We start from the raw sequence: 576716 nt of genomic DNA on the forward strand, positions 1-576716 counted from the left end.
CGTCCTATATAGTGAAAAATACAGTATTTCAAATGCCCTGAATGTGAACTTAATTGGCCATAATCCCCACTTAACTGAATAGTAACTTCTGAGCAGACATGCATAAGCTTGCCCTGCTTATTTTCGTATTTTCTTCAAAAAATGCATTCTATAACATCACCTTTGGTACTATTCATTCATTGCACCTTACAATAAAAACGTTTTTAAAACACGCATTAATTTGGCATTGAAAAGAAAAACGTAAAAAGGCCAGACTGCATTGGAAAAGGCTGCATATGCTCCATCCAGTATCAAAAAGGCCTCGCTTCTCTTTCTTCATGTCTGCCTAGGTAAGCTGTTATTATTGTTCTTACCTTGGTGCTGATCAGCTGGTTTAGCTTCTTACTTGCACTGAGAGCTTTTAGCCCTCATCCTGCACGTTTAATATAGTTTGCTTTGCAGAGGCTCCACCTCTTTGGTGTTTCACCATTCACAATGTGATAGTCAATGAATTACGTTGCAAAGGCAATAAAGAGTTCACTTTTAAATACCTACCTAAACAGCAAGGTTCGAGCTCAGGCCCCACTAGCAGAGCATATGCTCTGCATACAATTGGTGGTCTCAAACTAAGTCATACTCAGAACAGTTCCACTGAAATCAATGGACTTAAGTTAGTCGTGCCCATTGATTTCAGTGGGTCTGCCTGAATATGACCTAGCTGGATGTAATCCAGAAAATTCAGTTCCTCCATCCTTAATTAAAAGGATCAGGTTGTTGGCATTTGTCTATCTTAAGAGACAATGGAGTGTGCCTCCCCGGGGGTGAAGTCAAACCGCAGCATTGGCGTCACCAAAGTGACCTGTCCGGGGCACTAGCCTGGGCAGTGTGTATGGAGGTCTTGAACTGCCCAGGTGAAAAGACACTCCCTCCTTCTTGGCCTTGCAGATGTGCAAGGCAGCAGAGGTTTAGGAATCAGAGTTTTCCTTCTCCTATATAATAATAATAATAATAATAATAATAATAATAATAATAATAATAATTTATTTATACCCCACCCATCTGAATGGGTTTCCCCAGCCACTCTGGGCGACTTCCAAAAAAATATTAAAATACTGTCAAACATTAAAAGCTTCCCTAAACAGGGCTGCCTTCAGATGTCTTCTAAAAGTCTGGTAGTTGTTTTTCTCTTTGACATCTGGTGGGAGGGCGTTCCACAGGGCAGGCGCCACTACCGAGAAGGCCCTCTGCCTGGTTCCCTGTAACTTCACTTCTCGCAGTGAGGGAACCGCCAGAAGGCCCTTGGCACTGGACCTCAGTGTCCGGGCAGAACGATGGGAGTGGAGACGCTCCTTCTGGTATACTGGACCGAGGCCATTTCGGGCCTTAAAGGTCAGCACAGCACCTTGAATTGTGCCCGGAAACGTACTGGGACGCAATGTAGGTCTTTCAAGACTGGTGTTATGTGGTTTCGGCGGCCGCTCCCAGTCATTAGTCTAGCTGCCACATTCTGGATTAGTTGTAGTTTCCGGGTCACCTTCAAAGGTAGCCCCACATAGAGCTCATTGCAGTAGTCCAAGCGAGAGATAACCAGAGCGTGCACCACTTTGGTGAGACAGTATTCCTAGGTTGCTGAGCCCCATCTGCCCCTGAAAGGATCAGGTAGAATGTAATGAGAGAGGTCTCCATTTGAGACCCTAAAGCAGGGATGGGGAGCCTGTAGCCTTCCAGATTTTGTTAGACTCCTACACCCTTCAATCTTTGCCAGCGTGGCTAAAGGTCAAGGCTAGCAGTTCGAGCTCTCTTGACCTAGAGAGCTGCTACAATCAAAATAGACAACTCTGGGTGTGATAGACAACAACACCCTTTTTAGATCACCCTGTATCTGGTGGGAGCCCAGGGAGCCCATATTTACACAATATGGCAATAAAATACATCCATTTAACACAAATAATAAAACGCTAAAAATAATAATGCTAATAATGATAGAATAAATGATTTGTAGAGTTGGAAGGAACCCAAGGGATCATCTAATCTAACCTGCAATGCATTACAATGTCATTTTTAGATCATTGTGTATCTGGTAGGTTCCTGGAATGGTTTACACAATACTTTGATAAAAACACAACATTCAATAACATAAATAATAAAATGATCAAAGCGCTTTAAAAAATGAAGGCTAATCCATTAGAGGGAATGGGGCATTGCCCCACCATTCTCAGTCTGCCCTCAGCCTGTCTGCCTCTTTATAGAAGCATAGAATTGTAGAGTTGGAAGGGAAAGCAAGGGTCATCTAGCCCAACCTCCTGCAATGCAGGAATTTCAGCTTAAAGCATCAATGACAGATAGCCAACCAACTACTGCTTAAAAACCTCCAGTGAAGGAGAGTTCACAACCTCCAGAGGGAGACTGTGCCACTGTTGAACAGCTCTTAGAACAGCTCTTACCACCAGAAAGTTCTTCCTGATGATTAGTTGGAATCTCCTTTCTTGTAACTTGAAGACATTGGTTCTAGTCCTACCCTCCAGATCAGGAGAAAACAAGCATGCTCCCTCTTCCCTTAAGATATTTGAAGATGGCTATCATATCTCCTCTCAGTTTCCTCTTTTCTAGGCTAAACATACCCAGCTTCCTCAAGTGCTCCTCAAAAGCCTTGGTTTCCAGGCCCTTGGTCATCTTGGTCATCTTCCAGGCCCTTGGTCATCTTGGTTGCCCTCCTCTGCACAAATTCCAGCTTGTCAACATACTTCTTAAATTGTGGAGCTCAGAACTGGACATACTATTCTAAGTGTGGTCTGACTAAGGCAGAATACAGTGATACTATTACTTCCCTTGATCTGGACACTATACTTCTGTTGATATAGCCTAGAATACCATTAGCTTTTTTGCTGATGCACCACACTATTGGCTCGTGTTAAGCTTGTGGTCTACTAAGACCCCTAGATCCTTTCCACATGTACTATTGGTAAGCCTTACATTTGTCCCCATTTGAATTAATTTTGTTAGTTTGGGCCAGGTTCACCACTCTATTACAGTCATCTTGAATCCCGATTCTGCCTTCTTTATTTACAGCCAGTTCAAGCAGTGACACTGATTGTAAGCTTCTTTTTCCTTGGCGTTACCAGTTCAGTAGTACTGGAACACATTGCAATTAGCTGGCTCCACTATTCTTGGCTTTAGCTCCATCTAGTTTCAAACTGTCTTATCGCTGCCCAACCCAAACCATTGGGCAACAGCCACTACTGACTATAAGCGAACATTTCCTACAATAATTAATGATGCAGCAGCATATAAAATACGTCTCTTGAGCCCTAAGGCAGCTTCTTAACATAACACAACACAGCTCTTTTGGGATGGGATTCAATCACATACAAGCAAATTCAGGTTGCACAATATAATAATAATAATAATAATAATAATAATAATAATAATAATAAAAAATTTTATTTATATCCCGCCCTCCCCAGCCAAAGCCGGGCTCAGGGCGGCTAACAACAATCAATAATCCCACATTCTAAAAACATTTCATTATAAAAATTAATTAAAATCAAATTGATGGCAACCGTTAAGCAAAATTCTGTGCAGATTGCCAGAGGAGGGAGTCAGGCTGCACCCTGACCAAAGGCCTGGTGGAACAGCTCTGTCTTGCAGGCCCTGCGGAAAGATGTCAGGTCCCTCAGGGCCCTAGTGTCTTGTGACAGAGCGTTCCACCAGATTGGAGCCGCAGCCGAGAAAGCCCTGGCTCTAGTTGAGGCCAGCCTAACCTCTCTGTGGCCTGGGACCTTCAAAATGTTTTTATTTGCAGACCGTAGGTTCCTCTGTGGGACATACCAGGAGAGGCGGTCCCATAGGTACGAGGGTCCTAGGCCGTATAGGGCTTTAAAGGTTAAAACCAGCACCTTAAACCTGATCCTGTACTCCACCGGGAGCCAGAGCAGCTGGTATAGTACCGGATGAATGTGATCTCGCAGCGAAGACCCCATAAGGAGTCTCGCCGCGGCATTCTGCACCCGCTGGAGTTTCTGGGTCAGTCTCAAGGGCAGCCCCACGTAGAGCGAGTTACAATAATCCAGTCAGGAGGTGACCGTCACGTGGATCACAGTGGCTAGATCAGGGCGAGAGAGATAAGGAGCCAACTGCTTAGCTTGGCGGAGATGAAAAAATGCCGCCTTTGTTATAGCTGTAATCTGTGCCTCCTTAGAGGGAGGTATCGAAGATTACACCCAAACTCTTAATGGAGGGTACTGGCACTAATTGCACCCCCACAAGAGATGGGAGTTGCCCCCTCAATCCCATATCGTCCTGTCCCAGCCAGAGAACCTCTGTCTTTGAAGGATTTAACTTCAACCGGCTCCCACGTAACCATCCAGCCACAGCTTCCAGACATCTGGTCAGTGTGTCTGGGGCCGAGTCAGGATGGCCATCCATCAACAGATAGAGTTGGGTGTCATCGGCATACTGATGGCAACCCAGCCCAAAACTCCGGACAAGCTGGGCAAGGGGGCGCATAAAGATGTTAAAAAGCATCGGGGAGAGTATCGCACCCTGAGGCACTCCACACACCAAGGAGTGGCGCAATGACAACCCCCCCCCCAATTTGTGGTGCTCTTGCACAACAAACTAATTTCCCTCCAAACACTGAATTCTTGCTATAAGGAAAACGATTGGGGAACTTGCATTGGAAAGTGCGGAATTAACATTTGCTTGATGCAACGTCATATATAAGCTTCCCACAAACTAATAATAATGGCTGCCTGACAAATAGCCGTCATCCTCCAACCTCCTCACAGACTTGGTACAAATAAACCAGAATGAATGCTCAGTAAACAGGTAATTCGAAAGAGACTTGGCTTATGACAACGCGGCAATGGTCAGTCTTCTAGTGTTCCACCTTTCTTTGTGGGAGGGAGTTTGGTTTTTGGTTTTCTCATCAGTGGGTAAAGACCAATCCATTTCGCTGCTCCCTGGTAACATTACCCATTGTGAAATCTTGCTATTTCTAATTGTAATTTAACCGAGTGACAGCTGATTTCTCTTTTTGCAAAATTTGCAGCATGAAGCTAAAACTACCTGCAATTTCAGAATGCTGCCCCCATTTGCACCCCTGTGACATTTCCGCACAACTGCATTCTGCTTAAAATAGTGAGAAGCCTTCGATGTTTTCTGTAATTCTCAAGCTCATGATGCAACAAACAACACAATGGAGTGCAACAACTTGGCCAAACATCACTTAAGATGCACAGCTTAAAAGTTGTATAGTGGTACCTCGGGTTAAGTACTTAATTTGTTACGGAGGTCCGTTCTTAACCTGAAACTGTTCTTAACCTGAAGTACAGTGGTACCTCGCAAGACGAATGCCTCGTAAGACGAAAAACTCGCAAGACGAAAGAGTTTTTCGTTTTTTGAGTTGCTTCGCAAGACGAATTTCCCTATGGGCTTGCTTCGCAAGACAAAAACGTCTTGCAAGTTTGTTTCCTTTTTCGTAAAACCGTTAATACCCAGGGTGCATTGCTTGAAGAGGTGCAGTTGTGACTTGACTTCGAGGAGCAACTCATAGCACGCGGTGTGGTAGCCTTTTTTGAGGTTTTTGAAGACTATGGTGATTTTTGAAGCTTTTCCAAAACTTCTTTTGCAGCCATTTGGTAAGTTAAACTTTTGAAACTTTTTTGGGGGGTTTTGGATTTTGGGTTGGGGTGTTTGGAATTCAAGGACCTGGTGTTGGGGAGGGGTTTGCAAGAATCTAGAAGCTTGTGTGGTTTTTTTCTGCATTTTTATGATTTTCTGTGACCATTGGGCCACTCTGCTGTTGTTTAAAAAAAAATTCTGGGTTTGAATTTCTGTGTGGTGGGTTGGTGGGGGGATAGTTGCGGAGGGGTTTGCAAGAATCTGGAAGCTTGTGTGTGTTTTTTCTGCATTTTTATGATTTTCTGTGACCATTGGGCCACTCTGCTGTTGTTTAAAAAAAAAATTCTGGGTTTGAATTTCTGTGTGGTGGGTGGCTGGGTGCTTTTGAATTTTTTGGATGTGAAGCACTGATTTGGGGGGGGGGTTTGCGAAGGTAGGAGCTGTGCTGCCATGGGACCCAAGAAGACTGCTGCTGCAGAGGCCGGCGAGAGGAAGAAGGAGAAGGTTACGCTGGAAATGAAGAAGGAGATCATCCGGAAGCACGACGGTGGAATGCGTGTGACAGACCTCGCCAGGGAGTACGGGAGGAATCCATCGACCATCGGGACCACCCTGAAGATGAGGGAGAAGATCCTTGCGACTGATGCAGCCAAGGGAGTCACCAGGATCGTGAAGAACTGCCCAGCTGTTCTGGAGGAGGTGGAGAAGTTGCTGCTCATTTGGTTAGAAGAGAATCAGCGTGCAGGGGACACAGTGACTGAGGCCGTCATTTGTGAGAAGGCCAAGGCCTTGCACGCAGACCTCGTCCGGGAACAGCCAGGAACCTCAGGCGAGCCAGAAGTCTTCAAGGCAAGCAGAGGCTGGTTTGACCGGTTCAAGACAAGATCTGGAATCCACAGCGTGGTCAGGCATGGAGAGGCTGCCAGTTCTGATGTTCCTGCGGCTGAATGCAGCGGAGTTCCTGGAGGTTGTGAAGACGGAGGGCTACGTTCCACAGCAGGTCTTCAACTGCGACGAGACCGGGCTGTTTTGGAAGAGGATGCCCAAAAGGACTTTCATCACTCAGGAGGAGGCCAAGTTGCCTGGCCACAAGCCCATGAAGGACCGTCTGACCCTGCTCTTCTGTGCCAACGCAAGCGGCGACCTGAAGATCAAGCCCCTGCTGGTGTACCACTCGGAGAACCCACGGGCCTTCAAGAAACACAAGGTAGACAAGGAGCAGCTGAGTGTCATGTGGCGATCCAACAGTAAGGCTTGGGTCACAGGTGTGCTGTTTGTGGACTGGGTCAATCTTGCTTTTGGCCCTGCTGTCAAACAGTACCTGCTGGACAACGACCTGCCGCTGAAGGCTTTGCTTCTGATGGACAATGCTCCTGCTCATCCTAAAGGCCTTGAGGAGGACTTGTTGGAGGAGTTCAGCTTCATCAGCATCATGTTCCTGCCGCCTAACACCACGCCACTGCTCCAGCCGATGGATCAGCAGCTCATCGCCAATTTCAAAAAACTCTACACCAAGGAGCTTTTCAGGCGATGCTTCGAGGTGACTGATTGCACCAACATCACCCTGCGGGAATTCTGGAAGGACCACTTCGACATCGTCACCTGCTTGAAGATGATCACCACGGCCTGGAATGGGATCAGCCAGAGAAATTTGAATTGCGCTTGGCGTAGCCTGTGGCCGGACTGTGTAGCACTAAGTGACTCTGATGCACCAGAGTCAACAGTGGTGCAGGACATTGTTTCCTTGGGGAGGACCATGGGCCTGGAGGTCACAGAGGAGGACGTCAGCGAGCTGGTGGAGGAGCACGACCACGAGCTGACCACCCAGGAGCTGGTCGAACTGCAGGCAGAGGCTGCGCAGGAGCAGGCCTCACTGGAAGAGGAGGAAGCAACTGAGGAATGGCTGTCCTCCAAAGAACTGAGGGACATTTGCCTGAAGTGGAAAGATGTGCAGGCTTTTGCACAGCGGCACCACCCTGACAAGGACCTGGCACATGACTTTGCGAACACTTTTGATACGAGGGTCATGTCGCCTTTCAGGGAGGTGCTGAAAAGGCGGATGAAGCAGCAGACCATGGACAGGTTCTTCAGCAAGAAGCAAAGAGTGGAAGAGGAACCTTCTTCGAGTTGTCCCCCAGAGTCTTAGAAAATGTACTGTACACTTTGTTGATTTTTAAATGTTTTTCTGTCATGTTTAGAAACTTAATTTATTGTTCCTTCAATTTTTGAAATGCTCTTTACAGTATGTGTGACTTTAAAGAGCACTTAATAAACTCTTTTTGTACCAAATTTGGCTTTGTTTGGACTTTTTTTGACCATAGGAACGCATTAATTGATTTTCAATGCATTCCTATGGGATTTCGTGCTTCGCAAGACGAAAAATTCGCTAGATGAAAAAACTCGCAGAACGAATTAATTTTGTCTTGCGAGGCACCACTGTACCACCTTAGCTAATGGGGCCTCTGCCGCACCGCCAAAGCCCGATTTCTGTTCTTATCCTGAAGCAAAGTTCTTAACCTAAAGCACTATTTCTGGGTTAGTGGAGTGTGTAACCTGAAGCGTATGTAACCCGAGGTACCTCTGTAATTCCTTTTTGGCCAGCGTTGACTGCTGTCCATCAATTAAATGGGTAGCTTCATTTTGAAACTTAAGATGTCGTTTAAAAAGAACAGCTAGTTATTTTCCTTTAGGCACTGGAGGCAATAAGAAGACACTGCAAGTATCTGGCCCATGTGAGTGTTCCCATGAGAAGAGCTAAGGTGTTTTGTTACCATTGCTTCCCACTCAGCCTACAGTTTTTATAGCTGTGGCTCACCTGCATTAAAGTTCTGCCAAGCAGAATGCAGCTATCAAAATGAGGACTGAATCTGCTAGCAGGTATTGTGTACAGGGGCGTACCTAGGGTTGACAAAGTTGGCTCCTGCCAAGGGTGCAGGCCCAGGGGGTTACAAAAACCATGCCTCTCCACTCTGACTCAGCTCCTCTGGCAAGGGGGCAAGGGACAGGAGAGAGCTCCTAGCCAACAGGAGCATAGGTACGCCTCTGGCTGTGTAACACTGTTCCTGAAAGAACTAAATAGCTTGCTGATTGGCTTCCTGGAAGAATTTTAGTTGCTGCTGTTTACCTAAGTTACTTGGGGACCAGATATATGAAAGAACACATCTCCTGTATCTGAACACTTGTATCAGTGGGCCCAAGTTTTTTAGTGTGTCAGACACAGGCGACAAGTTCCACCCAAATTTGGGAGGCCCAGCGTACACGTGTGACATCACATGGCAGGAGGAAGCTCAGTGGGGCCCGCCGTAGCCATGGGAAGGCCTGATGGGGCCCACTGTGGCTGCGGGTAGGCCCAGTGGGCCCCGTTGAAACCATGGGAAGACCTGCCAGAGCCCATCATAGCTGCAGGAGGACCTGTGGACTGCAGATACACCCAGTGGGGCCCATCATGGCTGCGGTGAAGCCCTGCAAGGTCCACCATGGCCACAGGTAGGCCTGATGGGACATCCTTATATACCTTAACCGTCATGGCTTCCCCACCGCCACCAAAGCATCCTGGGAATTGTAGTTAACTTGAGGATGCTGGGAACTGTCGCTCTGTGAAGGGTCTCCTCAGCAATACTCAGCACCCACAACGAGCTGCAATTACCAAGATTCTCTGGGGGAAACCATGACTATTTAAAATGGTATTAGGGTGATTTAAATAGATGTGTCCACTGAAGTGTAAGAAAGGTGTGGGACCTCTTCACTCATTCAGGATGTTGTTTAGGGATTAGGGGAGCTTCACCCATTTTGGTGACTTTGATGTTCTGCATTAAGTGAATTTGTGTAAGGGAGGCTCTCTCTTTCTTTTCCCCACTTCTTTAATCTGGAAAGGTGCTTCAAGGCATCTACTGCTGGCAAGTTGGGAACAAGACAGCAAAATTACTGAAAAATATTAGAATGCATAGATTAATAATTTAAATGTTGCAGCCTAAGCAGCAACGACCTACTCATTTGTTTCTACTTAGCAGGCACGCTTGGTGGTTTATAATTATCCCGTGAAGTAACATCCAATAAACAGAAATAAAACAGAATCAGCAGAGTGACAGACATTTTGTTAATACAGTGGTGCCTCGGTTTTTGAACAGCTTAGTTCATGAACAACTTGGAATGCGAATGCTGCAAAACCGGAAGTAAGTGTTCCAGTTTTCAAACTTTTTTCCAGAAGCCGAACGTGCTCCGTTTTTAGTCCTCCTGTGATTCCTATTGTGCTGCTAATTTGTGTCCCCCTGTGTTTCCTGTTGCGCTGCTAATTTGCATCCCCCATTGTAATTCAAGCCTTCTGTTTCTGATTGCAGTGTTCTGAGGTGACATTAGGAGCTTACATTTGGTGCTTTTGTTTTTGCTATTTATTTTGCGTTTTTTGTTTTGAGGCTTTTTCCTGTTAATTTGTTTTTGTGACTGTGTGGATCCCAGTTCAGCTACTGATTGATTGATTGATTGATTGATTGTGTGACTGCGGAAATGGATAAAAGCCCCCCATCCAAATAATGACTATCATCAATGCAGGTAAGAAAAAAATAATAATTTTAATTTTTATCATCTACAATACTGTTTTATTTATTTTATAGTACTGTACATTGATTATTAAGGGACACGGATGGCGCTGTGGGTTAAACCACAGAGCCTAGGACTTGCTGATCAGAAGGTTGGCGGTTCAAATCCCCGCGACGGGGTGAGCTCCCATTGCTTGGTCCCTGCTCCTGCCAACCTAGCAGTTCGAAAGCACATCAAAGTGCAAGTAGATAAATAGGTACCGCTCCAGCGGGAAGGTAAACGGCGTTTCCGTGTGCTGCTCTGGTTCGCCAGAAGCGGCTTAGTCATGCTGGCCACATGACCCGGAAGCTGTACGCTGGCTCCCTTGGCCAATAAAGCGAGATGAGCGCTGCAACCCCAGAGTCAGCCACGACTGGACCTAATGGTCAGGGGTCCCTTTACCTTTACCTTACATTGATTATTGCTTTCAATTTATGGATCAATGGTCTCGTTAGATAGTAAAATTCATGTTAAATTGCTGTTTTAGGGGTTGTTTTTAAAAGTATGGAATGGATTAATCCATTCTGCATTACTTTCTATGGGAAAGTGTGCCTTGGTTTTGGAATGCTTTGGTTTTGGAACAGAATTCCGGAACAGATTAAGTCTGAAAACCAAGGTACCACTGTATCCAGGCTCATGTCAGGCTCATTGGATTAGATCAGATGAGACAGCGTCCAGGAGAGCCGGACTCTCTTGGGGGCTTTCCATCCGGTGCCCCCAGCCCCTCCTTCCTTACGAAATTGGGGCTGGTTTGTTGGGCATCCACGGATGAGACTGTGTCTTCCCGTACCCTGGGAAGATTGTGGGAGGCTGATTACTCCCATCTCAGCCTCTAATTACCCCGTGGGAGCCAGAGCAATGGAATTTTCAGCCAACTTCCGTGGCGCCTCAAGCGGAAGTCCTACATGTCATCATTCTCAAGACTTTCTTACAGGCAAGGGTTCAGATCCCCTCAACCAGCTCACAAACCCCGTTTCATGAGCCCAACACACAGCTCTATGGATGCCCTCAAGTGACTCAATTAAACTGGAACTAATTAGCCAGGCACTCCAGGCATCAGATTATTTATTTACAGCATGATATCTCTGTATCATAAGGAAATCCTCATGAAATCTGATATATTTATTCAGGGCTCAACACTGCGTTTCATCTTGAAACAGGAGCAATAAGCAACCCAATGAAATGTCATTATGTTGGGAGGAACAGAAGACACAAGAAAAGATAATCACAACATGGTGATTATCCACTTCCCTCTTTGATATGTGCACCTGCTCACCTCACCCCGCCCCCCCCCCATTTGCAAAGGAAGAAAAATGCAAACTACATTGTAATAGGTGCCTGTGAGATTGAAATATCAAAATGCGAATGGTTGTGCACATTCAAGATACATTTGTAAGCTGTAGCTTCAAAAACAGCTGACATGGATTTCCAAAGAGCCAAGAGTCATGGAAGCCTCTTAAACACTGTGCTTTTCTAGGTGCTGCGGGATTCGGACCACAAGATAATTGTTTGAAACCTTTGCAAGTGGCAACACTTCTTTCTGATATGCTTGCCCATCAGTGCCATTGGTGCTCAGACCATTGTACAAAGTGCAAAATATAGGCGCACTAGTTGACACACAACAAGCACATGTGTGATTGGGTAACATGACTTGTGAAAATATACTGGGAGATTGCAAAAGTTGCAAGAAGATTCCAGCAAGTTACTAAATTTACGTTTGAAACCAGCTTGTCTAGCAGTTGTTTTGCCTTATTGGCAGTCTGTAATTACATGTGTTGGAACATTTTTGCATGACTTTGTTCTTATGGCCAGAGCAGCATAAAAAGCAAGCAATTGCTACCCTCGCCCCCATTCTTTGTTACACACATACTTTAATGTGGACCAGAGCAAAGTTCATTGCAAGTGCAGGTGAGCTGGTGGGTGACTTGTAGTAGCAGAAATTATGACAAGCCAACAATATGGAATTAAAAACGGCCACACCTTTATTGATTACAGATTACAGATGTAAGTAGGCTTTGGCCTAGGCACTGGGTATGTATCTTGAATCAACCAACCCGTAAGCTGATTTATTTCTCCTTCAGGGTCGATCCTGGGTTCAGGGATCTCCCCATGATGCAGATCAAATGAAGTGATCCCACCAGAACATTACTAACCATTGGGGTTTTTTTCTAACAGCCTGACAATCTTATTTTATTTTTTAATATCTGTTCTTATATAATTGTTATATTATCTTATTGTTGTGTTCCGTATTATTTTATCTGGACTTGGCTGTGGTCGCTTCAATGTTAGATTGTTGTTAGCCACACTGGATATTTTTCACCCGAAAGACTGTGTCAATTGAACAATCATCAATATAATAATAATAATAATAATAATAATAATAATAATAATAATAATAATTTATTTATACCCCACCCATCTGGCTGAGTTTCCCCAGCCACTCTGTGCGGCTCCCAATCAAGTGTTAAAAACAGTACAGCATTAAATATTAAAAACTTCCCTGAACAGGGCTGCCTTAAGATGTCTTCTGAATGTCAGGTAGTTGTTTATCTCTTTGACATCTGAAGGGAGGGTGTTCCACAGGGCAGGCGCCACTACCGAGAAGGCCCTCTGTCTGGTTCCCTGTAGCCTCACTTCTCGCAATGAGGGAACCGCCAGAAGGCCCTCGGCGCTGGATCTCAGTGTCCGGGCTGAACGATGGGGGTGGAGACGCTCCTTCAGCTATAAAAATATTTATCAGAATACACATACTTAAATAGTCCTGTGGGGATGTGTGAAGTGGTTGTTGTTAGGATGGAACAGCCAGTCTGACAGGAATTGTTCTACGTTAAAAACCCTTGCTAGTGAAAATTCTCATTACTTGGTGAATAAGCAGCTTCATTTATTCAGAGTTTGAACCAGCATCAGCTGTTATGAAATTCCCATAATTGGTATCTAATGGTAGCAGAAACCCTGATTATCCCCATGCACAAAACCCAATCTTATGGTACATGCTCTGTTTGAAGTGCATTCATTGCTATTCAATGAACGTTGATTTCTTTCCGCCCCCTAATGCCTTGTGCTGGCTGTTGTTGCCCTTCCATTCCTTTTTAATTTGTAAATCTGTAAATAAACACAATCCCATAAAAACATTTTTTTGAAACTGCAAAGCGTTCTCCTCTGGAGTAAACTGACTAGGGTGGGGGGCTGCTAACAATCCTGAATGGAAGGGTACTACTCTGCGCATTCCATTTCCATTTGGCTTTGAGTATCAGCATGTTTTTCTGATTCAGTTCAAGTATTAGGGGGCAAGAACCACTGGGGTGAGCAGCCTGGGATGCAGTGGATCTCCAGCTCAGCATTAATTCCCCATCTCTGGCTCAGCCAAAATTACACTGGTGTAACCTTGCACTAGGGACGCGGGTGGTGCTGTGGGTTAAAGCACAGAGCCTAGGACTTGCTGATCAGAAGGTTGGCGGTTCAAATCCCCGCGACGTGGTGAGCTCCCATTGCTCGGTCCCTGCTCCTGCCAACGTAGCAGTTCAAAAGCACCTCAAAGTGCAAGTAGATAAATAGGTGCCGCTGCGGCGGGAAGGTAAACGGCGTTTCCTTGCGCTGCTCTGGTTCACCAGAAGTGGCTTAGTCACGCTGGCCACATGACCCGGAAGCTGTACGCCGCCACCCTCGGCCAATAAAGCGAGATGAGCGCCGCAACCCCAGAGTCGGTCACGACTGGACCTAATGGTCAGGGGTCCCTTTGCTTTTACCTTTAACCTTGCATTGCCCAATTCAGCCAGGGCTCAGCCAGATGAGCCAAAGCTAGCTAGCCGAGAGGCTAGTTTAAGTCCCCCAAAAGGGGTGTTTCTTCTGAGGACATGGTGGGAGCAGGAACAAAGAGGGGGGACTAGGCTGGATCCTACTTGGCTGGTATTAATTGGCAGCTCCCACCCCCCATTTCTACAATAGCCCAACCCTCATATCCAGCTGCATCTTTTACACTCTCCTAGTTTCTCTGAGGCTTTAGAATGGAAATACCAGCACTGTTATATATATAGAGAGAGAGATATATAGATACAGATCACATTTTAATTTGAAAACAGAATGAACCAAACTTTTAAAACTTGACAAGTAAAAGCCTCAGACAACTGATTATTAATTAAAGTTTGCAGTCAAGATGCAAAAGTGGCAAAGCTTCAAACCCAAGCTGCTTTCTGTGTTTTTAGGCTATTGTTTGAACTTACATCTGAACTTACATCTGATAATAATTTTACCTTCAGGCCTCTTTGCCAAGGGAAGATGTGGCAAGGTGGGGAGGTTAAATAGTAAGAGAAGCATTTTAAATGACAGGTGCGTTTCATATTTTCATTTATTGCATAACTTTGATGAAGGCTGAGGACCAAACTATATGTCATGTTCCAACATGCATATTTCGTTTTTAGCCCGGTGTTGCAAAAGAGCATGCTAACTTTCAAGCTCCCTTCCATCAGGCATTGATTGCAAACACACACAAACACACACACACCACGTTTTGAATACGTTAGGTGTAATGCTGTGGATCTCTTCCTAGATGTTTCTTTAAAAAGCAAAGTTTTAAAATGCTAGACATTCAAAGGTGACTCCATGGCTGAAAGTAGAAAGTCAAAGGTCCCAGGTTCAAGCCCCAACAACCAGTTTGAAATCTGTTTTCCGGCTGGGAACCAGAAACACAATGTGAGGTCAGTTGCTGCTTCACCTCCATAGGAAGAGTATGGAGGGGCCCTAGTTCCTCAGGTGATGTTGCTTTATCAGTACAAGAACTGCAGCACAGCAGTGCAACAATAGCCAGGATGCTGCATGTTCTATTTCTGCCCAAAAGGGCAGATGAACTTATGTGTGTCTTTGTAGTAACATAGTCTTGCGATGTTGTTGTTGTTTTTTGGATGTAGGCTGAGTCCCTTCTAATTCCTGGATCCAGCAAGGGTTAAAATCAATGGAGGATGCCTGAGTCCCTTCTATATTCCCTAGCTCAGCGCATGGGAATGTAGAATAGCCTCAAACCTCCCTCCCAGTTTCTCAAAGCAGACAAAGCAGAGAAGGATAAGCAGTAGTTTAATCCTCAGTGGAGTCATTGTACAAGCAAGGAAGAAGTGGAGCAGTTTATTGCAGACATTAATGTGGGCAGAAACAGCTCTCCTTTAAAGAGAGAGGTGTGAACACAACCCCATTCACCTTCAGAAAGCGTCGCACGAAGGAAGACTTCCTAGAGCAACATTTTACTTGATTAACAACGTGTAGCTCTGTAAGGAGATTCCGCTCATCTTTGAAAGAAGGTCTAGTATGTCAATCACATTGGAAGGCATGTCAGGGACAAATGTTTGATCTAAAAATTTATGAAACATGAAATGAGCTGTAATGCTGAGCCTGCTGCACACCTGAATCAATCGGTCTCTTTGGAGTGTCTGCGTCCAGAACACTTTTATGATTATTTGGTAGGCTGACAAATGATGGAGCAATGAATGGAGGAAAAGAATTTCAAAGTTAATTGAACAGTGGCTCGTAAATTCATGAGGCTTGAGGTTGCGCTGCGAGTATTCGCTGAGAAATGCTTCCGCTTCACCAAATTGTAAAGGTTAACTCTAAATAAAATCCAAGCAGCTCTTCCCATGAAACAGTATTAAATCCACAGTGGAGTGCCATTTTAGAGGAGCATATCTTTTCCTTGCCCCCAGTCTCTATTTCTGTGCCTTTTTTATTTTTTACAGAGGGGGAAGGGTTCTACTCCAGAGTTTGGGTGAAGTGGACATTTTGATATTTCACCTGGTGCCCTCCAGGTTTTGTCGACTGAAACTCTCATCCTCTCTGACCATTGGCCATCCTGGGTGTTGAAATCCACAACAACAAGAAGGAACCACCTCTGGCCTAAAGCCTGGCAAGCTTTGCTAGACATGAGTAGAGGGGAAAAAATATGGCGTGTGTGGCTGGAATATACCTACTGTCCTGGCTCCCTCCCAGACCACGAAGGCAGAGGGCTCATCCAGATTTCTGCTTGCCCCCACTGCTTTCCCCTGGGTAAACCTGATCTTTACCACTGGATCGGAGCAAATATCAATTGGGTTCTTCATGCATTGATGTTTGTTCTGATTCAGTGCTAAGGAGTGAGTTTTCCCAGGGAAAGTGGTAGGGCAAATGGAAAACTGCTCCGCTCTGTGCTTTTTAGGCACAGGACAAGCAGAAGTGTGGATGAGCTCAGAGACTCTTAACCTGGAGCAGTAAGAAAGAGAACTTTATTGAAGCAAAGAGGACTTACAGGTTGAGTAATGAGTCACATCAGCTGCTACACTCAGGCGACATAGGAAAGGAAAGGCCAGCTGGCCCAAGTTTAAGGAGTGCAAGATCAGGACATGGAGTTAGGAATTCCATAGAATTCCCTAACTAACAGGACCAGTGGTGAGGGATGATGGGAACTGTAGTCCCAAAACATCTGGAGGACCGAGTTTGCCTATGCCTGTCATAGAAGCAGCTGAGTTGTTTCAAAGAACTGGGACAGCCCCCTTCCAAGGTTTTAAAGTCAGGACAAGGTGAGCTTAGAAAACTCTTGGGCCTGACGATTCAAGGCTAAAAGAGCAGGTTTTCCCGGGGGATGAGCCCTCAGTTTCTCTCCCTGTCTGCTGTCCTAACCCTCTTACTTAAGAGTGCTTTAGATGTATGGTGCGGGTGTGAAATGTGAATGAACATGACCCAATTTGTTTGCAGGGAGATTATACAATAGCAGTTCAAGCAATTGTTCATGCACACTTTCTCGACACATTGCAGGGGATTGGACTAGATGACTCTCAGGGTGTCTACAGTTCTATGATTCTGGTGCTTTCCCCCATCATTTTCCTTTCCTGCATAAAGTCCAGGTGGCTTTTGGAGGTGGGTGGGTTGCCAAGTCTACTTTGAATGTGCAACCTGAATTTGCTGGTGTGCAATTGAACCACACCTGCAAAAAACAATGGTATGAAAGCACCCCAGACTGTTTCATCGAGATTAGAAGGCCCAAGCACCTTTTATGAATGGCTGCTTCTCGCCAGCTAGCTATCTAGCTAGCAATTTGAGCACTGCTCTCTGTGCCAGCTGATCCTTCCAAATGATTTCTAAACACCGATAGTTGCCTCGTATCATCCAGATTGCCAGGACAACGCACAGCATTGTCTAAAACCCGGAACGTGCTTATTACTGTACAGGTGGCTCAAGCATTGGGGTCGTTCCACATAATAAATCTTGGCTGTCACATTCAGATCCACCTGGAATACTGCAAGGAAACAGAAATATCCTCTTGTTTCAATATCATGCAAAGCAGATTAGAGGCCGAAGAACGAGAGCAGCTTGAACCAGAATGTAGGAGGTGGGACTATGCATGTCTAATCACCCCACCAGAGCAGGAAGGGGCATAGCTCACTGATCAAGCACCTGCTCCATGCACAGAAGCTGCCAGGTTATCTACGTAGGGCTCGGGAAGTCCAGAACCCCAGAAAGCCGCTGCCAGTCAGTGCAGGCAATATTGAGTTAGGTGGACCTGGACCGGTGGTTTTGATGCTCTACAAGTCAGCTGCTAGGGAGATGAATTCAATGTTGTTCTTTTCCAAACGTTCCGCCAGTGCAGTTATTTCATCCTGTCCAATATAATCACCCTCTCTCCCCACCACCTGCCATGCGCTGATATGGAGTTTCTCCTAACACGCACGCAAGCCTGGAAAAGAGGAGACTGAGAGGACATATGAAAGCAAGCCATCTTCAGATATCTCAAGGGCTGTCACATGGAATATGGAGCAAGCTTGTTTTCTCCTGCTCTGGAAGGTAGAACTCAAACCAATGGTTTCAAGTTACAAGAAAGGAGATTCAGACTGAACACCAGAAAGAAATTTCTGATAGCAAGAGCTATTCAACTGTGGAACAGACTCCCACTAGAGGTGGTGGACTCTCCTTCCTTGGAGAGTTTTAAAGTGGAGGTTGGATGGCCATCTGTCATGGATGTTTTAGTTGAGATTCCAGCATTGCAGGGGGTTGGACTTGATGATCCTTGGGGGTACCTTCCAACTCTATGATTCTAAGCCAATTTGGGGGTACAGGGAATGCATGGGGGGGAAGGAGCCCCATTACGTCCTTGCACAGGCTTCTGCTAGTGGCATCATTTAGTTGAATTGGCCCAATGTTTCTATTTATTTGTGTGCGAACAGAGTCATAGCCTCCATCCAGCAAAGAGACTCATTTCCTGTGTCATTTAGAGTTTTTCTAAGGCGATAAATAAATATGACCACATTAACAGGATTTGTGTCTCTGTCGAGCAGTTCTGCTCAGTGCTGGGAAAGAGGAAAAAGTTGCAGGGCAAGTGGAAGTTTCAAGACTATCCAGTTTGGAAAGACATAGTGTGGATTGGTGGAAGGAGATAATATCAGATTTGACAGCAGCCTGTGAAGTATTGGCTCTCTCTGGTACATAGGTGACCTCTGTGTATCGGTGTGGTTTTTCTTGCTTGCTTTTTGTCGTGTTTCATTAGTTTTCACAGTGGGAAGAGCTGTGCGTTGACAGAACACACATATGGTTCAAAGGACAGGACACAAGCCCCTCTGGATGAATGAGAGTGTCTTCTTCCAGATGATTGATCATACTGGGTTTTCAGCAATAAATGCAGTTGCCACTCCTTTTTTGTGACAGAATGAAAAATGAATGCCAATGAATCCAATGAAAGAAATTCTAATGTATTCCGAGTTAAACACAGCAAGAGAAGCACTTTCAGAGCACTCAAACTGCAAGAGCTGACAGTGGGGAAATTGCAGCGCTATAAAAGAGGATTGGGCAAAGTCAGGGAAGAGAAAAGCTGTCAGCGACTACTAGCCATGATGACTGTGCTCTGCCTCCAAAGTTTTGCATGCTGCCACATTGTAAGCTGTGCCTCTTCTGTTGCTATGAGCAGGTTGGCCTCTGGTTATATCCTTAAACTGACTCCATTTATGTTCTGCATTGACTTAAACTTTCCAGGCTTTACTTTAAAAGCTTTCCGTTTCTCCTCCCGGTTATATCATGCCCTCCCTTTGAGCTTTTCTGCTCCATCGTTAGGAAAGGAATGGAAAACAAAGCTGCCAATATCATATAGTGGTACCTTGAGTTAAGAACTTAATTCGTTCTGGAGGGCCATTCTTAACCTGAAACTTTTCTTAACCTGAGGTACCACTTTAGCTAATGGGGCCTCCTGCTGCCGCTGCACGATTTCTGTTCTCATCCTGAGGTAAAGTTCTTAACCCAAGGTACTGTTTCTGGGTTAGTGGAGGCTGTAACCTGAAGCATCTGTAACCTGAAGCGTCTGTAACCTGAAGCGTCTGAGGTACCACTTTAATGACTTTCTACAAATCTGCAGTGTGACCCATGCTTGGAATACTGAGCAAGGAACCAAATTTATTCCCTCTCTCTTCTTGGCAGTGGTACATGGGGTGGCTACTTTAAGGCTACATTTACACTATACATTTAAAGCACATTCCCATCCCCTCAAAAGAACCATCAACACCACTACCTAGGGAGCAACCGTATATGCCTGTCAGAGGGGGAAACGAGCCTTTAAAACAGTGTTGGACTTGCACCACACTTTTTGCCAGCTTATTTTATGCCGGGTTGGTCAGTCACATGACCAGGTTGGACAGGTTTAGGATCCAGCCTAAGCGCCCCCCCCCACTCTGGTCACACTGCTGCTGCACCCCCAAAATGACCCTTTTCCAGAGCTTATGGCAGCTAAGGATCCACTGGTCAGCTGGGTCCTGGCTAAGGGCTTATCCACACTTTCCTTTTGCACCTCTCTCCCCAGGTCCATACTTTCAACACTCTGTGTCAGAGCAATATCCTTCCTTCCCCTGAACTTCTCTGCACAAAAGCCCACTTTCTAATGCTGAATTGGAACAAACGTCAAAGCAGGTTTTCAGCAGATTGATGTTTGCGCCAATTAAGCTTTAAAGAATGGGGTTTCAATGGGAAAGCTCTGGAGCAAAAACAGGGGTGGATGGACTGCTTGGCCATGGAACTTTAACTTGCACTGCCTGGAAAGACTGAAGGAAAAGTAAGTGTGGCTAACAGGCATATGTGGCTCCGGGGTGCAAATATCCGCCCAGCACCACCACCACCCCGGTTGCCTTGAGTTGTTGATCTTTTTTAGGGGGGGACCCTCAACATCAACATCGCGGCAGCAGAACCCAGTGCAGCAACAGTCAAGCCCAAGGCGGTGGCAGCAACTGAGCGGCCTGCCCATCCCAGCCCTCCGATGGACTTCGCTCCACTTGCCAGTGGATGTCGGCTCTTCCCAATCTCCAGACTCCAAATCTCGGCCCTGGACTCTCGGCCTGGCAACCCTGAGAGCCCGGCTCCTGGGTGCCTCGCACCCCTAGTGCCTATGGGTAAGACGGCCCTGGTGGCTAAGCCTTAAGTCAGGATACAGGTGATAAGCTGGTGCACCTCCAGCTGAGGAATTAAGATCACCTAGAGATCGCCTGGCTGCTAACTCACTCAGATATTGATAGGACTGCTCCTGTATTGTCGGTTTCAAGCTTCTCATCCTTCTCCCCTTGGCCTGTACAATATTTGTGGAGCATAAGCCCTCTGAAGTACAAACTTGGGCAAGAGTTCTTTAATGTGTGCAGACTTAATTGGCCCAGTGGAACTTTGGAATCCCTGCCCCCCTTTGAACAACTGACCCATGCACCATTTTTATTTTATCTATTTTTTATACTGCTTTGCAAGACCCATTTACCATGCACTAGCCACCCAAATGGAGGAGATCCAGGCATAGATTTCTTGCTGCACATAGAGTTCCTCGTGCACTTGCATCCTGTGTTAGATGGATCAAGATTATTGATCTGACCCAGTAACATTGTTCTTGTATTGCTACCTAATCTAAAAGGTACTTCGCTATGGATGTGGCAATCACGTTCACAAGCATTGCTTGACGACCACACCTGCATTTCTGATATATGAGCGTGCCTTCTTTAGTGTGTCAATTCAACAGCAACTCGGTGTACTTCATGTAATCCATAAAAGAAGATAAAGGATCAAAGTTGCCCACCTGGTATGGTGCTAATTTAAAAGTCTCACAACCCAATGCGCACACATGTGCACACACAAAAAATGTTGTGCCGTATAAAACTTAATGAACAAGAAAATTAAGATTCCCTGTTTTCAGATAACTTTTGTGCTTAATGAGAGTTGTCTGTTTCGTGGCCAAGCCAAAGTGCTTGTAAATCAATTTCCTTTCTTTCTTTTGCATTACGCTTTGATTACTTTCCTCCTGTTATTGGGCCATATTTCATATGTTAATCCACCCCATGCTGTTTTTATCCCTTCCCAAATATTTGTACCCAGTGTCCTGGGGCATAAGTATTTAATGAGGTAGTGCACTGAAATAATAAATTGTCGGAGCAGAGTGTACCAGACTAGAATATATTTAATTCAATAATGAACTAAAACAGCTACCTGAAGTGGCTTCCTCTGTCTGTTGAATGCAGGGGTGGGGAACCTGTGGTTTTTCTGATGTTGTTTAACTCTAGCTCCCAACATTCCTGGCCATTGGCCATGCTGTTTGGGGCTACTGGGGGTTGGAAGTCCAACCCCATCTGAGGACAACAGGATCCCCACCACCTAATGATAGGGCAGGCTTCTTTCTTGGTGGTAGGGGAGGACAGCTACCTTTTGCAAACATGAGTGGCAAGTAGGACTTCTTCCACTGGCTATTGGGTACTTGAGGACCCTGCACAAGGGATTTTGACAGGGAGGTGGGACAGCCTATGGCCCCTGGATCCAAGCAGGTTCACCACCTTGATACATATGGACCAGATTCTCAGCATGCCTGTAGCCTCCTTTAGATGTGCACGAAGTGACTTCATATAATAATAATATAATAATTTATTAGTTATACCCCGCCCATCTGGCTGAGTTTCCCCAGCCACTCTGGGCGGCTGCCAATCAAGTGTTAAAAACAGTACAACGTTAAATATTAAAAACTTCCCTGAACAGGGCTGCCTTCAGATGTCTTTTAAAGATAGGATAGCTGCTTATTTCCTTCACATCTGAAGGGAGGCTGTTCCACAGGGTGGGCGCCACTACCGAGAAGGCCCTCTGTCTAGTTCCCTGTAACCTCACTTCTCGCAATGAGGGAACCGCCAGAAGGCCCTCGGCGCTGGATCTCAGTTTCCGAGCTGAACGATGGGGGTGGAGACGCTCCTTCAGGTATACAGGATAATATGATGAACATCCTCAATTAACACATGAAGGGGGCTTGTGTCTCACCTGCAAACAGGCTGTCCAACCAGCTTCAGGAGCTGAAGGTGGGAGCCTTTAGTTCTACATGTAGCAAATCCGCACCTTCGGTTGATCTTCAGCTCCAGTCCCATTCCTCTGCTGGTTGGGAGAACCTTGAAACTTGGGTCAGCCCGATATAATCATTTAACATCAACTGCCTGAACTACGAATCTGCCCAGAATCTCCTTGTATTTAAGTATACCAGAACCCATTAACACAATTCCATTACTGACCCAGTAGTTTTTCTTGATGATAGTTCACTCTTGGTTGTACTCCCAGTGAATAAGTAGCTAGAAATAAATTTCAGGTAGTCTTGCAGCACTGAAATATTAATGACTGTGTGGAGAGCTTGATCTTGCAAGCCAATGGAAAATCAATAGCATCATGTAGGTGGAGGGAGTGTACTCTGGGATGGTAGGGAAACAGATTGCACTGCATAAGCGCTATGCTTCTCTTGTTGGCAGAATCACTGGATGCCATTTCAAAACTTGTCTAATTGAAGTGTTCCAAGCTCTCATTAAAAGGTCCATTTGTACACTATAGGCATCAAAGTATTGCCACATTGAGAAAAGGCGGCTAGATCTGTCCTTTCTGCAGATTTCCCCATGGGAAAGGACATCCTCATAAAGCCATTCTCAAACGATTGCACACATGTAATTTGAAATAACTATATGAGCATTGAAAACAAAAAGCCCGCCCCCATTATATGTGTTTTTCTCAAAATCGAATTATTGTCGAATCAGGGGCAACACATACACAGTTAAGCTAAGGTTACCAGATTTTTTTTCCAAAGAATCTGGGAACTTTTTTTTTTTTGAAAAGAGAAAAAAATAGTTAATTTTTTTTAAATTTAAAAAAAAAAAAATTAAGAAGAAGAAGAAGTAATATCTTCTCTTCTGTGGTCTCCTTTCTCGCACTGCCTTCCTCTGGGTCCCAGCCTGCTCTCTTGGAGTGCTAGCCACCATGGAGTATGCTCGGGCCAGGCCTGGGCTTGGCCATGTGTCCTTGCCCTCCTGGTGCTCTCCTACCTCTTCTCCTCAGCGGTGGCAGCAGCAGCAGCGTGACAAGGTCGGGGCTCCCCTCTTTTTTCTCTTTCCTCTTTCTCACTCTTCCTTCTCCTTCTCCTCTCCCCTTTCTCCCTGTGTCGGCTCCAGGGTTTTCCTGGCCCTGGAGCGCCATTGGGTAGTTGTCTGGGTGGCTGGGCGCTCTCACTCCTGGCTCGATTTGGGTCATGGGGGGGGTGTCAGCGGTTCCCCCAGTTGACGCACCAGGCATCCCCGGTTCCCCCTCGGCAGTGGCAGCGGCTGTCTCAGCAGCCCCGAGCCAGGCTGGTAGCACAGTTGGCTCTGGCTGGCCTTAGGAGCTGCTCGCTGCTGTGGCGCCCGCCATTTTGCCTCGCCGGAAGTCCCCATATGATGTGTCTTGTGCCGTTGAACCAATCACGCAACATTCATTCCCTACTAATGAATCTACAACACTTAAAATATAAATCCGGGGACATTAAATGAAATCCAGGGACGGATGTTGTCCGGGGACAGATTTATGAATCCGGGGACTGTCCCCGGGAAACGGGGATGTCTGGTAACCATAAGTTCTGGGGGCTGATGGGAGTCCAACAGGTCCACTGGTTCCCTGCTCCTGCTGTAGAGTAGCCTTCCCCAACCCGGTTCTCGCCAGATCTGTTACAACTTTTAGATGCCAGAGCAAACAAGGCCAAGGGATGGTGTGGGTTGTAGTATGAAACATCTGGAGGGCATCAAGTTGGAAAAGGCTGCTGGGAAGGCCCAGGTCAGCCTTTGTATAGAAGGCCCACTTCAGACATGAGATGGAGCATGGCAAGCCAATAGGATTACCGCTGCTTCTTCATGCTGTTTTATAGTAAGAGCTGCTGTTATACAACCTTTGTGTGGCCTCCTCTTCTTAATACTTTTCAGGGGAAGCATGGTTGTACTTGACCCATCTTGTGGTCTTCCCCGGAGCATCTGCTTGGCCGCTGTGGGAACAGGATGATGAGTTAGATGGAGGAGTTTGGAGGAGTTTGGATTTGATATCCCGCTTTATCACTACCCTAAGGAGTCTCAAAGCGGCTCACATTCTCCTTTCCCTTCCTCCCCCACAACAAACACTCTGTGAGGTGAGTGGGGCTGAGAGACTTCAGAGAAGTGTGACTAACCCAAGGTCACCCAGCAGCTGCATGTGAAGGAGCGGGGAAGCGAACCTGGTTCACCAGATTACAAGACTACCGCTCTTAACCACTACACCACACTGGCTCTCTGGGCCACTGGCCTGTTCCAGCTGGCTTTTCTTTTGATAATACCTCATGATGTTCTTTTGTTGAAGAAAGATGGATGCCTAGAGTAAATGTGGTTACCTGCCGTCAGCCCATAAATTCTGCTTCCATCTCCTCACGCCATGATGTTTTCAGGATTTATTCCCAGCTGCATATTATCTATATTTCACACAATATTGGGCTTGGCTTTATTTATTTATTTTGGCAGCGGGGGAACTGAGCCTGACAGGGGCAACACGCTAATTTCTTTTGGAAAAGAGATGCCCCTAACAATCAATTAATAATATTGAATACAATCCCACTTTCCAGCACAACTCAATTCCTTGGTGCTTTTGATATATGCCTGTAGGCCTCAAAAGAATGGTAAACACAACAAAGGATCAATAATGCAGACGTTATTTTCTGCCATGATCACAGAATGATTCTCCATGAGAGATCTTTGCTTCTTATTACAGGTTGGACTCGGTTGTGATATTAAAAAATGACAAACCATATAAGCTATAAAATGACATTTTTAAACAGTGCGTCTATAAACAGCTCAATGGTCTGCGCTGTATTTTATACATACAGCCTGAATATTTTTTTTTAAAGCCATGCTATTTTATCTTTTTACATGCTCTGGAGCTAATTCTCTCTACTAGGACAGAAATACCATATTTTTCCGTGTAGAATAGGCCCCCATGTATAGGACGACCCCTATTTTTTAAAACCCAAAATTAATAAATCAATATTTCTTGAGTTGTTTGCTATCCATGTACTGTATAAGATGACCCCCAATTTTGGCCTAATTTTTTTATAGCAAAAAACCATAATCTTATACACGGTAAGGACAGTGTTTCGAGGTTAAGATCCTCAGGACTTGCTTTAAACTACTACAGCATTAAACTAATTCCTTCCCTGATAGCAGAACCCTAGCGCCAGGGACGACTGGTCTATTAGGGCAAATTGAGTGCTGCCCCACTTGCTGCCTTCCTTACATTCACTTGTGGGGTGCCTCAGGGCTCTGTCCTCTTCCCCCATGCTTTTCAACATCTATATGAAGCCTCTGGGAGAGATCATCAGAGTGTTTGGGCTGAGTGTTCACCAGTACGCAGACGATACCCAGCTCTACCTCTCCTTTAAATCAGATAAGGCAGTGAATGTCCTGTGTGAGTGTCTGGTATAAAAGTATTCTTATGTGGAAAGTGTTCTGTTTGGTTGTTTACTTTCTGATGTTTTGTTTATCGTTTATGACTACTTTTGCTATCTTTGTAGTTATATGCTGTAAGCTGCCTTAAGTATGGAAAGGTGCCATACAAATAAAATGATTGATAAAAGAATAGAAATGATTGATTTGGGGAATATAGGTTGGATGGTAATTAAAGAGGATATGTCAATAAGAGTGGCAAAGTGATATAAGAAAATAATATAGGAATATATAAATAAAGGTACTGAAATTACTGAAAGGGGAAAGGAAAGATTGTGAGCCCCCTAGGGGAGAGAGAAAAAAGTAAAGCCAGCCACTGAGAATTAACCCATAAAATGTTGGGGGAAAATGGGAAAAAAGTAGGAGGGACACCAGGAGAGAGAAAGGTATCCCGACAAGAGGAAATTAGAGATTTAGACATTTTATGGCTAAAGATTAAAGAGGAATTCAAGCAAAATGAATTGCATATGGAAAACAAATTAGGAGAAATACAGGAACAGATAGATAAGAAAATAGAAAGTGCTGTAGGAGAACTCTCTAGAAAGGTACAAGACTTGACAGCCAAGTCAAAAATAATTGAAGAAACCAATAAAAAAACTCAAAAAGATCTGAGAGACCAAAAAAAAGAAACAGAAAAATTAAAGGAAGAAGTAAAAGATTTAAATAAAATGCAAAATCAATTATGGGACAATTTAGCCATGACAGAAATGCGTCAGAAACAACTTAATTTAAAATTCCGAGGAGTTGCAGAAGAAGTAAATGAAGATATAAGAGAAAAAGTGGTTAAAGAACTTGCAAAATGGTTGGAAATAAAAGAAGAACAAGTAGCATACACGATAGAAAGTGCGTTTAGAATAAGAGGAAAATCACAACAAATCAAATCAAAAAAAATCCCTGGTGACTGTTTAGTAATATTTAATTCAATGGAAATGAAGAATACTATATTAAGAACAAGCTATAAAAGAAAGTTAATCATTGGAGGTTGTCCAATCATTATCTATAAAGAAATTCCAATCAGGATTCTGCGCAAGAGGGAAGGATACAGGCATTTAACAAATGTCCTGAAGAGAAATACAATACAGTACAAATGGGAATTCCCAGAAGGGATTTCCTTTTTTTATAAGAATAAAAAGTTCAAACTGATAGACACACAAGAAGCCGGAAAGTTTTTGAGAAGATACGAAAAGGACCTGGGTAGGGAAGAAGAAAGATTTGGAAGAGGAGAGGGGAGAGTGGGGGAAAGAGGAGGGAGAGAAGGGAAAGAGGCCGAGGGACTGGAGGGGAGGGGAGACAGAGGAGGAGGCGGAAGGTGCAGGATCGGGGGAGGAAAAGGAGGGGGAAGAGATAGAGACTATTGGAAACAGAAGCACCAGAATTTAAATCAGAAATTAGGATAGAGGGTTGTTAGCTGAAATGACCCTTAAGTTTCTGTCGTGGAATGTGAATGGCTTTAATGAAAAGTCCAAGAGAAATAAATTTGAGAAAATTATAAAGAAAAAAAAAATGTTGATGTGATCTGTTGCCAAGAAACACATGTTGCCAAAAAACACAAACATATTTTAATAAATAAAAAGTTGGGAATAGAATTCATTAACTCAGATTCCAAGAAAAAAAGAGGGGTAGCAATTTATGTGAAAGAGAAATTAGAACCTAAATTGATATGTAAGGACGAGGAAGGAAGAATCTTAGGAGTGCAAATCAATTTTCAGGGAGAAAAACTCAACGTGGTGACAGTCTATGCACCAAATACAAATAAGTTGGAGTTTTTCAAAAAATTGGAACAAGTCTTATTAAATCTAGAGAATAATAAACTGGTCCTACTTGGAGATCTAAATGGAGTGCCGAAACCAGAACTAGATAGAAGCTCAAAGAGGAAGAATCTAAATCAAGGGAAACTACCGAGATCGTTTAATGACCTCGAGGAAAATTTAGACTTAATAGATATATGGAGATATAAAAACCCCATGACAAAACAATTCACTCACTTCTCAGAGCCGCATCAGAGTTGGAGCAGGTTGGATCAGATATGGGTATCAAGAGAATTAACAATAAGAGTGTCGAAATGTGAGATACTTCCTAGAACACTATCTGATCACAACCCAATAATATTACATTTAAATTGGAAAACTCAGGGTATGTACAGATGGAGAATGAATGACTATTTATTTGAAAAAGAAGAAGTGATTGAAAAGGCTAAAACCACCTTAAAAGACTACTTTGATTTAAATATCAGTAAGGAGACAAACATAGACATAGTTTGGGATGCCAGTAAAGCAGTGCTAAGAGGTTTTCTGATACAAAAAAATAGTCAAAGAAGAAAGGTGAGAGAACAAAAAAAAGAAGAGTTAATTACACAATTGAGAGAATGTGAAAAGAATCTGATAGAAAAACCGAGTGATGAAGGGAACAAGCAACTGTACAAGATATTACAAGCACAATACTCAACATTAATAAATCAAGAGGTAGAATGGGGAATTAAGTTAATGAGACAAAAAATTTTCGAATCGGCAAATAAAACTGGAAAGTTTCTGGCGTGGCAACTGAGAAAAAGGAAAAAACAAAACGTTATTAATAAAATAAAAGTAGAAGAACAAATCTTGGAGGACCCTAATGAAATAAAAAAGAGCTTCCTCAAATTCTATGAAAACCTATATAAAAGAGAAGAAGAAGATGCCATAGAAATAGAAAAATATCTAGAAGAAAACAGAATTAACAACATATCGGAAGAGGAAAGAAGTCTGTTAAATAAACCCATAAAAGCAGAGGAAATTCAAGAGGCGATAAAGAGGATGAAACTGGGGAAAGCCCCAGGCCCAGATGGTCTATCGGCCAAGTATTATAAAGTCCTAGAAGAACTTATAACACCGGTGCTATGTGAAGTAATGAATGAGATTTTAGGAGGAGGAAGAACACCAGCATCCTGGAAAGAAGCATACATTACGTTGATACCGAAACCTGATTCGGACAGACAGATCATTAAGAACTACAGACCGATTTCATTACTGAACAATGACTACAAGATCTTCGCAGACGTAATGGCGACCCGACTTAAAAAGTGTCTAGTTAACCTCATCCATACCGATCAGGCTGGTTTTTTACCTAATAGGCAAATAACAGACAACATAAGACATACAATAAACATCATTGAATACTTAGAATGCAAAAATGAAATCCCCGCAGCTTTAATGTTCATTGACGCCGAAAAGGCTTTTGACAATGTATCCTGGCGTTTTCTTATAAAATGTTTGGAAAAGACAGGGATAGAGGGCACATTCCTTGAAGGAATAAAAGCAATTTACTCACAACAAAGTGCCAAATTAATTATCAATAATAACTTAACAGAACCCTTTGAAATTTCGAAGGGTACAAGGCAGGGGTGCCCTCTGTCACCTCTTCTGTTTATTATGATGTTAGAGATAATTACAAATAAGATAAGGAAAACTTCAGAGATGCGCGGAATAAATATTGGAGTGAAAGAATACAAATTGAAAGCATATTCTGACGATCTTATGTTGTCTTTAGAGGATCCAAAAGAGAGTGTTAGTAAGGTGTTAGATCTGTTAAAAGAATTTGGAAAATTATCTGGTTTTAAATTAAATAGAACAAAAACTAAAATGATGACTAAAAATGTGAAAGAGGAGGTAAAAAACCATCTTGAATCTCAAACTGGTATTAAAGTAACAAAAAAAGTAAAATACCTTGGAATCTGGTTAACGATGAAAAATATAAATTTGATGGAAGATAATTACATAACCACATGGAAAGAAATAAGGAAGGACTTAGACACCTGGAACAGAATAAAACTTTCTTGGTCGGGTAGAATGGCGGCGATTAAAATGAGTTTATTACCGAAATTGTTGTTCCTATTTCAAAATATACTGATAATCAGGGGAACCTCAGTATTCAAAGATTGGCAGAAAATACTCTCTAAATTTATCTGGCAAGGGAAAAGGCCCAGAATCAGATTTAAACTACTCACAGATCCAAGAGATAGGGGAGGATTCGCAGTTCCAAATTTAAAGTTGTATTATGAAGCCTCATGTCTTTGTTGGGTCAAAGATTGGATTGTTATTAAAAATAAAGACTTGTTAGATCTAGAAGGATTTAATATAAGATTTGGTTGGCACTCTTACCTATGGCGTAACAAGGGAAAGGTTCATAAAGGATTTTCTAACCACATTTTTAGAGGACCACTGCTGGAAGTGTGGGAAAGAAACAAAAAATTATTGGAACAGAAGACCCCTTGGTGGCTATCGCCAATTGATATCCTGACAATAAAAAAAACAAACATCGAAGGAGAAAGATGGACATATGAAGACCTACTAGTAAAAACAGAGACTGGTTGGAGGATTAGGCCTTATGAAGAAATAAAGAACAAATTGACAGGATGGATCCAATTTCACCAAATTAACTCTATATGGTCTGAGGATAAAAAGAATGGGATAAGTGAGAAAAAATCTAGATTTCAGATTGAAATACTAGAAAGTAAAACAAAACTCCTATCGAAAATGTATAGCCTGTTACTTGAATGGGACACCAAAGATGAAGAAGTAGAGGAGGTAATGATCAGATGGGCAATGGACTTCGGACATAACATAGAGTTTGATAAATGGAAGGCATTATGGAATAAAGGCATGAGATTCTCGGCATGCACAACACTCAGGGAAAATATGTATAAAATGATGTACAGGTGGTATGTAACGCCCGTAAAATTGGAAAAAATATATAAAACTGGTGATAAATTATGTTGGAAGTGCAAGATCAAGGAGGGCGATTTCTACCATATGTGGTGGTTGTGTGAGCCTATCAAAAAATTCTGGGAATCTATTTACAATGAATTAAAAAAAATCCTCAAATATACCTTTATAAAAAAACCCAAAGCCTTTCTGCTGGGGATAATTGGGGAGGAAATCAAAAAGGAAGACCACACACTCTTTCAGTATGCGACAGTGGCTGCCAGAACTCTAATAGCACAGAATTGGAAGACATCAAAAATCCCAACTATAAACGAATGGCAAACCAAACTATTTGATTATTTAGAACTGGCAAAAATGACACAGAAAATAAGAAATCAAAAAGACATAAAGTTTAATAAAGAATGGAATAAATTTATGACATATATGGAAACACAGGTAAAAAATCTAAAAATCACAGTAGGTGTGACGTAACACTTGTGACGTAAAGAGTCTTTTGAGGAAAAGAAACTGCAGATAAAAAATCATATAATATATTCTGAAACCGAGATGAAGGGAAGTCAATTAATGTTGTGCGTTATTTAGTTATTTAGTTATTTAGTTAATGTAAGTTAATTAGTTGGTGTTTTATGTTAGGAGATGTTTTTTCTTTTTTTCTTTTTTTCTTATTTCTTTTATTTATGTACTCCTTTTTTGTATGTATGTGTTATGTATGTTTATTTTTTCACTTGTTTTAATGTTGGATGTAACAAAATGAATTAAAACCAATAAAAAAAAAAGAATGGAAATGGTTTATTGAATATTTACGGATAAATTGTAAACAGATAAGGACATTGGCAGGATTATTGTAATAACTTGCAGTTTCATAAGAGTATGTATTTTAAGTAGATGAATAAATGAGCAAATTAAGTTAATTTGGATATGCAGAAAATATTAAAAAATAAATTTAAGGAACCGCAGAAAGAGGGGGAAGGAAGTCAAGTTTTGAAATGTTAAAATGATTGTAAAATTAGTGAAATGTATAATCCTGAAAAGCATAAATATTTTTATTTTTTTAAAAAAATGATTGATTGAAAAGGAGTGGACAAACAGAAGAGAAGAAAGAAAAGGGATGAAAGTTCAGTTTATGAATGCAAAAGCAACTTTCCTGTGGCCAAGCCTTACCCTGTCAGAGTTTCAGCCCTGTCCAGGCCTTGATACCCATACAAGCAGTGACCCTGGAGTTTTGTAGGATCCAGACATCGCTGGCTGGAGGTTCCCTACTGGAGGTCCCCACACCAGCCCCCTGGGTTCCTGGTCATTTCTTGGACTGCCACAACCACCCATCTCCCACAGAAGAAGAAGAAGAGTTTGGATTTGATACCCCGCTTTGTCACTACCTGAAGGAGTCTCAAAGTGGCTAACATTCTCCTTTCCCTTCCTCCCCCACAACAAACACTCTGTGAGGTGAGTGGGGCTGAGAGACTTCAGAGAAGTGTGACTAGCCCAAGGTCACCCAGCAGCTGCATATGGAGGAGCGGGGAAGCGAACCCGGTTCACCAGATTACGAGTCCACCGTTCTTAACCACTACACCACACTGGAGCAAAGGAAACAGCATGCCATGCAGGAACCTCAGAACTGCTTCTTGAGCACATGGAAATAACTCTGTGGATCAGAACCTGACTGAGAGCCAGATAGATGTGGCCTCCAGATCCAACATAAGTTTCCAGTCTGAACTGCTTCCTTGCTGAAGCAAGAGTTTTCATCATACTCTCCGACATGAGGAAATGGGCACGCTTGCTATTTCTTCCTGGCCAGGAACAAGTAGGCTAGAATAATATGTCAAGGCTGCATATATTTAACTAAATTTAAGGTAGCAGTACATCACATTTTGAACATCACTTCTGGTTCATTTGCCAAACATGTTGGCCACTATAATGTTTCAGAGTTTTTGCTCGAACAAATTAATCAATTTGAGTTGTGTGACTCAAATTGGGTCTACTAGATCCTTTAAAAGAAAAAGAAAAAAAGCAATGTTGGCAAAAGTCGCTTCTGGGGCCCCTCTGGGATTAGCGGCCCTGAAGCTTAAGCTAGTAAAAAACAACCATGCAACACCAGATGGCGATGGAGAGCAAAAAGAATATTTGCGATTTCCCCCCACCCCAGGTTTTTTCTTTTGTTTTTCCCCTGTGTGTAGATCTACCCTAAGAGACAGTTAAGGGAGGGGCTTCAATCTATTTGGCCTCTGACACAAAGCTGCTTTCTTTGTTACCATAACCGCCCATACATAGCAGGCCATAACAAAGCAACTTGCCTGGCTATTCCAGGAATGGAATCATTGTTGGATCCAAAAATTAGCAGGGACTCAGGCATACAGGAGGGATTAAACCACTGTGGGTTAAACCACAGAGCCTAGGGCTTGCCAATCAGAAGGTCAGCAGTTTGAATTACCGTGATGGGGTGAGCTCCCGTTTCTCGGTCCCTCCTCCCGCCAACCTTGCAGTTCAAAAGCACATCAAAGTGCAAGTAGATAAATAGGTACCCCTAAGGCGGGAAGGTAAACGGTGTTTCCGTGCACTGCTCTCATTCGCCAGAAGCAGCTTAGTCATACTGGCCACATGCTGGCCAGCTGTACGCCGGCTCCCTCGGCCAATAAAGCGAGATGAGCGCCGCAACCCCAGAGTCGGTCACGACTGGACCTAATGGTCAGGGGTCCCTTTACCTTTACAGGCATACAGCCTATTCAACTCTCCAAACTCACAACAGTATATACTGAGCAGTGTTATTCCAGTTCCCCCCCTCTTCTCCCCAATGGAATGTAGGTATGAAGTGGGTATATCATACTGACCTCTTTAGCCAGAAGGCTAACTTTTCATTTTGAAGCTGTGAAAGGATTTAATTTTGTATGAAAGACCCTTTGGCATGAGCTACCTGGGGTTGGCTATAAGATTAAAAACTGATATCTATGGAAGAGGAAAATTATAAAAGCTTCAATGATTTTTAATCAGAGGCCATAAGAGAAGATAGACTATACTGATAATCACCCCCAGGGCTTGGGTTCCCTGTTGGTAAAGACAATTTTATATTTTGGTGTGTTTCAGTTCCCCCCAAAATCCATTTCATCATGGCCAGAGAACGGCCTGAGTGCTCTCAGATGTTTTCTAATATTACATTCCTGTGATAAGACCCTTTTATTTTTTATCTGTGTGAGAGAAAACAAATTGCTACCGTGTGGGAGCAAAGCCAGCTTCTAGTAATTAACTTGTTACAACAACATTTGAGACCAGATTTAATCTTTCAGTGCTTCGACAGCTAGAACCACCTCTCAGACTGAAAGAGCAATGTAAGGGCAGCATTAGTTCGGGCTGAGATGAGAATCAGAAGAACGTTAAGGAAGGGCTTGTCCACACTTCGTTTGTCCCAGTGCTAGAAAGCATGGGTCTGAGTGGTTTTCTGCTTGCCTCTTGCTTTCTGGGTGTGGGTCCAAGAAGTTTTCTCCCCTGCTTTCCCAGGGAAAACACACTCTTTACTGTTGAATCGCAGCAAACACCAATCCACAGAAAACCTGATTGATGTTTGCTCCGATTCAGCGGTAAAGAGTGTGTTTTCCCAGGGGAAAGTGGCAGGACAAGCAGAAATGCAGGTGAGCTTTTAGGCAACCTGGTTATTGAGTGCTCTTCCTGATTTGTTTCTGGAGAGTTTGAAAGTATGCCAGTGCAAGTAGATGAATAGGTACCACTGCGGCAGGAAGGTAAACGATGTTTCTGTGCGCTCTGGTTTCCGTCGCGGTGTTCCGTTGTGCCATAAGCGGTTTTGTCATGCTAGCCACATGACCCGGAAAGCTGTCTGTGGATGAACGCCAGCTCTCTCTGCCAAAAAACGACAGTAGCTCTGTCTGAAGAAGCAATCAGAAAGAGACGCCCCAAGCTGGATGGAGATAGGGAAAGGAGATAAGATTATGGTAGGAGTAGTAGACAGATGAGTGAGATCTGAAATGAAAGAACTGAGTAAGAGCAGGAGAGAAGCAATGAGGATCTGGTCTTAAGACAAGTGATAACCTTTGCATGTGTTATTTGGTCTTTTGTCTGCTATTTTGCAGAATCATGGAATCGTAGAGTTGGAAGGTACCCCAATGGTCATCTAGTCTCAACTCCCTGAAATGCAGGAATCTCAGCTAAAACATCTATGATAGAAATGCAGGAATCTCAGCTAAAACATCCAACCTCTGCTTAAAAACCTGCAAGGAAGGGATAAATCCTTAAAGCATTCGAACTTGTCTGATCCGTCATTGCTTGGTTGAGAAGCAGGGTGGGAGGATCCCTATTGGAGAGTGTTGGGGTCACATTATGAAATAAACATAAAATAAAAGTCCTACACAAGTATATGTATGTAATGCTGTTAATGTGTAGATGAGAACATCTGGCAACAGTAGAGTGGTTTCCCCTTCCATCGCAACCAATGGCAGCCTCGCTATCCTTTGCTTTTATCTTGTTGGCCAAAATAAATCTTTCCTGAGTTAAATCAGAATTCCCATTTCAACCCTGTCCATCTGCATCAGGGGCTTGTCTTTGTAATTAACTGCGCTGGCATAACTGCAATTTATGTTTCAGCAATGGCCTCGTATGTATGGGGGGAGAGTTTGACCCCAGGAAAACAATCAGATTCAAGCAAATAGAGTAAAGTAGGGCAAGGTCTAAGTTCAGGCTAGGCTTGGCTTTCCAGGGCACCCTGGCCAGCTCTTAATTACTATTAATAATTACTATTAATTATTAATTACCCACCTTTCATCCTAAGGTCCCAGGGTGGGTTACAACAAATTAAAATACTGTTTAAAACAGTACAAAAAGGAGAACCCATTGCAATTCCAAAAAATGGGTGGGGGCTCAGCACCAATCAACCTCAGACAGAGACTTAAATGAGAGCTGTAGCTTTTTGTTTGAGGAGCAAGTTCCGCCATTAGTGGGAGAAGCCTCTCATTTAAAAGGATCCAGCGTGCTCATCCACACTTCCGCTTGTTCTGTGCTTGGAAAGCATGGGGCCAGATGGTTTTCTGCTGGACCCGTGTTTGCTAGGCAGTTTCCCTCTTGTCCCGCTCCCTTCCCAGGGAAAACCTGCTCTTTAGCTCTAAACCGGAACAAAGAGCAGTCTGTGGAAAACCTAATTGCTATCTGCTCCAATTGAGCTCTAAAGAGTTGTTTCCCCTGGTGGAAAGCAGAGGCACAAGGGGAAGGGTGAATAAGCCAGAGTTAGAGAAGGGCAACATAACCTTTTTGGGCTGGAGAGGTACTGGCACACCTGGGATACCAGTGTTTTGAATTAGTTGGTCCATCTGGGGTTGGCTCCAAGGACAATTCCCTATCTCACTATTAATCCCTGGTTTCACCCTTTGAAGAGAGGGTGTCATGACAATTGCATATAAGCCAAAATTTCCCTCGGGCTCTTTCTAAATTATTTTCATCATTCTTGAATGCTGTACTGTAATTTACAAAGATTATAGATTCCACTTTTACAAGCTTTCCCCGGGGTGAAGTAATGATATCCTCAACGAATACCCAGAGTAAATGAAATGAAATTGCATTTTTATTATGTTGATTATTTAAATTAGCTTCACATGCATTTTAATTTGTATTCAGGAAACTGAAATCCATGTCTCAGCAGAACATATAGGAAAGGAGAACATGGCTGGTTGTGTGTTTAATAATAATGTAATCCCCCCCCCAAAAAAATAGTTTTTTAGGGCAGTCATTAGATTCCAATGATCATCAAAGTCAACAGTGAATGATAATTATCTGGAATCAAAATGTGTTAAAAATAAAAGGTGAAATCTTCCAAAGAGGTTTTATCTCAATTCCCCCCCCCCCATTGTGAAATAAATATTGTACTTGTTGATTTCGTCCTAATGAGTCACTGAATACCTGAATGTCTAATTTATAATGATGCCCAGTTTGCTGTTAAAAATTAATACCTACAATTAATTGAAACCACAACTTCAATGCTTTCTGTGCATATAATCAGTAGGAGGGGCTGTTGCGTGAGAAATATTTGCCTAATGTTTCACAACATTAAAGAACAGACATCGCTGACCTGTGGAGGGGGGGAAATTGCAGAGCAATTAGCTAATTTTAGATGATAATCACCTGCTATTCCTTTGACACTCTCTTCTCTCTAGTCTATCTTCACTGGGTTGAAGAAACAGTATTGCAATAAAGTACCAGCCTGAAAGGCAAGTCTTGCTGATCTTTTGGTTGAAATCAAGCAGAGGCATAGCATTCTTCCTCATAATATGCATCCTAACTTTTTTTCTAACCCATTTTTCTTTCTTTTTATCAGAACAGGAAATTGAATGAGAATTTATCTCTGGCTTGCAATCATTTTGCTATGAACATTTCAGAATTTCATCCCACTTAAACTTACAGCGGTGAGCACTATGCATTGCATCACACTCTAAAGTTGCACTTTAGTGCAGAGGTGGGGAAACCTTTTTCATCCAAGGGCCGACATTCTCTTCTGGGCAACCCTCTGAGGGCCACATGCCAGTGGTGGGAGGGGCCAGAGGCAAAAGTGGGCAGAACAAGGGCAGTGTATAAGTTGAATAAATAATAATAATAATAATTTGTACAGTGGACTGTTTTGTGCATACATCTCTCTGTATCCTTCATCCAGGCAAACGAGTCATGGTCAGAGTTCAAGAACACCAGGCAAAAATACTCAGAGGATCAATGATAGGAGTGGCCTGGTAAGAGTTCTGAGGGTCAGGTAAAAAGGTCTGGAGCGCCGCATTTCACCCCTAGGCCTTCTCTAGTGGCATGGGACTAAATAGAAGGAGTGAAGCAATGTAAATACCAATATGGCATCTGTATATTTTGTCCTGTGGATCAAATGGCAGTGGGGAAAGCTTGGTTTTCATTGAGACTGGAGGAAAGGTTTGTTTTTTGTTTTTAACTCCACAATTGATGATATGGCCCCAATCCAAATAAGTTCTCCTATTAATATTTTAAAATAGGTAGAAGAATCCTGTTTCTGAATCTCCCACATCACCTTTAGGGCACTTCCAGACTTTCGCTATTTTTGGTTGGGATCCAAATTGTTGTTGTTGTTTAGTCATTTAGTCGTGTTCGACTCTTCGTGACCCCATGGACAAGAGCACGCCGGGCACTCCTGTCTTCCACTGCTTCCCGCAACTTGGTCAAACTCATATTTGTAGCTTCGAGAACACTATCCAACCATCTCATCCTCTGTCGTCCCCTTCTCCTAGTGTGCTCCATCTTTCCCAACATCAGGGTCTTTCCCAGGGAGTCTTCTCTTCTCATGAGGTGGCCAAAGTATTGGAGCCTCAGCTTCAGGATCTGTCCTTCCAGTGAGCACTCAGGGCTGATTTCCTTAAGAATGGATATGTTTGATCTTCTTGCAGTCCATGGGACTCTGAAGAGACTCCTCCAGCACCATAATTCAAAAGCATCCATTCTTCGGCGATCAGCCTTCTTTATGGTCCAGCTCTCACTTCCATACATCACTACTGGGAAAACCATAGCTTTAACTATACAGACCTTTGTTGGAAAGGTGGTGTCTCTGCTTTTTAAGATGCTGTCTAGATTTGTCATTGCTTTTCTCCGAAGAAGCAGGCGTCTTTCACCATCTGCAGTGATCATGGAGCCCAAAAAAGTAAAATCTCTCACTGCCTCCATTTCTTCCCCTTCAATTTGCCAGGAGGTGATGGTATCCAAATACTTGCTGGCAAATTCAGGGGGCACAACTGAAGTCGAGTGGAGAGCTCTTATACCGCAAACCTGCCGCAAAATCAGACCTTGCAATATGGAAAGTGCCGTGAAAACATGGGCGTAGCTAAGATTTATTTTAGGGGGGCAGACTTTATGTTGGGGTGGGGCAGAACTGAGATATGTGCAATGCAATTTGTCAGTTAAGTATTTCTATTTATTTACACCCATGCGCAAAAATGCACTGGGAAGTATGGAAGGACACATGCAATGTCATGTATTTCCCCCCACATACAAATTTGAATGAATGCTCAAACAAACTGCTGTGGTCTAGTCTCCCTGCAAGCAAAACAAGATGAATGCATGGTAATCTGGAAGTGACTTTACTTTGGCTCTCATGGGCGTAGCTGGTGGTGCAGAGGGGGGCAGCCCCCAAAAAAATTCTGGCTACGCCCATGCGGCACACTTCCCATGTTTTGGGCAGAGAGGTTTGAAGTGAGGATGCTGCTGTCTCTGTGTTTTGCAGGCTGATGTGCCGCATGAATTAGAATCGAGAAAAATATGAACAAAACTTTCCTACAAGAGGGAGACATCCTCAGGGTACCATATGCATTTATATTTCATTGCAAGGCAGATAATGCGAGCACTGAATTCCTTGGCCATCGTGAACATTACGCTCCACATTTTGGAAGGTATTTTATTAAAGCTTTCATTAAACATAGAATTTAACTCAATTATATATTGCCAGGAGAAGCCGCAAATGCAGCAGTTATTTAAAAAGCCCCAAACACAATCATTTTGGAGCAAATCTTGCCAGAGCAGATGCAGGCATCTTTGCGTGAGTCTTAACTCATAATGAGTAAATAGGGCAATAATGCAATAAACAATTAAAATAAGATTTACTCTACAGAATATCCGCCACAAAGCAAAGGAGAGACAATGAGCTGTTTTGTTCCCAGAATTGAACTTTTCTCCTTTCTTTTAACACAATACAATCCCAGTTTTTAATCAGATGTTCCCTGGAAAGATGATTATTCCTTATTGTTCATATTGATCTATTCCATGTTCATCCTTTAATTTACATTTTATTGTGGTTCATTTATATATTTATTACATGTTTCTCCAAGGAACTTGGTATACATGGTTATACCATTTAATTCTCACAACAACCCTGTCAGGCAGAGGAGGAGTAAGGTCACCCAATGAGCTTAACATCTCGGGTGGATATGAATTTGAATCTTGCTGGTGCTAGTCCAACACTCTACACGAAGGGTGAGGAAGATCCAGCCTACCTCTTAGTTTTTAACAGGATACTGTAATTATTTGAGGGAAATTATGTGTTTTGTTTTTAAAAAAAAAACTTTTATTCAAAATTAAAACAAAACATATTATCCAGAAACATATCATCCTTATTTTTGCCCCATTTTTCCTCCCTCCCCCTCCCCCCACAAAACCCACCCACCCCACCCCCAACTTCCCTCAGTTTCTCTAAAAATGCTGTTTTCTGCATGTTACATGTTACACAGTTGTATACATCCTCAAACTATTTAGCCGATTATTGTCAATAAAAAGTTTGTGAATGTTTATTCAAAACCAGCCAAGGAGTCCAATTTGCTTTGTTGTGTCTTCAAATACTTTGTAAAGGGTTCCCATTCATCTTTAAAGTCACAGTTATCCTTGTCCCATAGCTTGTATGTCACTTTTGCCAGTTCTGCATAGTCCATCAATCTTTCTTGCCATGATTCTTTAGTTGGGGTTTCTTCAGTCTTCCATCCTTGTGCTACCAGAATTCTCGCGGCCGTTGTCGCATACATGAAGTTGTTTTTCAGCTTTTTTTGGCAGATCTTTCCCTACAATCCCTAATAAAAAAAAAATGTTTCAGGTTTTTAAACAAATGTTAAATGGAACATTTTCTTCAATTTGTTGTATATCATTTCCCAAAATTTTTTAATTACTTTACAGTCCCACCACAAATGATAAAATGTCCCCTCCTTTTCCTTACACTTCCAACATATATTTGAACTAGTTTTGTACATTTTCCCTAACTGCACTGGTGTTGTGTACCATCTGTACATCATCTTTATGTAATTATCCTTCAATAGGGAACAATCTGTAAATTTTAAGTCAGTTTTCCATAGTTTTTCCCAATCTTCCATCATAATGTTGTGACTTACATCTTGTGCCCATTTAATCATAACTGATTTTACCTCTTCATCTTTCGTCTCCCATTCTAATAGTATGCTGTATGCAGCATGTGTTTTAAAGGTATAATGTGTAAGCAGCCAAAGTAGAATGGTAAGACTGGCCCTGCTCATATATAAATGATTTTTTAAAAAAAGGATATTAGAAAAAGTACCATGGCATAATTATTTCTTTGACACGATCAAAGAGCACGCTCTGTTTTAAAAATAAAACAGTAAATTCCCTTTCTGAGGCTGACCTGCTCATAAACAAAACGTCTGTGCAGTTAACAGAGTCGGTTTCTCTACTTAATGGTGTTGCTCCGACTGACCTGCTCAAATAAAAGAGATACATTATGATGGGAGAAGTACTGAGCAGAAGATAATTATCTGAACCAGTGAACTTCCAAGTATCCTTAAAATAGTGTTGTTATCTTTATATATCTGTTGTTTGCTCGAATCTGTCATCATCCGTGACATTTCCCTCTAAAGAGTTGGATGTGTTTGTTTGTTTTCTAAAAGCAGTGTTCTGGAAACCGTGAGAAGTTACCACACTCTCCTGTCGGGTAAACATGAATTTGAAGTTCCTTCATATTACTTGCCGTATACACAGGGCATGATCCGGTCAAAGTTAAATAGGATCAAGACCATTAAATTGGCTGAACAGGCGAGACTGAGTGAAGCCTATATTTAGACCATGTGGATTGCCAGTGAGAGAGGGTGGGCAGCAGCCTGGCTGATTGCCTCGGATGCACCTGCAAACTCCATTATTATTATTTTTGCATTTATATATACTGTGCCTTCTTCCCTTATGGGACACATGGCAGCTTATAGATAAAAACAAGAATTGCTAAAAACAAAGAAAAAAACCCTCATTTAAAAACAATTAAACATTACCAGAATTAAAACTATATACACATATAACGGGACAAGGGGGGTGCTGTGGTCTAAACCACCGAGCCTCTTGAGCTTGTTGATCGTATGATCGACAGTTTGAATCCGCATGTCTGGGTGAGCTCCCGTTGCTTTGTCCAAGCTCCTGCCAACCCAGCAGTTCGAAAGCATACCAGCATGAGTAGATAAATAGGTACTGTTGTGGCAGGAAGGAAAACGGCATTTCTATGCGCTCTGGCTTCCGTCCCGGTGTCCCGTTATGTTTTGGTTAGAAACGTTTTAGTCATGCTGGCCGCATGACCCAGAAAAGCTGTCTGCGGACAAACGGCGGCTCCCTTAGCCTGAAAGTGAGATGAGTGCTGCACCCCATAGTCCAAATTCGACTGGACTTAACCATCCAGGGGTCCTTTACCTAATATTTACATATATAACATCTGGTTAAAACATATCCATAATTACAATTAAAAACAATATGACACCAGTCCTTTCATTAAAAGCAGTCAATTCCCCAAAGCCTGTTGAAACAAGAAAGTCTTCATCTGCCGGCAGAAAGACAACAAGGAGGGAGAAAGTCTAACTTCTCCAGGGAGGGAGTTCCAAAGTCCAGCGCTCTGACCACAACAGTGGCTCTCTTCTTTATAGTATTGTTACAAAAATCGGGTGCCTGCCCCTCTCCTTGCCTGGTTCCTTTGGAGAACGGAAGACTGTTGTGGCTTTAAGAAATATGGTTTATTTGCCTACTTACACCTTCAGTCTGCGTGGGGGGAGCCCAGTTCTTACTGCACGCCCCACAGCAGTGCAGGCAACCTTCCACCTCCCTGCCCAAGACGGATCTCCCCCCTTCCTCCTGCTTCTTCTTCCCAGAAACCCTTTTCCCGTGCCCTCAAACATACACCCCACCACCTTGGTAACGTCTCACTCCCCCATGGCCCATCAACACCTGTGGTCATGTTCATGGGTTTGCTCTTCCCCCAGCCAGCCAGGCTGGTTTGCCTTAGTCAACCCAGGAATTCCCTATTTGGCACAGTTCTGAACTTTAATCCACATCCCAATTGATCAAAATCCTCGCATTAATTTCTTGGGTTCGGGGAATCCCCCCCCCCCCTTAAATCTATAACCGTATAAAGCAGTGAGTAGCCAACATGGTGCTGCTAGCCTTTCTCAACCTGTGGGTCCCCAATTGATGTTGGACTACAACTCCCATCACCCCTAGCTAGGAAGGCTGGAGCTCAGGGGTGATGGGAGTTGTAGTCCAACAACATCTGGAGAACCACAGGTTGAGAACCACAGGACTGTGGTGGGACTACAGTTCTCATCAGTCCTAGCTAGGAAGACTAATATAGGTCTTAAAGTAGGTTTGTATTTCCCCCCGCCCCTCCGTTTTATTATTTTATCTTCCTGTAAACCACTACTGGTAGTAGTACTAGTTGTTGTTGTTGTTGTTGCTGCTGCTGCTGCTTTTTTTTGTAGGCAAGCGGTGTATAAATAAATAATAATGATGACTTCATTGGTAGAGGGCGCAAGAGAGCCCGCTCTCGAGGACTACAACCCCCAGAATCCCGCGGCGCGGCCTCCCGCCAATCGTACGAGAGCGCTCCTGCGCGAAGGCTCCTGGGATTCGTAGGCAGCTGCGGCCACTAGCCCAGCCCAGTGGGAGGGACCGGCGGCGGAGGCGGCGAGGCTGAGCCAGGTGTCTCGCGGGCGGCCCTGCAGGTGACGGCGGCCGGGGAAGGGGCGGCGGGGCAGCGAGGCGAGGGGCGAGTGGGATCCGGGAGCGCAGCGGAGGCCCGAGGGAGGCGAGGGGCGACCCGGCCGCTTGGTTGGCTGGCCGGCCGGCCCGGGGATTGCAGCCGGCGCCTCGCTCCCCTCTTCTTGCAGCAAAGCGGGCGGAGAGGCGAGAGGCGGGCTGCTGCTGCTGCCGCCTTTCTCCCTCGGCGAGGTCGGCCGCCTGAGCATGCAAATCTCTGCAGCAGCTCCGGGATGGTACAGTCGGTGGGTGTAAGGGCTGGGGGAAAGGAAGCGCGTCCCTCCCTCCCTCCCGCTCCTACTTGGGAGTCCGCGCTTCCCCAGGCATGCACCCCTTCGCCCTCGTGGCCTGCAAACTGGAGCCCGTGCCAGAAGCAGAAATAACCCCTCCACAAAAACAGACACCACCCCCAGAAGTTCACCATCATCAGACGGGTTGCAAAGAGAGCGCATGATGCGGGTGGTCGATGCCTCTTGGGTTTTGCAAAGGAAAAGGCTGCATGGCAGCTGGGTGAGGGAGCCTTGGTGCAAGCGCCCGTGCCGGGGATTTCCTGGGGAGCTGCATTATCTTACCGGGGTGACCAAGCGGGCCTTGTTTTAAAGCCCTGCTCCTTGTTTTTAGGACCCTGCAGTTCTTGGGGCTCACCATAAGGGCTCTCCTGATTGTGACATTCTGCCTTGTTTTGTTTATTTTACAAGAAACACAACAAAACACCACCCCTGCTTCCTTTTAATAGGACCCCGCTCTCCTGATGAAGGTGATAATAATAATAATATAACAATTCATTCCCTTTTGATTTCTACTACTGCTCCTCTATTCTGCTGCCCTCCTGTAATCCTGTCTTGCTTTCCAATGCAGTCCTCCCCTCCTAAAGCCCATGTGGCCCTTTGTTATTTGTTTCTTTTCATTGTTCCTGGTTTTTCCGTGCGCATTCTCCTTGTGGCGTTTTTTTGTTGTTGTTTTTCCTTCGGTACCTTCCAATCTCTCTTTCTCTCTCTCTGCTCCCCCGGAGCCTCTGCTAGCAACTGTTCCGGGCTGCCGCTGGATAAAAGTGTGCTCTGCCTGGAGTTTGCAGACGGCAAAAGCATGAATTGATTTACTGTCCTACTTCGGAGGCATCTCTGGGCAGCTGGGAGCGAGCGCCCGGGAAACAGCAGCAAGAGGAGGAGCAGGCGGGAGAAGGCAGAAGGGGTCCTTTTGTGTCCTCCCCCGAACATAGGCTGTTTCCTCCTCGCCTCCATCCTGGCTGGAAGAGTTCTTTGCAATAGCACACAGAGGCTGACAGCTCTCTCTCTCTCCTGCTGCTTTTTTTTTTTTTTAAGTGCTCGTTTCTCCATCCCCTTCCCCCTTTTTGCTCATGTGCGGATGCTTGTTTTATTGCAGTTCACCTTCTCCAGAGCACCGTGCTGGTTGGAAACAGCAGGAGCCAGAAGAGGAGGCAGATCAGCCTGCCCTTGGTTGCACAGAAGTGGTGTGCTGATTTCGTACTACTTGACACCAGAGCTACTCCCAGCCATCTGTGACTTGAGCTGCTTGAAGCAGTGGTACAGGGAGAGGAGGAGGCGGCAGCTTTAGTAGCCGATGATAACCCTGCCCTCAGTGGGTTTGTATTACCGGAGCATGCACTGATTTGCTGCCTTGTCTTTAGACCCATCCCAATCACCGGGGTTTGTGCGGGTGTGCGGTGCATGGTCAGGAGGGAGGGGGGGGAATCCACTGTCTCCGTAATAAATGATAGAGGATACAATGACTTTGCTCTCTCTGCTGGGTCGGATCATGCGTTACTTCTTGCTGAGACCAGAGACCCTCTTCCTGCTATGCATCAGCCTGGCACTGTGGAGCTACTTCTTCCATACGGATGAAGTGAAAACCATCGTCAAGTCCAGCAGGGACGCCGTAAAGATGGTGAAGGGCAAAGTGGCGGAGATCATGCAGAATGACCGGCTCGGCGGATTGGATGTGCTGGATGCCGAGTTCTCCAAGACCTGGGAGTTTAAGAACCACAACGTGGCCGTTTACTCCATCCAAGGCCGGAGAGACCACATGGAGGACAGGTTTGAAGTAATCACTGACCTGGTGAACAAGACCCATCCTTCCATATTTGGGATATTTGATGGGCACGGAGGCGAGGCAAGTCTTGGGCTGTTCATTTTGAGGGTTTGGGATTTGCTGCCATTTCCTATTTATTGCAACTCTTTGACTTAAACTAGTAGCAAAGTTGTTGTTTTACGGTCATTCACACCTCCGGTTTGGGTAGAAGCCATTTAAAGGGTACAGTAGGACAAAAGCCTAGTCTTCCATTCTTTCCTTTTAAAAAATACCTTGCACTTTGAGCATCCTAGCAGCGATGACTGTGATCACAAACTTGCTCTGTTAAAGCTCTTCTAAACAAGCTATGAGGCTTCACATGCTGCTGCCAGCTGAGTAAAGTCAGCAGATGCTGTAAGGGTTGGTTTAAAGGGAAAGTTTATTGAAAGGGGGGGTGTTTTTTATTGTAGGAAAGAAAGGAGCTAGCAGGAGATCCCTAATGTCCTCAGTTGGGGAACAGAACTAAAAAACTTTCTTTCTTCTAGCCGACCCAAGGAATTAACCTCGTGCCACTGCCTTCATTATTATTATTATTTCTGGCCATAGAAGTTTGTTCTTTGTTTATGCCGCGTTCTGTAGCCTTTCTACTTGCCGAGACAGGCTGTTTGTCTTGGACAGCAGTGCAGATACCATGTGTCGCTCCCTTCCTCTTTGCAAGGGATGCCTGGAAAGGTTGCTGTAGCTTTTTTGCATTGCAGGGTGCGCGGGTGGGCTTGGGGAGTTGCAGAATCGGCTAGTGATACCCTAGCTGCAGACCTATTATCTGTGTCGGGTTAATCAGCGATGAAATACAGGGAGGTTTCTCCTCCCTTTTCTTTTACTTGTATGCTAAGAGTGGCTGGGGGAAGTGACAGGGTGCTGGGGGAGGAATCTTGCTGGTGTGTTAAATGAAATACTTGGTGCACCACCCGAAGTGCTTTGCTTGTGTTTGTTTTTATTCTGCCTCTGTTGTGCTATGATCTGAGGGTCTTCGGGTTTCCTACAGCTGTTCTGGCAAGTCAGACTTGCCGGGAAAGCTGTGACAGCGATCTGGCACAAATCGAGGTCCCCAAGGGTAGCAGCTGTTCTTATAACTCCTGATAGGCTGCACCTTTTGCGCTCCTTCTGTGCACTCACCACATGGGGGGGGGGCCTCTAACAGCCCCAGCCTAAGCATATGTTCTTCCTCGGAAGTAAGGCTCATTTGCACCCAGTAAGTGGGCATAGATCTGCAGCCCAAATCTCCAGGGATAGCAGGGTGTAGACTATCCCTATGACTGGGACTCTGTTTTAGGAACAACCACTGTGGGTTTAGGAATCAACTAAATTCCAGATTAGTTATTTGTTGAAGTCTTTTATTACCAATACCTTGTAACGGATGTTGATGTTTGGTTAAGATAAACATTTTAATTTTGCTTTTCAAAGAAGGGAAGCAAATGCTTGTGTGTTTGTGTGATTGTATGCTGCCTGGAGTCCCAAATTCTTCCCTACAGGCCACCTTACAAAAATCAGGAGCTGTGCAAGAACATAGTAGCATTTTTCTGTGGCTTCCCACTCATTTTGATGGGTTCTTTTCTCAGGAGAAATACCTGGTGGATTGTGCCACTCTTTAAAAAGTAGAAGCATTTCAAGCTAAGTATAAACTTTTATAGCCCAGAGCCCTTTGAAAACCATCTCTTCTCTATCCCAACTCATCCCCCCAAAAACCCCTTGCGTTGAAATTTGGTAGCTTTATGTACGTTAGTTAAATCCAGATTTGTGGCATAAATATAGCTTGGCAAAACCTTTCTTCCTAACCATTTTAGAATATTATTTCTTTCCACCACCACCCCGGCAAAAAAAATTCTAGCTAAGCCATGTCTGGTGCACTGAGTTCTTTTTACAGTAGGCTTTCCATCATGCTTTTAGAACAGAATGCTAGCATTGAACTTTTTGCTCAGGGTGTAATAATGAGTCTTCTTTAGTTGTATCAGATGGTATTTCACTTATAGGAGTAAATTGAATTAGTATATTTGACCTCAGATGCCATTATTTTAACATTTAGGTATTTGTGATTGCATGAAGAGCAGTGATGTTAAAATATATGGGTCATGCATAATCCTTGTTTGTTATTGTAGGAAGCTGATTATACGGAACAAAACCCTTTTTTGCCCTTATAGGTCACACAATGTGGAGGACCAGTGACTGCTAGCTATGATGGCTGTACCACCTCCAGGAGCAGCTTGAGGCAGCTTGTCTCTGAAAACCAGTTGCTGGAGAACCACAGCAGGAGAGGGCTATCTCTTGCATTGGGTGGGGGGGTTACCTCAAGGTATCTGTTTAGCCATTGTGGGACACAGGGTACTGCATTAGATAGACTTTTTGTTGTGATCCAGCCAGACTCTCCTTAATGTTCTTTTGCTTCTTCTTAACTCCTCCATTCTACTCGGAATCAAGTTGATTGAAGAGCAAAAAAGCATATGGAAGTTTCCATCCTTTTAACACATACTTTTGGACAAAAGCATATTGTCTCCTAATCTGGAGTGCTTGAGCTTAGGTGTTAGTCAAAGGATGCAATCACTGAACTGGAATTTCTTGAAATGGGTTACCTGTAAGCTCCTTGTGGGTGGAGGGTGGAGCCTCAAGACTGGGAAGATGTTGGGGAGTATTTCAGCTGTCTGTCTGTGATGTAGTGGGGAGGTAACAGAGCTGGAAAACAGGCAGTCTGAATTTATTCTGGCTAAATTGAGAGATTGGCTCATGCAATCAGGTATTGGGTTCCTGTCTTCTAGATGTCAGTGCACATTACACAAATCTGCCCCTCTAAAGATGAAATGGCCAAAAATGTTGGTACCTATGAACAATCCCCCCCGGATATAAGGCAAAATGTTTTGCAAATGAAATATCCAGAATTGGAGGAGCACTGGGTCTTTAGGTAATACAGTAGAAATAAAAGTTAATCTGCAGAGAAACTATTTGGTGGAATTCTGTGATGGCATCATAGCTGTGGAACTCCCTAAGGAAGTTCCATTTTGCTTCCTCCATGGCTTTTCAGCAGGAAACCAAAGCAGTCCGCTTCAGGGGGTCTTTGGGGGGGGTTGCCTTGATTAGCTCCTTTTCTTGATTCTGCTGCTCTGTTCCATACTTCTGCATTTCCAGTATGTTTTCGTATTAATTTATATTGTGTCTAATATGCCTTGTTAGCTGCATTGGAAACTTGGTTGAAAGATAGGTTACAGTTGCCTTTTAATCAGCGAAGTGTTAGGAGTGGATGATGTTACTGTGTAGCAGCTGGTTATCTGCTCAGAATGCATTTAAGCTCTCTGCGATCTTTTAGCACCCCCAGTCCTTTGTTTGTCCTCGCCTTCATCCTCTGTATAGTATTGCACACTTGTTGTTAACAGGCCTCATTGAAAATGACAGTGTTAAATGTGTGTTTTTATGGGTGGACCCGGGGAAATAAATAGCTGATAGGATGGCTGAGCTAGGGGGCAGCTGTGAGGTTTTGTTTTTTTTAAAAAGTGTGGTAACCATTTGCTCTTGATTTCATCACAGACAAGTGGCCAGGTGGTGATATTCCACTTCCTAACTCGCTGTTTACAGCCAGTGTGCGTGTCACTACCGTGCAAAATTTTGGCCGCCTCACTGTGAGGATCATAACATTCAAAGCAGTCATTAATAAAAGCAGCTCCCAGTACATTTCTCAGCACAATTCAAAGTGTTGGTGCTGACCTTTAAAGCCCGGTCCTGTATACCTGAAGGAGCGTCTCCACCCCCATCGTTCAGCCCGGACACTGAGGTCCAGCGCCGAGGGCCTTCTGGCAGTTCCCTCGCTGAAAGCAGCCAAGTTACAGGGAATGAGGCAGAGGGCCTTCTCGGTAGTGGCGCCTGCCCTGTGGAACGCCCTCCCACCAGATGTCAAAGAGAACAACAACTACTAGACTTTTAGACGACATCTGAAGGTAGCCCTGTTTAGGGAAGCTTTTAATGTTTGATTGCACGGGAAGCAGTCACAGCAGTTTCTATTCCTGGTTGCTTCTTCACGTGTGACTTCATTGAACAGTGCAGTGCTGCAGTTCCGGCCTTCCCGCTTGGAGAGATGTTGGAAGCTTCAGTTACCTCGTCAATTTCCACCTTGAGAAACCGTGGGATGGCCAGTGAACTTGCGTCGCAGCACAAAGTGCACTCTAGGAAACCTTGGCTTAACTATACGATTTGCACGAGTTTGGTTTTTTTGTAGAAGTTTGTTGTTGCCATCCTTCAGTACAGATGAATGTTTGCCAATGTTTTTCCACAACCGTGCCTAATTCCAGATGTTGCAACAGGTAATGTGTTTTGCAGGTGTTTCGATTTAGGGAGCACTCAGTGAAAGCAACCTCTGTTCTTTTACTTATTGCATAGGGTCTGTAATCAGGTGTGATGCCTTGAACATAATTCTGAAATGTAGCTTAGCACAGTGAGAATGAACCGATGCATACCTGAAGCATGCACACTCGCATGACCATGAGGAGGAGCTGGCAGCTTTTAATTTTTAATTAATTGTATTGTCTAAACTCGGACAAACTGCAGGTCCTCTTAACTGTGGTTTGTGTTTTATGAATAATAGAATCATAGAATTGTAGAGTTGGAAGGGTCCCTGGGGTCGTCGATTCCAGCCCTCCCACAATTCAGGAATCCTGCCCACAGCTGTCCCTGGTTGGGCTCAAACCACCAGCCCTCTGGTTAACAGCCAGGCCCCATTGCGCCACAGCAGCTTGTCTTCACTAACCATAGTTAAGGTGAACCACAGTTTAGAGTCTGGGCATGATGCTAAACTGTGGTCAATCTAAAATGAAAGTAGAAGCTTCTGATCTCAGGCATGTGAATCTACATCTCGCACCAGGCCTGCCTCTCCACTTGAATCTACATCTCAGTACTATCAAAACCATGGCAGTTAAACATGGAAATGGTGCTCCTCACCAGATCTTGCTGGGCTTTGACTTTCATAATCCATGATCGCTGACCATGCTCACTGATGGGAGTTGGAGACCAAAAACAAGAGGAGTGAGGTGGCGGCACAGGTTCCCATCCCTAGTTTAGTGTCATTGCAAATTGGGCCAATAAGGTGTTATAAGAAAAAACTGCTCCCTTTCACTTATGGGGTATCCAACAGCCCGTATAGAGTCCTTAAGTAGGTTCTCTGTCGGAAGGAGAAAATAACAGAGGCCAGCCAGAGAATATTGAGAAGCAAGGCAGCTAGTAAGCCTGATCTTTATTAACTGTTGCAACAGGATGCTCACTGCCACATGCGGGAGGCAGGAGGGGCCCAGAACAATGGTTTGCAAGCCCTTATGTAGACTTTTGAAACTGCCCACCCTGTAGCTCAAGACCGCCCCCCCAACATCATGCATACATCACAGAAGGAGGGGGCTACAGCAGAAATACATCACAGAAATCCTGTCTGGTCACTTGATAGCTTTACCTGGGCAGCCTGGCCATTCCTTTTGAGATGCTAAATACTTAGTTCCTGAATCCAGGTCACAGGCTCATCCTATTCATGCACAAATACACCCTTAAGACAGGATTTGCAGGCAAAGAGACAATGGGGAAGCTTTTCCCATTTCCTTCCTCACTGCAGAGAATGTTTGAGGTCACTGGAAGAGTCAAAATGACTACAGGATTGCTCTCCTGTACTATTTCAGACATGTGGTTTATATACTTACGTATGTATTTGCCTTGTAGATTTATAAACGTATGATTTATATATTTGTGACACCTAAGAATTCCTATAACAAGGGGATGAAATATATATATATATATATATATATATATATATATATATATATATACACACCATATATATATATATATATATATATATATATATATATATATATGGTAAAGGTAAAGGTACCCCTGCCCGTTCGGGCCAGTCTTGCCAGACTCTAGGGTTGTGCGCTCATCTCACTCTATAGGCCGGGAGCCAGCGCTGTCCGCAGACACTTCCAGGTCACGTGGCCAGCGTGACAAGCTGCATCTGGTGAGCCAGCGCAGCACACGGAACGCCATTTACCTTCCCACTGGTAAGCGGTCCCTATTTATCTACTTGCACCCGGAGGTGCTTTCGAACTGCTAGGTTGGCAGGCGCTGGGACCGAACGACGGGAGCGCACCCCGCCGCGGGGATTCGAACCGCTGACCATGCGATCGGCAAGTCCTAGGCGCTGAGGTTTTACCCACAGCGCCACCCGCGTCCCATATATATATATATATATATATATATATATATACACAACAACAGGAGGATACAATATATATATAGAGAGAGAGAGAGAGAGTATCCTCCTTCTGTTTTTTTTTTAATCTGCTACGTTCTAAAACCATTTTATTACAGAGTAAAGTAGGATTTTGATAATAAAAGTTTTTATTTTTGGAGCTGTTTGTGAAACCCCTCTTGGTCTCTTTTAAAGTAATTTTGCTAAATACGTAACCAGAGTCTCTCTTTTCAAATAATAAAAAAAAGTTAAATAGCTCATCATTCTTATACGAACAAAGTGTCTGCTCTTCTTTGTAAGTGAGGTAGACATAAGTGGTTTTCCTGTCTCAGGTTCCCACCCACAAAGGAAACAAATTTTGCATAAAAGCAAATAAATGGTGTTATTGGAGCAGGATGTACCTGGTACATGCGACTGACATTTTTAATCGTTCAATTTGTGTGAGAGTTACTTCTATCAACACAGGCTTTCTTTATTCTAATGGTTTGGGAAAGAAACAGCATAATGGATTCTTTTGCAAAAGAGGGAATATTTTTAGTTGTCTTTTCCCTCATTTTTTTTTCAATGGCATTTTTGTGTACCTTCTGAATGCCTGAATAGAAAAATGCATGAAATGGGACTTAATAACTATTCAAGTAGCATAGCTTAATATACACTCAGAACTGTATTTTCTTAGGTCCTTGTAAGTGGCTACTCTTGCTAGTTTTTCCTTGACTTCAAAGGACAAGTAATGACAGTGTGGGTCTCTGATTTACTTGTGTAAAGATTTGTTTGGAAAGACAAATTTGCTCTTGGGGGGGGGTGCTTTGAAGCGGGAAGTGCCTTGATCACGTCTGCCTTGCTGATTAGCCCAGCTTGTTCAGTTTTAGGCCGCCAGGACAGAAAGTTACCAACCAATTAAGAGTACTTGCTGGTACTCAATGTTAAATATAGTATCGGTGGGGAGATGGAACATAGGAACTGGTCTTACACATAGTTAGAACTTTGGTCCATCTAGATCACCAATTTCTGCATTGAGTTGTCGGTCCTGAATGGGGTAACTGTGCCCCTAAAGGTCTAGGAGCTCGGCCTGGGGCCAGGTTAATTCTGTGTCCAGGGCAGCTGTCTACCAGCTCCATTCGATATTCCGGCTGAGATCTTACCTGTCTGTGCAGAGCCCCAATGCGCTCTACATGGGGCTACCTTTTAAGGTGACCCGGAAACTACAACTAATCCAGAATGTGGCTGGTAGAATGGTGACTGGGAGCGGCTGCCGGAACCATATAACACCAGTCCTAAAAGATTAACATTGGCTCCCAGTATGTTTCCAAGCACAGTTCAGAGTGTTTCAAAGCCCTAAACGACCTCAGCCCTGTACACATGAAGGAACGTCTCCACTCCTGTCACTCAGCCTGGACTCTGAGATACAGCTCCAATAATAATATTATAATAATAATTTAGGGATGCAGGTGGTGCTGTGGTCTAAACCACTGAGCCTTGGGCTTGCCAGTCAGAAGGTTGGCGGTTTGAATCCCCGCAACAGGGTGAGCTCCCGTTGCTTGGTCCCAGCTCCTGCCAACCTAGCAGTCCGAAAGCACACCAAAAGTGCAAGTAGATAAATAAGTACCACTCTGGTGGGAAGGTAAATGGCATTTCCATGCGCTGCTGTGGTTTTGGTGCTCCGTTGCACCAGAAGTGGCTTAGTCATACTGGCCACATGACCTGGAAAAAACTGTCTGCAGACAAACGCCGGCTCACCTTGACCTGTAAAGCAAGATGAGCGCCACAACCCCAGGGTTGTATGCAACTGGACTTAACTGTCAGGGGTCCTTTACCTTTACCTTTTTAATAATAATTTATTCCCCGCCCATAGGGCTGGGTTTCCCCAGCCGCTCTGGGCGGCTTCCAACAAAATATTAAAATACAGTAGTCCTTCAGATATTAAAAGCTTCCCTAAACAGGGCTGCTTCAGATGTCTTCTAAAAGTCTGGTAGTTGTTTTTTCCTTTGACATCTGGTGGGAGGGCGTTCCACAGGGCAGGTGCCACTACCGAGAAAGCCCTCTGCCTGGTTCCCTGTAACTTCTCTTCTCGCAGCGAGGGAACCGCCAGAAGGCCCTTGACGCAGAATGAAGCTCCAAGGGCCTCCTGGCAGTTCCCTCATTGTGAGAAGTAAAGTTACAGGGAACCAGGTGGAGGGCCTTCCCAGCAGTTGTTTCTCATCCCCCCCCCCGGTGGAATGTCCTTCCATCAGATGACAATCAGATAAACAACTACACAACTTTCCAAAGACATCTGAAGGCATCCCTGTATTGAGAAGGTTTTTAATGTTTGATGTTTGCTGTGTTTTTGTTACATTGGAAGCCTCCATGAGTGCCTGGGGCAACCCAGTCAGATGGGTGGCATGTAAATAGTAAAATTATTGTTATCTTTTCCATTGCTTTGGTGTTAACATGTTCCAATGACTGCTGCACCCATCAACCCCCCCATTCTACCTTTCTCATCCCTTCTACATACCTGTTGAAAAGGTATCTGCGAAATATATTCTACTGTTTGTGATTACCATAAATCAGGGATGAGTAAGTGTGGCCCTTGGTCTAACCTCTTATGAGCGTGCTTCAAGTGTGCTTTGAAGGTATATTGTGTACACAGCCTAGGTTGAATTGGGAATTTCCCTTGCCCTTGCCTGGCAGTCAGAGCAGACAATACTGAGCTCGACAGACTGACAGTAGATTTCAGGCAGAATAAGTTGTGGCTGGGGGAAGGAGTTTGCTATGTACTGCACTGAAATAGTGAAAGGCTTTGTTTTTGCCTGATAACCTTTTCAATAAACAGCCAAACCTCAGATTCAAACAAGATTTCATGGACATTAGTGATGTTTCCCATTTATAGAACTTTCCTCCAGCCTTGATGGGAAATGCTTGCATCTGCATTAGGACTGGAGTAAATATTTATGCTGTTAACATCATGCTTATATTAAAAAAAAAATCTCTCTCAGTTGCTGACATCTACGCTAGGGGCTGAAAAGCAAACATGGGTCATTTTAATTGATGAACCAAATGTTTAAAGGTTGAATTACAAATCAGAATTTGAGTGTACATTCTCTGTCCCCTGCACAGTGTAAATCAGACCAGGTGTAATTTAGGGACTTTAAAAAAGAAGACTAGTCCTGCACATAGATAGGAACATAAGAAGAGCCTATTGGCTCAGTCCTGTGGCTTATCTAGTCCAACATCCTGTTCTCACAGTGGCCAACCAGATGCCTATGGGAAGCTTGAGTACAGCAGTGATCTCTCTCCTCTTGTGGTTTCCAGCAGCTGGTCTTCAGAAATAATGCTGCCTCCAACCGTAAAGGCAGAGTATAGCTTGCTAGTAAGGCAGAGCTGCAGCTTCCTATATGAGACTCAGTCCAATAGTTAACTCCTGCTAAAGCAACAACTAAGCTCTGTTCTCATGCAGTACAGCAGGGGTCAGCAACCTGCGGCCCATGGGGGTCATTTAAACGGCCCCCGAACCGAGCCGCCTGCTCAGCAACGCCGCGTGCGCTGTGCTAAACTGGCACAGCGCAGATCAGGGATTCGCTTCCATGGTGCTGGAAATCGTGTCTGTGCATGTGCAGACGCCAGAAGTCACATCTGCGCAGACACCGGAAATAGCATCTGCGCAGACGCGATCCGGCCCACGGAGCCTTGCCGACCCCTGCAGTATAGTATGCAACCTGATCCCTGATTGGAGCTGTCCAAGGTACCTTCATCTTGCATCACATCTGCTGAGATTAGCGCTTCCATCAAAATAGTCTTGTAAAATTAGATCCTGGGACCATCTAATGAAGCTGATTGTCAGGAGATGCAGGACAAGCAACAGGAAGCACCATACACACACACACACACACACACACACCCCACGTAATTGATAGAATCTGCTGTCATAAGATGTAGTTGTGCACTACATTAGGGGAAATTGCTTTGCAAAACTGCAAATTAGGTAAATTACTGGAGGAAAATATCAGCGATGATTAGCCATTATGGTTATATGCAATCTCCGGTTTCAGATTACTGATTTTTCATGCCCTATTTGTGGGCTTCCTAGTGGTTTCTAGTTGGCTGGCGTGGGAAATGGGATGCCGGACGAGATCGATGCTTGGTCTGATCATTCAGGGGATCTTCTGAATGGACTGACCTAGACTTGGTATAAAGCAGTTCTGTGGGAGGACTAAAGTAATTCTTGCATATTTTAGAACAAGATGCTTCTCAGGATTCTAATAAGCATCTTGGTCACCTGGCAAAAAATGCATAGTCACCAGATGACTCCCTTCTCTTTTCATGCACAGGCCAGCCCAGCAGATTTTAGTAATGGGCGCTTAGGGCCTGGGCTGTTATACAAGCCATAAAATACTCTAATTGAAAATGCATTGTTTCGATGAAAATTCATTCCAAGAAAGACAGCTCAAGGATATGGAGAGTGGCGAGGTGGGACAAAGCTGTCAACTTTTGAGTAGTGGGACTCAAGGCTGATTGGATGATGAGATAAGATGGGGCGGGGAAGAGAGGAGCAGGGTGCATCACTCTTCTTGGTGGGAACTTTTAATGAACTTTGGGAAGAGAAGTGGGTGGCAGCATAGAGCACCCATCAGGCCGCTGATGCTACAAATTGATTATGATGCTGAAACATTGCTGGCTCTCATCATCTCCGACCTTGTCTGATTCACAGCTGTGTGAGCAGCTGACGATCTTCAACCAGACAATCAAACTACGTGTTTTAACTGCTAAGCCACAGCACAATTATCCTCTGCACATCATACAGGAAACCTCAAGGCTCCCTGGGAGAAATGGACATTTATTTTCATTTATTCCAGCCTTGCAGGGTTCTTCCCCCCCCCCCCGCCCCTCATCCTTTGCACATTTTCGAGTCATCATAAATATTGGCAAATCCTTTCTTCCCTACCCTGCTCTCCCCTCCCTTTTTCGGCAATCGCCTTTGGGGGTAAACATTAATTATATTATACTTCCATTTTTAATAGCGGGGACTGGCGTGGAGACTGGGTTCTTTCAGCCAATAAAATATCCTCTAGTAAATCTTTACTTTTCCCATTCCCTGGTAGTTATAAAAGTGCTCCAGGGCACCCAGCATTTCTTCTGATAAGGGGAAGTGCAAGCCCTACAACGTATTTCTCAGCACCGCTGCAGCTCTTGCATTAAGGGGGAGAAGATAAACCTTTAAAATGAGTGTTTTGCCATGTGCAGGTTGTCCAGCTAGATAATTTGAATCTGAAATATGTTTCCTGTCCCCACCCCCACCAATACTTCTCAGAGGTAGTGGCTTGGTCTTAAAACATTAACAAAGGCTGCTGTGTATTGGTGGCAAAAACCTGTTCCTAAAAGAAGTGTCTTCAGCCACAGATAAACTGAGCATGGATGAGTCTCTTTCACATGCCACAACCCTAAACATCTTAAGGTTGGATGCAGTAGACTTGTGTTTCCAAATGTGTTTCATAAAGCTGCACTTGTTGGGGATTTGCAGTTGGGCGAAGTTCCCTGCTGAATGTACACAATGTGGCAGAGCCAAATTTACCTGTGTGTGACGAGTGAAAGGATGTTCTGTGTCAGGCCCCAAATATGGGAATTGGCTCCTGTATTTGCTTATTTAAGGTATTTTTACCTCACCCCTCAAGTCATGTTCCCAAAATGGCTGAAAAAGGCACTACACCAGAGGCAGTTAGTTAGTGTAAGGGCCGCATTGCCTTCTGGGGAAACCTGTGAGGGCCACATCCCAGATGTGGGCACGGCCACAAGCAAAAGTGAGCAGAGCAACGAATTAAAACTTCACCTTTGCACAGTTGGCAAATTGCTACACACACTCATCCCTCTCTGTCATCCATCCCCCATCGAAACAAGCAAGAGGCATTGTCAGAGTTCAAGGACACCCTCCAGCCAGGCAAAAACACTTGGGTTGTGAGCCATACCGATGAGGGCTGTGGCCTAGGGAGAGTTCTGAGGCCCAGACAGATAGGCCTGGTAGGCCACATTCCCTGCCCCCACCCCTACCTTTGGTTCCCCACCCCTGCTGTACAGAGAGACACCTCTGAATGGGCCAAAGTTCTTGAAAGTAGCTAGCCAAACTCATGGATTGGCTTGTCCGTCTAATCTTGATGGCTACAGGCACTTCTGTGGAGATTTTCTGGGTAGGTAGAGCAATGTACACAATCCTTGTTTTGCCATAACAAACTGAACTTCGTCCTGGAACTCCCTTACCCCAAAAGTTGCATTCCTGAATGTGAAGTAAGTTTCACAGGGCACCAAGGGGCAAGCCCTGCCCTGAGACAAGCTACTACTTTCTAGAAAAATGACCTCTGACTGGACTCTTACCATTTTCTTCTTTGTTTCTAGGCTTACGTTGAATTTGCGCTTAAAAGCGGTTATTTGAGGGCTAAGGAACCTTTAGGTTCCTTAAAACTGTCGGGAATACATCTCAGCTTACACTGCCCTTTTTATTTTTTATTTTTACTGTAAAATACGTTCCGCAGAACTTACTAGCGCCATGCTCCTCCTTGTTAAAAAGCCTTACGTTGCTTATAAGAGAGGGGCAAGTCTTTTCCCATACCAGGCCTGCCTCTCCCCTTGCAGCTGTGCTGGGCCTGTATTTCCGCTGCCAATCTCTCCGCGCAGCTTCTGCCTTTAAGGGACTTTTGAAGTACCTTCTCCAGCTTCCCCCCAAGAGCTGCCTAATTTGAAGGATTTCACAGTTGCTCCCTGCAGCTGACGGATGGGGCTGCTGGCATGGGCCTGTGCGCATCTTGACTTGGAGTTTGGCTCGATCGCTTCGTGTTTGTTGGTTGTCCATCTGCCTCTTCCGCGGGGCCAGTGCTCTGGGCAAGCAATCGCTTTGTCTTCTGTAAGCTAACGCAGGCCTGCTTTTAAGCTTATGAGGATTTGCCGGGGGCCAGGCCGTTAGTCTACCCTAGCTCAGGGTTTTCTCCTCTTGGCTGGCACTGTGTTGAGGTTGAGGTACAGACAGCTGTCAGAGGTGAGCCAGGGAATCAGAGCCAAGAGACCAAGCCAGGAACCGGAGGCGAGGAACACTCAGAAACGCACATGAGAGCCAGGAAGATCTTGTTGCTCAGGCAAAGCTACAGCCTGCCCAAACAGAGGAGGCCTCTTACAGCCTGTCCCGTCCAGGAGGACCCTGTGGCAATCCTGGCAGGTGAAAGATTTTCCATGCCACAGCTACATACAGAATCAAATGTTTCTGCCTCTAGGCCCTCCAGCTCCTGATAAGGTGCATTGCCATGGGGGAGAGAGATATTTTTCCACCCTGGTTACCTAAGATCCTTTAATTAGAGAGGCCCATGGATTAAATATGGGGTGTAAGAACAGAAGCCCTGCAAGTAGGAAAGGCACTTGCGGAATTTTCTGCCTCATGTGCCAAAATGAGTTGGCCAGCCTTGGATAAGAACATAAGAATAGCCCTGCAGAGTCAGACTGAAGGCTCCGTCCAGTTTGGCATCATGTTTTCAAAGGGCCAGCCAGATGCCTGTGGGAAGCCACCAAGCAGGGCCATCTATATATGCTGTGTTGCTAAGATATGATCCGTCTTGTAGTGTTTGGGGACTCTGCCTCCTCCTCCCTCCTCCCTGCTTTGCTGTCTTCTGGTTCCATAGTTCCTGCAAAGAGCCTCCCTACCTGGAGACACCAGGAGTTGAACCCAGAGCTTTCTGCATTCAAAGCAGGGGCTCCCCCGTTGATCTGCAGTACTTTCCCTGGACACCTTCGGCGTTTCCCATTCGCTTTGTTTTAGGATCTTGGCAAACTAAAAAAACAGCCCTCAGCCTTACTTAAAACCAAGAGAGGCTTTGAGAGCCCTTACCAGTAGTAGCAGAGGACTGTGGTCACCAGAATTCTGTTCCAGACGCTTGTCGTTTTTTTAAATGAGATGTGTAACAATTGGCAAGAAAGAAAGCAACAAAGATATTCACAATATCTTTTGAATTCCCAAGTCATGTTATAACTTTTTGGCACCCCTCGTTTTTGGAATATGAAAGTTGAAAAATTCAGCATGACCTACAGCCACTTGCTACTATAATATAATAGTATTATATTATAATATATAATATATATACTATATAATAATATAATATACTATATAATAATATCATATACTATATAATAATATTACAATATACTATAGTATAATAGTATAATATAATAGTATTCTATCACTTGGAAAAGAAGTGTGTGTGTGTGTGTGTGTGTGAGAGAGAGAGAGAGAGAGAGAGAGAGAGAGAGAGAGAGAAACAGGACACTTTTACTTCCTTTGTGATTAAAGCATTGGGAGGTTGATTCTAATTCTCTTTTATAAACTGAATGATAGGTCTAGCAGAAATATGGTTTCTCTCTCTGATGAGCCTAAATCTGAAATGTCACCAAAGGCTGTAATCTGAGCTGTGTGCTCTTCCCCTTGCTAAGTGAGTGGCCAAGAGGAGCTAATGATCCTTAGACAATCTAATTGGTATAGTTGTCCTCGGTTTCGGTGGCTCAGGTTGCAGGCTTATGTGACATCCCTGTTCAGGGACGTGGGAGAGCTTGCTGTGATCATCCCAGCAGAGGACAGGGAAATTTTCCCAAAGAAAGGGGAAACACAGAAGTACCGTATTGGCCCAAATATAAGACGCACCTGCAAATAAGCCACACCTTTAAAATTCAAGGCTTATTTGTGTGTGTGGCCCGCCTCCTGGCACTACCGCCCTGAAAAGGGGGGTGGGGGTGGGGACGGCCAGTGCTCGGTTCTGAGTGCACTGCCCACCCACCTCCTGACAATACCGCCTCTTGGCACCCCTAGCACTGCCTCCCCAAGCTGGCGCCAGGGGAGGCTTGGGAGTGGCGGGCAGGCTGCGCCCCATTGCCCCACACTCCGGGCTGCTTCCTGGAGGGGAGGAGCCACACCACTTTGCCGGTGGCATAAGGTCATGAATACAAACCACACTTGTAACTTTTCACTGTCAGAATTTGGGGCTTATATTCGAGCCAATACGGTAAGTTTCGCAAAACAAAACCAAGCTGAGATCTCCGGTGTCAAAACAGAAGTGAAGGCTCCAGTGTAATGCCCTAAATCAGCCTTTCCCCAACCTGGGGCCAAAGAAATGATGTTGGATCTATGACTCCCATTAGCCCCATGCAGCATGACCAATGATCAGGGAGGATGAAAATTGTACTCCAAAACACCTGGAGGGCACCAAGTTGGGGAAGGCAACTTGTGTGCAAAGAAATACTAGTAGTTAGATGGTTGCTTGAGCATCTGTTTCGGGGAGTTGAACTAGCTTGGACCACTTGCACGCAAGGTCTTAAAAGCTCTTTTCAAACTGGGTTTTCCCAGTGTGGAGAGATCTTTTTCGCTTTCAGACTTGCTCACTGGCCTGTGGGATGCTCTCACAGGAACTCCACGAGATCTTATGAGAATCTCCTAGAGCTCAGTAAGCAGGTCTGGGAGCTTAAAAGCGCTCCGCCTTGCTTGGAAGCTAAGGATGGTCACGCAAGGTTGGTCAGGTATAAGTGTTTTTGCATATCCACAATTTATCAGTAGAAGTAGTCATTGCTAAAAATGTCTGGAATGTGGTGCCTTAGATCAACGAATGCATAGGGTTCACAAGGTTTTCAGATTTCTTCGGTCAATTGCCTATGAACCGCTGCTGAATGTCAAGCTAGTTATGTAATTGTCAGTATTTTGCAGCCTGTTAGTGAGAAGTCAGTAAGATCACAGGCTAACTCTCTTGCCACCAGCATGTGTTTTGGGCTCTTGCAAATGTCTCATGGTGCATTCTCCGTTATGTAAGCAGACACAGTTTTAGAACCATCAGGTAAGTAGCAAAAATCAAGACTACAGCCGGACAGTGTTAATTAGTGTTGTCATGAAGTGTATCCCAGTTTCAATAATATAAAAGTTTTATCGGCACCGAATCAGTTGCATGCTAATTGCAATTCACCTTGACATTGATAGTGCATTTAATGTTGGTAGAGAGCCCAACCGCTTTCTACTGTATGAATACTTAATCATGAGATGACTGTTTTGTATAGAACCTTGAAGCTTAAATGGCTATTGGCTACCATTTACTTAAGTAGGTCTTACAAGAGCAAATCTTTGCACAATAGGGTCAGGTTTCGAAGGCTTGGGAAGTTAGCTGCTTTTTTCCATTACGTCCTTGTAATGGCATAAGAGTTAAGTTATAAAGATCTACATAGCCAATGTTCCACAGCTAGCTGAGGATTTGTGCATGCATTACGTAGTATTACCCTTTGGTAGCGAAGCAAACGTGTAAGTCAGGGGTAGTCAACATGGTGCCCTCCAGATGTTGGACTCCATCTCCCATCAGCCTCAGCTGTCATGGCCAATGGTCAGAGACGATGGGAGCTGTAGTTCATCAACATGTGGAGGGCATGGTTTTGCTCACTTCTGCTCTAAGGTAAAAATGAATGTGCCAAGGAGTAGCTTTGACCTACTCCTAGTATAGGAGAGAGAGAGAGATCATCCAAGAGGAAATCCCATAAGAATATGGTGTGTACATGTCATCATTTGGAAGGGTAGCTTTTCCCCATTATCATACCCAAGCACAAAAATCAGTGTTCAGTAAACCACTGATGAGATGTTAAAAGGTAAAGGTAAAGGGACCCCTGACCATTAGGTCCAGTCGTGACCGACTCTGGGGTTGCGACGCTCATCTCGCTTTATTGGCCGAGGGAGCCGGCGTTTGTCTGCAGACAGCTTCCAGGTCATGTGGCCAGCATGACAAAGCCACTTCTGGTGAACCAGAGCAGCACACGGAAACGCCGTTTACCTTCCCGCTGGAGCGGTACCTATTTATATACTTGCACTTTGTGCTTTCGAACTGCTAAGTTGGCAGGAGCTGGGACCTAACAACGGGAGCTCACGTTAGCATTAGCATATTAAGTGTGTGTAATATGCGGAACAGAAATCTGATAATGTGGGATCTTGGACCTAGTAGCTTTCAGCTCTTACCTGTAATCCTATAGAGGTGTCAAAACAACCCAGGAAACACAGTTGCGGATGGGACCAGGGGTCTGTGTGCTGGCCGTACCCCTACCTACTTATAACTTTTATGTGCTGAGGTGGTCTTACCTGCCTCACCTCTCACCTTGCCGAATTGAGCTGGTTGGACTGAAGGGATATTCCAATCTTCCCTGCTACAGGGAATCCCATGGGATCAGGAATTCTAAGGGCCCTCGGCTTAATGCATATAGAATCCTCAGTTCAGACAGGGTAGTGCACATGGGATCAGATAGGCTGGGGTTGGTATACACTGCCCCTAGGCAGTTTGCAACCTTGTGTATTCTTTTGAATGCCAGAATAGGGTTTAGCAGCACGCCAGTTCTTCTGTCGACACGTTTTTCATAGTCGCTAGCAACAGCATACAACCTTTCAATTTAACGATGATAGCTCGCCACCCACAAACTAGCAGATACCTTTGCACTAGTGGAAATGAAAGATACGTTGGGATCAAGCGTCTGCTGTGATCATCTGAAGCCCCATCACTGTTGAGAGAAGGATAAGCAAAGTCTGCGATTGGTATGTCTGCAGGAGATGGCTGCCAGTGATTCCAAATGGATTTGTAATGTCACTATCATACAACAATGAGACAAATCAAAGGAGGCATGTGCTTTGAAAAGCAAAGAAATGTTCAGGTTTTGATGTAATGCTACCTCTTGCGGCTTGCTAACCGTTTTGTTTGTGGTCCTGATTACATTTCCATAGGTTTGCTGTTATAAATTCACACATTGTGGATCTGTTGCTCTCTTGCTTCCTCTGATGCATGCAAGGGGGTTCTTTTAAAAAACCAGCAATATATACTCCCCCCAAACCTGTATCACTGGACCCCTGAGCAATTTCTGCCCTCCCTGACTTTCACTTTTCCGAACCTTTTTGTTTTAATTTATACCTGCCACAAGTGTGCCTCTTCAGAGAGAATGGTAATCAAGTAATGCACCTATTACTTTTATTTATTGAAAAAAAGCTTGCAACCTTTTGCCTGAGCCTCTGGGCACATTTACATAATGAAATGGTTATCGTGGGGCGACCGGGATGCTTGCTGAATGCATAAGCATGTTCCACTTAAGAAAATGACAAAAGACGTCCTCAAAACAGTCGCGGGAGGTTGCTTTAGGATACGGCTTGAAACAAAAGACAGAAGGTGTCTGTGAGCTTTATAGCATGGGTTCAGAAGCGAAGTGAAGCCCTCTGCTTGCACTGGACCAAGCAGTGCAACATGGGTAGAGAACCTCATGCCTAGGGGTCAAATGCAGCCCTCCTATTCGGCCCTTGTGATTTGCCCCAGGCCACAGCCCTTGCTGACCCTACAACACACCGTTAATGAACACATTTGCCTGATAATGACTCTTGCTTGTCTGGGTGGAGGATAGGAAATCCTCTGTGTCTCTCTACTGAACAAAGACAAAAATTTAACCCACCCACTTTTGCTTCTGGCTCCTCCCACCACTGGCATGTGGTATTCAGGAGGTTACCCAGAAAGGAAAGTGGTCCCCTGTCTGAAAAAGATTCCCTTCCTTTACAATTCTCAGTGTGGGATGCAGATGACATCTAGTTGCACCTGATTATGTTCTCCCTGGCCAGTAATGGCCAATAATGTTCAGTCCTTTCCTGGAAAAAACCAGTAGTGAAGACTGCAAATGTTAGTTACATTTTCATTTATTTATGCATTCAGTGTTTATACTGCCCTTTTATCAGAAGGTCCGAGGGCAGAGTACAACATTAAAAACACATCGCAGAGCATCAGTGAGTTAAAAAAAAAAAGATGGCAGAATGGCCTTCATAGTAAAATGATCATCGTAATAACGACCTACTCTCCTGCACTTTCATAGCGACAGGCCTAGGTAAAGAGGAATGCTTTTGCCTGGTGTCTAAAGACATGTAGTGACAGTGCCAGGCGAGTCTCTCTGGGGAGACCATTCCACAATCTGGGAGCCACCACAGAAAAGGCCTGTTCTTGTGTTGCCACCCTCCAAACCTCTCCTGGATGGGGGACATAGAGAAGGCTCTCAGATGACTAGTGCAGGGTCTGGGTTGATTGATTCATACGGGGAGAGGCGATCCTTGAGGTCCTAAGTGATATTAGGTTAGAGTCTTCCTCAACCGGGTGCCTTGTATCTCCTGTCAGCCCCAGCCAGCATGGCTGGTGGTCAGTCGTGATGGGGGTTGTATTGCAAAATATCTGGAGGTATCTGGTTGAGGAAGCCTGCTCTACATCCACACGTTGTCAGGGCTGGCGCTTTGGAGGCGAGCAAGTGTGTGGCTTGGTAGAGGTTCAGTCTGGCTGTCGTCAGTTCCTAGCCATCTGGCTTAGGTGGAGAAGCCAGGCCAACACCAGAAGCTCAATAAGGGCATTGGATCCTGCTTGGCTGAATGCTACAGGATGCCCCTTGGCCATCTGCACTCAGGAAGTCTACAGCTCGTTCTCCCATGGTCATTCATTTGCTCCAGCTTCAAAGACATGGAAGAAATATACCATCCTCTGAAGAACTTGCCTATTGTGCATGAGTCACTTTTCTGGGCTTCAGTCTTTTCAGTCAAGCGGCCTGCATCCAGATTAGCAACATGCAGAAAGGAAGTGTGGACTCATCCTGAGGCTAGCTGGTTCTTATTCTCGCGTGCTGTAAAAGTTCAACCTTGTGAGTGAAGAAGGGTCACGGCTCTCCAGCGATTGATGGAACGGATGTCACTCGGTGGTAGGGCGCATGCTTTGCATGCAAGAGATTCCAGGATTCAATCCCTGAGTTTTCCTGGGAAACGCTCTCATGTCTGATTCTCGGCAGCTCTCCAAGGTTTCAGTGTAGAGCTAAACGGACTTACAGTCTGACTTTGATTGAGGAAGATTTCTCCATCACTGAAGCTTCAGCTGTCCGAGGCTCAGTGATGAGGAATGTGTATGTCACACTGCCCTCACAAGCTCGGTACAGGGTGCTCTAGACTCCAGGGAGACATGATTGTGCCTTGGCTTGCTAGATAATATGGCCTCCTGTGACCCTGTTTAACAGCGGTGGCCGGCCAAATACAACCTGAGCTTTAACAAGTCATTCTATTTATTTCTTGATCAGATGAAATCTTGGCTGGTTGCCTGTGCAACAAGCTGGATCTGGGCTGTCTGCAGCTCTGTTAACCTTGCTTAATCTCTCATCTTGCTTCTGTTGCCTAGCCTCGTGTGGATGATGGCTTGGATATTGCATCTTCTCGCTCCCAAGCCTGGCCCTTATTCCAGATCCTGTGCAGACTCATCATCCCTTACTCTCGTTTCTTGCAAATGAACTGACAGGGCAGGCATGCTTTTGGCTACAGGTGTTAAAGACTATAGGGTGCCATTTTTGCCAGGCATTTTGGGATGTACTTGGAATGGGAGGGGAAAGTTCCCTTTGAACAGTGTTCACAACTTTTCTATGGAATCTAGAAGAGTGTCTTGTTCTCTGAAGAGATGCCTTGACAACAGCAACTTTTAAAAGGGCCTTTTCTGTAGTGGCTCCCCATTTGTGGAATGCTCTCCCCAGAGAGGCTTGCCAGATGCCATCATTACATATCTTTAGGCACAAGGCGAAAACATTCCTCTTTATCCAGGCAACTGGCCATTAAACAATCTTTGACCTTTTAAATGGGGGAGGGACTGTTATTGTTTTTCTGTGATGGTTTCATTGTCTTTTATTCTAATGCTATGTAAAATACGTTTTTAATGTCGTACATCTCCCTGGGGTCTTTGAATAAAGGGCAGTATATAAATTGAATAAGTAATAAAAAAGAAAAGAATTCTGTATCTAGAGCAGGAGTGGGGAATCTCAGGCCTGGGTGTCAAATGTGGCCCTCAAGTCCTTTTGGAGTGGCCCTCAAGACTCTCCCCATGCTGTACCTTTCACTGATCCTGCTTTGCAAGCCCTGAACATTCACTGACTTGAATGTGTCTTTGAACTCTTAACAATGCCTCTTGTTTGCATGGATGGAGGATACAGAGAGGGGTGCATGTAGCAACTAGCCCACTATACAAAGATATACTTTGAAGCCATGGCCCCACCACTTTTTCCTCTGGCTCCGCCCCACCACTGCCATATGGCCCTTGTAAGGATGCCCAAAAGAGAATATGGCCCTTGGGCTGGAAATTCATTCATTTCATTCATGTCATTTATATACCACCGTTTTCTTCCAAGGAGCTCAAGGTCCTCCTCCTCCTCCCCCATTTCACCCTCACAACGACCCTGTGAAGTAGGTTAGACTAAGAGATTATGACTGGCCCAAGATCACCCAGTGAGCTTCATGGTTGAGAGGGGATTCGAACCCTGGTCTCCCAGGTCATAGTCCAACACTCTAACCATTGTGCCATGCGGGCTGTGCCCTGATCTAGAGAGTAGCAAAAACTGCTAGCACTCCCCGCCCCCCTCTCTCTATTCCAATTAACTTTTTAGGAGATCGCATTCTTCTTATTTGTGGAAGTCTGCATTGTTGAAAAGCTGAGTGGAGTTTTTCAGGGCTTATTGCTAACCTTTACTCATCTATTTATCTTTCTCCCTGTAGTGCTCTCAAATTAACCCCCCCCCTTGTTTATTTGTTTGTTGGACAGTTTGTTACTTCAGTTTGCCCAGGATCTTGATTTTAATGCATTTCCCAACCTCCCCATAGACCGCTCACTTATTTTGCCCCCAGAGACCTTCAAACCCAATGTTTGTTTTGGCCTTTCTTGGTCCAATGAAAGCTTGGTGCTGCAATCAAATTGGTCCCCAAGGTGCCACGGCATCATTCTGTGTGTTCTGCTGATTAATACAACTGCAACCCTGGAATCTTCCCTGCCTCTTCAATAGGTCATTTCTAGGAACAGTTTGTGCTTTAGCCTGAAATGATTTTATCTGGAATCAGCCCCACTTATCTCAACATTTGGTGATCTAGTTCTGGAGCACCTAGAACTGGAGTGCAGAAAGCTTTGTCCTCTGTACCACACGAGAAACCATCACCTACCTATTTATCTACTTGCACTGGTGTGCTTTCAAACTGCTAGGCTGGCAGGAGCTGGGATAGAGCAACGGGAGGTCACCCCGTCATGGGGATTCGAACTGCCGACCTTCTGATCGGCAAACCCAAGCTCAGTGGTTTAGACCACAGCACCACCTGTGTTCCTGTTGTTCTGCTAGTAGTTTACCCTTTGCTTTAATGAGGTATTAGGGACAGAGTAGAGGGAGAGCCACTGGTGTCCCCTCACATCAGCAACCGTCAAACTTGGTTGCGGAGTGTCACTGGCTGTGATGCGGGCCAGACCTTTTCTGGGGAAATTTCCCACAAATGGAAGATTTTTCTGCATTTTATTTTTCCAGGGATAAGTGTCATGTTTTGTAGGTGCATTGAGTAACAATAAATGGATGCCAGTTGCAAATAAAATATTAGGCAAGTTCGGCAGGGTCAGTGTTTTGACCTTTGTTTGCCAAATACAAGTAAGATAAGCCTGCTAGTGAGATTAGATTGCTCTCTGGGACAGGATGCCCTCCAGATGCTGTGAATCTCAACCTCCCCATCACCCTTGACTGTTATTCCTGACCATGGTTCATGGCTGGGGCTGATCTGAAGGGCCATCTCTGCTCTAGGCCATCAGAAAATGTTTCCAACGCAAAACATAGACTTTCTATGCTTCTAGTGCAAAATAACCTGATTTTTGCATAGGAGGATTTTCTGGAAGCCCCACACCACAGGGGGTTTTTTTGCAAGAAGGCTGGTCTTTGGCCCAAGATTTTGTAACGAGGCGTGTGCTGGAAGGTGGTCGTAAACCCATAAGAAACGACAAACTCTAAACGCATCTTTGTTTTAAACATACTAGGTTTTATTAATTCAAATTAAATTAGGGTTTAAGTGCCAGGTACTGCAAGCGCTCATCTAAGGCCCTTGATCCCAGACGGCCTGCTATGTTCCATTCTAAACAGAGAAGTTCTGTTTGTCCAGTGTGGCATTATCTGATGAAACAATGTTTGCATTTCCAAGCATAAAACCGCAAGGGAACGGAGAGCCCTCTCTAAACCACTTGGAGTAATGGCAACAGTGCAGCAGTAGATGTGCGTCATTCTAAATTCCTCCTTGAAAGTAGCGCCAGAGGAGTGCTCTGGCTTCAAGATGGGTATGGCATGTTTATACCTCCGCAAGAGCTCTGCAAGACTGGTGTTTTATTGTGTGTGCATACTGCTGCATGTTCCTGACGTTACTGGTGGATTTATTCTGCTTTGGTTTGTTCCGCGATGCTTCCCTAATGCTACCACTTTGTTGCTGTCTAGAGGGGCTGTGGTGCCTTTTAACCTCCTCTCTTCTCCAGCCTGTACATCTGCCTCTGATTCTGCCCCAGCCTCTTCCTACTTACTAAACCCTGTTACCGTTTCAGCTTCCGACACATCTCTCTCCCAGTCTGCTCCCTCTGAGCACTCATTGTTGTCCCACCAACAATAATTGAAATTGAAATACTTTATTGTCACTTGTACAACTTGTATACAGTGAGATTACACGAGCACCCTCCACTCAGCTCTCTTAGTCTTAATTCCCCTCATTTACTGACACACACCCACCAAACTCAAAAGTAAGTTGCCCTGCTGTTATCTTTTCATTCAGCAGCCTAACAGCCCATGAATAGAAGCTGTTCTTTACCCTGTTGGTGCGACTAATCATGCTTCTATATCTTCTACCCAAGGGCAGGAGATCAAGAAAGTGCTGGCCAGGGTGTGAATCATCTCTGAGAATTTTCCTCACTCTCCTGAGGCAACGTTCTTCCGCGATGTCATCCAGCGGATTCACGGGACAGCCCATAATATCTTGTGCTGTATTTGCCACCCTCTGTAGGCACTTCCTATCAGTTGATGGCAAACCAGCGTACCACACCGTGATGCAGTATCCCCTGGCTCTGAGCCTTCTTCCCCTGGGGGTTCCCTTGGAGGTTTCCCAGCTCTTGCCTCCCACCACTCCTTGGCATCCAGCCAGTCCATGGCGTCGGCCGTATATGGTACATTTTGTTTAAGTGATATTTCTTTCACTTCAAATTTCAGCATTCTATGCCTGTAACACTGAGCTGGCCTCGTGGATCATTGACTCCCCCCATCTCTTGCTGATAGTATGGTCATCATATTATTTCAGAATGGATGTTAAGGTGCTCGGATATTGCTTGATGTGGACTAGAAACAGCTGCATTGCCCAGGAGCCAAGGTCCCATTCTTGAACCAATTGGGTATCAGAATTAATGCCCAAAGAGAATGAAAGGACATGTGAGCCAATATCACTTAGGTTTAGGGATGGGAAGAAATTCATTTCGTTTTGCAGTTAAAGATGAGCTGGTCTCATTTGCACTTGTGAGAAAAAAGTACGGGAACTGAACCACAACCATCCTTTGAAATTTGCACTTCTCTGAATTTTGAAATTGAGTTCTCCAGATGAGTAACGTGTACAAAAACGATGCTGCAATAAAAATGCATATAGTAGTGACAGTAGCATGCAAAAATGTTTTACATTAGGGTAAATTGTGTTGCAAAAATAGGTGTGTTAGGCAAATTGTATGTACACACGTATATTAGAAAAGATGCACACTAAAACGCTGAATTTCCATGAGGCCTTTATTTTAAATGCAAACTGAATTTATCGTTGGAAAAATGAGAACTGAAAGAAACAGAAGTGGACAGATTTGTCCTTTGGTCCTTTTGAACTTGCACCTGCTTTGTATTAAATTAGGGGTAAATGGTGCTCTGAGATACATACATATAAATGATGTGAATCCAAGATGTAGAAATAATGGATGGTTTTGCCGCAAGACAAACTCATAACCTATAAGTATGTTTTATATCTAGAAGTATATTTACTAAATATTTCATTGAAGATTAACCTAGATGTCTGTGTGTGGCATCAGCTTTGCTATTGCTTACAGTCTGGTATTAAATCAATGGAAGTGCAGCATCATTCATTTCTGTATAGTCAATGCACTATACTTAGACTTTTAGAAGTAATCTAAAATTCATTTTCCCTCATCTGTATAGATTTTCCTTGACAAAGAGAGAAATACTGACGCAGCATTGGAATAATCTCTTGATCCCATGCTAGGAAAGGTGCTTAGAGCTGCCTTCTGAAGTGCAACTTATACATATTTTAAACCTCCTCTGCTCTGAAAAACAAATCCACATATTTATATCACTGTTTGAATAATATGTGTAATCCCCCCCATTTAAAGCCTGCTATAGTTTTACAGTTATGACTTTAGACTTATCTGAGTGATATTTCCCGCAAGGTAATTTCATGCACAGACATTACTTCTCTGTATATGGCCATCGTTGTACACATTTCTGTTTGCCCAGTGGGAAGCTGTAACTGGCGATGAGTCCACTCCCAAGATACACATAGCAAAAATAGACATGCATGCTTTTGGCCTGGTGCAGATATGACCCTGGAAATCCCCAGGAAGATTTTTTCTAAAGAAGTATTGTTTGTTCATTTATGTATACCACCGTTTCAGAGGAAAGACCTCCCAAGGACACTTGTAAGCATAACTAAAATACTATTAAAAACCAATTTTAAATGCATGCAGAATGAACTCAAAATAGCAGCAGTTCAAAAACCCAGCACAACCCTTTTTGCTTTGGTTTTACTAAAAGGTTTCTAAGTTTGGGGCTGTATGTTCTCAGTGCTGGTGGTCGGAGCTGGTGGTATGGAAGTAGCCTTGGGAGTGCACACAATTGTACCCTTCTTCCACTTTATTCTGGCATGAATTCCCACTCCCTTAAGTAGCCTGAGTGTGCCTGAATTCATGTCTTGCTGTGGGCTTCTCATAGGCATCTGATTGCCACTGTGTGTACTGAATGCTGTCCTAGATGGGCCTCTGTTCTGATTCAGCAGGGCTCCTATTACATTTTCCTTAACCATGGTTTAGGATTACATTTGTGCCAGTGCTCACTGTGGTTAACACTAAACTAATCCAGGTTTGCCAAAGCTCTTTGGGTGGTTTGGATGATACTCAAATGGTCTGATCAGGTCCATCGCATATCTGGAGCCAGCAAAGAAGTCCTGTCTCATCCATCTGGAAAACGGCCTTTCTAAATGCAGTCCATGAACTTACACCAATCTCCCATGATTAACTGCTAGATAAGAACAGGGGAATTCACTATGTAATTTTAGTACCTGCACATAGGATTTTACCTGTGGAGGCTGCATTTAGGCCATCGCCGTATAGTTGGCAAAGGTGCTGCTGACTGAAGATGAGATCGGATCAGTTTCATCTGAGCTGGCCCAAAATTGTGGTCAAGATGGGAATCCCGGCAAACGCTAACCATGATATGTGTTTGGTGCTGATGTACTACTAATCTCTGGTAAAGGATGGGGGACTTCACGCATGAGCCCAGTATGGACTGACTCCAACTTTCAAACCAGGGTCTGCTGGGAATTAGAATTCCAATTGCAGTGTATTGCAAGGCAGAGGTTATTCCCCCCCCCCCTCTTAATGGAAATGATTCCTACTATTTGGGGAAATTGTCACCTGTGTCTGAATTGTAAGGCTTGCAGTAGAGCAGAGCTGTGAAACCTGAGTTCTAATCTGATTTGGAACGTAATGCAGATTGCAGTTTACTTATAGCTTGTATGACCTGTGGCTTGTCTTCTGTGTCTTTGCTTGAGCATCCTACATGAGCAACCTTGGATCAATGGTTCAGGAACTTGTTAATACCCTGAGAGGCTTCTGGGATGGTAGAGAGAGCCTTGGGAAATAGTTGTAGACCTTTTTATTTTATTTTTTTATGTGTTCTGAATGCAGGCTCCTGTCCCGTCCCCCCTTCTGTCAAAAGCTGTCTGCCATTCTAATCATTCAGAATCTGTTAACCTATCAAGCATGTGGCTGGTGGCCATACCCAGTTTGCCAGCCATGTGTTGCATCCTGCCAACTACCCTCCTGATTACCCTCCTGTTTTTATGGCTCCAAGCAATCCTCGGAAAACCCAGGGGTTTATCAAGTTCGCGGCAGGCAGCAGTGCATGGCTGGAATGTGAACAGAAGCCGACATTTGGCTTCAAGTCCCTTGTGAATACACACACACCTTCTGTTCTTAGCTGCACAGAATATGTCTGGAAATGCCCACTGTTGGAACAGGATTATATCTGGACAGTGGATAGTCCCCTCTACCTTGTTGGAATAGATGGTCCAAAAATGTTTGTAGCTGAGTGGTGAGGCACACGGTGAAGAGAACAGTTAAAGCCAGTAGCTTTAAAGGACCAGATGGAACCTGGTGGATCTTCTTGAGCCACCTGATGCCTGCTGAGTTGCCAGCTCCACTGCCACCTTTCGCTGACGGCAGTGGTGGCACTCCAGCACATTGGAAAAGAATCCATCAGATCCCTCTTTTGACCTGTTGGTACACAGAGTAAGGTGTGTGGATCCCACTTGCAGAAACCATGGGCTGAGACCCTGACACTTTGTGTGTAGGGGCTTCTTCTTCTTTATGATAACATTTTTTTTTATTTTCCAAAAAGAAAATAAGATCATAAACCAGTTTTTGAACCATCATTTTTTGGTTGATTTCTCTCCACTCCATGTGTAGGGGCTTCTCATGCTTGCTGAAAATGTGGGTGCTGGGCAGTGCATCAGGTGGAGGAGCTAGCCCATAGAACCCCTGTAAACATCCCCCCCCCCACAGAGGCAGATTCCTCCTACTTAGTCCTCCAGTGAAACCTCATAGTGCCCACATTATTTCTGTGTTCACAGCATGTCACATATGTTATCTTGGTAATCCTACAGCAATTCTGTAGGCGTTGCTGTCTTCATGCTACAAGAGAGATAAGAGACACACTTGCTTAAAGTCACCCTGTGTGTTTAGAGACATGGAAGCCTCTGGCTCATCCTTTTAGCCATGAAGCTTACCACTTTAAATGTAATGCAGATGAGAAACGGCTTTTGCTCTACGTCAAACCGCATAACAAGTAAATAAAGCTGGTGATCATATGGATATTGTTGGTGAGTGAATCTCTCAAGGAGACAACTTCGATTCCCCCACTTATGACAGCTGAGATTATTTTCCACTCCGTTACAATTATTTCCTCCAAATTGTTCATATATTCAGTTACCCAAGTAGGTTGTGAGTAAGTGCTCTATCTGTATAAGCATGGGTGTGTGTGTGTGTGTGTGTGTGTGTTGTCAACGTACACTGAGCTGCTGCAGTGCAACAAATCAATCTTTCTTATTTCTTAAATGCATTCGGTGACCAGTTGGCACTTCCAAGGCAGCTTATGAATGTGTCAGGGCATATCCAGATTTCGTCTCGTTTCTGCACGTTTTCGAGAGGCAGTTGTCATCTGGACATGTGCGGAAGCATTGGCAAGATCCTGGCAACACACTGAAAATTTGCGGGGAGTTAATCATTCAACAGGTGGAAGTGACAGTGAGAAACCCTCCTTATTTTGGGTTTCGTGTCAGTGCACGACCTCAATCAAGATTAAATATACATCATAAAAATCATTAATTGGGGAGCCTCTCCCCCAGTCTTGGCATCCTAAAAACGAAAGCCCATCAACAAATATTCAGTGCGTAGAAATAAATTGCACCTGGCCATTTTCTCCTTTAGCTTGTTTGGGATATGTTTTAACTGTGTACTTTACAGGAAGAACCGTTATGAACCTCAGGCAAGCATGCAGAAGCATTTTAGCTGAGCAATTCATCTTGGGGGAAGAGATGAAAAATACTTTGTTTTTGGGGTGGGAGGAATCACAGCCCAGCACTGTCTTTAACATATGCACCACCAGGGTGCAAAGATCTGCCCAGCGCCCCTGTTGTGAATGACAAGCGTCTCTTTGTTAAATGAGCACACAAAGTCGAAAGTCCTTTAGTGTAACAGTAGGTATACATTTTGGTAACACCTAGGTATATATGTATTTTGTTTTTCTAGCTTGATCAAAATTATTTATTATTTCATAACAGGTAGATAGTTAAGAGCTTAGGCGGCTTCAGCCACGGGCGCCTGGTGCCCCCCAGAAATCGGTGCCTGGGTTCCCTGCACCCCTTGCACCCCCAGGTAAAAACGGACTTGTCACAGCCCCCCCCCTTCACCTGGATCCTTGCAGCTCCCCTTGGAGCCATATATTCCTTGCGCTGCCTTTTGAATGAAATAGCTGGCATTGAGAAGCAGAGGCGCCGTCACAGGCAGCCCTTTTGCCGCAACACCTTCCCTGCAATCCACTTCCACTTTGGATTTTATTAGAGAATGGCTGCTGCTGACCTCAAGGGACAAGGGAGGAAAGCCGAGATTCTTCGCAAACCTTGGCAAGAGAAAAATTGGATTAAATATGGTGTTACGGTTGTGAAGCATTTGGGTTACTGATAACCTTGGCTCTAGGGAAGGAGTTTGGCCAAAAGGCTGGCAGGATGGGGGGAGCTGCCTGCAGTTTGCAGAGTAGCGCAAAGCGAACTGAGGGATTTGTACTTTTCCAGCTTTCTCTTTGCCAGATATAATAGGTGGATTCTAACAGGGGCTTTTGTGCTAACCGAGACCACTTCTGTTTCTGCACTTGATGTTTTGCAAATTTCCCCCTCCCCTCCCACTGCAGCTCCTGCCCCCCCCCCCAAAAAAAAAACCTGGGGGGTTGCAGTAGGTAAGGGAGGTTTGGCCAAAATTGGGTACCTCACCTTGTGTGAGCAGAAGTGCTTTCTGCTATCACAAAGCTCCACAATAGTTTTAATTTCATTTATATTACCAGGGAGCCCAGTCTTCCTTCTTTCTTGTTTCCCTGTGAATCAGGTTGTTTAGGTGCAAGGCCTCTCTTTAGAATCCACCCAGAGACCCTGACTAGAGCCCAACTCACTTTTATTTGATGTTAACCAAGAGCTGACTCTAGGATTAGGCGGGGGGGTGTGTGTGCAAATTTGGGAGTGCCATGAAAGAAGAACATTACACACACACACAGAGCTATATATATACATAGAAAGAGAGTGCTATTTACTACTACAGTCATACCTCGGGTTGAAGTAGCTTCAGGATGAGTATTTTCGGGTTGTGTTCCGCGGCGACCCGGAAGTAACGGAGCGCGTTACTTCCGGGTTTCGCCGCTCAAAATGACGTCACGCGCATGCGCTGAAGTGGCGAATCATGACCCAGGCACGTGCAGATGCGGGGTACGTTCGCTTCAGGATGCGAACAGGGCTCCGGAACGGATCCCGTTCGCATCCAGAGGTACCACTGTATTTATTCTTTCTTTCCTTCCTTCTTTCTTTTTCACCACCATAGGGGCATCATTAGATTTTTTCCCCAGAGGCCTATTTTCATGCTTCTGATAGTCAAGGAACCCTCTAGAATGGAGGAGCGATTGGGTAGAAATAAGGAACAGCACCTTTAGAATGACTGGTTGTTCCTTCCGCTGGCACATTGTGCTGTTTGGATCCTAGCCACCCGCAGCAGAAAGTATTTTACCCTACAGTGCTTCAAAAGATAAATACAATTTATGAGGTTATACCCACTGACTCGCTGTTAATGTTTTTTCACAGATCCCACCCCCCTCTCCCCCGACAGTCCATTCCTGTTTATGTTTAGGGATGAACTTCCTTTGCTCAGACTATTATCTTGAGGCAACTTTACGGTGAGACGTTATAGGAAAGGAGCCTCTTCAGAGATGTTATTGTGATCTTATTGTTTATACTGCTGAGGTTAAAAGTGTCCCTCAGTGCAATTGCTTTTCAATCAAGAAAAGGGAAGTTGCCTGTTTTCAGTTCTATAATTGCATTGGTTTTAAAATCATGAAAAATATTTTTGTCTCCTTTGACACATGTTTGTGTGCCCTCAAAATGGTATAATCTATGGGGAGAAAAATCTAATTTTAAGACTTTCCGTCTGCCTGGATAAAAGGGCTTGTTTTTCCCCCCTCTCTCACCTTTGAAAATGTCCAATTCTTTCACCACTAATGGGCACAAATATTTCCATCCCAGCTTGTTTTGCTGTAAATTAAATGTGCCAGAAGCAATGGTATTTTCATTCCTAAAATTGGACCTGTAAGTTAGAACTATAGACCGAGGAAAGAGATTCTAACCAGATGCACTGATTAAATGTCCACTAATTTTAACAGAAATCCGTTTGTCAGGTTCCTTCAGTCAACTTTTGTGAGTTCTTAATCTTTCGCCACTTTTGGGGACCTGGTACAGTCCAGACCCCGCTTTTTTTCACTATGAAAATACCAAACCTTAGCACAGGTTTCCAGTGTGTTTTATTATTTGCAATGTGAAGTCTAGCACACCGGTGCTACGAATGTGTTTGATGATACTGTAAACATGCCATAACTTCAGACGGGGCTATCTCAACACCAATAATTATATAAAAAAAGACCTGTAATAACACATTTCTTCACTATAAAAATGTAAGACCTGCAGCTCTCTGAGGTGATAGGAAGGGTTGGAGGATAGGACTGGAAATCAGGGTGACTTTGATGGATTGGAAAAGTGGTCTGAGAGTAATAAGGAGGAATTTAATAGAGAGAGGAATAGAGGTTGCTGGGAGGTGTTGCACAAGAGGGAATGAAAAATCTTTTGGATGAAGATGAAGGGGCAAGCCGAGCCTCCCCAAGCTGAAAAAACCTTTGCATCCTCCTCTGAGTGTAACAACGCAATGTCCATTCTAGTTTTCAAGCAAATGGTGCGTTATATGAATGTGCAATATCAGAAGGGGCTTTTTAATTATTATTTTAAAAATATCTCCTGCCTTTGAGGGCAATCCTCAAGCCAGTGCACAATAAAATACAGTTACAGCGTATAAATACTTTTTTAAAAAAGTGCTTAGAGTATCAGACTAATACCTGGGAAGCCAAGGCTCCAATCCTCAATCAGCCATCACTGCCTATACCTAACCTACATCACAGGGTTGTCATGGCGATTAAATGAGGAGGGGCAGAACCATGTATGCCATCTTGAGCTCCTTGGAGAAAAAGGTGGGATAGAAATGCAATAAACAAATAAAATATGGTGGAACAGTCACATAAATCAAATCATTGAATACTTTAAATATCATAACCAGCATTTGGAAATCAAGATAGCCAGTGCAGCTGGTACAGTAATGGCATCAAGTCCAGCTCTCAACACAACTTGGGTGGCCTCGTTCTAGATCAGTGGAACCTTCTGAACCATCTTTGATGGCAGCCCTATAAAGAGTGCTTTGCAGTGGTCCTGTCTGGGCATGGAAAACTAAGGCAAGAGAGACCTGCCTGGCTGCCACTGCCTGAGCTCCCCCAGTTGAGGTGCCAAGTCCCTCAACTTTGTATTTGGTCTTTCTGTAGGATAGTGTCCTATCCTTGCTTGGCTTAAAGCTCCCAGGGCAGGCTGGGTTAAATCAGTGGCACATATTGGAAGGGAATAATCACAACCAGAAGAACAGAGTCTGATCCAATAGAGAGGGGTCTGTCAGGACCATGGACAGGTCACTATGGCAGGAGCTGGATGGTACTCATCATCCATTGAGAGATGGTTGTCACAGCAGCTTTCTAGGTTAAGGCTGGCCGGCCTGCACCTGTCTGTTTCTTAAAGGTCCATTGTCTGATTCTGCAGCTGCTGACTTTTGCAGCATGAGGGTGGGGACAAAATCTTTGTAGAATAGGTCAGTTTCTACACCATCTCTCCTCCATCCAGACAGGCAAGAGGCATTATCAGAATTCAAGGACATGTTCCACCTAGGCAAAAAGACTCTGGGGAGAGTTCTGAAGGCCAGGTAGAAAGGTCTGAAGGGCCCCTGGGCCAGAGGTTGCCAACCTTGCCACAAGCGCGTTGCTAATGGGCACAACAGAAATGCTCCAGCATCACCTTTTACAACCATTCTTTCGAAAAGACTGGACCTGCTTGAAAAGCACTCTTCCCATGACCGATCTAGATAAGCAAACTAGAAGGATACTATGTCTAGCAGTAAAGTTTGGGATATAAATGACTTTGGAGGAATGGGCTGGGAGCCAAGCGGCTGCAGATTTTTGTGATGCTGGATCAGCTGAAGCATCTCCAGATTCTGTTTTAGACGTGAGAGAGCAAAATACAGGAGGACAGAAAGTCTGCAGAACACTTGTGCTTGCTGGTACTTCTCAGGACAGTGTGTGGCAAATTCTCTCTCTCTCCATGAATGTTTATTTTTCAAAATGATCACCTGGAAGAGGCTGTTGAGGAGCAAGTGGGTACATAAGAAGAACCCTGCTGGATCACACCAAAGCCTTATGTAGTGTAGTATTCTGTTTCCCTAGCAGCCAGCTAGATTATCATGGAAACACAGGAAGCTGCCTTTTATTGGTAGCCCATCTATCTCAGTGCTCCCCTCTCCTTCTGCTGTTTCCCAGCACACCAGGAAACACACTAGACAAGTGTGCAAGACTCGTATTACCTCAGGCTTGTGGCTGAAGCTCCTCAAATAAGTGGTGGCTACCAGGTTGAAAACAAACACACCCACCCACCCAAATAAACCTAGCAAGACCTGTATGAATTGTGTATTCCTTTTGGAGGGTGCCAAATATATTGTCTTGTGTGGTTCTAATGCATGTACACTATTTGTTGTTAAAATGTGGACTCGAGAGGGCTATAGCCATGATGAGTAGTGAGATGGAGAGAGACAGAGCTTATCAAGAATATTCTAGCCTTCCTTTCTAAAATTTCTTCCTTCGTTTTAAAAGTTGCACGACACTTTATGCGCCTCCTTCCGGCAGCTCCTGCAGCCAAGCTGGTGCAAAACGTATTGCTCTTCTTTCCTTTGGGCCACATCAGCAAGGCCAAGAGGGGGGGTCTTGTCATCTGGGCAGCCCAGGACCCCCATACACACTGCCCAGGCTTGCACCCCGAGGAGGTAATTTTGGTGCAGCTAGTGCCTGTATCTTCCTAACCATGGAAATGGCAATAAGGCATTTTACTAGATGGAGGGGGAATCCCACCCCCCCTCACAAACCTTTGTCTGTTTGGAAAACAAAACACTGCCTATTTCATTCTGAGCAAAGGATTAGGTTGATTTTCATATTTATTGGAACCCTAATGCACAAACCCTAATTTTTGACTGTTAGGAAATTCAGGTGCCCTTCTATTCTTTTCTGAGTGTGACTATAGTACATTGGGTTGGAGGTTTCACTTGTGTGTATTTCTGAGCAGTCATTTAAAATACCTCTATCGTTTATTTTTGTTCTCTTTTTTAATGTAGTAAAGGATGAATGAATGTGGACAGTGCCAGTTGGTACAATTCCCTTTCTTAAGTGGGACAATAGCGCTTTGGCTCAGGCCTCGGGTTTTTCCAGATGATTAGACAACCTTCATCCGTCTAGTCTCTTGCCACATAATTCTTTGGCTCTTTATATTCCCTGACACTTTTATAGCTATTGCATAGTGCTGGTAGCAAGTTAATTATCTAATCACCTGTTAACCTGGAGGAGAAACCCAACTTTCTTTCAAAGGAAGTTGTTCATGTTGTCGTTAGAGATTTCATCACAGCACATGCTTAAAGGCAAATGACTCTGGTTTTGCAGCTTTGACGCGAGCACAGCACCTGTGCCAATTTGATTTATTCAGCTTGATCAGGAAGCCTGCTCATTCAGGAGTGCACATGAACTTCACTCACATGTGACCCTGGAATGGGCTGCCTTCTTGAAATGAACTAAATAATGAACCATGTGCGGAAGTTGATGGAGTGGTGCCTGTTGTTGGTCGAATCCGGCTAAGTTAGAGTAGACCCACTGCAATTAATGAACTTAAGTTAACCATGTCCATTATTTCCAGTGGGTCTACTCTGCCTAGGGTTTGCACTGGTTACAACCCTATGCTTTTAAAGTAGATGGTCAGTGGAACCAATCCAATTTCGTAAAAAATCACATTGTTGGCTGGGAATCTTAAAATACCAATTGGTATATCTGTCCTTTCTCTTAAGGAGTTTGGCATTGTACACGGCAGAGCTTTCCAAACTGTTTGTTGCGGCACATTAGTGTGTCTGCTGCAGTGTGTCTGTGTGTCATGCGAATGCTTCCCGCGCTCTTCTTGGGGCTATAAAGGGGTTAGTTGAACCTCTGGCTTGCTAGTAAAACCGAATTACTGTGTCACGAAATGATGCTTGTCCATAAAGTGTGTCACCAACATGAAAAGTTTGGAAAGCTCTGGTGTGCAGCTTGGTTCCCCTCTCTAAACCCTGTGAGATAGGCTAGACTGAGCTCATGCAATGGAATGAGATTTGCCAGTAATCTTAGTCATTCAGTGGGGAGTAGGACCATCACGGATATAAGGTTTTGTTTTGTTTTGAAACCGCTAGGAGCAAAAAGCAGCTGCAGGGAGGGGATAACTTAGAGCAGGAAACTAGCAAGGGAAGAAAGAGTTAACACCACTTTGCGCACTGTGCAGTTCTGATCCAGATTGCCCTATTTCACCCTTCTGGCTAATTTTTAATAAAGAAAAAGGTTGATCCTTGGGCACCATTAGTGCTGTTTGAGACCAGACCTGGGTGGGGATAATGCTGTGAGAATTGCAGGTTTAAGTTGTGTATCGTTGAAGCAATTTCATGTATGTCACTTGAAGCTCTTTTTAGCCTCTTCCCTGTGGCTTGTATACATATGGTGGAACATGGAAAGGCATCTCCAGATTCCTCCTACATATTAGCTTTTAAAATCAATTAATTGTCAACTGATGACCAGGCAGGAAAAGTAGATTCACAGTGGACAGATCTCAATCCTCTTGCCATTTCTGTGACAGGTTTTCTACCTGAAGCTCCATATTTCCCCCTACATTTTCTTTCTTCTTGTAGGGGTTGTCTGTGTCTGCCAGCGTCCCTTTAAAAATAAGTTTTAACCTCTCCACTCTGCATGGTCAGTGGCTGTTGGGTCACTATTAATGGGTGCAATTTGTTAGAAGTCAGAAGATTATTGCTGTCGCAGGTATTTTCTCCAGAACACTGAGTTCCACTGTAATGTTTCTGATTTGCTGAGCAGGACTGGATGGGATGAGGAGAGAAACTTTTGCAAACTTAGCCTATTAAAAAGGCTGAACTGTAGCCATACCAACACTCCTGTTACTCAAGTCTTTGGCTATCTTGAGAGTGTCTTTTATACTTGGGATGTAAAGTCTGTGGCCTCCCAGATTTTGCTGGACTGCAGCTGTAGTGCAGCCACACCTGAAGAGCCACAGGTTCCCCACCTCTGCAATACATACGCCCTCCAGCCCTCCCAAAAGTGCATGCAGTGACGACAAATCATCCACTTGTTTTCTTCAGTGCCCATGAAAACGTGTATGGAAACTTCCTAATTTTCTGGCTGAGTCTTCCTCCTATGTTCCCAATCTCCAGATGTGTACATGTTGGCTGTGCTTTGTTTAAAAGGTCCTTGTGTCTTCACGAGCACTGATGTACCCAGTACAGTGGTACCTCGGGTTACATACGCTTCAGGTTACAGACGCTTCAGGTTACAGATTCCACTAACCCAGAAGTAGCACCTCAGGTTAGGAAGAAGAAGAAGAAGAGTTTGGATTTGATATCCCGCTGTATCACTACCCTAAGGAGTCTCAAAGCAGCTAACATTCTCCTTTCCCTTCCTCCCCCACAACAAACACTCTGTGAGGTGAGTGGGGCTGAGAGACTTCAGAGAAGTGTGACTAACCCAAGGTCATCCAGCAGCTGCATGTGGAGGAGCGGGGAAGCGAACCCGGTTCCCCAGATTGTGAGTCTACCGCTCTTAACCACTACACCACACTGGCTTAAGAACTTTGCTTCAGGATGAGAACAGAAATCGTGCTCCAGTGGTGTGGCAGCAGCAGGAGGCTCCATTAGTTAAAGTGGTGCTTCAGGTTAAGAACAGTGTCAGGTTAAGAACGGACCTCCAGAACGAATTAAGTTCTTAACCCGAGGTACCACTGTAAATCGAAACCGACAAAACGCCATGGAGGTGAAATCATGGGATTGGGTTCAGATGCTGATGCAGAGCACCATGGCTCAGCATCTCAGAGGCCCCTCTCCTGCGTTATGTGTGACGATACCTAAATAGGAGATAAAGCAGGACTTGTGAACAGTGGCAGTGCACATTTGCTACAGCACTTATTCCAAGTCATGATTAAATCCCTTCTTGGAGGCTTCTTTGAGATACCTGCTTGGCTACTGGGGGGAAGGGAACAGAATATTGTACTGGGAAATCTCAGGCCAGGGACCTCTGCCAACATGGCCCTTTGGACTTTGCAGTTCACACCCTCTTTCCCAGGCCGTACCCTTCAATGACCCTGCACCATCCCCAGGCATTTTTTGCCTGGCTGGAATGTGTCCTTGAACTGCAATAAGGCCTCTTGCTTAGCCTGGATGGACAATCGTAGAACTGTAGATTTGGATGGGACCCTGAGGATCACCTGGTCCAACCCCTTGAAATGCAGGAATTTGCAGTTGTCCCATATGGGGATCAAACCTGCAACCTTGGGATTGTCAGCACCTTGCTCTAACCATCTGAGCTATCCAGAATCAAGAGATGTGTGGCAAGAGGATTGTGGCTGTGTGTCGACTGACTTTCGCTGTACAAGGGCAAGAGGCAAGCATAGTATCCCATCCATGTCAGCCTCTGGCCTCTCCCTCAGGCTGAAAAAAGTTCCCTACTAGATGTACCTGGGGTATTTTTTTTGGTCCAGTCAAGCAGGGCTCATTTTATATTAAATGCATGGATGAGTCCAGCCTACCCTCACAGAAATCTAGGCAGGGAGATAAGCAAAGTCATGTCATCGAACTGACAATTTAATTTTAAAAACTTATGGATTGGAAACAAATTCGTTTCAGCTTTAAAATGGTGCTGCACTTTTAAGAGAGAGAGAGGGAGTTAAGGCTTGAAGGCCGTTTAAACAGCTCTGAGATGTAATCTTGACAAGTTAAGAATCTTCTAAGTGAATGAACAGATGGCATAATTAATATGCTGCTTTCAGCTTCCTCCTTGGAACACACAGCCTGGGAGGACCACGTAACATTTTGTTGCCTAGTGGTGTCTTTAAAAACCTTTTTAAAATAAAATAAAAATGTTACCATGCAGTTTGTATACTGAATCGGCAAGCTGCTATGGTCAGGCAGCAGACTTCCAGATTCAATAAGGTTGCAGCCACTCCTAGCAAATAAATGATTAATTTAAGCAAGAGAAAATAAATATTTGTCCTTCACTGGGCATGAACAGTTGCCAGTGAGTCTTGGGTCAATGGACTGCAACATTTTGGGTGGAGAAAAGAATGTCTTTCCATTGAGTTTAAAGATGCATAAATTGGGCCAGGGATGTTGTTAAGGGTGTCTGAACCCCTGATATCCTCTCTCAATATCAGATCTGCTCCTTTTCCCCCATTTGCAAAACTTCAGTCATGCTGCATAAAAACTTAGAAAAACTCTGCTGGATTGGCCAAAGCCCAGCTTTCTGTTCTCACAGTGGCCAATCAGATGCTCATGGGAAGCCTGCAGACTGCAGACTACACTTCCCACTTGTGAATCCCTGCTACTGCTATTGAGAGGCAATACAGTGTCGGTGAGGCTGCAGCTACTTGCCTTTTATTTTGTCCAGAGACCCAAATTTTACATCTATACAGTGGTACCTAGGGTTTCATATGCTTCAGGTTACAGACTCCGCTAACCCAGAAATACTACCTCGGGTTAAGAACTTTGCTTCAGGATGAGAACAGAAATCGTGCGGCGGTGGCGCAGCGGCAGCAGGAGGCCCCATTAGCTAAAGTGGTGCTTCAGGTTAAGAACAGGCCTCCAGAATGAATTAAGTTCTTAACCCGAGGTACCACTGTAATGTCTATGTTCCTCTCAGCCAGTCTGCAACATTGCTTGGGCAATGATGAGGGATGATGAGAGCTGCAAGCCAACAACATTTGGAGAGATCACACTGGCTACCCCTCACATAACAAATTGAGAAGTTCCTAGATGAGCTTCGCTTGTTAGTTTGGGAACACAGATAGGTGTCTTTCATGAACAGAAAACTGTTTTGAAATGTTAGGTAAAGGGTAAAGGGACCCCTGACCATTATGTCCAGTCGAGACTGACTCTGGGGTTGCGGCGCTCATCTCGCTTTATTGGCCGAGGGAGCCGGCGTACAGCTTCCAGGTCATGTGGCCAGCATAACTAAGCCGCTTCTGGTGAACCAGAGCAGCTCAATGAAACACCGTTTACCTTCCCGCGGAAGCGGTACCAATTTATCTATTTGCACTTTGACGGGCTTTCAAACTGCTAGGTTGGCAGCTCACCCCATTGCGGGGATTCGAACCATCAACCTTCAGATCCACAAGTCCTAGGCTCTGTGGTTTAACCCACAGCACCACCCGCGTTTTGAAATGTTAAAACACTCTTAAAAAGATAGCTTTTTCAGATAAATATGCTGTTAGTTATAGTTTTATCTGGGTCAGCTCTTTTCTCAGTATACATATAAAATTATATAGATGGTATAACCGGTGAGATAATGACATGCTAATTTCATAAATGCTTCCCTTCCCCGTGGGGCCTGTTTTTTCTTTTTTAAAAAATCTATTAGCTGATAAAATATTTCCATCTTTTAAGTCATGAAACAGTTTTGATGTTAAGACTGGGCTTTCCTTTTTCATAGCCGATGACTGTTTCCTGTGTTAACTGTGATTGCTGGAAAACTAATCTGCCCTTTTACATCATCTATTTTTAATGGATGCTTAAATAGAGTCTATGTTGCAGCAAGCCTTGTCTGCCTTTATAAGAAGTTCCAAACTATTTGAACAGTTTAACTGAAAAGCACCATCAGTAAAAATGCAATATGATGCACTGTTGTGCCGGTAAAAATGGTTGCTTTAGGCTACATTCCAATTCCAGAAGAGGAAAGTACCTCTATCTTACACTTGTTTTATATTAAGTTTGCCAGAAAATAAAATATTTTTTAATGCCGTACTTCATGTGTTGGCCCTGATCCAGCCCTACTTGAGCCGGGCTGGGCTTCTGAATGCTTGCTGTATTGAAAGCAATATGGCAGAAGTCAACATGGTGCCTCCAGATGTTATTCGGGGTCCCAACTCCCATCGGCTCTGGTCAGTTTGGCTAATGGTCAGGTCAGGGGTGATGGGAGTTCAAGCCCAATGACATCAGGAGGGCACTGTGTTGCTCATCTCTGTGACACCTGCATTTGGGTACATATCCCCAGGATCTGTTAATGGCTTCCAACTCTTTGAAAAGAGGGACTTTTCCACGTGATCTCCAGTGGAACGCAGAGATCTTCTGCTGGCATCTAAACCTGCCACTGCTAGTTTAACACCTTCGTATGAGGTTTCGTGGGGACGTGGGTGGCGCTGTGGGTTAAACCACAGAGCCTAGGACTTGCCGATCAGAAGGTCGGCAGTTCGAATCCCCGCGATGGGGTGAGCTCCCGTTGTTTGGTCCGAGCTCCTGCCAACCTAGCAGTTCGAAAGCACGTCAAAGTGCAAGTAGATAAAGTAGGTACCGCTCTGGCGGGAAGGTAAATGGCGTTTCCATGCGCTGCTCTGGTTCGCCAGAAGCGGCTTAGTCATGCTGGACACATGACCCGGAAGCTGTCTGCAGACAAATGCCGGCTCCCTTGGCCAATAAAGCAAGATGAGCGCCGCAACCCCAGAGTCGGTCACGACTGGACCTAATGGTCAGGGTCCCTTTACCTTTACCTATGAGGTTTCGTGTCAAATTTAGAAAAGTCACTTGATAAGAGAGTCATTCTGGAGGAAATTGTTTGTAGGGACCTAGTCCAAACCTCTTGCAGCTCAGTTACGTGACCTGGCAACCCCATCATAGAACGTCAGCAAAAAAGGGTGCAGTAACTCAAACTCTACTTTAAAGGCTTGTTTGCTCTTCCAGCCCAGCTCCTTGAACTGAGTGTGGAATAGGAATGTGCTTAGGAATGCTCTGTTAATTGCCTAAACCAGCCCTAGGCAAATCATTTCTCATCTTTCATTACATGAATCTTGGCTTATACTTGAAGATGCATTTCTCTCCTTGCAGTAGCTGTTCTAGGAAATGGGCGGCCGGGCTGGAGTGAAGTAAATAGTTTCAGGGGCAGGAGTAAGTACTTTGTTTAGTAATTCATTTATTTTTTTTGCACTGAAAACAGGAAAGTTATTAAACGACATTGCGTATTTTTCTAAGCACATGTTCATGAGAACTCTTTAATATGGCTATCGTGCAGCTGCCTTTGAAAGGAAGTGTGCATTATTCAAACCTACAGAACTGTGGGGGAGGTTATGGTGCCACAGAGAGACAGAATTTGGCCATTATAAGCCGCTCAGTTCACCAATTGCAAAAGCACGATAGATGAAGTCAGTTCCTGGCAGGTGGTTTTAAAAAACAAAACCCCTCCCAACTTACATCAAAAAATATTTCCAAGCGCCCTGAATTCTCTGCCTACATTTGCATAAAATCAACACACAACTATAGCAACGCCCTTTACATGACACTGCTTATCAACTCCTGATTTATTTCTTTTCCGCTGGAGTAATTACTCAGTGCCTAATTAGATTTACAGTATTGCTTCATCACTTAAGCAATGCAAATGCGCAACACAGCCCTTGGAAGGGGAAGTGTAGTTAAATTTGTCAGCTGCAATGCTGAATGGCTTGCCTTTCTTAAAAATTCCTTGTTTACAGCCTGTTAAACTGAACACTTCTGCTTTGTGCATGCACCCCTTGTACCAGGCGCATAGCTGCTTAATGCGCAGCAAATCCTCAGAGGGAAGAAAGTAGAAAGACACTGACAGTGCTTTATCACTCTGTGGGTTTCTCATTAGATCACCCCTACAGTATAATCAGCTATAAATAGAGATCTGCTAATTTGATGAAGAGGTTGTAGGTATGTAGATAATTGAACAAATGCATCACTGTTCCCAAAAGCAGGACTAGCCTCCTTCTGCTTTACTAAACTCTGGAGACAAGAGTTGTGGGTAGTGGGAGAGAAGAGAACTCTAAAGCAACAATGATGGATTTTGTGTACAGTCCAGCAACAGAAAAATTTAAATCAACCCACTTAGCAAGGCTTCCATTGCAGAAGGCAATTGTTCCGTTCAGGAATTTTTCCCTCTCATCGACATTCTTTTGTAGAATGGTGATGCCCATTTTGTAAGCTTCTGTATAAAGGGCACACTATTATTCTTGTTTTCACAGATGCTTTTTTTGTTAGAGGAACACTCTCTCAACCTTGGTTTTTAATGCTAAAGAGCATGTGACTTATTCTGCCTCTCTTACTCATCCATGCACATACACACACAGGAGCTTCAGCAGGAGCTTGGCCCTAGGCACTGCTACGCATGTTTGCCCCATCATCTAGGGATTTTGGGAACTGCGGAAAATAGCTAATTTATAGCCTGCTCCATCCCAAGGGTTCTAGCCTGGTAAACTAACAAAATCTCAATTACATAGTCATCCAACTTCATCTCTTCTTATTTGTGGCTACCCAAAACCAACATGGGTAAAAACAATTCAAATTTTTGGGATTTTGCATGTTGCCGAGAGGCAGGAAGGGGTGTCTGCCACGCAGAATGCCTCTTTACACTCCTGTAGTCTTGATGATCCATAGGTGGCAAACGACAGGGGGCATTCCTTGGCTTCCAAGTGACCATGGCAGAAGGTGGTCTTTTAGGTATGTTGGAGACAGCTTGGTCACCTCATGAGAAGAGAAGACTCCCTGGAAAAGACCCTGATGTTGGGAAAGATTGAGGGCACAAGGAGAAGGGGACGACAGAGGACGAGATGGCTGGACAGTGTTCTCGAAGCTACTAAAATGAGTTTGACCAAACTTTGGGAGGCAGTGGAAGACAGGAGTGCCTGGCATGCTCTGGTCCATGGGGTCATGAAGAGTCGGACATGACTAAACAACTAAACAACAACAACAACATTGTATGTTGTTTGGGAGTTTGGGAGTGTAGTTTGGGAGCACACAACATGTGAAGAGCTTTCTTTTGTCTGTCCTGAATGTTCCAACATTCAGCTTCATTTTGATCCCAAGTTCTCATGTTACGAGAAAGGGAGGGAAACTTTATTCACCTTGCATAATTTTACACACTTCTCTCATGTTGCCTCTTCCTCACCTTTTCTCTAAAGTGAAAAGTCTTAAACACTGCAACCTATCTTCATAGGAGGGTTGCTCCACCCTATTAATCGTTTTGGTTGCTCTTTTCTGAAACTTTTCTAACTCAACAGTATCCTCTTTTGAGATGAGGTGACCAGAAATCCACACAGAACTATAGTACAGACAACTTCCTGTTTCCTTGGGGGTTGTGTGCCAGGTCAAAGCATGCCATGGCAGAGTTCCGCCCCCAATTCTGCCCCCATTCCTCCCTCTCCCACATCCAAAATGACCTGTGCATTGGTGGTTGTGCATCAATTGGATGTACCTAAAATGGTTGCCCTAGGGACACGGGTGGCACTGTGGGTTAAACCACAGAGCCTAGGACTTGCCGATCAGAAGGTCAGCGGTTCGAATCCCCGCGACGGGGTGAGCTCCCGTTGCTCGGTCCCTGCTCCTGCCAACCTAGCAGTTTGAAAGCACAAAGTGCAAGTAGATAAATAGGTACCGCTCCAGAGGGAAGGTAAACGGCGTTTCCGTGCGCTGCTCTGGTTTGCCAGAAGCGGCTTAGTCATGCTGGCCCCAAGACCCGGAAGCTGTACGCCGACTCCCTCGGCCAATAACGTGAGATGAGCGCCGCAACCCCAGAGTCGGTCACGACTGGACCTAATGGTCAGGGGTCCCTTTACCTTTAAAATGGTTGCCACCTGAATTTCCCTAGTACCCCTTCCTGCTCCTGTTGTCTCACCACCGAATGTTGAGGGAGCTCATCTTCAGCAGCACTTACAGCCCCTTTGATCTGTGCTCTTGCATGTTTGGTATTCAAGCTTGAGTGCAAGACGTTCGGATAGTTTTTGTGAGCCAGAAGAAAAAACAATTGTACCGAAAGGTTGCCAGGCACTGATGACTCCCAGGTCCTTGGCCTTTAGCACTCCTTCAGAATGCATCCTGTCCACAGCGGTATCAGTGACCACCCTCATTTTCATTAGAGAGCACTCTCTGAGGATGCAACACTTCCAGTTTAATTTCCAGTCAGCTACAATTTGGAATATTTGCAGCCACAATCGAAGTTTGCATCCTGAAAGGCATGACTGCAGAACACTGTCGGGAGAATAAGAGGGCTGAAGTTAATGAAGGAGATTAAACGGAACAAGAGAAAGAGCTGCCAGAAAGCCCTTATTCATTGCATGTAATTTATGTGTCTTGTTATAGAGTGACGCATGCCGTAAATGTTGACATGCAATATTTGCTAGCCAGACTTACAGAGATTGTACATAAAGGTACGCTTAGAGCATTTGATGAGTGGCATTAATCTTTATACCCTGGCATATAATTTCAAATTTAATTTAGGATCACATGTGTGTAGGGGCTCATGTGTTTTGCCTATCCTTAGTGATTGGAGTGAGGAGTTCCCTAAACAGGGATGTCCCTGCATCTGTGTCTTTGCTTTTGGCCACCTAGATTGGTTTGTAATACACTTCATATCACTACGTGCTTGGTTTCCTACTGTTTTTTCTGAGTTTTACCTAGAGTATGACAAACCCATTAGATTTCAAAATTAAAAGTTAGTGATTTGGAACTTGCCTTCCCAAAATGTTGGAAAGCATGAGCCAGTTGTAAAATTTCTAAATTTATCTAGCCACACAACGCAATCTAATTTCTTCGTTTCTACCGTGCACCAGATCTACCTAGCCTGACTCATGGTGCTATATTTGAACCCTGCCCTGATTCCAGACTTCCAAAAGTTTAGAGGAGAGTGAGAAAGGAGAAATTTGAAACAGGAGTAAGCAGGATGTTCACAGGGTCTGGAGGCAAACACAGATTGACTTAAATAAGGCTGTGCATTGATCTGTTGATTGAGCACCTAATCTCCTCCTGGAGCTGTGACCTTCCATATCTTTTTTTTTTTAAAAAAAGAAACCAGATGGGCAGGCTGTGAACATGCAGAATACGAGATGTGCAATGTTAGAGAGGTGCTAGGAAAGTTTCAAAAAAATGATTTAAGCACCCCTAGAGAAAGTGAGGGGACGCGGGTGGTGCTGTCCACTGAGCCTCTTGGGCTTGCCAATCAGAAGATCGGTGGTTCAAATCCCGCGATGGTGTGAGCTCCCGTTGCTTGGTCCCAGCTCCTGCCAACCTAGCAGTTCGAAAGCACGCCAAAAAAGTGCAAGTAGATAAATAGATACTGCTCCGGCGGGAAGGTAAATGGTGTTTCCGTGCGCTGCTCTGGTTTCAATGTTCTGTTGCGCCAGAAGCGGCTTGGTCATGCTGGCCACATGACCCGGAAAAACTGTGGACAAACGCCGGCTCCCTCGGCATGTAAAGCAAGATGAGCGCCGCAACCCCAGAGTCGTCTGCGACTGGACTTAACTGTCAGGGGTCCTTTACCTTTACCTTTTTAGGGAAAGTGACCTTTGGCTCTGACCTGATTCCTCTGCATTCAGCCAGCCCCTTAGCAGACTTTACTCTGCGATAAGTAACAGGGATTGGGCAGCAGCCAACTATGCAAATATTTATGGTGCTCGGAACAGATGTGTGGTGTCAGTAATGGGATGGGGGGGGGGAGTAATAAATCGAAGCTGAAACAGTTAAGACGGAGGTACTGTTGTCCTGACTGTGGAGGCAGTATTTAACCAGTGGTAGAGTTGGGTTACACTCCCTCTTAAATAACAAGTTTGCAGCTTGGAGGTACCCTTGGATCCAGCATTGGATGCTTAAGTGCCACCTATAGCTTGAATCACCTTTTGCTCACCTCTTCACTGTACAGTGGTACCTCAGGTTACATACGCTTCAGGTTACAGACTCCACTAACCCAGGAATAGTACCTTGGGTTAAGAACTTTGCTTCAGGATGGGAACAGAATTTGTGCTCTGGCGGTGCGGCAGCAGCGGGAGGCCCCATTAGCTAAAGTGGTGCTTCAGGTTAAGTATGGACCTCTGGAATGAATTAAGTACTTAACCTGAGGTACCACTGTACATTTAAAGTAGTTTCATACCACTTTAAACAGTCATGGCTTCCCCCCAAAGAATCCTGGGAGCTGCAGTATGATAAGGGTGCTGAGAGCTATTAGGAGACCCTCAAAGAGCTACAATTCCCAGAGTTCCCTTGGAAGAGGGATTGATTACTAAACCACTCTGGGAGTCATAGCTTCAAAGGGAATAGGGAACAATACCCTGAACAAAGATTTTCATGAGAAGCCATGGCTGTTTACAGGAGCATCAAAGTGCTTTAGGTGCATGGTGGAGATCGTGGGATCTGAATCTTCTCCTCTGCCATTCTTTCTCATGCTTTGGTAACACCTAGACTTGATTACCCATTCTATATACGGCAGCTGGGTTGTTGGCCGATGCCTGCTTAGAATTAGAAATTTGTATTTAGATAATGAAGAGTTCTTGGTTGACTCCCAGTTCGTTTCCAGGCACCATTCAAAGTGCTGCCTTTGACCTTTTGAAGGCCTAACTGTATTTCCGATGCAAAAATTCAAAAAAATAATTCTGAAATTAGTTACGAGTGAGAGTAGAGTGTTGGAAGGCACAAGCTGGAACTCAAAACATCTGCATTTGGGTGCAAACAATCCCCTTTCTCTGTTTATGCATCAAGCTTTTTCACAAAAATGTCAAGAGAACAAGTTGCCATGAGCTAGCTTAAATGTCGTAAACAACTTTTAAAAGAATAAGGCTTCACCCTGAGCTACTGCAAAAAATTACTGAAGGAAATCTGGTGTGCATGTGTTTAAAGAGAGAGGAGAATGAGATTTCTTTGCCCCCGTTGGTTCAGTAGCCCTTTGGATATACAAGTCATGTTACATTTGCTGTAAAAAGAGCAGAAATCCACTTTCAGTGCCTACTGCTTTTCCTTCAGTGAGCATGAAAATATCTTGGGAGACCTGAATGCTTGCCAGCTTGATAACAGCTTGTTACTTCCCCTGCCTTGTTTTGTTCCCCCCTCCTGCTTGCTTTTCTGTCATGCATTTTAGAAAAATCAATGTATTTAGAATATAATGAAAATTAATGGGAACACAAATTTGAAGGCACAAGTCCTTTGTTGCCGAAAAAAGGCTGATGTGCACTCTTGATTTGCACCTTTGCAAACTTGGCTTCAATTGCGGCACGCAAGGTTCGAGTGAAATTAATTTGTTCTGACTTCCTAGTGGCTTGGAGGACGCTCCTTCCCTGGAACAATCAGACAATTCAGCAGAAAACAGTACTGGGCCCTTAAGGGAGGTGTGTGGGCCGCGAATGAAAGAGTGGGAGTTAGAAAGAAGTTAAACTTAACATTCTCGTATTAAAAAATGGCAGGATGATTGTCTGTTATGTGCTTAGCCCTTTGTAGCAATTTGTCTTCACAAGATGCCTGCATTTTACCTTACTTCGCTGTGATTGTATTTAAATCACCCTATAACTTAAAACAAAAAACCAAAACCTAAATGTACTGGATAGAAAACATCTCCTGGTGTTGTGGAAGAGTGAGGGGGTCAAGCTTTGGGGAAGAGCTATAGCTCAAACTTTGCATGCAGAAGGTCCCAGATTCAGTCTTCCACATCTCCCAGTATGGCTGGGAAGGACTCTGACTCAAAACCTTGGAGAACTGCTGCCGATCACTGTAGACCAGGCATGTCCAAAGTCTAATCCGGCCAGTTTTATCCAGCCCCTGTGGCAGTTTAGGTTTCGAGTTATTCAATCCTAAAAAAAAAAAAACTCAACAACTTTGGGGTAAATTTTTTTAAAAAGCTCAGTAACTGCAACCCCTAAAAAAGGCTAAACGTCTTTGGTCGCCCCTCATGCATTTTCACTTTGTCAAATCTGGCCCTCTTTGAAAAAACTTTGGGCACCCCTGGTGTAGACACTACTGAGCTGGATGGACCAATGGTCCAACTTGGAATGAGCCAGTTTCCTACGTTTGTGGTCAATGCAGCATCACTACGAGAGAGTGCCTTTCAAGTGCTCACTTCCTTATGCATGCTTGGCCTTCCCTATTTAGCACAGGAAAGTTCTTCATGCAACTTTTAATCGCATTCACTTGATTAAGGTCCACAATCATGCAGGAAGATCCACTTTGTGTTCAACTACAGTGGTACCTCAGGTTAAGTACTTAATTCGTTCCGGAGGTCCGCACTTAACCTGAAACTGTTCTTAACCTGAAGGACCACTTTAGCTAATGGGGCCTCCTGCTGCTGCCACGCCGTCGGAGCACGATTTCTGTTCTCATCCTGAAGCAAAGTTCTTAACCTGAAGCACTATTTCTGGGTTGGCGGAGTCTTTAACCTGAAGCGTATGTAACCTGAAGCATATGTAACCTGAGGTACCACTGTAAATGCAAATAACTACCTCACTTGCAGATCTTCCCCACTTAACACTGCAAAGGTCAGAGGCTCAGTGTGCAGGGCAATGTGCATGGAAATATTGGGAGTGGGTCTTGTGCACCTCCGTATCCATGGATGCAGAGTTCTAGTATGGGTTAGCAGTCCTTTTGAAGTCCATGCTTCCTTAATGGGCGTTTTCCTGATGGAAAGAAAACATTGCCAAGCTTATTTCTTGTAAAATACTTCAGCCTCTGAGAATGAGGGATCACAAAGAGGTGGGGTGGGGGAATCTTTCTGAGTAATAATGTATGTTCTCTCTCTCTTCGCCCCCTATTACAACTATTGTAAGTGTTGCTTTCATTTTCTCCTCAAGCAATTTTCAGAAGTTAATACTTCTCAGAATATTGCAGCACTTCCTGTGTCCCCCGAATCCCTCTGAATTCATTTCCAAAGGTTTCACTCTTATCTTCTTCGCCACAGTTGATTCATATTTAATATAGATCGGTCCCTGCATCTGAAATGTTTCGGTTGCTTTATGCACCTCTATGAATACATAAACTGAAAGAATTGATAAATGCACTGTGCATGCTTCCATAATGCATTTGAGATGTTTCCCACCAGGGCAAAGGAAGGTTCTGCCTCATGCATCTTTGGTCAGCTCCTGCCCTTCTTCATCTTCATCCAGCCACCCATCCATTTAGCCATCCTTTTAAAGGCCTGCCACTAGGAATAGGCAAGCTGTGGCCTCCAGGCATTTTGAGACTTCTAATCCCATTGCCCCTGACCCTTTGCCTTACAGGTTGGAGCTGATGGCATTTTGGAGTCTAACAACATCTTGTAAGGTCACAGGTTCCCCATCTATGATCTGTATAACTTGGTTGTTTAGCTCACGTGAGCTATCCAAAGCAGATTACAACCTCTGGGACGCGGGTGGCGCTGTAGTCTAAACCACTGAGCTTCTTGGACTTGCTGATCAGAAGGTTGGCAGTTTGAATCCCCACAACGGGGTGAGCTCCCATTGCTCTGTCCCAACTCTTACCAACCTAGCAGTTCGAAAGCACAGCAGTGCAAGTAGATAAATAGGTGCCGCTGTGGCGGGAAGGTAAACAGTGTTTCCGTGCGCTCTGGTTTCCGTCATGTTGTTCCATTGCACCAGAAGCGTCATGCTGCCCAAATGACCCAGAAATCTGTCTGTGGACAACTGCCAGCTCCCTTGGCCTGAAAGCAAGATGAGTGCTACAACCCCATAGTCACCTTTGTCTGGGGGGTCCTTTACCTTTTAGCTTACACCTAAAAAAACACACAAAACCATAGCTGGTTGTTGTTGTTTAAGCCAAATAAGGAATGTGACAGATTTCATAGTAAAGAAGGAGAAATGAGGGGCTTGGGTGGTGGCAGGCTGCAGAGAAAGGCACCTCCTGGTGATCTATGTTAGTGGTGCAAAACCTCTGGGTATGGTTGGTCTCCAACTCCCATCAGCCCCAGTTTTCTGGCATGCACAAAAGTAGTAGACCTTGGTTCAATGCAGGAGCATGGGGGCTTTTCCAGGGGTATTGCTACCAGTTCTAGGTCCAAATCCCCAAAGTGATTGAATAGAAATAGATTGGTCTAAACTAACTTAGACCTAAGTATAGTTCTGTAGTAGTAAGTGATGGATTCTGGCTTCTGCTTCTTTCTTTATACATATATATACATGCATACACACACACACACACATACACACACACACATATATATACACACACACATATATATACACACACACACATATGGGAATGGAATCCTGAGCTGGGTCATCGCTGGTGATAGGGACATTGCAAAGGAGCTTGAAAATGAGTTGAGGGCAATTGATGGTGTATTTGAATTGGCCAAAAGGCCAGCACATACTCCTTAATTTGATTATGGGCCAGGGGCAAGCATTTTAAAGTTCCATTTATTTTAATGGGAAAGGTTTGAGAACCTGCTTTACTCCACTGAAACAATGGGGCTTCAGAAGTGGATGGATAAGTATGGTTTAATGGAGAACCGCCTGTTAAGAAAGAGACTTGCAAATTGATTCCACCAGTAGGCAGCCTTTTGTTCCAAATTTTTGAGAAAAGGAAGTCAGGGTGGGAATGTTGTCTTTATTGTCCTTTTCTGGTGCCACTACCGAGAAGGCCCTCTGCCTGGTTCCCTGTAACATGGCTTCTTTCAGCAAGGGAACCGCCAGAAGGCCCTCGGCGCTGGACCTCAGTTTGCGGGCAGAACAATGGAAGTGGAGACGCTCCTTCAGATATACTGGACCGAGGCCGTTTAGGGCTTTAAAGGTCAGCACCAACACTTTGAATTGTGCTCAGAAATGTATTGGGAGCCAGTGTAGGTCTTTCAAGACCGGTGTTATATGGTCTTGGCGGCTGCTCCCAGTCACCAGTCTAGCTGCCGCATTCTGTATTAGTTGTAGTTTCCGGGTCACCTTCAAAGGTAGCCCCACATAGAGTGCATTGCAGTAGTCCAAGCGAGAGATAACCAGAGCATGTACCACTCTGGCAAGACAGTCCGCGGGCAGGTAGGGTCTCAGCCTGCGTACCAGATGGAGCTGATAAACAGCTGCCCTGGACACAGAATTGACCTGCGCCTCCATGGATAGCTGTGAGTCCAGAATAACTTCCAGGCTGCGCACCTGGTCCTCCAGGGGCACAGTTACCCCATTCAGGACCAGGGAGTCCTCCACACCTGCCCGCCTCCTGTCCCCCCAAAATAGTACTTCTGTCTTGTCAGGATTCAACCTCAATCTGTTGGCCGCCATCCATCCTCCAACCACACACTCACACTTCACCGCCTTCACTGGTTCCGATTTGAAAGAGAGGTAGAGCTGGGTATCATCCGCATACTGATGAACACCCAGCCCAAACCCCCTGATGATCTCTCCCAGCGGCTGCATGTAGATGTTGAAAAGCACTCTGTGTTTCCATGCTGGCGCAGAAGAGGGGAATATTCATATCGTAGCAGAATTGTTAAATATCTATATATACTTTCTACCAGTTGGAATGGCAGAGCAGGGATGGAAAAATCAGCCCTCCTTCTACCAGCCCATTTGCCTGCCTGTCTGCCTGGAGTTCTTTCCTGCCTGGCTGAAGTTACCAGGTCAGCTGTTCAATTGTAAGGTCGGACTTGCAGATTTAAACACAATGTAAAACTGCGAGCCAGCCTTCCTCGGGGAGGATTGCTCTTGCATGTACGCTCCTGATTTAAAAGGGAATAAAAGTTTTATTTGAGAAATTTGTGCTTTCTGTGAAATGTGGTTCCTCCGAGGTCATCATCTCATTCCTCCAAATAACCCAGTAATGCCTGGGCTGAGACAGGAATTCACTTTATGGTCTTGACATATTGCCTTGGAGCCCTGGGAGGAGTGGTCATTATGCTTGCAAAACAACTTGAACTTGAAAGTGCTGGGATATTTAACGGGAACACTTGTCCGTTGCTAAACACAGGCTATAAATAAAAATGTAATCCGAGGGAAGAATTCAGCTTCACAATCTCCCAACATTATTTAAAGCGAACAGCCCAGTCCACAGCCTAGTGGAGATGAAGTATTTGGATTAAACTTGTTTAGATTGATTGATTGCAGGAGGGCTCAAGTGGATGTAAGCCATTTTCTTTCTATTTTTGACCCCAGATTGTATCTCGAGCTGCAAAAGAAACGGCCCAGTGAATGCTCTTAAGGTGTATAGTGCAGCTCCGCTGATGAAGCTGAAACTAGTCTGGCTCATTTGTTGGCTGGGAGACCACCTCAGGCTTAATATGAAAGGAGCTGTCCGGTTCCCCAGAGGAAGGGTAATGAAAAAAGTATATACAGTGGTACCTCGGGTTACATATGCTTCAGGTTATAGACTCCGCTAACCCAGAAATAGTACCTCAGGTTAAGAACTTTGCTTCAGGATGAGAACAGAAATCGTGCTTCAGCGGCACGGCAGCAGCAGGAGGCCCCATTAGCTAAAGTGGTGCTTCAGGTTAAGTACGGACCTCCGGAACGAATTAAATACTTAACCTGAGGTACCATTGTACAAGTTTGCACCACCTAAATAAAAATCTGCTGTCAAATACAGTGGTACCTCAGGTTAAGAACTTAATTCTGTTCTTATCCTGAAACTGTTCTTAACCTGAGGTACCACTTTTGCTAATGGGGCCTCCCGCTGCCGCCGCCACCACGCAATTTCTGTTCTCATCCTGAAGCAAAGTTCTTAATCCGAGGTACTATTTCGGGGTAGCGGAGTCTGTAACCTGAAGCGTTTGTAGCCCAAGGTACCACTGTGGAAACATTTTGGAGGCGTGCTTCCTTTTGGCTCAACGTTAGACCATGAGCTTGGAATTTTGAATCCAAGGGCCAGGTGCAACCTTCTCTCTAGCCCCTGGTCTCACACCCCTCACTTTACTCCTGGAGCATTTTTGCTTCACTAGAAAGTGGCCTTGAACATGTGCAGTGCTCCTTTGCTGACCTGTATAGAGGATAGAGAGGCCTGTGTGAATGCGAAGGACCTAGTCTACGCTACATTGCTGTGCCCAATGTCCCTCTTAGTCATATCGATCGCTTACCTATCAGCTCAGTTGGTAGAGCATGAGACTCTTAATCTCAGAGCTGTGGGTTCAAGCCCCATATCGGGCAAAAAATTCTTACATTGCAACGGGTTGGACTAGATGACCCTCAGGGGTCCCTTCCAACTCTACAGTTATATGATTCTGTTATTCATATAGGAAATATTGTAACTAGAATGTTGAGAGAGAAATCTTTGGCATCATAATTACACTGTTTAGATCTAATAAAGTGCATTTCAGCTAGCTTTGGCTTTTCTGCAGAAACTGAATTGAAATAGATTTTGCTTAGTTTTGTTTTAATGCAAGTTGCCCTAAAAGCTCATTAAATTGTGCCGTATTTTCCCCATCTAGTTTTTTGTTCCCAAAGGTTAGATGTATACTATTGCTACTGCTTTTTTAGGCAGAGATGAGGGAAACTGGTGATGCTACGGTACTGAGCTAGATGTGTTTGGTCCGATATTGCAGGCTTTTCTTGTGTTTTGTTCTTCTGACTGCCTTGTTTTTAATCCTTGTACAGCACTTAGAGAAATGTAGGTATTCTATAGGTGATGATGGGTAAGGACAATATCCAGCCATGAAGAGCTAATAGAGAGGGTTGCAATAAGGTCTCCAGAGCAGCTTCTGATTCCAGGACTGAGTGTTCACTGAGGTGCAATGACTGCCTATGCTTTCCCTCGCTGCATTTACTGGCAAGGAAAAGCAGCAGGTGGTATTGATGTGATAACACTGCATTGGCGCTTTCCTGGGCTCAAACTATTTCCATCTTGGGGCAAGGGGAATAATTGCAGTAGCTGATGTAGAAAGTAGCATGGCATTCTTTTACATTAACTAAATGAATAAGATCTATGGGATTCCTCTTGAACATTCTGCTCAGCCCCTGATGCAGGAAAAACATGATTATCTATTTTTTTTCCTGTTCCCCAAGTGAGGTAAAGTTAAAGGTAAAGGGACCCCTGACCATTAGGTCCATTCGCGGACGACTCTGGGGTTGCGGCGCTCATCTCGCTTTATTGGCTGAGGGAGCCAGCATGACTAAGCCGCTTCTGACGAACCAGAACAGTGCACGGAAACGCTGTTTACCTTCCTGCCGGAAGGTACCTATTTATCTACTTGCACTTTAACATGCTTTTGAACTGCTAGGTTGGCAGGAGCTAGGACCGAGCAACGGGAGCTCACCCCATCACGGGGATTCGAATCGCCGACCTTCTGATCGGCAAGCCCTAGGCTCGGGGGGGGGGGGGGAATCATGACTAGCAGTATAACTATATCTGCTCAGAAGCAAATCCTATTGAGTTCAATAGTACTTAATTGCCAAGTAAGAGGATAGGATTGCAGTCTTAGCCTTAAATCCTATTGAACTCAATGGATCTTGCTTTTTAGTAGACATGTATAGATTAGCAATATTGCTCAAGCCGTCCCTCTCTTAAGCTGATTGCTGTAGCTATGGGCCAACCATGATACTAACCTGAATTACTATCAGTTCTTTTAAATGAAAATCTTGATATGCAGCTTTGGGAATAATAGCATACCTGCAATAATAATTCAGATCCACTTTGCAAAAATTATTTATCTGCTTTTCCAGTGTTATTACGAAATAAAGTGGAAATATCCATGAAAATAAATAAGCAGCTTTCACACATGGTTGAATGCGTGGAAACGCTGAATGTTAGGCTTACCAAATATGAAATCATACCAAACAGGAAAAAACAATAAAATAACTTTATATGGGATATGGGAGAAACACAAAAATTTGAGCTGTTGTTCAATTTTGGGTTTAATCTCATCTCTCCTCTCCCATTTACTAAATTGCACAAGACTACAGTTCTTCTTCTTCTTCTTCTTCTTCTTCTTCTTCTTCTTCTTCTTCTTCTTCTTCTTCTTTGCAAAAGCACATCTGTTTTAATTTGCCTGACTTGATAAGCAACGTTTTAAGCTTTTCTCGAACAAATAGGGGTGGTAGATGGTTGCGTGTTTGTGGCTTTCAGGAACTGGGCACGAACAAAGGAAAAGCAAGATTTCAAGACTGTCATTATTCCAGTCTAAATTACAGAGTAGCTAAATTATGGTTAGAGTCTCTTTCTCTTAAAAATGCATCTGTTTCATAAACATCTAGCCATCTTTAATATTTCATAAGATGATCCTTAAGTTCCTTGCTAATGGCTGAAATATTGAGCATTGAAGAGGCTGGAAAAGCTGCCATCTCTACTGGCCTGGTTAACCTTTCTACGGTGATGCAGAAATAATTAATGTGGATGTATTCATGCTTGCATCTCACATCCAAAATTAGGCACATAGACAATTAGAATGCCTACGATGCATAACTAAACATGTTTCACCATGATTCACTTTTCCTTTATAATAATCCTTTACCTGAATTTTTGTTCCATTAGAGCTGATTCTGAAATAGCTGTGTGGATTCAACCAAAATGTTTTCCCAAGTGGTATGCCTTTTATATTTCTACTATATTTCTGCTATATTTTCCATAAGAATGAACATTTAGGAATTTTACAGTGCATATTCTTAGAAGCAACTCCCACTGAGTTCAGTAGAGATGGGCATAGGATTGCAGGTTTAGAAACTAAAAGGGCAGGGATTTTGATAATCTAGTCATAATCCAGTCATGTAATGCTTGTTTTTACATTTTGTTGATTTGGGGCTGTAGCCGACGTTTGCTGTCATCTACGGCAAGGGTGAAATCCAGCACAACAGTTGTGCTAGTTGGAGTTTGTTGTCCAACAGATTGCACAATCTATTGCACAACAAAGTTACCAGCATCCTGTTTCTGTTGCTCAACAACATTCCCCTGGCACAAAACCTTAACCTACATCGGCTGCAACCCTGGGTCTTTTTCTCAGACCCTGATGAGCTGCTGCTGGGCTAAATAGACAAATAGTCTGGCCTGGCATGAAAGACGTTATTGTATTCACACATTACTGTACAGGTATATATATCAATTTTCACTGCATACAGCAGCCTAGGAAAACTCATCAACTTTTAAGTCCGGATTGACCCAAGTTTCATGCCTTGTTGAACTTGTTATTTATAGGTATGGTGCATACCTCTCTCGAGTCCTTCTGCAATGAACCTTTGCTGTAAGGAGCATTAACCTGCAGTCTTCAGGGAGCCCTAGCAAACAGTGTAATATAGGACTCCTGAGATGGGCCACTTTTGTAAATCAAATTGCAGCGGCTTCACTCAGCCTTCCATTTTACTGACCTGGCTATAGTTACCCTTGAATGACTAGAACATTCAAAGATTCCATATAGGATAAAACAACTTCAGAGCTGTTAGAGTACTAAATCCTTAAGAAAGGAGGAGAGGTTTACCTGGGAGAGTTGGAGCCAGGTAGACTTAAAATGGGGGGGCAGAGGTCCATACTAGTCACAATGGCAGCAGACTTGTGTCTCCTAGCACAGGTTTGCCCAAAATGCATTAAGTGAGCGATGGGCAGGGTCAGAGGTCAGTGGTAATGCTAGCAGTGGGCAGGGCTGTAGGTGGAAGTGGGCAAAGCAATGAATGTGCCCCCCCCAAATGAACTATTAAATTGTAAAGTTTATTAAAAATATATTTTGTACATAAGCAAACACTAATATTTACTTTGATGTTTTAAATTTGGTTAACAGCAGTTTTTAAAGGCTAAAAAGCTTTTGCCTCAAGCAAAATGACCTATACCTCCACCCCAGCCAAATTTACCTACAATACAGGTCCAGTCACTGGTCACAATCTGCCTCTTGACAGCAAGGTTTCTTCTGCGGTACCTCTGACTGCTCTGGCCTGTTGGTGTCACCTTCTTCTGGAAATATATTTACACAGAGTCGCCTCTGCTTCCTTCTTCTGATCTTTACCAACAACATATAGTTCCCACACAAGGGAAGAATAGCTTACTGTTCAGGCCTCAGCTATCCCACTTCACCTCAGCTTTCTATGGTTTTTGCAGTAGAATAGTTTCTACATACACAAACATACATGCCTCTCTATCCTTCATGTAAGCAGCCAAGAAGAACTAACAGAGTTCAAGGACCCATTTCAGCCTGGCAAAAACATTCAAGGAGAGCTGGAGGTGTGGCCTGGGGAGATAGACACTTTGTGTGTTTTAATTTAAACATCATAAAAATCTTTGCACCTAAGATAAATATGACCACATGCAAATGTGCGTGTACACAATTAGCACTGAATGAATGATAAAATATTTATATGTGCATAATGGAAAATTTATTGAGCTGCAGATGTTTCTTCCCTTGCTCCAAGGTGTCATGTCAAGTCTTTGCTCCTTCTGCAAACTTAATAATGCACATTTGGCTGAAGAGGAAGCATAAAGGCTGCGGCTCTGTGCACGCTTACCTGAGAGTTTTCCCCATTCAAAATAAGTGAGTCTTACTTTCTGAGTAAGCATGCATAGAATTAACACTGAAAGTCATGGTGCTAAAAATGAATCTTTGAGAATATAGAGAATGACTGAGTAACGTGAGAGAATAGAACAACCATAGAAATTGTAGGTAAATGCTGACCATCATCTTGTCTGCAAAATCAAGTTCATAGCTCAGTGCTATAGCATCTCCTTTGCATACAGAAGCTCCCAGATTCAATCCCTGGAATCTCCAGAAAGCGATGGGAACATCACTGGTCTGAAACTCTGGAGAGCTATGTAGACAGTACCGAGCTACATAGACCAGAAGTCTGATGTATAAGGCAGCCTCCAGCTTCTGTTGCACACCTGAGTTATTTTCCATTTTATCTTTAGCATCCTCCTGGGCCAAATCACAAATCTGAAAGAAAATCATGTGTCTGTGAGTTTCTAGCAGTCATTTACCAAATCAGTTAAAGTGTTCATGGCAGAAAGCATGAGTTTTATAGCTGAGGGGCAAGGTTTCAAGAGGTTTCTCAAGCCAGATCTGATATTCACGAGTGCTTCTCAAAACTGGTGCATGCTTTCAGATTGCTTCCATCTGTGGTAGCTGGTTGCTGGGTGGGGCAGAGATTCTAGTCTACCTTCTCAGCAGGTGAGTTGTGGAGGGAGCTGAGGTTGGCAGGTTGCAAACATGCCAGCAGGAGCATCAGACGGATGCATTTGTACCATGCCAACCTTTCTGCCACCTCATCCTTCTTCCTCCCTGTAAGCAATAGTAACCCATCTCTGGGAAAGCTATCATAGTGGCTCTGCCCGATTTCTGCCCCATAACAGTTGGTTGTAAGGCTTTCCCCCCATAAATTGGTCCCTTAATAAAATTGCAAGGAGCATCTTGAAGAAATGTCATGTTGAACCTCTGTTGATCAACATAATGTGGTGTTACAGGTGACATTGGTATTTGAGGGAATGGCGTTGTTGAGCAAAGCTTGCTGGATAATATTCCAGTGTTTTTTAAAGCAAAGATTATGTCCTCAGGGCAACCTGCAAAATATTGCTTCCTATTTTAATTTCCCACCCAGCACTGGTTTTTTTGCTCCATTCTCATAAAGTCAAAGACAGAAGAAAGAAGAAGAAATTAAATCTTTCTTTGTTTTAAAGATCAACTATAAAATGTATCTTGAATAGCTTACAGCACAATTCTATGCATGTTTACTTGAAGGAAGGTTCTGTTTTGTTACAGGACATTTCCCCTTATGTGAATTATGCATAGGATCGTGGCCCTAAAAGCGTTGGCCACACTCCATCAATAGGTCCTTCTGTCCATGTTTACACACTGCATTAAGTTCCCTACTAATTGTGTTTAAGATTGTATCCCTTAGGCCAGCCTTTGCTAAACTGGGGCCCACTAGATGTCAGCTTCTATCAGCCCCAACCAGCACATGAAATGCAAAACATCAGGACCCCTACCCCACCACTGTGTTTAGTTTGCTAATTTTATTTATTCCACATTTTGAAAAGCACAAGAAGCAAGAAAAAGCAAATTAATGTTTCTTCAAAAGTCTTTTGCTTTTCCTGAAATTCAACTCTCCTCCTCCCTTTCATTATATGCAAAAATTGGGTCCAGCAAATAAATGCTGTCATTCTTAAGATATTTGTGGTGCAGTTCTCCAACTACTTACTCTACAGTCACCTCACAGAAGCCCATAGAACTACTTCAGGAATGACTTAAAGGTTTCACAGTGCTATGTTGACCGACCAGGCACTCGGAAGTAAGGGAATTTATAACCACCAAATGCATGTTGTGGCCATATTTTAATTTTATATATTAATCACAGGTAATTCCCCATAGGACATTTCAGGAGGGAGAACCAGAGAGCACTGCATGACATAAATGCAGCTTGGCAAAACTAATACTGTAGCAGATTGTGTTTGGAACCTCCTTTCATGTTACGTTCATACCTACAAAGTTAAGTATAAATGCCACCACAATCACAAGTCTGAAAATATATTTATAGTCATAAGAGCCACTGTTAGTTTATATGCTTCAGTGCTGTTTAAAATTGTTTTTATGCAATGTTATTACTGTGAGTCGCCCTGGACTCCCTTTGGGGAAGAAAGGTAAGAAATATAACAACAACAACAACAACAACAACAACAACAACAACAACAACAACAACAACAACAACAACAACATATGGAACTGGAAATACTGGTTGCCAATTGCATGTTCCGTAGTAATTAGATTTTCTGCATGTGTGTCAACAATTTTCACAGCCCCAGAAAAAATTGTTTGATGACTGCTTCGTTTTCTTCGCATTTTAGAAATTAAATCCTTGAAGTAAATTTTGGAGCCTCATGCTGAGCCAACTCTGGATAGAGTTCCATTTTGGGGAGCATGGGAAAAATAATACCACAGATGTACTTCATACAAGAAGGAACACTGAAAATTCAAGCTCCCATTGTTTTACCCAGAATTCCCAGTAACCCACCCTGAAGGGGTTGGGGCAACGTCTCTGGAGAACAATCTTACTGTAGGCCTACCATGCAAACTCTGCCTTTTTGCTTACCATCCTGCACTCTCTCCTTCTAGCTTCTCAGAAGAGATGTGCATTTCACCTTCAGGTGACACCCATCAAGTAACAAAAAGCAACAGCATAAAAATAGCATTTAGCAGTTCAGCAGAAATACAAGAGTTGCAGGCTGTCCTTTTAAGGCCTGGTGGTCTTTTGATGGCTAAAAAATGCCTTCATCTCTAATCCATGAAATGCATGACTGAAGAAGAACTTTGCCAGCCGTTCCTGCTGGGAACACACACACACCCACACACCCACACACCCACCCACACACACACACCACTTCTGCTTTCATGTTTTCATCCTCAGTTAAGTGAACAACAAACTCCTACTCCTCACTCCTTATCTGACCAGTGTGGTCACGTGGGTTCAGCCCCCAAAGCTCAAGGTTTCCAGCAGCTTTGCTCCACATCCTTTGGAGCTTGTGCCAGATTTGGGGGACATGAACAAAGTGTCCTTTTCCCCCAAAAAACAGGTGCAAATTTGCTTGTGTTGATTGATATGTATATATGCACGTCATTAAGTTAATAGAAATAGTTAATAGAACTATATTGCACCTCACTGCAGTAGTAGTAGTAGTAGTAGTAGTAGTAGTAGTAGTAGTAGTAGTTTATTATGTATACCCCGGCCATCTGACTGGGTTTCCCCAGCCACTCTGGGTGGCTTCCAACAAAACATTAAAAATAGAATAAAACATTGGACATTAAAAACTTCCCTAAGCAGGGTTGCCTTCAGATGTCTTGCAAAAGTCAGATAGTTGTTTATTCCCTTGACATCTGATGGGAGGAGGTTCCACAGGGTGGGTGCCACTACCAAGAAGGCAAACTGAGACCAGGGGTTCATAGTCTGGCTATGTAGGGCTTCAGGGCTGGGAGAGACCCTGGTCAGAACCACATCATACATTGACAGCACATCAGATGCACAGTTTAAAGCACATGACACCCCCCCCCCAAGAATTCTGGGAACTGTAGTTTCTTATGGGTGCTGGGAATTGAACCTCCCCGATGGGAAAACTACACTTCCTGTGATTAGTTTGGGAAAGTTGTGTGATTCAAATGTATGATATGGATCCGTCCCAGACAACCGTTTCCAGTCAGTGTACAGACCGTGCCGAGCTAGATGGGCCAGTGGTTTGACTTGGCATAAAACGGGTTCCTAGGTTCTTGTGCTGACCAAGTGTTAAATTCAAGACCCCCTGTTCTCTCTTCTAATGGCTCTTTATTATTTCAACCGAGTAGATAGCCCTTCAAACAGAGAATGCCATCAAACACAGGACTGCTCTATGACAGCTCTTCAAATGCCCTCTGTGAAGTAGCACTGTATCTGGCAGGCTTACTTGGCTGGCATGGTAGCACTGGGCAGCTATGTCTTGTTGTTTAGTCGTGTCCGACTCTTTGTGACCCCCTGGACCAGAGCACACTAGGCACTCCTGTCTTCCACTGCCTCCCGCAGTTTCGTCAAACTCATGCTGGTAGCTTTGAGAACACTGTCCAACCATCTCGTCCTCTGTTGTCCCCTTCTCCTTGTGCCCTCCATCTTTCCCAACATCAGGGTCTTTTCCAGGGAGTCTTCTCTTCTCATGAGGTGGCCAAAGTATTGTAGCCTCAACTTCAGGATCTGTCCTTCCAGTGAGCACTCAGGGCTGATTTCCTTCAGAATGGAAAGGTTTGATCTTCTTGCAGTCCATGGGACTCTCAAGCGTCTCCTCCAGCACCGTAATTCAAAAGCATCAATTCTTCGGCGATCAGCTTTCTTTATGGTCCAGCTCTCACTTCCATACATCACTACTGGGAAAACCATAGCTTTAACTATACGGACCTTTGTTGGCAAGGTGATGTCTCTGCTTTTTAAGATGCTCTCTAGGTTTGTCATTGCTTTTCTCCCAAGAAGTAGGCATGTTTTAATTTCGTGACTGCTGTCACCACCTGCAGTAGCAACCCTTAAAATTTCTAACAGAAAAGGGGGGGGGAGTTAAAAGGTAAAGGACCCCTGTACGGTTAAGTCCAGTCAAAGGCGACTATGGGGTGTGGTGCTCATCTCGCTTTTCAGGCCAAGGGAGCCGGCATTTGTCCACAAACAGCTTTCTGAGTCATGTGGCCAGCATGAATAAACTGCTTCTGCCGCAATGGGACACAGTGACAAGTGCCAGAGCGCACAGAAATGCCGTTTACCTTCCCACCACAGTGGTACCTATTTATCTACTTGCACTGGTGTGCTTTCAAACTGCTATGCTCCCACAGTGCCTCAGATCAATATTAAGTCAGGGGCAGTGCGGAAAATGAAAAGGATGGCTAGATCATGTTGCCTGGCCGATGCTCAGAGGGGGTGGGATTAAGGATCCCGGGTAGCCATCAATAGTGGGCTCTGCCCAGGTGCTGGCAGCTGCCTAAGGATGCCATGTGCTAATGCCAGCCCTTTTTTCACAGCTAGAGATTTAGGGCCAACCTTTATCATAGGGAAACAAGCTAGAAATAGCTGCCTTATATTGTTTTTCCCCTCACCTCTGTTAACATTTAGCTCCAGTGACCATGTGGCATTTACCCACTGACGTGGAAACCTTCTATTCAATGTAGAAACTCTCTAATTGAAAGAATCGTGCTGTGGCCAGAAATACACATTGTGCGAGCTTCCTTCTCGTGGTGATGTAGGTTGCTTCCTTTTAAGAACCGTAGCAAAAAAAACAACCCCAAAAACCAAAACCAAAAACCCAAGTTTGTATTCTATGGGAATGCAGCTAAGATAAAGGAGAGATTGGATATTTGCTCCAGTAAAGCTTCTGAGACTTCACCAGGCATTGTGTTAAGGTACACTAGACTGGGAAGGAAAAGGATTCCCCCTGTCCCAAAGCACAGATCCTTGGGAAGCCGAATTGAGATGTCCGGTAACATGAAGATGGCTATCCACTTTTCCAGGTTAAGCATACACAACTCCCTCAACCGTTCCTCATAAGGCTTGGTTTCTAGACCCTTGATCATCTTGGTTACCCTCCTCTGCACACCTTCCAGCTTGTCAAGATCCTTAAATTTTGATGCCCAAAACTGGACACAGTACAGTCATACCTCATGTTACGTCCGCTTCATGTTACGTTCTTTCAGGATATGTCCCGTGGCGACCTGGAAGTTACTTCCGGGTTTTGCCACTCGTGCACGCGCAGATGCGCAAAATGATATCACGTGCATGCGCAGAAGCGGCGAATCACAACCCGTGCGTGCTCAGACGCGGGTTCTGTTCTTTTCATGTTGTGAACAGGCCTCTGGAACAGATCCCGTTCGCAACCAGAGGTACCGCTGTACTTCAGGTGTGCTCTGGTCAAGGCATAATAGAGTGGGACTATTACTTCCCTTGATCTGGACACTAGATGTCTGTCGGCACAGCCTAGAATAGCATTCTCACAACCAGATGGCATAATGGCATGGGGTGAGCATTTCTTCAGCTTATGGTAGTAAGGGGTATGGGTGGATGCTGATAGGAGACCATCTCAGTTTGGTGAGCATCTGTGACTTAAGTCACAGTGTGGTCGCCATTCATATGCACACACCTCCAGATCTGATATGCATTTGTGAGGATACGTACTTGCTGTACTTGAAACCTTTCTAAAATGAGCTTCGAAGAGCTAACCCGCAATTTTACCCTCTACTCTGATGTTGAAATCAATTTAACTGGAACTAACAAAGGGTGACCTTGTGATTGTGAAGTAATTGGAATTCTCTGGCATGAAGAATTTCAAAAGCAGAAGCAAATGGTTTTGAATTTCTTTTTTTTCTTCAACAAAAAATCTCAGCTGCATACATGTTGTGGGCTAAATATTTTGATGGCCACGCACCTCTGGTGTATGTTGCTATTCAGGCTAAGCTTCCTGTTTCAGGGAAGGTATTGCCAAATAATACACAGGACGTTTTTGGAAACCATCCACAACTACAGCACAAACCCTTAAAGCGAAGCATTAAGGCAGCTGCCTGCAGTATTTGTGTTACCTTGAATTACCTTTTTGAGCTTCCATTTCTCTCTCTCTCTCTCTTCTATGCTTTGCTTTTTTGTATATTCAAGGTCATCTGATTTTGTGCCTTCTAAAATATACAGAGCAGGGCGCTGGCTTTAAGTTCTCTGCAGGATGCATGACAGGGATTTTAAATACATGACCCTTATTGAGTGCTTGCAAAAAATAAAAAAGGGAAAGTGTGTGGCACATACCAGGTTTATTTCCTCTAGCACTGTGTAAATGTCAGTGAAGTGTATTTTGCCATAAGGGGAGAAGGACAGGAAATTAATGGATTTTGAATCCAGGGTAATTGCTTGGGAGGTGATGTTTTATTTACTTTTCGCTGTTGCATTGGATCAGTCAATGGTGAAGCATTCGTTAAGTGTTTCTTTTAATCATCTGCAGTTTTTAGGATTTATATTTGATGATGGGGGTTTTTTTTGCTGCTGTTTGTTTCTCTTAAAGAAGAGAAATTTAGCACATTGGAGTCTGGTTGAACAAGCAATCTGTTTTCACGTAACTTTCACATGCGTTCATTCTGTCTGATTTTAAGCTGCAGTTTCTTTTTCTTTTAAATTCCCATGAAAAAATATGATTTCTAAATGAGTTTTCTCTAAAAATACATTTTAAAATGCATGTCTTGAAAAAGAGAAAAAAACCTTTAGAAACACATATATTCAGGTCTTCCATTCTGAGCCATTAACTTGCTTGAAATGTTTGAGACCTGCAGAAACTGCTACATAACTCAAGTCCCAACCCACATATTAGTGCAGGAGTTGCAGTCAGTTTTTACCAGAATTTGCAAAGATCCAGTTCCTCAAACATCCTCATTATCTCATGGCTTCTATCTGTTCTTACGTTGATCTGGCCAACCAGTACACATTGATTTTAGAATTCTTCCACACTGAAGGTTCTTGCCAGATCTTTGAGCATTCATTCAACATACTCAAGAGCCACTGGTTACGCGGCCTCCGCAGAGCCCACCTGAGTCCCTGTGTAGGTAAACAGATAAACAGGAATCCACTGCATAGGCTGTAGTGTTTTGGAGTGTTCAAAGTACCTTTCATTCCTTATTAACACCCCCATATTGCAGATGGGAAGAGATAAAAGTAAGTTGCATACTGAATTGATGGCAGAAGTGTGGTGGTTGTTGTTGTTTGTTATCATTCACTTCAACACACCAAACAGAAAAAGAAAACAAATATCCATCACCACAAAGCAAAAAAGAAGTGATACATCAGCTAGTAATCTCCAAACATTGAAATAAAAATGGTCTTTTTCTGTCAAGCAGACTTCCTGTCTACTCCTTACTTCAAATTCTCATTATTTATTCACTCCCTTAAAATAACAAGTTTTGTTAGAGTTTAATAATCTTTGATCTATCTTAGATTTTACATCATACTTGAAACTGCTGCTGAAATTATTCAAATCCTGCAACTGACCTTAAACTACAATTGTTATTTTTCAAATAGATTTTAAAGACTTCCCATTTTGAAATAAATACCTGTTTTGATTTATTTTTTATTTTTTCTGACATGGTATCTAGTTCCTTATATTCAACCAGTTTTTTAATCCATTCTGATCTTGATGGAACTTTGTCATTCTTCCAATTTGCCGCAATGAGAACTCTTGCTGCGACCGTGGCGTATAAAAAGATCTCTCTTACCTTTTTGGCAGAAGTGTGTTTTGAACCATGAACATCTGGGATCACAGTTTGGTAGCCCCGTTTGAATATACCTACATATTTGGTCTTAATAAGCCAAGATATGCAAGAGTCTTAAACATAATTTGCCAATGTAGCATGTTCATGGTGGAGGTGGAATTTGAATTCCGCCCTAAAGGCTATGATTGATCTGCCAGAGTATCAGGACTCCAGAACAGCATATAATGAAATTTATTTGAAAGGTCCTACTAAATCCTGAACTAAATGGATTCATATTTAAAGACTAGAAACAGATCACACAGAACAGACTTTCACAGAAACAAAAACCTTTTTTACAACTTAAGTCTCGTTCGGAAGGGGACACACATGAAATTGCCGCTGTTGGGCTTCTTTAATTCCATACAAATTGTGAAAGGGGGTGATAGTTTAGAGAAAAGCCCCAGGTCACATGTTAAGGTGCTGTAAACTAGCAAGCTTGCGGCAAAGTGACAGTCACCATGGAGAGTGACACCATTCAAAATCGCTTTCAGTTGTCAGCCATTTTGTGTGTGCCATCACTAAAGGGAAAGACTGGGGTGTGGTGGTTTTTAGGTGGAACTGTGCATATTTCCTACTAGGCTTAGAGACACCTTTTTGAGTCAAAATATCATCAGATGACACAGTGAAGCTGCGTACCCATTTTTTACCTTTAAAACACATTCAAAGCACATTCACCCCTGCAAAGAATTCTGGGTACTGTAGGTCACATCACAGAGTTACAGTTCCCAGCTACCTTTAACAAACAAACAGAATTCTTTAAGGGGGATAATGTGCCTCAGACATATGTAGTGTCTATGCAGCCTGAGATATTACTGTTTGTGTTGAAGCATCTGTAGCTGAGTCCTACTTATAAGCTGCATGATGGCTTTAAGATGGAAATCTACTGTATGATTCTAAGTTGATTCTTTACAATTAAAAAGCTATTTCATTTAAGCATCCTGAACCACTAAAATGTTCAAAATCCTCTTCATGCAAGCCAGATCATTAAAATTGGTACCAGAGCAATCTCTTGAAAAGCCCCGGGCCTGCTTGCCCCCTTCATTAATATAAAGTACGTTTCTCTGTAGATGATGTGGGCTTACAGTTTATTTAAGGGAAATGTTGCATGGTTTCTAAAGCTTGCAAATTCTTGTGTGCTTATTGGATTAACTTCTAACCTTCCTGGTTGTTGTTTTTTAAAAATAATGTTAGGCACAAACAAGCGGTTGTTTTTTAACGTATGAGTGTGCGTTGGGTGCAATGCCTTCCATTTTTCATTTTCTGTAATTATTTTTCTGATGTCCCTGCAGTGACAAGCAATATATGACTTTTAATAAGCATGTGAAAGGAAATGCATACTGGCAAGCTATTGTGATAGGATTGCAACACTAAATTTTTGTGTCTCTCTTTATATCCGTGTTGTTGTCATTGCTTGCCATTTACTGAGATCTTTGCTATTTCCCTCCCAAAATTGCCCCCCCATGGTTAACATTACCCAAATATGCAAGGGAATCTTAATTATGACTTGTGCTCCAAATTCACTGGGGAGATCGTTAAATGTCATATTCCAGAGGGAGCCCGTGATTGCAAAAGTGTTACTTCTAAATGGCATAAAACTATAAACCCTTTATTCCAGAGTTGTCTCGCTGAAAATCTACGGATTGGAAGCCTGTGGGATTACTCTGAATTAAATGCCTTGTGGATTGCTTAGAAACACTTAGGCACGGAATCAGAAATCAGTCAATGGTGTATCCAGTTTAATATTTTCAGCTGTTAGTTAATTCAGGTTTATAGATCCTAATCCAGAGAGCTTCAGAACTTGTCCGCAGCCTTGGAGTTGCTTCCAAAACGTGACCCAATGCAGAACAAGAAGTTGTTGAATGCTTTAGTTGATATTCCTGTATTGTAGGGGGTCGGACTTAGATGTTCCCTTGGGATCCCTTTCAACTCTACAAATCTGTGACTCTGTGATTCACAGGGACTCTTTGAGTCATAGCCATAGCTTAGTCTGTCTTACTGGCTAGAGATGGATGACAGAAAAGACCTCCTCATCCCCTGCTTACCCAATTGCATCCTGCAGATTTGATACTGCCAGCTCATTATCTGACCTAGGCTTAAGTACCTCATTGGCATTGGGTGTTACTTTGCTAACAAGAGGTGGGTCCAAGGCCAAACCAGACCTCTCCTCCTCCTCATTCAGAACATCTGCTCTTAGTGAGGTCAGGTTTTCTCTTGACAACCTGCTTGGTCCCTCCCGAGTATCCAGATCAGCACCTCCCAGGCTACGGAAGATCGAGTTCCACAATCTCATCCCATTCCTCTTCCCCCTCAGACCAGCCCTGAGATCTACGGATCAAGGGCAGTGTACAAATTTAATAAATAATAAAAAATAATAACCCTTCCCTTGTTCTCTTATCATAGCAATGGTGCCCACCTGAGAGGTGCCAGAATGGATTTCCAGTGAGTTCCGGCTTAAAAAAAACCTGCATATTATGGAAAAGGTATTTTTAAATCCTAGTCAAAGCAACCATTAGTCATAAAACAGTCCAGCCTAGGACAAAAGTCCCAAAGCTTATAAATGCTTAACAAATTATTTCACTAGCAAACATGCAAAAGTCCAAGCATGCAAGCATGTCCAAAAGTATAAACAACATGGGCTGAAAATGTCAGCTTGCCAAGTGTGTTTTGACAATTCAGGTGTTCTTCAGTGATTTAATCTTAGTAAGATGTAATCATAATCTTCCAGAAATGATTTGACAGAACCAGGCTTTTTTTGTGTAGTTCACAAGGGATTGTAGAATTGATGTGGGTTGCACTGTGATCTAAACCACTAAGCCTCTTGGTCTTGCCGATCAGAAGGTCAGCGGTTCAAATCCCCACAACAGAGTGATTCTCCGTTGCTCTGTTCCAGCTCCTGACAACCTAGCAATTTGAAAGCACAGCAGTGCAAGTAGATAAATAGGTACTGCCGCCGCAGGAAGGTAAACGGCGTTTCCATGTGCTCTGGTTTCCATTATGATGTCCCATTGCGCCAGAAGCAGTTTAGTCATGCTGGCCACATGACCTGGAAAGCTGTCTGTGGACAAACGCCGACTCCATTAGCCTGAAAGCAAGATGAGTGCCACAACCCCGTAGTTGCCTTGGACTGGACTTAACCGTCCAGGAGTCCTTTACCTTTTACCTTACCTTTAGAATTGTAGCATTGGAAAGGTATACAGATATATCACTTAAAAAGAGAGAGAGAGAGAAAGCCTACTTCTTCCTTGTGTGTGTGGATGCTGCATTTCTGACTACACAAGGATCCACACTTGAGGAATGAGTTCACAATTAGTTTACAGTATGAAGAAAATAGTGAAGATTCTCAATTATTACCTCAATGGGAAGAGAATCGACGTAGAGTTTTAGACTGTGGTGTAGATAGAAAAATAGCTGTGGTGTTTGCTTTTGGTGAGTCTAGTAACTTCCATATCACTAAGGAAGGGGATACCTGTTGATTCAACATTGAATTGTTTGTTGCGTTGTTCTTTATCAGTGTTTCCCCCTAAGCATAGTTATTTCTCTGTATGTAAGGCCTCCAGTGATACCAGGCAGGAGCAGTATCTACTACTCATTCCTTTTCCTGCTGGGCCTATTTGTTACTTGTAAAACAGACTCTCTCTTGACATGTAATCTAAAGGAATTGATGGCTTCTGAAAGGCCAGACAGCAGGACAATGAGGGGCCTGAGCTGAAATATATAGTAAGCTAGCCAGTACAAGTCTTCCCAAGGACACAAATCAAGAGGCTTTAGCACATTCCTTGTACGTTTCTCGGATATCTCCTTGTTGCTCCCTACAGATGGGACTCCAGTAGACAAAAGCAAACACAGACGTATCGCACAGCTGGAAGCTAACTGCATTTCATTGCTGAAATCCCATTTCAGATAGGACGTATTTTGATTTAAGATAGGTTCATGCCATTCCAGTTTAAGCAAACATTCCTGTTTCATGGCAAAGGCTGTATCCCAGCACCCAACAGCCTATGGTTCACATGCAACTATTAAACAGTAAATAACCTGAATATTGTGGACATATTGTGAAGGGAAACTGGATAAAAATGAAGACGAATGGAACCGAAAAACGGAAACGTTGTTCCAAGAAAATCATGGGAAGAAAATATTGGCTACTAGCTGAGCCATTAATGGCTATTAATCAAGATGACTCAAGATTATAGTCTTTCACTGAGCCAGAATATATGCCATGTTTGTGACAGGTGTACTGCTGCAATTGGCGTCCACATGACAAATCATTCCTCTCTGAGCCATAACTCTCCACATGGACCATCTCATTTTGTGATATTTCCAGTACTTGCTAGCAACAGCCAATCACAGAGGTGAGGAAATTTGCAATGCTGCGGTCCATGTGGGGAGTGTTCCTAGATTTCATGACAGTGAGAGGTAAGACTTTTGATGGGGAAGGCGATTTTCAGTAGGATACCCAAGGCAAATGCAGCATGTTAACTCAGCTCTTTGATGAACTAGGAGGAAGGTAATCCAAGGTTGAGAACTGCTCCTCATGGAGGGAGGTGTAGCCCTTAATTGACTTATACAACAGCCATTTCAGGCAGTGGGAGCCATGTGTATGCATTTGAGCTCCCATACCTGGTTCATATCAGTGGGCGGAAGCAACAGTTAAAATGTAAACTTGAGATCATTCCATAATCACTCAAGTGGCTTTTTCAGTACTTCCTGTGAATTTCTATGGACCACTGTAGTTTTGTTTCTGTTTTAAAGATTTTGAATTAGGTGGCCTGTTTTCCTTTCTCAATAAAATATAAGTTGTGCCTGTAACTTCTTATACAGTAGTTCCAAAACCAAAGCGTTCCAAAACCAAGGTGCACTTTCCCATAGAAAGTAATGCAAAATGGATTAGTCCGTTTCAGACTTTTAAAAACAACCCCTAAAACAGCAATTTAACATGGATTTTACTATCTAACGAGATCATTGATCTATAAAATGAAAGCAATAAACAATGAACTGTACTGCAGTCACACAATCAATCAGTAGCTGAACTGGGTTCCACACAGTCACAAAAACAAAAAAGAGCTGCAAAAACAAAAACACAAAATAAATAGCAAAAACAGACAGGCCTCAGTGTAACATTCAAACGGAAGTGTGGCACTCAAAACGGAAGCATAACACTCAAAATGGAGCACGAAAAATGTTCGCAAACTGGAACACTTACTTCTGGGTTTGCAGTATTTGGGTTCCAAGTTTTTGGAGTACCAAGGCATTTGAGAACCAAGGTACCACTGTACAGCTGTAACTTCTTATATAACTGTAGCATGGCTTACCTATTAGTTTTATCTATCTATATATCTATCTATCTATCCCTGTGCTGGCCTGTTTTGTGATGTGCAGACTAACCACTGTCCATAGTTACAAAGGTCTGCCTATAGACCTTTGTAGGACACTCTTTTTATAATTTTTAGAATCATGTAAGTCCTGCAAGATCAAGTTAAAGGCCCAGCTCGTCCAGCATCCCATTCTCACAGTGGTCAGCCCACAAGCAGGACCTGAGCTGAGTGTAAAAGTGCTTTCTCCACTTGTGATCTCCAGCAGCTGGTATTCAGAGACATACTGCCTCTGAGAGTGGAAGGCAGAACAATACCCATCATGGCTAGTAGCCATTGGTAGCCTTGCCCTCCGTGAATTTGTCTAATCCTCTTTTAAAGCCACCCATTTTCTGGCCATCATTACAACTTGTGGGAGCAATTTAAGAACAGGTTTTTTTGAGGGGGGGAGGTGCTGACTAACAAACAAACTCCGCACAGAAAATATGATACAGAGAGGTTCTAAGCCCTCTTTCTGGCATGTGAGGTGTGACTGTGGCTGAATAGGGGAAGTATGCAAACATTTAGCCTCTTGTCTGCATATTGAAGGGTGACAGCCCAGGAAAAGCCCTAGTCCTTAAGTCTGCTGATTAACTGGTCCTGAATAAACTGGCTGATTAACTGGCTCTATAGGACGCACCCGACCATAGGATGCACCTTCTTTTAGAGGGGGAGAACAAGAAAAAAAATTCTCCCCCTCTCTGCTCAGCGCCCCTTCAGCGAAGCGGCAGGAGAAACGGGGCCCCTTCCATTTCTCCTCCCGCTTCGCTGAAGGGGCGCTGTGCAGCTCTCCCTCTCTGCTGAAGCCAGGAGAGTCTTGCTCTCCCGGCTTCAGCAAAAGGAACCCGAAGCCTTCGGAGCGCAGCGCGAGTTCCCGCTGCGCTCCGGAGGCTTCAGGCGGCTATCCCTGAAGCCTAGAGAGCAAGAGGCTTCAGCGAAAACAACGTGTAGCCTCGGGAGCGCGGAGGGAGCGCTCCCTCTGCGCTTCAGAGGCTTTGCATTGCTATCGCTGAAGCCAAGGAGCCTGCATTCGCTCCATAGGATGCACACACATTTCCCCTTTATTTTGTCCTATAGAGCGAAAGATACGGTACCTAAATTGGCAATATTGGCACAGCCGTCGCCCATGGGAAGCAATACGCTGAACCAAAACACTGTTCTGAACCAAAGCAATTCTGGAACCTAATTTCCCAAGCCTCTGGAAAAAGTGGCCAATGCACCTTTTTCACTCATCAAGGGCACTGTTCCGAATGCTATATAAAGATCCCTTCTGATCATAGCTGTCAAGTGTCCCTTATTTGAAGGGACAGTCCCTTATTCCAGCGCCATGTCCCGCTGCTGTCCCTTATGGATGGATGTCCCTTAAATGTCCCTTAAATGATGTCCCTTAAATTTCAAAGGAAGCAGCTCCTCTCCCTCCCTCCCTGCCGGCCAGGGAGGAGGGAGGCTCCAACTGTGTTGCTTGGCTGTGTTGCTCACCCAATAAGAAGTCTAAGAATGACTGGGGGGTGGAGTTTGCATGCCTTGTGTGTGGCTAGTTAATGCAAGCTGAGGTGGGTTTTGAATGCTGGACGCCATTTTGTTGCACGTGCTGCTGCAAACTTTGCAGTGCAGAGCCAGGCCGGGGAGCCATCTTAAGTTGAGGCTGCATAGGCCTTGTGGTGCATGTGATTCAGATTCTATTCAGTTGAACCTCTGGTTACAAAGTTGGTTGGGCAGTGTTCTCGAAGCTACCAGCACGAGTTTGACCAGACTGCAGGAGGACAGGAAGACTGGAGTGCCTGGAACAGGTGAGGCTGCAGGTCCCTTATTCTGGCTGCTGGTCCCTTATTTTCAAGGCTGCTGGTCCCTTATTTTCAAATCTGTAAGTTGACAGCTATGCTTCTGATGGGGGTATATGTCAACTACACAAATAGCAACAGAGCATCTGGAAGCAGCAGATTGGAAAGGAGCCCATAAGACTGACTCAGGATCCCTTGTGGCTCAGCACCCTCACCAAGAATAGCTTTTAGGGACCAGGAAAGGAATGATCTGTCCTATGACTTTAGAGACCAGGCCCTCTTAGTATTTACTAGATGAGATTCTAAGGGTATGACTGGGTTGGAATAAAAGAGCGTTTATGGTTGAAACAACTGGTGTTCTGCCACAGCTGTGCCACCCAGGGCAAAAAAATTGCAGGTAGGCTGTCCAATGCTGTCCAAAGTATTTGGCCTGAAGAAAAATCATTTTAAAGGAGTGCCCATGGTAAACACCAGCAGTAGGGACCAGCTGACAACTGCCTGAGGATGCCAAGGCCCAGATTTAGGACAAAGGATATTCTCAGATGACTAATATGGTTTATTGCCGTCAGGTTTCCTTCTTTTCTCTTGATACTTTGAGATTTGGTTTAAAGCCTACTCTGTTTCAAAGTCAGTTTACACAAATATTGGAAGCTTTCTATTAGAAAGGGAACAATATTTGATACAGAGCTGCTGAACTACGAATGCATGGAGGATTTGCAAGTTGTGATGATTGAGGATCCATGAAATACCTTCTATGATGAAGTTCTTTGATGTTCCCTTGCTTTAGCTCCCACTCTAAAGGAAAATTGGTATAAAGTGAATGCCATGATGATTCTCTCTCTCTCTCTGATTTATAACAACACTACGGAGTTTTGCTGGAAGTGCAGTAATAGGCCTCGATCTTATTTGCAACTGTGGTAGTATATACCACACTTTTGCACAATTTATTATCATGGTTGTGTTCTTGTTCTATTTTTACTGCAGGATTTTGTGTGTGTGTGTGTGTTTATAAAACAAAGAAGGAGAGAGACTTTTCTTCAAAATTTGGTGAACTTGTCCAAAAGAGCTATTGCCCTCAGTAAATATGGAATGGGAACTGCTGTTTGGAGGGATGGGGTCAAATCTCCCATCACCTTTTTTTCAACTGGCTGACCATCTTGTCCTTCATCATTTCGGAAACAGTTATTCCTGGAAGGAGAAGGTAGCTTGTCTCCAAGTTGTTGCTGGCCTTCTGATCACCAAAGGCTGCTGCTATTCTAGTTCGTGTATGTGTGCATTGGTGGAGTAGAATGTTCCAGAAGCTTTTGGACCCCTGGTGGGGAATAGGCACCAGATGGTCTTTTCCCTCATCTCTTACTCACATGATGAGTTAAGCCTGTATGCAGTAGAGCTTTGTTCTACGAAAGAGGTCTATGTTTTCTTCTGGCAGTTGCTTAGAAATTAAGTGCCTGCAACAATCATTTTGGGTTTTCTTTCCTCCCACTGTTTTCCCCGAGAAAGGCCTCTCTGCAGTCAACTTTATGCTTGTCCTTGACAGCGGCCCCCCAAAAATGATATAGAAAAGCCTGTGTTCAATTTTGGAGCTCCAATAGAGACACAGTGATTACAGTCTCATAAACAAGATCTGTACTGTTGTCGCCCAAACAACAGCATTACCGTATATTTCCTTTTATGGAGGCTCGTCAGCATGAAATAACCTCCTCTGCCAAGTTCAAGATACAATCAGGCCATTTGTTAGCAAGCCTTTAAATTCAGATACCCAAATAGACTGTACTTCTGTACTGACCTAGTTTATGATAAGGTGGAGATATAGAAAGAAGACATTCTTCTAATGTCTGCATAGCATGCTGCAAACGGGAACAGGAATAGCCTGCATCCTTTATAGGCCAAGGCCAGAGAACCTATGGCTCTCCAGATGTTGTTGGACCACAACTACCATCACCCTTGACCATTAGCTATATGAGGGAGTGGGTGGCGCTGTGGTCAGAACCACTGAGCATCTTGGGTTTGTTGATCGGAAGTCAGCGGTTCGAATCCGCGCAACGGGGTGAGCTCCCATTGCTTTGTCCCAGTTTCCTGCCATCCTAGGAGTTCGAAAGGGTACCAGTGCAAGTAGATAAATAGGTGCCACTGCAGGGGGAAGGTAAACGGCATTTCTGTGCGCTCTGGCACTTCACGGTGTCCCATCACACCACCTCCATAACTCCTGCAACCTTTGGAAAGATGAATGGGGGGGTAGGCATAGTGGCTGGTTAGATTTCTGGCTGTTTTTAATATGTAATCCTGACACTTTGGGCAGTCCTACTAGCCACTTGGGATTTCTGTCAAAACGAGCTTTTCAGCATATGGAAGCTAATCACAAATCGTTGGCTAATATTCTGAGCAGATTCTGAGTACAGTAAAGCCACTTCATTTTTAATTGGATCATCTGGAACGAACGGTTGTGGCTCCATCTCAGTTGCCTTTTTATGTTCTCTGACATATAGATACATAAAATTTAAATGCCGCAGAACAAATTTTCACAATTTTAGCATAGAAGCCACCAGTTTTCCTGTCCGGTGCTTTCTGTAGTGTTAGGTTTCCAACTTTCCCTAAGTGAAACTGGATGTTTTCACCGTTTTGAATGCTGTCTTGAAGTTGTCTTGTGTACCCCTTGCGTCAGCTGTGGAACAGGCTGCCATTTTGTATCGCTAGGAGCACCAATGCGCTTCTAGTCTGTCAAACTCATGTTCTTGAATCTGCGTTTGAAAATAACGGTGGAGCTAGAGCTTACTTGGGGGGGAAACGACTGGTTTTAATTCAGACATTGGTATACTGTAGGAGTCCCTTCTTAAGGCATGGTAAGATAATTTGGGCATCTACAGTTTGGCTCTTGGATCCTGAATTCCCAGTTCTCTCCTAAGGCCAAGATGAATAAAAATTGCTTTGACTGCTATCCTATATACATTTGCTATGAAGCAGGTTTTTGAATAACCAAACATAAGATTGCACTGTTAGTGTCTTGTTTTGGCTGTGGGTCCTGGATTTGGTCCACCAAGGCTTGCCTGGGCAGGAATTCAGGTGACAGGTGGCAGCAGATGGTGGTACCTGATGGTTGTCAGCAGGAATAAGTAGCAGACACCTGGGGTGAGGGAGGAGCATCCTGCACAAAGACAGAATCAAGTTATACAGGACCAAACTAGATGAAAGGTTGAAGATCTGTGATTGGATCATCTGTTTGTTTTACATATTGTCAAATACTTACATATGTGACCAATGGCAAAAAATAACCGGGGGGGGGGCGGTTAGGAAGGAAACATAATAAATACTTTTCTATTGGTAACTAAGTAAGGTTGAAAGAGTCTCTAAATTCTAATGCCACTTAAGCAATTCTCATGAAACACCAAGCCACAAAGGTCAAGAACAACCAGGGATCTTTGCAGAAGAATCTTTGCAGGTGAGAGAGGCCTAGGTCTTGGCATAGACAGAACAGAGATAGCGGGTTGTTAAGAAGTGTCTAGTTCTAGTGGGAAAGCATATCTCTGAAAATTGAGTTATGATGAAAAAGATAACGTGGAATGGTGCTTAAAAATTGAACTGGTTTCCTTCGTCTAAAGGGGGATTGGCTGTGTTAGGAAGACATAATAAACCCATGGCTCAGGCACACTCTCCCCTTCCCTCTTATCCCTCTGAGAAGGTGGTCAACTCTCACTTTTATTTTGATTATCCAGTTTAATGTTGGGCTCAAACAGTAAACTGTCAAACAATTAAACAGTAGCAATATTTAAGATTAATCACAGTTTGACAGGTTTGGGCAAAACGTCAAGCTGTGGTTAATCAAATATGGAAACAGAAGCTTTTTCCATTATGATAAGCCATAGTCTACCATGACATCTGAAGCCAGCCACTGTAAAGAAAAATCCATATTTCCTGGGATTGGTGAGTGATGATAACGCAGTTGTGAAAAGGTTTAACCTGTGATAAAGTGCATGACTGTCAGACATAAGCCAAGCACTTTTTCGAAAATTTGGCATGCAACTAACTTGTATAGATTAACTTTATTAGAAGGAGCTCTTTATTGCATTTTTTTTTGATCCAGGGACAAAAGAGAAAATGAAGCTCCTGAGCTGCAGAAATTGCATTTAATGAGAAGAGGCTGAAGTGCTGTAATAAGAGGTGCATGATAATAAAATACTTTGATTAAGTCAAAGTTCAGATCATGGAAATGAACACAGAAATGAAATTAAAGCTACATAGGTTGTTGCGCATTATGCAAGCAATGGAAACTCACATCTGAGCAGTTTGGGGGGAAAGCAAGGACTGGAGACCTAGAGAGTCTCTGACTCTCTCCCTCCTTTCAAATACACAGGTTGAGCAGGTATTGCAAGGTTATGGAAGCAATCATTCGAGCAGGCTATACTAGTCTCAAAGCAATATCGACATCCCAAAACCTGTTTATGCCAGGCCAAACCAAACTGCTTCCAGCTCTCCCACGATGAATCACATAGAAGGTATAACTATCCTTGCAGATCTTTGGGACAATCTAATGGCCCATTTTCTGGCATCGAGCAAGGAGAGAAACCACTTTGTGTAATAGAAATGGTTTGCTGTAATATTGCTAATATGCTAGAAAGGCTCTCAAGGAAGATCAATCTTAAATGTTGGAGGCTCTATGAACATTGTCTTGGAAGGGACTCAGAATTTCCCTTCAGAGGTCTACTGTCCAGGAGCGTTTGTTTTAAAAGGCTGCCAATAGATATTTTAAATCCCAGTGAAATACAGGAAGTGCCTCTTTTCTAGTTTCCATGAGTGATGTTGCAATGCTGGCTGATCATGAATTATAAATGCTCTCTTATTATTTCCCCCCCTTCCTTTAATCTCTTTTCATCACAGGATGTCCACTGTTAGAACATTTTCTTATCCGCAGTGGGTCTGTACTGATCTTGTAAACAAGCCTCTATCTCCTCCCTGTCCTCTTTTAGCTTACAGTTTTCACAGTGCAAGCCTGTGCATGTCTACTCAGAAGTAAGCCCCACTTAATTCAGTGGGACTTGCTCCCTGGTAAGTGTGGATCTGACTGCAGCTTCAACAGAAACATAAATAATTTCTGTTGGCCCTCTTCTATTCCTACAAAAGCATTTTGACGAAGATTATGTCAGTAGCGTTGTGCTTTGTGAATGAAGAAACAGATCTGTGACCCTGAATGCTCTTCCGTTGTCAGTTTATTTGAGTATTTACTAATATATTTGAGCCAGCTCAAATACTGTGTGCTCTGAAAGGCTCTTGCTGGTTTTGTTATTTAGTCATCATTGACGGTCCAAATACCACAGGCTGAAACTGTGCTGTAAATAGACTGGTCCCTTGATTAAAAGTTCAGAAGAAAGATTCCTGCTGCTAGAGGATGATTCCTGATTTGAGGGGTTGTTTAAGAGATGCTTAAAATGCAAAATGAGATACTTTGAAAGACCTAGGGGTGCGGGTGGGGAACCTCTGCCTGAGAGTTTGATCAGCTTATTGGTACTGACTGTGCGCCTACAAAGGGGTTCATTGCATGCCCTGCTTTGTCCATTTGCAGACGGGGCTGGATTCAGACCATGCCTGCAAACAGACTTTTTCCTCTACAGAAAGCTTGATCGTCTGCAAAGGAAACATGACTGTTTGCATAGAGATTAAATCCAAACTGCATTTGCAAATGGATTTCAAACAAGGCTGATCGGGAGGTGGTGCCAGTTGGATCCAGTTCATCACTCCTGATTTAGGAGTAGCCAGTGTAGTGCCTCCAGATGTTACTGGATTGCAACCCCATCAGCTCCATCCATCATGGCCAATAATCAGGGATGGGGAACTGTAGTCCACCCACTCCTGGCAACTCCAATGAACAAGCATTAAAACAGAAATATGAGTAAAACTTGTTGACCGTTGAACCATGCACATTTTTCAGCGATGGTAGTGAAGATCACTTGAGTATCCCTACTGTTTTTCAGATAGTATGATCTGGTGCTTTCACTGTAAATAATTGGATTCTAGCTCAATTTTTATATAATAAACCCCGTACTGCAGTGTTGGCAAAGCGAACATAACAGGTGCACTTAAGAGTTTGCCTGCTTCTGAGCAGGCAAATTGTGCAGACTCCTGACCTGATTTCTTAAAATATAACATACCATTTCCAGAACATATGACATTAGTAAGCCTGACAGTCTGAATTTAATCAGAATCTTTCATTGTAAATGAAATGGCATCTGGCTTCAAATACCAAAAGTTTTTTTTTTTTTTTATAATAATAAAAAAAACCAATCACATTAAAGTTGCAATCACTATGCCTATTTACTTGGGAGTAAATGTACTAGAAGTCCCACTTCCTTCTGAGTAAAGCATGCAAAGGTTTGGACTGTAAATGTCTTATTTATATAGTAAGCTTGAAATTGATTCCATTTTTTTGTGGTATCCCTTAAATAGATGAGGTAGCCAAATATATGCTCCATGAATTGCATAGTGCTATGTTTGGTCTCACTAGTCTTCCAAATGAGGCTGTTCCTCTGAACCATTATTTATTTCTTGACCTTTGGGCCATGCAGTAATGAAGTGGTCTTTGGTGAACACTATTAATGTGCATTTATCCTAGGTCTGTCTTCGTTAGTGCTAATTTTTCTCCATCAGCAGCAAGCCTGTAACTAACCAATAGGATAGGCTGATTTTTCATCCTAATGAGAGCTTCCTAAATCACAGTTACAACAACAACAACACAAACGCACACTTACACTTACACTTTTCTTTTAGTCATCCTAACTTCCTTCTACAGCCAGATGTTGCTTTAAATATTTCTGCTGTCCTTTGGAAAGATATTTGATATTATTCGTATGGCGTGCTACTGAGACACATTAACATTTGGTACAAATTCATTAAAAAGCAAGCAGTTTGCCCAGATTGAGTCCCGGGATAAGGAAGATATCCTTTCATGGGAAAGGAGTTGAAGGCTTCAACTGTAGAACTCAAAGTTTGGGAACTGAGATCTTATCAGATTAACTTGGGCTGCTCTATTCTATCCCTCCTTTTCAAATTAAAAAGAGAAAATACCTCATTGATTCCTCTCCCATCCCAACCAGTTCCACTCAGGTGGTCTGCTCAGACTTCCAGTGGTGAAACCCTATGTTTGGGCATGCAATTTAGCTAAGAGCAGCTCCCATTTCTAGCAGATGCTCAAAGTCTGTTGGGCGGTCCCCAACCTGCTGTTGCTTATAGTGCCTTCTCAGCCCTGGGAAGACTCCCCTCATCACTGTGAGGTGGTTTTTTTTAAGGGATAGTGGGAGTTGTAGTCCAACAGCATCTGTAGGATGCCTGGTTGGCTCTCCCTGCCCTAAGGGGTATATCTCAACAAAGAAGAAAAAAATGCACATCCTTGGCCAATCTGGATGAGATGGTGAAAAGAATATTGCTTGGTCCCCAATCTTGTGACCAACTATAGCCTGGGGTAACCCTGATCAAGAGGGTGGATCACTTGTTCTGCCTGCTTGGCCAAACAGGCCAAGCACAAGAGATGAGGGTTTATAGAGGCCTCTCCCAAACCTCACCCTCAAATCTCGACAGGCCTTGAGATCCCGTGCCTCCTGAGATTTTCAGCTTGACTTTCATCTCATCATAATGGAAATCCCCAGTGACCAAGAGAGTTCCTTTTGAGGTACACAATGCCAGGAAAATTTATGGAAGTAACAGTACCACCTCCTTTGGCTCTCCTCAGGCACTGCCAGGGGTCAGAAGGCCCTTTGGCAGAGGGACTGGGTATTCATTGAGGAGGAGTTCCAATTTTGGGTTGGTTTGGGGTTTTTTGCACATCTGTGAAATAAAGAACTTTCAAACAAATGGATCAGAGCCCGGCAAGTGTTGCAATAAGGCGTCGACTTTAGGATGCCGATAGGATCATAGGGTATAGCCAGTCAGATTTTGATGATGCATCTGCATTGTTTTTCTCTGGCCACGAATGTATCTTACTTGTATGACTTAAGTTCTGCTGTGGAATAAATGGAAAGCTCTTTGCTTAAACATTTATTTTTCCTCCACCCCTGACACATGAATATTCTTTTCAGTCTTATATCTGGCTAGGAAAAACTGAGCTGCATGTCAAGTGAGGCAAATAGCAAATTTCCTTTCACTGTTCCAGGTCTCCATGCTGAAGACTTTTCCAGGCTCCCTCTTTTTGCTGAGAAGAATGAGCCATGAGGGACCCCATAAAGACAACCGTACCAATAGTTAGAAACAACTCTGAATAGTTAGACCTTTGCTTGTCCTTTCAGAGGAGCGGGGGGAATCAAACAGCTCAGGATTGCTTTTTAATTAAATGGCAAGTCAATACTGCAGACTAATCACCTACTTGGTATACAACTTTTCTTCTATAAATCAAATTATAGAATTTTTTTTCCATTGTTCTAATAGTGATAGAATTATTTAGTTCTTGCTGCCTGGAGTCAGGAGGAAAGCGTCTCATTATAATTCCTAAGGGTTGATTCATTCAGTACTACTATTTCTATTCATTATATCCAAGAGTCTTTAGTGTAGTTCTCCAGCTCTGGAATACCTTGTCCCGCCTGGAAGAGTTTCTGCATATATTAATTTGCAGTTTTCTCTTTGGACAAAATTGATTGGCGAGGTCTGCAATCTGTAGGTGTCTTTTGGGTCATCCCATTTGCCCTTAATATCCTATTGCAGTCTTCCCCAATCTGGTGTCCTCTAGAGGTTTTTGACTTTGGCCATGCTGACTGTTGTTGATGGGAGATAAGAACAACCTGCTATATTGCCTGGAGGGCACCAGGTTGGGGAAGCAACTAAACTATTATTTAGTGCAATTGAAATAATCACATATTCTCCCCATGTTTTCATTCCTCTGTCCCAATTTCCTTTACTCTGTCCTGTCCATCTACTTTAGATTGTAGTCCACTTGGGGTGGGGACACATCATTCCTCTTATTTGTATACAGTGGTACCTTGGGTTAAGTACTTAATTCGTTCCGGAGCTCCGTTCTTAACCTGAAACTGTTCTTAACCTGAAGCACCACTTTAGCTAATGGGGCTTCCTGCTGCTGCTGCGCCTCCGGAGCACGATTTCTGTTCTCATTCTGAAGCAAAGTTTTTAACCTGAAGCATTATTTCTAGGTTAGCGGAGTCTGTAACCTGAAGCGTACGTAACCTGAAGCGTATGTAACCTGAGGTACCACTATAAAACTATGCACATACAGTGGTACCTCAGGTTACATACGCTTCAGGTTACAGACTCCGCTAACCCAGAAATATTACCTTGGGTTAAGAACTTTGCTTCAGGATGAGAACAGAAATCGTGCTCCGGCGGCGTGGCGGCAGCAGGAGGCCCCATTAGCTAAAGTGGTGCTTCAAGTTAATAACAGTTTCAGGTTAAGAACGGACCTCCCGAACGAATTAAGTACTTAACCCGAGGTACCACTGTACTTGTTAGATGTTGATGAAGAAGATTATGATGATACTACTGCTACGGATAATAATAAAAAATTAATTGGTGGATATTAGAAATGTGAATTGCTGTATTTCCCCCTCCAAGGAGTATTACTGAATGTTGTTTTTTAAAACAACAACAACTTGGAAAGAGTTGCAAGATAGTCCTTTCTTCCTCAACACATCCCATTCAAAACATGGTGGTTGTACTGGTGCAATAGGGAACCAGTGTGGCAAAATGCAAAAGTATGTTGAACTTGAACTAGGTTCAAATCTCTGTTCAGTCATGAGGTTCATACAGTAATCTTGGCTTTTGTTACATTTTGACTAGGTCCTCAATGTCCTGAATCTTGGGGGTGGGGGAGTGTTGCAAATGAATCACATGTGGATTTAGGTCCGAATAACACAGATCTGTTTTGGAGTTGGCACACTTTCCTCTTTTAAAAAAGAAGAAGCTGCAATTTTTCTCTTTGTGAACAGAGATTGTAATTCAGCCAGAGTTATATGCATTGTGTATAGCCAGCCAGGGTGGCTGGGGTAGCAGCCAGGGGTCAGCAAACTTTTTCAGCCAGGGTCCAGTCCACTGTCCCTCAGACCTTGTGGGGGGCCGGACTATATTTTTTTTTGGGGGGGATGAATGAATTCCTATGCCCCACAAATAACCCAGAGATGCATTTTAAATAAAAGGGCACATTCTACTCATGTAAAAACACAGTGATTCCCGGACCGTCCGCGGACCGGATTTAGAAGGTGATTGGGCCGCATCCGGCCCCCGGGCCTTAGTTTGCCTACTCATGAGTAACACAGTCAGATGCGTGGGCTAAAAATTATTATTATTATTATTATTATTATTATTGGCACAAATGATGGATGGTCTTTTTTCTAATACTCTTTAAGTTTGCACTTAATGGAGCTTCTGTTAGATAGGTATACTACCAATTGGTTTTTTGGATCTTTTTCTTGTGTGTTAGTCTATTGTCTGTAGTCCTGTGTTTGGAAACTTGCTTTTCCTCCCATTTCCAGTGTTTCTGTTTAGTCCCGAAAGAGGAGCTGTTAGAGGAACCTGCTCTCCTAATGGAAAACCAGATACAATCTGCATCAGCTTTGCTGGTATCAGTCTGTGAATCAAAAGATACTGAGTTTTTGGCAAGAAATGCTTTATTCACCCCCTCCCACACCAAACTATATACTCTGCCTTCCTCATAATCTTTCAGGTCTCTCTGGATTATTATTATTATTATTATTATTATTCATAAATTCTCACCCCCTCATCCAAAGAATAAGGCTAAATGTTGAATGATGATGTTAAGAGATAACAGTATAAATAGGAAGATTCTTATGTAGCAAGAAAATTGATACTGTCTTGGTTTATCAGCTGTAAGTGGGAGTGAAGCTTTAAGCAATGGAAATAATGACCCTTTTATAGGAACAAATCTGGCCTTGATGGGAGGTAAAAAAAGAAGATGATGAAGCCTTGACAGTTTATGATATCTTGTCTGGTAGAGCAAAATTAGATCTGTGGTCGTGTTTGCACTTCCTCTTTTACATTGTTCTCTCCCCCTCCTCTCCGCCCCCGGAAATCTATGTCGTTTTAAATATCGTCTATGATTTATAGCATATGTTCAGGCAATTTCAACCTAATACAAATTCTTGTAAAAGCAATGAGAGTTTCTGCCATCAAAACCTGTGTGAGATACACACACATTCTGCAGCAACTGTTCAGTAAATTTGATTTTCTCAGCTTACAGAAATTCTGTGTTCTCCGTTGTTGCATCACCGCGAGTTAAAAGTGGTCTCTGCAGATTACATGCAGTGAAATCAGAAGTTAAGAAGCAGGGAGTTGATTAAAAAAATTCCAAGCTTTTCTGCTTATTTGTTTTGTATGACATGTTGCAGAGCATGTTAAATGGGAAATGAAATTAAATTTTGCTTTTAAAAAAAAAATACCTTTGAAAGGCGGAAAACAATGCTTGAATTAAACTTGGTCTGTCACACTAATTTGTTCTTAGTTAATAAGATTTTCTTCCGTTTTCTCTCTGCTGTCTTGCTTTGTTGTTGTTTTTGTTTCAATGCTTTTTTAGCTTCAGATGAAAATCATGTAATTTATCTGGTGGGATGTCACGTGTGTAGGGACGAGAGATTATATCAGCCGGGAAATACAGAAACACTCTTGCGAACCCACACTTCTTGAAATTTTGCAGTGCACTTCTCCAGCCAATAAACATGTGCAAAAGTACATTTACTAAGTGCATGAAAATTTGTATATTAGTTTAAATAACCGAGAAGGCCCTCTACCCTGTCCCAACAAACATGCCTGCGTGGGTGGCTGGATAGAGAAAAGTGCCTCCCCCAAAGATCTCAGAGCCCAGGCAGGTTGGTATAGGAGAATACGGTCCTTTAGATAATAATAATATTAATAATTTTACTATTTATACCCCACCCATCTGGCTGGAGTCTAAGCCATATAGGGCTTTATAGGTCATAACCAGCACTTTGCATTGTGTCTGAAAACAGACCAGTAGACAGTAGAGCTGTTGACATGTGCACTCTGTAACCAGCCCTTGCCAACAGTTTGGCTGCAGCTCTAGTGGAAGTTCCTGAGCCCTTTCCGAAAGCAGCCACAGGTTACAGCAAGTTACAGTGATCCAAATGAAGACTTGGTTGAAAGGGCAAAGCTAGCAGACAAACCTAGATTTGCTGCACTGAGCTAACGTAAGAAGAACTTTCTTGGATCAGGCCAAGGGCCCAACATAGTCCAGCATCCTGTTTTCACAAGAGCCAACCAGATGCCTATGGAAAGCCCATAGACAGTACTGGAGTGCAACAGCACTCTCCCAACTTGTGATTCCCAGCAACTGGTATTGAGGCATATTGGTGGTGGTAGAACCTAGCTGTCATGGCAACCTAGCTGTCATGGCTGTCATTGACGGCTTCATCCTCCACGAAGTTGTCTATTCTCCTGAAGCCATCCAAGTTGCAGGGACATCATGACATCATGTGATAGTGACTTCCCTTGTTGGGCTGTGCACTGGAAGTACTTTATTCTGCTGTCCTGAATCTTCCAACATTCTGTTCCATTGGATTTCCCCCAGCTCTAGTATTTTGAGAAAGGGAGGGGGGAACCTGACCCTGTACACACATTAGATGCATTGATATGTTTGTGAACAAGTATAAAGGGACCCCTGACCATTAGGTCCAGTCGTGACCGACTCTGGGGTTGCGGCGCTCATCTCACTTTATTGGCCGAGGGAGCCAGTGTACAGCTTCTGGGTCATGTGGCCAGCATGACTAAGCCGCTTCTGGCGAACCAGAGCAGCACACGGAAACGCCATTTACCTTACCACTTGAGCGGTACCTATTTATCTACTTGCACTTTGACGTGCTTTCGAACTGCTAGGTTGGCAGGAGCAGGGACCAAACAACGGGAGCTCACTCCGTCATGGGGATTCAAACCGCCAACCTTCTGATCCTAGGCAAATGCTAGGCTCTGTGGTTTGACCCACAGTGCCACCCGCATCCCCAGTGAACAAGTATAAGTGCTTGTAAATTTAGTTCCCATTGTTAGATAGTACCAGGCTGCTACTTCCAAAAGCCTAGTTTATCAGCCCTTGCCAGTGCTCATAACCAACAAAAAACCAATTGCCCAAAAAATTGGGTCCCCCAATAAATGGGTTAATCTCTCTTCTATAAAGGAGTCAATAAGCTCTTAGGTTTCTGCTGTGCCCTAATGTGGATCAGGATGCTGAATAATACCAGAAATCCATGGATTTGCCTGCGGAAAACCACTTGGAAGTTAATGACGCTCTTAGCAGTATTAGCTACTGATCCATGGTCTTCAGACTCGTTGCAGATGGAGAGGATGGATTAGTCACTCCCCTGAGTAATGAAAAGTCTAGGGGTAGTGCTGGAGGCTTTCGCTTCCTTTGAGTGAGAGAGCATGGGAGAGTTCACAGCGCTTTCATACTATTTGTTTTCTATTAAGAAAGATGCAAACAGAGCGCCATGGAGGCAAATAGGAAGCCTTCAGCTGCCAGCAAAACTGCTGATTCTACACCAGATTACCGCGTAGATTCCTGCAGCCCTTTAGGCTGCCTCCTGTCCAACTATACTTGCAACTGCAGACTCTGTGCTTGCCCAGATTCAAAGTACCATCTGCTTTCTTTTCAACCCCTTTCTCGCCAGTCAGTAATTTCTGACTTATTAGCAGGCAACAGGGTCTGCTCTGTGGCTGAGGGATCCCTCTTCAAAGTGCTTTCCAGTGGGGCCCTTTGTGGTAATGGTTGGCTGTTCCCTCTAGGGTGCATGGGGTGATTGCCTTGCTGCCTGCAATCATGGGTGTAGGCATGGGGGCAGGGAGGATCAGCTGCCCCCCTAAATCAATTAAAATCAATAGAAATACATAGCAAACTGAGGTTCTGTTCCCCTCCCAACAAAAATCCTGGCTACGCCCATGCCTGCAATGACCATGTTTTTCCACACAGCGCCCTGAAAAATGAACCCAACTTCCAGGACATTGTGCTGCCAGTACATTTTTCTTGTTTTTCTTTAAACGTCGGGACATAGGAAGCTGTCTTATATCGAACTGGATCATTGATCTATCTAGCTCAGTATTGTATACACAGACTAGTCCAGCCTCTTGCCGTGCAAGAATCTCCAATAAAGCATCCATAGCAGATGGCCATCAAACTTCAGTTTAAAAATCTCCCAAGGAAGGAGAGTCCACAGCCTCCAAGGGAGTCCCTTCCACCGTTGAACAGCTCTTACTGTCATAAAATTCTTCCTGATGTTTAGTCGGAATCTCCATTATTGTAACTTGAAGCCATTGGTTCGAGGCCTACCCTCCAGAGCAGGAGAAAACAAGCTTTGCACCGTCTTCCATGTGACTACACAGACTTCATGGCTTCAGGTTAGGATTGTTCTCAGTCCCACCTGGCGATTTAACCTGGGACCATTTGTGGAACTTGCATTCAAAAATGTTTCATTAATATGCATGCTTTGGAGCTGTAAAGCAGCTGTATAGATGGATTTTTCAAAAAGACTGAACAACATCCTGTAGTTCTCTCTGAGATGGGACTTTGTACATATGCCATGATTCCACAGGAAGATTGAATTTAATTGAATTTAATTCTGCCAGAAAAGACAGAAAAAGCACAGAATCCAGCTTCCTTTCCTTTCCTTTTGAATGCATGTTTCTAGCCCTTATGACTGAGAAGATAGTTTTGAGTGTGTGCTGCTGAAATCTCAAGGTTGGTTGAATGAGATTTCTAGTGGCTAGATATAAGACTTCAGTAGCCTGCATTCTTGCCATCACCGGGGAAAAATATTTGGAATAATTTGTAAAATCCATACAGGAAATAGAATTCAGATTTTATTTGCACACAATATCATTTATCCAAGTGCAGTGTTTTATAATTTTTGTTGTTGCGCTAACTGTTTCCCCTTTATTTAATGTGATTTCTTTAACTCTGTCTCCATCTTTGTTCTGTGCATGTATGTGTGAGTGTTGTTATTCCTGCTGCTGTTAGGCACTTGGTCCACTTTGAGCCACCACATTTTTCCACAGTCCCAAGGCTGCATATGATTTGACACTTTGCTATATTCCCTTCTTTCAGTATGAACTCACCCTTAACAAATACATGTTGCATGGAAAATGCACAGCCAGTTCTCTCTGTTTTATTTTTTTTTTTTACTTAAAGCAGCCACAGAGAGGAAGGTGTAAATTGGAGCGGAGCTTGAGGCAGTTAACCCTTTTACCGCAGCACCATTTCCCCTAAATTGACCTTGTGAATTGGATATTTAAATTGGGGAAACGGTATGGAGGGAAACGTTTAAGTGTGTCACTCTGCCTCTGTCTGCTGTCAAATCAGGCTATAGTGTGTAGCCTGGTCCTTATTCTTGGCCATCTTCTGTTAAATTTTATTGCTTGTGCCATGATCTGTCACAACTCCCAAATTCAAACAATAATAGGCCTTTTTTCAATGCAGGCTCTTGTAAAACAGCATTTTGAGTTTAGGACTCTGATAAAATAAAACAAAGGAAAGTGCCATAGGCATATAAACAGAAAACAACATTTTAAGAAAAGGAAACAAAGCTTGAATGCATAATTTTAACTCCATTTTAGTTCAGTGTTCATTGACAGATTTTACATCATTGGAAGCAAAAAATGCCTCCCTTAGAGTCAGCGAGATAGTTGGATCATGTAAGGTTGATCATGTAAGGTCAGTTGATCATGTAAGGACAACTAAGCCAGCTTCCTTCAGTCTGATCCTACATAGCCCTTGTGTTTTAATCCTCTCTTTGTGGAATGTTTGAGCCTATGAATATTGTTGATCTTCAACTAGTGGGTCGGGCCCTGCTGTTAGTCACGGCTTGACTAAGGTAGGTTGTCATCTGCTCAGCTCCTGTGGCCGTGGAGGAGATGGGGATGTTCCCTCTCCCCAGTTCTGAGCAGGGATGACTGGAACCCTTTGGCTCTTCTGGGTCCCTGGCTGTTTGGAGAGCTTCTAGTGAAACCTGCTGCTGTTCCTCCAAGGGGATCATAGGTTTCAACTTCTGACTGTGACTGAACACTGCCATTTTTGTTGTTGTAGTTAGTATGGTACCCTTACACAGGGATCAATCTACTCAATCTACTGGCACAGAAGTTGATGCTAGGGAAGTAATGCTTTACGTGCTGGGTGTGCTACTCTTAGACTGGTTGAGGGTTGGATGACATGATCCTGTGAAGCAACAAACATGTTCACCTTGCATCCATGTGATTTAATGTGATTTTAATGGGGGGGGGTTTGGGGGGGGGAGAAATGGGAAGTTCCTGGTTACTCAGGTGAAAAAGATGTCCCTATCATGGTCAGGTGGAATTACAGCATTTCAACACTATACAATGTATAAAACGCTATATACTAAAGCCTCGTTTTCTCGGTGCATGTAAATTGAGGTTAGCTCCTCAGGGGTGTCCCAATGGGGATTAAATGTATGAACATATGAATTCTTATTTAAGCTGAACAGAAAAACAGGGCGAAAACAACTGAGTGCCAATCAGCCTGGGGAAACTTTCTTTCAAAAGGAACACTTTTGATTTGTCATTGCCTTGCATGTTTGAGAGTTTTCAAGCTAGCATTTAAATAAAAAATGTTTTGCGCTAGAAGGATCATAGAAACCGCATTAATTCATCCACCCAAGGGACTGTGATTTCAGTCGGCTTTCAGAAGACAGAAGAAGCTGTATTCTTAACTACTTGGTACTTTCATGAATACGACTCATAGGGAAGACTCCTGCTGCACTTTGCTGAAGCCTTTGGTAGGGATCTGGGCAGGGCTGCTCCTTCCACAACTTGAGGGCCTGTGCTAGAATACCAAGAAGAGCAGGATTATGCATTCCCCTCAAAATAGAGGGTGCATGACAATACCAGGACACCGGTTGGCCGGAAGGACTTGGTAAGAGTTTATGTTATTCTCAATTCCAATAGACTATGGGAAATGGAAGGGTACGTGTGTTTTGTTTAAAGTATCATCAGCTGCCAAATACTTATTTTTAAGAGGAGGAAGTTGTGCCCAATGTTGTTTGTTTCCGCAAGTCAGGAAGGCTGAAGTCTCGAAGGCAGCTGTTGCTTCAGCAATGAAACAGCTCAGACTTGGAGCTTATGTAGAGGAACTGGAGGTTCTGCCCCTTCCTGGCTCTTAGCCAGGCCCCGTTCTGGGCAAGTCTTCCATGTGCTCCCCCATACTCCAAAGTAGCCTCATGTGGAGCTCGCCTGCCTGGTTTGCCATCCTCTCTTCTTTTGTGGGGTGGAGTCAAGAGCCAGACATGAACTGAGGCATCAGCTGCAGTGACCTCTAGTTCCGGAACAGGAATGTCTGCATCTAATGTCACTTCAGGGTTACTGGCAGTGTAGAGATCTGCTGGGGTATCCTTTTCCCCCTGCTGCTCCTCTGAGGAGATCTCGGGTTAAAGGTCTGGGTATTGCTTAATCCTGACAACTGCAGGTACAAAAACTGTCAGTCTTGGACATGAGCTCACCCCACCTCCCTTCCTTTCTTCTTTGGCGCACATTCCTTTTTTAATGTTGCCTTTAATCATGTAGACGTTGCATTGAACCATGAGCAGGACTGGGAATGAAGTGAAGAATTTGCATGATAAGTTAGGGGGAAGAGAGAGAGAGAGCCCAAGAGCCCAAACTCTTCAACCAAAGTTGAGAAATCAATGACGTTTTTGTCTTGCACCGGGAGTCAAGGTGCACACCAAGCCATCTATATGCCCTCTGTGCATCCATTTGCAGTATTCTGGGAAGAAGTATAATTCTGTGCCTAAGGTCGTAATGCTAGCCTGCAAGAAATCTGGGTTGAAACTTCAGCTCATCCATTGTGCATTCAGGGCAAGCTCCTTTGATTTTTTCCATTTGTAATTCAATAATGATAAAAGCTTCTGCCTTTTATCTATTGAGATGGTGATTGCACTCCATCATCTGCCAGGCCTCTCTTCCCTTCCCATTCTTCTCTTCTTATCTACTCCCATTCTGTTCTGTATCCCTGGAACAGCCTTCCTGTCTGAGCCTCTTATTTGTCAAGCTGTTTTCCTTTTTCTTCTTCACATCCCATTTGCTAAGCACAGCCTGCCATTTATTAATCTGAGCCCCATCTTGGCAGCTTCTCCATTGTCACTTCATCCCCTACTCGCTGTGTACACCTTGGCCCCTTATTTTACAGCCCCTCAATTCCCATACTTCCATTAGGCCAGGGGTTCTCAACTTGTGGGTCCCCAGATGTTGTTGGACTACAACTCCCATCACCCCTGAGCTCTGGCCTTGCTAGCTAGGGGGTGATGGGAGTTGTAGTTCAACAACATCTGGGGACCCACAGATTGAGAAAGGCTGCATTAGGCATGTAAGCCCTTTGAGTAGGAAGTGTAATGTTGGTTGATGTAAGAAAATGCAATAGTACATCCCAAGAGCCTTAACATGCTCTTAGCATTCTTACCCTAATTCATCAGAGTGATCTAGATAGAGAAATAATGATGAATCCATGTTTAATAACATATAGGTTGACTATTTCAGAAACCAATAGCCCCATGCTGTAGCTCATGGCTTACGGGTAGAAGATCCCGGATTCAGACTCTTGCATCACCAGCAAATAAGGGATTTTGCATAGCAGGGGAGTTTGAGACTTTGAAGGGTTGTTGTCAATCAGAGTAGAAGATGCTGAGGGAGCCACATCACTGGTTTGAGTCCAGCATAAGGCAGCTTCATATGTTCAACAGTTTATAACCCACCCCCTGGTTTATGTCTAACTGAAGTGGAATGGGAGACTTGGTGTCAAATTAAAGTAGAATTGAAATTGACAGCTGTCGATAACAAAAGGGCATGACCCTTGGGGCACATGCTTGATGGGCAGCCTGGTCCTCCAGCCCATTTGAGGACATCTACATCTGATTAGTTAGTAGTAAGAATGTGCTCCCCCCCTCCCCAACAGATGTAAAACTAATTTTGGGATCTGCATGCCCAGACTCAATATGGCTTGAAAATGTTCCATAGCAGTACAAGGTTTCTGTACTGGAAAGTGCACCACTTAAGCACTCAACCAGGCAGGGTTTATGTTTCATGGCAACTCTGACACCCACAGATTGTTTAGAACTGCTGGCTCAACCCTATTTAAATTTTTCTTCAGACTTCCAGAAGGGGGAAGAAAGTTAAAATATCTTTGGGAACTTTCCAAAACGTTAAGCTCCTTCGCCAACAAGTTGCCTTGTTACATGTTCCCGATAAAGGTACACACGTTCCGTTAATCTCGAGACTTGCTGTGAAATATGAAAGGTTGGGGCTGTGTCAGTTTAAAATATACAAACAGAGTGAGTGATACAAAAGGCTTGAAATCAAAGTGGTGCCGTTATCTCGTCCGACCAGGAGCTCTTTCAAGGAGGTTCTCCCGGAAAAGGCAGAATAACTTCCCGTTGTGTCTTTGAAGTTCTCTGTTGAGATATCATGGACATTAAATGCTCATTATGGCTAGCCTCAGAAGTAGTTGAATTGAAGCAAAAGCTCAGGGTGTTGGTTGGAATATTTTGGCAGTTTCACATTTTGTGCGGAGTGCTTTGGCACTGCCATGAAATAAATCCAGTCATGCCCATTTATTGCTGCCAGCTTGATAAAGATGAAATTGCGGGTGGAGGGGTTAGTACTCTGTATATTGTGCTGTTAAGATACACTAAGATATATGAGCTACGGAATGAGGTGGTTACAACTCACACTGTAAAGGTTCGCGGCGTGTGGCCATTATCGCACTCAGTGTCGTAGCAAGTTTGTGATAGACCTTGGAAGAGGTCACACAGTCTGCAACATGCCACAAGTTTTCATTTTTTGAGAAAGTGATGGGTTTTGCTGGATCATACAGAGTGCTTCAACTCCCAAGATTGCTTTTTCCAAAGACAACAAACCATCTGTGCGGTTTCTGATTTCTCTGGACGAGTCTAGAGAAGGGAGAAGCTGGAGCATCGCAGCTGTGCTTTCCCCTCCATGCAAAGGCTTTTTTGCAGGCCCATGAATAGGATGCAGGGCCCAATAAGGCAAATAAAGACACAGGACGAGGGTCTTGGATTTTAATAGGCCACAGGTTTATGGATTGCAGGTGTAAGTAGACTTTGGTGTGGGCATTGGGTAGGTATCCTGAATCAACCGGCCCAACTGAGCCAACCAACTTATTTTGGCTGAGTCAACCCTGGTGTAAGAGTCTGCCTTCGATGCAAATCAATTCTGGGCCAGGGCCACCATTTGGAAGGGTGCTATGGCCTATCAGTTCCCCGTTTGGGCATCTGGGGAAAAGCCAACCCCTCTCTGGTCATGCTACAGTGATTTTTTGAAATCCACCAACCACTGTTCAAAAGAGAATTCAACCTGAGCCTTCCACCTTTCCTAGAACTATCACATTTCTTATTGTCCCCTATTTGTCCCCTCCAGGGGCAAGAGAGTGAACAGCTCTACATAGTCCCTGCTCAAAATGTGCTCCCTATGCCCACACCCACGGTGCCCCTTAAGGGGTGTGTGTTAAAGAACAGCCCTCAACAGTAACGTGCCACTCCCTCAAGATGGCTGCCAGTTCCCCATAATTGGTCCCCTTGTCCAGCCGCTTCTAGCAATTAGGTTTGCCCTTGTAGTGATTCAACTGGGGCACTGAAAGGTGCATTTTGTTTGTTGCTCCCTTGACATTGCGGTTGAAAAGGAGGGAGGGAGAGGGAGCCAAACCCAACCTCCCCCAACTCACCACAACATGTGGTTCCTCTGCCTCCTTGCTCTTTGGCTTGGATGCCACCACACCACCAGGAACTTCACACTCCCCTGAGCTGCTTTTCTGCTCAAGTGCTTTGGGCTCTTCCATTCGTGGCCCATGTGGTGCCCATGTGCCACCACAAGGTACTTTGGCCTCTTCTCAGGCCTGCTTCTCTGACTTCATGCATCTTCTTCTGAAGAAATGGGCAGGCAGTTAGAAGCTCATGTGACTGGAAAAGGAGGGTGATGTCCTCTAATGGTCACACAGGGCAAAAGAGGGGAACCAGGCTGGTCTGCAGCTGCTCCAGGCCGTGTCCGCCACTCAACCGCCATTTGACGGTTCTTGTAAACTTGATTATTATTGACTATGTCTCTCCACTTATCAACAGTACAGGGCTTAGCAAGAAAATGGCTTTCAAAATTCAGCACCAGTTAAACTGCGATCCTTTACCTCTGGTGATTTCATACACAAATCGGTATTGTTTTCTAAAAATGCACAGTATTTGTTTTCTTAAAAAAATAACAATAACAAAACCCCACGGCAGAAAACCAAATGTAAGTTGCTTTTCCATCTCCTATACCATAAAATCATAAATACATTTTGAATCTCTTTAGAGAAGAAAAAAATGGTAATCATGTGTGTTCATCAGAGATTCTTTCCATCGGAACATCTGTTTCAAACTGATTATACTGAACCCAAAAATAGGCAAGAGACTAACCTCCCATAAAAACACATGTACACCTCCATAGGATTCAATCTCCCTTCCATAAACTGAATAATCTAGGTTAAAACGAACAGTCTTCATGTAGTCCAGGTTTTCCATTGCTGTTTCCTTGCCAGTGGGGGAATATAGAGGTAAAATTGTAGGTGGCAATTGAGCTTTCAATAGTGTTTCAAGAGGAAAGGAGTTGGCAGAGAATAGGAATGGCAAAGGGGGGGAGGGTGTGCCAAGTCCCAAAAAAGGAAAGTAGTCAAGTGAATAAGAATGAAGAACCACAGAAAAAGATAAAAATTAAAAAGGGTTCTTACCTCTCCAAGTGCTCGTAGCCTTCTGTAGGTACATTTTAAGGTGGGCCAAAGGCGTGGGGGGAGAAGGCAACCATTTTAAGGTATTCTGGTCCCAAGCCATATACAGGTGCCAGTACCAACCCTTTTGAATTGTGTCTGTAAACTAACTGGAAGCCCACTAAAAGTGGAGGCAGGGGCATGCAATTCCTTCTATCATCACAGGTGGGGAGAACACATATGTCCTGCTTTCAGGTTTCCTATAAACACTTGGTTGGCCAGTGACTGGCGAGATCCAGCAGGGCTCTTCTAATGCCCTTGGAACACCCATTCAGTGGAAGCATCACTCAAGGCTATAGAACTATATCCTCCTCCCATGTGCTAAAAATTGTACTGGACATTATTAACAGATTATGACACACATGCGTGCGCGCGCGCGCACACACACACACACACACACACATATATATATATGAGAGATAAAACTAATAGTTGCTGTTGTGGCATGAGGCCTTGAAGGGCGATAGGATCGGCATACTGATTTTATCCCTAAGATGAATGCCTGAATGTTGTTGCTGTGGAAAAGCATTCAAAACCCCAGTAAGATTTTCATTAGTATTAAAGTTTTGGGAATGTTCTTCTGAAGTTTCTGTTGCCCTATTGTATTTGCAGTAAAACAAACAGACAAGATACAGTCGGTCACAAAGTTGTGGGAACAATTAGAAATTTGACGGCACTTCAGAGGTATCTACACAAATATAAGCAGATTGCTGGGGCAATTCCCCCCTTCCTTTCCCCATGTATAGATTTCACCAGCTTGGTTACTCTCTTTTGAGGATTTGCTAATGAGAATCCCATGCATTTGCATTTTGGTTAGTACTTTAATTACTGTAAAAAAGGTAAAGGAAGTTCCGTAGGAAGAGACACACAAAGCAACCTATATTGGGTTCTATTCGTTTCTTGTTCTTTGGCAATGACTGCGGGGTGAAAGAAATGGGATTATAAGAGCCAGTTCCTGTTCAAAGAGAAGCCGTTGCTCGCACCTGCACCGCTGACGTTTTGTTCCACCTTGCCTATACTATCTGTTATGTATTATCCATGCTGAGGGGTGGCAGTTCTTTGGCTGTGAATGTGACGGACAGGCAGGGCTGATGGCTGTGAATACTTTCCTTGAACATTGTCGTTCATGATCAATTTGCTCGTGCCCTTGGAGAAAGAGACTGAAGCAGCACTTTTTCTGAATGAGCCTTCCCGTTCCTGATAGCACAGGTCAATGTACTGGCCTTAAAAAAACCAACCCAAAAGTAATCTGAAGTGAAGAATGAGCATCGGAGAAGAAGCCATAATCACGTTTAAGCAGAGTGCACTGAATCAGAAAAGTCATTACCAGCACAATATTTAATTTACATGTACACCGCTAAAGGGAAATGTCATCTGGCCCTCCTGCTAAATTCCTTTCAAAGAGTCGTTGTTTTAACTCCCCCTCACCTTCAACTGTTCTCAGCAAGTATTCGTCACAGCTACCAGATTCTGCGAGGCTCCAATTGGATTTAAGTTAGCCAACCATCCAAAATTCCTCTGGCCTGGCTGGTTCCCCATCACCAGCACACCTCCCCCTTGGCTCAGGTTTTCTTTTAATCCTGAAATGTTTTATCCAGAGGATTTCTTTTTAATTGCAGGCTTGCAGAAGTTGATGCGGGAAAGGGACGGATTATGACAAGCTTCTCAAGTACTTTGTTTTTCAATTCTGTGGGTCTGGTGGCGTTTGTGTTGTTTGGATTAGCCAGGAATTCTTGCCTGACGTCCCATTGCTGAGAGGCTGAGTGTTGGGAACAAGAAGAGTACAGAAGCAGAGATCACCTTTGGGGGTTTATTTATTTGCTTTTGTTTCAGAGCTGTACAATGCTAGAGGGAGAGGCATTGCCTTAAATTAAGAACCACCTGGCAGTTTTGAAAAGTAAAAGCCATGAGTGGGCCAGCTCAGATGATCATAGAGCCATGATACAATTGCTGATGTCTGTGTAAAAAAAAAGTGGAGGTATGTATACCCAGGGAGGTTTGGCTGACACCTTCATTATATACCTTTAAGTCCAGGCAAAAAATGTTCCTCTTTAACCAGACCTGATCCAATGCCCTTTTAAATGTGTTAGGGAGAGGGATTATTGGGTGGTGGTGGTTGTTGTTGTTGTTGTTTTTATTATGTATTTTGTGTTTTTATATTGTGATTTTATCTTGTAAACTGCCTTGAGACCTGCGGGTATAAGGTGGTATACAAATTTAATTCATCATCATCTGAGCTTCTTCTCTTTTTTATTGTAATGCACAATGCAATCTCACGATTTATTTCTTGATAGGTGTTTTAATGCAAACGCACAATCCACCAAGTGATAAGCGCCCGTTGCAAACCACAGGGTCTGTCCTGCAAAACCCCCCTTTGCAGGTCATCATAGCCACCTCTAGTCAATCTGGGTACACTCCTCAACTCGCTTTGAACACTTAGCTTCAATCAGTGTTTTCCATATAAGGTTAGGATTGTATTAGAGGTTATGTAGAGGTTATGGGTAGAGAGGGCATGCCTGGTATTATGGTACAACTGTAGTCTCTCAACCATAGATTTCCATACATTTCAAGTAGGACCGTACTATGAAAAGTAGAACATATCTGTTTGTTCCCCAAACAAGTAACAAACTTCAAAGTTACCAGCTGTTGTTGTTTTTTAATTTAGCACCAGGTTGTGTCAATAGCAGCTCTGGGAAATGATGTTGACTGGGGAAATGGGATAGGAGGAATGCATTAAACATTATCTCTACTAGCACTACAAAAAATGAAAATGTGTCCATAAAATAAGTCTTAAAATAAGAAGCCAGGCTATTGGATCATGAAATACCCACATTTTTTAAAAAAATAGCTCAGAATACCCTCTAAATATCTTGCAGACTTTGGTGGAAAATTGACACACTTCCAAAGAACAAATTAATAAAGCACTCACAGAGAAAGCTATTGCATAGTGGGTTTGGTAGTTAAACTTCCTTGCTTGCTTGCCTCTTGCGCTAAATATTCTTCCCCCTGCACTAAAGTACCAAAATCAAAAGTCACCTATCTCTATTGCTTCCTCTTTTTAAGCTGCCACATATCCCCACCCCCACCCCACTCATTTTAAATGCAAAGGTGTCAGTGTCCAAAATGTGCCTACCTCTGTATATTGGATAAATCCAAATGAGCCTTAATTGCTAAAAACATCTGCTGTTCAAGGAGCTGTGCTGATATATGCTGCGTTAGGAGAATATCAGATACACCAGATACCATTTTTGAAGAGGTTGCAAAATATGGCAATTCTGTCCCAGGCCTGGTTTCTTTAGCCTCCCTCCACCCCCACTTTCTCCCTCTGTTTTGTATGCTTAACGAAAATAAAAGGTAAAGAAAACATTTGGCTCTGCTAGGGAGGGTTGGAATAGACCTCAAGTGCAAGGGTAGCAATGCACAGCTATTATAAAGTTTGCTGTCGACATGAGCACCTGATTAATTGCCATGCCAGTTGAAACCCAAGCTCTGTCCAGTCCAGCATTCGGTCTCCAACAGGGGTCAGCCGGATGACCCTACAAACCTTGCAAGCAGAGAGGTATAACAGCTTCTCTCTGATGTTTGTTCTCCGCATCAGATAATTGGAGGTGCACTACTCTTAACATGGAATTTTCATTTGGAGCTATTACAGCTAAAAGCTGCTAATAGGCTGTTCTCCATGAATCTATCTAATCCATTCTAAAGCACCTTATGTCAGCAGCCATCAAAATACCTGTAATAATGAATTCTAAAAGGAAATGCATAGTTAACTTTTATAGACGCTTAAAAAAAATCCAGACTGATTCCTTAAGATGCCTTTTCCCGTGCTGCCATTTTTGCACCTCTTTTCCACATTTGGAGTGTTTCCACTAGGTGTGTTCTGTGCTCACAGTTGGGTGCTCATATACTAAACTGGAAGAAATAGTAAGGTATCAGGTGATAACCTTGTACAATGATTCATTTTATATACACTGCAGTTATAGGCTATAGATATGGCAGCTGAAGTGTTGCCGAAGAAGAAAATAGCAGGATGGTAGCAACAAGAAGTAATTAACTAAAAACCCTTCAGCATGTTGTAATTTATTGGTCATAGCCTGCCTGTGTGTGGACAAACAGAAAGCCAGTATGAGCTAAGGTCCTGAGAAAATGCGGCTTTCAGGGATGTGATAACATGGGTACTGTTTGATTCTCCCTTCCTAAAATCCACATGCAGCTGTTCTGTTAAGTGGCGCATGGTCCACATAAACACATTTTGCATACATTCCATTTAAGAACACAAGAGCATCAGAAAAAGCCTCTCTGGGGCAGGCCATAGTCTGTCCAGTCCAGCATCCTGTTGGTCCAGCGTGGCCAAACATATCATAGAAGCTAAGGGGTCTTGGGGGTGATCGTGTGTGTGTGTCAGGAGACGGAGGGCCTTCCAGGACAGGATCAGAAGCTGAGAGTCACAGCATGTGTGCAGACAGTCCCAGTACTGCTGACTCTCCTCCCCCTCTGACTCCCTGCTCGAGGAGGGTCCTGACAGGCCCAGAGAAGGAGCCCACCCCCTCAACACAGCCTTTGACTGCTTGGGAGGGATCCAGAGTGAGGGGCTAGAGGGGAAGAGCATGCCTGGAGCTTAGTTTCAGCAATGCCTTCATTGAGTTAAGACTTTCCAGAAACGTTGCTGTCTTGTTGTTTTTCCACTAATGGAAAGCTAATTGCATTCTGTGCCTTCCGTGTGTGTGCCTGCCCTGTGGATGACCTGGATCATTGACAGCCCCCTGACACTGGGTGGGCTCACACCACCAGTCTTCTGGTTAACAGCCAGACACACTGACCTATTGCACCACCTGAGGTGTTTGATGGGATGCCCATGGAAGCCTGTGATTCCCAGTGACTGTCATTCCCAGGCAGCGGAGGTAGAGCATAGCCATTCTAGCTAATAGCCAGTGGTGGCATTATCTTCCATTTGTTTCCATTGAGGCTTGCACACAAACAAAAAATTGTTTGAATTTGACCCCGTATTTCAATTTCAAAGCATCGCTAATGTGATTTAAACTTAAAAAAAAGTAATATACAATGATGTTTGGACTGCTTTTGATCCCTCCAACAGTTGGCATTGCTCTGGGCTGGCACATTTTCCCTCTCTTCCCCCACCTGTTCACAAAACCTAGTTCTCATTAGATTTTTGCGCTGTTTCTTTAACTTCAACCCCATCACAGTGTTGAGTGTTGGCAATAGGGTGGTTTGTGCCTTCTTGGCTCCTTTCCACCCAGGGCAACAGACCTTCCAACTACTGTAATGGCAGAAAGGGAGGAGCCAGACACAGCACCTGTGCTTCAGGTGAGCTGCTGAGCAATCATGAATTTTCTTTCTGTTCTTTCTGCCTGACCAAGCTTTTTCGGAAGAAATTGTGGGGACTCAGCAAACAAGATTTTTTTTTTATCACTTCTGTTAATGAGTTGGGAGTCATACTAGGCCCTTGGGACTGGATTATCGTCACAATTTCTAAAGTAATAGGCTCTTTGCATTGCCAAGTGATAAAAATGTAAGCTTTCCTTAGATTTAGTGAAAACTTCTAATCTCCCAAGTTACAACGTTTGTAGGTTGATGCTGTCTTCCGTATGTAGACCTATTTTAGTTCCTCCTGTGGTTCATGTTGGCCACAGCATTTGGAGCTGTTGTAGAAGCTTCGCATTTTACTTTAGCTCACTAAAATAATATGGCATTATCTCCTGTTGGTTGTTGGCACCCGTCTGTCTTGAAAGACAATGGAGGGCACCTCCGGGGGCAAAGTCAAACCGCTTGAGAATCACAGCGCCTGCTGTGGCTGCAGAGACCAGTAACTCGTAACTGCTGCCTTCTGCCTTGTTTTTGCTGCTTTAGCAGCACCAAAGTGTATGGAAGTCCTGGGCTGCTCATATGGCATTGCTCTTGCTGATGTGGTCCAAAAGGAAGCAGAACAATACATTTGGCACCAGCTTGGCTGCAGGAGTTGCTAGAAGGAAGTGTACAAGGTGCCATCCAACCATCTTAGGGATTTGTGTAGGACTTGCTCCTTGGGCTTTTCTTCTCCCAAAGATGTTCCACCAGGCACTGGGTATGGATTTTTCCTCAAGGTTTACTCTTGAAGCCTATCTCACAGATGAGTATAGCCACAAGGCAACAGAGGTTTAGGACCAGATATTTCCTTCTCCTACAGATGGGCTGCCTTCCCAGGTTGATGAGCTCCAACTGCCTCTATTTTTCCTCTGCAGCACATGCAGAAATTTCTTCCTGACTGCTGGACCCACTATTGGTCTCATCCACTCAATCTGCCAGAGCCTGTATTCGCATGTTAACAAAGTAGAATACATAAATTAATGCCAGCAGTTTGATTTCATCACCATTCAGTAGCATCTGCTTTTAGTTAGGGTTCAGTTAGGCTTGTAGTTGGAAAAATATCACACCAGTTCCATTCTGGGGATTTGGAAGACAGTTATTACCCTAATTATAACTTGTTTCAGGGATATATTTTTTTTTTAATGCCACACATTATCTTATTTCCTCCTGCAGTACTGCCTGATTTCCTTCATGAACTGATCCAGTTCAGGGCATGCTACGTTCTGCTAAATATTTGGAACAACCTGCCTTAGATTTTCTAATCCAAAAACCATATATGTGCCTATGAATTGCAAACAACAATTAAGTGGCACACTTAGCTCTCACTAGGTTTGTGAACTGAGATGTGAACTTAAATTAATATTTTAGCCTTCCTATTAAGGAATTATTAAATTGCAATGTGTGTGGGGGGTGTTTTGTCTCCATCTTGGCATTTTATCTGTAAACACAGTTAAAACATTATATAAACTTTTGGCATTCTAGGGTGGCTACTTGCACATCAGCAAGGGAGAGGAAAGAGGACACAAATTTACACAATAATTACTATGATTTAAAATACTAAAAATGATTATTATATTTTAAATAGAAATGGAATACTTCTCACCATAGCAGGCAAAGTCGTGTCCAAGTGACTTGTGTCTGGCATCTAGGAGCTAACTGTGGATGGGCAACTTCAAGGTCTCATTATCTCCCTTCTTAAGATCCTTTAAATTGGACTTAGAATGGGCATGCCTTCAGATGCAGGACTGTCCTCTGACAGCCCTTGAAAGAAGAGGGATGTCAGCTGTAAAGTGGGGAACATGGACCTCTGATAGCATCACTATGCATAAGAGCTGCATATTAGAGCTTTCCATCACGAACTCTCCTGTGAGTTTTTGAGCAGTAACATGCCATTGTTTCTGTAGCCATCTGATGTAATAATAGCAGCAGCTCCAGTCCTTGGAGTACCACATCCTTTCATTCCTTCTGCCTGCCTGTCATTGAGCATGCCAAGGAAATGTGAAATTAAAAATTGTTCACCCCAAAACCTCTCAAGGCTTTGGATGAAGAAGGTTGGTGAGAGGGTCGAGCCCTTCAGCGTCTTGTCAGTGGCCCAGTGGTAATCTGTCCTTCCAAATTAGAAAAGGCAATAGTCATCCTGAGATGAAACGTGGCCTGCCAGCCCTCACTATAAGGCCCTCAGGATTCTCCCTTCAATACAGCTCCGTCGAGTGCTTTTGCCTGGCTGGAATGTGTCTTTGAACTGTTGGTAATCCATGCAGGTGTGTGTGTGTGTGTGTGTGTGTGTGTGTGTGTGTGTAACTCTGAATTTTGTACAGCTGCAATTCAGGCTTATGTACAAAAGTAAGAGTCACGTGCATTGATCCTTTTGCCTCTGGCCCCACCCACACCAACCTGTGGATCCCATAAATTTGCTCACAGTAGAATGCGGCCCTCAGACTGAGTAATTTTCCCTACTCCTGCCCTACAAGAACCATCAAGGAGCCCTGGGCTTGTTGCGTACTCCTCCTCCCCTACCTCAGTCCCATCTCATTTGCCAGTTTCCATCCTCCTTTCGAAGTTTGAGTCAAGCCATAATTCAGTACTTCCATCAGAACCAGAAAACAGGTTTTCACTTGACCTGAAAATCAGGATCAATTGCCTCGTCACAGAGATCCGCTCTCCGTTTTTTTGCCTCAGCAGGAATCTGGTATGTCAAGCCAATGGTTATTGATTTATTTACACCTCGGAATTTTAAGAATCTACTTTCTCTGCTCAATCTTTGCTATGGTTTTTGTTGTTGTGCTTGTTTCTCATTTAACTGTTGATGTTGTGATTTGTTGAATGGGAAAGCGGAGCATAAATGCTGAAACACGCAAACCAGAATTGTAGGACCTGATCATGCTGCCAATTTGCAGCGACCTTGGCATGGCTCCTACATCTCTTCCCTTCCCTTCTGCCAAGTGTTGTATCATTTTAATAATATCAACTGCTCTGTGTGGGTTTTGTGTCTTCTATTACTATACTCTAAGGTCTTCAGATGAATTATGCTGTCGGAAGTCCAGTTCAACATTTCTCGTGTTATATTTTCAAATGCCAGTTCTATTTAATCTTCCTGAAGCAGATGCACACATTGTCCTCACAAATAAGCATGTACATTCTGTGCTATAAACTTCATTATCTAAACAGGCTTCCATATAGCTAACACATAGCATTAAGCAGAGTAGCTAATGTTGGTAGAGCCAATTATACAGATCCCTTCTTTTAAACAAACAAGCATTAAAAGGAAAAAGATTGACCAGTGTATTTTGAACATACCATAAGTATTTGAAAACCTCCATTTCCTCCTTTATTTCCTCTGTCTTTCAATTTTGCCATGCTGTTATCTGGAAATACTAATAGCCATAAATCCATAAATGGATGATGTCAAGGAGGATCAAGCCCTCTTGTGTTCAAAGCATTAAGCTGGAGCCATGTCCTACAGCAGATGGCCTTTTCTTTCCATTTCATGGACACCAGTTCTCACTGGGCAATTCATTATTTTCTACAACTGAAGCAGCTGTGGATTACTGTAATTATGGATTTAATATATCCTTGACACTTCAGTGTGAATACTAATTCAAACTTAGCACATCTCCTTGGAACTACCAGATTAATTTTCTCATGGCTATATGATTTCTGATTTGAAAAAGGACTTTGAGAGTGCAGTGATTTTTGGCTCCTACAAAATCAGTGTTTTTCAGAAATGGTCGCATTGACTTTGTGGTGTTGTTGTTGTGTCTTTGGAGAATCTGGAGAGATCATTTCTGCCGCCTTTGGCTTCTAGGTCATAGGTTCTGGTTTTCGTTTTAAGTTCTGGAGACTGGTAGGAAAAGACGTCTCAACCAGCAGGTTTATGGTGATACTTTCATAGAAAAATGCAAGAGATCCACATGGAAATGACTTCTTTCTTGCTGAACCGTAGCAGCGTACCAAATATTCTAAAAATGTGTTGCACCAAGGGAGTGCTATTTCTGAGTCCCCCATAACTATTTTTAAACCTATTCCTTTCCTTTGAAGAGTAAATGTTTCTTGCACTTCCCAAGCGTGCTTATTATCTTCCACAGTCTGTGCTGCTTTTAATATTCTAGGTTTTGACTTCAGAATTATTACCAAGAGGCTGCTATTCTTTTGAATGCACATGAGGTTTGCCCCAGTGTGATTCCATTAACATCACTTGACTTATTCCTGTTGAGGGATCAGAAGGAGTCCCTAAACATCTCAAGACATATTCTGACTGCAAATCTTTATGTTCAGCTTTCTCAGAAAGCATTTCAAGTTGCATACATTTTTCTGAAGTTTGAGACACATTTCTTTTCAGATATTTACTGGGTTTAAGTGTGTCATAAGTGGGAATTCATTGAATTGTGGAGTTGGAAGGGATCCCGAGGGTCATCTAGGCCAACCACCTGCAGTGCAGAAATCACAATTAGATTATCCATGACAGATGACCATCCAACCTCGGTTTAAAACCCTCCAAGGTTTAAAACCCTCTACACAACCTCCTGAGGGAGTCTGTTCCCTTGTCAGCTCTTACCACCAGAAAGTTCTTCCAGATTTTGAGTCGGAATCTCCTTTCTTGTAACTTGAAGCCATTGGTTTGGGTCTTAGCCTCCAGAGCAGGAGAAAACAAGCTTGCTCCATCCTCCATGTGACAGCCCTTGAGATACTTGAAGATGGCCATCATATCTCCTCGGTCTCCTCTTTTCCAGGCTAAGCATACCCTTTTGTTGTTGTTGTTTAGTCGTGTCCGACTCTTTGTGACCCCATGGACCAGAGCACACCAGGCACTCCTGTCTTCCACTGCCTCCCGCAGTTTGGTCAAACTCATGCTGGTAGCTTTGAGAACACTGTCCAACCATCTCGTCCTCTGTCGTCCCCTTCTCCTTGTGCCCTCCATCTTTCCCAACATCAGGGTCTTTTCCAGGGAGTCTTCTCTTCTCATGAGGTGGCCAAAGTATTGGATCCTCAGCTTCACGATCTGTCCTTCCAGTGAGCACTCAGGGCTGATTTCCTTCAGAATGGAGAGGTTTGATCTTCTTGCAGTCCATGGGACTCTCAAGAGTCTCCTCCAACATCATAATTCAAAAAGCATACCCTACCCCCTCATAATGCTTGGTTTCCAGACCCTTGATCATCTTGGTTGCCCTCCTTGTCACACATTCCAGCTTGTCGATATCCTTCTTAAATTGTGGTGCCCAGAACTGGACACAGTACTCCAGGTGTGGTCTGACCATTGCAGAATAGACTATTACTTCCCTTGATCAGGACATAAATCTTCTCTTGATGCTACATTAGGGTTTTGTTGGTTTTGCTACCGCATCACAGTGTTGACTCAAATTAAGCTTTTGGTCTATTAACACCCCAAGATACTGTGCCATATGTAACCAAGCAAACTACAGTGATACAGGTGAGAAGTCCAAGGATGGCCAAATGTGAACATTCTAAAAATGGCCAGTCTTGTTTTTTTAAGGCCAGGGTTGCCAGAGTTGTGCCCTCAGGAATACCTGCTTTGGGCCACATGCTCTGTCTGTGCAAAATGTTGATGGTGTTTCCTGCTTGGCAGGGGGTTGGACTCGATGGCCCTTGTGGTCTCTTCCAACTCTATGATTCTATGAAAATGAGGCTTCTCCTTCACTGGCCCTGAGCACACTTTCTTGCCCTAGGTGGGTCCCAGGTTGCAGCAAACCTTCCACCAAGGCTGTTACGGTCACAGACAACAGCAACGTTCAGGGCCAGTCCATGGTCATGAAGCAGGCTGGCCTCCTAGTGAGCAGGTGTTGGAATCAACTTCAAGAAACATCTTCCAAAAAAGACGGGAAAGCGGGTTGGGAATCAAGCAGATGGGAAGGAAAAGTGGCTTTCAGCGCAGGAAAACCTGATTTATTTTTAGCAACAGGATTAACCATGTGTAATTAATTTACTTGGTAGTGGGACACAGTTGCTGGGCAGGCAGGGTGAGTTGTAAACCCCTTTAACAATAGCGGCCATAAATTTCTGGTGAAGGCTGTGGGGAAGGGAGCCTTCATCCTGCCAGTTTCTGATGCAGGAAAATCTGTTTTATAAATGATAACCTACCTTCCAGCTAATTAGTTTCTTCAGCGGCATTATGTAAGACCATGCTTATCTTACCATAAAGGTTTTCTTCTGCGGTTTTTTTTTTTTAAATGAAAACTCTGTGCATATTTTTCAAGGTCTTAGTAGACCTGCTTATTTTTATGTAGCCTTAATGCATTTTTTGCAGGGGGGGGAGTTTGTGGAGGGAATAAGGCCATTTAGAAGTATGTCCATAAAATATTTCTTACAGTCATATCTATTTTTTCTGCTTTTCATATCTGAGGAAAGCCAGGATATTTCGGTGGGGATACTTCTCAGCACAGAACATTCTTGTAGGTGACATTAATGATAGACTCCCTCCTTTCTAATTACTTAGCATTAGTTTTCAGTTTTCAGGCTTCAGTGTTACTCACCAGCTGCTGTTGTTACCCAGTAAAAATGTGGAGCAATTAAGAATGCGTTTGTTTGTTTTTTTGTATTATGGATCCCAACATTGTGTGCAGTTAATGGTTGTTTAAGGCAAGCCAGATTCTATCAGAGCATATGTAATTTCAAACAAGTGTTTCCCAAATTTCCAATATCTGAAAATGCCTATAATCTTGTTTTGGTGTTTTCCTAACAGCCGTTTCATGGCAACAAAATCAGCAAAAGGAGATGCGCTTCCATTTTGCATGATGAAAAGACCAAAAGGTTTTGCTGGAGAGAATAATTTTATATTTACATTTTGTTTCCCCCCTCGCCTTTCTGCTGCTGTTGTCGAGTCCCTAAAAAGCCACTCCCTTTCCTCCCAGCAAGAACCCCATTGCTGCCACAAGGTTCCTTGGCGTGGGTGGACTTTCTCCACCCCCAGCCACTTTTTTGGGGGATGCAGCTGTTCATTCTCCCCGCCCCCCCAACATGGAAAGAAACAGTGGTGTCTCCATTGATTGTATGGGGTGTGGAGGAAGAAGATAGCACCCCAAAAAAACTGTTAGTGGGAAAGAGTTAAAAATGTAAAGACACCCACCCCAGCCTTGATACTGTTGCCTTAAGAGTCCTTGACAAGGGACCCCCTCCACTCATTTTTGGTAATGCAGAGTCCCCCGTAAGCAAATCTCTTCAGTTGCATAAAAGGGAAAAGTAGAGAAAAACTGTTGTGTTGTGTTGTGTTGTGTTGTGTTGTGTTGTGTTGTGTTGTGTTTGCTCTTAAATGATAAGGACACCTCTAGCCACTCTTCCACTACTAATAATGTCTGGTTGTGTTATGCTGGTCAGAAGCACTCTGAGCGTGCTATGCAACACACATCAGGAAAGTTTAGCCGGAGCGTGGCCGTTTGTACCCTGCTGTTTCCAGTCAGATTGTGCCTCAAAACAAAACCCTGGTCAGTTTCTGTCAGGTGGCTGTTGCGGTTGCTCAAGAGTAACCAGGCAGGACTGCAACCTGTGTTTTACAGGCTTTATTGTGGTGCAAACTATTTACGGTGAAGAGCCCCAAAGCTCATGTCTGGCTCAATCGCTAGCAGAATCCGGGAGTGGTCTTTTATTGGACCTCCCCCAACATAAAAGTTTCGTTACCCCCAACCTTTCCTCCCTTCTTTGCACCTTAGGCTACTGCACAGGGTGGGCGATGGCAAGGGCGTGTTTCCCTCCTGTCCGGCTTGCCCAGGAGCGGTGTTAAGGTTCTTCCTAGCATCCTCTGGTCCTTGCACCTTTTCTCCACTAGAGGTGGGGCTTTCCTCCTCCCCGGAAGAGGAACTGCTTCGCAAGATTTTCGGAGGCTCCCTGTAACAACTGCCCTTCTATTTCTCGCCTCTGAGCCGAAGGCAGTTCCCTGACAGTTTCTAAACAAGCTGACTCAAATCATGGGTTATGAATCTGGCTTCTTTAGCTAACCAGAGTTTGTGTTACCGTAAGCAATGCTAAGACAGGAGCCTGTGCAAAATGGAAAGTGAATGCAAGCGTTCGCCTCTTGGCCATGGAGGCAGGAAGAAGAGAAAGATGGTGGCTGGGTGAGCCCGTTTGGGTGTGTAGCTTGGCATTACATGGGCAATGCAGCCACTGGATCATCTGGCGAAATCTCCATGGTTTTTTAATAATCTTCCAATGTGTTCTTAAAGGCCATAAAGCACTTTGCACATGCTGATGGCTATATAAATTATTACTAATATTTATTTTATTTTATTTTTTTAAAAAAGACTGCTCTTTAAATCCATGCTACCCACATTAAAAGCTCCAAAAACACACATCATTAACAAGGATGTGCCACTATCCCTCACCCCCATTAGTCTTCTTGAATAGATTTATGGGGGAAGTGTGATTCGCTTTCAGATTCGCCTTTGCTTTTCCCTGCGCAGAACATAGCAGTCTTCAGCAATGAATTAGTATGGATTTTTAAAACTCCTTTAGTTTGACTATAGATTTTTCATTAAGCAAAAAAGACATGATGTAGGAAAATAGACTGTAGCTGAAGGACACTTAATTACCTTTCAGACTGAGGCCGTTACACAGTGCACATACTGCAGGTTGTCCCTGTGAGGGGTTTTTTAAAAAACAGGTTCATTTGAAATGACTAAGAGGAAATATGTAATTTGGTGAGCATTGCTTCTTTTTTACCTTGTTCATCCCTGAGGAAGCAACTGACATCTGTTAGTTCAACCTGGTACTTTCACCATAGCCATTAATACTCTCTTTGACTAACTGAAGATTACATGGCATGAGCTTTTCAGCCTCTCACTAGGGCCAGCAAGGATTTATTATTTATCTTGGCTGATTGAAATATAGGGGATCCTGAACAGTAATTGCCCAGAGTTCTTGGTCACACAGAAAACGTGGCATTGGTAAACTAATTAGCATATATTATGGGCTAAAAATCCTCAAAAGATGTAGTATAAAGCTTAAATAAGACTCAAGAGAGCAGAATAAAACAGCATAGACCAAAACAGATTTTGGAGGCCTAGGAAAATAACAAGACCTTTGCCTGTCAGCAGAGTAAGTGCCAGGCAACACAGTCTGGGAAGTGGATTCTACAACTGAGGTGCTACCACTGAAAAGGCCCTTTTATTGGTAGTCATACCTCACCAGGCAGGGGCATTTGCCTCTAGAAGATCTCAGATTCTGCATAGGTACATGTAAAAAGAAACTGTCTTCGTATATGTGGATCCCAAGCTATGAAGGGCCTTAAATATCAAAAACAGTTGTTTGAATTCCCATAAATGGAGTGGGAACCAGGGAAGATTATATATCATTGGCATAATGTGTTCATACTGGCAGCCACATTCTGAACTAAACTGACGTTTCTGGCACTGCATATGATTCACTGTACAGGAGACTATGAAGCAGAGTGTCAGGGAACTGCCATCAGCTCAGAGGCGAGAGGTGGAAGGGCAGTTGGGTTACAGGGAGCCTCCAAAGATCGTGAGAAGCACACTTCCTCCATGGAGGAGGGAAGCCATGCCTCCAGTGGGGAAGGGATGCAGGGCTCGGAGGATGCAAGGGAGAGCCACAGCACCGAGCATGAACAAAGCGGGGGGGAGGCAGGTCCCCCTTTGCCCACGCCCTCTCTGTGCAGTCGGTTTACGCGCAGAGAGGGGAGGCGTAGGATGGGGGTCAAGAGACTACTCTGCTGGGGAAAGTTTAAGGACCGCCCACTCCCAGATTCTGCTAGTGACTGAGCAAGACATGGAATTGAGACGTTCTGCACTGTGAATGTTTTTGCACTGATAATAAAGCCTTTGAAAAGACCAGTGGGGGTCTTGCCTGTTCGCTCTCGAGCAACCACGCCGGCACACATAACACAGAGATTGGATGGCCATCTGACATGGATGCTTTAGCTGAGATTCCTGCATCGAATGGGGTTGGACTGGGTTACTCCCGGGATCCAGCTCTGTGATTCTATGAAGGCATGTATAACAGTTTCAAGGTTGTCTTTGTCCAAGTGGAGTCATATCTAAGTCTCCCACCCATACAGGCCACTTGGTGCCTCTGTTTGGTTTATCATCCCTACATTATGGACTTGATCCTTTCTAGGAATTCCTTTCAAATTCCATAGACTGCAAATAGGAAATGTAATAAATTAAAAAGCAATAATATTTAATGCGATGGATGTGCTGTCTCCCTTCTTCAACCACTGCACTCGAATGAAGCTCACGAGCCACAGTTTGGGAACATCTGTTCTGGAACAAATTGAGATTACTAGAACTCTTCAGTTGTCAAATGGCAAGCAGTGAGACCTTCATAAGTGTGTCTATAAGACTGTAGAAGCAATAACCTTAATTGTCTGAATAACATTAGATCAGCCCAAAGAATTAAGACTTAGGTGTTCAAAATACGAAGTGCGTTTTGTCTAGCTGGTGGAGAGCTTTTGAGCTACGGGCACATTTCCTTGAACTATCTTAAAGCAGGGTGTTAGTTTCATCAAGGCCGAACAGAATTGCTTCGTTTGATAATCAGTCTAAGCCACGATGCTTCCAATTTTTCCAGAACTGCATTAAAGCTCAGCTTGGATCGTTGTACAGTTGGAAACAGAATGAAAAAGGAGAAGTCCACATTCTTCACACTTCATTGGACACATTTATAAAAGTCTTAATGGCTTCCAGCTTCAGTTCAAAAATCAGTGTTTTACAGGCAGTAGTGGAGCAGAGAACGCCCAGTATTATATGTCTTGCATGCCTCAGATATTTCCCAAAACATAACCTATTTCAGATAACAGTTCCTCAGTTTTGCTCTTAATATAGTAACGTATTCCAGTAGATCATATCTCAGAGTATATAGAAAGATGCCTCTGAAAAATATGTACATCCTATACATATCTATTTATGTGGAAATCTGCTTTGGTCAGTTTTGGGTTTTTCCACCGTGATATTTAATGGTAGTTTTTAATAAAAATCTAAGATTTACCCTGTTGGGTCAAACTTTTCACCACCTGCCTGTCAGATTTCTGAATACCGGTTGCTGGAAACCATAGTGGGGGAGAGGGCTGTTGCACTCAGGTCTTGCTTGCGGGCTTCATAAACATCTGGTTGGTCAATGTGAGGAGAAGAAGATGCTGGACTAGATGGGCCAGTGGCTTGATGCAGCAGACTTCTACATTGTTAAACCAATGATCCATCTAGTCCTAGAATCATAGAACTGTAGAAATGGAAGGTCCCCAACCTGTAGAGGGGTCATTCTTGTCCAGTCCCCTGCAACACAGGAATCTTTTCCCCAACCTGCGGCTTGAACCCACAATCCTGGGATTAAGAGTCTCATTCTCAGGGTCATTGGTTTGTTTTGTTATTATTAATGTTTTTATTATGTACTTTGTGGTTTTATTTTGTATTTAATGCTGTGAATTTCTCTAAGATCTTCAGATGAAGGACAGTATACAGATTTAATAAACTACTACTACTAATAATAATTTTTTAAAGCACACCTAAGCTAGTAGTTAGTCCATTAAGAAGTTATGCCCTCAGATCAAAAGATTATCTTGTCTTCTGCAAGTCTTATCTGATGTCACATTGGGAGTGTTTGATGGGAGAATATGCAACAAATTTACATGGGAGATGCACTTCCGGTTGGTCGCCCGGTAATGGCAGACGGGAGCTCTTTCGGCTGAAAGAGCCCCAGCACTGTGAAGCTTGGGGTGACCATGAGAGCGACGCGGTACCCCAGAAAACCTCAGATCGAGCATTCTGAGGGCTTGGTGTTCCGGCAGGTGCCCCTGGTGACTCCCCCACTCCCCAGTAATCTCTAAAAAGAGCCCTGAGAGCAAGTGGGATCGGAGACGCAGGCACTGTGGAATCAACTCGCTTCCCTAACAGTGCGAAGCTCCGAGTCCAGCAATCGTGAGCGGCCAATTTCTCTATAAAAAAAAAAAAAAAGAATTGGAATCGTGAGTAAAGAAAAAAGAGATGTAATTTGGACTAATAATTTGGAATGAAAGGGATTTAAACACGGAGGCCGATCCCTTTCTGCTGTTTTAAAAGCGAAAGCAGCTACTGCTGTCCGAAGCCACAAGCGGGAAAAACTGTCAGAAAACTTACAAGTAAGCTTTAAAAATCCTCCCATGCAAGCAAACATGCCATGGTTTGCTTCTCCAAAGCTTGACTTGTTTTCAAGTTGCTCTTGCCTTTGAAACTTGGTGCATTTCTGGGGTAGGGTGGCCAAACAAACTATGTCTTCGTATCGTAGTTTCTTGGAAAAAAGCAAACCATGGTTAGCCTGCTGGGCTGGTTTCAGACATTCAAACAAACTAAACAAACCATAGTTTAAAACTGGGGGGCAGGGCGGGAAATACATGGGGGGAGCCCCCATGTATAAAATTGCTGTTCATGTATAATTTCACCTGCTACATTTCTGAACTGTAATAGGGTGAATTGAAACTGGATGAAGAGAGAAGTGTTTGCTTTTAGTGAAAATACTCCCGTGGCCAAAGGCAAGTTAGATACATAAAATGTTTCTCTTTAAAAGCCAGAATTACTGCATTTGAAGTAGTGATTATATTTTGTATTCCATGTCACTCCACATTTGAGTTCTGGGATTCACACATTTACTGTTGCAATAGCATCTAGTTTAAAAGTACATTTGTAGTAATAGGTGGCGTAAATCTTTGCTCGACAAATTACAGGCACGTAATCGGACATATAATCAGATTAAAAGAAAACAATTTTTAAAAGAGTGGAAGGTTCATTCCAGGATAAACCACAGGTGCGACTAGAAACAATATTTGATGAATTATTTCTTATTTCTTAGCTATGATTGGCACGGAATGCCTCAACTTCTAAATATCCACAGTAAGGCCTCATTAATTTAATGGCCTGAGGGAATTCAAAATGTTTGGTTAATTAATGATCTTGCCTAAGAGGGATAAATGTTTAAATGTGGTTGCATTCATATACAGGACATAGAACATAAGGAGACTGAAGGTGATGGCCGACATAATGTTAGAAAGAGGTCACAATATGTTCTTCACCTGATATATGAGCCTATCTTAAGAAAAGACCTGCTGGATCAAACCAGAGGCTCATCTTGTCCCATAGCCGGTTCTCACATTAGCCAGCCAGATGCCTTAACATCCTCCAGATGTAACAATTTGCATGACAGATTAGCCATCGGTCTTGCCCTCCAAACCCACCCCATGTTTCAAGCAGGCTTCCCTATGTTTTACGGGGCATACATCAACCATAAAATTTCATACACCACTCAGCCTAATTTTTAAAAAGCACAGCAGCACCATAGAAATAGAAAAGCACCATCAACTACAGAACAGATGTGAATCTAATCAGAACGGCAGGTCACCACTGAAGCACCATTGGAACAAGATGTTCTTCACCAGCTTTCTGAAGGTTAGCAATGAGTTGTACAACTCTTTCATGAGAAAGAGTTCCATAGTGCTGCAATCAGTAAGTCTCTGTCCCATGTCCCACCAGCCCTTACTTCCAACAGTGGTGGGACACATAGCAGATATTTCCTCAAAGATCTCAGTGGGAGGGAGGGATTGTGTGGGAGCAAGTGAGGGGTTCTTTATGTACTCTGACCTCAAAACATGTAGGCCTTTACAGCTGATCAGAAACAAGATAGGCATCAGTGTAGATCTAATAATGTTGGAGGTGGGGAAACAATTACAGCAAACTTAAAGCAGTGTCTTGAGTCTAATCAATGCAAACAGAGTGAGCAGTCATGCAGTGCTGCTGAGTTTGTCATTCCAGAACATCACTGGACTTCATTACAATTCTCAGTTGACCTGCCCTTCCAGAGTTTTCACAGAATGCTATGTCCCATATCCAATAAAATCATTGAGATACTTGATGAGAAATATTTTTCTTTCAGAAATTAAAATTGCCATTTTAGTTGTGGATAGCAAATCTGTCTTCTTCCACATTGCTTTTGAGATAACCTATTAAAATGTCAGCTGGAATTGATAGGCACTTGCCTGTTCAGTATTATGTTCCAAATGGTCGTAACCATTTTGAACTTGGAAAATGCATGTAAAAAGCCAACGGGATTTTCCCCTCCCCTCTAACATGCATTGTGATCTAAATTATGCACCTGCTTCATCCAAATGGAGCTATGTACAATTGCTATTTGATTTTTGCAATTAATCTATTAAATTAGCAGATTAATTGGTATGATTCATTTTTCCAAATAATCAGAAGGTCTGGATCTTCCTACTTTTTTTTTTTTTTTAAGGAAAGCTGATATTTCAGTAGAGATTAGATCTCATAAATACCTGACTAATCCCTTACTGCCATTTTGGATAAAGAATATTTTCAAGTGCATACAGTTCTCCTCTGAATCTAAAGAAGATCTTTCTAACTAGAGAATAAACTCATGCCTTATCTGAAAGAAATTATACTCAGAAATTTTTATTATTATTATTGATTGGAGTGATAAAATGTAGCCATTTACAGTTAAATTGCATAAGGTGACTAGATAATAACTCTCCAAGGTATTTCGATATTGTCAATGGCTTTTTAAAAGTTTAACCTGTTACTTTGATTTCCACTGTTTAAAGCTCAGCATATTTGCAGAACCATATTATGGCATTTCAATGAGTTCCAGACAATATTCATATCCCCTCTGTTTCTCATCAATTTCACAAATGTTTCTTTTTAAAAGTCCCAAGAAGAAAAAACAAAATAAAACGGCCTATCTTTCTTTTAATAAGGTTCAATTGCCAGTTGCAAACATGCAAACACCATGTGTCAACCAAGTCCTTCTGCCAAAAAAAGGGGAAAAGCTTGTAAAAATTCTGTGTTTCTTTTGGAGCATTTTTTTGGTTACCATGGAATTTGAAGATATATAGACTATAAAAATGTTGTTATTAAACTATAAAATAACACACCCACCCATTAAATAATAATAAAAATCCCCAAAAGATTTTTCATCCCAACGATGATAAACAACAAGCCTAGTAGAAGTCTTAATGCTCCATATTCAAATATTTTACCATCCCTCTCTGCTGGGTCAGTATATCCATTCTCCTGTTGTTTTTCACAAAACAAAAAAAACCAGATGTCAGAAGTTAACTGGAAGCAAGATGAATTTAAAGGTAGACCTAAGAAAGTTGAAATGTGTGCTGCAAAAACTGTTTATATCATTTCTGCCAAATTCATGGGTGCCTAAGCATCCTTCAAGGGCAGCAGGACCTTGTCTGTCCCCAAAGGATGATGGAATATGAAATCTCTGTAATATCTCGTCATGCAATGGGAAAGTTGGAGGAGGTGGAGAGCGTATGTGAGAGCACCATAAATCTCCCTTGTAGGAAATACTTAGATGCATTTTAGAACAACTTTGAGATGTTTATAATTTCTCCATTTTCCAAAAGCTTTTCCTGTTGCAGTGGCTTTGGTTTTTTTCATGTGCGCCGCCATTTGCTTTAGAGAAAATGCCGATTTGCCCCCCAAATCCTTGAACTGTGCTGAACTGATACAAAGAGGACTAGAGATTTCCAGATGTGCAGAGGCCCTTTGCAACATTCTGAAGTCCAGCATTAAGACAAATTACATTGATTCACTGAAAAGAAATATTGCACACACTGGGTTGAACCCAGAGGCTCTTCCTTCATCAGTTGAGTTGGAACCTTATCTGGATCCAACTCGTATTTCTGTTGCACATACTAAAGTAATCCCAAGTGCTTTGCAAATATTTACTGCTTTTGCATCACCCTGAGTCAAGTCAGTGTAAACTTAAGTTGACTGAAGGTGTCTATTGTCTAAAGTTGTCCTGCATCCCTGTTTGAGGGTAGCAGAACAGGCCAGCTGCTTCTAGTCAGTAAGGACAGCAGCTTCATACATACCTATGCTGCTCTTTCACAATTCCACAATGGCCCCAGGGACTAATCGCCTATGCAGTGATAACTGAAAATCAGGAAAAGTGTAGTGTATTTTCTAACCCACATGGTTGCAAACGTGTTTAGATCAGAATGCTAGCCGATGTGAGCCATTCAAAAATGCACATGCACATCTCAGGCACTTGCTGAGCTTGACACCAGTGTGCCGATGAACTAAAACAATTACTGTATAGCGTGTCTTCTTTTCGCTTCCTAGTGCTGGAAGCAAATGACTATTTAAAACCTAGCATTAAATATCTTGTGCTCATGTTGCAAGTTAATTTGCATTTGATGGAATAATTTCATTCGTTCTGCACTGCCTGGCTTCTAGACAAATTGAATATAACTTCAGTGATACGGTAGGGCTTCCTAACCCAATGAGCTGTAGAGTTAGGGAGACTAAATATAAACCTGCAGAAACAAACGAGACTTGGATTGCAGGGGACAATTTATAGCCAAATCTCACAAGCAGAATCTAGCATTTCCTGTGCCGAAGCCCATTTTCCTTGGAAACTGGAAAGGAAGCACAAAAGTTTCACTGGGTCCTTTCCCATCGCATGTCGTCTTTGATTGTACTTTGGTTGCAGCCAAGAGAAGGAAATATTTTCCCTCCTTCTCTGTTTGTAGTTTAGTGTCATAGACAGGAAAGCCGGAATCAGTGGTGGACAAAGTTTCGTCTTGCATTTCTTCACCCAAAAGAGACTAAAATGGAAGACCCTACATTGTTTTGTGACTTGCCACTCTGCCCTATTTTTAATCACAGCACAAAGACTCAACGAGACTTCCTCCTAAAAGTGGAAGGGGCGTCGTCTCTAGACATAACCTCAACATATTTTATCAGCAGGCTCTGCCTTTGCCGCCTTAAGACTTAGAGCAGACTCAGATGCTTGAACTCCCAGAGGGAACAAAAAGCATATCAAGTCCTTCTTATTTCTGACATCCAAAATGGGGGTCATGGAGTGATGCATGAACTTTTTCTGCTTCAGGAACACAAGCTGCTTTCTTGATAGGGACAGGGAAAATACAAAGAATTGTTAGGGTTTCTAACAGTGCCTTTTTGTATGTTTATTGTGACCTACCTGGGAAGTATAGAATTGGAGGGCGGTATAGAAAAAGCTTTAGATATATTCAGTAGATAAAAACAGGACTTGCTCCCCCCGCCCCATTTCTTCCTCTGCGCTCAGATTGCTAAAGCTGGGAAGTTTATGAAAAGGGCAACCAAAGTTATCAAGGGGATGAAGCAACTTCTCTGTGAGGAAAGGCATGTGGAGCATTAGAGAAAAGGCAAGCAAGAATGGAAGTGTATAAAAATGATGCATGGCATAGAGAATGGGGATGGAGAAAAGTTTTTATCCCTCTTTCGCAACTCTCAGCCTTATGGACAATGCAGTTGAGTTTTGAAAGATTCAGGCAAAAGAAAGTACTTAAGCTATGGAACTTGCTCCCAGCCACCAACTTGGAAGCCTTTCGGATTAGACAAATTCATGAAGGAGAAGACTATCAGTGACTGCTAGCCATGCTGGTTATGTTCTGCCTGCACTGTGGCTCACGACTTGCATACAACTGGGGCAGCAGCACATGTTTTCCAAGGTTGCATCTCCCCAAGTGTGCTCAAGTAGAGCCATTTCAGCCTCCACCAACCATGTGGACTATGCTTGGTCACAAGAGGAGGTCAAAGGACATTCTGGGTTGATCCGGGAATGAGTTTGCATTGTCGGTATTCACACACACACACACACACACACACACACACACCTGGGCAAAATTTCATTGGATGTAGTTCTTCAGTTCAGTAGCAAAAGTGACCTCAGGAATACATTCCAGGTGGCAATGTTTAGAAGTTTTGTCCAGTATTAAAGAAGTGCACCACTTGTTAACATTTACTTCAACCTTGATGCACCGTGGCATTATCAGAGCTGGCTCTATCATTAGGCAAAGTGAGGTGGCAGCTTCAGGCAGCAGCTTTTGAGCACCATAAAAGGGTAAAGGTAAAAAGGGTAGCAAATTATTGGTAAACTTTTTATCTTATATTGGTTACAATGGGACAAAATTCAAGAGTTGTTTTCTTGTCTTAGAATGCTCTTTATAAAATAATTTATAAGTCATTAGTCTCCAGAAGGTGTTGTACTCCAAATCCATTCAGCCTCAGCCAGCAAAGCCAATGGCCAAGAATGATGGGAATTGTAGTTTAGCACCATCTGTAGGGCACCATGTTGACTATCCAGGGTCTCTTAGCTCATTATTGGTGGGTTATTGTTGTTGTTTACCTTTGCTAACCATTTTTTACCTTTTACTATTCAGGTTAGAAGCTTACTACTATCAGTTTATGCATTGCCATATATTTGGCTTAATGTTGCCAAGATGTTGTGTATTCTTTAAAATGCAAATTCAACATTGTGTACTTTGCTCTCCTGCTGAACAACTCTGCATACTTTGGATATCTTCCAGGCCATTGGCTCAAATAATGATGTGTTATATTGTTTATTGGCAATCTGTGCTATTTAACAACAGTTCATTGGTGGTTGAGTGCCAAATTTAGCTATAGCTAAATGTTCTGAATAATTTAATCAAACGATGACTAATTGAGGGAACTGTACTTAAATTACCAAAAGCAAGCATTGCTCTTCAGCCATCCTGCTGAGGCGTTAAATGATCCTTCAGCTAGAAAAACTTTGAGTCAGCCCAGTATATTGGTGATTTGCCAAGCATCTTTAACAAGTTGGACATATGGTAGCTGTTCAGCAGCAAGAATCTAGCAATGTAAACAATGAACATATGATTGTTTACACCACAGCCATTGTTTACATCGTAGCCATTGAGCTTCCAGTTGCGCCTTCCATTCATTCACTGTAATTCAGGCTTTCCTTGACGAACAATTCACATTTTACGTGACAGTTGCATTTATTTATTTTTTGAAGAGCGAAAAAGAGGGCACATTTTCCTACTTCTATATTTAACTATGGATCGCTATGACGACTCTCATTTTACATAACCTTGAAAAAGAGGACATGTCCTGGAAAAAGAGGACATATGGCAACCCTATCAGTGAAGAGGAGATGCGTGTCTTGAAGCATGGACATGTTACAAAAGCCACAACTGGCCACAACTCCCTGTTCTTTGTCCACAGTGTGCTTGGAGCCATGCATCTGTTAGACACGTTTGCACATGTAAGTGGCAAATAATAGCTGCCTCATAAAGTGCCCAGTGTCTCATATAATATTGAGATGGCAATAAGCGGATTTGTAAAAAAAAAAAAGCTTTCCTCAGTATATTAATTCCTTTGTAACGTCAGAGAATGTATTCTCCATTCTTGAATACCAGCTGAAATGATAGTAGGAACCAAAGTGTTCTGTCAGTTGGTACCTGGGGAGAAGCAGCTCTGTGCTTCACCTGCAGAGCTGCATCCTAAGGCAATAGCCATATTTATATACGTTGTTTTAAGAATCTCACGGTGTTAAGTAAGGTTAGTTCATTCCTCACTTAGTCCCTTGTGATATCACTTTACAAAGATTGCAACAGTAAATATTACTCCAGCGATATATTGGGGAATTCATATCTAGTTTCTTGTAGTCATCTAGAATATAATATTTCTTTTAAAAAAATGTTGTGGAGCCCACAGACGTGGTTACCATGAAACCAGAAGTAAATAGGGTAGAGATCTGTGATAACCAGATCCAAAGAAATCCAGAAATTAAAATTGTATTTTAATATTTTGTTGGAAGCCGCCCAGAGTGGCTGGGGAAACCCAGGCAGATGGTCGGGGTATAAATAATAAATTATTATTATTATTATTGTTGTTGTTGTTGTGATGATGATGTCTCAGCGAAGGCAAATGCTCACAATACCTTATTACTGCAACATGATTTTTCAAGGGGAGGGGAAGCTAGTTCAGAAATCAAGAAGAACAGGGCCAGACCTCCCATTAGGCATGGGGGGACAACTGCCCGAGTAGCTGACTTTGGGTGTCATAAAGGGCAGCAAATGTTTTCCTCTTTAATTTTAATTTTTGTGTGTGTGTTTCTACTGCCAGGGAGTGGGAGAGGCACTTGTAGAATATTCTGCCTCAGGCGCCAAAATAACTTGACTGGCCTTGGGTAAGAACATAATAGCCCATCCTGTTCTAATCAGATGCCTTGCAATAAGTCTGCAGGCAGGACCTGAGTACGATAGCACCCTCTGTGTTTGTAGTTCCCAGCAGCTGATATTCAGAGACATACCCCTTCTTGACACTGGAGGCAATATATAGCCATTATGGCAAGTTGCCGCTGATATCCTATCCTCCATGAATTTGTCTAAATCCATTTTAAAGCCCTCCCATTGGTAGCCATTACTTCATCTTCATTCTGTGGTCATGAATTTGGGAATTTAACTGTGTGCCGTGTGAAGAAGTACGTCCTTTTATTTATTCATTATTTCACAATTCTGATATTACTGCATTTTTTGAAAACGTTAATATTTTTGCATGTGTTTAAATATGCCTGTACAAGGAGAAATGTGACAAAACAGATAAATCAAGTAACTAAGCTTTACCCAAACAAAACTAACTGGGTTTTCTCTTTCTTTCTTTGTTTCTATAGTCAGCAGCAGAATATGTGAAATCCCGCTTACCTGAAGTCTTAAAACAGCACCTTCAAGACTATGAAAAGGACAAAGAGAATAGTGTTTTGTCTTACCAGACCATCCTGGAACAACAAATTCTGTCCATTGACCGAGAAATGCTGGAAAAGTTGACGGTATCTTATGATGAAGCAGGTATGTTGACAATTCAGGTGGAATGTCCACCTGTGGTCTTTCTCGTGGTGGAGGATCTTTGAAACTGCAGCCATCCTAGTGACATGATTTGTTACAGCACATTTGCTTCTGCAGAACTCTCACTTCTTACACACATACTATGGACAGCAGTATCTTTCATTTTTTTTTTCATATTTTTTTTTGTTTGGTATCCTCCAGACTACGATCTGAAAAGAAAATTGCTTGTTCTGTTCGTCTGGTAGACAGAATGATGAAATAAAGAAATTTTCCACTACAAAGAATTTTTAAAGATGAATAACTATCCACATCACACAGTAAGGGTTAAAACATCCCTGTCCCTGATTGCACAAATCTCTAGATTTTATACCACAATTTGTCTCTTGTTTTGCTTGACTTATATGGCTGAACCCTGTTGTTTTTCTTACCATCAATCCTACTGCATCTGTTCCTTTAATCGCCACTTTTTTAAAAACCCATCTGGTTTATATACACAACACAATAAAGGACAGTAATTCGGTTTTATATAATCTGTAGAGCAAAGCAGAAATCAGTGACTTGGCAAACACTTCAGATGCATGTATATTTTATATCTTTTTGTGACTGTAAAGTGAGAAAAGATATATGTTTTTTATATTGTGTGCTCGTCAGATGATCCAACCATCTCTTTTCAACTTTAGGCATAGGGAGAAAAAGTAGATGGCAGAAAATTATAAATGCATCTAAAAAGGGAGGGAAAACACAACTTTTTATCCCCATTGGAAAATATGTTTGAACAATAGAAAAGAAGTGTGAAGCGTCTCCCCATTTGTTTTTCCTGTTTAAATTGGGGTTTTTAATGCTGAAATGAGGCAATCATGTCAGATTTAAGAGCTGCACAAGCAAGTCTGGAATAAAAGTCTTTTGTGAAAAGCGATTTTTTAAATATATGTACCCTCCGAACGGCACACACTGCAAATATGAGTCCTGTATTTATGCCCATAATGAGGAAGATAGGCTGCTTTAGTATTCTAATCAAGTCTCTTGTTTGGTACAAGAGGAGTAATGGTGCTACCTGTTCTGAAGCGAAGCCTGATTATGACTGCTCTGCAAAATATGTGTGGTTTTCCTTTTTTTGAAAAAAAAAGGAAAAGAAAAGCCCACAAAATAATAATACTTGCAGCAGATGTTCGCAATTCCAAATCCTTCAGCCTTTCAGCTGCATGACAATTCTAAGCATAACGTTTCCTCCTGCGACGATAGACTTCAGTGCTTTGTCAAACTTCTTTCATTTTAATGAGAAGGTCAAACTGCTCCTCAGCTCTACATGGTGTGCAGTAGGTGGAGTGCTGGGGAGGCTGGGTTTGCAAAAGGGAAGAAGAGAGGCAGTGGTTTTAAAGTGAGCAAATTATAAGCACTTCAGGTGAAAGTATAACTGTCTTCATATACATCAGCAGGATGGCATCAGAACATATCCTCTGGCTGCCTCTCAAGTGCTTAACATCTATAATCAGAAGCAGCTGGAGTTCTCCTAAGTGCCAGTCGGAAATCTAACGTGGAATTAAATCTTTGAGGCATCTGGCATCCTGAAACTTCTGCTGTAGACACAGCCGATCGCAGCGCCTGGCTCACGATTGAGCTGAAGTTGTGCAACTGTAGAAGGGTTAGGCGTTGTACTAGTTCACTTAGTTCTTGAGTTCAGCCTGCAAGCTTCTTTGGCGTAGCCTTGGGTCATATGTCGGCATTCCATTTTAAACCATAGTTAAACTAAACTATGGTTTGAAGGTGACACGGTGTGGCTTCCTGGTTCGTGCCACTGAAATCGCAGGCACCTCGCTCCTCCCCTGATCCTGCTGCACCATCACAAGCCCAGGTTCAGACGTAGTGATAAGCCGGAACCACATATTAACTTCGGGCAGCACAGCAGGAAGAAAACACCTCTGATTTCGGCATTATGCAGAAGCATGCCGCAATTTCACCATTAAACTGTAAATTAACTTAACTATGAATTAAAGAGGCTGGCTCAGTGATCCAACCCAGGTTCCTGTGGGGAGATGCAGCCCAGTCTCACAGGCCAGTTGCTGTGTCTATGATGCATGTGTTGTCACATTCATGCACACTTAAGACTTCTTAGGCTCACAACAGAAAATGTAATGTGTGAGCGATGGTGAAGACTTGAAAATGCCAGTTTAACTCTAAATCAATGGAAGGTTTGGTTTGGCCTTTTGAAAACGTTTCACACTCCCTTCAGCTTCTTGTCTGTGTTATTACAAGGAACATAGGAAGCGGCCTTATTCTCAGTCAGACCTGCTTAAAAAAGGACCCCTGACAGTTAAGTCCAGTCGCGAGCGACTCTGGGGTTGCAGGGCTCATCTTGCCTTATTGGCCGAGGGAGCCAACGTTTGTCCACAGACAGTTTTTCAGAGTCATGTGGCCTTTCTGCTTAAATAAGTTTAATTAAGGAAAGGTTGCATGGGTTTTTGACAGTATAGGGCCAACCTCATCATGAGGCAATCTAAATTGGCATACCTCACATTGCCGATTTTTACTGAGGAATCATTGGTATGTTGTTTGGTATGTTCAAGGTGCTTTGGGATTTAGATTTCTTGAGCATTATCCCCCTCTATCCTATGGCAAACTGCTTTTGAAACTGAGGTGGTTTTCAGATATTATGTAGCATATGAATCTGCTACTCAAAATTCCCACTAGGTATGCCCAACTTGCACCTAAAGTAAGCCATTTAAAACCAAGGCCTTAAGTTTTAAGACTCTATTTTTATTTGCCTCATGCCTCAAAATACTTATGACTTCATGTGCGTTAAACACCATAAAGGGTTGTTTATCTGCAGGAATTAACTACCCACCCCCCCCCCACTAGATATTAATTTACTTAGCTTAGATTTCAAACTATGGCCACAGGATATCTGACTGCTAAATTGTTTTAATAGCCCAACTGACCACCTTTGTGTATGTGGATCAGGCTAGATTGAAGATTGATCAGGCTTTCTCACCATTTATACTATTTCACCTACAGGTGTTCATTTTGAAATTTTCTAGAAGGTCCATCAAAATTAGATGGTTGATAGCCAGTGTCAACAAGTTGTTTTTATCTACAGGGTATATTTATATACTCAAGTAGCAAGCAAGGTATAACTAACTTTTTTGACCCAAAGTGTCCAGATGTTTCAGAGAATAATGAGGAGGGGTTGTTTCCACAGGGCAGTCCCAGTACAGTTTGCCGCCTGAGGCAAAATGGCAAATGGTTTCCTCCTCCCTCACAAGTTAGTGTGCAAAATGTGCAACGCTGGCCAAGTTTTGTTGGCACCTGAAACAGAGAAACTCCAGAAATGTCTCTCTCTGGGAATAAAAAGAACAATAAAAACAACAATTTAAGTAACCTAACCATTTTGTGCCCTCTCATGACACGCCCCCCCCCATGACATTCATGATCTTGCTCACTCTGCCTCATAGGGCTGGCCCCTCCCTTCCCTGCCCATAAGCACATAGGCAAGTCCCAAAATTTTTAATATCAGGTTCCGCCCATTTTATGGAACCTTCGGGCATAATTTAAAACTTGCAGAATACAAAACATCCAATTAATATATCCAATCATAATCCAATTAAAATAAAAAACTAAAATAAAAAAGACCAAATTAAATAATTTAATTTAAATTTAAAACTTGCAGAATAAGGAGTTCCAAGTCAGGTACAGTGGTACCTTGGGTTACATACGCTTCAGGTTACAGACTCTGCTAACCCAGAAATATTACCTCGGGTTACTTTGCTTCAGGATGAGAACAGAAATCGTGCAGTGGTGGCGCAGCGGTAGCAGGAAGCCCCATTAGCTAAAGTGGTGCTTCAGGTTAAGTACATTTTCAGGTTAAGAACAGACCTCCAGAACAAATTAAGTTCTTAACCCGAGGTACCACTGTACTCTGTTTCTCCATCTTTGATGCAATTTTATATGTTAATCTGTCCTTCCAACTGTACCATGTCATCAGTGGACTCTGTATTCTTAATATCCTCTCTGTGTGTAAATCTTTCTCATTAGTAAGTCAGCACATCAAAGCCACCAAACAAGATGATCTCAGCTAAAAATAACCATGTGAGTTGACAAGATTTCAAGTGAAGTTTTAACTAAGGAAGGATTCCAAAAAGAAGCCCTGCTAAATGTAATAGATGGACTCTGTCATCATCACATTATTTTTCTGCCCTGTGTGTATGTGTCAATGCATTTTTTAGTAAGCCGCACGTGGGATATTTTGGTTTAGTGGTGTCAGAAGAGACGGTAACCATCAAGAAGGAGATTGAGGTGCAATCCAAACACTCACTGCCACCCCGCTGGTGGGTCTCTTCAGCTTCCCCGGTCCTGTTGGCCATGGCTGACACAGTGGAAGCTGGAAGAGAGAAACAATCAAACCCAGTGAGGTTAGCTTGGGATCCAGTCGATCTTGGACTGGCTCAACCTTGCCTGCTCCCCACCCTTGGAAGACTCCATTTGGGGACTTTCTGCTGGCTTCCTCCAGTGTTTGGCAGGTGGAAGCTGCCTCGTTCTGCACCACTCTGCCAGCAGAGGCTGGCAAAAAGTCAGCTCAGCCAAAAGAGCTGGGTGGAGGGATACCCAAACTGGCATAAAGAGGGTTTGGGTTGCTCTGCCTTTGCTCTCACCATGTAGTTCAGGTGCAGCGGGGTTGGTGTGCCAAGGCAAATAGGACATCTCAGTCAGGGTGGTGTTGAGCATTCAACTTCCCAATGTTGAGCATTGCTGCCATTTATGGAGAGGAGAAGGCACAGGGAGCTGGGTGCAGGATGGGCACAGGAACAAGAGCATTGGATTGGCTCCGCAGCCATGCCTGCACCACACTGAGCTCACCACACCTTGCCCCTCCCTTTCCCAGTAAGTGGCAGTGGTCCTCAATGTCAGGAAATCAGGTATGCAATGCCACTCTGCCTGTGCCACCTGCAGCTGCTGCTGTTTTGATGTACACAAACAACAGACTACTATTTGTTTTTATTTATGTAAGAATATTTATATTGTTGCACGCCACCCCAATCTCCAAGCAGTACAAGACGCCAGGGGTTCCAGGCACTTCCCCAAGGTTCATGTTTCCTTCTGGGAATGAGGCACATCGGAGACTGTGGGTGTCTTCATGCGATATGGTTTATTTATACATACATAGGACTTGAGCCTATGATAGAGGGGTTCACGGCATTAACACTCAAAAAGGGTCTTATTTGCCTTGGATTCAGGCAGAGTTCCAGCATGGCGCTCTCTCTCTCGCTCGCTGCTTGCTGCTTTGCTTCTGGGTCCTATCACTGCACTTTCAACTCTAAACTCTGGCTTTATCTATTGAGCAAGGCCCAACCTATTTGCTGTCTTGGATGGAGCCCCTTAATGGCCATTAATGACTCATCAACCAGGTTCTCATCTCACCAGCAGGCTAGCCTGGCTCTTCCAAAAATTAGAAGCCTTGATTAAATTCTAATACTTAGTGGATCTAGGGATTAAAGAGGTCTGGCACCCAGCTTAATACCCCCAAACTCATAACAATATGCAATAAGCCTACGTTTCTGAGCACAATTCAAAGTGTTGGTGCTGACCTTTAAAGCCCTAAACAGCCTTGGCCCCATATACCTGAAGGAGCGTCTCCACCCTCATCGAAATAAATAAAAAAATTAAAAAATTGTCCAGTAGCACCTTAGAGACGTAAGCTTATACCCAGAACAAACTTAATTCGTCTCTAAGGTGGTGCGGCACAATTTTTTTATTTTTAAATTTATTTTGACTGCATCAGACTAACACGACTACCTACCCGAATCGAGAATCATAGAAGGCGCCACATTGAACCGCATGAAATGGAAGTCCATCAACCTCATAAAGAAACTTGCAAATGTACAGAATGATATCTCCTTATTGACTAAATGCAAGAACCTGGACATTATACCTAAGGGTCTTAGAATTAAGAACCCTCCGCCCCCATCGTTCAGCCCAGACACTGAGGTCCAGCTCCGAGGGCCTTCTGGCGATTCCCTCACCGCGAGAAGTGAGGTTACAGGAAACCAGGCAGAGGGCCTTCTTGGTAGTGGCGCCCGCCCTGTGGAACGCCCTCCCATCAGATGTCAAGGAAATAAATAACCACCTGACTTTTAGAAGACATCTGAAAGCAGCCTTGTTTAGGGAAGTTTTTAATGTTTGATCTTTATCATGTTTTTAATGTTCTGTTGGGAGCCGCCCAGAGTGGCTGCAGAAATCCAGCCAGATGGGTGGGATAATAATAATAATAATAATAATAATAATAATAATAATAATAATAATAATGTGTGGGTTAGGTTTTGTGGGTCCATGCATATATGAAAAAAATGCAAAAACGTGTAAAGCCATGGACCCCTGGACATGTACCCCCTGTAAGGTGGAGGGCTGCTTGCCTGGCTTTGGGAAGGAGGTGGGAGATCTCTGGCAGGGCATGCATGTGGGGCCCATAAGTTTTTCTTGTTTGCAAGTGTGCCCATAGACCCCAAAAGGTCTATGTGAAGTCCCATGTGAAGCCGTCTTAAATTTTGGTACATTTCATATACAGCAGACTAAAGGCTTCAGACCACAAATTTTATTGGAAACAAGCCTTAACATGTACACTAAGAATGCTTCTCTTCCAGTTGGAAGATGGAAGGTATCTTGGCTGGCTGGTTGCAAAGAGCTGTTTAGAACAAGAGACCAAAAAAATAAAAATGAAATTGGTTTAAACAAGGGCTCTGCTTGAAATAGAAACTGTCTGGCCTTGATAAAAGATGGCACAATCCCCAGGGACAAAGCAATGGGAAAAATCATTTTCAACAAGATTTCGTGGAAATCCTTCTTCACCCAAGGGAAAAAAACAAATAAACTAGGTTGTAAGTCATCTTTCCATTTCCAGTCACATCGGACAGCAGGGCCCCTGAAAGGCAGGTCGGCCATAGGTTGGGGGGGGGGGAGAGACCATGCATATAGGCCAGCCAAATGGATCAAATTGTGGACTACATGATGATGCAAAATATATTAACAGCATAACAACAAAGCTTCATGTGATAAAGCGGGATGATAAAGCGGGATATCAAATCCAAACTCCTCTTCATGCTTTTATTTAGGGCTGATACCCAGGCAAACAATTCTTAGTCAAGTAAAGAAAATGGGTGTTGGTTCATTCATTAATCAATTATATCTGCAGACATTTATATTTTACAAACAAGAGTTTTGAAGAAAAAAAGGAAGTGTTGCCTAATATAATTGTTGGTACCTTTATTAGAACAATCAATGCCTTCATTAAAATAATAAATGCAGACCCTGTCTTTTTTATAATTGTTTTATGCAATCATAACATATTTTGTAAGCCACATGATCTCACTTGATTCATTTAACCAACTATCTGACTAAGTCACTTCCAGATATCTCTGGTATCTCTTGTATCACTGTGAAACATAAGATGCATTTAAAAGATAACCTAATGCACTAAAATTATTCTGTGTGTGTTTTTCAGTTGAAGTGATTCCTCTATTTTAGGAATCTTTTGGGTTTGCGGGGGAATTACTTGTACTCATCCTTTTGTTTTGCCCTTTTATGTGTGGTCACCCCAGAGAGAGAAAGAGAAAGGTGTAATTATGCTACAAAGTTCATAAACAGATGAAAAGTTTGTTATCGTTTCAGGCTATCAGACTCTAGGTCCAGCAAGGCTTCAGATTGCTATTCTAGATCATCAGTGATATTTATTTATTTTTTGTGGAGAATGGGAAAGCAAGTTGGATGTTCTGGTTAAAATTTATACTCCAAAAATTGATTCCTCCTTTCGCCCATATCTCCAGCTACTAAACCAGTTTCGAGCCCAAATTTAGAATGACAGAATTTTACTGGCTGTAGCCTTAGAGATTGATGGCAACGTGACTGGAGCCATTCCCGTGGGTATTTATGAAGCCACTACAAGACTGTGGCTAAAATAACATGAGAAGAAAACAACCAAGATTAAATGTCAGCCTTGTAGGTCAATAAATTCATCTTCCCCCTCCCTCCCTTCCTCCCTCTCTCTCCCTCCCTCACCCTTTCAAGAAGGGACATTGGGAATGGGGTCACTGAGGGAAAATGAGCTTTTTCTATCAGCAAGGGATGAGGCAGTACATCTGGCTTTCTTTTGTTGAAACAGCTGCGTTGAGACCAGCTCATTGAGATGTCACTTGGGCAAACCAACCATAATAAATATCCCAAACTGGAAGAAACCTGAAACAGGGTGGCAGTGGTATGAAAAACACGATAATAAATCACATATAAATTTTCATTTGGCTACCTTTCCAAAAGTTCTGCGGATCGGTAGAGCAACTACACAAGCCCTTCGTCTGGTCTGTCATTTGGTCCCCACAGACCTTTTGTGTGTTTGGTGCACAAGACATCTGCACTCAGCCTGTGCCATGATTTGGATAGGTCGGCTTTGCATCGGTGTTTGTGTATTTGCAGCCAAAGCCGCGTTCTGATTGGCTTGTGCATCACTTAGCAATGGGGTTCTTAGGTTCATTGTAATGAAATGCGTACATCAATAATCCACTTTCAATAATTCTTTAATGAGCATACTTTAAATTAATTGTTGGGGTTTATGAACATATTTGGGGTATGTAATTTTCATATTATTCGTCTCACAAGAAACCGTTAGATAGTAACTGAGCTGAACACTATCCGTATGGCTTTGTAAGTGGAAATTGAAATCAGATTTCCCTCTTCAAAGTCCTGGTCTTTTTCTGCTGGACTATTGCAGCTATTTATCTGCTGCTATTTATCCCTCCTAAATTTACCTCCTGGTCAGCTACCTCACCACCAGTGCCTATTCCTCTCTAGATGGAAACTACCAAGTAAATGTTTGCATGCATCAAAACAAAGTCTGCTTTGTGGATGCATATACATATATCCTTGTGATGACTTAATCAATGTCGAACTGAGTTGAAATTTCTCAGAAGAATTCCCCCCCCCCCCCGGAGAAAATGGATGTGATTTTTCATTTTTCTTAGTCACCTTAGGGAAGTATTCCTCTGAATATTCCTCATCATTTTGTTTGTTTGGTTGGTTTTGTGCTGGCCTCCATTTTTTCCCCACAGAAAGATGCTAAGTTTGTGGAGGCTGCAAATGGCAGGCGTGGTTTCGAACACAATTGCTGCTTCCACTAGCAAATAAGGAAATAAGGTGACTTTGAATATCATCCACCATCTTTTGGGAGCAACCACCATTTCCCACTACTGATGTCCCAGAACAATGCCACATCCAGACATAGATCCAGGCTGTCAGCAAAGGAGCTAACATAAAATAAAACAAAACCTTAAAGGGGGGAGGTGGTGGGGTCTTTGTTACGATTACCACTAATGATGAGCGCCAGCCACTGAGAAACTGTTGGAGAATTTGTCCCTCACCTGGAGAAATTTAGTGAAATGCTCCTCCTAGTTTCTCTGCCTACAAACAGGGTAGAGAAGTTCAAGAGGCCACTTGCACACAGCTCTCAATCAGTCTGCTTAATAATAAACGTCATCTGATCCTGCAGCCTCACTCGTTTTAGTGAACATTTTGAATCAAATGCAATATTGGTTTTGGATTCTGCTCAAGGAAACATCTCTAGAAAAGGTATTAGGCATGCCCAGTGGAGTTTTCCGTTTTTCTCATGCAATTTCAAAATCTGCCTTGGGAAGTACCCTAATTCAGTTTCATAAGTGTGGAACTGCTTGTTAAAGAAGGAGCCCCTTGGACACAGAATTAGTTGCACAATTCTTTTTGATTTTAGCCATAGCACTGAACCATTAAACAATTAACAATGTACCAAGGAGATCACTTTTTAAAAATTGTATCCAAGCATCAAAGCATTGGTTTGCAATTGGCTTTCGCAATTAACATTGTTGGGGGTGGTCTCTTACTAAGAAATATAACAGTGCAATAAAGTGTTATCCAGTATATTATTACCAACATTTAGAATCCAAAAAAAGCTCTATTCCTCTTACAGACTCTTTGCAACTTTCTCAAAAATCCTGAATCAGGAATATATATTTCTATTTAATAATGGAGGAAAATGTATGAATTCTGTTTAGGTGTTCTGAGCATTCATGCACGTAAAGGAATTATTCTGTGATGTATGTTGGCAGGACCAAAAAAGATGATGATTTAATAGTTGCAGATGAGCCCCAAAATGAAAGTATTCATGTAGAAATTAGAAGCAAAAATATTATCAATTATGACTGCTTTAATCGGGTCATACCTGATGACAGCTTTAATTTGTGATTTTCAAGCTAACAAATGAATGCACCTAACACTTATCGCATTGTGAAATGTTGTTCCTTTGTGTTAAAGTACATCACAAGACAACCAGCTGTGTTGCATTATGTTCCTCTTGTTCCCGGCAAGTTCGTTTTGATCTTTGAAGGATAGACGCTGTAACCTGTAGCCTTGTGATTCAATCCTGTGAGCTGCTACCCTGGAAAAGGAAGTATTTTTGGGTTGGAACATACTGACTGTGATGTCATGACCTGTGGAATTTCATTGGTGGTGGGTGCTGACCCCGCTTGGCAGCCAGTGATGCTTGATAATAGCTCAGGAGAGGTTATGAGTCACTGACATGACATTTTGTTCGCCAGAGCACCCAGCTATGCCAACCCAAATCGACATGCCTAATATTAGACAGTGACGTCCAAGGGTGAGATTGCAACACGTAGAGTGCATAGGACAATCTTACTTCACTGTCAAAACACAAGATGTCACTGTGACTTTGTTTGTTCAGAGTTGCTCTGATCAGCATCCAGAAATTCAAATCAACAGTTCTTATCTAATGGTGGTTAGCGGGAATCGCTTTTGCTTCCGCAAGTTAGGGCACTCAGTTCTCACCAGTCCCACCAATTCAATTAATCCAGTATGCCCTCCATGAGAGGTCACCTGCAGCTAGGCTGCTCTGTGCAGGGTTCAGGCTGAATACCAAGAGAGAGCAGAGATCCGCTGTTGCTTAAGAAACAGTCAAAGTTGAGCCCTGTATAGGAGCAGCAGCAGGATCTCAGTTGCAAGCTGCACCTTCACTGAAAGGTGCCTCTGGTCACACTGGGGCTTCTGGGATGGGGTCCTTTGAGTCTGAGGTATGGCAGTCCTAGGGCACTGGCACCAGAGCCTCACCTTGCAGAAGTGCTGCTGGGTGTGGCCTTGCATGCAGTCAGTGATGAGTGAGACAGCTGCCTCAGGTGGCTGATGCTGAAGATGCAGGGAATGGCCAGAGCTGTGAGTGCCATGTGGCCTGCCCTGTACTCACTGTGCTCGCCTGCTGCCCTTAAGTGCAATGGAATACACTGTCCTTTCAGCAGTATTGGAGAGAGATTCAACTACCTGTATGTGCCTTGAGGGATGGCGCCACCTTGTCTTTCACCTCAGGTGGCAAAATGTCTTGAGCTGGCCCTTCATGCAGTTCTCCTTCTGACTCGAGTCCTTCCCCTCATCCCCTGGAAGAAGGGGAAATTGACTCCAGGGCCACGACAGAAAGCTGATCTGGAGGTTGGGAGACTCTCCAGGACAGAATGGGCTATAGCACTGAGGACTGCAGTACATAATGTACAGTATGTAACAAGGATTGGCAGAACTCAAGCACCGAGTTTTGGGGGTGAAATGGGTTTCCTCCTCAAACCACAGCCACCATGGGTTACAACCCAATGAAATTAGGCTTTTGGGTAGGGCAATACTTGCCTGATTTCTCCTCCAGTTTAATGAGCCGTCCCTATTCAATACATATAGGATGCCTGAAGAACACTGCATGCACGGTCTTGTTTACTTACAAGTCAAAATAATAGTAGGAGTACATTAAAATACAGCGTTAAAATACAGCACATTAAAAAGGCAGAAACATGGTTAAAAATCACAATTATTGGTCAAAACTAACATTTGAACACTGACCGGTTGTGACGTGGCACAAAACCATTATTGAACCAACCAAAGCAAAATCCCCAGTGTAGACACAGCCTAAGAACAAAACATAAAGCACAAAGGGGTGGCACTGCTTTCATTGACACCCGTGTCCAGGTCTACTGTTCCTCTAAATTAAATCATGCAATCCAGATTGTTTTCCTTTGCTCCTTAAACATAACTTCGGAAGCTCAGAAAGCGATGTTTTAAAAAGCTGCCTCTTGTATTCTCCTACATGTGAAAGGACTTAATGTAAGCAATCTTTATATTGAGGTGCCCTGCAGCCAGCAGGAGAGTGGACAGTTATTTATGGCTACCCTGATGAAATTAGCTGCTTATCTGATATATGGCTTTGCTACTGATGTGTGTTAGTCCTTCATAAAACCTGATTGCTGGAGCCTAGGGATAATATGGCTGTGGTTGAAACAATTTGTCAAATACAATATCCAATCCTGAAGGGGTTTTTCTAGCAGATGGGCCCTGTTAATGCTTCTGCTCACTAAGCGATCAAGAGATGTCTGCAGCATCTACAAACTAGTCATTATTTATACCGCTTGTGATGGATCTGCTAATTAAATCCCTTGAGGTGACTCAAGAACTTACCAGATGGGACTTTGCTTAAGACTGATGCTTGTTGGAAGCTGGGAGAGAAGATGTGTTTGCCGTGTCCTGGTCCATCTAACATTTATGTGTGCATGTGTGTTTTCCTTCAAACATTGCAGAGCTTAATTTGAGGAAGCCTACAGCCAGAATATAGGGATGTGGGTAGCGCTGTGGTTTAAACCACTGAGCCTAGGGCTTGCCGATCGGAAGGTCGGCAGTTCAAATCCCCGTGACAGGGTGAGCTCCCGTTGCTCGGTCCCAGCTCCTGCCAACCTAGCAGTTCAAAAGCACTGCAAAGTGCAAGTAGATAATAATAATAATAATAATAATAATAATTATTATTATTATTATTATTATTATTATTTATTTATACCCCGCCCATCTGGCTGGGCCTCCCCAGCCACTCTGGGCGGCTTCCATAGAAACCAAAAATACAGTAAAATATCACACGTTTAAAACTTCCCTGAACAGGGCTGCCTTAAGATGTCTTCTGAATGTCAGGTAGTTGTTTATCGCTTTGACATCTGCTGGAAGGGCGTTCCACAGGGCGGGCGCCACTACCGAGAAGGCCCTCTGCCTGGTTCCCTGTAGCTTTGCTTCTCGCAATGAGGGAACCGCCAGAAGGCCCTCGGCGCTGGACCTCAGCGTCCGGGCAGAATGATGGGGGTGGAGACGCTCCTTCAGGTATACTGGACCGAGGCCGTTTAGGGCTTTAAAGGTCAGCACCAACACTTTGAATTGTGCTCGGAAACGTACTGGGAGCCAATGTAGGTCTTTCAAGACTGGTGTTATATGGTCTTGGCGGCCACCCCCAGTCACCAGTCTAGCTGCCGCATTCTGGATTAGTTGTAGTTTCCGAGTCACCTTCAAAGGTAGCCCCACGTAGAGTGCATTGCAGTAGTCCAAGCGGGAGATAACCAGAGCATGCACCACTCTGGTGAGACAGTCCGCAGGCAGATAGGGTCTCAGCCTACATACCAGATGGAGCTGGTAAACAGCTGCCCTGGACACAGATTTGACCTGTGCCTCCATGGACAGCTGTGAGTCCAAAATAACTCCCAGGCTGCGCACCTGGTCCTTCAGGGGCACAGTTACCCCATTCAGGACCAGGGAATCCTCCACACCTGCCCGCCTCCTGTCCCCCAAAAACAGTACTTCTGTCTTGTCAGGATTCAACCTCAATCTGTTAGTCGCCATCCATCCTCCAACCGCCTCCAGACACTCACACAGGACCTTCACCGCCTTCACTGTTTCTGATTTAAAAGAGAGGTAGAGCTGGGTATCATCTGCATACTGATGAACACCCAGCCCAACACCCAGGGAGATCCTGATGATCTCTCCCAGCGGCTGCATGTAAATGTTGAAAAGCATGGGGGAGAGGACAGAACCCTGAGGCACCCCACAAGTGAGAGCCCAGGGGTCTGAACACTCATCCCCCACCACCACTTTCTGAACACGGCCCAGGAGGAAGGAGCGGAACCACTGTATGACAGTGCCCCCAGCTCCCAGCCCCTCAAGACGGTCCAGAAGGATGTTATGGTCGATGGTATCAAACGCCGCTGAGAGATCCAGCAGAACTAGGAAACAGCTCTCACCTTTGTCACTAGCCCGCCGGAGATCATCAACCAGTGCGACCAAGGCAGTTTCAGTCCCATGATGAGGCCTGAATCCCGACTGGAAGGGATCCAAATGGTCCGCTTCTTCCAGGCGTGCCTGGAGTTGTTCGGCAACCACTCGCTCAATCACCTTGCCCAAGAATGGATGATTTGAGACTGGGCGATAGTTGGCCATCGTGGCCGCATCTAAAGATGTTTTTTTAAGAAGCGGTTTAATAACCGCCTCTTTCAGTGGGTCTGGGAAGGCTCCCTCACGGAGGGAAGCATTCACCACCCCACGAAGCCCATCGCCCAGTCCTTCCCGGCTAGCTTTTATAAGCCAGGATGGGCAAGGATCCAGGAGACAGGTGGTTGGTTTCACTCGTCCAAGCAGCCTGTCCACATCCTCGGAGGTAACAGATTGGAATTGATCCCACTCAACTTGACTAGACAGAACTCTAGCACTCTCCTACCCCGGCCCTGCTCCCACGGTGGAGTCTACTTCTTCCCGAATCTGAGCGATTTTATCTGCAAAAAACTTTGCAAAATCATTGCAGGAGAACATGTGGCCCGTACTGGGCCCCGATGTTGCAGGTGGTTCCGCTAAATTGTGAACCACCTGAAAAAGTCTCCTGTTGCTGTTTTCTGCAGATGCAATAGAGGCGGTGAAGAAATTCTTCTTCGCCGTCGCTATCACCACTTGGTAGGCTCGACGTTGAGCTCTAACCTGTGTCCGGTCAGATTCGGAATGAGTTATCCGCCACCGGCGCTCTAGCCGTCTCAACGATTGTTTCATTGCCCTCAGATCCGTGGAAAACCACGGGGCTGTCTGGGCTCCATGCAATCGGAGAGGGCGCTTCGGAGCCAAACAGTCAATAGCCCTGGTTAACTCCACATTCCAGCGGGCCACCAGGGAATCAGATAAATAGGTACCGCTCTGGTGGGAAGGTAAACAGCGTTTCTGTGCGCTGCTCTGGTTTTGCCAAAAGCAGCTTAGTCATGCTGGCCACATGACCCGGAAAAACTGTCTGCAGACAAACATCGGCTCCCTCGGCCAGTAAAGCAAGAGGAGCACCGCAATCCCAGAGTCGTTCGCGACTGGACTTAACTGTCAGGGGTCCTTTACCTGTACCTTTTACAGCTAGAATTGTGGTAAATAGACATAAGGATGTGGGAAATCATTACAGAACAGCCAGAATTCAGTTTCTGGCCAGCGTGATTGCAGTGGTCAGAGTATTGGACTAAGTCACAAGTCATGCTGGTTGAGGATAATGGGAGCTGTAGTCCTAAACATCTTCAGCAGGTCGGTGAGAGCTGGCTTATAGATGGAATATATGATTTTCTGTATACCCTGTAGTAATAAAGGGGCTACTAAAAATTCCATGCAAATTCAGGTAGGGGCCTGGAATTCAGAAAGGGGATCTGCAGTATTCTCAAGAGAGCTGCCCCCCTTTTCACTCTTGTCCCCTCCACTTGGCTACAGCCAAAAAAATTGAGCCAAGAGTTCAGTGGCTTTCCGCCTGCGACCTCTTCTCAGTCCCAGGAATTAATCCAGGAATATACAAAGGAATGCAGAGGCGGCTGCTTCTGAATCTTGGCTGGTGCCATTTCCTTACCCTTGAATAGCCACAGCTTAGCCCCAGATCTCTGGGTTAAGGGGCAGTTCACATGGGCTAGACAGAGTGGCTCCCTCTGTATAAAATGCGAAGGAAGCCCATTTTGTGTGCTTTGGAAAAAACACTTGCATTACTTAAAATCCGACACACTGTCACATCTTGAATACATTAAAAGCAGTTCTTCCAAAACCTTCAGTAGAGGGTCCAGTTTTCCACAGATACATGTGTTCTCTGCCTTTCTTCCTTTACACGTACATAATTAGTCAAGTCAGCCGTTGCAGCATATTCCTACATTCTTGTAAATCTGCCCATCTCCAATACTTTGCTTAAATAACTTGCTGAAGCCATATATGAAATTGTTTCATATATCTGAGCTTTAGCTTCCCCTTCCCATCTGTAAATGTGGGGGGAAATCAACCATTCTGCATTCAAATTAGCAACGTTATTTATGTTGAGAGAATACTATGTGTACATTAAGGATGCCAACTTGATGCACACAATCCCTACTCCCAGTATCCTGTCCCCTGGTGTGCACATTTCATGTTTCTTTCAGACCTTTGTGCATTGGTTGTGAAGGTTTAGAGGAGGCATATTTAACACATTCAATCAAAGCCTGTTAGACACTTCCACAGTCAAAAATTTGGCTTTATCAAGATTTCCAAGAGCTCCAATGATGGAATAGTACATCTAGCATGGCCGTAAATTGTTGGCTAGATGGTACTGAATTTGTCCAGGTATAGACACCATCTGCTGGTGAAACTGTAGGATGCTAAGAGCTCTTCCATAGGTGGTGGATGTGCCCAAATCTCTCTCTCTCCCTCACTCCACCTCTTTAGGGGGAAAGAACTTCTCCACTTATATGTATACATCTCCAAGTGCTTCAGGATGACATCTTTTCAAACATTCTGGAAAAAAAGACTCGCTAAATATTGCTGCAAACACAACCATAGCCAACTGATGTTGAGGAACCGTAACTCTCTCAATTAAGAACTAGGAAGAATATCAAAATGAAGACAACCTTCTCTATTAAATTGAGACCAAGCATGAAAGTTAGAGATTGGTCTCCACTTATTAGGTACTATGAGCTTTAGAAGAAGAGATTATCGTGCACTTATTTTTAGTAATGTCAGGACCTTATTTGAATTGCCCTTTTCTCTCTCTTCTGTTCTGAACCGCATTGAACTCTGCTGCTATCTTGAAATGTATTCTGATAGATGCCTCACATGGAATTAATTAATAAAGGCTGGGCTCTAAAGATTGACCTTAGAATCACTGTGATGCTTACATAAACCCAGTTGGTCTTTTTGAGTCCTCTCCCATGACACATGGCAAAACGTATTTTGAAATTCCCTCCAGTTTAATAAATGCTTTGCCATGTGGCATGGAGAGGACAGCTCTTCAAGAAACACAAAGGCTGTTTGTTTGTGTCGGTCTACTTTTGTAGTTTTGGAGAGGCGGTTAGATCCACATAGTCTCTAGTTTTAGAAAGCAACCAGGCCAAAGTATATCTTATACATCAAATAAAGTGACTCTGGTCCATAGACTCCTGGTTTTTTTGCTTGGAAAGTCACTTTAGGACAGAGTAATTGAGAGCAGAGAAGTGACAGAGAGTCACCAGCATCTTTTCAAACAAACACATGTTGGGCTATAGTTACACAGATTCGCTTATAATATGTTGTTTGGTCCTCAATGTGGTTTCCAAAATCTAGAGTGTCTGGTACTTCCCTTTCTAAAAAATGTAGGTCCCAAAACATCTGTAGGGCACCATGTCAACTATTTCTTCTTTAGTCTTATAGCCATAAAGAGAGAGGGCATCAAACCCCTGTGTTTTAAGGGGGAAAGGCACATAGTGTAATAAAGATTCTTGTGAACCCACCTTTTCCTCTACCTTGGAAATTGTAGGCCTTTGCATCCGTGTCCAGAATAAGTAAGGTGTTGGTTCTCTGTCTCTGGCATTTATTAGTGCTGCCGAAACACAAACATGTTTTCCTTTAGATGATTGTTTTGCTGGCGTCTTCAAAGCAAAGGAGTACTGTAGATACAAACCCTGAAATGTTCTTGGCACTGGGGGTTAGGGGATCTGTTATTTGTCTGAAAACAGTAAGATAATGGAAATTCCAATGGATAACTATAACCTCAGGCAGTCCTCCTTTTCTAAGTCTGGGGTGGTTCCATAGTTGGCTGCCTACCGAGATTCCTAAGAAGAATTTTTGGGGGCGGGGGAGTTTAAGTCAATTTTTCTACCCAAATCTGTGATCTATTTATTTTTTTACTTTAATGATTACCATAATACATGGCTGCTTTATTTCACGAGATATTAAGAGTTTAATCTGTTGCTTTTGGAATAATCTTCATCAGGAATCTTATGAATGCGATGGTGTTCGTGTTGTTATACAGAAAAGTGGTAGCAATTAGCCTAATGCTTAAACGGTCTGTGGAATGGACCGACTTACTGAGAAATGCGGGTGGCGCTGTGGTCTAAACCACTGAGCCTCTTGGGCTTGCCAATTGGAAGGTTGGCAGTTCGGATCCCCATGACAGAGTGAGCTTCCGTTACTCTGTCCCAGTTCCTGCCAACCTAGCAGTTCGAAAGCACACCTGTGCCACTAGATAAATAGGTACCACTGTGGCTGGAAGGTAAACAGCATTTCTGTGCACTCTGGCTTCTGTTCATGGTGTTCCGTTGCGCCAGAAGCAGTTTGGTCATGCTAGCCACATGACCTGGAAAGCTGTCTGTGGACAAACGCCGGCTTCCTCAGCCTGAAAGCAAGATGAGTGCCGCAACCCCATAGTCGCCTTTGACTGGCCTTAGCCGTCCAGGGGTCCTTTACCTTTTTACCGTTTACTGAGAAACAATGACTTAGTTTAACTCACTGTTATTAGAAATTTGCAGGATCAGTAGTAACTAGGGCCGCACCAGTTATTTGGATTGTGCTATCACTGTAAAAAAACAACTGCCCATAACTGGAAAAGGGGATAGTGCTTTTCTCACACTAACTTACTGATATGGGGATGAATAGATTCTCAGTGGTAGAGCATCTGCTTTTCATGCAGAAGGTTTCAGGTTTCATTCCCAGAATCTCCAGGTAAGACTGGCAATGTCTGCTGTCTAAAAACAGCAGAGAGTCATTGCCAGTCAGTGCCAACAGTACTGAACTAGATGGACCCTTGGCCTGATTTGGTATGCAAGTCAGCTTCTTATGTTCCTGTAATTTATAAACAAAGCATTACTTCCAGCCTTGCTATCTAGCCTCTCCTCTCCTCTTGTGGTCAACTGCCATCTTTATGTACCATATGCGCCCAGTACCTTTGCAACTTGGTGTAGAAATTAATGTTGCTTCATTGAGTTGTTGCTGCAGTGTGCGTTGACTTGATTTCTTTTCACAAAACTGGGACCATCCTATTTCTGTAGTAGAGGAGACGGAAAGTAATTTGGAAGAAAGATAACCTCTCCTTTTAACTACAAGTGCAAGGTGGGATTTGGTTGCAAGTCACTTAAAAAGGCAGATCCATTTACTTTGACCCTTGTTTTACTCACCTTTAGCAAGTTGGTATAAGTAACCCATTTTTTTCAGGAGCTCTACCTGTTCACACTGTTGCTGTGAATCTGATGCACAGGCTGTATTTTTGTAATTCTTAATGCACATGCCAAATCGTCAATACGGTGCATAGGAGCTTTCTATGGAAATGTTGGGTACTTACATTTCAACATTTGTATATACATCTGGAACATTTCCTCCTCATAAAAGCCACAAGGGAGCCCTGGCTTGTGTGCAGTACAGTTGGCTGCAAAAGAGTGAACTCTGGTACATCCACATATTTTGAGTGGATTATTTCTGTGGGATTTAAATGCATATTTGGGGGGCAGAAGGTTCTTCTCAGTCATAATCAGTGCCATTTGAATCATGGAAGTTTTTCCCTGGGCGGAAAAGGATTATTGCTATTGTAATTCCAATTCCACATCTGGTTTTGATGGACTTGAAATGCAACATCAGGATGCAAAATTTAAAACTGGCAGCTTTAATGAATAATCTAAGAAGCATATATATCCTATTGACACTTAAAATCCAGCTGATACATTTTAAGAACGTTTCAGATTGCAAAATAGTATAATGACACTAGGATAATGACACTAACAGCACAATCCTGGGAATGCACTCATATACTCATTCCCCAGTGAGTATAGTACTACAACCTAAATTTCTCCTAGACTTTGAGTTTAGCCGAATTAGCATAAACACAATATCAGGACACAATAGCTTGTTGCAGAATAGGTGTGTTGCATTACAGACATGATAATGTGCATTTTTTGAAGCTGTAACCCAGAAGTCTCTAATATGGTATCCTCTAGATGTTGTCAGACTACATCTCCCGTCATCCCCAGGCAACATAGCCATTTGGGATGATGGGAGTTGTAGTTCAGCAACATTTGGAGGGCGCTATGTTGTCTATCCCTGCTATATAATGCAACAAGATGTTGATCTCTACTTTCTGGTTTTGGGAGGTTGGTATGAGCTTTGGCTTTGAATCCATAGAAGCCTATATAAATGATTCATATTTGTTTATTGTTGCATTAATTTCTTTGCAGCCATATTTTTAGACAGGTGTTGGTTTTAAGTACAGTTATCAAGACATATGGATTTTATTAAATCAGATTTTTAAAAGATAAAAGCATTGCTATAAGTCACTTTAGATGGTTGGGGATATTTTGGCTTCGAAAGCTGAAGTGCTCAAGGAACAACAATTTGTGATAAATGTTCATCAATCTGTCACTCAACTCATGATGCTTGTAGCACCTGTAGCTCTTCATAGCATTTATACTTGATGTTTACAACTGAAACATCTGAGTTAAGGAGGAGTTCATTTGCTGCGTGTTTGTGTTCTTTAAAACAATAAATATTAATTCGGTTCCCGCACTTTAAAAAATATATATGACAGACTAAGGAGGTGCATTGTCATGAACTAAGAATACTTTATGTTGATGTTGTGTTTTGAAACCTCCTCTGCACATGATTGTAATGCAGAAAGTTACTTTTTATGGTATCATTCTTATGATTCATAATAATCCTGTCTTGCAAAAGTGTCAGTGGAAATACAAAAGTCTAAGCCTAGATCTCCTTTCCTGCCAAGTCTGCAAGTACAATACTTGCCACTCAACAAAACAAACTAGACATAAATTTGCCTCCTGGGTGGCGGAGAAAACGAATATAACTTGGGGAAGAACCTACAGTATACATGGAGTGCTGATTTGGCCATCTGAGACCAAGTTCGCATGTTCAGAAATGCAGAAATATGTACGTGATGTGGTCTGCAACAGGCATTTGGCCATGAATGTCTTGGTAGTATTTGTTAAACTCATATAATATTGCTCTCTCATCCCAGGGAATCCTAGCAACTGCAGTTCTGTGAATGGTCTGCAGTTCTCTAACAAAATTCTCAGGACCCTCAGACCTCAATTCCCAGAATCCTTTGAGGGTGCTAACAGTTCGAATGATCTAAAACTGATATACACCTGTAGCGTAATTTCACCCTTTTGTTGTCATCTTACTCTTATGCCAACAGAAGCAACACGATGTGGTATGGCTAATACAAGGCTAGGCTTTAAATGGAGACCTTCTTTCCAAGGTTCCTTGCTCTCTACGGCTTTGCATGAATTGCATGGCACTCTGCAGATTTTATTGTAAGCCGATTTGCTGGTTTAGGTTCGCATCCCACCCTTAATCCATTATCTCATATTGCTGCTATATACAGGACTAGTGACAGACTCCTGGACCCTATTCCCAAGCCTGCTGCCAACTACCCAAGACAAAACTTTCCAATTATATGTTCCTAATTTTCTCAGCCAGCCTCCAGTGCCTGACTCCTGTTCAGCATTTAAGTAATTGAAGAATCCCAAATTATTTCGTGGTTAAGAAAACCTGGAACCTGTTTTCTCAATTGCTCAATTCATCTGTTTGTACGATACCTTAAAAGGCAAAGTTGGTGTGTTTTTCAGGGTTTACAGCGGTGTCCCAGTATGTTGGCTGCCATTCCCAGCCCAATTAAATCCAACCAGAATTACAGTGGGATGGTTCTACGTCAAAATAAACAGGCGACTCATTGCAGCGTCTTTTATAACTCCTTCATCAAGGGTGGGGAATCTGTGGCCCACTGACTGCTCCTGGACTACAACTCCCAACATACCTTACCACTGGCTGTGCTGTCTGAGGCTCATGGTGGAAGTTCCGATTCCTAGAAACATCTGGAGGAAGGCCACTGATCCCCCCCCTCCATACACAAAAGGACAGGAGGGGACATAGATATATGCTTACTTATACATTACGGATGTGAAATTAGAAATAGACATTCTACTCTAAATACATCTCATCAAAGTGAAGAATTCTCTCTTCTTTTTTGCCAAATCTTTTTTATTCATTTTCCAAATCAGCCACAAATTAAGGCAAATTTAATTTCCGCTAAAAATTGGTTCCCCTGACTCTGTTCTTGATGTGCCCAGAGTTTCTTCTTGCTGTTCAAGAGGTCTGCTGTTGACAGACAGTTGCAAAGCCCCTTCTTAAGATTCTTTATCTATAAATTGGGCTTGCAACAGATAGCCCTTCAGTTTGCAACCCCACCCTAGCCCAAACTCCCGTCTTATCCTCAATTGAATGAAAGTGCCCTCTGACACACTAGGAGATGCTCCCATCATCTTTTCCGTAAAGGCTATGTGGGAGGAAGCCCACAAGAAAACATGCTTGCCTCCAGCAGAGGCCGGTGTGGTAGGGCAGAGCCATCCTCCCAGCACCAACAACACTGGTGCTCAAGGTCAAGGCTGCCCAGATGCACCAGTGGGAATGCCAGATTGGCGCCACTGGTGTATCACACAGCCCCAACTTCTCTGCTGCCCAGCCCTGCCCCAGTACGTTTACAAGCACAATTCAAAGTGTTGGTGCTGACCTTTAAAGCCCTAAATGGCTTTGGCCCAGTAGACCTGAAGGAGCGTCTCCACCTCCATCATTAAGCCCAGACACTGAAGTCCAGCTCTGAGGGCCTTCTGGTGTTTCCCTCACTGCAAGAAGTGAGGTTACAGGGAACCAGGCAGAGGGCCTTCTCGGTAGTGGTGCGTGCCCTGTGGAACATCCTCCCATCAGATGTCAAAGAAATAAACAACTACCGTATTTTTCGCTCTATAGGGCGCACCGGACCATAGGGCGCACCTAGTTTTTTTGGGGGGGGGGAATAAAGAGAGAGAGAATTATTTCTCCCCCCCCCCAGCCCCAAAGAGGAAAGAAGCCAAGACAGCCAGCGGGATCCATCTGCTGCGCTCTTCGGGCTGCAGGCTGCAATCTGCAAGCCTTCGGAGCCCCGGGAACTCCCGCTGCGCTCCGAAGGCTTGTGGATAGCTTCCTGAAGCCTGGAGAGCGAGAGGGCTCGGTGTGCACCGACCCCTCTCTCTTTCCAGGCTTCAGCGAAAGCCTGTATTCGCTCCATAGTGCGCACACAGAAGAAGAAGAAGAGTTTGGATTTGATATCCCGCCTTTCACTCCCCTTCAGGAGTCTCAAAGCGGCTAACATTCTCCTTTCCCTTCCTCCCCCACAACAAACACTCTGTGAGGTGAGTGCGGCTGAGAGACTTCAAAGAAGTGTGATTGGCCCAAGGTCACCCAGCAGCTGCATGTGGAGAAATGCATCCTATAGAGCAAAAAATACGGTATCTGACTTTTAGAACACATCTGAAGGCAATGCTGTTTAGGGAAGTTTTTAATGTTTGATGTTTTATCGTATTTTGAATATTCTGTTGGAAGCCGCCCAGAGTGGCTGGGGAAACCCAGCCAGATGGGCAGGGTATGGATAAATAAATAAATAATGATAATAAAGCTGGCTTCTGGAGGCAGCTTAGCACCCGAGTTTGCTATTGGTATATTCTTGTATTGTTGCTCTTAGGCTATTTTTATCCAGTTAAATTGTTGGCTTTAGATCTGAGTTTGCTGTTTTATATTTGCTTATATAGAAATTGGGGAGGGGGGGAATTAAACAAATGAGAGTAAAAGTAGAAGCTGGAACAGTGAAGAAGTTTCCCCCAATTTGGCTAAATTAATTTGGGTTGAGAATTGTACGTCCTTGGGGAAAGAACCTCCTTGCTTACCAGCTGATGGAAGGTTTGCTTTTTGATTTATCAGAAGTCAGAATATCGCCTTAGTTATAAAATTAGTTGGAAGCACTTTTCCATTCTTCGAGACTGGGTTTATTGTAACAATCAACTGCAGATCATTATGAGCATGAACTTCTAAGCGGAAATGAGGCGTATTCACAGTACGGAAAGCAATCAGTACTTTGCCGTATTGCCTGCAGCCATCCTTGTAGTCGGTGATTCTGAAAACAAAATTAATTGGAATAATTTGAACATTATGGAGCAAAAAAATTAATTGGAATAATTTAAACAATGTGCAGATTGTTGCAGACAGGAAGTACCTAAGGGGGACAGACTGAATAAAAAATGACCACCCTCAATATATGTTTACCATCAACACCCAATGCCTAAGCTGCTCTTGCTACTGCTTTTTTCTTAGAGGTGGTTAATGAAACAAGGCCAAGGCCAACATTTCTGCTTGTTCAAATAATAGGGAAGAACGACTGGGGGGAGGGGGTGGTGGGATGTGAAGACAATGCCTAATAACTGAATCATGATCTTCCCTATTCCTTATGAGTCCGGGACCATATGCTAGGTAGGTGAGCAAGAGCAATCTGTGAGGGACAGATTGAGAGCACTGGTTCCTAGTGCCCATTGGGAAGGCAAGGAGCCCAACAGCAGTTGGAGTCAGTGCCAATGGCAGGCAGAGCCAGCTAATTGTACTGTTCTCCCCATCCTCCTCCCTGCTGAGTTCTACAGGGGCAAAACTGAGAATAATGAGGAGGAAACTCGCAGCCAGAGCAACCTGTTGGACTCATTGTAAGTAAGAAGGCAGGCAGGAGGGGTCTGGTTGAGATTCAGCCACGTACTGACAAATTCAAGTTGTGCAATTCTAGCTGAGCAGGAGGTCTTGTGCAACAGTCCTGCTTCCCCAAAGGTTTGGGCTTTTTGCAGTTAGGAAAGTGACAGGAAAATGCACAGAATCTGTGGAGTCACAGATGCTTTGACACACCATCACCTAATCCTTCAAACAAATCAGAAGGAACCTTCATTAAAAAGCCAACTTTGCGGGATCTCCTTGCAAACGAATCAAGACGAAAGCTCAACAGGAAACACCCACAGTTAGAATAAATGGCTGAATGCCGGTTTGCAAGTAAAACTGAATTAGTGTGTCGCGGAATGATGCATGTCTAAAAAGTGTGTCAACAACATACAAAGTTTAGAAAGCTCTCGAATATATAGTATTTAATGGGAGATTTTCTGTGTGTCATGAGCAGTGCACAGAGCAGCAGCTTTGAGATTACAGTTTCTCTCTTGTATTATTTTTTATTAAAAAAATAAAGAAAGCAAAAGGAAGAGTAATTAATCACCCTCCTTTTGTCTTGTGTGAAGACGTTGGTGCTGTGTCGCCAACCATTATTGTGCAGAGGCCAGCATTATATTCATGAGGCAGTCCAGAAGATGGAGAGGCTGCCCGATAGCGGTTCCATTTTTCAGTGATTAACTTTCCGTGCTTTGATACATAAAATGTAATGTCACCCGAAAGATTTGTTAGTCGCCAGCTATTCTTTTCTACTTGTCTTGGGTTAGGCAGGGAGAAGAAGGAGCTTCTATCCATAACTGTTTTACCAAGTGCACAGCTACTGAAGTATTTTCTGTCAGCGTATTAATCAAGGTGGGGAACTTGTGGCTCTCTAGGTGCTGTTGGGGACTACAACTCCCATGAGCCTCAGGCAGCATGGCCGATGCCCAGGGATATGTAGTTCAGGAGAATCTGGAGGGCCACAGATTCCCACGTATATATTTTATAATCTGAAGATTCCCAGAACACTAGAAAGCGAAACGGGAATGTATCTGATGTGGGGGGGGGGCGTATCCCAATATTCTACACAAAGATATGCATGTTTAGACAAAGAGAAGCAATTGCCTAGCTTTCTGACTGCTAGACACCCATTTCCTAACAACAGTTATTTCCTAAGGAAATAACTTAGTTAATTTCATGGCTGATCTCAGAAAGGGCTTTGCTCTTGTAGCATTTGAAAGGCTTCAACTTCAGGATCTCAGCACCAGGCCAGCAACTGGTCCCAGCCCCTGCCATCATTTCCAACATTCATTGCATTTGACGCTATAGAAAACGCTGTATGATACATTGCAGTAAATTGGAGTAAATCCATTCCAATATTCTTTATGGCAATGGTTTTCCAAACAGGGCAGGACGTGAAGGTCTCTCTGGGTAGCGTAGGCATATGGAGCAGGAGCTGCAAAATTCCAGGGAAGGGATAGTATCCTGAGACAGGTAGAAAGTGCTTTCCCCATAAGTGAATATCTGTGTAGGTGGAATGGCCCCTTAGCAGAGCCTCCCCTTCCACCCCGATTCACAAGAGATTTGTCGGGATGGCCACATTCCCATTACGGCCTTCTTCCATTTCCCTGCTCATTATTTTAGGGGAGCGTCACAAAGGTGCTGTTCCAGTGGGATAAGCATTCTGATCTACATCTCCTTGCATGCAGCTTGTATATGACAAGATCCATGGATGTTGTCAAAAGAGGCCAGTGTGGTGGGGCGGCTGTGCACACCTGACCTCCTGACAGTTGGGTCACTGATGGTTACCAGGAAATGGGGGGGAGGAGGGAGGCCAGACCACAGGAAGGTTGATGAGGTGCAAACACAAAGCCACTCCCGACCTAAGGAGGGGGGGTTGCGGGCTCACCCCGCGGGACTCAGGGATTCCCTGTCTCATTAATATTCATCACCTATAGCGACAGCCAATCGGCTGGCGGTAGGGGCGGGCTTACTAAGGGGCACTTAAGGTCGGGGCAGCCCTGGCTCGCCCCTTTTCCTTCTTTGCAGCAGCTGCGGTTTCCCACCCACCCGCCCTCTAGGTGGGCATTTGGACTTTGCTATGGGCTTCGGCTGGTCGCCACAAGGGGCCTGGTAGGAGTTTTTCCATTTGGCTAATTGGCTGTATTTTAGAAGCCACTTGGTTTTTTCACCTACCTCGTAGCAAAACGTCACAACTCCTGGTTTTGGCGGTTAGGCATTGGCAGGAGTATTGTTATGCAAATGAAGTCGGGGGGGGAGGAACGCCATCACCTCCCCCAAATCTTGAAGGGTAGTTCGTTAAAGGACTCCGGGGGGCGTCACCTCGTCCGAAACCTACGGAGGCTGGGGCCTAAAGCGCGCTCCCGAGCGGTAACCCCTTGGAGAGCGCCTAGGGATGTGCATCTCGGGGGCTCCCCCTGTTGGTGCTTAACCCTTCCCGGTTAGACCGGATAGGGCCAATGCCTAAAGCCAATACCGCTCTTACCTGTAATCAATAAAGTTGTGGCCATTTTTCGCCCATTAACCTAAATTCTGGTGTCCGGTGTCTTTATTTACTCCGTCTGTGGGAGGGGGCGGGAATCGCCACGCAACAGCAGGACCCCTAGATTAGCACCACACTGACCTTCCCATTCCGTCATGGTCCCAGTAAGCAGCAGTGACTTACTTTGTAGAGAAAGAATTGGAAATGGGGGGACTGAATCCAGTAGCTTCCACATGCCGTGCATGGGCTCTGCCCCTGAGCTATAGCCCATTCTCTGTAGTAGCTCATCTATAGATCTGGCCCACTGTTGGAAGGAAATAAAAGCCCTGCTACAAACCAAAAACCATTTTTCCAGAAGTGGGCATCACATGCTGATAAACCCATGGGTTTGTATTTTTACCCCATTTGCAGTTCTTGGCCCTTTCATAATGGAAACCCACTATAGCATGAGGGAGTAAATGCAACTTAAAGTTGGAAACGTGAGATGTGGTGGTTATTTATTAAAGCAGACTTGACTATTATGTACACACACACATATACACATACTGGTGTTCAAGCTTGAATTCACACCATAATTAAGCAAGACCCAATATTTGCAAGCTTCAGTAATCTAAAGATCATGCAATTATTCACAACAACCCAAGAGAACAGGGGGGAGATGGAGGCAGATTTATTAGTATTTATTAGTCTTAGTAGTGGTGATATTCCTTCCCATAATTACGAGCTACACGTTTTTATTTTGGCTGAAGGGATTTTGGCTAGTCATTGTAACATATTTATTTATGTTGGTATTATTATAGATGCCCTTACCTTTGCCTGCTTTTTAAATATTACATATGTGCCCCACCCTTACTTCAAAGAGTACATACGACTGCAGTGTATGTTTCTACATCTAATCATCACAACAACTCTTGAGGGGGATTTGATTGAGAGAGATTTGAGAGAGGGTCTTGGCTCAGTAGTAGTTCATTTGCTGTGCATGGAAAAGTTCTGAAATCTGGAAGACCTGCTTCCAGTCAGCATAGATAGTACCAAGCTAGATGGACCAGTGGTCTCATTTAGTATAATAAGGCAAATTTCTATTATCTATGTCCCATGACTTGCCCATGGCTGCCCTACCTGTGCACATCAGGGACTTGTACCTGGACTTCCTGGCCCAGCTCCAGTACTCTGGCTCAGCTGAACTTAATACCCACATGAGTTTTACTTTGGCCCTCAGGCTCATATACTTCCGCTTCCTGTTGTGCACTGTCATCCCTCCCTCACTTCCTAATTCCAGCAAACTGTGCTTGCATTACAACCACATGGGGCAAACCTCCAAGCCTGACATGGAAACTGGTTTCTAACTGTAGTTCCCCATTCTGAGTTGTGAGCAAGGTATGGCTTAAATAAATGAAATACTTTATTGTCACTTGTACAACTTGTATACAGTGAGATTACACAAGCACCCCCCCACTCAGCTCTCTTAGTCTTAATTCCCCTCGTTTACTGACGCACACCCACCAAACCCGAAAGTTATTTGCCCTGTTGTTATCTTTTCATTCAGCAGCCTAACAGCCCACGGATAGAAGCTGTTCTTTACCCTGTTGGTGCGACTAATCATGCTTCTATATCTTCTGCCCGAGGGCAGGAGATCAAGAAAGTGCCGGCCAGGGTGTGAATCATCCCTGAGAATTTTCCTCACTCTCCTGAGGCAACGTTCTTCCGCGATGTCATCCAGTGGATTCACGGGACAGCCCATAATATCTTGTGCTGTATTCACCACTCTTCAAAATAAATCTCCACCTTCAAAATTCAACTGTAAAGGCAAATGGTTGTTTGTCGGAATAACCTGGAACTGAGAGGAAATAGGAGGAAATATATAATTTCTATTCCACCTTTCTCTCCAAAGAACTCAAGGGGACGTACATGGTTCTCCTCCTCATTTAAACTTCATAACAACCCTGTGAGGTGAGAGGCCCCATCTTCTCAAGGGGATTGAGGGGGCCCATGTGTGGTGCTGCTCGGCACACTAAAACCACGTGCCTGATGGCAGGGGGCAAAGCTAAACGCCCCCTGAATATTGAGGGGACTAGGTCCCCTCAGAAAATATGGGGGGGACTTCCTTAGCCCCTAGGGGCTGGTGCAGCTGCTGTAAAATAAGTTAGCCTGAGAGGCAGTGATTGGCCCAAGGTCACCCAGTGAGCTTTGGAGCCAAGTGCGGGGATCAACACTCTCTAATCATTACACCCAACTGGGTCTCTTTACTACACCACACTTACTGAGCTAAACTGCAGAAAAGTCAAAGATGTTGCTTGGGTCCATAACACGTCAGGAGCAACATCTATAACAGGGTAACTCAAGCCACATTGTTCCTTTCTAAATGTTCTGTCACTGGGTAGAGAAAGTGGAAGAATCAAACCTAGTTTTTTAGTTATGCCGATTAGAGTTGTAACCTGTAAATGTCCAGTTTTCTCAGTGATGTGGCTGCTGCCTGCAGCCATGATAGTTTTTCAGAATGTACTGCCCTATTCCAGAATGTGCAGGTTTTAAGGGAAGTAATCCTGGCTCCAAGGTATGGATGTCAGAAAATTCTAACGAAAATGGAAAAGGAAGTAGGAATTGCTGCAGTTTGTGTGTTCGTCTGTGGCCAGGATCGAAAGAGAATGCAATCAGTATTTATTTGTATCATTTACGAATAATAATTAGTGGTAGGATTTGTTGTTGTTTTTAAAAAAGAATATACTTTCAGTGTTTACACTGAAATGAATGTAAGTTACATAACTTCAGTTAAATAGCAGAAAGCGAGATAAATAACATAGTATTTGGCAGAAGCTGAACTGCAGTAGAACAGAAACAGGCTGATTGTGATGAATACAGGCCAGAATGGAAATTGCTGCTCTCTCATGTCCCTGCTTCAAGGGGGAGGGATGGAAACAGGAGTGGGTAATAGAATAGCCTGCCAGCAGAACACAACAAATTGAAAAACTGGATAAGAGTATTCCTGACTGAAATACTTAGTATAATGCTAAAGTTGTACCTGTTTGCAGTGCAATTCCACATCTGGTGTGCATTCAACCCATAGCTCTGCCACTTCCCCTCTACATATTGGTCGATAAGCAGCCATCAGATGTGCGTATATTTAAGTGTATGCAGCTGTGTATTTGTGGAGTTTCCCCCCTCTCTCTTTCTGATGGAGGTGGCAAGCCTAGTCTTTGCCAACGCATACTGCATTTCCCCCCACAGCAATATATCATTTGAGCTGGCACAGGTGTGCATTTTGTTCCTGTATCCCTCGTCCTAATCCATCTTTAGCAGATTTGCTCCCTAGATTGCTTTGCCTCCATTGTTTCGTGATTGCACAAACAACTTCCTCACTGTCTGCCAGCAGGTCTCTCTCCTCCCCCACCTCCCACCACAGTTTCTAATAATCTCTGGTTTAGTCTGCATGAGTTGTAATAATCTCTTTGCCTCGGTACACTCTTCATTGTTCAGGTAGGCATCTGTTTTTCTCCATGCTGCTTAATCTGGCACTGAAACCATTTCCATCTTCAAATCTATTGCCAGTTTTAAAATGAGAAAGCCAGGCATGGGGTTTATCCAATATTACACAAGCCCATGGCCTGTGTAAGAAAGGGAAAGAGAGTTTCATAAATTAATAGAGATCTTGTGCCATGTACAAGTTCAGATTTTACAATATTTCAAACGGATTTAAGGAGATCATTTTGATTCCAGAATTGTTGAGTTAGTAAACAACACTTTATTAATAATTGGGGCAAAATAATATACTATTGACTCTCATTGTTTGAAGGATACTATTCATGCTATATTGTTTAAAAAATGCATTAATTGCATTATGGCAGGTATTATATATTTTATATTTTTTTAAAATGCTAGAAATCCTAAAACCATAGAATTTGAAAGTATCAAAACACTATATTCACCCTTCTTTAAAAAATGTTTTATTAATTTCCCAGAATACAAAACAAATCATAAACAATCATAGCAGTTTTGGTCTAGTGCCAGGTAAGTTAGGAATGTTACAATAATGCAAAAGTCTATTGTATAGAGAGATCCATGCCATAATGTTGCACGTTGACAAAACAAAGAAATGGAAAACATATTACCTCAAAATGATTGTGCTTGAACATTCCCTTGACTACCCTGTGGTATGTTAAATGCTCTGATAGGGCGACATCCCAAACCATTTTGGGTCATCTTGGCTTCACTCCTCGGCCAGGTTCAACAGGAGATATTTTGAGATCTTTCAGAAATAGCTTGGCCTTTCATCCCCGGGGTTTAGCAATTTCCCCTTGTGCTGCGCTACCAATTTAACAGCGAAGGTTCTGAGTGCTGCTGTAAAGGGCTTGAAAGCTCAGAATCACTTTAACATCTCAGGATGTATATGTCTTGAAATATCTCTTTTTGTTCGTCATTGTTTTGCAATGCTTTTTACACCTGCTCTTTCTTTGCAGTACAGTTCAAAGCACACAGTGATATCTCTGGCCACTTCTTCATTGCAAGGTCTTGGGCCTGCTACTCTGTGTGCTCTTTCAGTACCCTCAGCAGTGACAGCAATTCCCATGTTTAGTCTCTTAAACCATTCCTTTAGAGATTTTGCCTCTCCCCCGACTTCTGTTTCAGGGATTGCCCTCAAACAAATTCCCTGCGGTCTCTGTTCAGTTGCTTCTCTGCCCACAACCCAAGGGCCTCAATTTTTAAAAAGTCTGTCTCTGCCTGATTGTCCAGGCCCATTCATGGAGGTAGGTCTGTTGATAGCTATTTCTAAAGGGAATCTCTAGGTCCAGAAGCTGTACAGTGGTACCTCAGGTTAAGTACTTAATTCATTCCGGAGGTCCGTTCTTAACCTGAAACTGTTCTTAACCTGAAGCACCACATTACCTAATGGGGCCTCCTGATGCCGCCATGCCGCCGGAGCACGATTTCTGTTCTTATCCTGAAGCAAAGTTCTTAACCTGAAGCACTATTTCTGGGTTAGCGGAGTCTGTAACCTGAAGTGTATGTAACCTGAAGCATATGTAACCTGAGGTACCACTGTATTCCTCTGAATTCTAGTTACTGAGGGATAAACAACAGCGAAGGGCTATTGCTTTTATGGCCTGGTTTTGAGCTGCTCAGAAGCATCCATCTAGCCTTGATGGTCTTGTGAATCTTTGCCTCTGTCAGGCCCCCCCTTCACAATTGCTTCCCAGGATGTGTCTTGGATAGGCCACCAATTAGAGTGCTAACCTTCATGTTTTTGCTCTGACAACCTGTACTGTGGGTCCCTGTCCTCTTGATCTTCAATGGTCTCTTTCTAATCTTCAGATTAGCATTGCAAGATGAATCCTCTCTTGTCTTCTGTTTGGATGGGCCTCAACCCAAATTCCTTTGCCTTCTGGAGATCCACTGTGACCTGTGGCAAGCCCAGCAGGGAAGACCCTACAGGCTGTGCCAGGGCTTCCAGTCTGGCCTTTTTGATCATCTCTGAGCCGGAAACATCAAGCCCAATTAGCATCCTCACACGGTTTCCACTGCAAATATTAAAATGTCCATGATGATATCTTCAAAGGAGCAGAATTACAAAGTCAAGCAATTCTCCCTTCCTGCAGTGCCATACAGATTTAATTTTTCTTTATTAGCTTCTAATTTGCAGGGTTTTGGGGTAGTCAAATGAGAAGGTGGGGGAATGAATTATGAAATATCACCTTGGGTGTTTGGCTGCACCGTGGTATAGGGATATGAAGTGGCAGCATAGCTAGAGGTATCGCTATCGTTAACAGATATAATTAATTCTCACATTTAGCAACCAATGGAATGAAAGTAATTACCATATTATCTCTCCCAGCCTGCGGGAATAAGAGGGGCAGTAAAGGGCATATGAGCAGAAAAGTAGTATCTAAAATAATATTTAACAAACAGATCTCAGAATGAATAAGGCCAGGAGAACTAAGGGCTTGTTCTTTTAAACACATTTGGATCTTGACACATATGACGCATGACTGTTCAGAGCCCGATTATCAGAGCAGATATTTTTATATATTAAATACCACAGAACTCACAGATAGAGTGGCTATTTCTGTATTGCCAGAAAGAGAGAGAAATACAATACCTAAAAAGACAACAACAAACAAGAGTATGTATGCATGCATGCAATTTTTAGAAATGATTAGAAATCAGTGCATTACACCATAGCAAGATTGACTGAGCTCAGATGACCTGGGAGGTTGTTCCACCTGCTGTCCATATTCTAACTGCTGATAAGCTACTTCAAGGGCCTATTCTCCTTGTTGCTTTTCCCTTGACCTGTTGGTGTTGGTCTGAGCATTTCTGTTGGCATATGGGGCAGGAGTCTGATTTTAGATGATGTCATCATGCCTTTCTGGCATCAACCTGTAAGTTGACTGGAACTCTGGTTAGATTAAACTCTGAATCTAACTCAGAGTCAGGAACATAAACCATGGTTTGTTCCTGCTTTATTTGAACCAGCACTAGTTTAAACTAACTAGACGTCCCCAAGTTCTTCATTGCAGAAACTTCGTTGCAGTAGTCTTCCTGGTATCTGAGGAAAAGGAAGTGGGGAGAATACAGGCCTGAGGTGCTCATAACTAAAGGTAAAGGTAAAGGGACCCCTGACCATTAGGTCCAGTCGTGACTGACTCTGGGGTTGCGGCGCTCATCTCGCTTTATTGGCCAAGGGAGCCGGCGTACAGCTTCCGCGTCATGTGGCCAGCATGACTAAGCCGCTTCTGGTGAAACCAGAGCAGTGCACGGAAACGCTGTTTACCTTCCCGCCGGAGCAGTACCTATTTCTCTACTTGTATTTTGATGTGCTTTCGAACTGCAAGGTTGGCAGGAGCAGGGACCGAGCAACGGGAGCTCACCCCGTCGTGGGGATTCGAACCACCGACCTTCTGATCGGCAAGCCCTAGGCTCTGTGGTTTAACCCACAGCGACACCCGCGTCCCTTGAGGTGCTCATAGACATAGCACTAAATCACAGTTTAGTCTGGTATCTGAAAAGGACCAGAATATATAACTAAGATGAAATTTGAAAGTGGCATTTCCAAGCTCACACTCTTTGGCTGTGTATGCGTTCTAGCTTTGCATATTCATTTGGTTTCAGAATCAGGGACAGCTCGCACAGGATGCAAAACAACAACAAACCCAAACAAATGCTGGGCTGAATACACGCCATCATTTGATGGCAACTCTTTGTCCCTGTTTTTTCTCTTCGCTTCTACTGAGCAACACTGCAACACCTTTCCTCCTCTTCCTCCTTAATTTAAAAGAGAGTTCAGAGCAGTGATATAGAAAATAGAACCCACAGTGGAAGAACCCTCCTCTTAATTCAAGGCCAGTGGCATTTTCCTGATCATAGTAATTTATGGAGCATTAGTTGCCATAACAACCAAAAACAGCTTTTAGGGTGTCAGTATTTTCCTTTGTAAGGTGAATTTAGTGTCTAGTGAGAGAAGGGAGGCAGGGGAAAAACAGCAGCGTAATCTCTGCAAACTGGAGGGCTTGGCTTAATCGCAGGAATTACATGACACCTCCTAGCGCTCTCATGCTATCTGCTGTCTTGCCAAAAATGAACTTGGCAGTCTGTAACCGTCTATCTAATCATGGTCAAAAAGTGATAGGATGTGAATGACAACTCTTGGGGGGGGGATGAGCATCAGATGATGGCTAGGGATGTAAAGAGGCAGCGATTTACATCCTATAACTGGGATCGTTGGATTCAGCACTGTTTCTCTTCTGTTACGGTTTGGCTTCCACTGAAACCAACATTATTTGTCTCTTGTGGAGGATGAGGTTACCAATGGCTGCTAGTCACAATGGCTACGCTTTGCCTCCAGAGTCTGAGGCATTAATGCTTCTGAATACATTTGCTGGGAACTGCTCTTGTGCACAGATCCCGCTTGCCAGTTTCCCACAGGCATCAGGTTGGGCGATGGGCCTGATCCACCAGGCTTTTCTTACGTTACTACATTCTTTCCTTTGTGGCTTTAACTAATGTAATCAATTAAGCAATCAATGACGTAATCCATTTCGGTGCATTTCAGTGGAAGGGAAATGCCTGCAACAATGCAGAAAACTACTTAACTTATTTACATAACATTTGAGGACCAAAAAAGAATCACCACAAATACTGCTTTTACACACTTGAGTGATGTCTGTATCTGACCTCAGAAGAACATGCAGATGGTGGCAGTTTCCTTTCCCATTTCCAGCAGAATTCTCCAATGTCCCTAATGTTGGGATAGGAAGTTTGTGTATGATTGTGTGCTTTGTAAATCTGTGCAACTCCAAGAGATCTACCGTATTTTTCGCTCCATAAGGCGCACTTTTTCCCTCCTAAAAAGTAAGGGGAAATGTGTGTGCGTCTTATGGAGCGAATGCAGGCTGGAGGCAGGTAGGAAAAGCCCCCAAGAGCCACACACAAGCTCCGCACGGCTCTTGCGGGCTTTTCCCCAGGAGGGAGAAGGGACTGACATGGCCAGTCAGTCCCTTCTCCCTCCTCGTAGAAAAGCCCACAGGAGCCGCGCACTCCTTAAAGGGTGTGCGGCTCCTGTGGGCTTTTGCGGGGGTATTGCCATAGCCGCGTGCAGCCCCTCTGGCCAGGAGAGGCTGCGTGCGGCTATGTCTTGGCTTCTTTGCTCTTTGGGGCTGGGGGGGGGGAACCCAGGCTTCCCCCGGCAGCCCCAGAAGCTCTTTGGGGCTGGGGGGGAATAAGTTTTTTTTTCTTGATTTCTCCCTCTAAAAACTAGGTGCGCCTTATGGTCCGGTGCGCCTTATGGAGCAAAAAATACGGTAAACCATACCTTGTTTCATTTTAATTTTCTGTTTCTAGCTTGTTGGTTATGCGGGGAAAAGCACAGCCTTTCTCTTCCAGTTAGCGTACAGGGGCCTTCATGTTTTCTGGTGACTTCTTTTCAAACCGCACAGCAGGTTGGTGTTCAGTGGGCTGTCTGGGGACCAAGACACAACATGTGTTCTCAATTTTGGGCCTTTTATGTTAGGAATTTTCCACTGTGCAATTACGTTAAATTTGGAGGCACCTGAGAAGTGCACCTTCGCCCCGACAACAACACACACACACATAATGCAAGGTTACACGAATGAAATAACAATAGCTGGAAAGGAAAACAAAGTTCAAATAGGATTTCTTCTCCCGTGATGGCAGGCTGCCCACATGGGGTCAGGGACTTAATGCTAACCCCGCTGCCAGTCGACTCTTGCAGCAAAAGATGAAAAGTGAGGTTTCATAAATCACACTGGAAATTATCATCCTGCTCCTCGTACGTGTAGGGGGGGGGTTCTTCTTCTTTTGCACACACGTGTTAGAAACAATAAGAAACTCATTCTGCCCCAAAATAAAGCATGAAATGAAAACCACATTAAATGTTTCTCATGATACATTTTGAAGACATCATTGCCTACAATGGTTTCCTGTTGTCCGGTGACATTGTCTTGCAGCTGCTCATGCAAATGTATCGCTTCAGAAAGGAGAGAGAGGCTGAGAAATAGTTCATATAAGAGGGTTAAACGGCAGTCCTGTGCAGTTACCCTAGACTGTGCCCCATTTAACTCAGTGGGATTTACTCCTAAATAAACAGGGATAGGATTGCAGTGTTGCTGCAGCATCATGAGAGTAAAGCAGGATTAGATATCACATTTGTCATAAACCCAGTAGACGGACACATACTAGCTGACATCTCTCATGGCCAAAACAGATGAGATGCAAGCAATCTGTAACTGGATCTCCCAATTTTTATCTTTATTTTTAAAAACAAACATAAAGGCAGTGGGGTGAAGTACTTGAATTTTCTGCAAGAAAGCATTGTTTAATCCTGCCTCTTTCCATACAGTTCGGCTGATCAAAATCTCCCTATTCCCAAAGCTGTGGGACAGACAAAGGCCTGGTATTTAATGCAATTACCTGTCCATCCGTCCCCCAATTGCTTGCATCTATTTCTTCTCCAGTCACATGGGAATTAGTGCAGAAGTTGAAAATATCAAGTCAAAGTCAGGTGCTGCAGACAAGTCCTTTTAAGTATCTGAGATGGTGTTCTTAAGAGTTGCTGTTTTCAGATGTATAACTTTTTGTCCTAAAAACTCCAACTGTGTCTAGATTTTCTGCCACGGCCAATGAACAGAAGCAGAACAGTGGTAGAGTACAGTGGTACCTTGGTTCTCAAACCTAATTCGTTCCGGAAGTCTGTTCCAAAACCAAAGCGTTCCAAAACCAAGGCGTACTTTCCCATAGAAAGTAATGCAAAATGGATTAATCCATTCCAGACTTTTAAAAACAACCCCTAAAACAGCAATTTAACATGAGTTTTACTATCTAACGAGACCATTGATCCATAAAATGAAAGCAATAAACAATGTACTGCAGTCACACAAACAATCAGTAGCTGAACTGGGTTCCACACAGTCAGAAAAACAAAACAAAAAGAGTTACAAAAACGCAAAACAAATAGCAAAAACAGACAGACTTCAGCGTAACACTCAGATAGTCAGCGTAACACTCAAAATGGAGCATGTTCAGTTTCCGAAAAAAGTTTGCAAACCAGAACACTTACTTCCAGGTTTGTAGTGTTTGGGTTCCAAGGCGTTTGAGAACCAAGGTACCACTGTGAAGCTGTTCAGCATTCGCCTTATGCCGTAATGGCTTTTTCTGTAACGTACCAATGTACCTCTTTGGGCTGACTCACATGTGAGAAGTCTAATCAGCCCGCAATTCTAGGATGGAGAAGTGGACATACACAATCTGTTCCATGGCATGCGCAGTGTAAGATGCAACCTCGGTGCTCTGCACATTGTTTGTGTGATTTTTTCCCCCTTTCCTCCTTTAGCCACCCCCAGAGAAAGGAGAGGTCATGCCCAAGATCTTTACACAAATGAGACATGCACGCTCCATGCACACTCCAACATCCCAACCCTGCTGGCTCAATCCTCAGATCTTTGTACATTGAGCGGAAGTCTGAAGGGGAAACCCATATTCAGCTGAACATGTGCAGGCTTTTCCATGCGATTGGGAACCCAGATTACACAGGGTTGCATGGAGGACGGTGTGTGTATTCAGCTGCACGTGCATTGACTCCTCCTTCAGGCCTTTCCCACCCAGCATGCAAATGTTTGGAGGTGTAGCCTGCCTGAAATGCGACACTGGAGGAGCCTGGCTCCCTTCCCGCTTTCCTGCATTATGCATTACTGGAAACTGTGATGCATAACTTCCATATAAAGCTGTTGAATCCACCTGGTGTAAACCAGTCGTTTGAAGGTACAACACAACCTTCACAGCCCAGTCCTTTGATTTGAGCCAGTAGCAGGTGAATGTTTAGAAGGGGTAAAACTAGCAAAGTTGCAGCATTACAGAAATCATCTTGTTGCACCAACTTGTAACGACATCGGTTCTGTGTTCTGGGCTGCAACAGCATCACAGTTTTTCAGGATCAGGATTCCAAAATGTGTGCCTATGTTACTGCTTTACGCTTCTTTCCTTCTCATGCATACATTAACAATGGGTTTTCATAACTTCCTCCTTCTCCTGCATAGCTGATAATTCCCACACAACCACACACCATCTTCCAAGTCTCCATTATATGCAGAGACAGATGTCTCAGTCTTATGAATAATCAGATGTAGATTAACTAACTGAGGTGAAAATTCACCTCGCACTCCTCTGGCCCACATAAAAGGAAAAAGAAAGCAAGCATGAAATTAATTTTATTTACCGGTAAATGATAAACCAGAACATGAATTGCGATGATGCGAAAATAAATTAATTTCAGCAGTCTTCAAGTAAGTCAAGTTAAATGTCGGGTGTGTACCCCGGAAATATTTAATAGCTGATTTTCCTTGCAACTTCATGAAGGAAACCCAGAGTTACCATAAGACAGAATCCAGTCCTTCAAGATTTCTAACTGTACAGACCCATCTAGTTTGTTCAGATGCAATACTGGAATGGATGGATAGATGGAAGGGAGTGAGGGATGAAGGACAAAAAACAGCTGTTGCATTTCATTATCATTTATTTAACATGTATGTTCTTAAGTTCCTTAATTAACCCCTCCATGGATGCTGGAAACTGGTCTTAGCACACAAAAAGTATGTGCAAGACTAGATCCCATCTTGTTCAGAAAGATTTAATTCTGCTTAGCAGTGGGGGGGGGGACATGCTTTTTTATGTCTCTGGCAGTATATGGATAGGCTTGCCTGTTAAGGACAGCTGAAACTCCATCGCTGTTGGACTTTTTTTGGTAGCAACTACGTGTAGAAAATGAGACATTAAGTGTGTATCACCACACATGGCGGTAATCAGATTACTAGATATGGTGGCTGTGGCCTACTTCCATTTTTGGAGGAAGCATATGCCTCTGAATAACAGTTGCTGAGAATCACAAGTGGGAAGGGTGCTTTTGCACTCACGTCCTGATTCCAAGCTTCCCACAGGCATCTTCTTTGCCACCAGAGTGCTGGACTGGATGCGCCTTTGACCTGATAGGGACGCGGGTGGCACTGTGGTCTAAACCGCTGAGCCTCTTGGGCCTGCCAATCAGAAGGTTGGGGGTTTGAATCCCTGTGACAGAGTGAGCTCCTGTTGCTCTGTCCCAGTTCCTGCCAACCTAGCAGTTCGAAAGCACACCAGTGCAAGTAGGGAAGGTAAACGGCGTTTCCGTGTGCCGTGGTTTCTGTCACGGTGTTCCGTTGCACCAGAAGCAGTTTAGTCATGCTGGCCACATGACATGGAAAGCTGTCTGTTGACAAACGCCAGCTCCCTCAGCCTGAAAGCAAAATGAGCGCCGCACCCCATAGTCACTTTTGACTGGACTTAACTGTCCAGGGGTCCTTGACTTTTACCTACCTTACCTTGGCCTGATCCACAGGGCTCTTCTTGTTTTCAGTTTTCTACAAGGAAGCTGTATCTATATAGGAAGTGCATCATACATAAAGAGACTGGGTAGCTTTTCTTGATGAACTCTTCTGAATCGATTCATGCTAGATGATTTTGTGACTCAAACCTCCTCCGCTAGAAGGGCACATTCATTGTGTCTTTGCAGGAGTGGTCAGCTCCCAAACCCTCAGCTAAAAGCAAGTGCATTGCATGTAGGAGATTGCAGGTTTGCCGTTGCATTGGACAACTGAATTGGGCTAGATGGTCTGGGCAGGTATGAGGCAGCAGCATATGCTCTGAGGATGTAAAATCGACCCTTTCTGGATAATGAGGCTTCTCGTGGTCACATGCCCAAAAGTTGCCTTTCCTGACGGCACTCAATTTGACAGGGGGGTCAAGCAGGTTGCAGCTGCCCCAGATATAGTTGATTCCTACATCTTGTAAATGTAAGTCGCTGTCAGTCATGAACGGCAACAAGCAGGCTGATATGTCAATAGGAATTTTCTCTCTTATTACTCTCCTTGCCCAGTGAGAGAAGACACCTGTCAGGTTATCACCGGGAATATATTTCCCTCTGCCTTTCGTAATTTAGAGGCTGTTTCCTTGTGTCCTTTACCACACACAGCAACGTGCCGTTCGCGTTTTTGCAAGTCTCCCATGCATTTGTGTCCCCAAAAAACAAGAGGCAGTCTTTATATACCGTGAAAAGGTGTGTGTGTGTGTGTGTGTGTGTATAATGTGATTTCCTGCCATTTAAAATTACACCTGAATAATAAGCCAGGTGAGAAGTGTTGTGCCGGAGGACTGACCCCTGTAATGCCAACCCAAAATCAGATATACTAGAAATATTGTGCAGGGAAGAAATTGACTGTCAGATTTGATCAGTGTCATTAAATAGGCTGTCATCAGAGTACTAGATGTTTCGTTCAGATACAAACACAGCTGCTGTTTCTGATGGCTGCTGAATGCAGATAACACAGGTTTTTTTTGGGGGGGGGAGAAAGTGTTGACGTGAGCAGTAGTGATTTCCGCTCCATTGTCTTGATGCTCTCTTCATCTCTCTCCGTCCCTGCTCCTCTGCCCCTTTCAGGTACAACGTGTTTGATTGCGTTGCTGTCAGATAAGGAGCTCACGGTGGCCAACGTTGGGGATTCGAGGGGCGTCTTATGTGATAAGGATGGCAATGCTATCCCTTTGTCGCACGATCACAAGCCCTACCAGCTCAAGGAGAGGAAGAGGATTAAAAGAGCCGGTAAGCTTATAAAGTTTGGTGTTTACTTCTGTGGGCCTTATATACTGTGGGTTTATATACTGTAATAAACTCGGCGGGAAGATGTTGTTTGCATTTTTGGAAATACGGCTGTATGGAGCTTCTCCTCAGGGAGTGGAGAGGCAGGAGCCAGCCAGTATGGCCTGTAGCTAATGGGACTTGTAGTCTAGCAATAGTCTAGGTTGGAGAAGCCAGGACCAAAAGTTGTTTATTCTTTTATTCGTTATTAAATTTGTATACCGCCCTTCCTCCAAAGATCACAGGGTGGTACACAACATAGAAATTCACACAACATAGAAAGATGCACACACAAAACTCTGGTAGCTTGATTGGAGAGGAAAAAAACAACTTGAAGCTTCCAGTTCAGAATGGATGAAAACCAGTGCCTCTTCTGGCTAATGCTGCGTTATGTCCTGTAATAACGATTCATTCAGAGCAGGCAATAGTTCTCTGTGGGAAAGAGAAGAAAATGTAGATTCCATACACTGGTGAGAGAGCACAAAGTAGTCTTTTAACAGCAGAGCACCTATTAGCAATTAACATTTGAACCTGATTATTGTAATCCAGAAGAGGAGGCTTCATTAAAGAGATGAATATTCTAAAATTTTCACTTAAATAATCAGCTGAAAGAACTCCTGCTGCTTTGGAAATGCAACTTTTATGTTATTTTTCTCTCTGTATGCTGTATTGGCCTTGTTTGGGAAGGGAGGGGTAGGCGAGGGAGTTGTTCCTTTTTAAATTTATTTTTATGGGCATCCAGACATCACCAGGCAGCTGCTGAGATCGATACCTTGACAGGGTCCTCACTGTCAATCCATGGTGCCCCTTGGCCCTGCCCTTGTTTTTCCTTAACAGCTACTGCTTATTTGCCTACTTTGAGCGGTGCCTTCCTGTATGAGCAAGCAGTAACAGGTATAGGAATTAGAATGTAAAACCTTGTTTTGCACAAGTCCAGCTAATGAAATAAGTGGGCTTCCCCCTTCTATCCCAGCTTAACAACTTGTGAAGTAAGTTTAAAAACAAGATTTATTTACATTGGTTCACAGAAAAGGCAGCAGCAAATCTATGCAGGCAAAATTCTTATATTTACAGTATTACCAGCTTCAGGCATATGCCTAAAACTGGGGCAAGCAGAGGCGTGTTTGCCTCCAGCGCTGGTCAAAGGGAGAGGGAGGAACAGGAAGTACTATATGCTCTTTCTCCAGGAAAGGAAGGGAAATGACATCACACAGAGCCCTCTCTATCAGTTGTATTTCTATGATCCGAGTATCTGCAGCTCTGTGGTGTTAGCTCCTTCTCATGCTCACTAGCAAGAATATGCATTTGTTAGGTTTGGCTGCTCATCTCCCACAGCTTGGCCACTGGATCCTGCTGGACTGGAAGAACAAAGGGCTTCCTGTACCAATTTAAGTTTTATGTAATTAGAATAGGGGGTAGCCTTTGTTCACTGACGTACTTTGTGATCGCACATATGCAAGTGAGCTGTTTTTTTGTTTCCTTTGGGGATCCATGTAGACTGATGCCATGTACGCAGGCCACATGGAACTGTACAAGGTGTGCTGAGGTGTGGAGCTCCAGTTTGCAATAACTGCATATTCCTGATATGAATATACTTAATTCGTGTTGAACTTTCGGGTCCTTTTGACATGAGCTCAACATGCAGCAGTGCCAAAAACCTTTTTAAAAAAACCTCCCTCTTAAGCAGAAGCCTGAAGTGCACACTGTTTGGTTTTGTAATGAGGATTTCGAAGTGCTCTTTCAAAGACAGAAACCTGAACTTTTTTTCTAAAAGGAAATGCTTCTCATCCAGCCGCAGGCAAGCACCACATGTTTTTTGTTGAGATTTCAGCCTTTGCTTCACAGAGGCAGCAGAAAGCCACTTTCCGTGCATAAGAGGCGGCTGCTGAGGCTTGGAAAAGCAAAAGCAATCCTGCAAAGATGGGTCAGGGAGGAGGGGAAACCAATGAATATCAACTCTTTGCTGCGGGCAAAGGGAGCTACATGCATTGTTGCAGTTGTTAATTTCATTTCTATTCCGCTTTAAATTTTTAGGGGGGGGGAATCTCAAAGCAGTTTACAACCTACATTAAAACGTCAAATAAAACAACCCAGAATAAAACATTAGAGAAGGAAGTCAAATATAAAGTATACAATTCAAAGCAACAGGAAACTAAAATATTATCTGAAGATTTCAAAACAAGACATTGCAAAAGGAGGCCAGCTACAGAATCAACATTTAACGCAGCAAAGTTAACAAACAAATAAAGTTTTGGCTTAAACACATGCAGAGCCATGGGAATCCTGTGGATCCAGTTTGATGGCAGTCACAGAATGTAATGGAATTTTGCAAATGGCTGGAGTCCTTCCCTTCTGCTCCCCTCCCCTGCCATATCCTTTGCTTTAAGGAAGATGCCTGCTGTTTGTACCCAGAACGTTCCCCCCTTTTCCTTCCTAGAACTCCTAAGTGTGAGGTGATTATTTTCAAAAGACTTTTCTGGATCATTGCAAGGACCCTTGGGGAGAAGGAGGATCAACTTCATTTGTGTTATTTCCTTTCCTTTTTGCCCCAGGGTGAGATTTTGGTCTTTACAAGTGTGTATCTGATGTGCCACCGCCTTCATAAATCTTTTTAAATGAGTGCGAACTCTTCTTGAATTGTACCGAAGGGAGAAAGAGGGCTTGGTTAGAGCTAGGAGGCAGGCTGCCTGAGCACATCACTGTATGGCAAACGTCAGAAACAAAGGCTGATATTTTCTTGCTGTTCAGCAATTTGTCATATCTATTTGGCCAGCAAAAAAATAAATACAAAACACATAAGGATGTACTTGCCTCCAGGAATTCATGTGACAACCATTTCAATAGCATTGGCTTGGATACTGACACAACCCAACTCCTTGTAGCAATGTTTGGGTATTTCATAATGGATTGCAAAATACATAGCATAAAATGGAGGAAATAACTCCAAGGAGATCATCTTCACAGTCCATTCATGCAGCTTCTGTTAACCATGCTACTCAGTATATATATGTTTTTCTTCTCACAGTACATCTTCCTTTCTTTTTTAATGGACTAATCCAATGGATCTAAGAAACAATGTGCATAGAAGTCCAGCCTTGGGGTGTTACCCATGAGACAATGGTAGCAGCAATGATGCAGATGTTAAGTTCTCCTCCTCCTCCCTGTCTTCCCCTCCTACTGATATTTAGGAATATTTGCAGCATCAACAGGTGTGTTACCTTACCAGCAGCAGCCGCCAGTGAAATCAAGTGAGGAAGGGCAGAAATGCCATGTGGTGACATCATGAGCTGGAAGTGGGAGAGAACTTCAACTCATGAGTTACATTTTTGAGAGCATCTTCAAACCATGGAGAGACCTGGTCTGAACAAAGACATTGGATTCTTATCTCATTATACATGACAAAGCCATTTTTCACCTTCTCATCCCTTGCTTTTTCCTGTAAGACCTATTGCAGTCGTTAAGAGTCGTCAACAGGCTCATCACAGCTATCTGCCAACCACCCATTCCCACCACCCTTCTGAGTAATACCCCTCCCCACCTTCTCACTATATAGAAGGATCTGGCAACTTCTGTTTCAGTGTATCTGAAGAAGTGTGCATGCACACGAAAGCTCATACCAAGAACTAACTTAGTTGGTCTTTAAGGTGCTACTGGAAGAAAAAAAAATTTGTTTCAAATCAGGAGGAAGCTGTAATTTCGACCTTACAGGCATTGTTATGCACACCCAACATGCACAGTATGATAGTTCAGGGTGCCAACACATACCTTGAGATTGGTTTCCTTAGAATGAGAGTTGCTAGAGACTGTGGCATCTTTGTAATATAAAGTTTTTATATAAACATATATACGGGCTGAACGTAAGATGTTTGGGATCTGTTTACATCCCAACAAATCTTGTCCCACAATTAGGGTCCTTCCTTCCTTCCTTCCTTCCTTCTTTTCTTTCTTGGGGTGGATAAAGTCATAGCTTTGGATTCAGCATAGATGGACAAGACCAGCCAGGGAACAGGAAGAAGGCCTGCCCTCTTTAGCTCATCTTCTGAAAACATCTCCAGCTATTAATTTCTATGGCAACCAGTCACTTGTACTCTTTAGTCATGCAAAGAGATAACACAACAGACTTGCCTACAGCCAATAACTTGACGGAAAGACTGGCTTTACCACTTTAGCAGAATCCCATCTTGTGGATACAAAACGACAAGCTTGGGGGTGATTTCAAATATCACATTCAAGCTAACACACACATACACACATCCTATAATAGTACCTTGCAATGGTGGCGTGTTTTCCTTTCTTTAAAGTTTTCATTGAATCGAAGCACAAGAAGTATAGTTATAATGGAATGGTTCTCCAGAGAAGGAAACTTCGCTCTTAGCTTCACGTTTCCTAAATGGTTTCCCTGAGGAATTTTTCCTTCCTTACGTCTTAGCAGCAGAGACACTGGTGTATTATGGGGAATGGAAGGAAGGTAGAAAGGGGGCATTGAAATGTGAGGAGTGCTTGGGAAAGAAAGATCGCAATAAGAAATGCAAAGCAAAACAATTTCTCTGTTTTCTAACTAGTTTTACAGCCCAGAGGCACAGAAGCGTCTGAGAACAACCTCATGCAGAAGCAATTTAATACAATATGTGTGTTTGTTTGTTTGTTTTTCTTCCCTCCAGGTGGCTTCATCAGTTTTAATGGTTCCTGGCGTGTTCAGGGGATCCTGGCCATGTCCCGCTCCCTTGGAGATTACCCGCTGAAAAATCTGAACGTTGTCATCCCTGACCCAGATATCCTAACCTTTGACCTGGACAAACTTCAACCAGAATTCATGATCTTAGCATCTGATGGGCTGTGGGATGCTTTCAGCAACGAGGAGGCCGTACGGTTCATCAAAGAACGCTTGGATGAGCCACACTTTGGAGCCAAGAGTATAGTCCTGCAGTCATTTTACAGAGGCTGCCCTGACAACATAACAGTCATGGTGGTGAAGTTCAAGAGTAGCAGTAAAACAGAAGACCAGTAAAAAATAATAATAATTCTCCTCTCTTTCTGCCTCTCTCTCTCTCTCAGCGAACTCCTTCATCAAACCTTTACACTTCAACATGGTAGACAGCTGTAGCAAGTATATTAGCATTAAGACTTGTACATCCAAAAAGAAAAGAGGAAAAAGAAATCACATTTTTTCCTTTCCTTTCTTTTTTTTTGAAAAGCAGAGCTATGTGGCAAACGCATTTAAAACAATTCTGTGGGGGTTAAAAAAAAAAAAAAAGCTCATGCTTGCTTTCTTTTCTCCAGCTCTTTTAAGGATAAATTCTCCCATTCTCAAAGGCTAATCAGCTCCTGCTTCAGCTATTTTGAACAGCTGTGATTTCTTAGTCATCCACCCAGGAGCTCAACTTGGGAGTGGCACGGCCGGGGCAAGACAAGAATGGCTTTTGAGCAATTGATGGAAGCGACACAGGACTTTCACCATTGTAACTATCTCCACCCCGGCATGCACTCTGTTTTAATGCTATTGCTGTCTGTCCCCAAGCCCTGCTAAACCGCAGAAGTAGGAAGGTGGGTAGCAAACAAATTTGTAACTGTTGATCTGTCTTTTCATAGGAGGAGGTGAAGGAGGGAGCCTGCTGGGCACACAACAGGCCATCCTTCTTCCTCATTTCATAGGTAAACATCCTTCCTGCCACATAAGTAAGGAGGAGCTCTTGAGCTTCTCCAGCTGTCTGTTTCTACTGTCTGTGTGCATGCCTTTAATGGTGCTTTGCCTTGTTTTCAATTCCATCCAGCAGGTAGCTTTTGAGGTCCATGCTCCTTGGGAAAAATTGCACAAACAGCATTCATTGACTCTTCCTTCTAGACATGGTGGATATCAGGACTAGGCTATGCCTGCAGAAATTATTATATATATCTATATCACAGAATGTTGTAAGGGCTGGGGGTATGAAGATCCTGTGGAAGTCAGCTGAGTGTTTAGCACAGAATACTATTTACATTCTGTTATCAACGTGTGTTCAGATACAAGGCAGGGTTGTTGATGAAGCGAACAAGCTGAAATGTGAACTTGCTGCCTAGTTCACACACATACGTGCACACACATACACCACCAGCAGCTTTTCAGTAGAATGGAAGCTTAATTCAGAAAAAGAAAGAAAAAAGATGGACAAGGGTAAAATAATTCTGGTGGCCTGGGTATTTAATTATGTAAATAATCAAAAGCCGGCCTAAGGAATTAAAAGTGTTGATTATGTATAGCTGTATTTTGCAGCCTCTGAATATCATATGCTTTGCTGTAGAAAATGGACGTTTCCAATCCCAGTATTGATTAATAATGTAGGTGTGACCTGGCTACTTAATCCCCCATAATGCTCATCACCTGATAGCTCCATGGTCAAGGAAATGGGCAGGTGGGCCAGTGGAGCGGTGCTGCTTTCATAAACGTCACTTGCAGAGGCTGCACAATTTTATACCATAGCTTAACAAGAGACACTTTGCTGTACAGCAGGGTTCTGATTCCGGGCTACCCATTGAACTGCTTTAAACGCACTTGGCGGTCAATGAACTCCTGCCTGTTTCTGCTGGCTCTGATGTGCATGTGCAGAGCTAACTGTATGTTTCCGTGAGTTGAAGAAAGGTGCGTGGGTGCTACCCTGGTTCACCTGTGTAGCGTTGCTGCCCTCTAAAAAAAAAGGAAAGAAAGACCATAGACATGTGGGTTGCTGGGTCATGTCAGTAAGCTATAATTCAAAGCCATATGCATGCAAGGGATTCCCATTCTCTTCTATGAAGAGGGAAACTTGAGTACATATAGTGGAGAACGCCCTGTTAGGAGACATTTCGCTTCTGATGGAAGTGAAGGAGAAGGCCTCCATTCACATACTAGAGCATGGCCACTAGGTTCTAGTGAATGTGCATTAGTAGGTGGGCTATTGCTAGACTTTAGCACTTCTGGAAGTGCCACTTGCGCAGTCTCTCTCTCTTCATTTGCTGTAGATCTGGAGAGCCTGTGGCCGTCCAGGTGTTGTTGAACTCAAATGCCCATCGTGACCATGCTGGCCAGATGATGGGAGCTGGAAAGTAGTAACACCTGGAAGGTTACAGGTTCCTCCTCATCCCTCCCGTAGGTATACATAGGACCCCCTCAACAGATAACCCATGCCCCTCAATGGCAGCAAGGAAGGTGTCCTTTATTTTCCCTGAAACATAGGAGTGTCTTGCAAATAACACACCAAGGGATTAAGATACGCAAAGTGTGTATTTCACCCTTCTGGTCTCTTATTTCTTGCCCTTGTCTTCAATTATATTGTGTGCACTCTCAAAACAAATGAACTCCGGTGTCAGACCGCTTGGGCAGGTAAATACAAACAAAGTATCCCTGCCTCTGTTTTGCTGCCCTCCTATATTAATGTGGAATAATAGCTGAATGACTTAATGAATGGCTCCAATGCTTTTAGCAAAGTACAATTGACTCTTAATGCATTCTCCTTGCAATAAGAGATAGAGGCAGAGGGCTCTGGAGGTTAACAGCATGCATCAAATCAGTGCCCAAGGATACCAGCTCCGACAGGATCTTTTAGATTGGAACATAGGAGCTGCCTTAGACTTGAGTCAGACCACCAGTCCATGTAGCTCAGTACTGTCTGCACTAATCGGCAGCTGCTCTCCAGGGCTTTTTCCCCTGCTGTTCCTGGAGATGCTGGGAATTGGATCTGATGTTCTGCGTGAAAAGCCGTTGCTCTACCACTGAGCTTGAGTTTGGGGTGCCAGTCCGCATGGTGATCAGGCCAGATTGTTTTGGAGGATTAATTGGTCTGGCACATTTGTTGTAAGAGTAGATAAAGGATATAAGCAACCAGATTCAGTGGAGGTCATTGAAAGGGTTGGTCTCACATTTCTGTGGGAGCAGAATCAAAACTAGAAGTGCTATTCACTTCCTGCAAAGAACTGTTTTCAATAATCTCACTTAACCTAGGGCTAATCCTTATTCTGTGCAGTGGCAAAAGAACGAGATGCTGTTGTAAAACATTGATAGATGTTGGCGAGGGACCATCCATAACCTCACTCTTTTAATGGCCTTTTTAACCTTCCCATTGTCACACTTTGCATCTTTTTCAGCCATGGCCAATTCTTCCTTTGTTGTAATCCTTTGATTCATGGTATACTTCATGGGTGTTCTCTGCCTCTGCCAATATCTGCTGGCATCCCCTACCTGCCCCTTCCCTAGCCAGTACTAAAGGAAGTGACTGAACGGGAGATCACATTGGCTTTTGTGATCCATTGCTTTTCACAAGCACAACTGACCATGGCATTGAAAACAGTTTTCCAAGGCCTGCCTTCCTAATAATAATATTTTTACTATTTATACCCCACACATCTTATAGGGTTGCCCCAGCCACTCTGGTCAGCTTCCAACACATATAAAAACATAATAAAACATCATACATTCAGATGCCTTTTAAAAGTTGTATCGTTGTTTGTCCCCTTGACGTCTGATGGAAAGGCATTCCACAGGGTGGGTGCCACTGCTGAGAAGGCCCTGTGCCAGGTTCCCGGTAATTTCACTACTTGGTTTTATTTTCAAGAGGCGCTTAAATCTTTTAGGCTCCTGTAATGCTGGTTTTCACTTAGTTGCTGTGTGAGGTGAGTAAAAAGTGTGATATGTGATACTCACTTGATGCTTTGAAATAGGAAGAGGGGGCCCAGTTTAGTGATGTAGAAGCAGCTGGCAGTGCATTGCTATGGAAAACCCAAGTAGGTGCAGATTTGCTCAGCAGCCTTGATGTGAGACCAGTAAGACTTCCATTCATAAGCAGGATAAAGGTGCGATGAAAGTAGGGAGAGAGGGGGGTACAATTCAAGAAAATATATATAATAAAAGTGGGGGGGATTAGTAAGAAACAAAACTAGTCAGTAGCCTACTACTTTAGGTGCAGCTGAATTCTTGGAACTGTGACATTTTTAAAATGTAGGAAATTTAGGTCATTGATACGTGCTTTACAAACCATTAAATGTATTAGAGGAAGAAATAACTGAAATGTATTTCTCATCCCCATCTTGATTATTGATCAGAAAATTGAAGTATGTGGGATCTTTACAAAACTTGATAGCTAGCAGGTATTAATTTTTGTTATAAGTCCAGAAGATATTATACATAGCATAGATCAAAATGAGCAAGAGGAAATGGTGATTTATCATCAGTGTGTAAGATAATTGGGTTATCACGGAAACCTGCATGTTTGTTAATTTGCATTCTGTTCAAAGCCATTTTTTAAACATCTAAGGAGGGGAAAGCTCATTGTGAAAAGGCAATAGTCTGCAAACAATTACAGAACACAGGTTAGATTCAGTCAAGTGTTTAAAAAGGCCTCGTTTGCCCAGCCAGCTAGGCATAAAGAAAAATTGTCTCACACCGTATATTAGGAATTAATGGCTTCAAACGAATATTTATAGACTTGTTTACAGTTTTCTTCTTGTAGGAAAGGCTCCTACATAAGGAAATAAGCACCCAACAAGCATGGCTTAATGGAAGAGCAGAAATTGCTTGACTTGAGAAATAATACTTCTACAGAAACATGACTTGCATAACCACATCTGGAGAATTTGAAACTAATTCCTATCATATATGCAAGGACGTTCTGAAGTAGTTCATTGCCACAAACTCAATAATAGGAAAAACGCCTTCTTAGTTTTAAAAAAGAAAAGAGGGGAAATGGCTACTGAGTTCAAAGAGTTATACCAGATTACTAAATGGTGCTTTTAGACCCAAGTTTACAACTCATACCTGTTACATGTGTCAGGAATTCGCTGCATTGACTTATTGATAGCTACCGTATTTTTCCCTCTATAACACGCAGATTTTTTCTCCTAAAAAGGAAGGGGAAATGTCTGTGCGTGTTATTGAGCGAATGTGTGGTCCCTGGAGCCAAATGGCAAAAAAAATCAGGCAAAAATCAAATCGCGCGTCTCGGAGAAGGGAAACCTGAAAAGAGGAAGTGGCTGCTTTCCTGCATTCTGCCTCAGGGTCTTACTGCCCACCCTCCTCTGTTTCCTTGCTGTGTTTGCTCAAACGGAACAAAGAGCAGGGAAAGCCCCTCCCCTCCAGGCAAGCAGAGTGTCGTCTCTGTGCTCCGGTGCTGCTGAAAACATGCAGGAGAGAGAGAGAGAGAGAGCGCGAGCTGGCTGGCTTGGGTGGGTAGGTGAGGGAAAACTTTTGCCTTCCTTTCCTCCCTCCCGTTATACCCCTCTCCTGCATTCTTAGCCAGCTGCTTCTCTGCACACCCCTCTCGTGCTCCTTGTCCATTCTGTATTTTTCCTTCCTTCCCCACTTAAAATGTGGTTAAAAAGCATGGATCCACATGGATCCTCAGGATCTTTGCATTGGGTCACCCCAAATTCACCATCAGATCACATAGCATGTCCATGGCTACAGCCTGCCCCCCAAAAATCACACACGCACTGTTGCCTGGGGCTGCAATGGTGCAAAAATGTGGTTAAAAAGCATGGATCCACATGGATCCTCAGGATCTTTGCATTGGGTCACCCCAAATTCACCATCAGATCACATAGCATGTCCATGGCTACAGCCTGCCCCCCCCCAAATCACGCACCCACTGTTGCCTGGGGCTGCAATGGTGCAAAAACGTGGTTACAAAACATGGATCCTCAGGATCTTTGCATTGGGTCACCCCAAATTCACCATCAGAGCACATAGCATGTCCATGGCTACAGCCTGCCCCCCCCAAAATCACACACCCACTGTTGCCTGGGGCTGCAATGGTGCAAAAACGTGGTTACAAAGCATGGATCCACAGGGATTCTCAGGATTTTTGCATTGGGTCACCCCAAATTCACCATCAGATCACATGTCTGTGGCCACAGCATGAAGCACAAAAATGATACATCCACTGTTTCATTCAGAATGTTTTTTCCCTTGTTTTCCTCCTCTAAAAACGATGTGCGTGTTATGGTCAGGTGCGTGTTATCGAGCGAAAAATACGGTATCTCAGTGATTTTCTAATTCCATTTTAGCCCAGTACAAACATAATAAACAACCATGGATCGTTGCCTTAACCCTAGTGAAGATCACAACCATACAGTGAAACCATGGTTTAGTTTGCTGAAAGAAGCCCTGAGATATAAGGAGGCAGTATTGAAACCAGCAATGAGAGCCTTGTTGTTATCTTGCAAGCAGAAAGGCTGACGAGGCAAATAAGTTGCCTTAACCATGGTAACGACTTCTAGGGGAGCAGGCATGTTGTGACCCAAACAATGGGTCTTGTTTGGAAAGATTAGTGGAATTAGTATAACACAAGCCTAACCATGCTATGCCCACTGCACGTGTAATATATAACCATGATTAGTGCCAACAATGACTTGTAAATCCTCTTCAGTTTATGGTTCCACTTCCTTATTCTTCATCAGTCTTTAACCATGGAGTTAAAGAATCAATGTGTAGGGACAAATATAGTTTAGCTTTATGGCTATGTGGGGCCTGAGAAAGCGAACAATGTTTTCATACTGAATTAAGAAATGGTAGGAAATATGACCATTTACAGTTGATGTGAAAATAATAAATGTGTTTGATGTGAAAATGGATTTAAATAGTGGGTTTGCACAGGGGTGAGATCTAGGAAACTGCAAGTATTCTGTAAAGAGAAATGCATCCAATTGTAGACTGGAATCATGCAAGGTATTTAACCAATCTAGTTTATTAGGAAAGAGGACTGCTGCTATGTGTATCTAAGCCTATTGGGAATGACATGGTTTGGAAAATGGGTGGGGAAGCTCTGGCCCTCCATATGTTGACTGCAGCTTCTGTCAACTCAGACGGTTGGCCAAGCTGATTGGGACTGATGGACGTCCCAACGTCTAGAGGACCACAGGTTCCCCAGCCTTCATTTAGAGCATTATGGTATATACAATGTGCACATCATTCCCTGGATTGTAGGGATAGTCCATCAACATTTATTGTGTAGTCACTGAAAGCATCTAGATTCGGAAATGTTCATAAAACTGGTGAGAAGATGATACTTTGGGGGGCACAACCTATAGAAACACAGATGTGATTCAGCCCCATTGAAATCTGTGGTCATGTTCAGCCAAAATGAAACTTTTTTTATTATTCACCTCATTGATTTTAATAGAGTTGAACATGTTTCATTTCTCCTATTGAAATCAATGGGCTGTTAAAGTGTTCACTTTGGCTGGGATTTAAAAGGTTAAAATCAGGGTGGCTCACATGGTAGTACAGTGGTACCTCGGGTTAATTCGTTCTGGAGGTCCGTTTTTAACCTGAAACTGTTCTTAACCTGAAGCACCACTTTAGCTAATGGGGCCTCCCACTGCCGCTGCGCCGCCACTGCGCAATTTCTGTTCTCATCCTTAACCCGAGGTACTATTTCTGGGTTAGCAGAGTCTGTAACCTGAAGCGTCTGTAACCCGAGGTACCACTGTACATAGTTGCTTCAGTTTTCGGTTCCATGTGCACCTAGAAAGGGCATAGTGCAAGATGTAAAGTACAGTGGTACATATAATTATGGCTATAAATTTTGGATCTCTCTTTGTGGCAATTGCATGTACCAGTGCATGGTGTACTTCCTGTTTACCCTGTGCATACTCCACGCAGTCCTGGGTATTGCAGGGGGTTGGAGTAGATTACTCCTGGGGTACCTTCCAATTCTATGATTCCCCTAGACATGAGCGCATGGATGCACATTCAGCATGGACAATGGGCTTCCAACATTTAGGGTGCAAAGCTGACCTAATGAGTTCCCATAGTCCCCCTCACATAACTTACATGATCCAACCAAAATTCTTAGGGGTTCATAGGAGCCAACTCCTAGGGGCTGTGGGGGCTTCAGCCCCCGCAGTAAAACATTTGAGTAGGACCCCCCCCCCAAAAAAGTTGATGGGCATTGCCATTCAAATGGTGTGTGCGCACCGCACCATATGATCATTTATGTGGGGTGGGGCATATCTGGGCCCCCACAATATTTTATTCAAGTTGGCACCCCTGTTGCAGCTCTGGAATGTAAACCATCATCTGTGCCCTGTTCTGAAAGCTCAGCTAACCATAACTTGTGGTTCTGAGGCATTTTTGTGGATGCTTTTTTTTTTAATGACAAACATTTGTTCTGGTACTATAAGTGGATTTGTCTTTTCAAAGGCAGGTGTGTTTAAACTGTGGAACGAGATATTGAAAATGATTCCACAAAAACATACATATGTGCATATATCTACACACACACACACCCTATAATTTATTTTAAGTAGCAGAGTCCATATGCATCTGCCCCAGCAGATTGCTATTAATGTGACATTGCAATTGCTGTAGAGTAATTGTTCTTCCATTTGAGATAAACATGTGGAGTAGAACATTTAAGACAATATAGAAATGCAGCAAGAAAGTAGGATCTAGATAGGACAAGACTGTAAAGTTTAGCTAATTTTTAGATTATTCAGTTGAAAACCTTCTAGTTGATTCAAAAGGTGATTTTAAAAACAGCCACCACCAAGGCACCACCTTAGAAGAAGCATGTTCTTTCATGTAGAATTGTTGAAAACATCATGCTCTTGATTTCTTCACACAGCTGATTTTCTAGAATTTAAACTTGCTCTTAATATTCAGTAAAGCAATACTGTCACTTTAATTTCAGTGAGACTAAACAGGGGCATCAACCCAACATGTTTTTAGCTTCCAGAAGGCAACACTTCATTAAAAAATGAGTATCGTGGCTGGGGAAAGTGGCAATTGCTGGAGCCATTTCTCTTAACGTTGTGGCCATATCTTAATTTTCCCAGCCATAAATGTGTCTGCCTTAAATAATTTCTCAGAAGAAATTGCCCCTAATTGCAGAGTATTGTTTAAAAGCAACATTAGCTGCTGCCAAGCCTCTCTCCATAGTCCTAGGGTTACGTATGACCCAGTCACTCTTTAAGTAAGTAAAAGGTTCTGGCAGGTTTTCAGCGAAAAGTCTGGCACTTATCCACAATCAGAACAATTAATACTTAAAAGATACCCAGGCCAAAAGTAAACCTCTTTGCCCTGGCACTTCATAAAACCTAGCACTGCTGCAGTCTTAAATTATTTACTACGGCTGCAATTTAAGTCACAATCACTACTCCCTTCTTCTGAAAAAAAAAAATTGGTCTACACTAACTTGGACTCAGGAAAGGGTTGGTGAATAATGCACCACTAGATTCTCAGAGCCACTGAGGTGACTCAGAAGCAAATGGGAACAGGTGAGAGAGTTTCAGCCACTACACAGAAACATAGGAAGCTACCTTCTATTGAGTCAAGCCATTAGCCCATGTTGTCTACACTGGCTGTCCACAGCTTCCACAGGGTTTCCAACAAGGTATTTTCCTAGCCCTGTTTGGAGATTCTGGGAATCAAACCTGAGACCTTCTGCATTGTAAGGCAGATGCTTGACCAGTGAGCTACAGTCCTGGTGGACCAACTCATTCTCCATGCAGTAGGACCTAAGAGACCACTTACTCTGGTTTAACAGCAATGCTTCTCTCTCTCTGCAAGGCACCCTATCGGAAAACGTTTCTTATATTGTTGAATTGAGAGCACAAGGGTGTCCGATGCCATTTTTGCCATAGCCAATCAATAGGAGCTCAAGGCCTTTTTAATGTGAAATAAGGGAGCCAAATCTGGGAGAGCTACAGAGCTTTCTACTTTGCTAATCTTTCGGCATTGGTTATTTTAAAAACACAGGCGCGTAGCTGCATCATGAGATGTATGCAGATGTTAATGTAGGAAAGCATACTGTGCCCATCAGTTCTTCCAGATGAGGCTGAAGAGTTGTAAGCCAAGCCAGAGAACAGCCACCTTTCTCTGCACATAGATGCTGTTGTCACATCACATTTGTGCACATCTTAAGGTAGACTTCAGAAAGAATTCTGGAGGCAATTCTTGCTGGTTTTAAAAACGAACCCAGTGCGGCATCTACAACTGCACACTGAAATCATGATTTGAACTCATTTTAACCTATCCAAACCCAGCACTTTTGACCATAATGCGCAAGAAAGGAAGGAACTGGTGAAACCTCATAATTCTTGGTACTAGTAGGTTTCTTTTGTACTTAATCTACATCTGTCTCTAAGAGACAATCTGAAACACGGTCAAACGAAATGTAAATATAACATTAGCTGTAGTATAACCTAAAAGTGGCGGTGCTCTGTCACTTCTAGATGTGGGCAACCATTGTATCTTTCAGTGTGTGCGTTAGAAGTAGCTTTCCCGCCCCCCTTCCTTTTAAATGTGTGAGGAATATATGTTTCATGCAACTGCAGATTCTATGTTAATGTCTACAGGAAGTGTAAACTACTGATTTGGGGGTGGGGGAAGGCTTTGGTTGTATGGTTAAAATAAAAAATAAAGGATATAAAAGGAGCATATTTAAATAAATAACAAGCCTCTTTTCTCTTTTGGGTTTGGTGTCTTGCTGTTTCTTTTGATACACACACATCCTCGTCCAATGCAGGAATAAACAATTACGATCCCTGCTTGAGTTCTGCATCAGGAAAGCAAACAGCCCACACCAGAAATCGTCATTCCCTCCAGCAGCAAACTGGATTGATCCCCTACCCTGGCCACTCCAGTTTGTCAGCAGAACTGAGCACCCCATGGAGAATACACTTCTAAAACTTGGCTCCACAAAGTGGAATGAGCCATCCTTTCCAAAAAACACAAGACACAGCATACACATTTGCCTGGTGGAGAGAGCAAGGAAACACACAAATAACACACATGAACACACACACAGAAAACAGAAGGGAAGTTACCTCAGCCTTAGCTAGGCAATAGCTCTGAAAGTTGCGTGTGGATTATTCTCGCACCACCTAGGGATGGTGGGAAAGAGGAAGGTGAGGAGGGAAATAAGGAAAGCATCAGTTGGTATACACTGCCCCCACACAAAGGATGGGGTGCGCAGGAGAGAAAGGCAGTTGGCGAATGAGCCAGCACATAACCAAGGGAATCGGCGGAAAGGTCCAAGGAGGCACACATGGACAAACTTGGAGTGTGCGGTGGAAAACTTCTCCAGCGAATCCACTGCAAGATTATGTTGCAGTTCCCACTAGTCATGAGCTACGGCCATGTGCTTTTTTTCTGAAGTGACATTAAGTTGGAAGAGTTCCCTGTCCCTTCAAAAAAAGGAACAGCATCCTAAGCTAATGTCGATAAGGACAGACAATTGGTTTTATGAGTTGTAAGTGGAATTGCTGAGGCAACGATGAGGAACTTTTTTCAGCTCGAAGGACTGCATTCTTCCTGGGGAAACTTTCCAGGAGAGGTCACGAGCCACATAAATTTATACCAAGTCCTAACACTAATAAATATCGCTCCAAAGGTAAAATTAAAATCAAAAACATCTTAATTAATGTGTTTATTTGAATACAGATTGCGAGGGGATCCTGGTGGGTGGGAACAGCCAGCAGCCAAAGGATGCCGTGGTTAGAAGTGTCTCAGCCAGGTCCTTGCAAGGCGGTTGGTTGCAGGAGGACAGGAGTGACAGAGGAATAACACAGAGGAGGCAAAGGAACCAGGATGGTTTGGGCGCAAGAAGAGAGATGAAGCAAGCTACAATGGGAGTAGGTGCTGTGTCAGAAAGGGTGCAATGGGACAGCAGGAGCGGGAGCTGTTAGTCCTAGACGTGAGCAGGAAAGCGGGAGAGAGATGAAAAGGCAGGGATCTATAGAAAGGGAGGCGAGAGGAAACCACTGGGGAGCAGGGAGACACACAAGTGACTGGGAAAGAGTAAGGGGGGAGAAAAGACAGGAGAGAAAATTGTATGCAAAACCAAAACAGACTGGCGTCCAGTGATGAAAGGTGATTAACCGACCTCTTTGTGTGCGATCCCGCCCATCTGGGATCTCCTGAGAATGTAAGACCAGTTGGAGTTCTGAAGACGACCCACCCCCCATGACCGGAGGCAAGGGCAGAATCAACATTCATTTTTATTCCACTTTCCCGTTATTCCAAATTCACGAAGTACTAATATTATATGAAAACAATACAGCAGCAACATTATAAGAACTACAGAAAACAAAACATAACCCTAAGAACAACAGCTAAATGACCTATCACGTGACATTTGAAGCCGCTGGTTTGCAGCTTGAGAAGAGTTTTGGACCACGCCGTAGTTGGATATCTATAAGTGTTTTACCAAAACACACACACAGGAGGAACAACTTTTTCCAGATTGAGCAGAGGATTCCGGAATGGTTCCGTGGGCATTTACTTATTTAGTTCTGGCTCTCAGTGCATTTTTAAATCGCTGCTGCTCTCAAAGGAATGGCAGTGGTTCGGCTACTGTGCTATTTTGCATTTTAGATGCTTGTGCAGATTAAGAGCAGAAAGGCAGTGTGTAAATTATAGAAATAAATGAATCTTATCCCAAATGTGCCTTGAAGGAGTGGAGCGTCGACAATGGCATCCCTAGGACCCCTGGGCAAGAAGCTGTATCGGCATGCGCCCCCAATCACGTTACCACAATTGCCACATTAGATATCGCTCCATTCTACCTGTCTCAAAAAGTGTCTGGAATAAGGGTAAGGGAGGGGGACGCACACCTTTGTGCTGCGATGTGAGAAGGACGGTCAGTCTCTCCAATGCCTAGGTACGCCTCTGAGTGTTGACCTATTGTCTGAGGTTCCCTTTAATGAGGGAATCAAGTGAGTTTCCCATGGATGGAAGTTCCGTGATTTGAAAGCTATCAGACCACCAGTAAAAACTTGTTAAAATAAAAAAGTACTGCAGTAAACCTAAACAAGAGTTTTAGATATGTCAAGATATGACCGGCAGTGGATAACTATCTAGCCACTGTTATATTTCAGGGCTTTTCGATTCTCCATAGCTGTAATACATACCTCCCCTAAATTTATTTAAAGGAGGAGGAACAGAATGCACAAACCCATTTGCAGAAAGCGTATCTTTCATTATGTGGTAACAGGCTATCACATTGACCACGCACCCAGTTCAAACCATGGTTTAGCACCAAAACAATGGCTCGCGAGGAGGAGGCCATAGGCATTTTTGTTCCTCCCTGTGCTTTTTAGGACAGCGCAAAATGGCAGTGGAGCCATGGATTGGCTTAGCATGTTGCCTGAACCTGGTTAGGTTCCTCCCTCCTTAACAACCATCTATGGTTACAGGTCACGACTGAGAGACCTTAACCATGATCCCTGGTTTGGATGACACGCTGAGCCAAAGCGTGTCCTGCGGTGAGCTAAGAAGTACAGGGAGGAGGAAAACGAGTGCCACTTCCTCACTGGCAACCAGCATGTTCATGGAGTCATGGTATGCCCTGCTCTGGCTTACTGTGGTGCACAAAGCAGGCCTCTGTCAGTATTGCACTAAGCACAACTACTCAACTAATACTTACATTTCTGAAAGTGACCTTCAAATGTTTTGGACTCCCATCAGCCATAGCCAGCATGGCCGGTGGGCACAGATGGTTCGAGCTATGAGCGCAACAACCTCTAGAGCGCACCAGGTTGGGAGAAGCTGTGCAAAGGACATTCCTGCTGAATCACCCAAATGTCCTGCCTCCCCCTTCTAGAAGCAGAAGCATAAGGTCAGAACTTTGCAACTATAATGGGCCTCGCTGAGTGTCCGATATGTGCATGTCCACTGGTGCATAAGACTTTCCTTATAATCCTTTCCTAGCTTCACAAAAGTCCTCACAAATTTATGTCGTATAAACTGCAGAAGCTGGGAGAGCATCGAACACCTCAACCTCTAAAAAGCAGAGTTTCCCAAACTTGGGTCTCCAGCTGTTGTTGGACTACAACGCCCATCATCCCTAGCTAGCAAGGACCAGTGACTGGGGATGATGGGAGCTGTAGTCCAACAAACAGCTGGAGAACCACATTTGGGAAAATACATTTTGTAGACTTGGAAGGTGCTTACAGATTTTGTTCCTGGCTCTTGACAGTAGTTCTTGGTTCGGTGCCTAAAATCTGCCCACCCCTGCTCTGCTGGGGAGCAAACAGGCTTGAAGTAACAGGGTTTTAAAACAGGATGGAATCACTGGCACAGAAGTGAAGTCTCTCTTGTTATTTCCTGCCAGAAGAAAACCATTTCCTGGGGCGATACACCATGTACGGCAATCAAGTGCTTGAACTTGCAAACATCAAAGCCAGTTCTGTACAAGTAGAAGAGTTCTTTGTCTTCTGCAATGGAGATGTTCACACCAAGTATATTTAAACAGATCCCAACATAGACATCTTCAAACTTAATAGGCTTAACATGAGCCATCATTTTATAAACCTTTGCAGCCAGTCTGGTGTCGAAGACATAACCAAGTCCACTGAGGTATGGAGGATACCTCCTAAAGGGATATTCCGTGTAAGAAATATAGGTTTTCTTATAAAATCCTCTGTAAGAGAACCTATTCACTAAAGGGTAGCCGGTAATGAAGTTTTCTGAGGCATTCAAATTCAGAAGGAATTTCACTAAGTTGCCCGTGTTGATGAAAACGTCTGAATCTGCCTTCATAACGTATTTAGCACTGGAACAAAACTCTGTCACCCATCTGAAAGCCATGATGGTTTTCAAGGAAAGGTTGTTGTAAGTGTCAATGAAGTCTTGCTGGATGATGTCACCATAAAGAATGCTTTCATCTTCTATAGATAAGCTTGCGGGGTCGTCGCTTTCTGCTCCTTTGCCCAACAGAAACAGTGTCAACACCTGGTTCCCCCACCAGGATCTTTGAGACCCCCAGGTTACTCGAATGGCCTGCCTTCCCCGCACATCCGTAGGCCGTGACGTCACCAAGATGATGAGGAACGGATTGTTGTCTTCACATTTCGATCGCTCGCGTAGCGTAAAGAGGAAGTTCTGCTTATGGATGGGCTCGTAGTCATAGAAATACATCCAGTTGTTATATTCCGCCACATTGTGGGAGGGGACGACCATGTACCATGCTGTGACTATGACTGAGGCAAGGGACAGACCAAAAAAAACTTTTCTCAAGGATGGCAAAGGCATCGGTCCTTGAATCTGAAGAAAGAGAAGCGAGAGTTTTCGATCGCGTTTCCAAAGAATTGTTGAGCTATGAAGAGAAGAGCTGGACCATAAACACTTCGCTGAAAAAGAAAAAGCAGTGAAGAAGAAAATTACTACGTGGAGAACACAGGCGTTCGCATTCTGTATACCTGAACCTTCATACCAGAAGTGATGCTATCAAAGGAAAACAGTTGCTCTCCATTTGTTTTATGGCTTATTAGGAATGCACAAAAATTGCAACTTGGGCAAGTTCACATGTCTTTTGATGAGTGTGGTCCATGTAAGTGGTGAGGCCCGGCATAAGAACATTTATCCCGCTGCACATAAAACAAATGCATACATCATCTCAAGATTCAATAATAAAATTCTGGGACTATAAATGTATTTACAGTGACTGAGCATATGATGTCTCCGTCGTTATCGACTTTCAGGAGAAATGCTAAAACATTCCTGTTTTAAAATTTAAATACCCAGGTCTCTGATGGCTGAAATATACAGTGATACTTCGGGTTACAGACGCTTCAGGTTACAGACTCTGCTAACCCGAAGTAGTAGTAGTAGTATGTTTAGTCGGAATCTCCTTTCTTGTAACTTGAAGTCATTGGTTCGAGTCCTACCCTCCAGAGCAGGAGAAAACAAGCCTGCTCCCTCTTCCATGTGACAGCCCTTGTGAAATAAAGCTCCCCTTCAACTCATTTTGCACAATATGGGCTTTTGTCTGGGTCTGCGTGCCTTATTTCCCATTTCAAAAGTGTTAACTCATTGGAGCTGATGCTTATTGGGACAAAAGTGTTAATTTCCTTTTGTGAAAAATAAAATAACAGTGGTCCAAATGCTTTCCCATAAAAACACACACGCAATTTTTACGTGAGATAATTAGCTCTAAAGTCTGTGAGACCAAGAAGATTCCTCCCCCCCCTCCTTTGGCCACTAGAGGGAACTCTTATTAGCTGAGGTACACCACAGAGACAAATAAATGCAGAAAGCAGAACTAAATATGTTGTTCACTGCTTAGCATGTGCAGTGGAGCAGAGATGAAAAGGATTTATTGCAAATTCAAGGTTTCAATGTATTTAGGGATGTCTTGAGAAACTGAAGAGGGGCACTCGCTGGTTGCTCAACCTCTACCTCTTGACTCCAAGAAGAGGGAAAGTGTAGCTGTGTGAAGGGAACAGGAGTCTCCTAAAACTCTCACCGCCTTAACAGACTACAGCTCCTCTCTCTCTCTCTCTCTCTCTCTCTCTCTCTCTCTCTCTCTCTCTCTCTCTTCTTTTCTCTGAATGCCTGGTTTCATGCACAAGGCGCAACATGGCATCATTATACACTGTGTATTTCTCTGTCGAACCAGTAACAGGAGGCAGCGTTGGTACGGCTTCATGACACAATGTGCTGTAATCTAGCAATGCGAAACAACAAGGGGAAGAGATGAAAACTACGGAGCTGCAACGACTCCATAACATCTAGTCATAAGATCACAGATTTGTAGAACTGGGAGGATTAGCTAGTAAAAAAAAAACCCTGCGATGCAGGAATATGCAGCTGTCACATACAAGGATCGAACCGGCTACCTTGGCATTATTAGCATCATTGTCTAACTAACTGAGCTAGTCTTGCCCTAAGAAACTGAGGTTTGTCCTGACATCCTATGCCCTTTTAAAATGTGGGGGTTGGAGGGGGTATTGGGTTGTTGTTTTTATTTTGATTATGTATTTTGTGGTTTTATATTTTGATTTTATTCTGTGAACTGCCCTGAGACCTCCGGGTATAGGGTGTTTTATTATTATTAATAATAATAATAATAATAATAATAATAATAATAATAATAAATGGCAGGGGTGATAGGAGTTGTGGTACGGCAACGTCTGGAGGGCCACATATTCCTCATCCCTGGTGCAAGCAGCCTTGGGTCTCCAGCTGTTGTTTTTTTTTGGGACTACAACTCCCAACATCCCTAGCTAGCAGGACCAGGGATGATGGGAACTGTAGTCCAAAAACAGCTGAAGACCCAAGTCTGGGAAACACCGATCTAGATGGGCAAACTGCCTGGCTCTCATTAAAGCAGCCTCCTATGTTCCTGTGTATAATCTGCCTTACAGAGCTGTGGGATTAGCACACAAACATTACAAAGTGCACAGATGCTACTGCTGGCGAATGGAACATGTGAGCAGTCTTTGTGGCTGCTGGAAATACTGTGCTGGAATCAATGTTTCACTGGTCCTTTGTTTCAGTCATCTACAATCATGCTTGAAGAACAAGAGAATGATGGGCGATGCAAATTCTTTGGGGGCGGGGTGGGGGTGGGAACCTTGCACGTCTACAATCTTAAAATGGTTATAACCCCACTGAATTCCATACCAGGCATTAAAGGCATTTAGCTGGGGGAAATCTGAGGTAAATGAATACAGAGTGGGATTTTAAATTTACAATGTGGTGTACAAATCAAAGATGGGACGAAGTCAAGCAGAGAGCAAATTTACAGTTGTTTTAGTGGAATTTTTTGTGTCTCTCCCCCCACCTCCAATTCAAAATTTTCAGCTCTCAATCAAAATTTTCACCTCTCTCTCTCTCTTTCAGGTATGAGGTTTTTATTAAAGTTTTTCAGAACACAGTGGTACCTCGGGTTAAGTACTTAATTCGTTCCGGAGGTCCGTTTTTAACCTGAAACTGTTCTTAACCTGAAGCACCACTTTAGCTAATGGGGCCTCCTGCTGCTGCGCCGCTGGAGCACGATTTCTGTTCTCATCCTGAAGCAAAGTTCTTAACCCGAGGTAATATTTCTGGGTTAGCGGAGTCTGTAACCTGAAGCGTATGTAACCTGAAGCGTATGTAACCTGAGGTACCACTGTACAATAAAATAGCAGCTACAAAAAAATATGAACAGAATAAGTAGGATACGGAGTCCTCTCTTAAAAAATAATTCTTAGCCCTTAACACCCGCAGACTAAATTCACTCATCCCAGCTCTCACCTGGGATCTTTCCTTTCTCCTCGCAGCTTCTCACCCTGGGAGAATGACATTTCTCTGTCTCTCACCCAGGGTTCTCCATCAACCATCTTTCTACTCTCTTTTTTTTAAAAAAAAATGAATATTATTTGGCAATCAGTTTGCAGGCATTCACGCTTTACATCCTATGCCTCTCTCAGAAAGTAAAACAACCACCAGCACTGCCTACTTTCAGAGGAAGGAATTTGCTGCCCTCTGCTGAAGTTACACTATACTGTAGGGAAGCAGCCGCAGTTCTAAAATCAGAGAGTTGTTTTACAAGGTTCTTGAGTCAACCATTCCCTCCCTGATGTTCAGGCTTTCAGTGCTAGTGCTTATGTAGGCAAATGAACATACCCTGAGGGAAACAGCAGGTTTGTAGGTGTAGGAAAGAAGGGTTAGGGAGTACAAAAGAAGGGTTAGGGAGTACGAAAGAAGGGTTAGAGAGTACGAAAGAAGGGTTAGGGAGTGCAAAAGAAGGGTTAGGGAGTGCAAAAGAAGGGTTAGGGAGTACAGTGGTACCTCGGGTTACAGACGCTTCAGGTTACAGACACTTCAGGTTACAGACTCCGCTAACCCAGAAATATTACCTCGGGTTAAGAACTCTGCTTCAGGATGAGAACAGAAATCGTGCTCCGGCGGCGCGGCAGCAGCTGGAGGCTCCATTAGCTAATGTGGTACCTCAAGTTAGGAACAGTTTCAGGCTAAGAATGGACCTCCAGAACAAATTAAGTTCTTAACCTGAGGTACCACTGTACGAAAAAAGGGTTAGGGAATACAAAAGAAGGGTTAGGGTGACCAAAACAAAAACCCTGAGCATGCTGAGGGTCACAAAACACTGCTTTTTGCGGTGGGGGGGGGGGAATGCACAACTAGATATGGGAGGAATGGCATACAGGGAGTGAAGCACTCCACACTGCAACATTTTGTTGCCGATTCAACTTGTTTTTAACTACGGCTGCGTACACATTACCAACTTAAAACACAGTAAGGTAGTTCTCTCCCGCTGTGTTTCAATTCACATGTGGCTTCTGTTCTCAAATCAGAGCAAAGCTGTTTTGAGGAGAAATACCTCAAAAAGCCGTATTTCTCAAGAAAATACAGGATAGTTGTAGACTGTGGCTAATATTGTGTGTGCATGGCTTAACAAACCAGTGGTGGGAGCACTCTTGATGCAGGGGGGGGAAATCACAGGTTTTTTTTTATTTGCAGTGGTTCTTCCTGCCCTTGATGGGTACACAGCTTGGGGGTTCATTTGGATCCAATGCTGTTGGTTGAGGCTCAGGTGGCCTCAGTGGCACAGAATGCCTTCCATCAGCTTTGGCTGGTGGTCCAGCTACGCCCCTATCTGGACATGGATAGCCTAACTTCTATCATCTACACTCTGGTAATCTCTATGTTAGATTACTACAATGCATTACATGTGGGGCTGCCTCTGAAGACAGTTTGGAAACTTCAGCTGGTGCAGAATTCAGTGGCCAAGTTGCTCACTAGGGCAAGAAGCTCCTTGAGCATATAATGCCAATCTTGGCCTGACTGCTTGGCTGCCAATTAATTTATGGGCCCAATTCAAAGTGCTGGTTTTGACCTATAAAGCCTTAAATGGCTCAGGACCGCAATAACTCAAGGATCATTTCTCGCTGAATATGAACCGACCCAGACCCTGCGATCATCATCTGACGCCCTTCTTCGTGTGCTTCTTCGACAAGAAGTCTGGAGGGCGGCAACAAAATGTTAGCTTTTGCTTCTGTTTATTTATCCTCCTCATTGTTGGAGATTTGTTTGTAGTTCTCTTTGCTGGTTGAATCTATTTGCCTGAGGAGCGGCATTCTCAGAGGCCTCCCATCAAGTTCCAGCAGACTGGAAAGAACTTTTTCAGTTCTGGCCCTGTATCTCTGGAACTCTCTGTTGAAGGAAATCTGCATGGTGGCCCCCACTTTCGCTAGCTCTTAAAAAGGACTTTTAAACTGTTTTGGTTTCAATTTGCATTTTACTAAAAAGTGTTGTGCTAGTTTTTAAACTACAGCTGTTTTAAGCTTCCTAATTGATTTTTTAATATGCATTTTTTAAAAGTTGTTTTATATTGTTTTCATTATGTTTTGTAAGCTGCCTTTAGAGAGCTTCCCCCCCCCCCAAAGGCAGCATATACATTCCTTAATAAAACTTGAATCTGCTTAACTGCACTCATCCCTTTATTCTTTCCTCTCCATTCCCTTCTCCTGCTGTCTCCCCCAGTTAGAAGTTAGACTGTAAGCTCCCTGGGGATAGGACCTCTTTTGCTTTTCTTAAATTACTCTGAACATGTGATGCGCATTGATAGGACATAATAAATATCACAGAAATGCTTTCCCCCCCCCCCTTTCAAGCTGTGATGTAAAGTGGAACATTTTCCAAAACGGAAAGTGACCCAGTGCTTCCTTTTCAAGTGATGAAACCCCAGGAAAAAGATGCACAGCAGATGCCTAGTTTTGAAAATATGGTAAGTTTCTTTCTAAAGTTTCGCTCTTCCCTCAGCATATGAAAAATACCACACGTTTGGTAAGTTTAAAAATTGTTTACTTACCAATGCTTCAAAGGTCATATTCATGTGCTTCAGAAAGTTGCACAGGCAGTAAACCCTGGCTTAGCTACAAAGCAGAGCAGGTTCCTAAATTATTGGTATAGGAACTCAAGAGAGGCTGGCGGGAGCCATGTGGTCTAAGCTGGAGCAACCAGTTCAAACCTCTTCACACATTGAACTTCTTAGGTAGACTGCGGGGGAACATAGGCTTGATTACCTATTTCCTCCCAAGATAAGGACAGTGCCTGGTAGGACAGCTTACTCTATGGCAGGCATAGGCAAACTCTGGCCCTCCAGAAGTTTAGGACTACAATTCCCATCATCCCTGACCACCAGTCCTGTTAGCTAGGGATGGTAGGAATTGTAGTCCCAAACATCTGGAGGGCCGGAGTTTGCCTATGCCTGCTCTATGGTATTAACCCCTTCATGCAATAATGAGACTCAACCAATAGGTTATATGAGGCTGGTTATCCCACAAAGAGAAGACCACGAAGATTCATTGAAGTCTGAAAAAAGGAATTCAACTGGCAGAAGAGTATCCCAGCAAAATCTAAAGAAGCAATATGTGTCTCCAGCACTCACCTTTTTTCTATTTGTGCTTGTTACAGAATCCTTAGCCTGAGTCCTTGGTGTGTGGGTGTGAATTAAGGACTAGTCTGCCAAGGCAGGCTAATTATTTCACTCCAATTTCTACTCCCCATTTCCAGGGTGACTCTTCATTATAGAACCTGAACCAGCTGCATTGTTAGGACTATAATGAATGACATCTGAATCTATTATCTGTCCCTGGCATGAGAGGAAATTTGATCCTTGGGCATGGAGGAAACTAGACAGCAGCAAAAGCTTTGCACTGTTTTCCACACCACACCATCTTAGACTTCATCCCTGCCAAGTTAAAGTGCTGGAATGACTCATGAAATAACTGAAGGCAGGACAGCACACCTTAAAATAGGTGGGTGTTTCTCATCAAACTAAGAAAAAGTAGCCAGCACAGTGGCTTTCTGCTGGATGGGGCTGATGACATTGGAGTCCATCAAGAAGTAACTGGACTACTCCCATCATCCCTGACCCTTGGGCGTGCTGGCTGGGGCTGAGGAGAGTTGCAGTCCACCACCTGGAGGCCAACAGATCCCCATTCCTGTACCACACTATTCCTGCAGAAATACAGCCAGCACAGCTTGACCATCTGGAGCATTGCACGCAGTTCAGATCCTGAAATCTAATACAGTACAGTATCTGCAAATGCTTTCCAAGATGGGGAATGTTTTGTTCAGATTTAGGGCGGTGTAGGCGGTTCCTCCACACAGGGTGCCAATCGAGCCGAGGGGGTGCAAAATAGAGAAGGCCCATTATTGAGAAGATCCATTTTGCCACTCAGAGAGCCCCATATTGTGAAATATTGCCAAAGGTTTTGTGTGGATGTTGTACTGTTTGTTTGTTTGTTTACCATTTTAAGGGACAGCTTGACCTCAGTCCTATATACTGTACACACTTTCAGTTTCAAACTCTATTTGCATACTCATCCCGACCCTTAACCATTTTGAGCCATCTTCCACTGATGAGCCATCCCTTCCTTATCTCCCTCCACGTGGCCATCTGTCATGGAGGCGTCCGTTGAGAATCCTGCATTGCACGTGGTTGGACGGTCGCCCTACAAATCTACAAACCCACAGACTGCAACCCAGCCCCGTCCATCCTCCGGGGGCTCTCCTTGTCCCGATTTTTTCCTCTTATCTGCGCAGAGCAGATCATAGGGCGTGGCTGAGCTTTGGTGACCGTGGATCACCAACCCACTCCTGCAAATGCTTGTTTAATTCTTATGCTCTGGAAATCCATCACCTTGCCTCCCAGTGCCATTCGATGTTCCCCTGTCTATATATCTGACTGGTAGGCTGCCGCTCACCCAGGCATCCGACGGTGCGTACACAAAATCCCGTTATGTCTTTAAGGCGCTGCCGCAAGACTCCCCCTGTTGTTTCGATGCTTGTTTGGGTTTCAGAGAGCGGGAGCCAAAGGCAAGGAGCCTTGTCCTCGTTTCCAATCGCTCGGGATAACAGAAAAATGCGGATTTCGTGAGCTACCCTACCCCCACCCCGAAAGACGATTGAAAGCAGCATAAAACGCCCTCCCCCATCTTTCCCCCACCCACGTCTCCTTTCTTACCGTCAACCTCTCCGAAAGTTCCGCCGGCTCGCTTCTGCTTTCCGGGCCCGGATCCCGCTCACTCCAGCCGGTCTGCAGCAAAACCCAGATGGCAATCGGGCCTCCTTTCCGGCCGGCGATGGCTTCCCGGAGAAAGAAGAAAGAGGCGCAAGCGAGTCAGACATGTGCAAGTTCCCGGCGAGCGACCCCTGTGCTTGCAGGCCGGATTTCCTGATCGCTTTGCGCTGCGTCGCGTAGCAGCCGCAGTTTCTCGGCAAGTGAATCGGGGAAAGTTTCTTTGTTTTGGTTGTTTTTTAAAGGGGAAAGGCAGAAGTTCGTGATCGTTCAAACTCGTGCTTTCTTTCGTAGGCAATGGAAAGTGGAGACGGGGTGGGGGTGGGGTGGCGGAATCAAATGCAATCGCTGTGCGACTCTTTAAAAAATTGCGCTTCAAATGCTTCTTGCGCTAGGAGGGGAGAAATAACCGCGAGGCTCAAGTCGTACCAGAAGCGGAGCTAGCAAGGAAAGCAAAGTCCTTCCCGGCAGCCTTTTATATAACTGGGTGTTTCTCTCCCGGCTACTCCATTTTTTATCCCTCGCACTTGATTGACGGGTCTCTTCCTGTCAGCATTCTTTGCGTGGGTACAGAACATGCTCATTGCTTATCTAGGCTTGTTAGAAAGTGCAAGGTGTGTCATGTTTTATTTATAACTTTTAGGTTGGGATTGGGGTTTTCTTTGTACTTTAACGGGTTGGTTACTCCAGTTCTGACAATGCATCTCAGTGTCTCCCTTTGGCTGGCGTCATTGTGGCTACATAAGCAACAGCGCTCAGAGAGCTGAATCAGAATATAGGATGAAGACGAACTCAGTAAGAGTAGCAGGACAGTTTAGCATATAACTGATTCCTAAATATTAGGTTTTATGTATTTATTTTTCAATTATGTTTCATTATGTTTCAACGTTTTTAACATATACAGCCAAAACACTGTACTGTATTTACAACATCCAGGTTCGATCTGTCGTGGATGCTTTAGCTGAGATTCCTCCATTGCAGGGTGATGGACTAGATCAGGGTTCCTCGACTCGGCCCTCCAGATGTTTTGAGACTACAATTCCCATCATTCCTGACCAGTGGTCCTGCTAGCTAGGGATCATGGGAGTTGTAGGCCAAAAACATCTGGAGGTCCGAAGTTGAGGAAGCCTGGACTAGATGACCCTTGGGTCCTTCCAACTCTCCGTTCCTATTAACACAGTTTCGTCTTTTCTCTTATTTTTGACAACTTCCCACCCCCCTTTTTCCAGGGAACTGATTTTTTCTCTCCTTCTGCTGCACCCTATCAGATTGTATTTATTTTGATATGTACCACTAATGTGCCAAAACAGCTTCTAAGCCATTTGCAGCTATAAGATAACACAGTAAGAATTTGAACAGGAACATTTAAACATCCTTTAATCAGGACATACTATTGCATTCCTCTCCAAGCAGTGCAAGATTCCAGGGGTTTCAGACGCAGACCCAGGGTTTATGTTTCCTTTTGGAATGAAGCACAGCGGAGTCTCTTTTTTATATATATAAATATTTATTAGATTTTCCACTTTTATACAAACACAAAAAGAAAAAGAAAAGAAAAATATTAAAAACAAGTCAATTTCAGTAACAATTTTTCAATAACATGTTTCTTTGACTTCCTCATACCTCCCCTTCTTGTTTTCTAGTTCAACTTGTTAATCCAGCAAATCCTAATCTCTTAACATTCCTTTTTAAAATAACACCTTATTTTCCACTCAACTTTTTAAATTTTATGACTTAAACAATTTTAATCCCTATTATCTTTATCATAACAGCTAGAGACCACAAAAGTTCAATCCAACATCTTTTCAGAGTTCATTAATTTTATAGTGTTTCTGTAAATAGTCCTTAAATTTCTTCCAATCTTCTTCTGCCGACTCTTCTCCCTGGTCGCGGATTCTGCCGGTCATTTCTGCCAGTCCCATACAGTCAATCAACTTCATCTGCCATTCTTCCAGAGTGGGTAGATCTTGAGTCTTCCAGTGCTTTGCTATAAGTATTCTTGCTGCCGTTGTAGCATACATAAAAAAGTTCAGCACAGCGGAGTCTCTGGTGTCTGTATGATATAGGGTTTATTTACACATATATACAACCTGAACCTGCAATGGAGGGTTCACAGTACTGACCTGCCAAAGGGGTCTTGTTTCTCCCATAGCCTCAGCCTTGGATTAATTAGAAATCAGTAATTGCTCCCCAACTTGCTGCTTTACTTCTGGCCCACATCGCTGCAAGTCAAATCTAAACTGTGGCTTTGTCCTCCTAACTGGTGCCACCTCTGTGTTACACACTGATAATCATCAGGCCATGGAACAAACCGTCACGGTTTCTGATGTGATCACGGAATGTCACGCTTTTCCTTGTTGTTGTTTAGTCGTGTCCGACTCTTCGTGACCCCGTGGACCAGAGCACGCCAGGCGCTCCTGTCTTCCACTGCCTCCCACAGTTTGGTCAAACTCATGTTAGTAGCTTCGAGAACATTGTCCAACCATCTCGTCCTCTGTCGTGCCCTTCTCCTTGTGCTCTCCCTCTTTCCCAACATCAAGGTCTTTTCCAGTGAGTCTTCTCTTCTCATGAGGTGGCCAAAGTATTAGAGCCTCAACTTCAGGATCTGTCCTTCCAGTGAGCACTCAGGGCTGATTTCCTTAAGAATGGATAGGTTTGATCTTCTCGCAGTCCATGCAACTCTCGAGGGTCTCCTCCAGCACCATAATTCAAAAGCATCAATTCTTCAGCGATCAGCCTTCTTTATGGTCCAGCTCTCACTTCCATACATCACTACTTTAACTATACAGACCTTTGTTGGCAAGGTGATGTCTCTGCTTTTTAAGATGCTGTTTAGGTTTGTCATTGCTTTTCTCCCAAGAGGCAGGCGTCTTTTAATTTCGTGACTGCTGTCACCATCTGCAGTGATCATGGAGCCCAAGAAAGTAAAATCTCTCACTGCCTCCATTTCTTCCCCTTCTATTTGCCAGGAGGTGATGGGACCAGTGGCCATGATCTTAGTTGGTGTTTTTTTTTATGTTGAGCTTCAGACCATATTTTGCACTCTCCTCTTTCACCCTAAGAGGTTCTTTACTTCCTCCTCACTTTCTGCCAAGATGTGAAGGAAATAAGTAGCTATCCTATCTTTAAAAGACATCTGAAGGCAGCCCTGTTCAAGGAAGTTTTTAATATTTAACGCTGTATTGTTTTTAATACTTTATTGGGAGCCGCCCAGAGTGTTTGTTGTTGGGGAGGAAGGGAAAGAAGAATGTTAGCTGCTTTGAGACTCCTTAAAAGGGAGTGAAAGACGGGATATCAAATCCAAACTCTTCTTCTTCTTATTATTATTATTATCAAAGTTGTGTCATATTTTCCTTAGAATTTCCCTAGTTTCATCAGAGAAATGTTGGAGGGTATGGAGTTATGCAATCCCCAAGCCAAGGAGATAAGTAACTAAGCAACTTTCAGAAGACATCTGAGGGCAGCTCTGTATAGGGAAGTTTTTTAAATGTTTTATTATGTTTTTATATATGTCGGAAGCTGCCCAGAGTGCCTGGGGCAACCCAGTCAGATGGGCAATGTATAAATATTATTTATTATTATGTAATATTATTGTTAATATTATTGAATAGGATGTCCCTGTTTTCATGAGCGAAATGTTGGAGGGTATTCTCACTGTGTATGAAGAAGCACAACCTATGAAAAGGGAAGAGACCTTTAGGGAACACCCAAACGGGCCCTTGGACAGACATTCTAAGTTCAGTTATATTCTAGTGTGCTCCTCCTTCTCAATCCCTTTTTCCTGTACATCATCTGATGTAGGTTGTAAGTCAAAGGGCATGGCAGGGCCTGCCTGCTTATGAGACATGGTGAGGCAGGCAACTCTGGCGGCAGATTTGAGCTCTTTTTGCTCCCTTTTAAATCTTAATGCCTTATTTTCATTTGTGGGGGCCTATGTCTCATCATAATTCTGGCCTGATGGGACAAGTTGCATTTATAATTTTACAAGATCACCTCGTGCCACAGGTTTGTTCAAGGAGAATACAAGTAGCAGAGTTTGTAAGCGACAGATCACAAAATGTAATTTTGGGCTTTGATCTGAGAGACATATGATATCTTTATTGTCATTGTCCCACGCAGAACAATGAAATTGAAAAACTACATAAAAACTACATAAAAACATGGTTCAGTTGATAGCTTGCTTGCCAAGATGGCCTTGAACAAATACTTCAGCCTATAAAGTTTTCTTTATCTGAAATAGGACTTTTAGGAGGAGTACCGGAACAGATCGGTATCAATGCTCATTGTCATTTAATTGCCTCATAAACAAATCAGGAAGGAAAATTCTCAATGAAGATCAGACATAGTCTAACCACTGCATAGATTTGTACAAGCAAATCAGGATGAATGCTCAGTAAACTGGTCATCTGGAACAGTCCATAGAGGAATGCCGGTTGAGGCCTCACAGGATATTGAGATTAGGAAGTGTTATTACCCTTCTTGAGCCTCAGTGTTAAGAAATAGCACTATTACTTGCAGCTATTCTTCTTTACTAGCTGTTTTACCCTTCTTCCATTTGATTATGGAGGTCCTTTATTGTTGGTTTAACAAATCACTTGTATGTATGTATGGTTGAGTGTCAACTTTAGAAATAATATTACAGTTGTACCTCGGTTTATGAACTTAATCCATTCTGGAAGTTCGTTCTTAAACCAAAACCGTTCTTAAACCGAGGCGCGCTTTCCCTAATGAGGCCTCCCGCTGGCGGTGCCCTTCTACCATTCAGATTCTGTTCTTAGACCGAGGTAAAGTTCTCAAACCAGGACACTATTTCCGGTTTTGTGGAGTTTGTAAACCGAATCGTTCTTCAACAGGACTGTTCTTAAACCAAGGTACCACTGTATAGCAGAACTTCTAGTCCAGAGCTTAGCAACTTAGCAGTGGCTCCTCCTACCGTTAGATCCTCCTTTCTTATTTTCAAAGCTGCCTCAGCAAATCTCCTGTCTGGTTTAGAGCTAGATGGATGCAGGCATGCAGTTTAGTTATGGGTAATACTGTGCCCAGCTAAGATGTTGATTCAGAGTTTTTGTCGTGGGCCAGGAATCAGCTTCACCTGTGCACAGCAGCCTGAGGGGGGAGTGACTCCACCTGCAGCTGATCAGCCTTCAGGGGTACGGAGGAGAAGGCTCTGATGAGAACCAGCCGGTATCAACCTTCTTAAGCAGAGCTTCCAGCAGCAGTCAGATGCTGGTGACAAGGTTTGTAGTTCCTGGCCATACCTTTCTGCTTCCTGCTGGTCTTGACCCCCTGATCATCAGATTCCCTGACCCCCTGGACCATCTGACCATGCAGATTGCTGTTCGCCCAACCCCAGGACAGCCCCATGGTTTTCCACGGATCTGAGGGCAATGAAACAATCATTGAGATGGCTAGAGCGCTGGTGGCGGATAACTCATTCTGAAGCTGACCGGACACGGGTTAGAGCTCAATGTCGAGCCTACCAAGTGGCGGTAGCGATGGCGAAGAAGACTTTCTTCACCGCCTCTATTGCATCTGCAGAAAACAGCAGCAGGAGACTTTTTGAGGTGGTTCGCAATTTAGTGGAACCACCTGCTACATCGGGGCCCAGTACGGGCCACATGATCTCCTGCAATGATTTTGCAAAGTTTTTTGCAGATAAAGTTGCTCAGATTCGGGAAGAGGTAGACTCCACTGTGGGAGCAGGGCTGGGGCGGGAGAGTGCTAGAGTCCTGTCTAGTCAAGTTGCGTGGGATCAATTCCAATCTGTTACCTCCGAGGATGTGGACAGGCTGCTTGGACGAGTGAAACCAACCACCTGTCTCCTGGATCCTTGCCCATCCTGGCTTATAAAAGCTAGCCGGGAAGGGCTGGGCGATAGGCTTCGTGGGGTGGTGAATGCTTCCCTCCGTGAGGGAGCCTTCCCAGACCCGCTGAAAGAGGCGGTTATTAAACCGCTTCTTAAAAAACCATCTTTAGATGCGGCCATGATGGCCAACTATCGCCCAGTCTCAAATCTTCCATTCTTGGACAAGGTGATTGAGCGAGTGGTTGCTGAACAACTCCAGGCACGCCTGGAAGAAGCGGACCATTTGGATCCCTTCCAGTCGGGATTCAGGCCTCATCATGGGACTGAAACTGCATTGGTCGCACTGGTTGATGATCTCCGGCGGGCTAGGGACAAAGGTGAGAGCTGTTTCCTAGTTCTGCTGGATCTCTCAGCGGCGTTTGATACCATCGACCATAACATCCTTCTGGACCGTCTTGAGGGGCTGGGAGCACTGTCATACAGTGGTTCCGCTCCTTCCTCCTGGGCCGTGTTCAGAAAGTGGTGGTGGGGGATGTGTGTTCAGACCCCTGGGCTCTCACTTGTGGGGTGCCTCAGGGTTCTGTCCTCTCATCAGGGGGTTTGGGCTGGGTGTTCATCAGTATGCGGATGATACCCAGCTCTACCTCTCTTTTAAATCAGAACCAGTGAAGGCGGTGAAGGTCCTGTGTGAGTGTCTGGAGGCGGTTGGAGGATGGATGGCGGCTAACAGATTGAGGTTGAATCCTGACAAGACAGAAGTACTGTTTTTGGGGGACAGGAGGCGGGCAGGTGTGGAGGATTCCCTGGTCCTGAATGGGGTAACTGTGCCCCTGAAGGACCAGGTCATGGCCTGGGAGTCATTTTGGACTCACAACTGTCCATGGAGGCACAGGTTAAATCTGTGTCCAGGGCAGCTGTTTACCAGCTCCATCTGGTACGTAGGCTGAGACCCTATCTGCCTGCGGACTGCCTCGCCAGAGTGGTGCATGCTCTGGTTATCTCCCGCTTGGACTACTGCAATGCGCTCTACGTGGGGCTACAACTAATTCAGAATGCGGCAGCGAGACTGGTGACTGGGAGCAGCCGCCGAGACCATATAACACCCGTCTTGAAAGACCTACATTGGCTCCCAGTACGTTTCCGAGCACAATTCTTTTTTTTTCTTTTTTTTTAAATATTTATTAAAATTTTTAGAAGTACAAAAAGAAAATACAAAAAAACATCATTTTAAACAAAAAAGGAAAAAATACAAAAGAGAAAACAGAAAAATAAAAAAGAAAGAGCAAAAAATTAAGATTCATTAAGCAAAAAGAAAAATCAAAGAAAAATACGGCAAATCTTCCCATTACTTATCTTTCATTAGCTTATTTCCCTGACCTCCTCACACCTCCCTTTTTTGTATTCCAGGTCACTTATCCATTTCAGCAAATCCTTTCCCTCCTTTCAAATTTTTGTCCTGTAAATTTATCTTGATATTAATATAACTTTACTTTCCCTCCTTTCACCAATTAACAGTCTGTTTTTTCCTACACCTTTATAACATTTCTGCTAAAATCACATAAATTCATTCCAACATCATTCTAACATTCATTAATTTTGCAGTGTTTCTGTAAATAGTCCTTAAATTTCTTCCAATCTTCCTCCACCGACTCTTCTCCCTGGTCTCGGATTCTGCCAGTCATTTCTGCCAGTTCCATATAGTCCATCACCTTCATCTGCCATTCTTCCAGGGTGGGTAGATCTTGTGTCTTCCAATACTTTGCAATAAGTATTCTTGCTGCTGTTGTAGCATACATAAAGAAAGTTCTATCCTTCTTTGGCACCAATTGGCCAACGATGCCCAGGAGAAAGACCTCTGGTTTCTTCAGAAAGGTATATTTAAATACCTTTTTCATTTCATTATAGATCATCTCCCAGAAAGCCTTAATCCTTGGGCATGTCCACCAAAGGTGAAAGAATGTACCATCAGTCTCTTTACATTTCCAACATTTATTATCGGGCAAATGATAAATTTTCGCAAGCACAATTCAAAGTGTTGGTGCTGACCTTTAAAGCCCTAAACGGCCTCAGTCCAGTATATCTGAAGGAGCGTCTCCACCCGCATCGTTCTACCCAGACACTGAGGTCCAGCACCGAGGGCCTTCTGGCGGTTCCCTCACTGCGAGAAGCCAAGTTACAGGGAACCAGGCAGAGGGCCTTCTCGGTAGTGGCACCCGCCCTGTAGAATGCCCTCCCACCAGATGTCAAAGAGAACAACAACTACCAGACTTTTAGAAGACATCTGAAGACAGCCCTGTTTAGGGAAGTTTTTAATGTTTGATGTATTACAGTATTTTAATATTTTTTTGGAAGCCGCCCAGAGTGGCTGGGGAAACCCAGCCAGATGGGCGGGGTATAAATAATAAATTATTATTATTATGTCTGACTTCAGATGTGCCCAGGCAAGTAGATCTCAAAGACTCTTCTAGTTTGGCTGGCTTCCCACTCCACTGAGCTCTGCACTTTGTTGCTCAGCAACGAGCCTGTGGAGACAGTCTGGCCTGTTAAGGGCACATAGAAATATTTGAAGAACAAGAAAAGTAGTCACAGTGGATCCCTACTTTCCACCCCCACTATGAGCCAGGCTTCCTCCTGAGTTTGGAATACAAGTGACAGAAATACTAATGAGTGAACTGGATGCAGAACCAATCAGTTGTTTCCTCCCTCCCTCCATACCTCAGGTGTTCTAAGTATGTGCATATGTATGTATTTATTTAATATCCTCACCCCTGGGAGCTCAGGGTGCTCTCTCCTCATTTAATCCCCACAACAACCCTTTGAGGTAGGTAAGGCTGAAAGGCAGTGACTGACCCAAAGTGACCCAGTGAGCTTCATGGCCCAATGGGGATTCGAACCCTGGTCTTCTAGGTCCTAGCCCAGCCCTCTAACTACTGTCCTGTATTTTTAGAGGCTAAGTGTACAATTATTATAATACTCCAACTTACTGATAATAAACTATAACAAATTCTAAAATAGTGGGGAAATGCATCTGGGGAGCTGACTTAATGACGATACTGGTTCTAGCCAGTCAGAGCTGTGCACAACCAACTACAAATTCGCAGGAATGGTTACCTTGAGCTCAAGCTGGGAAACAATTAGTAACTTTAAGCAAAACCTGGTGGCGATGCTTCTACAGATTTTGCACCTGCAGGCTGAAGTCTGCCAGTTTTAGCTTTTAGTCCTTACATCTCTAAAAACAGATGTTGTAGGAATAGTTTTAAAACTGGGTAATTCAAGGCGGTCTTCAAAAGTCAGGAAATTCTTGGTTTGCTTACCCTTGATAGAGGTGACGGTTCCTCAGCAAAGCTCTCCAGCTCTTCCAAGTGAACTATCTTGTTTTGGTTATTTGCCGCTTCACCCTGCTTTCTGATAGCTTCCTGACCTATGACCACTTGGGTATCAGTCCTCATCTCTCACAGATCTCTTGGAGAACAAGGGGCAAAGGGCAGTGATAGGTTATTCTGTTTAACTGTTTAAACATGCCTGATAAATACAGCTGTTTAAGGTGTGGGGGGGTCTGGCTTTTTCAACTCAAGGGCCACATTCTCTTCTGGGGGCCACATGCTAGTGCTGAGCAAGACCAGTAATCTGGCTGCTGTGTTTCAGACCAGTTGCAGCTTCTGAGTCATTTTCAGGGGAGTCCCATGGGACAGCTCAATGGCGCCGTTGGGCCCTTACTTCACTGAAATATAGTGCACCCACCTCTTCCACAAATTCCCACAAACTACCCCAGATTATCTTGTGGGGGACTTGCGGGAGGGAAAACTTAATAATTTGGAGTCTCAGGCAGGATTTGTTCAAAAAACCCAATAAAGAATTTATTTAACAAAGGAAGGTTATGAGACAAGTGGGTGAAACAGGATACTTCAGATTATGATGTTATTTCACTTCAATGCTTTCTCAGATGTTGCACAGCTGTTGCCGCTTAATACTTTGGTTCTTAAACAATACTTTGGTTCTTAAACACAGTGGTATTTTCTGTCAGTTACACACCCCTTAGACAACTCTACTCCTGAGGTACTCCAAGTAACAGACCCAAGGGATCACCACACCCCTCTTAACTGGTTTGGGAGTCTTCTCTTTTTGTAGCAGAATCTCTCCCCTCCTGACTGGAATGAGACCTAAGTAGACTGTCTCTTTAAAGCTTCTACTTCTCCTGGCTCAGCCTCAGCCTCTCAGTTAATTCCCGGCCTAATTACTCTTACAGGACACCACACACTGTCCTTCACACTAAACTCAGAGACTCCTTTCTCTAGCTTGTGATATTTTCCTCATAGTGGATGTTTCTACCCAGAACCAACTCTCTCTCTCCTCTCTGTCTCTCCAAATCTAACTGTCTCTCCAAATCCTCTCCTTTTCAAACCCCACCCTCCTCTGGAACCTTGGCCAATTCTCGGTAGTGGCGCCTGCCCTGTGGAACGCCCTCCCAGCAGATGTCAAGGCAATAAAGAATTATTTTAGTTTTAAAAGACAACTGAAGGCGGCCCTGTTTAGGGAAGTTTTTAATGTCTGACACTATGTTCTTTTTTAATTCGGTTGGAAGCCGCCCAGAGTTGCTGGGGAAACCCAGCCAGATGGGTGGGGTATAAATAATAAATTATTATATTATTATTATTACATTAACCATTTGCTGGCAGGGAAAAAGAAAACACTTGGGGACTCAACCTGCCCAGCAAAACCAAACTTTTCCATCACACCCCACGTGTAGAGCACATTGCAATAATCCAATCTGGAGGTTACCAGTGAATGGAATACAGCAGCCAAGTTACCTCTGTCCCAAAGAGAGAACCTTTGGCCTCCGGGCCTGAGGTTCACCATCCCTGGTTTGAGTGGCATGAGCAAAGTCTAAGAAAGTTACAGGGTTAGTGGCTGATTAAGAGCATGCATTACAAAACTACACCCACCTACACAGTAAGAGAGACGAATACCCCAGAACACAAGAATATGGTCATTATGTGGACCTGAGTTGTGACACTGGTCAACCTTTGGCTTATGTGACTGTTCAATTAAACTCCACCCTCCAGCTAAGCAGTTAAGGTTATATTTTAATCACATTCTGTTTGCACAGTGCAACAGTGATAAAGTCGGAGAACAAATGCATAAATGCTCTTATTCTTTTCACATAGCGCAAGCCTGGCCTTCTGTTTCTTCTTCCTTTGCTCACTGGAGAAACAAAGAAAGGCAGACGCGGTAAAAATGATCATCGTCAACTGAACGAAGCAACTTCTGAGAAAGAAGAAGCAACAAGGTACTGTAGAGAGAATGGGCCTTGCAAACTCTAAGCAGTTTAAACAAGCCCAGATTCTAATGCTTGGGCTTGATTCAGCCGGGAAATCCACCCTCTTATATAAGCTGAAATTTAATGATGTCTTCCAAACTTTGCCAACCATCGGTTTCAACGTGGAGATGCTTGAAACAGGGAAAGACATTGCCTTAACCATCTGGGATGTTGGGGGCCAACACCAAATGAGGCCTGCTTGGAGCAACTACTTGGAGAACGTGGATAGCCTGGTCTATGTTGTGGACAGCACAGACAACCAGCGGTTGGAAGAGTCAAAGAAAGAATTGGAGCTTCTTTTGAGGAATGAGAGGATTAAGAACGTGCCTGTGGTTGTGCTAGCAAACAAACAGGATCTTCCTGGAGCTCTAAGTGCTGAGGAAATAACCAGGAGGCTGAACGTGAAAAAGCACTGCCACGACCGAAACTGGTACGTACAACCCTGTTGTGCAATTACAGGTGAGGGTTTATCAGAAGGATTTCGGAAAGTGACGTCCTTTGCAAAATCCTGCATGAAATCTAAACAAGAAGCTTTTGCTCTTTTTAAGCAAGATTAACATACTCTATTCTGATGCAAGGGAGAACAGCCATGCAAAGCTGACTGGGACAGAAAGTCAGTCATTGAACAGAATATCTGGTGCTGCTATTCGGACTTTTCTAAGACAGAACATATTTATCCCAAGCCAGTTTACTGTTTTCAGAGATACTATTTTGCTGCATTTTAATGAATAAATGCAATTTCCAACTTCATTGCTTATGGAACTGCATAAAAGTGGACTAGAATGTTCTTGAAATTTTAAATATTTGGTACCCATAACAAAAGTGGTATAACTGCCAAAGAAAACTATGCAACAGTTGACTGGAGAAAGTTTGAATGCGGTCTGAGTTCCTGTACCCGCATGTTTTTAGCCTTGTTTCAAAGTGTATATAGTTAACCTAGTCTGCTTCCCAGTCAAACTCTTCCCTTAAATAAATCCTTAATATATTCACTTTCATATATATGAAAGGGTTATATTGGGAAGGGATAGCCTTCAAATGTGAAGGGTGGATGAAGAGTAGTGATGTGAGGTGAGAGTATTCTCCAGAGAATATTCTCCACAAACTGTAAATTCTAATGTAAGAACCAGTTTTACAACCCACATTTTAAAAAATCTAGTAAATAATAAGTCAAGCTGTGATATTGCCAGTGTAAGTAATGAATAATATTTTTTTTTAATCTAGTTACATTACTTGGTATTGTGTCATTCACCATTGGCAGTTCTGAAATGTGAGCTACAGAAAACATTTTTTTTAGTTTTAAAAACAACATTCATTTAATTTGATGAACATTTGAATTCATATGTATTTCAGCTACATGTAATAGCCTTTTTCTATTTTAGTGTGACCTTATTCTTAGCAATTCTATACCCTTAGCCATACAGTGTGATTTTCTTTTTTTAATACAGAAAGTAGCTTTAATACTTTATACACTTAAAGTACCTAGGCCTATACAATTATGTGTAACAGCATGTGAGGTAGCCTTGATTTAAACAGTTGACGTTTCTATATTTTTATTTAGTGCCAGTAACTGTTTTTTGCAGTGCCATTAAATGGTACAAGGTGCCATTTTCCAGAGATTGACAGATGATCAGTGTGGAACTGAAAGCTCTGTTACCAGTGGAGACAAAGATGGTGACTTATCCTCTTAAGATGTTTGAGGAGTCAATATAAATTTATAAACATTTGAGACTTGTTACTTAATGCCTATTTTTAAAGTAAATTTCTTTCTTGCGCCAATTTGTCAGTTATAATTTAAATATGTTGTGTGTTGCCTTACTTGTCTAAGCAGATAGTGATTTGCATTTCTGATGTTATGTAACTTGTCATTACTGATTATTTGTGTTTTATTTTATGGAAATAGCATTTATTTTAAACTTTATATTGATTTTATTAGTGTTGCACTGAAAATACTGTACCATGTAGATATGCTTATTAAAGAACATACTCATGTAGCAGACCTGAGGGTTTTTTATATTCCTTTTACTTTAAAAGCTACATTTCATACATGCACAACATCATTAGATGTTTCAAGTTTGGTACAAAAAAAAATCAAAGAATGTGAATCACTGTATTACCCCATTGAATAAAAGTATCTGTACAGTTTTTGGTTGCCATCTGAACAAGTTTACCCATGAATAAACATGTATATTAACTAATTATATAATTTTCAATGCATTGAAATGAATATTCTCCTATTTTAAATGAAAATTCTCTAATATTCTCATTATTCTCGAGAATTTATCATCACTAATGAAGAGTACAGTGGTACCTCAGGTTACAGATGCTTCAGGTTACAGACTCCGCTAACCCAGAAATAGTACCTCGGGTTGAGAACTTTACCTCAGGATGAGAACAGAAATCACACAACGGCGGCGGGAGGCCCCATTAGCTAAAGTTGTGCCTCAGGTTAAAAACAGTTTTCAGGTTAAGAATGGACCTCCAGAACAAATTAAGTTCTTAACCCGAGGTACCACTGTATACAGTATTTGCCTGCTAGACCTATCACTCCCAGTCACAGTGAACTGGGAGTGAAGGACAATTCTCTAGCAGCCTCCTCCTTGCCCATCCCACCTCATATATGAATCTAGATAATGTTCAAAAAAGGCTTACAAAAATGTTGCCTCATTGACAGTTGTAAGAATGCCCCATTCACCTGTTATTAGAGATGGAGAGAAATATTGAAGTATATCAATTACTCATGCTCCTTGATATGTATCGCTGGAAAACAGCCTGCTCTGTCTTAAAATTATATTTATCTTTATGAAGCACATGTATGGCTTCAATGCATCTTATTAACAATCTGTATTTCCAGTTTCCCACTGATGTCAACGGTTCTAGGCTGTGCCTTTAAGGTTGAAATCTTAACTTGTTGCTTCATATTTTCCCCTCTAAGATTATGGAATGCAGCCACGTTTTAAGGCATTATGGTCAAACATGGTCAAACCAGTTTGTTAGGTAAATAGACAGGCCTGAAACAGTGACATCTAGCGGCTTGCTCCACTTTCAGTTTTGTTCCATGCAACATAAGTGGCTCTTTAAATTTTATAATTAAGTGTTTTAAAGTGTTTTAAATTTGTTGTTAGCCGCCCTGAGCCCGGTTTTTGAACCGGGAAGGGCGGTGTATAAATAATTTATTATTATTCTTTATTAAAGAGGAGCTCACTTTTCTCTGCAGGCACTTCCAGACTGCCGCAAGTTTGTGGGTGGGATTCAAGAGTGCACAATTAATGCAATTTCAGCACTGTTGTGCAACAAACTCATTCCCCTGCCCTCTAGCCCCAAATTAGAAGTGTTAAGAAACAAATCTGATATGATGCCAAGTAAAAAGTCAACATCTTATAATCTCCACACAAACTTTGTGCAAACAAATGAGGGTGAATAAACAGGTCATTTCCCGGATTATCAGTTCCCTTGGCTGGGATAAATCCTGCTTGTTTGCAACAGAACCCTCTTCCAAACTGGCGAATCTGCTGCATCCATATTTAGAAGAAAGGATCCATTCCAAGTAGCAGATTTTCGAAGACTGGGGGGGAAACATTTCTTGCTTAAGAAAGCAGTCCACAGAAACTAGATTTTGAGAGTCGATTTTCAAACTCTTGTGTAATTTGCATCATGTATATATGTTTGCTCTCTTAAATGGATTGAGAATATTTGCACATCCCGTTAGAACAGTTTTATTACTTGGAGAGTCATGAAATGGTTTGTTGGAAGCTTTTGTTTCAGGTCCTTGAGTTAATCACACTGGGCTCAATCCAGTCCGCTGTAGATTTGGTATTCTTACACAGAAGGTTCCCCACAGGGCATAAAGAGGCCCACGTTTCTTCTCTTCAACCTGGCCGCCTGCCCCACACTCCCGCCAAGAGAATAAATCTGGGAAGTACACAGAAGGTTGGGCCCAGAGAGAGGCAGAGTTGGAATTCCTCATTCAATGGAGCCAATCCCTCTCTTCTCATACTGGACTGGGAAAGCTGCCAGCAGATGCTAGGAGGAAGAGATTAACTGAGAGCTCAGGAATTTTAACTCTTGGTGGGAAGCCAAGGCAGAGGGGTGAAAGGAATTCTGATGTGACACATGTTATAAACAAAAATCTGCCCTTTTTTCCCTTATGGGGTATCCAAGAGCCCATATAGAGTCCTTACATAGGTTCCCTATTGGTAGGAGAAAATAACAGAGGCCAACCAGAGAATATTGAGAAGCAAAGCAGCTAGTAAGCCTGATCTTTATTGATCTGTCGCAACAGGGTCCTCACTCACCACACGCGGGAGGGAGGAGGAACCCAGAACCAAGGTGTGCCTGCCCTTATATAGACATTTTAAATTCCCTGCCCTGGAGCTCAAGACCACCCCTCCATACATCATACATACATCACAGAAGGGGTGTAACCCAAGACCACCACCCCCAGAAACATCATACCTACATCACAGAAAAGGTGGTCTAAAACAGAAATTTGAATGTTGTTTATGTCCTCTGACAGGTTACCTGTTTAATGGTCACTTGATTGAATTGCCTGGGGAGCCTGGCCAGTCTTCTGTAATGATAAATACTTCGTTCCTGAGCCAGGTCACAGGCTCACACCCTATTCATATCTTAAATGTGCCCTTAAGACAGGATTTGTGAAGGAAAAGACAATGGGGAGGCTTTTCCATTTTCCTTTGACCTTGCAGAGAAAACATTTGGTCAGTTTGGGAATCAAAAATGGTTTCAGGTTGGTCTTCCTGTGCTGATCTATGTACGTGCTTGGTTGGTACACTTATGAACATTTAACATATATTTAAGACCTCAAAATTCCTATCACACACAGCGCCTCCCCAAACCCGAAACAAAAACCCTGCCCAGAGAGGGCAATGGCAGAGTTTTGTTGAAGCAAGGAAGACCTCGCATTTTAGCACAAAACTTCATTTTGTTTCATCGAAACAGAACAAAACCAACTTCCTTTGATGCATTCATTTTGTCCATAGCTTATTAAAGACAACAACTCTATACTGTTGTTGAAGTTAAAAGGCCATTGTTCCCTGATTCCCGAAACCTAGGTACCTCCGCCCCGCCCTGTCGCTCCAACTGGCGCACAGTAACACAGTGGCTCGCTTGGAAACATCTTTGTGGAATGAGACACATCTGTCCTGTAGCAGCAAGCTCTGGAATACAATGTCAATGTTTGCTGAGCAGTTCGTGCACATCCTAGGAAAAGGAGCACATAAAAGGGTACTGAACACTCCCAGCTCCAGCGCCACTGCCTAGGGATGGTCAATATGGTGCTCTTCATTCGACATTAAGACTGCAACTCCCATCATCCCCAACCATAACCGATGGTAGAGCTTGATACGCTGGCAGGTCTCTGGGTGATACACAGTAAATCAGCAAAAGCTTCTAACTCTTCGTTATTTAATCGTGACAGCTTAAATACTTTTTACATCCTACGTTACACTGTTGAAACAAAGGTAGTGTGATGGCCTGGAAATCAGATTCAGAGGCTGAACCTGAGGAATCCCAGCCTGCACAGGAGTCCCTGCCTCCAGGACCAGCTGAGCCAGGGCTGGGGCTTGACCCTGAAGGGTCCTCACCTGCGCTGGATCCTCAGGAGCAGACACCAGCTGAATCTGCTCTGATTCCTGAGGTGATGGAGGACCCATTGCCTGCAGGTGCTCCACTCTTAGCCCCGTCAGGGGAAGGTGAGGTTGCCTCTGGGTCTGGTAACCCTCTAGACTCTCCTGAGCTGCCGAGGCTCAGGGCAGAGAGGTGGAGGGAACTAAGTTCTTGCAGGAGGAGTGCTCGGCGCCAGGCTAGGAGAGGCAAGTCACCTGTGGACCGGGACCGCCCTATGCCTCGGGGCAGATAGAAGTCAGCCTGCCCAGTCCCAGGTTGTGGGAGCAACATTGTTGGTAATTGGTACCTGTCTGCACCCTGTCCTGCTCTTCTGCCAGAGTTCCTGACCTCGCCTGACTCCCTGTCTTGGACCCCGCTTCAGCTTTGACAGACAGCCTCCATACGGCACCCTCGACCTCGGACTGGACTCGGACCTTGCCGCACTGTAACCCCCCGGGACCAGCACAGGTAGCTTTGAGGAAAACCTGGAGTAGATCTTCCTATGAAAGGGAATACGAGCACAGGTCCAGTACAGTACTGAAATCAAAATCGTGGGCTGCAAATGCCTCATAGATACCTGGTTCCTTAATCCTACATGTGTTATCTCCTAAAAAATAAAATAAAAAATAGCATGGACATTTTTGTATTTTCAGACAAATACATATCATCTAGCTTCCTGATATTTTTTATTTAAATTGTCTGAAAATGTACAGTAAAAGCTTAAGATATCACATAGGGCTTAAGGGTTTCCTGCATGTAGTGTCTCTGGGAGCACACAGAGCTATTATCGCCAGCCTCACAACCTGGCCAGGACTTCATGGAAGCAGGTTGTATGAATCGGCACCTCTGCAGGGACAATCTTTATGCAGGACCTTTCAAAAAACATCATGGCCAGAATGGGAACTGGGGCAGTTGCTGATAAAACGCTGTGCGGAAGCGCCTGATCATACAAATGACGCCTTCAGGTAATGTCAGTCTGCAATCCTTGTGAATAGGCATAAGCGCTCCTGAGCCTTAGACAGAAGTGGCGCAGTCAGGAACTGGAACACAGGAATTTTAGAACCTCCCTCTCTTGCTATTATCAATGTTCCTACATCTCTAGATCCTATCGTTAACATGCCTCTAACTGTCCTTGCTTTCTAATCAGCCTAATGCATTGCAAGTCAGATCAAATTATTCAAATGAGCTACGTTTTCACAAGGTCAGCCCCAGGCCAGTTAAGGTTAAGATAACAGCCAGAGAATAAATTTAAAAAATGGTATTTATCCTTAGTGCAATCTGCACTGGAACTGAAAGTGGAAAAGAGTTAAGTGAAAGTCAATTCGAAAGGTCCATCCTTTTTTTTAAAAATCAAAATCCGTGGGGAAAGGCGGCCTTCTCTCAAGTTAAGTAAGGCACCGTCACCTCCTTGGGATCCTCACCTGACCCCAAAGAAACAGGCATTGCAAAGTTGCATTAGAAAAATGCTGACACAAGTGGGACCTGCAACAAAATGTTCCAGTAGAGAGTGTTCCAACCAGCCTTGCCCTTTTCCAGGAACTCCATTCCATTTCCTCCCCACTCACCCAGCAGTCAGAATTCCCTGGTCAGCTGATCATGCATAACCCTTACTAGGCTCTTTTGGGTCTGTCTCCACTCCCCACCCCCAGCACCCTTTAGTATTTATGTTCCTGATACGGAAGGGGGGGCATGTCTTCTTCACCTTCTTCTTCGCTACAATATATCAATTTATTTCCAATTGTCAATGTCAGAAGGGACTAAAATCTATAAAATTCATAGAAAATCAACATACCAATTTGCTCAATTTCTCTAGGACCCCATCACACCTCCCCTGTCCTCCATAATCCCTCAAGCAAGGTGTCAAGACCCTAATCCTGTCAAATCACTCTGCCAAGCCTTTCCTCCAGGAAATGCCAGTACATGGACCATTGTCTTCTCATCAGGATGTGCTTATCTGCGCATATCTCCAGCTCTGCATATTCCCCCCTCCCTCCTCCATATGTTAATCCTGTGTAACCCAACCTCTCTTTAATGTATTCATGATGTAACTGGGATGTATTTTGCACTGTATTCTGGGACATGGAGGGAAGTTTCAAAAGTTTATGTCACCCCTTTCTCGCTGTTCAATCTCGCCTTGAACCTGTTGCGCAATAAACTTGGATCTTCTGCAGCTTGCTCCTGTCTCCGGCTGAGCTCATTTTTCCTCCGCAGGGACCCGCGGACTTAGTCCGACGAGCTGGGTGGCGGAGCAGCCTCGCACCCAGATTTTTACCATAACAGTTCCTGAATATTTTTATGTACTCCTGCAAACCTTGGGGTTTTCCCAAACCTGCTTACGCCTTCCTCTTGGGCATGGATGGTGCCATTTTGGCTACACAAGGATTCTCATTCAAGGATTTTATAATCAGTTCCTTATTAGCATAGGATACCACAAGGAGGCACTCTGTTGTAGTTAAGAGCTTTTCAAAAGTGAGCCATCTGTTGGTTTGTTACACTCATTGCAATTAGAAGTACAGAAGGAGCCAGTGTGAAATGCTGTAACTTCATGTAAAATTAAGATTTAGCTAGGATCTTGCAAAACAAACACTGAGAAATTGTCTCTATTAATCCAGACAGGCTTGATTCTTTCAAAACAAACAGCAAAGTTCATTGGTTATTTAGGAAAGCCTTTTTGTAGGTTCTAGTTTGAACATTTTGCATTTTCTTCTTATGTAGCATTGATACATACCACTTAAACCTTCAATTTTAAATATATGTAAATAATCATAGATTCAATTCTGATTCAATTATTTGAGGGCTGTCGCGTATTTACTTACAGCATTTTATACCTGGCCCTTTAGCCAAAAAGACTCTCAGAACAGCTTGTTGTTTGACCTACAATGTTTTGTCCCCTATGGGGATTGTTCTGAACTGGACCCTTCTCAGCTGCTAAGACACCTTTCTTCTTCTAAATTTAAGCACCAACTGTCTGGTTTCATCCCAGTTTAAGTGGAGCTTAACTAATCCAAAGCCATCCTCACATTGGCTCATTGAGACTACAGAGCTGTGCCTGTCTAGCTGGCCCTTTGCGTGAAACCGGTAGCATTTCAGGGAACGCTACCTTGGAGGTCCTGGCTTTCAGTATTCTACCTGGCAACCTAAATTTTGCTCCGATTACCTCACATCTGCCATTGGTGCCAGCATGCACCATGACAACTGACTCCTCTCCAGCACTATCTACCAAGCTATTTAGGTGACACCTGCAACCTTCATGCCACACAGACAATTCACCATGTGGTCCGCAGAGTGAATTTGGAGTGATCCGTGTGTTGTTGTTTAGTCGTGTCCGACTCTTCGTGACCCCATTGACCAGAGCACGCCAGGCACTCCTGTCTTCCACTGCCTCTCGCAGTTTTTTCAAACTCATGTTAGTAGCTTCAACAACACTGTCCAACCATCTCACCCTCTGTCGTCCCCTTCTCCTTGTGCCCTCAATCTTTCCCAACCTCAGGGTCTTTTCCAGGGAGTCTTCTCTTCTCATGAGGTGGCCAAAGTATTGGAGCCTGAGCTTCAGGATCTGTCCTTCCAGTGAGCACTCAGGGCTGATTTCCTTAAGAATGGATAGGTTTGATCTTCTTACAGTCCATGGGACTCTCAAGAGTCTCCTCCAGCAAGTAGTCCCAATTGTTATAAACACAACCGCTAAAGGAAGGCTGTTTTTATGCAAAATAGAATTGCAGTGACAAACAATTGGATATGAGAAAAAAGATTTAAAGAAAGTGCTATAAGAAATTGAAATTAGGGGTTGCTGAAATGATTTAAAACAGGGATGCAGAAAGGGGAGGTATGGGGAAGTCGCTGAAAGAAGGTTTAAGGAAAGAAAGGTCAAGAAATTATACGTGTTTATATGTTTGTTTGTTTATGTATTGTGTTGTATTGTCTTTTAATATGTGTTGAAAAACCAATAAAAAATTTATAAAAAAAAAAAAGGAAGGCTGTTTTTAGTGGCATCTCAGACACTGGCTAAGTCTACCATGTGTTTAGGCCCTCAATCCCCGATATGTGAAGTGTGCAGCCAGGCAACTGATTATCTGCCAACCATGGGTGTAGTCAAATCAAGATAGATAGCTGAGGTTTTGTCCCCCCCAAGTCCTGGCTACACCCAGGCTGCCAACTTTTCTCTCTTTCTGCCTTTGGACAGTGAAACGACCTGCAGTTCCATGGGGAAGAAAGGAGCATGTAGCCTGGCAGCAGACCACACAGCTCCCAACAGCTGAAATGCCTCCTTTTACAGGAAGGTGAAATGCAATGTTCTCCCAGGCTGTTGATCAAGCTCCTGCAATTTGTTAATGGGCATTTGCATGGCTGGATTTTCTTTCATGCTGTTTTATATTGTATATGCATATTATATTTATGGAGATTTTACACTATTTTTATTGCGATAGATTTTTATGGCGACCGTGAGCTGCTCCAGCGGCTCCATCCCTGAGATAGCAGTCATTATTTTTTTTTTTCATAAGTAAGTAAACCTTACATAAATAAGCAAACTGCTTAGAGGTTTCTTACGATCAAGCAGTATATAGTTTTTGTTAAATAAATAAAGCAAGCTCACTTGGGAATCTTTATGGCTTGAAAGATAGGGTGGCGGCAATAAAAAAAAGCAAATTGAATCAATTTGTGGCTCCTCGGTGGTGTAGAAGAGGCTCTCTTCCTGCAGAGCTGTTGTGAAAATACACTCCCCCCCCCCCCAAGAAAAATACGCCTACACAATCTGTTGTAGGATGGAACAAGAAATGGACAGGAGAGTATAAAGGAAAGAAGCAGGAGGAGTAGATAGAGCCCAGCTTAGAAGCAGTGCCCCATGAAACTCCCCCAGGCAGGGTTGCGGTTTGTGCCCCACAGAGCTTGCAGTGTAAGAATGAAAGGAGGCAGCAGGGGATGTAGGAAGCAATAAGCAGGCACAGTGCACCAGCAAATCATTATTAAGTTCGGGGGGGCGGGGGACATTAATCACTGAGCTGAACATTGCTGTAACATTGGGGCAGTTCCAGAAAAAATGAATAGTTAAACCCTGAAAAGATACTGGTTATTTCTTTGCGAGATAAAAGAACTCCCATAAATTCTCAGCAATTGTTCCTAACTTTGAAAGAGACTTCCTTAACTAGGGCAAACGTGAAAAGAACAGTATTTACGCAAACCATTAGTTTTTGCCTACTCTGGTTACTATTGCTGAAATTACATGTGCACAGCAAACAGGCTGTCTCCTTATCAATTCTTCTCTGTCTCAGCTTGCATTGGCAGCAAAATTCTAATCTTATCTCTGCCATCGCAGCCTGTGGCCAAAGAAATGACTTCTTGTTGCATATGAAGTTCAAAACAAGCTGCAGAATATAGAAAAGTGGAATTGTTTATTGGAAAGACCATTGCAGAATTTCTATTGTTTTATTTTGTCAATTAGGTACTGCCTAGTTGTGCCACTTGGGGACTGCACTGAGTAACAAGCCTTTAAGTCAATTAAAATAAAAAACAAACACAACCAAGCATAAGAAGATATTTGAATAAAAATCCCAAGCACAGGTCCTTTACTGAGCTTGGCTGTCAGGATTTAAGCCTGCTTCTCAACTCTGAACTGGGTGTGCATGTTAATCTGAGAGATGCCTGGCAGTGATTAAGACTGGGTGTCACCAGCCAGCTCTGGTCAAAGGAAAGTCAACAAAGAGGCTTCTTTTCACCTTTTACCAGAGCAGGTCTCCCATGAAAGTTTCTGGAGCTAGCTATTCACTGGTCTAAGCAATTAGAAAAACTTCTGCTGAGCCAGATTCACAGGCAAGCAACTGACTGGAAAACTTCCTGATGTGTCTGGGGGGCACATACTAAATTATGAATATTGTAAATTTTCCTCCTTTAATGTTAAATGACAAGAATATGTTCAAACTAATTGGCTTCCATTTCCCATTTTCCCATGTGAATATTCTAAGCTTGTCTTCAAACTACAGGGACTCTATACATACATGTTTACAGAAGTGAGTGTGGTGTGTTTTGAATTAAGCTTATTCCAAAGCAGGTATGCACAGAATTACAAGCTAAATTATTTCTTAATTTAGCAATGGCTTCCACAATCATTTCTATGGAACCTAGGTAGGTGATATAAGCTTCTTATCATTACAGAACTGGGAAATATGAGATCCTGGATCCAGCACAAAGTCCTTAGCAATATTCCCATTATGGTCTGCACTGATATTCCCAGGTAACAGGCAAGCAACAGGAACATATTTTAACAAACTTTATTGAATGTTGTAAGATAGTGACTATAGATAATATCAGTAAATAACAATACAAATATATAATAATATGGGAACATAGGGTGGTATTCAACTAAGTTTTACTCAGTGTTTTACTCAGAGTAAACTACCAAGATTGTTTCGGGGTATTTAGCAGATCTTTAAAACTAAATTGAAAGTTGCCTGATTTATTCAACGGTGGCTATCTAGTCTTTTATATAGTGTATGTGTTTGGATTATCAATGTATTTGGATGACTTTGTAGGATTTTATTGTTTAAACTTATGCAAATAAAGGCCAATAATAATAATACTCAGAGTAGTTGCATTGAAATGAATGAACTTAGTCATGTTCATTAATTTTTGTGGGTCTACTCTAAGTAAAAAACATCTTTGAATTCCTCGCATAAAGATCAGCTTTTATCAGTTAAAATGAAAATGTTTTAACTCACTCTTAAGAAAAAGATGTGAAGGTCCAGAAGAAAATGCAGGAAAAAGTTATCCTTGTTTTTTCAAAGGAACAACCCCCACCCCAAATTAATGCAATAGAAAACTTTAAAATTTGGTGAAACGTTGAAAAGATGCCTGTTCAAACTGTGTAGCATGTGGAATTTTATATAAGAGAAGCTAAAACATATGGGGATGATAATTCCTGCATATGATGCATGTAAGCAATATAGAACACTCAGATCCAAGAAGCATTTTTCGACCATGCTAAAATGTGCTGAGGTCTTCATTAAAGTAGTGCAGAAGCTTCACTGGTTGCAAAATATTGTTTTTCTTCTTCTAGCGATTGTTTCTGTGATGTTTCGTCTTGCTGTCATACAGGATGCGCCCCTGGCTCTTTGAGTTTTCTGCTACAAGTGACGGTGCAATCAAGGCACGGTGTTTTCTTTGCAATCATGATAGAGGAAGTATACAATGGTATATACTAGTTCCCTTCCCTAACAAGAGGGAAATTTGTTCTCTCTTCCATGAGGACCAAAAGCTCTGGTTGGATACAAATCCATCTTATTTAGCAGCAGATGCCTTTTGTACATGACCAACACAGACACACACTTCTGGCTGTTCATTAGCTGACAAAAACTAAAGCACCTTTCTTTTCAACTAACATTATCTCTACCAGTAAAGTGATGAGTCGCTCGCATTTTTTAAGGTTAGGATATTTTATCCAAGGCTACATACATAATCTTTTTTGCATTCAGTACTTTTACACTGATGCTTATGGTAAATATCAATCTGACTTAGAATCAGTATTCAATTTTGGACATAAAATTCAACTTTGTCCTGCAAGCCAGACCCTAAATCCCCCACAGCTCGAAACTTCCACTCTAGTATACAAACCCCTCATCTAGCCAGGTTCACAATTTCATTCCCTTGTTTTATGTAACCCTTCCCCTCAGAAAACAAAACCTTTTAAGTCTGTTTGGTCTCTGTGGGATTCTCCAGCCCATGCCTTCTCCACAGGTTTATTATTCCTTTGGAACTACTCAGGACCCAAAAAAGAACATTAACGCCTTGTGTTCTCTCTTTAAGGTACAGGCAATGACCAATTTACATGTGTTTGATATGCGTGTGATGGTGACTGCTCATGTACACATCAGAGGGACACAAAAGTGGCCAGAAAGGGGGCAGAACAGGCTTATGTGTGTTCCACCATCATGCGCGATAACCTGGAAAACAACCAGAATCAGAGGATGCCTGTATTTGTTCTGCTTTCACCATTTTGAAAAGGTTCAAGGAGAACCCAGGTTGCTGGCTCAGGCACTGCACCATGCAGGGATCAGAGTGACCTACTAACCCTTGCTTCCCTTCACTCTCCCATCATAAGCTTTTTCCTGTCTTAAGCCAATGGGAACTGGAGTCCAGACTTTCTACTACAGGAACTGTTGGTTTTGGTTGGGTTTTTTTTATGAACAAGCACAGCTACCTGCTATTTTTGTTGAAAAAATAATTTAGTTTTGTAAGTTAGCAACAGAAGCTAATTCTGACTGGCACCAACTGGCTAGCACCCATTCCACCACCAAGATGTATTTTCTCTTCCCAATGCTCATTTCCCGATTCGTTCCAAAAGCAGAGCATTGAATGGAATGAAACACATACTATGGTTTTACATGCAGTTAACAATTATGCAAGAGCAGCAGGTGGGGAGACAGTATGAATGTCACACTAGATACTTAAGAATTTTTAGCAGGAGAGAGTTCCCACCAATATTCAAAAAACCAAAGTAGAAAAGATTGCATCTCCTGTTTTGCTTTTTTTTTTTTTTTGCAAAATTATTAAAGTTCCTGCCCTAGATCAGTGGTTCCCAATTAGCTAATTACGGAGGACCCCCTATTTTTTAAAAGCCAAGCCACAGCCCCTCTACTTTTGATAACTCAATGGTAGTTACCTCTGCAAAGCCATTTTTTGAATAAAATATGGGGTAGCCTCTAATCAGCAAAGGATTTTAGGTGTATTAAAAAAACAGGCTAGGGCTGAGCGATATAGGTTTTCAACATCATGATATATCAGCAGCTAAACATCACAATATTCCGATATATCACGATGTAGGCATGAGGGAAGAAGCAGTCAGGGAGATCAGATGAGTGGGGGGAGGAGAGGAAGTGGAGTCACCTTGCATACATGGTTTGAGTGGGAGGGGATGGGGCGCCCTCAGCTCAGAAACGTTGTGCGATATCCATGGGGCCTTGAAATCAGCTGCCCTGCTCTTCCTCATGAGAGGAGCGATATATATTGCTGCATATTGCTGGTCAGAATCGTTATTGCGGTATGACTTCAAAACCGATTTTGGCCAACATGTGGAAAAAGTACACAGCACTAAAACAGACCGTAACACCTGCGATATTACCATGCAAAATGACAAAAAAAATAAGTTTGGGAGGGGAAGAAAGGGATGGAGCGGCGGACCCCCGAGTGCATTCCGGAGACCCCCAGTAACTGGGAACCATAGTCTTAAGATAATTTTATCATGTGCACAATTTCTGCATAGGAAGGCCCCGTGCCCTCAGAAAAAACCCAAGTCGAGAATAATACAATTATCACAACTGTAACAAGAGTTCAGAAGTTTATTACAACCCTGGCAACTGCCAATGGAACCGCACAGAGGACAGCAAAACGGGGACGGCGCCCGTGTCGTTTCCATATTCGGTTCTCCCAGCAGGCGCAATAAAACCGCGCCGTTTCGTCTTTTCAAACGTTCAGATTAGGACGCGCCCGATTTCACGTCCTCGATCAGCGCTCTTCTTTATCGGAAGTGTGCGAGGCTGAGTCCGCCTCTGCTCCGCAAGTTTTCTGGCAGGAGCCGCCGGAGATGGGAAGGAGCGTCACCGTGCCTCCCCTCGGAACATGCTTGCCCCTGCGGCTTACCTGCTGACTTTGGCGACTCAAGTTTCCAAAAAAAGATACACACACACACAGGCTGCGATCCTACGCCGCGTTTTCCTGAGGGTTAACCTCGCACCACTGAACTCAACGCGACTTAGTGCGCAACTACTGAACCAGGGCTTTCCGCGAGCTTCTCCGGCTCTTCTCCGATACGACGGTGGGCGGGGGAGGAAAGAAACGAAGGAAGGGAGAAATCTGCCGAAAACAACCCAGGCGTGCCTTTTATTCCCCTGCCAAAAGCGGCCAGCCTAAGAGCTCCTCCTGCCCTACTCCGGGGACGGCGCTCCCGAAGCCGCCTCACAGCCCCCAAAATGGCTGCCAGGGCCTCGCGCCTGGGCGTGTGCGCGCGTGAGGGGGCGGGGAAAAAGCCGCTTCCCCCCTGGCGGTTGGGGAAGGAAATGCGCTGCGAAACACGAGCTCGCGCCGTCCGCTCCCCTCACGGCCCCGCCTTCTTCTCCTCTCCTCCTCCCCCCTCCCCCTCGAATGCGTATTTTCCTCCCACCCACCTCCACTCTTTCCAGTGTGCCGGCGAGCCTCCCCTTTGCCCATCAAGGAGAGCCAGCCAATCAGGCCAGCGCTTGTCGGAGGGGGATGGTGCCGGGAGGAGGGGTGGAGAGCGAGAGGGAGAGCGAGCGCGCGCGAGGGAGGGAGAGGTGGGCGTGGCCGTTGCCGTCCGTCTGAGAGCGAGGCTGTTGCCTCCTCCCCTGCCCCATGCCCGTCCCCTCCCCTCCCTCCCCCCTATCTTTCTCTCTCGCTCTCTCTTCCCTTCGCTACCGGCACATTCCGCCGCCCTGGGAAGGCCTAAGCCAGCGGGGAGCGACTTGAGAAGGCGAGAGGAGGAGGAGGAGGCCGCCCGGTTTGGCCCGCCAGCCCGCCACCAAGCCAGGCCAGCCAGGGAGACCCGCCGCGGCGCAGAAGGGAAGGCGAGCGAGCGAGGCGAAGGGGCGGAAGCGGCGCCGGGAAGAAGGGGCCCGGCTGGGTCCGGCCTGGGTGTCGACGGAGAAAGAGGAGGGAGGAGAGGCAAGAGGAGAGGCCGCGCTCCCTACCTCCCGCCATGGCCGACAACGAGAAGCTGGACAACCAACGGCTGAAGAACTTTAAGAACAAAGGCCGAGACCTGGAGGTAGCTCTTCTCCCTCCTTAGCCCGGGCCTAGCAGCCCGCTTCGCGCGAAGGGAGGGGCCGGGTGGGCCGGCAAGCGAGGTCGGGGATCAGTTCGGACAAGGCCTCCGCCGCAGAGGCGGTTGGCTGTGGCGTCTCTGCTAATCTCCCGTGGCGGGGCCTACCTATCTCGAGGCGAGGCCTGAGCCGGACTCGGCCACTCCGTCAGCGGAGAGACAGGGCAGACCGGCCGGCGGGTGGGTGGGGTTGGCTGGCTTTCCCTCACGAGGGGACGCGTCGCCACTCCGTACCCGCGGGCTTTGGGAGGGCCCAGGCCCGGCCGCTTCTGCTCGCCGTGGCGAGGATGCTTCGCGGGGGGGGGGGCGTTGGAGGAGAGAGCGGGGCAGGCCTTTTCTGCCTCTCCTTTTCCGTCCTGGGCCTCGGACTTTCCCGGCAGGCGGGTGGGAAGGGGCAGTAGCTGGGGCCAGGGTTAGCAGAGCGGGAAATGGGAGGGGGGCAGCAGCCCTGCTGGAGCGGATGGAGGCGCCCCTCTCTACCCACCCACTCAGCTGCCTGACATGGAAACTGCCTGTCAGATGACATGTTTTCTCTTCTGTTTTCTCTCTCCGCTTCCCGTGACACGCGTTTTCTCCGTAGGAACCAGACTTTGTGAGCTACACACCACGGCAAAAATAGCTTTTAGGGCGCTACACGTTTTATATATTTATATACACAGTGTGGTTAAGGAGGCTAATTACATCGAGTACTGCCAGGTAACACGGTAGTTTGTTTATATATATATATATGTGTGTGTGTGTGTGTGTGTATGTATATATATGTATATGTATATGTGTGTGTGTCTGTAAATGTATGTGTGTGTGTGTGTGTATATACACACACACACATACACACAAACTACCGTGTAACCTGGCAGTACTCGATGTAATTAGCCTCCTTAGCCACACTGTCACGGTGCAAACAGGCAGAATACGCATGCAGCGTTTTAAAATATGTAAAACCCAGCCCCAAGTTGACCATATTAAAACCAAATTTTAATCAGCATTTCTTCAAAGGTAGCGACTGCTCCCAGAACCATTCACCTGTGTTCAGAAGAAACATGTTCACATGCATTTTATTTAAATGCTAGTTTAAACTTAAAGCAGTTAAATGGGAAATATTTCCAAGTATTTTTCACCAAGTTGACAATCTGTGTCTTCCCTGTGTTTAAAAATAAAATAAGAGTATGACTTCAAGTGTCTCGTCAAAGATCTGGCTTTGGATATAGTCAGCTGTGAAGAGCAAAAGCATGTAAACATAATTACCCCTCTTTTCAGCAGTGTAGAATATCAATACAGGTTGGAGCAGCTCAGGATTCTGTCCCAAGTTATATACCACAGTGTATAACAGTGGTGGTCAGGCTTCTTGGCTAGCTGATGCCACAAGGCATGTCTGAAAGCCAGCGTGGTGTAGTCTCTCAGCCTCACTCACCTCACAGTTTGTTGTGGGGGAGGAAGGGAAAGGAGATTGTTAGCCGCTTTGAGACTCCTTAGGGTAGTGATAAAGCGGGATATCAAATCCAAACTCCTCTTCTTCTGAGCATTTGCCAATCTAGAGCCAAATGAATACATATGTAACCCCACCCCCTGGTGTGCCATGAGATAGTTTGTGCCCCTAGATGCTGAGCTATGGAACATGCAGTCACACAGTTCTGGTGAGCAGATACCCGCCAATTACATTGTCTGTGTCACAGATTGGCCACCCATGGCACTTAACATGCATTTGTTAAGTGCATGAAAGCGATATGTCCCAGTTTATATCTCTCTTGCCCCCAGAATTGCTGGCAGGTAAACAGTCCTTTAGCCTCGATCTCATCTTTAAATTGAGAAGATAGTCACAGTATAGCTATTATTCTTAAAACTACCATCCTATATATACACTTGTCTGGAGTAAATCCCATTGAATCCAGTGGGACTTCTGAGTAAATGTATATAAGATGGCACTTCATGTTTCATTTAGAGACGCCTAAAAATCACAATTTTTCCTTAAGTGAAAGTGATTAATTGTGTGAGGTTGATGCATTTTTTTCAAGAGCCTTGATCTCTCTGAAAAAAACTGTAGTTCCAAGAGTTCCCAGAAGAATCCATGACTTGTATACTGCTGCCCTCTGCTTTTCATTTTTTCATAGAAATATTGTGTATTTCTGAATAATCAGTTGGGAAAATATCCTGATTTTTTGCCCTTCACTAATTTACCTGCATACTTGCCAGCAGCTAGCATAACCTTTGAATTCTTCATAAATGTCATGTATTCTAGGCAGCAACTGCTGAACATTTTGCATCTGTTCTGTGATATGCTTATTTAAAGCTTTCATTCAAAACGTGAAAAATACTGGAATTAGTCTGTCAGCTGTTGACATGGTAACTATACAGCTTTTTAAAAAGAGGGCTTTCCCACTTTGCTTTTCTGTAGAGTAGGATTGTACACCACTCTATGGGGTGTGGAACTGAATATTTCATGGTAGCCCTAGGTTCCACTTCCCTGCTCTCCTGAAAACAGACCTTCTGCCTGAGTCCTGTGCTCCCAGGACAAAGGGATCCCCAGTATTGAATCAAATTCCTTAGTCATCCAAAATCCATCTGTCTTTGTGACCCTGATCTGGATTTACTTACTGTTCTGCTGTTTCTGAATAGGCATATTTAACATAAGCCTTTATAACACTGCATTTTACACTGGATCACTTTTAATTCTAATAAGCTTTACAGTTCAATCCCACGTGTGTTTATTACTTAGAATTAATTCTCATTGTATTATGCTGGGCTTGATCTCCAATAAATATGTTTAGAACTGCAATCCTAGTTTCCAAGGTGCAGTTGGAAAATCCAACATATGATTTAATTTTCAGGAGTTTGTAAAGCACCCATTTTTTGCAGAGATAAATTTTGAAGCAGTATTTTTACAGATAATATTTGATCGTTGTGAGATAAAGTAATGAAAAGGACATGATTTATGCCAGTGTACGAGAGACCTTCTATCATTTTGAAATTAGTGTCTCTGAGGCTCTGATTGCCAAAGTATTCATGCACTCTGATCCAATTATTTGCTGTGGGTGCAGGATATTTGATGTGCATTTAGAGTCCCCCTCCAAAAAACTGCATATCTTCCTTGAAAAAGCCTAGGATGCTCAGATCTACATTCTCTGGATTTCTTGGGGTAATTGAGCACACATAGAGTTATGTCACAGTAATAAGCCCATTAGGTTATACAAGATAACATATATCAGGGGAGCAAATCAATAACACAGTTCCACACTACTTAACGGTTAGTGGACTATGAATAAACCTATTTTGTAAAGTCCAAACACAGGCTTTTAAACTAGCTTTGTGTTTTAAACAATTAGATGTGTTATGGAGTTGAACAACCAGCTTGCTGTCTTTTTAAAAAAATATTCGAGTAGTGGGGTTTGGGGTTAATGGAGGCAGGTCCAATTAAGTTAGCTGATGGTACCAAACTGGAATGGGTAGCTAATGTGGTAGAAGACAGAATGTGGATTCAAGATGACCATAACAGATTGGAGAACTGGGCCCAAACTAACAAAATGAATTTCAGTTGGGATGAATGTAAGGTTCTACACTTAAGCAGGAAGAACCAGCTGCATAAATATAAGATGGAGGCATCTGGCTTACCGGTAGTACATGTGAAAAAGACCGGTCTTACTAGACCACATGCTTAGCTAATGCTATTCTAGACTGCATCAACAGAAGTATAATATCCTTATCAAGGAAAGTTCTGCTTTAATCTGTCTTGATCAGACCACACCTGGAGTACTGTGTCCCGTTCTGGGCACCACAACTTAAGGATATTGACAAACTGGAAGGTGATGTGCAGAGGAGGGCAACCAAGATGATCAAGGGTCTGGAAACCATGCTTTATGAGGAATGGTTTGAAGGAATTGGTTATATTTGGCTTGGAAAAGAAGAGACTGAGAGGATATATGATAGCCATCTTAAGATAACTAAAGGGTGTCACATGGAGGATGGAGCAACCTTGTTTTCTCTTGCTCTGGAGGGTAGGACCCGCACCAATGGCTTCAAGTTCCAAGAAAGGAATTTCTGACTAAACATTAGGAAGAATACTGACAGTAAGAGCTGTTTGACAGTGGTATGGACAGTGGAACTCCCTCAGGAGCTTGTGAACGCTTCTCCCATGGAGGTTTTTAAGCAGAGGTTGGATGGCCATATGTCACTGATGCTTTAGCTGAGATTCCTGCATTGCAGGGGGTTGGGCTAGATGACCTTTGGGGTACAACTCTACAAATCGGTGTTTCTCTGACATTGACCTATAGCAAACCTTTGCTATAGTGCTCTCCTAATGCTTGTCATAGATGCATTATGTAGTGTGATTTGAATTTTTTCAAGTGTCATTATGCTCAACAGTTCCTTCAGAAGTTGTTCTGTCCTGCTGTCATCAGCAAATCCTACTTTTATAATGTTGCAATTCTGTATTGATGCTGAAGCTTGGGGACATTACATTCTGAATGTTACACCTCTGAAATCTCTGCTGGTTTGTAGTTGGAGTGTGGGAAGATTTAGGACCTTCCTGAAATACTTTGCTACATAGTTTGAGTGCATATTGAGTGAGATGCATCACAGGATCCTCTGCAATATTTCAGAGGATGCTGACCCACATTTCTAATTACATGCCGTCATTGCAAGAGATCCTGGGACATAATCTCAGATCATGCACTGTCCTTATTGCTACATCTAAAAATACAGTCACCTAAAGCAATGTTTCCCGACCTGTGGAACCCCAAGAGCATAGCCTGGGGGGCAGCTCCCCCCCCCAATAAGTAAAAATCAATACAAATCTGAGGTTCTGCCCCTTAACAAAAATATTGGCTACACCCATGCCTCCCCCATCCTACTGGTAGAAAAGTAGTTATTTAAATAACTTGTTTGTAAATAGAACATGCTTTATTTATAATTTTTATAATTTATACAAAATACAGTTACATAAAATGATAATGAAATATTGTTGAAGCTGAAAAACATAGAATCATGGAGCTGGAAGGGACCTCAAGGGTCATCTTTCTAGTGCATCCCCCTGCAATGTAGGAAACTCTGCTAAAGCATCCCCTACAGATGGCCGTCCAACCTCTGCTTAGAAACCTGCAAGGAAGGAGAGTCCAGAACCTCCTGAGGGAGATCCATGTTCTATGTATTATAAAAAGTAAACAACACTTATTTGACACAGAGGGGGAAACCTACAGATAGAGTCCAAAAGGCGCACAGGAAGTTATGTGAAAACGGGAGAATTTTAAAAAGCAAGTGGTCCTCACTGATCTGGTGCAAAAAGATATTGTTGTCCAGAGGAGCCCTGGCTGCCCAGATAAAACTATAGCCCCACAAACCCTTACCTGGGAGTTAGGCTCACTGAACTCATTGTGGCTTTCTTTGTGTTATTTACTTAGTTATTTACTAGATGCACGTCAGCAGCACCAGACAACCCCGTTCAGCTAGGTGCTGGGGTGGATTGCACCCTGCGCCGTGCAGAGCCAGGCCCAGGCTGCCACTTGGTCCAGACTGGCGGTAGCAACAAGCAGCTCCGACTCGCACTGCCTACCCATTGCCACCCCACCCCCGCACTTACCTGACCTGGAGGTTCTGGATCATGGGCTCTGCTGATCAAAACGAGAGCCTCAACGATCGCCCTCTCCCACAGGAAACAAACTGGGACTGCTCTAAGAAAACACACATGCCAAAAAGAAGCGTTCAGCCCTTGTGGGCTGCCCCCCCATCCGCTTGCAATTGGCCAAGCGGATAGCCAGCCAATCAGGAATATTTTTTTATTATTGATTTCTTTTCTTCACTTCTCACTTCCCTCTGTGGCCCCCTAACCTTGTGCTGTAGCGCTCCATTTACGCGATTTTCACCTGTGGCCCCCTTGGAATATCCTGGCGTTCCCATATGGCCCCCAGTTGGGAAACACTGACCTAAAGCAATCTCTTGGTTTACTTGTGCAGTTGGTGAGACCTGATCAGAGGGTTCCTAGATCTGTGCAGATAGCAGAAATTCGTTCTTGATCCTGGAAGTGGAGTCACTTCTGCATTAAAATCAGATTTTGTACTTCAGAGGATACATATTGGCTTCGTGATATTAAGATTGCCTTTGGACTAGCAGCTCCAGTTTTTTAAACTGGATTTTCAGAAATATAAGTACAAACTGGAGAAGGTGGCAGGAGCAACTCAAAGTCATTGCCAATCTTTATGGTTGTGAGGCAAGATGTGAGATGAGCAGTGCTGGCCAGAATCTCTAGCAATTCAGTGGACAATGGTATTGTTTTAAGTGATCCCTGAGACCATGATAATATATGAGAAAATTGAAGGACTGTGGTATCTTTAAGATTCATGCCACCCGCTGAAGAGGCAATTCACTTCGTTTTAAATTTAAACAAAGAACTAACTTGTCTCTGCTGCAGTGGAAATGTCAAAGAATACAGGGCCAAGGCAGTTTAGGGCCTTAAAGTTAAGCACCAACACTTCAAATAGTGCTTGGAAACGTACTTGTGCAGTGGCTCTCAACATATTCTCAGATTTTATAAGCCACATTTTCATTCATGCTTGAACTATTGACCCTGTCTGAGTTTAATCAGATATTTTGTTGCCTGTATGTATGCCGATGGGTGTGTATTAGAAACGCCTTCCTATAGGAAATCCTTGGTGTGAAACCTCTGGCTGTCAATGTCAGTTTTGGACAATAGAACATGAATGGACATGCCTGAAATACTTACTTTAAATATTGAGCAACAGTACTGTTGGTTAGGTGTTGGATAGGATTGTATTTTTAGATGTTTTCCTTCTCTGTAATCTTTCTATGCATTGCTTATTTTTGTCACTGCTTTTAAAGTACTTTTTTAATTTGGCACAGATCTATGCTAATTTTTGAAAGCCATAGTATTGGTATGAAAATATGCTTCTTTAAAGCAATTGTCAATCTTCTATTTAGATCAATTGAAAGTTTTCCTAAAAATATTGGGATGGGGTGATACAGCTTCCTTAGCTGTTTCTCCCTGTTCTTAAAAGTACCACAGTGATGGTAGACAAGGAACAGTGTAGGCAAGTTCCCTGAGCTAAGTAGCACCAGCAGAACACATCCCACAATTCTTTAACTTTGAGGATTATGGGATGGATGTATACTCAGTCCGCTCAGGGAACTGGCTGAGTTTGGCTTTCCTAGTGAATATAGACATAGATGCCAGCTAAAGAAAATAAGGGTGTGTGTGATTAGGTTTGAGAGGATATGTCTCCTAATGTTTTAGAAATCACCCCCACTTCCTGTAATGTACAGGGATGTTTAAGGAAGGAAAGGAAAAGAGTGGTTTTCCTTTCTTGTTTTGGCCCCCCAGATGGCTCAGGTCTGACAGCCAGCACTAAAACTGATCCTTCTGGTGTTTTTATGTAGCATAGCAGAAGAAGGTCCAGGAGGCTTAGAAAACAAAAAATATTGATTTTTTTTTCTTCCCTTCTGCTCACACCCATGACCTGATCTTGCTATCCTTTTTTTCAGGCCAGGTGGGCTACTGTTATTCATTTTGTTGCAGGTTTCACTGGTCTGTATACAATTAGTAAACATGTCAACTGCCTAACAGTTAGTGTTTCTTTTCTTCAAGTACTCAAGGATACATAGTAACAGTACCTTTTTTTCTAGAAGTAAAAGCACTGCTAACATTAGGTAGTATTCAGATAGAGAGACTAAATCTGTATCTTCTGTATCAGACTTACTTTCATGAGAGAATGAGATTTGGCAATAGCTAGGTTACTTCATTTTGCCATAGTAGATGAGGGTATGATCTAAAAGCATCACCCATCTCCTTGGCTGAAGCTAAGCAGGTCTGGGTCTGGTCAGTGTCTAGATGGGTGATCCCTGCTTTGCGTTCTATGATGGAAGAAAAGTAAGATATAAATAAGAAAAATAAACATGAGAGCTATAAAAGAAAAACCATGTATTAAATTATGACCCCAGGCTTCCCCTTAACTAGTTACATTGGTTTCAGTAGTTGAATACTGTACCTACTTTTCTTTCATCAAATTTCTAATGCTAAATATTCATTTTTAAGGCTTGAGGCAGCCAATTCAGACAGCCACAACAAAGGGTATGCAGTTTTCATGCTTCGAATAGTTAACCTATAATTTCATGTGGGGAATTGTTTGAACCCCACATTGACATTTAGGTCTCGAGACACTGTAGTTTGTGCCTTAATAAATAGTGGAAACTAGATGTAACTTTCTTGTGTAACTTTACAGACTATGAGAAGACAGCGAAATGAAGTCGTTGTGGAATTAAGAAAGGTAAGATTTAATGCTATTTATCACCTAATTTAGTGTGGGCTTGATCCAATCCACTGCAGATGCAGCAGTCCCCATAAAGCAGTGGTTCCCAAACTCTTTTCTCAGGCCCAGACTTTTAGAATAAAAATTGGTTCGTGCCACACCAAAAAAAATTACTGATAATAAATACATTGGAAAACAAAAAGAAACAACTCTGAGCAGTGATTGATTTTGGAAAAAAAATACCTATCCATATTCTGCAAATAAAAAAAATTACTAGACTATACTATTTAAATGTTCCTTTGACTGTCCTTGAATCTTCCCACCACACTTGCCATCCTCATCTGCCACACCAGTGTGGCGCGCCATACCCTTTGTGAACCACTGCCATAAAGAATATAGAAATGTGCTCTGTTCCCTTTCCCTATGTTAAAGAATCCTCTGCCACCTCTGATCAGTCAAGGAACATGAGCCACAGAAGCTCTCCCATTTTAGACTGGATCAAGCCCATCATTTCTAGCAATTATCTCCTGAATTGCATTGTTCTAAAGTAATGTAACAATCATGCCTTTTTATTGACAGTGTTAAGATATTGGGCAGTTTCTCTTTTCACTTAGTATGTTAGCATGATTTGACTCTCCCCCCCCCCCCAATGAATTCTGAAGTTCTTTTTTACCTTCAAGTGAATATATGACAAATAGTTTTAAGTTACGGGTGAGATTTTGACATTTACAGTAAAATCATTGCATTGATTAAGTCTGGCTTTCTGTTGTGCCCTCCATTTTGTGTGCCCCTCTATTTTCAAGCAAGAAAAATGTTGCTGGAAGCTTGTAGGGATGCTAACCAGGAGACTGGTTTCTTTTCCAAAGCAGGATGCTACATGTGTGGTTTAGTAGCTTGGTAATGAACCTGATTAGTCTTATGTGTGATGTATTTGCTTCTGCTCATCATACTGTTGGCTGGAAGTGTGAAATAGGCAAACATCCTGACATTTCTGCTATAATCATTGAAGAAATGCTAATCTGTAGACTGGATGGGAAAGCTCCCTTATATTTTAGAAAGCATGGGAGAGCACTCATATATTAGAAGATCCTATAGTATGCCTATCCATAGAGGAGAACATGAAACTTTCTAATCTTTCTAAAAGCTGCCCAAACTAATGGCCATTACTGCATCTTTTAGTGAATTCCATTGGCTAATTATGAACTGTGTGAAGTACTATTTTTTAATTGCCCTAAATCTAATGCCAGTCAATTTTGTTTGGTGACTTCAGTTTATCATACAAAAGCATCTTGCATGAAGATTATGTTCCGGGGATGGCACATATATGAAAAAACTCGTATACCCAAATCACCCCAGCAGAACCACTCTTGCTTACCATGCTCTGGGATGCTCTCGCGCTATCTTGCAGGGCTATCTGAGTTCCTGCAAGATTTTGTGAGAGCATTTCAGAGCCCCAGTAAGCACGTCTGAGAGATAAAAAGCTCTTTCCATATCACATGCAAAAGGAAATTTTAAGCTCTCCATCGTGCACGCAATTTGCAGGATTTCAACTGGCCAGCTTTCAGCCATTCAATATTGAAATTGCACAAGTTAATTGCACGCAAGATGCGGTTGTACTGTGCAAGGATGAAAACCTCCAGGCCTTGCTTTTCAGCCCTTGAAACTCTCCTAGTCCATATCCCTTGACCTGCTTTGTGTCCTTTTTGAATGCTTTTGTGGGACTGCAATGTGTCCATGAGCTTCAGTTATACCTCTTGCTTGAGGGTGGTTGTAGAAATCTCTGGTTTCTGCACGTCTGGAATGTAGCCTGCTGTTGATTTGCCCTCTTTTGACTCTGCCTGCACTCAACACTGACATGCCACCCTCAGAAAGTTCCCTGTAAGGCAGTGCAGTTTTTAGAATGAAATAGATTATCTGTGCTCTGGGTGAAAACCAGTGTTAGTCACACTTGCAGATTCCCATTGAAATCAATTGACTTAAGTTTTAATGGTTCTTCACTGAGTATGGCTAACATACAAAGGTCATAAATTTACAAACTTATGTTTCTTATTTGTTCATGGAAAACTCCAGACGCTTCAGTCCTGAAATACTACTTTTCCCTGTCATTAGAAGTTTCCCAGCCATGGTCAATGTTTTAATTGGTAACTAACTGCAATGCTAAACTGCTTAAATTTGATTCGTCTCACCTCTGTTTGATTTCACTTGAAGCATTGAGCTCTACTAATACTGCTGTTTAAATATGTGTTATTGTTTTCTATGTATAATGATTGATTTCTTTAAGCTTTGCACATTATAAAGTGATTATTTACCCAAGTTATTTCCTTGCTGTACAATTGACTTTTTTGTTTTGGTGTATATCACTGATAATACTTCTTTTCCTTATGTAGATACAAATTGCACTTAAGTTTAATTGGGCATGTGTAGCAAGGAAAATCCTTTTCAAAAATAATTGGGGTTGTTTGTATTAAATGTATTAGGAGAATTTTGGCTCTTACTTTGACTGCAGAAAAAGTTTTAAAATACGTTTGGGATGATACGTGCTCAGAATTTAGAGGAGGTCTACAGAGCTTCCAATGTTCGGGGATAGCTATTTGCTCTGCATTCTCCTTTCTCTCTCATTACTGCTGTTCCTTGACTATTGCCATGTAAGGCACATTTCTGCACAGACAACTTGCTTTTTGCTTGTATCCCTCTGCTCCTCGCAAAAAGTCTGAAACTTTGGAGTGGGAAAAGAACAATATCAAGTAAATGCATATATACATATTAATGTAAGATCCATAATCCAATAGTAGAATGCCAGTTTCCTTGGCATACCTATAGGAATTTTGTTTGAGAGTAAATAGGTTGGCACCTGTCTATATAATTGGCAAAAAAAAAAAAAAGATTGGTATTAGGCATTTTATTTATTTATGTTGGTACCCAACAAAGTGCTTGCATTAGTGTCAGGATTTCCTTTTATACAATAAAACTACCCAACGCCCCGTGCCCTCTCCAGATCTTCTCAAAAGATTTAGTTATGTGCTGGGAGATGTGAGGGAGAAGTTCCTTTATCAACCAGACCTTTCACTAATGGAACTACATTGTTGGGTACTGTTCTAAGTTAGCTTTTATGCTGCTTTTCAGAATTCTAGATATTTCTAAAGTGACTTACAGTAACCTTTCAACTGCATAGTTCTTTTTCATCCATGGCTGCCATTCCTCAACTGCTCCATGTAAAACTCCATGAATAGACTACTCTTTAGTTCCATTACTCTGTTCCTCCCCAAAAAGTTTATGTACTTGATCATTTAAAACTTTGGAACATGCAAGCTTTAGAATTACACCAAACTGTTACCTATATGAACATAAAATTTGGTTGGCAAATTATAAATAATGAATATAAATGTGTACTGTGTCAGGTTATGTAAATCATGTAACACATTTACTTTTTCTATACTGTAATATGAATTAAAAGTCTCTTATGGTATTTTCTACCGTTAATATTTTTTATTGCTTTGTACACTGCATTTTTCTTACATTACGTATTTGCATTTTTTAAATTTTACAAATATTTATAATACACTTTTGAAGCATTGGAGAAAGCAGAGGCCCCTTGTCTGAATGTAATTTGTATTTTGTATTTAAAAGAACAAAAGAGATGAGCATCTGTTAAAGAGACGAAACGTACCTCATGAAGATATCTGTGAAGATTCTGATATAGATGGTGACTTCAGAGTGGTAAGAACTAATTGGTGATTAAATATTATATACGTATGTCTTTTTGAATGCATTTCTAATGCTTTGATATTTGTTTCAGCAAAACACGTCTCTAGAGGCAATAGTGCAGGTAAGTATCTTAACCACTTCTGTTTTTAAAATTCACTTATATTGTGAAAGTCCTGATTTTTAAATATATTTATTTCTTAGAATGCTTCAAGTGACAACCAAGGTATCCAGTTAAGTGCAGTGCAGGCTGCAAGGTAAGAGAATAATTTACTCAGATATGCTTTCTTCTACGGTAGTACAGTTTGTTAATGGAATCGGTAGCTGTACTGTGTTATGACTGGAAATGTTGGTTCTTTGATAATCTGTATTTGACATATTCTAAAATGGTTTAGAGCACAAATTGATCAACAATTGAATTCCATTTTTCACATGCAAATATTGATGAAATCAATATTTCACAAAATGCCAGAAGTAACTGGGCATAAAAGGATATATATTTTAAGGAAAATTGTTTGAGGGTTTTTTTTTCAATAGTGCACTTTTGATAGATGATAAAAGTTGGATGGTTGGTCAGATGTTTTGTTAGTTTGCCAAATAGAACTTTCAAGAAGGTTATATAACATGTAATTGTGAATGATTCATGAAATAAGTGTTCTCCCTCTTTAACTTTTATCCTGGAATGCCAGGGCCATCTTAACAGTGAAATTAAGAGAGAAATTAAAAAGAGCCAAAGAAAGTAACCAGCTTTGGCTGGACAGGGACCATTTTGCCACAGCAGTCCATGCTTATAACTTCCATGAAGTTACAAGACTGCCTTGAAGACAAACTGGAAGCTTCAATAGGTGTAGAATGCAGCTGTCAGAATTTTAATGGGTACGGCCAGATAGAGTTGCTTAATGCCAATTTTCAAAGTTATATTGGCTGCTTTTGAGCCCACTTCAAAGTATTGGGTCACATACCTGAAGAAGTAGTTGCCAGAGGGGCTCTTCTCCTTGTTCCATTGTCGGGGGAAGTGAACTAACCTGCACCTGATATGTAAAATACCCTTCATTTAAAAGTGCTGCTGGTGCCAACATTGCTATCATGATGGTATCAGATCAAGACTGATTTATTTGCAGGGGTATTTTAAGGATTTCTAAGTGAGTGATTATCCCAGGGTTATATTTATTCATAGCTTGGTTCCTTCAGATGTTCTTGAACTCCCAACACCCATCATCCCTGATCATTGACTAGGCTGCATGGAGTTGATGGGAATTATAGTCCAGCAATATCTGGATGGCACCATGTTGACTACTCATGGTTTCAATATTTTGATGTTGTAGTTTTAACTGCCTTCATATTTTTTTTGCCTTTTTTATTTATATTCTGGACTCAGACCTAGTACCTGGATAAATAAAGTGTGGTCTATAAATATTTCATTAATATATTAAAATATTTAATGTCAGTTTTTAAAGGCAGCTCTCCCATATATCAGTGGCAACAGCTTGACCTGTTCTATCTTCATGCATTATCTAATGTATCATGGGTATGAACCTGACTGCTTCAAGATTAGGGGAAAAACAGTTCTCACTCCTCCTCTTGCTAACACATGGCGTGATAATGAAATAAACAGCAGTAGACTGTCACATGTGTAGTGTCATTCTTTGGCCTCATGAAATACTTGAGCAGCCAGTTGTCCAGCTCTAAACTCTTCTCTCCGAGGTATACAAGAAACCTTTGTTCTGTTTAAGGCAGGGGTGGTGCTTCAGGACTAGAGGCACCCTATGCCCTTTTGCTCAAGATGCTTGGCACCTCACACTTTTGCTCACACATGTACCTCTTTATTTTATTTATAAAATTTGTATACCATCATTCACAGGGTGGTTTACAATATAAAAACACAAGAATGCATAATGCAATAACAAATGAAAACAATAACCCACACCCTTCCCCTAGTTTAAAGGCCATAGATAGTTTAATTAGCCAAAGGCCTTGGAGAAGAGAAATGATTTTGCCTGGTGCCTAAAGATTTGTAACAAAGGTACCAGGGAAACCTCCCCGGGGGAGAGCATTCCACATTTCTGCAGCCATCCATTCTCTCCATCCTGACAAGAACTTTACCCACTAAAAAAGGAGAGAACCAGTCTTATTCAATTCTTTAAATCACCAGCAATCTCTATATATGATGATCTGTAGCAGGATAATGAACATCTTTTTGTACTGTCTAGCACTCTGGCCCAGGTAGCTATCTTGTGTCTTCTCTTTTAAAAAGAGGCAAATGGGCACATTTGCTTGCCTTTGATCTCCTTTCAGTTTAATTTTGATTTAATTTAAGACATTTTGGACTTCAAAATATATTTGACAGATGTCATGGGGGGGGAGATAATGCATTCAGAATTACTGGTTTAAATTTAAATTGTATTTGATTGTTACTTATGAAATATCAGAATAATTACTACCATATTTTTTAATTTTTATGTTAAGATAGGAAATGGAGTATGCTGTGAAATCCCTGTCAGCTGCTCTTCATGTTTTTAGCTATAATAATCAATTGTAGCCATTTGAACTTTGCCCGAAAGTTTGATATTCTACTTTCCAAATATTTCTGAATAGAAAACTACTCTCCAGTGATCGCAACCCGCCTATTGATGACTTAATAAAATCTGGAATATTACCCATATTAGTGCACTGCCTTGAAAGAGATGACAAGTGAGTATGTGCCTTTAAAGGAACAGTTGGTTTCTCAAGCAGTTGATCAAAAGTATTGTAATAAACTATTGTTTGTTTCTTATTATATTCTTAGTCCATCTTTACAGTTTGAAGCAGCATGGGCACTGACAAATATTGCATCCGGAACTTCTGAACAAACGCAAGCTGTTGTTCAATCCAGTAAGTTAATCAGTACTTAACTCCTGCAAAAATGCCTTGCTGATTGAGTAGAACTATGCACACGTTATATTTCTTCTTTGGGCATTTATTCACATGTGCCAATGAGTTGGTTCTTTGATGCTGTAGCCAGGATGATTGAATTCTAAATGCTAATCAATGAATCATACTCTGAAAAGGAAGATGTGTACATAATCTCTCACTAAATTGAAATTAAATTTGGATAGCACTGAAGGTGTTCCCGCTTTGTGATCAGAAATATGGGATTTAGTAAGTAACGAATTGATTTGGAGCTTGTGGCCAAATTTGCATGTAACACTAAACCATAGTTTCGCATTACAATAACAAGTCTAGTTCCCACCTTCCTTCTGGCACCACTATGAAGAGGCATCCATAAACTTTCTCTTCCTTTTTAGAACAACTTCAGCTTGAGACATCTGAACTTAGACAAACTGTGATTAGTGGGAAACAAGCCAGCCAAGCTTTTAAACTGACTTATTTTCACTAATCGTAGCTAAGATTAACTGCTGTTTAGTGTTTGGACATCGTTTTGAATATGTGGAATTGCCTTTAAAATATATATAATCTGAAGAATATCTCTGGAACTATCCACTGCTGATATATGACTGTTTTCAGTGTTTCTTGATCGGTATAAAAGACTTTTTATATTTTAAAAAAAGAGTTACTTCTCTAGTTTTCTTTTATAATGGGTTGGATCCAGACTTGCCCTTACTAGAGTGAAAGGACTTCTTCAGTTCTCAGAGGGGATGAAGAACCAATGCGGGTTTCCTGCTGGAAAGGTGGTTTTCACCAATTTTCCTGCTGCCTCGGCAAATCCCAGTGACACCTCTCATGCTATTCCACAAGCTCTTGCAACCCTTCATAGCTGTTCAACAGGCTGCAGGAAGTAGGAGAGATTGTCAGCAGTGTTCACAGGAGGTCTGGATCCAACCCAATGGCTGCTTAAAGATAAAAAATATAGAAAATTGAAAATGGGCTGTCAGTGGGATTTAGTGCCTTACATGCTTAGAAGTATTCCACAGGAGAAGGATACTTTTTGTAGAGCTTTGCAAAACTGAAGTGGCAATGACGGAGGCTTCATGCTACCTTCATCCATAATGCAAAAGGAACATAAATAAGTGTGTGATAATTCCACTTTTACACATCATTGTTCTGTCTGCATACTGAGTGTGCTACATCTCATTGGGGAGATATGTTAAGTTCCAGACACAGTTGTGCATCTTGCTTGTTGGACAAAATTTGAAAGATTTATTTTGAACATTATAGTGCTTTGGAGAAAGAACTGGAGGTTCAGAAAGGCGCTTCTTTTTTTCTCAAGGGTTCAGTTCCATGCACTAAGCCCCTGAAATTATGTATCAGTTGAGTGATAACTAGACAAATTGCGACTATGCCTGATTTGCAATCTGAATATCTTTGAATGAGGAATGACTGTTTATATATTGCATGATTTAAAGTTTAAATCTTGGATCTTAGCCAAGGGGCTATGGAAACTAAAAAAAGTGAGTCATAATATTTTTCTTTATTTTGCAGATGCTGTCCCACTTTTTTTGAGGTTGCTGCATTCGCCCCATCAAAATGTTTGTGAGCAGGCAGTATGGGCTTTAGGCAATATCATAGGTTTGTTGCATTTCTGTGTAGAAACTCCACTACTATGACAATGAGAACTGCTTAGAATTTTACTACTGAATGAAAGCTATTTTTCTCCAGCGATGCCTTGTACACAATTGTGCGGGGGAGTGTTTTCCCAAAGCATATTTTAGTTAGGCACATGAAGGTTAAGACAAGTAAATCACATGGAAGGATATTACATGAGTTATTCAGGTCATGGTGCACTTATTGTCGGTATTCATCACACAGCAAGCAAAGCTCCCAAGTTGGTGGAATATCTGATACCTATGCATAGCATATGCATTTCTAGTTCTCTGTATCAAGCTACATCCTTTAAACTACAACAGTTAAGAATCAGAAGTCTATAGCTTTTCTGCTGCTGAGCAGCAGCAATCCCCCCCCCCCCACAAAGCTCACAAAACAAAACTCCAGCCCAAGAGACTGTTCAGCAGCCTCTGGATTTTTGGCTGGAGTCAGTCAGCCCCTCCCCCAGGCCAGGTGGGTAAAGGCCTTCAAGACAGGGGGCAGGTCTTCTAGGACACTCGGCCAAGAAGGTTATGACTTCATACTTGACTTTATGCATGTCCAGAAATGGGCAGGGCAGGTTGAAGAAGCTATTATGCCAGCTTAATATATCTAGTCATGGTAGTGTATCCTGTGCATAGGTGCCAACATGATTTTCTAGACCTAGTGCATTATATATGGATTGGGCCCTCCGCAGCCACATGCAAAAGAGGGCATATATTTGCATACCTTTTATGTCATACACCAATTTGTATTCTATTTTGGAGAACTCACTAATAAATCAGGGGCCTCACTGGTGAAACATTTTCCACAATTGCATTTCTATGTTTCAAAAGGCTTAACCTCTTGAATGTCTACTTACAACATAGCTGTTAGTGACAAAAAATAGTCCTGCTCCCCCCGCCCCAACCATGCAAAGTATTCAAGTTTCCAGAATTTACTGTTGGTTTTTCATAGATTGGAAATACTACATTTCAGTGAACAACCTAGCATGGTATTTGGAGTATGTGGAGGGGAGAGTTCAGATGAGGCATAAGATTTATGGCAGCCAAGATGCCCATACTTGGGAAAATTCAAGATTAAATTGTTAAAAAGCAGGCAGTGTATTCTAAGAGCATTTGTTGTAGTTATTTCTGTCTCATAATAGCTACAGCCATGTTAACAGAACATTGATAAGCACCCTTTTCTCTTTTTTGTAACAAAAAGGGATTTATAATGTTCATGCTTAAGGGTGGAGTGCGTAATCTCCCCCCCCCAAAAAAAATCACATTTACAGCTACACTGTAGTTATTTTCTCTCTTAGTTATTTTCTCTCAGCAGCAACTGTTCTGCTTCTACTATGTAAGAAGAAGAAAGTTTGAAAATGAACAATCAGTTTCTTCTACAATTTTTTGGAGAAAGGACTTCCTGGGTTATTTACTCTAAATTTCTCCATAGCACTTGTCAATTTGACTTTACACATTGGCTAAAAATGATGAAATGTAGAAGCATTCTCATTTCTCATTATTTCAAATGCTGCCCCAACAACACTATTCAAATGCCTGAAGGGCTGTTACAGAAAAAGGCAAGGGCTTGTTTTCTGCTTTCCCAAAAGGGGTTTTGGGAGTGGCGTCTCTCTGTCCAGAGGTCTTCAAACAGATGCTGGACGGCCATCCTTTGTAGATTTTCTACATCAAGGAGGAGGTTGGACTTAGATGACTTGCAAGCACCCTTTCCAACTCTAAATTCTACAAATCAGGCATTCTAACAAACTGAGTCTATACCTGGAAGTTGCTTATTTCAAACTGTTCACATACAGAGAGCTATCCTGATGGGGAAAAGTAATTTTGATAGACCAGTGTTGATATTTCTTCTACCCACAAGCTCCTCCATGTTTATACAGGTGATGGACCCCAGTGTAGAGATTATGTCATTAGTCTTGGAGTGGTGAAGCCTCTGCTGTCATTCATCAGCCCATCTATTCCCATAACTTTCTTAAGAAATGTTACTTGGGTAATGGTCAACTTGTGTCGCCACAAAGACCCGCCTCCACCAATGGAAACGATCCAGGAGGTAAAACTACTACTTTGTTGAAATTTTATCACTGTGAGCTTTCCTGCAGAATTTTGAATTACCTTTTTCTCTTTCTCCTAGATCCTCCCAGCACTCTGTGTTTTAATTCATCACACAGATGTAAATGTGAGTATCTCAATATTGCACAGCCTGTTTACTGATTAATTATAAGCACATATTGAAAAAACAAATCACAGCCTCGCCAGGTTACCCCTGAAAGCAATTTGTGCCTCTTTGGCTATATTGGTGGATACTTGTCAGTCTTATTAATGAAGCAAAAGTCTCTCAAAGGAGTAAAACTTATTTCAGAATTCAGTGCTCCCACAAAACTGAGGGACAGTTCACAAATACAGACAACTTGCAGTTTACATGGGGGCTATGGTCCCGGTAACTGCAGAACAGTTATATGAACTGGCACAAATTTCATCTCCCACAGGGGTTGGTGAGACTTGCATAGACTTCCCACTGGTTCTCTACTTAACATATATCCATAGGCAAACACTAAGTTGGTGGTGGACAGGATCATTCCCTTAAAATAAGAATACCTACCAGAACTGTCATTCTGGATCAGCTGAGTGGGACAATTCTGTCCTTTTTGGAAGGACTTAGCGTTTGAGGCACTTATCTGTTGGACAGCCGTTCTCTGTATGCAGCACCCATTCAGTTCAGGAATAAATCTGCAGAACCTGCTTCTCTGTACATTCTGTCTTTGTTGGGTTTGGACTTGACCTGCAACAAAATCAGAAGCCACTCTGCCAATACATAGGAGAGGCCAGAGGCCTTTTGATATAATGTATATTCTTGCTGGTGGAAATTAGACAAGTGTCATAGCTGAGGAGTTGGCAGCATAACATGTTTTAAGATTCAGCAGGAAATGTTTTTGAAAGCAAGTATGAAACAAAAATTTGCAAGGGATTTTGTCAGATACCCTCTGCGATTTATTTTGTGGTATGTTGCAGAAACTTAAAATACTAAGTAGGCTAAGAACATTACTGTTTTCAGCGGGAAATGCTTCTGTTTATATATGACTCATTGTGTCTTGCAGAACCTCCTTTGTATTACTCTAATGTGTCTTGTTGATTTTTGAACAGATATTGGTAGATACAGTCTGGGCCCTCTCCTACTTAACAGATTCAGGCAATGAACAGATTCAGATGGTGATAGACTCGGGGATAGTTCCTCATTTGGTTCCTCTTCTCAGCCATCAGGAAGTTAAAGTGCAAGTGAGTCTTGTACCATTTCTCCTTTATTTGAAGCATTTTTACTGACAGCATTACATTAGAAATTTACAGCATGAAGCACATTGTATTCTTACTGTGTTCAGTCACTGTGTTTGTCAAGCTCAGAAATGTAAAAAAAAATTCTGACTTGAATGTTTCTCATGTTTTGTGGAATGTGTAATCGTGTTTTTGCCTTGAATAAACATTTTAAAAGCTGCTGTCCCCATAGGACAAAATAGATTCAAAAAATAAAAGGACAGTAGCTTTCTTTAGTTTCTGCTGAGTGCAAGCTTTTGTTAACTAGCAAGTTTAATGCTCATTGTAATAGAGAGGTATTCTTTAATATTTCATTTTATCAGATTTAGGAATATGGGATATGCTATCAAATTAGAGTCAAAGTGGTTGAAAATGGGTGCTAGGTCCTTCCACTTCAATTTTCCAGCTCTGGATACAAACTGCAAGTCGTTGTAGATTGGTTCAGATATAATGAAGTATATGGAGAGGTGGGACTAAGTTCTTTTTTGCACTCTGATTTGTAACCTGCCTTTTAGCAAGCCATTGCTTGTCATTCAGTCTGACAAAACAAATCAGGCTTTGCACAAACCATTGTTTCTCAATTCAGATGCAATGGCCAACTGATTTGCTGAAAGCCAGGAAGTTACTAAGTGTGTGACCCTAAGGTTTATTTGTGTAATACCAGCTCAACCCATTACCATTTTCACCATCAAAATCTGGCTCATGAAAAAGATGAATCTGCTGCTCAACACAGTAGCTGTTTCAGAAATCCTAATTTCTCAAATCTTTCATTGTCAGATTTGTAAAGTTACAAGTTTTTATTTTTGCCGGGGAGTGGAGGAGACCATGTCTCCTACCTGATTTAAGTGGTACCGTTGATCTATTAAAGCTGTGTTGTGCAATCCTGTACATGCTTACTCAGAAGTAAATATGAATAGGATTTCAACCTCAGTCAAATCATGTAGTCTTAATGCTATAATGCTTGATTTCAAAACATGCTGCTCAAGCCATCAGGTTTTAACTTTTGAAATGTTTTCTTTCAGACTGCCGCACTCAGAGCTGTAGGAAATATTGTTACTGGTACTGATGAACAGACCCAGGTAGTTCTGAATTGTGAAGCTCTTTCACACTTCCCTGCCCTATTGACTCACCCCAAAGAAAAAATTAATAAGGTATGAAAATGGGCATGTCGCTGAATGCATGAAAATTGATACCAGGGGACTGTGTGACATATCTATCAAACAAAAGTACAGGATAATCGTCAATCTCTTTATTTGAAAGGTTGTTCTGACTTTTGTAGAAATTGTAATGTAGCAATTCCTTTGCAAGGAGCATATTTATTTATTTATTTATTTGTTTCTTTCACAAAAATTATACTGCTTGATTGTAGTAAAATCTCTTTAAGCAATTTACGGGTAATACAAAATTATAAATAAAAGCAGTTTAATTTTTTTAAAGATAATTAAAATCAACAGTAAAAAAGAATGCAACACATGAACATCTACAAGCCTGGATAGGTTTGCCTAAACAAAAAAAGCTTTAAACGGTCATTGGAAAGAGTACAACGGAAATGTCTGCCTGAGGAGTATAGACAGGGAGTTCCAAAGTGCTGCAACACTGAAGGATTGATTTATTACAGCTGTGTAGCAAGTATTATGTAACAGTGTCAGTTTCACAGATCAAAGCATTCAAGTTGGCACTTACAGGGTAAGGCAACCCCACAAGTAGTTTTCTAAACTTCAAGAAAACTTTCTGAATAATGTAGCAAACTCCTATAACTGGACAGTTTGAGGTGGTCATTCAGTCCATTATTTTTGCTTTGCCATCTCATAGTGGCACCGAATAATGTTTTTTTCTTGTTTAACATGCAGAACCCTGCTTTCATATGAAAGCATAAAAAATATAATGTGTTGTGGTCCATCAGATATGACCCTTTCTAGTCCAGCATTGTTCTTGGTTATGGTTATTTTTTAAAATGGGATTTTTATTGTACCCTGGCCTAAGATCAGTTATAATGAAGAGCAGGACCTAAAATAAATATTACAAATAATATCCTAGCAATTGGTGGCCTTTAAATATAAGGTGGCTCATCAAAAATTGGTCAGTGGTTCTCCAGCCTGTCTTTTGCCTACACCTGAATTATAAACTGACTCTTGGAAATGATGAAATGGAGGTAATAGGGAATAGTAAGGGGTGTGTACATTAGGGAAGGGGGGCAAATTTTAGTCTGAAGTAAAAGGGGTTGGTTGTATAAAAGTTAGATAGTGATGTAAACTGTGGGCACTGATAAAGAAGCTGTTGATTTCGCAGTGCATCTGAGGCCTTGTTGCTAAATCATCTGGGTTTACTGCAACATTGCCAGTGATTAGAGCCCAAAATAAGCTCGCAGTTTGCATCTAGACATTTTAAACCTCTAACAGGTTCCTTTTGTTAGGCAAAAGGAATGTGATCTGATCCAAGAGTTCAGTTTAATGACACCTAAAACATATGATTTAGATTAGGAAATCATCATTTTTCCCATACTCAAGAATAAGCAAGATTTAAATGGGAAACAAAAATTACACATTCTTTGGGTTCTACATTTATCAAAAAATATTTGATAGTAGCAACTTCATTTGTTCTTCTATAGGTAGGTTTTTAAAAAAAAAAATAGTAAGTTTTATAGACCACTTAACCACAGAACTCTCTTAATATATAAAGTACATAATAAAATTCTGAATAAAATACAGGTAAAATCCACCAAACTGTTAAACAAGTGTAGATAAAATTGTCAACATATAGATAAACATAGTGCTACAGCTGGCACCTGTTATACTACAAACTGTTCTATCTAATACTGATCTTTCTTCTAAACTGCAGTAGTGTTAAAGCCAATTTTTTAAAATGCATGCCATCCTTGGGTATTGTTACTTGAAACTGAATCCCAGTAAGAGACACTCCCTCTGAAGGAGCAGGTTCATAGTTTGAGAGGGCTCTTCAATTCCAAGCTGTCACTGTTGGACCACATAGCTTCAGTGCCAAGAAGCCACTATGCCCCACTCCAACTAGTTTTCTAGCTACAGCTATTCCTGGAGTGAAACAACTTGTCCTCCATTATCCGTGCTCTAATAAACTTCTGTATAAACTATTGTGATGCAGGCTGCATCATGCTGCTTTTGAAGACAGCCCAGTAGCTGTAGCTGATGCAGAATTCCGCTGCCTGGGTGTGGTTAATCAAATTTAAATCGTTCTCAGTTGTGCTTGTATTGCGCCTTTAAAAGAAGTCTAGCTCTACAGAGATGGATTAATACTTTCGTTATTTCTTGTCGATATTTTTAAAATCACAGTTTTGTTGTTGCAGGAAGCTGTTTGGTTCCTATCTAACATCACTGCAGGAAATCAGCAGCAAGTCCAGGCGGTGATAGATGCTAACCTTGTGCCAATGATAATACACCTTTTAGATAAGGTTAGACAAAACCAATCTTTTGCTAAGCTTTTGTATTGTTCTATGTGTGTGTTGTACTGAAATAGCCGTGGAACATAAAATGTGCTGGTTGGGTACGTATGCTTGATGGAGGGTTCTAGGCCACTCTTCGCAGTAAGCTGGTTTTTCCAGCTAGACAGGTGCCTGTCCCCAAGAGACCCACAGTCTGAGTAATTCAAAGTAATTAAAGCAGCAGAGGCCTCCAGGTTGGATAGGAGGTGCTCAGCTTTCTTCCTATGCCCACCAATCTTCCCCTGAAGATCTCCACCCATCCATCACTTTTTCCTCTGCTGGGCTTTTTCCAGTCATAGAGATTTTCTTCAGTACTTTCCTCTTCTCCCTGTACTCCCATTTGATAGGCAGCAGGTAAGCTGTGCCTAGGTCCCTGTTTCAGATGAAAGGTCAGGTATTGTAGGATCTCTTCAGTCCTTGGTGTGTACAAAAACATTTGAAGGGTCCCAGCTCTTCCTGCTGTCGCTGACTTACACCTCAGATGCTGGCATCCTAAAGCCAGTTGTCTTAGCTTTGGGATATGTCTTAGCTTTGGGATATGGAGGCTCTGCTCATCCACTGTTTTTAGACTGGTGCCTGAATCTGCTCATGTTACTTGCCTGAGTGTACCCCCTGTGTAGACAATAAAGATATTCCTCCAACTGTCTTCTCTTTAGGGTGACTTTGGTACACAGAAAGAAGCTGCTTGGGCTATAAGCAACCTGACAATCAGTGGAAGAAAAGATCAAGTAAGTAACCTAGTTTGACTGACTGGCTGGCTGTTTTAAAACAGCAAAGGAACTTACAAAACAGGAAGCACAATTCAACCAAATAATAGCATTTAGAAGTGTTACTGATTTCAGTGGGAGAGTTTTTAAGCAAACACTTAATTCTTCCCTTGACATCAATGGGACTTGAAAGTGTATAACTTTCACTGGATTATACTGGATCAAAGCCACAGATTGGTCCTCTTGCAAGAACCACCTTATACCACATTGTGCTCATTATTTGATACTTGCCTTTAAAATATCAGTTCATCCACTTAGAACCAATTCTGATCAATTTCACGTAGACCAGTGTAGAACTTTTCTGTTTGCAACCTCTACTTAAAAACCTCCAGTGAAGGAGAGTCCACCACCTTCCAAAAGAGTCCATTCCGCTGTCAAACAGCTCTTACCACCAGAAAGTTATTCCTGATGTCTAGTTGGAATCTCCTTTCTTGTAACCTGAAGCCATTGATAAGGGTCCTATCCTTTGGATTTCTCTTGAGTGCGCACATGCATATAAAACGCCCCAGACAGGAGAGCTGCATTGTAAGCCTTGAACGTAGGGCTAGCAATGCTGTTCTTTCTCAACTGGTGGAGGGTGGGGAGAGGAAGAAATAAATATTTTCTAAGCATTTCTATGCTCAAGAGAAGCTTGTTTCACAGTAGATGCTCCTGCAATAGGGTTTGGCTGCCCTTCTCACTAAAGTCCTTTGCACCCCTCTGAAAGATGTTTTTGAGGGAAAGAGACCTTCCAGAATAGTATGGGATGTGGTGATGTGGAATCTGGAGAAATAGGGGAGAGTGCAGCAAAAATGAAGCGAAGTCGAGTTTTGCTTCTGTAATGCACCTTTGGATCCAAGGTTTGGTTTGGTTTATTTTGCTATCACTTGGTGTTCCTTGCAGATTTAAAAACGTAAATCAGTAGGCTCACAGGTGAGTCTTGCATGATGCTCTATTCTAAAAGCCAAGCCCCCTCGATATCTGGAGCTAGAATTCACCAACTTTACAATAGTTGATTATGTCCAAATTCATCAAATACATATTTAATATGAGTTAACAAAAATATATTTGTTTGGTTTTAAAGTCAAAACCAATTATGAGTTATTAGATGACATAATATTTATTGAATATAGTGAGAATCCTTTTACTTAACTGGATAAATTAACAGGGAGGATCCGGAACCGACGAGACCAGAGATTCACTGAGGACTGGAATAAATTTACAGATTATATGAAAAGTATATGTGATGATCAGATAACGTTTGTAAGTTTTCAGGAAGCTTTGTGAGAATGGATATTAGTAATACTGTTTAAATAATAAGATAAGGCAAGATAATAATGTAGTGCAATATTAAATTGAGAAATGTGGAGTAAGTGAGCAATATGGAGAATTAACAGACATGCTGATGGAAGTCCAAAAAGAGGATGTTGGTGATAAATTGGATGTTTAATTTTGTATAATTTTCTATTGGAAAATTAATAAAAATTATTTGCAAAAAAAAAAAGAGAGAATCCTTTTACTTGAATTTCTGTAGGTTTGAAAATGTTTTAATTAACTCCTTTTTCTCCATACTTAGTATATTTATTATTATTTCATAAATTGTTTATGGCTTAATCATATAAACCTCCAAGCAGTTTATGTAAGTTGTATTGATCCTAATTGGCTTAATGTCTGTTTCTATTCCTTTTTTTAGGTGGCGTACCTAATTCAACAAAATGTAATTCCTCCCTTTTGCAACTTGTTAACAGTAAAAGATGCTCAGGTTGTACAAGTAGTGCTGGATGGGCTAAGTAATATATTAAAAATGGCTGAAGAGGAGGCAGAAACCATAGCCAACCTTATTGAAGAATGTGGAGGTACGATTAAAAATTTGCCTTTGTATACCAAGGTCTTAGATTTGATAAAGTGATCCTTCAGTTTTTTGTTCTTGTATTTTTGCCACAGATCTGGAAATATTTTTATAGTTTCTATGGAGAAATATGATTTGTGGACATACTGGTTACCAGTGTGTTTTGAAAAAATATTTGTTTTCATTTTTACAGCTAGTCTGGGGTTCCTTCAACTTTTTTGTGTTAAACTTTACAGGGCTGGAGAAAATTGAACAACTACAAAATCATGAAAATGAAGACATCTACAAACTGGCTTATGAGATCATTGATCAGTTCTTCTCTTCAGATGATGTAAGTACATAATTCTGAAACTGAGTATTTTGAAGTAAAGTACTGTATGTTAAAAATCTGGTAGTGGACTTTGGTTGGATTGGAATATTATTATTTTTTTGTTAGTTTTCCAATATACCCCCAATAATAGCCAAATTAGAACAATAACAATTAATTCCCAAATTATACAATTAGGAAAATGCCAATCAACTTCCAATTAATACATTTTAGTTAAAGTGGCTCCCCGCATGGTGCATTTCCAATCTTGTATCACTGCATTCCATAATCTTAATCAATTTCAGTTATAATATTAATCCCTCAGTCAACCGATACATAATTAATGATTTCCATTCGTGATGTTACAATATATAAATTTATAAAGCTTCAAGTGAGGAACTCAAACTTTATCTTTATCCTGCCCTGCATGTGAAAACTATTATGTCCATGGAGATTCCTTCTGTCTGTATATGGTGTTGTCTCTTTCACTTCCCAGCTGTTGTTTTTTCCCATTGTGGCTGGGGGCAGAACTGAATTTCGAAGTTTCTCAAAGGTCTTACCTCTCTGTCTCTTGCTACAATGTCTCAGAACAGGCGACAGTCTGCTGGAAACCATTCTGTCTCACTAGTAAAACATGTTGCAGATCTTCGCCATTTCCCCCTCAGCCTAGGAAAAGGTGGGCAGTTTTCGAACGTGCTGAAGATTTAATACTGCTTTCCACCTCCCAGAATCTCTGCAGTGTTCTTATCACAACCCCCAAATTCTTTTCCTTCCAGCAAGGGATTTATGGCCCATTTAAACTTTATCTTAGATTACATTCCATCAGTAGCACACAAAAATCTCAGTCTTTTTTCCTTGTCTGTTGTTTTTAAATGGAGTTGAGGGGAATTAATCTATCTTAATCATGGGTAGGCAAACTAAGGCCGGGGGGGCCAGATCCAGCCCAATCGCCTTTAAATCTGACCTGCGGACGGTCCGGGAATCAGCGTGTTTTTACATAAGTAGAATGTGCCCTTTTATTTAAAATGCATCTCTGGGTTATTTGTGAGGCATAGGAATTCCTTCATTCCCCCCCCCCAAATATATACCGTATTTTTCGCCCTATAGGACGCACTTTTTCCCCTCCAAAAATGAAGGGGAAATGTGTGTGTGTCCTATGGGGCGAATGCAGGCTTTCGCTGAAGCCTGGAGAGCAAGGGGGGTCGTTGCGCACCGACCCCTCTCGCTCTCCAGGCTTCAGGAAGCTATCCGCTATCCGTGGGGGACCCAGCTCTCCCAGGGCTAGCGGAGAGCTTGCCTGCACCCAGAAGCTTGGGGCGCGCTGAGCTCCACACGCCCCAAGCTTCGGGATTAGCGCAGCGCTCCGCTAGCCTTGGGAGAGCTGCGCGGCTCTCCCACTTCTAGCGTTGACCTTGCCGGCAGTCAGAAGCTTGGGGCGCGCTGAGCTCCGCACGCCCCAAGCTTCAGGATTAGCGCAGCGCTCCGCTAGCCTTGGGAGAGCTGTGCGGCTCTCCCACTTCTAGCTGTGACCTTGCCGGCAGTCAGAAGCTTGGGGCGCGCTGAGCTCCGCACGCCCCAAGCTTCGGGATTAGTGCAGTGCTCCGGTAGTCGTGGGAGAGCCGCGCGGCTCTCCCACGGCTAGCGGAAACCTTGCCGGCAGCCAGAAGCTTGGGGCGTGCTGAGCTCCGCACGCCCCAAGCTTCGGGATTAGCGCAGCGCTCCGCTAGCCTTGGGAGAGCCGCACGAAGTTGCGCGGCTTTCCCAAGGCTAGCGGAGACCTTGCCGGCAGCCAGAAGCTTGGGGCGCGCTGAGCTCCGCACGCCCCAAGCTTCGGGATTAGCGCAGAGCACCTGGGGGGGAAATAATTTTTTCCCCTTTATTTCCCCCCAAAAAAACTAGGTGCGTCCTATGGGCAGGTGCGTCCTATGGGGCGAAAAATACGGTATATAGTTCGGCCCTCCACAAGGTCTGAGGGACAGTGCACCATCCCCCTGCTGAAAACATTTGCTGACCCCCTGGTCTTAATAATTCCAACATAGTCATATTTGAGCTTCCCCTCCCCCTCGGTTCATTTCAGATCAATCTGTTTCCATTTTTGCTTGTTAATATCACTATTAATCCAACGTCCCTTCCTCACTTGTAAATATCTTTTTATCTTATATTCTCGAGAGGGTTGCTGAATCATAAATATATAAAAGCTTAGAATAAACAAACTGTGGGGTTCCCTCTCCCCAACCAGCTCTCACGCCGAAGAAAATCTAACCTCAATTCAAACCTTTGACCTATGTAGCTGGTATATTCCACAGTATGTTGTTGCAACCCTTTTCCATCACATGCCAGTACTTTAAAGCCAATTAAGGATCCAGTTCAATGGAGAACCTCCTCTTCTTAATAGCGGGGTAGGAGGGTTTTCGCCAGGCAAAGTGCTTTTGCACTCAGCGCATTCCATGCCAGAACAAGAGCCAAGTACCGAGACGAACTGCAAGTGAAGCCCGTTCCCCCCATCCCTGGGGTGAATTTGCAATGATGATTTGCCCTCTGTCATTCTTGTTTTTCATTTGTCGATGATCACCTTCTATCGTGGGGGATGCCTTCATTGAGGCAGGTGGGACTGGAAGCCTGGAAGATTCTTATTTCTGGTCTGTGTGGTTCATTTACAGATAGATGAAGATCCAAGCCTTGTTCCAGAGGCAATACAAGGTGGAACATTTGGTTTCAATTCATCTGCCAATGTACCTGCAGAAGGGTTCCAGTTCTAGAGTGGTATTTTGGAAGTTGGGTACAATGCAGCACTGAATAAAATAAGGTTTGATCCATCAAGCTTGGCTCATGGGATCCGCTGCTGCATTAAATCGGGGAAGAAAATGGTGAAGATTTCATTTGGAATCACAGAAAAGCCCGAATGAAGTCAAGATGGCGAGTGGGTGCGAGTGAGAGTGAGTGGCAAAATGTAATGAAAAACTTCACACTGAATGCTTATATAGGTTGTTCAAAGGAAAAGGGCTACAGGTCAAAGATCTTCAGTGCCTGAGGAGGAACATTGACTTAATTAGCGCAATTGTGGGGGGAAAATGCAGTACTATTCCATCATCAAGCCATGTAAGCATAAAGGAGAATAGGATGCCCATATAAGTCCAAGGAGAATGAGCCCAGGTCTTGCTAATGAAGCACCGTGTGAATGGACAACATTGAGTGAATGTCTGGACTCAGTGCTGTGGGGCCACGTGTGTGTTTCAAATCTGGGCCTCTTTGCTCATGAAGCAGACTCCTAGTCTTGGAGTGGGGTGTGTACGAGAGTATGGTTGTGATGCTGTATGTGAACGCATGCAAGCTTGATTTGCCTTCAGGGGGCTGATAATAACCCTAGTCAATCATCAAAAGGAGTGTATAAGTGTTAACACTGGACACAAAAACAGAGACCGGTTTAGCAGCAGACTATGGTTTTACTCCTGCAGCCTGTGTTTTGTTTTATTCCCCACCCCTTTTATTTTAGTTATTTTCTTTCCTGTATGGCTTATTACTAGTTGCTTGTAAAGTCAGAAAACTTTGAGGAAGGCTTCCCTGTGCATTTGCACCAGATGACTGTTCATTGTTTACAAAAAAAAAAAGCTTTCCATATCATCAAAACTAATTTGTGTAGATTTTTTGCATGAAACTCATACAAACGTTTCCCTCTTCCAACTATTGTGTTGCAGTACACAAATTGCCATATAATACTAGAAAACAATAAAAAAATAAGTTTAACACCATCCTTTTCATTTTCAGAGACGACATAAAGCTATTTTTGCATGTGGTAATTTACAGCATAGCTCATTTTTAGATTTTATTGAGTCCTGTAACCAGCTGTTTCTGTTGTGGTAGGATACCGTGCTGTGTTTCAATGTTATTTGTTTTCAAACTTTGTTTTCTATGAAAATGATATGGAAACCTCAAAATAAAATTTGGTGCATATGTACTGCTGAAAAGATTGGAGATGTGAATAGATGTACAAATCAAGTCATGGTTTGAACACCGTTAATAATACCACCTAATCTGTCCAATTGTTCTAGACTTTTTATCTTTAGATGTAGGCAGCCATGAACAATCTATTTTGAGCCACTTTAGAGAGAACTTTGTATTCTTAACTTGCATACCAAATGCAAGTGGTTTTTATAATTGGAATAATACCTCAGTTTTGAGGTTCTGCACACTAAATTAAAAGTGACATTGCAAATATGTACAAAAGGAGAACTCTTTATAAGGTGGCTCATTGTAGGAAATGCTGTGCCTTCCCCTTTGAGCACAAGTGTTGCATGAACAACAGTTTGCTATAAGAAAACATACCAGGTTAGCCACCATTAGCATCTATATCTACCTTGTGGTTGTTTTTTTTAAATCAGCTGGTAATTCTGAAACGCAGTAGAATGGATAAAGATTATTTTGTGATCATAACTCTTTGTTGGACTAGAGTATTTTTGCAGCATTCCTTGTCATCAGAAACATGGTTAAAAGTTTAAAACTAGATGCAGCAGAAAACTAGCTTGTGAAATTTATCCAAGTAGAATGCAGGCTAGGCTGTCTTGGGGAAAATAAACATTAAAACTTACAACAATGTTACATTGGTGTATGCATTTTTGTCTATACAAATATTTACAGAACCTGCTTTTGTGTGCCATTATTTGATTAAGCAAGTAGAACAAAATTATAATGCTTTTATTTGATAATCCCTTTCACCCTTTCTGAAATCATGCCTCTTAGCCTTCATCAATTGTAGGTTGCCACACACAAATTGACTACACTTGAATGTAGATCCTCTGTCCCATTCACTCAGCAGCATAGTTTCAATATGTTCTTTTCCTCTTTAGGCCTGAGACCATGCTTTCCACAAATTATTTAAAACAAGGGAAAAACATCTGCAATGAAATACCCTCCTTTCTACTCCTTTATTACTGAATCAATTGTAAAAATGCAGTCACATACATAGCCGTTGTCCCAGAACTTTCACAACTATCCCTTCCCACAGAATTCAATATACTGTAATCTACTTTAGCAGAATTGTTTTCCTATTAATAAGCAACTACTGAAATAGTTTGGGTTTCAAAGTGTTATTTCTACCAGAAGATAACAAATAGTAATTCTCATTTGACATGTCTTTCTCTAAGCTTCAGTTTTTCTTTAAAACTATTCTTTGTGGAATGACCAGGTGTGAAATTGTATACGTTGCTGCTGCCGCCTGTGTTTAATGCATAGTAGGCAGGTTCCAGAAATAATTTATTGGTATTGTTCAAACATAATGCCAACACATGTGCCTGTGCATGGCAATTCCCTCTCCTTTTTTCAGTTTTAGGTAAATCACAGTCACTTTGGGTGGCGAGCTATGGTTTTTTAAGTCAGGAAAAGAGGGAGGGGAATTGGGACAGGAGCAGAGGGGAAGTGCATGAGTCCTGCTAATCTTCATGTACGAACTCCTTGGATACTGGGCAACTTAAGAAAAGATGGGAAACTCTGCTAAGTTAGTTTCAGGCACTAGCAATTTTTGAAAGCAGAGAAAAAAGGGTTTGGGGGGCGGGTGGAAATACCGCCACCCTTTTATAAATGTTTCTAGTTATACACAGATAAGCACAAATAACACTGTTCATCAAAATACCCATTTCAAAAACCAGTACAGTTCTGAAGTTGGGTATGAGCAGTACCGTCCTGAATGCATTGAAGCTACATGTCACAAGTTCTGGATTTTAAGATACTGAATTGCAGAGAATTGTTTCCACTGCAAATTGTGGAGCATCCTGTTCATCTTAGTGGTGTTCTATTAAAGGAACAATTATGGTAGAAAGTATGCAAGGAGGCTAAAATAGCCAGGAGCAAATGTTGTGAAGAAAGTAAAAGATAGCAACAAACTTCAATTGGGAATATTGGTTGAAGGCTTGAGCACATAAGCAACCATGGATAATGCTTTGCAAGAAATACAGAGGTTGAAAATAACAACTTGGCCTAAAAGGACATAAAGAATAGCTTGGTATATTCCTATTATGGCTTGGAAATGCTCTACACTAGTGAAGCTTTGGAATGTGTAGTTATCTAAAAGAACTTGTAGACCAGTCAATTGTTCCTATTCTAAATTTTACATACAAGCTATAATAATATTTGAGAGGTAAGGATTTTTATTAAGGGTTTAGGAAAGAACTAGAATTTTTTTTTTGTTTTAAACTATACAGTAATATTGCTTCATCATGGAATTTACACATGGTTCTGTGGAAGTATGCACAGTAAGGTAAAGGTAAAGGTACCCCTGCCCATATGGGCCAGTCGTGTCCGACTCTAGGGTTGTGCGCCCATCTCACTTAAGAGGCCGGGGGCCAGCGCTGTCCGGAGACACTTCCGGGTCACGTGGCCAGCGTGATGAAGCTGCTCTGCACAGTAGCCACAATCTAATTTAAAAATGTAATTTGCATGTTAAACTGGCATGTGCATATCTAGAGTTTGGCTGCCATTTTAAATGGCTAAGTCCTTACACATCTAGACTTGTTCAGCTGAATCAACTGCACTAAATATAAACAAAACATTTTAAAATGTCCAAACTTTTTCAGCATTTTATAAAACAGGCTTATTTGGGGAATTTTGCATTTAGTTGTCCTTTGTCATTTTCACTAGAGATTTTCCCCAACCACCACCACACTTGTTTTAAGGCATGGGTGAATGTGTGGTTTTCCACATGCCTGACTACAGCTATCATCCTTGACCAGTGGTTATGCTACCTGTGCTTTTTAAGACTAGGACTCCAACATCAAGTGGCCCATGGGTTCCTTATCCCCTGTTTTTGAAGATGGTTTCTAATATGGAGGTCCTGAATATTGTTTTCCCCTTACATATATATTTCAGGTTTGAGAACAGATTGTGCTGAAACATTAAGGCATCCTAGTAGCAAGGTGAAGTGGTGGACCTTTCAGTGTACAGTAAGGGGCAAATAAAAAGCAATGTTATTTTATCATTCATTTCTGGGGTTACAGTTTGATTCCTATAGGGAAATAAATGTTTTATGCAGGTTTTTCCTAGGTTAAACTAAGGATAATCCTTTAGTGAGAGGAAGGGGGATGACAGCTTCGAAAGAAATAAGGCAGTCACTCTTTTAACCTTTAGTATCACTCGTCATCTTTGAGTGCTCCTTTATTCGCACTAGCTCCATCTTTCTCAAGGAAATCGACAGGTAGTTTGCAACTGTTTTCTTGTCGCCCTTTCCCGCTGGCGTTCATTCTCCCGCTGTGGTGGTATGTAGCTTCCCTAATAAACTGGGCTTGGGTGCTTCACCCTAGAAACAGTGTGTCTGCATGCGATTCGTCCTCCTTCACGGTCCCCTGGCGTATGGCGCCCCGCGCGCTGGACACGGGCTCTCCCTCTTCCACGTTGCCCTTCTGCTCCCCTGAGCTGTGCCCATGCTCGGCTTGCTGCTGCTGCTGCCGCCTCCTCAGCTCCTCCCGGAAGATGGGCGGCAGCTGGTTCACGTACTCGCGCCACTGCACTTTGCCCGCGTGGCCGCGCTTCGGAACCGAGGGGAGGAATTCGTCGTGCAGCGGCGCCGCCGGCGGCGGCAGGGAAGTGGCGGACGTGCCGTGGAAGGACTTGGCCCCGCCGACGTCCCACGACGAGTGCATCGGCTCCAGCCGGGCCGGCGACACGCAGCTGAACCCGGTGGCGGTGGAAGCCAAAGTGCACGACAGGAAAGCCAAGAAGAGGCTCTGCCCGGGGCTGGCCGACAAGCCTTGCAGCTCCGGCTGGGTTAGCAGCCGCTCGCGGATCAGCGCCAAGAGGCACGAGCCCAGCGCCGCCGTGCACGCGATCATCATGGCGGTGACGCAGTGCAAGAGGGGCGCCAGCGAGCGGCACAGGCGCGCCCCGACGAAGTCCAGCGCCAGAGCCAGCGAGCCCGTCAGCACGCTGAAGAAGCAGCAGCAGGCGATGGCCAGCATGATCGGGCCCCCCGACGGGCCCAGCAGCGGCGTGCCCGGAGCCGGGTTGTCCTGCCGTATCGCCCAGGACGCCCCCAGCACAATCGCCCTCCGCTTCTTGTCTTCCACCAGCACCCAGATGGGGTAGGCGGCTGCCGTGCCCAGCACCGCCAGAGCCATGCTCTGAGCCAGCGCCGCCGCCAGGCTCCCTTTGCGCCGGAGCCGGTTTCGCCTCAGCAGCATGAGCCGGACGATCTTCGACTCCCCGAGGCTGGCGGTCGCCTTCTCCATGGCGACAAACTGAGGAAACCGCGCCGAGGAGACAAAACTTCGGGAGCCGCGCCTAAGGCGGCCCGTGTCCTCAGGGGCGGCTCCTGCCCTCGCTTGCCTCTGAGGGAACCGAGACCCGTTCGTCTCGTAAGGAGGGTCGTTGGCAGTTGGGGAGGGGGAGGGGGGCGCGAGGCGCAAAAATGGCGCCCCGCTTTTCCCGCCTGATTTTTCTGAGGGCTCGAGCGTTTCGTTAAAAGGCAAAACGCATTCCGTGGAGGTGTTTAAAATTAGGCACTGCGTATATATGGGATAACTTTCCCCCCATCAACGTCGTGTCGGAATCCGGAGTCATCCCGTTAGAAGAAATGAAGTAGTTCTTCACACAGCGCATACTTAAAGCTATAGGATTTGTTCTCAAAAGCTGTGGTGAAGGCCACCAGCTTTCAAAGGGGATTGGCCAAATTCATTAAAGATAAGGCTGTCAATAGCTACTAGTAGTCATCACGACTATGTGTTGCCTCCAGTGCCAGAGGCAGTGTTTGGGGTTTTTCTTCTTAAAATTCAATTTTTCGGCCTAAAAAAGCTCCCAGGGAAGTTTATAACTAAAAACAAACTTGGGCCTGCCCTCAAATTTCAAATCTGAAAAGACACCATGCAAAACAAAAACGGATTGGGAGGGAGGAGAAAATGAGCAAACTCGGTTTTCCAGGGCTCTCTTTCATCCAGAGCCTTTTTACACTGCCAGAGTTCAATCAGGAATATGTTGAGAACATGTTCCAACACGCATGTGCAGATTGTCCTACCATCCTTGACTAATGGTAGCTCACACATATAGGATGAAAAACTTAACTGCTTTCTAGGGACAGTGTGTGATTTCTTGTCAGACATCTGATTTGGCATCTTGCCTTTTAGTAATTAAATACATTTTAGAAATTTTTGTTCTTTTATGCAAGTTACAGTTTTAAAAACAATAAACCATGAGAGCCACTATTAAAGATGAGGCAATGTACTGACAACTACCAGAGTTAATTAGAAGGGAAAACTCCTTAAATTCCAGTAAGGACACCAGTGTCAAACACTCAGAAAATGAGTACTGTAGTATCCTATTGTAAATTTACAAAAGCAGATGTATTAAGTTACAGATTTTGTCACACATTAGTAAGTGCACTCTAACAGTATTGGGAGCCCTGTGCAATGTGGACAATGGTGCTTATTCAAGACTATCTTAACACACCCCGCCCCCCAAAAATGGATTAAATAAATGCTTTCTTTCACTGACAAGGTATCATTCAAGTTTTCGATTCTCAGCTTACATCACACTATGTTTTCTGTATCTGTTTGTCTTAGCTGGTTCTTGGCAGTCTCAAATGTACTTTGTTTAAAATCATTTAAACCCACACCCCTTCAGCAGAAAGAGATTCAAACTTGTGATCACTCTTCAGCAGACATCGAACTATACAAGGTAAGGCTTTATTAAAGATCGCACAGTAGTTCTGTTGTAACAACTAGAGACACTGCATGTTGTAAATCACCCTGTGTTACTCAGATGAAGGGCAGTATAGACATTTAATAAAAATAATACAAGCAGTGCACTTTTAGCTGGCCTGAACTTTGCAAGCAGCTCAGTTTGATAACTACGTTGTGCAATAGCTAGTCCACAGCAAATGATAATAGCTAATACAAGGCTAATTCTATATTTGCTGAACTATAAAATTATAATCAAATAAATATACTTCCAGCCATGGCATGGTTTTACTTTTGTTTTTATTGGTAGCATTGCTATCCTGCTGCCCCAAGGTGAGCCTGATATTGAATACTTTACACATTAAAAGTGTATATATGGAAAAATATAACCGCACATGACTACCATATTTACTATGACATAAAATGGAATGTGGAAAACAGTAATAAAAAGTTTAATCTACTGTGTTCTCTCTTGTTAAGGTTTATTACAGAATGTTGAGGGAGCAGTTAATGTAACATTCTTCGATACTGTTGATAGGCCAAGTGGCTAATGGTACAAGCAGTAACTTGTGCCATTGCATTTTGGTCAGGTCTACCTCCCTGCAAAGCAAAAATCTGCTCCAGACCTTTGCACTCAAACTGTTACTAACTTTCAAAGAAGTGTGCTTAAGGCTCTGGTACTATTTTCACCAGTATTGCTGGAATCCAGGTTGGACCATACCATGATCAAAAGTATTTAAACAAAACAAAAAGCAAGGGTTACACATAGTTTTCGGCACACAAGTTATCTGCCCCTGGATTATCCATGATTCATATGGATAACAAAACGTGAAACTACTGATTCCAATGATTGCAGTGGCTTTAAAAAATGCCACCATGATAATGGAAACTTGGCCCCTGTGACTAGATTATTCATTTAAGGAATTTATGTAAAGTGGGTGTACATACATGTCTAAAAATTAATAAGAATGGCTCCATTCCTGATTTTCTGTGAAATACGTTCACTTTCATTCTGCTTGGCTTAAGTGGAACTATGGTGATGAGTCTGCTCACAGAAAACAAATTTAATGCATTTGGTTTCACATAAAGTCACCTAAGGAAAAAAACTGTTGGAAGCAACACTGATTAGAGGGAGGGAAGGCTTGTATTGTCAAAGCTTGCCTATTTAATTTAGGGAGGCAGGGAATGGGATTTTATCTTTCCAGACACAATTCCAGACATTTCCCAGATGTTTACACGAGAGGCTGTAAAATATAAATTTAATTTTATCAGGATAGACAGGTGTTTACGTCTTCTGGAAAGATAAGCATAACATTATTTATGACACAGTGGCAAATTTATATCATTATTTGCTTTTTCAAGCTTACTTTACCAGACATATCTCAGTATGTTTGCATTTTTACTTCAGCATGACTCAATAAATTATAAATACTCTAGTTCATAGAGAAAATATACATGAGCTCTTTCACTTATGAAGTCTTGAGGATTATCTGTGGAACAGATGGTAGATCACAATGTCAATCACTCAGTGCTATATAACATATCCACTTCATTGTTGAGATCAGTTTTTTCTAGTGTCCAAAAGAGGGAGCGCTTTGCATTCTTTTCTTTGGCTTTCTATCCAGGACAGTCTAGTGCAGATGTTGAACAGGGTTGCTTGTTTAGAAATCAGAGAATCTCCACTGCCACCTGAAGAAAAGTGAAAAAGTGGTGAGAGTATGGTACTGACCTGGTTCAGGCATTCATTTCCAGATTTGCTAATTTAGCAGGCAGGACAAGCAGACGACCACATGCTCCCCCTCCTTTTCTTTCTCGGGACTTAACTCCTGGTTTAATTAAACCACAGTTACCCATTACATCCAAAATGGGGAGCTGTGTTTTAATGTCAGTTTACTAACCCGGACCTTAAATTATAGTTTGAAGTTTAAGGTCCTGGTTAGTAAACTGAAATTAAACCACAATTCCCTTTTCGGGGGCAGAACAACTAACTGTGATTCTATTAAACTATAGTCTCACAGTTACATATCTTGTAAGGGTGTTTGGTCTAAACAACATAGCCACAGGATTCGGGATTTAATTCAGTACTGTCTGAGAAAAATGTCACTTGTGAAACCAACTCTATGCTACCTCCATACCTCTAGAAAGGTTGTGTAAATCATTCTCAGTAAAAGCTAATGGGAAATTGAACTAGTTAGCTTTAAAATAGTAAGACCAAATCATGTTATATAGCCCATATGACATATTTCTTTGTTTTACGCGTAATGATATCACTATCTGCCAGTGGTCATTTGAAGCACTTTCCTTGCAGGCATTAGTTTGACACAGTCTGGCTGCAGGATTGTCCTCTCTTAACAGTGGCCAAAGTATGACTTCTGACACTTTGTGTTGGAGAAGTAGGTAAGCATTTTCTATTGACAAATGTACATTTTGAAAATGTGTGAGATTGGATTATAAACCAGCCAGCCCACTATCTATATTAGATTAGCCCAGGTCATTAGTGAGATTTATCTACTTAGTCAAATCTTTTATCAGGTCAGGGTTTGACTTTGATAAGCCATAATCAGAGATTGTGTTACTGATGCTGTCTATTTGAAGATAACAAAAGTTATCTGTATCTTTGGGATCATATGACATCAGTATGCTGTTAATTCCTCAGTTAACATACCTTTAACAAGGTGCTTGGAAACTTAGAATCATAAATTATAGAATTGTAGTTGGAAAGGATCCCAAGGGTCATTTAGTCCAACCTCCTGCAATGCAGGAATCTCAACTAGATAATTCATGACTGATGGCTTTCCAGCCTCTGCTTAAAAACCCCCAAGGAAGGAGAGTCCACAACTTCTTGTGGAAATCTGTTCCACTGTCAAACAGCTCTTACTGTCAGAAAGTTCTTTCTGATGTTCAGTTGGAATCTCTGTTCTTGTAACTTGAATCCATTGGTTCATGCCCCACCCTGCAGAGCAGGAGGAAATAAGCATGCTCCATCCTCAGCATGACAGCCTTTCAGATATTTGAAGATTTCTATCATATCTCCTCTCAGTCTCCTCATTTCCAGGCTAAACAAACCCAGCTTCCTCAACCATTCCTCATAAGGCTTGGTTTCCAGACCATCATCTTGGTTGCCCTCATCTACACACGTTCCTGCTTGTCAATATCCTTCTTAAATTGTGGCAACCAGAACTGGACACAGTACTCCAGGTGTGATCTGGCCAAGGTAGAATAGAGAGGTGCTTTGTCTTCCCTTGATCTGGACACTAAACCACTGTTGATGCAGTCTAGAATAGCATTAGCTTTTTTTTACTGCTGCATCACACTGTTGACTCACGTTAAAGTTGTGGTCTGTCAAGACCTCTAAATCCTTTTCACATGTAGTACTGGTGAGCCAGGTATTCCGCATCTTATGGTTGTGCAACTGGTTCTTCCTAAGTGCTGAACCTTACATTTCTCCGTACTGAAATTCATTCTGTTAGTTTGGGCCTAGTTCTCCAATCTGTTAAGATAATCCTGAATCTTGATTCTGTCTTCTGTGGCATTAGCTACCCCTCCTAGTTTTGGTCTCATCTGCAGACTGGAGGAGCATTTCCTTAATTCCGTCATCCAAATTGTTTATAACACATTGAACAGCAGTGGACCCTGGACAGAACCCTACAGCACCCCACTTGTCACTTTTTTCCAGGATGGCGAGAAACTGTTAGTGAGCACTGTTTTAGTGCAAATGTTGAAGAGTGCTCACTTGCCTAAGAGCTTGTCCTTACTTTCCTATGTCGCTTATCTGGTGGAGATAAACCACAAGCCTGGATCAAGGTGTAGTGGTAAACCAATCCATGGCTTAGCATCTGGTAGTGTGGGAACAGTGGCTGAAATCTATGCTTTGATAACCCACAGGTAAGCTAGTTACAAGTAGGTAGCCGTGTTGGTCTGCCGCAGTCAAAACAAAATAAAAAAATTCCTTCCAGTAGAGACCAAGTAAGTTTGTTATTGGTATGAGCTTTCGTGTGCATGCACACTTCTTCAGCTAGTTTGACTTAGCATTATGAGCGAACACAGAGCTGTGAACTTGCTAACTAATTAGTTGTGAATTAGCAAGTTAAGCCTATAAAAGCATAGAGCTCATTTCTTGGTTATGGCAGACAATTCTGGAAGATCGAGATTCTACACTGACAACTGGTTGCATATGTGAATATCTATATTTTTAGATAGATGGCACAAGTGCTTCTTTTCCCCTAATCAGGAGCTTTTGCTTTTAGGCACAACCCAGACAAAGTTAGCTATTTTAAAATCTCAGTGCAATAATTCATACAGTTATTAGTACATACCTACTACTGAAATCAATGGGGACTAGCCCAGTTTAATTTGGGGTGGCTTGAGCCTGCATGGTTAGGTTGCCAATATTCTGTTGACTTTCCCCCCTCTTAAAATCACATCATTTTGAAAAGTATGCCTGACTGGTAAGGTTTTAACTTTTAATTTCTCTCTTAAAAAAATATCCACCGTTTATGGAAGAGAAATCCAAAGTTTCTTAGCGGGGGTGGGGATAAGAAAGAAACAGGGGCAAAAATACACAGAATATGGTCTAAGGCGCAGCCCGCTCCAGCAGCCGTTAACGGCTGACCTGAGGGAACTGTTGTACTGCGCTCATAAAATTCTCCTCCCTCGTCCAGCCGTTTACTTTTGAACTGATCCTTCCGAAGCGGTTGATTGGCTCGAGACGACCGGCTTGTCCAGGCGCGTGCGCAGCAGCGAGCTGCCGTGGCTGCTTCCCTTTCCTCCTTTCCGGCGATTCTGATTGGAGGAGGAGGGGAAGAAGGGTTTAGCAGCCCCTGGCTCGGATTCATTCAGGGGAAGCTGAGAGGAATTTGCGGGGAGCGAGGGATCTGCTGCCGCAGGTGGAGGTGAGCCTGTAATGCTGGATACGTGTATTATTTTGAAGAAGAATAAAAATGGAGGGGGGGGGGTAGGCTTTTATGGGCGTACTAGGTCGTTGCCATCGTGACTGCCCGGTCCCCGAAGTGTTTTGGGAGAAATTAAGGGAGTGGCGGAGAGAGCCTTGAAAAGTGCTCCTGTTTCTGTAGGTAGAAAGAAGAGCAACGGTAAAGATAACTCCTTTTGGGAGGGGGAAAACAGTGTGACCACCAAGAACTTCGTGGCATTTTCGTTAGTACCACTCTGCTCTGGCATTTGGATGCATATCGGAACAATACAGCTGTCCTAAGACCCAGAAAACTCAAAGGCAAGTATCGTTTGTAGTCAACTTCTTGCTATACTGATTTATCCCTTAAGTTGTAAATGCCCCTTCTGGTGACTGTTCTTGGGTCACGATCCTCCAGCTATTTGTATCTAAACAATACCATTACTCGAGAGTGGGGCTACTTGGCAAATAAATGACCGGAGGGGTCCAGATCTAAAGCATATACAGCTTGCCCTTATTTAAACTTAAATTTAAATCCCTTTATATTAATTTGTGATTAAGAATATAAAATGTTAGTGGTTCACAGTGACTTGCATTAATAAATATTGAGAAACTCTCAGACTTTGTTTGCAAACTTGCGTTTAAAAAGAAACAAGTACCAGGGAACTGATCTTTCCTTTCCATCTTAAGCTCAGTTCAGATTCGATTTTGTATTTCTTCCATAAAGTATTTCACTTCTGTTCACCTACCTACTTTCCTACATTTGAACTTGTGGATGCTTGACACATGCCAGAATAATAAAAGCTTGAGTTAAATAAGCTTGCCTGTCTTTCAGTGACTTAAACCATTTTAAGCAGATACAGTGGTACCTCGGGTAACATACACTTCAGGTTACATACACTTCAGGTTGTAGACTCTGCTAACCCAGAAATAGTACCTCGGATTAAGAGCTTTGCTTCAGGATGAGAACAGAAATCATGCTCCAGCGGCGTGGCGGCAGCGGGAGGCCCCATTAGCTAAAGTGGTGCTTCAGATTAAGAACAGTTTCAGGTTAAGAACGGACCTCCGGAATGAATTAAGCACTTAACCCGAGGTACCACTGTATCTCATAATAATAATAACAACAATTTATTATTTATACCCCGCCCATCTGGCTGGGTTTCCCCAGCCACTCTGGGCGGCTTCCAATAAAACACTAAAATACAATAACCTATTAAACATTAAAAGCTTCCCTAAAGAGGGCTGCCTTCAGATGTCTTCTAAAAGTTTGGTAGTTATTTTATAGAATCATAAGAGTTGGAAGGGACCCCGAGGATCATTTATTCCATTCCCCTGCAATTCAAGAATATCCAGCTGTCTCTTACAGGCATTAAACCTGCAACCTTGGTACTGTCAGCCCCATGTAACCAGCTGAACTTTTCAGCTATATTGTGTTTGGTTTATAGTCACATTTCTTGGTAAACTGGCATCATTTCCTAGATGGGTATCTGATAAGGGAACTATAATTTTTATACTTTTAAATTCAAATGACCATAGTAACAATTAACTAGGTATTTTTTTACACCTCTATGGCAATTCCTATGTGTTTCCAGGTGGGTTTCACAGGAGAATTCTCAGAAGCCTAGGAAGGGCCTTCTGTGAAATATAGGCACAATATTAGATTTTTTTAGAAACATAAAACGGGACAAAGAAAAATCTGCTAGAAAAAAGATTGGCTCCAATCCCAGTGTCAGTATAATAAGAACATTGGAAACTACCTTATACCATGCTAGAGCATTAGTCCATTGGTAAAGGTAAAGGACCCCTGGACAACCAGTCGAATTCGACTATGGGGTGCGGTGCTCATCTGCGCTTTCAGGTCGAGGGAGCCAGCATTTGTCCGCAGCTTTCTGGGTCATGTGGCCGGCATGACTAAACCGCTTCTGGCACAATGGGACACCATGACGAGTACCAGAACGCACAGAAACACCGTTTACCTTCCTGCAGCAGCAGTACCTATTTATCTACTTGTGCCGGTATACTTTTGAACTGCTAGTTTGGCAGGAGCTGGGACAAAGCAACCGGAGTTCACCCCATCGCACGCGTTCAAACTCTGATCGTAAAGCCCAAGAGGCTAAGTGGTTTAGTATTGTCTACACTGACTGGCAGTACCTTGTCAGGATTTCAAACCAGGCTTTTGCTGTTTAAACCTGGGACCTTTTGCTTGGAAGAAATGTGCTCCACCACTGAGCCACGCCCCTTTCCTAATTTATGAAGAAATTGTACTATAGTCATTGGAAGACTACTTACGTATTATTTTGTGTGATGTGCAACAAAATATCCATGCAATACATAGCATTTTCTTTTTAAAACAAGTTTCACTGGAGTTATAGGTCATTGTGAAAGAAGTTCTTTGTTTTATTTGCTGAGAAACATCAGTGATGAGGCAATAAAATTTTGTAAGCAGGAGTGCATTTTCCCTTTCATATAATTACTAGTCACCAGAGTGGTAGAGAACTAAGGAATGGAGGTAAAGGTTTCCCTGCTGAGAACAAACTTTTTTTGCCTTATTTATAGACAGGTTCAGCCCATTGTGACTAAATTATAGGATTCCTGCATCACTACTTAAGCTCAGAAAATATGCCTTACTGCTTGTTATCACCCCTGAATGTCCAGCTTGGAAAACATAATCGCCAAATTCTTCACTTTTTATTCCAGATAAATAGAGAACTGTTATTTCTAGAATATACCAATCCCAGGGCTGACAAATACGACTTCACTATATCTTCTCGGTGAGTATTGAAAATTGTACTTTGCTATTTGTTTGTTTTATTTATTATATTTTTCTGTAGTATCTAATGGAATTTTCTCCAAATACTCTGGGTTTTGTTTACATTTTTAAGGTACGTTACTACTGTTTCCTTAGCCATGCAACCAGTGTAGATTGATTAAAATTGAGTCATATCAAGTCAGTTACTTAAATCAGAAAAAAATGCAAATTTAAAGCATTGATTTCAGTTGTGTCCTGCTGATACTACAACATATATTTCCTAAACAATAGCTGTGTTCACATGAATGACAAACCAAATTTTATGACCCGTGGCTTATTGTGAATGAGCAGCATGTTGGTACGCTCTGCCTGATTACTCCTGTTTTGCTCTTCCCCTTGCATATGTGGGATATGCAATGCAGGGACTCGAGTTTGTGGCTCCCCAACAAGCCATCATTTGCAAACCTTAAGCCAAATTGTTGGGGAGATGTAAATCATAGAACTGTAGAGTTGGAAAAGACATAGAGGGTCATCTAGTCCAACCCTCTGCAATGCAGGAATCTCAACTAAAGCACCCATGACAGATGGCCAAAATCTACAGTTGTCCCTCTTTGAAGCATAGTGTGACACTTCTTACGTTCTTCGGTGGACAAAGGCAACTGTGTGTAAGAGAGCACAGTCATGAAAAGAACAACGGAAATAGCCTTTCTGGGATGCTTTTCCACTGATGCTTAGTGGTCATGACAAGACACAAGGCAGAATTTACCTAACCAGCCCCACTGGTGGAAGTCCTGTGCAAGGACTTCCACTTGTACCATGGAGCTCTACCCAGCTCTCTTCCCCCACTGCATGTCCCCTGAAATTTGCCTCCAGGAGGAGATTTGGGAGAACCTTCAGAACAGTGCTCAGTGGAAGTGGGGTGTTTGTGCATATGGAACAATTGGAAGAGTGCAGTGTTGAATTCTGCCTGCCGGATTCAGAAAATCCATGGTTGTATTCAACTAATGTTTACTCTTTTGACGTCCGTTGACTCATCCATGGAACTTCACGTACATAGTTCCAGAGTGTTCTAAGGTCTGTGAAAGAAACAGTATGCTTGACTGCATATAGATGCTGGTGAAGCATCATATTAAACAGAAGTCAAAAAGCTTTTTGTGACTATTTAAAGTCATTTTCTGACTATTGAAACTGAGGACGCAACCAATGTGTTCACCCGTATGGTAATTGCTCACCAATGGAATGGTTCAATGGATTCAAACTGAAGGAATACTATTGTTATAGCTGTGCGTTAGCAGCTGAAAGAAATGTACTGGGAGGAGACGTAACAAGCAGCAACTCTTTGTTCAGAGCTACAATGGGGCAATCAGAATTTGTGGGGAGCACATAGGAATGCAGAAGAGGATCCAGGACTTATATCCTACTGCCCAGTATGTTCATAGCTGTACCCTTCAAGTGAACTTGGTGATAAAACCAACAGCTTTACAAATCAAATAAATGATTTTCAGACCTTTTTTTGGTTTCCTGGCATCCTTTGCCAGCAGCACAAAAAGGAATGCAGTTTTGGAGGGTGTTGCAAGAAGAAGAATCCCCAGATTATATTGGACATGCTGGAACTTTAACTTCTTAACAATGAATGTAGTATTTGGGAAGAGACTGGCACTAATTTAATATTTTTGGAAGAAACATTTTGATAACAGCACAATCAGGTAGGTGCAAGTTCCTGTACCTTTTGTACCTGTTTTTTTCAGAATTATGACTCATGTGGATATCTACTTCAGTTAACTCCAGAGAACAGCTTGACTTTGTCAGATTTTATGAGCATCATCACGTCAAGTCAAAAGATTCCATTAAAAGCTTGTTCTCTGAGTTAATTCTGGCAATCTCAGCTTCCCAGAAGCAAAACAAAGGAGAATCTGGATCAAGACACCTTGGACATCATTGCACAAGCAAAATAATATCTGTATTTATTGATCATTTGGTGTAACACCTGTACAAGGGTGTTGTTTCTAGTACATAACTTGAGTTTCCTGCAACAGGCACTTAATGAAGCTATTGAAGCCTGGACCATTACTGTGGGATGAAGGCTGGCCTTTCTATCTTGTGCAAGAGGCAAGAATTCTGCAGTCACAAAACTGTGTTTACATTCCTGCACAAGCTTTCAGAGAGCAAGCTGGAAACAACATTGCAGCAAATTATCCCATTGCCAAGATTCCTGATCACCGCTCAGATGACAATGGTAAATGTGCAATGGAGTTTCTCAGCAGTGAGGATTAAGCATTTCCTCTGGAACACCAGGAAAGAAGACAGACTCAATGCTTTGTGGATTAAGTAAGTTCCAGACTTCAATCACAGGACAACTAGACTATTTGCAAGTCCAAAAGACTCTTTGGAGAAGGGGTGTGGCCATGGAAAAGAGAATGGCTGCTTAACTCTGGAGCTCCGTTCCTTGCCTGAAGGAAACACAGTTAAGAGAAGGTAATTTATCAACCTGCTGTTCTCTGGATGGAGCAGAGGTCAAAGGAATGTTCACAAATCACGACTGACCAAAAATAGGTGATCTTGCTCTATTTTTTTTTAAACCTTGTGATAAAAAACAAACTTCAAGCTTGCAGGATGCTGAAGCTGACACTTAACATGGCACTGCCTTTGAAGGATTTCCCCTTTCTAAACAATCAATGACAATGAACATGTCATTTTCAGTACTGATTTTTCCTGGCAAGGTACATTTCAAAGGCTTTGCCAACATTTAGCACTAAGCCATGTTTGGTGGTAACCATAGTTGTTGTTCTTACATTTATTCACATACTGCCTTTCCCCCAGACTGGGACTGAAGGCAGTTTACAGATAAAATAGAACAAGCTAAAACATAGTTAATCATAGTTGAAGCTTAAGTGTTGTGCAATCATGTAAACTTTGTCTTACTTCATGACAGAATAGATTCCTGCAGCCATTTGTGCAGCTCCAGCCTCCCATCCCAAAGACCTTTGCAGCACCTTTAGACTGGCAGTGCCTCGAGGACCTTGTCATCAGTGTTACTGGCCCGCTTGTTATTACTATTGCTTTTGTATCCCACCTTTTTCTCAAAGGAGCTCAAGGTGGTGTACATAGTTCTCCACTTCCTCTTTGAATCCCCGCAGCCCCCCTGCGAGGTAGGTCAGGCTGAGAGGCAGCAACTGGCCCAAGATCACTCAGTGAGCTTCATGGCCAAGCGAGGATTTGAGCCCTGGTCTCCTAGGCCCTAGTCCAACACTACCCCCCCGGGGGGGGCACAACCTGCAGCCCCTCCAGATGAATGTTGGACTACACCTCCCATCATCCCTCATCACTGACTATGCTGGCTGGGACTGATGGGAGTTGTAGTCCAGAAACATTTGGCGGGCCAGAGTTTGTGCACCCCTGCTCTAACCATTACACAACACTGGCTGACTGACTGGATGGGTGAGCTGTGGGAAATGTTGTCTGCTTTGTCTTGCCAGTCCTACTTCCTCTCCCTTTGCCCATTGAAGGAGACACAATCCTATTTTAAAGTGAACAGTGATTTTTATTGGGTTAATTAACTTTATCTGATGCATTTAAGTTTCACATAAATTCTCTTTGAGCGGAAAAGAAACATTTGGCTACCTTATGACATTCGTTTTATTTTTTTCTTTAAGCACTCCTTCCCAAAAAAAACAGTTCTATATAGCTTTTTGAAGAAGTCATCTCCAAAGTGTGTGCTGTCCCTGCTGGTATGCTACAAGGAATAGATACCTCCCTTGACTCTGAATGATTTACTGTTTTGTTTCCTATTATTCAGTCTGCTGCATTGAGTACACTTGGACCAGTCCATCACTCTTGATTCAGAAAGACAGCAGAACTACTTGCACTTGAAGGAGGGTGCTGTTGCATCTCTTGAGTCACTGCTCTAGGTTTGCCTCCTTCCAAATTGGTGGCATATACTGGTCAGTAGCTCCTGCAGAGATACAAGAGGTGGGCTCCTCTAAGAGTGAGCAATCTTTATCCTAACATTCTCTAAAAGGAAGCCTTATTTGGGTCTGGGCGAACTATGTCTTCAGTTTTAATACAGATCAGATGCGGGAAAGTTATTTAAAACATATTGTTTCCTTTAAAGCTTGCAGCTTATCACCTTTTTATTATCCGTCCCTTCTAATCAGTTTAGTTGGGCATACAGCATCTCATCTTTATTTTATCCTTATAATTGAGCTAGGTAGGTTAGGCTGGGAATTGGTGACCAGCACAAGGCCACCCACTCAGCTTCATGGCTGAGTAGGGTTTTGAACATGAGCCCTAGTCTGACAAGAAAAGTCCTGCAATGATGAACAAGTGCATTTATGGCTTAATGTTGCTGATGACATAAATGAACCTCAAAACACTCTTTAGTTTACCTGTGATAATACATCCATTGCTTAAGAGGAAATGATTTCTAAGTGTCTTTTTGCATAGCTAATGTATACTTCTATTTAAGAACAGAAATGTACTTGAATAAAAAATATATAGAAAACCTGTGACATTAGCCCCATATAAACTGTATGTATGAGTGGTGATTGGAGAAGGAACTGGCAAACCCCTCCAGTATTTTGCCAACAAAACTCAATGAACATAAATAAGGAGAAGCTTTGAGAAGAAAGTGAGTTTCCAAGGCACGCTCTGGCTCATGGGGCCACAGAGAGTTGAACACGACTAAGATGACTAAACGAGTGGTGGCATAATTTAGATATATACTTTATAAGTCATAAGCAGCATTGATTTCTCTGATCATATGGTCCATGTATGATGGTTTGACAGAAACCCCTTTCTTGCTTCATTAGAGGGTTGTGCTAGTTATAGCTTGGCAACACATCATTTTATAGAGTAAGTGGGAATCCGTAATATATAACTGATTAGTTTTTGGCCCATTCCACATTTTTTAAAAAAGAAAAAACAATTTCTATATTACTTTCTTAAACTATGTTGAAAAACATGCAATAAATACTATAGCTTAATTAAACCAACTTAGAATGACTTGATTCTATTAGACTTTACATATATATATAACTTTAAAAACGTTTCCCTCTTTATTTTTAGGAAATGCATCATTTTGAAGAGGAACTAACTTGTTCCATTTGCTACAGTATATTTGATGACCCTCGTGTACTGCCATGTTCACATACTTTTTGTAGAAACTGTTTGGAAAGTGTTCTTCAGTTATCAGGCAACTTTTCCATATGGAGACCCTTAAGACTTCCACTGAAGTGTCCCAACTGTAGAAGCATTGTTGAAATTCCACCGACTGGCACAGAATCTTTGCCTGTCAACTTTGTATTAAAGGCTATAATTGAAAAGTATCAGCAAGAGGACCATCCAGATGTCACTACGTGTAGTGAACATTATAGACAACCTCTAAATGTTTACTGTCTTCAAGACAAAAAACTAGTATGTGGCCATTGTCTTACAATAGGAAAACACCATGGCCATCCCATAGACGACCTTCAAAGTGCCTACATGAAAGAAAAGGAAACTCCTGGCAAACTCCTTGAACAGCTGACAGATAAACACTGGAGTGAAGTGTGTTTACTTATTGAAAACCTGGAAGAACATAAAGCTCAATGTGAGAGCATTGTCCAGGAGGATAAAAAAACTGTGTTGCAATATTTCAAGAGACTCAATGATTTACTTGATCATAAAAAACAAGCTTTGCTTGCAGCTTTGGAAGAAGTGAACATGCAAATTGAGACAGAATATGAACCTCTAATTGAAAATATGAAAGGCATACGGGAAGAACAACTTGAATTGATGTCACTGAATACAGCCATTCAGGAGGAGGAATCTCCCCTCTTATTTCTGGAGAAGGTTGATGATATTCGCCAGCGTGTTAAAGCTTTGAAGGGAAAGCCGTTACCAAATATAAAACCTGTAGAAATCTACCCGCGAATAGGGCAGGTGCTGAAAGATGTGTGGTCCAAAAGTGAAATTAGTCAGGTCAACAAGATTGTCATTCCCAAAATAAAGCTAATTTCAAAAGAAAAAATATGTAGCCATGGCTGTGAAAAGGAGAAGAAACCACGTAAAGAATTCTTCAGGTCCTTAAAGCATCTGGCAGTTATACTCACTTTCTTAGTTGTGGCTACTATTATCTTTAGCCAACATCCCTTTCCATTTGTAAAGGAAGTAACATTCCCCTTTGTTATGGAGTCCTTGGAAACATTCTATCAAGATTTTAGTAAGAGGTTTCAGATGGTGGTGGGAACCCTGTGGTATACCTCTAATTTTCTACTTGAATGCCTATACAGAATATTTCCTAGTTCCATGTGAATATTTCAAGTAGCAACCTGTGCTATATTAAGGACCTCATGGATTATTTTAATTTTTAAAAACAGATTCTTATAGCCTGTTGTTAAACTTGGAATGGTAGCCATTAAGATCAGATGATTGAGCCTATTGGCCGATTTACCAGCAACAATTTATAGTAAGGGGATGGAAATTTTATTAAAATGAAACCAATACATGGGAATTTCTGGTCTCAGAATATGTTCACAAACTGATATAAGTAAAGATTAAAGTGTAAATAAAGTGTTAAAAAAGAAGTAAAGATTAAACGGTCCTGTAAAGGCAGTTTGGGAGCTATAGTAGACTTTCCCTTGAATTAGCATCCTCTGCTATCACATCTTTGTGACCTTCAATCCTTGTTTGTCTTTACTTACACTTTTACATATTTTATAAACGCTATTTCCAAAGTATTATTTAGTGCAAAAAGAGCTGGAATGAATGTCATAGTATTTTAGTGACACATTAATCTTAAGTACCCTATAACCTTCCATTAATTTTCTTAGTTGCCCCATCAGTGTTTAATGTTTTAAGTACCAAAGATTTCAAAATGCATTTTTTCCTGGAAAACAAAGTTAATCGTTAACTAGTATGAAAAATAACTGCCAATAATTTCCAAAGCGACAAAACAGCATGTCTGGGAACATTAGAAGGTGTTTGCTTTACAGCTGTTGTAGGAAATCACAAAACCCTACAAACCAGAACTGTACCTGTATATGTAGTTTGGTGATTATGTTAGGGATATACGCAGAAGGCAATAGTATGCCGTAATTGAAACTAGTTTTTCTGCTGGCATAAGACTTGGTAGATTCAATGTTTCTGTATGTTCACTGTATATTTTTGTATAAATGAATTACACGTTTTATCAAATTAGAGATGTAGACTTACACTTTTCAGCAGACTACGTTGCTTATCTCATAATACACCACAATTCATAATACTTCTACTCAGAAATAGGTCTCTTACTTTTTATGAAGCTTACTTCAGAGTGGGGTAAGGATCTATTAGAAATCTCACAGGATTTCTACCTTTATGGCTCAACAGTGGTTTGAACTTGAGTCAGTTCTAAGAAGGGCACTGGAATATTTTTCTTATAAATACCTTAGAAGTGCCTCCTGGAGAGATTCAAGAGTAGACATAACCTCTACAGGCGACAGCCCCATGTAAGTTCCAAGATGTCATGTCACTCTAAATGTGTAAGTTACAGGAAATGAATGTTCCTTTGGACAAGTGCATCACTGTTCTGGTGAATATGTGTGTCCTGCACTGATCATCTGAAATTTTCAGCACAGACCTGGATGTGGATTGTATGTTTAAATAGGCACTGCTGCATTTGGTAATAAGCTATTCCATATCTATGGGGTGTTAGGCAAGGGGTAGTACTTCTGGTGGGGGACGTCATGCTCCTGGGGTAGTTTGCCCACTCATGGGCACTATCTGCACTATCCCTGCATGCAAAGACAGCCTGCAGTGGATTGAGTGGATGAGACCAATAGTGGGTCCAACGGTCAAGAAGGGTTTTTTTTGGGGGGGAGGGTTTGCATGTTGCTGTAGAGGGAGAATTGAGGGGCAAATGTGGCTCCTCAACCTGGGAAGGCAGCCCACCTGGGAGAAGGAAAACTACTAAACCCCTGCCTTGCAGAATACTGTATTGGCCTGAATATAAGCCTCACTTTCCCCCCAAATTTCAACCATGAAAAGTTAAAGTGTGGCTTAAATTCACAACCTTACGAAAACTGGCTTTTATGATAGAATTATATTCAGGTATTGTCTCCCCCCCCACACACACACCTTGAATTTTAAAGGTGCAGCTTATATTTGGGTGCAGCTTATATTCAGGCCAATACGGTATCTGTGGGAGAAGGTGGCGCCTTGTACATCTCTTTCTGGCAACTCCTGCATCCACGTTGGTGTCAAATGTATTGCTCTACTTTCCTTTGGACCACATCACAAGAGCCAGATGGGAACTGAAAACTAAACTACTTAGTAGTTTAGTACATCATTTGCCAATCTTACCACTTACCATGTTTAGGACTTGGATGGTGGGCAGCTACACACTGATATCTTGCCTAGTGGAGCAGTCCCTATGGGATTTCTATTTTGGTTGTTCACCCACCACAGCCTTATGTAACTTGCACCTGTAATTTATTTCCTAAGAATTGTGGGGCTTTTTATTACGTATTCAGCTTCATGCTTTTAAAATGTAAAAAAAAATGAAAATGTATTGAAGTTATTTTTCCAGTTTTTCGGATTGCAGAATTTGTATTTTTCCATGTACTAATATCTTAATCTTCATTACAGCGAACAACTTTTGCTGACAATTGTCACATCTCTATCACAAACCTACTTCTGAAGGTATTTTAAATAAAACTTGAAAAACTTAACTTTGCTGCCCTTGTGTACCATTCACATTATTGGGGGGGGGGGTTAAGGATTAAATTTTCCAGAAATCTCATTGAAATCAGTAGCACTTAATTGTGTCATATGGGCCTGTACCTCAGATCTTTTAAGGTATCTAGTCATCTAGGTCAAAAGAAAAAAAATACATTCAGCAGAGACTTAAATGTAATTAATACATCTCCCAGGAGGTGGAAGGTTGTCAACTATTCAGTGTCAACCAGGAGAACTGCATCACCTAGCTAGAGTCTTGCACTACATGTGGTTTGCTGCATCTGCCTTCTTTCAAGAGAATCATGTCTGCTTTCTTGAGCCTCACCCATACTGCACAAGACCAGGGAAGAAAACATCAATTGTTCAAAACAAAATATCTTTTATGGGACCTGTGGAGTTCATCCCATTCCCAACCAGAGAGGGAAAGGGTGGTGGTGTTAAGATATCCTCCAGCACCTCAACAATGGATTCTCATTGAGATTGAAGCCTGCAAGTAAATACATCTTGTGGACCTTCAGGGTGTCATTAGCAAAGGTCTTTGTTTCCGGCCTGCTCACTGACCAGCATGGTTATAGCGGAGGACCAAGAATTTTAAACTGTACTTGCATACCTTCAGTTAACATTTTTATTAAAAACAAACAAACAAACTAGAAATCTCATTTTCATGTTTCAGATGTAGCCTGTGTACCGAGACAAACCTTCAGTTGCTCCAGGAGCAAATGGTTTGGGTAGTGCAAAAGGGCTACACATTTATTTTGCTTTGGCAGAAGCTCTTTTTCCAATCTGTGTTAGATGAGGAAGCTAAGTGCAGGAAGGTATACCAGGAGAAAGAGGCCATCCTCAGGGATGCTCTTTCTGTCTTGCAACAAAAATGAGGCTTGAAATGTTGCCTCTGTCCCATAAGAGAAATAAGCTGAAGTAAAATTTAAACGGCATTTTAACTTTCAATTTGAGAAATACACCTAGAGTGTTGCTGGAAGCCCTCCTATCAACCAAGGCCAACCTTTCTCCAGAAGCAGACTGCCGCAGCACAAGAAACGCTGGAGAATACAAGCAACTTTGCAACCTTACAATGGTAGAGATGAGGGCTTCTGCAACTGTATGTATATTTAATATGAACCTATAGTTTCCACGCATTTCAGTTTTCTTTAGAAGTTGGTATATATGCAGGAATACAAGGAAATCACACCTCAGTCAATTTATGATTTTATTTTAACAAATAAAAACATTAAATGCTTTAAAAACAATTATAGGCTTTACCTCAAAAATAAAGTGTACTGGCATGGAATGGTGATTGCTAAGCACCACAGAGCAATGTACATCTAGCTGCAGTTTAGAACTTCCTTTTCTTTTTCTTTCTTTCAACATGCTAGTAGCTTTGAAAAAGTTGCTAACACATTTAAAAACACAAACTGGGGAAAAATGTGTATTAGGAAATGTTCATTAGAAAAGTCTACTGGTTAAATAGACATCATTTCTGTATTCAGGAGCACCCTACAGAACCAAGTTCAGCAAGTCCTTTCAATGCAATCACTTTGGGATTTGTTGCAACACTTTTTGTGGTATTGTAAGTCTTGTAAATCCCAATTAGTCTATCCGCAATTTCAAACATGTTGTTTCTCAGAGAGATGATGATGAATTGTGCATTTTTTGTTTGTTCCTAGAAATTGAAACATATTTTCAATTAGGATTTGTAATGAGCCTGGCAAAAAAACCACAATAGTTGCCCAGTTTTTTTCAAGCAGTACTGCTAGTAATTAACAACCACCAAGACTAGTTCAATCTCTTCCATTAGAAATATATATATAAAAAATAAGTAATTGTCCAGTAGCACCTTAGAGACCAACTAAGGTTGTTCTTGGTATGAGCTTTCGTGTGTATGCATACTTCAGATACACTGAGACAGAAGTCACCAGACCTTTATATATAATGAGAAGGTGGAGAGGGGTATTACTCAGAAGGGTGGTGGGGATGGGTGATTGGCTGATAGGTGTGGTAAACCTGTTGACGACTGTTAATTACTGCAATTGGTCTTAGAGGAAAAAGCAAGGGATGAGATGGCCAAAAATAGCTTTATCATGTACAATGAGATAAGAATCCAATGTCTCTATTCAGACCAGGTCTCTCCATGGTTTTAAGTTTGGTAATAAGTTGTAATTCAACAACTTCTCTTTCCAGTCTATTTCTGAAATTCTTTTGTAATATGACAGCTACTTTGAGATCTTGTATAGAATGTCCTGGGAGACTGAAGTGTTCTCCTACTGGTTTCTCTCTCTCGTGATTCCTGATGTCAGATTTATGTCCAGTAGGAGAACATTTCAGTCTCCCAGGACATTCTATATAAGATCTCAAAGACCAATTGCAGTTGTTAACAGTCGTCAACAGGTTTACCTGTTTGTGAGCTTGTGAAAAAAGCTGTTCTGGAGTAAAGGCAAGCGCAAACTGGGGAAGGCTCCAAGCAACTAAGATGTAAATTCAAAGACTTAATGACATATTCCTTATTTTTGTGGACAGTACTGGGACTTAACCCTTTCCTTTTGGGTAACTTCACTTCAGTCAGAGAAACACTGGTCTTCATTGACATGCACCAGAAGCAGACATACCCAAGACCTTTTCTAATTATTTTACACAAAACTAGCATTAATTTGATACTACTAAAAATGTAAAACTCGGATATTGGCTTCTGTACTACTTACGTATATGTAAAATGCTACGATGGATACGTTTTTAAAATCAAGGGCTGCATCAATTTCATCCATGAAGTAAAGAGGAGTTGGTTTGTAATGATGTAAAGCAAACACCAAAGCGAGCGAGCTAAGTGTCTTCTCGCCACCTGACAAGTTGAAAATCTTCTTCCAGCTTTTCTTTGGTGGACGAACACTGAAAGAAAGAGGAATATATTTATGAGTTTACAATTTACAATCTCCATAACCAAGCTTTTAAGCAGTGCTAAGCAGGTTGGAAGTATATGCTATATACATTATCTCCGTAATTTTACAAGAGTGCTGTTTGGTAGAGCACTATTACGCCACTTCAGTATTTCGAATTAGGATCTGCTTTATATACAAAAAACAAGTTTAGTGAATTTTATCTTAGCTCACAATCTTAACAACTATGTAGACCAGTGGAGGGGGCTACAATCCTTCTTATGCTACTAAACTTTAATTTAGCATTGCATGTGAGTCAGCCAAGTTTGGTTAATTCTGCAGTCAAAATTTAATGAGCATAAATATACCACATATAAGTGGTAAAAGGACCATCAAAATACCTTCAAGATATTTACAGAAAATACCTACCTGAACATGATTCCTTCAGAGAAAGGATCCAGACTATCTACAAGCTCCAGTTCAGCATCTCCTCCCAATGTAAGCATTTGGTAGTTTTCCTTTAGTTTATTTGTTATTACATTAAATCCTGCCATAAATTCATGAAGCCTTTGTTTTCTAAGATCTTCTTCAGCTTCCCTAAATTTGTCTCTCATATTGGTTATTTCATCCAACTCTGCCACACGTTTCAAGTACAGTTCCTCCTAAAAATTGAAAATGTGCATATTCGATATGACTCCTAAGTGTTTCTGTTAAGGATCAGATAGATTTAAGTACAAAATTCTATTTATCCAGAATTTTAATATACAAAAGAAATTCTAAGTTTCTGTTGCCATTGTGAACAGTGTTAGAAACTGAGATATGAAAGCTAGGAGCTAAATGACACCTTAAACATGGGTTATGGGTGCAATAACGAAAGGTCTAGGCTCACTTTTTCAAGAACAAGAATACAAAGCTGAAAATGAACTGAGGTTAAAATATTAAGTTCATTTTTCACATGGTCTAGTCCTTCTTTAGCCCACCCCACCCCACCCCCTAATATTCTTAACAGGGTCTCTTCAGAGGGTCCAGTCTTCAGATTGTAGCTGGAAGTGGGGAGGAGAAAAAGGTCCTCCTTTCCTTCCACTCTGCAGTTTTAATCTGAAATCTCAGGCGCAGTACTGCACCCAGAACTCAGAAACTGCTCATGCTAATGAAATTCCCTGTCACAAATGTGTCTAGAACAATGGGAGTTTCGAACATTGATTATGAAGTAACTGGCTTGTATGTTTGGCACCTGTGCAAAGGAAGGACATAAGAAGGCTGTCCTAGCATTCCCCTTCCATCAATTAATGCTCCATGCAAAAAGTGAGAAAGAAGAGACTTTCTGAGAAGGTATCTAGAAGTTGAGCTATACCAGGCATAGGCAAACTGAGTCCTCCAGATGTTTTGGGACTACAATTCCCATCATCCCTGACCACTCGTCCTGTTAGCTAGGAATCATGGGAGTTGTAGGCCAAAAAAACATCTGGAGGGCCAAGTTTGCCTATGGCTGGGCTATACACACAGGTCCTGCTTACCAAACACAATGCACTCTCTTGGAGATCGTAGGTAAGCATTCACATAACAAGCCCACAATTTCCTTTGGAAATATTTCTGGTATGGGATTCATCCAATCTCTTCCTGCTAAAGCATGCAAGCTGAAGTGAGCACTTGTAAGGAATCTATAAACTTTATAATTTCCTCAGGAAGTAATGCCACTTAGCTCTTTATAAGGAGAGGTTCTCTCAATGACAAACAAGAAATACTAGTCGAACAAGCATTTCAGGTAACAGTCTTGCCACAGATCTGTAACTGCTTGTACGAATTCAAGATGCTGGTTTTAAAAAAGTATGATTACCTTTTTGTTATATTCAGCAATGGCACCCAAGTTTGGTTTCATTTCATGACATTGTGCTTCTAAAAGAGCTATCTGATTGGTTACAATATCCGGGTTTCTTATAGCCTCAAGTTCTTCCTGGCTGAGCACTGCAAGTGCTTCTACTTGTTCATCTTCCAGAGAATGCAGTGATATTTTTGATATCTAAAATACATTTTAAGTAATTAATGAACAAGTCATATTCACATTTCTACAGCTACACTTTAAGGAACTTTCTTGTACCTTAACTGTATGTTAATAGAACAAGTTTGCATTCTTAGTCACACACCCATCTAGAAATTGTGCATTTTTATTTGATATTTTAAGATTTATATATGTAGTCACTTTAAAGGTCTTCTGATGAAAAAGCAGCCTATTGGTAAGAAATAACTAAACAACTTTATGATTTAACAAACTTGATTTAGGCACTATCTGAGTGTGATCCAAATAAGAATAATGATCCATTTCAAGCCAGAAAAAAGACAAAAAAATCTTGGATAGTATGGAGTTTTAACTATATCAAACAGACATTGTAGCAATGCAAGGCATGTGCTCCCTATTTTACAGGACACTGCAGAAATTAAATTGTTTCTTTAAAAAAGTAAGCCAGGCTCATGCTTTGCGGACAGCAAAGTGACTCTAGATAATAAAGAGACTGGGTGGGATATGAAAATAGTATACTCTCCAATGAGGCATAGTCTGTGACTTTTATAGTTTTTTTAGGATCTTGGTAGTTTGCTGTATGATAGATAACATGCAATATAAAAAACAAAAAAACAAAGAACCCATTCCTGCTATATTACAGGATTGGGAAAAGCAGTAAAAAAAAGTTTTTCCCCAAAACATAATATTATAGTATTTCTTGAAATAGTAAGGTATTATAAAGTGTTTACCTCTTTTTGCCAATATTTAATCTTTGATTGATGCTCCGCAATATGACTGTCTAGCTGTTCAATTTTAAGCCTAATATTAAGAGCCTCTTTTTGAAGCAAATGCTCTTCATCTTGGATAGCTTTAATTTTCTGAAGCATAGAGTGGTGTTCCGCTTGAATCTCTGGCAAAGACTCCTAAGTAAAGATCATAGGTGGAAGTTTATTTTTTATTATTCAGTTACCGGAAAGGGTTTACATTTCTAGAGCTCCAATTTGTTCTAGATGCTAATGTCTCTTTGAAATGTGAAAAAACACAGGTAATACCCAACATCAAAATAATTGTCCAACATAACCGTTTGGAAGGTCAAATGCTGCAGGGAATGTTTTAGCATAGTGGCAGCAGGTGTTAACAAAGGGGCAGGGAGGGAGGGGGCCTCTCTGTGCAGTCTTGTGTTGAGTAGCATCAACTCAGTGACATGTGGAATACCAGCTTTTCTCACCACCTCTGAGCTGTGCAAAGGACTGGTAGTACACTAATGCCTGGAGAATGAGGGAAAAGACAGCTTTTTTTTGTACACACACCCCTTACAAACACACGTTTTTCTACTCCGAAGTGATGCATATAGAATTATTACCTGGAACAGGAAGAGTAATGCTTTTACGTGTTAATAGTAAATTCTCTGGAGTGAACAGCGTCTCATTGTTATGCAATATGAGCGTACCTTTAAAATGATATAAATAAATTGAGCAATTGAATCATATTTTCCCTTAAATACAATTTTTGCTGGTGTTGAAGACTTGTAGTGGATTTTATTACCACATGCATTAAAACTCTACTTGTACATCACATACATTTTTAGTGTTAATACACTGTTCTGCATCTTTTAAAACACACCCTATTTAAAGAATGTAAGTTAGCATCATACATACTTCAGCTTCTTTGCTGTCATTCATAACTTTAGCAGCTTTTTCTTCTAGTGTATTCAGCTGTTCTGTTAAGTCTTGGAGGGCTTTTTTATTCTCTTCAATTTCCTTCTCAGTGTGGAGAACAGCATCTTCTGATTTATTTAGGTTTCTATCAAATACAATACAATAATAAAGTAGGTAAGAAGCCTCTACTCTACTGACATTAAAACCTTGAGTATAAATCAAATTAAAAAATAGAATATAAAACAAAATATTGACATTAGAATACTTTGATATGATGGCCATCTTTAATTATTGAAAGGGATGTAACATTTCCATTTCGAAAATCTGTTTTCATTATGAAAAATACACACCACAGATTTTAAATTTCTATAGAGTGAAAGGACTGGAAATGTAACTAACTTGCAACTTCTGTGCATTTAACTTGTGCAATTGCAGCGTTACGTGCTTGGCAGCTGGTCAGCTGAAATTGCACAAACTGAACACATGGAAGGCGGAGAATTAAAAGCTCTTTCTGCATAGGGTTCTCATGGCAGAGCTTCACAGCTCTCAGACTTGCTTATCAGGCTCTGGGAAGAAGCTTCTCAAAGCCTGGTAAGCAAGGCAGAGAACTTAAAAGCTCGCTGCCTTGCGTGGGGTACAAGGCCTGCTCAGTGTGCCTGCTTCAGAAAGGTAGGGATGGTCATGTGGGGCTGGTTCCAAAGTTCTGACTATATGCAATTTCTGGAGACTACTCACCTATGTTTTCCTACTTTTCTATCATTTCCTGTGATACTTATTTCCTACCCCATTGTCCATGGATTTCCTGACACACTATTTCAGTGGCTAAATATAGTGGTACCTCAGATTAAGAATTTAATTCATTCTGGAGGTCCGTTCTTAACCTGAGGTACCACTTTAGCTATAGGGGCCTCCCGCTGCCGCCAGAGAACAATTTCTGTTCTCATCCTGAAGCAAAGTTCTTAACCCGAGGTACTATTTCTGGGTTAGCGGAGTCTGTAACCTGAGGTACCACTGTGTATGATAACACACAACACAAGCACAGAATCTATTAGCACACAAATTAACATTTTAAGAATAGAAGCCTTTATTTTAAAAAGAATCAGCTACTATGTTGCAAATCCATTACTTGATAATTTTGCTGCTTGTTTTCTTTAAACACTATAATGAAATGAGTGTCCTGTTTATTTTTTATGTTGGTTCCAAAGGATATAAAATCATTTCCATACCTATCTGCTGTCTTGATTGCCACCTGAGCTTTAGTAATAGCAGAAGAACATTGATCTATTTCCTTGTTTATCTTATCAAGATTGTCTTGATGACCTTTAAGCTTATTATTATTTATGTCAATTATGAGATTATGCAATCTCTTTATTTCTGTTTCCAATTTACCAGCCTTTACAGCAACTCTGTCATAATCTGTAAGAGAAAAAAAGACAAAAAACCCCACGACTTGATTAATATTTCTAGTGCTAAATATATAAACAGTATGGTATGAGCAAACTACGTGTTCAAATGTTTATATGTTTACAAGATTTATTATTGTGCAAAATAAATGTATACTTAGCTATAATACAATGAGTGCATTACTTCAACTGTAATTTCCTAAACAGCATTTGTTAAATTATTTGCTTTGTAGATTGAATAGTTTTCTTACAAGGAAAATTATCTGTAACTACTAGCATCAGGCTTGTTGACTAACTGGAAAGGATAGCTTTACTGAATAGAAATACAATAGACTCCAAATTATTGAATCTCTTATTTGATTTCTAGCAGATAGGAGTGAGGGGCACAAAGAGGTAGGTTCAGAAAAGTGAAGTTTTATATAGTGAGCAGACTAAAAGCTGGATCTGCGTGTACAGGTTCCCTCCCCCCACAAATGTGCCCATGGGCCAAAAAAGTGGGTGACCCCTAAAACACATCAATTATGATTCACCCTCAATTATATTTTACTGCAATGTTGACATACCTTCTTTGAAACAATGACATTTTCTCTCCATTTCTTTCTGCTTGTTTTTGTCTGGAGCTGCAGCAATTACATTTCTTTCAAGTTCTTTAATCTGGATTTTTAAGTGAGCCTCTTGCTCTGACAAACTCTAAAGAACACAATTATTAATTACTATTAATTTCATTTGTGACACTATTCCTTATGAGGCATCTAGCAGTGATTTACAACACAATAAAAACATATATAAAACATTTGCATACATAAAAATAGCTAAAACAGCCCACACCAACTAACATAATTATTTCAGGGGGGTTTTTAGACTGAAGGACTAACTCCAAGAAAGATCCTAACCTTGGACTTGGGAGACAGACCTTAACAAGTAACTCTTAGATGAGAGCCTGTGCTGGTTCAGAATATAGGCAAAAGACCCCCAAGATAATTGCTGCCCACAGGCTTACCAGAAAACATTAGGTGCATTATAAGTTTTTAAGAACATTTTAATAGGGTGTACAACTTGCCTTTTCTTTTTGGAGACAATTTCTCTTCCCTATCTTAAACTAGTTTGTCTGGCCTGCCTTTTCTAAAATCTGTGGGGGTTTTTTTTAACATTCTCTCTGGCTCAAACACTCTTTTCAAAATAACTGCTCTTAACATTCTTCCATACAATGCAGGAACAAGTATCAACAGCCAAAGCTAAACAGCCCACTTTTCTATTGCCTGTGTTTTGAACAAGTTTTAAAATACCTGAAATCCTTCATATAAAATAGTATATTTAAAGGATAATCTCCATCAGAAGACATGACTGGTGTATCCAGAGCTAAGAGAATCATAGAATCATAGAGTTGGAAGAGACCACAAGGGCCATTGAGTCCAACCCCCTGCCAAGCAGGAAACACCATCAGAGCACAAGCAGTAAGGTATCGTTAGCCGAACTTATGATTACCTGAATGTTTGCACTGTACTTTCCTAACGTGTTCCTCATTTCTCTAATGCTCTGGTGCAATTTTGATATTGCTTCTTCAAGTTGCACTTTTTGTTCCTGAAACTGTGTTGCTTTTTGGAGATCCTTTTGCAGCTGAGATTCCATTTTATTTACCTAGGGGCAAGTTATAAAATGTAAAAAAAGTAATGTATATAACATGCAAATAAACCAGGGGTGGGGAACCTATGCCCCTCCAGATGTTATTGGACTTCAGCTGTCAACAGCCTCAGCTAGTGAATGAACGTGGATGATGAGAGGGTTGTGTTTCAACATCTGGAGAGCCAACTGTTCTCAGTACCTGATTAAAAAAGCCCCCAATTCATCAAAATATATTTCAGTGTTTATATGTCTAGACTTAATATAAGAAAAGCAAAGAGCTTTCAGAACCAACATAGCCCCTGCTAAAGGTTGGCTGGGGGTGTTACTATAGAAGTGCATCTCTGCTACCAAGCAAGCACACCAGTCCGAGGTCACAGGGGCCAAAATAGGGCATTCCATGAGCGACGTTCGATATGCCAGATGGAAAAGTTCCTTCATTCCCCATCATATCCACAGATTGTGCCCCTGACCACAGCCACCCTGGCACTAGATGGGTATTTTCTGTCCCACTGATTTCACTTGGCAGGTAACCAGTAAAAGATTCTTCCCACTCCTAATTAGGAATCCAGAAGGTGTTAGAGAAAGCATACTAACCTCATCTTCTGATGTTTCAACTACAACAGAGGATCCCATTCTACCCTTCATTACTTTTCCTCCACCACCAGTCATTGTACCTATGGAAGAACCAAGAACAAATTAGCAATTCTTTATTTCCCATTCAAATAAAACTTTAACCACAACTTAAAAAAAATTAAATACCTGATTGTTCTATGATTTGTCCTTGTAAAGTTACAACTCTCCATCTCTTGTTTTTCTGGAAAGCAACCCTTGTAGCCTGGTCCAGGTTATTAGCTACCAAAGTGTCACGTAATGCAAAATAAAAAGCACTGCGAACCTTCTCATCTTTAACTTTTACCATATCAAACAAACGAGGAATGTTTTCAGGAGTCTGGATTTTTCCCATGCTTTTCTCCCATACTGTCATCTGGAAGGATTAAAACCACCACAAAACCAGTAAACTAACCATCAAGAACTGCACAGGTCCTTGATATACCTCTTTAGTTTACTTTCATAGATCTTTGTTCATATTTTAATTGTTTTCAAATACTTTATTACAACAGTGCAATCATATACAGGCTTATTCAAATAAAGCTCACTGAACTCCATAGGGTTTACTCTCTAATACGTGTTTGAACCTGAAGCACCATTTTTCCCTTACGTAAATCTATGTTATGCAGATATATAACTCCTAGTATGTATTTACTCTTATATTAAAAACTGAGACTTTGTGATGTTTATTACAAACATGAGCTGTCACTAGTAAGACTATTTTAACAGGCTGTAATAAGATACTATTTATACAAATATACCTTACAGTATTTGTACCCATTATATGTAAAACAGTTTTACTATTATAACCCATTTTAAAATCTAAAAAATGACACTGTAAAAACCAGCTGAACATAGTAATGTAAAAACATATCTATATGCAACTTCGACTTATTCAACTTTAAAAGTTATCTATTAAAAAAAAAGTTATTACAAACCTTGTCAAGCCCTATAAATGTTGCCACTCCAATGTTTTCCTTCTTCAAAAACTTAACACATTCTTGAGCGGTATCCATAGTGTCGACTACAATGTGATCTAACGCTCCACATGATGATGAAATTGCAACATCATACTTCTCATCTATGGCTCCCAAGTCACCCTAGTAGCAAGAAAAGAAAGAAAGCACTTAGGTTAGTAATATGAGTACCAGACATCCAGTCCTAAGCATAATTGCATGTAAGTCCCATTGGTTTTAATATATCTCATCCCTTAACATAAAAGAACTTCTCACGTCGTTTTAATGTCCTTTCACACTGCTCCCATGATTTAGGGTAGAATTTAAGCAGAACTCTCTCCTGAAAGCTATGGGGAAAAAGATGTTAACTAAGAAATGATGGCTCGGAACAAATGCGATGGGGTAGTATCTCAAAAGGCAGTTGCTCACATTTGCATACTGTTCTTACTAATCTCTTCTTAAAGTAGCTATACTTGGGCAGAATGCATAATAGGTTCACAGGGCACTTTGGCAATCAGCGTCCAGACTGGAGAAGAGACAGTGAAATATTACTGTATTGGCCCGAATATAAGCCACACTTTAACTTTTCATAATTGGAATTTGGAGAAAAAATGTGCATCTTATATTTGCGACCTTACGCCACTGGCAAAGTGGCACAGCTCCCCCACCCCACCCAGAGAGCAACGCAGCCCAGGAGCATGGGGTAACAGCGCTCAGCCCTCCCGTCGCTTCCAACCCTCCCCCGAGCTTTCGGGGGGAAGCGGCATGGCTGCCCCCCAGGAAGCAGCCCGGGAGTGTGAGGGAATGGTACCCGTAGTCAGCTATTGTCTTTTTTTCTCTCCCCCCCCCCATGAATTTTTTTGTTGGGAGTCATTCTGCAAAGAAACAGTAAAGATGTTTGTACCTTTAAGAACTGTTTCTGTGAGCTTTGGGCAGATTGGGTACAGCTGGTCATGACTACAAAAGGAGGAAAAGTTGCAGTTTGAACTTTGCCTGCAAGGAAAAACACCCAGAAGCTTTGTTGTTTTGTAATAAAACCTTTATTTGTTTGGTTTTACACCGGTCTTATGGTGTCATAGTTTCTGTCATCTGCCACCAGAGGAAAAACCCACTCTAACATTTTAAAGGTGCAGTTTATTTGCAGGTGTGGCTAATATTCGGGCCAATACTGTAATGTAGGTGAATGCAGAAAAAAGGTAGCTTGGTTACATCCAGAGATGCTGGACAATGCTGCTGCCCAGTATTTTTGCATGTTTCCTTGAAGACTCAGAGAGGCTGAGTAACCTTTACTTTAATTTGGAAATCAACTTTTGTCTTGGAGAGATGATTGTGCATGCAGTCCTCTCAAAAGCTGCCTTAGCGTCTTGGGTTTACCAAGTACGACAACTTCCCCTGCTAAATATTCTCACTAACCAAGTTAGCCTACTCAGATAAAGGAAGAGAAGAAGTACCACTGTGTATCTATCTGAAGGTTAGCTTTACATTGCCAGTGCAAGATCAGGTTGGGTAAACCTTGTAGCCCAAAGCAGAAACAGATCTTGGGGGAAGCAGGTACCTCCCATAATTAAGTCTGCGTATTCACCAAGCTCAAACAGGCCATACATTATTAATATATTAGGTGATTGAAGAGAAAAAACACCTACTTCCCTAACTATAGATCTAAGAGAAGCTGAATGGAATGATAAACTGCCAGAAAACGTTGCTCCTATTTATGTAAACCTTCATGGCCCTACAGGCAGCTAAAGAGTTCTAGGCCTGCTCCAAAGGGTGGCAAGGATCTGGACAGCTGGTTGCGACAACCAATTATTGTCGTCTATGGAACCTTGATATGACTGGGCATGAAAGCTGGGTCTGCCCTCAACACTACCCTATCCTTATGAAAAACACACAAGTGTTTTACAGTGGAGACTGGAGAAAGCATTCAGCTCAGATACCCTGCAGGAAGAGGGGATAGCTACTTGGAAATGGATTTTAAACACTCTTAGGGGCACTGTCATAAATGATTCAAAGGCGGTCTCTGGAGAGCTGAGAAAACCCTGTACAGTGGTACCTTGGTTCTCAAAATTAACCCATTCCGGAAGTCTGTTCCAAAACCAAGGTGCGCTTTACCATAGAAAGCAATGCAAAACGAATTCATCCGTTCCAGACTTTTAAAAACAATCTCTAAAACAGCAATTTAACATGAATTTTACTATCTAACAAGACCACTGAGCCATAAAATGAAGGCAATAATCAATGTACTGTACTATAAAATAAATAAGACAGTATTGTAGACGATAAAAATTAAAATTACTTTTTTTCCCTTACCTGTGCTGATGATAGTCATTGTTTGGATGGGGGGGCTTTTATCCATTTCCGCAGTCACACAATCAATCAATCAATCAATCAGTCAATAGCTGAACTGGGTTCCACACAGTCACAAAAACAAATTAACCGAAAAAGCCTCAAAAACAAAAACACAAAATAAATAGCAAAAACAAAAGCACCAAACTTAACCCATTCCGGAAGTCCATTTGACTTCTGAAATGTTTGAAAACCAAGGCGCAGCTTCTGATTGCTTCAGGCGCCCCGGAAACAATAGCCGACTGCCACATCTGATGTTTGGCTTCCGAAAAACGTTTGAAAACCGGAACACTTCCAGGTTTTCAGCGTTTGAGAACCAAGGTACCACTGTACAGCTCTGCATTTCAGCATAGCTCTATGAAGGAAATGTTTCAGCGACAGATACGAAATTGTAGATGAGGCCAACTAAAAAAGGGATAGAAGATATAGTTGCTACGTATGTGTCTTTTGAGAGTGTTTACAAAGATCTTCCTGAAGGAAGAGAATGTCCCTAACTTTTGCTATCCAGAAATTGATCCCATTAGAACACCATACAATTCCATTAGAAGAACACCATGCAATAAAACACCTGAAGGAGACAAATTGCTAAGCTGTATTAAAGGGAAGAGGGGATGTCTGCGAACAACGCATATGCTGCAACAGGTGAATGAGAAATGCAATAAAATGCACAACTAAATCTGGCCTGAGAAGAATAGGAGCTTGAGAATGATGTGACTTCTTCAAACAAGGCAGAATGCAAACTAAATTATGGGAGCTGCCTACTTCCCTCTAGTTCTATTCCTACCTTCAACCACAAAGTGGAGACATTACCCAATCTGACAACCTTTCACTGGCAATGGGAAAAAGCACAATACAGAAATGGCAAGAAAAATAAGAACTTACTAGTCTTCCATAAATTCCAGGGATTTTCCCAGACTTCATCTGTTGAAGTAAAACTTCAAGAACTCTTCCTCGACTTTTATTTATTGCCAATGAGCTTCTTGCTTCTTCTACTTTCTGACGCAGATCTTGAACATAATTCTTGATGTTTGCTTCATCTTTTACAAGTTTATTAAGATCATTCTCTTTCTTAAACGAAAAAGGCATTATTATTTTTTAATTCCAGAAGTAGTTCATTACAGAATTGAGATTTTCTAAAGAAATGGTATTCCTCTAGTAACAAACTCTACTATAGAGGAACTAAGCTGGGGTTAACTTTCTGGGTTAACAGGCACTTTTAATGTCTAGGAGATGCCACCACAAATTTTCAGTCACAGACAAGCTGCCATAGAAGGCAAGCTCAATTAGAAACTGCTCTTTGGCAAACATGATGAGCAGCCAGTCTTCTCCCCATCTTTGAAGCTGCAAGGCAGAGATTGACTTAGCCGTTGTGTAATGATCCCTCTGGCCCACTACTAGACTTTGAGTTGTTTCACAGCTGTGGGACCAAAATGCTTGGATAGCATTTTCCTCACAGGAATAAACTGGCAAACTGAAGCAAGAAAAATGGTGGAAATTGAATGTCATTGCCTGAATGTGCTCAGGTGACAACACCCATCCAGCAACATATCCCTGGAAAGGGCAGGCAGAAATTTGCTTGGAGAGCGGTGAGCTGGCAACTCTTTGTTTGGCCAGCAGGACCAGCCAATTATTGTAAATCCCTGAATCTACTGCTCATTGACTCACAATTAATTCTGAATATCTTTAAAAGTTTTAAGGGACACCATAATTATCACTTCTAGATGTCCTGGTGCAGAAGTTCCCCTATTTAGCTAGATCATGAAATATATCATTAAATAAAACTTTTTCACACTCAGTATCTGCTTCCACGTTTTTTGCCTGTATGAATATTTTAACAGTTCAATAGCAACTCTTTTCCACCTCCATATCTTTCCGTTAGCGTCACATACCACCTTGGGAAGTGGATACAAAGGATGTGTCAACAGCATACAAGGATTTCGTAGTTAGATGAAGAAACTGAATAGGACCTTTCAGGTCCTCAAAGAGATTATTTACAAAAATGTTTTATTTGAAGAAAAAACTGGTGACATCCCAACCTATTGACACCCACTGTAGAAATGACCACAGATTAATGCCCGTGTAAAAGGCATTTAGTTGGGGCCATATCTTAAGGGACAGAACTAAATGGTGAGTGAATGATCTTTAATTATAACTTGGGTGCAGGCCCTCAAGATGGAACCTATGAACTGCCTATCCAGCCTAGTGGGAGAAGTTATCCTATTCAATGAGTGTCCTTGACTCCACTCTATCAAACTAGTTTAATGTTAACGAGCAGTGTACTGATGCATGCTGCTCAACAGTCCCCAATTCCTTCACTTGTGTTGTTACTGCACTGGAGTGGGGGAATAAGCCAGAAGCTGGCTTCATGTTATGTGTGAAACAGGACTTGTAGTTTGTTTCCCCCCAGCAAACTATGTGTGCTGGTTTGCACAGAATGCAAAGCTACCCTCTGTCCTACCTAGAGTAGCAACAGCAGAAGTGGGGGGGGGGGGGCATCTAAGAAAGTAATTTTAGAGGAACTATGCGGGGTGTCTTTACAGGTTTTAATACTATTGATAGCAATAGTTCTGACAGTCTTAACACCAAACAGTTCTGGGAAAAGTAGTAACACTTAAATTGCAATATGAAGTTAAGCATTTCAGGAATATAAACAAATCTTCAGTAACGTCTAACCTTCTTTAGATCATGCTCAGCTTGAGGCAGTTTTGACTCCAGTTCTTTGATAGTGGCTAACCTTTCTTTAAGTGTTCCTGAAGCAGTCTGAAGAGCTTCTTCTGCTGTTTTAAACTGAGATACTGCAGTATTATGGTGACTAAGGTAGAGATCAAGTTCTGACTGTGCCACCTCCAAATTTGAACGTGCTTCATTAACTGTTTTGCTGAATTCCATGAGTTCTTTTTCTTTGTCCTATGAAAATGAAATTTGTAAAGGTCATATTTTTTTTAAAAAAACCCTTTGCTCACAATTCAAGTGGTAATGCACAGATCCTGGCAATTCTCCCAGAACACTTTTTCTCAGCTGCAATGCCACTCCTGTAAAGTAGAGATAAGCCAGCGACCCCCCCAGAACTCAGCTTTAGTGAAATGCTAATTGTTTCCTCCCCATCTAGAACTACCTCTATCAGCAGTCATTCCACCTTGGTGAATCTTGAAGTCGTTGGTGTGTGTAAAATGTATTTTCCTATTGGTTTTGCAGATGGATTCAATGCTGTTTTTAGTTCTGCATTTGTAAATAACCACAATATTTTCAAATATTTAAGTAAGAAGCCCTCTCCATTGGTTCAGCTGGGACTGTTTGGCTCCTTTCATCCCAAAACCATCTCCTACAATGAGCATTTTGGATAACAGTCTGAAAGTCTATATCAAAATTTGCTTTCTTTTTCACTCACACCTCATTGTTTCATCCCTTTTGCACCTGGTCTAGATTGGAAGGCATTATTTTAAACTGTAAACCACTTTGACAAAAATGCAAAATATAAAATACACTGCATAAATGACACACTCAGATAGTTTCAGTTTATAGATACGTAGCAAGGGATTTAATCCAGCCATACAAATAAATGGTCATGCAGCCCTTGCTTTGCTCACCCATAATCAATACTGTCCTTCCTTTTGCTAGCAAGCAATACATTTCCCTTACTGGAGAATAAAAATAGCATTATGCACAAAGACACACAAGCAGATCTGGTTATCTGAAAAACCAACCAGACAGCCAGCCAGATTATGTCAACTGCCATTTTCCTCTGTATTCTGGTGTTAATACAGGAAAGCGAAAATCAACCTCATATGCATGCATGCATGGTTCATAGCTCCATATTAGTTAAGCAAGAGATAAAAGCAATGTTGAATCCACTTAGCATAGCGCAGCCAATGAATGTCCTTAGTAAGAAACACTGGCCTTAATAAGGGGAAATGCTGTAAGACAGTAATAATGCTCATATGTATTTCTAGGATGTTTTGTACAGTGCAATGGCAATGCCACAAGTGTAAGCAGGTGTCAGCTGCTTGCAGGGAAGTAATTGCTACTCGGCTGGCTGCTTAGTTTATTCTGCAATATACTTTAACTTCTGTTCTGACCGAGAAGAGATAAAGAGAGCCTATTACTTGGTTAATTATGCTGATTTGCTTCTAGACTCCAGGGGAGATAGCTGAATGCATCAAGTGTACAAACCTCTTTTTCATTCTGCAATCCTTGAGTTTCCTGCTTAAGACTGTCCATAACTTCTTTTAGCTTTTCCTCTACCTTTTTCTTTTCTTTTTCTAGAACCTCTCTCTTAGCTGTTGCTTCACCAATAGCAGATTCACTACGGGCAGGAACACTTCTCAAGTCTTCAACCTATGAAAAAGGTAATATTATTTTTTTCAGTTTGGGGAACAGTCTCTCCAACAGGGAAACCAGTTTCGCCAAACGAACTGCACTTCACTGGCAGATCTATTAAGCACAATTGTTCATAGCACAGGTGGCTTAGAAGAATTATTTCATATTTATTTATTTCATAAAATTTATACACTGCTTGATCATAAAAACTCAAAGCTGTTTACAAAAAGATAAAACTATAAAATCAGGAAAAAAATCACAACATATTAAAACAGGTAAGAGCTACAGGAGTTAAAATAGTATAACAGATTAAAATTCGTATCAGCATTTCTAAGTATCTGGGTAGGCTTGTCCAAACAATTATGTTATTATCAGGCACCAAAAATACAGTGAAGGTGTCTGCTTGATATCTATAGGCAGCTAGTTTCAAAGTATAGGTGCTGCCACACTAAACAATTGGGTTTTTACAAATGCAGAATAGGTATTACATAGCACCTTGTAGTAGCACCAATTACATATATTTTTTACACTTTATAAATTTAGATTGACAATAACAGCATGAAGGTGTAACATGAAAAGTATCCTATTATTTTTCAGGAATATTCAGGCAATAAGATACACACTAAAGGCTCTTTTGCAATTTTTTCCTTGACACATTTGCTCATGATGAATTCATTTCCTTTCTTACTCAGGAAAAGATCACTTACCAATAACTGGTTCACTAGAGACCAATTTCAGCTACTTTGGGAGTTATCCAACTAACACATTCCATCTGCACAATAATTTCTGCTTGTGTGAAAGATCTCCACTCCCCTTCCTGCACACACCCTTCACCATCCCCCAAATCTGCTCTGGAGGCTTGGTGGAACCCCTAGAACAGATTTAAGGGGGCAGGGAAGGAAAGTTCCGTTACACTTGCAAAAATCCTTGTGCTGGCAGAACACATTAGTCAGATACCAACAAGAGAGCTGCCAGAATTGTATAACCTTTTGCAAAGCACCTGCACTTATGTGGTAGCCCATGTCTATTGCTAAATATGCCTGTCTAAGTAGAAAAGTACAGGCTACAGAGGCAGCAATCATCATAAGCTTCTGTGGTTCAAAAATGTGGGGGCACACTGACCCCATATGAAGAAAACTGCATTGGGTAGGCACAGCCATTCTGGAATAACTGGCCAGTATCACCCTGCCATGAGGCAAAGAATGTGGGAAAGTGGCTTCCTTATAGAGGCAACCCAGACTGTGGAATTCCTCATCCTAGGAGATCCACCTGGCTGTTCTTCCTCTCCCCCCGCCCCCCACTTTAGTGTGTTGTTTTATTTTGTTTTTGCCTTCAGACCTTATTGGTTAGGCAGACATTATAGTTGGCTAGATGACAAGGTGTGTCATTTTTGGATTGGTAATATGCACCTGTCTTTCAACTTTTTGTTCTACGATAATGGTTGTTAAAAGGGTTTCGTGTTTAATCTGTTCTGGGTGTTATATACAAGCAAGGCAGATATAAACTTTTCAATAAATAAAGTTTGAAATGATTTTATTGCACAAGAGATTATACAGGAATCCCTCCACTTACACAAGGGTTACATTCCAGGGCCCTGTGCCCATAAGTGAAATTGTGTAAAGTGGGGAACACTCTCTCAATGCCTATTTTCCACTGCTCTCCAGCTCCCCCTATCCCAATTCTCTCTCCAATCCAGACCAAAATATAGAGTTCATGCTCTGGGGCTGGCTGGAGGACACGAGGGAAAGCGGCTGCTGCACTACCTCACTTGGCAGTGCAGTTGCTGTTGGAGCTGTGTGAATGAACTGGTGGAGTCAATCCAGCACTCCCACCAGTGTGCTTTGTGCACCCCCAATCTCCCTGCTGCACCCCTCCCAGTAAGCAGCAGTAATTCCACTGCAGAAAGGTTGCTGCTGCTGCACTCCACCGGGCCTCTTCTACTAGGAAGCATCCCACTGAAATATAAAAGTCTTACTTCAGAGTATTTTAGGCTTGGGCTCCAGATTTTATTCTTAAATTTTTAATAGCACATTGAGAAAACGCTTTCAGATAGATAGCATAATGAAGCAAACACTGACCTTTTGAACTCAATTTTCAATAGTATTTTGCCTAAACCTATCAGAATGAAGTTTACAGGCGTACCTTTTCTTTATCCTTCTGAAGCTGCTTCTCTAGTTTTTTTGACTTGCTTTTTGCATGTTTTAGTTTTTCCCTTACTTGAACATCCTCCAAATCGAGCTGTTTAAATGTATTTTTATTTTCTTCTATGAATGCTGTGATTTTATTCAGTTTTCTAGAAAAAGAGGAAACATACCAATTACCTTTTCAATCAGTTAAAGATGGTATGATCATACTAAGCTAGTTTTTTTTAAAAAAAAAACCTTTTACAAAGTATATATATATATATGGGGTGTTAGGGGAGGGGTAGTATCTCTGGTGGACACATTGTGCTCCTTCTGGGGAGGTCACCTCAGTGGTCTGACTTCACTTCTGGAGGTACACTCCACTGTCTCCTGAGACAGATGGATGACAACAACAAAGGAAGCAAAGTGTCATGCTTATTGCACAAAATGCACCAAAACAGCAACATGAATGCAAATTTCAAATACTGTTAACGCCTGCAAAGTAATAGAATTATTAATGTTTACTTTTCAATTTCTTTCAGAGCTTTATTCTTATCTTTCTTTTCATCTGACAGTTTACTGCTTTTCTCATTAACTTCTTTAGTATCTTCATGTATTTCTTCTTTCTGGGTCTCCAGTCCAGTTATCTGCTTCTGCAACTCATAACTTTAAAAAAGAAAAAGATAGGTTTCACACGTCTGATAATGCAGACAATTGTTCTCATCGTAATAAAGATACTAAAATAGTTGGGAGAGATCCAACATTGTGCCAGCACACACAGCAACTTCTTTGTCCTCTTCACCCATTGAAAATCCCTTCCAAGGCAGATTTTCTCTTGGCCCTCCATGCTGGATGAAGAACTTCAACGCACAACTCAACTTCTGCCAAAGGCTTTAATTTTTAGATCAAATCATACATAAGGAAAGTTACAGTGTACAGAAATCAGCTAGTACATGAGAAGTTAACTACATGGCGAAGCATGAGCTAAGACACTGATCCAACAAGTGACACTCCCTCTGCACCTGAGTGGGTTGGCTGTCCACAGTTTGTTTGTGCTGGCAGAGCAGAGGGTGTTGATGTAGTTGGGGTGGGCCACTCTTCCAACAACTCACTTGGTCATTCCCCTGATCCAGATATCCACCACACAAGCTGAAGAATACCTCCCCAGGATCAGACATTTCTTGGGGTCCTAATTCCACCTCCATCGTTCTGCTAGGACCCTCCCCAGAGTCCTCTAGTTTTAACTCTCCAATCTCTTCCTCTCCTCCTCTGGAACTGACCAAACACTCCAGGACATTCACAGGACTCATGACAGCAAAAAGTTTGCTATGCAAGCACTGTATCACCTATTTGCATTTATCAACCAAAAAATTAGCAATATTAAGGAGGAGGATTTATTTCCCCAAAATTTAGAGCAACTGAAGTTAGTCAAGGTGAATACTCTTTTTAAGAGTATTTTACACCACTAGCAGCCCACAATACAGTCACTACTCATTCTGTGGAAAGCTCCCATGTAGTGCCAGAGTTTTATACAAAGAAATTCCAGACTAAATGATAGAACTTGTGAGACCTAGATAGAGCCTTGAATGAAGACCCATCACACCCAAGTGCTAGCCAAAGTGTACCAAGGTGGTAGAATAGGTATTTAAGAGGAAGATGGAGCAAAGTCAGTATTCCACCCAACTTGTTTGTGCTTCAGCTGCTCTGGCATTAGCAGTGCCACAACACTTGTTGTCATGCACAGGTTCTCACTGCTCAAGGTATTCAAATATACATTTTAATTAAATAATAAGAGCCTTACCCCAGTTCTCCAAAGTAGCAACTACCACCAATCCTTCTAAATTAATTCGCTGAAGAGATGACCTGGCAACATACATTTTAAATCTTTCATGTCCCCAGTAAATAAATCACTTTGGGATGTCTATGCCATACTATTCCCCTCAAATAAAATGTATTTAAGAGTAGCAGCATACCACTTGAATCTAAAAGCAATGTGTTAAATCAAGACTAAGTTAGGTACAGTTATGTTCCACTTATTTCAGTGGGGACTAAATGCAACTACCTTTAGAGCCAACACATTGTATTTACTATGATGTAGAGCAGGGGTTGTCAACCTGGTCCCTACCGCCCACTAGTGGGTGTTTCAGGATTCTAGGTGGGTGGGCGGTAAGGAAATTTTACCATCAATAAAGATGCATTAGTGGGCGGTAGGTATAAAAAGGTTGACTACCCCTGCTGTGGAGAAACAGCAGCACAACTAGCCCAAATCTTCCACTTCCCTCTGATCTAATTTGAGGGTGTAAAGAACACACATTAAATCATATCAAATGATGCTACTTACATGTAGTACTGACAAATCTTATTCTTTTCTCTGAACATTTTGTTTTCCAGAGAAAGAAATTCAAGTGCTTTGTTCCGTTCTCCTTCCAAGGCATCTTTCTCTTTTTCCACCATTTTAACTCTGTTCAACTAGACAGAATATTTCATAAATAATGGTTGGTTTAATGCTCGGATATGCACACCATAAAAACACTTTATATGAAACAGGAAAGACGAGAGCTTTACAGCACGTAACACTATGGGCACAAACCAGTAGAATGACAGGAATTGTGTTTTTCTACTGCAATCACCCAGCTCACTCTGGTCCAGGAAATATCAGTTCCCTCCCTCCCACAGTAAATGCAAAATGTAATCCTGAAACTTGCAAAGGCTTATCAAAAAGATAATGCTAAATACTATCCTATATATATTAATTCAAATCCTCAGAGAAAGCATTCTTACTTACATAGTGGAAGCAGTACCAACCACATACAAGAAGGTGGGTGTTAGGAGATTTGAGAGGAATCTTAACAAGGTTTCCAAAAGTACACAATATCTTTAGAGTAAAAACCCAACTGTCCCAAAAGCCCCATGACAATCGAACATGCTCAGTGGCCCTAGAAATCCAACTTTAAAATGCACAAACGGGAAACTAGAGGTAAGGAGGAGTGAAGTGGAGTATCTGGGAAGACACCCCTAGATATATAAAAAAAATACATAGCAAGAACCATGTCATTGTCTCAACTGGCCACTTCTTGGGTTCACATTGAGAAGTCATTTGTGCGGCCTTTTCTGACTCAATACCCCAAAGGGGAGGGGGAGAAAACAGGGAATAGATAGGCAAGTCCCAAGAAAAAACTGACAGTGCTCTGCCAACACAGACTCTAGGACACAGTCAGGACTAGAATTGGTTCTCTCTCATGCAAGGACACTTTCCTCCACTGTAGGAAAAGCTGTATTTTTAAATGACCCCAAGGATGGAAGACTGACTAGGCTATAGGAATCAATGGGCAATCCAGAATTTTAATGTAGTTTGAATTGTGTGTCTCCCTCTTCCCACAAAGAAACACAGCCTAATGAGGACTGAGCACATTCAGTGGCCACAGAATACTGAAAGCTGGTGAGTAAGAGCTGAAGAGGGGAATAAAATGGAATGGCTGGAATCCTGAAGAGCAGCACTCCACACAATACTTATTTTATTTTATTCTATACTTTAAAAACAACAATTAGTAATCCAAAGTCTTACCTTCTCACCCCTCTGTTCATTTAATATTTCAACTTTTCGACATAATATTTGAATGGGCTCTTTTAATCGTTCTGATCCTATAATGTCTTCTAAATATTCAAGCATGCCTTCATCATGTACATTCTGCCCTTTTGGTTTCATCATCGCTATTTGTTCAACTTCCCCCTAAAAGATGATTTGGTAACAATTTTGTAAGACCTCTATTCAAAACCACAAATGTAGTTGTTCCTAGCTACAAGTGTGACAACAATAAGGAATGAGTACAATTAATATGTTTGTCATTTGAGATCTTAAATAGGGAAAATTCACAAAACTCTTGAGTTAATGGCATTTTCACTGAAGCATATGTGATTTTTTTCTGCAGGCCGAGATCCCTATTTATTTTTATCCCATCCACAGGCGCCTCAGGCAGCAAACAGTATATACCTACAATTACAGTATCATAACAGAGGTATAATAAATTATTAGGAGGAAGCTGCAGCAAATGGGGACTGGAAAGGGGCCCACAAGGATTAAGGGAAATAGGTCCTTTCCTTCTCTTTCTAGATGTCAGAGAGAAGAAAGCATATCTGCCAACCTCCTCTCCTAATGTGGAGTGCAGAACCTCATGTCAAGGGGAAAGACTTCAACCAGCCAGAGGGTGCAGGTGGAACAGGAGGAGTGCTGGATCTGGAGAAAGGTGGTCTTGTCACCATCCCTTTCTGGGTGGGATCAGATGCACCTGCCTAGTTGAAGCATGCATGTTATGCACAACAGATTCTGAGAGTGAGTTTCTCACAGCCAATCTCCTACTGTCTTGTCTTTAATAGCTTGGCAGGAGAGATGTGCCAACTGTTGGGACATCTTTGTAGTTTCTGTTCAGTTATGAACTTTTCACCTTTCTTATGTACCACAAAATAATGACTTCTGGCTCTTGTGCTTGCTGTTGAGCCTATATTACTATTAACCCGAATAAATATATTTTCCTTCCAGTGGTTCTGTTTGAAGAAGGGAGCCTGAAAATATCTGGCTAACAAAGATAAAGTGGGCAAACTGTTTAATGCCTAAGGCCATGCTAAACCTTTATCATGACTGGTCAGGCCACACATAACAGCCACTCCTTACACAACAGTAACAGTTTGCAATTTGATATTACTCTAGTTGAGTCTGATGTTAGACTAGAATTAGTAACTATTACAATGGTTGGTTAAAAAATAATTGGGTAAGTAATTTCAGCAATGAAACTGGGCATATGCAATGAAAGTGGGACAAAAAAGAAAGAAAAAGGAAGTGAAGTGCAAGTTGAACCAAGTTGCATATTTTAGTCTGTCCAAAGGCTAGTAAAATTCCAGGAGAGAAGATTCTGTTCTATAACCTTTTAGTACTGAAAATCAGTCAACCCATCTAGGAACTGTAGTTCAGAATCCTCAGAGAACAGCAAAATAGCAGTGGACATCATTTCTCCATCAGCTTCATTCACATGCCAAGGATGGGTGGATAAAGTCTTTTAGTTTTTAAAATTCATTGTAACAGAGAGTTTTAAACTTTGAGCTTTATTTTTTAAAAAAGACCATCTGAACATAGCATGAACATATGAACTACACTTACAATATATTGAGCTTCTATCAAACAGAGGTTCTCTTATATAAAAATAAAAATGGTAGAATATTCACCTTTTTAAAAAGGAAAAGTATTCTAAATATAGCCCAAGAGCACACTTACATTTATTATTGTGGGGTTGAACTGAGACACTAAGCTTCAGGAAAAATCATCTAGTAACTCATCAGAATCAAGAGTCCACCTGCGAAATGACAAAACTACCTGAGCTCTACAACCTGTTCTCTACTGAAACCATGAGTATTAGCTAATACCAACCAACAAATTTTGTATCCAACTCATAGAAATTGAAAGACACTGAATCCAGCACTTTTTTAAAATAAAATTCTGGGCACTTGAATACAAAGTATAGACAAAGAAAAGATCCAGATTTTAAAATAAAATACACTTACGTATGCAATTCATTTCCAGCCACTCTCTCAGTGCAGCTCAAGTCATACACAAACAGTAATTTATTTATTAAAACATATGATGTACAATTTTCTAAAATAAATACACTATTATTTATGCAATACATAAATGTGGACCCAACTTAGCTGAAAATCAGTATTTTAATTATTATATAAAGAAATCAGTAAGGATTTTAGATATGTTATATTAGAAGTGCAAACAGAAAACCCTGGTAAAAATTATCCACAATGGGGACTTTCACCTGACATTATTTTAATATTTCATTAAGTGTTAAATAGCTTTTTTTCACTACTCCTCTGACAGGGACTTGTTGATTTCAGCTGGCAAAGGTATTTGCATTTTTGCACTATAAAAACAAATTACTGCATGCATAACACTGTTATAATCACCTCAAACATCGATATAATCATTAAAATAAAGAGCTACCATTTACACAATGATTTTACTAATATGGATACTACTTCTAGTTTTAAAAAAAATAAAGTTATGTTTTATTAAAAAAGGAAACAATGACCAAAGAATAATTTAATAAACCATACATGACTGTATTTTTGCATGGATTTTATTCTTTAACTTCTATATTTTATTTTGATTTGGTATATGTGTGTGTGCATGTGTACGTGTACGCATATGCGCGCGCGCGCATGCGCGCGCGCACACACACACACACACACACAGTGAGCAAAGAAATCCTTAATACTCACTTTCACTATTTTTAAAATACAGAGAGAAGGGGGGGGGAACCATGACACAACCCTCAGATTCAACAGAAAAACGCTTCTCTGGGTAACCAATACAAACCAAATAAGTTTTACTGAAATATTACTGAATACTGCTTTTTAACATTCTGGATATCATGTTCTTTGAAATGCAAATCAAACAGGTTGTTTTAAAATCATTATTTTTGCTATTTTATTAGTCACTTTACTCAAGTGATTCAAAGAAACTTACAGATACAATAAAAATATTAACACCAGTTACAATATATTTTAAAATGTGTAGACACTCCACAGTGCAGTATTTTAGGCTGCAAACCTATACCCAGTTTCCTCAGAATAAGCCTCAACTGAATTAAGTAGGACTTGCTTTTGAGTAGCCATGTATAGAACTGCACTGTTAAAAATATATTTGCTTTCACTGGGAGACTTAAGAAAGTGCTCGATACTTTCATTGAAATAAAGCATGTTAGTATGACTTGACTATGCTTAAACTGCACAAGCTCCAATATGCCTTTATAGTAATTTTGAGAAGGAAACAATGAAAGCAACCACTATCCCACATAAATGATTAAGAGATCTGTTGATAGACTTGTAAGAGCTATCCATTACAGTCTCTGTACTTTATGTTCAAAAAATAAATGAAAGTGTAATAGTCGATGGGAACAATATTTTACTGCTTGTGTAATTTTTTTAAATGAGGCATACAAGCTACTTGCAAATTGTCAGGAAAACTCAAGTTTTTGTTGTTGCTGCAATTATGCAACTGTGGCAGATTTTTCTTAAGTTTTGTTTGGTTTCAGTAATAGATGTTAGCATACATCATACAAAATAAAAACTCACCACATCCAAAACCAAAAATCCTCTACTTTTAAATTATACCATAAACATGCAATATTTTTGAAATTGATCTGAGTACACCCCAACATACTTCAAAGTTTTATCTTTTACCAGTTTTAAGAAATTAGGTTGTTGTTAAAAGCTGCATTGTGTACAAAGTAAATTCAATTTGTGATCTGCAGATTTAGGAACTTGTGTGATTTTAAAGTAAGAATAATGGCATATTTTTTTCAAAAATCCTAGCAGAGTAATACTACAAATAACTGGTATAAGTATACATTGAAGCTAAACTTATAAAATTGTGTGGTGGTGTTTAGCAAATACATTTGAGCCTCATCCAATTAAATGTTAAGCATTTTTTAGGTGTCACTGATTTCTATGGGGGAAAGTTTAACTAACTATAAGAACCAGGGAATTAAAATGATGAATTTGGCCGAATCATGCAACTTTAAAGTTGTTCTTTCTATTAAAATGCAAACAATAAAAAATATTTTCAAAGTTTTCAAACCTAAGATGATTTTCAAGAAAAAAATGCATTTAAAATGTAATCAGAATATTATTAAAATTATTTGTAAAATTTACTACACATTTTAAAATTGATTATTTTTAGCTGAGCAAGGATGCTGCAGATTAACTGCTAACAACATTTTTCCTTCAAGTATCATGGGTAGTAGAAAACTAAAATATAACTTTAGTTATAGTATAAACTTATCTTTTTATATAAACTGGGAAAGAAAAGATGAATATAATACAAGTATCTTAAGACAAACTTAAATTATAATAAAACTGACAGTCGCATCCAAGACTCACTGAAGTAAATGGAACCAAGTTAGCTATAAGCTAGAATCCAGAACCCTCTCCATATAGATCATGTGACACAGTACCAAACAGTTTTGTGTATAAAACTGCTATTCTATGTGAAGTAAGAACCATGAGAAAAAACAACTAGCTGCTGAGGTCAAGAACTATAATTACATCTTTACATTCACATATTTTGGCTGGGATCCAAAGGATTGCTTGCAGATTTTTTTTCAGGCACACCTAAACTCTGATATACTTCACACCCGCTGAACATGGAGGGGGCAGTTAACAGTGAGCTTCAACATTAAGTGAACAGCTGCACATGGTAGAAGAATAGGCAATCCTTCTCCCAGTGGAAGCCCTTTCCACTTATGCATGGGGATCTCTGGATTCTAGCTAAAATTTATTATGAGTCCAAAACTGGTAGCCAAAGACTAGCAAGTCATAGCAGATGCCATACCCACAGGGGTCATCTTGTGCATTAAACGTATGCTGCTTGTTTAAGATTCATAGAATCATTTCTGTGGCTCACCACTTGTGCAACATGGTCAGCCTCCACCCTTTACTGCCCCATACAAAAAAGTCCCATGGGGTCCTCTGGAGCATCAGTCCACAGCTGGGAAAGCAAGTTAGCTAGAAAGTAAAGTTAGTGATACCCACCCCACATGCAGGAACAGAAACCTCCATTGATCTATTTTGGGTTCTGTCATCTGCAATGAATGTCCATGTAGAACCAGGCCAATTTAGTTTGCTGCCTGAAGTGGAGTCCAAATGGGCTAAGTATCCTGATAGGCCAACACATTAAAAACAGCCCCTTTTTAGATCTCTACCTACCAACCACACATGAAAATTAGTTTTGCATGAGATGGACAAATACTATTCGACTATAAACCTATCCTTCTGAGCCACATTGCCATTTAGTACCATTTAACCTGCAAGTAAAGGTTCTTGCTCAGTTTCTTTGAAGGTATACAGAATGGCACTGAGGAAAAAATTCCATAGCTTAAAATAAAAAAATACTAACCAATTCTTTGGTATATTGTGCATCATTAACTTCTAGTTACCACACTACTACAGTGTGGCACAAAATTTTGAGAAAAGAGTAAGTTATTAGTTAAATAAACAATGCTTCATATAACTTTTTTCTGAGAGATAGGCCCTGAAATCCTATGATCCCTGAAGAAGAGTCCCAGGGACTATAGCAGTGGTGTCCAAACTTTTTTCAAAGAGGGCCAGATTTGATGAAGTGAAGGGCCGTGAGGGCGGACCAAAGGGCCAACCACAGTTGTTGACCTTTTTTTAGATTGTTGAGCCACTGAAACGGACTTTGGACATGCCTGGGCTATAGGAACCACTGAAACTCCTACACTAAGTGAGAGGTACAACCTCAGAGAGGGAGCTCTGACTGGAAACCTGTGGCCTTGCCCTACCAATGTTAGAGCTCCAACATCAGTAAGGCCAAAAAGGGGGAGTGCCAGAGATAGAGCAAGGGAAGACATGGATATAAAGTCTTCCTAGTCCCTGACATGCCCCCAACTCAGGAAGAAAGCTACACTAGACCTAGAGTTAGTGTTGTCAATTTTGTTTCAGCTGTTTCCAATACAGTGATACTTCTGGTTACGTACTTAATTCGTTCCGGAGGTCCGTTTTTAACGTGAAACTGTTCTTAACCTGAAGCACCACTTTAGCTAATGGGGCCTCCTGCTGTTGCCACGCCGCCACCACGCGATTTCTGTTCTCATCCTGAAGCAAAGTTCTTAACCCAAGGTACTATTTCTGGATTAGCGGAGTCTGTAACCTGAAGCGTATGTAACCCGAGGTACCACTGTAGAAGAAAACTATAAAAAAGCCAAAATCCAGCACAAAACTGAAGATATATGAGCACAAGAGCGCTGCTCTGCTCTTACTTCTGCCCTGGCAGTGTGAGACCTGAGAGGGTGAGCAGGGCACTGGGTAAACAAGCTTGACTGCCTTCCGTTCTGCCAAACCACTACCTAAATATTTATTAATAATGGTACTATCTTCCAGATAAATATATTAGCTCTACATAGAGGTTAAAATAAGTTAGCCTATAGTTAGGTCCTTAGTGTGTAGATTGGTCTAATACGTATCTAAACTACAAATGGAAACTTGATTTAAGATTAGGAATTTTCTTAATTAAATTGTCTAGATTTAAATTCAAACCACTTGCCTTCAAATGTTCTAGAAATTACTATACAAAAAGCTTCAGAAAATCAACTTAGTTTAGTTTTGCATTTAGTTATATCCCATTTTTGAACTTGAGAGATAGAAGGAAAGAAACTAGCACAGAAATAGTACATATTATCGCTTACCAAATCAAATATAAGCAACATTTGAATTACTCAGTTGCCCAATGAAAACAATAATACCATTCAAGGATGTAGCTTGCCAACCAATCATACAGGTTATCATAAGTTAAAAAGGTATGGGTGCTTAGAAAATAATGCCTCTTTATATAATACAAATAATTCAAAGAGCTGGAATAGGGTAATAAATCTGTACATTATTTAACCTGGGGCATTAAAAAATAGGGTCTTTTAGCATATTATATAACCAATTGTGAAAACAGGTATTTATTATTTTTTGAAGGAAGTAACTATTATTAATCTTATAAAATGTGCATGTTGATGACACTCATTCATTGATTTCAACAATTCTGAGAAGCATACCTTCCCATTATGATGCATTCCCATTATGACACAATAAGTAACCAATTAAATGAAGTACATTAAAAAAAAAAAGAATGCTAAATGAAAGTTGTGCAAATATTGGAAGAATGAGCATTCATTTATCCAGCTACTATAATTCCACACAAGGTTACGGTTTCTTATTCTTAAGTATAAAACCAGTCTGATTTCTTCAAAGTTCAATGAAATTAAAATCTGATCCTGTCTGAATATGGTAAAAAAGGAAGCAACAAACAAATCTAAACAAATTCTTGTATCCAGTGCTAGAAATCCCCCAGGTGCCAGGTGTGTTTGTGACTGGCACAAATCCAATTACAACCACATAGAGATCTCTGGATGCTAGGCTGGCGACTGACATTACCTTCTGGCTGGCCTCTTCAGCTTTCTTAAGCAGGTAAGCATAAGGGCTTATTTACTGCATTTATATCCCACCTTTTTCTTCAAGCAGTACATAGTTCACCCTCCTCTAAAATTAATCCCTACAACAACCCTGGGAGATAGGCTAAGAGGCTGTGACTGGCCCAAGGTCACCCAGTGAGCTTCATGACCGAGTGGGGATTTGAACCCTGATCTCTCAGGTCGTAGTCAAACACTCTAACCACTATACCACACTGGCTTTCTAGTACTTTTGCTATGGGGCAGATATATAAATTAAACAGGTGAATAAATACAAGGAAAGCAAAAGGTCCCTTAGAAAAGGATCTGAAATATTTTCCTTGAACCTTGAATTTGTTTTATTCTGGGTTGTTTTATTTGATGTTCTAATGTGCTGAGAATTTTTCTTTAGAAGACAAAGCAGTATAGAAATGAAATTAATAATAACAAACTTCACGGGGTAGGGGTGGTGCAGAATGGCACCTAGACGTTCTGTTGTGGCAATTGTAACCAAGGTTTAAGGCGCCATCTGGCGATTAGCTTATATGAGTTTTTAACACTGCTTTTATCCATACATATATGAGACCATACCCTTTAAGCATACAGTACATGTTTACATCAGAGTGCTTGTAGGCAGAGCCCATGCTTCAAACGGCACCCATGCTTCAAACAGCACCCAGGCCACACAAGTGCCTCCAGCATATATGTCAAAGAACATTCCCAAAGCTTGCTGGCATTGTACGGAAGACCAACCCTTCCACTGCAACCTTTATAACTTCCAGTGCTTGCCCTTCTATAGTATCCTAACATTTTCTGAATGAATTCGAAATAAAATCTGTACTTTGTACTTGTTCTTAAGATTCCATGCTATCACAATAAGTTATCATTGAAGAAAAAGGTTTTGTGTATGTCAGTACTTGTACATTTAACTGAACTTAAATCTTACTTGTATTTTATATTACTATATATATAAAATTGTAACAAAAAGCTAGGTTTCTTACAAAAGTCTTTCCCTGGTGATTAGTGTGGGGATTCAGCCATAATCATGAAACAGAAAGTGGAAATTAGCAAATATCAAGTTACACCAATTTTCTCCCAGAAGAGGAATTGTTTGTGTCACATATGAACTTTTATTTAAGTAGCATGAGTAGTGAATATTTGTTGTTAAATCCAGTTATAAATGGTCCCATCATACAATATTGTGAAAATTTAAACTATTTGTAAATGATGAAATTTGATCTTTCAGAGTGCATGATTTGGATAATTTTGTATCTATTCATGCTTCTGAGGCTAGAAAGATGTCAAAGGAAAATGGCAATGTTCATTTCAACCATATACTGTAGTTAATATCTATACATTTCAGTACTGAATTAACATGGCATGTAGGACAGAAAGAAACAACAATGTTGCTTAATCCCTGCTACGCTTAAGCAGCACAATAATATTGGGGTTAAGATTATCTTCACTACACCAATATTTACGTGCTGCTAGGGCGGAACAAGTATAACAATTGTTCTACTCACTTGTCTGCCTACAACGCAAAAAAAACCCATAATACCAGAAAAGATTATTTTCCTTAAAATTCTAAAGCAGCATATAATGACTTGCATATTTACTATGACATACAAATCATGATGTGCTGCTAGAGTACTGTAAGGTTTCTGTAACACAAGACTTACTCCGATATACCTAAACTAATGTGGTTAGAAAAATAATAATTTAGTAACAATATTATTCAAAGAATTACCTGTAAAATCAAGAACCTATTATGATCTAGGTCAATTCCATGACTTCGAAGTAGAAACCCAACATCTTTAAATGTTGATTTCTTCCCACTGATATGGTACACAGAAGAATTATCTTTGTAGGCTGTTCTGGAGACATAGAAATTGCTGTTGGGAATGACTTCATAATCATCCCCTTCCTGTTTTGAAGGAAAACAAACCCAGAAAAACAATTGTTAGTTTTAAGCCATAGGTCTACCCAAGATTTCAAAATTAAATAATTTATTTTCAAAAATCTGTGATATCCTAGTTAACTCTGACATTAAAACTCATAATAAATCTTATAACATATGCACTTTATTAGTCATGCCAGCATTTTTGCTGTCAGATAATGTCTTGGAATCACAGAACCTCTCCAATTTTTCTAAATTTAGTAGGATATGATTTCAACAACAATGTGCAGACTAATATTTACTTCTGAGAAAACATGCAATCACAACACAGTTCAGTGGGATACTCCAAAATATCTGTGAATAGAATTGTAGCCTTATTTTTTTGCCTACCACCATATTGTAGAACAGATACCCTTTTCCTATCTTCTTCCTGTCAACTTGCAAAGCAGTTTCCTATCAGTTCAAAGAAGTTACTCCCAGTTTTCAGCAAAGAAAACCTTCAGTACCCAAGGTTAACCATTTTAAAGAGGCAGTTTTAAAACACTGGGAATACAGCATCTTTTTTATTAAAAAAAATCCTAAAAATATACACAAATTATTAAGCATGGACTCAAGCAGATCTTTGACAAGCCACACATACAATGTTTTAATCCATATTCAAAAAATGCAAACATATTTTTCTATGAAATTTTATCCCACAAAATATTTTTTTTAAATTGTTTGTCCTCCTAGCCTAATTCCTTGAGAGCTTAAATTTGTTCCAATGAAATTCCACAGAAAAATTACTTATGGAAAAGTGATTTATTATTTAAAAAAGCATAAATGGAAGATTAGATATGACTGTATGTGGCTGGCTTTAATGGAATATTATTTCTATTTTAGACGTGTATTAATTTAGAAGGATAGTGTTTCAATATATATTTTAAAATATTATTTTTCAGCTCATTACACCACCAATGCTGACAATTAAAAAAAACACCACACACAGCCACAACAGCACCCCCAGTTGTGTACAAAGAATCCCCCTCCTGGTTTTACTATTTGGACAGTTAACCTGGTAATGTTTTATTGAGCTAATTGGGGTTATTTTTAAAAATGCACACGGATGTGCATTTTTGTCCAATATTAACATATTACCCACACACAAATTTGAAAAGCAAGAGAAATGATTTGAATTTAGTTTAACACTAACCCTTGTATAAGGGTCTAGTGACTTCTGTTTCAGTGTATCTGAAGAAGTGTACATGCACACGAAAGCTTATACCCAGAACAAACTTAGTTGGTTCTCTAAGGTGCTACTGGACAATTTTTTAATTTTTTAATTTATTTCCCTTGTGAAAGGGGAAATATAAAAAATTTGCAAATCATGTAATTTTAAACAGATATGTAGTGTCTACAGGTTTGTAATTTATAATAAACCATACCAAAAATTAGTTTAAAAGTCAGTGTATGTTGATATTGGAAGGATGATGTCTTTAAGGTGGTCTTTCAGAGTACATTTATAGTTTACATATACACCACACACAACCCTGTATCTAGCCTGAAACATATAAAACCTTTTCAGTTCTACAGCAGTTCCTGTAATATGCTTATCTAGCTTAAACATACTTTAAACTGAAAGCAGAATAAGCTTTACATTGCCGTAAATAATATGTGCAGACAAGAATACTTTTCAAGTTAAATATACTTATGAAGCAGAAATGGAACTCCACTGCTGCAGTCCTATGCACACTTATTTGGGACTAAGCCCCAATAAACAGTGGCACCTACTTCTGAGTAAACATGCACAGAATTGGATTTTAAGTATATCAAATACCTTTCAGAACTCTAACACAGAGAACTAGAAAGGCACAATGTTTCAATAAAATGATATAGGACATTATATGATAAACTTTCCCCAACTTTAACAAAAGTAAAACATACCTTGTCAATGATCTTTTGAAAATGAACTTCTACTGTGCAACTTTGAATATCACTATGCTCATCAGAATTATGGATCAGAACTGAAAGTTTTTTGGATCTTATTTTTTGTGCTCGATAACCAAAAACAAAGAGCATAGAATCAATCACATTGGACTTTCCACTGCCATTTGGTCCAATAATGCAAGAAAAACGCTGCATAATAGAAAAAAGAAAGCACTCCACTTTAATAACCACTAGCAATTATGCTTCTTTGCGTTGTAGACAGTTTAAAATATCATTACATCTAGTGCAGGAAATTGTGAACTACTGGAAAGCTTAGTTTTTACAGCCAACGGTAAAAAGTACAACCTATTCAAAGACACCTCCTATTAGCTCAAATTTCTGAAGTTTTATGCTGTGAACTCTGCAAAATGAGCTGCACTCAGCAAGCAAAATTTTACAAAGAAACATGTTTATAATTAGCTACTTGAAGGGTATCAATATGTTTTCAAATTAACATGGACTCATATTGTATAAGTGAATTATTGATAATTATTCATAATAGAAAAAGATGCATCCTTTTCTAGCTGCTTGAATTCCACAGAAAGCAACATCTTGAAAACAGAAGTACAGACAATAGTAATTCACATTCTTTCATTTAAAGCGCCCCTATGTTACTTAGCAATCTGTAATTTTCACTTTACTAAGAGCAGCTAAGTCAAAAGAGAGTCTTACCTCAACTTAGAAGTCACTTAAAAAAGAAAGATACCTTATGAAACGGTCCTAGAATTTTCTCCCCAGCATAAGATTTGAAGTTCTGGTTTACAATGTGAGTTATCATGAGACGAGGAGCTCCAGCTTCATTGGTCATTGCTGGAGGTGGGGGAGGAGAGATGCTACTCAAAATCTCTTCTAAACTGCGATTGTCAACTACTCCGTCTGAGACTGCTAGAAATTTCCAAACAAAAGCAGAAAGACACACGAACTTAATGACTACATACACCTACAAATATTTCATCTCTGTAGTAAAAACAGAAGAATCCCCCCCTCCAGTAACACCGTTACTATACAAGAATCAACACATTTCTATCCACAGGCTGAATTACTAGGAAAAGGATCTAGAACGTTGCTTCCATTTACAAGCAAACTTATTCTACCACTAGAACTGTACTTTAAAGCCACAACATTTTCAAAGTAATATGCTGGCAGTAAGAGTCTTTCATCCATACAAATCCAAAGAAAACAACTTTTTCTACAGATTTGCATTTTCAGGCATGCTCAGAGCTTACGTACACTGTAAAGGAGGTGGTCTGAGGATCTCTGCACAATGCCCTGCAAGCTGTAATGACAGCAACAGCACTATTCCTCAAAGACAGGAAGTTTGTCACACACAGAGAAAACTGGCCACTTAGATTTCAAGAAGACGTAGAACAATTTTTTAACTCATTGAGGCAACGTTTTCTTTGAATAATTTGTTGGTGTCACTTTTCAGTTATTAACCCATTCACCAATAAAATCCTAAATGTCTGATGACCAATGTACTGTATTATGTGGCCTACTGCTTCGTTTCAATGCAGACGTTCTCAATACAAGATGCAAAGCTCAAACATGTTTAAAATATACACAGTACTTGCTAAGGACACACAAGAGGCAAACAACTACTCTCACACCACCTCAAAATTATATCTGTTTAAATCATTTCTTGCTTTTCTGGCACAATATAAGGAGTACAGGCTAAACACTAGGAATAAGAAGACAGATACTGCCTCTAACCTGAAACATTTATAACTAATGTGGAAAACATCACAGAGTTAAAGGCAAAATTGGACTTGTCCTAGCTTCTAAGCAGGACACCTCCACGGCCAAGTTTATGAGCCAAATATATAAAGATGAAGAGAAACTGACCTTGCTGAGGTACTTCAGGGGTGTGCATATTGGCTTCTTTTTCAGGTTCCCCATCACTGAAGGAGTCATCCAAGGGTTCATTGCCTTTGTGATGGGCTGCTGTAGATATTTTAGCTCTTTTTCTTGGCATGATTTCAGTTAGCTGCTCCGATTCCAAACAACCAAACTACAGAAGCCCTGTTATCGTCTTTGTTAATGCAAATGAAAAAATCCCAATGACCTAAATATTACATTAAAAAAATGATAAAGTTGTGTGTCCAGTGCCTAATATTAAACTAAAATGTGGGTTAATTTTGCAATTTGGCAAGCTATTATGACAAGTATGTAGTACCTCTCCTCCCATTCTCCACTGTAACTGACAATTTACAACTGTCATATTAACTCAATATATTAAAAAGTTAACTAATTTAATAGAAAACAAAAATATTGCCTATTTTATTAACCAGAATTAACAGGTGTTATCTCCTTAAATGCAGAAATAACTTTACAATAAAGAAGTGTAATCTCCAGCCCTTTATTTGAATTATTTTTAAAGCATTCTGTTCAGGTTCAACACTCAAGAATTAGTCTGGTATTGCTTAAATAATTTAATAGAGTCCTTAACAAGATGCGTTCTCATTCTTTTATTCCAATGAAGATAAGTGTAAAACTTGAAACGAGGACAACCTTTTTTTTACTGGTACCTGACTAGAGAGTAATTCAAGAAAGCCCATATTTAAGTATATAACGTAAGGGGGGGGACTGAAAGGGGAGATGTTAATTTGCTTCTCATAATCAAGGTTTATTAAAATCATGTTCAAAAGACCTCTTCAAATAACTGACATCAAATAAAAAATCTCAGCCCATGCATATAGGATGCGGACTGTTTTGTATTAATTTTACCCACACCCAATAATTAAATAGGCTTATTAACGTTCTCTTTAAGCCAATAGCATACTCAGGAAAGATACTGTAATAGTTATACTTCACTGACATTTATAGCCTCCAGGAGTCCAAAGGAATCCGACTGAAAGAAGTGACGTTGGCTTTCAAACGTTAATAGGTTTGCAAAGCAACGGCTGTTTTAATTTATGCACGTTATCTCACAAGTATTGTGGGAAATTAAGCGCCCTAATAAATGAATCGGGCTTTTTACCCTTCATAAATCCATCACCTCCTCCCCGCACCCCACCCCTTCGTAGCTTGCTTCCAATCAAGGGGGTCTAATTAGTGGTGCTTTACTAAAAGCACTTTACAGACCTACTACTGCCAAATATCACTCATCAGGTCAGGGCCGCGAAAAATAAAAAAAAACTTTGCTGTGAACCGAACGCAGAAGTTTTAAAAAATAAATAGTTTGGCATGCATGCTCTTTAAGAATGCATTGGAATCATCCAGCCCTCCCTCCCTTGACTCCGATGCGTACGTGCCTTTTTACCGAGAGCAACCAGTTGAAGTCATTTTTTTCGCGGGAGGGGGGAAGGGGAAATATCTACTTCACCGCTCCAACGGCTAAGAATTAAATCCTTCAGGCGACTATAAAAATCACGGTGGTGGAGGGGGGTAAGAATCTATTTTTAAAAGAAAATTATGATTATAAATAGTCTCTGACAGCCTATACCAAAATCAGCAAAAAAAAAAAAAAAATGCAAGTAGCGAATTGAAGGAGACTAACTTGCTTTTACCGATAGCAACGGAAATCGCCAGCAAATATAGCTTTTCACCCCACCCCCATGGAGGCGGGTAGGGGGAAAAGCGGGGGAGAAGGAAAAAGCGGCCGATTTGGGGAGGGGAGGGGGAGAGAGAAGGCTGCCGCCTTTTTTCCTCATAGAATAGTTTGTGGGAGTTTTATTTTTAATTTTGAAGAAATTTTTTTTTTTAAAGCGAACAAGTTTCCCAAGTACCAGTAAGCACCAGCCAAATCCATGAACCTTACTGAAAGTTTCACCCACCATTCTAACTGCAGGGAGGGAAGCTTTTCAAAACTCTCTTCCCCAAAAAACCTAAAAGCAAGAACATTTCTTCCCCCAAAAAAGGTCTTCTTACCAGGCAGAGTCAGAGTACTTCGTCCCCATCCACGGCCCAGAACAGGCAACCTGGAGCGAGGGCCGACGGCGCTCCCAACGTAGCAGCGGCGCGAGCTGCAGAAAGCTCCCTTTTCCTGCCTGCAGCCTTGGCGGCTTCTACACTCGAAAATGGCGCCCAAACGGCAAACTCGTAACGAAATTCGTTAGAAACGCGCAAAGCACGCTGGGGAATGAAAAAAGGGGCCGGCTTCCCACAGGTTTGAAAGGAGGGGAAAAAAACGAAGAGAGGAAAAAGGAGGGGGGGGAAACCCTCTCGCGCCGCCATCTTGTTTTCCGTTAGTTAGCGGAAAGGGGGGGGGGTTGTCACGTCATGCTTTCCTCAGCATCCCCCCCTCCAAAAAATAGAGAAGTATATACAGTATACCGTATATGTGTGCGTGTGTATAGAATGCTTTTGAACATAGGATTAAAATATAAAATATCCAAATGTAACGAAAAGGGGAAAGGAGCCGAGCCCCTCCCGCGGATAATCGGACAGGCGGAATCGGTCACCTAGCAACAAGATCCAATAGAATATAACAAACAGCGGAGGAATAACGAGAAACTGATTTTTATACGTATATAGATACAGCTATATTAAAATATTGATGCATTTAATACAAATTTGACAGGTCAGCCCCCTGACGTCACGGCCGGCGTCACACGCTCTGGGAGGGTCTGAGGTGGGAAGGAGAGTGTAACGAAACCTCGCGGGCGGGGGGGGTGGAGTGAAAAATCTCGCGGGAAGTCGCTATAGAGACCGAACGGCTTCCCGCTCACGGTTGGCATCAACAGCGCTGAGGAGGGAGGGTGTACTTTTGACCAGAAAGGCGAACTTCTGAGGGCTCTTGGAGCGGGGATACCTGACTGGCAAGCGGGCGCGGAGACAAGTTAAGGAGCAGAGGCCTCAGCGCTCCGAGTTCCTCTCAGAGGTACGGCGCTGTGCGCTTGGACTAGGTGCTCACCTTGCACAGGTAAAAAAGGAAGGAGCAGGTGTGAGGCGGGCGGGCGAGGGAATGGGAAATGGTCAGGTCCAGAGACCTGAGCGAGTGACTGGCCGCCGAAACCTCCGGAGTCTTTAGTATGCGCAGGTTTTGCAAAAATGTGTTATAGCCAGGTACGCAACGGTGCCTTTCTTTCTCGTATTACTTTCCAGGCTCCAATGTTGCAGTCCTCTCTCTCGCTTCCTTGGGGTGACCCCACTGAAGTTCTCGGGAGTTACTAACCTGGGGATAGAAAGCAACAGTGGACTTTACGGGGGGTGGTGAAGGGAGGCCTGCCTACAGCCTGACATGCAGCTTTCCCCTTCATTTTTAATCCCGTTTGAACTCGGAGCAGCTTTCAAAGCCCTGAAAAGAAAAGGGGTTCGGAAGATGCTGCTGCTGCTGTACAGATAGCCTTTGAAACAAAATCTTCTGGTTCCCATACTGCAGTGATTGATTGATTGCAGAGGTTACTTTGTTAATGAAATGGTCCTAGAATCATAGGCAAAGCTATCTCTATGGCCATTTCTGCTCATATGTGGAGCATCAGTAAGAGAAAGTAAAGTATTTCATAGAAGCCAATGGAATATGTTAACTAAAACAGGTTGTCCCCCTGTTTCAGCACATGCTTTTTTCAGCACATGCTTTTTTATAAAAGAAAAAAGGAATGAGGATTTTATTCTACATTGGAGCTTTGTGATTATGGAAGGTATTTAGAAGTTATTTCTGCACTTTAAAATGTCATGAAAGAACTGTTTTTCCCATTCTTTTCAAATTTTCAAGGGGAAAAAATCCATATGTCCATTATAATTTGAACCCTATATTTCACTCTGAGGCTACAATCCATTGCACACTTTATCTGAGTAAGCCACATTAAAGTCAATAGGCCTTACTTCTAAGTAAACAAACATTGGATTGTGTTGCCTAGGTGTTACTTTGTCTGGTCAGTTAATATCAGTTAAAGCTTTGCCAATGATTGAGAACAAAATCAGTAACAATAAAGCACAATAGGCTCAAAACCAATATTGTGTAGTCAACTGCCAGGAACCCAAAGACTGCAAATCATTGCAAGGCCAGCTTCTGTTGCTAAATCCTTGCATAGTAACTCCTTGGTGGGTTGTAGTATCTATGTTGCTGGAATCCCAAGAGGTTAGAGGGCATATGTTGTGCATAATGGCATATTCTCTTGTGAATAAGAAAGTGTCCATTAATTTACATTAATGGGAGTTATGGCAATTGAAGAAGTTCTCTAAAGTCCATTATTTCTGCAGAACCTTTTGTAAACATTTTTTCTTCCAACAGTTGTTTGTAACTTGGCATTTTATTGCCAGGAATTGGTCCAGAGCTTTCCCAAAGTATCTGACTATATTGAAAAGTTAATACAAACACTTCCTCATCTTTATGCATAAATCTGCAGCACATTGCATTACCACTTTGGGCCAGAGAAGGTAATGATTGATTAAAATGTGAGTATTAATATTTTAGCACAGGTTACTTTTTTGTATGTGTTTTACAGGTATTAACTGTGCAACCAAGAAGATTTTTTTTAGCAATGTAGCAACTGGATGATCAAAAACAGAAATCATAATGAGATTAAAGACATCTCTGTTGAAGGAACCAAAACATATCCTTTGTTCATCTCAAACCTATGTCATAGGCATAGCTGACAATGTTCTGATATTTCTCAGTGCTTGTAACAATGTGGTTTTTTAAAAAAATCACAAATGTATCAACATAAAATTTTGTATCTCTCAGAGCTCAAACCCTGTAAGAAAGACACAAAATTTTTGACAATACACTTTGTCCTACAATGGTCCAGTTTACATATTGTGGTAAACTGCCTTTGATCCCTTAGTGTGAATGCGAGCAACAAACCACAATCCCTGGCTTAGTGTTATGTCTAAACCTGGTATCAGTGTGATTTGTTTATAATAATATAATAATAATTTATTATTTATACCTCGCCCATCTGGCTGGGTTTCCCTAGCCACTCTGGGCAGCTTCCAACAGAATATTAAAATACAATAGTCTATTAAACATTAAAACTTTTCCTAAACAAGGCTGCCTTCAGATGTCTTCTAAAAGTCTGGTAGTTGCTTTTCTCTTTGACATCTGCTGGGAGGGCGTTCCACAGGGCGGGTGCCACCACTGAGAAGGCCCTCTGCTTGGTTCCCTGTAACTTGGCTTCTCGCAGCGAGGGAACCGCCAGAAGTCCCTCGGCACTGGACCTCAGTGTCCGGGCAGAATGATGGTGGTGGAGATGCTCCTTCAGGTATACTGGACCGAGGCCATTTAGGGCTTTAAAGGTCAGCACCAACACTTTGAATTGTGCTCAGAAACGTACTGGGAGCCAATGTAGGTCTTTCAAGACTGGTGTTATGTGGTCTCGGCGGCCACTCCCAGTCACCAGTCTACCTGCCACATTCTGGATTAGTTTCTGGGTCACCTTCAAAGGTAGCCCCACATAGAGCGCATATCAGTAGTCCAAGCAAGAGATAACCAGAGCATGCACCACCCTGGTGAGACAGTCTGAGGGCAGGTAGGGGCTCAGCCTGCGTACCAGATGGAGCTGATACACAGCTGCCCTGGACACAGAATTGACCTGCGCCTCCATGGACAGCTGTGAGTCCAAAATGACTCCCAGGCTGCGCACCTAGTCCTTCAGGGGCACAGTTACCCCATTCAGGACCAGGGAATCCCCCACACCTGCCCGCCTCCTGTCCCCCAAAAACAGTACTTCTGTCTTGTCAGGATTCAATTTCAATCTGTTAGCCGCCATCCAACCTCCAGCCACCTCCAGACACTCACACAGGACCGTCACCGACTTCACATTAGTTCCAAACTAACAGTGATGGTCAGCCAAGGGTTGTAAGGAAAGCAAACTATGATACCTGATTCAGATAGCACTCGACTAGGCAACTCTGTGTTGCTCTTGCTCGTCCTAGGAGACGAGTTAAACAGGGTTTGCACATTCTCAAAAACCCATTAACTGTCATTTACTGTGACATGAAAACCGGTCCAGTTTCAGGCAGTAACATCAGACCTACTGTTTTTGAGCAAATGGATATTGTTGTGCAGCCAGGGAAGATAGAAGACTTATCATTGAACAGCATTTTAAGGCCTGTTAGAATAATCCCATCTGTGTAAGAGAATTAAAAAAAAAAAAGATATCAGGCACCCCACTTGTAAAATACAAATTACTATTAATATGTTCACAACTAAAGTGAATGCTCTCAATTGAGCTGGTCAGTCTAATCTTCTTGTTGCCTTCCCAGATACATCTGGTTGGCCACTTTGTGAAACAGGATGGTTGACTAGATAGGCTTTTGGTCTTATTCAACAGAACTCTTACATTCCCTGAGAAAATAGCACAGTTTTTGAGGAGGGGCAATAATCCTTCTGCCCATATATTTGCTTCTGCTTGAGTTAGGAAAATTATGCAAAGTTTAACAGCATCTATTGCATTGAAGTGTGGAAGAAAAGGAAGTGCCCATATAGAATCTAGTTCCTGTTCATGCACTGATGTTATCATGGAACTTTTAAATCTGTGAGGAAAAGTCACTGATGCTCAGACATGCAAAAGGTTATTGGTTGATAAGTTATTGTAAACAGTTTCAGTGCTAGCTATTTGATTTTACTTCTGTATCCCCATATTCAGGTTCCTTGTACTACACATATGATCAATGCAGCACAAGAGTGGCACACCATTGGCTCACAAAGCACAGAAGGCTTTGCACTAGACATCAAAGGTTGAATTAAAATATATTTTAAGCCTCCAAACCACCCAGAACATACAATGGGCTCACATATTCACTGCTCTCTTTTCTGATTAATTAGTACAGTGGTACCTCGGGTTACAGACGCTTCAGGTTACGCAATTTTGGGTTGCACGCTGAACCCAGAGGTACCGGAACGGGTTACTTCCAGTTTTCAGCGCATGTGCAGAAGCACTAAATGGCGCTTTGCGCATGCGCAGAAGCGCCTAATTGCAACCCACGCGTGCACAGACGCGGCGCTGCGGGTTGCGAACGTGCCTCCCGCACGGATCACGTTCACAAGCTGAGGTTCCACTGTATACTACTTTATGTAAACTATTTAATTCCTTTTTTAATTAAGCAGTCTATAAATCTTGTAAAATAAAAAATATTGTTTGTTGTGTCTTGAGTTGGGCAAACCAATAAGCACTAAATTGGATTACCTACAAAACATAGTTTCAAATAATGGTTTGCATGTAATTCCTGGTTAGTGCTAATCATAATGAACCTTTTCAAACTAAGGGAAAACAAAGAGGAAAGCGGCAGCGGGAGGCCCCATTAGCTAAAGTGGTACCTCAGGTTAAGAACAGTTTCAGGTTAACAATGGACCTCCGGAACTAATTAAGTTCGTAACCAGAGGTACCACTGTATTTCTAAGTCCTAAGAGCCAGCATCATATTTTTAAGCCAGCTTTATATGGACCACAAAGATATTCCAGGTTTCTTAGTGCTTAGACAACCAGCAGATGCAACTTTTCTAGTCCTTTATGAACTTGGTCCAGTTGTTGGTTTTTAAGAGCACTTGTAAAGAAGGTCAAAATCTATCCCTTTGCATATTTCATACCTGAAAGTCCTGGATGGGTGTATTAAGGCCAGGTACACCTCTCCTATTGCTATTAGCATACTATCCTTCCTTTTTAGGAAGATTTTCTGTAGGAGATGTTAAAGCTTGATGCTCAAAAAGCCTTTATCATTTTCATGATTTGTATAAGTCTAATAGTATAATAACTAAAGAGGCCTTGCAAAACCAGTTACAACCTACAAGTGCACACTATAGACTAGTGTTTCTCAAATTGCTGCTGCTAGCTGGAGATGATGGGAGTTGTAGTCCAACAACAGCTGGAGACCCAATTTTCAGAAACACTGCTATAGACATTTTGAGTTCTCCGTCTCAAAACCCTTTAAAGAAAAATACTGTAAAGAAAATATAAGTAAGAAATAAATTATTATCAGTATGTATAATTGTTGAGCTCTCTTTACCAACCCCTTGCATCTTTTTTGTTTAAATAATTTTGCGGTAATTCATGTTTTAAAAAAAGTTTAATGAAGAAAAAATAATGTCTTTGCCAATATGTATGAAGATTTAACTGTACCAATATTCTTAAATTCCTTAATTCTGTTAAAACATAAGGAATTGGTTAGTTGTGTAGGCTGGACAACAGCAGACGATCTTTATTCATGCAGTGATGACCACCAAATTATTAAATGGAACTTGTTAAATGGTGAGACAACACAAGTAGCGAAGCTTCCTGATGATATCTATCCCATCGATCTTCACTGGTTTCCCAAAAGTTTTGGTGGAAAAAGACAAACTCACGCTGAGAACTTTGTACTTACAAGTTCTGATGGTAAGTCATCATGGAGATGTATGTAGCTTATTTTAGAGTACAATGCTTTTGAAAGTATTTCATTTTGTCAGTATGCAAAGTTGTAGTCAAATGAGTTAGAGTAGTTCCTTTTAAATTAATGGGCCTAAATTAGTAATGTCCAGTCATTTAAATGGCACTGCTGTTGAGTCTACAGTTTCTGCTGAGATTATAATGCACCATCTTTAATCACTAACTTTATGACTCCTTTCAAGTGTCACCTTCTCTGATCCTTGATTTTGTACAACTTTACAGTATTTTGTGCTCTTTCCCTTGCATTGAAACATTGGGGTCTAACCTTATGCTGTAAATACACTGGCCAGACATAAGCATGTATTTGGGATGATTTGTTTTCACTCTAGAGGAAAACAGTAGTTTAATTACAATAGCAGTTGAAAGAACATACCAAAGTGTTGGGATGTTGCAAGCAATTCAAGTAAGAATGCTACAGCTTTGTAACTGGTGTATCTTTTAAGAACAAAATCTTATCTGGTCCAATCCAGAAATTGCCTTGAGCACACCATAGGTGTAGGTCAGCAGTAGCATGGATGTGGGGAAAAGAGTAAATTTAGATCTACATGCAGAGTAGCTCTGGTATGCTGAATCAGCTCTGCCTAGATGCACATACATACTATATTACGTGCAATCTCTGTTGTCCTGGTGTGGTTTGTATTAAATGGTTCCTTTCCAGTTGCTTTTAGTGCAAATAAGAATAATTGCAATCATGAGCTATATTGAATACTGCACACATTTTTCCTTGTGACACTCATGGACAATTGTCTATATCAGAGACTTTGATGTCAAGACTAGTAGAAGAGATTTTTTTCTTCTGGTATCTATTCTAACTGTAAATCAGGTATCTGTCTTGATAAGCAATTTATTTTATTTATAATGCTGAGTTGCCTTTTGGCCCCAAAGAACCACTGAGACTATCCACAATTTGAAAAAAGTTAGCTTCAAAACTTTGAAACAATACCATGTCAGATTAGTATGATTTAAATTTTTAAAAATGTGGAAGTAATTTCACTTAAAACCAGCCATGCAGAGCAAAAAGTCCCATAGACAATGTACTACCACAGCAACAGCCCTGTCCTATGTTTCCACCAATCTAGCTTTCTTGCTGGTACAACAAATAGCAAAGCCGCCAAAGGTGATCTTAAATTAAAGGTAGGTGGCCTTTCAGATACTCTGGCAACAAACCATTTAGGTCTTTAGAGTTAAGAACCAGCACCTTGAATGGTGCCCAGAAACAAATTGTAAACCAGTGCAGTTGTTACAAAACCTAGTGTAATATGGTCAACAAACAAGACTGCCAAATGGGTAATTCAGAAGAGTTGTATCCAACTAACTTATACTCAGTATAGATCCATTGAAATCAATGCACATACATTAGCCCAGTTCATTGATTTCAATAGGTCTACTTTGACCATAAGCTGGATACAACCCTTGGAAAATAAGCAGTAATTTTCTATCTGTAGGCTTTGGAGAAGTGCACAACAGCAAGCTACTTTTGCATAGTAGAAAAAGTGAATGCTTTAAGACAGTTGGCTGAAAATGGACATAATGACAGCAGACCAGCTGTTTGATACCTGCCAGTGTTTTGTTGGCATCCATCCGTCTTGAAAGACAATGGAGTGGGCCTCTGGGGGTGAAGTCAAATTGCTGTGTTAACAGTACCGAAGTGACTTCTCTGAGACGCAAGCCTGGACAGCGTTTATGGAAATCCTGGGCTGCCTAGACAACAAGACCCTCCTCTTGACCTTGCTGATGTGGTCCAAGGGAAAGCAGAGCAATCTGTTTGGAACCAACTTGGCTGCTGTAGTTGCCATCTAACTGTCTTAGGTACTCCACTCCGGATATGTGTAGTGTTTACTCCTTAGCTCTTTCTTTAGAATCGAGAGTTTTCCTTCTCCTAGATGGGCTACCATCCCAGGCTCATGAGCTCCATCTGCCCCTCACTTCCTCCTATAGCATGTGCAGAAACCGCCTTCTTGACCATTGGACTCACTATTGGTCATGTCCTCTCAATCCAGAGCCTGTCTTCACATGTTTTACCCGCCAAGACCACATAACACCGGTCTTGAAAGACCTACATTGGCTCCCAGTACGTTTCCGAGCACAATTCAAAGTGCTGGTGTTGACCTTTAAAGCCCTAAACGGCCTCGGGCCAGTATAACTGAAGGAGCGTCTCCACCCCCATCGTTCTGCCCGGATGCTGAGGTCCAGCGCCGAGGGCCTTCTGGCGGTTCCCTCATTGCGAGAAGCAAAGCTACAGGGAACCAGGCAGAGGGCCTTCTCGGTAGTGGCGCCTGCCCTGTGGAACACCCTCCCATCGGATGTCAAAGCGATAAATAACTACCTGACATTCAGAAGACATCTTAAGGCAGCCCTGTTCAGGGAAGTTTTTAATCTGTGATATCTTAGTGTATTTTTGGTTTTCTATGGAAGCCGCCCAGAGTGGCTGGGGAAACCCAGCCAGATGGGCGGGGTACAAATAATAAATTATTATTATTATTATTATTATTATAATGATATTTCTCCTTGAGGGTATGCAAAGCTAGCAGGAAGCACCCCAAGAGAAAAATCAAATGTGCAGGTATGTTGGAGGTCCAGCTGTTCCCTCCCACTGACATATGTTGCACTTTAAATCATCTGCCCACCCACACTTTATAATGCATAAAAAATTGGGCCCTGCACTGTCTCATATCTCATTGCACCCGCTTAATAATAATAATAATAATACCACCCGACCCATCTGGCGGGGTTTCCCCAGTCATTCTGGGTGGCTTACAGAATATATCAAACATAATAAAGCATCAAACATTAAAAACTTCCCTATACAGGAGTGCCTTCAGATGTCTGATAGTTGTTTATTTCCTTTACATCTGAAGGGAGAGTGTTCCATAGGAAAGGCGTCACTACTGAGAAGGCCCTCTGCCTGGTTCCCTGTAACTTCACTTCTCACAGTGAGGGAACCAGCAGAAGACCCTCTGAGGAGGACTACAGTGTCTGGGCTGAGGCCAATGAGGATCCTTTAGAACCAGTGTTATATGGTCCCAGTGGCCACTCCCGGTCACCAGTCTAGCTGCCGCATTCTGAATTAGTTGTAGTTTCTGAATCACCTTCAAAGGCAGCCCCAAACAGAGCGCATTGCAGTAGTCCAAGTGGGAGATAAGCAGAGCATGCACCACTCTGGCAAGACAGTCTGCAGGCAGGTATGGTCTCAGCCGGTGTACCAGTTGGAGCTGGTAGACAGCTGCCCTGGACATAGAATTGACCTGCACCTCCATAGACAGCTGAGAGTCCAAAATGACTCCCAGGTTACGCACCTGGTCCTTCAGGGGCACAGTTACCGCATTCAGGACCAGGGCGTCCACCACACCTGCCCGCCCAAAAACAGTACTTCTATCTTGTCAGGGTTCAGCCTCAATCTGTTATCTGCCATCCGTCCTCCATCTGCCTCTAAATGGAGGACCTTCACCGCCTTCACTGGTTCTGATGTGGAGAGGTAGAAGATGCATTCATGTTGACATTTATTGAAGTAAATTGACTTATTTCCAAGCAAACAGTGGACATTGTTGTTTATGGCAAATGACAACAAGTTTTTCTCTAATGTAAGTAGCTGTATATGTTTGTGTATACTTTAAAATATAATGTATTATACATACAGCAATCTGTTTGATATAATTATGGCTGAAGATTTAAAAATGCACATTTATCGTATTTTTTAAAAAATCCTGACGATATCAAAGGCATAAGGGGGAAATGTACTCAACTTGCAAAACTCAAAAGATAAAACATCTCTTTAAAGCCAAATAGTTTTATTTTGTTATCCTAACACACACACACACACACACACACACACATATTTAGACAGCAAATGAACAAGCTACCATTGTTGTCATCCTGAGCCCAAGTTGTTTTACGTTATTACACTGACAGGGCTGGGCTTTTTTCATGTTTGCATCTACAACATGAAGATTGATAAAGACATTTTTAAAGAAACATATTATATCCACTGAAAAGAGAACAATGCAACTGTTATGTATATATAGACATTATATTCCACTAATGTGTTTCTCAGAGCATTCCTATGCCATCAATCAAAATCCTACAAATTGGTTCTGTATGAATGTAACCAAGAGAATCACTCTTACATGATAGTACACCAATTTTAATCTTATTTATGGTATTAATATTGCAAACCAGAATTCCCCTGAGTTCCCTGTGTTTTATGAATGCATCTTAGATTTTTTAATAGCAGTGTAAAAAGTAGAAAGTGCCCACTGAGACCTTTATTTTACCACATATGTAATAGAGGGACCATTATGTCTTGAAGTATATCTAACTAGACAGCTGCTATAATTCATAGATTAACAGGAGTAACACATCTTCTGAAAAACAAAGCTGTAGTATAGAATTCCTAGATTTGCTGAGTTAATCATCTGTGATTGTCACATTTAAGACCAACCACACTGGTAGCCTATACATGATATAGGATTTCATAGAAAGGCTTTTATGGTGCTTGGCACCATAATAGCCCAATATCTTACATATGTGAACTATTCTTGGAAAATACTGCTACAAAATGGGAAATATCCATATTTATTTTTTATCCCATTATATTTTGAGGAGACAGGTGATAAAATAACAAGCATAAAAATGTAAACACAAAACAAAACAAAATGAGGATCTTCACTTTATCCCGCTCTATCTCAGAGGCTCAGTGTGGGTTACATTTTCCCTCTGTTTTTTCATTAAAGAGCAAAAAAGCTGTTTCCTTGCTGAAATGTTTACAGTTGCCCAGCTCCCACATAATGTTAAGCCAAACCATGACTTACTACAAACGTGGGGTTCCAAAGAGGAGATTGTAGCATTTTGCTCCTCCCTGGATGTTTTCTGCTACACTGAGCTGAGCTGTGGTTTGGCTTATTGTCCAGACCCGAGCTTGTAGTTTAGCTCTCTCCAGACAAACCACAAGCTGGAACCAAGGTTTATCCTATGGTTTACAACTTGTGGATTGTCTGGGAGAGATAAACCCTGAGCCCTGCTTCAGACAGTTAGCTGAGCCAAACTGCAGTTTAACTCAAGCACAGAGCAGTAGCAAAAGAAAAAAGGGGAGGAGCAAAATAGCCACAATCTTCTCTCTAGCAGCCCATGTGTTTGCTCATTTGCAGTAAGCCATAGTCAGCATTACATGGGAGTTTCGTTATCATTTATAAGATAAGAATATGGTAAACATGAAAACAAATACTGAATGGGCCCACTTCAAAGGAGATTTGGCTCATGATGCTTCTCTACAACTAACCTCACATACAGAGGGCACTCGTCAGTGTAAAGATTTCCACTTGCACAATGGGACTTGCTCTCCTCTCACCATGTGCCCAAATATGTAGGGTTGTAAGAACCTCTAGAGCAGATTTAGGACAAAGGAGATAGGGAGAATGCTACATTGCACAATCAGAAATCCTTGCACTGATTGAAGGATTGCCTTAGTGCTATGTTGGGTGTCTGGGAAAGCATATACAAATGGCTGAATGCAAGTTACTGAAACACTTTTACATACTTGGCACTATTCTCACTAGGAGGAGAAGGAGGACTAATTAGCCTTAGTTCTCTGACATATGCTAAGTATTCGTTTCTTAAGGGGGTATGAGAGAATAGTGATATTTTTCCCTTCCACACAAAAAGTCCAAAAGGTTTTCTCCAGTTATTCTTATCAAAAGTCATTCAGGTTTCTAAATGGGACTTTAGGTTTGTGGTCCAGACCATTCCCTAATTTTGTCAGTCACTGCCCATTGACAAAGCACTAGTTGTGACAATAAAGGAACAGGGTTCCAAGATTTGACGCATGCAAGATTGTACTAAGTAAGGTTAAACCAAAACCAATAGAAAGACTCTAAAATCCTTATGGATTACAATAAAAGTTCCCTTTTTACCCTGCCAACTAGCAACTAGTCTTAGTTCATAACATTCAGAATCTAAAATTAGTATTTATACATAAGCATTGGCAAACCATATATGCAACGGGAGTGTGTGAGACCTGAACTTTGAATGTCCCCCTGATGATTGTGCCTCCTTGTGTATGCCTGTAAGATGAGCCAGAATAGCAGATTTTCCATTTTAGTATGTTCCCAGATCTCTTTTTTCAAAGTCAACACTGCTATTGGCATCGTTCTATGAAGGGGGTTCAGTGACACATAGGTGAGGTAGTGAAAGTGAAAAGCCCTTTTAAACAAGCTATTATAAATATAGGATAGTCCTGAAGCTTTCTCTCTTTTGCTCCTCCGTAAGGGCGCAAACTGGATCCCAGGTGAGGATGGGCTCAGTGCTTCTCTACAATCCCAGCAGCATATTCAAGGATACTTGAGCAGTGTAGTTTTTAAAAATGTCATCATGCTCCTTTTAGCTGGCTCAGCAAGTCTCAATAGATATATTTTGAGCAGCAGATGTTCTCCACCATTTTGTATGAAAGGATCTTCTACCACTCAACCAAACTGCTATGAAAACCCCTTTGGTTAATTTATAAGAAAGCCCATAGAACTTGGAATTCGGATTCTCAAATCCCAGGAGCTAAGCCAAAGGTAGTCAGAAGGGTCATAATGCCCTTATTACACAGGACTACTATGCCCTCAAAGGGAACTGCTGCCAACAAGAAATGCCTGATAGGCAGGATTATAAGAACTGACATTCATCTGCTAGCATTTGTATAATTCTTCAACTTTCTAAAATTCTGTTTAGAACTATGGTCTCTATCTAGAATCCAGCACTTACATATTCTAGTACATATAACGCCATACGTTAAAAGCTGAGCTTCAGTTATCTGCTATACACAATAACCTTTCTCCTTTTTGTTTATAGCATGTTTTCTTCCTGATTAATAACTTTTCGTTTGTTTAGTTTGTATGTAAAGATCTATTTGGTGGAATTACAATCTGCCTTCCCATATGAAATATGTTTATGTTACCACTTTAATTATTCATCTAATACAATCTGTAATGGTTCCTTAAAAATTATGTTGGCTCTTTTTCTACTAGTTTTCGTTATACTGATGACTAATCATTAAAATCAGAGCAGAATATTTAAGAGGTCTGTGGTAGCAAATGAATATAACAGACATGGTTCTGTACATGCTGTACTTGAATAGGCCTCTAATCTCTTATTTGAATGCCTTCCAGAACTGCAAAACAGCTTCAACTTTGAGAACAGTTTATGGTTTCATTAAATAATAAAAACAGGAAGAAAGGAGCAGTATTTTATAAAACTGAGAATTAATGTAAGGCTGAAACTGAGTCCCTTCACATTCTGTTCCAAACTATATTATGAATAAAGCATATGGTCAAAGCTTTCATTTTTCTATGCAGCCTATAACAGTAAAGTTTTTCAAAAAATCTTGATATGTCCACTCATGCCAACAGACACCAAATGAGTTTTTGAGCATCTGATTTTATTTTATTTTAAAATTGTCTTCATGGCCAGTGTCACCCATCAAGTGACTCTTAAACTGTATGAGGCTGCAAGATAACTCTCTGCTTATGATCTGTTCGCTGACAGTGGATTTGTGAGAAGATCAGTTAGCTGTCTTTCACAGTTTGAATGTTTCTGCTCTGAATCCATCTTTTCAGTCTTGGTCACTTGCCCAACATGTTTTTTACCTTCAAATCTTAAGGCACTGTTCCATAATAGAATGCTGTAACTTCAGTCTTTCTGGTTCACGAAAGAAAGTTTTTCTTGTACGAACATTTTCCACCAGTATAGATTTCTGTATCTGATATATGCCACAAACAACAATTAATGAATTGACCATCTTATATCTATCCCCACTCTACTGGAATTCAGAATGACTATAAGATGTCATTCAAATGTGCCACAACTAATCTTTCTCTAGATCTGGCTTCCACAACCTGATACCCTGTATGTTTTGGACTATAATTCCCATCATCTGGGACTGTAGACCATGGTGGCTGGGACTGATGAAAGTTGTAGTCCAAAACATCTGATGGAAGACAGATTGGAGAAAGCTGATATAGATGTAGGTGATGATGATGATAGCATGTGAGCATATTCCATCTTTAGTTTGACTGAAAAGTGCTGCTCTCAGTGGGAGATGAGAGTTTTCCCCAGAAACTTACACATCACAATGAGGTGGAAGTGTTGGTGTGGCCACATTTTGAGCGGCTAAACCCCGCCCCCAAGCCTCCCCCCGATTGGATGGCTGCCAAGGGGTGCGGCACAGCAACAGGGACAGCAAAGCAGGAAATTGCTCCCGCTCACAACTCCTCCCCTCTGGGAGGAGGAGAGGCTTTATTGATGAGAGGTGATCTGTTCTTTAGCTTGAGGGGCAAGACTCTCCAGCAAAACTGGGAGTGAGTGCCATGACATCACAGATGGTAGCTGTGACCTGATCAATTTCATCAGGGAGAGGCCAGCACTGCAGGATTTTCTTAAAACAACTAATGTTTTAATTTTCTAAAAATACTTTCTTGTTAGGATCGAATTATCACAGGCCTATCATTGCATTCAGAATTATATCTGCTTTTGCAAAACTAAGAAAAACTAGCCTATAGAAGGATGAAGAAATAATGGGGAAAGGGTTCCTTGAAGTTGGGTAATGTATAGGAAGATACATAACTGTTTACCAATGTAGAGGTCCTAATCCAGCTAAAGTTAACTGTTGTTAGTGGGACTTAAGTTGTTGTCCCATTGACTTCAATGAGATGTAAATTTCTAATTCTAGAATAAGTTTTCACTTCTGGTATATATGAGATTATAGGAAGGATTATTAACTGAAGAATTTGCTTATTGGTTGGGCTATGGGATGATCACTAATTGGCTAGTCAAGGAATTAGAAAAAGGTTTAGAAGAATCAAGAGACATTTGTCAGATAATTGTTTATTTTAACCAATGTCACAACTCTATGATAATAACCTTCTTGTATATATTTGATTTCTAACATTACAACGTCAAATTTGTGTAGGCAAGTTCCATTTGATTTCCAAGACTGGAAGAGTTGAAAAAAGTGTAGAAGCCCACTGTGGAGCTGTACTTGCAGGGAGATGGAATTATGAGGGAACAGCACTTGTTACAGGTAAGAGAATTTTTTTTTTGTAAAAATGTGATGGAGAACTGTCTTCAAAAGTATGTCTTCAAAAGTGAAGTATAACATTCATAGAAAAAGAACATGTACTTTCCTGAAATGTAGTGACAAAATTAACATGACTGAAAACATACTAGATGTCTACTGAATACTGAGAGGGGTTAGATTGAGATTTTCTCTTATTGAACACAAGAAGACTAAAGCATTTCTAGATCAGACCAAATGACCATCTTGTTCAGCATCCTGGTCTCACAGTGGCCAACTAAATGACTATGGAAAGCCAGCAAGCACAACATCACTCTCCCCACTTTAGATTCCTAGCAACTGTTATTCAGAGGCACATTGTCCTCTCCATCCACAGTCCTAGGATTGCAAAAGTAATAAATGATTGTTAATCAATATCTCCTGGCCAAGGGTCAGTACCCACTGCTCAACTAGCCAAAGGCTGCATCACATGTGAATAGTTTCAACTCCTATAAAGTTCAATAAGTTGTTAAGCAACCTTTTGAAGCAACACCATGATAAATGCACAGCAACTGCTTGTCATTCAATTCTTGTGTTTATATAAGTGAAAATAAGGCAGAGTTAGGAGTAAGGAGAGAGATAGTCAAGTTTGCTGATACTAAATTGTTGAGGCTGGTAAAAACAGTAAGTAGCTATAGGGCTGGCCCAAGCATACCAGCAACAGAAGCAATTGCACAGAGTGACAAAATTCCAGGATCATTTATTTTTGTATTGTATCCCACTTTTCTCCCACTGCAGGACTCAAGACAGCTCACAGCATGAATTAAAATAGATACAACTAAAAACACAATAAATATAAATATAAAAAACACAAATATGTTACCCTATTAAAAATAACACCAAAAACAATTAAACACATGTAAAAGCACACACATAAAAGGACACCTGCTGTTTGAAGACCCTGTCACAGCGCAACACACAGAGCACAATAATCTTTACTTGCTAGTGAAAGCAAAGAGGGGACCACCCCACCCTCCTGTGGAAAGGAGATGCACCATAACTGTGCAAAGAGGAAGGCTCTACCTGCAGTTTTAGAGAAGGCACATATCAGCAGCTTAGGAGCTTATTTGTGGGGTGTTATCTCCTACTCTTTGACAGTGGAATGGGAAGTTGTAGACTCTCCTTCCTTGGAGGTTTTAAGCAGAGGTTGGATGACCATCTGTCTTGGATGCTTTAGCTGAGATTCCTGCATTGCAGACCCTTCATAGGGTGTTATATTTGCAAATGGTTAACATTTACATGTTTGGCTTTAATCACTTTTGAATGCTTGCAAATAGGTGCAATAAAGATTCTAATCTGTTAGTGATGGGACCCAGGAATCAGGATAGTATTTAGTATAGATGAACTAATATGTAGCATAACACTGTGACAGTCATTTTAGAAAAAATAATGAATAGTATCCTGCTCTACTCTTGGTCATTTATTGTGTAGACAATAAGACACAAAGAAGCATATAGGCAAAATTATAATTTTGAATAGCTGTTGTCTGTTCACTGTCAAATATTTCCCTATAACAATGAAATACTTTAATGTCAATATGCAGTAATAGCAGGTAGTCTTGTTAGTCCATTAGAAAAACAACCCAAAAGTAGCAGTAGAGTAATATCTTTCTTAGGTCCAACCAAAAAAATAAACTAACTAATGATCAATGTTTATCTCAGTATAAATTCTTACCTGATGCTTCCATTTCTTTATGCATCTGGATGTCCTGTTACATCCCCTCCTATTTTGCATGTTCTGCCCTCACTTGGAGGAAGAGGGAGAACAGGCTAACCTCCCTGTTCCCCAGCCTTACTTATTGCAATGTTAGCAGATTTAGAAAAGCTTTGGGCCCACACCACCTGTGTCATTTAATCTCAGTGCCCTGAAATAGCCACCCTCCGAGGAAGCATAGTTTTATAATGTAGAGTATGCATCTGTTCCCATTCTATATATTTCCAAGTTCTTGAGGACAAACAGGGTCATGCTCATTCTATCACCTCCTACATGAAAATCACTGGCTATTACATCACTTCTTCCAGTCAATTGAAGCCTCCTGTTATGACCCACCCCCAACCACTGACATACTGCATTAGAGCATGATTTATTATGGTTATTTTGGGGTGGCATAGGAATTCCAGATGAATGAGATGATGTGGCATGTGATTCCTCAAAATTTTATTGTATGCTAAATTTGTTTTTTCAGTGTAGTTAACTTAACACAATGTTAAAAATTCTGAGTGTTAAAATTGAGAATTTTAATTCAGTCATTTGCAAGGTCATTGCTAAATGTTCCTTCGTTCTAGTTGGTGAAGATGGACAAGTCAAAATATGGTCTAAGAGTGGAATGCTGAGATCAACTTTAGCACAACAAGGTAAGGTGTTTTATATCCTTCTATGTAACTGCAATATATATATATTTTCCTACATTCCCAGAAGAATTAGTTGGTTCTTCAATAGCCCTGTACCACAAATTGTTGTTCACATCTGTCTGTCTCACAAGACAATGGAGGAGTGTGCCTTTGGGGGTGATGTGAAATTGTGAGGTCAGGACCACCCTGCTTGCCCACCCAGATCTTGGTAATACACACAAGATGTCAAGTTGTGGATGAGCCAAGTTTTATTATGGACTGACGTGACTTTTTGTTTGACTGACATGTGGGAGGACTAATGAGCATGGCTACCCAGGTCCCAGGAGGGACGCAGGTGGCGCTGTGGGTAAAACCTCAGTGCCTAGGACTTGCCAATCATATGGTCGGTGGTTCGAATCCCCGCGGCGGGGTGAGCTCCCGTCGTTCGGTCCCAGCTCCTGCCCACCTAGCAGTTCGAAAGCACTCTTAAGTGCAAGTAGATAAATAGGGACTGCTTTATAGCGGGAAGGTAAAAGGCGTTTCCGTGTGCTGCGCTGGTGCTGGCTCGCCAGCTGCAGCTTCGTCACTCTGGCCACGTGACCCGGAAGTGTCTTCGGACGGCGCCGGCTCATGGCCTCTAGAGCGAGATGAGCACGCAACCCCAGAGTCGGACACGACTGGCCCGTACAGGCAGGGGTACCTTTACCTTTTTACCCAGGTCCCATTAGGATTTAGTGGCATAGGTGCCAACTCCCTGGGGCCCTGGGTGCCCAACACCCACAAAATTCCCCATGAAGGGGCTGGGCACCCACAACACCAGGCACCCACGGTCGCGGGGCCAAGCTGGCACTCCTGGAAGTTGGAATGGAGGGGGTGACAAGCATCATCTGCCTGTCCCTCCTTTAATGATGGTAATAGGCTCCATTTTCCAGTGCCTTATCTCTCCATACCCAGGACATGGCAAATTGCTGCACCCCTTGCTGCCTCTCCCCATTCCCCATGCCCAATAAGAGGTGTTCCTATGCTGGCTACCACTTGTAGGAACACTACAGTGGTAGCTTCCCAGCCAGACAAATCCATGGAGTGTAAGACTGCACTGGCTTCTAGCCCCAATGGCTATGTTCCACCACTACTGTCGGAGGCAGTATGCCTCTGTATATCAGTTGCTGGGAATTACAAGTGGGGAGACTGCTGTTGCATACGTCTAGCTGACCACTGGACTAAATGGGCCTTTGGTCTGATCCAGCAGGATTCTTACTATGTTCTTATGTAAAGGGAACATTTATTGATTAATCATCTGCCTCTTAGTAGATGAACCAATTAAGAAGGCTTTCATGCATGAATCACTTGCATGAATTTAAAATGATACCGACAAATCAGGTGTGCACCCATATATGCATTGGAATATGCGTATCTGAGTGTGGAGCATTACTCTCACTGGGATGTGCATTCTCATCCACATTCCAGCAAATCTATTCATCCCTCTCTCTTTTTGTTAAGCACAAGAGTTATATTGAGCTTAGAATGTTTAAGAAAGCTCTTTAGCTGTTTTTATTTTGATCTGTATTTACTTAACTGTTGTGTTTTCATTCATTGTTTCTGCTGTTTGTAGCGTGGTTTAATCTGTGATTTATATAGTCTTTTTTGTTAATGTAATTTTGTACACCAACTTGTGAGTGCAGTGTACTCTGAAAGGCAGTTTTATTATTTTTACAAACAAATAGAATAAAACATAACTGAGGATATTTCATTGTGATTTGGAGCTAATGTATTTTAAATATGCACTTTTCAGTACTTTTCAGCAAAATATTTTGTGTTCATTTTATGTTTCATTGAAAACACCCAAGTCTTCTTTACCTTTGTACATTTAGATCTTGCACTCTTGACATTAAGAAGTCACATGCAGCTGGGTTTGGTGAAATGTCAGACCTTTATCTCTTCCTTTCTCAAACAAAATCTCTAAATTCTCTTAGCCTATGAAAGACATTTCTAACCACAAAAATAAAAGACAAAGAGATTTCAACTGTTTGAAGGAAGTTTCTATCACAAATGCAGTGTGTTTTCTCATTTGCTGTGAAAAACCCCCAAGATGAGCCAACAGTACATGTTGACATTTAGTTTTCTATCAACACAGTTAATAGAATGTTTGTGCCTTATTCCTGGCAGGGTCTTGCTTTCTTCTGAAATTACACAAAAGTCTCATGTGTTCTAGCAAGCTAGCAATACTGGATATTATTCTTACCTGATATTTTTAACATTTTAGACGTATTTGTATATTTTTGAAATGCATTATAAAAATAAATTTAGCACAAGTTAGTGGATGTATTCAGAAGTATTTTAATTTCAAACACAGTTTTTCTGATTTCTTATTAAAATGCTCATCACTTAAATATGAGACTTAGGCCTAATGGACAAATGTACTAAGAGACCAAAGAAGGATAGGATAGGCAAGAACGGAAGGAAAGGCAACTTTTTTTTTAGGTTTTATTTTATTTCATAGGCTTATACAAAGTAACATGGATTTTGACCTATAAAACATGGTAGATTATGGACTGATACATTCATCTAAAGACTTTCTTTTTATTGTAGAGTGAATTCAATAATACTCTTCATCGATGTACTTCTGTAACTGGTTTTTTTGGGGGGGTAGGTCGGGAATTGCATTAAATATATATATATTCTATTTCCTGTACAGCCTGTAGTAGATAAACACTTTTTAAAAAGTGCTTGTGACAAAAATTAATTATGTTACTATGAATAATTATAGTGCATAGTGGTGTTAATAGTACAATATTAAGGTACCTTTTTATATATTCAAGAAGACCAAAGGAGAGGAAAATAAACTACAGTTACAGAAGATGCTTGCAGTTTTTAATATTAATATATTAGATTTAATAAATTAGAGCATGAACCATCCAAACTTAAAGCACTTTGAAGGCTCATAAATTCCAGTTGGAGAATTAGGCTTGTGCTCACTAATTGATCCAGTCACTCTTCAGAGCACTTCCTGTTGACTGGATCATATACACAGGGTTAGCACAATGTTCCAGATAATGAAGCAGATTTGTCCGCCCCCCTCCCGCCCCCCAGCAAACTAGAAGGTAAGCTAGTAAAAACTAATAAATTAGTTTACCTTTCAGCTAATAACACATTATGCTATTTTAGTAATCTATTTGCACAACTCTTAAATCTAAAGGATAAAGAAAGTCAGTTGAGAATATTAAATCTAGCTTGAGTCCTGATTCTTGTCTTCTGACTCCTCACAGCCTTTGCATGCTCTCATCCCAATACAGTGGTACCTCTGGTTACGTACTTAATCCGTTCCAGAGGTCCGTTCTTAACCTGAAACTGTTCTTAACCTGAAGTACCACTTTAGCTAATGGGGCCTCTCACTGCTGCCGCACCGCTGCCACACGATTTCTGTTCTCATCCTGAAGCAAAGTTCTTAACCCAAGGTACTATTTCAGGGTTAGCGGAGTCTGTAACCTGAAGCGTATGTAACCTGAAGCGTATGTAACCCAAGGTACTATTGTACATAAATTTGTGGCAAGTCAAAATGCTGTCACTCATTACACGTCCCCAATGCTCCATCATGCTGAAGATGTTTCTTTCCAGCTTCTGTGTGAGGACCATAACATTCGAATTTGCCCCTACCATTGCCTCCCAAATACTGTGTTTCTGGCTGTTTCATCGGTTTCTCTTATTGGGTATCTTGTTGGAATATAGTGAAAAATGAGCTCCCAGTCTTTCCCACTCAAAATTCCTCCCACACAGATACAGTACTATCATCTCTGCTTTTAAAATTCTTTTTTTTTTTTGCTTTATTGTTAATTTGCTACTTCTGTTTTTAGTAGAGTTTGTACTGATGTTTTTTTAAAAAATTATTTGGTCCAGACTCCCACTTATAGAAATGTACAATTTCCTTATATCCCGCCTTCTTGCCCTTTCTCCACTGCCTCTCTTCCAGTTGCCTTGTCCTCCCCACCTGCTTCTTCTGCCTGCTACCACAGTCCTTTTTCTGCTACAGTGGTACCTCGGAGGTCCGTACTTAACCTGAAACTGTTCTTAACCTGAAGCACCACTTTAGCTAATGGGGCCTCCTGCTGCTGCCGCGCTGCTGGAGCACGATTTCTGTTCTCATCCTGAAGCAAAGTTCTTAACCCGAGGTACTATTTCTGGGTTAGCAGAATCTGTAACCTGAAGTGTCTGTAACCTGAAGCATATGTAACCCGAGGTATCACTGTACTAGACAGATCACTGTGGGGCTATTCCAGCTTCCTTGTTCAGCCCTGAAATGTATGTTACCCCTGTTGTGCCCTTTCAAGTCTGCAGAACAGCGCTCTGTATTTGTTCCTCAGGCTGGAAAGAGCTGTGAGAGGATAAGTTAAAAGACAGCAGAAAGGGAGAATCACAGTCAAAATCTCATCAGCACATTTGGAGGTTCTTTAAAACCACTGTAATAGAAGCTTGTGTAGAATATAGATCACATATTACAAAAGCGAAGAAGTTGAAGCTTAGATAACAAAGGAAGGTAAAAAAGGGCAAGAAAACTTATTTTACATTTCGTTTTCAAAACTCAACCTTTCACTTATTTACTAGGGCCTAATTCAGAAAATACTATTTGAATATGGGTTCATGGGAACTAGCCATAGCAACCAAAGCACCTTTGCCAATAAAAATTAAATAAACCAAAGCAATCTAATATTCATTGGCATCTTAATTTATTGATTGAGGTGGTAATGATATCTGAAATCTGCACTCCATTGTTATAAAACCCTATATATCTGTAAATATACATGTAGCTTTCAAGCAGTGCAGATTTTACTGTTGGAATGCAGATAAGGCACATGCTAGTATCTTTTACTTTTAATCAGGCAAGTCTCACAGTATTGAAAAATATGTCAGTGCTGTCTGTTTTTAATGCGTGTGAAAGGAAGCAAAGTTTCATGGGTAGCATCTGCAGTGCACATTAAAACCCCATTACATCAAAAGGATAATTCTCTGCTTTTGCTTATATATTTTTAATTAAGTAATTAAATTAGTTTAATTAGACCTAGTCATACCAACAGACCTTTTAATCCGAATCTGTGATGATAGCTAATACTGTATATGTCAAGCACAGACCTTCTAAGCATGTGGAATGCAGTTATGTTAACTCATATAGCCAATCTCCATTCTTTATCTTTTCCTGTCTCTCTCAGTGGCAGCAGCAACCTCTACTGTACCTCTCTTAATCTTCAACACCATTGGCTGCTGTTTGACTCATGTTTTTTAGAGCAGTCTTCTGCTAGAACTTTGCTGTTTTATAGCTTTGCTAGTGGTGGTATAGCAATGAGAGATTCTCAGAAAATGTTAGCATTGAGAAAGTTTGACTTTATTCCATAAAATATAACTTGTGTTACAGTCCTAAAACTAGAGCAGGATGGGATTATAAGGATTTGGGGATAACAGTGCTATAAAGCCATATCAGAGCAAAGCTGGGACCTTGTAGATATCAAACAGAGACTAAATTTATATACCACTTCGAAATCACAGTCCCTGCAACGAGGCCATTTCTTATACCCTTGCTTGCGTCTCCGGTGCCTACTTTGTCACAGCTATCCAATAATAGCATTGCTATAGTCTAAAGCCATGGTGCTGTTTCAGTAGATTCTTATGTTTCTTGCTGTTGATAGATCTAATGCCAACTTGCAGGATCTAAACAAACTCCAGATGGAGTGATGCAGGTCGTGCAGTAGCCCTGATCCTCTGTCAGAACTATCAATTCTGATCTGGTTCTTTGATATGAGGAACAAGAAACAGCCTGCTGCTAATCCCTGCTATTGCTCAGCTCCTCCTTCCTGCCCTTCCTGCTCTGCTTCGATCCTGTACAGACATAAACTTTGACATACATCAACACTGAGTTTGGTTATTCCCCTCCAGGTATTCTGGATTAGTCTGATGTGCTGTCTTTTTAAGGAGTGAAATTGCTGCCAGCTGGAGCCAGTTGGACTCTTTATGTTTGAACTCATTAGCCCACTGGTGATAAATACGTAACAATAACTAAAGTCCTAAAATCTAAATACAATATCTAATTCTGCTCATCCGCTTTCAGAAAGGACCTCTGCTCACACAACATGACTTCCTCTGCTCCCCTCCTTCTGCACATGTGGAGGGGTACAGGAGGGAGGAGAGAAAAGTGAAATCCTCTAGCACAACATTGGATTTCTCTTTAATACTCCATTGAAAACCCTAACAATTTCCACAAGAAGCCAGCCCAGATAGAAACACCTTCCAATAGAGGCTTATGCTTTGTAAAGTCTTCAGGAAAAGAGAATTCCCTGTGTGTCATTGCTTTCTTAACCTATTGGCCTGCTAACCTCCAAGTGCCTTTTGGCAAGCAGGAACGCATCTCACTAGTTGGTGCCCATGGGCCTGTCCCTCCTAGGTAGTGGTTTGTAAGTTTACAACAACGGTTGGGGCTATTGGTTTGTTATGTTCTTGTTTTTATTATGTATTTTGTGTTTTTATCTTGTATTTTTATTCTGTGAACCTCCCAGAAGTTTAATAAATAAATAATAGTTGCATGCCACAGTAGCTGACCTTGGTTACAACTTCCATCCATTTTTAATGGCACAGTCTCTGTAAATTTGCCTTTTTAAAACAGATCAGATATCAGTGCTAGAAAATATTGGGCCTTACTCAGCAAGTTAGCAGGATTTCTTACTAATATACAGTGTTTTTTTCCTTTTAAAAAAAATTTTTTTAGGGGTACTCTCATTTACCTTGTTGTTGTTTAGTTGTCTTAGTCGTGTTCGACTCTCCGTGACCCCACGAACCAGAGCATGCCTTGGAAACTCTCACTTTCTTCTCAAAGCTTCTCCTTTTTATGTCCATGGAGTTTTCTTGGCAAAATGCTGGAGTGGTTTGCCAGTTCCTTCTCCAAGTGGATCACATTTAGTCTAAACTCTTGGCTATGACCTGTCCATCTTGGGTGGCACTGCACGGCATAGCTCATAGCTTCAAGCCCCTTCACCACGACAAGGCAGTGATCCATGAAGGGGATTTACCTACTCATATTCAAATACTGCCCCTCAATGAGGCCAAACTTAGATTCACAAAATATTTAGGGGTATGCGTACCCCTGCGTACCCCCAGAAAAAAGCACTGCTAATATATCCTTACTTCTTTCTTTTCTTTCTCCCTTTCTCGGGCTTTTCTACAGGCACACCGATATATTCAGTAGCATGGGGTCCTGATTCTGAAAAGATTCTTTATACATCAGGAAAGCAGTTGATTATCAAACCACTTCAACCAAATGCTAAAGTTCTGCAGGTAACCATTACTGTAATGCGAAATGGGATTTAGCTTTTCATACTGTTTCAGGATATTTGTATTTATATATATTTATATAAAATATTTATATAATAAAAAACTGTGTGTGCATCAGAAGTGGCTGGAGAACCCCAGCCAGATGGTTGGGGTATAAATAATAAAATTATTATTATGTTATTATTTTGGCAGGAACATTGTCATTCACAACAGTGTTAAGGACTAACCCACCAGTGTTGGTATAGAGAATACTTTCATATACACAAGTTCATGTGTGGAACAGAGCCTCAGTATCGACATTACAACTATTATTAGGATTATTATTTATTCAATTTACATACCACCCTTTATCAGAAGATCCCAGGGCAGTATACAATATAAAAAGCACATTACAGAAGATAAAAACATAATAAAAACATACTGACAGACAGCATAATAATGACATAGTCATCATAATAACTGTCCACTCCCCCACAGGCCATAGATTATTTAATAGCCATAGGCCAGGGTAAAGACGAATGTTTTTGCCTGGCACCAGATAGTTCAAGGCAGTTGTTGTAATCCTGTGAAATAAATGGGCATTCTCTTCACATGGTGCTATAATTCTAATTACGCTTCTTAAAAGGTAATGCAACTGTTTGTATGTACACAAAACACTTCTACTTTCCTTAACAGAGGTGACACAATCACTCATTAAAACCACAATTAAGCATTACAGGGGATCAATATTAACTGCAATTAAGGCTAACCAGACTTAGCCAGAATTTGAAATAAGTTTAGAAACTGTGGTTGAAAGTGGTGCTGATGTAATGCTTAATCATGATTGAGGAGGCTGGGGAGAAAGGGATTTGCACTCACTCAAGTAGGGAACCACTGGGAAGAAAAAGCACAAAATCTTGCAACCCAGTCCTGATTGTTTAAGCACAGTTAATCAGTCATGAATGTTAAGTGTGCACCAGCACAGCATTTTAACAGGACTGACACCTAAAAGTTCATATAGTCCTAAACAATGGAACACAGGTGGATTGATAACTATTCACCCTACATTGCAGAACCTAGGCCATTTTTTAAAAAAATTATCCAAAAGTACACAGTGGGTGAATATTTAACTTTTATCTATTCAAATGTTTTTATATGGATTGTGCAGCCTAACTTAGAGAGAGCTCTGTTGCAAAAGTAATATATGACTATATCAGTTTATTGTATATATAGTTAGTTTATTTAATCTTAGCTGTCCTCAAATGACATGACCTTTAAAAGCTTTGTTTTTAAAACAACTCATCAATTATGCTGCTGTTTCCCCCCCAATATGGTTGAAATGGCTTGCCAGCCTAAAACTGCAACCTGTTAATATTTAGAATTGTATGCAGTATAGTGTTAAGTTAGGTCACTTAGTTCTTCTGGCAAAATGTTTTACACCAGCAGAAAGTTGTTGTGAAAGAGAATGCATAAACAGGTTGCTTTGTTGTACAGTAGATTATGTAATCATTGTACATTGATTTTCCGATAGAGCAATGGTTGCATTGGACTCCCTTGTTGTTCTGTATTAAAACTCACCTGTCCTCCAGCACAAGAGCTAGCAGACAGAGGACACTGGATATGTTGTTGGGCCAGTGTTAGATTTTCTGGATCCTTTTCAATTGGGGTTTAGGCCCGGTTTTGGCACAAGAACTGCTTCAGAATGCTCTCCCCAGGGAGGTGTTTCAGGTTCTTCCATTACGTATCTTTAGGCACAAGGGGGAAATGTTTCTCTTTAACCTCGCCTATGGTGATTAACTTTCTATGGGCTTTTAAATGTGTTTGTGGGAGTGGGGGTTATTGGTTTGTTCTTGTTTCTATTATGTATTTTGTGTTCTCATTTTGTATTTTTGTATTTTGATCTTCAGATGGAGGGCAGCATACAAATTTAATGAATGATAATAGAATTTACATCTTGCAATTGTAGCTGTTTGTAATATACAAATAATAACATCCTCCTGATTTGTTTTTAAAAAAGTTTATTTCAATTCTATTTTCTTCTACAGTGGAAAGCTCATGATGGAATTATTCTAAAAGTTGATTGGAACTCTGTCAATGATCTTATTCTATCAGCTGGTGAAGATTGCAAATACAAGGTATGTATTATTTTCAACAACAAAAATGCAGTGAAGTAAAAGAGTTTGTTATTCAGAACACATTCCTTTAAATGTCTTTTATTCTTCAGAATAAATATATCAGCCAACCTTATTTATGGCTAAATATTTTTAAAGTACTGCTTATGCCTGCCCACACTAGTGTGCTAGAACAAAAATTATTTTCATAGAAGAACAGCGAGATAAGAGTGATTGCATCATAAAAAACTAAATAGATTGGTAAATCAAAACTGTAATATAGATATAGATATTACTAAATTAGATCCATTAATTCTAATCAGTCTATTATGAGTAGAACTTAGTTGGATATAACCCATATTACCTCAGTCTGCCCATACTGAGCAAGCCAAATGACCTTTTTACTTGGATCACATAGTGTTCCAAGGATTTCATGCTGTGTAACTGGTCCAAAGAAGGAAATGCCTGTGCACATACTCTAAATAAGGTGTGAGGTAAGGTGACTATTTGAAGGAATGAACTTCAGAATATCAAACTGGGGGCACGGAATACTGATGATGAGATACATAAAACATCTGAGCAGACCTGGTACTACTCTTGGTTTTCCCCATGTCAATTACTTCAGTAGTACCCCCAGCCACACATATCCAAGGTATCCCATTATTTATGAACCTTAATCCATTGTAGCATGTAGAGCAAAGGGAAAGATCTGGACAGATCCTCCACTTGGAGAGTGGATATAAAGGGTGGGAGTGGAGAAAGGACTGGAAATAGCCATTGCTCCCACTTTGGGTAATATACAAGAAACGTTATGTAGTTCTGAAACATGATTCGTATTTGGAAAACAAGTAAGACTCCTTTGAAATATGATGTCATTAACAACAATATTTTAATGGTTTTATAGGTGTGGGATAGCTATGGTCGTCTATTGTATAGTTCACAGTCGCATGAGTATCCTATCACTTCTGTTGCTTGGGCTCTGGATGGGGAGTTATTTGCTGTGGGGTCCTTTCACACCTTACGACTTTGCGATAAAACTGGGGTAAGTAACTGATGATTTGAGAATAACTCTTGTTTTGGGGTGTCTGTCCAGTGGGGTATCTTTATAAATTATTTCCTGGTGTGCTTAGTAGATTCGCTTTTAGAAAAGAATGCTGTATACATTAAAAATCTAAACTTTATAAAATTGGACCATAACTTAGAATTTTTAATGTATATACTATATATTTGTTTACTTAGTAGTAAAGAAGAATAGTAAAGAAATTTCACTGGTACATCTTATATTTCCAATTTAAAGTTTTACAGTCAAAGGATTTTTATCTTTTCATTATGCTATGTGATTAATAAGCAGTCTTATTCCCCTGTCAACATACAACACTTCCAAGAGAACTGCACTGGTTACTTATTTGCTACTGGACCATGTTTGAGGTATTACTATTGGTATATAAAGTCTTAGCCACTTGGAATCAGTTTACTTGAGGCATCACTTTACCCCATCTGTGCCCACTTGACTGCTTCAGTATGCGCAACTGGCCCTGTTTCAGGTGCCACATAATACCCATTCTGCACTTCGAAGAAATCAGTATTTTAGTGTGGCAGAAATTACAATTAAAAGGTCCCTTCCTATTGACATCAGGCAGGTGCCTTCACTGTACCCTTTCTGGTGCCTGCTTAGAGCAAATTTATTTAGGCAAGTCTATCCAGGCATGTAGAAGTTACAAGTGTGCTATTTCTTTTTAGCTACTGTTGATTTTAATAATCATTTGAGTATTTTAATAGCTGCTTTTAAGTTACAATTTTAATGTTTTGTTTTCTATTTCTGGAAACTGCCTAGGGTTTGTTTGCAACAAATCTCTTAAAGTTGGTGGCTTATTTCAGGGCAGGTTTTGAATGTGCTTTGTCAAGCAGAAACGAGGAACTGATCAAAATACCTATTAGACTGAGTAGTGGATGAAATGCCCACAAATGAAATGTGCCTATTCAGGATTCCTGCTGATAAGCGGGAATATGCTGGTAGTGATCACCCATGTTGCGAGGTGGGAGCAGGCTTCCGTTCTTAATGGGGTTGTCATATCCCAGAGGCTAATATAGCATTGAGAGGAATTTGAGTTCCTTGCGGGCAGGGATCACTTCATAGCACTACACAAACTGCTACCAGCTTCTTTTCAGCCTCTGGTAATCTGATTACTCCACTAGGATTGCCACCCTCCCTGTGGGCTGTGAATGACATGGGTCTGAGGTGTAATTGCACACATGTGCTCCTTGACTCTGCACAGAAGTGCTGAATTAGGCTTCAGATTTCTATTCATGTATGCATGTTTCACTCACGTTTCTAGAACTGTTTTGAACAATGTTACTCTCTTTCCTCTTGCTACGCATGCCCAAGAGCTCAAAATGTGTCCAAGTTGACATTTAAATCAAAAGGAAAAAATGTGGTGCTGCAAATGATCATTCACATCGCTTCACATATATAGCAAATTAGAAACAGATATTAAATGTAGTTAATAAGGAAGTTCAGAAATTATCATTTTCCTCTGAATCTGAAAATCTATTATAAATCATAGCTTCAAGGTCTATTCATCACTAATTTACTTTTTACTTCTAAAATACTTCTTACTCAACTAAGTAGGTGGGATATTTAGTTTTACATTTTTTAACTTTCATCTCATTTAATAGTTGTTTTTGCTTTATTTCTGGCTAGAAAAAAAAGGATAAATGGCTATTTCTGATTTAGGTTGACTAAGGTTCTCTGACAGAATAGTATTGTTTGGAGCTTTTCAATCATAATCTTTTCAGACCAGAAAGTATGCTGTTCATAAAATAAGCTGTGATTTTGTGCCAAAATAATTGATTTTCCAAAGACAGTGTTTGCAGCTGAAGCATTAAAGTAGGTAAATTGCTAATCAATCATGAAGACTAGTTCTTGTTATAGTGATTCACATCTGCCATAGTATATTCTATTTGATCATAGTTAAATATCATTATAAAGAGTGAAATAGAGTTTCCTCCAGGTACTGGCATGAGAGTGAGCTAAGTTTGTAACAGTAGGGTTACCATCCCTTTCAACACCTTACCACTCCATGAAAGGGTCTTATGCTAGTGTAACTTTAGTATGCAATAGTCTGGTATTACAGTGTTTTATACTGAAATATTAAAAATGCTACATAAATTTTTATGTTGGCTTTTAAAAAGAAAACTTTCTAACACATAACATTTTTGATACGATTCACATCTCCCAGTTTCATACATTTCTCTCTTGTCCTCTCTCTTGTCCGTTCCACACTCACTTGTCCTTTAATACTTCCTTCCTCTCCTGCTTCCTCTCAATCTTTGTCTCCTACTTCTCTGTTCTGCATACACTATTCATGGTGAGGATTCACAGCCACAAAAGAAAGACAATATAGGTGCTTTACATCTCAATTATGAACATTATTAGCAGACGATAAATCACGTTGCACTAGTATTTTACAGTCCAGAAGTTGACTTTCATTTCACAACAGCTTGTGACTTCTAGTCCTTCCTCAAACAACTGTTATCATATTGGCACCTGTTGTGCAGCTGTAATATTTTGAGTGGTGCCTTAATTTTCCTTGACAAAGCAGTGTGCCCCCACCTATTACCTAGCCTGACTCAGATTATGAATATTGGAATCCATGATTCATCAGTCACTTAGAAATAATAATGACAATTGTAGAATAAGATGAAGAAGAGCTTAGGGTAGGATAGTGGATTACCATGTAAAATAGGGCTAGTCTCTGGGCCAGTCACTGTCTCTTTTCCTAACCTACTTCATAAGATTCATGTGAGATAAGAGGGGGAATCCATATATACCACATTGAGCTCCTTGAAGGAAGGGTGGGAGGTATACTTATAACACATACATTGTTGATAATGCAATAGATAATTGAAGAATATGTTTGAAAGTAACACTAGCCCGGTTAGAACATAATGCTAAACCATGGTTTGTACAACATCAGTGACAAGGAATGAACATGAGCAAAGTTTTAAAATGAATCATTCCCAGAGATGTGAAGGCCTGGAAAGAAACTGGAAAAATCAACCCACCCAATTGAAAGAATGGGAAAATGGGGGAAGTTTGGGTACCCCCCCCATTTTTCCTGTTTTTTCCTGGGCTTTCATATCTCTAATCCTCTCCTCCCATGCAGCTGTGAGAACGACTTTGCCAGTGTTTAGTTTCATGTTCCCCTAATCTTGACTTGTTGCATAGGAAACAGGGATCATGGTTTATTTCAAACTAGTCAGTTTCAAAATAAGCAAACTTCAAACCATGAGTTATGTAGCTGGCTTGTTTAACTAACCAGAGTTTCTGATAAACCACAATCTCTGGTTTATATGCAACAACAAGTCAAGATTAGGGGAAAGTGAAGCTAAATGCTGGCAAAATCCTTATCCAGTCTGCGCAGGAGGTGGAAAAGGTAGGGGGAGTGTGTGAGCCCAAGGCTGTGCTTGGGCTCATTCCAGCTCATGCATGTAGTGCTAAATAGTGGTTTAGTGATATGTGAGAACCTGGCAAATGAGTCAGAAACTTTCCCCCAAAATCTGTCACAACAAAGCCATAATCTGAATAACTTCTCTGTTATTCGTAGGGTTACTAATTTCAGACTGCAAGCTTATTCATATTTACTTGGGAGTGAGCCATATTGAAAACAGCAGCATTTACTTCTAGTAGAGCTGAATAGGATTTCAAATTACAAAATTTTCAAATTGTAAATTATTTGCAACTCAAGATGTGGCCTGCTGAATTCAGTTACACTTCTTAGAATTCAGTTACAGACTCGAAGAGTGTTCTTTAAATTAAACCTCATTTCTTATTTAGTTGAGGCGCCCGCCCTGTGGAACGCCCTCCCAGCAGATGTCAAAGAGATAAACAACTACCTGACATTTAGAAGACATCTGAAAGCAGCCCTGTTTAGGGAAGTTTTTAATGTGTGACATTTTAATGTATTTTTAATCTTTGTTGTAAGCCGCCCAGAGTGGCTGGGGTACAAATAAATAATAATAATAATAATAATAATAATAATTATTATTATTATTATTATTATTATTATTATTATTTATTTTAACTACTTCATTCAAAATCTGAGAGAATACTTTGTAATACAACAGTATAGAGTTTATGCTGTATTTCAGGAAGAATCCTCTTCACACATGAAAATTTCATTCAAGGGGGGTGGAGAATTGGGGGGGGGAGCTGCACACCTGTACTTGTTAATAACCTAACCCAGCAGCTGTGAGGTAATGGGCTAGGAGCTGATCAACCAGTCAGCTTCTGGTTTATTGCAACATCACTGCCTCATGAAGACCAACATCTTGGGTCAGGGCATTACCAGCACTCCACGCATCAGCATTGGTGGCCACATGCTTGAGGTGGTGGACTATTCTTTCTACCTGGGCTCCACCATAACCAGCATACTTTCCATTGACACTGAGCTGGAAAAGTGTAGGTAAGGCAGCTATGGCAATAGCTCTCTCCAAAAGGGTATGGGAGAATGTTATACCTGTCAGGAATGACATCTAAATCCATATGTGCTGTGTCTGGAAGATTTTGGGCATCACGTGGCAGGGCAGAGTTTCAAAAAAAGATGTGCTCTATCATACCCACATTCCCAGTATGTTGGCCCTTCTGTCTCAGCGACATCTACGTTGGCTTAGTCATGTTCACAGAATGGAAGATGGCAGGATCCCCAAGGATGTGCTCTACAGGGAGCTGGCTTCAGGCATCAGACCTGTTGGCAAACCAACTCTGCATTACAAAGATGTCTGCAAGCGTGGCATGAAGACTGGCAACATGAACCCTGCTGTGTGGGAGCCCCTTGCAGATGACCTCAGTGCTTGGAGACCGTCAGGTTGTGTATCCACAACAGTGACCAGAGGAGGAATGACCACTGGGAGGGAGCGCAGAGAGAAGAAACACCATGGTGCATCTGTAACAGTGAAACCAGAGGCCTTCATCTGCCCCAGCTGCAACAAAACATGTCTCTCCCGTATTGGTCTCTACAGCCACAACAGGCGCTGTAACTCCAACAGTTTGACCTCAGTGGCACACTCTTTTGTAGTCTTTTGAGACTGATGAATAACAACAACTGGATTAGCTTGGAAGGGGCAGAGGCTGGTGGCTGCAGCAGTGCTACCAGTTGGAGCAGGGGCATGTGGTAGAGGGTGCTTGGAGGAGGGCATTTGGAAATAGCAGCACTGGTGGACCCTGTTGGAGTTTATGGGTGCTGGCAAATGTTTCATAATGTTGGGGAAAGGAAGCCGAATCTGGTCCACTTGAAGGATTTCAAAATCCATTGTTGGAGCAAAGTATTGGAAGACACAAGAACTACCCACGCTGGAAGAGTGGCAGACGAAGGTGATAGACTATATGGGACTGGCTGAGATGACTGGCAGAATCCGCGACCAAGGGAAAGAGACGGTGGAAGAAGATTGGAAGAAATTTAAAGTTTATCTTAAGAACTGTTGTAAAATTAATGAGTGCTAAAATGTCATGGGTAATGTAAAACAGAATTGCAGTGACAAATAATTGGGTAAGAGAAAAAGGATCAAAGAAAGTGAATTTTAAGTAATTGAAACTAGGGGTTGCTGGAAAAGTTTAAAACAGGGATGCAGAAAAGGGAGGTATGGGGAAGTCGTTGAAATAAGGTTTAAGAAAAAGAGGTTATGAAATTATACATGTTTATATGTTTGTTTGTTAATGTGTTGTTAGTTGTATTGTCTTTTAATATATGTTGGAAAATCAATAAAAATTTATTTAAAAAAAATATCCATTGTTGGTCATTGCCTTCATACGGATCCACCAAAATAGTACAAACCAATAAGCAAGCTTTCAGGTTCCCAGAGCTGTTCATTAATCAATTAGGCTGGATACTCAGCTTTCCTCCACTCCGCTCCCATTTTGCTACCTTAATGGTGAAACCCCAAATTCTGCATTTAGTCATAGCCTTAAGATAGACTCTGAGGAGGAGACTGCAGACTAAGTAAAAGCATCACTTGTTGCAAACCCTGATGTTAGTTACTCCCAAACATTTTTCAGCCACTGTGTCATACATCCAAGCTATTAATGGAAAAAATCCCCTACTCCACTCTTTCAACAATTATAGGCAAAGTGAGAATTCTAATCCATGGTATTGTTTATGAGTCCATGGTTATTATAATGAGAATCCATGGTTATTGTAATGAGAGAAGAAACACAAACTTTACAGAGACTTTTCTTAATCATTTGTAAGTTCATCTATTACAGAACACACAGCATAAAATATTGAAGTTAAGTCTGTTTACAGAAAAATACTTTAAAATGGGACTTTCTTCCTACAGAGGAATGGGGAGGGGATTAACAGTAGCTAAAGCCAGATACTATCTATTCCTTTACAGCTGGCAGGAATAATTTATGAGGCTTGCCTCCTTCGTTTTTGCTGCTTCATGCAATTTTTTTCCTTGACTTAAATATAAATAGCTCCTAAAGAATTAGCCATGCTGGTGCTGAGAGAGAAGAGAGAATGAGTCACATAACCAGTGTGATAGTGTTTGAAGAGAACCAGACCTGGCTTTCTGGTCAACACAGACATTTTTATTGTGTCTGATGTAATGGAGCTGAATCAGCGAATTGCTCCCTCGAGAGCCATCAGGAGATATACATATCATTAACCCTTCTACAGCATATGCAACTAGTTACAAAGCATAATTTAATTAAATACGCTAACAAATACTCTTTTGCTTCCATTTCTTTTTTGCTTTTCATCTGTTTCTTTATATGTGTATGTGTGTGTGTGTATGCGTGCCACTTTTACAGTAGTACTGCTTAGAAATAGACTTCAGTTAAAATTTCATGCAATTTCATGAAAAGCAACAACAACCAGTATTAGAATTAACTTTGGTAGGTGCTCTTAACATTTGTGCCAGGCAAAGATTATGTTCAAAGCCAAACACACTTCTACATATAATACAGAAAACAGTTGCATTTTCTTTGTCCCTGATTTTTAAAATGCTAAGTGTCTGAAGAAAAGACCAGTGCCTGATGCCTGTGACTATTCATACATACCTTGTGGGTGACTTCCTGTGGGTTTGTATGCCTGCTTTGACACTGTTGGTCATGTCGCATTACTCTTACACAGAAATAGAAATCAGGAAGGACTGAGGCCTTCTAATATTCCCCCACCCCCGCAGTTACAGAAAATGAATCACAAGAGAGGACCCCTTTCTCAGTGCCCCAGAGAATGAAAGAAACATTTATATAAAGCATAAAGAACATTATAAGCCACAGTCAGTATGAGTGCACACACACATATACATGATTTTTTGTTGTTACAATCATTTAGTCAATCTGGTCCTTCATATAAAGGAATGTTAATTTTCTGCTTTCTTTACCAGAGGTTAATTGAGCCCCATTAGACAATTGTTAGTGCCATTTTTATTATAGTTCTGAATTCTTTTGCAGATTTTAAGGAATTTTTTTTAAACCTGTGCACTACGGTACAAAAATAAAACTCTACTACAGTTGTTTAGTTTAGTCTAAGTATTGGAACATCTTCTGTATTTTTTAGACTTGCGGGCAACACATTTTCCTACTGAATATCTTGTTATATTGTGAATGCCTCTGCATACTAACTTTTAATTATATTATTGATCTCTACTCTATGCAATAGGACATCTCCCATATGTCTCATCATTCAAATGCATGAGCATAGCTTTTTAAAATGAGTAGTCATTATAGTAGCTGTGCCCTTTCTTGAAGATGTGGTTGAGGTGGAGCGGTGGTCAGAAAATATTTTTACCTTCAGAGGGATTTTTGGTAGTAGAGACTGTACCACCACTTCCTTGACTGTGAAGATAATGAAACTTGGGCACAATAATGGGATGGAATTTAAACCTGTATCTTGCCCTGGCCTCAGGTATCTAGAGGAAGAGTTTACACTCTGTGTTGTTTCTTGCTCGCATTTCAGAATAGATTGATGGGAATGAGTTTTTATAAAGCTTGACAACATTATATAAATCTGAAACAAGACTTGTGTAAAAAGCATTATTTGCAAGTTTCTATAATCTCCTTACTGTTTTCTTTGCCCTCCTGTAAATGAAGGTAGGTAGCAATGATAATAAAGAGAACCAGTTGACAAAGACTACGATGGCATTTTGTTTCTTCACTTCAGAATGTGTTGAGATATTTTCTAGATGATTTAAACTGCATGGTGAAGGGTTGTTAAACTCTGTAGAGTGCATGAAAGCCATTTTATTTTCAGTCACATTTGGTTACTTACTTTTACTGCCACTTCTCTCATCATAACAAAGCTGTTAAAAGGACTACTTTTTATGATCGTTGTACTGTGGCATTGGACCAGAGTATAAAATAGGTATGATGCGTATTTGTTCTTCATACTTGCATGATACTTTGTTCTCAGAAAAAAAGCAGTCTTAAGATTTCCTTTATAATATAGAATCATAGAGTTGGGAGAGACTCTGAGGGTCATCTAGTCCAACCGCCTGCAGTGCAGGAATCTACAGCTGTCCCATACAGGGACCGAACCTGCAACCTTGGTGCCACTAGCACCATGCTCTAACCAATTGAGATATCCAGGAGGGATACAAGTCTGTACCACTCTTTGCAGTACCTTCCTCCCGAAGGCTGAATCTGCAAGTATGTATTTGTATTCTGTATTTGTAATATGTGTTTGTCAGCAAATATTTGTAGATATATTTTTAAAGTTTTCTGTTGGGATTAAACTCCATGATCAGTATCAATCTGAAATGAAAAAAGCACCATTAATTATTTTATCCCATAATTAAAACTGTTGTTTTTGAGACTGTAAAAAAAAATAAATGTAATTGATAGGCTACTCTTTCAAAAGTAGCTACTATGCATGGAATAAATGCATTGCTGCATTGAAGATTATATTTCCATTGAATAACTGTAGACCAGGCAAATTTGTTTCACTTAATTCTGTTCAGGGATTGCATCCCAGTTTTCCCTAGTATGACCTATATATTTGAATGTATTTATTTTTACCAAATTTAGTTCTTTAAATAAATTACACTGGAATATCATGGTTTCCCTTGTGGCCTCCCATTGATTTCCTTGGAATATACTGGCAATGATTGGGTAGAATTCTACTGAAATTTGACAGTACACTGTAACCAGAATTTAAAAAGAGGTTTTTGGCAGCAATTCTTTTCCAGAACTGCACATTTTGATATGATACAATTCACTAGATGAGATAATGATCCAAATATTTGAAAGTAGGTTATGCATTTAATCCATATCATAGATTAGTAAAGAGCCAAATCATTGACTAAATTCCAAGATTAAGAATGAGAGGAGGACTGAAATTATTTTAAAAGGTAGCAGTGGTTTCAGTTCTTAATCACCGTTGTAGTACAGTGGTACCTCGGGTTACAGACGCTTCAGGTTACAGACTACGCTAACCCAGAAATAGTACCTCAGGTTAAGAACTTTGCTTCAGGATGAGAACAGAAATCGCATGATGGTGGCAGCGGGAGGCCCCATTAGCTAAAGTGATACCTCAGGTTAAGAACAGTTTCAGGTTAAGAATGGACCTCCAGAATGAATTAAGTTCTTAACCAGAGGTACCACTGTACATTAGTTCACTATTAGTCTATTAGCTTTGTATACAACAGTGACTATAAACCTTGGTTTCATGGGTAATACAAAACCTTTGTATTACAGCTGTTTCTGCCCAGAAGCAAATACTAAAGTTGATTTAATGTTAATTTTGTGCAGATGCACATGCAAGTAATGCTTATGGCACTGTGCTTCTGGTTTGCTAATTATATACACGAGCAAGCAACTTTGGAGGGTTTACACATCAAACAAATAGGGCTGGCCCAACTGAAGAAGCAAACTGGACCACCACTTTGGGATGCCAGTCTGAGGTATACAAATGGCTTGGAGAGAGCAAAAGCTGCTGCATATGCTTTTGTAAGCGGCAAATAGGTGGCTTAGCAATTCAGTGACTGGGTTGTTTCCTACATTCTAGGTATTTCTGCACCTTCCCCATCTATTTGGCTAAAGATCAGCGAATGTCAGGGTTTCAAAGAGATTTCAATTCCCAATTACCAGCATATCATTGATGCTTTAAAGAGTCCTGCATGGCACTTTGAAACAACAACAGTCAGCTGATTGTCAGGGCTTCAAAGTATTGCATCACTTGATGTCATTGTGGTGACAGGTGATTGACAGATAGGCAGCCATGCTCACCTGTCAAATTTGGCTGGCAAGAGTTAGGGTAGATGAGGATCTGGCCCACCAGCCTGATCCAGTTCTTCACCCCTGATGTAAAAGTACAACCTTGTGCAACCAAATGTGAGTGGTCAAACCAGACAATCTAACAGAGAAGGATGGGTCAAGCAAAAGGAAGCTGTGGTTGGGCTAACGAAGGAAAGCAGCTCAAAACATGGGGGATTGAAAAGGGGATAGCAGCAAAGAAAGGCAACAGTGAATAAAGAAAGAAGTTCAAGTTATAGCCATTTGGAGGAAACAAAAGAATCTAAGCAAAAACCGCTGGAGGAAAAAGCAATACCAGAATGGAGCGAAGCCAGCTAGGAACACAAAAGATACTGGGTCTGGCACTTGCCTGTCCACTTGACTACAGGTTACATTTCTAGCCATGTATACATACATGTTCCCATCATCCAGTGAGCCTCTCGTTAGTGATGCAATTTCTACTGTGTTTGTTTGTGGGAATAAAATATATTCTGCATTTTATGTGTTTATGGAATACCGTTTTATGGATCCTTTTTTGCAGCCATAAGGGGGAACACACAGGAAAAAAATGTGCAATGCTGCTCAAATGTCACTGAAGTTTGGCTGTAATAATAGTCTACAAGTTACCCATTTTAAAATGTATTTATTTCCCCCCATATCTTTAAAATAACCTATTATAGAGCATTGTTTCCCATCAGTTACAGAGGCGCTGACAGCATCTTCTAATTACAAGAAATATGTATGCTGCTGCTTTTGGTTCTCACAAGACTTTTTAATGTCTAGAGAGAAACCCAAAGACCCAAACACAGATTTTTGTAGAAGTGTGTTTATACTTAATTTTAACACAGTCGTAATTTTATCGTTGGTGTTTTTAATATGCTCCTGAGAAATCAAGTGTACACTTTAATGTTTTGCACATATCCCAAAACCAAACTTAGGTTGGTGAATTAATATATACTGATTTAGAACTCTTGTAATAAGATCTGATTTTTGGCTTCCTTTCCCTTGAAAATGAAGTGGGCCTTTTTAAACAGTCTAGGCTGAAACAATCTTTCTTCAAGAGAAGTAAGAGTAACCTTTTGCCAGGCTTAATGTTAAACTTTTCCATTTGACACATGTATCCAGATCTCTCAATATGTGCTATTTTTACTTTTAAAACTTTTACTCTGTATTGTTCTTCTGTTTAGGTTTGACTGTTCTGAGTTTCAGAAACTTGAATTTATTTTTCTTTTGTAGTGAAAACCAAATTTCTAAATAGGAAAGGTTGCCTTGGTGTCTTCAGAATCTTCAGTTTGAGCAGGGCTGTCTTATAGTTTTCAAAACACAGGTCTTAGAACTTGCTGCTTTATTATGCTACAATAAGACCTAAAAGCTTATTTATGTTAATAATATGCATTGTACGGTATACAATGAATGCAAATGTGACATTCCCAATTTCTAAACTATGGTTAAATATTCAGGAGAAAGTTGTGGGATTGTAGGGTATATCTGGTTAAATGTTACCTTTGCAGTAATAGTAGGATGGTTTTGACAATTGTTTGAGGCTTCATAAAAAGTATATGAAGCCAAGAATGAGCAATGGAATGAAGCTATTCTCTGTAGCACACCCCTTTCCATGCTGCTTTGGAGTTTAGTTTCTGGCTTGTATCGAGCCAGATCTTGTGCTGAGTTGGATTCTGGCTTATTTTTGTGACTTGATAACTGGCTAACCTGGTTCAGATGTAACACAGAACTCTGGCTTAATACAAGCAACAACAAAAAAGCTCCAAAGTAGTACATCAGGGAAGGGAGGGACTAGGGAGGAGAACCCAACCCAACACTAATTCCTGAGATGGTCCATACTGGACCATTAATTGCAGTTAGTGCTAACCAGGGTTCCCACTTCATCCATACTAAAACCATAAATTGAAGTCATTTTTAGGCATGGATATACAGGAGCCATTGATAGTTATAGCCACAGTTAACATTACTGGAAATACAGTTGTTTCCACAGGTAGACCTGCCAAGGTTCTGTGGCCTCACAGTTGCTTAATTATTAGATCAGGAACTCATACGTGACTCCCCTCCCTCAGATGTGTAACCTCCTGCATCATATGCAGACTGAGAAAATCACAAATACATGAAGGCGTACTTGGAGAAGATTCAGGTCACCTTGTACTACTCAAGTAGGCCACCCGCGTCCCTCAGGATGGGCATAATAAAGGTAAAGGTAAACGGGCATAATAGCACTCTTCAAATACTTGAAGGGATATTACAGTAGAAGAAGCAAATACTTTATATCTGCTGCCTTGGAAGGCAGGACTACATCTAATGGTCTTTAGGTACAGGATAGTAGATTTGGATTGAACATCAGGAAAAACTTGTTAACGTTAAAAAAAAGTTTAACAATGGAACCAGTTAACCATAAAGCAGTGAGGATGTTGCCGTTGGACATTAGGGTAGATTGGCCTTGTTGTAATAATAATGGATACAACTGATTGCAAAGTACACCATGATATGGAACTGTTTCGCAAACACAATGGGCCTTGATAAGGCATAGTAGCAACAGGACAAACCAAAAGTTTATCATTCTTTTCTGTTCATAACACTGCTGTGTAATATATTAGAGTAAAAGGTAGCAATCACCCCAAACCCTAGTAAGTGAGCAAGGTTTTAAACCTGAATCTCCCTGACTGAAGTCCAACACTTTGCATACTATTCTGCATTTGTCTTCTAATGTAGCCAGAATATGAGGGACAATTGTGTAGGGTGCATGGAAGCTCATGCCACAGTAAATCGATTGGTCCCTAAAATGTCTCACCATCTCTTTGCTGTAAGACAGCTGCCCCTTTGACGTTGGAAGGAGGAGCTTTCAACAACAACAACAAAACAACTAAAATAGATAAAGTGCTACTTTCTCTGCCCTTTGTTCAAATAAGATTTATGAAGTTTGAATCAACCTTTGTCCCATTTCGTGTCTGTATATGTGCTGTTTTAGTTGTTTTGTAGCATTCTCTAGACGGAGGCACCTGCAAGGGAACCACAAAGAGAGCTCTTCCCCTCTATACTTCCCCACCCACAGATACCTATTAAAACTGTTTCACAAAAATCGTCTGCTCCACATAACAAGTGTTCACTGTTGCTTAGCGATTTAGACTTTTATGTGAAATTACCCCAGAGATACCAACTTTTTTCCTTTTATTTTGCACTCAGTTCATCTAATAAAAAGCTGGAATAGCATTGCCTTACTGTTAGCTAATTAGGTTCATGCCTTTGCTTCAGAAACCATTTAACATTCATTTAGTGTCCTCACTGTCCTGGATGCTGAACAGAAAACTAAGTAATCCTATCACTGTCCCAAAGACAAATAATTTAAGAGTGATAGACAAAGATGTTGTATGCGTACACATGCACAGAGCGTTATTACTGCATTGTTGTAATATATGCATTGTGTACTGTAGAAGTAATTACAAGTGGAAGTATGCACTTTTTTTTTTAAATTTGCAGTGGTCCTATGCCTTAGAGAAACCAAACACCGGCAGCATATTTAATATTGCTTGGTCTACTGATGGCACGCAAATAGCGGGGGCTTGTGGAAATGGACACGTGATTTTTGCTCATGTTGTGGAACAGCGCTGGGTGTGGAAAAACTTTGGAATAACGTTAACTAAAAGAAGAACGATGGAGGTATGTGTTGGATGTTTCAAGCTTTGTGAGTGGCTCACAAATGTGGTGAGCACAAAATGTTGGCAGAAAATAACAGGTACTTTTTGAATATCCTTTTCAGTTGTAGATGAACTGAGTGAATGAGTGACATCCGTCTCTATGGCCAGCTAACTATCCCCGGGAGATCTGTTCATCAGACAGCTGGATTGAGCAGCTTTCAGGATGCTCCTGGTGATAATAGCATGTGGACCAATATGTTTATGAACTGAGGTCAATTCTCACAATCCGATGTGAGCTTGTTGATGTTAGGAAGGCTACTCTGGAGTAAATTGCCTGTGGAGTATACCTCTGGTTACTGCAGTGGCTGGAAATTCAGAATAAAAAAACCCACATTTATGCTAGAAATTATTTTGCAGCTGGCAACAAAGTCACAGCTGCAGAAGCAATAGCATAATAGTCCATGCACAGATAGCCTTGGTTTACTGGCTTTGGAAAAAAACCTGTACATGTACACAGCTGTGGTTTACCATTATAGCAGCTGCAGCATTGTTGGTTTTGTTTTTTTTACTATAGTGCAGGTTTTTCTGCTAAGAGCAGGGATAGCACTAAATGTGTCTGTTTTCTTTGATCACAAAATCAGTACATTAGCCAAGCACTACCCCACCCCCAACCTAATAGTGCTTCTAGATGAAACTTTGCCCAGAATATTTCAGCCCCAGGTTAAAATAGTTTTCAGCTAGGTAAAACATCTACTATGACTTATTTTTACTACTAGTTGTCCAGCCTAGAGAAACCATAAGCTTTTCATACCTAAAATCTGATTGCTTACAGAATATTTTAAAGAGCCTTTTATTAGACCCAATTAAAGATTTTCAGGCAACTTTCTATTTTATGGTTACCTTATTATAAGTGAAGCCTAAAAGAATTATGAATGTAGGTTCTTTTAAAAACACATGGTCCTAAATTTCAAATGTGAGTCTGAGGATCTGAAAGCAAATGCGTTAATTTTTTACCTGCTAAATGTTCTGTCCTCGGTGACCAGACACTGACTCATAACATCCCACCCAGAGGACAGGGAGATAATATACAATTTCTGTTGTTACAAGTTTTCTCAATTACACATTCAGTATTAGAGTTCAGGCCAAGCTTTTCAGCCCTGGGTGCCCAGTGTTAGGCTCCCAAATCTATAATTAGGCACCTAAATATCTTTTGGCCTGAAGTGAAGTTGTCTTTGATGCTGAATATATAATTGGGAAAACTTGCAACAACAGAAATTCTATATTACCCATCTGTCCACTGGGTGGGATGTTATGAGTCAGTGTCTGGGAATATGGAAGACAAATTGGCAGGTAAAAATCATATTTTTGGTATTCATTCCCAGACAGCGAATCGTAATGAATGACTCTGTCTAGTAATCCCTGAAGCTTTAGTTATATTTAGCTTGTACAGCTTCGTGGGAAAGGTATACAAAGGAGTCTTCGCTAGCAGTGTATTCAAATGACTTGCACACAATTTAAATTCTTGTTTTGGGGTTGTCTCAAGAAAAGTTTCCAGCCCAGCTTCTACCATGTTTAGAAATAAGAATAAATGCACAATTAATACATCATTCTCAATCTTATATAAAAGCTTTAGTTCACTTTTGTTATAAGATTCTGGAAACCAGAGCTGACTAGATCTCCACTGGTCCTGCCCTAGTTTACTGCTTATAAATAGTTAAGTGACATTAATTGTGAATGATTATTGTATTTCCATGTTCAGGATGGGAGGAGCTGTTCCCTTTTAACAACTTTCACTTTCCAAATGTCAACTTTCTGTGAGGCCTTCTCAGATACCAGTATCTAATGATACCAGTATGTAATGAACAAAGCCCTGAACAACTTAGGCACAGGATGCCTTTCTCTTTATGTCCCAAGCCTGTTGCTGCAGTAATCTGGGAAAGCACTATTAGTACTACCCCATGGCCAAGGAAAATGAGTCTTATTTATTAGGAGTCATGTATTCAGTCTTTGACCTCAAAGAAGGCTGCAGCCCTACACTACTGATCTGAATAAAGATACCGTATTTTTTGCACCATAACACTCACTTTTTTCCTCCTAGAAAGTAAGGGGAAATGTCTGTGCGTGTTATGGAGCGAAAGCCTATGGATGGCGGGGGGGTCTGCTGCAGTCGTGAGCAGAGGATCCATGGTTCCCCTTCCTTCCCTCCTCCGTGGCTCGCTTTGAAACAGCAAAGCGGGAGAAGAGCCGCTGAGTGGGGAGGAGAGAGGGACAGAGAGCCTGCTTCTTTAAAGGAGCAAAGCGGAAGAGGAGAGGAGCCGCTTACACACGTGTAAGCGGCTCCTGTCCTGTCCGGTTGGTTCCTTTAAAGCAAGCAGGCTCTCTGTCCCTCTCTCCTCCCCACTCAGCTAGCTAAATAGCAGCAAAGTTTTTCAGCTCGCTAAGCCAGGGATGAGCAGGGAGGAGGGAGAAAAGCAGAGCCTGCTTGCTTTAAAGGAGCAAAGCGGGAGAGGAGAGGAGCCTTCTCCCCTTATACCCCTCTTCTTCATTATTAGCAGCATCCTTCTCCACCCACCCCACGCATGTTCCTTGTCCCTTGAGTGCTTTTCCTTTCCTCCCCACTTAAAACATGGTTACAAAGGATCCTCAGGATTTTTGTATTGGGCTACTCCAAACTCACTGTCAGATCACATGTCTGTGGCCACAGCATGAACCACAAAAATCATACATCCACTGTTTCATTTAGAATATTTTTTTCCCTTGTTTTCCTCCTCTAAAAACTACGTGCGTGTTATGGCCGGGTGCGTGTTATAGAGCGAAAAATACGGTACATAGGAGCACACTGCATATTGCTTGGTCTCACTCAATACATTAACAATCTTCAGCTCAATAGTTTCTAAATTATGGGCCCTAGATTCTTTAAAATAAATACAAAAATGGGAGTTTTAAAGCTTGAATTTGAGGAATATAAATACTTGAATATTCATTATTCATCTTCATTTCCTGACATTCTGTACTGTCCTTAGAGCTAAGAATAAGGCTACGTCTTTGCTTTTGCTTTCAAAATTATTTAAATTTTATTTAACCATTGGCTTCTGTTCCCACTAGGTTCGTAATGTACTTAATGACGCAGTGGATTTACTGGAATTTCGAGACAGAGTCATTAAAGCCTCTTTGAACTATGGGCATTTAGTAGTTTCAACATCTCTTCAGTGTTACATATTCTCGTAAGCAGCCTGAATTAATGAGACACAGCCATCTGATCAATTAAAAACCTTGAATTTTTCACAGCTACATGATTTGATTTGGGAAGCATCCATTGTTTCATGGAGATCTCCCATAAACCTAAGCTAAATGACATAAACTTCTCATAACTGTGAATGGAATTAGCTATGTTCATTTTCCCATGAGTGGGACCTTCCCAGTGAAGCCACATATTACTGCTTATTGGCATCCTGTTTCCCAGTGCAACTGTGCACTATTTTGGTCTGTAACCTTTTAATCACTACTCATGCCAACTTTCCAAATTACTTTTTAAAGTTTGAAGTCCTCTAACAAAGTTTAGGGGTACAGTTGGAAGTTCTGTTTCAAGGGAATATGGCAAAGCTCTAGTGGGCATTTAGCTGATGTCCATGTACATTCTACTGGTGCATAAAAGCTGTAACTAATGTTTAAAACAAGGCTGGCCCAGCCATGGGGCAAGGTGAGACGACCGCCTCAGGCAGCAGACTCCAATATAGATATTTTTATCTCCCTTGCTTCTGGTGTAGATCTTCACTCACCCCTCCTGCGAAACACAGCCAGATAGGCAGGGTATAAATAATAAAGTTATTATTAAAATTATTCTTCTTCTTCTTCCCTGGTGGGGAGGGAGGCTCCATTTCGTGGTTCTCCTCAGTTGCCAAAATGTCTTAGTCTGGCCCTAGTTTAAAATGATATTGGAAAAATATGAAATAGGTTCTTGTTATATAAACGGAATGATAAATACTTATCTGTCCTTTGATTCTTACCACAATGTTTTCAAGCTGATATATCTGTGAAAATCTCACTATATTACTAAAGTATGTACCCTATCTCTTATTTTGTTGTTTCTTAATGTATATTGTCTTGCTCTTTGCTTTAGGACTAAAAACTGGAATACACCATTAATCTTTGACCTTAAAGAAGGAACTGTCAGTTTAATTTTACAGGCAGAAAGGTAACTTGCTGATTGCATGACTTAAAACAATGTTTACTTAAGTAGGGTGAGATAGTGGGATCATATCTGGAAGAAATATATGTGTTGACTTCGATGATACTGTTTGGGAATCAGTTTCCCAGCTAGATCTGACTCTTGACCTTGTTTGAATAATCTAGAGCTATATGCTCTGCTTGCCTTGTTATATGCTCATGAATGTGACACTCAGCAATCTTGACTCTGTGAGTAAATCTGTGTACAGTAGTACCTCTGTGTGGCTAAACTTGCTTTGGAATTGATAATAATTTCCCCTCCAAGTAAGTGTTTGTAGGTTTTGAGTTTCTATCATTAACACTTGCCTTTTAAACCAGTTAGCCAAAAAAACTTCACTTTCCAAATAAAGTGTATATATCATTATGCAAATATTACCATGAATGCGTGCCAAGTCATTTCAGTATCAGATTGATGTAATATTAGATGTCCCAAGCAGAGGAGAAATTAGAGAACATTAAAGGAAAGACATTCGATTACAAATGCCTGTTGATATATTATTTGAAAATACTTATTTGAATCAATGCATTTTTAAATTATGCAATAAATAATAATACAGTATATAGACAATTATGTTAATAGTATTGTGTGAAAATAGTTAATCAGTGTTTTCTCCTCTGCTTCTTATTTATAGGCATTTTCTTCTTGTAGATGGTGGAGGGCTATATTTATATTCTTATGAAGGACGTTTAATTTCCTCTCCGAAAGTTCCAGGAATGAGAACGGATATACTAAATGTTCAGACCATTTCTTTGAGTAATGATACCCTAGCATTAAGAGATAAATCTGATGAAAAAGGTATGTTGTACAGACATTAAAATTGTTATTTTTGCATAAAATGTTTCTTCTGAGCAAATAGAAGTAAATATGGGGTTGTCAATGTATCACTTATGGGTGCACTTGCACCTACCAAGCCTTTTCTTGATGTCTTCAGCATCCTCTCTCTCCTACTTAAATCAGGCTTCAAATAATCTATTGCAGCATATAGAAGGTTTCTTTCAAACCTAAATGTGAAATGGAGTGAGGGTTCAATAGGTCACAGCTTAACTCTTCCTTCCCCAACTAATTACTCCACCTCCCAAATGCCCCCCCCCCACCGCAATTAGATTTGAAAGAATTCTTCTGCTGTAGCCAAAATAAGTCATTTTTCAAGCCTAATTTCAATAGGGAGTGGCATTTTTTTGTGGGCATATCACAGATGGAAGGGTTAACCCTTCTTTCCTTGGTTGAAGTTCAAAATTGTCCTTGCTCCATGTCAATGTCTCCTTTTTGAAAATGATGCTTATTGTTACAATAGTGAGGTCTTCTTGGAAAGCAGTATACAAATTTCTTAGACAAACAAACAAACAAACAAGCATGTATTTGAAATTAGAGTAACTTTTCCTCATTTATTCTTAATGAATCAGTGCTGTCCCACCCATGAGGAAAGGTGAAGTGACCACCTCAGGCTGCAGGATCCACAGGGGCAGTGGATCCCACCGCTGATCTTTCTTCATGTCTTATTCCTTCTTCCCTCACCCTTTATTCCTTGGTGGGGAGGGGGGTGTTATTTGGGGGTTCGCCTCAGGTGCTAAAATGTTTTTAGCCACCCTCCATTGAAGGAAGCATAACTGAAAATCACATGGAGATTTCATCTTCTTCCTTATCCCCCTGTGCTATATCCAAGGCCTTTCCTGAGGATCTCCTGACTTTTAGTAGAGGTTTTTGAGGGGCTAAAGTGGGGATAAGGGGGGGGAGAACCCCATTGTATAAGCAAACCTTTACTAACATAAATTTGGTTATAGCCAATGTATTTCTGTTATGTGTGCAGCAACAAGAGTTTCTTTTTGGGTGCATTTCTTTTTTGCAGGCTTATTGATAGTTCTGGATTTATGCTTATTTTTGGCTTGTTGAGGTTTGTCAAGTAAACAGTCAATAGTTCTCCAGGAGAGATAGCAGGAATAAATGACACCAGAGGGGAAATATGTTTCAGTAACTAGTCAAGAAAATCCCAGAATTGGTGGGAAATAATTTGCTATTTGTTAGCACACATAGATTTAATCAAAATCCCAGAAGTTATTAAATAATCTCAGTAAAATATGAGGTATACAGTGGTACCTCGGGTTAAGTACTTAATTCGTTCCGGAGATCTGTACTTAACCTGAAACTGTTCTTAACCTGAAGCATCACTTTAGCTAATGGGGCCTCCTGCTGCCGCCGTGCCACCGGAGCATGATTTCTGTTCTTATCCTGGAGCAAAGTTCTTAACCTGAAGCACTATTTCTGGGTTAGCGGAGTCTGTAACCTGAAGCGTATGTAACCCGAGGTACCAGTGTATTCCACTTTCCTTCCAAAACTAAGACATCAGAATACATAATTTCCCTTGCAAGAGGTTGCGTATTTCATTGCTCCTTGTTTTCTAAGGACCTCTAGTTGCCCACTGATGTTGAAGGGTGAAATACTTTTTCTCTGAACAAGAGGCATTTCCTTGTGCTATATCTAAAGAAGTTTATCCAGGAAAACTGGATGTCTTAGGGCTTGTTTCCATCTGTAACCTCTGTACAAAATAGCCTGTAGTTGACATTCTTCTTCTTTGGTGATCACTTATAGCCGAGTAAGATTGTCTTCCATGAACACGGTCTTAGTGGTGTGTCCATAGGTGACGCTGGAAGCCAATTCTGGATCCACACGTTGTTCCACAGTGGGGACATAGGTTTCCAGGCAGTAGTTGATCATGGTGAGGGTTTGCCAAATGTGCCTTCCTCTTAGCTTGTTTATCCCTTTCGTCCTGAGTTCGAGTGTCTTCAAAGTCCATGACATCTTTGGTAAAGGCTGTTCTCCAACTGGAGTGCTTGCAGGCCAGTGTTTCCCAATTGCCGGTGACATAGGCAATTTCTAAAACCTAACAGAGGGGTTTAATTTCACTTTTTTTAAAAAAAAGCACTAAACAATATTTATATACTCTGCTGGGAATTGCCTATTGTGAGTGTGACATGGGAGTTGATAGGTCATGTCCTTTGCCTTTTCTTAACTATCCCTTTTCCACCTTTATCCACTTAAGTAATTATTGAATCCAAAAGATGACAATATTTTGTGTTTTCCACCTATTTTCTGGTCTTCCTCTTCCTTTTTTGAGAAATTATGGGGTTTGTAATATATACACTTCATATATAAAAAAGAACATCATGATAGTAAAACTTTTGGTTTTGATAAAAACACAAACAGTGTCTATGACAAGGGAAACCTTACATCAAAAAGAGCACAGCACTGTCTCAAGTCACAAGTTATTTTCCTGTGTTTACACAGCTGGCTCAAGCTAGCACTGGATGTAACCCTTCTTTTTCCTTTTCATATGCAACCAACAACATCAGAACAGCACCTGTTCTCATAACATCGTTTTTTCCTGCCAATATAACCAGTGACCGCAAACCAATATCCTGTATCCTTCTAAAAGAAACTCATGACACTATGCTAAAAGGCAAATGGAAGAGTCTTTTAAAGTTAAACGTGCATGCCACATGGAATATAGATGACATATTATCAGCTGGATTTGGCATGTGATGTCAATGCTTAAAATCTGTTTGGAATTAATCACTCCCTTCCATGTATTTGCTGAATTATGCAACATTTATTTCAGATTGTACATGTGCTAGTTTTTCTATCCTTCCTGTCTTGAGAACAGTAAACATGGGGTTAATCCTTGTATAAAATGTGACTTTGTATAAAGTAGATTAATATATTAACTCTCAAATCTCATGCTTGTCTACTCAGAAGTAAGTGCCACTGAGTTCAATGGGATTTACTCTCCTGTAATGGTGTACATAGGATAAAACTCTGTTTTATGAAGCTAGCTATGTGCACCTACTTAACCTTTTCATCTTTTTTTCTTTTGAACAGTAGCACTTTACCATACCAACAGTAAAAAACAAAGTAGATCCTGCATTGTATTGTTAATATCCTTTATTTTTCAATATTTCATCTTATATTCCTGTAAGTCTAATTGAAAGATTTAATCATTTTATGACAAAATGTAGTGAGCAGGGATAAAAATAATCACATTTTAATTTTTCTGTCATGTATAGGTTTTTGTTTACAAAACTTACTATTTTGGCCCAAGGAGTCAGCAGCTTACAAATGAACACAACTTGTGGGTGGGGGGCTCTTTGTCCAGTTGTTAAATTTCACTTATAAGTCTTTCAGGTTTCTAGCACAAATCAAGCTTTCAAGCAAATAACTAACAATAATAACAGTTCATAGCATTTCAATGAAAAGTTCCTGTGGTTTTTCCTCCTTACAGTCATATGACAAGAGTGTAAGGTATAATAGTAATCAAGCAGCTATTCTTTGCTTTGTGGTTATATTGTTAAAATGGTCAGAAATCACGAGAACTGGGATTCAGAGTGGCCTTGGCAGTGTGTTACATCTAGACATGTGAAACCCTGGTTCACACCCCAGCTCTACCATGAATTTTTTCAGTCTTATGTTATCAAGGTTATGGAAAAGGTAAATCAAGTAAAGGTTGTAAACTATTGTGTACCCTGGAAAACAAAGGATCAGCTAATAGATGCATGGCACAAAATTTGAACTATAGTAAATGAAGAATAAAGTATACCAATGTTCCCATGCCATCCTTCTACCCTTAAGTTACAAAAACACTTAAAAATAAATAGAGTATAACAGTCAAATTATTTATTGATAATCTCTCTCTCTTCCCCCGCCCTCAAGTTATTTACCTGTTTGAGCCTTTATCTGGAAAGCCCTTAGGAGATGGGAAGCCCCTTACTCATAAGGTAATGTACATAGTATCATTTAATATTTGGGGGTAATATCAATAGTCATTATCAGAGCAGACCAACACTGGAAATCATCCTCTGTAATTTAGGTTGGAGAGGCAGGTGTAATGTTGCTGAAAACCTCGGTGAGCTCAGATTGTTGAAAGAGAGGTTGCATGAATAACTTTCTGCTTTGTAGCTTGGCTATGTTCCCAGTTTCGAGTTCCAAGTATCCCAGCATGTTATCAGTTAGAAATCAGCCAGTGTTGATTGAAACTGAGAGAAATCTTAATTCAGTGATCATTGAGATTAATATAGCTGTTTCAGCAGTTAGCTAATGGGAGTTTAGAAGTTACGCACATCTAATTAATGAAATACAGGTTTCAGTTTTAAAAGTCAGAAAAAGTATTTTGCCAGTTTGGCCAGATGTTTGATATATTTGGTTTTTTTTAAATAACTGTGCTTGGCTTTGTTTTTTAAAGCAATAAGATACAGGTCAGAGTCAGATAATTCATTTGTAGAATTGAATTATAATTGAATGAATTATAAATGAACATTTATTGTTGTTTTGTTGTTTATATACCACCCTGTATCCAAAGATCTGAGGTTGGTGTACAACATTAAGAACATAATTCACAGAGCATAATAACAAAACATCATACAGAACACAATAATAGATAGCACAATGATAAAATAATCATAATAACATTCCCCTCCACACCCCCATATTTAATAGGCCATACACATTTTGTTCATAACTTTCTTTATTGGAGAGCTAGAAACTTACTTTTTTAAATACGTGAAAGCTCAAAGTCTGGGCCTCGGGTGCCAGTGAAGGTCTTCATGGGCACTCGGTTCATGGCCCCTGCACTAAATAGCAAATGTCTTTTTCCTACATTTTCTTATTCCCATTCCCACATGCTTCTTGACCTGTCTCCTTCAATTTCTTGCTTCATTCTCCTTTCATATTCAACCTCTACCTTAGCACTACCCCCAGCTGCTCATTTCTTTCATCCCTACTTCCTGGTTCTTTTACATTCACTTAACTTCTTCTTCCTAGAACAGTTTTCCTCTTGTATTCCCTGTTTCTTTGTTGTTGTTGTTCATAATAATAACAATAATAATAATAAATAAATAAATGTCCAGTAGCACCTTAAAAAAGGTAAAGGACCCCTGACAGTTAAGTCCAGTTGTGAACGACTCTGGGGTTGCGGCGCTCATCTCGCTTTACTGGCCAAGGGAGCCGACGTTTGTCCGCAGGCAGGTTTTCTGGGTCATGTGGCCAGCATGACTAAGCTGCCTCTGGCGAAATCAGAGCAGTGCACGGAAACGCCATTTACCTTCCCATCGGAGCAGTACCTATTTATCTACTTGCACTTTGACATGCTTTTGAACTGCTACGTTGGCAGGAGCTGGGACCGAGCAATGGGAGCTCACCCTGTCACGGGGATTCGAACCGCTGACCTCTTCAGATACCACGAAATGCACACAAAAGCTTATACCCGGAACAAACTTAGTTAGTCTCTAAGGTGCTACTGGACATATTTTTATTTTTTATTTTGACTGTGTCAGACCAACACTGCTACCTACCTGAATCTAATAATAAAAAATACTATTTTTTTATCTCTCAGTCTCCTTCAACACTTCCTTTGGCCCTTTCCCCTCAAATGAGGGAGACCTCCCCCCCCCACTCTGTCTCCTGGCCAATTTTACTCAAAGTTGTTAGTTCTGGGGTTGGTCCAACCAAAATGCTTTGGCATGGCTAGGGACTGGAGCAGGCAATTTAAGGGGATCACCTGAAAGTGACCCATGGCCTACTGATGTGTCCCAGCCCAAACATGGCTCTAAAGGAAAGTGGTCTGTGACTTAAGATATTAATGTAATGTTGCCCACTTTTAGACTTCACACTATTCTGATTAAAAAATTATTCAACCTATTTATTACAAGAGGATTCAAGACCTGGTATAAGTTATACCTTTGACTTTGCATAGTGTAAGCTTGTGTGGTATAGTAGATAAAAGAGCAGGATCTGAAAGTGGAACACCCAGGTTCCTGTTTTCTTCTTGGATCAACTCACTGTCCTTCAGTGTACAATATCAATGTGCAAAATGTTTATTCCTATAATTCATTCTTGTTTGTTTTTTAAATAAAGCATTTAATTCCTAACTCCATGAAATATTACTGATTTATAATATAGACAGAAATCATGGAAATTGCCTTAGACCAAAAAGGACATACAAATGAAAGGAAGATTGCTTTTATTGACAAAAATAGAGACCTTTATATAACATCAGTGAAGAGATTTGGTAAAGAACAGAAGGTTATCAAAATAGGTAAGAATTAACTTTATGCAACAGATTTTTATCCCCTTCTTTCTAGCCCATCACTACTGACAAAATAAAAATTATTATCTTTTTTCTTGAAAGCCCTCCATTTTCCTGAAGCCCTCCACCCCACCCCACCCAAATGGTTCTTTCCCATGGAATCAAAATTTCTGGAAATTATATTTCTAAATAGGGGTGGGTGGACAATATTCCAGGAGTTAATTCCCATAATTGGCTTGCAACCGTGGATTAAGTCATGCCAATGGTATTTTCAGTTTCTAATATCTGCACATAATTTTACGGTGTCCAGTAAGTAAGCTAAAATACTGTACATGAAGCAATCAACAGTAATTTGTGATATTAAAAATTATATGCTCAGTACTTCTTTGTGTTCTCGGTGCAGTCATACATACAGGTTCTGCACCTAAGTAGACCAACACATGCTCATTTCCTTTTTGAGGGGTGGGGGAAGCCTAGCTGATGTTGGAGAGGGCATACTGCAGACACTGAGGCATAAAACTCCAGTAGGAGGACTGAGCCATAACCCTGTGTGCTGCAAGGGGAAAAACAAGACACTCATGCCTGCTATTCTACAGTGAGAGGAAGTTTCAGAGCACACACAGGAACACCAAGAAAAGGGGTTTAAAAAACTACCCATGAATTCTCGCAGACTTGTGCTTGCTTGTTCTGCTTTAATCTTTCAGGGTACAAATTCTAATTTATGGGAAGTAAAACATAAACATTATTTTACACAGAAGACAAAACTGTTACTTAGAGTCATATTTACTGGCAGAGAAGAGTTGAAGATACTGATGTTTATACTGTAGTGTCATGTGCTTGAGCAGACACTTGATTCTGCTTACTTTCTATTAAGGAACAATGGTGCATACTTTGGCGTGGAATGACACATGCAACATACTCTGTGGACTTCAAGATACACGTTTCACAGTCTGGTACTATCCCAATGTGGTATACGTAGACAAAGATCTCTTACCAAAAACCCTTTATGAAAGGGATGCAAGGTATTATATACTTTTATGTCTAGTGTTTAATTAATAGTACCCCCATCAATAAAATACTTTCCATTAGAACCATTGGGAGTAAGATTCCACAGTGTGAAAAACATGGGTGCAATTACAGGCGAAAACAAGTGTGAGTTGCCATTGTTTAATTTGGATCAGGGGCTAAATTTGAGCTACTAAGTTTGCAGTTTCAAATTATCAGTTTCCATCTCTCCACCTGAAGCATCTATCTGTTCTGGTTATTTACTTTCATTTTTAGGGCGGTAAATAGACCTAGCTGCTATGTGCTGATCTATAAGCTCCCCTGTATAGTTAATGGTGGCACACTGCCATTGATTGTGGGCCCCCAGCTATTGAGCGCTCTCCCTAGAGAGGCTCATCTGGCACTGACATTAATGTACTGTTTATTCTCTCGTGCTTTTTAAACATAATTTTGTATTTATTTAACCTTAGTTATTGCCACTTGATGATTGATTTTTAGCTCCTATGAGGTGTGTTTACCTCTTTGGATGAGTTAAATCTCTTGTTTTCTATGGTTGACATTTTGCTTTGATGCTGTTTGAATTCAGTGTTTAATTCATTTTAATGTGTTTTTCTTTTAACTTGTTTTTTTACTCTGTTTTCTGTATATCGCCTAGATAAATTATTTTATGAGGTGTCACTGATACAAAAAATAAAAATAATGTGATGTCACAAAAGCCCAGAAGAGAAATTGGGGTATATAGACATGAAGAATATTGCCATGTTTCTATTGATAGGCAATGAATACTAAGAGAATGCTATTCTGAGTGCTTCCTCAGTCTCTCCTACATTGAGCACAGACCCTTAAACATGCCCACATTTCATTGGATGGCAGGATTGCACACCCATAGTCCTTTTCATTATGGAGAGGTGCAAAGAGCTTCTCTCTAAGTGGTTGATGTAAGTGCCTTTCCACCATTGATGGGAGCAATTGATACTGGAGGCTTGCTTACACTACTTTGAAGTCTTGTCTCTTTTCTTGGTTTTTTTAGATGTGGCAGCCATTTTGTGTTATTCCACACCTTCGTGTCAGCCATTTTGTGAGTGGCACCCACATCAGCTTCTCAAAATTTCAGATGTGCCCACTAGCCCAGAAACTTTGAAATCCCTGCTTTAGACAAAACTATTCAACATTCAAATAATTTTATGATATTTTTCATCTCAACAGCGAATTTAGTAAAAATCCCCAGATTGTGAGTTTTGCTGGAAGTCAAGTAACGGTCAGGAGAGCCGATGGCTCACTTATTCACATCAGTATTTCACCTTATCCAGCCATACTCCATGAATATGTCAACAATTCAAAATGGGAAGATGCTGTCAGATTATGTCGCTTTGTTAAGGTAAATATAAAATTCTGCAGCAGAGTTTTTTTGTAGTTTTTTATACCTATTACTACTTCAACTTTTGAAAAATGGACTTTGAAATATGAACTTTGTCAGGTTTTTGGGTCTGCCCTCAGCCATGCAAAGAGTTCTCTCTATGTCCCATCATAAAGTGTTTTTGAAACTCCCCTAGTTTTTAAAAACTAGCTTATGATGCACTAAATAGTTCCACACCGCTCTGCTTCAGAGCCAGTGAGAATTCTAAAATTATTTACATTCTGGTAAAGCCATATTTCTTTTCTTTATTATGAAGTTGCAGACATGTTCTTACCTCTCTTTTTAATTCAAATTATCATAAATTATAACTGTGGCATTTTATCTGCCAAAAAAGTTGAAATAGAGCATGCAGGTTTGTAGGATTGAATTCCCCCCAAAATTCTTAAAATGCTTTTTAAAATGCAGTTGATTCTCATTGATGCAGCTGGTCATTTGCCTGAGCTGAGTAGCAAACTGCTCATCCTTCCTTCTGACTGGCTGCCTTTTGGCTCACACCTGCTTCCAGAGTGCTGTCATATGTGCCTGTCCAGGCTGTTTAAATGTAGGCATTGGCAGCCACCATTACAGTGTTTACATTCTATGTTTTTTGCACATAAGGGTTTTCTACGCGTAAGGGTTAGTAGCCTTTTAAGGGCAGAAGAGAAAAGGGAACATGCAACACTGTGTTCTGACTCTTTTCTGTCTTCTGAAACAAGAACAGGCTCGTTAGTATAGTTCACTGCTATGGTGGCTGTCTCTCCTGGCAACAGATACCCTTGCCGCAGGTGGGAATGAAAGCATAGGGCAGCAAGGCAAGCAGATACATAAGTTGCTAACTCACTTCTATTTGTTTACATGGCAGGGTTATGCAGTCGTTTACAAAAACCCTAACCCCATTTACCTGGGGAAATGCCTCATTGAATCCGGTAGTAGTTACTTCTGAGTAGACTTGGTTAGGATTGCACTATCAGATAGCTTTGGTTTCTACACTAATTTTTATATAATGCATTTGCCCCTCTTAAGAGCATGCAAATAGAAATACAGTGGTACCTCGGGTTAAGAACTTAATTCATTCCAGAGGTCCGTTCTTAACCTGAAACTGTTCTTAACCTGAAGCACCACTTTAGCTAATGGGGCCTCCCACTTCTGCCACCGCGCCGCTGCTGCACGATTTCTGTTCTCATCCTGAAGCAAAGTTCTTAACCCGAGGTAATATTCCTGGGTTAACGGAGTCTGTAACCTGAAGCGTCTGTAACCCGAGGTACCACTGTATCATTCATATCTGGTAGCTTTAACAATATGGTTACAAACAGTTATACCTAGAACAGAATATATTTACTATAATTAACAATAAAGTTTCATCAAGTAATTTTGCTATAATATGTATGGAATTTGTAACTTTCTGATTTATTCGCATGCACTTGAAATTATCATGATAAAATAAATATATCAGTTGTCTCTTATAGCATAGTTAAAAAGCAGAATCTGACATACTTTTTTATTGTCCATCATTTTGGTTCTTTTCTGTTATCTCTGGCTTCTGCTTACATTTCAGTGTCAGTAGTGAAGAAAGGTTCTTCTTCAAATACAAAATTTAATTGTAGAGTACCCCCTCTTTGTGGAGAAAGAATATCTAATGGCAAATCTGTTTGCAGCCCATATTTAATACTACTACTAATAATAAATTTTATTATTTGTACCCCGCCTATCTGGCTGGGTTTCCCCAGCCACTCTGGGCGGCTTCCAACAGAACACTAAAAACAGAATAACACTTCAAACATTAAAAACTTCCCTAAACAGAGCTGCCTTCAGATGTCTTCTGAAAGTCAGATACTTGTTTATTTCATTGACATCTAATAGTAGAAATGAATAAATGTGGGGTAGGGTGATGGGAGACCACAGTGACACTTTAACAGCTTGATATAGACTTTAACTTCTGCTCATTTTTCTTTGGCTGAAAACAAATGATTGTCTTAAACTTCTTCTCTTTCACCTTAAGGATCAAACATTGTGGGCATGTTTAGCTGCTATGGCAGTAGCCAGTAAAGATATGAATACAGCAGAAGTAGCCTATGCATCAATAGGTGAAGTAAGTAGATTCGCCTTAATAATTTGGCTTCTTAGTTTTTTCCAACGTAACTTTAAATGCGTTGATTTTATTATAACTGTTGCATTTTTTAAAATAAAAAAACAGATCGACAAAGTTCAGTATATCAGTTCTATTAAAGATCTTCCATCAAAGGAATCAAGATTGGCTCATATCCTGCTTTTCAGTGGAAATGTACAGGATGCTGAAACACTGCTTCTTCAAGCTGGCCTTATTTATCAAGCTATTCAAGTCAACATTAACCTTTACAACTGGGAAAGGTAATATGTTTCTTATGGATGTAGCATGTGCCTTACAGATTCAACTAATGCTATTGTGAGACACTTGTAAGTCAATTCCATTATTTTATTAGTCATTGTTCCCTGACATTTAACTAAAATTGTTTTGAACACTAAATATTTGGGAGAAAAAAGAATATTTAATCCCATTATTCTGCCCTGAAGGCAATATATTTTCTTATGAATGTAAAAGAAGGACCGGATTCAGCTAACAGGTCCCACTAGCTGAAGCCTGCATGAATATGTGTACTAGCACAATGGGGCTTTCTTCCTCCCCTCACCCTATTTGCCCCCAAATTGTTTGGGGGGGCAGGAGACACCCCCCCCAAATCATCATGTGTGGGAAGATTGTTCCATCAGGCAAGCACTGATAGAGCAATCTCCCATAATATTTAAGAGAACCCATAATATTTAAGAGAACCTGTTTTTGGTGGTGGTGTTCTTTTTAACTGTAGAATTGAGTCACCAATATAGAACTTGTGTGCTTGCTCTTCCATTCTACTTTAAACATGCTTTAGTTGAGATATTTCTAGTCATGGATTGTTTAGGTGAGATTCCAGCGTTGCAGGGGTTGGACTAGTTGACCCTCGGGATCCCTTCCAAATCTAAAGTTCTATGATTCTATGAAAGACCAAACTGAATCTCTTTGCTCCTTACTTGCATATAATATTTATGATTTTCCTTAAGTATAGTAGCTGGGATCCCTGAAGCCTATTTTAGGTGAGCTAGGGGCTTCTCCTGTTGATAAAGCCCAAAAGTCTCTTGTGGAAATCCCTGGAGTCACAGATTTTTAACTCCAGCAATACAGGGACCACAGAGTGGCATTATTTGTGTTTAGAGTCTCTCCAATAGTTATATGAATCATTGTTTACGCTTGAAAGCAGCAATGTTGCTTTAAAAACATTATAAACTTTTTGAGCAAAGTATATTATATAGGGAAGATACGTTTCAAATTCTTAATAGCACTGTAAGGACAATAGAAATATGACTGCTTCTCATAACATACTTCATAAAATTCGTCTAGTGCCTAGACATCATTGCCAGCACTAATGCTAGGTTTCTTCTTGCTTTATGTCAAGAAAACTTTCCACCAGTGTAGTCACTGTACAGCATGTATTTTTTATAAAAACCAAAGCATTTGTAATTAGGCCAGTTTCTGAGTTCAGCCTGATGAGCTCATTATTGTTTTCTTCTAGGGCACTAGAACTTGCAGTGAAACACAAGACACACGTTGACACGGTTCTGGCTTACCGACAAAAGTTCTTGGATGACTTTGGTAAAAAAGAAACAAATCAGAGGTTTTTGCAGTATGCAGAAGGGGCAAGTATTTGTGGAAGCTGTGCTATACATTGTCAGAAAGTCAGCATTATAGCTGTGAAACAATTTGAAACTATAGTCTAATATGAGATTAGTAATACTTTGTGCTTGTGCTTTTACAGTAGCAGATAAAACTAACTGTTTATTATCTTTAGTTTTCAGGGTCTGCATTTTGTGGCTTAATTTTTAATGTCTACAGAGCTGGGCCCAAAGTATGTTAGGGGATGTCCTATGACAATTTTGACAGTCATGCTGTGTAAATATTACACAGCTGCATAATATAGGTGGAACTTAGTCATGCTGGCGACATGACCCGGAAGCTGTACACCGGCTCCCTTGGCCAATAAAGCGAGATGAGCACAGCAACCCCAGAGTGGTCCGCGACTGGACCTAATGGTCAGGGGTCCCTTTACCTTTAGCTTAGAAACATTAAGGTTGGGGTTTTTTTCTGTTTCTGAAGCTTTCAATTTTGAGGATTCACCAGTGCAAGCTGGTTCAGTAACAGATGCGGTCATAACCTATTCTTGGGTTGACATCCTGTGGGGCCACTACAGCAAAAGCCCCAGTGCTGTTTTGCTTAGCATAGCTTTTAGTAAGGTATAATAAATATTATCTGAAAATCATATGCAGCTTTTGGCAATCTGCATCATAGCCTTCACGCTCCTCCTGTGTAAGAGAGGGATAGAGATTTAGCGAAGCAGCATGTGGGACATAACTTGGCCAGCAATATTTGGCAAGTTTTGATTGTACTATAACAGATCTCAGTAGCAGCCTTCTGAAACAACATAAAATAGTTGTGGTAAAGGGAGGCCTCATTTGGCTCTTAAGTCACCACTGTTATTTGTGCCATCTTTGATGGAAGTGGAGACATAATATACAATAAGGGGGAATACAGGCTGAAATCCAAACAGCTAATGCAAGGGGCTTCAGCAAGGGGCCAGTTGCCTTTTTAATTTTAACAGCTGAGTTCTTTAACAGATCACAAACTGCTTTTGAAACTCCCATCATTTTCAAAATCTGTCTCTATGTGACATGGGGTCATGTTTGATAAAAACAAGCATAACTCTTTGGGTCTAGAGAACATATTTCTTACTTCTTTAGATCCTAGACATTTATTAATTGTAATAAAATTAACAGGTTTTTTTGTTTTTTGTATTTGCTGTGAAGCTGTGGTACAAACTGCAGTGAATATGGCAAAAGATGGGTATCATTCTCTTGCACACATACACACACACACACAGAGAGAGAGAGAGAGAGAGAGAGAGAGAGTTTTCCTTGAAATTATTTAGGAGTCATTGCTTTCTAAAGGTTCTGAAATATGCACAAATTCCATTTCTTATATGTAGGATTACAGTACACATACATGTTCATTTCGCAGCTTCAACATTAAGTGTTGATTTGCCTCTATGAATATGCCATTACAGATACAAAACCTTAGCTAGAGCTTTTATATACACTCACATCACCTCAAACAGTACTTTAAGTGGTCAGGTCACACATTCAGCAGCCAATCAACAGATTTAGAGAAAACAAGCAATGCCAGATCCATTAAAAGAGATATCAAAATCAGTGAAAAGGTTAAAGTCATAACTGAGATGCACAATGCCTCTAGATGTTTGGATGATGTATTTTAATAATTTGGGTGAGGATCTGAAGTACAACTTTTGAGCATACAAGGGCCTTTTCAGTTCCCCTCCAGCAGCAGCAAAACCCCATTGCCTCTAAAGTCAGAGGACTTTCCAGAGTGACAACCCATGAGCTGCAAGGGGCTGCCAACAGAAGGAAAAATTGGCAATCCATTTGCATGCAGAAGCATTTGCTGCACCCACATGGGCTTGTCTGGATCGCTGCCATAGTACCAAGATTTAGTTTCTTAATCTTGCTAACACATTGCAGAAAGCTGCCCAGCCACAAAAGGCCAACAAGCAGAAAGTTATGAAGAAATCTGTAGCAGATGTAACATATAAAGTAAAGACTTGTCAGGTTAATTTATATGCATCTACTATAATTATGATTAATGGATACTTTCTCTCCCCCTCGCCCCCTGGCTTCTGCAGCTTGAAGTCAACTGGGATAAAATCAAAGCCAAAATAGAATTGGAAATTGCGAGAGAGAGAGAACGAGCTGCAGCTACACCAGCAGTCAGAGCAAGCGTAACCATACAGCGCTAAGTGGCATGCTGATTATATTAAGTAGTGGTTTTATCACTCTGCTACTTCAGCATACTGGTAAGCCTTGGTATTTTGGGATGGACAGTAGTGCCTGACTCCCATATCCTGGACTTTCTATAGCTATTGCTTTATTGTTAATGCAAATGAATTTGTATGTATGTCATCTTATGCTACGAACGACAATCCTATTCTGGTCATGGTAATATGAAAAGTTTGGAATGAGCATGGCATATGTTACCAGAATCAGGTTCTCTGACTTGGTTTCTCAAAAGAAAATTGTTGGTCTTGGTAGCAGAGCTGAGGCAGTGGAAACTATTACATAAATAAATGGTCAACTATTAAGATTACCAATAGACTAGCATGGAATTTATTTTCAAAGCAGACCACTTACCTAAACATATTTATGCCTAAGGAAGCTCTTTTTGTATACAAGTTTATGGATCAGAAGTATAATCTGCCTGAAAACTGAGGAAGCATTATACCATGAGCACAGACTGAAGTCCTGAAACTGCTGGATAATGAATATTTCCAAGGAATTTAATAAAGTTTCTGATTTGTTTTTCTTTTGTAAATGATTTTGAGATTGCAGGGTTAACTTTAGCAGAAGCAGCATAATGAACCCTGCTAGCATGAAACAAATTTTGTTGATATAGACAGTGGCATACAAGATGGTTGATGTAATGGGTAGTCCTTAATTGAACTAACTTCTGTTGACACTGAAGTATACAAAACATAAACTCTGTACAATGAATACCAGCATATGCAAACACCAAACTGGAGATACTTTTTTAAAACTTATTTTCTCCCAAGTTCAACATAGCAAGTAATCCATCTAACACTGTGCATATGTTGTAAAACGTATTTGTTTAAAATGACACTTATTTTTTCTAGAAATAGTTAATGCTAGGTGATAAGGCCTTTCTATTTTTGAAAAGGTTCAGATATCCCCTTTCTTTAAAAGCATTTTGTGATGGTAAGCTGTCCCATGTCCCTTATTTATATATGGTATTTCACCAGTGCACTGGGGATTTAGAAAAACCTCAAGCCACTTTATTGGTGTAGCCTCATTACTTGTCCAAAGTATCTCCATTGCCAATGATTTCAAGAATACAGCACTAATGTCCTGATTGTTTAATAGGCAAAACACAATATTTTATGGTGATATCAGTAGTAAAATATTTTTGTACAGTAAATCATTACTTGGAATCCTTTTGTAACTGGTGTTAATGGAAATGCTGTGCCTTTCATAATAAATGCATAAATTATTACGTGTTTCGGTTTGTTAATGAACTTGCTAAATGAAACCATTCTCTCCTTAAGCATTTGCAATACTTTGAAATATTACAAATCCACCACAGGCTTTGTTCCTGTTAGCCAGGAAAGCAGCCTTACATATCACTTAGTGCCCTGTCAAACTTACATAAGAAGCATGGACAGCCAAATGGCAGGAGACTCACATTTTTACCATAATGTCCAAAGTCAGATCATGGAGCCCTTCAATGAAATGTGAGAGCTTTACCTTGAATTTCAGAGCAGAAGTGAGGATTTTTGAAGCACAAGTCTTTGTCTTGTTTGTCATTATGGCTTAATTGGACTCAATTGAGCTCTAATAAATTATATTACGTAGAAGCCGTTATCATCCATTGTAAACAATATCATCCATAACAACTATATAAATATAATACGAATATGAAGCTGAAGAGAGAAAAAATGTAGATTTCACGTTCATTTATAAAACTTTAAAATTCATTTAAAACATATTAACAAGAAAGCCCTCTTCAAGCCAGGGTTCCTCTTGCTGAGGAGGGAGCTATACACACATGATTCCCAGAGCGCTATGGGGTTTTAAGGTGACTGTTCAGACAAATGAACCCTGATCTTGAAGCATTGTCAGAAAGAAGGGTGTTTATGCAATACAATGCCTTTTGGTCTGGAACATGTGTCATTTCTGAACATTATTCCAAATTGATCAAGGAAGCTGCTGTATTTATTCACTGAGCAACAATATCTACCCTCTCTTAATTGCGGAGAAGTCACCTTTACGTGGTCAGGTCAATGAAACAATGAAAATAAATCTAATGTTTTTGCCAGGATAGATGGCAATAATCAGAAATGATGTCATTTGCGTCATCTATTGAAAATGTTTTATGGTTTTCTTTGAAACAGAGAGTTCTAGCAATGTGGAAAAAAGTACTAGGATGCTTTTTTATTTTTTTTTTATTATTTTTTGCATTCCTGGCAACCTTAGCTTAACTGGTTTATCTTTCCAATGACTTTCAGAAAAATCTGTCTTTGTCAATGATGAAAGAGCAACCTATAGTGAAAGAGGTTAATGAAAATATTGATTTATTATGGATCAGGCAGTTATAATGGTTTATTAGACTTACAACTTATTAGGGTCCATCATTTTCTAAGCTGTAGACTTTAATATACAGTAAGTGGGGGGGGAGAGAGCAAAATTAATCCCTAGCATTTTGTTAGACATTTGTATATCTTTACTTAAAATTCACAGAAGCCTGATATCTGTCCACTTAATAAGTTAGTAATTGAAATACAGAATCATTTAGATTGGAAACCGCAGGTTTGAAAATAGTGGGGAACATTTTCTGCCAGATCTTGAGGTCTCCCACCCCCAGTGGGCCATAGGCCCACCTAGTGTGTATGATTTCAGGTGACCAATTTTTCCTTTGCAGTGTGGCCTGAGCTCCAGCTCCGCATCCATCGCCCTTCCTGTGGAAAAGGGTGCCTCGCTGGCTGCGGAAAGGAGGAGGAAGAGGAGCCGCCGCCACTGGCCACCACAACAGGCCTGTGTGTGTGTGTGTGTGTGATGTCACACATCCGCATTGCAGCGGCGGTCTCTCACAATTTTGGGAGGGAGACGGCAACCCTGTTTTGGAGTGCAAATCCATTGAGCAGGCCCTAACCATGTCAGCACTGATGTTAACTACAGTTCGGAGTATTAAGGGTTCCTGCTTCCAACATCAACAGCCAGCTTTAAACCGTTGTTTCAGATACTGAATCAAACAGGAACCCTAACAACCTCCAACAATGGTTAACATAAATGCCAATATTAAAATTGTCTGTGATTAATCTCAGCAAGAGACATCTGCACTCCAAAAAAGAGGTGGCACGATTTGAGCAAACCAGTTGATGGCCATGTCTAATCATTCAGTAGTGTTATATCTGCACTGGCATGAGAATTCTCACTGTAGCTGTGCTAGCAAATGATGTGAGCAAGAGTGAATTTCTCAAAACAGACCCTCTCAAATGCTGTTTTAACTTCATATTTTATTTTATCCAATTAATTATTATAGAGCTCAAGTTCGGTATGTTGAGTTGATGACAGAACCCCTAGTTAACATTCCAAGACATTTAAGAAACATTCCACAAGGGAATGAATATCTCCCAATGGACACGCGTCCCCAGGTTTTGGACACGCAGGGCTTGTACTTGTGCACTTAATACATTTATAAATGCTCTGGTTGCACTAGCTAGTTGTTGCTGCTATGGCATACTTTTTAGCCACAGCGGAAATGCATAACTTTCCAATACAACTTTTCTTTAATTTCTTCTGTTATTTTTATTCTCTGATACTCCTGGAAAAAAAGTAATTGTAGCATGCTCGTAACTGATAGAGAGAAGCAATTCTGTGATAAGCACTAAAAATTGCACCGCTTGCATTTTTTTATAAATCCAGAAGAAGCAAAATCTGAACCAAAAATGTACGTCCCACTGACAAGAGCCTCAAGGATATGCCAAGCTATTACACACCCCAGGAAGGTTTTTTAAAGTACTAAAACACTCCAGGCCCGGTTTCAAATGGGCCTCGTGCCAAGTTAAAATGCTTTTTCAAAGCATAAGACAAATCTGAAAAGTAATAGGATCCTGGCATATTTGCTTTGGCTTCCCTCACAGAAATGTTAAATGATTCCCATAATATAATTTGCAGTACTGGAGTAATTTGGGCTTGTATTAAATATAAATGAGAAATGTACCATTTTTATCAAAATTTGAGATAAGCTGGAACAATGCACCTCCCTTTCTCTCCTGTGAGGATTTTGTGGGCAAATAAAAAGCACTTGGATCTTCATCTTCAAATGCTCCAAGGGGAAGAACACAAGGAGTGCCCTGCTGGGTCACACCAAAGGCACATCCAGTCCTGCACTCCGAGAGTAACCAGCCACATGCTCCCGAGAAGCTCCTAAGTAGGGCATGAAGCTGAAAATCATTCCCTGTTGTTCATTCACTGCATCTGGTAGCCAAACAGAATGCTTCTGGATATACAGGCTCCCCTTTTAGCTACCATGGCTCAAGCCACTGGTGGATAGATGGATAATGGATAGATGGATAAATTTGTCTTGATACATTTAAAGCTCCCCTCCCATGGTAGTGGGCATCACCCATTGTGGTACCAGTGATTAGGGCAGTAGCCCTATGTACACTAAGTATTTAAACCCTGTGAAACTTCTGAGTAAACATGCATAGGATTGGACTGTAAATTTATTATGTGCTGTGTAAGACCACCACAAGGGACGCGGGTGGCGCTGTGGGTTAAACCACAGAGCCTAGGACTTGCTGATCAGAAGGTTGGCGGTTCGAATCCCCGTGGCGGGGTGAGCTCCCATTGCTCGGTCCCTGCTCCTGCCAACCTAGCAGTTCGAAAGCATGTCAAAGTGCAAGTAGATAAATAGGTACGCTTCGGCGGGAAGGTAAATGGCGTTTCCGTGTGCTGCTCTGGTTCGCCAGAAGCGGCTTAGTCATGCTGGCCACATGACCCAGAAGCTGTACGCCGGCTCCCTCGGCCAGTAAAGTGAGATGAGCGCCACAACCCCAGTGTGATGGCCTGGGAATCCGATTCAGAGGCTGAACCGGAGGAATCCCAGCCTGCACAGGAGTCCCCGCCTCCAGGGCCGGCTGAACTGGGGCAGGGCCTTGATTCTGAAGTGCCTGCACCTGTGCCAGATCCTTAGGAGCAGGCACCAGGTGAATCCACTCTGGCTCCGGAGGTAGTTGAGGACTCAGTGCCTACAGGTGAGTCTCCCCCTGGGTCCTGTAACCCTTCAGCCTCTCCTGAACTGCAGAGGCTCAGGGCAGAGAGGCAAAGGGAACTGGTTTCTCCCAGGAGGAGTGCTCGACTTAAGGCCAGGAGAGGCGGGTCTCCTGGGGGCCGGGACCGCCCCTGGCCTCAGAGAAGATAAAGGCCAGTCAGCCTGGTCCCAGGTTGCGGGAGCAACGTCGTTGATGAGCTGTTTCGGCCAGCATCCAGTCCTGTTCCCCCAGAGTTCCTATCCTTGCCAGGCTTCTCGCTGTGGACCCCGCTTTGCCCGAGGAGGACTGTCTGCCTACCCTCAACTCAGGTCCTGGACCTCTCCCCACGGTAACCTCCCCCCTGGACCAGCACACCCAGAGTCGTCCGCGACTGGACCTAACTATCAGGGGTCCCTTTACTTTTAAGAACACCACAGGGTAAGATCCAACTAGGCTATACTCTGAGTAGACCCAATGAACATAGCATATGAATGTAGCAAGCTGCCTTGTACTGAATCAGATCGCTGGTCTATCTAGCTCAGTGCCCTCTACAATAACTGGCAGAAACTCTCCATGGTTTCAGGCAAGGAATATCTCGCAGCCTGACATACACTTGCCTGTGATTAAAGTTCTACATGGATAGTTAGTCATGTCCATTAATTTTAGAGCATATCCTCTGAGTATGACCTAGTTGGATCATACCCTGTTGGTACAGTGGCTCTATCCAGATGTTTAATTAAAAGCATAGTTTCATCTGTATTGTGATTTGCCCAAACTCTATTTAACCGGTTAGACAACAACAACATGATGGTTTGGTGGTCCTATTTCCCCTGCATAACTGAAAAACTGAGAAGCTGAAGACCCATTAATGTGCATTTGTAGCTCTGAATGGCTAACATAGTGCATGGCAGAGGTGGAGAACCTGTGGCTGGACTATTGGAAGTTGAAGCCTAACAACATCTGGAGGACCACAGAAACTTGAAAAGGGTTGAACTTCCGGTCAGCGCCAGCAACTGTAATGGCGGATTTCCTCCGATCTCCGGAGGAAATCTGCTTCGTGGAGCCAGGGTTCTACCGCTACGGCGAAGCGGGGACCCGAAAAAAATCACAGGCGGGGAAGCCTGTGAACTGAAGGCTCGGCGGGCTCCATTTGCGTCCCCCCCCCGCTGCAAAGGAGCCTTTTTAAAGGCTCCGGAACATACCGGGGGTGAGCGGTGCGGAGCTGAGAGCTGTCTACCTGTTTCCGCGAAGCGAAGCCGCATGCCATGGTTGGAGAGCGCTGACTTCTTCCTTTGAAATTTGGACTAAAAGTAACAACCCGTGAGTATTATGGAAATTGGATATTAAAAATCACCTTTTTTGATTCGGCACGAGCGGGGAAGGCGCAAAGAGGAAGTCCGTCTCCCCCTTTTGTAAACATCTTAAAGCAAGGACTAGATAACTAAGGTTGAAAAAAACATCTTCTTCGTGGGAAGTCAAAAGTAACTAATTTCACGTTTTGGCAGTATAAGTGAATGTGCTGGAGGATAAGAATTAATTCTGAAAGTGGATTGTTACCCCTCCCCCAGGACCCGGGAGCGATCCGCGAGGGAGCCTGTTGGAGAGATTTAAAAGACTTTGACAGCTGTCAAATTAGCTGTCAAAGCTGAGAGGGAAAAAAAAGAGAGAGAACTTTGTTTCTATTGCCTCGGCTGGTCATATTTGTTACATTTAGGTAACAAATTGTCGAAAATAAAGGACTTTTGGATTTACAACTGGAAGGAATACTAAGTAACCAGTACTCCCCTAGAGGGGGCTCTGGGACATTACAGAATGGCTGTAAGTGGAAAAATACAGACGGCACTTGAGAAGATCTTTCGTAGCCTGGGAAAACTTCATGAACAAAGCATTATTTTGTCTAAAAATGTCATAATATTGAATGAAAAAGCAAACAAACCTGTGGAAATTGGAAGGGACTTGACTCAAGTCTCTGTACCAGAACAAAAAGACTGTGCCCTTGAACTAAAAACTCTTGCAGCTGAACAAGAAAAGGAATTTGAGAAATTTGAAGAAGCTACATATGACAACTTAGAGGGAAAGGAAGGAGGAGCTATAATGCAGCAGAGGATTGAAGAAAGAAGCAAAAAACAAGATCTGGATTACAATTATAAATATGGAGACCTGGCAGGCCAGAGGCCTGTAAAGATGGACTTAAAGGGAAAGACAAATTTGACCAAAGTGGAAGCAGGAGTTTCTGGGACATTTGGACTTAAAAGAAGTAAAAAACAAGATTTGGATTACAATTTTAAATATGGTGGCCTGGCAGGAAGAAGTATGGACCTTATGGGGACAGAGCTTCTCCGAGATCTGGCGTTTAACACAAAGGACTATCAAAAAAACCGGCAGAGAGGAAAGGAGAGAGACTTAAGCGCCTCGGATGTGAGATCACCAGGCTGATACCAGATGGACTGATGGACAGTGGTTGGAGATTGAAACCGGGAAAAGCGGGGAGTGGGGTTTTGGTTATCCAAAGGCGGTATAAATATATTCTCTTTTTTTTTTTCTTGTAAATAATCTGTTTTGCTATTTTAGATTAAAATGGGGAAATTGTGAAATGGAATTGGGGTCGACTTTAGAAAAAGGTATTAAGAATAAGATTTGATGTATTAAGATTGAGATTTATGTTAAAATTGGTTAAACAAAAAGGATTTAAATATAATAAGGTAAAATTTGGGGACAGGAACTTGTTGAACTAAAAATTGAATTGGAATACAAGAAGAGGAGATGTGGGGAAGTCAAGGAAAAATGTTATTGAAAGGTATATGTTTGTTTTGGGTTTTTTTCTTTTTTGTGTGTGTTTTGTTTTTCCTTAAACTTTTTGAAAACTTCAATAAATATTTTATAAAAAAAAAAAGAAACTTGAAAAGGGTTGGAAGTTCCACACATTCAGTTCCTACCATTGAATGTAAACCCTCTCTACAAATCAGAGAGAATAAAGTGATAAGGATGGTGGGTTTTTCTTAAGAGTGTGTGCCACAAGATGAAGCAGAAGACAGGTTGATTTGGAAGGGACTGCAGTTTTCCCGGGACTTGCGGTTCATTTTTAAGCCCCACCTCCATCTGCAAAAGAGGCTACAAATGTGCATGTGAATTAAGGTATATGCAAATTTGATGCAAATTTGTCATCTTTGGAAAATGCAGCAGAGGCTCAATCTACATTCAGTATACTGGGCCCCTTAAAACCTCGCTGGTACCCCCAGCCTTCGTCCATGTTTGTATTTTGAACCATGTATGAAGATTTCCCAATTATTTCGGCTTATTATGAGATGTGAAAATAACTGCAACAAAGACTCATAAAAGGCATTCATTTTTTATTTTTGCAGTTTAATTCTGAATATAGTGGAAAAGGAAGCTTTCATATTGTGCCACGTGAATTTTACCCATCCCTCACAAAACCTGATTTGCTTCTCAGCGAAACCTGCAATCCACCCACTCCCCAGCTTCTTTTTAGTCCATATTCAGTTCCCCCTGCCCTCATAAGCTAAACACATCAAAATGGAGCATTCTGTAGAAGCAATCAAATTCCCTACTAAAAACAAAATCCCATAATTTGAAAAATGATCTCAGCCACAACTTGGTTCAGCCATATTTTCATCTTAAGGGCTGGGACCTTTTGGTCAGAAACTTTTAGATCAGCTTCCCCCAGATTGTTCCCAATTTGTTTTGGGGGAGGGGCAATGCTGACGCATTCTCATTATCATCATCATTGTCACATCTTTCCTGATTGTTCCCAAGGGTTTTGTTTTGTTTTGGAGAGGGGCATTTCAGAGGCATCATTATCATCACCTTTTCCTCCTGCCTGATCCACAGCAGTGATTCTTCCCAAGTTGTGTTGAGAAAGATGAGCGCAGTGCAAAGGAAGAAACATTATTATTATCTCCTCATAAGCTCTTAATTTTGACATAGTCACATTAAAAGAGAAGTTTGGATTTGATATCCCGCTTTATCACTACCCTAAGGAGCCAAAGCGGCTAGCAATCTCCTTTTCCCTTCCTCCCCCACAACAAACACTCTGTGAGGTGAGTGAGGCTGAGAGACTTCAGAGAAGTCTGACTAGCCCAAGGTCACCCAGCAGCTGCATGTGGAGGAGCAGGGAATCAAACCCGGTTCACCAGATTACGAGTCCACTGCTCTTAACCACTGCACCACACTGGCTCTAGGTGAACAAATGCTGCCCCCTGCTTCCCCAAAAGGCTGCATGCAGGGCCTCAGACCATAAATCTGCACTGCCTGGAGGGCCACGTTTTGTCCCCCAACCCTGCCTTAATGTAGATTTCATGTGCGTGCAGCATACCAATGGCAAAATAAATATCAGTTCAAGCCTCAAAACCAAAACAGCTTTTGAAATATTGGCAGAAACTCAGATGGATCCATTGTGCTGCAGGCACTCAAGTTAATTACACAATGTGCTCCGTTTTAAGTTGTCAAACAGTGTTTAGCATTACAGTCAATGCTACCACTCTGAAAGGAAGGAGGGAGACCAAAGAAAAATGCCAAAGATGCAGATGCAGAATGAAATCAAGGAGGCATCCACAGGAGGAACTGTTGTACTGATGCAAGACTTCAGGTGGCCTCACATAGACTTGAATACATTTGTGTTCCAGTCAAACAAAGCAGCACAGTCTCTAAATACCCTCAGTGATGGTGATATAAATAGGTTGGCCACAACACCAACTACAAAGCATGATTTTAACTTTGTTAAACCAGCTGGTAACAGGGACCATAGTACTATCAAATTGAGTGTGTAGGTAAGTTGAGAATTGCCAAGTAAGTCCAAAGATCACATGTGGCTTCAAAAGAAGAAACTTATCAAAAAGGAGGAGAATGATAAAAAGTTTAAAGGTAAAGTGAAGGTGGTTAAATCTCTCCAGAATGCTTGGAGGTTGTGCAAAACTGCCATAATAGAAGCTCACCGGCAATCACAAAAGGTACCAACAATCACAAAAGGTACCAACAGAAAATACCAGCATGCTTAGCAGAGTGAAGGAAGCTATTAGAGACAAGGAGCCTTCTTTTGGAAAATGAAAGTCTTGTCTAAATGAGAACATAAAGGAACACAAACTTTGGGGAAAAGAAATGCAAGGAATGCAGAAAAAGAACTAAAGTAGCACATTGCTAAAAGCAAAAACTACAATCTCCAAAGAAATAGAGTGGTACCTCTGGTTATGAACTTAATTTGTTCTGGAGGTCCGTTCTTAACATGAAACTGTTTTAACCTGAGGTACCACTTTAGCCAATGGGGCCTCCCACTGCTGCTACGCCGCCAGCACGCAATTTCTGTTCTCATCCTGAGGTAAAGTTCTTAACCCGAGGTACTACTTCCGGGTTAGCAGGGTCTGTAACCCGAAGTGTTTGTAACCTGAGGTGTTTGTAACCCGAGGTACCACTGTAATTAGAAGCAGGAAACTAGCTAGGGAGAGTGCTTGACTTTTGGATGACAAGGGTGTCAAAGGTGTGCTAAAGGAGGAAAAGGTGTTTACAGAATAGCTGAATGATTTTTGTGCATCAGCCTCCACAGCAGAAGTGTAGGGAGACTGCTGTTACACTCAGGTCCTTCTTTTCTTGCTTTCCATAGGCATCTGGTTGGATGTTGTGCGAACAGGATGCTGGACTACTAGATGAACCATTGGCCTGATCCAGCAGGGCTCTGATGTTATTGCAGTGGCTCTGCTCCTAACTTGCAGGGTTGCTGCCAAAAAGTAGAACTAGGAGACTGTTCCTCAGCTTGATGGCTTTGGGGCTGTGTGGGATCCCACAAGCATCTGTCCTGTCACCTATATGCTATATGAAACCTGTTACAAGCGATCATCTGGGGATTTGGAGCATCGTGTCATCAGTTTGTGCACAGTGCTATCTCTCCATTCCATTAGAATCGGGATGCTGTGAAGGTCATGGACTACAGGCAGTGATGAACTTGATGGGGACCAATAAACTGAAGCTGTAAGTGGCTAGTTCCTGTGTCCAGGAATTAGATAGATGACCTGTTCTGGGAGGGGACATATATCACCCCTGAAGGAACAGGTTCATATTCCTGGGTTTCAACTTGTCAATGAAGTCTCAAGTTGCTTCTGTGGTTAAGAGCGCTCATGCCCAGCTTAGGCTGCTCTGCCAGCTGCAGCCATCCCTTGACCTCAGTTGACCATGCTTCAGTGACTTCCCACTTGGACTACTGTAATGCACTTTATGTGGAGCTGCTCTTGAAGTTGGTCTGGAGGCTGCAGAACACAGCTGCTAGATGGGTAAGTAGGACAGCCTGGTGGAACCGGTCCTTGCACTGCACTGGCTGCCAGTGAGCTACCAGGCCCTATATACACAATAATGGCTTGCAACCCAAGTAGCTAAAAAAAGAGGAGGGGAAAGGCTTCCCTAGCATTAACCATCTTGGACCCTACAATCTGCAGGTGATGCATTGTTGGTGGTGCTACCAAAAGGGGCTACCCAGCTGGCGTTGCATCCATTCAAGGATATTTCCAGTAGTGGTTACCCACTCAGAGAATGCCCTTTCTCGTAAGCTGGATCTGTCCCCATCCTTACTAACTTTCAGGAGGCATTTGAAAAACTGAAATAAGAGAAATATGGGGAGGGGGAGCTTGACAGAAGACTGAGCAGCAGGAGCTCCTCCTATGCCTCCCAATAATCTCATGCACACATAACACAACCACCACACTGCTTTCCCTCCATCCAAGCTCACTTTCAATTTTATAAACCCTCCTGGGGGGAAGAGAACTACCTGGGGAGAACTGGTAGCTGCATTAATGGTTAAGAACCCCTGCCTACCAGTAGAGGCACCTGTCTTCAGCCAGCCCTCAATTGCTTGCCTTCTTTTGGTACCACTGGTTGTCAGCTGCCTCCTCCTTAGTCCCACTAGGCTTAGTCTTGGATTAAATTAGTTTTAGAACTTGCAGGAAGGATGGGGACGAAACTAGAAGAGGTTGGCTCTGCCTGTCATTGTCTCCGACCCCCCCCCCCCACCAGCTGTTGTCCTCTTTCCCTTCTGCCTTACCAATCCCAAAGGTACCAGCCACCACTGCCTTCTGATAAGGTGGCCAGTTACCCGTTGCCAAAAAAAGAGGGCCAATTTGCATATGCTGATTGGTGCAAATTTGGAAATTATTGCTATACTTTAAACAGAAATGCAATGCAGCTCACCAGAGTGGATGGCTGCAACCAGGTGACCTGTCTGCCTGCAGTGCAGGTGTGAACATTTGATGGGCAACTTCCATGACTCTGCGTTCCACTCATATGGTTCTTTTACTTTAAACTGGGCTTGGACTGAACAAACAGAGAATGCTTTCAAATAGAGGACTGTGTTCTGTAGACATACACCTTTCCTCCTGCCTGCTGACTTTCCTGTGAATGCCTCCTTAAATCTCACATTAGCATTATGAGGCAAAAATTAAGTTGGAGAAACAGTACCGCTGACTGTTTCACTGGTTTGGTGTTACTTAATCTGCATCTTGGGGAAGAACTGGATGAAAAGGGGCAGGGTGGGAAGGTTTCTTTTCCTGGTTCACATCCGCATATTTTCATAGATGATCAGAAGAATATTCCTTTTGCAAAGATCAAGTCATTGGCTCCACCTCTGGTGCATTTCAATTGCAGGAAAGTGACTAATAATGGAGGCCATTTAAGGTTTCTTTGTTGTGAACTCCCCCACCCCCACGGCCGTACATTACAGTTTGTTTCGGATGCCACAGATTTTCATTTTCAAAGTGCATAGCTCTCCTAAAACACTTCCATCTAATAAACACAACAATTAGCACACAAAACATGCTGCTGCTGCTGCTGCTTGAGATACGAAAATGTATCAAATGTATCGCTGCCTCTTAACCACAAGCTGTAGGAGACACCTGCAAAGCTTACATCCGAAACAACAGCACTGCAGCAGATGGAATGAAAGCTAAAGGTCAATCGTAATCTAAAAAAAAAAAAAAGCCCATAAAATATTGATCAGATTCACGCTACAGAAATAGGACAAACCTTCCCCAATCTGGTGCCCTCCATCACCCAGCTGGGAATAATGGCTCCTAAAGGACACTAGGTTGGGGAAGGGTGTATCAGGATTACTACACATAATAGAATTGTGGAATTGGAAGGGACAAGGGCCATCAACTTCAATCTCCTGCAATACAGGAATCTTTTGCTCAACATGGGGCTTGAAACCTTAAGAGACTGAGCTAGAGGGACCATGTAGCTTTTAAAGTGCAGCCAAACTACAGATTATTCACCTGCAGCTTACTCCTAGGTAACTAAGCAAAGGCTTGCAATCATCCTGATCCTAATGAATTAGGTATTTGTTATCTAGTGTTGCTCTTTCATCTGTGTTCATGCCTGTCAGTCTGTCGATACATCATGCAGCTGCCTGCGTTTCTGAACTCTCCTTGAGGGCCTGCACTTCAAAAATATAAATTTATTCTTCACCTTACAAAAATAAAGTTTACAAACATTTTAAAAGCAGTTGCAAGACTGTTCTAGAGGTTGTATGTCTATATATTGGTGACGACATGGGCACTGGTCAATAGGTGCTCATCAGTGTCTAGCTTCAAACTGAACTAAGCTGAAAACCTGCAAATTCTGCCCCCCTCCCCCAATAACCACACACCCTTTGGGACAGAAACATGCACATTTGTTTAAAAAGCACTGACAGCACTTTCAACCACTTTTGCCACTTTAAAAAGGCTGTGATTGTCTTCATCTTTAGACAGGACAAAGGAAATCTTTAGGCACTGAGTAAAAGCTGTCGTCCTCACCTCCTCATGTAATATCTCTGGTTTCAAGAGGGATAGGGAGTATCAAGGTGAGTTCCTGGCACAGAGGCCTTACTTTTAATGACTTGGGCATTGCCAGTATTAGCTTCTTATTTTCAGAAAAGTGGGTTCATGCTGATTTGAAGCACCTATAATGCACTTCTGACTGACTGAATTTCCTGTTTACATACGGTGCACATGCTAAGGGTCAGTAAACACATGCACACACGAAACACTTTCTATAGTCTTGGTGTTAAGTGCACTTCTTTACACTCACCTAATGTTCTAAACTGAAGGACTGAAGTTGGGCTATTGAGGAACATAGGATGCATACATAGATGTAAAAAATGTACTGTGCATTAATAAACTACCCAGAATGGGTCAGAGTATAACAAGCACAGAGCTTGCAGGAGCAACAGACTTGTACAGACTACCTAAAATCAGGAACTGAAGTGGTGCCTTCCCTTTGTCTATAATTGGGAGGGCTTGAAACATAAAAAGCATCTTTGGCAGCACATTCATCTTAATCACAGAAATCCGGCCCATTAATGACAATTTTAAGTTAGACCATACCTCTAAATCTCTTTTAATTTCATTCCATATTTTCTCATAATTATCCTTATATAGATTCAAATTTTTCCCAGACAGGTTCACCCCCAAATATTTAACTTTTTTCACAAAATCTAGGCCTGATTTTTCTTGTAATATTTTCCTTTCTTCATTATCCAGATTTTTCTCTATTACTTTGGTCTTGCTCTTGTTTAATTTAAATCCTGCTACCTGACCAAACTCATGTATTAGCTCCAGTGCTTTAACTGCGCTGGAGTCTGGATCTTTTTTTTATTTATTTATGAAAATCCTTCCCTGCCTTAGGACCAGCATGACACCTAATGGACCATCTATTTCCATGTGAGCCTGTTAATCTATTAAAGTGTTGTCAACCTTTGGGGGCTTGTGGGTACATTTGCCAATTGGAGAAACCGCTGTGTGCAACACACACACAGCAACCAAGCACAAACCACAACCTAATCTACTGGCTACCATAGAATGCTTTTGAGCCTAATTTTGGCAGGGAAATGGAACCCTGTGGACTCCAGGGAAGACCTCTGCAGATGCAGGTGGGATGGGTGAATCTGTCAATTTTTGTTTCTCCCAGTTTCTCTTTCTTCCATGTGTAAATTCAGATCTCCACATTTCCACATTTAGTTGAATAGAGCCCCAAGTTACAAGGAAACTCTGTGGCTGGCTGCAAATTCTATTTTACCTTTATTATTTTATTTGTTTGATTGTTTATCACCATTATGCCAGAATCTCATGGTGACATACAATAACAAATGATTAAACTATCCAATACACTTCCTCTAAGAATCTAATGTGTTTGTTTGTTTGTTTGTTTGTTTGTTTGTTTGTTTGAAAAAAGCTGCCTGGGTGGCTCAGGCAGTGATGGATCCCTGGCAGGCATTATCAGCTGCCCGTGCCACAGCATTTGCCTGATCTTATTGTGCAGTAGCACCAAGGCTGCCCAGCCCTATGCATGTTTACTTGGAAATAAGCCACATATAGCTCTCTGGGACTTACTCTTATGTAGGTGTTTCAGCCGCAGGGTAGTAAATGCAACACTTAAGTGTAGTGAATCAAAAGTTAGTTCAACTGATGTAAATGGGACTGTGTGGTTCTGGCAACCAATGGGATCACAAAGGCTGCTGGAAACCGCTGCAGACTCTCACTTCTTGCCTCCAACCAACTGGTCACGGACAGCCATCAAAAGCAAGGTTTATATATGTTCCATGGCACCATCAATGATCCAAAATGGAATTTTATTACCTGCAGCATTGCATGACTCCCAGGCCCTAGGTGGGGAGCCAGAATGAGCAATGATCTTATATGTTTGTGTCGATCAGAGCAAAATATGAAGTAGTGGGGGAAAGAGCAAATGGTTTATTAATCTAAGGTCATTTACCTAATCTTCATACTTTGCACTTATGCTGAGTGTTTCAGGTGTGGTACATGCTTCGCAAACATTATTTCAGCCATGTTGGTAACAGCCTTCCAAGGAAATATCCTTACATTGAAGCTTGCGGGGGGAGGGGGGGCGGAATCTAGCAAGGCCTCCTGGGCAACATTTGAACTGGTGTCTTGCCTTAACTGTGCTACATTAATTGCATACGGAACAGTTCAGGGTCCCAACTAACAGAAGTGAACAAAGCTTCTGAGTTCATCAAAAATCTTTTATCAGCCCTGCCCAATGACAAAAACCACAAACCAATCAAGAAGTGGGTGGAGATAAGAGATAAAGATGTTGCAAGGTGGAGAAGTTTGCAATTGTCTGGCAGTGCAATCCTCTTATGTGTGTCTATATTGTAAACGGCTTTTGGATGCCCCACGGGAAGTGATTCATAAATGATTAGGATGATGATAATACTCAGAAATGCCCCCTTAATTTTAAACGGAGTTCACTCTCAGGTTAAGAATGTACAGGATTGCAGTCTTAAAATATTAAGGCAGAGGTTAGGCTATATGTAATCTTAACATACGGTATACTAATCTGTAACCCATCTGTTACAAAAGAAAAAAAGTGTGCAGGTACAAAGGGCGGGCATGAATCTTTAGCAAGCCCTAGCCAGAAGTGGGAGCTGCATCACCGGAGCACACATCTCCCCAACAGAGATTCCCCCCCCCAAAGAAGTGGGGTGTTTTCTCTGCTCTTGCAACAAGTCTGCCTGCACCTGCACCCCCACCCATGTCTACATTGTATGGGGATGAGATTGCACGCCACCAGTACTCAGTCAGGGCCAACACTAATGATAAAATCCAAATTATCAGAAAAGCCATAAAACTGTGACTATTTATCACTTCCATCCCTGTAGCAATCAGTGGAAGAATCAGCAGCAGTTTATACTCTGCTTCGAAGAAAGTTTTTCGATGAGTTTCCCAACCACCATCAAAAAATCAATCAGTAGCTGTGGGGGGAGAGGGCTAGCAGGGTTTTTTTGCCCCATGAAGCCTCCAAATGGGCGTGTGTTGTATACGCAAATGTGTGGGGTGCATGTGTGTGCCAAACTGGGTCTTTGACCTGGGTGAAATAAAGCCTCGTTTTGCGCCTGAAAAAATAAAGATAACTCCCCCCCAATCTTTCGGAAGAGAATTGTGGCAAGCTCCTTAAAAACAGGGAAAACAAAGAAGCAATGAATGAAAGTCCCAAAACGGTGACTGTGTCTTCTGACACCCCCACCTCAGCCTTCAAAGGAAGCTTTGCAAGACACAGACTCTAAATCAGCTGGAGGTCGTCCCCCCCCCCCTTTGCTTTTTTTAAGACTGCAATCCTATGCCCGTCTACTCGGAAGTAAACAGCACTGCATTTCATGGGAGTTTAATTCTAGGTAACTGGGCTCAGGGTTGCAGCCGGAGGAAAATTCCCGTAGGGAGACAGAAATAAAATTCCAAAACAACTTGAGCTGCATTTGCCGCATATTAAAACAAAAAACAAAAATCACATCCATCGACCCCTTCCAGGATTTTAATCTGCGGCGAGAAGAGAGGTTCGTTAACACAATGGAAGGCATCTCCGCGAGGCAAGAAGAAAAAGAGAGGAGGAAAATAATAATAATAAAATCTTGCTTTCTCCTAGTTCCGAATGTGTCCAACTCGAATGCATGTCACAGGCACTTAATGAACATCTTAACAAAAAAAATGTAATCGATGTATCTCCGAAATCCCAGACGTGGAAGGCCGGCGGGGCCGTTAGGCGGGCAGAAGGAGGCAAAGGCGTTTTGTGTCCCTCACGGCGGGTCGGTTGCCCTCCGTTGCCAATACCGTTTTAGCTCCTGGAGCGCGGGACCCCCCTCGGGGCGACCCCCTGCCGCCCCGCCCGCCAGCCCTCTCCACCCGCCACGGCCTCTCCGTGGAAAGGGGCAGCTCCGTCGAGCCACGCGCGCCGCCGCCCCCTCGGGGAGCTGCAGCTCCTTGTGGTGGGGAGGGGGGCCCTAGGGGAAAGCGGGTCCTCAGCTGCCCGCCCCCGCGAGGCCTCTCCCCGCGCCCGTGGCCAGGCTGGTGACGGGGAGGACGAGGGGCTGCTGCTGGAGGCGCATGGACTCCTCGTAGGTGGGCAAATACTTCACCTCCTCGTAGCTGGGCAGCTGCAAGAAGACGGGCGACACGACGGGCAGGAGGGGGGGCGGCGGCGGCGCCTGGCTGCTCCGGCCGCTGTCGAGCAGCGAGTCCTGCGACGTGGCGGCCGTGGCGTTGAGCGGGGTGCCTCCCCGGGCCAGCGGGTCCCCGTCGCCCTCGTCGCAATCGTCGTCGTCGCCGTCCTCGTCGTCGCGGCGGCGTCGTCCGGGGCGCCGACGGCTGTTCCTGCGCGGACTCGGGCAGATGACGCGCTGCAGGAAGTAGCCGATGGCGAAGAGCACCAGCAAGATGAGCAGCCCCGAGAGCTTCCTCACGAACCAGCCCACGTTGTCCAGGAACGTGTGAAAGGGCAGCCGGCAGCACTTGACCTCCGGGTAGGTGGCGTTGCCGTAGCTGCAGCAGCTCTCCTGCTCGCCGCACTTCAGCTCGGCGCAGCTGCCCTGGCAGGGCGGCGGGCACAGCAAAGCCGCCCCCAGCGCCAGCAGCCCCGGGGGGAGGCCGGCCCCCATCCTCCTCCTGACCCCCTCTCGCCCTCCTTCCTGCGTCGGGCACCGGATCACTCGAGGGGAGGAGGAGGAGGAGGGGACGGGGACCTCACTGGCCCCTCCACCCTCGCCCCGTCCAGCATGCGCTCGCAGGGCGCGCTGCAAACTCTGGCGACGGGGCCAGGGAGCTGCCGCCGAAGGAGCCTCTCTCCAAGGCTGCTGGAAGGCGGCCCCGCAGAGCCGCGGGATGGATCTCCCTTTAGCCCATTGGACCAGCTGCGGAGTGCGGAGATGCCGTGCAAGATCCTGCTTTTTGCAAAAGCTGCCCGCGCGGCTGGGTCCTGCAGGCGAGAGGCGGGAAAATCTGGCACCGGCTGTGTGCTCGTGTGTGTGCGTTTGGTTGCGCGCGCGGGGCGCCAAAGAGAGAGGGCAACCTAGGAAGGGGTTAATGGGTCCGCGGGATCGGCTGGCTTTTTTCTCCTTTTTTTGCAGCGCCTCGATTTCCCTTAACATAGCTGCCTGTCGCCTTCTCCTTTGGAGTAGCGGCGCGCACCCCTCTGCTCCCCCATTGCTGCTCGAGTTCCTGCGCTTAAGTGATTGGATTCCCCTATTGGCGTTATTTAAATTTACTTGCTGCTGGGAGCTGCTGCTTACCATATTTCTGGTCTTATTTCTGATTAAAAATTGATGATAACCATTTGGCGGATGTTAATGGGCTTAATGCAGCTCCTCTTCCATTAGGCAGTGGGGAGGCTGCGATTTTCCTGGCCGGGTGCCTCCCTTACGCTTCCCAGCCAGGGAGAAAGGTCGGTGTCTTCCTTTCCCTGGAGAATGTGGAGGAGGATCCAGAAGGCTGTCTAGCAAAGGAGGGTGTTAAACGTCTTGAGACATGTGGGCAGAATTACCTTTCCATAGAATTGTATAGTTGGGAGGGACCCTGAGGGCCATGCAAGAAGCTCAACTATGACTGATGGCCTTTCAACCTCTGCTTAAAAACCTCCAAGGAAGGAGTGTCCACAACCTCCTGAGAGAGTCCATTCCACTGTCAAAACAGCTTTTGCTGTCAGAAAGTTCTTCCTGGTGTTTCCTTTTGGTCACATACAGTGGCCGTGATATTCACAAAAATAAGTAATGCCTTGCTGAACGCTTTTATTGTGGAAACGGAACTTTTTTTTTTAAAGACAGAAACAGATAACCACAGGACAGGTCCCTGCCTGGAGGAGTGTACAATCAGAATTTATTTCCAGAAGGGTAGCCATGTCCATCTGTTGCAGGAAAAAAACAAGAAGGAGTCTTGTAGCAGCACCTTGAAGTTAGAGAAGTTTATTTTATTGCATTTTTTCATGCATTTAACCCCCCACCTTTCTACAATAAAATCAAACACAGGCTTACAAAACAGAAACATAAGTAACACCATTAAACACAGCCCAAGCAATCACAGGCAGGGATAGAATGGGGATGGATGAATTCAGAGAGGAGGAAATTACCTCCCTTTCCATCACAGATTCTTGCTTACCTCTACTTTTAACTTATTAGGCCTTATAGTTGTCTCTTAGTAGCAAAAGAACTGATGGGCAAACTTTAATGAGTGCACAAGCCCTTAAAATGTTTGCATTCTGCATCAGTCCTCACAAGATCCCCAGGGTGAGTTAAATGGCATTTCAGGCAAAAAAACCCCAAAACAGTAATAACCTTGAATGTAAGGGGATATTTGTAAGAAAAAATCAATGCACTTTGCCAATCGCTTGTTGTATCACAATCACAACAGCAAACTGAGATAAGCACAAATTTATGGCAGCTACAAAAGACTGAACAAAAATTAACCAATGTAGAAATCACCTCCCAGTCATTAGCAGCGGAGGTGATCTGGATTTTATTTACTTCCGTGATGCGTTTTGTCTTGGAAAATGCTGATGAGCGTTCAGATGGTTACAGCAGCCAAGCTTCCTGTACTCTTTGTAAGGCAAAGTTTAGAAGAACTGAGCTGTGTTCACAGGGGAAAAGAATCTGCACAAATCTCTAGTCACACCCCGGGTCCATTTTATTCATTACCTTTTATCGTTATTATTCATTATCGAAGGAGCACAGGCTCATTCAATGTATTATTTCATGCACCTCATGACGACTTGGTTTTTTAATAAAGCCTTTGGCTTATTAAATAACTTTTCTACTAGCTTAGGTTGTGTTTATTTTCATGGTGATCAGATTTGTTAATCTGTTTTTCATTGTATTGGGTTTAGTTTGGAATAATACTACTTATTAATCTGTTAGCTTCCTTGAATTTCTTTGGGAAATAAGACAGGCAAGTAACATTTTTTTAAAGCTCAGGGTGATGTATAGGGTCCCCCTGCCCATTTTATCTCCTAACAACAACCCTGTGAGGTAGGCCAGCTGACTGACATGGTGGAGAAAACATTTAAACCCAGTTCTTTCCACTTCTAGTCTGACACTATAATTACATGCACCCAACACCTTAAGATAGCCACAAACTGAAGATTTTGGGGCTTTAATATCATACCCTACTGTTTTCCTTGCTTGTTTTCGCTAGCATCTAGCCTAAAGGAGAGTTTTGGAGAATGCAAAAAAAACTTCTCGTGGCTTTGTGGCATTTTGTTTGGTCCTTATAAAGATAATATCCCACTGCTGTGTTTGGATTCCACCCTGCACCGTATGGCAATGATTTCTTATTAGACCAAACTGACTGTCAAATCTGGTTCTTGGCCAGCACAGCTTTGACATTAGGACAGAAGAATTCAGAAGCACTGAACCATTCTGCCCTGCCCCTGAAACCAGGGTGCTGAGTTTCTTACAGTGCCATCTTATTCATATCTGCCCAGAAATAGGTGTGTTTAATTCAGCTTATTCCCAACTGACTGTGCATTGGATTGCATATCTGTTTAACAATCATGGTCTCCCGCTCATAGAATCTTAGAAACCAATGCTCTAACTGATTCCACCTCCCCCACCCCAAAATTGGAATCAATAGGACTAAGCATGTCCTGAACCTCTAAAACATACTGTGTGTTTGGGTGTCCCAGACCATAGTCTGTTCCGATTAAAATTTGGCAGAGACTGTCACTAGGCTGTGTGCCTCTAAGTGGTGAGAGAATAGCAAGCTTGTTGATGACTAAGCCCAACCCCAATCAGTCCGAACTCCTCCATTAACGGGGAAGAAAACCCTTTGAAGAAGGAGTGATTCTTTTGAAGTGCCTGACTAACAACAGAAAGCTTACACTTTGAAGATGTCCCCGGGTGTGAAGATAAAATTACAATGGGAGGAATCCAGTTACATAATCGCTTGTGCTGCCACTGCAAGTCGGAGTAGCACACGCTTTCTATGATTTAAGACAGGCTGAAATCTGTGGGACTTTCTTCTGAACAAACATGTACAGGACCAAGATGTTAAAACATCAGGGCTTCGGATATGTTCACGTTACAGGTTACTCAAGCTCCAGCTCGCTTCCACTGCTGGTGTTTGAAGCTGAGTATGCATGATGTTAGCCACAATCCATCTGTATCCTGTAGTTTCTTGAGATAATGCAGTTTCCCTCAAACCAGCTTCCATCCAATTTGAAAACAGAAGCTGCAGTTTACAGGTGAAACTCGGAAAATTAGAATATCGTGAAAAAGTTCATTTATTTCAGTAATTCAGCTTAAAAGGTGAAACTAATATATGAGATAGACTCATGACATGCAAATCTCTTTTCTGATGAGAGCAGCTTTTGTATCTCATTTGGAAACCAAGGACCCAGAGTTTGGAGGAAGAATGGGGAGGCACACAATGCCAGATGCTTGAAGTCCAGGGTGAAGTTTCCACAGTCTATGTTGATTTGGGGAGCCATGTCATCAGCTGGTGTTGGTCCACTGTTCTTCATTAAGTCCAGGGTCAACGCAGCCGTCTACCAGGAGATTTTGGAGCACTTCATGCTTCCTTCCACAGACGAGCTTTATGGAGATGCTGACTTCATTTTCCAGCAGGACTTTGGCACCTGCCCACACTGCCAAAAGTACCAAAACCTGGTTCAATGCATTTGGGATTACTGTGCTTGTTTGGCCAGCAAACTTGCCTGACCTGAACCCCATAGAGAATCCATGGGACATTGCCAAGAGAAAGATGAGAGACATGAGTACGAGCAATGCAGAAGAGCTGAAGGCTGCTATTGAAGCATTCTGGTCTTCCATAACACCTCAGCAGTGCCACAGGCTGATAGCATCCATGCCACGCCACACTGAGGCAGTAATTGATGCAAAAGGGGCCCAAACCGAGTACATATTCATGCTTCTACTTCTCAGAGGTCCAATATTGCTCTATTTGCAGCCCTTGTTTTGCTGATTTCATTTAATATTCTAATTTTCTGAGATTGTTAATTTGGGGTTTTCATCAGCTGTACACCATGATCCTCACAATTATAACAAATAAAGGCTTGACATATCTCGCTTGGCATGTCATGAGTCTATCTCATATATTAGTTTCACCTTTTAAGTTGAATTACTGAAATAAATGAACTTTTTCACAATATTCTAATTTTCCGAGTTTCACCTGTAGCTGAAGTGTGTGCATCAGCTGTTGCACAGATGGTATCACAGGAACATAAAAACATAAGAAGATGTTGCAGGATCAGGCCAGTGGTCCATCTAGTCCAGCATCCTCGTCTCACAACCAGATGCCCGTGGGAAACTTGCGAGCAGGTTCCAAGCATTTGAGTCCTCTTCCCCTCCTGTGGTCTCCGGGGAATGCAGGAAGCATTTCTGCCTCCTGCTGTGGAGGTAGAATATAGTAATCAGAATCGTTGATAACTGAATCCTCCATGAATTTGCCCGGTCCTCTTTTAAAGCCATCTAAGTTGGTAACCATCACTGCCTCCTGTGGAAGGAGTTCCATGTATAGCCATGTGCTGCTTGAAGGAGTAGTAGCACATGTGCAGATGACAACTTCAGTGGGAGTTCTACATGGGGAAACAAGTAATGGGAATCGGGTAATGGACACTGGGTGGAGATTTCCTAGCCCCCATTTTGATATTTTATATACTGTGGCTTGCTGTTGTTTTCTTGATTATAGTTTAGAAATTATTTATTGTAACTGCTGAGTGGATTTCTCTTTAACTTTTATATGTTGATATTATTATTTTGTACTATTCTAATAATTGTTGAGCGTTACTTAATTTGATGCAGGTTGCTTATTTTTAAAGTTTTGTTTTATCATCACATTTTTGTGTTGCATTAGATTGTTATAAGATGTACATTTTTTGTTTCTTCAGCTTGTAAACCGCCTTGAGTATTGTAAGATAGAAAGGCGGTATCCAAATAAAAAATGATGATGATGATATGTACAGCAACATAAGAAAGTGGCATGAAGCACAATAAGCTTTTGCTGGATCGTGTCCAACACATTTACAGCGTTAATACATGGTGCATTTATTTATTTTTACATCTTGCCTTTCTTACACTCAAGTCAAAGGTCAAAATCCAACATGCAGCTTAATCTGCTTATGCCCAATGATTTCCATGGGTTTAGGTATGCCTGTATTAGTTTTGGACCCTGGCCAAGGTGGCTAAGAGAACAAAAATATCAAAAAAATGTTGCTGTTGTCAATAAACCCACCTCATTAAAAACACGTAACAGTTCAAGAGCAGATCATAAAATGGTCGAGGCAGCAGATAAAAACCCAAACCTGCTCATATTCCTTTCGCAGTAACCAGCCGTCAATCTCAGCTATGCAGATGTTACAGATATTCAAGCTTTCTTGGCTTTTGTTATCCTTGATGGAATTGCTCTTTTCCCAGACCCAAGGGAATACTTGACTTCTTGCTCCAGGAAAGGAGGACTGTACTTATGCACAAAACCTGAAGAGCTTCCAGGATTATATCTAGCTCGTATTACTATGCCAATAACGATTTCCCTGGCGGAATACATTCAGGATAGTTGAATTTAATATATAAATTTTGTTATGCATACTCTAACTAGTCTGATTTGAAAAGAAAAGGAAAGTAAAAAAGGGGGGGGAGGAGATCATCTTACAAGTCCTCCTTCGATAGCCTTGAAGTCACGCCAAAATTATTATCTGGTGTTGAAATTTATACCAGACCTACAGGGCCAAATTCACTCTTAACTCTGTAGAAGTCGCTCATTATGCCAAGAAGTTGCTTTTGGTGCAACTGTATCCAGTATTATATACTCTCCTGATCTTATCTAAGGTCTCGTTGATTATTTGGAATTGCTTGTGCCATTGCTTATATAACATGGCAGTTGCTACTTTCAAACAAAGCTAGGCAAGTTGCCTCTTATATGGAATAAATATGAAGTTAAGCACAAAGCTGGCCCCTTTATATATTGCTGCATGCCACCCCATCTCTGAGCGGTGTGAGGTTCCAGGCACTTACCCAAAAATTTTCCTCCAGAAATTGGGCACAGCAGAGACTGTGATGTCTTTATGATATATGGTTTTATTGACACATACATACAACCTGCACCTAGGTGGAGGGATTGCAGAGCATTGACTACCTATGAGGGTCTATCCAGGCTCAGCAGAAAGCCGTCCTCTGTGTCTCTTTGTTTCAGCCTGCCATTCTCAGCTCACATGGAGGTTTTCCCCTTCCTTCTCCTCCTGGCTGCTAACCGACTCCAAGGAACTCCCCCGAGCCTACGTCATTCAAAGTTGAAACCCTAAACTGGGCCTTTGCCTCTGCCCACTAGGGTCCAGCAAAGAAGGACCCTCTGTTGCATTGGAAACCTCCCTCTGCTGTCAAGTCTTCTGCCCTTGGTGACAGTTTCCATTGATGAGCCATTTACTCTGTTTTATTCCTTCATGGCTTGCACTCAGCTGGCCCTGCCAAGCCAACCTGGTTCGTTTGCATAAACTGAGCCCAGGAATTTCTGTGTTTGCAGCAGTTTAATCAAAGCTTGCTTAATTCGAACTTTTACATTCCCTTTTGGACAACTGGCCAGCGACCTCCTGCCTGAGATGGGTGAAGAGGCAAATGTGGATGGGGGCAATGGATGTGACTGTCTTCTATCCCTGTGTGTGTGGTCCCTGCCCCAGTGAGCTTACCACCTAAAATTCGACACTGGAAACAAAGTGAAGGGAATGGAAGCAGTTAACCAATGCAAAAATGTTCATTTCTGTTGCACATACTTAGGTTTTGTTACGGTAGAACAGGGGTGGGGAACATTTGGCCCTCCAGATGTTGCTGAACTGCAGCTCCCATCATCCTTTACCATTGTCCATGCTTGCTAGGAGTTGTAGTTCAGCAACATCTGGAGGGCCAAAGGTTTCCCATTACTTCTGTAGGGCAAATAAGGGGCTGTGCCTAAGGCTTCTGGGAGGAAGTGAATTTCCAGGAAGCATAATGGTAATCTACTTGAGGGTTCTCCTTGAGGGTCCCTGGGATGGAAAATGTTCTCTAATGTAAAGTGCTAACTGTTACCTGCAGTACCTCAATGGTAGAGCTACCCTTCAAGATTCAGGTTTGACTCCTCCAGTTAAAAGAGTTCCAGGGTTGGGAAAGACCTTGGAATGCTTCTATGAGTCAGAGCAGGCAGCATCAGGCTAGATAGATCAATGTTCTCAATCAGGATAAGGCAGTTTCATAAATATTGTTACAGATTGTCTGCGATTCTGAGTAAAATTGGGATAATTTGTTTTCTGGAAGCATGTCTTGGGAGCGAACCTTTAGAAACATCACTCTTCCTTCTTAGTTAGGGGTCTCGGGCTATGGGAAAGGATGTCTATTTATGTTTCCTTCTTTGTGTATCATACCATGTTCATAAACCTTGAACTGTGTGAGTGTGGAACAGATTACCCTTGTTTATTGCATGGCTAAATTGGCCACAGAACATCCTACGAGAAAAGAAGAACCTCTGTAAGCAAATCAATAAAGGTTTTATTAAAATCTGGACTGTGTGGATCATGGAAAAGGTTATTCATGAAAGATGGCAAAATAAGGAATATCTCCATGTCTGGCTTCATTGTTCTGAACGTGCCAAATCTGATACCAAGCAACTAAACTGCATTTGTTACTGTCATTTGCATTCTGCTTACTTGGCCTGCACTGAAAGCTTGAATGTAAATTTTCTGTAACCGATATTCCTATTGTTAGGAGAACCAGCGTATGACATTTCTTCATTTTGCTTTCTTTGAATCTCGGAGACCAAAATTAAATTTGAAGCCATGTTGCGAAGCGCCACACACACACACACACACACACATATATATATATATGTATGTATGTATGCATGTATGTTTTGTTTATGTGCACACTGCCAATCTAGTTAGTACGGTAAGTTCAGGCCAAGACAGACAGAAGAAAGTATGCCTTCACACAGCACGTAACTAAACTCATGAAGTTCTCTATAACGAAAGAGAAGGAGGGGTGGCCACTAATTTAGATGGCTTCCTAAAAGGATGGAGACAAAATTGTGGTGGCTAGGTGTATCATGGAACTTCCAAATGAGCAAACAGATTGCCATATCTGCATCTTGGGCCCTCCCTCCCTCCCTTTGGCTGTGGATAAACAGAACAAAGCAAAAATAGTCTCCTACCAGTTAAAGAAATTTTTAATGTTCATAGTGAAAGAACAAAGACTCCATTCTCAGAGGAAAGGTGCTCCCAATTAAGGTTTCCACCCACTTCCCCCTGAGCCAACCCCGTCACTTCCTCGTCTGGCAACCTGATCTCGAAACCATTTGGCCTTCTACCTTATCTGCTCTCCTTGACCTTGGACTGATCAGTTGGACACTTTCCAGCGAAAGGGAGTCTGTTAATTCTCTCTCTCCCCCTCCCTGTTCTTCTCCTAGCTGTTCCCCACTCAGTTCTTCCCAGCTGTTGTCTTCTGAACTATGTCCCTCTGCAAACCACTGCTCCAAATCTATACTCCACGGCTCCTGGGTAGCTTCAGGATCCTGGTCAAGGGCAGGGGGAGGGGGAGGCCCCATACCATTCCTCATCAGAGTAGCTCTCCTCAGCCTGGTCTCTGACACTGGGCCTCCAACAGCAGGGAAGGTCCATAGCTCAGTGGCCAAGCACCTGCTTTGCCTGCACAGTGTCCCAGGTTCAATCCCTTGGACCTCTAGGGAGGACTGAGAGACAAGGCTGCTGCCAATCAGTGCAGACAGTACTGAACTAGATGGATCAATAATAGTTCCCTGTGTCCAGTGACCCTGAACTGCTGGAGGATGCTGTGTTCTGATGTCATTCAGAACTGTGTTCTGATGTCATTCAGAACTGTGTTCTGATGTCATCATGTCAGACTCCCACCTGATCTGGATACCTTGAATAATGTGCTTACATTCTATACGTTTGCTGTACGCCACACCAGAGACTGGTTTCTTAATATGCCAAGGGAATTAAAAAGCTTTCTTCACTGTGGGGAAATATATGGCCAGTTTGAGACACACACACACACACACAAGTTTCAAGGAATAAGCATCTAGAAAATAACCCCCGGCCCCGGAGATTATGCTGTTTCATCAGTAGTTAATACAAAACAGGGCAATTTCCATATTTAGATTAACTTTCACACATGGAATACATTCTCATTTTCAGCCAACTGCTACAATGTGCATTGTGATGGCTCACACAGCACGTAATGGACCTGTGGCACAACGGCAAAAAGACCTGCATGTAAATACCATCCCTAAGTTAGGACTGTGTTTTCATCCTGACTGTTTTTGAACTAAATCAGGCTTTCACATTGAGGGGGTGGAGAGGCAATTAATGGATGCGTCCATTTAAAACCAGGAATCGCAGAAGTATTGAGCAGATACCGTGAAATTGCCTACTAATAAGGGCGCTGTTTATGCTCCATTACTGGCAACATAAATAATCATTTTTATCAGCAGTGCTTATTTAGAATGGCTAAAACCTCTCTCTCTCTCCCTCTCTCTCTCTCTGTGTGTGTGCATTTGTGTGTCTCTGTGACACACACACAGTATAATTTTATGGGGTATACAGTGAAGAGCCAAGAAAAATGTTTCTCACTCACATCACTCCTTTGCTGGATTTATAGTTCATTGCTGATCAGACTCCCACATGCCACCCTGGGCCAAAGCCAGCGCCCAGCTTCCTCCAGCAGCTGCCGGTGCCTCAAAACCCAAAACAGATACCTGCCCTGGACCCTCCTTGAAAAAGCAATGAAACTCTGGTGCCCGCCATTTTTCCTGTAAAGAAAGCCACATTTGGCACGCTTGGCAATCTGTTAGTATCATTGACCTATTAGCCAATGTTAATAATTCATACAGTTGAAGATGTGGAAGAAACCTCTTTAGTGTAGCAAAGTTAATCACAGGCAAATGTATCGGAACCAAGTGCCTAAGTGTTTGCAAAATGTGCCAATAAATCCAAATAATGCATTAGAGTTCTCAGCTACAGCAGAGCCCGATTCTATGGAGATTTATCCAGAGGTAAGGTCCAAAGCAAGGGATTTGCTCTCAATAAAGTGTGCACAGGATCGTGATCTTAGTCACAACTGATTTTTAAATGGGTTTGGACCAAAGTGTTATTGTGGTGTTAAAATGAATTATATCAAGAATGGTTTTTCCAGAATATTGACTACTTGTTAGAAACAAACGAAGGAGTCTTTCTCAGCCCTGGAAATGTCAGGGAGTGAAGTATTTGCATGCAGAGAATGTGTGCTACCACTGAGTTGCAACCCTCCTCATAAAGGTAAAGGTAAAGGTAAAGGACCCCTGACAGTTACCGGTAAGTCCACTTGCGAACGACTCTGGGGTTGCGGAGCTCAACTCGCTTTACTGGCCTCATATGACCCACCAATTGCAAAGCTATCCCTCATTAAGAGTGCAATTTTATGCACAGTTACTGAGTTCAATGGGGTTTCCTTCTGAAAATGCATGCATAGATTGGGCTCATTTAGCAAAAGTAGTTATTCCATGTCACATGACATGTCGGGAATGTTAGAAAGCTAATGGGCGATCGGAAGTTACTCATACCTCATGGTGAGCATGCCTTTCAAAGAGGGTCATTTTCCAAAATGCATTGTAGTAGCTGATAATTCTTACTGAGTGTAGCACACAAGAGAGTATGTTATTCATTATACAGTGTCAGTCCAGGGGAACATGGAGTTTTAATCACAAATCATATCGTAAGATGTGTTTGTAAGTATATTTTTTAAAAGTCATTCTTTCTGCATTTTAAGTAGAAAATAATTGATAAGTCATGTCGGCATCTTTGGAGTCTTAAATTCAACACACATGCATGCAATAAACTGTTCTGTCAAGACATCAGCATATCCATCACAAGCATTCATCATTGTCATTTAAATGAGCTCCTCATTACGAATCTTTTGAGTGGGCGTCGTGTTGCAATATGTACCATTGTTCTCTAAAGCAGGAGTGGGAACCTCTGGGCCTTCAGATGTTGCTGGACTCCAACTCCCATCAGCCCCAACCAGCATTGCCAAAGGTCAGGGATGACTGGAGTTGTCCAGCAACATCTGGAGTACTACAGGTTTCCCATCCCTGCATTACACAGAGATACAGTGGTACCTCTGGATGCGAACAGGATCCGTTCCGGAGCCCCGTTCGCATCCTGAAGCGAACGCAACCCACGTCCGCGTGTCTGTGCGTGTGCGATTCGCGATTCGCCCCTTCTGCGCATGCGCGTGATGTCATTTTGAGTGTCTGCGCATGCGCGAGCAGCGAAACCTGGAAGTAACGCGCTCCCGAAGCTACTTCAACCCGAGGTATGACTGTACTACAAAACAACAATGCTATCAGAGATACAATAAGTGCATTGTAAACAATCTTTGCATATTGTTTACTTCAGTGGGTGACACTGGCCTGATTTAAGATGTTTGCTGAGTGGAGTCCAATTTCCTTATAATTGTTCTATTCTTGTCTCTGACCACGGCAGAGTGGTTTGCTGACCAGAGCCAGCCCTACCATTAGGCAGACAGAGGCAGCTGCCTCAGGTGGTTGATTTTAGGCAATCATGAAAGGGCAGTAAAATGTAAGTTGTTCATTTATTATTGTTGTGCAAACAAGAAAATATCCTTATGTGATTTTCTGTCTTGGGTGCCAAAATAAACCGGCTAGTCAAGTTGCTATTACATGCCTTTACATGGGGAGATGGGGTCCAATTGCTGGTCCACCTCAGTCAGCAAAATGTCTTGTTTTGGTCTTGTCGGTTTGCTGCCTGTTAAAACGAATAGAGTAGCACAGGCTTGAACAACTCATGACTCACCAAGTTGAGCGCAGCCCGGCAGCCATGTTCAGAGGCTTGCTAGAGGCTTAGTAAGCTTTCTCTTCTTGCCACCTGCAGGACTGCAAAGATGGTTGGGGTTGTCCTAAAACCTGCAAGAGCCGCAAAACAAAGCTGGTGCGCAGCTTTTGATTTCACGGGTCATATGCCTGCCTGAGCCAGCCGTATATTAAATTGCTGTCCGGATGCTATGTTTTCAGCTTGAAGTGTGCATGGCAGTCAGCTTGACTCCTACAACAGGGGGATGCGTAGAATTATCTCTTATAATGAGAAGAATTGATACTTTCTGAGTCCTCCGGGAGCAATGTTCTAAGGCATTTCCTCAGGAAACAGAATACACAATGTTGTGATTTTTACTGAGTCAGTGTAGCAACTATCATATTACTCCATTTGTATTTACTGGGGGTCCCAGCAGGTCTCTTAGAGGGACACAGAGAGTATGGAGTCTGAGGCTGAATGAAACTGGTGACACACAAGCACACTGATGTTAACCTATTCTAGAAACGAGAAGAGGGTTTCCAATTGCAAAAGTTTCTGACGGCAGAATATATTTTAACAACCGAGCAGCTAACCCTTTTTGAAAATATACACATTGCAATCTGTTGCCTAATGAATAAGTTATGGAAGCCAAGAGAATGTGTTTTGTCCGTCTCCTACTAATCTCTCCTCTCTCCAAAGATGACTCAGGTAACTTATCCACTTTACAAATTTATTTTGCTTTTATACCAGTTGACCTTCCACTCCAAAGAATCCTATCAATGGTGGTCTGTGATGGTGTGCGCTAACAGTTCTCTCTTAGAGATCCCTGGTGCCTTGCAGATCTGCCATTCTCCAGGATTCCATGAACGGCTTCCAGAACCAGCTGCACCATTGGGCAGACTGAGGCAACTTTGGGGTGGGGGGATGACTATTGAATTAACTTGTCTCATAGATATTCCAAAACAGTGCAATTTCCACCCATGGAAATACATCCGCAAATAGGGACGAGGGAGAAATTATATGAAACTCATATTTAAGGATGAACCTACCAAATCTACACTTTCTGAAACAGTATGTAAACTGAAGCACAGCCTCCCTTTGAAAGTCACACTTCTCTGAATTTTGCAAAACAGTTCTCCAGCCAATTAATGTGGACAAAAGCAAAGCTACTGAGATAAAGTGTGCACAGAAGTGCATTTGTTAGTCGAAATGACATACAGAGATGCATTATATTAGGGGGAATTGATTTGCAAAAATGTGTACATTAGGGGAAATTGCATACATAAAAATGTGTTTATTAGGGGGAAATATGCACTAAAACGCTACTGGATGTTCACAAATTATTATTTTTTAACTCACAAATTGGTGCAGATGTGTGGAGAACTGAATTTAAGATTGGAATAATGAGAAAATGAAGGGACCAAAATTGACAGCTCCACCCACCTCTATACACAAGTAACTGGCTTCAACACTTCAATATCACAAGAAGTTATGCCTGTGTGTATTGAATTACCTGTGCTTTCAAGGGATTATGGAATATGGGAACCACTACCCATGGCTTCAAGGGACGCGGGTGGCATTGTGGGTTAAACCACAGAGCCTAGGACTTGCCGATCAGAAGGTCGGCGATTTGGATCCCCGCGACGGGGTGAGCTCCCGTTGCTCGGTCCCTGCTCCTGCCAACCTAGCAATTCGAAAGCACGTCAAAGTGCAAGTAGATAAATAGATACCGCTCCGGCGGGAAGGTAAACAGAATTTCCGTGCGCTGCTCTGGTTTGCCAGAAGCGGCTTAGTCATGCTGGCCACATGACCCGGAAGCTGTATGCCGGCTCCCTTGGCCAATAAAGTGAGATGAGCGCCGCAACCCCAGAGTCGGCCACGACTGGACCTAATGGTCAGGGGTCCCTTTACCTTTACCTTTACCCATGGCTTCAAAAAAGTTATCATTTGGATTCATTTTTCTTTCTGCACTATAGGGTTCTTTGATATGTCTACAGATTGTGCTTGAATTTGATGGCACTTTGCTTTGTTTGCCTGCCCACTCTGAACCTACCAGTCCCAATGAGCACAAGCCAGCACTGGGTTCCCTTCCCACCCTGAAAATAGGCTTTAAATAAGCATTCTGTTGTAGCCTATAGAATATGTCATGGTGTGGGCTGGATGCCCACAACAGTTTCTCTAGTTTTCAAATGTGCCCATGGGCCCTGCAGTACACACACACACACAGAGACATGGAAGATCCAGTTGTGTATCTTCTGCATAACAACATGCAGTTGACCCTGATTAACACTCATTAATTACAAGTACATTAAAGTCCAAATTGAATCCAGCCATTTCTGCCTACATAAATGAGCATCAATAAAACTGAAAGCTTTTTGCAAATTGATTGAAGAGGCTAACCAGGTCTGACATACAGTAATATCCATAGTATGCTCTATGAAGGCTCCAGTTACATTGTGTTCTTAAGATCAACCCCCCCCCCCAATCTACTTCAATTTCTTTTTAAAACAGGATGTCATAAGCATTTCCACTCAGATAACTCCTTCAGGTACTTTTGACAGGTGCGCTAATGAGACGGTGGAGGAAACAGTTATTTGTAGCAACCTTCTTTTTTGCTGGCTGCAAAAACATTTTGCTTTGGTAATGTTTGATAAAGATAAGACTGGACAGCATTGTAAAGGTTAGACCAGGTCAGTATGACTTGCCCATCAGCCATGTCAGTTCATCAAGGTCTTGATACCTGCACTGCCTGTCTGGAACTGTAAAGTTTTTTTAAAAGGGCAATTATCAAGAACCTGCAAAGCCACAATAAACATTGCTATCTATCCATTGTTAAAGAACAAAATATTTGTTAAAAAAAATGTCCTTACAAAATAAAATGAGCGATAACAACCACATGTTTTTAGTCTGCAACAGCATGCGTGTTGAAGATCTATAACCAGTGTGGTGTAGTGGTTAAGAGCTGTGGACTCATAATCTGGTGAACCGGGTTCGCATCCCCGCTCCTCCACATGCAGCTGCTGGGTGACCTTTGGCTACTCACACTTCTGTGAAGTCTCTCAGCCTCACTCACCTCACAGAGTCTTTGTTGTGGGGGAGAAAGGGAAAGGAGAATGTTAGCCGCTTTGAGACTCCTTCGGGTAGTGATAAAGCGGGATATCAAATCCAAACTCCTCCTCCTCCTCCTCCTCTTCTTCGTCTGGATTTGGATGTATGAAACGAAAAATGGCTTGGGAAAGGAACAGATTATTATTAGGGTACATTATTTTTTCCCCTTCCCAAAATTTGCTATCATGGGACTCAACTGGGGTGCTCATGCCATTCTGCTTGGCCTGCAATAATCCTACAAACACTTACTGTAAAAAAATCCTATTGAACTCAAAGGGGCTTCTGTATAAACATGTTATGGCTTGCACTGCAAGTCTGTGGTCTGAAGTAACCCACATACACATATGCACACGCATGCGTGCGCACACACACACACACACACACTGCACTTCGAATCACCCCTTACTATTGACCATGTTGACTATGGCAAATGGGAGGTGGAATCCAACAACCGTTGGGCCATGGGTTCTCTATCCCTTAACGTGATAGAAAGTGAAGATGGGACTACAGCAATCTCTTTGGGGTAAGGCACATGCATTGTGTGCATAAGTTTCCAGGTTCAATCCTCAGCATCTCCAGGTAGGGGAGAGACCTCTTCCTGAATCCTTGGGGAGCCACGGCCAGCTAGTGTTGACAATCGTGGGATATATGAACCACCATAAGGCAGCTTCCTAAATTCCACCTACAAGCTATTTTGGTTTCCACAGTGCTAACGATACAGTTTTTGCTTTCCTTATTAGACTTTTGCATTATGTTGCAAAACTGGCAGGCACTACAACAGGGACAACTGAGCCCCCATATGCTAAGCACAGAATGTTGCTGAAGCTATGTTGGTACAGACAAACCACTCTGTGTGCCATTATAAGTACACACACACAAAACAGCAGCAGCAGCAGCAGCAAGGATGTCCATTCCAGAGAGCAACTGTAGTAAATGACTGTTCCAAAAATTCTCAGACAGTGCATCAGCATAAATGAATTAATATTAGTCACTCCACCTTAACATCTTTCACCACAAAATCTCCTGTTTGGAGATTATTGTGTGTTTTTTTAAAAAATAAGTCATTTTTGTGGCCACTAAAAAACTTTCATTTATAAACTCTGAGGCCTTGATGAGTGCTTTACGGGAATGTATTTTTAGTAGTCCAGTCTTCTATAGGTGATGTGCAATAATCAATACTGAAAGCAAACACTAAAGAAATACATTGATTCTTCTGAAGCACAAAATCATTAGATACTTGACTTTCAGACTTTTTACCATGGTTTCATTTGGCAGAAAACTTTCTGTTTGTTTTATATTGCTCTGAATTTTGCAGTGAAGCATTAAATGCTACAACACTCAGAAAGATGCTGCTAAAAATATGGTTAAAAACTTTGGGCCCTTTAATCATAATCCTGCTAAAGCAAATGGGGGAACTTTGTGATTTGTTGCTATTATAAGAGATTTGTACTTTTTCAGGCTAGTAGGGGAAATAGTTTATCAACCAAAATCTGTTTCAGAAGCAGTGTAAAGGCACTTAACTTTATAAGTCAGCATTTTGACTTGCTGCAAGCCCTATAAACAATAACACAGTCTTGCTAGATTCATGGAGAATCTACCTAATGATCATATGCTGATTTCGTGAGGGCTTTGGCTTCCCAATTCTATTTGTAAAACATAATGCCATTTCCCATGTGCTGAGTGCGCATTACGGTGCATTACAATTACAACTAATTACAATATTTCAGTCTGAGAAGAAGAAGAAGAAGAAGAAGCAGCAGCAGCAGCAGCAGCAGCCTGCCCATTTAGCCCAGTGTTATGATAGCTGGCTGTAGTTCTTCATGATCTCAGACAGACATTTTCCCCATCCCTACCTGAGAGATGCCAGGAATTGAACCTGAGATTTTCTGTATGCAGAGTATTTGCTTGGCTGAAAAGCTGGGGCTCCGCTCCAATAGCTATTCCCCTTTTCCTGTGCTGGGGCCTCTGGATGAAGGGAGGCATATAAATCTAATAAATAACAATGATACTTTTTAAAAAGCGGAGCAAGCAACAGCATGGCTGACACTCTTTGCAAAGTTGTCTCTTCAGTAAGGTTACTCTCCCTGTTATGTACTGAAGTTTTCACCCTGGGCCAGCAGGGGGATACTGTAGATAGTTATGCAAATAAGGGATCGAAAGTGACGTTCAGTGACTGGATAGTTTTAGAAAATTGTTACAGTTACATTGTACTGGAGCTCTATATAAGCAGGCTGACTGAACCCTTCAGTTCAGTTCTGTCCTGGCCTGTGAATAAACAAGAGCTGTTTGAAGATTCGCTGTGTCGTCTGATATGTTCACCCACAACTTAACACTCCCCACTCATACGTCTATTATATGCAGAGAGAATTTATTGTCCCCCCAAAATGGGATTTGGAGTACAGTGATACCTAGGTTTACGAACTTAATCTGTTCTGGAAGTCCGTTCTTAAACCGAAACCATTCTTAAACCGAGGTGCGCTTTCCCTAATGAGGCCTCCTGCCGCCGGTGCCCTTCCACTGTTCAGCTTCTGTTCTTAGACCAAGGTAAAGTTCACAAACTGGGACACTACTTCCGGTTTTGTGGAGTTCGTAAACCGAATAGTTCATAAACAGGGCTGTTCTTAAACTGAGGTACCACTGTATTACACAATAACTAAAAAGCATTTGCAGTCGTGTGTTGACTGGTTATATGGAAATATCTAAAACAGCCCACAAATTGTCCCTGGGTTCCATCAGGATGCTGTTCCATTTAAGGAATCATTCCTAGTGTTTGAAATTGCTAAGGAACTAGTTATTTCCTCAACACTTTTTCAAGTACACCTCCAGAGTCATCCGTAACTGGAAAATGAATGAGGAAACAAGACAACATGCACATGCAAAAAGTCAATTTGCTCATCGTGCAAAAATCTCCAGTTTCAATAACTGCATTCATGAAGCCTATAAAAATAAGGAGGACTCGAAAATGTTCCTCTGTGACTGTGATTCCTTTCCACAGTAGGTCATTCCTTTTGCTTAACATATTTGGGCTCTCTCCAGAAACATAATGCTTTTTTTAGTCAAATAAAGTAAAAGTGGAAATAATTTTACAAATATTTGTCAAGGCTGCTGAGCACATTGTTAGAGTTTTCAGCATTCCAGCAAGCCAGACACCCTTGCCCCCCTCTGCTCTTGCTCATTTATAATAATCTGAAAAACTTGAATCAGTTTTCCTTTAGTCGTAATGATCTTTCAGGTGAACCCAAATAATCGGACAATCAGCAATTCACTTGGGGCAGAACCCTCACAAACCCCACAGCTGTTACTCTCACACACTTTATAATATCCTCAGAAGGGGACCTGCTCTGGACTTCATTGGCTTGTGAAATCAGACAGGAGTTCAGTGCTGGGGCTTCTCTTTGTGACACCCTGATAACAGAACTCTTTCCCTAGAAAAATTGAGCACAGATCTTCTTTGCATTCATTTGGAAGGAAGGCAAAAAGTGTTAGGATCACCCCATGTGTAAGAAGCTGTTGTAAAACAGACCAGTGTAAATTAAGCCAATATACAGTTACATCAGATCCAAACCCTGCTGCTGTTACTCTGCCTAAGTTTGGCAAAGAGAAAAGCAAGCCTTTAAGATAAATGTTCAATGTGTAGGCAGGTCATGCGAATGAGCTGAAAGGGCTTAGAGTTCAGCCTAAATTTCCAGAATCACAGCCTAAACTTTTTCATTAGGGGGCCGGTCCACTGTCCCTCGGACCTTGTGGGGAGGCCGGACTCTATTTTGAAGAAAAAAATAATGAACGAATTCCTATGACCCACAAATAATCCAGAGATGCATTTTAAATAAAAGGACACATTCTACTCGTGTAAAAACAAGCTGATTTAGAAGGCGAAATTAGAAGGCAATTGGGCTGGATCCGGCCCCCGGTCCTTAGTTTGCCTACCCATGGCCAAAATAATCAAATCACAGAATTGTAGAGTTGGGAGGGACTCTGAAGGTCAGCTAGTCCAACCCCCTGCAATTCAGGAATCTCAGCACAAGGTCCCCATTCAATCTGAAACCATATTGGACCTTGCTTAGCTTTGCAAATGTGCTTGCAGTTCTATTAATCCACCACTAAGAGGGTGCATCAGTGGAGGCTGGTTCATTAAGGTAAATGGGACACTGCCCAACCAGCCTCAGTCTGTCCTTCTGTAGAATGGAGCAGGGAGGAGGATGGGGGCAAAATTAGAATGAGTTGGTTCTGCCAGCCATTGGTTCTGGCTCCACTTACTGTTCAACTGCCTGCCTTCCAGTGCAATGGGAACCAGCCACCCCTGCTATGCATTCATTCTTTCAGCCAGTGGGCATAGTCCTCCAGCATCACAGGGCAGAAAGAGTTGGATTTCGATTTTTAAAAGCCATTTAGGGTCGCTTCCAGAGGACCTGTTTGCTGAGCATTCATCCTGATCTGTTTGCGCGAAGTCTGCAGAGAGCTTGGACAACACGGACTATTTACTGGGCATCCATTCTGATTTATCTGCAGGGAGGCTATATGATGTTGTGTCAAGTGCTTGTTGGCCAACTCTTTCAAGCTGATTTTCCTGACACTTCCCTTATCACGAAAGGTCCGTTTCTTTTCTGGCGGGGGGAGTGGGTCTGTTGCCAAAGAGAGCCAAATCAGCTATAATTACCCAACCTGAACGTACCGGTTCGTGATTTAAGCCCATCCCAAAATAGCGACAGTCTGGAAGCCACTTTCACTGCAGCGGCGAAAGTACGAGGGAAGAAAATGCAGTGGGCTTAAATGTGGTTTAGCAAGCCAGAAGACTTGAAGTATTGTTGCAGAACGACATCGAGCAGAAAAAGAACATACACTTCCATTTAGAAAGGCCATTGCCATGATATTGCGTAATGTAGAAGCTGTGTTGCATATTGGGGGGGGGGGTTCAGACTTTTTCCAAGCCACAATCTTCATTACTCATGCATTTTCTCAGCAGGCTATAATGATAGAGTCAGGAATGTCTAAAAGGTGATTTCATTTTACTGTTATTTACAACTCAACTCAATAGCCGAACCTCTTCCTATTATCCGTGGTTAAATATAGCAAGAGATTCTTTCCCATTCCCATTCCCTTTTCTCTACTTCTCTCCCCCCCCCCGCCACACACCCACGCAACACACATGAGTCAGAAGCTGTAAGAATGAGTGGCTCCCATCTGGCCGAACTGTTCCTTGGCAGCTCTGTTGACTTTGCTGATTGTATTCACACTCCTCAAGGTCACCTCAAACATAAGGAGGTGAAATAATGTCTGTCTGGGAAAAAAACAAACCAGTTTTGTGCCAGAATCTCAGTTTTAGTGATATATATGTGTGTCCTTCTCCACGCACGTAAGACAAGAAGGCAATGCTGGGCACATGCCGACAAGTACCGTATTTTTTGCTCTATAAGACTCACTTTTCCCCTCCTAAAAAGTAAGGGGAGATGTGTGTGCGTCTTATGCAGCGAATGCAGGCTGTGCAGCTACCCCAGAAGCCAGAACAGCAAGAGGGATTGCTGCTTTCACTGCGCAGCGATCCCTCTTGCTGTTCTGGCTTCTGAGATTCAGAATATTCTTTTTCTTGTTTTCCTCCTCCAAAAACTAGGTGCGTCTTGTGGTCTGGTGCATCTTATAGGGCGAAAAATACGGTATTTCCCCCCAACCCCACATGACTTTTCTTTCAAACCTCACATTCATTCATTTTGCTCAGAACTGATTCAGACACAATGTTTCAGCACCAGCCCGCTCTTCCTAATCTGTATTCAGATTGTGTAGCTTATGAGTCACTGAAAGATGGAGTTGTTCATGGTCAAATGCATGTGTGCCAGCAATTTATATCAGCAGTTGGATCTGATCGCAGGTGAGGTCAGCGTTCCTGAGATTTATCTGAAGATTAGATACCCGTGAGCAAGCATTACATGTTAGGCTCAAGTGTTATGTCCGATAGCCCCCAGATGATAACGCATGGAAATGCACAGGGCTGCTAACTGCCTTGTTTAAATGGGAACATCAGTAGCTGCTTTAACTAATATTAGAAAACATCTAGCTCAGTATCATTTACTCTGACAACACGGTTGCAGCTAGGAGTCGTTTCCGAGCTCTGTTAGGGGATACTGAAGATTGAACCTGGCATACCCTCCAACATTCCTCAGATGAAAACAGGGACATTTCTCACTCTCCCACCATCCTGAGAAAACCCATTAATGCCAGATTTATTTTCTTCTTTGGTAGGGCTGCCATACGTCTGGGTTTCCCCAGACACATCCAGGAATCGGACTGTCAAAATAGCGTCTGGGCAGATTTTCACCGAATCAGCAAAATGCCCGGGGAAACCCAGACATATGGCAACTACAATGATTTTTTAAGAAAAATGCTGTAAAAAATCCAAAATAAGCCCAAAGACTTGTTTTTTTTTGAGGGGGGAGGAGATGTTCCCAAAGCTCAACAACTTTGCCCCCTCCCCCAATAACTTTGTCTGGATTTTCACATTTGGGAATATGGCAACCCTGTCTTTGGTAGATTTATGAAAAGAAAAACACACACGGATAAATAAATTTTAGAAAGGGGCAAGATTAAAAGCGGACACACAAAGCTTGCCTAAAAAGATAATAATCAAGACTCCTTGCCCTCCGCTCTGCCTTTCTTCCTGACCAGGGTGGCCCTGCTCCCTGCCTGCACCTCAAAGCTGGCACATCATGTGGGGCAGGGCCTTGGCAGTGGCAGCCTTGCCCGCTCTTCAGCAGCTGCTATGAGCTGCCCAAGATCATCAACTGAGGCTTTTCTTTATGTGACTCCTCCCTGAGAGGCCCAGAGGGCAGCAACGCAGGAACAGGCCTTTTCTGTGGTGGCTCCTCACTTGTGGAGTGCTCTGCCCAGGGAGGCTTGCCTGGCGCCTTCGTTATATTAGCCTTCATTAGCATCTCCACCCCCATCGTTCTGCCCAGACACTGAGGTCCAGCGCCGAGGGCCTTCTGGTGGTTCCCTCACTGCGAGAAGCCAAGTTACAGGGAACCAGGCAGAGGGCCTTCTGGGTAGTGGTGCCCGCCCTGTGGAACGCCCTCCCACCAGATGTCAAAGAGAAAAACAACTACCAGACTTTTAGAAGACATCTGAAGGCAGCCCTGTTTAGGGAAGCTTTTAATGTTTAATGGACTTGTTCTTTAGTCGTGTCCAACTCTTCGTGACCCCATGGACCAGAGCACGCCAGGCACGTCTGTCTTCCACTGCCTCCTGCAGTTTGGTCAAACTCATGCTGGTAGCTTCGAGAACACTGTCCAACCATCTCGTCCTCTGTCGTCCCCTTCTCCTTGTGCCCTCCATCTTTCCCAACATCAGGGTCTTTTCCAGGGAGTCTTCTCTTCTCATGAGGTGGCCAAAGTATTGGAGCCTCAGCTTCACGATCTGTCCTTCCAGTGAGCACTCAGGGCTGATTTCCTTAAGAATGGATAGGTTTGATCTTCTTGCAGTCCATGGGACTCTCAAGAGTCTCCTCCAGCACCATAATTCAAAAGCATCAGTTCTTCGGCGATCAGCCTTCTTCTTGATGGACTACTGTATTTTAATATTTTGTTGGAAGCCGCCCAGAGTGGCTGGGGAAACCCAGCCAGATGGGTGGTGTATAGATAATAATAATAATAATAATAATAATAATAATAATAATAATAATAATAATGGCACCAGGTAAAAACATTCCTCTTCTCCCAGGCCTTCAGCTAATTAAACAATATACAGCTTTTTAATTTGTGTGTTCGTGTGGTGTGGGTATTGTTTTTGTTTGTTGTTATGGCATGTATTTTGTGTTTCTATATTGCACACTGCCCTGTGATCTTCGGATGAAGGGCAGTATAAAAATTTAATAAAGCAAGAAATAAAAATTCTTATTCTACCAATATTTTTGAGCAGCTGAGAAGGAGGGGGATGTACTGAAATCCTAACACTGTCATTCATTTCAAAGCTGCGTACTGTCTGAAGCCTTTGCCACTGAAATAAGCAGGGTTGAAAAATTCTTAACTTTGCCTGGATTGTACATTTACTTTACAAGGGCTATTTTGCTGCCCCTTCCCAGTCTAATTTATTTACCCCCCCCCTTTCACCGATCCTTTGCTTTAGCCAAGGGACACAGGCTTCACCTGTCAGATATGAAAATCTGATTGATTTCATTGGGAATTCTGTGTGTGAACCATAAAAGTCACAAAGTGCTGAGAAATGAAAGGAGAGGAAATTGGATATTTACTCATAAGCCCACAGTGGAAATGCAGTCTGGGTAAACGTTTGAAAAAAAATCGTTTGGCAAGTCAAGGCTGGCTTACAGGACCATCGGCTTCAATTTATTCATAGGTAAACTTTAGCCCTGGAACTCAAAAAGAGAGAGGTTTGAAAGAAAACCATTTTAGGCAAGTTTGGAGCAATGAAAGAGATATATAATTTTCTACGCCGTCTTTCTTTCAACTTCATTCACCTGGATATGACAGTCATGACTCAAAGTTTTAGCATGCACACTTTCAAGAATGAGGATAACGAACAAGGCAATCGCAGTAAAAACAATTAAAAAATTTAAAAGATTTTAAAAAACAACAATAGACTAAAAACCCAGCAGCGTTCTAAATATTCTGCAGGCGAAGCAACTCTTCTACCACTGAGCCATGCCCCTTCCCCTCGAAGGAGTCCCTGTGACTCTGTGAATTATAGGCCTCACCATATGTCTTTCTATCAAAGTACAAGAGTCAGCAAAATCTGGGATGCAGCACAGTTGTGGTCTGAAAAACCTAGACCGTGTGTCTGGATTTAGACCAGTTGAACTTTCCGAAACAGAATGAGAACCAAAACACAGTCACACTACAGGATCCATACGTATCCAAATCCTGCAACACAGTTATCTAGTCCAACAATATCCACAAAAACTGGGGGGAATTGCTTGCAACAATTTTACACATTTGCTTGCAAAATGAAATTTGCACTGGAACGCTGATGAAGTTTGCTGAGTATTAAATAAATAAAGTGCAAATTGCAGCAGCAGCAGCAGCCTGGAGGATGGAAGTTAAGACTGGAAAATGAGAGAACCAAAACTGAAGGATGCTAGCATCCCTGGTCACTACCTTCTGCCTTGGCCTGTGTGGTCTGGCAGGACTTAAGAATGTCCTGCTCAATCTCCTGTTCTTCTCTGCTGCTCCCCAGGCAGGGCTAGGATTGCCCTGTTTTTCAAGTGTGTTTTCGCAATACATTTCGGCCGATTGTATTGCATTTTACCCTTTGAGTTGTTCTGTGCATGTTTCTTGCTGTAATGACCTTTTTAATCTTTTGTTTGCATTTCATAAAATCTTCTCTCTACTGTGAGCAGTTCCCCACCCCAAACTGGAAAAAGGAAGGTTAAAAGGAATTGGAAATAAAGAATAAATGTTCATTCTATCTGCATCATGTCTGCCCTTAAGGTGTAAAAATTTCTTTCTTATAAAAGCAACTAATACTGTAACCCTACGTGAACTTAACCCTGTGTGAACTTTCTCAAGCATAAATCCTATTGAAGTCACTAGGGGATTGTGTCTGAGTAAACACGCTTGAAGCGGACAGCTAAGTTTAGAACAGAATAAAATAAAAAGGGGAGCCTGTGGAAGCAATTACACCTTATCAGGCCATTTTCAAAGCAGGTCCCAATAACCACATGTTGGTGTAGGAGTCAAACGCCCTGTAAAAAAACACATTGGGGAAAAATTAAGGGTGAGAGAATTCTAGGGCATGAAGAAAATTGAGAGGACCGGAAGGGAGAGAAGGTTTCAAAAGTTCTATTTTCGTCTCAGCGTCTATTTGCTCAAAATAGACCCAAGCCCCCGGCCTTGGAGTTTATTCAGCCCCCGACATGGTTGTAACCTCGTAAACAGGAAGCGCTCTCCAGTTATGCTCGCAATAACAAGCTTCTTGCTTTGTCTCAATGCTTTATCACCTCAGCCGGTCAAAACAAATTGCTCAACATTGTCTGGGTTTCATTAAGTATTCCCAGGATTAGTCACACCTGTGCAAATACGTGCACCTAGGCCAAACACGTGTGACGTGCACAGCCGCCGCCTTCCTTTCCTTAGTCCAGTGCCAATGCTTGCAAGAGGAAAACATTGTTGTGGTTTGGCGGCGGCTGACATCTTTGCACAGGACCCTCATCAGAAGCTGCCTGAGCGGGTGAATTTGGGGAAGATCGGCAGACATTGCTTAACTTTCAGAAGAAGGGTTGCCAAGCCTGAAGTCTCTCATCCGGAATCCCTTCTGTTTCACTCCTGATGTATGAATATGTTGTAGCATCACTCTGCCATTCCACTAAAATAATAATAATAATAATAATAATAATAATAATAATAATAATAATATTTATTTATACCCCGCCCTCCCCAGCCAAGGCCGGGCTCAGGGCGGCTAACAAGCAATAATAAAAATAAGTTGAATGAATACAACTTAAAAACAAAATTAAAATACATTAAAATACTGAAACATTAAAATATTAAAATGTAGCCTCATCGCAGGAGGAGAAAGGAAAAGAAAAAAGAAAGAGGGGGAGGGAATCAAATTGGCTCCAAGCCAAAGGCCCTATGGAAAGAAATCAGATCCTGCAGGGCCCTGGTCTCATGAGGCAGAGCGTTCCACCAGGCCGGAGCCAGTGTTGAGAAGGCCCTGGCTCTGGTTGAGGCTAATCTAACTTCCTTAGGGCCCGGGACCACTAGGGTGTTGCTATTTATGGACCTTGAGGCTCTCCGTGGGGCATACCGGGAGAGGCGGTCCCATAGGTAATGATGATGATGCGCAATGTGGCTAACCAGATTTATAAAATACAGACACATGGGCACATTTAACAGTTCATGTAAATAGACTTCTTGCGTTGGTGTGATACTACATGAGGAAACACAGATCAATCTCTCGGTCGTCTTAAGTGCATAATGAAAGATGTGTGGAGTGAGAGAAAACCCCCCTGTGTACTTTGGAACACGCTAAGAAAATTGCTGTCTGTCTTTGTGATCCGACAGATTTGTTTTTAACATTCACCTTATTCTTTGTTAATTGATGTTCAATTAAGCACTCTGAGTTTCAGCAGGATATTCAAGTGTCTATTATATACACCCTACGAATGTTTTTGCTAGCTGCACATTTATAGTAGAGGATTAGAGAAGCAATGGATTTGTATCATCTACGATATGATAGCTATTACAAGACTTGACAGTCATCAATACAAGCAATATTTTTTCAAATGGAATAGCATTTTAATGGATTATGCATCATGCTCATCCTGCTATTCCATTCATTTCATAATTAACTCATTGCATTTTAAACCTATGATTTAATTGCTTTAAAATTGATCTGCAACCATACTTCAGTTCAGGATCTATTTTCTTGTGAGCTTTTCCGCTACTCATAGATACACTGTGCTGTGCTTAATTGCAATACACAAGGTCGCTTTAGTAGCATCTAATGCAAGGCACTGCAGCTGAATTTCCACCAATCACCTACATAGAAACAAAAGTACAAAGCTACTCAGATGTCTGTGAAGGGTTTCTGGGATTTACAAACTATAATCCAGTGTTCTAAGTGCTACTCTATATACACATAGCTATATAGTAGAGAGCTTAATTCTGATGATGAGTGCAGACTCACATTCAGAAGCTGCATATTTAGGTACACTAACCTGGGTATGAGCTGCACTGAACTTGGTGGACTTGCGTCTGAGTGAATTGGTCTGTAAATTTTTAGGACTGAACTGTAATAACTTAATGTTGGAGGTGGGAAAACAGTGCATATACAGAATCATGCTTTCATATTCAATTAAGGTCTGTTTTGGTACATTGTGGCTTCCCAATAAGGGTTGCCACACCAAAACAGGCACTCACACAACTAACACAGTTCATTCTTGGTTCTCTGTGATCTTTACTTGCACTATTTTATGCAAGTTTAAACCACAGAGCCTAGGACTTGCCGATCAGAAGGTCGGCGGTTCGAATCCCTGCGACGGGGTGAGCTCCCGTTGCTTGGTCCCTGCTCCTGCCAACCTAGCAGTTTGAAAGCACATCAACGTGCAAGTAGATAAATAGGTACCGCTCCGGCGGGAAGGTAAACGGCATTTCCGTGTGCTGCTCTGGTTCGCCAGAAGCGGCTTAGTCATGCTGGCCACATGACCCAGAAGCTGTCTGTGGACAAATGCCGGCTCCCTCGGCCAATAAAGCGAGATGAGCACCGCAACCCCAGAGTCGGTCACGACTGGACCTAATGGTCAGGGGTCCCTTTACCTTTAACCCTCATTAAGTTCAATGATGTGGTAAGTGAGTCTAGGAATGCAACTGGGCCGAGCAATCCTAAAACCTGGTCAGGGGCAGAGCATGATTTTGGCTACAGTGTCTGTAATCCTCCTGGTTTTTGTCCACTGTGGGAGAACAGGGGTGAGCAGTTTCTCCATCACTTTTTGTTGCACCTGCTCCAGGATCTCTGCGGAATGGACTGGCTTAGGATCCAGGGGGCCCATGGCTGCTTTCGTTCTGCTCACACCTCTGTAATATCCCATGTCATGGTCCTATGACCATGTAGTAGTATTTGATCTGTGGTGGTGGAGGCCAGTGAATAAGCATGTGCTCTACATCCTAAGTCACTCTGCTGAGTTCAACTCCCACCCAGAAACCAATGTCCCCACTGTGGAAGGATGTGTGGATCCAGAATTGGCCTCCACAGTCACTTACGGACTCATTGTTAAAACTGTGTTTATGGATGACAATCTTACTCGGCTATGAGTGATCGCCAAAGAAGAAGAAGGAGTCACTCTAGCAGCAATGATCAGTCATGTAGGATTGTAGCCTTGGCGGTCCAATTTGCTTTAAGAAAGTAAAAGACAAATTGTAAGAGAATTTGAATCTCAGTGCCAGAATATATTCAGCAACATAAGTGAAGGTGGGCAAATATCTGATTTCTGATGGGTCTCTCTCTCTCTCTCTCTCTCTCTCTCTCTCTCTCTCTCTCTCTCTCTCTCTCTCTCTCTCACACACACACACACACACACACACACACACGTTGCAATGTGTTTACATAGTCAGTCTGTTATCTAGGATAACTGTGGTTTGAATGGTCAATTTTCCAGGTGAAAATGACTCCTTAACTCACTTCAGGATCTAATTTATTGCACATTGTGAATATATAAATAGATTGCTGATGAGTTCAGAGAAAGTCAAGGGGGGGAATTTAGCAACAGCACCAAGAATAAAGTAATATTATAAGATGGCTGGAATGTACCTGTTATTCAGAAGTGGGTCTATATACATAGCAAACTGAATAATGCAGGGTGGTGAGCAACAAAATGTAGCCCAGTGTGGAACTTTATAGTACTGCTTCTTGTACTGAAAAACAGTTTTGAGAGGGGACAATATGGAGAGTCCACAACTTCCCAAAGGAGACAGTTCCACTGTCGAACAGCTCTTACCGTCAGAAAGTTCTTCCTGATGTTTAGCTGAAATCTTCTTTCTTGTAACTTGAAGCCATTGGTTCAGATCTAGTTTCCAGAGCAGGAGAGAACAAGCTTGCTCCATCTACCATGTGACAGTCCTTGAGATATTTGAAGATAGCTATCATATCTCCTCTCTGTCTCCTCTTTTCCAAGCTAAACATACCCAACTCCTTCAACCATTCCGCATAAGGCTTGGCTTCTAGAAGCTTGATCATCTTCATTTCCCTCCTTTGCACACATTCCAGGTTGTCAACATCCTTCCTAAAGTGCGGTGCCCAAAATTGGACACAGTATACCAGGTGTGGTCTGACCAAGGCAGAATAGATACCTTTACCTTTAGAGCTGTACTGTAACATGTAGTTCTCACAATCTGCTTATTGAGCATTAATTCTGATTCTGACATACAATGCCATTTCAAACAATTATTGTCCCACACTTTCTAATGCATTTTCCTGTCACTTTCCTTACCGCAAAAGCCCAGGTTTTCTGGGGGTGTGTTTGTTGCAGAAGAGTGCTGAATCTGCTTTAATTGTGCAACTTTAATTTCCTGGTATCCCAGACCTTCCAAGTGTCCCTATTTTCCAGGGACGGTCCTGGATTTCCAGTTAGGGGTACTTGAGCAATTGTTGTGGCTTGTCAGAAGATAGAAAACTACTGCCTGCAGTTTTTAGGAGTCTGGGTTGCCTTCTAAACTCCAAAATGGTGATGAACAGCTGAATTTGATTGGTCGAGTTGGTGTGCTATCACTGAATGTTCACAAACAGTTCTCAAGCACAAATCTGCAATAATGTTTGCAGCCTATCTTCTCTGGGGGGTACGCAAAGCTATCACTATGTCTATAATTACAATATCATAAAAGTTGTCTTAAAAAAATTCTACTGGTTATAAATTCTACTGTCATGGCGACATTGTGGCATGGTAACCTAAAGAGGACAACAGTTACCATGAAAGGGAAGGCAATTTCCAGTTTTTGGCCTCAGGCTTTGCATAAAGAACTATTTGGGTGGCAGCAACGACACCATAATCTGACCTCTAGGCTAAATACCTGTGAAGAACTGGGACATCTGTACCTATCAAAGGGTTGAGCCAGGCTATGGCTGCTCAAGATACGACAAGGTTCTTGAAAAAATATTGTTAATGATTTCAGTTTCCTACACTAGTAAGACTTTGGCATATGGAATCCTATTTGAAGAGAAATGGGATGTTTGGAGTATTTTTAGCTATTCCAGTGCTCAGATGCTTCAATGTGGTGTGTATGTGTGTGAAAGTAACACAAACCAATAGATTCTGTAAGGAGGGTGAGTAATGTTGGACCTCTTGGAAATATTTGGCTCACATTTAAGTATGTGGGAGTTTTCTGGAAGCAATTATGACAAAAGTAATGAACTGACCACCCTCTAATAAATATTTTGTCTGTGAGAAAAATCTTAGACATTTTAAAACATTTTATAAGATTGTTTTTTAAAAATGGATTTTCTCTCCCATATACTATTAAAATGACTTTACTATCATAGCAAACACAGCTTAGGACAGGGATACTGAAATCTGCATGAATGCTAATCTCCTGGAAGGGCCTTCTTTCACATCCTGCCATTAAGCTTGCTAGTTTTTAACTTAAGAATGCTGTGGCTACTGTGATGCTTTCACCGGTGTACAGTATATTTACAGGCTGGCGCAGAAATTTGCTGGCCTGCTCCCCAACCTTCTGCTCTGGTGGGCATAAGCTGAAGAACATTAGACAAGCCTGCTGGATCAGGCCAATGGCCAATCTAATTCAGCATCCTGTTTTCAGAATGGCTGACCAGATGAAAATTCAGTGAGCTAGGCATGAGCACTCTGCGCACCTGTAATTTCAGCAGCTGGTGCTGCGAGGCAGTGGAGGTAGAACGTAGCCATTATGGGTTGTAAAAAGCCATAATGACCATTAGGTCCAGTCGTGGCTGACTCTGGGGTTGCAGCGCTCATCTCACTTCATTGGCCGAGGGAGCCAGCGTACAGCTTCCGGGTCATGTGGCCAGCATGACTAAGCCACTTCTGGCGAACCAGAGCAGCACATGGAAACGCTGTTTACCTTCCGGCTGGAGCGGTACCTATTTATCTACTTGCACTTTGACGTGTTTTCGAACTGCTAGGTTGGCAGGAGCAAGGACCAAGCAACAGAAGCTCACCCTGTCGCAGGGATTCGAACCGCCGACCTTCTGATTGGCAAGTCCTAGGCTCTGTGGTTTAACCCACAGTGCCACCCGCGTCCCGATTATGGCTTGTGGTAGTGTTTATAGCCTTGCCCTCCATGAGTCCTCTTTTAAAGCCATCCATGTAGGAGGCCATCATTGTGGGAGCGGGTTCCATACTTTTAACTATGCATTGCATGAAAACATACCTTCTTTTATCAGTCCTGGGTCTTCAAACATTCGCCTTCACTGGATGACCAGCAGCAGGGCTAAAGCTACAAGCCAGAGCTTAGATCGCACCCTTAGTCATACTTTGGTTCCATTGAAATAAATGAGAAGTGAATCATGGCTACTAAGTTGTCCCCCTTTTTTCATTGTGAATAGTTTGGAGCCAACCCATTCTAAGAATTCTATTATCATTCTCCAGCAAATGAGAGTGGGCGCATTGATTAATCATTGTACAGCAATCGTACTTGATCGTTGCTACAAACAAGTACTGACAACTCATAGGAGAAAGCATAATTATTCCGCTGTTTATGCTTTGAATCTATGCCAGTGCGATCGTTAAAAGTGAGAGTGCTTTATGTAAAAAGTATGTTCTGACTGGAGATTGCAGATGGGGGTTAATATGTACTGTAATGGTTCTAGGGGTTGCTCGTGCGTAAATCGGTGCCACACCTGGCTGGGTTAACTGGGTGAACTCTTTCTGTCCGGACAGCCACTCACCCGTGGCTGCCTCAATCGCTGGCAGAATCCGTCAGTGGGCGTTTCTTGAACTTCTTCCAGCAAAGAAGCTCTTTGACGCCTAGTTGCCGCCTACTCTCCCTGCACGGAAGCCTTCTGTGCAGGGAGGGTGTGGGCAGCGGAGGACCCGTGCTCTCCCCGCTGGTTTCCGGCGAGGAGTCCTGGAGCCCCCTCGCCGATTCCCCCATCTGCCCCCCTTCTCCACTGGTGCTACGCTGATTTCCTTCCCCAGAAGATGGGCTGCTTCTCTCCGTCCCAGGACGCTCTCCGGAAGCCCTCTGGAGCCCTCCCTCTCCCTCTGGCTCCGATGGCAGTTCCCTGACATGTACAGTCATCGGTGTTCGTGGTAAATGTTTGAGGTGCGTCATCCATTCATTCAAACACTCCAGACAGATGTGCTGATATGAAGAAGAGGCTGCATCTAATTCAAATCGATGATGCTGTGCCGTCCCACAACTAGGAACTGGGGCAGAAAGAAGCAAGACTGAACTGCCGCAGTGTTCCCGGTCTTCAGAGTTTTTTGACCCATGTAAAGAAAATGGCGAGTGCTGTCAGAATATTTTTAAAAGCAGTAGATCTCACTTAATTGTTTGATATAACTAATACTAGACAATCAGATTTAAAATAACAACAACAACAACTTCTCTGAGCAGCAGGAAACATTTTATTTACAGTTATACAATCTCTTCTGAATTTGACGCACTCCCTCTCCTCTGCATTTTATTTTCAGGTCAGGTGAATTTGGCCTTTGCTATCATTCTTGCCATTTCCTGGTTCCTGAAGGCAACACTTCCTGTTTGTGGTTGCTTAAAGCTGCTGTTCCTACAGGTCAAACTAATTTTTTTGGTCTGTTTCTTTCCCTCTGTATCTACTAACCACTGTCAGTTTTCTTCTTGACCTTTCCCCGTATAACTCCCCCACTTCAATTTCTATTTTCAGACTGTTATTGGGTGCCTCTTTGTTTTCATAGCAGATAGATCCAGGAATTATCTGACAATTTTTTATTTTAAAAACAAACAAATGTAAGAGTTTTAAGCAACTGAACATGACATTTAAATGCTACTCACTTACTGTGGGGGCTGTCTGTATTTTATGACATCTCTGGGTCAGCATGTGTTGGTTTTCCCAGTTAGCTCATTGAGAAATAAAGTGCCTACACATTATTTCTTTTAATGTAATTGCCACAAACTAGCACATATGTGTGTTTTAAATCCCTGTTGGTTTATATGGGACTCGTATGCATTCGTAACAGTGTGGGGGATTGTGGCCAATATTTTCACTACATAAAAATGGGGAATTAAATGTCGGCAGCAGCATCGACTAAGAGATAAGATAGAGTCTAGTTTACAGTCAAGTATGGACAGCATCTTAAAAAGCAGAGACATCACCTTGCCAGCAAAGGTCTGTATAGTTAAAGCTATGATTTTCCCAGTAGTGATGTATGGAAGTAAGAGCTGGACCATAAAGTAGGCTGATCACTGAAGAATTGATGCTTTTGAATTATGGTGCTGGAGGAGACTCTTGAGAGTCCCATGGACTGCAAGAAGATCAAACCTCTCCATTCTTAAGGAAAAGACCCTGATGTTGGGAAAGATTGAGGGCACAAGGAGAAGGGGACAACAGAGGATGAGATGGTTGGATAGTGTTCTCGAAGCTACCAGCATGAGTTTGACCAAACTGCAGGAGGCAGTGGAAGACAGGAGTGCCTGGTATGCTCTGGTCCATGGGGTCACGAAGCGCCGGACACGACTAAACAACTAAACAACAACACGGACACTTCCAGACAACTGAAAAGAACAAAAAAAAGAAAGAAAGCCTCCCTCTTTCATAGAACATCAGGGTTGGACGGGGCCTCCGTCGAAATCTATTCTAGTCATCATCCAAAGAAGGAAATCCGATCCTCCAGTCTTCTGCAGTGAGCCACATGGTAGGGCTGCTTGCTCACCAGACCTCTGACTGAACCATAGCAATGGACCAGGGTGTAGAGGAGAGGGACATGGTGTCAACGCAGTGCAAATGGGTTGGCACAGCCAATCCCCTGCTGCTGGTGGTGTGTTTGCACCATGCCAACCATCTCAGCATGCTACAGCAAGTCAGCCGACTGGAGATCTGGGAAGTGGCACAGCCTCACTCTGTTGCCTGCTGCCACCACTACAGCACTATCCATGACAGATGAACATCCAGCCTCTGCTTCAGAAACTCGGGTAAAGGAGAGGCCCATCACCATCCAAGGAAGTCAAGAAGCTAATGCAGAACACTTTGTCACAAGGGACGTGTGGCAAATCTACGGGTATGCTAAAGTCTTGATTAAAACATTGCCAGTGTGGTGTACTGGTTTAGAGCGGTAGTCTTGTAATCTGGTGAACCGGGTTCACGTCTCCGCTCCTCCACATGCAGCTGCTGGGTGACCTTAGGCTAGTCACACTTCTTTGAAGTCTCTCAGCCCCACTCACCTCACAGAGTGTTTGTTGTGGGGGAGGAAGGGGAAGGAGAATGTTAGCCGCTTTGAGACTCCTTCGGGTAGTGATAAAGCGGGATATCAAATCCAAACTCTTCTTCTTCTACTAGTTTTAATAGAACTTTGGTTTGTAACAAAAAACCGGAACATTGATTTTGACATCAAAACGTACCAAAGTGACGCTCCACTGTGTTCCTTGTTAAAAGGTAAGTTTAAATGCCACCCTGCTTAAAGTAAAATCTCTATTTCCTCACAAATAAACAGAGCATGTTAATAATTTATGATGTGCCAACAAAATGGGGTGTTTCTCTTCTCTATTTCCCTCCCGTCTTAATGTGGTTCCGCATCAGCCAGATCATACAAATATGAAAGTGAAGCTCACTAAATGTTTTTGAGAGTCACTTTAGTGGAGCTGCAGCTCGTTCTGATCTCCTGATGGAGAGAAAAGTGGTGCATAATAACAGTGTTGACCTTGTTGCCCGTTCTGATGGAAGTGAAATCAATTATTAGCTCACCATTGATAGCAATTGCTCACAGGATGTCCTTTCCCTCGCCCCGAGCAATGAATTGTAACTTACAATTTAATAAGCAGAATCCATCCAATGATGAAATTATAACACCTAAAAAATGCACCCGTACTGAGCTGTTTGATGATATGCAAAGTTATTTAAATTAAACTGATTGAAAATCAACCGCTTAACGAGGAGACATGTTGTGTAAATCAGCCCTTAGATTGCATCTTCGCCACGAACAGTGGGAATAATATTTGCACAGTAACATCATCCAAAATCTGGAAGAGAAGTAATGTAGGAAACTAGATAACTGTTGGCTAGTTACACAACAGAAGTGCTAACATGGCCAAGGCTCTGGGTTTAAAGCCTGCTGGAGGTAGATGGGAGCCTGCATGTCTCTTTTCTTAAAAAGAGAGAAAGATGGCTACAGCTCAGATGGTAGAGCATCTGCTTTGAATTCAGAAGATGAAAGTTTCAGTTCTTGGCATCTTTAGGTAGGACTGGGAAAGACCAGGCTGAACCCCTGGGAAGAGACTGCAAGTCAGTGTTGACTCAGCACAAGACAGCTTCCTTTATAAAGCCCCACTTGAACAGTGTGGTTGCTGTGGTGTTATGATTAATCTCATGCCAGCCTGGGACCATGGAAAGGCTTGCATCTACATAGTTCGTCAGATGGCATGTTTAGCTTCCCATGCAAGTAGGAATGGGAGAATTTGTCATTTCTGGGTTCTCTCCCTTTCTCATTTCCCCAGCATTAAGTTCAGGTCTCCATATTTCCAGATCAGGTTGTAATAGAGATATCTTTTGCCACACCAAGACTGAAACTCAGAAGTATCTCTTAGCTTTCTCCCTAAAGCATCCCAGCCACAGTCCCCGCACCTCTTCATTGTTTCTAGCCTGCTCAGCGTTGCCTGTTCACATTGAGACAGGATGTTGCACTTGATGAAGTCAGCTTTTTGAATTTTTTTTATTACAAGGATATGCAATCAAAAGCATCTGTAATGAAATTTCACGTTCTGCTATCAGAAGGTAGAAGAGCTGCTGATTATGATTTTCAGGACTAGCAGAATAATTCAGATATTTTAAAAAATCAAGCAAACCTGCATAATGTATATAGGTCACATAGTTCTGTTTTTCTACCCTGGTGTAGAACTTTTTTTTTTTAAGCAAATGTAGCCCTGGAGATACTATTTGTGCGTGCGTGTGTGTGTGTCAGAAACACATGTGAAAATGTGCATTTTAGAAGTTTATATATTCACCACCATTTTAGTGCAACTTCTAAAATGCACATTTTCGCATGACTTTCTGACTAATATACACATTGCTGAAAAGCAATTCCCCTTGATATAATGCATTTTTGTACATGTTACTGGGCCGGAGGACTTCTTTGCAAAATTTGGAAAAGTGCTAATTTTGAAGGAGGGCTATGTTTCAGTTTGTGAATTGTTTTCAGAAGTATCCTGCTTGAGGTTTCCCCACAGCCTCTTCCTATGTTCTTAAGTGTGATCAATTTGGTACGTTTACCTTTAATTGCAAACTTACCATATTTTTCTGTGTATAAGACGCCCCCATTTTGGGGGTCTCAAAATTGAGAAAAGGGGTGGAGATTGCCCCCGTGTATAAGACTACTCCCCATTTTTAACATTTTTTAGTAAAAAAAAACAACCCTAGTCTTATACATGGAAAAGTACGGTAATTCGAACCCAGCTCCTAACACACACGCAAGTGGCATCCCTCTCACAGAGTTGGGAGATACTAAGTAGGATAGAATACCATCAGACGAACCCTGTGGATGGAATGCTTTACATGGACGCAAGTGGGTGTAGGGTTAACCATGGAGAGACCATAGCAGTCAAGCCTGCTGGTTTATGTGTAAAGAACCATCTTTAAAATAACCATCTTTAAAACAAGCGTACCTCCTGCTTAATATGGGGCCCTTTCGCCTGGCAAGCCTGTAAATTCAAATGCAATTCCTAGCATGGCTTGTGAGAACATCCTTTAATAGAGGAGGGGAATGGAATATCTGCCTGCATGTTTTTCCCTGCGACTCTGCTGTCCGTTCATTTGGCTGTAAATATTGTTATGGCTTTCCTGTTAGATTTCTATGAGCAGAGCTAACAGTGAGGATTGCCCTCATGCAATATCTGGACTTGACAAAGGAGTGTTAATAGTCTCCAGTGTTCCCATGGCAGTTCAGAAGGCTCGGTGATGGTCAAAAGAGATTCATCCATATACTCAGACCCTTCTAACCAGGGGGCAGAGCCATGGTGTTTGTGCAGTTTGAGACAGAGAGCTCAGATTAGGCTTCATAAGCATCTTTGGGGGGTGGCTGTCTCTCCCTGAAGATCTGATGGGGAAGTGGACTTTGGCAGTCTGTTGGGGTGCTTAAGTTGTACCTCCACCCCTGCACAACCTGTCTGTCAGCAAAATACTCTCCCAAGTAAGCACTGCACACCTGGAGGTTTCGCAGCTGTGTGTGTTTCAGGCTACCTGTGATGTCTATGAGTAATTGGGTGGCTTGGAGAGGATCCAGAAATGATGGATTAGCATAAAACCCAACATCCTTTCCCCCCCTTTTCGTTGAACTCTTTCACTTTACTGAACAGATACCATAACTTAATTGCAAGAGTTTTATCAACCAACATTCCAAGTTGCTATGAGAGAGCTCCATCTGCTGGACATAGTTAGAAATTGTATCTCAGGCAGTCTGCAACAGACAAGTCCTTTGCATTTATTTGACTTTTGGTAGCAACAAATCCCAAAATCGGAACTGGAAGGAACCTATTGGATTTATTAAAGTTCAAACTTCAAGATAAGATATATGCTGCCTAAAGTATTATCTTCGCACTGGGGCTTTTAGGGGATACTGTTCACTCCCCTAAAAAAAAGAAATATTTATGTAGCATCAAACCAAGCGTGTCACAGTTTACGTGAATATAGGCCAGAGGTTCTCAGTCCCCAAGGCACAACTTGGGAGAGTTCTTCATCACGCAAAAGCTATGATTATTCTGCGGTTGCACTAGAGCCTTGCACTTTTCAGGTCCTGCTCTGGGCTTAAGCGTTCTCTGGTGTGACAGTCAGCCATAGTGGGCTTCTGTAGCTGTGGTGGCAGCAATCCAAGCAGTTCTGGGTCAAGCCACACTTGAAATTTCCCACTGTGTAACTTCCCACAATGTCCCAGGATGATGCAGAGTCGGGAGCATCATGAGAAGTTTAAGAGGGTGGTTGGATCCAGTGGTTTGGCACTGCTCATAGGCCAAGCAGCAGCAGCAGCAGCAGCCCCAGCCTGGGAACTGAGCTCCTGGCCTCTGCTCAGTGGTGCCAGATGCTGGTTCTGTCCCTGCTCAGTTTCAAAATAATGCCCTACTCATATGACTGTTGGTGCATTGACCAGCAAGGCAACCCTGTGAAGGAGGAGGAGCAGGAGGAGGAGCAGGAGCAGGAGCAGGAGGAGGAGCAGGAGCAGGAGGAGCAGGAGCATCTTATCCACCCTTCCTACTTGTCCAGTGGCAAGGCTCTGCCAGCTGCCAGCTTACTCAATGACATGATTGTTGGGATGCGTCCGGGGAGACGGGGGCATTTGGCAGGCCCCCAGCTGGCTCCAGCCACCGGCCGGCAGCCGGGCGAACTCCGGTTCTCGGAACAGGATCAATCAGCGACACAAGCCTCCGAGACCTTTAGAGACCTGGCACGCTCTAATCAGCAGAGTGAATAGATTCTCACAATGGAAGTGGCGGACAGAAACATGTGTAAGCATTATTTACAGGCGTTTATTCAGCATCAGGAAACCAAGGAAAAACATGTCTGCTTCCCTTCGTGTCCAAGCAAAACAGCAGTATAGCAAAAGCAATATACAAACGGAAGTTCCCAGCAAGCAGTGCTGGAATGTAAACAGACATGTGACATACAACTATCCACACATCTGTTCTAAAGGTGGAATGGAACTATATCCCAACAGGGATGACCTTGTGATGGCTATGGTCTGCCTACACCACTGGAAGCAGTCATGGTGGCACAGGAGGGGACAGTTGCTCTTGTGCTTGAGCCTTGCTTGCTAGTTTCCCACTAGCTTCTGGTTGGCCACTGTAAGAACAGGATGTTGGACTAGATGGGCAGGCTCTTCTTCTTATGTACTACAGTTTATTTCTTCCCCTCCCAGGAGTGGGTCTTGCCAACATGGCTCTCTGTCTACTCGCCAACTGGTACAGGAATTATTATGTTTGCTCACAGAAAGCTCATTGCTTACTTGGGTGGTGCCTCAGGTGGCTTCATAGAGTCACAGAATCGTAGAGTTGGAAGGGACCCAAAGTGTCATCAAGTCCAAGCCCCTGCAGTACAGGAATCTCAGCTAGAGCATCCATGACAGATGGCCATCCAACCTCTGCTTTGAAAAACCTCCAAGGAAGGAGAGTCCACCACCTCTTGTAGGAGACCATTCCACTGTTGAACAGCTCTTACTGTCTGAAAGTTCTTCCTGATGGTTAGTAGGAATCTTCCTTCTTGTAACTTGAAGACATTGATTCGAGTGCTACCCTTCAGAGCAGGAAAAAACAAGCTTGTTCCTTCTTCCTTGTGACAGCCCTTATATTTGTTTTTTTTTTTTTTTTATAAAATTTTTATTAGGTTTTAAACACATAATAAAAGACAATACAAGACAATACATAAACAAACAAACATATAAACACGTATACTTTCTTAACATTTTTCCTTGACCTTCTTTCGGCGACTTCCCCATACCTCCCCTTTCTGCATCCCTGTTATCAATCTTTTCAGCATCCCCTAATTTCCATATAAGACTTTCTTTAGATCTTATTTCTCATATCCAATTGCTAATCGCTGCAATTCTGTTTTGCATTACCCAAAACATTTTAGCATTCATTAATTTTACAACAGTTCTTAAGATAGATTTTAAACTTCTTCCAATCTTCTTCCACCGTCTCTTTCCCTTGGTCGCGGATTCTGCCGGTCATCTCAGCCAGTCCCATATAGTCTATTACCTTAGTCTGCCATTCTTCCAGTGTGGGTAGTTCTTGTGTCTTCCAATACTTTGCTAATAATACTCTTGCTGCTGTTGTAGCGTACATAAAAAACGTCCTGTCTTTCCTTGACACCAATTGGCCTACCATACCCAGGAGGAAGGCTTCTGGTTTCTTCACGAACGTGCATTTAAGCACCTTTTTCATTTCATTATAAATCATTTCCCAGAAAACCTTGATCCTTGGGCACGTCCACCAAAGGTGATAGAAAGTACCTTCAGTTTCCTTACATTTCCAACATTTATTATCGGGCATGTGATAAATTTTTGCTAGCTTGACTGGGGTCATGTACCACCTATAGATCATTTTCATGATGTTCTCTCTTAAGGCATTACATGCCGTGAACTTTATACCGGTAGTCCATAACTGTTCCCAGTCAGCAAGCATAATGTCATGGCCAATGTCTTGTGCCCATTTAATCATAGCTGATTTAACCATCTCATCCTGTGTATTCCATTTCAACAGCAAGTTATACATTCTTGACAAATTCTTAGTATTGGGTTCCAAAAGCTCTGTTTCTAATTTTGACCTCTCCACCTGGAAGCCAATTTTCCTGTCCTGTTTAAAAACTTCATTTATCTGGTGGTAATGTAGCCAGTCTCTTACTTTAGACTTCAACTTCTCATAACTCTGTAATCTCACTTTCCCCTCCTCATGTTCTATAATTTCCCAATACTTTGGCCATTTGGATTCCATATTAAGTTTTTTCACTTCCTTAGCTTCCATTGGTGACAACCACCTGGGGATTTTGTTTTCCAGCAAATCTTTGTATCGAGTCCAAACCTTATACAATGCTTTCCTAACAATATGGTTCTTAAAACCTTGATGGATTTTTACCTTGTCATACCATATGTATGCATGCCAACCAAATCTGTTGTTAAACCCTTCCAAATCCAAAATGTCTGTGTCTTCAAGAAGCAGCCAACTTTTCAGCCAGCAAAACGCCGCTGATTCATAGTACAGCTTTAAGTCCGGCAGGGCAAACCCCCCTCTTTCTTTTGCATCAGTTAATATCTTAAACTTTATTCTGGGCTTTTTGCCCTGCCAGACAAATCTAGATATGTCTTTTTGCCACTTCTTGAAACAATCCATTTTGTCTAAAATCTGCAATGTTTGAAACAAAAACAACATTCTAGGCAAGACATTCATCTTAATAACAGCAATACGGCCTAACAAGGAAAGTCTCAAATTTGACCATACTTCTAGGTCTTTCTTAATTTCTGTCCAGCATTTCTCATAGTTATCTTTAAAAAGATTCACATTCTTAGATGTCAAATTAATCCCCAGGTATTTCACCTTCTTTGCTATCATTAAACCAGTTTCACTCTGGAACTTTTCCCTTTCAACAGCTGTTAGATTTTTGTCCAGTACTTTCGTTTTCTGTTTGTTCAACTTAAAACCTGCTACTTGACCAAGACAGCCCTTATATTTGAAGATGGCCATCATATCTCCTCTCACTCTCCTCTAAACATACCCAGCTCCTTCAACTGTTCCTCATAAGGCTTCGTTTGCAGTCCCTTGATCTTCACATGGTGACTCAGTTGAACTTTGCTGCCCTGAGACTCTCCCAGCCTCTCTTGTTCTGTGTGTCTATTGACCAGACAGCCAATAAACTACTGCCACCTCCATGGGAGAGAAGCGATTGAGCCTGCCAGTCAGGATGACTAGAGCATGGCCACACTGTACCCTCTTTTCCCAAAAGGCTGGGAGTGATAAAGTCTCAGTTTCCCCCGTGTTTTGTTTTGTTGGAGCTTCCAGAACATCTTGCCCTGAAGACTAATGGCGCTTCCAGGCAACCAAAAGTAAACTGTTTCTTAATGTATGGGGCCAAAGTCAAGGGTGATGAACCTGGGATCCTCCAGATGTTGTTGGACACCATTCCTGACCATTGGCCATGCTGGCTGGGACTTGTGAGATCTGGAATCCAGCAGTTTCTGAAAGGCCACAGTCCATCCATCCTGGACAAGCTCACTGCTAGTGAACATTAAAGAACCATACTTGAAACCCTCCTCACCTATTTGGAACCCTGGACTTATGGCTAAGCTAATATGATGTCAGGGGCTGGACTGAGGAGGAATGATGGGAACCCACCGCCTTTCCTGCACCTTCCCGAGAACAGTGGTTTGCAGAAGGTCATAGTTCAGAGGCTGCAGAGGGGAGAAGCTGGATAATATTGGGAGAGGAGCAGGAGGGAGAAGAAGCACCAGTGGAGAGACAGCTAACAGACTCAGTGTCTCTTGAAAGCATTCCTGATCCCCACCTCTCAGAACCAGACGGCCCTTGAGAGTAGTAGAACAGAAAACTCAAAGGCAGAAAGCACAGATTAGCCAGCGCAGGGGTGACGTAGAATAGGAGGGACTGAGGGGTGGGACTTTACTTGGAGCGATGCCATTATCTAAGAGAAACCGCATTCCTTCATCTCTCTGTGTGAATATTGAATAAACTACTTGATAAGAACTCTTCTTGGGGTTTGTTTGTTTTTTGCTTACTCTCACCATGAGGGATAGGGATAGATTCCCTGAAGCCTTGACACCACCACAGAACCTTGGGTGTGGAGGAAAATAGATGCCCCTTGTTACTTCTATCCAGGGCTCTTTTAGCCAGAACTCGATGAAAATCAGTTCTAGCACCTCTCAGCTGGACGCCATTGCCATTATAAGGGAACAAGGGAGGCGTTCATAGTGACCTCCTTTTCTAGGAAAAATAGCACTGTGTCTGCATGATCTTGTTAATGTTGTTATTAATTCCTATGCAGAATTTTATTATCCAGACAGGCAGTCTGATTGTATACCTTATGAACAACTTCACCTTTTTAGCTTAAAATGTGTTTTTTGTTTTTGTTTTCAAAAAAGATGGTCAATCCCTGCAGAGGAGTCTGTGGCGATCACAGTTTAAAGATAAAAAGAAGGTAACTTCTTAAGATTACCACACATTAAACAACAGACTAATACAGTAGAGGGCTTACTTGCTTCGGAGTTATGATACTGGAAACAAAGGGTAGGGAAGAAAAGTATTGTTTTAAAAAGTGTATAAGCTGCTAATACAGCAGGATATGAGTAAAGCCAAGGGCCTAAAACACCTGCAGGAAATAGACTGGGGAATAGAAATTGGGGGTTGGGTGAGGAGAGAATGGATTTGGATTTGGGAGAAATTCTCATGTCAGCTAACATTAAAGAGATAATGCAAAAACTTCTGTACGTTCACAAAAACATTTTGGCATTATTATGCCAGCAAGACTGTAATGATAGGGGTAGTTATAGCCATATGTAGTGAAAGCATCAACATTCTGGGATTGGAAAAATGAGGAAATTGGCAAAATCACGTGTCAGCAAGTTATGAAAACCCCAGAGCTGGCACTGTTAAACTTACTTACAAATGAAAATCAGGGCTTGACTAACAAACCTTTCATTGGAGTCCTTCTGGTGATAGCACATGTGGTCATTGCCCACTTCTGGAGAGGCCTTCAAGGGGCTACTTTAAAATCTTTTTATAGAATAGTGTGGCGTGTAGCCCTTACTGGAAAGCTAACACACCAATTACGCCTGGCGAGAGCAGCAAAACCCAAGGGTACTTTTGCTGGAGAGTGGTGGAACTTTATTTCCTTTACAAATACTCTAGAAAGTCAAAGGCCCATCCCTGGGGTTTGCACTAACATATGGATTTCATGATAACTGCCCCTCATTTATATGAATGCCTGCCACTATTATGCGAGAATAGTGATTATTACAAGGGTGAAGATATCTCCAAAGTTGGGAGCTGTACTTCTTTGGTTTTAATGACTTTGATGATGTAACACAGCCGCAAAACGACAATAAAAATGTTGTGATTAATTGATGCAATATGTTTTGCGTTGTACATTGTCATCGCTTTTTTCTCATGAAGCAAAATAAAAATATTTAATAAAAGAATGTGTTTGTCTTGGTTAAATTAGACCAATCATCCAATGAGTGGGAGCGAGGAATAATGGCCATTCCTATCACCAGGCTGGGCAGTGCGGATGATGAAAATGACAACAGTGAGGATGAACATGGCTCCATCTCTGCAGGTGCTCTGCACATTTTTCACACACACCTAAATTTGTGGGGAGCAGGCAGTGGCAGGGTATTGGGGAAGGCTTGGAGGGCTAGTTTAGGCTTGCAGGCCACCAGTTCACCACTCTTCAACTAGAAATATTTGCACTCTGAAACATCCTTTCTCCACCTTGGGTCACCAGATGTTGTTGGACTACAACTCCCATCATCCCTGATCACTGCTAGCTAGGGGGTAATGGGAATTGTAGTCTAGCAACTTTGGGGAATCCAAGGGTGAGAAATACTGCTCTAAAAGCTGAAGTGTGTATTTTGTGGAAAATACAGGTCTCTGGGTTTTTATTTATTTATTTGGTGTTGTACTGCTTTAAACAGTCATGGCTTCCCCCAAAGAATTCTGGGAAGTGTAGTTTGTTAAGGGTGTTGAGAGTTGTTCAGAGGCCCTGTTCCCCTCTGTGAGGAGGACTTGATTGCTAAACCACTCTGGGAACTGTAGCTCTGGGAGGGAAATCAAACTGGTCTTCTAACAGTTCTCAGCACCCTTAACAGACTACGGTTCCTAGGACTGGGGGAAGCCATGACTGCTGGTATGATAATACCTTAAATGTATAGCTTTCATGCAGGTGTATAGTTCCACCCAAAGCAGTGGTTTCAGGGGAACTTACTGTCCACCTAGTTTAGGACACTATAGAATGGAAAAGTAGAAAGAAAACAGGAGAAAAAGAAAGTTCTATAAGAAAAAGTAATTTTTCTATACAGTGGTACCTCAGGCTACATACGCTTCAGGTTACATTCGCTTCAGGTTACATACGCTTCAGGTTACATATGCTTCAGGTTACAGACTCTGCTAACCCAGAAATATTACCTCAGGTTAAGAACTTTGCTTCAGGATGGGAACAGAAATTGGGCTCCGGCGGTGCAGCAGCAGCAGGAGGCCCCATTAGTTAAAGTGATGCTTCAGGTTAAGAACAGTTTCAGGTTAAGAACAGACCTCCAGAATGAATTAAGTACTTAACCTGAGGTACCACTGTATCAGGATTGTTTCGCCCCCAGCATTAATGCTTGAAGTACAGGTGGGTTGAACTTAGGTGCCATCCTGCTACAGAATGCCCCCCTGGAGACAACCTGTCCTCTGCTACAGCAGTATTTCAGCTCACACCCTTGTTATATGTATAAGCAAATGGTAACCTAGCAGTCTCATTAGCTCAGCTCTCTTTGTGACCTTTCCATTGTCTGCAACACTTTACTCTATATAACACACTCAGCAGTTTCTGCCGTTCTGTGATATTCTCAAAGGGAGAGGAGATTAGAGCTTTCCTGAGAATTTGCATTGTACGGCAAAAAATTAAAAATAAATAAATAAAAGATCAAGAAACTTTGAAGAGAGGGAAGGACAGAAAGGATGAAAGCCAAGACAGAATGAAAGAAGAGGTCTTTTTTTAAAAAAAGTCTGAAATAAGTAGTAAAATAAAAAAGCAGAGTGCAGAGTTATTAAGTTAGGCTTTTACTCTAAAGCTTAAAGCCCCAGGAAGCTCTCTGGATGATGTGAAAAATAATGAATAAATACGATATTCCCTTTAAAAAATTATATAAGAAAGGACGTAATTTTAAATCCAGTTTTGAAAAGCTGGCTGCTGTACTGAGTCAGGTTAAAGAACTTCAGGTCAGGGTGATGGTGGAATGTGGCCCTCCAAGCCTCTCTTTGTGGCCCTTGGGATAGTTAAAAGTGTGTGACCTGCATAGCAGTGGCAACTCATGATGTCAGTGAGTCCCCTCTAATTGTAAATGCTTCAAAGCCCATTCTGCCATGTGGCTCTCACTGTGGCCAATGGTTCCTTATAGTATTCAAAGCTTCCTTCGGACACGGCAGCACAATGACCTTGAAAGATTGGCTTCCTGATGTCTGCAAAGGCTTATCCCTTTGCCCTAACACCTGGGTGCTTAAGGAGTCCAGGCTGCTGCTGCTGGCTAACTCAGGTTTTATGGTGATGTGCACAAGAAGGCCTCATTGAGTACATGGGATGTGGGTGGTGCTGTGGTCTCAACCACTGAGCCTCTTGGGCTTGCCAAACGTCAGTGGTTCAAATCCCCACAGTGGGGTGAGCTCCCATTGCTCTGTCCTAACTCCTGCCAACATAGCAGTTTGAAAGCACACCAAGTGCAAGTAGATAAATAGGTACAGCTGTGGCAGGAAGGTAAACGGCATTTCTGTGAGCTCTGGTTTCCATTGCAATAGAAGTGGTTTAGTCATGCTGGCCACATGACCTAGATAGCAGTCTGTGGACAAACGCCGACTCCCTTGGCCTAAGTGCCACAACCCCATAGTCGCCTTTGACTGGGCTTAACTGCCCAGGGGTCCTTTACCTTTTTATCTTTTACCACTGAGGGTACTACATGAAGGCTGGTTGTTGCTGCTTCTGTGCTTTCCAAGTTCACCCAATGCATGGAACAGCTTTATCATTAAAAGTAGCTTTCCACTTTGCTTGTTTACCACGTTCCTTTCTTTGAAGATAAAAGTCCATGCATGCCAACTAGAATTCAGTTTTGGGGATGCAACATCATTTTTATGGACCTATGAGCATGTGGGAATCAACCTTGGCTTAGGTAATAGCATCTGGATCAACTGAGCCTACTTCTTGCCTGCAGATGTGCTTGGTAGTGTCATCCAGATGCTATAATGATTAATTCCTGGTGGGAAAGATGAGTCACAACTGTCAGGCTTTGAACTGATAATTCTCTCCAAATGTGAACCATAGAATGCTATGTAGTGTTCAGATAATTTGGTCCAAAGTGCTGTTGTACAAGACATGGCAGGCAACTGTCTATCCAAGTCTGATGGTTAAAAGGTAAAAGGTTAACATTGCTGATGGAGCCAGGTGTAATAATGTTATGTACTGAGTTGAATAGGATTCAGAATGCAGCAGTCTGATTGGTCCACAGCAGCCACCCAATCCAGCTCCAGGTGGAAGTGAATCCGCGACCTGATTGGCCCACAGGAGAATCCCGGAATTAGCCAATCACGTAGGGCCCATTGTGTATATAATGTATATAAAGCAGACATTCCAGGGGAACTTCCATTCCTCCTCACCACTATGAGCTGAATAAAGAGCATGAAATCCACTCTCGACTCCGAGTATATTTCAAAGAAGCAGGAGAATGATCTATAATTTTGCCTCATCAATATTATTTATGGAGGATGGGGTCCTTTTAACACCTTTTAACACAGCTATCTACAAAATTGGATGATTTGGGGTGATTTTCCCCTTTTCTAGCAGCCATTCGTACCCTGCTGGTTCAGGTTCTCTGGCTCTGGGTATAGCCTGGGGGGGGGGGGAGGTGCAGGAAAAAGAAGAGAGGAAACTTTCCTTCCATGAACTTCCTCTCGTTCGCTTATCTTAGGCTCCAGACAATTGTCTTTCAATGATGGATGGCTGCCAGCAACTGCATGACAGCACAAGCAAAAAACCCGACTGTGGTTAAAAAATTACTGTTGTAGAATCAGTCAGCATATAGTTTCAGGTACATACTGAGCGTGAATCACACTTCTGTAAATAAACATGCTGTGTAATTGCCTTAAGATCCTGATAATTTAAAAGATAAGAATTTTGAAAAGCTTCTCTGTAAGAGAGCACAAGCAATAGGGTTAGAGCTTCTTGCTAGTCCTTCAGCTCAATTAAGATACATGCTGGTTTGAACAGATTTCAAACCTGTGTTAGAAGACGGGGGCCAAGCAGCCTTGCCTTGGACCCCTTTCCTATAAAGAGGAAACAGGGTTGTGTTCTCAACCCAACTCTTTTTGATCTATTCTATTGCTCTCCCATGCCTTCAGCTTGACTGAAGATGGCGTTTGCATCCATCCAAGAAGTGACCTGGTACATCTCCATGCCAAAGAAAAAGTTTGGTGAGTCCTTATGCAAGAGATGTTGTTTGCAGAGGTGTAGCTGGGGGGGTAGCTGGGGGCACTGGGCACCACACTGCGGGGGGCAGTGGCTCAGGTGCCTGCAGGCCTGTGCTGCCTGAAATGGCAGTGTGGGGCTGCATCTGTCCGCCACCTCTCCCTCAGTCACTCTACAGCTGGGGGGGCGGGCAGTGAGGCTCCTGCCCCAGCTTGCCCCGCCCCCACGGGTGGCTTGCCCCACCCCTGGGCACAGGGCACACACACCGCCCTGGGCGCCCAAGCAGCTAGCTATGTCACTGATCATTTGCAGATGACATGGCACGCTCCGAGGAAGGTCTACAGAGACTCATCAACCATTCTGGCCAATATGGGAGTTTGGCCTTAACATTACCCTGACAAAGACCAACATCTTGGGTCAGGATGTTGTCAGCACTCCACGCATCAGCATTGACGACTGCATGCTTGAGGTGGTAGATGATTTTGTCTACCTGGCTCCACCAGGACCAGCAAGCTCTGGCTCACTGATGTTGAACTGGACAAGCGTCAAGGCAGCTACAGCAATCACTCGCCTCTCCAAAAGGCTATGGGAGAATGTGATGCTAAAGTCCAATACCAAGATGAAGGTCTACCAGGCTTGTATGTTGAGCACGCTGCTTTATGGTAGTGAGTCATGGGAGACTTAAATCTTAAAGCCAGGAGCAATGCCTCAATGTCTTCCACGTGCAATGTGTCAGGAAGATTTTGAGCAGGACAGAATCTCAAACAAAGATGTGTTCTCCCAAGCTCACATTCCCAATATGTTCGTACTCCTGTCTCAGCGACGTCTACGCTGGCTTGGTCATGTCCACAGAATGGAAGAGTGCAGGATCCCCAAGGATGTGTTCTACAGGGAGCAGGCACCAGACCTGTTGGCAGACCAAGTCTACATTACAATGATGTCTACAAAGTGTGACATGAAGGCTGGCAACGTTAACCCCGCCATGTGGGAATCAAATTTGCAGGCTATTTCAGACAGTCCCTGTTTATAACAAGAACAACAACAAAAAGGAACTGGGAGTGAATCAGAATTAGTTTCAACAGAAAGTGTTTATGAGCAAATCTGTTCATATCATGGATATTCAAATCTGTTCATATCACGGAAGACTTTTCTTCTTTTTTAAAAAGGCTCACCTTTTAAAATGACTTTGGTGCAAAAACAAACATGCAAAAGTGAATATCTTACAAAAATGAAAATGGGATTGACAGGAGAGAATGGGCAACATTCAAAGAGGCAAATGAAGTTCAAAAGGGAAAGTTGAATGAATCACCAATTTCATGTTTGGTTTCTCAATGTGTCTATTATGCTGCTAGGGGAAAACCCTCTTGAGCAGGTGGCCTGACTAACATTGTAAATAAAAGGCAGGAGCAAAACACAGAATCCTCAAGTTTAGAGATCCAGGCAGTTGCTGCTTTTGTTATAGCTTCCTGCAATTGAAAATAGCATAGTTATAGAACCCTGGGAAAGTAAATATTTGAAACCAAAAGAGAAGGAGTAAACAAGAAGTAGAAGCACATACAGTGGTACCTCGGGTCACAGACGCTTTAGGTTGCAGACTCCGCTAACCCAGAAATAGTACCTTGGGTTAAGAACTTTGCTTCAGGATGAAAACAGAAATCGGGCGGCGGTGGCATGGCGGCAGCGGGAGGCCACATTAGCTAAAGTGGTGCTTCAGGTTAAGTACAGTTTCAGGTTAAGAACGGACCTCCAGAACACATTAAGTTCTTAACCTGAGGTACCACTGTATAGGTAATATATCTGCATTCTGTTACAGAGATAGCTAACTGGTGACCCATGGGCCAAATATAGCCCCAACTAATATTGCCCAGCAATATTATTGTGGAAAATTGCACAATTTTGTGGATGCTACAACAAATTTTAATCAAATCTTGGTTAAGCAATTTCTCCGCAGTATCCCTTCTGAGGTAAAGCAAAATGTTTTCACAATTAAAGCAATAGAGAGATTAGGGACACAGGAAGATGCATTATGTATTCTAGCTCCCCATTATTGACACTGACTGAGAGTGGCTTTCCAGGATTTCACACAGGGTTCTTTCCCAGTCCTACCTGGGAATTAAATCTGGGTCCTTCTGCAAAGCAGATCCCCCACCTCTGAGCTAAACCTTTCTCTTTCGAATTGTGTATGTTAGGTGGGTTTAATAGGATGTAAATGTATATGTATGTATGTATGTATGTATGTATGTATATGTCGGTAAAATGAAATAAAACAGCTAACTAGCAGATAAACTAAAACATGACAACTTTAAAATGCAATCTGCCTTATATAGAATCAGACCATTGGTCTCTCTATCTCAGTCTTGTCTGCATTGACTGACAGCAGCTCTCCAGGGTGTAGGATGAAGCTTTCTCCCAGTCCTACCTGGAGATGCTGAGGATCTTCTGGGAACTTCTGCATGCAATGCAAATGCTGTACGTAACAGGAAGGGCCATAACTTAGTAGCAGAGCATCTGCTTTGCACGCAGAAGGTCTTGTGTCGGCAGAAAAGAACAGTGTTTAAGAAACGTGCACCAGGACTTATTTCTGGGCAGAAATTCATTGCACAATTGCAGAATGCACAAAAATTATGCATTTCCTACAAAAGAGACACAAAGCTTTTGAATCCTGTGTGTATGAGCGCACATATATGTCTTCATGTAACTCATTCACACTTCCATTTCCCCTGCTGCTTTTGCCCAGGAGATCCAATTCTTTAGTGCTGAATCAGAGCAAATGTCAATTGGGTTTTCTCCGAATTGACATTTGATCTGATTTAGTGCTAAAGAGAGAGTTTTCTGGTGGAAAGGAGCGGGGCAAAGGGAAAATCGCTCAGCCTGGAAAGCACAGAACAAGTGGAAGTGTCGGTGAGCTTTGTCTCTATGGAACTTACGTCTCTGGAGGTTTACCAAGTGCATGCAATGGTGCCAGTTTTTTTTTTCTTTTTAAGGAGAAAGGTAATTTCTGGGAAGAGAGCCAGTGGCTCTTACGCAACAGGGCAGTTTACAGACTTGTTGGCATTTGAGACAGTAACGTTTTCACGCAGGTATAAACAAAGAAGAAGCAATGCAACATGGATGCAACATATTCCTTTGCAAACTTGTACAGACAATAACATCATCTTTCTTCAAACTTCCTGGTGGGAGTTGAAGAAAGCCTTGTAGGCAATTTAGTTCAGCTCCCCTGGTTAATATAGGAAACCCAGATGTTCTTGTGAACAGAAGCTGGTGCATGTTCTTATACTGTGGAATAAACACTCTCCATGACTGCTTTCACTGTGCACACATTTACAGCCTCCAAATTGAAGGTGTACTTCTTTTTCCTCTTCGTTCATGGAGATGTAGAGGGGAAAGGGACCCTGAGGAGTCCAGCTTCCTGCAATGCAGGAAAATGCAGCTGTCCCATACAGGGATCGAACCTGTAACCTTGGCGTTATCAGCACCAAGCTCTAACCAACTGATCTATCCAGCTAATCTATCAAGCAAGCTGTCCACTTTCCTGTTTCCCCAAACATTTCTAGCATGTTTACTCACAGAAACATTTGTTCAGTGATATCCCCACCCCCAGTTCATCTATCTGTGTTCTTCTTGTTTTACTGTTGTCCTACTGTGACTGACACAATCAGTACTTAGCACAGTCCCACCAGTCACAAATAGGAAGAGGAGGTTTCCCCTGAACTCCGTCTGTGTGCAAAGAGGTTACCTGTGTCCACTGAGCATCTCTTTTTGCTAAGCTTCCTGCAAATAACCACAAAAACAGGCAGTAAAATGCAAAGGAAACCGATCACTTCTCACTAGGCATATCTTGCAGCTGTTTCATACATAAGGTTATTCCCCCCCAATAGTTTGCTGTAAGTTAAAACAGGCAAAGAGGAACATGATCCTATTATCTATCTCGTTATCTCTATACTTTATTCAAATATTCACTTGCTGTAGCTTTTGTGTGCAAACCAAGGACAAATAATTGCACCAGGAAAAGGAAGGACAAAGTTTCCTTTGCAGCAGGAGAATAAACAGTCCTGTTTGTTTTAGCCATTGCTACTTGTACATGCAGACAAATGCACCGAAGGTAAGCTTTGTAGAATGCAGTGGTCAGGTAGCAATGATCTTTTCCCTATGGAAACCCTAGTCTCTTCTTGCCCCCAGCCCCATAGCCACCTTGTTTCCCATTACAGCCAGCAGATATCACAATGTTCATCAGGAAGGAGTGCTTTTCCTCCCCGATATGAGTTTCATCCCTTGTCTCCTGGGCAGCAGCTGCTGTTAAAAAAAATGAGAGGCAGAACGTGGAGCTGGGATAGGCTTTTTTCTCCACCCCAAGGGCCACTTACTCTGATGAACAACCTTCCAGGGGCCACATCCCCAGTGAGGGGCACAGGCAAAAGCATGTGGGGCAATGGATGCATGACTGTGTGAAGATGAATTTCATCCACACAAGAGTCATTGATGTCTCTATCAAGGCAGGCAAGCAAGATCCGCTATCACAGGTCAAAGGAACATTCCATCCAGGCAAAGAAGAAGGCATGGAGCAGGGCTGAAGGGGCACATTTGGTTCATGTGGATTCCCCACCCCTAGTGTAGGGCAAAGGCATAGCCTGGTCCGCGCACACACTGTCATTCAATGTGGTGGTAGAGCAAGAGAACAAAGCCCTGCCTCTCACTAAGCATGCCGAGGCAACATGTGAAATATACATTGCCTACCCATAGATGCAATGGTTTAATTCATGACATCTTCCCACCTCATTTATTTGAGGGGAAAGAATCATTGTCCACATGGGCCTCTTTGCACCCTACGGTGAGCAGTGTGTGCTGCTCCTCTGCCACCCAAATCGTAGCCCTGGCCTGGTGTATATGTATGAGTCAGGCCGTAGAATCGCAACTTCCTCGGAATGTCATTTCAAAGGTCGATGAATGAGTTTATTCATTCTTGGAATCTGAATTATTGGGGGGCTTTCTTAAAAACCTATTTGAGATTGCATTAATTTGTTGTGTATGCAGCTATGCTCTTTTCCAGAACCGGTGTGCTACTGCTCACGTTCCAACTGACCTCATGTTCAGTTGACTAAAGCTGAAAAGTATTTATGCTTATGTACTTCTCAGTCCCATTGATTTCAATGACAGAAGGAAAGGACATGCTAAAATCATCTCTTGAAATTAATGAGACTTAAAGCGGACCGTGCACCTTGTAATAAAAGGTTGGATGGCCATCGGTCATAGATGATCTAATTGAGCTTCCTGCATTGCATGATGTTGTTAAGGACAGGAGAGTGCTACAGGCAAAAAGAAGCAAGCAAGCAAGATGCAATAACAGTCATGAGATTCCTGCATTGCAGGGGGTTGGGCTGGATGACCCTTGGGGTCCCAACTCTATAATTCTGTGTTAACGCTACACTTGTGCGGTTTGCTTTTGTGGTGTGGAGAAACACACTCTCCTCGCACTCAGGGACGTTCTCCTCTTCACTGTGGCTTCACTGTGGTAACAACAACTAAGAGCCTCGGGAAAAGCCTAGCTAAATGGGGTCGAGAAGCCCACATGGTGGGCTTGAAGAAGGAAAAGCACTGCCCTCATTTCATATCTGAACTGACGAGGACCACTCAACACCTTTCGGAGCTAAGCGCGGAGTAAACCGCGCACGGCTTCCCTGCCCTCTCGGGATTTCGCGCCTTTTCGATAATTGCCTCTCGGTTGCCAAGCCAACGCGCGGGGCTGGGCTTCGACCTGCTTGGGCTGCTGCTGCTGCTGCTGCAGCCGCCACTTCCCCTCCGGATGCGTCCTCGCCCGCCCCCCGCCCGCGCTGCATCGCAGCTCATCCTCCTCCGCGCGAGGGACGTTTCCCCCCAGCGCCTCGCCTCCGTGCACAATGACCAGCGGCCAGGAGTGCGGGCAGGTGCAGGCCAGGTGAGCCCGGGCCCAGCGCGCGGGAAGCGGGCGGCAGCAGCGAGGCGAGGGTACCTCGGCGAGGCTCGAGTGGCACCAGCGCCGAGCCCTCGCTCGCTCGTTTGGGCGCCAAAGGTCGCCCACCCCGCGCGCGAGGAGAGCGGCTTGGAGCGCGCGCGCTTGCTGGCGTCTCCGGCGCCTGGACGTGGCGGCTGAGGGAGCACGCGGCGCTCGGCGCGATAACAACAACAACAACAAAGAAGGGCGCCATTGCATAAGCCGAGGAGGATAATAAGTCCTGGCACTGAGGGGAGGGAGGATGGCGGGAACGTTTCCACAACGTCGCCAAGGATGGGGGAAATGAGGGGTGGGGGGCATGAATCGATCCCTTCGCTCGAGAGGCGGTGTTGTGTGGTTCTTTGTGCCTTTCCCTCTTCTTCACGGAGGCAGGGGAAGTCTCCCCACATCACCCCATGCTCGGCTCCCCTCTCCCCACAGCCGCGGGGCGCGCCTCTTTCTTCTGAGGGAAGGCGCTGGCGGGGCGCGCGCGCCTTTGGGAGAGGCAGAGTGGAAGATGGAGACGAAGGCTGCGCGCAATGGTCGACCCCGGGGCCGGTGATTTCGCCTTGCTCCTCCGTGATCCGGAGGCAGGGCTGGGCACGGGGAGAGGGCCGCGTTTGCTGACTGGTAGGACTGGTAGGAATACAGAAGGGCTCGCCAGGGGGAATGGAGAGTGACGTGATAACCAGAGCCTGGATAGCTCAGTTGGTTAGAGCGTGGTGCTGAGAACAGCAAGGTTGTGGGTTCGATCCCTTGCAGATTCCTGAAGTTGCACGGACTAGAGGATCCTCCGGGACCCTTCCAACTCTATGATTGTATGGTACTACTCACCTGTGAGTCTAAGTGTGTTGTGGTGTAAGTAGGTTTCGAGGGACCCGCACAGAGACAAAGAAATATCCACATCACATATTTGCACTCTCCATCTGTGGGAAAAGTGAAATGAAGGTTGGCGATCCTTTAGGAAAAGGGATCAGAAGCAAAGCTTGCATGGTACCACTTAACAAATCCAGGATGTGACCCCCCCACCTGCCGGAATGGTATGCGCCATTCTGATCCACTGCACCTCAAAATGGATATTGTAGGCAGAAAACGTTACCCAAGATGATCTCTCTCCAGAAAGGTTGCAAAGTTTGGGGGCCTTGGGGGTAAATGGGAGCATGATAGAGGTGCATAAAATTATGCATTGTGTAGGGAAATTGGATGGGGAGAAGTTTCTTTCATGATACTAGAACCCAGGGCCATCCACTGAAGAAGCTAATTAGCTGGAGATTCAGGATAAACAAATGGAAGTACAGTGGTACCTCAGGTTAAGAACTTAATTCGTTCTGGAGGTCTGTTCTTAACCTGAAGCACCACTTTAGCTAATGGGGCCTCCCGCTGCTGCCGCGCCGCTGGAGCACGATTCCTGTTCTCATCCTGAAGCAAAGTTCTTAACTTGAGGTAATATTTGTGGGTTAGTGGAGTCTGTAACCTTAACGGTGTGTAACCTGAAGTGTATGTAACCCGAGGTACCACTGTACTCATTTGCACAGAATTTGCATAGCTGGGATGTTAGGGGAGAGGTAGTACTTCTGGTGGGGGGCATGTCATGCTCCTTCTGGGGTAGTTAGTCCACCTGCACAGGAAAAACTTTTAAGAACTTGAAATGTGCTACTTAAATACCAAGTATTATTCACTATAATCTCCAATAATAGAAGAATCAGCAGTAAAGGTAAAGGTTTTTCCTTTACCTAATAGGAGAATATTGGAATACTGTAGTGCCTTCCTTTAGAGAAATCCTTTATACAGCTTCAGATTCAGCACTTAAGGTGCAAGTAAAGAAATAGGTCCTCACCACCAGTCAGGATGCTTTTCAGCTCTTTACTGAAATGCCTGAAGGCAACATCTCTTTCCCTTCTCCCCCCAAAATAACCATACACTGTTTCTTAGGCTAGACCTCTGTTTTAGGTCTGTAAATTTTTTGACCCACATATTCTGCAACTTTTGATTCAAGCAGCTGAGATGTATTGCTTGAGAAGAGTGATACTTTCAATATTACTAATAAGCGGAACAGAAGAAATATAAGTAAAAGCAAATGGTGGGTATGAGACAGGAAATACTGCTTAAATACTGTACGGCACTATTATATCCTTTGTTCTGCTGCTATATTTCAGAGAAAGGGCGAGTGAGGCTGGAGCTAGACACATCAAAGAAGCGATTCAGTTAAATGAATTGTAAACTTCATACAGTGGTATCTCGGGTTACAGATGCTTCAGGTTACAGACACTTCAGGTTACAGACTCCGCTAACCCAGAAATAGTGCTTCAGGTTAAGAACTTTGCTTCAGGATGAGAACAGAAATTGTGCTCCGGCGGTATGGCGGCAGTGGGAGGCCCCATTAGCTAAAGTGGTACCTCAGGTTAAGAAAAGTTTCAGGTTAAGAATGGACCTCCAGAATGAATTAAGTTCCTAACCCGAGGTACCACTGTACAGGAAAATCCCATTGGTGAAAAACGGGACTCCACAGCACCATCTGGTGTCACAGTGTTATAACGCATATAAAGTACTTTATATTTACGAATGTAGCTGAGTCCTAAGACAGAAGTGTGTAAAATTATGCATGGCATGGAGGAAGTGGTAAGGTGTTAAGTGGTACATCAATTGCTGAAATAAATATATAAATAAAACAAGCCATATTAAAATCTTTTAGTGTTTAATGCACCACTTCCCTCTTCTCATCCCTGATCACCTGATGTGCCACTATTTCAAATCTTACATTCTTTGCTGGTGCACTTGAACACAGGAAACAATGGTTTGCAATTAAACAAGGATCCCAAACCATGGTTTGAGCCAAGCATAAAAGCAAATGTAATTTGGTCAATCATGTGGTTTTGGACTGGATTTGCTGGGAATCTTGAATTACGGTGCATGGGGTAAAAGGAGGAGCCTGAGGACTGGTTATGCAAAGATTGCTAAATATATGGGTCGAGGTTACATCTGAATGCACCTAGTTATAGGCATGGTCCACACCCTGTTTTGTCTCACAGAGTGATCACGTTTGCTACCTTGTCAGAGAGAAACTTCTAGAGACAAGATATAAAAACATTGAGAAAAAGACAGCCACATCCATCTTACACAAGGCTGCTCAGCCAAGTACTCATTCAAAGAGAATTGTTTCTAGAGAAAAGTCTGAGGAGATTATGCAAAAACATATACCTCATTGCCCCTGACAAAGATTCTTATCAAAAACACATTGAGCTTTTCATGGCCTCATTAACTGGCTTTACAGGGTGATGCTTTCTGTATATACAGTCATACCTCGGGTTGAAGTTGCTTCAGGTTGAGCGCTTTTGGGTTGCGCTCCGCGGCGACCCGGAAATAACAGAATGTGTTACTTCCGGGTTTCACTGCTCGCACATGCGCAGACTGTCAAAATGACGTCACGTGCATGCGCTGAAATGGCAAATCACGAGATGCGTGCATTCGCTTCAGGATGCGAACGGGGCTCTGGAACGGATCCCGTTCGTATCCAGAGATACCACTGTATAGTATATATATTTTAAACTTTTTTTCCAATTTTTGAATGCTAAGAAAGTGTTTTAATTGTGGAGAAACAAGTTGTTCCTTAGCAATTAAAAAAAGCGTGAATAGGTTTGTCCTATGAAGCAACACCCCCTGCCCCCAGTAATTTGGGGCCTATTCTTTTTTGTGTGTGTTTTAGGCCTCTAGTTTTTCCTCTGCAGCTGGAAAGATTAAAAGCTTACTGTTTCTTTTACATTTATGATCCTCATAAAATCATTAGATACTGCCATGAGTCAGAGTTAGGTCATTATCAAGCATGTCATTCTGTGTATCTCTTTATAATACACAGAGGGCTGACAACTCAGGTTTCAAACCACATACTTCAGTATTATCTCACTTTGGAAGCAATCCTATGCACAAGAAGCTGGTGAAAAGCAAGAAGACATAAAGTCATTGCAGAGCTAAACCCTGTTCAGCACTAGTGCTGCTGCTGCTCCTCTGCCTAAGCCTGGCAGATGCAAGAAAATAGCGTTCTCCACCAGGTTGCCAGGTCATGTGACTGGGCTGAATAGGCCTAGGAACATTTATAGTCCTACCTCCACCATGCTGCTGGAATGCCTCTCTTTTGGGACTTATATCAAGCTCAGCTCATCCAGCTTCAGCATATCACTAAGTGAGCCACAGAACCCCAGCTGAGCTGGAGATCTGCTCACCCTGGCAGACATTGCCACCTTATCTGCCAGTTTTTGACCCTACTCTTGTAGCCTCTTCTGTTCATTTGATACAGAGGTTTTGTGCAAGAGCAGTCTTGATGGACACTTCCATATTGACAATAAAGTTTATTCATTATCATTTTTTGTTTATTAAATCACTTACGTAGTTGTAGATTGTGCTGGCTTCCCATACGTAGGATAGATCCCTTAAAGGATTGTATTCAACTGAGGCTTACTCAGAGTATACTCATTAGAACTAATGCACCTAATGTAATCGGGTCCATTAATTTCAGTGGGTCTTCTCTGACGAAAACATAGTTGAATACTGCTATATTCAATAGAAAAACAAACAACATTCAACGGCATCCTTTTCTTTTTGTAAGTGTGCTTTTATTATTTCTGGATTAAGCCGTAGACAGATCTGTGGTTTGCGAAACACTGTTGTCCAAGTGGATAAATAATTTATATAAATATTTTGCAGTGTTGTAAAATGGTGTTATTTTATAATGAATTAAAAAAATATGTGTGTGTGTGTGGGGGGGGAGAAATGAAATTCAAACACAACGTAACCATAATTCTGGTGCACACATCGTCTTTCATTTGTTATCTCATGCAAGCAGTCACATAAACAGTTAACTGGCATAGAAGGAAAACAAAAGCGTGCGAGGCACTCCTAAGTTTGTATCATTATTTGCAGATGGAAAGCTTAGTCATAAGTCTCAAACGGTTCATAGAGTTGACTATCAGACTTTCAGGTAAATGTGATCAGCTATCAGTTTTTCTGAAGCTTATTGTTTCCCTAGCAGTGTTAGGAAACAGAGATATGAAAGATCGGAGCTAAATGGCACCTTACTCCTAGCAGAAGATCTAGATGCACTTTTTAAATAACAAGAATACAAAGCTGAAAATGAAAAGCCAACAAGATGCCTATGGGAAACCAGCAAGCAGGTCCCATTCACAAGAGCACTATCCCTCCCCACAGTTTCCAGCAATGGGCATTCAGAAACATACTTGTCTCTGACCGTGGAGGCAGAGTATAGCTATCATGACTAGTAGCCACTGAGAATTGCACCCTCCATGAATTTGTCTAATCCTCTTGAAAAGCCAGTATATCTGAATATAATTTATACTATATTCAGATGTATCTGAACAGCAATTTAGCTGAATATCGTAGAACTATCTGTCTTAAACATTCTCTGATTGTCAGCTCTTAACTTTGTTCTTCTGAGGCTGTGACTGTGTATTTTTATATCCAACACTTTTATTTAATGGATGGTTCACAATGCCAGTATGCAATGGATTGATATTTTGTAATCTGCCCCCCCCACCTGAATAAGTATCAGCAGGAAACCATGCACAGAACTACAAAACTAGATATACCTTTAGTTTAAAATCGCCACCTGCATGAACATAATGCATGAAATGGCAACATTTAATATTTGTGACAACGCATTTTGAGAGAATTACATTCAAGCTAAGACAAAGGTTTCGTTGTTTCATTTTTAATCAGTGCTATAATGCTTATTGATGTTTTGGAGAAAACAAACAAACAAGGCACTCAAAATGACAGGTCTTCTTCTGCCCTACCCTTCACTACTGTTTTCTTCTTTGGTTTCCTAGGAAAGAAAATACCATTTCTCTGTGTCTGTTTTGTGGCTAGATAGCTTTATTTTTTCAGTTGCAGTGGCTGTTTTGTTGCAAAACCCAAAATGACTTGGTGATAAAACTTCAGGCACGAGCAACAGAAACCCAAGATGCAGTGTGTGTTTAAATGTGTAGAGATGTGGAAGAAAAGGCACACTGAAATAAAAATAGCAATTTAAGAAAGCCACAATTAACAGGATTAAGCTGCATATTAAGGAAGTAATTCTAAGAATGGGAACCTGGCTTAAAGTACATACGGCATATCGAGACTCCGTTCAGGAGCGGGGCTACAGCTGGCTAAGCTGGTCTATGCCTGGCAGAGGGAAAGCAAGCCTTTAAAATAGAGTTTGTTCTACAGCACACTTTTTGTGTTATGCTGGGCTGCCAGGTCATGTGACAGAGCTAAACAGAGTTAGCCCTTGCCTGATCTTGTCCCCGCCACTTCCTTAGAACACCCATATTTGAGGGCTTATGCTGGTGTAAGTTGACCCTTTTCCTTAAAAAAATAAAATACAGGTTTGCTGAAGGAATAGGATGCACGCGGCCATTCGGGAAAGGGTGGGGTGGGGTGTAATGTTTACACTCTGGCTCAGAGTATATCTACATTTTTGCCAGTGGCATCTGCACCATGAAAGCTGAACCAGAATATTCAAGTAGCATCCCAGTACAGTCACAATCCTGGTTTAGATGATTACAGAGATCTTATAAATTTGGCGTTATTTATTCCTACTCATTTGGAGGAGGGTGAAGTGGCTATAATCTTAGAGGGAGTCAGTAGGATGAAAAAGAGAGAGAGAGACTTGCTTTGTTGGAGGCAGAGTCCTGGGTGTTATGTACTGAAGTTCTCACCCTGGGCCAGCAGGGGGATACTGTAGATAGTTTTCACTCAGGTCCACATATGCAAATAAGGGATTGAAAGTGACGTTCAGTGATTGGATAGTTACAGAAAGTTGTTACTGTTGCGTTGTAGTGGAGCTCTATGTAAGCAGGCTGGCTGAACCCTTCAGTTCTGTTCTGTTCTGGCCTGTGAATAAACAGGAGCTGTTTGAAGAATCGCTGTGTCGTCTGATATGTTCACCCACAACTTAACACTGGGCACCTGAGGTGGACCCCAAAATGGCGTCTCCTTCCCCATCAGGAACGAAGGATGGTCGGGGAAGAGCTATAGTGGAACTCAGGGAGAGGGAGAAAGAAAGTTCAACATTGGGATGTGCTGCCCCAGTGGACCCAGTTGCCTGAGGCTTCACTTCACCAGGCCTCAAGGGCAGGCCCTTGTCACACACTGATTCCTCAATCAGCAGGGGATGTACAAAGCCTTGTATTGATGCTGCTGAGCTTTGACTCTCTATTCTAGTCATGCTAGCGCAGAAACAGGACTGTGGAGGGGATAAGGGGTAGTAAATATAAGAATCCTGCACATTCACTCTCCTAAACAGACAACTTATTCATAGACTTCTCTGGTTAATCTGGTTGTTACAGTATAGCTTTATGTGATGGACAACACAGAAATGGTTAATGAATGAATGTATTCACTATTATGTTTGTGACTCAGTTGAACAATTATTTAATGCTTCAAAAATGCTATAGAAGAGCTCATATTTTAGTTCTGCAGTAACAAAAAAAAATGGTTACATGTTCTTTATTTTCCAGTGAATCTGAAGTTTCAGCTTTGGATGATAAAGGTAACTAATTTTTGAAAGCCTATCATTTCCCCCCTAGTAGATTTGTTTCAAAGAATCATTAATTCTGTTGAAATAGATGTGGATCATGTAATAGCATGGTTGTATTAAATGCTGCACCAATGTCAGGTCTCTGAAACGTTTTATTTTGTTTTTCTAATGTTTTATCACTGTTGTTCTTCCTGCAGAGCTCTGTTATGTATTCTTATAAATATATTTGAAATTAAGCAGTAATTTTTGAGACATCCTATTCTATAGTAATCCTGTTAATTCCTGAAGTAATACTTCTGAAGTTAATGGTCCCATGATTGCAAACAGTGGATTTGTGGTCAACATTTTACATTGATGCTTCACTGGAACTTTAAAAAGTCACCACTGCCTTTTAAACAAGAGACATTTATGTTTGTTGTGGGTTGACTTTCATGGAGGAAGGGCTGTAGCTCAGTGGCACAACATGTGCTTTACATGCAGAAGGTCACAGGTTTGATGCCCAGCACGCCTGTGAATATTCCCTGTCTGAAACCATGGCTTACAGTGCAATTCTATACATGACTATTTTGAATCCCATTTCCCTGGAATTGACTCCTAGGTAAATAGATATAGGATTGCAGCCCAATCTTATGCATGCTTTCTCAGAAGTAAGTGTCCATTTAGATAAGTTTAATTCCAGTTCATGACAATTTTTGCAGCTTCCGTTTTTAATATTTCCCATCCCGTACTATTCCCAAAGTAATATGTGAATGTTTAAAGAGAATTATGCACAAAATACTGAAACTCCGCTTTTAAAAAAGCAATTACTTACTTTTAAGATGTAGTCTTGGGGCTGCCGTAAAAATGTTTTTCTTCTTTGTTAGAACAGTTAATATATGCATACGTGCATGAAGCTGCTATAAATTACAGTTGCTGCAGCAGAAGTCTGAAAAGTATGGCAGCTAAAATACACCTGGGTGGTGACTGGAGCTAACAACATATGTTGTCCCATTGTAACGCTGCCTCGTTGCTCTTCCATTGTTTTCTGATTATGTGCACTGCTCTGGAAAAAAATTAAATGACAGGGTGGCATGTACACTTTTGAAACAGACAAGCAAACAAACAAACAAACAAACAAATTAAAAATATTGATTGCCCTTTTACTTTATGTAGACAAAGATTACAAGGATTTAGCAAGGATTAAGACCCAAGTTTAATATGTACTAAACTAAAAGATGAGCTAATCTCATATCAAGTTACTACTGTGCATTGCAGAATAATAGCCAAGTTGACTTCCTCCTGAAAACACTAAGGATATGCCTTGAGGCTAATTACTCAGGCCCAGGTTCTTCCCCTTCAACTTTCTTTTGAATGTTGCCTTGAGCAGCAAACTTATTCCCAGGGCAGGGTTGGGAGTAGCCAACCTTTTGCTAAAAAAGCAAAGAGGAACATGCCTTGATCAGCTAATTCTTATGAATGGAAGGCACTTGCTTAGAGGTCTGCGACTGCAATTATTTTGGGGATAGGGGCAAAACGTTGAGCTGGAATCATTCCCAGTGTTACACAACTGGCCCATGAGTCTGTGGAATAAACTTCATTTATTCCCTCGTGTTTGGGAAAAGGTGGGGAAAGACACTGAGTGCTGAATTCCCAACTGATATTTTATCTCCTCAAAACAGATAGTAGCAGTTCTAAAGATGAAGATTCTGCTCAGGAAAACAACTTGGGTAAATATGCTCATAATGATATACCAAATACATGTGCGTTTTAACAGAAGTTGGAAAATGCTACCAATAATCTAAAAAGCTGAACAAACACAGAATAAATTCAATATTACAAAAAAACCCAACAGTCTAGATTTAAGTACATAAATACAAAGCAAAGCAAGAGTTAACTGACACTGATACTGGGCTTCCTGCACTCCAAGGAGTCTGGCTTAAAGACAGGTCAGAGGGGGGGTGGTCCTCTCACCAGGCTAGATGACATAACAGCTGCCGCTAGTATCCTTGTTTGCAGCAGCAAAAATGTTGGATAGGCCAATGATAGTCTCTTCCCCAGCCTCCTGGAAGTACCAGTTGCTGGTGCAGGTCTTATTCTACAACCTCTTTCAGAAGAGCTGGTAGAATACTTTTTGCAGAGTGGTACTACAGTGTATTGGGGTTGTGTTACAGTATAACAGGGGTGCCCAAACTTTTTTCAAAGAGGGCCAGATGTGATGAAGTGAATGTGCATGGGGGCCGGCCAAAGTTTTTGACCTTTTTTTGAAGTTGTTGAGCTTTTTTAACGGTTTTACCCCAAAGTTGTTGAGCTATTTCTAGGATTGAACTTGTTGACCTTTTTTAGGATTTGAGCCCAATGAATAAACTGCCCCAGGGGGGCTGGATTAGACCCCCAAAACAGACTTTGGACATGCCGGCAGATCAAACTATTATTATTATTATTATTATTATTATTATTATTATTATTATGTTATTAGTATTACTATTAGTATGTGTTGTGGTCTTAACTGCACCATTTAAAAAGTAAAGCTTAATGTTAAATCATTGTTTCAAAATTGCCAAGGCTAAATAGATTTTCATTTCGTCAAGGTAACGACAGTTCCCAAAGCGACTCGGAAAGCAGCTCTGAAAGCAAATCTGGTCAGTAATTGAATCATACCTATTCTATATATTAACAGTGAATTTATTTTCTAGTGTGAATGTTTATATAACTGAAATAGCACCATTCACATATGAGAGGAACGTATTAAAGGTCAGAGGCAACCCCCAGGGAAGAACACTCCCCCCCCCCACAATTGTCCAATAGCATCCCTGCCACACCGTCCCCTACTGGATGGGGGGGGGGGGGAGAAATGGAATGGATGATACCAGACAACAGCAGCTACCTGGCTGGCTGGAACCCTGGTGGGAGCACCCCATGCTGCAACACTTTGTTGTAGATCACACTTGTTTATATTCCCTTAATGTCTCTTTAAAATACATCTTAAATTATTGAAATGACAGCCACCAGATATGAATTTAAGCCACCTGCTTGCCTTTCACTGGGCATTCCTTTTGCTGCATTTTGTGCGTGCGTGGCTATTTATCAGTAAAGAGAAAAAGGGGGAAGAAGGCAAATGCGACATTGTATTTGTTAAATATTGGTGTTTAACTGGTAGTCACAGCAACAGCAGGCCATAAATATGCTTAGAAGTTGGCAACAAATGTGGCAAAACAGGATGACCAGGAAAACAATGGGAGGAAATGGCTCCCCACAGTAACTGGCAAATGTATTTTGTTAATATCCCTGCACTTATTTATATTTTAAACAAATTGACATTGCAGTTTATGTTTAATGAGGCCTTTTCATTTACAGATACAGATGAGGCAGATTTAAATGAACCAAGTGAGTGCTTTTTTAAATTTTATCCTTACTTTGAGAAAGATCTATAAGAGGATTCTTGCAAGGTAGTAAAAGCCATGTGCATAGATGGGAGTGAGTGACTTTTGAATGTTTATGTTAAGTGGGACATGAAGTAGTTTAAGGATGATTCTTATTGAAAATTTAGCTGAGACCATTGTATATGGCCATTATTGAATGTACATAAAATTCAAAGAATACCCTTTCGTAAAGCACTATGGTCCTACAGTTAAATACATGGCAAGATTAAGGAAAAATGGAGGACCTCAGTGCTACTAGCCATGATGTCTAAACAGAACCTCTATATTCAGGTCTGGATAATTATCAGGTATGGGGGATCATGCACAGATAGGCTCTTATTTCTTAAATATACAAATACAAACAAAGCTTTCATACAAATATGTGTTGCAAATATTTATGTATGCAGGCATTACAAATAAAAATGTTTTACCTGAGGTAAGAATGAGGGGTGCTAGTTTTTTGCATGTATTTACACATTCTTTTCAGTGATGCCACAACACACTGAAATTTAGTCCAATAAAGACCTTAGAAGGACAGCTGCTAATTCCATCAAAAATCCATAAATCTTTTCTGTTCTCATTTGTTTTTGTTTCAGTTTGAAATTGATTATTTGATTTCTCACTTGCTCTGCACCAAAAGGTCCTACAGCAGTTTACAGCAATTTTTTAAAAATAAATAAAAACAGTTTAGAACGAATTACAGTTACAAGCATAGGGTGGGTCCTGAACTAGCTATTGTTGCTGTGAATTGTAATGTACCTTGCTGGGTATGTGTAGCACTGAGTATGAATAGTGCTTACTACACTGTTAAACTGATCGTGGGGAGCAGGTGGCGCTGTGGTCTCAACCACTGAGCCTCTTGGGCTTGCTGATTGGAAGGTCGGCGGTTCGAATCCCTGTGACGGGGTGAGCTCCCGTTGCTCGGTCCCTGCTCCTGCCAACCTAGCAGTTCGAAAGCATGCCAGTGCAAGTAGATAAATAGGTACTGCTTTAGCAGGAAGGTAAACGGCATTTCCATGCATCCTGGTTTCCATCACTGTGTTCCATTGTGCTAGAAGTGGTTTAGTCATGCTGACCACATGACCCAAAAAGCTGTCTATGGACAAATGCTGGCTCCCTTGGCCTGAAAGCAAGATGAGCACCACAAGCCCACAGTCGCCTTTGACTGGACTTAACTGTCCAGGGGTCCTTTACCTTTTTTACCTTTTTTAATTAAACTGATCAGTAAAGAATTATAGAATGGCAGTCATGATATACTTCTAAGGCTGTGTGGGATAGCAGTAGAGGAAGGTATACAAACAATTCTGCACACTTTTTTTTTTGTAGTACAGGACTCAGAATTTCCCATAACATGATATGTGACCTCTAAGAAATCACCAAAATGGAGGGTTATAGACATAGGCTCCGTTTCTTCTTCTTCTTCTTCTTCTTCTTCTTCTTCTTCTTCTTCTTCTTCTTCTTCTTCCTCTTCCTCTTCATCTTCATCTTCATCTTCATCTTCATCTTCATCTTCATCATTTCATTTCATTTCATTTCATTTCTATATTGCTTTTTATTTTTAGGGGGGTGGGACTCAAAGCAATTTACAACCTACATTAAAACATCAAATAAAAAAACCCCAGAATAAAGCATTACTGAAGATAGTCAAATATAAAGTATACATTTAAAGACAATTAACATTCATTCAAACATAATTAACAGGAAACTAAAATACATAAACATTTTTTTAAAAAACGCTACAGAGGAGGTCAATTGCAGAATGCACATTTAGCAGAGCAAAGTTAACAAAAAAAATCTTAAACATTTCAAAAGAAAGCATTACTAAATGAAGTCAAATATAAAAGGCACATTTGAAACAGAATAACCAGCAAAAGAATAAAATATTCTCGTAAGTATAGAACATATCTGCTGCTGTAGCTGCAAATCCTGCCGATAGTGGTTCATGGCAGGGGCTGTGGATGCTCATGTTCAGTGAGCTGGGTCTCCACAAAACGACAACCAAGAACAGGCTTCCTCAACCTCGGCCCTCCAGAGGTTTTGAGACTACAATTCCCATCATCCCTGACCACTGGTCCTGCTAGCTAGGGATCATGGGAGTTGTAGGCCAAAAAAACCTGGACTGCTGAGGTTGAGGAAGCCTGACCAAGAAAGTCTCTGGCCTCTTCAGCAGCCTCAGCTTTTGTAGCTGGAGTCAATCTGGGCCCTGCCCTCCCAGGCCAGGTCGAAAAAGGCCTACAAGGCAGGAGCAGGTCTTCCAGGACTCACAGCCAGCTTAGATGAACAGAAGCACTTTAGCCTGGTGAGGTGTAATTAATGATGCCAGGTTCCACTGTTAGGGGAAAAGATAACATATACTAATAGTAATGCTGCAAGAATAAGCACTATACAGTATTGTCAAATATGAATAGTGAAGCTTCATCCCTGTGGCACAAGCAGATTTGAACAGATTTTTGCCCAGAACGTTGAAAGATGTATGATGAGTAAAAAGTGTAATATGAGAAAATATGAATTTTAAAACCAAAGGAGCCTTCAAATAGCCACGGTGTCATTCAAAATGTCATATTTAGATATCTGCAGAGAAGTCTTGCTTCAGTTTATGATTCATTCCAAAAAAATATGTACAGAAACAAATCAAAGATGCAGGATTTTTTTTGTTTATAGATGAGGAACTGAAAATGAAAGAAGAACCGCCGTTGCATTGTGTTGAATCAGGTATAATACTTTTCTTTAAAAAATAACATGTATCTGACAGGAGGAAGGGTTCTAGTTTTCCCTCAAATGTGATTTTAAGCATTTTTTTTCAATTCATCGTAGACAGAGTTCCAATTTTTTAAAATTTTGTTACACCCCACCACATATGTAACATCGTTCCTTCCTCATTGTTATGCCTCCAGCATTTGTTTGATTTCGATTTATACATTTTTGCCAGTTTACTAGGGGTCATGTACCACCTATATAACATTTTTAAATAATTCTCTTTAATTGTGTAACATGCCATAAACTTGATATCCTTTTGCCAGAACCTTTTCCAGTGTTCCATCTGTATTGGGTAACCAAAATCCATTGCTCATTTTACCATTGCCTCTTTTATCTCCTCATCTTTTAACTCCCAATCCAATAATACTTTGCAAGTCTTTTATAACAATTTCCTATTATTTTCTAGTAATTCTTTTTCTATTTCTGAGATTTCTTTTTGGAATCCGATTTTAATGTCTGATTTAAACACCTCATTCAATTGATGGGACTGAAACCAATCTGTGCATAACTGTCTAATTCCCTCGAACTTTTAAAAATTTAAGTCGACCCCTTTCTTCCTCCTGGGAGTTATGAATATCAACATCCCCAAGCGGAAAAAAAGAAAGTATTTTTATACGGCACAACAGTGGCGAGAATGCTAATAGCAAAGAGGAAGAGTGCCAACTCATAAATTTTGTGAATATTTAGAGTTAGCAAGAATGAAGGAGGTAATTAGAGGCCAAACTACCCACCCAAAAAGCCAAAAAGGATTGGCTATGTGTAAGAGATTACATGAAAAAAACATTGTTCTCAAGCTATATCCTGGTTATGTTTTGACTAAATCTTGTAAAGAGTATAATGGAAAGAGAAAGAATTGGGAGAATTAAATGAAATAAAGAGTAAATAACACACTAAGAAAAAGATTTGTAAAAGGAAAACTGCAGTGAAGTCACAGGTGGAAAAAGATTTGTATGGGAAGATGTATAATGTATTAAGTTAAGAATTTATGCTGTAGAGAAATCAAGAATATATGTATATGTACAATTTATACTCGATAAAAATCATAATAGAAAAAAAATGTATCTGACAATTTAAACTATTTTCAGTTTAAGAAACCTCTCTCTCTTTCCATTTAGAGGTTAATACCCATCGACACTGTGAACGCTGCAAGATCCCACAAGTAGGTGGTTTTTTTAAATCCAGATACGGACTAGTGTTAAAAGTCATTTCATAAATCCAATATGAATGTCCTCCTAATTCACTTTTCCCATTTTTATTTTAATATAAAGAACCAGCATGAACAAGTAGCTCCCAGAAAGCTTTCGAGAGGACGATTCTGGTAAGTTTTGGTCAATATAATTGAAAATTACATCCTAAAAAATGTCTTTGTATTATTATTATTACTTTGCATGATTGCACAGTACACAGACATATATTTGGCAAATCCGACTGCACACTTGTCTACTATTGTGCAGTAAAGGAAGTGGAAGAGCAGAATGGGACCTACAGGGTGGAAATAAATGTTGCATTCTTCCAGTCGTTCTGTCTCTGCAAGCACAACAGCTTTCCAAACGAAGCAGTCCTCCTTTCTCCCCGTGCCTGTGTGCTGTTCTGGGGCTACCCCTGACCTCCTCCGCAGAGCAAATTTTGGAGGGTACACGAGAAGAGGAAGGGGAGCATGACATCATTTTGAGAATCTGCGCATGCGCGAGCGGTGAAACCCAGAAGTAACGTGCTCCGTTACTTCCGGGTTGCCACGGAGCGCAGCTTGAACGTGCTCAACCCAAAGCACATTCAGCCCAAGGTATGACTGTATATAAATGTATTTTTCACATGTATTTGGAAGGACAAGAAAATGCAGAGGAAGCACATGCATATATTATCCCCATTTGTCAGAGTCATCCGCGACTGGACTTAACGGTCAGGGGTCCCTTTACCTTTACCTTTATGCTGTATCACCTACTGAAAACTACACTTTATGTGTCACATACGCAGGTTGAGGTTGGACGACGAAGGAATTTATCAGTGTACGATCACAGGGTTGATCTTCGAAGTAACCAAAGCCGCAGTCATTGAGTATTCCCTTTTGTCTTGGACCAAGTACGCTGCTTACCTTAAAGATCCCTGGATTGTCGTGGGCCCCATATTTGACGTCAAATGCAAATCACCCTCTGTTCTTACTTCCATTCAGTTTCCACACGCCCTCTGCCTGAATGGTAAGACTTGCTCAGTGAATTTAAACATATTTGTCTATCTGCTGGGGCACTTACTCTGCTTTTAGGAAGTGTTAAAAAGCGTTCAATGTTTCTCTGTAGACCATTCCTCTGACATGACCTTCAACGTGTTCCATTTCAAAAGCAACGGCCCAGAATTTGAGCGTTCTGCTGATCACTCAACCACACATGTCAAATGGCGCGTGAGCTCCCTGTCCCCTGTTGGCCCAGTTATTGAGAAATACGATCCAGTGTGTTACCACGGGGTTGTTATTTTATACAAAGTTGTCAACGACCACCCTTCCTTGAAATTCCATGTGTATGTAGCTGGCAACAACAGCTCGTTTATAAAGGTAAGATCAACTTTTGGGCGATGTCTAAATCAGTTTCTTTGCTGCCAACATGGCATTTCCCTGTACAGTGGACGCTCGGGTTGCAAATGTGATCCATGCGGGATGCACGTTCGCAACCCGCAGAGTTCGGAACCCACAGCTGTGCGTCTGCTCATGCGCAGGTTGCAATTTGGTGCTTCTGCGCATGTGTGACCGCCAAAACCCAGAAGTAACCCATTCTGGTACGTCCGGGTTTAGGTGGTCCATAACCTGAAAAAACGCAACCTGAAGCATCTGTAACCTGAGGTATGACTGTATTCCAGTGCCCACTGGAGCTGTCAACTCATGAAATAAAAAGTTCTAGCAAGTAAGAAGGACCTGGTGGCCGTTCAGAAGGTGAAGGGTTGTAGGACAAGGTGGAATTTGCAGACCCCTGAGGGCAGAACCTATAGGAACACTGAGTTCAATTGGACACTGGATGAGGAAAGAAGGCTGTCTTTCAACCCCTCCTGTCTGGCAGCTAGAGCCCCAGATCTCAAAAACCTGCTTCCCCCCCCAGTGAGTTGGAAACTCTAGTGTGTGCAGCCATGAGAGCCATTAGGGTTCCAGTTGCTACAACAGGATATTCAACTGAGTACTGCAGAAACTGCTTGGTGAATCATCCTAGTAATTGTCGTAAGAATCACATGACTGTTGTATTTAATTTGTTAGAAAGCGAGGGAGGGAACCGCAATTTCTCAGTAGAAGAAAGAAGTTTAATATATAGACAAAATCTCCAACAAGTCTAGGTAGGTCTTTGATTTCTTGACTTAGGCAATCATGATTTTTAAAAAAGATCTGTTTTAATTTTAGGATGTCTCAAAAACCATACAGCGCTCTTCCAATAGATTCATTAAAATTGAGAAACCCCCTTGTCATAAATTACTCCAAGTTGGGAAGAAATACAAATTAACTAGTGTCCCAGAAGCTGACATAAACCCTGAGGTATGTTCTTTATTCTTCTGTAATCGGTTTGTCAAGATGCATGTCCTTGTCTAAAAGATGATGATAATTGTCATTTGTGCAGTGTTCCTGACACGTTGTAACATCGTATACATGCATTATATAAAAGCTTAGCTAGGAAAACAAACTTTTTGCTTTGACAAATGGGTTTTCAATATTCTGATATTCACTTTCTAGGAAATGGAATTTGTTGATGACTCTACGCTAGCACAGAAACATTTCTTTGAGGTATATTTAGACCAGCCAACAGAACTTGTGTTATCGTTGATGGATGTGGAGTCAGAAGAAACTGTGTGGAAAGCAAAGCTACGAGAATGTGAGTTTTCCTTAGACACAATTCAGTACACAGTATGTGCAATTAACAGTGTTTGATTTATTTGGGACTTCACTGATGTTTAAATCTGTTTCGATTTTTGTATATTGCATGTTGTTGTTTTCTTATTTGCATTTTTCAGATGTGGTAGAAAGCAGGGTATAATTTTTAAAAGCAAACAAATAACCTGATTTACAGTTCAGTCTCATGTACCACTCCCAAGTAAATGTGCATAGAGCCTCAATAATGAATTGCAGCCAACATATTTGGCCGCAATCCAAATGAGACTATGCATATTCCGGTCACAGTCCCACTCACAAACATAGAGGTTCTTTTTCCTTCTTCTGATAAGAAAGCTGCCCTCCAAAACATTGCAGAACTAGAGTAATTGGGTTCTGTGAAACAGCAGATTCAAGAAAAAAGAATATCGGGCAAAAATATGGCATGTGATGAAAGTACGCTGCTGTTAATGCAGTCTACTTTCTCCCCCAATCACCAAACTTGGGAAGAGTTTAGAGATTAGTCTGAGGTATGAGTTTAAGGGAGCAACTCTGCAAAAAAGAAAAGTGGAAGCATATATTGCTATTTCTGTTTTCTATCAACAACAAATAAAAATATCAGTGGGAGGATATTATTTTGAATAGGCAAATGCTTTAGATATACAAATTTTTAAAGCATTGTTTAATTTGTTTCCTCCCTCATTGTGTACATTTCCCATCTTTCTAAATTATATAACCAATACAGCGGTACCTTAGTAATCAAACAGCTTGGCTCCCAAACAAATAGGCTCCCAAATGCCACAAACCCAGAAGTAAATGTTTCAGTTTTCAAACGTTTCTCAGAAGCCAAACGTCCAACGCAGCTTCTGCTTGAGTGCAGGAAGTTCCTGCAGCCAATCGGAAGCTGCACCTTGGTTGTTAAATGGTTTCAGGAGTCGAACTGACTCCCAGAATGGATTAAGTTCAAGAACCAAGGTACCAGTGTATACAAATTTAAATGAATCTGTGCAATTATTGGCCATATTGACACTCATGCTCCAGCATTCTGTTTACTCCTTTAGTAGCTGAAAGATGTAGCGCGCGTGGAACCAAAAGCACTTTACTCTCATTTTACTGTCATTTGGTTCTCATGCAATGGCAGTTATTACCACATCATTTAATTCCCCAAACAGAATCCAGTTTCAGTCAAAAGCAAGGTTCCAGATTCCTATTTTTCTGTAATCGCTACTATCCAAAGCAGGCACCCCCAACCTTCGGTCCTCCAGATGTTTTGGACTACAGTTCCCATCATCCCTGACCACTGGTCCTGCTAGCTAGGGTTCATGGGAGTTGTAGGCCAAAACATCTGGAGGGCCGCAGGTTGGGGGTGCCCGATCCAAAGCTATCAAAACAGTTCACCATGAATAGTACGGACTCACATGTGACCTATGGACGATGCATTTTCAAATTACTGAATTTACACGTATGATGATGCTTCTCTCCAAATCCAAATCTCCAGGTGATGGGTCCCACCAGCTTCAAATGTTAAATAGCTTGCTGTTCAGGATGGACAGCTCCTATGGTTCTGAACAGAAACCTTCCCATAATTACTTGAATAGTATGGACTCGCACATGAGCCAGTATGGTGTAGCGGTTGAGAGCGGTAGACTCGTAATCTGGGGAACCGGGTTCGCGTCTCCGCTCCTCCACATGCAGCTGCTGGGTAACCTTGGGCTAGTCAGACTTCTCTGAAGTCCCTCAGCCTCATTCACCTCACAGAGTGTTTATTGTGGGGGAGGAAGGGAAAGGAAATTGTTAGCTGCTTTGAGACTCCTTCGGGTAGTGATAAAGCGGGATATCAAATCCAAACTTTCCTTCTCTTCTTCTATGGATGATGCATTTTCAAATTACTGAATTTACACGTATGATGATGCTTCTCTCCAAATCCAAATCTCCAGGTGATGGGTCCCACCAGCTTCATATGTTAATTAGCTTGCTGTTCAGGATGGACAGCTCCTATGGTTCTCAACAGAAACCCTCCCATAATTACTTGCATGCTATGCTAAGCATACCAAGCTGCAGAAGGCAGTCTCTAGGCATAGGGGCACTGACCACCTGATTTTTTTTCTGATGCCATGTGACCAAATGGTTTTGAATGTCCTCCAGAAGCCCTACACGACCTTCTGTTTGGGTTTGCAGAAAGTGTCACTTTAAAGGTTGGGCATTCTTTTTTTAAAAAAACTTGTCATTTACTTATAATACAGTCAGTGAGATGCAGCTTCTTTTGTGGCTAAAATCCATGGAGCAAAGATAATTGTAAAAAAGTCCTTTGATTTATTTTATTTGTGCTGTACTGAGAAGCGGGGGGAACAGATTAATACTTCTTTGTGAGAATTGTGGCATATTCGTTTGCACTGCCAATTACACGATACAGCGGGCCTTAATTTTCTTTTGAAAACATTTCTATTTAACAGGTGACTGGATCCAACATAACCAGAATAACAATAAGCAGAAAAGATCCACTAACAGTAAGTTATTATAAAGCAGTATTCATGAAACAATCACCTGGGAACTTCTCCTGTACAATGTACAGCTCCCAATTGACTTATGACTTGTTTAGAAGTTTCCAGTGGGGCTGTTAAATATATTTGCTTAGTTCTTCAGCATTCCACTACATGACTAGGCAGTACTCTTGTTAGTGCACAAGTTGCTGATTTCCCTCTCCTCCATCTGTGGCTTAGATTCAAGCCCACATATCCCTATTTAGAAAGCACAACAACTTACGTATTTTGAAACTACGTCCTTTGCCATGTATTCCTTAGGCACGAGACGACGAAAATCCAGCACCAGTCTTTCAGAAGATGAGCTTTGTAACAAACGGCTAAAAGCCAACAACGCTTCAGGTAAAGGATTTTGTGAAATTAAAGAAGATTAGCATCTAGCTAAGTTCTAAGCCTTTCATACTGCAAGGTATTAACGTTACATTTTACTTAACCTGGGTGCAACTACAATTTCAGCTGGAAAACTCATGCATTTGTATTTGCACAAAGATTCTGAACACCTAATTTGAATGCAGCTATCTATATGAAAGCATAAATTTAACCTGTATATTACCGTGTCTTTAGGAATCCACTAGAGGGAGTTCTTCGATCATTTCAATACATTTTAACAAACCATATTTTTAAAAAAATTGCATTGATCAGTATACCAAGGTTTGAACTAGATAAAGAACTAGTTGGCACAGGAACAAAATCAACCCTTTAACTCCAGTAGAAAATTGCTCATGATGCCAAAGGTAGTAAGAAACTGTTGCCATAATAATAGGGTCCTCCATAGATAGGAAGTACTTATTTTTGTGGATTTGTGGTATCAAAAAGCCTTGAAAAATAGCCTATAGGAAAATGGAATGCTAGAAAAGTGGGTGATGAGAGAGATGGCTTATTTTGAACACAATGCAACCACACTTGGAATACTGTTAGGTAAAAGTAAAGGGAACCCTGACCATTAGGTCCAGTCGTGACCGACTCTGGGGTTGCGGCGCTCATCTTGCTTTATTGGCCGAGGGAGCCGGCGTACAGCTTCCAGGTCATGTGGCCAGCATGACTAAGTCGCTTCTGGCGAACCAGAACAGCACACGGAAACGCCGTTTACCTTCCCGCTGGAGCGGTACCTATTTATCTACTTGCACTGGTGTGCTTTCGAACTGCTAGGTTGGCAGGAGCAGGGACCGAGCAATGGGAGCTCACTCCATCGTGGGGATTTGAACCGCCAACCTTCTGATCGGCAAGTCCTAGGCTCTGTGGTTTAACCCACACCGCCACCCACGTCCCTGGAATACTGTTACCTCACCTCAAAAAGGATATTGTAGACCTCGAGAAGGTTCAGAAAAGGCCAACAAAAATTATCAAGGGAATGGAGGTTACAACATTTGGGGCTTTTTCGTTTAGAGAAAAGGCGGGTGAGATAAAGTGTACAAAACTACACACAGTGTAGAGAAAGTGGGTGCAAAAAGGTTTTTCTCCCTGTCTTGTAATACTAAAACTTGGGGACATCCAAGGATGCTGAATGTTGGAAGAGTCAGGCCAGACAAACAATTTCTTCACACAAGTACTTCTTTACACGGTTCAGCTAAGGAATGTGCTCCCACAAGCAGCAGTGATGGCCACCAACGTCACTTAAAAGAGGATTAGACAAATTTATGGAGGATAAGGCTATAAATGACTACCAGCCATGATGGCTATGTTGTACTGCAGGTGACGCTGTGGTCTAAACTACCGAGCCTCTTAGGCTTGCCGATCAGAAGGTTAGAGGTTCAAATCCCTGCGATGGGGTGAGCTCCCATTGTTCTGTCCCAGCTCCTGCCAGCCTAGCAGTTTGAAAGCACACCAGTGCAAGTAGATAAATAGGTACCGCTGTGGCAGGAAGGTGAAAGGTGTTTCCGTGCACTCTGGTTTCTGTCACGGTGTTCCGTTGCGCCAGAAGTGGTTTAGTCATGCTGGCCACATGACCCGGAAAGCTATCTTTGGACAAACGCCAGGTCCCTCGGCCTCAAAGTGAGATGAGCGTCGCACCCCATGGTTGCCTTTGACTGGACTTAACCATCCAGGCGTGCTTTACCTTTTACCTTTACCTGTTGTACCTCTATGGTGGGAGGCAGTATGTTTCTGGAAATGCAGGACAGTGCTGCTGCAGTCAGGTCCTGCTTGTAAGCTTCTCATTGACTTGTCCACTATGAGAACAGAAGGCTGACCTAGATGGGTTCTCGCCTTATCCAGCAGGCTTTTCTCATGTTATTGTGTAACATGGGTCTAGTCAGAGAAATTGAAAAGGGGGAAATAAGGCAAACTCATTATCCTAAACACATTGTGACACTGAAAATTACCCAAAAGTTATACAAGTCTAAATGATGATGATGATGTTGTAAGCCACTTGAACATGATTTGAACAGTGGAAAGGTGGTATACAAATCAAATTATGTATGTATATGTTGTAGGCCTGGCATGTTCATTCTCTTTATGTTTCCTGATCTGATAATTTTGTGTGTGTGTGTAAGTCTCTTCCAAACAAAAGTCAATGATTAGCTGCCCCTGCCTAGAATGGGAAGGAGCACTCCAAGTTATATTTGAATGCTCTCCTTTCTTCTTCAAGAATAGAAATAGATGGTAATTTTAAAATATCCATTCCTCCCCCCTCAGGCCAAGTAAAAGCAATAATGACATATTTGTATTCTTCTGCTTTTAGATGGAACGAAAGCTTCAGCAGTACTAACTGATCAGCAGCTGATGATTCTTGCAAAGAAGATGGGTAAAAACTGGAAAGTAATTGGCATTGAATGCCTTAGCTTGTCTATCGAAGACATCCAGCAGATTGAGGCAAAGGAAGAAGATGTGAATATGTATAAATGCATGATGTTGCGGAAATGGAGGGATTCGGAACAGAATAATGGAACTGCCCGCAGTTTATATGACTGTCTTAATGGCCAGGCATCCCATGATGTGCTAGAAATTCTGACAGGTAAATATCAAGACTCTTTATACTTTGCGTATGATGTTTCAGATATTTAGGGTGAAGCAGAATATTTTTAGGATAGCAGAAGTGGTTTCTAAGGCTGGATATAGACACATCAAAAAAACATTTCAGAAAAACGGGTTGTAAACCTCAAAGTGGGAAATCACATTGGCAAAAGATGGGACTCCACAACACTTTTTCTTTACTAATGTAGCTGAGTCCATAGTGCCTTCACTTCATGGAAAACACATCACATATATTTTAATGGCCTGGGGCAAGCTGTGGGAGCAGTAGATTCTGCAAATTCCCAGCATGTTAAGAGAACAGATGTTTACAGCAGTCACTTGGGGAGTGTCTCCTTCCATAACCACTATCCTTTCAACTTCCAGAGCAGTTTTGCAATTGATTTTAAAGTGTTTGTGAATGTATTTATTTATGATATGGCGAAGGATGGACACACATGGATACAGATGCCTATGCCACATGTGGACCTGAACTTTGTTACTACTGTAAGATGTAATAACTGTCTGTTACGCCACACTTAAATTCTAAGCAATTCCTTAATTCTCATTTATTTTTGTTTTACAGGTTTTTTAAGAGCAGATGCAAAGTCATGAGGAAACAGCTTGAAAAAGAAGAAACATCAGGAATGTTCTTCCATGTACATTTTCCAAAAAAAGATGAAAAGGAACTTCGTCGTGCTCTGCAAACTGTTTTAATCTCTGGAGGGTTTCCATGAAGTGACAAAGATAGGCCAGTTGTGGAAACTTTGGAGCAGAAGAAAGAAAGAAGAAAAGCATGTGGAACTGTGAACTCATGCAAATGCTTAGCTACTTGTTGCTTTTTTACACATGACTTCCCAGCCTGCCCTGCTGTCGGAGATTCGGCCTTCATGCGTGTTTTACCCGTGCAAGGAGAATTAATGCCTTCCAAAACCCTCTCAGGTCTCCTTGGGTTGCACTGCCTGGATTAACTGGGCTCTTCGCTATCTCGTCTTCCACGTTCATACCAGAGTTCAGGGACGGACTGTGGTCTTTCACATTTCAGCGGTCAAAATTCACTGCCCTCTGCCTGTCACCTGCCATTCTGCTCAATTCACTGTGTCATAGTTGCGATGCCCTGTGGCTCCCCTAGGCTTGGAATTCTCCTGCGGCAGAACTGGTTGTGCTGCCCTAAATCCATCTCTGCAGCGTTATGCATCAGACACACACCTGAGAAGGGATTTTTCTACACCCCCTTTGTGAAGATACAAACAGGTTTGTCTTTTCACTCCCCATGGGTGCAATTGCACACACTGTGGTTCTTCATGCTTTCCCTCCGCAGCATTCCTGCTATAGACTTTCAAGGTCCCTTGTTGAAGGGAATGAGAAGAGACTGAAAGCTTCCACTTAGACATATTATGTACAGTGGTACCTTGGGTTAAGGAACGCGGGTGGCGCTGTGGGTTAAACCACAGAGCCTAGGACTTGCCGATCAGAAGGTCGGCGGTACGAATCCCCGTGATGGGGTGAGCTCCCGTTGCTCGGTCCCTGCTTCTGCCAACCTAGCAGTTCGAAAACACCTCAAAGTGCAAGTAGATAAATAGGTACCGCTCCAGCGGGAAGGTAAACGGCGTTTCCGTGTGCTGCTCTGGCTCGCCAGAAGTGGCTTAGTCATGCTGGCCACATGACCCAGAAGCTGTATGTCAGCTCCCTCGGCCAATAGAGTGAGATGAGCGCCGCAACCCCAGAGCCAGTCACGACTGCACCTAATGGTCAGGGGTCCTTTTGCCTTACTTTGGGTTAAGAACTTAATTCATTCTGGAGGCCCGTTCTTAACCTGAAACTGTTCTTAACCTGAGGTACCACTTTAGCTAATGGGGCCTCCCACTGCCGCCTCGTGATTTCTGTTCTCATCCTGAAGCAAAGTTCTTAACCCGAGGTACTATTTCTGGGTTAGCGGAGTCTGTAACCTAAAGCGTCCGTAACCTGAGGTACCACTGTATAATGCTTTGAGCCACATTGAAGTCATCATGTGGTTTTGAAACTGTGCACCGAGCAAACATAGGGCTCCTCAGAACCTTAGCAGGAGTTGCTCAGTGACAAAAGTGCTAATGACAAAAAGCTCTCTGATGAGCAACTTGATTACAGTTTCTAGTCTTCTGCAATGTGTAACTGTGGGGCATGCGGGGCACACTTTCAGGTATATGTGGACTGACAGGCACAACAGACCTCACAGTCAGCTCCAGGTGTTTTTTGTTGTTGTTGAGGGGAGCAGGAAGTACAACTTGGCAAAATACAGACTTAGGCAACTCCCTTCCCCAACATGTCACGCTATTGAAAAAATTATGTACCAAGAAAAGCTGGATTCTGAGACCTTTATACGCAATCATTCAAACATAGCAAATTTGCTTAGATTCTGTTTAGCTGTTTTATATAAGCTGGTTTTATTAGCTATAGGGTGGTGGTGGGTAAGCAAACAGTGCAGGTCACTGAAGCCCTACCCTGAGAAAGACTTGAAATATCCAACCATTTCTCTGGCGTCTGACATTTTAGCAGATGTTCCTTGCAAACTATATTTTTTATAGCAATGGGGACTAGAAACTTATCTTTCTGAGAAGAGTGAGACTCTCAGGAAGATGAGTATTCTGCATTCAACACCACACTTTGACTTTTTTTATTTAAAAAATGCTCTTGTTGAATTATGGTGTACGTACAACCTTGCTCTTTGTCTAAGAGCTTTCTAATACCGTATTGGCCTCAATATAAGCCTCACTTTTTCTCCGAATTCCGACCATGAAAAGTTAAAGTGCGGCTTATATTTGCGACCTTGCTGTGGGCAAAACAGCAGCAGGAACGCAGCAAAACAGTGCCCGCCCCATGCATAGACCCCCATCCTCTCTCCCAAGGATGGGAAGGGAGAGAACGAGGAAGGGGAAAGGCTGCTGGCAACGCAGCACGGCTCCCCGCCCCCCCACCCAGTATGCAGCCAGGAGCTGCGAGGAATGGAGCGGCTTATATTCGGGTACTTTTTCTTTCCCCCTCCTCCAATTTTAAAGGTGCAGCTTATATTCTGGTGCAGCTTGTATTCAGGCCAATACGGTAATACTTGATAGTAGATTCATCATCCCCAGTAAAGTGGCAATACTGTTGTTGTTTTTAAAGGATGCAAAACGCTGTGAATCAAGTTTTAGATCCTGAAGCAGTCATGTAGTATCAAACTCTACTGTGCTTGGGACACATCATGTAGCATAAAACCAGCATCCACACACTGCCTGTGTCCTTTTAGAAGGGCAGAGTAGCTCTAAACATTGTAAAACCACTTTACAGTTCAGCATTGGCACTACGGGAAGATTTTGCATCTCTCTGGGAATGTAATTTACATGTCGCCCCCCCCCCCAAAGGTCACCCATTTCTTACGTGGTACATTTCTGTGTTGTACATATTTCCTTGGAAACAGACTTGACTGTATGTTGTGTTAATCCTTTTTTAAAAAATAAAATAAAAATTGTGTCAATCCTTTTTTATTCAGTTGGAAATGAGATGGTGAAACCAGTTTTGCCTTATTAATGACCTTGGGCCAATTAGGCTGAAATCTAAGTACTGTAACTGTTCAATTAGAGCTGTCATAAAAAACATCAACAAATGGCTGGATGGTTTTTCCATCCAACCTGCTGAAATAATGTTATTTGATAGTAAGAGTGTTGAAAACCACATTTGTGCTTTCAATAAATGTCTCACTGCCAAATCCCTGTTATGGAAAATGGCGGTTTGCAGACCATAGTTAGCTGGCGCTGGCCTTCTCACAGTTCCTGGTAGTGTCGTAGAATCATGGAATTGTAGAGTTGGAAGGAACCCTGAGGCTCAACTAGCTTGACCCCCTGCAATGCAGGAATATGCAGCTGTCCCGTATGGGGATCGAACCTGCGACCTTGGTGTTGTCAGGACCATGCTCTAACCAACTGACCTTTTAAACCAACTACCATCCTCAGAAGGGACGTGGGTGGCACTGTGGTCTAAACCACAGAGCCTAGGGCTTGCCGATCAGAAGGTCAGCAGTTTGAATCCCCGCGACGGGGTGAGCTCCCGTTGCTCGGTCCCTGCTCCTGCCAACCTTGCAGTTCAAAAGCACGTCAGGTGCAAGTAGATAAATAGGTACGCTTCGGCGGGAAGGTAATGGTGTTTCCGTGTGCTGCTCTGGTTCGCCAGAAGCGGCTTAGTCATGCTGGCCACATGACCCAGAAGCTGTACGCCAGTTCCCTTGGCCAATAAAGCGAGATGAGCGCCGCAACCCCAGAGTCGTCCGTGACTGGACCTAATGGTCAGGGGTCCCTTGACCTTTACCACCCTCAGAAGTGTATAAAGTGGCTGTCAGGGAGGGGGCTTTCTTAGTAGCAGTCCCTAAGTTGTGGAACTCCACAGATTCGAACCTGGGATCTTCATTGCACAGATCTTCATTTGCTGCATACTGGAAACACAACCCTTTGACAGCATAAAGTTTTGTTTTCCTTCCTTGTTGAAATGAAATCATAACGAAAAGGAAAAATAAAACGAAGGAATAACATTGCTCCGATATAATTTAAACAATCATTTATTTGGCCATAAATATAAATAAGTTTTTAAATATATTATATAAATTACTCATAAATTACTTATAAAGATAGCTTATTGATCTGCTTCCACTACGGGAGGCCGCAATGCTTCTGAATGGCAGTTGGTGGAATCCACAGGACAGCAGAGTGCTCATGTGCTTGAATCCTGCTTGCTGGTTTTTCCCGCAGGCATCTTGTTGGCCACTGTGAGAACAGGATGCTGGACTAGATGGGTCTCTGGCCTGATCCAGCGGGCTCTTCTTTATTGGACAGCACCATAAGTGCGCAGAACGCTTGACACTATTAGCAAAAAACCCAACCCCACCCAAAAACCAACAGACCTCTGTGTCCTGAATTTCTTACTTCTAAAGAAAGTAGTTTAAGGTGCAATATGACCAGATTTTTAACCCGGGAGGGGACAAAGAAAAAAAGTGGAATTCTTCGTAAGTATTTTGTTTTTCTGCAACGTATTTTCCCTACACAGACTTATGAAAGCAAGGCTGAAATCCTAGACCATTTACTTGGGAGTGAGCCCAACCAAGCTCAATGGGACTCACTTCTGAGTAGACATGTATAGGATTGCATTGTAAATCCCTAACATTTTATTTAAGAAGGCACTTGGTTGTAATCTACACAGCAGGTAGCCACCTGACTGGCAAAGGAATGCATGTAGATTCTCAGCCTGCTGCTGAATTATGAAGATTTCGTTTGGGAAGGGGTTTTCCTACAAAAAAAATATTTGCCAATTGATTCTGGGGCATTTCCCTACTTCCTCTAGCATATGTGATACAGCACACTGGTTTCAGCATGCAGATCTCTTATCATGCACACATGTTGTGGTGGATTTTGCTCTCTACTTGTGGTGCATCATAAACCAGATTATGCATGATAATCTGTTATGGGTGCTGCTAATCCTGTTTCATTGCACTGTTTTGGAATAGATGAAGTGTATTTGAGCTGTTTCTATCTATGATTCTATTTCCCCACCACCTCCCTTTAAAAAACTAAAATATTTCAGGATCAGTATTACATTTGCATTTCTAGAGACTTCCCGTAGAGGTGGCTCAAGGTTCTGTCGATGGTCTGAGTGAGCTGCTGCAAGGTTAGAAGAATTTCGCATTCCTTCATCTCCATTTCAAATGTCTTCCTGGAAGGTTGTTGTGATGAGGGTGGTGGCTGCTCAGTGATGTTCTGGCTGGCTTTCAAAGCCTATAAAAGATGCACAGTCAAAAAGAAAGATGAATGCACACATTCACACATAACTGATGCAGTACCTAATGGTTTGAAACAGTAGAACAATGCCTCACAATTATGAAATGAGAACAGAAAAGCATGCTACCATGAGGGGGAATGGAATGGAAGAGTAAGAGTCAAAGTTATGTTAAGATCTAGACAGCCACAGGTTCTCCATTGCTGTTTGTAACTGCTTAGAATATCAGACATGCCAATTGCAACATTTGTAATCGCTATGAATCATCAGTGTTTGTTGACATCATAATCCATCCTTCTGGATACACACACACACACACACACACGCCCATGAAAAGTAAAGATTTGAGTTTAATGCAACTATAGGTATTTTCTGTCTGATTAAATCAGTTGGTCTGACTATTACATCTTTCATGAAGTTTATGAAAGAGTTACAGAATTCAGTAAAATTACAGGATTCAAAGAAGGCAGAGCAATATTAATAATAGTTCAAATATATATATCTACCTGCATCATAATGCTGACAGCATGAAAAAGATCTGAAGAATTAAAATCCTTGATTTCCGCCATATAGCGTTTCAGAATTTTATAGATGGTGTCCATACATGCAGTCTGCAAGAAAATGCAACAATAAAGATATAAGCAAAGCTTCTGGAAGATTCCTTTACACAAGACAAATAAATTTGCTGCCATCTGAGGATGGAAATTTACCTGATCAACAGCATCATTTTCTCCTGAGGGACAGAGTCCAGGCTGAAATCAAAGATGGAAGATGAGAAGCATTAATTTCACTGCAACCATGAATTTGGCTAACCCATTGCATTTGTCAGAAAGTACTTATTATAATACCTTCAGTGAACTTCCTCCCATACAGGCCTTCTGGATCTTCTCTTCATTCTTTGGATTTTCAGGAACATTATATTCAATTGTACAATTAAATTGCTTCTATAAAAGTGAAGAGAATATTAATTGAATCAGTACAGTTACTGGGTGCAATGGGAATTGTGTTGAAGACCTTGCATCACTGTTTGGTCATAGCTACTGACAAATATCCAGAGAGCACAGGATGGCCTAGGCTTTCAAAGAAAAGGAAGTGCATTTGAGGTGTACTTCTGTTTCCCATGCTTGTTTGCTTAGAGGTTCAGCCTGCAACATCTCCCCCACCCCCTTTGGGGGCATGGAAGTTTCCACATCTGTAATATGCACTATGAAGAGTGACATATGAGCTATGCTGTACACCTTGTAAACAAGTGTGGGAACCTCTGTCTGAACCTCTGAAACTGCTCACATAAATAATGCTGCCCTTACTTTCAGACTGAGTTGGTTCTAACAGTGTAACCCTACGTACGTCCCACCGGAAGGCGTACTAGTAACTGGGTTTAGGATTGCAGCCATTCTTTTTTATTTCTATGGAACTTTCAGAGAAATCATTCCAACTCACTGTGTATTTAGCATAAAAATGCATGAGATAATGTTACAATAGCGCTCAAGAATATGAACCTGCTGCGGTACAGCAGGTTGACCCAGATATTCCAGCAGTTGCCATCATCACCTGATTGGCATGGCAATGACTCATTCTGTTGCATGGTTCAGAAATCAGGGAGGGATCATAGTAGGTATTTGTTTCTGCATGTGTAAGAGAAGCAAGGAGTCTATACCTATATCTCTGCTAACACTGCAGATTTTTCATTGATCCCCACCACTGTCTCTTATTTCCGGAGTTCAGAGGTGAGCGCCAGTCCTTCATGCAGCTAAAAACAACCCACGAGGACTGAGCATGTTCAGAAGTATGGAGCACTGACAGACTGTTGGGTGCAGGAACAGTTATGGAAAGCTGGAAGACAATATGGCTGGAACTCAACATTTTGTAGCATTTTGTTGCTGGCTCTACTTGTAATATTCCACGGTCTTTTCACCTATTGCACTGTTTGGTCCTTCCACCTTTTCTGAGACAGGAGACGCTCTTTCACAGGTTCAGTTCCCATAAGGAGGAAAAAACTGAAGGCATAACAGTGTTTGAGTAATAAGTATTTACAAATATTTTAAGTGCAGCGGGACAAAGAACATGCAGGTCCCTAGACAGAGAGTGCTTCAAATCAGCTGCAAGGATTTGCTAGATTCAAAACTGTAGGGTGCGTTTTGCTGCCCCCACCCTGGCAGGTAGGTGTGGTCTGTATTCTGAACTCCAGGAACAAGTCAGGATCAAGGCAAAGTAGCTCTAAGCCATGCAAAAGCCTAGAGAGATGCAATGAATTCAAGCCATGGCTGTGGCTGCATAGGAAGAATCAGGAACGTACCTAGAGGGTGCTTCTGGTTCCTCCTTTTGAATTTGGAGTTGCAGTTTTACCTGTCATGTGGTGTCAGGTGATAAGCAACCAGGCAAGTGTGGTTTGGGCCAAACCACATTGCAAGCCAAATGGGGAAGACAGGCAGTCCTAATTAGGCTCAGGAGCTGAAGTTTCCCCACCATTGCTGCAAAGGAATAGGTGGACTGTGTCCTCAGTTCTCTGCTGACAGGTGGCCTCAGTGGGCAAGAAGCACCTATCCCCAGCTATAGCTGTTTCTGGACTGGAATAGCCCTAGTCCATGTCCTGATAAAAGAGGCCAATTTACCCAAACCACACCCACCTGTCCATCAACTGACATCACTTGTGACATCAGCTGATGGGTGGGAGTATTGGCTGAGGGGGGCTGTTCCTAGCAGGGAACAGGTGCTCAAGGGTGTCATGGACTGGCCAAGACGGGACAATGCAGATGGACAATTGACCAAGCACTTGGGGAAGGATGTGGGGACCTCTGCCAGGAGTGGAGGAATCTGCAAGCAAGGATCCTGGAGAGGCCACTCCCTTGGGTCTCATCTGTTGTTGCTACAGGAGCCATGAATTCTGCCTTCCTCTCCATCCCTGACTCCCATGCCAAGCTTGTCAGAGCCTCTCTCTGATATAGATAGGTAGCCGTGTTGGTCTGCCATAGTCAAAACAAAAAAAAATTTTTTCCTTCCAGTAGCACCTTAAAGACCAACTAAGTTAGTTCTTGGTATGAGCTTTCGTGTGCATGCACACTTCTTCAGATACATTTCTTCTGAAGAAGTGTGCATGCACACGAAAGCTCATACCAAGAACTAACTTAGTTGGTCTTTAAGGTCCTACTGGAAGGAAATTTTTTTTTGTTTGTTTCTCTCTGATATGCTCACCTTGGCACGTCAGATATTGGGAGTAGCTCTGCCCAGAGGCTGTTGTTTCTTTTTTAAAAAAATAATTTTTATTAACAGGCCAATCACATCACATTATCCAAATCACATTAGTTCCAAATTATACAGCCAAATTTTAAATTTTGTTGGGGGTACCCATACATCAAGCTCCGCACGAGTCCAAAACTCCGCACGAGTCCAAACATCACTTATACTACTGCTTTAATTAGACAGTTCTATCCAGTTCAGTCTAGATAGTCCTTTATTACTTTCTTTCTCTTCTTGTTGTTATCGTATATTCCTTTCTTTGCAATCTCTGATAATTTTCACAAGCAGATTGAAAACAGGCATCCTCTGTGTGGGTTTTGTACTCTTCAACACTCAGGGACAGCCTCTGTTCAACGCTTCCATAAAAAATTAATCTTCAGTCTGTCCTTTACTTTTCTCAGGCTTGCCAAATAAATCAAATGAATCAGGAGGCTCTGTCAGGTCAAGCTTGTGTTCCAACATTCCTTCTCTTTTGAACGATCCTGATTCTCCTCCCCCTGTCCTTCTTTCTCCGGCAAGCCTGTCTTGGCGAGACGCCATTTTTTAACTGCGTCATAAAAATTTTCCTCTTTCTCACCGTTCACCAATCCTCTCTCCTGTTATAATCCATCCCACACAGTTCTTGAATTCCTGCTTGTGATTAATAAAAACGCAATGATCTTATTTCTATCTGGGGTGAAGGGTTATTAATATCACATCGTGCAAAGAAAAAAAAAGCTTTTTCCTCCACCCCCCCCTTCATTCCAAACATACAGTCTCCTAGTAGTGATTCATCAGAAGATTTACTTATCCATCCGTCACTCCCGGTCACAGAGATCCATAAATCAACAGTCTTATCCTCGAACATTACTTGATGTATGTGCTTCAGCTTCATTCCAATCATATGTTTCCAATTATAATTCCGAGCTGAAGCTAACCAGCACGCGCTAATTGGAATCGGCGTCAGGAAGATCTGACTTCACCGAGGGATCGTGCCAAGTGTTCGGCACCCTCATCTCTCGGATCAGGGGGTGCATTGTGAACACCGCTGGCAAGGCAGCGCCCCCCGTCTCCTGGGGGGGGGGGAGGAAGACTGCATACTTCCCATAGCAGCCCCTTAATTACCTCGTATGGGTCAGAGAGATGTTATTGTCGGCCATCTTCCAATGCGCCACCTGGTGGCCCCCCCAGAGGCTGTTGTTTCACCTGTTCCAGCCACCTCTCAGGAGGCAAACACCTCCCCTGTCACGTAGGCCCAGGAGGAATCAAAAGAGAAGGAAACAGAGTATAGCGAGAGATTGCAGAAACGCTTTCAGCCTTAAGGTGAGCTCACTCCATTCCTATAAAGTGGTGCCGTGGGTTAAGAACTTAATTTATTCTGGAGGTCCGTTCTTAACCTGAAACTGTTCTTAACCTGAGGTACCACTTTAGCTAATGGGGCCTCCTGCTGCTGCTGTGCCGCCGGAGCACGATTTCTGTTCTCATCCTGATGCAAAGTTCTTAACCCGAGGTACTATTTCTGAGTTAGTGGAGTCTGTAACCTGAAGCTTCTGTAACCTGAAGCGTCTGTAACCTGAAGCGTCTGTAACCTGAAGCGTCTGTAACCCGAGGTACCACTGTATACAGGATAGACAAGGTGTGTGACAGCATCGGATCAACATCCAGAGCTGTAGCTGTATTTAGGACTAACCATGCATATTGCCTGAAGTGCCGTAAGACAGAAATTTGCATATGCACTAGAGTGATATAGGGATTAAAGCAGGCTTCCTCAACCTTAGCCCTCCAGATGTTTTGAGACTACAATTCCCATCATCCCTGACCACTGGTCCTGCTAGCTAGGTATCATGGGAGTCGTAGGCCAAAAACATCTGGAGGGGCGAGGTTGAGGAAGCCTGGATGAAAGCCTTTATAAAGAACTCTCCATGAAGCCTTCAGCAACCAGGAGCCAGGAAAGCAGCCAAAGCAGCAGGATTAAACCCTTGCTTGGCAGATGTCATGCTGTTCAGTTCGGCTGCATCCTGCTCAATTCAGCTGCATGCACCTGTACCTTGTTGGGGACGAAGCACAGACAGCCAAAAGCAAGCCAAGACAAGTACTATTGACTGAGCAAGGGAGAAGTCCCTTTTGCAATCACCTGCAAAAAGCAGGTTTCTCCCTTTTTTTGGCAGATTGGCTGTAAGAGAGATGTCTCTCAGATCACACACAATGTCTGTAAAGTATAATGGGTGTTGCCAGCCTGAAGTGGAGGGGGGAGGGGGGGAGGTAGCAGAAAGAAAGCAGTCTGTAAAAAGTTTTGCGATGTCAGTGCCAGGGAGCATATGAGGGCTAATTCATATGCACACATATTATCACTTGCAAACTGCTTTCTGCAGCTCCACTGAAACTGCTCTCAGCCCAACCAAAACCACCGGCACCCTCCTCATCTTTCTTGACTCCCTGCTACTTGTAACACCTTGAGCTCTTAGCTGTTCTCTTTCTCCCAAATCACTCATTCAACATTTCTGTAGGAAATACTTTCTTGGCTTTCCCCCTCTTTTACGAGTTAAAGCTTTTTAACTTTTTCAGCAGGGGGCCAGTCCACTGTCCCTCAGACCTTGTGGGGAGCCGGACTATATTTTTTTTGGGGGGGGGGGGGAATGAACGAATTCCTATGCCCCACAAATAACCCAGAGATGCGTTTTAAATAAAAGCACATATTCTACTCATGTAAAAACACCAAGCAGGCCCCACAAATAACCCAAAGATGCATTTTAAATCAAAGGACACATTCTACTCATGTAAAAACACGATGATTCCTGGACCGCCCACGGGCCGGATTTAGAAGGTGATTGGGCTGGATCTGGCCCCTGGGACTTAGTTTGCCTACCTATGAGTTAAACTCTATAACTCTCTTTGTGTACTCATTGTACAAGATCACTTCTAGTCTGTCTGCATTTTGCAGGAAGGACTCAGGCACCTACCAGAAATTTAGGTTTGTGCAATTGAAATGGATCAAAATGCTTGTGTCACCCTGCTGCAACACATCCAACTTTAAAACAAATGAACCATTTGCAGTTAGGAAAGTGACGGTGAAACACGCTGAAAATTAATTAATTAATAGGAACACGTATAACCACTGTGTAAGGAAACCAAGGAAATTCACTGTCGTATAACCTCCCCACAAACAAATCAGAACAAGTGCTCATTATAGACTGCACACAGTTTAATCTCTGTGTACGCTTTCTGCAAGCAAATCAGGATGAATGCGAATGCCAATGCTAATAATGTTATGTTCTTCCAAGAAATAATGCTATACCTGGAGCTGATGCAGCGCCGTATCAGCTGCGTCCATCAGATGCGAGGAAAGAACCAGGCAATCGCTTAAATTGGCTGCCAGGCCTTTGGTGGCTTGTCCTTTGGTGTGAAGATGATAAGCAAATGAGCTGGGCAGGCTTAGGCAGATAAAAGCTACCAGGAACCAGGAACCTGGAACAAAGTCAAGAGCCACATATAGGAAATGGAGGTCACAAAGATCCCTCTGACTTGGCAAATTACTTCCAACCCTTTTTTCAGTTTCCTGTGCAACATCTTTCTGTCTATATCAGAAGCATAAAATAAAGAGAGAGAGAAAATGGTCCCAAACTCTCCCCTGCCCCCTGTCACCATATACAGATACTGCAGTAGCATTACAAAACTTGTGCATTTATTGATAAAGTCCCAAACTTACATAATATATAAAGACCATGTTTAGCTATTGCAGCAGGCGATATTGCAAATATATCAATAAAATCAATAAAAATTAAATTATTGATTAAAAATCAATAAAAATCTGAGCATGCTATACTATACTGTGGCTTGCATACAAAACAGGATTATAAGACCGCAGTACATAAAGTCATTAAAAACACTAGGATATCTTGGAAGAATCACACCATTGTTCTTTTTAGAAGTTTAAAGCAAAACTCATAGTCCTTGTTTTGTCATCCTATTCAGGAATGCTGAAGCAGGGAGGATCACAAGGTTTTCTTTGGGGGAGGAGCGTAAGTGAGTAATCTGCAGATCATTTGTAATATGGGTTGTAATAACTCCTGCCTTCAAAAAGAAACAAAACCCTAAATGTGCTAATCCCATCTCTTTCCCTAAGGGTGTGTTCTGAATGCACCAGACAGCAGTATTTCACAACAAAGTACAGGATACACAAACATTTTGGATAACCTGATGTGAAGACAAATTCAAAATTCAGCACTGGAAACAGCCTAATGAAAGCGCTAGTGACGTGCTGTTTTTACTGGAATTATCTGTATGTTTTTAATAGTTATTTTATATTTATATTTTTTTGTAAATTCTATTAATGTGTAATTGTTTTTTAAATGACTCCCCCTATGGTTTTAGCACTTCCTATTGCCTCCCAAGACAGACATATGCCAACAAAAACAATTTTTATCTTAAGCCATATAAAAACTAATAATAATAATAATAAATTGCACAATTTTAAATCCACACATACACCAACATATTCTACCCCAAAAATCCAACTAAATCCAAGGTGACTTGGCAGTAGTTAATCTCAAACACACTGCTGTACCAGAGAATAATAAACATCACTTTAAACAATGCTCCTTTTTGTAAAACAGCACAGCTCTGCAGGATATAACCGTTACTTCAAGCGTCACAACTGACCTCTGGAAGCACCACCGGGCATGCTGGCTCCTCCCCAGTGGGGAGATGTCAGTGACTCAAGTCTTGGCAAGACAGAGGGATGAAGGGAAGAGGAAAAATAGGCCTTAATTTATACCCAAGGCTCTTGATGTTTACAGAGCCAAGGCTTGCCCTTGGAGCATAGAGAGTTAAGAACAGACAAGGGTGCCCCAAAGGAGAAGTCAGGGATTGGCTTTCCAGAGCCTTTACCATTTAATCCCTGCTATCTCTTCCCATGGGGACGCGGGTGCCGCTGTGGGTTAAACCACAGAGCCTAGGGCTTGTCGACCAGAAGGTCGACGGTTCGAATCCCCACGACAGGGTGAGCTCCCACTGCTCAGTCCCTGCTCCTGCCCACCTAGCAGTTTGAAAGCACGTCAAAGTGCAAGTAGATAAATAGGTAAAGGAAGGGAAGGTAAACGGTGTTTCCGTGCGCTGCTCTGGTTCACCAGAAGCGGCTTAGTCATGCTGGCCACATGACCTGGAAGCTGTACACCGGCTCCCTAGGCCAATAAAGCGAGATGAGCACCGCAACCCCAGAGTTGTCTGCGACTGGACCTAACGGTCAGGGGTCCCTTTACCTTTACCTTATCTCTTCCCATAAGACGAGGCTTGCTGGATCAGACCAGGGTGCCCCATCTATCCCAGCATCCTCTTCTCACAGTGGCCAACCGGATGTCCACAGGAAGCCCACAAACAGGATCTGAGCGCAAAGGCGTCCCCCCCCCTTGCAGTTCGCGGCAGCTGGAATTCAGAAGACAGTGGAGCAGCGTTTCCGAAACTTGGGTCTCCAGCTGTTTTGGGACTACAGTTCCCATCATCCCCGACCACTGGTCTTGCTAGTGATGGGAGTTGTAGTCCAAAAGCAGCTGGAGACCCAAAGTTTGCTTGCTTTTTGGAAACACTGCATTGCTGAGTACACCTGCTTCGCTGTTTAAAATTGAGCGCTGGGCGTAAGAGAGAAACTTTTATCCGGCTCTTTTAAAGAGGGAGATAACACCGAAGAGCTTAAACTTCAGACAACTCCTCTCGGTAGCTAAGCAACTTCCTCGCTCCTCTCCTGGCTCAGCACCAGACCCCCGACTCGTCGCGCTCTAGCCCCGCCGCGATTTGCATATCGGACGTGATTGGCTGAAACGGGGTCCGCTAAAGACCACTCACCTGCAGAAGTGGGTCCGGCGCTGCTGCTCTTGCGCATCTTGGCTGCTCTTTCCAAACTGCTGGCTGGAGGTGTTGCTTCGAAAGGGGCGTCAATCGTCTTGCTACCGTCTCCGCTGCCTGCGGCAGCCTTTATAAGCCAGCGCGTTGGAAATGGATTTTCCCCTTTTTCTCTTTCTCCCTCAGCTTCGGCTGACTCATCGGTAGAACTTCACCTTCATTCATTTTTCTGGGTGGGAATTTTGCGCGGCTTTCCGCGCCACCCGCTGCGTAGGCTTTTCTTCCAAACCATCCCGAAGGTGCGAAAAGAAATAAATAAATTTCGTTTGCTATCAGTTCCAAGTATCGCTGGAATTGATTGACAGATGGAAGGAGAGAGCTTCCCGCAGCAAGTCGAATATGCTGCCATGCCCAAAGGCAATATTTGACGACAGGGCGTTTCGCAGAGCTGTTTCTTTGGGACTCATGGCATGTTCGATGCGACTTGGGCTGTATGTAACTTTGCTGTGGCCAGATTTCTTTTAGGAGGAAAATAAAATAATAATAATAATAATAATAATAATAATAATAATAATACCTTTATTGTCAATGTACAACCTGTATACAATGAAATTAACCGAGCCTCCCTCCCTCCCACAAACACTCGGTCTCATTGCACCCTGTGTGTTTGTCGCACAACAGACACCAATCCCGAAAGTCACATTGAAAATGTGTTTTCAATGGGCTTTAAAAACGTAAGTGTGTAAAGGATTGCAGCTTGATAGTGTGAGCCTATGCAGATCACAGAATCATAGAATTGGAAGGGACCCGGAGGTCAATCCAACCCTCTTCAAAGCAGAATAAATATATACTCAGAAGGAAGCCTCAATTGAGTTTGATGGGACTTATTCTGAGGAAACTGTATGTAGGATCAAAAGCATATTATTAGAGAAGTTAGGCACAGGTTGCATCCAGACAATCTCTTTATTGAGCATTTATCCTTATTTGTTTGGACAAAGTTTGCAAGGACATCATGCAGCTTCCCATCGAGCGTTATCTCACACAGTTTCCAGTGCATTTCCCCCATCACTTTCTTTACTGCAAAAACTCCATTGAAGGAAAAAGGGGAGGGGAGGGGAAGCAGGTTAGTTGTGCAAGAGCACCGAATTCACTTCAATTGTGAAAACTGAATTTGTGGATATGTGATTGGATCCCAGTACTGAAGTGGAAAAGCAACCTTCAGTGGCTAAGCCACCAAAGAGCCACCACAGGCATTGCTTGCATGCATTGCTGTGGGATCTGGCTGTCTCCCTCTGGATGGTGTGATGGTTATATAGTCTCTGGGTACCTGTCCATTCCATCTGGAAGTTGGCCCAATCCTAACCAGGTGTGCTACACCTTTTGCCATCTCACAATTACATACCTGGCAGTATTCTCCATTTATCTCAATGAGGAGGATTGTATTGCCCAAAAGAGATGGATGCAAGCTGGTTCCCCCAACCCAGGTTTTTCTGTAACATGCTATTGAGTCAATAATAGTAAGCTAGTGGTGGGTTTATCTAGACTATCCACACATTGTTCGTCTTCACTTGTTATTCTGCAATGTGTTCCTGCATTTTTGCCAGCGGGAGCGGCACTCTTGCACCAGAAAACAAAAGCTAGACACTGACCTGGAACATTCATGAAAAGTTATCGGGCTTTTATCCTCAATTAAGAACATTCATACATAAACAGAAATAGCACAAGAGAAGCTTGAGGCAGTTTTAAGGCCAAACCACATGCCATGTGGGAGATCTGTGATTTATAGACACACATTCCAATTTGAATGGAGCAGCAGCAGTGGGGTGTGTGGGTGTGTGGGTGTGTATGCGCAAATACCGTAATCCTTCCTATCTCATCCCATTCCCTGTATCTAAAATGCCCTGCAGCTGCTGTAAGCCACAGTGAGGAAATGTAGGTATGATGATATAGACATCTGTATCTTGCATGCTACAGGCATAAAACCAGTTTTGGTTGGAACAATTAAGATCCCCCCCACCTTGGTTTTACAGTTAAATGTACATTAAATGTGCACTTACTGTTTTAATTTTGTAGTTTGCTTTTTTATTTTTTTGTACACACAGTGGGTTTCTTTTTTTAATGGTGGGCAGTTCATAAATTCTATAAATAAATAAAACTCCCTTTTCCCCATATATTTCGAAGGTGATGAGTTTACAGTGTGCTGTTTAGGTGTATTAATTGAAAGATGTATTAATACTGTTTGTAGATGTATTAACTGCTGTAAATTTATTAACTGAAATGAAAAAAAGGAATGCAAAATTGTCTATCTCCAGCTGGGAAGGCTAGTCAAGGTCTGGGTCCTTTTTCATTTTTATTACAGGGGGCTTTTACCTTTTATCATAAAATAAGCACTAAACAGTTGGATTCAGTATGCTTGAAGATTTGGTTAAAAAAAGGGAGTAGCATCTACTAATCTTTCTATCTTTTTAAATTTGTATCAGTGCAATATGGAAATGCTACACTTTTCACAATGCAAATTCATACTCAGAATTGGAGTCACGTTGTGTGATGTGGCCATTGGCATGTTGTGTGAAAATGTATAAAATCCCAATGTTGTCCTTGAACCATACATTAAAGGTAAAGGTAAAGGGACCCCTGACCATTAGGTCCAGTCGTGACCGACTCTGGCATTGCTGCGCTCATCTCGCTTTATTGGCCGAGGGAGCCGGTGTACAGCTTCCGGGTCATGTGGCCAGCATGACTAAGCCACTTCTGGCGAACCAGAGCAGCGCACGGAAACGCTGTTTACCTTCCCGCCGGAGTGGTACCTTGCACTTTGACGTGCTTTCAAACTGCTAGGTTGGCAGGAGCAGGGACCGAGCAACGGGAGCTCACCCCATTGTGGGGATTTGAACTGCCAACCTTCTGATCAGCAAGTCCTAGCTCTGTGGTTTAACCCACAGCGCCACACATTGCAAACATACATTTCAGTTCCACTTGATTGTGGGTATGACAGGGCTAGGAAGAGAGTTAATTCCTAAATTATCTTGAATTGTGAGGACTGATTTTTCCGCTTCAAATATATGTATATCGTGGCAACAAAGTGAGTTCTGTGGTTTTAACTTATCTATTTACCTGTTCAGTGTTAGTGGGCCAGATAGCTGTACAATGCACTACAATTTGACAATGAAATACCAACTTTAGTACACATGTTCAGGATGCAATTCAACGTTTTAAAGTCATACAGCAAGGCTCACTTTGATAAGCTGCAGTACAGAGTTCCCAACTAAACCCTGTAGGGTGGTCAAACGTGGCAGGGCTTGCTATCAAATTCAGAACTTACCATTACCCTGTCACTTCCCCTGTCACTGGTGGGGAAATCCAATCTTTACTGCAGAATCAGAGCAAATGTCAATTGGGTTTTACCCTGATTGATATTTGCTTCAATTTATTGCTTAAGAGTGGTTTCCTGGGGGAAGTGGGAGAGCAAGGGCAGAACCACGCACACCTATGCCTAGGAAGCTTAGGACAAGTGGGAAACTGCTTGCACCTGTTCTTTCTAGGCTTGGGGCAAGCACAGGTCTGGATGAGCCCTTAGTCAGCTGATTGGTGCTTGCAGCAAGCTTCTCTTGCCAATTGGGAGCATACATTAAGGCTATCAGTTGCTCCATCGCATACAATGCAGGGAGAACAGCTTCATAGGCCAAATTAGGACCCCCAGGAGATCTAATTGGTCCATGAGCAGGTGGCACTAAAACATGTAAAGCAATATCTCACTACTGCTAACAACCTCCTTAAATCTTTCTAATTGACATCACTGGTATTTTAACTCTTGATGCACTGTGCATGTCAAAATGTAGCATCAGAAGTGAGACTTATCAACCATTGTGATAGTATATGTGATCAGCTGCTGCTTATATATTCATCAGATATAAGTAACGGACACTCCCAAATTCTTAACTATGAGACAAACAAGCAAGGAAGATGCAGGTTGGTACAGTTTCAGTTCATCTACTACAAGTAGTAGAAATGGGGAAGTCCCCAATTATCATTCATTTCATAACACTTTTGGAGTTCAGTGGGTTTGCATTCTGTCCACATCAGGCAGTAGGATTCAACATCAGTGAAAATGAATTTGAGAGGACACGAATAACCAGGTAGATCTCTATGAGAGATAACCTGACTGGCTCCATGCTGTCTTGGGCTTTCTGAGTCAATCCCCAAACCTTAAACTTGGCCTTGCAGCAAATTAGCAGCTAGTGAAGTTCTTCCAATCAGTAATTTAAAAAAACCACCCATAAAATTGCAAACTACAGAGACAATTAGGTAAGAGCCTGGTAGTAAATTGGCAGCCAATGACATCTTTCCAGTTAGGAATTAAAACAGCCATAAAGGCACAAATTACTGGAGCTATTAGGTAACCGTCAGCGACAAAACTGCAGCAGCACCCAAGACAATCAGCCACTACCAAAAGCCAAGCCTTCATCATACCATACCATCAAAAATGAGCAGGGATTGGGTCAGTTGGGTTTCCTGGTAGAAAGCATTACAAGGATACTGCTCCCAATCACAACTTTTCGCCCACAGCAAATAGCAGCCATTGGAGCCCCCAGTCTGGATTTTGAATACATCAGTGGTCAAGGGTTAAATATCTCCCTTCCGCTCATGCTGCTTCTCCAGTCTGGATTGGTTCCTCCAATGGCTGCTATGTTGTAAAAATATCAACCCACCAGTATACCAGGGTCAGTCATGAGCTTAATGTCATGAACTTAATCTAGCTAGATCCTTTTCAAGCCGTGCACCAAGGTTTTGAAAGGCCGCAAGGAAAGATGTTCTCCATTGGAAGATGTTCTTCCGATTCTATGATTCTATGGACCTCCTCTTATTTATTGAATATATATATATGTATTGGTCAAAACACCACAGGGTGGTTTACAACATAGAACACTAATGTCAGTACATAATATCTATACCGCAGGCTTCTAGTGCTGCTATAGCAGATGATTTTCAAGCCTAATTGCTGGGGTGGGTGTTGAATCTTCAAGGAGTGTGCAGGTCAGGAGGGAAATGGGACATGCAGCTTCTGGAATGCGGCCTGTGCACTGAAAAATATTCGCTGCCTCTGAACTAGAGAACGTTTAAGTAATTCAATTATATCCCTGCTGTCACAGTCTTTTGCTTCTGCCAAGCCGCAGAATAATTCATTTTTCCAATTGGTAGAAGTCTCTCCAAGACATGGGAACAAGTTTCAAATTTTTAGGACACTTCATCGATATTGTCGCAAGAGAAGCCAACCACTCCCTGGAGACAATGATAGAAACCATTGTTTAACCTGCAATGGGCTCTAATGTAACTAACTTTTAATTAATAAGGTGGTAATTCCCTGCTCTGATTTAATTAATTGCAAATTGTTTCAGCAAAGGGCTCCACTGAAAGAGCAAAGGAAAACAGTGAAGGGGAATTGCTCCAATGACTAATCCTCCCAGCAGCAAATGGTAAGGAACTATATCTACAAACTTAATCAAAGTTCTAGGTGTGACTGCAGTCACGTAAAGGCCCAGTTCATGTGTGACACTAACTAAGCCAAATGATGGATTAGCACCGATGCTCAAGCATGCTGGCTCCAGGAGAGGTCCTCTTTCTGTCCTCCTCCTTCTGCAAACTAAAGCTGTGGTTTGATTTAGTATGCTAAGACATGAACCTACCCAGGTTCATTATTTGGCTCACTCTAGACGAGGCATAGCCAAACTCGGCCCTCCTGATGTTTGGGGACTACAACTCCCATGATCCCTAGCTAGCAGGACCAGTGGTCAGGGATGATGGGAATTGTAGTCCCAAAACACCTGGTGGGCCGAGTTTGCCTATGCCTGTTCTAGACAAACCATGAGCTGTACCCAAGGTTTGTTCTATGTTTGTGGTTTGTCTGGAAGAGACCAATCATGAGCCTGAGTTTCGATGACATTGTTGGCCAAACTATGGCTTAGTTCAAGGTAACACAGTGACAGTAGACCTGGAGGAGGGACAAATGCTGTCTGCTCCAGGAACCCACACATTCACACTAAGTCATGGTCTAGCTTAGTGTTACATGCAAACTAAGCCTTAAGTATTCCATAAAACTGGAAGGGTGATATGCGTTTTTAAAAATTTTATCTTTAGAATGACCACAACAGGCCTACAATATTATTTCACCCCTTATATACCCAACTGATCGCTGTGCTCTGTGGACGAAGATCAGATATCATCTCATCTATATAAAGTGGTTCTTGAGCATGGGAGCACATGCCCTTTGGAATATCCTTCTGTTACGTATCAGATGGGCACCATCTCTATTGTAGTTTTGGGGCTTATTGAAGACCTTCTTTTTTAAGGAAGTCATTTAAGTGGATTTTTTAAATATCCCAGTCAGAATCTGTATTGACTTGTGTGTGTGTATGTGTGTGTGCGTGTATCTATATATGCACATGCAATGGTTGTAGTAGTTTTTATTTTTGTTTTTAATTGTTGCATTGTTTTGAGATACTTTCTAGGAAGTGATTCATAAATGGAATGAAATAAACAAATACATCATAAATAACCCCCCTGTGTATTGGGAATCTCCATCTTAGCTTTTACTAAGGGACCAATCAGGGAAAGTTTTAAATACAGCAGGAAAATTATTTTCATTTTTGGTGTGCTTGTTTAATCTACCAAGGTCCACAAGAAAAATGAAGATGCAATAGCAGTCCACAGTGATCTTCAGCTTATCCAGGCGACTGACACATGCTATAGGCAGGAAAAGCTATGTTAGCAATCAAAAGCACACTATTGGGTCTTTTTCCTTCCATTTTTTCCAAAGGAACTTAGTGTAACATATATGGTGGATCTTATTTTATACTCACAATGAAACCAGTGAGGTCATTTAAGCTGAGAGACCATGACTGTCCCAAGGAAAATTTCAACCAGGCTCCCCCTCCCAAATCTATAGTGTGGTGAGAGCCAGTGTGGTGTAGTGGTTAAGAGCGGCAGTCTCGTAATCTGGGGAACCGGGTTCGTGTCTCCGCTCCTCCACATGCAGCTGCTGGGTGACCTTGGGCCAGTCACACTTCTTTGAAGTCTCTCAGCCCCACTCACCTCACAGAGTGTTTGTTGTGGGGGAGGAAGGGAAAGGAGAATGTTAGCCGCTTTGAGACTCCTTAAAGGGAGTGAAAGGCGGGATATCAAATCCAAACTACTACTACTACTACTACTACTACTACTCTTCTTCTTCTTCTTCTTCTTCTTCTTCTTCTTCTTCTTCTTCTTCTTCTATAGTTGGCATTAAAGTTCATGGGAAGTTCTTGCACAGAAAGACCCGAACCCAGTGCTATTTTTCTAGAAAAAGAGGTGCTGGAACTCACCATGAACACTTCTCTTGTTCTCTTATAATAATAATTTATTATACTAGTGCCCACCTGAAAGGTGCCAGAACTGAGTTCTGGTGAGTCCCATCTGGGGGAAAAAAGCCCTGCCCAAACCATTCATTTTTTATGAGCCCCATTAAACTCAATGGTGTTTTGCCATCTTAGGGGATTCATTGCTACAGGACCTTGCGATATCAATTAGGACAAAGCACAAGCCTTTAAACCCCCCCCCCCCCCGGATAGCAGTTGTGGGGACTCCTGGATCAGACTAGGATTATGGTTCAATCTCAATGAATTCCGTATTGGCTGCCTGGGCTCAGTGGTGGAGGAAGCGGGGTGCAGTGGGTGTGGGCCACCCCAGGTGTCATCACTGGGTGTGTGACAAAATGACAAAAATATGCGTTTAAAAATGTTTTTCAAAAAAATTGGGCTCACGAAATGTCAACAAATGCAACAAAACGTGGCAGGCACTGGGCACCACACCGCAGGAGCGAGCACTTACCTTGGGGCCTGCAACGTGTCCAAGCCACGCATCTCTCCTGGGAGGGACGTGGTGGCTTGGGCGCCTGCAGGCTCCGCACTGCCTGAAACGGCATTGTAGAGGTTGTGTCTGCCCACCGCCTCTCGCTCAGCTGCCCTACAGATGAGGGGGAGGCTGCGAAGAGGCTCCACGCAATGCGCCTCGCCCCCGGCTGCAGGATGCGTGCGCCACACCGGTACCCGAGCGGCTAGCTATGTTGCTGCCTGGGCTTCCTGACCTGCAAAAGCCTCATTGCTTCACCACATCTTACCCCGAGCTTAACAAGAAGCCAAGGAGGCTGAGCTTTGAACGTCTGAGATTGGTGGACTTGCTTATTTTGTTTTTAAGGGATGTCCTCCCTTCTAACTTTCCACCAATGACCTTTCCCTTCAGATTCTGACTAAACACCAGGAAGACCTTTCTGACAGTAAAAGCTGTTTGATAGTGGAATGAACTCTGAAGAGAGGTGCTGGACTCTGTTTTAAAGCAGAGGCTGGATGGCCATCTGTCATGTATGCTCTAGTTGAGATTCCTACACGCAGGGGGTTGGACTAGATGACCGGGGGTGTGTGTTGCTTTTCAACTCTACAATCATATGATTCTATGAATTGTGCTCATAGCCATGTAAGTCTGTAATGGGGGGGGGGGAGGCAGAAAGAAAATGCTGGAACTATATAATGTAGATGCGCTGGGATTTAGCTACAGTTAAAGAAGTTATCAGAGGAGAGCAGATTCATGGAAGAAGGTTTGCTTCTGTGCTTGTGGTCAAACTGATCTTCATATTTTTGATGAGATAGGGTTCACACCAATGGCCCCCTCCATTCAAGAACAAATAGGTCTGGATTAATAAGGTGGGGAGGGGGCTTTCCTCTTTAGCATTCCTATCTGGTATGACCAGCTAATATACTAAGGGACTTTGTGGCAATCTTAGCCTTGGTATTTAAGCCTTTGACTGAGTTGATATAATGTCACAGAATGCTCCTGATCACACTCTGCTGGATAATGAAACTGGAAGCATCATTGCAGACAGCGTGCGAGAAAGTGGGAAGGAACTGAGAAGTCTGTTTGGCTGTGACTAAAACCTCAGACTAGATCTAGGAACAGATGACATGTGCTTGTGATGTAAAGAGTGTAAGTGAGAAGGAAATCGAAAGGACCGAGGATGCATACACAATATACATTTAAAGCACACAGTCATCCCCCAAATCCTGGGAACAGGAGCTTGTTAAGGGTGCTGGGTGTGATGGAAGGATGCTTGACTTAACTTTTCTTTTGTTCCTTTTGACGGAACAAGGCACTGATCTTGCTTGCATTACAGTATGGTATCAGCCTCTCTGTGACCTTCCTGACTCTGGAAATTGCAAGGAGTCAAGTATCGATAAGTCATCTGTGATGCTGGGAAATCTCCCAGAGTAGCAATTATCAAAGAACACACTTTTCTCCAGATACTGGGACCAGGGTATAATTTATGACATCTTGGAATTAGTAAGATAAAACTTGCTGACTCTAAACAAAGGAACTTGCACCAGGCATCTCACGTACACAAAACGATAATTATTAGGTATATCTGACAGGGAAGTTACCAACTCTTGCTTCCAAAGAAATGTTTATTGCACCCTTTCCACTTTACACCAGATTTTGGGAGATCCAAAATCCCATTTAGGATTTTGAGTGGTTCAACCAGCCCATTGTGGCCCCAACCACTTCCCACCTTCTCAACACCTTTCTCAAGAACAACTGTATCCCTCCATAGGACTTCAAACCAAAGAAGGGGCAAGATATCTATTGCATAATTATATGTTGCGGAGAGCCTAACTTTCATGGTATAGAGGTCTTGATCTGAGCTGTGGGTCCTGAGTTCATTCTATTCATTCTGTTGGGCGATTGCTTTAGGGGAGAGCTGGGAAAAGGTATAATTTTGCTTCTTTCGCTATCTTCTGAGTCCGTACCAAACATTATGCTCACCCACTTTTGCCATTACTACAGTTTAGGACAGGGGTCTGCAACCTTTAAGACGAAAAGAGCCACTTGGACCCATTTCCGAAGGAAAAAAACCTGGGAGCCGCAAAACCATTGCGACATTTAAAGCATGCGCGCCGCTGCCCTCTGATCTGACAGCGGCCGGGAAGGTGACGTAGGGACGGTGCGTGACTAATGAACGCACCGCCCCCATGTGACGTCACAGCCAGTACAGCGCCCGCCACAGTGGGGAGTGTCGGGGCGCACAATGCGCCTCCTCCCCTTGCTAGTATCCGCCCTGGAGCCACGGCAAAGGTGTAAAAGAGCCACATGTGGCTCCGGAGCCGCGGGTTGCAGACCCCTGGTTTAGGAGGAATGTGAATGTATTGGTTAAGTACAGCTGTGGTATTTATGCTGCCTGAACCTATTATTGTGAAACTGATCTATGTATGCATCCTTTCTTGTAATAAAGAATACAGTGGTACCTTGGGTTAAGTACTTAATTCGTTCCGGAGGTCTGTTCTTAACCTGAAACTGTTCTTAACCTGAAGCACCACTTTAGCTAATGGGGCCTCCTGCTGCTGCCGCGCCGCCGCTGGGCGATTTCTGTTCTCATCCTGAAGCAAAGTTCTTAACCTGAAGCACTATTTCTGGGTTAGCGGAGTCTGTAACCTGAAGCGTATGTAACCTGAAGTGTATGTACCCAGAGGTACCACTGTATTATTATTATTATTATTATTATTATTATTATTATTATTATTATCACACAAGACTACTAATTTATTATTTATATGCTGCCCATCTGACTGGGTTGCCCCTGCTACTCTGGGCGGCTTCCAATAAATTATAAAACCACCATAAAACTACAAGGTGTGTCCACAGCCCTGTCTAGTCCTGTTGTACTGAATGAGTTTCGGTTGGTAAGGCTCAAGGATACCCTTAAGTAATATTTCTTGGAACCTGGACCTCTACCCCAAAATCCTGCCTTAATGGCACCACAATTTCTGACTGTTTCCTAGCTGTTTCTCTATTGATCTGACATCATGAATGGCCCTGACAACATTCCATCCCATAGAAAATAACTGGAATAATTCCTTTCCATCCAAAATCCCCCCCACAAAATCCTGGAAAGTCTTTAAGAAGCTATACTCATATCTGTTTAGTGATCACTTTCACTTCTTTTGAGAGAATGGTCTCCTACGCCAAACTAATCACCACAGCTAGAGTCTCAATAACTTTAGCCAAAGGGTGGGAAATCTACAGGGAAATGGGAAAATCATAGAAAGTCAGCAAGCAACTCTGTTTTCGTTAACCACAGCACCTTTATCAGAAATCAGTAACTAAGACAATAATACAAATCAGAAAGTGATGAAAGATAGCCAATATGAATAAGTAATGAACGTGATAATCTTTCCAATGAAATCAATAGCAAAACTGCAATTTGTTTGAACCCATATCTTTACTGCCACTGGATACTGAAGAATTATCATTCTACAATATATTGGAAATAATGTACATATGCAATAATAGTAATAACAAAATTGGAAAATTACAATGGTAAATACAACTTGCATTATTTCTAGGAATGTCTATGTCTAAAAGGATGCTTTAAACTCTTCTTTGTCCCCCACCCCAATGCATAAAGAGGAGGGGCAGGGCTGAATTCTCTCTCTCTGACTTAATTTACTTATATTAAACTAAGAGTGTTTATATTTTCTAAAAGTGAGTCTCACCTGAAGGCTTACTTCTGAGTAAATATGGATAGGACTGCACTGCTAATTTCTGTGATTTACGAGGGATTAGGCGCAAAGAACAGGGATTGTCTTTAGTAAACAGAAATAGTTGTGCCTAATGCTTTCTTGCATAGCCTGTGTTAAGGTTACCAGACATCCCTGTTTCCCGTGGACAGTCCCCGGATTTATAAATCAGTCCCCAGACAAAATCCACTGAAGTTGAAAAGTGTCCCCAGATTCATTGAAAAAAATCTGGTAACCTTAGCCTACGTGATATGGGAGTTAGAGGTTGGAAAACAGGAAATGGGTGGATTATTTTCTAGCCAGCATATAGAAACATCCGCACCAAAAGTGCTCGTGTAGTCTGTGTCAATTATTTAATCTCTGCCAGTTCAGACGCACGTCTTCTCTGGTGCATCTTTAATCCAGAGTGACATCTGGAGTACAGAAAACTGTTTCACGATCACTTACAAGAGAATATAGTGACAGTGACCTAATAACAAAATACATATTTTAGCATCGGTGGGAGGAGACCTCTGCCTCTGTGGAACTGACGCTTTGATGAAAACTCTCAACTGGTTTTACTGTAGATACGTCAGGTGCTTTTGTGATATCCCAAGGCTTCTGGAGCAACCTGCTTTGGCTTAGAAACCCTCAGAGAACACTAAATTTATTTTGGAAGAGTCACAAATTATTCCAGAGTGGCCTAGAAATGTAACTTATGTATACTTATAGTATTATTTCGCACTAATAACTCTCTCTCCTTTTTCTCCCATATTTTTTTCTTCTGTCACTTTATTTTTGTAACTGAAATTCTTCTAATAAAATAATAGGAGCTAGGAAGACAAGTAATATCTGAGAGGTGGTTTAGTGAGTGAGAGCAGGTAGCGGAAGTTATAGGTCTGGATAGGCACCCCATGATTGTAATTGACTGATACCGTTTATGAAACCACACACTTGTTAAACTGCAATAAATAAACAGAAGTTTATGTTCCAATTTAACCCTGACTGGACTCAGTATTTTACCAGGTAGGGCCTGGGTGGTGGCAGCGAGAAATAAAGTGGTGGCACAGGGATCAATAGACGGTGAAATGTCCGGGGACCCTGTGTGAACGCCACAGGGAGTTGAAAAGGAGAGGATTTGGAGAGACAGGTTTTAGGTTGGGAGATAGGTAGGGAGATAGGGAGTGAGAGGAGAGAGAGTTGGTTCTGGGTAGAAACATCCACTCTAAGGAATATATCACAAGCTACAGAAAGGATTTTCTGAGCTTAGTGTGAAGGACAGTGTGTGGCGTCCTGTGAGAGTAATAGGCCAGGAATTAACTGAGAGGCTGAGGCTGAGCTAAGAGAAGTAGAAGCTGGAAAGATACAGTCTACTTAGGTCTCATTCCAGTCAGGAGGGGAGAGATTCTGCTACAAAAAGAGAAGACTCCCAAACCAGTTAAGAGGGGTGTGGTGATCCCCTGGGTCTGTTACTTGGAGTACCTCAGGAGTAGGGTTGTCAAAGGGGTTGTGTGTAACTGACAGGAAGTACCACCTTGTTTAAGAATCAAAGTATTAAGTGGCAACAGCTGTGCAACAACTGAGAAAGAACTGAAGTGAAATAAGTGGAAATAAAGTCCATAACATCAGTTAGATTTAGTATAAATATTATTAGGTGAATGGGTTACCTGAAATAACATTACAACCTGAAATATCCTTTGTTTTACCCACTTTGTCATAAACTTCCTTTGTTCAATAAAATCTTTCTTGTTTATTTGATCAAATCCTGCCTGAGACTCCAAATCTTTAAGTTTTCCCTCACACAAGTCCCCCACTAGATAATCTGCGGTAATTTGTAAAAAAATGTGTAATTGGTGTACTGTGAGGTGGTTGCACTATATTTAAGTGAGGGCCAGACCAACGGCACCAGGGGGGAAAGTGCCATTGGGACGTCGCAGCCGGCACCAGGCTTTTGTATCAATATGTAAGATATATATGTTGCAGAATTTTTATACCGCCTAATTGTAGAAACCTCTACATTGTAAAAACTACTTAACTGTAAAAACATATATATATTGTGTATGCATCTGTGTATATAGGAATATGTGTATACATGTGATATCATGCACGCAGACACACACAATATGCAAAAATGCAGCCTGGAAATCAGAATCTCTCTCTATCTCTCTCTCTCTCTCTCTCTCTCTCTCTCTCTCTCTCTCTCTCTCACACACACACACACACACACACAGTACTACAGTTGCAGGGAGCTGATGTTTTTAGGAGTCAAGCTATGCAAGAGAACAGTAAATAGCCAGAGACACTTGCTGTATGACTAATGCATAATGGCAAGTCATGCATGCAGAATGTGCATTAAAAATGCTTTCGTGGGAAGAGGCAGGGGGAGGGGAAGCTGCAGCCACACATCTTGCTTCCTGAGAGAAAACACATTGCGGAACCTTGCAATATGGAGTTACAACACTGAACGGGTTCTATGAAACTTAAAATGTTCACTGAGAACTTCCAGTTGCATGTTGAGCAGGCAGAATATACTGTGGTGTTGCTTTTGTTACAAAACTAACAGTATAGGTTACATTGGTCCTGGTTCTAGTTTCACGTAGATACCTTTCTGTTGCAATGTAAATTTGTAACTTGTCATTTTTGTCTGTCAAATCACATCAAATCCAGCTTTGTACAGATGAGATGTGACTTTCAAAACAACTCTGCCAGATAGAAGTATTCCAGTGTGTGAATACCAAAGGCGGATAGATAAAACACTATTTGGGGATGGTAAAGGTAAAGGGACCCCTGACCATTAGGTCTAGTCGCGGATGACTCTGGGGTTGCAGTGCTCATCTCACTTTATTGGCTGAGGGAGCCGGCGTACAGCTTCCAGGTCATGTGGCCAGCATGACTAAGCCGCTTCTGGCGAACCAGAGCAGCGCACGGAAATGCTGTTTATCTTCCCGCTGGAGTGGTACATATTTATCTACTTGCACTTCGTGCTTTCAAACTGCTAGGTTGGCAGAAGCATGGACCAGGCAGCGGGAGCTCACCCTGACCCTGGATTCGAACCGCCGACCTTCTGATCAGCAAGCCCTAGGCTCTGTGGTTTAACCCACAGCGCCACCCTGCTGGTACATGAGAACCAAAAATGCAATGGCAATCAGCTTCCATTTCACCCATTTGTAACCTTCTCCATTTTCACAGGGGAGCAATTCTCGTTCCCAAAATTATGGTTGGCAGACCTGTTCAGCTCCTCCTTTTTTGGCTTCACTGGAGGACAAAGATACACATTTTATGATGTTTTAATAGTTTTCTTATTCATGGCCCTGGTATTCTTTTTATAAGTTGGCAGTTTATAAATATTTTTATGAACAAGCAGACGTATATGTTAATGGGTTCATTATATTCTGCACTCATTAGCCTGAATGTAAGACAATCAGACCCCTTTATAAGTTGTATAACGCATCCTTCAATGCCTGAAAAATTCACCAACATTTTGGTGATACAGGGATTTATTGAACTTTATTTATTTGATTCATCAGTTAAAATGCAGGCAGTTAATAAATTACAGTCGGTTTGCAGTCCTAGAAGTAAATCTTTGCTAATTTCTGAAGCTACATGATCAGGTTTTGATGTGATCTGTTTCTCTATCCATCACACGAAAATAATTCTGTTGAAGTTAACCAGGTCATCCTCGATTTGTTACATCATGAGAATGTGTTTGTCATTTTACAGAATGTGCATTTTACAAAAGCCAGCGGTTTCCTTTGTGGTTAACTAATATTTTGGAACCAGCTAAGTTCAGGAAGAAATTGAAAGCTTGTGGTGAAAAGTACCAAGGTATACACTGTGGTTATTTATAGTCATTTGCCAAGCTTACTTTTGACTTTATGCTGCTTCTTCTACAGGCAAACATTCTGAAACAGTAGGATGTTTACAGTAACTGAATATGTTGCTATGGAAAGGAAGGTGAAAGACAGTAAGAGAAATCTCCTAAGACAGGCATGGCCAAACTTGGCCCTCCAGATGTTTTGGGACTACAATTCCCATCACCCCTGACCACTGATCCTGTTAGCTAGGGATGATGGGAGTTGTAGTCCCAAAACATCTGGAGGGCCAAGTCTGGCCACGCCTGTCCTAAGAGGAATCATTATGATACAAAGAATCACTCTGGTCCAAATGGAAGACTTTTTAGTTTAGAAAAACAGTGATCAAGAGGTGACAGGATAGAAGTTTATCAAATTATGCATGGCATAGAGACAATGGATAGGGAAGAGTTTTTCTCCCTCTCGCATAAGGCTAGAAAATGTGGACATCCATTGAAGCTGTTATATGAAAAAACTGCTCCTTTTCCCTTATGGGGTATCCAAGAGCCCATACAGAGTCCTAACGTAGGTTCCCTATCAGAAGGAGAAAATAGCAGAGGCCAACCAGAGAATATTTAGAAGCAAGGCAGCTAATAATTCTGATCTTTATTAAAACTGTTGCAACAGGGTCCCCCGCTCACCCTACGCAGGGAGGGAGGAGAGGAACCCCAAACAATGGTGTGTAAGCCCTTATATAGACTTTTGAAACTGCCCACCCTGTAGCTCAAGACCACCCCCCAAAACATCATACATACATCATACATACTTCCTGTTTAGGGAAGTTTTTAATACTTAATGCTTTATTGTTTTTAACACTCAATTGGGAGCCACCCAGAGTGGCTGGGGAAACTCAGCCAGATGGGCAGGGTATAAATAATTTATTATTATTATTATTATTATTATTATTATTATTATTATCATCATCATCATCATCATCATCATCATCATCATTGGAGGAGGCAGCGGTCTCCAACAGAAATACATCATGGGGGGTGGTCTACCGCAGAAATCCTGTTGGTCAGGATACCTGGTAATGGTCACTGATTGCTCCACCTGGGCAGCCTGGCCATTCCTTTTGAGATGCTAAATACTTAGCTCCTGAATCCAGGTCACAGGCTCACCCTATTCAAATATACCCTCAAGACAGGATTTGTGAGCAAAGAGACATTGGGGAGGCTTTTCCATTTCCTTCCTCTCTGCAGAGAATATTTGAGGTCACTGGAAGAGTCAAAATGGCTTCAGGATTGCTCTCCTGTACTATTTCAGACATGTGGTTTATATACTTATGTGTTTGCCTTGTAAATTTATGAACATATGATTTTTATATATGAGACCTTAGAATTCCTATAACAAAGCTAAGTGTTGGATGCCTCAAAACAGATAAAAGTATTTCTTCATGAAGTGCATAGATAAATTGTTGCACTCTCTTCCACAGGAGGCAATAATTGTCATGACCCCTGACCTTGGGGCTCTCTTGAGTTTTCCATCTTGTGTGGGGGTTGTGTGTGCTTTGGTTACATATATACAAGCAAGGGAAGACTTGAATCAGTATTAGTATATCATGGAGAAATCTAAATGCAACGGAAAGCATTTACAGAAAGCAACTTTGCTTTTGGTGGGGAAGCTTTCAAGTGATCTGATCCAGGAAAATGTTATACAGTGGTACCTCAGGTTACATATGCTTCAGGTTACAGACTCCACTAACCCAGAAATAGTGTTTCAGGGTTAAGAACTTTGCTTCAGGATGAGAACAGAAATCGTGCTCCTGCGGCGTGGCGGCAGCAGGAGGCCCCATTAGCTAAAGTGGTGCTTCAGGTTAAGAACAGTTTCAGGTTAAAAACGACCTTTGGAATGAATTAAGTACTTAACCTGAGGTACCACTGTACTACATACTTCTGTGGGTTGTACAAACTATTTGTGAACAGGTTGCATGGAACAGAAACAGAAAAGAGAACTTCTGAATTGTTTTGGTTTGATGTCATTATGATATGTTTCTGGGCACAATATCCACAGATCAATTGCCAACGCTAGATGAATGTAATGTTTTTGTTATCTGTAATAACGTAGTTCCCTGACATTTGTATGCCTCCTCTTGCATCTTGTCCTTCCCAGTTTTAGCTTCTGTAGGTGTAGAGACCAAGAGAGCTGAGAAATGTCTTTCTTCTCACTGCTAAGGAGGAAGTGAGAACCTGTTGCTGCTGTGCCACAAGAATCACTTGGCCTATTGACTCATACTTTCTCTGCGTTGCCTGAAACCCCTTAACATGCCCCTCTGTTTCTCTCTCTTTTCCTTTGTCAAGCCAAATGAAAAACTTAGATCAGGATAGTTTCATCACCTTACATCAGTGCAGTTCATCACCTCCTAATCCATGCTGTGTTATTCTGACCAGCGAATGGAAGGTATTTGTCTGGGATTAGGTTTTTTTTAAAAATTTTTAAAAATAATTGTTTCCATTTTATTTCCCCTGCCCCAATTTTCCCTCCCACTGTTATCAATGGGAGAGAAAATTCCTAGGTTAACTTCAGGGCTGTCAATTTCTTTCTGCTCTTTTCAGGAGAGTGTCAGAGGAAAAGGAGGCTTTTGAACCTGCAAATGAACCACCTGTGAAGTCCATCTGGCCCAGCATTGTTGACAATGGCAGCAACTCACTAGGGCAGGGGTCAGCAACCTTTTTCAGCCGTGGGCCAGTCCACCAACCCTTAGAGCATGTGGGGGGCCGGACTATATATATATATATATATATATATATATATATATATATATATATATTGGGGGGGAATGAACGAATTCCTATGCCCCACAAATAACCCAGAGATGCATTTTAAATAAAAGGACGCAGTCTACTCATGTAAAAACACGCTGATTCCTGGACCATCCACAGGCCGGATTGAGAAGGCGATTGGGCTGCATCCGGCCCACGGGCCTTAGGTTGCCTACCCCTGCACTAGGGCTTCAGGCAGGAGACATTCCCACTCCATATAGAGCTCTGGACCTTCTGCATGGTTCTACCATTGAACTATGACCCTTTCCAACATAGGAAGCTGACTTACACTGAGTCAAACCATTGGTACATCCAGTATATACACTGGTGGCAGCTCTTTTGGGTTTCAGGCAGTAGATACTCCCAGCCCTACCTGGAGATACTGGGGATTGAACCAGGGACCTTCTGCACGCAAAGCAGATGACCCAGCACTTAGCTATGGTTGTTCTGCATGCCTCTTTCAAGCTGTACTGTCAATGAGACACTACTGGTGGCATATCTATGCTCACCAAAATGTTTGAGGATTCTTCTGAAGTCCTAAGTGTAGCACTACCAGGAGGGCTGTTTACCTCCATTTGCACTTCATCCTAAGTCCCTTCGGCTGCCCTATGGGCAGTTTTTAGGATTGTAGACTTGGATCCTTTTGAACGCTTGACAAGTAATGAAAGCAAGGTGACCATCTATCCTACTTTTACAGAGCACAGTCCTCTGCTTGAAAGTGCTGTGTCTTTGAAGGCTGCCCACTCCAAATCTGGTTTAAAGACAAGGAACTATCAAAAGAGAGAGCACGGGTCTTAAATGAGGACACATTATGAGTATTTATTCATTTATATAAAGCTTACTTGCCAAAACGGCTTCTAAACAGTTTGCAAGTATAAAACTGTGTGTGTGTTTGTGTGTGTGTGTAAAGGGACCCCTGACCATTAGGTCCAGCCGTGACCGACTCGGGGGTTGCAGCACTCATCTCGCTTTATTGGCTGAGGGAGCTTCCGGGTCATGTGGCCAGCATGACTAAGCCCCTTCTGGCGAACCAGAGCAGCGCACAGAAATGCCATTTATCTTCCCGCCAGAGCGGTACCTATTTATCTACTTGCACTTTGACATGCTTTCGAACTGCTAGGTTGGCAGAAGCAGGGACCGAGCAAAGGGAGCTCACCCTGTCGCGGGGATTCGAACTGCCGACCTTCTGATCTGCAAGTCCTAGTCTCTGTGGTTTAACCCACAGCGCCACCCGCGTATATATATATATATATATATATATATATATATATATGCATGCATATTTAAAATATACAAGAAAACAATTTCATCAGAACATTAAAGCAAAAACCCATAACTAAAATGAGCAAACAAACAAGCCGATTAAAACAGCAAAACAATTACAATAGCATAAGCAGTCAGTCAAAACAATTAAAACAGGATGTTGAGTCAGGAGATCGGTGGAATGCTTGTCTAAACAGGTGTGTCTTCAAGAGATGGCAGAGTGCCAGTACCAATGGGGCACTGGTGCCACCACCGGAAAAGCCTGCCTCTGTGTTACCACACTTATGCAACTCTAAATTTGACAGCTCCTGGGCATCTTTCCAGGGAATTCTGGGCGTTTCCACTACAGTATTACGCTTCCCTCATGTCAAACTGTTACTTGGATAGCATCAATTTAATACACTGTTATAGATTTAGGTAGGGGGGACCACCTCCCCAAACTTTAGGAATGAATAAGTGCTAGGATTTTGATTAATTGGGATATGGATTAGAGTACAAGCTGCAGAGCTGTGCTAGACAGGGGGTTCCTGGGCTGGCTTATGCAAACCAGCCTGGTTGGCTTAGTGAAGAGCACACCTGTTAACAAAAGGTGCTGATGAGCCATCAGGGAGGAATGGCCTGGGGAGGGAGATGTTACTAAGATGATGGGGTGTGAATTTGAGGGGGCAGGAAAATGGAGGGTTTTTTTAAAGCAAGGGTTGCTGTGAAGAAGGAGCAGGAAGAAGAGTTGGGATCCATCTTTGGGGCAGGCTAGCTGAAGAGATGCCTTGGGCCCCAGGGCTGCACTGCTGTGGGGCACAAACCTATATTTCTCATTAATTTCACATTAATGGCGCAACTCATTTGTGCAGTGATAAGCAGAACTGGAAGTCTTACTGCCTAGGGAAATGGCTCTGAAAATAGTCATCCCAGAAACCAGTGCTTTCCAAGAGCTCTTTCTTAGGCAATCTAGGAGTATAAACTTCCCAGCCCTTGCATCTTGCCAGTCAAAAATTTTTGGGGATGCCCTTTTGCTGAAGACTTGACAGTTTCCAAATCAAAATCTATTGAGTAAGAACAGCAGGCTGAAGGCAAGAAATTGCTCTTAACTATGAATGATTTGCCAGTGGAGCAGGGAGGTTGATGGGAGGGATTCATGGCCAGAGGAAGCACCATAGATCAGTGGCAGAGTGCATGCTTTGAATGCAGAAAGCTGAGGATAAAATGCCAGCATTTCCAGATATGGCTGGTAAAGACCTCTGTCTGAGATCCTGATTTGCTGAGATACTGATTTCAGTATAGCAGACAATAGTCTGATTTGATATGAAAGCAGTTTCCTGTGTTCTTGCAGTTTCCATTATTGTACAGCACTTGAGGTATTGTAGGTGTTTTTATGAACAATGCAACACTATAAATTAACAACAAAATGCCAACCAGTATGTTGTTGTTGTTTAGTCATTTAGTCGTGTCCGACTCTTCGTGACCCCATGGACCAGAGCACGCCAGGCACTCCTGTTTTCCACTGCCTCCCACAGTTTGGTCAAACTCATGTTAGTAGCTTCGAGAACACTGTCCAGCCATCTTGTCCTCTGTCGTCCCCTTCTCCTTGTGCCCTCAATCTTTCCCAGCATCAGGGTCTTTTCCAGGGAGTCTTCTCTTCTCATGAGGTGGCCAAAGTATTGGAGCCTCAGCTTCACGATCTGTCCTTCCAGGGAGCACTCAGGGCTGATTTCCTCAAGAATGGATAGGTTTGATCTTCTTGCAGTCCATGGGACTCTCAAGAGTCTCCTCCAGCACCATAATTCAAAAGCATCAATTCTTTGGCGATCAGCTTTCTTTATGGTCCAGCTCTCACTTCCATACATCACTACTGGGAAAACCATGGCTTTAACTATACGGACCTTTGTTGGCAAGGTGATGTCTCTGCTTTTTAAGATGCTGTCTAGGTTTGTCATTGCTTTTCTCCCAAGAAGCAGGCGTCTTTTAATTTCGTGACTGCTGTCACCATCATGGAGCCCAAGAAAGTAAAATCTCTCACTGCTTCCATTTCTTCCCCTTCTATTTGCAAGGAGGTGATGGGACCAGTGGCCATGATCTTAGTTTTTTTGATGTTGAGCTTCAGATCATATTTTGCACTCTCCTCTTTCACCCTCATTAAAAGGTTCTTTAATTCCTCCTCACTTTCTGCCATCAAGGTTGTGTCATCTGCATATCTGAGATTGTTGTTATTTCTTCCAGCAATCTTAATTCCGGCTTGGGATTCATCCAGCCCAGCCTTTCGCATGATGAATTCTGCATATAAGTTAAATAAGCAGGGAGACAGTATACAGCCTTGTCGTACTCCTTTCCCAATTTTGAACCAATCAGTTGTTCCATATCCAGTTCTAACTGTAGCTTCTTGTCCCACATAGAGATTTCTCAGGAGACAGATAATGTGGTGAGGCACTCCCATTTCTTTAAGAGCTTGCCATAGTTTGCTCTGGTTGACACAGTCAAAGGCTTTCGCGTAGTCAATGAAGCAGAAGAAGATGTTTTTCTGGAACTCTCTAGTTTTCTCCATAATCCAGTGCATGTTTGCAGTTTGGTCTCTGGTTCCTCTGCCCCTTTGAAATCCAGCGTAGATATGTCTTATAGCCCAAAGGGAAGGCTCTGTGCTCTGTCTCATCACCTTTAGATGTACCATAAAATATGGGGGGTGGGGTGGGGGTGGAGCAGGTAGGCTCCACCTCGCAGAATTGATCACATGATGTTCCTTGTGCACACCATTTGAATGGCAATGCCCATCAACTGGGTGGAGGCAGCCTCCCCAAATACAGTGGTACCTCAGGTTACATACGCTTCAGGTTACAGACTCCGCTAACCCAGAAATAGTGCTTCAGGTTAAGAACTTTGCTTCAGGATGAGAACAGAAATCGTGCTCCAGTGGCACGGCAGCAGCAAGAGGCCCCATTAGCTAAAGTGATGCTTCAGGTTAAGAACAGTTTCAGGTTAAGAACAGACCTCCGGAACGAATTAAGTACCGTACTTAACCCGAGGTACTACTGTATTGAGGAGTTGAAACACTACTGGTAGAGATTTGGCTGCCTCCATTGGATTGCTTTTTCTCACGGCAGTCAATACTTTTAAAAAATTTCAGCAAGCCTTCTGCTGCTGAGTTTAATATGTTGATACTCTTGTTTCTTTGCTTTAAAATGGTGTTGCTTTATATTGATTTTCTATTGCTGTGGAAGCTGCCTTCATTACAGGAAAGTTTAGGAATTCCTTGTGAATAAACAAAGTAAGGGTAGTTGGCTTCTTTCTGATTCATCTTGAGTACAGGCTCCAACTATTTATTTTTTTTTATAAATTTTTTATTGGTTTTTTAACACTTAATAGTAGACAATACAAAACAATACAAAAACAAACAAACATATAAACACGTATAATTTCTTCACATTTTTTCCTAAACCTTCTTTCATCGACTTCCTCATACCTCCCCTTTCTGCATCCCTGTTTTGAAGTTTTCCAGCAAGCCCCAATGTCAATTTATAACACTTTTTTCCCCTTTGAATCCTTTTTCTCATATCCATTTATTTTTCCCTGCAATTCTGTTTTACTTGACCCAAAACATTTTAGCACTCATTAATTTTGCAACAGTTCTTGAGATAAACTTTTAATTTCTTCCAATCTTCTTCCACCGTCTCTCTCCCTTGGTCACAGATTCTGCCAGTCATCTCCGCCAATCCCATGTAGTCAATCACCTTGGTCTGCCATTCTTCCAGTGTGGGTAGTTCTTGTGTCTTCCAGTACTTTGCTAGAAGTACTCTTGCTGTTGTTGTAGCATACATAAAAAACATCCTGTCTTTCCTTGATACCAATTGACCCACCATGCCCAGGAGAAAGGCTTCTGGTTTCTTCACAAATGTGCATTTAAGCACCTTCTTCATTTCATTATAAATCATTTCCCAGAAGACCTTAATCCTTGGGCACGTCCACCAAAGGTGGTAAAAGGTGCCTTCAGTTTCCTTACATTTCCAACATTTATTATTGGGCGTGTGATAAATTTTTGCAAGCTTGACTGGGGTCATGTACCACCTATAGATCATTTTCATAATGTTTTCTCTTAAGGCATTACATGCCGTAAACTTTATACCGGTGGTCCATAACTGTTCCCAGTCAGCAAACATAATGTCATGACCGATATCTTGTGCCCATTTAATCATAGCTGATTTAACCGTCTCATCCTGTGTATTCCATTTCAACAGCAAGTTATACATTCTTGACAAATTTTTAGTACTGGGTTCCAAAAGCTCTGTTTCTAATTTTGACCTCTCCACCTGTAAGCCAATTTTCCTGTCCTGTTTAAAAACTTCATTTATCTGATAGTAATGTAGCCAATCTCTTACTTTTGACTTCAATTTCTCATAACTCTGCAATTTCACTTTTCCCTCCTCATGTTCTATAATTTCCCAATATTTTGGCCATTTTGGTTCCATATTAAGTTTTTTTACTTCCTTGGCTTCCATTGGTGACAACCACCTAGGGGTTTTGTTTTCAGGCTCCAACTATTAGTTTGTGATGCATTTGCAGCTCCTGCCTTCCTTGTGAGTTATGTAGAGAACTGGATGTCACAATCATAACAAATAGTCTGCTTCTCAGCTTGCTTTATCAAAAGGATTTTGTAGAAAAAGCTGTGATTTATAACCCATGAATACTATTCATAAAAGACACGGTGGGCAGGTTCAGACTTAATGGCGAGCCAAACTATAGAGAATAAATGTGTTGGTGTGTAAGGGGTAAAAAGTCACAGCCACTTCACTTCTCCTGGAATTCTGCACAGCTGAGACCTAAGCTATGGTTTGGTTTAGTGTTACGTGTGAACCACAATCAAGAACAAACTTTGATTAAAGCACATCACTTGTTTGAAGTGAGGGAAGCTGAGTCTGAGCTCACAGGTAATACTAAGCCAGACCATGGCACAGCTCCTGGTAGTGCAACAGCAGAGGAGGTGTGAAGTAGTGACACTTTTCATGCCATGCATGTGAACAGCACTCTTGTTTTTTCACATTAAGCCATCGTTTGCTTAGTGGTATGTGCAAATGAGGCAAGTTCCTGTGTGTTCAGTGATCTGGAATAAGTTCCAGAGTATGAAGTGGCCCCCAGCAGTTAGCTAGGAAGGTGGGTGGGTGGGAATCCCGCGTTCTTTCTAACCTAGAACACTGCCCTTAAAACAACTGTCAGCAGCTGCTCTGACCTTTAGGACAAGGTTTCTTGTAACCTGCACGCGTTTGCCATAATTAAAACAGGAACTGCTTATCACAGAGGATTTTTATCTTACTCTGCTGGGTGAAACCTGTTGACAAAGAGCTCTTTTAGTCTCGTTTGGGAAATTTGAACACCATCAACATGAATTCTCTGTGAAACTATGTAAACATGTGTAACCCCTCAACCCTACACAAACTTTGAAGCGAATCCCATTCACTTTCAGTTGTCCTTACCCTTATATCAACGGGTTTAGACTGAGGTACTAGTCAATGTTTTGTTGTTTTTCTTTACCCCCCCCCCCCAATTTAATGTTGTGTTTACATAGCAGGCCAATTATTACTATTTAAACAAGGTTGCAATTTGAAGCAGAAGTCAAGCATTGAGGGGGTGTGTGAGAGAAAGAAAGAAAGAAAGAAAGAAAGAAAGAAAGAAAGAAAGAAAGAAAGAAAGAAAGAGGCTCTTTAATTCTTCCCTCTCATGCAGTTTTTCTGCTGAAAAATCACCCCTGGTTATTTATACTTTCTTTAAGAAAAAGATAGACATCTCCTTTCCTTCTACAAGGCATACATTATGGGGCCATGGGAGAGACTGGTTTTCAAGATGCTCACAGTGCATGTAAGGTCCCCTTACACTCACTGACTTAGATGGATGAGAAGAGAAACCAGATTGGTGCCTTACATATTTTCATTTCTTTGAAATGCTGTGTACCTGAGCTCACTGGAGAAGTAAGCTGCTCCTAGTGGTTTCTCATCTGGATTGGTTTACGTTTCACTACAGGTTCATTGCCAGGATAGAAAAAGGAAGCATTTGATGCCTGGAGGAAAAATTATACTAGGCAGTTTAAAGAGAATGGAGTTACTAAGGGATTATTATTTTTAAAGAGAGAATGTTGGAGCAGATAATCATCTCCCAGCCCTTATAAATGTTCAGTTCAGGATTAGTAACACAAATGTTAAGGAATCAGACTCGCTTTGAGGATTTAATTCAGACAACTGAAAGTGACATGAATAGTTTGATCTCAGCTATGCGCTACATCCCGTTACTTCTATCTCTAGATAGTAAAACAATTTACATAGCTAATTGGCACAGCATTGGCAAAACAACATTTAGAAGTTTGGGCTTCATCCCTAGAACTGTTCATTGGCACAGCTTAAACAGACACAGCCATATTACACTGATTATCTTAAGTATGGAAAAATACTTGACTCCTAGAAACTAACTGACACAGGGGAGAACTCCTTTCATAACCACAAGCAGCTTTCTGCAGCAGGAATGGCCATAGCTACTTACTGGCAACAGTGGGTTTGGGGCAAAATTTTGGGAGATTGCCCAAACTGAAAACATGCAACTCACCAAAAGAAAGCGAAAACTTCTTAGAAATTTGTTTTCTTTGGATTTCTCAAACAGAGATCTCATCTGAAGATGTTAGGCCACAATACCACATCACTCTATATTATATATATACTAATTGAAACGTACTTGTAAGCACAAGATGATTGATCTAATAGAGTGCAGCCCCTATTAAATAAAACTGCACAAGCCTATTTTCATAATGTATTTCATCCCATACTACTTCTGTTTTTTTAAAGACTACATAGAAAAATCTTTTTCAAAAATTTGTGCTTAAATTATAGCTTTAAAAGAATACTAACTTTAGAACAAACCATTTAAACCACCAGAAAACAAAATCATGACAGAAACTGAAAACAGCTTTGGAGACCACAAGGTGGCAGACACTTGCAATAACCATTTGTAAGATGAAACGATGATAGAGAATAGCCGTGATCAGAAGCGATACGACTGACTCAGAAAGAATGTTACTTTAAAAAAATGTAATTTAATCCATTAATCTTATGATCTACACCAGCACAATATGTTTAGTGCAGGAGACAGCCAGTACAGGAAATATATAGTTATCCAACCATTTAAGATCACTTCAGTGTTTCTAAGAGATGGCTGTAGGAAGAGAAAACACTGGAAGTAAAAGTTAATGAAAAATGAAAAATCACTCATTTCCATTATCTAGTTAGAAGGCATTTATTGAGGTAAGAAATTCCCATTCTGATTAGTTTTCATGTGCTTAACATTGGGGTTTTTTTTTTAAGTAACAATGTGTGAAGCTTCACATTGGAGAACATATTCTAGGTTGATCCAACCATAAAGTTCACTTAGGGCAAATTTTGCCAAGAGTGTGTTTGGTGAGTTGAGGGTTTGTTTGTGTGTAACAGGAAGACTTGGGAATGCTCAGAGGTGGTCCATTGCCCATTTCTGCCTGAGGTGCAATGCCAAAGCCTCTCTTGCTGCTCAAGTCAAGATGCATATTATGGAAGTATGGCCAACTTATTGGAACACTTGAAGCAGCAAATGCCATAAGCATTCCTTCTCGTCCCTGGTGGTAAAGATACAGCTATAATTCATTAAATATATAGCAACATGCTGCACTTTCATGACACTTATAATCAGCTGGTTAAAGTGGCTAACTCATTCCATTTATTGACTGTTATGGCCCTGGGAAATAGAGTGTTACAATTCCCAGTGTGATTTAACAAATTGTTGTTGTTATTTTACATCCCACCTTTTCCCCCTGACAGGGACACAATGCAGCTTACAGATAAAATAACAACAGCTAAAAACATAGGAATAATATTAATAATAATAATAATAATAATAATAATAATGGACAATTAAACATAGGTCTGTTGGAGCAAGATAGTCTTTGCCTGCTGGCAGAACAACAAGGATACAGTCTCCCTAACTTCTCTCTTCTGAGGGAACTTGTAGCTCTTTGAGGGGAATAGAAGTCTCCTAGCAAGTCTGACCACCCTTAACGTATTATAGTTCCCAGGATTCTTTGGTGGAAGCCATGACGGTTTGAAGGGGTATGATAAGGGGGTAAATGTGTTAGTGCAGATGGGGCCAGGCTGGGTTAACTTTCAAGGTGTTCAGATTACATAGGCAGTACAAAGTGACTACCCAAGATATGTGCCACATCGACTATGTTGGTTTTAAGACTATCAATTTCAGTGAAGTTCCCTGAGATTCATGTCAGGCGAAGTGAGAAGGGAGCAGAGGCCTCAACTGTCTAGGCCACAGCTGTTCTGAAACGACTGCCAATACATCACACCGCCTGAGGCTGAGAACTCCTGGCTTGCCTAAGACAACTCATTACTTCTCATTTGTGGTGATGGGCCTGTCTCTCACCTCTCTTCCAATTATTTCAGTGGCAGTGAACCAAGGCAAATAAAGAGGAGCGAATGACTGCCGGCTTCGCTGTGCTACACATTTGAAGTGCATGGCTGCTGCACACAAGGCCACAAGGTTAAATAAGCTCCCACAGGTTTAAAATGCCTGTCCAGGAACGTCGTTGAAGGGCTCGTTGCCTTTTCTCCACTCTCGACTCAGGGCTAAAATGGGAATGATTGCAAGGAATCACGGTTTGCATTTGAGCTAAATGAGGGGAATTGGTACTTTTGGTAGGGTTTTCCGAGGCAAGTTCTGAAAAAACAAAACCCCAGTTCGTATGGTACCTGAGGTATTTGCATGGTAGAAGATCTATGAACCTGTCCCTTACTGTGCAGATGATGGCATGCATGTTACCATGATCTCCACACCACTAACCACACAGAATCCCCAGCTGCACTATTTCCCCTATTTTCTGAAAATGAAACTGCATGTTCACGTGAAGCGATGAATAAACACATGTTGCTCCTGCACTCTCTGTTGTGGCAGATATTCTTGGAACTTGCACTGACCTCCACTGTTTGCTTAGTGCTACCCTATCTGAGGAAACAGTTTGTGGAGAACCCATGCACCTGAGAGAAATGTCTACAAGGGAGAACCACCCACACAAAATATTTATGACTGGAAGATCTCCTCTTCTTGGCATCATGGCTTTTCCTTCACCACTCCCTCCAGTTCTGAAGCAACATACAGACAAAGCACTGTGCGGACATGACTTTCTCAGCTGTGTGATGGAAGCAATTACCGTAACTGCATAACTAATGTTAGAAAAATCCTTGTTGATTGACAGGACTGCTGTTAGGCAGTGTGACGCAGTCAACTCAGGCAGCTGACATTGCGTGTTATGAAAGGGAAGTAAAATCATTAGTTCTTTACCATTATTATATTTGTACTCTTTGTGGCATTTTCTCCCTCATGTCCCAAAATATTAAAAATGGGCAGCTTTGGCTACTATGCACCTTGATTTTTGGGGAGCGTCGGTGGTGAAAGAGCGGAGGCAATTTGCCGTTCTACCTCAGATGACAAAATATATTCTGTCCTGTATCTGAAGGACTCGGGGGGGGGGCGGTATCAATCTTAGGACCACACTTGATGTGATGGGGTGTCATTTAAGGGGGTGAAACTTAATTGCTGTAGTTCTAGATATATTATTTTTATTGATGTTATTACTATTATTTAGATTTCTTAACCTCCACCATGAAGCCACATAGTGACTGTTCTATGTGCTTTAAATATTTATTATTATTGTTGTTGTTGTTGTTGTTGTTGTTGTTGTTGTTGATTTCTTAGTCTTCACCATGATGTTTGAGGGTGGGTAACAAAATAGAATTTTAAAAGCAGTATAAACAAATCAGAGAATACTCAACGTAACACGCCATCGAATCTAATGTCCACCCTAATTTTTGCAACATAATTTGACAAAAAAAGTATTATATTCAAGTAAATATGGTTGTTTGGGTTTAGTCACACAACAACCTGAATCAGAGCTAGAGGAGGTTGGGGGCCACTTTTATCCACAAAAGGGAGCATGAGTGAGAGTAATAGATGCGAACTTCCCTGTAATCTTTCACCCCAGTGCTTCTCTCCTCACAGTTTTTCTGCTCATGTGATTTTTGCCCAGCCACAGCCACTTCTAGTATCAGCAAAGCAGACTTATGTTTGGGTAGAAAAGCTGCCATGAAATAAGTCACAGGTGGGGGGAAAGTCAGTGCTTCTTAAACACACAACCACCATCATCACATCTTGTTTGATTCTTAGACAGGGCTTCCACATATTTACCTTGGTAATTTATTCACAGGAATCGCTTAGAAAGACCTCCACATTTTGCATAACTTTCTTCCTGGGATGGCTAGAGACTTCATTTTTTTTTTTTAAGTGAAAGTTCAGATTATGGGACACCTGCTCTGGGGCACCAGTGAAAGCCTTTGTGGGCACCATTGCATTGGCTCCTGGTTTATTAGATTTTCTGAACCAGCCCAGTGACTTAACCAATCACAAACAAAGTTTAATAAACCTTGGTTTATGTTAGCCATAGCTTGTTACATGCAAAGCAGGCGCAACATATTTCTACAAAGCAACTTTTACTTGTTTACTAAAAGAGCATGTTTGCTATCACACTTTAATAATATCTTTATTGTCATTGTACAACCTGCGTGCAATGAAATTAAACGAGCCTCTTCCTGCCCACCCAAACACTCAATCTCTTATCAAACAACAAACCACCTCGCAAGTCAATTTTGCTGTTATTTTGCGTTCAACAGCCTAACAGCCCACGGATAGAAGCTATTTTTTAGGTACCATCTTCCAGATGCTCCATCATCCAAATACATATACACATACAAATTTTAATTTTGGGGGGAGAGGGAAGTCAAGCCTATGCACTATCTTAAGAGAAAGCAGCTAAAAAACTGGTACCTTCAAAGCCAAAATTTCTACTTCACTCTGTGAAGCATAGGGATTGGAGGGTAAAATGGCTTCAGCTTTATTTTGGCTTAGAGCAGGCATAGGGAACTGAAGGACCTCCATGTGCCGTTGGTTCTATTTCAGCTCCAGGCAGCATGGCCCATGGACAGGGATGATGGGAATGGTATTCCAACAACGGCTGGAGAGTCTTAGTCCCTGGTTCCTAACTCAGATGTACTTACATGAATATTTATAAACATATATCTTTAGCCATTGTTTTAACTGCTTGCTGCAGCCTCTTTAAAACCAATTCATTCCTTTAGGCCCAATAATCTGGTTACAGTTCAGAAGAGCGTGCATGGGAGGCAAGAGAGATGTCATTACATGGCTACCCCTGCAAACAATTAATCTTGCACAATAAATCACTACGGAATGGCTTAGCAGAGTTTCTCAGAGCAGCACTGGGCGTTGTGCAGTGCAGCTTCCACTGCCATTCAAATAGGTGGTTTATTCACCCTCTGTTTAATAAATACATATACCCACTACTCAAATGTCATTTATTGTGTATCATTTTGAGTTGTGTTTTATTGTTATTGGCCGACATCTGTTTTTGGTTTTTTTCTGGGGGCAGAAGTAGGATGTGGTTGCTTTACATAAATAGGTAAATTATAATGCACAATGGCACTCTTGCATCAAGTGCACAGCTTCGGTTAACAGGAAAAGTTGCATTTGTGATAAGCATCAGAATACTGTTTAAACTAGGCTCACTTTTATCTGTTTGTTGGTCTCTTAAAACCCAAGAAAAATATTTGCAAGGTACTGTGCTTTAGTAAGGATTAAGCTGTTGATAAAAGGACACAATCCGCTCTAGCGACTCCCCATAGGTGTGGGTAAGCTTTGGCACTCCACATGCTGTTGGAATACAACTCCCATCAGCCCAGAAAGTATGGTCAATGGAGAGGGATGATGGGAGTTGTAGTTCAGGAAACACCTGGAGGGTCAAAACTTCCCCACACCTGCCTTGCCAGGTGAGTCAGGGAATAAAATGTATTTATTTAAAAAGGACCTTTAAAGCCCTAAACGGCCTCGGTCCAGTATACCTGAAGGAGCGTCTCCACCCCCATCGTTCTGCCCGGACGCTGAGGTCCAGTGCCAAGGGCCTTCTGGCGGTTCCCTCATTGCGAGAAGCAAAGCTACAGGGAACCAGACAGAGGGCCTTCTCAGTAGTGGCGCCCGCCCTGTGGAACGCCCTTCCAGCAGATGTCAAAGCGATAAACAACTACCTGACATTCAGAAGACATCTTAAGGCAGCCCTGTTCAGGGAAGTTTTTAACGTGTGATATCTTACTGTATTTTTGGTTTCTATGGAAGCTGCCCACAGTGGCTGGGGAGGCCCAGCCAGATGGGCAGGGTTTAAATAATTATTATTATTATTATTATTATTATTATTATTATTATTATTATTATTTACAGACCGCGTTTCTTAGTGCTAATCACTCAACATGGCTTACACAATTCACACAATACACAGGGGTCAGCAAACTTTTTCAGCAGGGGGCCAGTCCACTGTCCCTCAGACCTTGTGGGGGGCCGGACTACATTTTGAAAAAAAAAAAAATGAACGAATTCCTATGCCCCACAAATGACCCAGAGATGCATTTTAAATAAAAGTGCACATTCTACTCATGTAAATGCACGCTGATTCCCGGACTGTCCGCGGGCTGGATTTAGAAGGCGATTGGGCTGGATCCTGCCCCCGGGCCTTAGTTTGCCTACCTATTCTACAGTCCCCCCCCAATTAATGGCCTAGCAGTAATAAAAGCACACCCAGCCCATTATTATGAATTCAACAACAAAAAATCTGACCTCCTGGTGAGACAAGTAGGCCTAAAGCAAGTAAAACGAGTGAGGCACTCTTAAAATGCAAAAGGTGGGGAAAAATAAACAAAAATAAATTCTGGAGGAATTTATATATTTTTTAAAATACAAAACTCTATGAATCTGAACTGCACTCAATCCCATAAGGAGGTGTTACTTTCAAGAACAGATAGTTGTGGTTTTCACTTATGCCAATAAGGTCATCATAAAACAAGAAATGGGGAACCGGTCCCCCCCTCAACCCTGTTGGACTCCAACTCCCATTAGCCCCAGCAAGCAGGGCCAGTGGTCATGAATGATGGGAATTGTAGTCAAACACTTGGCAGAGTTACAGAACATGTAAGAACATTTAAATAGCGCCACCTTGCTCAACCACACCAAAGAGCAATTTAGTCCAGCATCTCTATTTCCAGTATCGTCAAAATACTCTGGGAGCTACTAATAGAGAATGATGCAGATAGCAACTGCAAGTTCATTAAAACATCTGATAAATAGGGCCAAATCAATGCCTTTTTAATCACATGTGTCCAGTGGTTGCCCCACCCCCTTTTTGCAATGTAAATGAGTAGCTATGGAAAGGACAGAGCAGCATCAGATTGTATGAGGGGAAGTTTAACCTCTGCAGCAGTCCTGATGAAGTGCATTCCCCAGTCAACTATTGGCATGATGAAGCCACCATTTAAAACTCTACTGGTGCCCATGGTTTCAATTATGCAAATAGCAGTATGAAATTCAGAAGTGTAATGAGCAGAGCTGGCATGTGTACAGTTGTTCTTCTGACTACCTGGAAATAGTTTTTCTCAGTATTCATGTTTTCTGTGCTCGTGATTTTAGAAGCAATATTTTTTTACACAAATCTACCTTCCTCTCTTACTCACCAAACTATAAAAGTAAGCTATTCAAAGATTCGAGTTTCCCTTTTCAGAAGAAGAAAAAGATGGGGTGATTTTAATAAAGAAACAAATGTGTGGAAATTTAATGCTACCCATATTCAAAGTCAGGATGGTAAATATTTTGAGGAGACACATAGAGAATGGCACTGCCTCTTGTCATCACCTCAGCTACTCTAACTTGACTCCAGTTTTTGTATATTATGTTTCTGACACTTTCCAATTTGGACTTCCCACTCAGAGATTCGGTTTACATCAAAGCCGGAGATACAGAATCCCCTTTTAAAGACGAAATCCTGACTTTAAGAAGCAGAAGGAAGAAATTAACTGCTAAAGGCAGTCAGATATTCCTGACTAATTTAGCTTGGTGAACACTGTGCTAACCCTGCTCTATACTGTGCAAATCTATGGTGCTTTTCCTAACTGATATAAAGCCTCTTTTCCTCTAACCCTACTATTCCCTTGTATTGAAAATTAGAACTTTTTGTTTCCTTACTTTTCCTGTCTTGCTTAAGCAGTTTCAGGCCTGGTCTACACATGAGCATAGGCCATGCTGGATCTTATCAAAGGCCTGTCTATCAGCCCAAGGGCCATACTCTCCTATAGACAACCTTCTAGGAGGCTGTGTTCATTTCCTGAACAAAAGGCTCTTCACTCTTGATATACCTAGTCCAGCATCCTTATTTTCCACACTGGTCCACTAGGTGGCTCTGTTAAGCTCACACACTAAACAATGAAGCCTTCTCTGGTTGCTCTGGCAACTGAGAACTCAGATATACAGGCCACATCCTCACTATGCATTTAAAGAACTACGATGCCACTTTTAACAGTCCTGGCTTCCCCCGGGGAAAAAAATAAAATCCTTGGAGTTGCAGCTTGTTAAGAGTGCTGAGTTGTTAGAGGAGGTCCCCGTTCTTGTCAAAAGAGTTACAATTCCCCAAATGGTTCGACAATCAACCTGTCTTCCCAGGGGACTCAAGAGAACTTAAAAGCTGTGTGAGGGGAAAAGGAGTCTCCTGTGCTATAAGCCACCCAGGGTAATCATTATAATTATAATTATTGACGAAGTACAGTTACCAGGATTCTTAGGTGAAAGCCATGACTTCAAAAGTGGCACCGCAGTGCTTTAAATGCAGAGTGAGGATGCTCCACCTTTCACACCCCAGAGGATGCTTATCACCTAGGGGCTCAACATCTCACACTGGGTACCCTAAAGACTGCAATTAGTCCTGTGGGTTAAACCACAGAGCCTAGGACTTGCGGATCAGAAGGTTGGCGGTTTGAATCCCCGCAACGGGGTGAGCTCCCGTTGCTCAGTCTCTGCTCCTGCCAACCTAGCAGTTCGAAAGCACATCAAAGTGCAAGTAGATAAATAGGTACCGCTCTGGCTGGAAGGTAAACGGCCTTTCTGTGCGCTGCTCTGGTTTGCCAGAAGCGGCTTAGTCATGCTGGCCACATGACCCGGAAGCTGTACGCCTGCTCCCTCAGCCAATAAAGCGAGATGAGCCCCAGAGTCGTCCACGACGGACCTAATGGTCAAGGGTCCCTTTACCTTTACGGTCAAACAAGCCCACATGTATCTGTCCCACTTCCCAATCCCATGCAACAATACGACGCCAGCAATATTTTAGGGTGGGGGGAAGAGTAAAGGGTGGAGCCCTCTCCCTCATTCCCTCCCAGTGGGGTTGGCCTGCCAGCAGCAGCCCAGTTGGCTACAGTTGTTGTTCCTTTGGCTGTAGGGGCTGTCAGACAGTCAACTGGCTGCTGTAGATGTGACTTTTGCTTTAAGGACCTCTATCAGAGACTATTGGGTCAGATGGCTGGAGCCTGGGAAGTTAATTCAATGCAGCCTGGGTGAGACCTGTTGACCCTGGCTAGGCAGTTATTGATCAAAACAGCATATATGTTGTTCACCTTATCACTTCTGCAATTGTTTCCTGACCTGAAAAATACTACAGTGGCTGCTCAGCCCCAGGTGTAACAAAGTCGTAAATCAAAACTACTGCTTTTGCCTCAATCTCTGGCAGTCTCAGTGGAAGTTCAGCTAGATGGTAGAGTCAAGCAAAAGGCTTTGCTGGTGGAGAATCAGGATGTGGGTTGTTGGGTGGGGAGGCAGGTGTTTCCAATTTCCCATCCTCCCACTGGCAGCCACAGAAGTCCCACAATAGTGCCCTTGAATAAGCAGCAACCTGGAAAAAAACTGCAATGTGATCTAGGCCCCATGCACCATAATGGCATTAAAAAAAATGCTTAGAACATTTTATTTTTCAGTTTTCTTAAGGTGATTTTTTTTTCATAGCACAAATAACACAACAAAAGCAAGAACCTAGAAGAACATTTTTCTTTTCTTATTTCACACTATAGTTAGTAAATAGGGATGCTCGGGAAAAAGAGGTTAGTCCAACTTCAGCTCCCGTGAGCCCCAACATCTTGAGGGGTTCAGGTTCCCCATCACTGGCAAATGTAGTTGCTGCTTCCATTGAAGTGAATGGGAGAGATGCATGGTAGCTGGGTTATGAATTTGGGAAGAAGGACAAGACTCACAAAGAGGTTGTAGCTCGTATTAAAATGCATGATGATAGGAAGTGCAATCTCAGCGGAGAGAAAGTAAAGAGAGAGAGAGAGAGAGAGAGAAAAGTAATCAATTCCCATATCAAGTGTGTTAGAGTTTAATTCAAGTTTACGTATACAGTTGAGGTGTCATTTTCATTTTTCAGCCCACATAGTATTTTTTGTTAACTTTAAACCTTACCTTTGTGCCTGCCTTCAAGTGAATCTATAATAACTTATCTGTGTTCTAAGTGAATAGTATTTTTAAAATATATATATATGAAGAGAGACTTTTCATATTATATATATCTATATATAATCTGAAATGAGAAAAATAGGAATTTCACATGTACTTCAATGAATATATTACAGGTGAATTACTATGTTGCCCCACTAGTCAACAAAAAGACATATCATATGAAAGAAATTTTTAATTTTTATTTTACATATTTATACATAAAACTTTCAAGGTAACTCTTTCAACTCAACTGCATGTTAATAGCACATCTAAAAATGAATGTCAGGTAGTCAACATTCACAAAATGTTGAAAACTGATTAAAATATACATATTACTGAAAGCTACAACTTCACTACGAGGCATGTATGTTTTCTCTCTCACTTGTATAGCACCGTCAAAATTACAGTCTCATTTGTTTAAAACTACGCTGAAAAACAATAAAAAGTAGCCAATGGTAAAATACTGCTTTAACTTAAAGGTCTCTCTAAATAAACAAAAATAAAAGTTAAAACTACCCTCTCTCTTCTTTTTTCCTCTTCATGTTTGCAATGTTTATAAGTACTGTACATTTTGTTCTACAATAAGATTATTGAACTGTCCGATATTTAGTGGCACAAGTAAAAAATAAAATAAACCCAACAGCAAATAAATTAAAAAGCATAGGCCAACCACTGGACATAAAGCTTCAGACATTGGGAACAATTCGCCAAGCACAGTCGCTGTGCATCCACCATTAGCTTCAAGGAAGGGTTCGTGTGGGGGGTTCCTGGTGCTTGGCAGATTGCGCCCGGAATCAATGACTAACACTGATTTTTCTTGTGTGCCACCCGTGGAGCATCAGCGTTGGCACAACCACAGAAGCAAAACATTTTAGCTTGTTTCTTCAGTCTGATGGCTTCCGGTTTTATTTTGCTGGCATCTTCTCTGCCATGTGCTTCTGCTGACTTTCAGCGTGTCTGAAGGGAAATGGGAAAAAGGAACAATATTACGTAGATGCAATAAATGAAGATTGTTTTATTTTTTTTACTGGCAAAACAGAGAAGGAAGGAAGCGCAGCGATTGATGAAGATTGCTTAAAGAGATGCGTTAACTTTTGCTGCAATTATCTAGCCGGCTTAAATAGTCCTTTTCTTCAGGACTCCTCTAGACTGCAGAAATCCAGCACAGGAAGGAAAATAGCAACCACAGTCTTCAGGAGGTAAAATCAAGAAGAGCACAGGGGGGTGGGGATTTCAAGGAAATTGCTTTAGAATTGAAACTGTAGGTTGCAATAACATTGAAAGGAAGTTTTATTTGGGGAGCAAGGGGAAAAGGAGGAGCATTTCACCTCCTTCCCATGGATAGGAAACTTATTTGTCTTAACACAATCCAAGGATGTAACAAGATGACCCCTAGGTCCCTATTGTAGCAACATTTCAAGATCTAAAGAACTAAAAACAACTCGCCTCTCATCAACTGCCAACCATGTGGCCCACACAGAGGGCATCTGAATGGCTAATTAAATATGTAATTGATTCCAGTAACGAGAAACGCAAACTGCTTCCCACATGAGAAAGTAGTTTTGTAACACCCTTCCCCAACCAGGTGCCCTCCAGAAGTTTTGGATTACGACTTCCATAAGCCCCAGACAGTCCCTACAGGTGCACACTGTGGACCCAATAGAAGCCAGAGGCCATGCTTTCTATTCATTAAAACAGACTCGTACTTCAAAATTTCTGGGCACCAAGTTGGCAGTAGGTTGTTTTAGAAGAACAAGGGAAAGAAAAAAGTGCCAGGGTCGCGTAGCAGAGAGTCAGACCAGGAAGATACAAGTTTAGATAGACATACATCCACGAAGCTCATTGGGTGATGCTGGGGAAAGTCACCATCTTTCAGCTTAACCAACTGGTCAGAGGTGCTGAGATGGTAAAATTGAGGTGGGGGAGACAGAAACATCATGCACCCTGAACTCAAACTCTTGATTATTTTCATCTGCAATTTGGTATTCATATTAGAGACCATCCAAGAATATACAGAACCATCTCTCTGTAGATTTAGCAAGAACTGTTCAGTCTTTGTATCCATAAAACATAAAACACCCACAAAACATCTCTCTCTCTCTTTTTAGTTTCTTCTGCTTAAACAGTTCACACTTCAACTATGCAATGAGGCATTGTACCTACACTTCCTGTTGCTGATCTCTTTTCACCCAGAGACAAGCGGTTAGGGGGAAAAACGCCCCATCACTGGCACACATTCCTTGAACTTTTGCTTGCTGCCTTCGTGTTTGTCCCTTCTTCTCCCCTCACTAACAATAGTTCATAAAGCAGGAAGTGAAAAGCACCAGCATTGTGTATGGTAGTGGCAGAGTCTTCTTTTTTTGCAAGGCACAGGTGCTCTCAAATCTGAGCTACCTGTTGGCTCACGGGAGAAAAAACACCGACAACCTGGAGCTACAGGCAGAGTATGGGCATTGCTGTACAGTCATACCTCATGTTACGTCCACTTCATGCTATGTTCTTTCAGGATACATCCCGTGGCGACCCGGAAGTACCAGAAACGGTTACTTCCGGGTTTCACCGCAGACACGCAAAACAACGTCACACGCATGCGCAGAAGTGGCGAATTGCAACCCGCGCGTGCGCAGACATGCTGCTGTGGGTTGCGCTCTTTTCATGTTGCGAACGGGCCTCCGGAACGGATCCCGTTTGCAACCAGAGGTACCACTGTATTACGAGGTGAAGAAGCAAAACCACTCTGCTCTCTTTGATTTGCAGCAGCAGATTTCTGCAAGAACATACTATAGTGAGCACACCGACCTTTTCCTCTACGCAGAAATCCTCTGGTAGATGTCAATGACAACTTGCTCACCAGATTATAGTGGGGGAAGGTAGTGGGGAAGGATAACGCCATGCCGAAAGACAGACACATAATGGCATGCGAAAACACGCGCGCGCGCACACACACTAACCCTTCCCTGGTCTTTGTGTAAAGTGGATGAGATTCTGCCTCTCGTCAAAGTTTTCTAAGCTACAAAAGCAGAGAAAATTCAACGAAGTCAAGTGTGAGGTGTGTGTGTGTGTGTGTGTGTGTGTGTGCGCGCATGAGAGAGACAGAGTGCTAGGGGTGGGCAATTATTATTATCATTATTTGCTGTGGACTGACACACTCTAATATTTCCAAACTTGCTTGCAGATCAGAATGCAACTCCCATTTGGATTACTCAAGTCTCCAGATTTTGGAAGGTACCCTGAGGATCATCTCGTCCAACCCCCTGCAATGCAGGAATATGCAGTTGTCCCATACAGGGATCGAACCTGCAACCTTGGCGTTATCAGCACCACGCTCTAACCAACTGAGCTATCCAGATATTTGCATGCTCCCTGGAGTTGCAGAGGTTTCAGTGCAGTGGAATAGCTGGCAAATACCACAAAGCAGGAAGAGAGACGCTTTAGCATTTTTGGCTGCTGAGTTACTACTGAACCTTCTTTAACCAGCCAATCTGAGAAACGTGAAAATAACCTGGAACAGAGGGTGACAGAGGGTAGATAGAAGGGGAGAACATAAAAGGTTTGCACTGAATAAGAAAAGGCCTGGATTAAAAGGATCTGGGAAAGTTGAGGCGTTACTGTATTTTACCTTGTCGGCAGCAATGGTGCTAAATTACCATGGTACTGATAGGGGGCCGCACTGTAAAAGAAATATTACAGAAAAAAGAAAAAAATAGTTGGGTTTGCTTTGGTTCAATTAAGTCTCATCTCTGTCTGCAGGTGGCAAACAGGTTTCTTCCCTTTAAGATTAAAAACCAGCACAGGATTTGACTGAAAGGCCACAGCAAGAGCAGACGTAGCTATACAGTATATTCAGACTGTTGGTAAGATGCTATGAATCAAACCAGAGAAGAGTAACTTCATCCACCTGATAAGACTACATGCCTGCTTTCACTAGAGGAGGCAGCTATGAACTGCACCCCCTGCATCTAATTTTTGCAACAGGCTCCACTCTTCGACAAGACAATTGAAACCACATCTGGACAAAATGAAAGCACTGACACTATTATTGACCTTTTCCTTGGAACTGCCAGGACCTAAGGTCAATGCACACCCAGATTTTGCCTTTTGGAGTCTTCCCAGGTCTTGAAATCATGTCTAAAGTCACTCTGATTGATTCTGCCCACTACAGGGCTTGGTAGCCGGACTGAATATGTAAGGACAGCTTTTAGTACAGAGCGGCAAGCTGTTAATAGGGCACATTGTCTACCCAGTAAAGTAAGGAGTGAGAAAGGATCATTGAAAGATCATTAAGAAAAGATTTAGGAAGGGAAGGGAAAATTAAGAATAGATGGCAGCTACATTATCAAATGGAGAAAACAGAAGCTGGGATTTTTAACAGAGGTGGCATCACAAAGGCAGATTCTAGAATAAAGGAAGTTTTTGTCTCTATCTTTAGGACCACTCTCTTTGTCTGCCCAGACAAATTTACCAAGTTTCACATTTCCTAGCAGCAATAATTTCCCAAAATTAAAGGGCTCAGCACCATGTTGCTGCAAGCAACTAGAGAAAGTTATTAGGCATTGGATGTTAGATTATAAATGGATTCAATGTCCAAAGAAGTTTCACTTATAATCTGATAGAGAGTGTGGATCACAAAGAAATAGCATACTGTCCAAATCTGCCATTTGTCATACCCCAAACAGTCCTGGCAACAGGTGCTTAGAAAAACTGCAGCAAAAACAGTTGCTTCGGTGCAAACAACACTAATAGTGGTAGACTTATGTTACTGAACCAGGTGCACTTTTTATGACCTAAGCTTTCACTGGAGCTGTAGGCGGAACTTTTATGTAGTTCCACGATTGCTTCCTTTGGTCTAGTAGTTCTGGGTACATGCAGCAATGTATGGCACCTTAAAGATTAATCTAATAATGCCTGCAGAACTTCTCCTGCATTCTGTCTTATAAACTGCAGCTTCTGGGGCAGCAGCACTATGATCAGCTTTTTGCCCCCCAACCACTTTTGTGTCTGATGAAGATTTCTGAGTTTGTTCGTGACCTTGTAACATTGTGGTTGGTCCAAATAAAGACATTATCATAATGTGGCTTTAGGGTATGATCCTAGCAGGCACTGATCAGAAAACAGCATTACAAGTCAGACAATTCACCTCGTTTCAGTAATATATCATAATTCCTTCTCAGTGTTCCAACTTTAAAAGAAGTGCATTATGCTTGAATTGAAGAGCAGGGCCTTCTCTGTGGTGATGCCTCAACTGTAGGAAGCCATTCTGAGGATGGTATGCCAGGCACAGGCATACATTCTTTGTGGCATCAGGTTAAAATCATTTAATTTCCTCAGGCATTTTTTACTATATTTTTAGCCGGTTGAATGGTTTTGCTCCTTTTAATTTTATGTATTTATTAATTCATTCATTCATACACGCATACCCTAGCTTTCCCTCTGACAGTTATTATGTTTCTGTAATTTTGAAATTACTTTGACCCTGAAATCTGTTTTTGGGTGAAGGGCATTTTATACATCAACTAAAATAAAATATATCATCACAACAAAACGGTCTAAAGAGAGACCTTTGCAACAGGACGTATCTGAAAAAGGTTACCAACCTGGTCAAATCCTCAATGTCTACCAGCATAGCATCCTGTTCTGTGTGCAATTCATCCCGAATTAGCAGCAGTTGCACCAATTCTTCATTCAAGCCTGACAACAGAAAAAACAAAGAGTGTTTAAGTTCAGTTAGCCACAGTTCTCCCCATGTCTAACATTTTGGAATCTGTTAGTCACCATGGTACATGGCTCTCACTCCAAGAAACAGAAGGGTATTTGGCTTGGCATATAAATAAGGGAGGTGATGAAGTAATGGAACAAGAACAATGGCCGGTATTGTTTAAAGCAAACGTTAGTAAAAAAAATATCAACATGACACTACTGTAGATCTCATGAGAGAACCAAGGATGACTTCCCAAAGCAGAATGCACTCTTTAAACTCTTTAACTTAGGAACCAACCCATGGAACTTCTGGCATTTTTCTGGTTGTGGTTGGTGATGGAAAATCCTCAAAACTGGGTGTGATCTACCAAGGCTGAACTTGCATCAACACATTGGCAGGGAAATAAGCTTGACTGTCTATGATGTCAGCCTGTTTCTACAGAGGCAAGAAAGCAGTAGGTGCTCCAATTGCAACAGCTACCAATGGTGCCAGGAAGTGCCATTGTGTTGTGCGCCCATTGAACACCAGAGGACTAAAACCCCTGCTTTCTGCGCTGTCATTAGTAATGGTGAGGTTGGTGGGTACCAGGGACTTCTCAATGGCAGCCACACAATGGTGCAATTCACCTCCCTGGTACTCCACTAGGCCCTCATTCTGCTACTCTTTAGACTTGGGTCATAGGACTTTTATTTATTTATTCCAGAATCCTATTCAGTATTGATTTTAGGATGGTTGTTTTACATTGCAAACAAATTATTTGCATTTTTAGTGTACAGTTGTATATCACTTTGGGAGGATTTTTGTTCTGAAAGGCAGGTGATATATAAGCAAACAAGCAGATTTTTAAAATACAAACACAAACTCGAGAACCAAAACTCATCAAATGTATGTCACTTACCCAATGCTCTCATTAAAAAATTAAACAAAGCCAAGTCATGGTAGAACTGATTGATCAGTATTTTCTAGCAGGCCCACTGATTTTCTAACAGCAGCAATTCCAAAGTAGCAGACAGAACTAACAGACTTCAGGGGAGAATTATTCACATTTGGCTGAGCATAGCTCACAGGTGCCTAGGCAAAGAGCCACACTGCAGCTGCTTTGACTAATTTGATTAATAAGCACACATTGACATGGACCATGGAGTCATGTGCTAATTTCTTTTTATTTAGAGCCTCTTCTGTCTGTAATGAATTAATTCGTATCACTGAAAAGCATAGCAGTACTTTGGCTCTAAAAAGGACAGCAACAAAAAAGAGCCCAGTGGAAGGACTGCTCACAGTCACAAAAGCTTTAAAGGTAAAGGTACCCTTGACCGTTATGTCCAATTGCAGACGACTCTGGGGTTGCAAGCTCATCTCACTCTATAGGTCGAGGGAGCTGGCGTTTGTCCACAGACAGCTTCCGGGTCATGTGGCCAGCATGACTAAGCCGCTTCTGGTGAACCAGAGCAGTGCACGGAAATGCTGTTTACCTTCCTGCCGCAGCGGTACCTATTTATCTACTTGCACTTTGACGTGCTTTCGAACTGCTAGGTGGGCAGGAGCTGGGACCGAACAGCAAGAGCTCACCCCTTGCGGGGATTCGAACTGCCAACCTTCCGATCGGCAAGTCCTAGGCTCTGTGGTTTAGTCCACAGAAGCACCCGCGTCCCTTATAAAAGCTTTAGTATGGCCTAAATATTGCAAAGGGCTGAAGTTGTCTACTTGTTCATTTGCACAAGATGTAATGGAAGAGAGCTGGAAATATGGGAACCTCATGCTTCCTCTTCTCTACACAGTTCCAGGTATCATGCAAAGCCTCCTTCTACCTCAGTTGGCATTAGATTACTGAATAATAGCCATTCCTGACCTAACATCTGAAGCTCAAAAACCACTTCCAGATCTGTGATTTCTCTTCTCCATATCTAAGACGAAAAGTACAAGAAATACAACATGCCACGAGCTAGCATGGAATAAAAAGCCCAATATGTTTCGATTTAAAACTTGCTTTAGGGGCAATGGCCCCCAATGTTATCTGAAGAGAAGATGTTGGCATTGAAGATATTTCCCTCTAGTACAGTGGTACCTTGGTTTTAGAACAGCTTAGTTTATGAACAACTTGGATTAAGAACGCTGCCAACCGGGAAGTAGGTGTTTTGGTTTGTGAACTTTGACTTGGAAGCGGACCATGTTCCGCTTCCTGTTGAGTGTGCTCCATTTGTAAATTGAGTCCCCTGCTGCTATGGGAAAGAATGCCTTGGTTTACGAATGCTTTGTTTTAAGAAAGGACTTCCAGAATGGATTAAGTTCGTAAACCAAGGTACCAGTGTATTGGAGATGGCATAATCCTAGGAGGACACAGACCACTGATCCATCTAGGTCCGTATTATCCACACTGACCAGCAGGTTCACCAGGATTTCAGACAGGGGGTCTCTTCCAACCCTACCTAGAGATACCAGGGGCCTTCTGCATGCAAAGCACATGTTCTACCACTGAACTACAGTCCTTCCTTGGTTCAATGTTGGCGTCAGCTCTCACATGCAACGGAACAGTTTCTATTCCCTTAAGCCGAGGTGCCACAAATAGCGAAAGGACATAATACCAAGGGAGAAGACTTACTTTCTATCTGTGAATGTAGATCATTGACTATCACCTGTAGCTGCCCAATCGTCATATCTCTCAGATCTGTGGGCTTTAAGCTTCTTTTCATCAAGCATTCACTTATATGAGGCATATGTGGCAGCTAAAAAGAATGACAACAACACTTTAGGCCACTGTCATGGCCAGCAACAATGACAAAAAAGAACTTCTGTCAGCATATTTTCTAATGTATTAGCAATAATAGCTAATGATGGTAACCTACTATATATTAAGCACCCTGAGCATTAGTCATTAGGCACTGAATGCATAAAATTTATCAAGTTTAGATACCACATACTGTACTAAGATTTTATAAATACTATACTCTAACAAAGGGGAAAAAACTTTATTTTCCCTGCATGTTCTGAATCAAATATATTAAATAAATATGTTCCACTTTTAAAACTCATTTTTTACATCTCAGATGAAGCTATAAAGGTAAAGGGGCCCCTGACCATTAGGTCCAGTTGTGGCCGACTCTAGGATTGCGGCGCTCATCTTGCTTTATTGGCTGAGGGAGCCAGCGTACAGCTTCCGAGTCATGTGGCCAGCATGACTAAGCCGCTTCTGGCAAAACCAGAGCAGTGCACGGAAATGCCGCTTATCTTCCCGCTGGAGCGGTACCTATTTATCTACTTGCACTCTGACGCGCTTTCGAACTGCTAGGTTGGCAGGAGCAGGGACTGAGCAACGGGAGCTCACCCCGTCGCGGGGATTTGAACCTCCGACCTTCTGATCGGCAACTCCTAGGCTCTGTTGTTCAACCCACAGCACCACCCACGTCCCTTCCAGATGGAGCTATAAGTTCTCCCAAATTCCAAAAAGCTTTATTGCAACTGGAGCAACTTCCATAGCTAGAAACAACTGGCAGGCATTGATGAGATACTTACAAGGTCAGCTACGGGAGATTTTTTCCTGTTTTGCTTTTCCACCTCTACTTGCATTTTGGCCATTGGTTTTGCCATTGCTAAGGCCATTTTGGCTTCAGCTTGAAGTTTCTTTTGCCTTGAGAGAAAATCCATGTCATCTAGGGATTCAGATTCCTCTTCAGTAGTGTCTCTGTCAGAATAGGAAGAGCTCTGCTTGCTCTAGAAAAAGACACAAGATATATATACAATCAGGCTTGTCTAATTCAGCAGCTAGCAATTTAATCAAAGAATTAAAGCAATAAACATTAGCTCTAGCCTTAATGTGAATGGCATGAACCAGAAGTAAACCAGCCCTCTGCCAGAATTGTGTTTAGATTCTAGGGTTAAACTTTTGGCACCCCTGGTTTAAAGGACACCGGATGTCTGAGCTGGGAAAGAATTATGCCTGAGACATTAGAGGACTGCTAAAAGTCTAAGCAGATGGTATAGATCTGAAAGGATCCCTGTGATGCCACACAAAATACCTCTTTATATCCTCATACTGCGACACCACTCTTCACCTGCTGATGGCAGGTGAAGTTCAACCATACCTGGAGGGCACTAGGTAAGCTATCCCTGGTCCAAGAACTATACCCACTTGCCTAATTGACTGGCCAGTGCTAAAAGCAGCCACTTGTCCCATAACATTTTAGGGCTGCCATATTTTGAAGAGCAAAAAAGAGGACACATTTGCCGACTTCTAACTATGGATTGCTATGACAGCTCTACCCATGAAAAAGAGGATGTGTCCTGGAAAAAGAGGACATATGGCAACCAATGAGAGCCAGTGTGGTGTAGTGGTTAAGAGCGGTAGTCTCGTAATCTGGGGAACCGGGTTCGCGTCTCCGCTCCTCCACATGCAGCTGCTGGGTGATCTTGGGCCAGTCACACTTCTCTGAAGTCTTTCAGCCCCACTCACCTCACAGAGTGTTTGTTGTGGGGGAGGAAGGGAAAGGAGAATGTCAGCCGCTTTGAGACTCCTGAAGGGGAGTGATAAAGCGGGATATCAAATCCAAACTCTTCTTCTTCTTCTTCAATGTTCTTAGGGCACACAACCCAGGCACAATGGTTATCCATAAAATGGTGGTGAGGGATCTGGCCTTGGGGAGCAACATCATCCCTTGCCATACATATAACCTGCAATACAAACTGAGGCCTACGCTTCTCATTATAGGTTATGTACCGTATTTTTCGCACTATAGGACGCACTTCCCCCCTCCAAAAATGAAGGGGAAATGTGTGTGCATCCTATGGAGCGAATGCAGGCTCCTTGTCTTCAGTGATAGCAATGGGAAGCCTCCGAAGCGCAGAGGGCTCCAACTCCCGCTGTGCTCCCCAGGCTTCAGGCAGCTCTCCGCAAGCCTTCGGAGCACGCCTCCAGCCCCGCAAGCTCCGGGAGCGGCGGCAAGGCTGTGCGCAACCTTGCCGCCGCTCCCGGACCTGTTCTGGGGGCTGGGGTCGGGGGAAGCTCAGGCTTCCCCCACCCCAGGGCTAAAAACGAAGCCAAGACAGAGAGCGGGATCCATCCCGCTCGCTGTCTTGGCTTCTGCCAAAGCCACGCACAGCCTCTCCCGGCTGGAGAGGTTGTGCGTGGCTAAAGAGGAAGCCAAGACAGGGAGCGGGATCCATCCCGCTCGCTGTCTTGGCTTCCTTGCTCTTTGGGGCTGGGGGGGGGAATAATTTTTTTTTTCTTCACTTCCCCCCCTAAAAACTAGGTGCGCCCTATAGTCCGGTGCGCCCTATGGAGCGAAAAATACAGTACATAAATAGCCTATGCTCCAAGCTCTTGTGAAAGACCAGTCCTTCTTTTTAACAAGCAGGGAATAAACAAGTGTGACACAATGTCACGATATCAGAATCACTTACCAGAAATACTTTTTATTTACGCTATTTATATATTGTATTTCTTTCCTAGTAATGTTTTGGCTGCCAATATTACGTTGCGTCAGTTTGTTTCTTTGAAGTGTATAATATTGTTTTGACTATTGTAGTATTTCGTTCTTTTTCTTTTTATGTTTTAAAATTTAATAAAGGTCAAATAAAAAAAAAAAGAAAACCTGGAATTTGGTGCACATTTCCTGACATTTTTCAAGGGATCAAGACCTTCTGTAAGACTGAAACTCACCATGGGAGACAAAGGTGTATCCAAACTTGTTTCGGTCTTGCTGTCGTCAGCATCACTATCTTTGTCACTTCCACTGTCATTTACAAAACAAATCTGTAAATTCATCCCACTTTGTAACCTTGAACAGAGGAAAAAAAGAGCGAGAGGGAAAGAGAGATTGGATTATCACTTCCTGCAACAATATGAAATGTACTTTGGCTCTTAGATTCTTATTCTTCTAGAAAGTTTTGCCATTTCTGCATACTCCATCAATGTTAATTGCCAGTCCTCCTTCGTTTGAATTCTTCTTTCTGTCTCTGGGCATAAATCATTTGGGCAGCTGTAGTAGTGTACATAAATATTTTTTTGTGTGCTCTTTGGGTACCTCTCCACCAATTATACGTAAAAGAAAAGCTTATGGTTTTCTTAACAAAAGTTATCTTCAACATTTTTTTCAACTTATTATAAATCATTTCCCAGAAAACTTTTGCTACCTTACATGGCTACCACATATGGAAAAAGGTACCCTCCTTCTCTTTACATTTCCAACAGGTATCTGATTCTGACATACATTTACTGGGAGTTCAATACCATCCCCTATGTTTCCTTTTCTCTGCTGGTCTCTAGAAACCAGTTTACATGCTTGAGTAACTTGTTTACCATGGCTTGAGCTTTATGTAAAGTACAGTTGAACAGGCTAAAAAGGAAAAAGTTGGGTTGTGTATGAGAGTTTATCATTACAACATATTGAGATGATCCAAATTTAGCAAAGTTTAGCAAATATATTTCCAAGCTCAAAACAAAAAATTTTTTTTCCTTCCAGTAGCACCTTAAAGACCAACTAAGTTAGTTCTTGGTATGAGCTTTCGTGTGCATGCACACTTCTTCAGATACACATATTTCCAAGCTGTAACTATGCTAGATTTGAAAGCAGGGGGAAAAAGAGCAAGCATTCTGAGAAACTTAATTTTTTATTTTATTTTTTTTAAAAAGTTACACATGTAGATAATGGAGATTATCACTCTGGAAACAGTTAACGTGTCTGAATAATAAAATACAACATTGCATTTAGAACTCACATATCCCAATTTGTTTTTACTGTTGGATTTACAGTTGCCTGCAAAAGATGAGTACAGATTTGCTATTTCTACCTGATGGGGTAGATAGACTTCAGGCTTGCTACTTCTACTTTATATACTTTTTTTACTAGATCCCCAAGAACTACCACCCAAAGTCAGGTGCAAAATGCAGTTAGAATGAAAGGGCAGGGGGCACCTGAGCCCATTATGAGTACCAGAACTGAACTGACTCACAGTGTTTTTCGCATAAAAATCCACTCCTGGTTAGCATTTCAGCAGCCTAATTTATGTGGGAAAAGCCATTTTATTGTTCCCATTGCTAAACAACTCAGTTGTAAACCCTTGCCAAACTATTGCAAGCCACCCAGGGATCTTGACCTACCTTCTGCCTAATGCTGTTTTACATTATTTTAGAGAAATGCAATCAGCTGCCGTTGCCTGTGTCCAAAACAGTAATTTTCCGTTCACCTGATTAGCTCTGAGTGCTCTTGTGCAGAATGGCTGCAATCAAATTCAAAAGGGCGTTCTTCGCACCCAGAGAACTTACCATTTTTTTGTACACTGTTGAGGAAAAAAAAAATCACAAAATCTCTTGTGCATGACTGGCTAGGAATGGCCTCCCCAATTAAAAAGAAGAAGAAGCCGAAGCATTTAAAAACCACTCAGAAGATATTTTCTAGAACTCCGTGCCTAAAAGCATTATTGGTTATCAATACCTGCTTAAAATGTTGATCTAGGCAAGCCTACCCAGACATGCCATTATTATGTACAGGTACATTATTATTTGTTTTTAAAATATGTTGTTTTTTATCTACAGTTTAGCAATTCTATTATGTCTGTTTTAAAAGTCTGTTTCTATTGCTTAAAAAATATATGAATATTTTATACCAGGGGTGTCCAACTTCCAGGAGACTGCGATCTATTCCCACTATAAATAAACTGGCAGTGATCTACCCATTGGATTGACCAAAGTTGTTGAGCTTTTTTTAGCGGGGTCTAAGATCAACCAGGGACACGCCGCAATCAATCAACCAATCAACCAGTTGGTTGAGATTGACCTGTTTGACAGCCCTGCTTTATACCATTTCACATAAACCACTCAGATTTTAATTGTTTATTAAGCAGAATATAAATCTTGATAAACATACATACATACTGTACATACATATCACCTGTAAAGTTGGACCTAAATAAATGAATAAAATCAGAATACCTGGAAAATCAGTTCTATACAAATGTGCCACCTAGCTTCAATTCATTTAGAAGACTTCCAGGTTTCGGTGGTCCGTAACCTGAAAAAATGCAACCTGAAGCATCTGTAACCTGAGGTATGACTGTATTGCACTAGTACTGTACTGCCAATTTTAATTGCTGTACATTGAGTACTATTTTAGGCAAAGGCAGGATAGGCATTTCCTTAAGGGAAGACCAAGTCTTATTCAGCAGCCCTATCCCCCAAGGAACCAGGGCTTTAGGCTGTGTTACTTGAACTTAGTGGAACTAAACACACTTATTATTTAAAGCATTTAAAACTTTGTTCTTCAGCCAAAAAAGGGTTATAAAGATCAGTAATAAGACAGTCCCTGTCTTCAGCTTTACAGCCTAAAAGATATGGCACAAAAGAGAAAGAGATCAGGAGGAAGAAAGCAAACTCAGGCACTACTTCTTAGTTGCATAGTGCTAATTAAGATATGTATTTTAAGATATGAATTTTAGTCAATTAAACAACCAATTAAATTTGTGTAGAATTGCCTACAGGTAAAACAGTGTATCTGAAGTAAGAAGTAGCTTTTCTGATGATATACACAAAGGTACTGGCCCTGTGTGTGAATGAGTTTCTCGTAAGATGATGGTTGCCACCTGCAGTTTTTATAAGCATTTTTTTTTTAAAAAAAAGATTAATCTAGCTGAAGAATCCATTAACCACTGTAACTCTGTTTTTTTAAAAAAATCACCATTTATAAATAGGACCATCGCCTGATTAAAAAAAATCTTAAAGTCATATGAGTTTTAGTCAATTAAACCTGCATAAATGTGCAGGTGAGAAAAATAGCAGTCCAGATGATTCGTGAATTCATCAGGGCAGACATCATAGGCTGTTTATTATCTTTAATACAAGTGTGTGTGTCTGTGCGTCTGTGTCTGTCTACAGATGTCAAGAAGAGCAATTCCTTCCTGTCTAAAAAGGGGGGATGTCTCTTCAAAGATGATTCATGAAGCTGAGCAAGGATGCAGGGTGTGTGTGTGTGTGTCATGGTTCCAGGATGTTTTTCAGAACAGAAGCAACAATACGATCTGCCAGAGCACCAGGACACTCCTTGCTCTGGCAGGTGAATGAGGTGATAAAGAGATTTTCAAGTTTGTTTGGGACAGATTAAGTCAGGAAGTTGAGACCCATGGAAACATCTGGAGAGACTGACTGGATCAGAGTTTTCAATGTTGTTGTTGTTTAGTCGTTTAGTCGTGTCCGACTCTTCGTGACCCCATGGACCAGAGCACGCCAGGCACTTCTGTCCTCCACTGCCTCCCGCAGTTTGATCAAACTCATGCTGGTAGCTTCAAGAACACCATCCAACCATCTCATCCTCTGTCGTCCCCTTCTCCTTGTGCCCTCCATCTTTCCCAACATCAGGGTCTTTTCCAGGGAGTCTTCTCTTCTCATGAGGTGGCCAAAGTACTGGAGCCTCAGCTTCACGATCTGTCCTTCCAGTGAGCACTCAGGGCTGATTTCCTTAAGAATGGATACGTTTGATCTTCTTGCAGTCCATGGGACTCTCAAGAGTCTCCTCCAGCACCATAATTCAAAAGCATCAATTCTTCGGCGATCAGCCTTCTTTATGGTCCAGCTCTCACTTCCATACATCACTACTGGGAAAACCATGGCTTTAACTATACGGACCTTTGTTGGCAAGGTGGTGTCTCTACTTTTTATTTATTTTTTTTTTTTTTTAAGATATTTTTATTAAACAATTTTTTATATAACAGAAACAAGACATACATAAACAAACATTCAACAATAATAAAACAAAAAAAACACGTACCACTTCATAACCCAATTTCTAAACCTTTCTTCCTCGACCTCCTCTTACTTCCCGTTCCTGTATTCCAAATTCTTACAGTTTTTCAGCGAAATCTTACCTTATTTTATTATAAATTTATGCTAATCACCCTTATTCTCTTTGTCATAATCATTACTAATAGTAACCATTTATTTTAGTCCAACATCATTCTAACTGTCTCCAATTTTATAATATTTCTTTAAATAGTCCTTAAACTTTTTCCATTCTTCTTCCGCCGCTTCTCTTCCCTGGTCTCGGATTCTGCTCGTCATCTCTGCCAGGCTCATATAGTCCATCACCTTCATCTGCCATTCTTCCAGTGTGGGTAGATCCTGTGTCTTCCAGTACTTTGCGATGAGTATTCTAGCTGCTGTTGTAGCATACATAAAGAAGGTTGTATCTGTCTTTAGCACCCCCTGGCCGACAATACCCAAGAGAAAGGCCTCTGGTTTCTTGGGGAAAGTATATTTAAATACCTTTTTCAGTTCATTATAAATCATTTCCCAGAATGCCTTAATCTTCGGGCATGTCCACCAGAGGTGAAAGAATGTGCCTTCCTTTTCCTTACATTTCCAACATTTATTATCAGGCAAATGGTAGATCTTTGCAAGTTTGACTGGGGTTATGTACCACCTATAAATCATTTTCATTAT

The 576716-nt window shown here is 42.2% G+C and overlaps 11 protein-coding genes and 4 long non-coding RNA genes across 50 annotated transcripts in view; 7 read left to right on the forward strand and 8 right to left on the reverse strand.

Moving 5' to 3' along the window:
- The first annotated feature begins 43035 nt into the window (after window positions 1-43035).
- Window positions 43036-215907, forward strand: PPM1L (protein phosphatase, Mg2+/Mn2+ dependent 1L). Of its 2 annotated transcripts, none has more exons than XM_083613523.1 (5): window positions 43036-43104; window positions 44522-45272; window positions 165591-165761; window positions 206867-207028; window positions 211726-215907. In XM_083613523.1, exons 2-5 carry the CDS (start codon window positions 44870-44872, stop codon window positions 212070-212072), a joined length of 1083 nt encoding a protein of 360 aa, XP_083469649.1. In that variant the 5' UTR covers window positions 43036-43104; window positions 44522-44869; the 3' UTR covers window positions 212073-215907. The 2 variants fall into 2 exon arrangements, with proteins under 2 accessions (XP_083469649.1, XP_083469650.1); XM_083613524.1 differs by having other exon boundaries at window positions 44522-45268; window positions 165587-165761.
- Window positions 74567-83510, forward strand: LOC310763637. The gene is made up of 2 exons (XR_014548737.1): window positions 74567-81774; window positions 82273-83510. It is a non-coding gene; the product is annotated as an uncharacterized lncRNA (long non-coding RNA).
- Window positions 165769-169092, reverse strand: LOC310762515. Its single transcript, XR_014548051.1, has 3 exons — window positions 168891-169092; window positions 166915-167095; window positions 165769-165967 (listed from the first exon to the last, which is right to left on the reverse strand). It is a non-coding gene; the product is annotated as an uncharacterized lncRNA (long non-coding RNA).
- Window positions 196820-201416, reverse strand: LOC310762521. The gene is made up of 2 exons (XR_014548057.1): window positions 201061-201416; window positions 196820-198407 (listed from the first exon to the last, which is right to left on the reverse strand). It is a non-coding gene; the product is annotated as an uncharacterized lncRNA (long non-coding RNA).
- An 8086-nt stretch (window positions 215908-223993) lies between the features above and the next one.
- Window positions 223994-234877, reverse strand: B3GALNT1 (beta-1,3-N-acetylgalactosaminyltransferase 1 (Globoside blood group)). 3 transcript variants are annotated; one of them, XR_014547968.1, is made up of 3 exons: window positions 234273-234372; window positions 225908-227143; window positions 223994-225829 (listed from the first exon to the last, which is right to left on the reverse strand). XR_014547968.1 is itself a non-coding variant. In XM_083613513.1 (2 exons), exon 2 carries the CDS (start codon window positions 227043-227045, stop codon window positions 226083-226085), a length of 963 nt encoding a protein of 320 aa, XP_083469639.1. In that variant the 5' UTR covers window positions 227046-227143; window positions 234769-234877; the 3' UTR covers window positions 223994-226082. The 3 variants fall into 3 exon arrangements, 2 of the variants coding, with proteins under 2 accessions (XP_083469639.1, XP_083469638.1); XM_083613513.1 differs by lacking the exon at window positions 234273-234372 and adding an exon at window positions 234769-234877 and having other exon boundaries at window positions 223994-227143; XM_083613512.1 differs by having other exon boundaries at window positions 223994-227143.
- Window positions 234878-245929: 11052 nt separating this feature from the next.
- On the forward strand, window positions 245930-247941 carry ARL14 (ARF like GTPase 14; the record flags this gene model as incomplete). The annotated part of the gene is made up of 1 exon (XM_083613557.1): window positions 245930-247941. The coding sequence occupies one exon, from the start codon at window positions 245930-245932 to the stop codon at window positions 246500-246502; it is 573 nt and encodes a 190-aa protein (XP_083469683.1). The 3' UTR covers window positions 246503-247941.
- Window positions 247942-261601: 13660 nt separating this feature from the next.
- Window positions 261602-293121, forward strand: KPNA4 (karyopherin subunit alpha 4). 2 transcript variants are annotated; one of them, XR_014547966.1, is made up of 17 exons: window positions 261602-262335; window positions 270612-270656; window positions 274266-274355; window positions 274435-274464; window positions 274545-274597; window positions 276936-277031; window positions 277126-277211; window positions 278760-278846; window positions 280744-280913; window positions 280995-281039; window positions 282005-282136; window positions 283192-283320; window positions 285489-285593; window positions 286280-286351; window positions 288063-288225; window positions 288455-289614; window positions 290476-293121. XR_014547966.1 is itself a non-coding variant. In XM_083613359.1 (17 exons), exons 1-17 carry the CDS (start codon window positions 262267-262269, stop codon window positions 291282-291284), a joined length of 1566 nt encoding a protein of 521 aa, XP_083469485.1. In that variant the 5' UTR covers window positions 261602-262266; the 3' UTR covers window positions 291285-293121. The 2 variants fall into 2 exon arrangements, 1 of the variants encoding a protein (XP_083469485.1); XM_083613359.1 differs by having other exon boundaries at window positions 288455-288549; window positions 291186-293121.
- A 5046-nt stretch (window positions 293122-298167) lies between these two features.
- Window positions 298168-302635, reverse strand: LOC310762470. Its single transcript, XR_014547991.1, has 2 exons — window positions 302498-302635; window positions 298168-299870 (listed from the first exon to the last, which is right to left on the reverse strand). It is a non-coding gene; the product is annotated as an uncharacterized lncRNA (long non-coding RNA).
- On the forward strand, window positions 300499-314526 carry TRIM59 (tripartite motif containing 59). 13 transcript variants are annotated; one of them, XM_083613484.1, is made up of 6 exons: window positions 302890-303073; window positions 303254-303411; window positions 305788-305861; window positions 307876-308314; window positions 309636-309808; window positions 310904-314526. In XM_083613484.1, the coding sequence occupies exon 6, from the start codon at window positions 310907-310909 to the stop codon at window positions 312128-312130; it is 1224 nt and encodes a 407-aa protein (XP_083469610.1). In that variant the 5' UTR covers window positions 302890-303073; window positions 303254-303411; window positions 305788-305861; window positions 307876-308314; window positions 309636-309808; window positions 310904-310906; the 3' UTR covers window positions 312131-314526. The 13 variants fall into 13 exon arrangements, with proteins under 13 accessions (XP_083469612.1, XP_083469614.1, XP_083469605.1 ...); XM_083613480.1 differs by lacking the exon at window positions 303254-303411 and having other exon boundaries at window positions 302843-303073; window positions 307588-308314; XM_083613487.1 differs by lacking the exon at window positions 309636-309808.
- A 1201-nt stretch (window positions 314527-315727) lies between these two features.
- On the reverse strand, window positions 315728-353318 carry SMC4 (structural maintenance of chromosomes 4). Of its 3 annotated transcripts, none has more exons than XM_083613086.1 (24): window positions 353173-353318; window positions 351148-351334; window positions 350012-350190; window positions 349264-349455; window positions 347191-347367; window positions 337997-338161; window positions 336773-336900; window positions 334957-335097; window positions 334451-334601; window positions 332162-332326; window positions 330665-330898; window positions 328874-329059; window positions 325631-325792; window positions 324843-325068; window positions 324678-324757; window positions 323946-324098; window positions 323024-323150; window positions 322284-322473; window positions 321058-321202; window positions 320149-320322; window positions 319238-319420; window positions 317830-318062; window positions 317230-317413; window positions 315728-316193 (listed from the first exon to the last, which is right to left on the reverse strand). In XM_083613086.1, exons 2-24 carry the CDS (start codon window positions 351275-351277, stop codon window positions 316017-316019), a joined length of 3882 nt encoding a protein of 1293 aa, XP_083469212.1. In that variant the 5' UTR covers window positions 351278-351334; window positions 353173-353318; the 3' UTR covers window positions 315728-316016. The 3 variants fall into 3 exon arrangements, with proteins under 3 accessions (XP_083469212.1, XP_083469213.1, XP_083469211.1); XM_083613087.1 differs by having other exon boundaries at window positions 350012-350187; window positions 351148-351367; window positions 353173-353308; XM_083613085.1 differs by having other exon boundaries at window positions 351148-351367; window positions 353173-353308.
- Window positions 353319-353475: 157 nt separating this feature from the next.
- Window positions 353476-416146, forward strand: IFT80 (intraflagellar transport 80). 2 transcript variants are annotated; one of them, XM_083613241.1, is made up of 20 exons: window positions 353476-354166; window positions 355692-355794; window positions 359331-359557; window positions 368553-368663; window positions 370982-371050; window positions 378231-378340; window positions 380362-380451; window positions 381332-381469; window positions 395147-395326; window positions 398410-398528; window positions 399425-399499; window positions 400164-400327; window positions 404234-404298; window positions 406478-406613; window positions 407479-407626; window positions 408816-408987; window positions 411005-411094; window positions 411200-411372; window positions 412587-412710; window positions 414765-416146. In XM_083613241.1, the coding sequence occupies exons 2-20, from the start codon at window positions 355763-355765 to the stop codon at window positions 414876-414878; spliced, it is 2337 nt and encodes a 778-aa protein (XP_083469367.1). In that variant the 5' UTR covers window positions 353476-354166; window positions 355692-355762; the 3' UTR covers window positions 414879-416146. The 2 variants fall into 2 exon arrangements, with proteins under 2 accessions (XP_083469367.1, XP_083469368.1); XM_083613242.1 differs by having other exon boundaries at window positions 353482-354124.
- Window positions 385545-439857, reverse strand: LOC310762397 (putative membrane protein C3orf80 homolog). 2 transcript variants are annotated; one of them, XM_083613457.1, is made up of 2 exons: window positions 432811-439857; window positions 385545-386174 (listed from the first exon to the last, which is right to left on the reverse strand). In XM_083613457.1, exons 1-2 carry the CDS (start codon window positions 433960-433962, stop codon window positions 386169-386171), a joined length of 1158 nt encoding a protein of 385 aa, XP_083469583.1. In that variant the 5' UTR covers window positions 433963-439857; the 3' UTR covers window positions 385545-386168. The 2 variants fall into 2 exon arrangements, with proteins under 2 accessions (XP_083469583.1, XP_083469582.1); XM_083613456.1 differs by lacking the exon at window positions 385545-386174 and having other exon boundaries at window positions 430108-439857.
- A 46811-nt stretch (window positions 439858-486668) lies between these two features.
- On the forward strand, window positions 486669-513409 carry LOC310762381 (uncharacterized protein). The gene is made up of 17 exons (XM_083613374.1): window positions 486669-486846; window positions 494394-494425; window positions 496072-496119; window positions 496981-497031; window positions 497747-497776; window positions 500473-500523; window positions 501684-501727; window positions 501837-501886; window positions 502543-502763; window positions 502863-503113; window positions 503945-504076; window positions 504272-504410; window positions 506860-506913; window positions 507208-507288; window positions 509627-509899; window positions 510482-511442; window positions 511491-513409. The coding sequence occupies exons 1-16, from the start codon at window positions 486809-486811 to the stop codon at window positions 510508-510510; spliced, it is 1524 nt and encodes a 507-aa protein (XP_083469500.1). The 5' UTR covers window positions 486669-486808; the 3' UTR covers window positions 510511-511442; window positions 511491-513409.
- A 1888-nt stretch (window positions 513410-515297) lies between these two features.
- On the reverse strand, window positions 515298-524764 carry IL12A (interleukin 12A; the record flags this gene model as incomplete). Its single annotated transcript, XM_083615155.1, has 6 exons — window positions 515298-515672; window positions 516180-516284; window positions 516384-516425; window positions 516522-516617; window positions 522185-522354; window positions 524728-524764. The coding sequence occupies 6 exons, from the start codon at window positions 524762-524764 to the stop codon at window positions 515490-515492; spliced, it is 633 nt and encodes a 210-aa protein (XP_083471281.1). The 3' UTR covers window positions 515298-515489.
- Window positions 524765-560460: 35696 nt separating this feature from the next.
- The window catches only part of LOC310762364 (schwannomin-interacting protein 1), a 388732-nt gene continuing 372476 nt past the window's right edge, over window positions 560461-576716 (reverse strand). For 8 of the 16 annotated variants that reach the window (XM_083613307.1, XM_083613316.1, XM_083613318.1 and 5 more), the window contains 6 exons: window positions 571947-572064; window positions 569804-570001; window positions 568893-569016; window positions 566190-566283; window positions 564215-564265; window positions 560461-561552 (listed from right to left, as the gene is read on the reverse strand). In XM_083613307.1, coding sequence (XP_083469433.1) covers window positions 561501-561552; window positions 564215-564265; window positions 566190-566283; window positions 568893-569016; window positions 569804-570001; window positions 571947-572064 — 637 coding nt within the window. In that variant the 3' untranslated portion in view covers window positions 560461-561500. The remainder of the gene's footprint in view (window positions 561553-564214; window positions 564266-566189; window positions 566284-568892; window positions 569017-569803; window positions 570002-571946; window positions 572065-576716) is intronic. The other 8 variants (XM_083613315.1, XM_083613317.1, XM_083613321.1 and 5 more) reach the window with 1 other exon arrangement.

The sequence above is a fragment of the Podarcis filfolensis genome, assembly GCF_964270895.1.
Source record: "Podarcis filfolensis genome assembly, chromosome: 5".
Lineage (NCBI taxonomy): Eukaryota > Metazoa > Chordata > Lepidosauria > Squamata > Lacertidae > Podarcis > Podarcis filfolensis.

Bases quoted from the DNA above. Each gene is read 5' to 3' on its own strand.
- IFT80 (XM_083613241.1), top strand. From the start codon at position 355,763: ATGAGATTAAAGACATCTCTGTTGAAGGAACC. The intron at 355,795-359,330 runs AAAACATATCCT...CTTAATTCTGTT, and splicing joins ACATCTCTGTTGAAGGAACC to AAAACATAAGGAATTGGTTA. The intron at 399,500-400,163 runs GTAACTTGCTGA...TCTTATTTATAG, and splicing joins TTAATTTTACAGGCAGAAAG to GCATTTTCTTCTTGTAGATG.
- PPM1L (XM_083613523.1), top strand. From the start codon at position 44,870: ATGATAGAGGATACAATGACTTTGCTCTCTCTGCTGGGTCGGATCATG. The intron at 45,273-165,590 runs GTCTTGGGCTGT...TTCTATAGTCAG, and splicing joins TGGGCACGGAGGCGAGGCAA to CAGCAGAATATGTGAAATCC. The intron at 165,762-206,866 runs GTATGTTGACAA...TGCCCCTTTCAG, and splicing joins GGTATCTTATGATGAAGCAG to GTACAACGTGTTTGATTGCG.
- TRIM59 (XM_083613486.1), top strand. From the start codon at position 310,907: ATGCATCATTTTGAAGAGGAACTAACTTGTTCCATTTGCTACAGTATA.
- KPNA4 (XM_083613359.1), top strand. From the start codon at position 262,267: ATGGCCGACAACGAGAAGCTGGACAACCAACGGCTGAAGAACTTTAAG. The intron at 274,598-276,935 runs GTAAGAGAATAA...ATTTCTGAATAG, and splicing joins AGTGCAGTGCAGGCTGCAAG to AAAACTACTCTCCAGTGATC. The intron at 283,321-285,488 runs GTATGAAAATGG...TTGTTGTTGCAG, and splicing joins CCAAAGAAAAAATTAATAAG to GAAGCTGTTTGGTTCCTATC.
- LOC310762397 (XM_083613456.1), bottom strand. From the start codon at position 433,962: ATGGTAAGCAGCAGCTCCCAGCAGCAAGTAAATTTAAATAACGCCAAT.
- LOC310762381 (XM_083613374.1), top strand. From the start codon at position 486,809: ATGACCAGCGGCCAGGAGTGCGGGCAGGTGCAGGCCAG. The intron at 501,887-502,542 runs GTAAGTTTTGGT...TCACATACGCAG, and splicing joins CTTTCGAGAGGACGATTCTG to GTTGAGGTTGGACGACGAAG. The intron at 509,900-510,481 runs GTAAATATCAAG...TTTGTTTTACAG, and splicing joins TGTGCTAGAAATTCTGACAG to GTTTTTTAAGAGCAGATGCA.
- SMC4 (XM_083613086.1), bottom strand. From the start codon at position 351,277: ATGCCAAGAAAAAGAGCTAAAATATCTACAGCAGCCCATCACAAAGGC. The intron at 335,098-336,772 runs GTAAGTAGCATC...TCTTTTTTAAAG, and splicing joins AAGATTTGTCAGTACTACAT to TTATGAGTTGCAGAAGCAGA. The intron at 320,323-321,057 runs GTATGTATGATG...ATCTTTACTTAG, and splicing joins ATGACAGCAAAGAAGCTGAA to GAGTCTTTGCCAGAGATTCA.
- B3GALNT1 (XM_083613512.1), bottom strand. From the start codon at position 234,357: ATGATCTGCTCTGCGCAGATAAGAGGAAAAAATCGGGACAAGGAGAGC. The intron at 227,144-234,272 runs GTTTGTAGATTT...TTTCTTTTTCAG, and splicing joins GGCTGGGTTGCAGTCTGTGG to CGAAGTGTTTATGGTCCAGC.